Source organism: Cryptomeria japonica, chromosome 3, assembly GCF_030272615.1.
Source record: "Cryptomeria japonica chromosome 3, Sugi_1.0, whole genome shotgun sequence".
Lineage (NCBI taxonomy): Eukaryota > Viridiplantae > Streptophyta > Pinopsida > Cupressales > Cupressaceae > Cryptomeria > Cryptomeria japonica.
This window is the reverse complement of record NC_081407.1, coordinates 509,434,367-510,011,082: the sequence shown is the minus strand read 5'-3', so window position 1 is coordinate 510,011,082 and position 576,716 is coordinate 509,434,367. Positions and strand designations below refer to the sequence as shown.

General features: G+C 36.9%; 3 protein-coding genes across 3 annotated transcripts; 1 reads left to right on the top strand and 2 right to left on the bottom strand.

The window, feature by feature from the left end:
• Positions 1-90,303: 90,303 nt before the first annotated feature.
• Positions 90,304-91,161, top strand: LOC131045581 (uncharacterized mitochondrial protein AtMg00810-like). The gene is made up of 2 exons (XM_057979195.1): positions 90,304-90,925; positions 91,031-91,161. Exons 1-2 carry the CDS (start codon positions 90,304-90,306, stop codon positions 91,159-91,161), a joined length of 753 nt encoding a protein of 250 aa, XP_057835178.1.
• A 66,533-nt stretch (positions 91,162-157,694) lies between these two features.
• LOC131044879 (uncharacterized) lies at positions 157,695-425,677 on the bottom strand. The gene is made up of 16 exons (XM_057978352.2): positions 425,355-425,677; positions 397,244-397,377; positions 380,716-380,773; positions 380,380-380,595; positions 337,596-337,859; positions 292,985-293,119; positions 292,708-292,833; positions 277,944-277,988; positions 277,429-277,536; positions 243,836-243,978; positions 243,571-243,694; positions 232,184-232,258; positions 216,071-216,514; positions 215,897-215,989; positions 215,608-215,767; positions 157,695-158,269 (listed from the first exon to the last, which is right to left on the bottom strand). The coding sequence occupies exons 1-16, from the start codon at positions 425,547-425,549 to the stop codon at positions 158,016-158,018; spliced, it is 2,574 nt and encodes an 857-aa protein (XP_057834335.1). The 5' UTR covers positions 425,550-425,677; the 3' UTR covers positions 157,695-158,015.
• Positions 425,678-560,285: 134,608 nt separating this feature from the next.
• On the bottom strand, positions 560,286-564,394 carry LOC131045896 (uncharacterized). The gene is made up of 2 exons (XM_057979561.2): positions 563,354-564,394; positions 560,286-561,354 (listed from the first exon to the last, which is right to left on the bottom strand). The coding sequence occupies exons 1-2, from the start codon at positions 563,753-563,755 to the stop codon at positions 560,644-560,646; spliced, it is 1,113 nt and encodes a 370-aa protein (XP_057835544.1). The 5' UTR covers positions 563,756-564,394; the 3' UTR covers positions 560,286-560,643.
• Between the last annotated feature and the right edge of the window lie 12,322 nt (positions 564,395-576,716).

The following is a 576,716-nucleotide window of genomic DNA, read 5'->3' as shown; positions in this document are numbered from 1 at the left end:
AGAGAGGGGGGATTCCCTCATACACTCGAGGAGGGTCCTGAGAAGTCCCCCCCCCCACTTAATCAGACGATAGATCTTGGGTGGGGGAATTCTCAAGCTTAAAAATGACTAATAGGGGGATGACGAGAGAATGAAATTCCCCTCGCGGTCTGTGATCAAGAAATGGATGTACACTTGTGCCACTTGTCATCGGCCCTTTAGAATGCCCTCCAGTAGTTTTACCCAAGATGCCTTATTGGCATCCAAGGTGGCATCCCCCATCATATCCAAATAGGAGAATAGGAGGATATGGAAGGAATTATCCACTCCATTGAAGGCCCTTAAAATAGTAGGGGCATGAGGGTGAAAGATCTACATCACCTTTGCAAGATGGTGAAAGAGGTATCTTTCACCGATGCGAAGACCTTTCCCTTGGATTAAAAGTTGTCTCTTCTCTAATGATCGGGGCTCTAGGCTCAAATCCACTGCCAGCCATATTAGGACTAGAATTAGATGCCCTAAATCGACAGAAATAAAATAATCGAGGTTCTAACCGGGGAATACCGCCTTTAGGTATTTCTCTATATTATTCATATTGGGAGCATGGGTGTGGCCCTATTTTTCCTTTAGATGGGGAAAGAATTCAACTTGTTGCCTAATCGGATCTTGCCGCTGATAAGGCATACTATCGGCATTAAGTTCCTGCTCCCAGAATGTCGATTTTTCTTCTATGTCATAGACGAAAGGACTTGTGTCATATTCTCTAATAGATGTCGGTCAAGGAGGACTAGCTCCCGTGGCCTTCAATTCTATGGGGAGCTGGCATTGTTTTGGTTAAACTTGGGAGAAAATGCGCCCCGAATACGCTGGAGTTCCTATTTATAGATGCATTGGAACAATCAACAACGGCGTGGAATCTCTCTCCTAAAGCAGAGGAGGGCGATGGCAATTTGTGAGCAATAATGACGTGATTTCATGTAAAGAGACATTGCAATCTTGCGAGAATGCCCTCTTTCATGATGCTTTCTCAATGTGTTTCTACACAAGAAAGCGTTAATAGGAGATAAGCTCTAACTTGAGAAGTCTTTCTAGGTGGGTGGGAGGCTAAATTTAGGGTCTCCTAAATGAGATAATTTAGTGAACACCCCAAAAAATGCATCTATGAATCCTGATCTCGATGGGCAATTTGACCTTGCAATTATTTTTACCACCCATAAATAAGTATGATCATCCATATTGAGCTTCCCAGAATCAAATTTAATCAAATTTGATACCTCTATCAAATAGCAAAATTTAGGTGCATACTATTCTGAGTCACAAAAATATTCCAAGTAGCCACTTTTGAGAGTTAATAACTTGGTCCCTGTAAGTACTCATTCTAATCCAATTGTTCCACTCAATTTTTTATATGAAAATGAACTCCCATGTCAGTTTTTAGAGACCTATGACCTCATTTGCTATTTTTCCCAGTTCAATTCCATTTGTGATTTATTCATTTTATTACTTACACATTGCAAAATCTACCAAAGTGGCTTTCTGTTGAAATTATTATTTCACACTTGGATTATAAATAGACTAAACCAATTGATCCACATAATTGTTTGTATCACAATAGACCATAGGGCAAGGTTTCGGAACCCTACCAATCCATTTGATAATTTTCTTGAGCTTAAACCAAATACAATTTATGCATATCTGGAACTTGCATAAGGGTAAAATCGATTGTGGAGCCTACTTTGGAAATTCATATCTTTCACCTCAGAAGGAATTTATCAGAGTTGTCACTTGCATTGCAATCTCTGGTAAAATGTCTACATGATTGCCAACTTTCGTGACCTCGTGGTATGATTTGGATGGTTTTCAACATTGATTATGGATGCAAAAATCATGATTGGACACTTTTTTTTACAAAATATTAGAGTGCACAATTTGATAATGTTTAATCAGTTCATGACCACAAATTTACTCTGAATTGTTCCTATCACCTATTCAAATGAATTATTTGGAAAAATAAGTCAGAGCAAGGTATGGAGTGTTAATTCAAGAAGAATGGCAAGGTATGGAGTGTTAATTCAAGAAGAATGGCTTATTTGATCATCCGATAAGGTTAGTATTGTTACATTAATGATTATTGAATCCAAATGTTTACTATATGTGGGGATAAATGCCGCTCCCATAAGGGTAGAGCCCAGCATATAGTTTTAAAAATGGGATCGACTTTCATCTATGCAAACCCATAATGGATTGTTATTCAAACTCCAATAATAATATTTGAAATGGCCACATTATATGTTTGAAGAGGAATAACACTCAAGAGAAATCAAAATTTAAATCAATAAAAAATGATTTAAATTAATCATTATGGAGCATTATAAGAAATGATCTTATATATAAACTATATATGTGATGGTAAAATAAAAACCATTAAGTTGGTTAATATGAGCCAAAGTGGTGGACCCCACAAATAGAAGAGTTTGCTCAATTGTGTTATCCGAAATAGTGTTGCATATTTTGATTAACACAATCAAAAATATTGGTGGGCCCCCAAGTGAATACAATCAGCAGGTGTAAGACCAAATTTCATGAATAAGATATATTAGTGAGAAATGAATATACTTTCATAAAGAGATTTTGATAAGTAAAAAAAACATAGCAGCCAAGTAAAAGTGTGAAGATTAAGTGGGTGTGAAGTTACAAATAAAATTATATGAGAGAACAATCAACCAAGGGTAATTAATGAAAACCTTCCAAAAACATTTTCACATTTAGAAGGTAATTGTTTATCCATTTGCATATTGAAGAGGAATTTATATATGCTAAGTTGAAGTATTATTACACCAATAGAGTAATTAATTTTACAAAGGCAAAAATGTAGTTAGATGTATCTTTTATGAATTATTTCATTAAAAGGTAAAACAGACACGGTATGACAGGCTATAACCTCATAGGAGTCTGTCATATTGTGATCAAATCTGCTCATTAATGAAGATGAATTTGTCAAAATGGTTTTCTCGGTTAGTTTCTCCTCGGCACTAGCTTTCCACAACATTTTGAAATTCTTAATTTCGTTAAGAAATGAAAAAGTTATGGACATTCTATCAAAACTAGTTTTCCGCAAAAATAAATTATCAAATAATAATTTGATAAAACCTCTCAATTGAAGTTGGAAAAAAATATTAAAGATGGAAGAGGTAATAGTTTTCAAATATTTGAGAACGACAGAATTATTCTACCCAAAGTATTTACTTAACATTTTACAAGACTTGAAGGGAAATGATAATGAATCATACAATTAAAGAATGAATGGAGTGGGAATAATAACTTAATTGGTGAAAAGATGGGTAAAGTATTTTCACTTGATTATGAAAGGGAAGAATGATTTTAAGAAAAATAAAATCATTTCAAAGAGTTTTACATGGTGAATGTTATAAAGTGTATTACGATACTTTGTTAGTATCCACATAAAATTAGATCAAAAAAGATTATTTCACTGTGAGGTGAAAAATAAATAAAACATTTTTACTTGATTTATGAGAAGTGGGTGAAGTGTCCAATCAAGGAAATATTTTATCAATGACCATTTGTGCAAGGAAGGATTATTTTTCAAGTGAAAATTATTCCGAGAAGTTGCCAGTGAAGGAGAGTTATCATAACTATCTTCAAGAAATACAAAGGGACTAAAATTAAAATATTTTTAACCTATTGAAGATGTTTAATCAAATGAAAGATTGCATCACTCAAAGTGAAGGGTCATAACCCTAAAATTGTAGTGTAAATTAATAAAGGTGGTAATTAATATATTTTAGGGCAACATGACTTTGTTATTAAGCATTGTAATGGTTTGAAAAAACTCCTTGAATATTATAAAAGGAGAAATCAAAACCGAAGATAAGGATAATAATTAGAGAAAGAAGTAGATTATAGCCTCAGGCTTACCACTGTACTATTTTGCCGAATATATGTAATATAATCAGTTGTTTTTCCTTTGCATATGTGTTGCGGATTACTGCATTTTTCTGCAGACAGTTGCTTATGATATTATCTAAAGGAGATAAGGTTATTTGTGTTCTTCCAGTAAAATTATGTGTTTCATATTGTAGATTTGGATCAAAAAAATTTACTTGCGAATTGTAATTGTTCCTTGTATTTCTTCCTTGGATGGTCTCTTAAGGTACAGACTCATCGAGAGGGGGTGGGTTTAAAAACTGTCTCATAAGTTTACACAATAAGTCCTAAAGAGATATAAAGACTTTGTAGGCCAAACAACAAAGAAAGGCACTGGTCATCTATAAAATACAACTCATCAATTCATACTTTCATATTAAAAGTAATAGGAGTAGCTGAGTAGGAATTCTAGAATAAATTAGCAATAGTGTATATATATATATATATCAAGTACAAAGATCAAATAGCTTCTACAACAACAATCTTGAACTCATCTGCTATATCTCCATCCTAGGAGCTTATGCCATTCTGAGATAGGAGGAAGTCAGATCAAGACACTAAATCTGCTATAAAAAGCATTAGTTGAAGGAACAACTAGTGAGTAGGTATACTCGCCTAGGTTCTGCAGAGCCTAAAGTGAGAGAGTTAGTAACCAAATAGGTTCACTCTATAAGTTGGCCAAGTCAATTGGAAGGTTTGAGCATAGGAGTTGGCATTTCCTTAGAACCTATCCAATCTGTTGATTTAAGACCCAACAGGGCCCGGGGGTGGGGTCTTCACGAACAGTATGGAATGAAGCAAGGTGTGGAATGTAATTGTCTAGACATCGATTAGTCTAAATAAGAAATACAAGAATGGGCCATCTGAGAAAAGGTCCCGCAACTCCCAGCCGAATAGTAGGGAGCCACCTAACTGCGTAAGAAAAAGGAGTAACCATTTTTGATCATAGTATATCCGCTCTTCTATAACAATTTTAGTACTAAGAGACGACCCCCTACTATACTACATCGGTCCATCTAAGACGTCTCTATGTATCCATCTATCCATCTCTGCATGCAAGGTGGTATTAATAAACCTGCTAGAATAAGGAATTATACGCAACTCATGAATAGTTAATATGTTTCGTCGACCAAGTTTAGTAAAGTAAAGCAAAAAAGGGCAGTAGAGTCTATAAGAGTCTAGTTTCTTTTTTATAGTTCTATAATATAAGTAGAGAAGAGCTTCCATACCACTTCTCTCCTTGGCCTATCCTTGGGCCGCTCCCCAAAGCGAAGTCAAGTAAATTAGGTCTTGTTTCCGGTGCTTCTTGGCTCATGCACGTCTTCACTAGCATCGGGTTCATACGGAGATGAAGAACATGCCATGCACCTATAGCATAGCATAACATGCACTTGCATCTTCTTGATCCACTGAGCCCACGCTAGCGGCTAGATTGAGCATACTGTCGGGCGATCGTTTTGGCAGAAGTGTCTTGGGGTACATGCTTTGCTTCCTTTGACCGATAAGAAAAGAATAGATAATGCCTTTATAATAGAGAGATTCTTGTAAACGTATGGGTGGTACTCATTGACCAATTATTAAGCTAAGTATGGGTACCAAGCTAAGTATGGGTGGTACCTAGTAGTAGTGGGACCTCATGACCTTATAGTAGAACCAAAGTGGACCCGCTTGTTCATGAAGATTCATTTTCAAAAAGTGAAGGAATTTCTTGCTTATCCTTTTTTTCCTAGGCAAGGGGAGATGTTTTCTTTTTGTTTATCGCCCACCCACCAAAGGAATTTCTTGCTTGTCCTTTTTTTCGAGCAAGGGGAGATGCTTTCTTTTTGTTTACCGCCCACCCACCTCCTACTCAAACCGAATTAATCACCCACTTTTGTGTTTTGAGAGGTCGTGTACCGGCTATCATGCAACTATTCCTTCGTAACTAACATTTTGAGCCCTAGTCTCCCCGTCATCAGTTTAATTGGTTGAATTTGCTCATAGACCCAACCTTCTCGACCCTCCCTTCCATGCCCTCGAGCTGCGGCTTAGAGAGAGAAACATAGCAGTGCTTCTATCCTCAGCAATGCAGTGATTCGATCTAAGCAAGTGATTCCATGGATAGAGTTGAGTTACGAGCTAGGGCCAACCAAGTATTGACTAAACCAGACATATCAAGGTGGTTAGCCACGAAGAACCGAAGAACCGAGAAAAGAAATGTTGGTATATCTCGTTCCTCTCTCCAACAAGATCGGTCCTACAATAATATTTAATTATTATTGGGGGGTGGGGTAGCAATGGGGTTTCGACTTACGTATCCACGGACGGAGATGTTGATGTGCCCGAACATATATCTATAGATCATGAGTAAGCCACCGGTCTGTTACAACCAGGTTGGTTCGCAAGGATGCATATGAAGAAGCTCGTTCGAGGGTGGAGAAAAGGGAACCGAACCCCCAATAGGAAGAAAACCTTACTGAAATATGTGGCTATGGCCTATAACTGGTTTGGTCAACCAACTATATAGTATCTAAAACTAAAGTAGGTGGGTCGGCTAATCACTGAACTAGACTAAACTAAGCTTTTGAGGCACCTTTCTTCTCTCCGGAATAGGAATCCTTCTTCAGAATGAGTTCTGAATGAGAATAGGTATACACTATCTACTCTGACTATTGGGAAACCTAACCTAATTTGCCGTACCATTCTAAAGGGCACCGATCGCATACACATTCGTATACTTTCCGCTCGTGTAGATGAGTGCAACTAGAAGCAAGTAATGGATGTTTGCGTCCACCCATCAAAGGAGATTGAATAACGTCTCCTGGTGGGTAGAACCTATCTCTCGGTTCTAAGCACAAGTGCAAGTATACGATCCTATCAATGCTTTTGGAGCGAAATTGACTATATCATGATTATGCAGCAACTGCAAAGGAATTGATGTTCACACTTGGTATCACAATATGGTTTAGTCAAAGCTTGATTGCTTCATCTCATTGTCACATTATTCCACTCTACCTCCATCATGCATGAGCCTGCGGAAAATGTCCAACCCCCGGAAAAGTTGCTCCCTAAGCACACTCTTTCTGAAGTTCAGCATTTAGGCCAAACATTATGGCGGCGAGACAGTGATGTGGATCATAAATCTTTATCTCTCCAATCAGTGACCTTGCTTTTCTTTGTATAAAGTAGTTCTGATGGTAGCGATTTTTTTGTGTTAACTCTCATTGTGATTACGAAGTTGTAATAGATAATATTTATCTATTGGGGAAAGAAACCAGATAGAGCTGGGGTATTACTATGGAAGGGAAGGATACTACTATTGGATTATCTAACAAAACAACATAGATGCATGTAAACGATTTAGCTCCAGTGTGAATGTGGAACCAGGGTTCAAAAGCGTGAGTGAGGTAATGATGACACTACTCGACTCTCAGTTGATGTTTTATTTGTCGTCTCACTGAACCAGAATGGAATGGAAATGGTCGGATTTGTATCCATATCTATAACTCTGGGAGGAGCCAATCAACAACCACCTATTTTTGCTTTCCCAATAGGTTCCAAGAGACAGATGCTTGTGTGCCACCATGTGAACGGAGGTCCGCTCCATTTAAAAACAAAAAGGTTTATTTAATAGTCGGCCACCCAGAGAAGAGAATTCATTCAAGCTTTCGTTTGGGCCCTCGCTTGGGCTATCATCAACTGCCCTACAATTTTATGGCGGTCAATCAAGTTGATGAAAAACAGAACCTGTATAAGGGTATCATGGATAATGGTATAACCCATTTTTGATTGAAAAAGAGGGTTTTGTTTGAGTGATTATTCTTGTTCCTATAACTCGGCATTTAATAGAAGGGATCGAGTGGTTAATAAGTACATCCATTCTGGAATGAGTTCACTGATTATCATCCCGCAATCGGCAAATAGAGGAGTGTTTTCCATCATCGATTGCTCGACCGCCTGCGCTTCCTTCCCTCTCAGGCAACCATGGAAGCTGAATGTTCTACCTGATTAAGAAAATGCTCTAATCAAGCGTAATCAATTCGAGTTACACTACCAATTTCATTCAATTGAAACAGGGTGGGTAACAAAGCCCGCCTGGTATAAAATGGTTGTAATTCAATGGCCAATCCATCCACTAAGGGTTGGATTTGTATGCATTTTGTCTTTCTTCATTAACGATCCCTTGCTGCCCTTGAATATGAATTGCTCTTTCCATGGGAAATTGACCTGTGCGCATTGCTGGTTGGGAATTTGTGTTCCTGCCAATCCGTAATCCCAATCTAAACCATAGGTCCCATCATACCGTATACCACCAGGTCCGGTTGGGTATAGCCAGATTTGTCGAGATAGAAAAATGATATCCTAGCTCGGAGATGAGTAGAACTATTCATGGTTGGCATTTACCACCGACCATTTGGGAATTTGCGTTCGCCCTATGCCTATGATCAACTAGGAGTTGAACCCAGACTTCAATAGCGAAGGTGAGACCGCATTGATCATATATGTAACATCACCCTAGGGTTGTTAATATACTGATCGGGGGGCTTGTTTACTAACTAGTTATTCAAAAGTTTCCCTTCCTTCGTAATTCCTCCCGTGAAAGGAGGGAGCTTGTTTTGTGGTTAGGCAAGATCAGTCATCAAAGAGAAGGGAAGGGAAGGTTGTTAGGCAAGATCAGTCATCAAAGAAAGTATTCCTTGTTTCCGGTTGTTAGGCTAGGGCAAGTCAAATCAATATTGTTAGGCTTCCCCCTGGGTTAGGGGAAGGTTTGGCAATAAAGAAGATGAAAAGGGCAAAAATCAGCTTGGCGACATCAGAGCATTGGTGGGTTGGGAGGATTAGTGGGAGGATTAGGGAACTTCCCACTATAATCAACTGCCCCAACATAGGATAGGTTAGGTTGGGTAGGGAAGATCAGTATGTATTGGTGTGTTTGGAAAGATCAATAATCAAAGAGAAGGGAGGTCCTTGCCTTCCACCACCATCTATGGCAAGATCAGTGATCAAAGAGAAGGCCCCTACTATTTATATGGGTGTGTGGTGTTTCCCGTGGGATGGAGCCTCCCATCCTAGGAGTGTGGAAACACCACCCTAGCAAGGGTAGTTTCAGTTCAAATAATGTTTATTCGTGTCTATCCTTCTCAACTAGGACTTTTGCACCCAAACAACACTTGTGCTCCTCTTGCAAGAGGTTCCTTATGCCGTGAATGGCGAAATGTCCAAATCATATCTTTCTCCCTATAACTTCCACATGAAAAGTAGTCCTACGTACGGGATCCAGAGGGAAGATTAGAAGACCTACCACTATAGCAACCTCTCCCTACATAATTGGCTAGGCAACTTTAGTTTCCCTACAATTCTAATGGGCCATTAGAGCAGGGGTAATAATTGCTTCATCAAGATCAAATGGTTCCAGCCTTAATTCCCTTCAGTTTATTTCTAGCTTTAAACAGCCATTATGAAGTTTTAATGAAGAATGTAAGGGTGTTATTTAGAAAGAACTCATTAGGACTTTTCCATCCAAAATAAAATAAAAAAATGATGGTTTTTCTTTATTTTTGTCCCAAGCGATTTAGCTTTGAATCGAAAGTTGTGTTGTCTCCTTCTATTTCACTTGGGGACAAAATTGTTAGCTGGGCTATCAACAAAAAGCATGATGGCAAAGTAGCATTTCCGACAAATGTTCCGGGCGATCATTTTTTGTGGTGATCGCGGCCTCTCTTTATTATTGGCAAGTTTTCCATTCAAACTATCAAAATTTTGATGATTCCCCCACCCATTAAAAAATGATGCCCTCGAGCCATGCTTTTTGTCCAAAGCGATTTAGATTTGAATTCAAGAAGTGAAATTTCCCTCCATTTAGCTTTGAATGGATATGACAAAAACTGATGGGTGGGGGCGATCCAATTTTTTGTGATGGGAAAAGTCAAATTTTTTATCCAAAAAATATCGATCATTAATTCCATAGGAACAGTGGCAATGGGGGCTTCTCTCTCACTATTGTAGAGACCGTCCTAGGATGGATTCTAAGGAATTTAATCTAGGATGGGAGTGCTGGTAGGCTATCATCTGAATAGCTTATACAAATCCACATCAATACTACCAATATTACGAGCTCCTGGTCTCCCGGTGGAGTTGTCAGTTGTCCCCCTGGTTGGGCCCCTACTATAATATCAGTGGCGATTTCTGGTTGGAAAACTCTCAGTCCCTCATTGAACATGCCCCAAATATTTGGCTTCGTCGATAGGAGAGAGGATATCTTCCCGCTCCCAAGTTTCGTGAGAACCAAAATTATGCCCAATGAAAGGAGGGAACCCTTGATCCAGTCCCTTAGCTTCTTGTTTCTCAGCGGAAGTTTGGGAGGGCGGGGAGACGACAGTTTGGGGGGGGCGGGGATTCTCCCCTACCACTTTTTATTATCGAGTCCCTCCTTGCCACTTTTGGCAATTTAGAAGAAATAGAATGAGGAGAGTGACTATAAGAAAGTGATACTTCTCTTTCATCAATTGGTAAGCAGAAATTAGTTTTGGCACGATGACACTCTTCTTCTTTCTTCCCCTATGTTTGGTGAATAGTCCATTAAATGAATTAGTAGAATCCTTCAACTTCATCGACTTCATCGATTCTCCAACTGATGCTTTAGCTTTTGAACAACTATTTATGGATCGGTGTTTTGTCATAATAATGCAATACCACTTACCTTATTAATAGTAGGGCCCCTTTAAGTGCAAACTATTATTGGGTTTGGCATGGTCTATGTTATAATGTGGTTGGATGGTTGGTTTGGGTTTGGCATGGTCTATGTGAGAAATATTGGATCTAAGGTTTGGGTGTGGCATGGTCTATGTTATAATATGGTTGGGTGAGGAAGTGTTTTGTATCCTAGATCAATCTTTAATATCTGTCGATCAATTCACAATATACACCGAAATGAAAGCCATTAATGTCATTAATGAATGTTACATATAGAATCTTCCTTGGTGAATTATTATACCCCCTACTATAATTATTATTTGGGGAGGTGGGGGAGGCAATCCCTACTAGTTCCCACCCACCCATGTTACGTATATAATACCCTACCCCCTGTTGGTCCCCTTATAATAGTAGGGGTCGGAGCTACCCCCACCCCTATCAATCTAGATAGTAGGGGGGGTGTGTTACATATATAATCTGAACCCCTACTATTCTAAAGGGGGCCCCTACCATGGTCCTTCAAATAGTAGGGGGACATATAGAATATGGGTAATGCCCAGCGAATTGACCCTTAAGACTTAAGTTAAACCAATTGAACCCCAATCCCAGCCAGTGGTTCGCCTCCCTCCACCACCAATTGAAACAAAAATTATTTATTCATTGATTTTATTCAGTTCAGACAGTTGAGCCTCGATTCCCTTCCAATGGTTCCCACCCTCCACTGTCGCCTGAACTAAATAGTTGCAAGATATTACTCTTTCAAGGGTAAGGGTCTCGAGAAAGCAAGTCGAAGGAACAAGAAGTACGTAGAAAGATATAAGAAGGGAGCAGCACTGACTCGAGTCCGGAAAGAGCTACTCGCCAAAGCAGTAATGGGCCATTGAGCTCCTGGTTATAGCTTTCGAGTTCTGTTAGCCGATTGAATAGTCAGTTTGTAGAAAGATGGAAGAAATGACTCTCACATTAGGGAATATGTACTCATTATTGTGTTTGAGTCAGGATGGAGTGTGACTTCCAGATTTTAGAATAGTACTTGTTTCAGTAGAAATAAACCTGCTTTGTCCTTTATTTAGCAGTGAGAAATTACTTTAATTTCTCCTTTTTCTGTGTGTGAGAAATGTAACTTGAATAGTATTTGAGAACCAGTTCTTCTTGTCTCCTTTGTTGGGTCTATCTTTGTGTCTTTGGAATAGGTGTATAAGCAGGAAGACTAGCTTAATCCACAATCTATTGAATGAAGGGTAGATTGCCTAATCACTAAGTATCACTCAAGAGCTATCTTCTTCTCCTTGAAGTAATGGGACCAAGATCAGACTATGTACTTGTAGCTTTTGCTCTCTCGTTTTATTGTTCAAGTGGTTAGCAGGTAGAGGAAGATGACTCATGTATAGAAATAATAAGGTAGGTTATTGGTGTCTGAAACAGATACTAGCTCTAACCAGAAGGAACCAACCAAGAGCACCCTTCTTCTCGTTGAAGGTAGAGGTAGAAGGTGGAAAACTAGGCTCAACCCAGAAGTCAGAGATTCGATCAAAAGAACTAGGTCTCACTTAAGCTGGAAAGGAAGAATAGAGAACTAGTGAGAGCTTATTCCTGACCTCAATGGAAAAAAAAATAGCTTCCAACCCACCCTCGAAGAACTAAATCAACAGAAGAGTGGCTCAAGCTAGAAAGGCAGAACAGAGAATAAACTTAACTGACCGAGAGTGGGTGGGTGATTGAATGGTGAGAATGTTACCGCTCATTTTGTGAGTGAAAAGTAGCAAGTATAATGAAACCTAGCGAGAATGGGTGAGTGGTTATGAAACCTTCCTCGCAAAAACCCGTTTTGACCTAAGCAGTTCGCTAGAAAGAAATGAGCTTGTTCCCTCACACATTTCATCACATGGAAAATTCTCACCATTGATTTCCTACCATTGGATGGTCCCCCCCACCAATTACGTACATAATAAAGCATCATGAAGCGAGCCTGCCTTACTATTTAGAACGAAAAGGTTATCACTTCAAATTAAGGTTATCACTTCATTTCAAAAGCCCTCTCTAGTGGTTCTATAGCTAGCTCACCAACACAGTCAGGACCTTACCTTACTTTGCATTTTGGAAGAGCGCATGCATTCGCCTTAGCGCCTTTCTTAAAGATGATCTATTTCATTCATCTTCCCCCTTTCATGCCCCCATATAAAGAAGTAATCCCTTCGTATTAGATAATCAAGGAAGAATTCATTATCCTGCATGGGTAGCATCTTCCCGGTATCTGTTGGCACATTGACAGATTTTAGGTCCGTTTCAATTGTCGTATCTGTCATTTGAAACTGGGGCCACTGTCTCAACTGCATGTAGGGGATAGATGTGCATCATTTCAGCACTTCCCCACTATAAAAAAGGTTCGTAGTTGTTCCCATTGCTCTGGAGTGTCCTAGAAGGCTATGTCCAGGATCAAGGAGGATTGGCCATGTAAGTATATGCTTGAGCATAGTTCTCTCCTCTCTCTGATTGGTTGACTTTGAGCTGGTTCAGTTCATACAGCTCAAAATTTTGTCTGTCTCTGATTAGGCATATCGATCTCACCAACCTTTCCCGCATATTTTTAGATTCATACATCAACCTGTGCTTCACTATTTGCCATGGTAGTTAGATCGAGGTCTCTTAATTAGGTTTGAGGATCTCTGGTTCCATATCTAGGAATAAGTATCGTAGTAATTAGTTCTTTACTAGCCAGGGGCTTGGAACGAAAGGTAAAGTCTAGAAGACCCACATTCCTTGTCGAATTGTTTGAACCCGGGGAGATCTCAAGAAAATAAAGGATTTCAGAGCTAGCTTAAATAATATAAAGGGTCGGTTCTCTCTTTTATGCATCTACCTTTCTCTCACGATCGGAACAGTCGATCTTTTTCATTCCCGCAACTAGACGAACCAAAAGAGAGCTAAAATGTACTCAACCTTTAGAGCTCGACCAACTTCTAGTTCTAAACATATAGAGAGCCAATATTTTGCGTTGATTCTTAGATGAAATCTAGATAGTAGGGTTCCTCGTCTTCCTTTGGACTAAAGCCCGCTTTTCATTATCTATAATTTACCAAGCAATAAAAACCAATTTTTTCACCGGGGAGGCGTAGAGTCCAACAGGTCGAGGTGTCTCTTATATACATAGTAACAACATTCACGGAACATGTTGCTTTCAAGATCGAGGATAGAACGCCGGAAGGGGAGAGGTTCCACATGTTCCACTATTTTCTACGACACACATGGACCCTCAGCAACCAATCAATATCTGAGTTAGCATATCCCGTCGTTTAATTTGTACATAGCTATCATGCACGATCTATGGGAAATGTACACGGTCGAGCGATCCAATATGGAAATGCTAAGAAGGTGGCTTGGGAAGGTGGAACATATCGTTTGTTCATCGTGAAGGCCTATACGTCAGGTCCACAAAATACCAAAGATTTTTGCACGCACCTCAAAGTAGAGTTTAGTTGTTGAGGTTTCAGACGACATGTACAAAAGAGTGCCTTTCCTCTTTCTCGTAATAATAGGTTTTGTAATAGGCATACCTTTTTCTCTAACCGGGTGGGATACTATTTCTGAGATTGAGGAATGAAGTCGCTTGTGTACCTTCTCTATCTATAGAAGAAAAGTGTCCCCTTACGATTGAGCTTCTGTAAAACCAACAGGGAGAAGCCTACTATCCATAGGGGTCCCAAATATATAGATAGGGGGCACTCACCGATGATTTATTATTCTCCAAAGAGATTAGTTTTCTCATTGAACCATCACTATCAATGGATGGGGTTGGCACAACTACCAATACTAGGACTTGAGTGGTACGACACCAGCCGGTCAGGTTATTTCTGCCATGGGAAGTTCTATGATCTTCAATCTTGCATATCCTTAAATTTCACCACCGTTTCTTAGTAGTCGCATCATATTATGTCCACCACCACTCCGGGTACTTGTGAGCCTCTCGAAGCATCAACAAAAAATTGGTCCCACCCGCCCCCCCCCCCCGCCGCCCCCACCCCCCCTTTTTAGAATAGTAGGGGTCATAGTAGTTTGTAGGGTATCTCCTCCCACCCTAGGCATGTTACATATAGAATCTAATGAGGTGTTTGGTTTGGTTCTCTCTTGCATCATGGACACCCTTTCTTTGTATAGGCATAATTGCCTCACAGGCATCCCCTACCTATAAGAAGTAGGTTATCCACCGTTGATTCTCATTGGTCGAGTGGAAATGGTCTGGTGGCTTTCTTTCCCCGCCGTCCGGTGGTGCACTCCTATGATGGAGTGTTTGGTTTGGTTCATTCTTCTCCTCTTCGTTACTAATATAGACGTAATACTCTTGGTTGTGGGGGGGGCAGGGTGGTGTAAAAATATGCTTGAGGCCCCCCCATCCCTCCCCCTGCATAGGGGAGGCCCCACCCCCACTACTAGGTTGGTGTCGCCACTAAGGGGATCGCGAGTGGTTTCCATTTAGAAAGGGATATAGGGCTGTTTTGTATCATCAAAGGTCATGCAGTGCACTGTGGGGAATTCTATTTTAAGTCGCTCGCTCAGAATTAAAAGAATTGATTCTCTATTGACTGTTGCAATATAGAAATAGGGCTCCTACAAAATATGGCCGACCCGTTTCTACATCTTGTTATCATTCTCTGGATGGAGTTTCCCACCACCAAATGACTATTCTCTCATCTCTTAACTAATGAACAAAGATAGTAACCCCAGTGCCCCTACGAGATATGATTAATCTACATCCACATCTAGTTCATCCACATTCACTTGTTTTTAATGATTCATCAACATTCACTTGCTATTGCTATTGTTCAAGAAGGATGGAGTTACCACAAAAAAACTACAGCTAACTGCCCCCATTTATGAAGGATATCTGGGCCATGAATGAGCCCTATCCAAACTGGGCATTGAACTCAAGCAGCAAGAAAGAAAGTTCCTAAAGGGGATCTAGGGCCATTTACGGGATCTATGACATTGAAATCCTCATACTAGCCAAATGAAGTGATTCCCCGCAACCCACTTGACTACAATGATACCAGTAGCTACATCTTGCTTACTAGCTGATAGGAAGAATAGAAGCAAATAAGAATAGGAATAGGGATAGTGGGAATAGCAATTTGGTTTAATTCAGATTTGTTCGCCCTTCGATATCTATCCTCCATAGATGGCTTATCCCCCAAGTTGCTTGGTTAAGTGGCCCCGCCCTTGTGTATTGCATCATATTGGATACAAAGTGGATTGTGTTGGATACCTAGTTCCCGTTGGATACAGAGATTCCCTCCTAGATGTTACCCTCCATATTTTTGCTTGCACTATGTCTCCCGCATCCTCAAAATAAGGAGTGTTCATGTAGTCAGGGCTTGTGTAAGTCTTGGTTTTTGTCTTATTGAAGTTTTACTTGAACTGAACATGTCGGTTGAACCTCTGCAAAGTTCAAAGTTCGAGTTCAACCAGAGTGGGTTATATCACAGCTTTAGTTTTTATGAGTATAAGGTCTTTGTAATTTTTGGTCATTGAACTTGAACTTTGAACCTTCTTTGGTTCAAGGTTCAAGGTTCAAAGGTTCAATGAGCAGCTAAATATGAAAACAAAGTGATAAAAGAAGCATATTGTGGGCAAAGTCTGTAATTTTGAACCTTTTGATTGAACCCCGCAGGTTCAAGGTTCAAGGTTCGCAGGTTCAAGGTTAAAGGTTCAATGTTCAAGGTTCGTAGGTTCAAGGTTCAAGGTTCAAGGTTCAAGGTTCAAGGTTCAAGGTTCAAGGTTCGCAAGTTCAAGGTTCGTAGGTTCAAGGTTCGCAGGTTCAAAGTTCAAGGTTCGCAGGTTCAAATTCAGAGTTCAGAGATTCTTTAGATTAAACAAATTCAGATTCAAAGTATTTGAGTTCAAAATTCAGCGAGTTCAATAATCCAATAACATTGGCATGTATATTGTTTGTAGTTTTCAATGCAACCTGTAACCACGAATTTGCTGAGTCTTTATTTTTAGATAGAAAAATCAATCTCTATGCGAGGGGGCATAACTATCAATTAAACCTTTGGATCAGGCTGAATTTTTTATATGTTTTATAAAACCTAGTTTTATAAATCCTTATTGGAGATATTGGCAAAATATTATTGAGTTCAAAAGTTATTGATCTCTGAGTACGGGTCTATAAAAAATTCCGAGAAAAAGATTATTATGAGAAGCTCACGGTGGGGACTCTTTTGAAATGAAGATCCAGATAATAATTTATCCTAGAGATATAAAAAAATATGTCCACCTGTCAACACATAATTAAATGTGTTTAATTTAAATTATTTACAAATATTTCTTAGAAAGGAATGGAGGATAAAATATTTGAAGCTTAAAAAAAGAAGAGTTGTCACAAAGAAGATAAAAGATAAAAAAAAAGATTAATTAATAATCTTTTCAAGAATCAGTTATTGATAACTAAAAGTCTCTTTAAAAAAAGAGAGGCTATATATGTAATGAAAGAAAAGAGCAAGGCTTTTTTTTTTCTTGTTGCTGTGAAAAAAAAGGGGGCAGCGTTGTTTTCTGGACTGCACAGTTTTATTTTTCAGAAGTGTTGAGTCTGTGAGCCCACATTTTGGCATTGATTGAATGAAGAAGATTTTGTTGATATATGCATTTGTCAATATTTTCTTTTGATTACAATGAGATTTGTTTCTCTTGTGATTACCTTTCATTGCCTTTTATGTTACATTAAACTGTGTATGCATTTAATTCTGAAACTTTGATTTCAGAAATAATTTGTATATTGGAAAGAAATTTGTTGTTAGCTCTTTGTCTGGGTATTCTGATCCCCCTTGTCCTTTCAGGCATGAGAGACTGGATCAGAGTCCAGAGCATTTTGACCTATTGGAAAGGGTATTTTTCGTGGGTGTGGGTAATTAAACTGTGTTTTAATTATCTTCATTCACTTAATTATAAATCTGTTTTTCACATCTACTTTCATGGTTATGGGTAGATTTTAGTTTTCCTTTATTGATTTATGGTTTAAAGCATATTCAGAAAATATACATTTTATCCAACGAAGGGAGTGGTACCTTCATATCAAAATTTAGAGAGCACTTGCACTCACCATTGCAAGTGACTCAACTGTTGGTTCTTTTTTTTTTGTCTTTCAATTTGGGCATTTGGGAGTCATTTTTAAAAGGTATTTACGGAGGACGAATTTGTTAACCAACACTAGGATACCTAGTTCTTGTTGGATACATACAAATATTTCCTCCTCGGTGACTTTACTTCTTAGTTCCCAACGAGCGTGCCATACCTTCCATCGAGTCTTGAAAGCAGCTAAATTATTTCCATATGTTGTGGGTCCCCCATAATTTTGATGGAATCAACTTGATAGCCCTACTATTCTATGGGGGTGGGAGGACATAATTGCTTCAATCAATATTTCTTTCAGATTTTGATCTTTCAATTAACGGTGTTTCCGCTGGGCAATCAATGTTTTAATCTAGGGGTGGGTGGGTCTCAAGTAGTTCTATTGGTTGAAAAGATTCAGAATTGCCCTACTATTCTAGGGGAAACTCTCAATCTTTTAATCAATAAGGAAAAACTAGAATCCCCTCTCCCCCACCCCTACCCCTACCGAGGAAATCATGGACATTCTAAGTTTGCATGTTACATATAGTATTATCTATTGTTTAAAAATTGCAAAGAAAGATTCTATACGCAACATATCCTCCCTTCCTCTTATGCTAGTAGGTTGATTAATGGCAGTGGGAGGGCCCCTATAATTCTATGCTAGGAAAGGGTGGGAGGAAGAGAGGGAATGGAGTCATAAATGGATGCTCACATTCTTACCAGCATTTAACAATCGATCAAAACTAGAGTTCATCAGAGCGAGGCCATTTATTCCATTCCCAAAACTACAAATGGGAAAAGGTTGTGATCGTACCCAGCTCAGCAACTAAAGGGCTTCAGTGGCATTTCCATTTATTCTCCCAGCACGGGGGATGCATGCAAGTTTCTTCTTTGGAAGGAAGGAATGAAAACTTTGATGAATGACTGGGCATCAGTTCCATTGTTTTGTTTCTTGATAGCTTGCCTCTTCACAGGATACTTTGTAGGCATAACTCTTTAAGTCGTATCCGCATCTTATATATATATTAACAATCATTGATTTAGAAGTGTTGCTTGATGTTCTTGTTCATTATCAGCCTGCCTTATGAGAAATGGAGAGGAGAGGGAATAGATAAATGCTTAAGAGTGGATCGAGTGGTTTGAAGAACAAAGAGGAGAGAATGCAGGTTTGACTTTAAGTCTCATTCTGAAATCTGGTTGGATCCTACTAAGAATTAGATTAGCCACATCCGAAGGAAGGCCTCTAGGTGATGCGATCCCTTCTCTGTCATTTTTTCTCGATCTCTTTATTCATCCTTCTTTTGGTAAGGGAGAGGTTGCCCTGAGTGGATGTGAAAGGGTGAGATCACTGTATGATCCATCCCTTTGGAATTTTATAGCCAGCATTCAAAGATTCATTGAAATATAGCTCAACTTGTAAGAAATGGAGATTGATGCCTTCCATCACCAATTATATTACATATAGAAAATACTTCAAGTTGAAGCTTACACCCCCAGTCCACCCTTGGTCTCGCTATCTGCTATTCGACCAAGTTCATCAACATCACCTTTCTATAGTCGGAGCTTAGGCTCGCCTAGAGGGTATTGCCTTCAACCCCCCACCCCCCCCCCTTTAATTAATTGGATCAAGTTTTAGTTGGATTCACCACTGAAACTTCTTGCCTCCCACCCCTTAAAGAAAGAATGTTAAGCCAAGGGATCCATCCCCCGAATGAGTAGACTATTTCATTGATTGCCTTTGAATAGTAGGGGTACTCCCGAGTTCAAGAAAGTATTCTCCATCGGAGGGCCAGCGAGATGAAATCAATATTGATTGTTCGTCTCCCAACTATAATACTCTGGGCAGGACAGGAAACAAATACAATCTTGTCCTCATTGTGGCCACCTTCCTTGGAAAAGAAGATATTTACTTTCTCCATCCTAGCTATTAGAAAGTGCACTCGGTGCACCATAAGGCCCCCTCTAAATAGTTGGATTGTTCGGAAGTTAGGTTGAACTCTCGGGAGTCAGGGAGCAGGGAGGGGGTGGAGAGCCTAACAAGGAGCTAACTGGTAATTGATTGCCTTAGAATAGTAGGGGCACTCTTGAGTTCAAGAAAGTATTCTCCATCGGAGGACCAGAGAGATGAAAGAAATGTTGATTGTTCGAATCCCAACTATAATACCTTAGGGCGTGACAAGAAACAAATACAATCTTGTCCTCGATGTGGCCACCTTCCCTAGAAAAGAAGACATTTACTTTCTCCATCCTAGCTATCAGAAAGTGCACTCGGTGCACTAGAAGGCCCCCCTCTAAATAGTTGGATTGGTTGGAAGTCAGGTTGAACTCCCGGGAGGCAGGGAGTAGGGAGGGGGTGGAGAGCCTAATGAGGAGCTAACCGGAGGTGGGGTGATGGAGTCAGGCCAATATTCTCCAACTAGAATAAAAAACTTGACTAGAGGGGGTGTAGGAAGAGCCTTCAGGTGGTGGTTAGCCTAAAGTTCAATGTTTCGATGAGACTTTCTTTCTAGCTCTGGCCTAACATTCTTTATGTGTGTGTCGTTCATTTGATTTGATATCTGGATGAGTCGATGAGATAATAGTAGTTTTTCACTCTCCAGACAAGATGGATAGTTGATAGTTCCTCCCACCCATAGCTATTGGTCCTCCTCATTTCACAATAATGTATTTGTCTTCATTCCCAATCTCGCCATCTCCTTCATTGGATCATTGGACTATAGCCTGGAGCAGTCAAGAATGGCTAATTATCGAAAGTAGGTTCCTCGAATGAAGGCAGGGTTACTTTAGTTCATTAGGTTGAGAATAGTAGAGGACCCCATAGAATAGTAGTGAAACAACCCCATATAATTTTAGGGTTTGTAGTAGGGTGGGAGGCCCCTACTATTCTAAGGGAGGGCCTGCATGCATGCAATTACTATAGAGGGGGGGGGGGGAGGGGGGGGCGGAGGGGCTGGGGGGGAATTCTAGTTGTTGGAGTGTGGGTTCTGATGGCCAATGATTACAGATCTAAAAGGTAGAGCTTTATAGACCAAGTCCGTAAGAGCCGAGTAGATCCCCCTACAATAATAAACCTCCTAACAATAGACCTGGTGAATAGTACATCAAATTTTTTGGGACCAAAAAGTCTTCTGGGCAGAATCAATAGTAGGCAAGACTTCATGCAGGCGGTAGAAGAAGTAGTTCATTATCCAAATGGTGATTTTATACGTAACATGCCCACCCCCTCGTTTCTATTCTATCGGTAGGGGTAAGGGTAGCCCATACTATTCGCCCTACGGGACTCCAACCCTCTTCTCGATTCTATACGTAACATGCCCACCCCCCTACAATTCTATGGGCTCTATTGGGGTGGGCTAGGTGTAGCCCCGACCTATTCTAAGGTTTCGGCTTCATCCTCCCACCCAAGGTGGAAATATAGGTTCCTACCCACCGCAATATCTCCTCCCAGCCACCCCTAGATGAATTCTTGTAGAATTATGCCCCTGGAAAATAGTAGTCCCCCCCCCCACCGACACTATCATTCCCTCCTAGGTGGGGGGGCTTACAGGGATTAGACATTCCTCCCACCCACCCTACATGGAGAGCAATGGGATTTAGGGGTTAATTAATTAGTAATTAATTTAGAATTAATAAACCTACTAGAATATACTAGAATAAGGTGGGGGGAATTCTAGTTGTAGTGCCAAGTCAACCCCTTCCAAGGAAAAGGCTCCAATCTCAATTCAATGTTTGTTATTAGGAATCAATCTTCTCGCTTGATCCCTCCCAACACCCTATCCAATTTTGCTTGAGGTAGGTGGGTGGGAGGGCCCAACCCCCGAGAGGTTTATATTTGTTGGGGTCCAGTGCCATTGAGTGAGTATGAATCTTATGTTGTTGATACGAGATAGTAAGGAATGGCCCCTCTATATCTATAGTTGGAGGACCCTATAGATAGTAGCAGGTAGGGATTCATTTTTTCGGATTAATCCACATGAACTAGAATTGCCAAGTGGGCCCCTACTATCTATGGGGGTGCTACAAAAGTTACAATTCGAAACTCTAGTTGGATCACCTATCCATAGTAGTGGAACTTCTTTTGCAATTGAGATAGTAGGGGCCCTCTGCTTGTGGACAAGACTCTCCCACCCTAGATTACTCTAGATTGAGATGAATAAACCTCTAGGATAGTGTAGTGTCATAAAATTATGACCCTAGCAATTTACGACTGCATTAGGGTCCTCACGCATGCAAACTTGAATCCTCTAAGCTTGATCAGAGACCGGAGAGTGCTCGGCTTGCGAAAAAAACTTCTTCCTTGGCCTTCGCATCACTCATTATGTACTCTACCCTGGAGACAAGGGTAGGACAGGGACGTGGCACCCCTGTCCCCCCTTAGACAGGGGTGTGGTGCCCTTGTCCTCCCAGGAAAGGGGAGTGGCGCCCCTGTCCTGCCCTATTTTGGAGCAGAACCTTTCTAGTGCATGTCTTCTGGGTTGTGCAGTGAGTGGGAAATATCCCTGATGTCGGCCCATGACAAAATTCAAATCCTTCAAACATGTATTTAAGAGACATTTGTCCTCTCATTTGCATAAGTTGGATAGGTCAAAGTTGGATATGTTCAATCGATCAAGCATTCAAGCATTCTTTTCCAGCATTGAGCATTCTCAAGTCTCCCTTAAAGGCTAGGTGTTGCATTCAAGTCAAGGATTCAACCATTGAAGAGGAGATCCCTTTTAACAATCAATTCCATACAAGCATTTCTATCAACATTGCTACTACAACCTCCCTTGAGGTGATTTACAATTCAGTCTTTCATTTACATCTACTTGCAAGTACTTTCTTTCATTACTTGGTTAATTCCAAAACTGGGGTTTGACCAAAAGGAAAACCCCCAATCCCAACACATTTCCCTCTTTTTCTATGTGTAGGTTGCAGGTGTGCAACTGTACTTTCTAATTAGGGCTTCATTTGCAGAGGCGAAAAAACCCTTTTCATTTCGTGGATTTTTCGGAGGACCGTGTACATTCCCACCACAGTCCAGACAACTTTTCGTCAAATTTGCAAGGCGACTTCGTCTCGACATTTTACTGCCAAATCCAGGTGCACAGCTTCATCCCATATTGAGATCTCAAGTTATAATCAATTCTTTGTCACTTTTGCACTACATAATTCAATTAATTTCAATTCCTTTCAAAATCAAACAAAAGGGGATAAGGGGATCATCATAACACCCTTAATTCATTCAGAATTCAATCTATCATCTTTGTGTGGAAATTGGATCTAGTGAATTACCCCCTCATTTCCCTAATGTAATGGTGAAAAGTGCTTGAAGGATAATAAATAGTGAAACTCTCATCTCTCTTTGAGGGAAAGGGTTAGTTTTCCTCTTGAACTATCACTCATCATTTTACCACCATCACATTTTGGTGTACCAGATGTCTTGCATGCTATCCTTTGAAGAACATTGCATATTTGTCATTTACAAGTTTCAACTTTTTGCAAACTTAGTGGTTAATTCATTAAAAACACTAGTTTTTAAATTTAAAATTGAACTTGTGATTTGTAAAAATTGCTTTTGTTTGTCTTAGATCTGAAAATTGTTGTGTTTGTCAAATTCAATTTCCTCATTGTCTTGTTCAATTTGCAATTAAAATTTACAAAATTATGAGGTTACTTGTTGAAACCCTAATTTTCAAAAATCATCTTGAACTTGTGCAAAAAATTGGATTTCAACTTAATTTTCAGATTTCTAATTATTTTCAAATTTGTCTTCAATCCCACAATTCAAAATTTTAATTTCCCCCCTTTTTCCCAAAATTCAAATTTCAAAATTAAGTGGTTAGGTAATCAAACCCTAATTTAAAATTAATTGGATTTTGTGTGAATTCAAAATCAATTTCATTTACATTTAGATTTCTACACATTTTTCAAGGTGTCCCTATCCATTAGGTTTGACCCTTTTCAAAATTGTTATTCAATTCCTCTTTTTCTTCAAAACCCTAATAGGGTTCTATTTTCACCTTTGTGCCTTCATTTCGCCCATCTAGAGATCGTAAAATTCACCAAGTTTTTGGGGTTAGCTTTAAAATCATCGTAATATTCATTCCTGAAAATTTTGAAAAAAGTTGCTCGGACCATGTGCGTTCCCACCACGATCCTTGACTTTTTTCTCAAAATTTTGGGAGACTGTTATGACTGTATTTATTAGCCTAAATCCGAAAAATTGGCTGATTTTATTGATTTTTGAACCCTTTAGAATTGGAAATACCTTCAAAATTCAACATTTCAAGTTTCAAGAAATTTTTTAAAATTAAGATGTTAATTATTGTCTACCCTTGTTTTAAAAATTCTAATTTTAAAATTAAGTGGTATTCCCTTGGCCCTAATTTTAAAATTCTAACTTCCTTTCATTTTTGGAAATTGTGTCATCCCCTTCCTCCAACAAAGTTCAAATTGTGTAATCATTATTTCCTTACATTTTGCATTACTCAATTTTTTAAGCTTTGTCCTACAATTCAAAATTCAAATTTTCCCTCTAGTTCATGCGTTTTACCACTATTAGTCCTACCTATCCTATCCTCGTTAGACGAAGCAATAGAATTAAGGCTTCCCAAGGTTTAATTACCGAGGAGATGGAGCCTAATTTGGGTTTCTTTAATGAGGATCATACTAATTCTTCCCATCCTAATCATGTGCCTATTGATGGATCTCATGATGAAGAAGAATATTTAACTAGGGTTTCTTTAGATCAACTTTCCACATTGGACAATCAATTTGATAGATTTCAACAATGGATGTCCCAAGAATACCCTAATAGTGAATCTCTTCCATTAATGGAAGGTCTTAAGCACACGCTTCAAAGTAATAAGAATGGAATTGATATATTGCGTGGCATTGCACATATTGTTGATTCTAATGTCATGCCTGTCAAGAGTTGTGCCGAAACCCTAAGGTGCTCACAACCTTCAACATGAGTCAATTCTTCCATTCTTTTGACCAATCCTATGACTAGTATTCCTACTTTTACATCTAACATCATGGCTACTTCAACTCAAAATGTCATTCCTACAACCATAGGTCATGAGGGCAATCTCTCTTCTTCATTTAACCCTCCATTGTTACCTATGTCTTCCATAAGTGTTCCTACTATTCCTCAACAAATCAGTGTGACATAAGGGGGCAATTCCTTCAACAACTGTATTCCTCCTTTAAGTGTCCCTTTTCCTACCCAATCATCACCAATGCCTACTTATCATAGTGTCCCACCACCTTATTCTTAGTCCATGCCTTCTTTCAACAACATCACACCATCTTCTCAATCACCTATGTCTAACATCAATTCTTCCACTGAAATGACAATTAACAATCTTGCCCAAACTGTGTCTTCCTTACAACAACAAATTGCTTCCATGAGTCAATCCAAGTTTAGTGTGCCCACCTTTGATGTTGCGAGCCCTCTTTCTCTTGATATTGTTAAAGTCGTGCCACCTAAACATGTTGAGATTCCTCAATTGGAACTTTATAATGGAAAAGGTGATCCTCTTACACATGTCAAAACATTTCAAACCTTGTGTACTAATTTTTCTTATGATCAACGATTGCTTGCAAAACTTTTTACAAGAACACTAAGAGATAAGGCTTTACAATGGTATTGTTCTCTTCCTTCTTATTCTATCACTTCCTTTCAACAACTGGCAAATTCTTTCATCCAACAATTTCAAAAACAACATTGGTCCTAAAATCACTTTGACTGATTTAATGCATTATAAACAAGGTGTTAAAGAAAAAGTGACTGATTTCATTGGTAGATATAAGCATTTGTGTGCTCAAATTTCTTTTCATGTGCCTGATAATGATATTCAAATAATTTCATTTCTAATTTACAAAAAGATATCATGGAAAAGCTTCTTTTGTCTGAGTTTGCTTACTTTTCACAGTTGTGCGCAACACTCCACAATTATCAACTGGTTGTGAGTCAAATGGAGCAATCCACTCATATGGCTTTGAGTGATAAGGGGGAGAGTGTTCAACAACCATTTGCGAAGTTCAAACCAATAAAAAGCTTCATCAAGTTCAATGATCGAATCAACAACAAACATGTGAGTGCTACAACAGGTGTGCCTCCTATTTCTAAATTGTTCCAAAGAGAAAGACAATTTACTCCTTTGAATGAATCTTTACATAGTATTGTGTCTCAATTATTGCAGAGAAATGTTATCAAACTTCCTCCTATAAAACAAATTGATCCTTCCAAACTTGCATCTTCTTATTTTGATAACAATTTTTTTTGCCAATTTCATCGTCAACCTGGTCATGATACTGAGATGTTGTGAGATTTTGCCAAGATCAAGGGCACAATGAAAAGCATAAAGAGAGACAATAGAATGAAAAGAACAAACTATATTCTCATCAATATACAAATGATCAACTAGATTAACCAATACAATGAATATGATCCTGCTTATATAGGCAAGGCCATATGGAGATACGAGCACACAATCATGATATGTGGCTCAATGAGAAACAAGGGTAGGTAAGAAATACTAGGGGTAGGTAGGAGAAATAATATAATATTCCACAAGAGGTGGATGACCCACTGAATGTGGAGTGTAACAGCAAAATAAGACCACAAAAGGTGGAATTTTTCCTACAAGCTATATCCCTACGTGCACACTTTCCTAAGTGTCTCATATCCAAACTACGATAAGATGCATTATCCTAAGTTAACTTAAGTAAAGTGTAATAATATCCATGATGAATATTTATTTACACCAACACCCCCCCTTAAGTGCAACTTAGGGGAATTAAGACTCAAGTCAACAATGCAAGATGGGTCCCGGCTACTAGGTCATGATAGGTACCCATGTACAAAATGCAAATGCAAGCAAAACTATGCAATGCAACCTCTCACAAACGGAGAAGGGAGAAAACCCAGTGGGAAAAAACTCCCCCCCCAAAAGAGAGATGAATGTACAAAAGACTCTCAAAGAAGAAGGACAAAACCTCAAGGAGGAAAATTTTCCCCCCATAAGAGAGGGGAGAAGTCAATTGACCCCCCTAATGAGACATCCCACACCCCCAAGAGAGCTCGCAACTGCTGGAACTTACTCTCGGTGAAAGGTTTGGTGAATATGTCTGCAACCTGCTCTGTTGTAGGACAATATTGCAAATCAATGACCTGCTCCTAAATCACCTCTCGGATATAGTGCATATGGATCTCGATGTGTTTGGTTCACTGATGCTAGACTGGGTTCTTTGAGATTGAAATAGCACTCTAATTGTCGCAATGTAGAATTGTCGGCCATGGAATGGTAAACCCAAACTCTGTGAGAATTTGCTGAAGCCAAATGGTCTCAGTCGCTGCATTAACAATGTAAGGCCTTCCCCAAACCAAGCTTTGATTAACTTAGTTGACCATGTTTGACCCTATTAATAAATGCTTTATAATTCAATAGAATGGATTGTGTTGGACAGATAGTTTGGTGAGAAAAGTAATTGAGCCAAGTTATAGAGTTATTGCACCTTATGGTGTACATTTTGGATGTGTTATGAATTTGAAATCCTAAAAGATCCATTGATTGGATAATCGTGATTTAACATATGTCAACTATGTCTGGATTTAGAACTTATATGATTCCATGATTTGGATAACATTGATGAATGTTGATGCTTCATTTATATGCTTTATGATATAGAACTCTATATGATTCTAGAATAGGATAAATTGGAGATGATGTATGTCATTATTGGATTTGCAGGACTTTATTATGATGATAGAATTAGGATGTATGTTTTATGTGTGGACCAAAATTATGAGAATTATGATAATTGCTTATGTGGATTTATTTGGATATGAGATATATTGAATTGTTCAAATGTAAATTGTATGCGAAGTGTTTGATGTGTATTCTAATTCATGTGTTTAATATTATATGAGGTTATTGGAAATTACTAATGTGTATTTGAGTGGCACAGGAAAAGATATCCATGTGACCATGGAAATATTATGGAGAACCAAACCTAGACCTATGTATGTTCATAAAACTAGGGTTTGTCTATTTGGAGAGACAACACCCCATTTGTGTCGTATTTTATTTGTAATAGTAAATGATGCATGTGTGTTAAATGTTATTTATTTGATTTATTTAAATCCAACAAGAGACAAGATTTCATGTGAAATTTTGTAAAAGTATTTTCTTTGTGTCACTTGACACATGTGTTGATTTATGTTTGAGTTTTTAAATTTGTCTCTTGGAGGGAATTGTTTAACTATAGCTTTTTCAATTAAATTTAATGTGATTCCATAATTGCCTTAGGTGGAGAATCTTTGGGGTAGTCAACTTAGATTTGACCCGAAAATTAACTTCAGAGGGGTTTAAAAAGGGTAAAATGGACTCCTAGGGGTAGTTTATTAGGGTTTCCTAAAGCCCATAAGGTATACCTAAGGGTTAGGAGTAATTTTAGGCATGTTTCAACTCTCATGTGACCATTTAGACACCCTAAAAAGTGGCTTGTCTAAGTGGTGCGAAAATTGAAATTAGAAGGGTTGAGCTAAGTTGTTAACCTTCATTTTTGAATGAAAATTCTCTTTCCCATTTTACCTTACCTTCCTTTTCAGTTTTAGAAACTGGTGAGAACTCTGACTAGTGTCTTCTTAAGTAAGAAAGGGAGATTTTGTGGGTAATCACCCACTCTCCATTTTTTGGAGACAAATAATTTTTGAAAAGAAAAAGATAGATTTGGGATTGAGAAATTTGACTAAGTGTAGAAAGAAAAGACTTGTGGAATTGGGCTACTCATCCCCAACAAAACTCGCATACCCTTGGGCAATTTAAGGTTGGTTCTACCTTTCTTGTAATTTTTTCTTATTGCATATGGGATTGAAAGAATTGCTTGTGTTAACAGCTAGTTTGCCTTGCATGTATTCCTTGGAAATTTATTTGGTGTTTTGGGATTATGCAATTTATGTGTTTTGGGAGTAATCAAGACCTCCTACTCTTGGGAGAGAGGATGTTCTTGTGGGTGGTAGAAGTGACAGCCCTTGAGTGATAGGCTCTCGTTATGAGAGTGATCACAAGGGATTTTATGTGACCCTTGCTGCATGGCTTGTTTATGCATTGGAGGTCATAAGGAGGGAAATAAGGCATGGATGCCTTGGGGGGCATAAGGAATGTGGGGTTGTTATACTTGATGTATTTGGTTTGCCATGAGGTGGCTATATGTTTTTCCATACTTGCAGTCTCCTCAGGGTACTTGGTCCACTACCACCCTTGAAAAAACATCACAAATGTGTGGTGTAGTGTAGCCTAGGTTGGGAATATGATTGTGGTTGTTTTCCCTCGTTTATTTGTGTTTGTATGCGTGTTACCTGTCTAGGGCTTGGTTCTCCAAGCTCGGGGGTGGCTACTAGTTAGCCTAGGCTGGGAGGTGAGCACTCCATGGTCATAGCCTACGATATTATTTGCAGGTTGTTGAAAAGAAAGGAAAAAGGGCAAGTAGAAGTTGTTGGTTATTATCAGTTGCAGAAAAAGATTGAGTAATAAAGTATTTGATATTCTAAAGTTGCAAAATTGTAAAAGGAAAATTATATGTTGTAATATATTTAGGAAAGAATGTATTTATTTTGGTTTAAAGGCCCATATAATAGAAATGAGGGACTAGTTTGGGTATTTCACCCATTCTGTAATATTAACTATATTGCATGCCAAATTTGTTTAATTAAATGCATTACTTCAGTTAAATGGTTATTGCATAAATGAAAGGATTATGTAGGGTATTAGTTTGCACTGTTCTTATAATTTTAATGCTTGCATGCATGTTTATTTTGGAATTTAAAGCTCTGCTTATATCCTCATGCATATCTCCAAATTTAAAATCAATTGAATCTAGCTTAATATTGTTGCTAGTTGTATTTATTTAATTCTGTCATTTTCTAAAGATAATAGTCGTTCTAATTTAAAGTGCAACACATTTATATAGTGCTATATAATCTATGGTTTTCTGTCAATTAGTTATTGCAGGAAATAAATTTAAAATTATATAGTTTATCGCATAATCTAGCAATATGGAAATTAAAAGGAGAATAAATAGATGAATAAATAAATATACATTGATTTAAAATCAGCATTCTATGACCAATCTGTTTTAAAACAGTTCAAAAAAAATATATACAAAATTAGTGTTTTTGCATAGTAGAGAATCAGCCTGAGTTTCAAATGTATTTAACATAAATATATATATATATATAATTTTTTTTAATATATATATATATATATATATATACAAATACTTCATATAAACATTCACAAATTTGATAATATTTATGCAAGAATATATATATATATATACACTTCATATAAACATTCACAAATTTGATAAAAAAAGAGAATTGTTTAAAAAAAAAAAAAAAAACTTAAAGAAAAGGGGGGCTCAGCCCCTGTGGATGTTCACGCAGGGCGGCCTCCCCTATAAGCTAGTGGGCGGTGGCGCAAAGGTTGCGGGCCACGCCACACAGCGGCAGCCAGGGCCGCCACTATGGGGCGTGACCTGCAGGGCTCGACTACGGCTGTCCCTGCGGGGAGACCCCCCCGTGCCCTCCGCCTCCCTTTTACGCCGCCGCCTCCCTTTTACACCGCTGCCTTCCATTTCATCCCACCACTCTTTAAGAAAAAATGCTCCGCCATTGTTTATCGCTCGGCCCCCCTGCAACACCAAAAAAAAAAAAAAATACGAAACCCTAACTCGGTGGGGTTAGGGTATTCCAAGAAAAATAAATAAAAGGGAATAATATATATTGAAAGAGCAATTTATGTTATTTTAAATTAGGTTTTCAATGTAGCCTAACATTTTAGTTATATGGAAGAGTTTTATTTTAGAAGATAAATATGCCCATATTGATGTGATTCAATGGAAATATATATATATATATATATATAGAGAGAGAGAGAGAGAGAGAGAGAGAGAGAGAGAGAGAGAGAGAGAGAGTTTAAAAAAAAAAGAATATGAACATATAGGAAAAAAAAGAATATGAACATATAGGACAAATAGTAGATTAAGTATATTCCTCTAAAAATTGAAGTGAGATTTATTCTTTTCAACTAGAGTTATTTTGAAGTTTGGAATTTAATGGAAAATATAATAAATTTTCCTACAACCTTATAGTTACCATATTTGGGTAAATATATTTTAAAAAGGTTTAATCGATTGAATTTAAAGCAAGAGGTAATGTGATTAATGAATACGAAATACTTAATAGTTGGTGTTGGGAAGAAGTAATACATAACAACTTGTATTTAAATTTTATAATTACATTTTGGAGATCTAAATGGCTTTTTTATAAATAAATGGAATAATTTAACATAGTTAATTAAATAATTAATTTAAGAGGATATTGTAGGAGCGTAAAATATTTCCTCTGAAATAAAATAAATGGCCTAAACCTTGCGAACCTTATCAACCTAGGTGGAGAATTTTATCAGATAATTTGATTATCTTTGTACGTTAGGAAATAGGAAATCATCACAAAACAAGATAAACATAATAGCTCAATCACAAATTCATTCATTGCAATGAATCTATCCTAAGACACACTCAATAGAGACATGAAACAAAAGCATTCAAAAGCAAAGATTATGCAAACCATAGGCAAGATTTGAATACTCCTTCATGCGGCTCCATTGTTCTTCTTTCCTCTCCAAATAGTTGTGGATCTCACCTACAAGTGCACACACAATTGAAAGCAAGTAGATGGGATTTTTGATCAAGAGTACTAGAAGCGTAAATTCGATAGTCTGATTAAGGATTAGGGGATTGATTGAAGAAATTCATCCAATTTATAGAGAAATTGGATAGATGACAAGATTAGCATGATGCAATTCAAATGGAAATTGCAAATCAATATGACAAATTATGACAAATTATGACAAATTATGCACTTTCTATGCACAATTTGTTGATTGATAATTTATGACAAATTATGACAAACTTCTATGTCAAAAATTGATTGATTGTCAATTATGACAAATTATGACAAATTTCTATGTCATTTCCATGAATTTAGGAGAGAAATAGGAGGAAATTGAAATTAAGAATTAGAAAATTAAGAAAATTGAAATTGATGAAAATTAGGAATTAGAAATTAGGTAAATTAATTAATAATTTATCATTTATTAATTAATTCACAAAGAGGAATAATTAGCCAATTAAATGAAGATTTAATTGTAATGAGAAGACTTAGGATAAATAAGTAATTTATTAATCCTAAAGGAAGAAAATGATAAGCAAGGCTAAATGACTAAATCACGAAACCCTAGTGAATTAGCAATGCGAGGATGACAATTAGGTCTTGATTGAAGATAATTAATGTCGATCATGATTTTGATTTTGGATTGATAAATGACCAATGTGATAAATGATTTGATAAATGCGCCAATTGATGAGGAACAATGACAAATTGATCCAAATTGACATAATTGAGACAGACAATGATCGATAGCGAAATGATCGCAAAATGACAAAATTGACAAGAGGACAAGGATTGATGATAAATAGATTGCAAGATGACAAGATTAAAAATGACCACGATCGATGACAAATTGATCGTAAAATGACAAGATCGAACATGACAATGACCGATGACAAATCGATCATTAAACGACAAGATTGAAAATGATAAAGATTGATGACAAATCGATAAGAGGACAAAACCCTAATTAGGATTGACGATGTCCAAAATGATAAGATTGATGATAAGATTAATAAGAGGACAAAACCCTAATTAGGATTGACGATGTCCAAAATGATAACAAATTAGCACGCACATTGATGCGATAGGATGAAATCGATCAAAATCATGATTGGATAGTGTTGTCGACAAGACCAAATTCGAAAGTGAGACGAATGAAGAATGTAGAAGAATGACTTGATGCTCGCAAATGATAAAAACCAAGTGCGTGACATAGGAGAAATGTTAATGCGACGCAAAAACCTAAAATGAGGCAATGCGCAAATGTTAAAGTATGACCTCGCAAGCGTTGACCATTTTTAGGTGTCTACATTTTGCCCCTCTTTGAGACAATGCGATTTTAAGCGTTGTTTCAAAGAATAATAATGAAAATGCCTCGGACGCTGACAATGACATATGAAAATGCCCCAGACAATAACAATGACATATGCATGCCCCCTCGAGGAATTGGCCGGAAACATGCAGAAAAGAGGCCAATTGATCGATAAGAATGATAGAAAATGATAGGATCAAACGGACTGACAATCGGATATCGGATGCAGGAAGGACAAGCAATTTAAGATGCAAAAGACCGCGACCAACATAAGATGGAGAGGGTGCACGTCCATCTATGCACTGACAAAGATCTATAAATGAGGCAAAGAGAATGAAATTTGCTCATTTGCACTAGACAAGGAGGAGAATTTGTTGCTCTGGACAAGGACACTTGCAGATAGATGGCGAACATTCCAATAGCAGATCACCTGGGGGAACGTGTACGCACATTCAGACGACCGGAGGACGCAGGAGCAGCGGTATGTATCTCGAAAACCCATGTTTTCAATTTGATGAATTTGACTCGTTTGCGGGACATTGTGGGGCCCACAGGGGATGCAAAAGAGGACTTTTGCGCTTGTGTAGGAAGACACAAGCGCAAGTTACTTGACACAGGCGCAGGTTCTCTGACACAGGTGCAATTGTGCACTGAAAACCCTAGTTTTGGTCAAAATGACATGCAAATGATCGGAAAAAGGGAGGATAAGGGTAGGATAGGTCAGATTAGATGAAAAACACCCTGATTTGGACATGAAAATGAGGAAATGCAACCCGTAGGAGAAAACCCTAAAACTAACAAAATTTGCCCCAATTGTGATGCAGAGTCGACAGTATCCGTTGATCACATGGGAGAACCGACCGGATTGCTTCATGTTACGACATAGACTCAGGAGCATAGAGAGAGATACCTTAGCAGGACTGGGGATATACTATGTCACATTCATGTCCGAGATTAGGGCAAACACAGGACTGCTTACCGCATTGGCAAAGCGATGGCATTCAGAGACCTCCTCATTCCATCTGGCGACCGGAGAGGCGACGGTGACACTGGAGGATGTATGGTGTATCCTCCGCATTCCGATTCATGGAGAGATGATAGAGTATGACCCAGTGACAGGGAGAGATGCATTGTGCAGATTGTTTGAGTGCGACGCAGATGATCTGGATATCGTCGAGAGGGAGATTGGCTGGGAGACTATGGCATCAGAGTATGATCGACGATACGTGGTGATAGCCGTGGTGATAGCATGTCTACTGGCAGGAGACAGACGAGGACATGGATTCCCTATTGGATGGGGAAGAGTGCTAGAGCGGATGGCGACAGAGGGGACGGTGTATGCGTGGGGACCATGTGTGCTTGCTATGCTATATTTTCAGCTGCATCAGATAGCGTATCAGGGAGTGCAGACTTTGAGCTGTGGAGTTACAATGCTACAGGTATGGGCATTTGAGCACATAGCCATATGTCGACCGATTACAGATAGATAGGTAGTACCACACCAACCATATGTGTACTGCTATGGTGGAGCACTGAGACAGGGTCCTTTTGGATACATATTGTACTGGCGACATGAGCTAGACCGACTAAGAGAGTTCATATGGAGGCCATATCGTGATTGTCCGGGATGGTCAGATGACAGTGATGAGCTACCATATTATAGACAGGAGAGGTACCTGATTGGGCGACCAGTGAATCGCCAGAGAGTGATTGAGTTGTACCTGCCAGAGAGAGTCAGACGACAGTTTGGAGAGAGGCAGGATGTACCCAGGAGGACTGCACACTTTACCCGATCTCACAGAGAGACGAGTCAGTGGGGGAGTATGATTCAGCCACAAATAGCCTATGCTAACTTTGCACAGCTACAGCCGAGACAATGGGATTGGAGGTCAGATGTGGTAGATGTTGGGATGATAGAGAAGTATGATAGATGGTTTGCATGACGGCGGCCAGTGCCATTGACAGATCCGGATATTCCAATATCGAGGCGACAAGAAGACTTCCCACTCACAGGAGAGGAGGGAGATGATGAGGACGAGGAGGATGAGGATGGGGATGACGAGGACGGAGATGAGGATGAGGATGAGGATGATGGAGATGATGAGGACAGAGACGAGGATGGTGAGGGTGACGAGGATGAGCCAGATTCAGGCGAACATGAGGCATTGCAGGATATATCCATAGAGCCGGAGACAGCTAGGACAGAGGAGATGGAGATGTTCAGGGCTACCATAGCGAGTCAGCAAGATCACATTGAGACTTTAGAGAGAGACCATGATCAGTTCAGAGCAGAGATAGCTAGACTCACAGCGGCTCGAGATGCAGCGATGGCTCAGGCACAGCGAGAGGGACAGAGAGTCACTGAGTTCATTGGGTCGATTAGGGATGCCAGTGCACGGGAGATGGCATAGATGCTGGTAGAGACTGGAGAGGAGAGACTATATTGGAGGACACTATATGAGAGTGCAGTTCCACCGGAGCGGAGAGCACCATCATATCAGGCACGATCGAGGACAGAGAGCAGGTCACGCTCTCGGAGGTCATTGAGCAGCATGGGGGTGAGTGGACCTATGAGACCACCACAACCAGGACCAGGAGGGACATCATCTGCGAGACATGGTAGGGATGAGGAGGACAGAGGGAGCACCCAGTGACAGAGGCACATGCTCCTTACAACAGACAGTAGACATTATGTAGTTTGACATGTTGTAGTCAGCCTGCGGGCCATACTTAGGACAGACAGTCCGATTTTGTACTCCGATATTATTATGATATGTGACATGAAATGCATCGATATGATGGGATGCAATGTGTTATGATTTGTAGTTATTTTGCTATGTATGGATGACTTATGCACTGTTGATGTACCATTGTGGAACATATATGGATGTATTTTTATGTATTTTTGATGTATTTATGAAATGAAGTGGATAAAATGCTTGATATGATGCTTAATGTAATGCAAATGTACTAACCAAATGGATGCAGGATGCAGCATATGTGTTTGGATATCGGATCACTAGACCGAACTGACTATCCGGACTGACGGAAGAAATGTTAGTAAGAAGAAATGAGACAGGGGAGAGTTAGAAACGAAGAAAAACTTGCTTTCAGTAATGCACTTTGTAGGTGAGAACCTTTATTTTTATGTAGGAAAATGGATGCGTAGCATCATGGCATTGAAGGCCAGAGCTGAAATGCAACCCTTTTTGCAAAAGACAGACACATCACAGACAAACGACAATCACAATCAAAAAAGAAAAAGACCATGAGCCATCCCGGTCACTCTAAATCACTCAGTGACATCATCGAGCAACATAGGAACATGACCGAAGCTAAAGATAAATCAATAAAAAGATAAGATGCACAAATTCCAACAAATCAAACAAACATCTAGATCTTCATTGTCAAAATTTGAAAGTGCTGATAGGACAATCATGCTATCTGGTTTCAGGACATGCGGTACCCCGTCTAAGACAGGACACAGTCTAGTTTCGAGTATACCACACCCTATATAAGACCCATGATAATGTGCCAAGGACGAATGATTTTAAGGTTGATTGATATGACAACTCGGATCAGTTTGAATGTCTGGTTTGAGTGAAAAAGTTCATCTGTTAATGCGTGATTTCATTAAAGCACAATGTGGGATTGCGAGTCGTTGGATGGATGCTCAGGGATCTGTCTTATTCACAAAAAGAGATCCTTTATTGACAAAATGCTTGTTCTTGGATTTTAATTTTTTTGTAATGTTTTTGTGTTCATTTTTTCAGGACTTTTTATGATTTTTAGGGATTTTCATTTTTTTCAGTTTTTAGATATTTTTTCAGGACATTATTCGATTTTTTTGAAGATTTTTTCCAGGACATTTTTAAATGTTTTTGAGATTTTTTCAGGACATTTTTAAATGTTTTTGAGATTTTTTTCAGGACATTTTTAAAAAAAAAAAATTTGAGATTTTTTCAGGACATTATTCAATTTTTTTTGAATTATTTCAGGACATTTTTTGATTTTTAAGATTTTGCCCCCAGTGTATAGCAAGGCAAGGAATATGATAGGTGAATAAATAGGCTTACTGAAATGATGGTGGATAGAGGGAAGACAAAGGCCTTTTATTATGGAGACAATACAGATGCAATTTCCAAGGGCTATTGTGTGATAAGATAAGAGACTGGATATGACAATGTAAAGTAGTGACATGGCATGAGGGACATGTCAAGAGGTTTTTGAAACCATGTTTAAATTTTGCGTCCTTATGTCAGATCAAGATCAAGGAATGAAAAAGAGTGTATGGATAGTGATAAGATATCGATAGGATAAGCAAGACCAAGAATGGATAAGGGACATGGACTGAAGGTCGGGATAGGATACGAGATAGTGGCAGAAAGTTGCAATAAGATAGGGAATATGAATGAAAGGTTGTAATAAGCAAATGGATAAATTACCAAAAGCTATGATAGACTGAAAGTTGCAAACAAGATACATGATGCTCATGAAGATCCTCAGCCTTGTCAAGATCAAAGGTGGAAAGAGGAAATGGATATGAGGGATGATATGACAATGGAGGGTAATGACAGGGGTTCGATAGGATAATAAATGGCAATAGGATATGAAGGAGGAAACCTGCCCCCAAGTGTGGTGTGCAAGAAGTTCATAAATTACGCATGACACCTATTTGCTAGGTTTTTATCATGGTACTTGCCCAAGGCGCCTGTTTGCCAGGTTTTCACCAGTGGATGAATTATTTTTGCTTTACTTTTTTTTTCCTTTTTTTCACTTTTTTTTTTCAATTTTGACTTTTTCAATAGAAGATGGACACATGATAGGGGATGGAAGAAGGACTCAAGCATCTTTTTGTTTGGAGAGTAGCCTTGAAAAAAAAATGGACCATGACCTTTAAAAGTATGCTCAATGACGTTGGTAGGATAAGGACATGGAAAATGAGATGAAACTAAGGGAAGGATTTATGCAAAGGATTGAACCAAAGGGATGGAAGGATGAAAAATATGCATTGGATAATGGATAGGGTATTGGAAGAATCGGGCTTCAGTGGACATAAATGTTGGCAAGATCAACATTGGCACACATCTTGAGGGGTGATGGACTGATGGAGGAAAAATGGATTTTGGATATTGAGATTTTGATGGAGGAAAGGCTATGGATTTTGGGACATAAGGGCCCAAAATGGATGAAGAAGGTGATGGAGGAATAGACTTGGAATGTTTGGATGGAGGAATAGCAATTTTGGATGCCAAGTTGTATTTTTCTTTTTGTGCTTCAAGGAGCTGCTTAGGGATCCACATGGTTTTTGATTTTTCATGCTTTTGTGGTTCCTTGGAGTGCATTGCTTGCACAAGGGATTTAGGAACCCATATATATTTTGACTTTGCTTTATTTTGCTCAGTGGGCCTTTGTGGCCTTTTGGATATTACCAATTACCAATTACCAATCATCACAAAACAAAGATAAACATAATCATCAATCACAAGTGCATTCATTGCAATGAATCTATCCTAAGACACATTCAATAGAGACATGAAAATGAAGCATACAAAACTAATTACCATACTTTAACATTTGCGTTACTATGAAAGGACCAACCATATGCTAGATAATGTTAAAGTATGACTCCGCATTCTGCAAGCGTTGATTGTGATTGTCGTTTGTCTGCGATGTGTCTGTCTTACACAAAGGGATTGCATTATCGCTCTGGCCTTCATTGCCATGTTGCGCTGCATCCATTTTGCCATATCAAATAAAGGTTCTCACCTACTTATGTGCATATGTGAAAGCAATTTTTTCTTCATCTCTAACTGTCCTCTGTCTAATTTCTTCTTACTAACATTTCTTCCGTCAGTCTTGGCAGTCCATTTGATCCTATCATGTTCTATCATTTTTATCGATCAATTGGCCTCTTTTCTGCATGTTTCCGGCCAATTCCTCGAGGGGGCATGCATATGTCATTATTATTGTCTGGGGCATTTTCATTATTGTTCTTTGAAACAATGCTTAAAATCGCATTGTCTCAAAGAGGGGCAAAATGTAGACACCTAAAAATGGTCAACGCTTGCGGAGTCATACTTTAACATTTGCACATTGCCTCATTTTAGGTTTTTGTGTCGCATTAAGATTTCTCCTATGATTTGCACTTGGTTTTTATCATTTGCGAACATCGAGTCATTCTTCTACATTCCTCATTTATCTCGCTCTTGAATTTGGTCTTGTCGACAACACTATCCAGTCATGATTTTAATCGATCTTATCCTATTGCATCAATGTGCGTGCTTATTTGTCATCATTTTGGACATCGTCAATCCTAATTAGGGTTTTGTCCTCTTGTCAATCTTGCGATCAATTTGTCATCGATCGTTGTCCTCTTGTCAATCTTGTCCTCTGGCGATTGATTTATCATCAATCCTTATCATTTTCAATCTTGTCGTTTGATGATCGATTTGTCATTGATCATTGTCATGTTCGATCTTGTCATTTTGTGATCGATTTGTCATCAATCGTGGTCATTTTCAATATTGTTGTTTTGCAATCTATTTTGTCATTGATTCTTGTCCTCTTGTTCGATCTTGTCATTTTGCGATCAATTTGTCATCGATCATTGTTTGTCTCAATTATGTCAATTTGGATCAATTTGTCATTGTTCCTCGTCAATTGGCGCATTTTCTCAATCAAATCATTTATCACATTGGTCATTTATCAATCCAAAATCAAATCATGATCGATATCAATTATCTTCAATCAAGACCTAATTGTCATTCTCGCATTGCTAATTCGTCTTTTAGGGTTTCGTGATTTAATCATTTAACCTGATTTGTCATTTCCTCCTTTAGGATTAATAAATTATTTATTTATCCTAAGTTTTCTTGTCACAATTAAATGTTCATTTGATTGGCTAATTATTCCTCTTTGTGAATTAATTAATAAATGACAAATTATTAATTAATTTACCTAATTTCTAATTTCTATCAATTTCTTTCTTCCTAAATTCTTAATTCTCTAATTTTCTAATTTTCTAATTCTTAATTTCAAATTCCTCCTATTTCTCTCCTAAATTCATGGAAATGACATAGAAATTTGTCATAATTGTCATAATTGACAATCAATCAATTCTTGACATAGAAATTTGTCATAAATTGTCATGAATTATCAATCAACAAATTTTGCATAGAAAGTGCATAATTTGTCATAATTTGTCATAATTGACATAATTGATTTGCAATTTCCATTTGAATTGAATCATGCTAATCTTGTCATCTCTCCAATTCTTCTATAAATTGGATGAATTTCTTCAATCAAAGCCCTTAATTTGGTAATTGGTAATTGATAATCAGGCTATCAAATCTAAGCTTCTAGTACTCTTGATCAAGAATCCCGTCTACTTGCTTTCAATTGTGTGTGCACTTGTAGGTGAGATCCACAACTATTTGGAGAAGAAAGAAGAACAATGGAGCCGCATGGAAGGAGCATTCAAATCGTCATCCGGTTTGCATAATATTTAGTTTTGTATGCTTCGTTTTCATGTCTCTATTGAATGTGTCTTAGGATAGATTCATTGCAATGAATGCACTTGTGATTGATGATTATGTTTATCTTTGTTTTGTGATGATTTCCTATTTCCTATGCTACATTAATGTTAAAGTATGACTCCGCAAGCGTTGACCAATTACCAATTACCAATTAGCCTTGATTGATGAAGATCATCCAATTTATAGAAGAATTGGAGAGATGAACAAATTAGCATGATAGTGATTCGAATGGAAATTCAAATCAAGAATAGCAAAATTATGACATGTCTATGACAAATTGCTATGCAAAGATTTATGACAAGATTTTGAAATAGAAATAGACATTTAGGAATTTAGGAAATTAAGTTGGAAATAATGACTTGGAAATTAGGAAATTGATGCAAATTAGGTAAATTAATTAATAATTTCTCATTCATTAATTAATTTACAAAAATAGGAGGAATTAATTAGCCAATTAAATAAACATTTAATTGTGACAAGAAGACTTAGGATAAATAAATAAATTATTTAACCTAAAGGGAAAATGCCAAACAAGATTAAATGAATAAATCATAAAACCTTGGAAGATGAATTAGAAATGCAAAGACGACAATTAGGTCTTGACAAAGGATAATTGATATCGATTCGATCATGATTCTGAATTGATAAATGACCAGTGTTGATAAATGATTTGATTGAGATTGGTTGACAAAAATCAATGACAAATTGACCAAATTGACATGATTGAAAAGGACAAGGATCGATGATGAATTGATCGCAATATGACAAGATTGACAAGGACAAAGATTGACCAAAATCATGATTGAAGATTATTGTTGACAAGACCAAATTCGAGAGTGAGACGAATGAGGAATGTAGAAGAATGACTCGATGCTCGCAAATGATAAAAACCAAGTGCAAATCATAGGAGAAATGTTAATGCGACGCAAAAACCTGAAATGAGGCAATGCGCAAATGTTAAAGTATGACTCCGCAAGCGTTGACCATTTTTAGGTGTCTACATTTTGCCCCTCTTTGAGACAATGCGATTTTAAGCGTTGTTTCAAAGAACAATAATGAAAATGCCCCAGACAATAATAATGACATATGCATGCCCCCTCGAGGAATTGGCCGGAAACATGCAGAAAAGAGGCCAATTGATCGATAAAAATGATAGAACATGATAGGATCAAATGGACTGCCAAGACTGACGGAAGAAATGTTAGTAAGAAGAAATTAGACAGAGGACAGTTAGAGATGAAGAAAAACTTGCTTTCACATATGCACATAAGTAGGTGAGAACCTTTATTTGATATGGCAAAATGGATGCAGCGCAACATGGCAATGAAGGCCAGAGCGATAATGCAATCCCTTTGCGTAAGACAGACACATCGTAGACAAACAACAATCACAACAAAAAAGAAAGGAACCATGAACCATCCTGGTCACTCTAAATCACTCAGTGACATCATTGAGCAACATAGGAACATGACTGAAGCCAAAGATAAATCAATAAAAAGATAAGATGCACAAATCCCAACAAATCAAACAAAACATCTTGATCTTCATTGTCAAAAGTTGAAAGTGCTGATAGGACGATCATGCTGTCTAGTTTCAGGACATGCGGTACCTCGTCTAAGACAGGACACAGTCTGGTTTCGAGTATACCACACCCTGTATAAGACCCATGATAGTAGAGACAAGGACAAATGATTTTGAGGGTGATTGATATGACAATTCAGATCAGTTTGAATGTCTGGTTTGAGTAAAAAGTTCATCTGTTTAAGCGTGATTTCATTAAAGCACAGTGTTTGATTGCGTGTCGTTGGAGGGATGCTCAGTGATTTGTCTTATGCACAAAAAGGAATCATTTATTGACAAAATGCTTGTTTTTGTGGATTTTAATGTTTTTGAAATGTTTTTGTGTTTATCTTTTCAGGACTTTATTTGACTTTTTTTTTGGATTATTTCAGGACGTTATTCAATTTTTAAGAGATTTTTTCAGGACATTTTTCAATTTTTTTGAGATTTTTTCAAGACATTTTTTGATTTTTTAGGGATTTTCATTTTTCAATTTTTATGATTTTTTCAGGACTTTATTTGATTTTTTTTGAAGATTTTTTCAAGACATTATTCGATTTTTTTTTTTTTTTTGTTTTATTTCAGGACATTTTTAAATTTTTATGATTTTTTCATGATTTTGCCCCCAGTGTCTAGCAAGGCAAGGAATATGACAGGTGAATAAATAGGCTTTTTGAAATGATGGTGGATAGAGGGAAGACAAAGGCCTTTTATTATGGAGACAATACGGATGCAATTTTCAAGGGCTATTGCGTGATGGGACAAAAGATTGGATATGACAATGTAAAGCAGGAACATGGCATGAGGGACATGTCAAGAGGTGTTTTGAAACCATGTTTAAATTTTGCGTCCTTATGTCAAATCAAGATCAAGGAATGAAAAAGAGTGTATGGATAGTGATAAGATATGGATAGGATAAGCAAGACCAAGAATGGATAAAGGACATGGACTGAAGGTCGGGGAGGATAAGGGATAGTGGCAGAAAGTTGCAATAAGCCAGGGAATATGGATGAAAGGTTGTAATAAGCAAGTGGATAAATGACCAAAAGCTATGATAGACTAAAAGTTGCAAACAAGATGCATGATGCTCATGACGATCCTCAGCCTTGTCAAGATCAAAGGTGGAAAGGGAAACTGGACATGAGGGACAATAGGATAATGGAGGGTAATGACATGGTATGATAGGATAATGAAGGGCAATAGGATATGAAGGAGGAAACCTGCCCCCAAGTGTGGTGTGCAAGAAGTTCATAAATTACGCATGATGCCTATTTGCCAGGTTTTCATCATGGTACTTGCCCATGGCGCCTGTTTGCCAGGTTTTCACCAGTGAACGAATTATTTTTTTTCTTTTTTCTTTTTCTTTTTTTTTTTGTCACTTTTTTTTTTTTGTATTTTTTGACTTTTTTCACTTTTTTATTTTATTTTTGCATTTTGACTTTTTCAATAGAAGATGGACACATGATAGGGGATGGAAGGACTCAAGCGTCTTTTTGTTTGGATAGTAGCCTTGAAAAACACTAGACCATGACCTTTAAAAGTATGCTCAAAGACGTTGGTAGGATGAGGACATGGAAAAAGAGATGAAACTAAGGCAAGGATTTATGCAAAGGATTGGATCAAAGGGATTGAAGGATGGAAAATATGCATTGGATAATGGATAGGGTATTGGAAGAATTGTGCTTCAGTGGATGGAAATGAAGGCAAGATTGACATTGGCACACACCTTGAGGGGTGATGGATTGATGGAGGAAAAATGTATTTTGGATATTGAGATTTTGAGGAAGGAAAGGCTATGGATTTTGGGACATAAGGGCCCAAAATGGATGAAGAAGGTGGTGGAGGAACAAATTTGAGAGGGTTGGATGGAGGAATAGAAACTTTGGATGCCAAGTTGGATGTTTCTTTAGGCTTTTGTGCTTCAAGGGGCCGCTTAGGAACCCACATGGTTTTTGATTTTTCATGCTTTTGTGGTTCCTTGGAGTGCATTGCTTGCACAAGGGATTTAGGAATCCATATATATTTTAACTTTGCTTTATTTTGCTCAGTGGGCCTTTGTGGCCTTTTGGATATTTCTTTTTCTTTATAGATCATATTGTTCTTTGTTTTGACATATGGATTATATTGGACATGTTGATCTTTGAATACATGTGGATTGCTAGACTTATGACTTTTATACTTGGCATACAAATTGCTTGGAGGAGGAAAGGAATGAATGGATGGATATGAATGAAATGGAGTTCTTTTGGATTGATGAAATTTACTCAAGGATGTGTGCCTTTGCTGACCTTGCATAGAGGACAAAGGGATATAAGGACCTAAGATGGATGGAAGGGATGATGGGGAAGGTGTATGTTTTGATTTTGATGGAGGGATACCAACGTCTTGAGAGTGAGTTGTGTAGACATGACCCTTAAGATCTTCTTTGATATGGAGGGATTATTGCTTATGAAGATCTACTCCTTTGCCTTTATGAATATCTTGACTTGTATGATACTCTTTTATTTGGGAAGAAGACGTGAGTCCATTATGAGGTGGATATGATATGAGAGAAATAATGAGATCTTGAAGTGGGTCGGATTTCACCAAAGTGGAAGAACCCATTATGCATGTTGAGGGTTCATGAACATCTTGCACTGACACGTTAGAATCATGAGAGGGATTAGGATCATGAGAGGGACTAGGATTGTGTAGTGGACATGGTTCAATGACAGGCTCTTCAAGAGATGGAATGGGAGAAATAATGGGATCATCAAAAGAAATGCGATCTTTGAGTGTATATGGAGCATTAGGACAAGGAGATGGAGGAACAAAAGGATCTTGTGGAGGATCTGAAGGAATGATAGGGTCTTGTGTTGGAAATGAATTTGGAAGGATACTTTGATCTTGACAAGGAGGAAGATCATTGGATTCCTCTTTAAAATTGCTTTGCTCTTGACTTTTAATGGGATCATCGGAAAGGATGGAAGGGATATTTGGAATGTCAATGGGATTTGAAAGGACATTTTTTTCATGAAATGGAAGGGGATCATTTGGGATTGGATGGACTAGGATATCTTGATCTTGCTTGGGGAATGGAGTGTCAATAGGACTTTGGATAGGATGGACAAGAATAGGGGAATCATCATGAGTTTCTGGGAAGATGAGATCCTGGTCAACAATTGGATGGGATGATAAGGTTTCGGGATCTTGATCTTGATCTGTTTTAACACGCGTTTCTTTATGCTCTAAATTATCCTCTTGACATGAGGTTGGACTTTGGATATGCATGGGGGATTCTGACAAGGGATCAATGCTTTGGCACGAAGGAAACGCACTTTGAACATTTGTGATGGATTCTAGCAAGGAATCAATGCTTGAACATGAGGAAGAGGGACTTTGAATGGGGTCCTCTAAAACAGGTAATGGCAATAAAGTGCATGGTTGCATTGGGTCTTGTATTTTAGAAACATGACAAGGATGTGCATCATGAATTGGATTATCTTGGCAATCAATTATGGATAGCCCTTGGGTAATTGCGTCCTTGGGTGTATTATTTGATGAGGACAATATGGAAGGTTCTTGTGAAACTTTGAAAGGTGTAGGGATAGATGCCACTGGAGAGTCAATTTGCTTGCGAGGGGATGAGACATTGCTAGACATAATTGTATTATCTTGATCTTCCTCAAAGAACTCACTTGGTAATTTCCTTAAGAGCATTGCAATAAAGCCACCTTTCTTTCGAGGTTTTGACATGGTTGTATCTGGAATTTGAACTTGTTTGGCAAGAATTTGGTTCTGATCTAATGTCATGTTTTGATTTTGAACTTGGTTCAATTGTTCCGACATGTTTGAAACTTGGGTTCGTGTGTGCTGCAACCTTTGTTTTTGAATGTTTGGTTGTTGTTGTCGACATTGATATTCCACCATTGGTTGAACCATTTGTTGACATTGTATAGTTGGTTGGACATATTGTTGAAATTGGACCATTGGTTGTGTTGGTTGAATATGTTGGACAATTGGTTGAACCATTGGTTGTATTGGTTGAAAATCAGATTGATAGTAAACACCTTCTTGTTCTTGTTGTGGAGGCACATAATGTTGAAATTGATGTTGTCTCTTTTCTTGAAATTGTTTCATCATCTCTATTTGGGAGAGGAGAGTTGGTATGTCTGATCATTCAAGAAGAGATCTTACATCAATTGGCTCAATCTTTGGATTTTGACCTGGAAATTTTTGAAACACTTTGGACATTTGTGATCTATTCTTCTCAATGTTTTTCACTCTTTGTTCCAAAATCTCTTGTTCTTGAGCTAGTTTCTCCTCTAGTTTTTGTATTTGGAGACTTGTTTCATCATAAAAAGTTTGATCAATGTTGCTTTGTTGTTGGGTTGGATATAATTTTGATTGCATTGTCGGTTGATATGTCAAACTTTGTTGCATCATTGGTGCTTGGAACCTTGTTTCAATAGACATGTCACTATGCAAATGCAATATTTTTGGAATTTTTCAAGGATAATGTATGATATGCAACTAAAAGCAAACTAAATAAATGAGAATGCAATCTATGGCAAAAATGCAACCAATGTTTTTGGTTGTTTTTTGAAGATTTTGACAAACTTTTTGGAATGCAAATCTAAAAAGAGACCCTTAGGAAATTGAAATGATGTCTAGACCTCAAAGGACAAAAGGACCAAGTGACAAAAGGACAAATGACAAAGTCTCCCCTATATGCTTGGATACTAAGCTAGGTTTGACCAAATGACAATAATGACAAAAGGAGAAAAGGTTTGATAAGGTCTAGACCTCCTAACAATGACTTAGGGTTTATCAAAAATTTGGATTACTCAAGTATGACAAAACCTAGTTTTGGCACTATATGCAAAGGGACAATTACTATGCAAATGACCTTAATATGATATGATAATGACCTAAGCTTAATGAAGAGACCTAGGGTATGCAATGTATGACAATGGTATGACTTTAATGCAAGAGGACATATGCAAATGGATGACTCTTATTGATATTGAAAGGAATATGACTTAGGTGAAACCTAACCTTGGTACTTGACAATGACTTTTGCAAAATGCAACCTAGGATGAACCTAAATGTAAGTAACATGCTTGTTGAGACAAGATTTTGAACTATATTTGACAACCATGTTTGAAAGTGTGCTTTGAAGATTTGTTGGACCTTTGTTGGATGAATGTCTCTTGTGTTTAATCTTATGTTTTGAATCAATTTGTTTTTGCTTTTGAAATGGGATGCAATTCAACTTTTGACAAACAAAGAATACAAGATATTGCAACTTAGACTCAAGACAATCATGCTCATTTCCACATTTCTTATGGTAGGCAAAGACATTAGGTACTTGAGAGGTAGACTCATTATGGGATTCAAGGAGAATACATAGATGCTTGACCCCACGGGCTCCCCTCCACGACACTCACTTCTCAGGGCAGCCAAGCATCAGTCCCCATGGAAATCTCCCCATGGCGAACTTAGTATCTCTTCCAAGTATCCGAACTTGTCCTTCTCAAGCAACTAGAAGGGTTTTTGGTCTCTAAAAACAAGGTGTTTAGTAAGGATTTCTGTTAAGCGTTACTCCTTGATGTCACACAAGCGTGATTGAGACATTAAGCCCATCAAGATACCAAAAAAATGTAGTCGCGCAAGCACGATTTAGACCAAGAGGCCCTACTTAGATGTTGATATGAGAAAGAGTTCAAGGGTCATCACTTCCCAAGTAACTGCAATTCCCACGTAACACTTCCTTCAAAGCTTTCGCTCATCGGGTATTTTTTTATAGTGAGTTAGAATGCCAAGGAATTCTATCCGTACTCACTTTGGGTCATTCCCTTCTCACGATTATCACTTGCTTGCAAAAGCAAAGTGGTCGGGAAGGCAGGCCCTCTAAAGGTGACACTCAATCAAAGACACGAGCATGGTATCGAAGATTTGGATTTCTGATCACCCTAAGAAGGATGAGAGCATACTCTCCTACTCCAATGTCACACTCAAAAATCAAAGCAAAAACATGTTCATTCCAACCTATTTAGAAATCACTAGGTGCCTAAAACATTAAAGACAAACACCAAGTTTAGTTGTTTCTCCAAGGCAACCTGCAAAAACCCAAGTTAGAAGTTTGATTTGTTGTCTTTGACTATCGATTCTACATAAAACATGTTAGTAGTTTGATTTGTTGTCTTTGTCATGCGTATGCCATGGTGCTGCATAGAGAATCAGTACCAAAAACCAGAATGCAAAAAAAACAGAATGAAAACCACAAAAAAAAAAAAAAAAAAAAAATTTTTTTTTTTTTTTTTACACAAGCGCAGAATGCATTTACACAGGCGCAGAATGTATAACACAGGCGCAAGTTGTCTTACACAGGCGCAGAATGTATAACACAGGCGCAAGTTGTCTTACACAGGCGCAGAAGTCTTCAAAAAACCCTGCACAACCCTGTTTTTGGGTTTTTCACCTGCAAATCAACTCAAAAGCACTCAAAAATACAATAAAGGGATTAGAAAGTTAGTGTTCACGTCGGGTTCACCAATTAATGTACGTTAGGAAATAGGAAATCATCACAAAACAAGATAAACATAATAGCTCAATCACAAATTCATTCATTGCAATGAATCTATCCTAAGACACACTTAATAGAGACATGAAACAAAAGCATTCAAAAGCAAAGATTATGCAAACCATAGGCAAGATTTGAATACTCCTTCATGCGGCTCCATTGTTCTTCTTTCCTCTCCAAATAGTTGTGGATCTCACCTACAAGTGCACACACAATTGAAAGCAAGTAGATGGGATTTTTGATCAAGAGTACTAGAAGCGTAAATTCGATAGTCTGATTAAGGATTAGGGGATTGATTGAAGAAATTCATCCAATTTATAGAGAAATTGGATAGATGACAAGATTAGCATGATGCAATTCAAATGGAAATTGCAAATCAATATGACAAATTATGACAAATTATGCACTTTCTATGCACAATTTGTTGATTGATAATTTATGACAAATTATGACAAACTTCTATGTCAAAAATTGATTGATTGTCAATTATGACAAATTATGACAAATTTCTATGTCATTTCCATGAATTTAGGAGAGAAATAGGAGGAAATTGAAATTAAGAATTAGAAAATTAAGAAAATTGAAATTGATGAAAATTAGGAATTAGAAATTAGGTAAATTAATTAATAATTTATCATTTATTAATTAATTCACAAAGAGGAATAATTAGCCAATTAAATGAAGATTTAATTGTAATGAGAAGACTTAGGATAAATAAGTAATTTATTAATCCTAAAGGAAGAAAATGATAAACAAGGCTAAATGACTAAATCACGAAACCCTAGTGAATTAGCAATGCGAGGATGACAATTAGGTCTTGATTGAAGATAATTAATGTCGATCATGATTTTGATTTTGGATTGATAAATGACCAATGTGATAAATGATTTGATAAATGCGCCAATTGATGAGGAACAATGACAAATTGATCCAAATTGACATAATTGAGACAGACAATGATCGATAGCGAAATGATCGTAAAATGACAAAATTGACAAGAGGACAAGGATTGATGATAAATAGATTGCAAGATGACAAGATTAAAAATGACCACGATCGATGACAAATCGATCGTAAAATGACAAGATCGAACATGACAATGACCGATGACAAATCGATCATTAAACGACAAGATTGAAAATGATAAAGATTGATGACAAATCGATAAGAGGACAAAACCCTAATTAGGATTGACGGTGTCCAAAATGATAAGATTGATGATAAGATTAATAAGAGGACAAAACCCTAATTAGGATTGACGATGTCCAAAATGATAACAAATTAGCACGCACATTGATGCGATAGGATGAAATCGATCAAAATCATGATTGGATAGTGTTGTCGACAAGACCAAATTCGAAAGTGAGACGAATGAAGAATGTAGAAGAATGACTTGATGCTTGCAAATGATAAAAACCAAGTGTGTGACATAGGAGAAATGTTAATGCGACGCAAAAACCTAAAATGAGGCAATGCGCAAATGTTAAAGTATGACCTCGCAAGCGTTGACCATTTTTAGGTGTCTACAATCTTAATGATGTTTGATACTTTAATTGTATTTGCTTAGCTAGATAATATTAATACAAAGAAATAGTAATAGTGTTGAAATAATAGAAGTCATATTTAGTTTAGTTATTAAGGAAGGATGTAATAACAGGATGGGGAAAACTTGATATTTATTTAATAAATTATTATTATTAAACGCAATGATTATGTTAAAGTCTATTTAGAAGAAATGGATCTAATTAAGTACTAATAAATGCAACTGAAAAAAAAAGGGACTTTTGAGTGAATTGAATAGTACCCTTATTTAGTTAATTTGATCTCTTGATTATTAGAGTTATCGTAAATGTTACGTATGTAATATTTTGATTTTATCGTCTATGAGTTTTATCGAACTTTAGGTTTCTATTTAAACTTTAATTCATCATTCTCTTTAGAAACCCATTTTCCTTATAATGTTAAATAAGGTTTTGTTTGGAACAATTTGTGGAGTTGTCACAATTAATTAAGCTAGGGTTACATATATTTAAGTATCAAAAAAAAAAAATTGTTTGTGTTTTTGCCCAAAAGTTTGGGCATGACAAACAACTCCTCGATACTTAGCCTCAGTCGAAGAGAGAGCAATAGCATGCTGCTTCTTTCTCTACCAACAAATGGGGCCCGAACCAAGGTGAAAACGGTAACCAGAAGTAGACTTATGATCATCAATATCGCCAGCCCAGTCAGAGTCTGTGTAACCAACCAAACGAAGTTCCGTGCCTGCTGCATAATGAATCCCATAGTGATGTGTACCCTGGATGTAATGAAGAATGCATTTGGCAGCTTTCCAATGAAGCTTGTGTGGTTCCTGCATGAAGCGAGAAACCATGCCAACCGCAAATGAAATATCAGGGCATGTGTGAGTCAAGTAAATGAGACTACCCACAAGCTGACGATACAATGTGGCATCAACTGGTGGAAAAGAACATCAAGCCTCAAGCTTGACTCCTGAAAGAAAGGGAGTCAGTGCAGGCTTACAATCAGCCATATGAAAGCGTGCAAGTAGATCAAGAGCATATTTGGGCTGCGACAGTGTAATCCCGGAAGGTTACTATGAAATCTCTATCCCGAGAAAGTAGTGCAAAAGACCCAAGTCAGTCAGTCATCCTATCGCAAAATGTAGACATTCAGATCAGAATGACACCTGGTGAACCATGCTAAGAGAAGAAAGGAATCCATCTTGTCATACCAAGCCCTGGGGGCCTGCTTAAGGCCATAGAGAGATTTCCTTAGCTGGAAAACCAAGGAAGAATCCTGGATGAAACCCTGTGGTTGCTCCATATAAATCTCCTCATCAAGATCCCCATGAAGAAAAGCACTCTTCACATCCATCTGATGTACAACCCAACCATGAGCTACAACAATAGAAAGTGTCAAGCGAATGGAGTTCATCTTGGCTATGGGCACAAAGTTCTCAATATAGTCAACACTTAGAACCCGAGAGAAACCTTTCGCAACAAGCCAAGCCTTATACTTATCCATACTACCATCTGCTACAAACTTGGTTTGACAGATCCACTTACATCAAACCATATTTCTCCCCTTAGGGAGAGGGACTAACTCCCATTTGTTGTTCCTCATCAAGGAACTATACACTTCCTCCATAGCTTGGTCCCACTCAGGAACTCTTGATGCTTCCCAAAATGTCTATGGATCGGAAGCGGTAGCAATGAATGCATGTGGAAGGTCTTGATGTTATGATCGAGTTCTCTGTGTATCTGAAGGATCCCCAACAAGAGAACTCGTTGACTCAAGTGTCTGTCGAGCCCAATGAGGTCTAGGTGGAGGTGGAGAACGAGGCTCCTCAACTGCAAGTGGACCCTACGGAGGTGTAACCCTGCGAGTCAGAGTTGTAGGAGTCTCATCATCTGAATCACTAGCATCACTATCCACAATGGAGGAAGGTGAAGGAGGTATAAATCCTAAGATAGGAGAGTGTTCCTCAAAGTGAACACTCCTCTCAATAAACACCTCATGTGTCTTAGGATCCATCAATCTATATGCCTTAACACCCTCAAGATATCCAACAAAAATACAAGGCCTACTCTGCGGTTCTAATGCCTTGCATTTCCGCAGAAGTATGTGAGCCCATGCTAGACACCCAAAGACTCTAAAATGTCTCACAATTGGTTTCCTACCAGCCCAAGCCTCAAAAGGAGTAATACCTGTCAAAGGTTTGTGAGGAACCCAATTTTGGATGTGTTTGGCACAACTGATAGCCTCTTCCCAAAAGGCGAGATCAAGAGAAAGTGCATGTATCATACAACTAGCCATTTCTTTGAGAGTTATATTCTTACGCTTTGCAACTCCGTTCTGTTGTGGAGTGTATGCAACAGAATGCTGAAGATCAATCCCCTCAAATGTACAAAAGTCCTCAAGTCATTTGTTCACATATTCCCTTCCATTATCTGTACAAAGAATCTTGACCACTTTTGTGGATTGCTTCTCCACATGAGTCTTGAAGTCCTGAAATCTGTCAAATACTTCACTCTTATGAAATAGAAAGTAGACCCAAGTGAAGTGGGAGTAGTCATCAATGAAGATGAGGACATAGCGGGCCTTACTAAATGAAGGTGTTGGAAATGGACCTGCTACATCGTTGTGAACAAGTTGAAGAACTTTCAAAGCTCTCCAAGCTTTCCCCTTATCAAACTTCTCCTCGGGATGCTTTCCCATGGAACATCCAGAATATACACCCTCTGAAAAACTGATTCGAGGTAGACCTATGACCATGTCTTTAGTGTTGAGCTGCTAAAGATAGCGGTAGTTGAGGTGACCAAACCGCTCATGCCATAGCTTACTTTTTGAATTTGAATGAGTAAGCAAGGCCCTAGAAGGAGAACTTGGCACAAAGTGGAGAATGAGTAAAGCCTTGAGTTGTCATTTACTTGTCCCACTGCTACCAAGGCATCATCATCAAGTTCCTTTATCACAACTAAATCAGGTGTAAACTCAACCTTTTTCCCATTCCCATAGTGAGTGATTTGGTAGATAGAGAGAAGATTGGTAGACAAGCTAGGAACATAGAGAACATTCTCAAATGTTCCATCATCCATGTCAACTGAACCTTTCCCTTCAACCTAAACTTGTGTATCATCACCTATGTAAATGTGGGTACCTTTGATGGCTCCAATGAAGAAAACTGATCCTTTGTAGAACCCATGTGATAAGAAGCACTCGAGTCAAGTATCCACTGTTGTGAAGAACCTGTTGTATCCATGCATGCTTGCCCTTTTCCCTTAGATTGTGAGGAAGAGGAAGGAGATGAATCCTTCTTTGTATAGGTAGATGGCAAGTTGATGTTATTTTTCTTAAGAAGATTTGTCAACTCATCAACTTGCTTGGTGTGGAATCGATGCTCATCATGACCATACTTCTTGCAATATGCACAAGTTGGTTTATCATTCTTAGGTGGAGATCCCTTCTTGGAAGAGGATGAAAAATCGCCTTGTGATGGAGAGGATGATTGTCCTTTTTCCTGTTGTGGCTTTGACTTAGATTGCTTCTTCTTCTTGTTGGAATCTTTGCCTTGACTCCCTTGACTCACTTGATTAGCCACCAAAGCCTTGGACTTTGAAGACTTGAGAAGCCCCATATTCAACAACTTATATTGTTCCAATATCAACATTTCTATGAAATAATCAAATGAAGGCATAATGTAGGAACTCCCCACTGTCAAACGATGAGTTTGGAAGCTTGAAAAAAATGCTGCATATTCTGGTGCAAGCTTGTCCAACAAGTTGAATATCAACCGAGCATCTTTTTTGTCAATTCCACAATCCTTAAGATTTGCTCTTAGCTCATTTGCTTTGGTGACATAATCTTGGATTGTATCAAAACTCTTGGGATCCAAGTTGGTGAGCTCATTGTCAATTTTGTAACCTCTGATTTCATCAACTTGACCATACAATTTCTGAAACATATCCCAAGCCTCTTTGATTGTAGTACACTTCTCAATGTGAAAAATAAGGTCATGTGATACATACCTACACAAAGTTCCAAGAGCCATGCAATTATTAGTGAGCCATTCTAACTGAGCATTAGGATCAGCCTTAGGATCAGGTGGTGCTTCTATTATTCCATCTATGTAATGCGTGAGACCTTTTTCCATTAATTTGCTCCATACTTTAATTTTCCAAGATGCATAATTATGTGGAGTTAAAGGTGGAAATTTATGAGGACTCATTGCAACAAAAATGAAAGAGCACAAGGAAAGAGAGGCACAATCACACAAGACACCCCCCCAAATTCACTCAATCAAAGAACCCCCCCCCCCAAAAAAAAAATGATGACTTGGCACTTTATACTTAGTGCATGTACAATGGGCCACTTGCAAAAATTGGCAAAGTGGACTTCTAATTTCAACTTTACAACTGCCTCAATGAGGCCAAAGGAGACTCAAACTAATAATCCAAGAGATCTAAACTAAGATCTAGGCAAATTACAAGTACCAAGTAGGCCAAAAAAGACCAATATCTGAAAGTACAATATCCACTCAAAATATTTGAAAATTGATCATAGATTATGAAAGTAGACAAAAAAAATGCACTTTCAAAAAAACGGCACCTGAAAAGGAGGTCGTATGAGCTCAAACGAAGCCTTTGAAGTTGCAAAATTGAGGATTGGACAGTACAGCTGAGAGAATCCAAAAATTCTAAAAAACTTGTGCACCAAAATCAGAAAATAATCACACCACTGTGAAGAGCACAAAAAATTAGCCCAAATAAAAAACAATGCACCAAAAAAGGAGCAAAATTGAGCAAGTTATGAGCCTCCAAAGTTGACCCAAAAATCCAAACTACTCAACGAAGAGGGGTCTAAATTTTTTCAAAAAATGTTGACTGGGCGTTGACTAAGCGGTTGACTATGTGTTGTTGACTAGGCAGAAAGGGTCAGGTGGTGCTGACTGGGCACCTGACGTAGTGCTGATGTGGCAGGTGGAGGTGGGTTACCAGTGGGAGGCTTCCGGTAGGAGAGGCTATCGGTGACAGGAGTTGGCCGACATCTTGGATGGTCTGTCATCGGTGGTCAGAAGTCTGGTGGCAGTCGGATGGTAGGGCCAGGTCAGAGGGGTCAGCGGGAGGCACCAGGGCCGGAGGGCCGACGGTGGTGTGGTTGTTGGGGTAGCGATGGCCGGAGGGCCGACAAGTTGTGGCAGCGCTGCTGCACAGGATCGTGAGAAGTGTTGGCATTGGGGTTGCGGCCAAGCGGCTTCCGGAGGGGTCGGGCTGCTACTAGCAATGGCAGGACTATTGTCGGTGGTTGCACGATGGCCGATGGCGAGAGGGCTGCACAGAGACCGTTGCAGAAGGACGGCGGTAGATCTGCAAGCTCTACAGTACGGCGGGGCGAGGGGGGGTCTACGGACCCCCAAACAAATATTTTTTTTAAAAAAAAAATGCCCCCTCCCTTTTTTTTTAATCAAAAAAAATTTCAAACTCGAAAATATTTTCAAAGAAAATTTTTCTTTAAAAAAAAAAAAATCCAAAAATTTCATACCGTACCCCCCGAATTGGGCAAAAAAATCCTCCACACCCAAAATTCAACTTTCAGTAAAATAGGGCAAGATTATACTCGATTTTTATGGAAACGGCCTCCCAGATGCAATGGTGAGGTCGAAGAACGCTCTAAGATTCCTCCAAAACACACAGAACCTCAAATCTGAAAATAGAAGCCTTCCAAGATGTCTCCCAAAACCAATCAATAAAACCCCAATAGCTCTAATACCATGTGAGATTTTGCCAAGATCAAGGGCACAATGAAAAGCATAAAGAGAGACAATAGAATGACAAGAACAAATTGTATTCTCATCAATATATAAATGATCAACTAGATTAACCAATACATTGGATATGAGCCTACTTATATAGGCAAGGCCATATGGATATACAAGCACACAATCATGACATGTGGATCAATGAGAAACAAGGGTAGGTAATAAATACTAGGGGTAGGTAGGAGAAATAATATAATATTCCACAAGAGGTGGATGACCCACCGAATGTGGAGTGTAACAGCAAAATAAGACCACAAAAGGTGGAATTTCTCATATAAGCTATATCCCTATGTGCACACTTCCCTAAGTGTCTCATATCCAAACTACGAAGAGATGCATTATCCTAAGTTAACCTAAGTAAAGTGTAATAATATCCATGATGAATATTTATTTACACCAATAGATGTTTTGCATTGAAACATAAGGTTCAAGACTTGATTGATAATAATACTATATCTGTGGCGGGTGTGAATGATAAAGGGAATAAATCAATTGCTCCTCCTAATCAAAATCTTAATATTTTGACTGATCCCTTGCCATCTCATACCTCTAATATTATTGAGATTGTGCCTCGTTCTATCTCTTCTAAAACACTCATCTGTATGGCTCCAAACTTGGTTAATATGGTAGAAACACAAGATTCGCCTAAGGATCCATGTATTACATTTGACCCTAGTGAGACCATTAGAGCACCCAATGGCCCTTTATACATAGTTGCAAAGGTTAATGACATCCCTTGTCGTGGTACCCTGATTGATCCCTCTTGCATGGTTAATGCCATAACTGAAGAGTATCTTTTCACTTTACGATTGCATAAACCATTATATGATGCTTCTAATATAGTTGTGAAGTTATTTGATGGTTTCTCTTGTCCTACCATTGGTTTTATCACCCTTCCTGTTGAACTCCATACTAAATCCATGGATGTTGACTTTGTTATCATACCTTCCTCTGAGCAATTCTGTGTGAAGTTGGGCTATCCTTGGCTATCTTCCATGAAGGCTATTGCTTCTCCAATCTACAAGTGTCTTAAATTTCCTCATGATGGAGAAATCATAACCGTGAACCATAGCTTATTTCATCCATCCAAAAGAAGCCCAGGTGTTCCTATTGATCTCTTTTGGCCTAAACAATTTCAATCTATTCCAACAAGGAGCAATGCTCTTTTTCAATCTTATCAAAACTGGAAGAACGATATGATCTTATCCTTAAGTCAACCTAGATCTCCAACACTTGATATTCCTATTATTCTTCAATATGAGCTTCTTCCTCTCTCTGATAGAACTAATCTCCCTCCTAAGGAAAATTGTCCACCTACTCCTATGGATGTGACTTTACCTTCTCTTAAGGAGAACAACAATATCCTTCCTAAGGTTAGAACTATCCCTCCTCCTCATGATGGATTTGGTCTCCTCCCTACACCTAACATTCCTCCTTTCTATGGCACAGTTCCACCTCCTTCCTCTTATTGAGAGAAGAGGCCTACTTCTCCTATTGTTCAACCAAAAAGACCTCAACCTAAACCTTCCACTATAAAGGAGAAAGCCATTCCTCCTTCTTCAAATGTTCCTCCTCCTTATCAACCTTCCACTAGGACTCAACGGAATCGTTGTGTGAGAGATCACCGATGAAGACGCCGTGTTCAAGCTTGTGAAGCTATCCCTCAAAATACTCAGTCTCCTCAAATTCTAACAATTGACATGATTCCCTTTTCTCCTAAGAAATATGTTCAACCAACATCTCCAAATCATAAGTTGTATAAAAGATGTGATGGTTTTACTCCTATTCGTGTTCTTTCTCCTTTTTCTTTAAACTTTGATGCAGAAATGAGTGAAAATATTATTCATAATGGTAATACAACTCCTAATGCTTCTGATAGTGAGCATGCACATATTGATGTGGATAAACATTTATCGGATGAGTTTTCACAAACCTTAATCCTATCTCCTTAACAAAGTGACTTACCACATGAGCATAGTCCTTGTTTGGATCTTGTGATAGCTCCATCTATTGTGCTTGATATCACTCCTCTAACATGTTTCTCACCTTCTCAAAATAGTGATCAACAAGATCGAGAGGTAGATGTCGTGCTAGATTAGCACTGTAGATCTTCTCTCTCCTTTCTTTCTCTTATGTGACCATTCTTCTATATGTATCCCTATTCTTCTATTTTTCCCTTAAATGTCTACTTGGGGATGATGCAAAGCATTGAGATCTTTTCTAGGTCTCTTTTATGTTGACTCAAAAGACATCCTTTCTTCCCTTTCTTCTAAGGTAGTTTCCTTCTTTGGGGAACGTCGATTATTATATGCATATACATACATGATATACATGAGTTATCATACAGTATACTGAGCCCGAGGAAATCAACACTACCTCATGTTTTGTGTTCATTATCCTTGGGTTTATACCTCGATTGGGGGGGCTAAATCCTTGTGATAACATGCTCTCTCCCTTCTCCCTCTTAGGTGTATCCTACCTTAAAACAATCGCTCCCGATAAGGTGCGTGCGATCACTTTAATGTGGGGGCATACACTCCACTCATTCTTTCCTTCTTGTGATACTTACAATTACTTAGTGAACTTTGCTTTGCTTTGTAATATTTTTATCCTTGCTTTCATGACTCATAGTGAAGGGAACTTTGCTACTTGCAGTCATGGTTCTCCCCTTCTTGATCTTCCCTTTTACTTTGTCAATCAAAGTTGTAAGATCCTAAGTCCACTGGGGGCTTGGCACATCTTGCCTCCTTGATGTGGTGAAAGTCTTTCAATCTTGTTTCCTTGTACTTTACCGGCAGTATTGGCATACGCTTATAATCCTGCTAAAGTGGGGGCTTAATATAGTGTCATAAAATTGTGACCCTAGCAATTTACGACTGCATTAGGGTCCTCACACATGCAAACTCGAATCCTCTAAACCTGATCGGAGACCAGAGAGTGCTCGACTTGTGAAAATAACTTCTTCCTTGGCCTTTCCATCACTCTATCTGCACTCTACCCTAGAGACAGGGGTAGGATAGGGGCATGGCACCCCTTTCCCCCCTTGGATAGGGGCATGATGCCCTTTTCCTTCCAAGATAGGAGCATGGTGCCTCTGTCCCTGCCCTATTTTGGGGCATGACCTTTCTAGTGCATGTCTTGTGGGTTGTGCAGTGAGCGGGAAATCTCCCCGATGTCAGTCCATGATGAAATTCAAATCCTTCAAACATGTATTTAAGGGGCATTTTTCCTCTCATTTGCATAAGTTGGATAGGTTGAAGTTGGATATATTCAAGCGATCAAGCATTCAAGCATTCTTTTCCAGCATTGAGCATTCTCAAGTCTCCCTTCAAGACTAGGTATTGCATTCAAATCAAGGATTCAACCATCGAAGAGGAGATCCCTCTCAACATTCAATTCCATACAAGCATTTCTATCAAAATTTCTACTACAACCTCCCTTGAGGTGATTTACAATTCAGTCTTTTATTTACATCTACTTGCAAGTACTTTCTTTCATTACTTAGTTAATTCCAAAACTGGGGTTTGACCTAAAGGCAAACCCCCAATCCCAACACATTTCCCTCTCCTTTTTGTGTGTAGGTTGCATGTGTGCAACTATACTTTTGGATTCAAGCTTCATTTGTAGAGGCGGAAAAACCCTTTTCGTTTCACGGATTTTTCAGAGGATTGTTTACATTCCCGCCACAGTCCATACAAATTTTCATCAAATTTGCAAGGAGACTTCGTCTTGACATTTTACTACCAAATCCAGGTGCACAACTTCATCCCATATTTAGATCTCAAGTTATAATTGATTCTTTGTCACTTTTGCACTACATAATTCAATCAATTTCAATTCCTTTCCAAATCAAACAAAAGGGAATAAGGGGATCATCATAACACCCTTAATTCATTCAGAATTCAACCTATCATCTTTGTGTGGAGATTGGATCTAGTGAATTACCCCCTCATTTTCCTAACGTAATGGTGAAAAGTGCTTGAAGGATAATCAATAGTGAAACTCTCATTTCTCTTTGAGGGAAAGGGTTAGTTTTCCTCTTGATCTATCACTCATCATTTTCCGACCATCACAGATAGAATATTGTTCTCCCAACTATAGATAAAGAGACCAATCTATAGTAGGGCTCCCATGTTGATAAGTATACCTATTAGAACTGAATTATAGTTGCCCTACACTCCTATAATGCGGGGATGAAGGAGCAGACGTGCCACCCACCCATGAATAAGAACCTGAGTGCATGAATCCAACCCCGGGCGAGCACCACCCACCCACAACTATGATAAAGGTGGGGGTAGGGAGGTATGGAGGTAGGGGGTAGGGCCACTACCATAGAAAGGTAGGGGGTAGGGGGCTTACTTTTGTTGAACGGGTTATTGATGGGAGGGAGGGAAGGTAGCTCGAGAAGAGGCAAGATCCTTTGTTTCTATCAGTTACCTGACATTTGAAGAATTCTATGTAGTGAAGTCCTTCCAGGGGTGGGTGGGTGGCTCCCATGGGAGGTATATTATGGTGTTGGGCCCCCCGATTATCTTTCTTTCTCCCCTCCCACACCGGCTATAGCTAAGGGTAGTCCTTTATTGTATTCCATCTCACTAGCTGAAAATAACAAGGATGGAATCAAGGTAGGTCGATAGGATGAAACAGAGAACAGTTAGACTTCACCCTTGGATGAAAGTTAGGTTCTTGATGATTAAGTTGAGGACAATCTATATCCATTGGATAGGTCGAGTAGTTAAACTATAGATAGGATTAACCCCCAAGAAAGTTGTTACGGCAAGGATAACTTGCAAAGGACCCCTCAATCTCAATCATGAAGAGATGCCAGCTGAGAACGAGGTGAACTACCATAATAGTTGCCCCAACTTAATTTATAGTGTACCTTTCTCTTCCTCCTAATTTTTGGGGATTCAATCCAAAGATTAGGTGGCTGGAGCTCTTCTCGTCTCGCCTAAGATTAGAAGATTCTCTCCCTGAATGGATGGATAATTCAGATAGTTGTTAACTCTCAAGGAAAGACATTTTTTTCCGTTCCCCTCCCTTCCTTCCCCGATGAGGAGCAATACACTGCTATGCTACGGGGCACCAACTAATCTACACTTCACAATCCAATGTTGTCACTCTCTTCCCAGCCGAGGTAAAAACCCTTGTTCGGTTGACTAGCTATTAGAAAAGGTACAATATAGCATTTTACGTATAGAATATGTTTCCATCTGATTCTCTAGATGGTAGAAAGCATAGTTTACCGGATAGTTCTTTTTTTGGGGAGGGCCATGAATTGTTCGAGCATCCTTCCTTCTGGAAGAGCATCAATCGGCAAGGCGAAAGAGGTACCCGAACTTTGTCTTGGGGAAACAGTTGTTCTTGTTAACTTTCCATCCTTATTGTTATAGCACATACCTGAAACAAAGCATCGATTAGGATAGAAACAAAGGATCTTGCCTGGCAAGAACTTGGGGGTGAGAAACAGGTTATAAAGGATGGTGGTTCAGGCTGGCCCATGTTTCAATTAAATTAATGGATGGATGGTCTGTTTAGGAAGATAGTTGAAGGGAAGCTTGTCTGAAAGCATGCTCCAATTTGGCAAGAACTTCAAAATGCTCAAACCTGTCTAATAATACACCCCTCGGTGGGAGTTTTGGCAGCCAAACTAGATCTGGGAGTTCTGGCCAGCTCAACTGAAGCTTTATCCTTTCCTAACTCCCCTTTAGAATAGTAGGGCCCGGTAATCAACTACTCCTATCGTGGGTGAATCTTGCAACATTTTAGAGGGTGGGAGGAAAAGAGGGGTTGTGGGTAGTAACTGCTCCATCCTCACCCGAGGATGTGGCTACTGGGTAAACTAATAAACTCAATGACAATAGCTAGGCCCCATCCTGAACCCTTAGCTAGTCGAAAAACAGAAGTCATGGGTGAGGGATGGACACTCAGTGAATGAAAGATTGAATGGTTGAATGACTCTAGTTGTTGTCGGTTGGTTCCCTCTACTATATAGTTGTTGACTCATCCTCTCCTTCTCATTTGGAGAGTAACTCAAATAGTCTCTAGTTGAATAGCTCTGCAAAGTCTATATGCTTCTAGAGCTACATCCAATGTTGTATCAACTAGCTCTTGCCTCCCACCCATGGGTTAGAGAAAGCATGGGCCAAACTAATGGTCAGATAACAAGAAAGTAGTTAAGGATGGTTCAGTTTAGGATGGATCGATCGGATGAGACTAACTATCGGGGGATCCAGTAGGAAAGAAAGATGCGACCAATTGCCCTAAATAAGTCTAGTTGGGGTTCAAGATGGCTTCTTCTACATGTCGGGTGGGTAACCTAAGCTAGACCATCAGCTCCTTCCCATGAAAGGAAATTATTGTCCCAATCCATCATTATGAATTTATTGGCCTTCCAAGCATCGGAGTTGTTACCACCGACTAGCTTCTTCTCAGGTACTGCCTTCCTTACTTGAATTTTGATTAGTCTACTGTTACCAAGGTTCACCCTCATCCTACCAAGGGTGGGGGATGGATCCTCATTGGATTGTGTCAGGTAACCTTCCTGAAACAAATCTAAATCATTCTCCTAGAATCCTAGCTCTGTGAGCGAGAAAGAAATTGAACCAATTAACTTCTCAAACGACCCATACTGGAGAGGGAGGGAGTCTGATAGTTGAACCTGCCTCCCAACTGGGGGTTTTGTTTAACAACTAATACATGGTGGCAATTAAGGACAAAGAGCTAGAACTGTAGTTGAGTTTAGAAGGAGATGACTACCTATTATAGTTGGGTGTTACCATCTTTCTTGAAAGTTAGTAGGGGACCAATCTTAACTTCACAATCCGATCAGGGGTTCTCACAATCCAACTTCTCATTAGGAGTCGGGTAACCAGATAGAAAAAATCCAACATCCTTCACTACATAGAATTCCCACATAGAATAGTAGGGCCTCTGAACATCCCTTTTTCTTTTATTAGTCGTTCCTACCCTCCCTCTATTTGGATAGAAACTTTGGATCTTTCCTAGGGTGGCTCCCATCCTATCCATACACCGTGAAGGATGGATCAGACATTCCTTTCTCATCAAAGAAATCAATCCATCATTATTGTCCCATGAAAGGAAGTTATTGGCTAAGCCTCCTCCTAGCGCCTACTCCCCTCCCGGTAGAATTCAGATAGTGCTCCTCTTCTCAATTACTTTAGGAGGGAGATACGATCATGTTTTATGCTTGTCTTCATCCTTCCTCCTTGCTGAAGGATGGAGATTGGCCAATGAGCTGCTTTTTGAACTACCCTTCCTCCCTGCTTTTTTACTTTTTGCCTTCTAGCATGTTCTTTATATAATCTTATTGGGTGGCTAGCGGTCAACAAAAGCATAGCCCTCACCCATGGTATAGAAAGCATAGTCATCACCCATAGTATAGAAATCATATATCAAGCCACCCTTAGATGGAAGTTCGGGATGGAGAGGACCCCCTGGATAACTATACCTTCCAGCCGGTAGATCCATTATATAGTAGTCTAATCCTCCCTAGGGGTGAAGCCTCAATTCAACCAGTTGATCCCAACATCAAGTTGAATTCAAGATTGTTTATCCAGGAGGATATTGTCTTAGAAAGCTAAACAAATTGGAGCCCACCAACAAATAGCTTTTGCACCAACCAATCCTCCACTAAAACTTTACTGTATCGGGTAGCATGAACAATTAAGGGCCTCCCACCCATGATGTAGCCTTAACCCACCACAATAACTATGGAATTCCCACCAACAACTAATTGGAGAAATGCGTCCTCACCTTCAGTTTTACCGTTCAGGAGAGGACTAACCTCCCACTCACCCTGCTGCGAGGGTCCTTGGGATAGGGATCGGCTTGGATATTCTTTGATACTTCACGGGATCCTTCTAACTAGGGCGAGATCCAACTAGGTAGAGATCGATGCCATGGACCCCATCTCAATGGCTATGCCAACGTTCATCTGGCTACACCTACCATCATTTCCATGAGCGGCTTTCTAGAGTTGAAGAAGGGCAGGGTCAACCTGGTAGGAGGGGGAGTGAATGACCTATTGTCAGTTGAGTGCGACTAGATCTGAAATCTAATCCATATAGACCTAGCCACCTTGCAAGTTGGGGGGAGGGAGGATGAAGGCTATGGGGAAATTATTTCCTCTGTGTGTGGGGTTGGGTGGGGGGCATGGGCCCACGCAACAACTAATTGAAGAAACCTCCCTGAGACTCAGGGGTGTTAGACACAATGCACCACTGAGAGGGGGAGGGGATGAATCAATGGTTCTCAAATCTCTTTCTCTTTTGAAATCCTATGTGAGCATACTGATTGATAGATTTAACTCAATGTAGAATTACCGATTATGGAGGAGACTAACTTAAATGCAAACACACTCACAAGGGAACATCACATAACACCATCATATATGAGGAAAACCCAAGATGGGAAAAACCTCGGTGAGCAATGTTGCTGGAGTCTACTACTCCAATCCAACCTCACAATAAACATAGTTACAATAGTTTAGGGTACCAACCCAAGGAGCACCAACCCCTACCTGATTTATGGGCTACAACCCAAAGGAGAACCAACCCAAGGAGCTACAACCCCTGCATCGATCTACAACTCAGTGTACACAATGTAAACATCAAATACATTAGTAGCTATCTTGTTACAAGTGAATCTTGCAACCATTATACATATCTTACTATGTCGGTGAGATACCTTCTCTGCTTCATCGACTCACTTCTTTGTTGCTCTTCACCTACTACTTCTTTGCTGGTATGCCCTACCAGTTTATATCTCTTTTGAATTGCTCTCACTGTATCTCCTCCTCACTGCTCTGCTCTTCACCGATTCAACTCTCTGTCAGTTCTCTGTCTATCTTCTTTGCAATCTCCTTCACCTCTATTCTACCAGTATAAGTACTATTGGTTCTTCTCTCCAACCGGTTGAATGCTTCAACTAGGTTCTCTCTCACTCCCACTCTCTTCACAGATGCTCGTTGAGAACTTGGTTGATTTGCTCTTACTTGTAGAAGTCTTTAACTTCGCAATCACACCATCTTCTTCTAGTCAACAGAAACAACCATTCTCTTTGGCCCCCACACTTATAGCAAGGTTTTCCCTCCAAAAACCAATTCAAAATCCAGGCGGTTAGGGTTTCCTCACCTTCCTCGAGGCAAACCAAATCCAATCAGATCTTGCACGATTTGATCTTTCTGACATCTAATTTGCACAGCTCCGCCATTTTTGCATCTCCTAGATCACGCCTTTGAGACTTGCTTTTTACCCTCATAGTTGATCCCTTAGTCAATCACAAAAGATCTGTCGTGTTGTTTCCTCCATCGCCTCGATCTTCTGAATCACTCTTAGTTGACTCGTAGTTGTCTTCCAGACCTCGAGCCTCAAACCCCTACAATAGCTCTACAACCTGTCTCGTGATTTGAGTGACATCTCATTAAAGTTGACCAACCTTGCAACAACCTTGTCGATGTACATTCCATCTTTATCCAAATGCATGTTCACCACGTTGACTTCATGTGACATCCATATCGACTAACTGCCAGCTTGGCACTTCATGTTGGTTCAAATGGGATCACCGATCAGCCACTCAACCGGTTCCTTTTTCCTGTCGATTTGTTAACCTCGCCGGTGTCACACATTGTATCGATAACCTTATCATATCTACATTCTGCACCTTTCTTATATTATAGGTGAGCTTTACATACCAGTTATCACTCTTGATGATACCAGTCATCATCCTTCACTAGACTCCTTCATCGGTCAGACCATTCTCCCCTGATTGTATCTTCTTAGTTTGCCTTCTTTGTCGGTCCAGTGCATAACCTCGGTGGAGGAGCACCTTGTCATCTGCTCATGTGAGTTCCCTGTTTGTGCAGCATATCCTCAAACAGGCATATGTGAACTGGTTTTAGCACATACACTGTCAGTCATTGCTTCTCATGATGACTGCATCTTCATCTGGTGGGAACCTTGATGTTCATCAACCTCACAGTATACCAGTGACTTGTTCAATCTTCCTTTTTAGTGTGGACGTGATTCAGATAACATTCTGCCTCGTCATCATAAACAACCGCTCAAACACCTCTCTATCTCATCACACAAGTCAGGCATTATCTTGTGTGTAGGTGACTCCTGAGGTCATCTTTCTTACATTACCGGTGTTCTGCAACACAAGGTGATATCCAAGATATCACATCCTGTACTCCTTCATAGCAGTGTTGCACATACATCTCATCTACTAGTGGTCATCCCATACCGGTTGACATCAATGACAACACAATGCCAACAATCTCCCCCTTTGGCATTGATGTTAGCACATGAAGTATCTGGCATATTACATAGTCTTTCTCCCTCTTACTATGATCCATGGATTCACACACATGTATTATGCGATATACTACAGAATCCTTCTCCCCCTTTGACAACAATAGCAAAGGGCATTGTTAGGATATTATTTCTCTTGTATGTACCAGTCACTGACAAAATACTTTTCTCCCCCTTTGTTCATTTGACGTAACACTTCCTTTGATACAACTTGTCATCTTGTCACCGATTGTTACATCTTCTCAATTCACAGTACTTGAGGTGGGGAATCTTAACCAACAACTGACACCAATTGAGCATGCACATCCAATGCAATTTGAACTCAATTTGCAGAAAGACTGATACCAATTGTTGATGTGTCAATGAAATCTGCAACACCTCTACAATTTCCATCTCCTGTAGTTTTGGCAGTCAATATCCTTGCAAGTTCAAGCAAGCCAGATCTTCATCATGAGCACTTGAACTCCCCTTGAGTCATACATCTCAGATTCTTATCTTCGGTCAGGTACAATATCGGGACTCCAATCTTCTCCATATACTGGTTTAGCTGTGCATATGTGATCATTTGATGATCCTTCAACTCCATTGTATCCACCACAACCAATGACATGATCTCGAATTTCCCAATGCCCTACAATGACATCATCATGCCAAGAGAAAAACCGGTTAGCCCAAAAACATGCAAGCCTGCATGACCAACAACTGGGGCCAACATATGTCTTTCAGGTCTTCATCAACACCTCCTGAGACATAATTTCACTTCATACTACTGGGGCTAATGCAATGCTCTCCAACCTCATTGTCTTACATAACCTGCAAATACCTGTTAGCATCCATGCTGGTAACATCCTACACATACCGGTTAACATCTGATGCCAATATTTCGCCTTCACTCTTTGAAACATGTAGTGGTGATCCATCATTAATTTGCAGGTGTGTAGTCAAGGCAGCATCTACGCACACTTATCTTTACATTTTCATCCTTCATACCAGCAACAACATGTTCTTCCATGTTGCCTTCTTCACTGAGGGGGTGAATAATAAATTCAATGTGTCACTCCCCCTGAGGTCCAACATCTCCTTTAGGCCTTGGGAGATATCATCTGTACATTAAGTGCACAGTGTCGGTCCATGGTTTTCTTCCTCCATACCTGCTTGCTCTTATTCTTCTTCTCATTTTCAGGCTTGGGAGAAGGTCTTTCCTTCTTCTAAAGATAGGTTTTTCCATCTCCTAATTTCTTATCATAGCTAGAAGTAGTGCTATAGTAGCACACAACATCCATCCCAACTTCATGATTTGGGAATCTCTTGATATACTGGTTTAACCATCTTCTCCTGGTCATGTTGCTTTGACTAGAAACCGGAACCGGTGGGCCTCTTACTCCTGCAGGGACATTTCTCCTTTGGTTCCATGCAGGTCTCTGCCTTCCATATGCTCTATTTTCACTTATCTGTAGAGCATGTCCATTTTATCGGCCTCCATGTAACTGTAGGTTCCTCTTCTTGCATTCAAAGTCTCTATGGACAGATCCATTGTAGTTATGGCAAACAATCTTTGCATAACCGGGAGAAGGGACATGCATGTATCTACTTCTGGATACATCCCTCCCATAAGCATGCTTTCTATGAGATCCTACATTATCCTTTCTAGATCTCTTTCTACATTCCCTTACCTTATGGCCATAATCATTACATGTAAAGCAGTAACTGGTAAATGATGACATATGACTTACATATTTACTTTTCCATGCATGAGGAGATCTTGCCGGTTTTGCATCCCCATCTTTTCCTTTTTGAGAATGGATCCTTGGTTGTCCATTTTGAGCACCTCTTTCATCTGATCTCTTCTTCTTCTCTCACACTTGCTTCCCCCTATTGGTGGTAGAATTTTTCTTTCCTCTGCCGGTAGAGGATCTCCTTTGCTGCTTCCTCATCTTCCTTCTTTCAATGGAGTTTTCTTCTTCCATCTTTCCCTTACCTCTGGGATATGCATGAAGTTTCCTTCTTGCAGCATTGATCTTCACTTTTGTTTGCGAGTCCACACCATTTGTGGTCAGGTCAACCTTCTTTAGAGGAGCATATCTAACTAGAGAGGTCTGGCCTTTGTTCTCTTCAAGCAGCCACTGAAGTTTTTTGTCTTTTATCTCTTGCTGAGAGGCTAGATCTTCACACCGACATTTCTTGGTGTCTTCTGCCCGAGTCTTCAACCCTGAGACACATTTCTTAGATTCTTCAAGGGATTTGACTAATCGGTTCTGCTCCACAATAGAAGCATTCTTGAATAGCTTGTATTCCCTTTTAACTCTATTGATTTCTTCAAGTGTATTTACAAGCTCTCCTTCAAGGTCAACTTCTATTGCTTCTTCATCATCAGAAGGATCTTGATGGCTAGATCTATCTGCCATGTCTTCCTCTTCATCAACATCACTTCTCAACATATCTTGTTGAGGGGAACTATTTGCCCAACCACTTTCAGATTCTTGGGCCATGAAGAGTTGAGCTCCTTCTTCATCACTGTTGCGGCTGCTAGCAGATCTATCTTCATCATCCAGATAAATATGAGAGGTATTTCTCATATTTGCTTCAATTTCTGGTTCTACAGTTGAGGGTTCATTTCCATAGAGCTTATTCAATCTTTCCCATAAGCTCTTTGTTGTTTTACACTTGTCCACCTGTGAAGAGACATCACCAGTGAGTCCACTAAAAATAGCCTTCATGGCTTCTTCATTGCACTAGTTTCTTCTTTCTTCTACAAATCTGGTAGGAAGATTGACCTTTCTAGGGAGACCATCATTACTGACATCCATACATCAAACCCTAAAGAGGATAGGAAAACTTCCATTCTGTAACTCCAAATAGAAAAAGTTGAACCATCAAATACTGGAGCAGAGATAAACACTAAACAAACCATTGTGTCCTTAAGCCGGAATCTACCCAAGTTGGAGAACACTCTTCTAACTGGGAACCTAGGCTCTGATACCAATTGTTAGACACAATGCACCACTGAGAGGAGGAGGGGGTGAATCAGTGGTTCTCAAATCTCTTTCTCTTTTGCAATCCTATGTGAGCATATCGGTTGATAGATTTAACTCATTGTAGACTTACCAGTTATGGAGGAGACTAACTTAAATGTAAACACACTCACAAGGGAACATCACATAACACCAACATATACGAGGAAAACCCAAGATGGGAAAAACTTCGGTGAACAATGTTGTTGGAGTCTATTGCTCCAATCCAACCTCACAATAAACACAGTTACAATAGTTTAGGGCACCAACCCAACGAGCACTAACCCCTACCTGATTTATGGGCTACAACCGAAAGGAGCACCAACCCCTGACTTTAGGGCACCAACCCAAGGAGATACAACCCTTGCGCCGAGCTACAACTAAGTGTAAACAATGTAAACATCAAATACATAAGTAGTTATCTTGTTACAAGTGAATCTTGCAGCCATTATACATATCTTACTTTGTCCATGAGATACCTTCTCTAATTCACCAACTCACTTCTCTAATGCTCTTCACCTGCTGCTTCTTTGCTGGTACACCCTACCAGTTTATCTCTCTTCTGATTTGCTCTCACTGTATCTCCTCCTCACTGCTCTTCTCTTCATCGATTCAACTCTCTGTCAGTTCTCTCTCTATATTCTCTACAATCTCCTTCACCTCTGTTCTGCCGGTATAAGTACTACCAGTTCTTCTCTCCAACTAGTTGAATGCTTCAACCATGTTCTCTCTCACTCACACTCTCTTCACAAATGCTCGTTGAGCACTTGGCTGATTTTCTCTTACTTGCAGAAGTCTTTAACTTTGCAATCACACCATCTTCTTCTATTCAGTAGCAACAACCATTCTCTTTGCCCCCCACACTTATAGCGAGGTTTTCCCTCAAAAACCAATTCAAAATCCAAGCGGTTAGGGTTTCCTCACCTTCCTCGAGGCAAACCAAATCCAATAAGATCTTTCATGATCTGATCTTTCTGACATCTAATTTGCACAGCTCCGCCATTTTTGCATCTCCTAGATCACGCCTTTCATCTCTAGCGACTTACTTTTTACCCTCAAAGCTGATCCCTCGGTCAATCACAAAAGATCTGTCATGTTGTTTCCTCCATCGCCTCTATCTTCTGAATCGCTCTTAGCTGACTCATATCTTTCTTCCAAACCTTGAGCCTCAAACCCCTGCAATAGCTCTGCAACTTGTCTCGTGATTTGAGTGACCTCTCATTAAATTCGACCAACCCTGCAACAACCCTGTCGATGTACATTCCATCTTTATCCAAATGCGTGTTCACCATGTTGACTTCATGTGACATCCATATCAACTAACTGCCAGCTTGGCACTTTATGTTGGTTCAAATGGGATCACCGATCAACCACTCAACCGGTTCCTTTTTCCTACCGATTCGTTAACCTCGCCAGTGTCACACATTGTACTCATAACCTTATCATATCTGCATTTTGCACCTTGCTCATATTATAGGTGAGCTTTCCATACCAATTATCACTCTTGATGATACCAGTCATCATCCTTCACTAGACTCCTTCATCGGTCAGACCATTCTCCTCTGACTGTATCTGCTCAGCCTGCCTTCTCTGTCGGTCCAGTGAATAACCTTGGTGGAGGAACACCTTGTCATCTACTCATGTGAGTTCCCTGTTTGTGCAACATATCCTTAAACAAGCATATGTGAACTGGTGTTAGCACATACACTATCAGTCATTGCTTCTCATGATGACTACATCTTCATCTAGTGGGAGTCTTGTTGTTCAACAACCTCACAGCATATCAGTTACCTGTTCAATCTTCTTTTTTGGTGTGGATTTGATTCAAATAACATTCCGCCTCTTCATCATAAACAACCGCTCAAACACCTCTCTATCTCATCACACAAGTCAAGCATTATCTTGTGTGTAGGTGACTCCCGAGGTCATCTTTCTTACATTACTGGTGTTCTGCAACACAAGGTGATATCCAAGATATCACATCCTGTACTGCTTCATAGCAGTGTTGCACATACATCTCATCTATCAATGGTCATCCCATACCAGTTGATATAATGACAACACAATGCCAACAGGGGGAACCTTATCCCCCCACCCCCCTTCGTGAATAGTAGGGCCTTAGAATAATAGGGGCCCATAGGGTTAGGTGGGGCTCAATAGTTGAATCTTAGTTCATTAACCCCCAAATTTAACCTCCCACCCACCCCCATAGTTGGGCCTCGACCTCCTTTCTCGTGTAGTGTTGTTTTGTTCCTATCTCTTCTTCCATTAGGAATATAGGGCCTACCAAGCAGAGTTAAGATATATCTCATCGCCATCCATATATAGTAGGGGTGGGGTAGGCCTAAGGGAGATAGCCTCAACCTCTAGATGGCCAGATAGCCAGATAGATCTGTATGCAGGGTGGGGGTGCCATATCTAATCTATATATAAGGTGTCGACCCCATATCCCATAGAGAGAGAGGGGGTCCCTATCTAATCTCCCTTAACAGTTATATATAGGGCCTCCCAGATATGAAGCGGATCAGCGAAACTGGTCACACCAGATCGACCCGCTACTAATACATCTCCACCCCTGCCCCCTATATATATAATTGTATAGAACCCCATGCATCAACCGATTGAAACACATCAGATCGATCCACTGCAAACTATGGTTTTGTCATAATGAGGGATATGATCTCCTGTGCATGATGGCCTATACATATAGGGGCCCTAGGGTTGGATATATAGCGCAATCTGATTGAGATTGATTCTCCATAAGTGCATCTCTCGCTCTCCTTCCATAGACAACAAGTCGCCATCACCATATATAGATCTCCCTGCCATGTATAAGATAAAAAGTAGCCATATATGGATAGGGGAGGCAAATCAAAGACCTGCTTGATTAGATATTTCTATCGGTGTTATGAAGAACAACCGACCAACCTTGAGATCACACTTAGAATAATCGGTAGGTCGAGCGCTCTTCTGATCTAATCTTAACCGGAGCTATCTGGACTCAACTATGGCAGATAGAATCTATCTTCTATCGATAGGAGGGGGAGTGGGATATGGGAACTCCTAAGGTGGGCATCCCTATCAACTATTGCGGGTGGGAGGAAGGCCCCTACCATTCTAAAGGGCCCCTACAATTCTATGGGGTGATTCTAGAACTATTTTAGTTACTTTACCCCTACTATTCTATAGGCTCCCTGAGTGGTAGGGGATTATAAGATCTGAATTGTAGGGGGTTGGGGGATTCTAGCAAGTTAATTAAGTAGGAGGGACCCTAGGGATGGGTGGGAGGAGGCGTCTGGGGGTTTATTCATGAATTAATTTACTGCTCGCCCTAGGGGTGGGTGGGAGGAGGCGGTTGGAGCCTCTACTATTCTATGGTAGTCGGGTACATGCCATTTTTGGGAGGAGATAGTGGCCAGACCAGATGGTAACGAATTATCCTATTCGATCCTCCACCTCAACTATAGAAAGTTCGCAACCAGCCTCATAGAATTGTAGGGGCCTTAAAATAGTAGGGGCTTCCAATAACGATAGACGAGATGAAAACCGAGGTAAGAAATCCATCCATCCATCAAATGGATAAACAAACTGAACCAACTAGCTAAACTGAATAACTCCATCCAACAACTCGCTAAACAATCAAAAAATATTTTTTGGGGGAGACGGGGGTTCAATCTCATCTGGGGGTCAGGAAGAGAGGAGCCATCCACCAACTGACACTATATAACCTTTGGCCCCTTGGCCCAATACCACCCACAGGTTTCTACCTTGTATACGTAACATGCCTCCACCCCCTTCCGATATTTTATAAATGGTTTACCGGCCCCACCCCAACTAATCTACCTCCCTGCAGTTCATCAGAACTACTTCTCCTTGTATTTGAAATTTCCTGGAAGTTTCCCACCCACCCCATTAGAATAGTAGGCATGCTACAATTTATGGTACTCACCGCTCTTTATAGAACTATTTCCCCAAACCTATATTAGGAAGGGCTCTTTATTCGGATCGATCGATTTGAAGGCCCCCTCCTTTCTAGAGTTTTGACACCAGGTGATCGAAATTTCCGTCATCTGTGGAAGATAAGATTTTGGCACCTATCTTCTAACGTTTAAGAAGGGTGGTTCATCGTCCATGTATTTCTAGCGTGATTGATTGTCCTCGGCCCCTACTATTCTATGGCATGGGGAATGTAAGCACTCTGAATGAACATCAGCTTGGATGTTGTTTTTTACCCACCAACGAGGCAGATCCAGATAGCATTTACTCGACCAGATCAACTAATCAAATCACCCATAGAATAGTAGGGGGATCCCCTATGTATATTATAGTAGGGCCCACATCGGTCGAGGGGACACAACAACTACTCTTCCTAGGATCAAATAGCCCATAGAATAGTAGGGGGCTCCCTCCTATTATATTATAATAGGGCCCATAACTATCAAGATGTCATGTGCACCTCTGAAATTCCACTCTAAAATGAGGATGGGGAGGGATGATTCAATGTATGAGGATTCATACACAACATTTATTGGGGCACCATTCACTTACCAAGATCAGTTGCTGAGGCATGGGGCATGTGATTTTCCGGTCTGGCAGGAGGTTTTGATGCAGAGAACCTGGCCAACCGACTCTTTTCATTTTAGCCAGCCAACACCACCGTACATGCAGAGGAATGCAAATGTGAACTACTAGCCACTAAATCATGTCTAATGGACTCTGTTAGCCTTCAAAGGCACTTTATTTGCCGAGGCATAAGGTCTATCTCACCATATTTTGCTACGGTGAAATCCTCACCCATTAGGCAAATGAGGGCAGGAGGAGAATGGAGATTGGTGGACCTTACCAACCGCAAACATGAGGATTCACTTCCCTAGTTTCTATCGCCTCTTCCTCAACAACATCATTACCGCGATGGGCGTTTACACGGAATGCACCCTCCCCTTGTATAAGATTTATTATATGAGATGATCAGAGAAGAAGGGTGATTTTGATGTCCGAGGGAATCTCTGAACACCACTATTACTTACGTTGTTGTCATTCACTTTAGCTTCAATACAAGATTGGAAAAGGTGGTATTAAAGCTTCGATCGGTTGATAACATTTCCTTCATCTACTTGAATATGTTCTTTTCTTTTCATAGATATTGAGTAATCCAGATGGAAATATGTTCTTTTTAGAGGATTTCGAAATGCCTCTCTCTGTAGTGAAATGATTATTCACCATATAGAACAGACCTTAAAAACATGTTACATAGTCGAGGAAAATCTCGTCTAAATAAGGAATATTTTAGATATGTCATTATCCTCCTATGAAATATTGACTAAAAAGAAGTGAGCCCAGAATGGGAAAAGGGAAAACAAAGGGATAACATATTTTGATATTTGGATTGATATAATGACCACCATCTAGGAATAGAGGAGACCTATGCCTTAAATCTAGGAGGGGAGACTTAGACTCTTCTATCGCCCACAAGGAACTAGTTTCCATCAAGTGAACTGATGGGATGGGGTTTGGGATAGACTAGCCTAGTCTATGCTCTTGGATCCTTTCTTTAGATCTCTAGGTTCTTTAACCACCCCCTGCTTATGGAATCCCCTGGCCTTGCCCAATCCACCCACCAACAACTTGAAAAACTACTCCTAAGGTCTCACCTACTCATGAGATTCAAGGAACTCTTACTTAGGCTAATAAGGGTTTGGCTTGTTTCACACCTTCCTAGGTCTTAGCAAGGATAGGTCAGGTCTAATACATGGTTTTTCCACCCATTCATGTGCCCCCAAGAGGTTTCAAGCTTTCAACCCCTTACCGATTTCACTATTTTGTGTTTTCCCTACAAAATAGGGCTACAAGGATTATGACCAATTAGGCCTCCTAACCGGTCTTTTAGGGCTCCCTCTTACAAACGATGCATTTGCTTGTGAAACTTCCCAAAAGACCTACTATTCATTTGGAAAGGACTCAAGGATTTTTCTAGTTTTGGGCCTCCAAGTGTCCGTACACTGCCATAGGTGGATTTTAAGATTTTTAAGGGTTTTAAAGAGGGTTTTTAGGCCTGCCAGGGTCACAGTGTAGGTTTGATGTTCTTGCCACCTTGTCTGGATTGGTGGAAGCTCCTCCTTCACACCAATGGTACTCCACTCACCCCTCTACAACTCCTCCAAAGGGTGCCTCCTCTTCTGACCTTCCTTGCTCTCCAAGACCTCTGCAACTTAACCCTTCCTAGCCTGGCACTGTTCAGTCTCACCTAGGAGTGGGTCTTTAGATGGCCTCCCTGCATCTTCAAGGGCCCTAATTGTTTTGAAGTATAGTACAGGGTCTGGACTCTCATTCCCCATGGTTTCATGGTGATTCCACAATGGGGAATGGAGTTATGAACCCATTAACACAAACCAGTCCAAAACTGGACAGTGAGAACCAAGTTCACAAAATATTTACAAACACACACAACTTGCAAAACAAAACCTAATCTATTTTCTCACAATGGAAGGAAATACACCATACAAGACACTCCACACAGTTTTGCTCGAAAATCAATCCATTAACAATCTTCTTCTACTCCATTTGTGCCGACTCGCAACAAAATTACAGTCACAGTCAAGTCACTTTGCTTTGGCCGTACAACAACTGACATCCAACAACGTGTCTTAGGGTTTGCAACTACTTATACTACCCTTTCCTCGATCTGTGTGCCCATATTAGGGCTGTCCATGCAAAACTAAAGTTTTTAACCTCTAGGTGGAAAAGTTGCTTGACAACTTTGAAAAGTTGTCATGCAACTTTTGCAACTTTTGAGCAACTTTCTCAATGTTGATTTTCTTGACTCCTAGGCCCATATTGGGCTAACCTAAGGACACCACCATGCTAAGAAGGACCCCTAAAAACCTCAAAGGCACACATACCCTCTACTTACAAGAAAAACTCATCTTTGACTTATGACCCTAGGACCTCAACTAGGACCTAAGCTAGACCCAATGAGCACATGGCTCTTATTGTATATACAATGGTTTCTTAAAGAAGCAAGAACACAATCAAAAGAAAATGGTGGGAGCCCTTTGAAGGGTGCTCCTGCACCATACTCCCCCTCTACAAAAAACTAAGGAATTAGGCGAGTGAGAAGAGCCAGATCAATGCCAAGATTCTTGAACTTGCTCTCTTCAACCCAAGTAGCTTTAGATACTGGTTGATCTGCCCATTTCACCAAGTGCTCCATGTAGACCTGGTGTCTAGTAGACTTCTTCACCCTTGACTCCAAGATCTCCTCTGCTATGGGCTGCTTCACTTGAGGTAAGGCATTCACATCCAAGTCTTGTAGTACCTTGGCTTGGTTCTCAGTCTGCCCTTCTATCTCACCCTTGTACATGATCAGATCAGCAACATTGAAGACTGGTGAAATGGCTAAGTCTGAAGGAAGATCAACGTTGTAGGCATTCTCACCATATTTTGCCAAATTCTTCAAGATCCTACCCTCTTCATTTGTAGTTTGGTAGGCTTACCACTTTGCATCCTAGCTTTGCTCAAATGGACCATCACAAAGTCACCCACCTTGAACTGAACTTCTCTCCTTTTCTCATCCATTTTGGCTTTTAGTTTTTGAGTGGATTCAAGGATGGCTTTCTTAACCCGCTCTTGGACTTCCTTGATGGTTTGAGTGAAGTCCTTTGCTTGCCCACTCTTCATCTCCATGGAACCAAGTTCCCTGAGTTCACACACTCCTCTTGGATGTCTACCATAAACAACCTCAAAAGGACTTCTTCTAGTGGTCCTATTTACACTGTCATTATATGCATACTCTGCTTGGGGAATGATTAGATCCCATGTCTGCCCATACTCCTTAGTTAAACACCTCAACAAATTGCCTAACACCCTATTGATGACTTCAGTTTGGCCATCAGTTTGTGGATGGTAAGCTGAGTTAAATGATAGATTAGTTCCTAGTCTCCTCCATAATGTTTGTCAAAAATGACCCATGAACTTGATGTCCCTGTTTGAAACAATTCTTAAAGGGAGTCCATGAATCCTCACAATCTCCTTAAAGAAGAGATGTGCAACATAGCTAGCATCATGTGTAGTTCTACTACATGGAATGAAATGGCTCATCTTGGAAAATCTATCTACTACCACATAGATGTTGTCCATACCTGTCTTTGTCTTGGGAAGTCCTACTACAAAGTCCATGCTTACACATTCCCAAGGCCTATTTGGGACCGGCAATGGTTGATAGAGACCAACATTGCTTGATCCTCCTTTTGCCCTTTGACACACACCACATTGCTCCACATACCTTTTCACATCTCTTGGCAACTTGGGCCAATAGTAGTACCTCTATACTAAATCCAAGGTTTTGTTGACTCCAAAGTGTCCACTTAAACTGCCATTGTGTTTTTCTTGGATGAGGTTTTCCCTCATGGATCCTCTTGGCACACACAACTGATTACCTTTGAACAAGAGACCATTTTGGAGAGTGTAATCTGCATACTCACCATGGAAATGGTTCTCAAACTCCTTTCAAACCTTGTAAGCTGAAGAGAATTCTTCATCTCCTTCATAGAGGTCCTTGAAACCTTCTATTCCTATGCTCTGCAACTGTAACTCTTGAACTGTCAACAACTTCCTGCTTAAAGCATCTGCCACCTTGTTGAGTTGCCCCTTCTTATGCTTGATGGTGAAGGTGAAGGATTGGAGGTGTTCCATCCATTTCAAGTGTCTATCGCTAAGCTTCTCTTGAGTATTAATGTAACTCAACGCCTGGTTGTCTGTGAACACCACAAATTCCTTTGGAAGTAGGTAATGCCTCCATTTCTTTAGAGACTGCACTAATGCATACAACTCTAGGTCATAGGCTGAGTACTTCTTCTTTGCTTCATTAAGCTTCTCACTGAAAAATACCACAGGTCTTCCCTCTTGACTCAATACACCCCCTACTGCAATTCCACTTGCATCACACTCCAATGTGAATAGCTTGTCAAAAGTAGGTAGGAGAAGGATAGGTTTTGTGGCTACTTCTTGCTTCAATAATTGAAATGCTTTATCAGCCTGCTCAGTCCATTTCAACTTAGTTTTAAGGCCTCCTTTTATGGTGTCAAGGACTAGTGCACATATGCCACTGAAGTTCCTCACAAACTTTCTATAGAATTGGGCTAAACCATGGAAACTCTTAACTTCAGTCCCTATTCTAGGGGCAGGCCAATTCAAGATTGCCTCCACTTTGCTTGGATCCATCTTCAAGGTTCCCTTAGAAACCACAAATCCTAAGTAGACCAGCTCTTGCTTCAAGAAGTCACACTTCTCTAGGTTGATTGATAACTTCTCTTCATGCAACCTCTCTAAGACTAACCTCAAATGCTCAAGGTGCTCCTCTTTGGTTCTGCTATAGATGAGAATGTCATCTAGGTACACCACCACAAACTTGCCTGTGAAGTCTTTTAACACCTTATTCATTAACCTCATGAAGGTGCTTGGGGAATTGGTGAGTCCAAATGGCATCACAAGCCATTCATACAATCCCTCTGTGGTCTTGAAAGCAGCCTTCCACTCATCTCCCTCCTTAATTCTAATCTGGTGATAACCACTTTTAAGGTCCAACTTGGTAAAATACATAGCACCTCCTAAACAGTCCATCAAATCCTCTCTTCTAGGAATAGGAAACCTATACCTTATGGTGATCCTATTGATTTCCCTTGAATCAGTGCAAAGTCTCCACTTGCCTCCCTTCTTTGATGCTAGCACTACTGGGACTGCACATGGGCTCATGCTCTTCTTGATCAGTCCTTGTTCCAATAACTCCTCCACTTGCCTTGCCACCTCCTTATTTTGGTCAGGTGTGAGCTTATATGCAGCTTTGTTAGGTAGGGATGCACTGGGAACAAAGTCTATTTGATGGCTTATAGACCTTCTTGGTGGGAGTGTTGTAGGTGCTCCATCACTCACTATGTCCTTATACTCTTGCAACATTTGCTTCACCTCCTTGGGTATCTCTGCCTGCAACTTGTCTTCCTCCTCCTTTGGCTTCACAAAGATGGCACACCTCACTATTTCCTCCTCATGTAGCAAGTGTAAGAACTCTTTACCAGTAGCCATTAAGACACTACGTGTTCTTGAGGTTCCCTCTTCATTCTCTGTCAAAGACTAAATCTTAAAGGTTTTGCTGTCCTTCTTGAAGGAAATGGAGTTCTCCTCTCCATCATAGATCACCTTCCTATCAAATTGCCAGGGTCTACCTAGTAATAGGTGACAGGCATCCATTGGTAACACATCACAAAGGATCTTATCCTTGTATCCTCCAATAGAGAACTCTACCCAAGTCTGTTCATTGACTATCACACTCTGCTCTTGATTCAACCATGTCACCTTGTATGGGTTAGTGTGGGTTATCCTTGTGAGTTTCAACTTCTTGGTTGCCTCCTCTGATATTATGTTATCAGTTGACCCTGAATCAACTATCACCTTGCAAACTTTACCAAGGATCTTGCATCTCACCCTAAACAATGCTCTCCTATGCTTAGGTTCATTCTTAACTGGCTGTCTTATCAAGACCCTATTGAACATCAGATTTTCTCCAATCTCTAATTCAATATGGTCCACCTCAGCTGTCTTGTTGCTTGAAGAGTCTTCATGAGCATAAGCAACCCTCTTTCCATTGTTTGATGATGTAGGCTTGTTAGGGCATCTATAGGTCGGGTGTCCCAATTGACCACAATTGTAACACTTCATGGTTGCAAAGTAGGAGTTACCCCTGCCGGTACCTCCACCCCTACTTGGACCACCTTGTGCACCTCTTCCTCTAGAATGGCCCCCTTTGAGATTGGTTTCACTACCATGTTCAGTCAACTTGGCTTCTCCTTGGTTCCTTTGCTCATTTATCTTGCTTTGGTAACCACCTCGATGATTCACTTGATCTCTACCTCTGCCTCTACCCCTTGTATTAGAGTCTCCTTTCCTTTTGTTCCTCTCTTCCACCTTGGCAGAAAGTTGATGACATTTTTGGATAGTGGTGGGAGTCCATAGGCTTATCTCCTCTTGAATGTTCCACTTTAGGCTGCTTAGATACCTAGCCACCTTGATAGATTCATCTTCTTGGACTTTGGATCTAAGACAAAGTTTTTGAAATTCTTCAGTGTAGGAGGTCACATCAAGATCTTTTTGCTTCAATCCCTGTCTCTTCTTATGAAGTTGGACTTCATAATCCTCTGGTAAGTAGTTCTCCTTGATCTTACTCACCATGGCCTTCCAATTGGCAATAGGTAGCTTCCCCATGCTAACTCTCTCTTCTTGCAGATACTTCCACCATGTCAAAGTTGCTCCCCTTAGTCTTGACTTGGCAACCTTAACCTTTTGAGCCTTTGCTACTCCTTCACACTCAAAGTGGTTCTCCATACCCTCAATCCATTCAATGATAGTGTCAATGTCCATCCTTCCACTGAAATGTGGCAATCCTTCAAAAGCTTTGGTGTTCAAAGCCTTAATAACCTTTACAAAAGGTTCTTCATTGAACAAGGGATCTGGTTCAGGTATAATGTCATCTATGTCTATAGTTTTCTTGCCTTTATCCTTGGTGTCCCCACCCCAAGGTCCTTGTGTCCTCTGATCCACCACTTCCTGCAGCTTATCCCTTATCTCGCTCATAGCTTCTTCAAGGAGTCTATTCTTCTCCTTCTACTCTTCTACCTCCCTAGCCATCTCTGCATTAGTGACCATTCTGCTCTCCCCTACTGATTCACCAATATATAGAGACATGCACGGTCCACCAAATCTTTAACTTGGCTCTGATACCAATCTGATGGGATGGGGTTTGGGATAGACTAGCCTAGTCTATGCTCTTAGATCCTTTCTTTGGATCTCCAGGTGCTCTAACCACCCCTAGGGTCTCTAGGACTTCCCCCTACTTGTGGAAACCCCTGACCTTGCCCAATCCACCCACCCAAAACTTGAAAAACTACTCCTAAGGTCTCACCTACTCATGAGATTCAAGGAACCCTTACTTAGGCTAATAAGGGTTTGGCTTGTTCCACACCTTCCTAGGTCTTAGCAAGGATAGGTCAGGTCTAATACATGGCTTTTCCACCCATTCATGTGCCCCCAAGAGGTTTCAAGCTTTCAACCCCTTACCGATTTCACTATTTTGTGTTTTCCCTACAAAATAGGGCTACAAGGATTATGACCAATTAGGCCTCCTAACCGGTCTTTTAGGGCTCCCTCTTACAAACGATGCATTTTCTTGTGAAACTTCCCAAAAGACCTGCTATTCATTTGGCAAGGACTCAAGGATTTTTTTGGTTATGGGCCTCCAAGTGTCCGTACACTGCCCTAGGTGGATTTTAAGGTTTTGAAGGGTTTTAAAGAGGGTTTTTAGGCCTGCCAGGGTCACAGTGTAGGTTTGATGTTCTTTCCACCTTGTCTGGATTGGTGGAAGCTCCTCCTTCACACCAATGGTACTCCACTCACCACTCTACAACTCCTCCAAAGGGTGCCTCCTCCTCTGACCTTCCTTGCTCTCCAAGACCTCTGCAACTTAACCCTTCCTAGTCGGGCACTGTTCAGTCTCGCCTAGGAGTGGGTCTTTAGATGGCCTCCTTGCATCTTCAAGGGCCCTGCTTATTTTGAAGTATAGTACAGGGTTTGGACTCTCATTCCCCATGGTTTCATGGTGATTCCACAATGGGGAATAGAGTTATGAACCCATTAACACAAACCAGTCCAAAACTGGACAGCGAGAAGCAAGTTCACAAAATATTTACAAACACACACACAACTTGCAAAACAAAACCTAATCTATTTGCTCACAATGGAAGGAAATACACCATACAAGACACTCCACACAGTTTTGCTCGAAAATCAATCCATTAACAATCTTCTTCTACTCCATTTGTGCCGACTGGCAACAAAATTGCAGTCACAGTCAAGTCACTTTGCTTTGGCCGTACAACAACTGACATCCAAAAACTTGTCTTAGGGTTTGCAACTACTTATACTACCCTTTCCTCGGTCGGTGTGCCCATATAAGGGTTGTCCATGCAAAACTAAAGTTTTTAACCTCTAGGTGGAAAAGTTGCTTGACAACTTTGAAAAGTTGCTTGACAACTTTGAAAAGTTGTCATGCAACTTTTGCAACTTTTGAGCAACTTTCTCAATGTTGCTTTTCTTGACTCCTAGGCCCACATTGGGCTAACCTAAGGAAACCACCATGCTAAGAACGACCCCTAAACACCTCAAAGGCACACATACCCTCTACTTACAAGAAAAACTCATCTTTGACTTATGACCCTAGGACCTCAACTAGGACCTAAGCTAGACCCAATGAGCACATGGCTCTTATTGTATATACAATGGCTTCTTAAAGAAGCAAGAACACAATCAAAAGAAAATGGTGGGAGCCCTTTGAAGGGTGGTCCTGCACCATGAACCCTCGTATCGATGGGCTACCCAATTCTTTCCTGGTTGGGTTGGGGAGGCCACTTCCTTACCGCTATTTATGCGATAAAATAGGGAATTTATGGAATACAATAAAGCACTTATCCCCCCCCCCCATTTACTCCCTAAGAACTCCCCCATTTACGTATGTGACTTCCTTCCTATGATCAATTCAAGAGCATACTAAAGTTCAATAATTTAGCTAGGTTCATCTATATCCAAAATAGGTCCGCCTATATCAAACAGGCCCACTTATAACATGTAAGAAACGTGAAAGGGGGCCTTACCATGCCTTATGTAACGCGTAAGGTCCATGCCCTTTCTGTATTCCCTCAAGGTCCTAATCTTAGGTAAGGCTCTGAAAGAAAAAACCCTTCTGGCCAAAACTAGCCCGACCTGCTTACCCATCGTCAAGATCTCGACCCACGAAGGTTGGCCTTCCTTGCACTATGCTAGAAGGAATAGATTGCCTGTCTTAGCTTAAGTGAGAGTGAGTTGCGTCAATGAGAGAAACGAACTTAGCCAAGCAAGGCGCTAAGATTTGAAAGTTGTGTTGTTCTTGAAGGGATTCTCAAATTGGTAAATCTAGTTGATAGAGATACTTAATATATGTCAGGCAGGCATGATAGAGATACAAGATATTTTGGACTATCTTGGCATAAAGACGATCGCTTATCTGATGCCCCTATATCAAGAACTTAGGAACCCAACCTGTACATAAACTCCATAGAGAACCTTGGCCTTATTATTTAAGGATAGTAAATTTGTTATAGTAAGGCGAACAGTAAGCCAAAAAGCTAGAGCAAAAGAAGCACGTCTTATCTTGCTCATCTCCTCAGAAATGAATGAGATGAAGAACTTATCTTCCTTCTCATTATGCTCCCTCTCTCATACAATATCTATTGAGTGGCTGGTGATGTTCTTTGATTTAAACTCTTCTTAGCTGGAGCACCTACTCTTGCTTGTTGTTCTCGGGGAAATGGAATGAGTGAGCAGCCCAAGCCCCGATATAGATGCCACTTACCCCTATCTCGTCGTTTGTGGAAGATAATGGCATCAATGACTTGGGTGGGAAAGCAGGGAAGCTAACAACTGATAAGAAAGGTTGGGACTCATTTATGATGGCTTGGAATCAATAGGAGGATATACACTATCACTAATTAGAGGCAGATATCGATGGGATAGGAGGGGAATTGAGGCTCACAACTTATAAGAAAGCATGGGACTCATTGCACTCATGACTGATGGGAGGTTGCCACTACCAGCTCTTACATTAGCAAGGCATCCACTTATCAATCATGAATTTCACTCATTACTTATGAACGGAGGGCGAGGAAAGCATAGGAGGATGCTGGGAGGTGGGGAATGATATCAAACTTATGGATGCAAAGCTAGGAATCCAACCACTACTATTGGGTTGGAACTTATGCTACTAGTTTTTATTGATTCCTCTATTCTAGCATATTCTAGCCCCTTAGAATTGTAGGGCTATCAGGTGTATTAATTTATTGATTAGTTCACTAATTAATTAACCCCTTTAGAATAGTAGTGCACCTTGAATACCAATACGAGCCTAAGCTTTGAAGAGAAGAAGGGAGGTTTTGAAGAGGAACAAATTGGGCTCATTGGAGAGAAAGGGTGGTGAGGGAAGCTGGGAATTAATTCTTTATCTTGGTCTATTGGTCTTGATTTGGCTAATGACCTAATGCCTCCTCAGCCTCTTCGATGCACTAATCACGGGCCTTTCTATCCTATATCAGTTGGGTTCAGCACTAATCAATGACAAGGGCAGGGCATCAATAATGGATACAGATGGGAGAGCAAGGGAATAAGATTTTTTGGGGTGCATCAGATGGATGGGAGAGGAGGGGAATGAAGCCTATTGGTCTTGATTTCAAGTTAGCTGTCTTGATTCGGGAATAAGTTTGATTTGGGTGGATCGGATGGATGGGAGGCAAGGGAAGCTAACAACTGATGGGGAATGGAGCCACTCATTACTGGATTAAGGCCCCCAAATGAAAGATAATAGTGGGGGAAATGAAGGCTTTAGTCGGTGACCACTGATCAATAGGAGGTGTCAAGTCGGGCCCCTACTATTTGTTAGGTAGGGTGGGGGGGGGGGGGGGGAAACCTAGTCTATGGTAGTTCCCCAGTGCCTAAATACATACATGATTCTTAGGGGAAACATGAGGGGAACACTTCAATTCTTCTTCTATTCACCTTTCCTCATCTATCTATAGACATGCACTTACACTTCACATTGATTTCTGAGATGGGAATATCTCCTCTTCAGAGCGGTGCACGCAAATTGGCAACATTGAATAAGCATAAAAAAGGTAAGAAGCATGCATATCAATTCGATATATGTCTCTTGCGACTATAGTTGACTTGAAGCTTCCGCCCATAGAATAGTAGGGGAATTTACAGATGATAAGTCCCTACTATTGCCAACCCTGGACCTTTGTTTGGGGAAGCTTGGGGCCTATGCCTAGGACCTTGGCAAAATTGAAGAGTGAAGCCCCCGATGAATAATATGCAACTTAAATTTCATAGGGGGGGGGGCACCCCAGGCTATAATTTTGAAGGGGACGAGAGGGAAACTATATCCACCTTGCATCTCTACGACCTACTATTATAAAGGGGGGGGGGGGGGGGGGCAACCTAGTAATCTACACTGTTAGATTATATACGTAACATGCCAACAACGACATCTATCGACTCAATCAGGCGAGTAGTCCGTTTAGGGCTTGATTGGAACCCCATTCGAAACATAGAACTATAGCTTAGGGGGGTAGGGGGGTAGAGTAATGCTAAAATAGTTCTAGAATCTTGACTGGACCCTAGCATTCTATAGGAGGAGGGCCCCTCAAATTCTATGGTAGCAACAATTCCCTCCCTCCATCTATAGTCATACTATAGTTCCAGCCTTAAAATAGTAGGGCCCACCCTTTTTGAGGAATAGAAGGTCCCCAAGGGGGTTATATTGGCCTAGTTGATATGTTGTTTTGCTCCTCCCCTACTATCTATAGGCGATCTCAAACTACCCCTAGCGAATAGGGCAAGGCCCACCCACCCCAACCAGATAGATAGTTGATCGGCCAAATTATATACGTAACCGGATCACCCACGGTATAGATAGCATAGCCCTCACCCATGGTATACAGAGCATAGGGTCCTAGCCTAGTTTAGACCAACGGCTTTAGCTCCATGACCAACGACTACTCCTTGCCTCTGGATAGGTTTTCTTGCATTCTTGGGGCAGATGGGATAGCAAGGGTGGGATTTGCTTGCAAATCCCAACGGTTTTATCTCCCACCTGGGGCCATTCTGCTTATTGATCGGATTAATCCGACGATGGATTCACAACCTCACTCCAAACAAGGCTGCACGATCGGAATAAAGATCCCTCTTTCTAACCTAACACTTTAGCCTGAACTACTATTTATTCCTTAATGGCCTGGTGAACCGATCATGGATGGTGTAGAGGATGGATCCTATCTAGAAGCAATACTCCTGCCAGCCATGGATGGCCTGCCAACTCATTTCTTTCTTCGGACATAAGCCAAAACTATACCACCCACCAACTTCTTTATCTTTCCTCATGCACACCCTACACTATTTCTTCCACCATATAATAGTAGGGCCCACTCGAGCCTTCTATAACTATTTTAGCATTACTCATCCCATAGAATTGTAGGGTGAGTCTATAGAATAATGGGCATTAATTAATAAGCTTGCAATTAGAGTTGCTAGGGGTATGTTACATATAGAATTTGGTGCACCTCCATAGAATAGTAGGGGGAAGGTGGGAGGAGAGATTAGCCTTGTTTGGAGGTAGATGCCATTAGGTGATTCACTCAGTTCAATGCCTACTGCGGAATGCATCAGATGGATGCTTGGGGGAAGGATGCAAACAAAGGCCTTCCAATTCAGTTGTGTTGGATACCGTCCATGATCCATGGATGTCCAATATTTTAGCCAGCTGGCCTACCACTCCCTACCTCTATAGTTGGGGGGGGGAAGGAATCAACAAAAAAACAACCACTCTCTACTTATTCTAGCAAAATGATTAATTAAGGGGAAGGAATCAACAAACAAATGCTTTCACACCTGAATAGGAATTGAACTTCAACCATTAGAAAATGTTTCTATTCTCTCTTCTAATCATCTTATACTGCATTGTTGTCTACATGATGAATATGTTACAATTTGGATTGATTCTTTCCCTGTTTTCTCTTGTGATTCTTTCCTATCTTGTAGATGATTCTTTCCTATACTATAGATAATGTTGATGTATGCTTGATTATAGGATCTGGATGCTTGATTATAGGATCTGGCGCTTGATTGTAGGATCTAGAGTGTTGAACCATCTGTATATGTTCCTGTAGATGCATTTTAATACAAATGAATGAAAAAAATATTCTTCTCAATTTCTGATTTCAAGTTGGTATCAGAGCTTCAAAGCTTGAATCATTTGTACCCTTCATTGAACCATGGCAGATGCAGATTCGGAAACATCTGGGACCAAATGTGCTACCATTATTACTCAATCTGAAGGTTCATCATTCAATGCAGGGATTGTACTCGATGAAACAAACTATGATTTGTGGTCTCAAATCATGGAGATGCATATTGTTGAGAAGGAGAAACTCTCTTTCATTCGTGGTAATTCATAGCCACCGACTGAGAAGGATGATAAGTATGAGAAGTGGTATGCAGATAATCAAAAGGTCAAGAGATGGCTGTTGATGTCTATGTCCCTAGAAATTATGAAGCGATACATTCGCTTACCCACCGCTCGAGATATTTAGAAAGCTCTTTCTAAAGCTTTTTATAATGGAGCAGATGAATTGCAGGTGTTTGTCTTGAATCAGAGGGCTTTCTCTGCCAAACAGAATGGCAGAACACTCTCTGTGTATTATGGAGAATTAATTGAGATTTTTGGTGAGTTGGATCATCGTGATAAGGTGATCATGGAGAGTGAGAATGATGTTGAATCTTACCGAAAATCAGTTCAGCGACAAAGGGTGCATATTTTTCTTGCTGGATTAGATGGTGAATTCAAACAAGTCCGTGGTGAAATTTTGAGAAAGGATCCTATTCCCGAATTAGAAGCATGTTATGCATTGGTCCGCCGTGAATCTGTTTGACGCACAATGATGATTGAAGAACCAAAAAAGACTGAAGCTTCAACCATGGTGACTCGATATTGGTCTAATCAGAACCGGCCTTCTCAAGGCCAGCCTAAAACCACTAATGGTGCTGATAAATCCACCTACAAATGCACCCATTGCAATCAAACTGGTCATACCAAAAGTCACTTCTTTGAACTTGTGGGGTATCCAGAATGGTGGGATCATAGCCACAATTCACGGAAGAGGAATTCCAAGAAGACCTCCAGTGCTGCGGTTGTTGAAACAAAGACAACGGATGATGTTGCTGGACAACTCTCGGCATTAGCAGCAGCGACAGGTAATGGTGGTAAGGTTTTAAATATGTCTACACTTGTTTCTAATAGTGCATGGATAATTGATTCCGGTGCTACGGATTATATGACATTTGATTCTAGACAGGTCTCACCCCTTAAATTGTCCTCACAAAAATTTGTTTCCACTGCCAATGGCTCTTCGGCCCCAGTTATTGGAGAAGGACCCTTACCTCTCACTGATACTTTGAATCTAGATTCTGTTTTAGTCATTCCATCTTTGGATTACAATTTGTTGTCAGTTTCCCAAATCACCACTGCCTTACTTTGTGTTGTAATTTTTTGGCCTGATTTTTGTGTGTTTAAGGACATCCGAACGAGGCAAATGATTGGTTGTGGTGTTAGGCGAGGATAGCTGTATTAATTGGACTTGGTGTCAAAGAGTTCAGACAAGCTGCGTCAAGCTCTAACGGTGGATGGCTCTGAGGGAGAGAAGCAAAAATATGAAATCTGGTTATGGCATCGACATCTGGGGCATGCTTCCTTTGGTTACCTAAACAAATTATTTCCTAGTTTATTTGCAAAATTTGATGTTTCTAGTTTCCGGTGTGAAGTTTGTGAACTTGCAAAAAGCCATCGTGTTTCATTTCCATTAACTTTGAATAAAAGTCCAGTTCCTTTTATGATCATACATTCTGATGTTTGGGGTCCGTCCAAAGTCACTACCTTGGGTGGATCACGTTGGTTTGTTACTTTTATTGACGATTGTACCAAGATGACTTGGGTAAGCTTGATGAAGTCTAAAGGTGAAGTGAACTTGTTAATTAAAAAAAATTTATAACATGGTTCACACTCAATACAATACACAGGTTCAGGTTCTCCGTAGTGACAATGGAGGCGAATATTTGAGTTCTGAACTTCAGCAGTATCTGGAAGCACACAAAGTATTCATCAAATTACTTGTTCCAATACACCTCAGCAGAATGGGCTGGCCGAGAGGAAAAATCGTCACTTGTTGGAGGTTGTCTGTGCTTCATTGATAGAAGCCCATATGCCGTTGTCCTATTGGGGCGAAGCACTTACCTCGGCAGCATATTTGATCAACCGGGTACCCTCCAAGGCTCTCGCTGAGGCGATTGTTGCTCCAGCCATCCCAAATTTACCTCCTCACATCTTTGGTTGTGTAGCATTCGTACACCTCCATAAGCATCAGCGCAACAAGTTATCTCCTCGAGCGCTGCAATGTGTCTTTCTAGGATATGTCGCTTATCAAAAGGGGTATCGATGCTATCATCCTCCAACCCAACGAATGTTTATTACATTGGATGTAGTTTTTCATGAAGACTCGATGTATTTTTTTGCTGAGCCTGAACTTCAGGGGGAGTACCAGAAGGAAATTCAGACTCTAGACTATGATGATGAACTCTTTGAAGATGTGGATGTTCACATCTCTGAAGATGTGGGTAACTTGGACATCTCTGAAGAAGGGGAACTCCCTGAACCTGTTAATCAAGAAGTGGGGGAATTGGATGAAAGTAGTGATGAACACCCAGAAATTGAAGTTGTGGCTCTACCTCAGTCCGAGTCCATCACACCACAAGCAACTGATACACCAAACCAATCACTTGCTGAGAATGTTCATGAACCATCTAGAAAACAGCTACCACAACATCTCACCAAAGGTATCCCTGAACCCACATATGAACCCGAACTTTGTAGTAAAGTTAAATATCCCATGAGTCATTATGTGTCTAACCATCGTTTGTCAGAATCAAATCAGTCATTTGTAAATCAATTATCTATTGTATCTATTCCTAACAATGTGCAGGAAGCCTTAGTTGACCCAAGGTGGAAAGCCGCTATGAATGAGGAGATGAAATCATTGTAGGAAAATAAAACCTGGGAACTTGTTGACCGTCCATTAGGAAAGAAACCAGTTGGATGTCGGTGGGTTTATACTGTGAAGTACAAAGTAGATGGTACAATTGAACGCTTTAAGGCGGGACTGGTGGCAAAAGGGTACACCCAAACCTATGGGATTGATTATACAGAGACATTTGCACCTGTAGCTAAAATCAACACAGTACGAGTCTTGTTGTCTCTAGCTGCGAACTTGAGTTGGCCGTTACAACAATTTGATGTGAAAAACGCTTTTTTACATGGAGAGTTGTCCGAAGAAGTCTACATGGAACTCCCACCCGGATGCATGATACCAAAAATACATAGTTGGAAGGTGTGCAGATTACAGAAATCATTGTATGGGTTGAAACAATCTCCAAGGACGTGGTTCGGAAGATTCACAAAGTCTGTGAGAGCCTTTGGTTACCGTCAGAGCAATTCAGACCACACTTTATTCTTGAAGAAATAGCAGGGTAAGATCACTGCACTTATTGTGTATGTGGATGACATGGTGGTTACAAGAAATGATCCTGAAGAAAGGAAGGCTCTACAGGGTTACTTGTCCAGCGAATTCGAAATGAAAGACCTCGGCCCCTTGAAACATTTCCTTGGGATCGAAGTGTCTCGATCTGATAAAGGGATCTTTCTGTCTCAAAGAAAGTATGCCTTAGACTTGTTACGGGAAACTAGTATGTCAGCATGTCAACCAATTGATACACCGGTGGAAGAAGGATTGAAGTTATGTATTGAGTCTAATCAGGTGCCAGTTGATAAAGGAAGATACCAGAGACTCGTAGGAAGATTGATGTACTTAGCACACACAAGGCCAAACCTTGCCTATGCATTAAGTATTGTTAGCCAGTTTATGCATAATCCTGGAGAGCAACATATGAATGTAGTTCTGCGCATTTTGAGGTATCTGAAGTCTGCTCCTGGAAAAGGAATTTTATTCACTAGAAATGAGGATTATCAAAGTGTGGATGCATATACTGATGCTAACTGGGCTGGAGTAGTAGATGACATGCGTTCTACTTCAGGTTATTTCACCTTTGTAGGAGGTAATCTCGTTACATGGAGAAGCAAAAAACAGAATGTTGTTGCACGATCAAGTGCGGAGGCTGAGTTTAGAGGTATGGCACTTGGAGTATGTGAGGCGTTGTGGCTAAGACTTCTTCTATGAGATTTGGGTTGTTTGCCTAGGCAGCCAATTCAACTATATTGTGACAATAAAGCAGCCTGTGATATTGCTCATAATCCAGTTCAACATGATCGTACAAAGCATGTGGAGGTAGACAGATTCTTCATTAAGGAGAAGTTGGATGAGAAGATTGTGGTGTTGCCTCAGATTCGATCAGAGGATCAGTAGGCCGATATTCTCACCAAAGCAGTTTCAAGTCGAGTGTTCTCGAAGTTTTTGGGCAAGTTGGGCATGTGTGATATCTATGCACCAACTTGAGGGGGAATGTTGCGATTTGGATTGATTCTTTCCCTGTTTTCTCTTGTGATTCTTTCCTATCTTGTAGATGATTCTTTCCTATCCTGTAGATAATGTTGATGTATGCTTGATTATAGGATCTGGATGCTTGATTATAGGATCTGGCGCTTGATTGTAGGATCTAGAGTGTTGAACCATCTTTATATGTTCCTGTAGACGCATTGTAATACAAATGAATGAAAAAACTATTCTTCTCAATTTCTGATTTCAAGTGAATATTCACCTCGGCAATCAACTGTAGGAAAAGTCTCAAACCTACATCAGAGTATTCCCCCTTAGAACAGTAGTAGGGCTATGTGCATTGGCTATAGGTTTCCTTATTGGAGATTCTATAGAGTGATTCAATGGTTCAATAAGATCCCACCAAAAGGACGCACTTCGCATTATCACCGAATTAAACAATTCAAATAGATAGATCCAGGTAATATCATATATGTTAAAGATCCCCAACCTGCCTACCCTAGTTATTCCTATGCTTTCTTAGTGTTAACTATTTAGTAGGTCAGACTGGATGAATTTCTCGAGCATACATGCCTACCTTTCATATTTGGATAAATATGCAATAGGTACTATCCGCTCAACAATCATGAACGGAAAACACTGATGGAACGTACACTAGGCAATCAATCAAGCTTTTCTTGTATGAGTGGTCCGGGTGTTGGGTAGAGCTAAACATCGGACTTAGATAACTAATTAGCTGCTATATTTTCGGCAGCTTATTCCCTAATCAGGAAACTTCTAGCTATAGGTGGCTACTTACAAGTGGTCACTAGCACTTTCCAGAAGATTCACCGAAGTATTGCACCAGATCGACCGATTTCGCTTTTCGATAAGCTGCCTCTACCCCAACCTATGCCTCTACAGCCTTTGGCCTTGCCTACTCTATAGGTTACTTTGCTCCTACCTTTGTGCTTGGTGCTACTGCTTCTTTTTCTCCTGAATCAATTGCATCTGCCTTTGTCTTTATTCTTGCTATTGTAGCTGCTGGAACTACTGCTATTGGCACTGGAGAATCCGAAATGAGCGATGCCTTAATAACTTCTATATTGCTCAAGGTTGCCTGGCTCAAATGCTATCTTTTCTTCCGCAACCGGTGAATCTGCCTCCAACCACTCAATATGGAATTGCATCTCGATCTATATCTAGTATTGGAATTAGGCAAGGTGATAGATTTCGAATTGCTGAGTAAACAAGGTAAAGATCCGATTCAAATGCCTCTGTCCAAGTTTTTATTAATAGTACATGGCCGAGAAAGTATGTTTGCTTTTATGCATCCACTCATGATGGTGGTGGTGGATATGCGACTGGTGCTGAAACCATGACTTCTATCTCTCTTTGGGCTCAAATGGAAAGGACGATAAGGGCTTATACGCTTCCGTAAGGCTTCAGTGAGACAGAAAGTCTGAGCTATGTGTGTCGGGTGGTTAGTTATCTATACGAACGGTGACAAAGGCCACGTGATGTCCTTGTGAGCCACGGTCTCCGACTTAGGGCTTGACGCTGGCGAACCTGTTTTTGGTCTACTTATTAATAATCGTTCAGGACTTGTCGTTCGATTTGTTACGATTCGTCGCTATGATTCACTCTGCTATGATAGGCGTGTGACGGGGTGGGTCCCAAGCTCATCATCAGTGGAAGTAGCATCCAAGTAAGAGGCAAAGGAAATTTAATTTCAAAAGGCCTAATACAAGTGAGACGGACAGTTTCACCCGCGACAGAGGAATCAACGACTGCATCAACGACTGCTTATGGGTAAACCACTGGTTATGCTACTGACCCTACTGTTGGGAAGAAACTGGTGTTGGACCTAGAGATGAGGGTATGCTATGTATGGAACTAGGGAAACTGGTATAGATGGTGCCTTTTCTAGTGGTCTTGGTGCCAATTTAATTTTCTGTAGTAGTTTATCGAGTGGATCCAATTGCTTAGCTACCAACAATATCACCAGTTCTTTCAGCATCTTCTCTCTTAACCAGATCGAGGAGAGCCAGAGTCGTCTAATATTCCAGATCAAGATGAAGAGTCTGCCCCATAGCTAGCAGCACCTAGATCAAAGACTAGAGAAGCAGCTAGAGAAGAGCCAGTTCCAGGTCCAGATGATCCAGTAGACTGAGCACCTGGGTTTGGTATTTCATTTCTTTCATCAGCAACCTGCACCAACACCAGGCTTTGCTGCAGCACTCGGCTATGGTACTGTATAGTTCCAGTAGCAATGTTCCTAGTCATTAAGGAAGGATGGCTCACATGAGGTAGGAGGGTGAGGAAGGCCTCTGAACTGGTAATTGTTAGAGTCAAACCTGGCCTATCTATAAATTCTATCCCTTAATACTAGTAAATTCAAAGTGATAACCGAGAAAGGTTAGAAATTGACCTTAATACCTATCAGTAGAGGATTAATTAACTTGCTTGGATTAGTTAGCAGGGTTTTCATAATAGCTCGGATGATATGATTAGAGTCAATGACGTTTATTGTACCGGGAGAGTGTGTTGAAACCGATCCGTTCATATGGGGAGCAAGCCGGGATTTTGTATCGATCGATAAGCGATGATTTCAGTAGGGCATAAAACCATAATTACCCTTCTTAGAAAAATGATTTTCATAGATTTGAAGAGAATAATTTAACCCAATTGCTGCTTCATTCATAGGGGGCCTTTAAAAAGCACGATATAGGTCTATGGGCAGCTGAGTCGAAGTAGTTATTTCCAGTCTAGCCGGAGCTTCCTATGGAGGTTGAGATCCAGTCAATACAAATATGTGTTCCCTCTCCTACCTGTCCCCTACGATTAGGAATGAGTGCAAGTGCCCTATTATTATTTGTTGTTGTTAGTTCGGATTGGTTCTTGAATGCAATAATGGAAACCTTAATTCGAGCCTTAATAAAAGTACTCAGTCACAGTGAGAGGGAACTCTGTTTTCTTGAGGGAACTAGTAATAGCCCCGAAACACAACATAAGGGAGTCCATCGCAACAGTGCTTTCCCTGCTCCCCGAGGCGTATGGGAGCTCACCTAGAAATATTCGCTTTGTGCTTATTATCCCCCGGGCAACTGTGCATTTGGCTTAAGTCCATCCCCTTATTATTTTAGCTTATTGCACTCCACCTCCTTATTTATATAAACCTCCACGCCGGACCCCAATTTGTCACTTCGTGGACCGGAGGAACTTGCTAATTCTTCTTCTTTTTCTTAAGGCTTCCACCAACGAATCGAGGAAGGGGCATGTCACCCACCTATGTGCTGGTTCTACGGAATGTCTCCCCCATCCAAATGAGTGTATGCGCTGCCCACTTTATTTGGTATCATTGAGAGCACTACTTATTAATAGCTTGATATCTTGTTATGGGACCAGGTTTTGGGATATAACGTATTGGATAGAAGCATCCTAATCCTCTTTACTCACCCATAGCTAACCAAACGAATGCCTGAAGGAATAGGTTAGGGCGAAGCGAAGCAGCCTTATTTTAATTATTTAAGGGGGACTGCTTTCTACTTTTACCTATGGCCCAAGTCTAAGCCATTGGGAGTTTTTTTTTGCTGTCATCACACAGGAATACCTATTGTTAAGTCGATTTCCCTTCCTATTATTTAAGTACGTCAATCATAATATGCCAATTTCGTGCTTTCGAGAGAATAAGAGGGGGGGAGCCACCTAATCGATCTATTCTACTACCAATCGAGTCTTCCTTTTCCTGGCATCTTCATATATGCAGTTCATTCACAGCTCAGACCATACGAAGACAGTTCACTGGTTGGGACCATACCAATAGCAGTTCCAGTCAAATCCTATCTAAACGGCACAACGCTCACTATCATCGGATCAGAACACTTCACTCGGCATGATGGTTACCCCAAATGATTGGACCGCTTTTACTTCATAGTAGAGCCAGTTATAAATAATATGTGGTTCCTAAATAATACGAGTAGGGGACTTAAATAATAATAGGTGGGAGCATCCGCCTTATTCTATTCGTTGCACTCCAACATGCTGAATTCTTAACTAGCAGTGGTCTCTATTACAATAAGAGGTCTAAATCCTATCTGGGTCACCAAGCCTTCATAAATACCAGTCGGCGGGGTTCAGTCTACGTTGGGTTCATTCATTTATCTGCATACCCTAGGTGTTCCGTGGGAGCATCCGCCTTATTCTATTCGTTGCACTCCAACATGCTGAATTCTTAACTAGCAGTGGTCTCTATTACAATAAGAGGTCTAAATCCTATCTGGGTCACCAAGCCTTCATAAATACCAGTCGGCGGGGTTCAGTCTACGTTGGGTTCATTCATTTATCTGCATACCCTAGGTGTTCCCTCCCGTACTCCCACTCCCTAAAGCTGGCCTCAAATCATAATAGTAGATTCCCACGGATAAGCTTTTTTTTTTATTACGCTGGTGTTACACATGTTGATCCTTTAAGTAAGGGGAAAATACCCTACTATTTGAATAAGGCCCCGTATATTATCATGAATTCACATCTTCAAGCCTAACAATGAGACGCCCATTCATCGGTGCGCCCGTCCATAACCGAGTAACCGACTCCCATGTACTTCATAGTTTACTCGTGAGCCAGCCCAAAAATCCATCCATCTCTCGGCTAGTTGCTTTGCTCGCTCGGGGAAATAAAGATGTGCTCGACCAGGCTAATGGGCATTTTATTTTCAAACAAGCAACTCGCAACAAATTATCAGGTGTATTCCCAGATGATCATTGGCCAGCAGTGAGAAGTGTAGGCATAAACCCCGCTGCTGTTTCTAAACCATAGTTCGCTATCGCTGCTTTTCCAGTATGATCCTATTACGCAATACTATGAATAGCATAGGGCACTTCATTGCTTTCGAACCTCTTGATTCTCCTACTAAATAATCTAAATGGAAGGGAAGACGGGCAGGGCTCCTTCCTTTGTTCTCGCCAATTCGATGAATCAAAGTTGAGCAGTTCTCAACAGTCAAAATTTGATATGGGAGGGGCTAAGGGCAGGTCCCATGCAGCGGCTAAGCTTATTTTTGCTAGCAGTCACTGCTCAATATTTTTAGGAGCAGTTTATATAGCTGGTGGTCTCATGGATATTTAATTTTACTACTTATCTTTGAAACAATTACCTTAAATTTTAGTTTTAGATGAAAAAATGTTTGTAATAATTCTGGAGTAAATTTAGGAGAAAATATTGGAGGCAAATAAAAAGGAGGGAAAGAAATTTGTGGAGCCACATATGATTTTTCTCAATAAGCAGTTGCTGCTTATTTTTAGCCCCCCCTTTTTTTCAAAGCTTATTTTTAATTTCTAAGCAGTAGCTGCTCCACTAAAATAGAGAGAGATTCCAATTTATCCAATTCCCTTAAATAAAAATTTGAATGGGGACACATCAATTGCTTAAATTTAAGCAGATAATGCACTTAAGCAGCTGCATGGGGACAGGGGGTAATGGCTTGATCGACGAGCGAGATAAAAAGGCGAACAATTTTCTCGCGTTGGGTCCAATAATCCATAGTATTCATATCAATCTACCACGGGTATATCGCTAACAACCGGTCAAGCAAGAGGAACCCACCCACCCCTTCCTTAATGGATGGAAGCGGTAATCATTCCTTAGCTGCTAAGGCGGACACGGATAGCACTTCAAAACCATTTTTCATCAATGGAATAAGGAGCGAGAGCCATATATACATCTCTGATTTAGATTTAACCGGACCTAAGCAAGGAAGGTACGAATGGACAACATGCATGAAAGCATCGTTATCGCCTCGCTAGGAAACTAGATGATCTATCACTGAATATGGCAAGTAGAAGGAAGGGAAGCGAGCATTTAAGGTGGAATGAGAAATCTTGGCTGTGTTTTCAGAACCCCCTACACTACGTCAATTGAAAAAGACTGGAGTAGTTAGAGCATGCCCGATCGTACCACCAAGTGTGCAATAAATGGATTTCGTTGACCCTTAAAATAGTGAGCCAGGTGATTCGCTTGGTTAACCAGAACCAGTTTCTCTAGCAATAGCACTAGCAGTAGAGTTAGTTGAAGAAACACTAGTTCCAGATCTTCCAGCACCAGTTGTTTCACCCACAGGATAAATAGAGATAGAGGCAGAAGTATAGACAATTTACTTCATATAAGTTTAACCCGTTGGTTCACCAATTTCAGACCCTTTACCATCATCATTTAGTAGTGCTCCTACTAACTTATATATCACTCAAGGCTACAAGGCCTACTGGTTATAAATCAATGGCTTCGGGCTTTGGCTCTTGTTGTGATTACAAGGATGCTGCTCAACTGTTGACTCGAATGTTGGTGAGTAAACTGAGGTTCAAATGCATCTGGCTAACTCACCACCTTTCTTGCTGCTCCTGCTACTACCTCTGCTTATATTGCTATTGGTAGTGTTGGTTCCAAAGTGAGATCTAGTTTATGGAAGCTCCAGTTTAAGCGCTTGATTCAGAGCCATTTGATGATGCAAGTGATACATAACCCGTTGATCCAATTGCCTGTGAACTAGCGAAGGTATGAAAGGCAAAGGTTTCAAGTGCAAGTACTGATAATTCATGATGGAAGGAGCACCAGTTTCAACAACATTGTAGCCATATCCTATGCCTGCATCAGAGCAAGTAGAGGTGGAGGCAGGCGGTAATGCGGGAATCAAGCGGCGAGAATAAAAAGCAAGAGGGAGGTAGAGGTGGTCAGTTCAGAGAATAAGATAAGCAGTGGAAAGCAACGGATAATTGTGCCAAAAAACGGCAATAAGCGGATAGCAGCAGAAAGAAGTAGATAATTGTGCCAAATAGCAGCAAAACAACGTCAAGAAGCGGCCCCCTACAATTCTATGGATGGAAACCAGTGGCAACATTAGTCAAATCTAAGCTCCCCCACCCACTTTGCCTATTTCCACTAACTGCCCCACCTCCCTTGGATGGTGTCAGTCCCCCTATTCTTATTAAAGGCCTCTATCTAATAGCAAGCCCTGTTATTCAATGTACTGCATTGAAGAGTTCGCTTAAGCCTTTAATAAGCGCCAGGTCTAATCAACCGGTGTACCCCCTGGTATGGTTGGGTATAGCCAAAGTTACTTCTATGGGAAAATGATATCCAATAGAAGAGGCGGCCATAGAACTATCCTTGGGGTGGGTTTTGCCCACTTGCCAAGGATTCAACTATATAAAAAGGGGCTCCCTATGGATAAAGATAGAAAGGGAGTCGAACCCTCACTCCTCCAATCCCCTATATTCTTAGCAGGGGTAGAAGGGCGGCCCATCGATCTACTTAATGAAAGATTCTATACGTAACATACCCCCCCCCCCCCACTAGACTAGATTCACCAGATTCTATACATAACATGCCCCCCCTACTACTCTATGGGCTCTATTGGTAGGGGTAGGGGAATCTAACTCCCGCAATACACATACCCTCCATGAAGGCAACCTTCCCCTTTAAATAGTAGGGGTAGGGGGCCATAGCCCTCCCAGAAGGAAATATACATGCCTCCACGCATAAGGCCCCCCCAACGACACTAGAATTGGGAGGGCCCCTATCCTACTAATCTATGGGCTATGGCCCCTACTAATCTACATCCTGGGGGAGGCCCTACCCCTACTATTCTATAGGCTATTGTCGCTGCCATAACACTACTATTATAAGCGGAGGGGAATAATATAATAGTAGGGCAAATAATAGGGGGGCCCTACCATTCTAACCACCGCAACTGAACTGAACCAATCATGGCTATAGATAGTAGGGGGCTAGGCATGTTACGTATAGAATCTTTTCAATTTGCCAACAATTGCCTATCAGCTATCATTCTTGTTACTATGGTAATGACACCCTCTCTTTGAACCTCACTTCTCCTAGCAAATAGTTGACTCTATTTTCACCAATCTCTGTCCGAGTTTGAAATTTTGTAACAAGATGAAAGAATAATTTGGTGAGACGATGGGAATGAGGATGATCTATACTGATACCATTAGTGGGCCCCTATTTTTCTATGGGGCTGGGGATGAGTTGTACTAGGTAGCTCTCACAATTTTATTTCCAGACTATAATGTCGACATTGGAACTCCCAAGAGCACTACTTGGTCGTGATTCAGAGACCCCAATTCTTCGAGCAGAGATGCCAGCCCAGGGCGAGAGGAGGGGGTCTACGTAGGATGGGGATGATTTCTAGAATCCAAGCTATGGTTCGTTTTTGATGTGGCTAGAAGGCTCTGATGGATTTTTTCCCTTGCTTCTTCTAGGGTTTGTCCATCATACAGTTCATGCCACCGCCTCTCCAAGGCTTGGAAGACAATGTCTTGTTGGGTGGTTGGCAGTTCTGGTAGTGTACTTTGTCCCATAGTATGCTCCAAGAAAATGGCACCTTGAATTTGGTCAGGCATGCCCAAGGAAGGGAGCAATCCCAAACAATTGGAAAAATAATTCCCAATGCAATTATACACCCCCAATCACCCTTGGTTCCTAGCTATGCATATTGACTCCATGACGTTATTATCTTTTCCTTCCATACCTAATTATGCAAAAGTGTTCACAGTAGTTTATGCTAAATATATGGGTCCGACAATGGCACTTAATACTTTTTTTCGCCCCATCTTATTGGTAGACCAGGGGCTCCGATAATTGGACCTGGGATCCAGATCCAACACCTAAAGTTAATCCAACTATTAATAGATCCGAACAACCCCCTTCGGGACCGGATAGGGAAGGTTCCGGGGGCAAGGCCACTTCGGGTGATCCTGGCCCAGAAGCCTGAGAGGTATGGAATAAAAAAGTGGAGTCGCTCCTACCCGTATGCTTGGAAAGGGGTGGGGTGGAAATATATAGCCATGCATTGAATGGGGTGATTAGAGGTGGAATGTGTGTATAACCCCAATCAATCAGTATTCTTATGATGAATATGGTTGGGCATATCTAATCATTATTTATGAAGTTTTGCGAGATGTTCATGGGAATCCATCCCCATGGGAAGTGAAATGTTGCGCTGAATCCCCACTAATATATTCATTCATTCGAGTGAGCCCCATCCACTGAACGGGGAGGGAGAAGGTTTTTCTCAAGGAAGTTTGGTTTTTCTCTCCTAATATATTTTTTATTGGGGTGGGTAGGAGAATAAGATGACAAGAATGCTAAAAAGGGTACCCTATAAGCATCTTCCTTTGGTAAACAAGAATACCCAATCCCTTGCGAGTATGGGTGTGTTGGGGATGCGAAAACCTTATTCAACAACCCAACATCCGATGGCGGGCCTGATTTCATATTATTTGACTCAAAACCACTTATACACCTACGGTTTGAGAATAGTAGCTAAGCTTTTGATCTAAAGAAATGGTTTAACTAGGAACATATCTCTATGATGAGTCGCATTCCTACTTCCTCTCACTCCCTCGACATTCGGGTTCAACAATGCCCCAGCTCATCAAAACACATGCCTCTTACTTAGTTGTTCACCTCTTAGTAGCTTTAGTGTGCATAAGATGGATAGCAGGCAAAAAAAATGAAGGGTCGGGGAAAAGGGATTGTCTAGAAGGAAACAGATAGAACAGAGTAGAAGCAAAAGTGTCAAGTTAGGCTCAACAACTAGGATGGGCAGGGATCCAGAGAACGAAACAATGATATATGTTGTTAGGTCTCGGAGACAACTGAGGGGGGGGGGGGTGAATCAGTTGTCAAATAAATTCAAACCAAAAACAACTTAACCAACCTTAATGCTTAATATCGGTAAACAAAACTTTATGCCGGTAGACAGTTTATCAGTTAATTACAGTATCGGTAAAGATTAATGCATGAAACAGAAAGACAATAACATCCACAACACATAACACCAATATTCGTACGTGGAAACCCTGTAAGGGGAAACACCACGGTGGGAAACCTTACCCACAATTAGATGATACTACTGCAGATAGTATGTGTATACAAATGGGGTCTGCACATGCAGAAAGGCCAAGCACCTAGAGCTCACTACTCAAACACAAATAGGAGTCACACTAACTACAATTGGCTGGTTAAATCCAATAATGATGTACTGCTCAAAATAGCATCTTCATATGTTGGATTCAGTACTGGTGTAGTTCTGATTGTCTTTACAAAAACCTTGCTTCACCTTCAAATGATGTCTGCGTGTATAGCTCTGCTTATTCTCGCATATACCTTCTTACAATTCCTTATCCCTATCGCATATCGATCTTACAAATAAGATCTTACATATATACCATAACCTAGGCCCAATTTTAGTAGGTCGGCTCTAAAAGATATTACAATAAAATAATTACAAGTAAATCAATAACCGATACAATATCCGATTCAACATGTCGGCTTAATGCATTTACAATAACAAAAAAATCATCTCCAAAGCATGTCGTGCTGATCTGGAATAGATAAGCCTGTCGATGCATAACCTGGACCTATTTGCCGGTAGCAACAAATATGCAAATACAAATATGCCAATGAACAAATCTCCAAGACAAAGTGTCCAAACGATGTCTTCGACATAACCAGATGTTTTCCATGTCATTACAAGTGCCGGTGAACAATATATCCTTCTGGTGTACCAGATACCGGTGACTGTGCATAAGTCACTTGCTTGCCGGTGAACATTGCTGATCCTCCAAAGTGCCAGAGTTGATAAGTGTTGATAGGTGTTGACATCAATGACAAAACCATACCAAAATACCAACAATCTCCCCCTTTGGCATTGATGGCAACACAAGATGGAAAAACCATCAAAGTGCCAAAATAGAAATGCCAAATACCAAAAAACCAATAATCTCCCAGAAATCAAAATTCAGAATCAATCTCTCCAAAGTAACAATCTCTCCCCCTGAGAGTAACATGTGTTTTCCTTGAGTTTTTCCATATCAATCTCTCCCCCTTTGACATCAAATGCCAAAGCCAAAAAGCCAAGTTCAAATACAAAATACCAACCAATTCAGTATGCCAACTACTCCCCCTGGGAAGTAGCTCTCCTCATCAAAGCCGGAGTATAAGATTTATCTGTTAATTCTATTGGTTGATGACAAACATCAACTGTCTAAGTCTCTACCGGTGGGGGTATGACCCCAAGCTGGTCTCTGAGATATTCAAAAGTCTCCTTAGGCAAAGGCTTAGTGAAAATATATGCAATCTGCTCTTTAGTATTCACATAAACCAGTTTTACTTCTTTTGCTTCAACATTCTCTTTCAGAAAATTCAATTTGATAGAAGCATGTTTAGTTTTAGAATGTAGTACCGGATTCTTAGATATATCAATTGTTGCAGTGTTATCACAATAGATAGTTATAGGTTCCTTGCATTTTACCTTTATGTCCTTCAACATTTGCTTAAGTCATAATACCTGTGTACAGTTAGTTGCTGCTGCAACATCTTCTGATTTTGCTATTGATAAAGATGTGCAACTTTGTTTCTTGCTCAACCAAGAAATTAATCTGCTTCCAAGAAAAAATGCTCCGTCGGTGGTGCTTTTCTGTCATCCACATCTCTTGCCCAATTTGCATCTGTGTATGCACATAATTCAAAGTTTTCATCTCTAGGATACCATAAGCCAAGATTTGTAGTGCCTTGTAAATACCGGAAAATCCATTTTACTGTTGATTCATGATTTTTTCTAGGATTACTCTGAAATCTTGAAACAATACATACTGCATTCATAATATCAGATCTTGTTTGAGTCAAATATAGTAGGCGTCCTATCATAGATTTGTACCTAGTCGGATTAACAGGTGTAGATTCATCCCTTAGTGATAATTTGTCATTTGTAGTCATAGGTGTGCTTACCGGTTTAGAGTTCTCCATCCCAAATTTCTTTAGTAACTCCTTCAAGTACTTGGATTGACTTAAGAATATACCTTTATCAGTCTGTGAAATCTACAATCCTAAAAAGAATTTTCTCTCTCCAATCATAGACATTTCAAATTCATGTTGCATTTCAATAGAAAAGTCTTTACATAATCCATCTTCTCCTCCAAAGATTATATCATCAACAAAAACTTCTATAACCAAAATGCCATCACTAGTCACTTTATAGTATAAGTTGTTATCAACATTACCTTTAGAAAAACCAATCTTCAAAAGATATTTATCAATCTAACATACCAAGCTCTTGGAGCTTGCTTCAACCCATACAAAGCTTTCCTTAACCTGCAAACCATATCTGTATTATCTATCAAAGAAAATCCATCTAGTTGCTCAATGTAACCTTCTTCTTCAAAATCTTCATTCAAAAATGCACATTTAATATCCATTTGATATACTTTGTAGTTCTTGTGTGCTGCAAAAACCAAGAATAATTTGACCGCCTCAATTCTAGCTACTGGTGCAAAGGTCTCATTATAATCAATTTCTTCTTTCTGAGAATATCCCTTACACACTAGTCTTTCTTTATTTTTGATTACCTTACCATCTTCATTAAGTTTGTTTCGGAATACCCATTTTATTCCAATCACATTTTTGTCTTTAGGCCGAGGAACTAATGTCCATGTGTTATTCTTCTCAATTTGTTCTAGTTCCCCTTCCATAGCTTTAATCCAATGTTTATCTTCACATGCCTCATTAATTGATGATGGTTCAATTTGAGAAATAAGACATGCCTCTTCATTTTCCAGTCTTCCTCTTGTCATAACTCCTTGATACTTATTCCCAATTATCTGATTTTCAGAGTGGTTCAATCTTACATATCGGGGTGTCTTCATTTGTTGTTGTTCCTCAGTTATAGTGGAATTTTTCAGATGATACCGGAGTAACTGGATCTTCATTCTGTACCAATGGATTCAATGTAGGTTCATTTGTCAGTATCTCTGCTACCGGTTCAGAGTCTATATACCTTGAAGTTCCTCTAAACTATTCATCAATCTTCACATTTGTACTCTCAACAATTTTCTGCAATCTCTTGTTAAAACATCTATATACTTTTCTCTTAGATGAATAACCAAGAAATATTCCTTCATCACTTCTAGGATCAAATTTTCCAATATACTTATCTCTTCTAATATAGCATTTACTTCCAAATATTCTGAAATGTTTAAGAGTAGGAGTAATACCAAACCATAGTTCATGAGGGGTCTTACCGGTTTCTCCTTTGATGTGAACTTTGTTGAATGTATAGACCAATGTGCTTACTGCCTCTCTCTAATATACATGTGGTAGATTTGCTTCAGATAACATACTTCTGGCTGCATCCAAGATAGTTATGTTTTTCCTTTCTACAACTCCATTCTGTTGTGGTGTCCAGGGTGCTAATAACTGTCTTATGATTCCATTCACTTCACATAATGTATTAAATTATTTAGATGTGAATTCACCACCTTGATCTGATCTCAAACATTTGATTTTCTTACCGGTTTCATTTTCTACCATTGCTTTGAATAATTTGAACTTCCCAAGTGCTTCTAATTTTTCTCTGAGAAAAGTAACCCAACACATTCTAGAATAGTCATCAATGATTAGCGTGAAATATCTATCACCTTGTAAGCTTTTAGTTCTAGCTGAACCACATAAATCAGTTTGAATTAAGTTAAGAGCATTATTGGATTTTTTTGGAATAATACTTTAAAAGATGCTCTAACTTGTTTTCCAAATTGACATTCCTTACATACCGGATTGTGAGGTTTAACAATCTTAGGTAAGTCTTTAACTACCTTAGTAATACTGATTTTTACCATGCAATCAAAATTTACATGACAAAGTCTCTTATGCCATAGCCAACTTTCATCAATGTGTGCAATCAAGCATGTCTTTTCATTGTTATTCAAATGAAAGATGTTACCTTTAGTTTGATTTCGGGTTGCAATTTCCAAACCAGTTCTGATCATAATTTTGCATTTACCATTCTTGAATTATAACTGAAATCCTTTTTCAACTAATTGACCAACACTCAAAAGATTATGCTTTAAACCTTCTACATAGTAAACATTGTCAGTATTATGCTTACCATCAAAAGATATAGTACCTTTTCCTTTGATCGAACAAGCTTTATCATCTCCAAATCTTACCAGACCTCCATTATATTCCTAAAAGTTCAAGAATTTACCTTTATCACCAGTCATATGATGTGAACATCCTGAATCAATGATCCATTCATCCTTAACTTCAACTTTAGCTGCCAGGACCTACTCTACCGGTTGAACAATAGGTGTCGGTTGATCTTCTGTTATAGCAACAAAAACTCATCCATTGTCTGTCGGATCTTCATCAGAATCATCAGTGACTCCTCCATCAACAAGATAACAAGATTTATCTTTATTCTTCTTAAATTTATATCTCTGAAATTCAGGGTTAGGCTTGTATGTTCTTCTAGCTTCTTCTCTTAGTCTAGCATGTCTATCAGGGCATCTTGAAGCCATATGACCAATCTTATTATAGTTAAAATATTTAAAGGGTGCTTTACCTTCATACTTACTTCCAACTGGACCTTTAGGCATTTTCCTTGCAAATAGTGCTTCAAGTGCTTCAAGTTCTTCAAGTTCTTCATTTTCTCTCCTGCTTTCCTCAAGTTCTCTTGCATAAAAAGCTTTCCAATCAGATTTGTCAAAAGATGGTGCAGATGATGTTGATGCCTTAAAAGCTAAATCTATCTTTATAGTAGCAACATGACCAAATTCCTCAATTTTAAAAGTTGAAAGTTTTCCAATCAATGTATCTCTAGTTACTGATGTATTAGGCATTGTTTTCAACTCATTTATTGCAGTAACTTTCATTTTATATGCTGGTGTAAATCCTCTTAAAACTTTTGAAACAATTTCATCTTCTCTTAAGGTTCCTCCACAACATTTAATACTCAAAACAATTTCATTTACTCTTTCCATAAAAGCAGAAATCCTTTCATCTTTTTCCATTTTCAGATTTTCATACCTGACTCAGAAGCTTTCAAGTTTTGCAATTTTAACTGTGGAATCTCCTTCATTCAATGTTTCCAAATGATCCCAAATAGCTTTAGTAGTAGATCTATCTGATAATCCCATGATTTGTTGATCTGTTAATGCGCTCAAAAGTTCTTCTCTTGCTTTACAATCATTTTCTTCATCTTTTCCTAAGGTAGGTGGATTAGGTTGACTGGATGTAGGAGTTGTATATCCATTCTTTGTAACATCCCAAATGTCTTTTCCAATGCAATTTAGATGTGTCTCCATTCTGATCTTCCATATACCATAGTTGGTTCCATCAAGTTTAGGACTGTCCTTCCTGAAATAGTTAGTAGATATTGGATCTCCTCAAGCTATTAAACTTCTGCAAAAAGAGGACTAGGCTTTGATACCAATTGTTAGGTCCCAGAGACAACTGAGAGGGGGGGGGGGGTGTGAATCAGTTGTCAAATAAATTCAAACCAAAAACAACTTAACCAACCTTAATGCTTAATACCGGTAAACAAAACTTTATGCTAGTAAATAGTTTATCAGTTAATTACAGTACCGGTAAAGATTAATGTATGAAACAAAAAGACAATAACATCCACAACACATAATCAAATGATACTACTGCAGATAACATCCACAACACATATTTGTACATGGAAACCCTGTAAGGGGAAAAACCACGGTGGGAAACCTTACCCATAATCAGATGATACTACTGCAGATAGTATGTGTATACAAATGGGGTTTGCACATGCAGAAAGGCCAAGCACCTAGAGCTCACTACTCAAACACAAATAGGAGTCACACTGACTACAATTGGATGGTTGAATCCAATAATGATGTACTACTCAAAATAACATCTTCATATGCTGGATTCAGTACTAGTGTAGTTCTGATTGTCTTTACAAAAACCTTGCTTCACCTTCAAATTATGTATGCGTGTATAGCTCTGCTTATTCTCGCATATACCTTCTTACAATTCCTTATCTCTATCGCATATCGATCTTACAAATAAGATCTTACATACATACCATAACCTAAGACCAATTTTAGTAGGTCGACTCTAAAAGATATTACAATAAAATAATTACAAGTAAATCAATAACCGATGCAATATCCGATTCAACACATCGGCTTAATGCATTTACAATAACAACAAAATCATCTCCAAGCGTGTCGTGCTGATCTGGAATAGATAAGCCTACTGGTGCATAACCTGGACCTATTTGCCGGTAACAACAAATATGCAAATACGAATATGCCAATGAACAAATCTCCAAGACAAAGTGTCCAAACGATGTCTTCGACATAACCAGATGTTTTCCATGTCATTACAAGTGCTGGTGAGCAATATATCATGTCGGTGTACCAGATACCGGTGACTATGCATAAGTCACTTGCTTGCCAGTGAACATTGCCGATCCTCCAAAGTGCCAGAGTTGATAAGTGTTGATAGGTGTTGACATCAATGACAAAACCATACCAAAATACCAACATATGCTTCTTCCCCCTTCAAGCAAGTTTGTGAGCTAGGTTATTTCAATTGGCATAAGAATACAAGATCCCCAAGGCAAGCACAAAGAAATATTCTCTGATTCTATTCCCCCATCATCCACAAATGGAATGGATTATGTGAGAACGAACAAACAAATAGATAGAATGGAGTGAAGCTGGGCCCCTATATTATATGGTTAACCAATTCCCCAATAGGAGCCCACATACATATATGAAGGTGAAAGATGAATTCTAGGGTTCTCATCACTCAATTACTTGACTTCCATTAAGTACCCTTATCACTATGTAGCGTTGCTTAGGGACCTTAGCTTACAATCTGGGTTGTTCCCGACTTGGAACCCGAACTATCTGCTTGCTAAAATGGCCGAATCCTATAGCAATCTTATAGTCAAAGTAAGGTATACCATTACACTCATGAGGTGACTAAAGTTAGCTTGAGCCTACCTCCACACACCTCCATACATTACTTCATTTTTTATTATTACCAAATCAAGAAATCAGATCGATCGGAAATCATTTTTTTTTTCTATTGCACTCCATCGGTGCTTCGATACCATGACATGCTATGTGTTCCTCCTTTCTGGTTATTTGAGTGTGGCCTATCGGATTGATGTTATGTTGGCCTAAAGGTGGATTGATTCTAAAGGTCCTATGGTCGAGGGCCCCCATTGAAATCCGTGTAGAAGCTCAAGTTTAGAATCTCAAGTTTTAGAGTGACAATGTTGGCTACCATGACTAGCTTGGACACGGGTTCCTACTCATTGATCTAGGGTTGCTAAGAGACGAAACTCACTCTTCTTCTAGGCAAGTGTAAAATCAACGATGCATTCTATCTTGCACAAAAACTCCGCAATTCATATGTTTTATTGGACCAAATGGAAAGCACCTAACAAAACATTCAATCGTAGTTGCTCGCCCACCAATTCTCGGGAGATGAGCCGGAGGGGGAAGTTTATACCACCGTATATGATATGATTGAAACGCAATGCATTGACATCATATATGATGCCACTGATTGTGTCTCAAATTCTAAAATGAAATATGATTCCACTGCTATTATATATTTATGTGCGTGTCAAGGGCTCTCCTTCTATAGTTGGTAAAGTCAGGATGGAAAATGAACAAACATATAGAGATTTATGTGCTGACACCTAATCACCTCAAGCTTGAAGGTTCTTTTCCCAACCAAGGCCTTGTTCCCTGCTAGCAGAAGGAAGGTCACATGCTATAGCCCTAGCAACTGTAGGTCACAAGTTGTAGCCCCTAGGATGGGATGCGAGAAGAGTCCACTTATTCATCTTTGATCCTTCTTGGCATAGATCTTTTAGAGATGGATATACATCACGATAGTGACTATACATAAGGTCTCACTATTATAGCTCCCAACCGCCCCAAGCACAAGATACACAGATGCCTACCTCAACCAATTCAACTTTCAAGAGTGTGCTGATAACATTGAAGCAGGATGGAGCTACTCCTTAAGCACAAGAAAGTGAGCTACTACAGATATGAGTGCATGGGATCGAGATACTAACAACCATTCGGATGTGCATATCCGATCTAGGGCGATATCTCGATCAGCGATAGTAGAGTATGATGATATGATGAATCAATAAGGATATGGACAACTACTGAGAGGGGGGGGGGTGAATCAGTCGATAGAATAACCAACTAAAATCTCACCAAACTCAAAAACAATCTCTGAACTAACTGGTTCAAACACTTAACTACAAACTGCAATAACACTCTCAAGTTAACCGGTTGACTGGCATACCAAAATAACAATGTAACAGATCTGAAACTCTCAAACCATTTAACCAAAACATCAAATCATTTTACTAACAATAGTAAAAGCACATTTCAGATTATTGTCGGTCATCTTAACACATCTAAGTGGATTTACCAGTTAAACAAATTAACTATATCAAAACATAACCATATAAACCATTCACCACTTGACACAATAATTTTTGACGTGGAAACCCAAATGGGAAAACCACGATGGGGATGAATACCCACAAGTATTCTGAACTCTTCTGAAGTTTGCCCTGTTAGGAGCCAAGCCTTGTTAGAAGCTTTAGAAAAATGTCTTGTTAGGAATAGATCCTATTAGGGACCATCCGGTTAAGGGATTGACTATAATGCCCTATTAAAAGCAATACCCAGTTAAGAGTAACCTCGATAGAGGATTTGAAATCCAAGCTAATGGATCACCTGGTTAGAGGATTTAGATAACACTAAGCCTGTTAAAGCTTACCCACTTAAGGGATTTAACTGTTGTAATTGTTAGAGAACAATGGGGTTTAGCTGATCTGGTAAATAGCACTATTATGCTTGATTAGATCATTTTCATGCTCCTATCTACCTTCAAACATACTATAGATACTCCTTCTAGTTTGACAATCAATCACACTAACACTTAACCAAAATTGCCAACACTACAACCAAACAACTCATCAACCTTATAAGCAAAAATAATAGCTCGGTAATACATCACAAACCTAAGATCTCATAGAGATTACAAACAAATTGGTTCAATTATGACTATTAGATTACATAGAAATCATTGCACATTGTACAAGACAACCTCGACCACTCCTTGATCACTGCTTCATCGAATACTGTAACTCATCACGCAGTTTCCACTTCATGCAATGTACTCGCTCATTCCCAAGATAAAACTCTTATCTCTACGTGCCAAAAACCACTTGAAACTCATCACATGCACCATGCATATGTGGCAAAATCATAACTGATCACCATTTGATCATAAATCAATACAACTGATTCACCAAGCTCCATCGGTTAGGGTTTGACATATCAATAGGTAGTGTTACCGGTTGATCTCACCGCTTCGTAAGTAATACCGATTTCCTTCACTAGCTCAACTGCTAGTTGCGATACAACTCCATTACCGGTTACAACTGACATCAATGACAACACAAAAGGTCACCAATGCGATCTTCATGCAAATGCCAATAGAGTGTCGATCAATACATGTCCCTATACGTGCCGCATACGGGGAGGCTATTAGGAACATGGAAGCTAGAGATAAGCTACATTGGAAGTCCCTTGAAGTGAGGGGGCCCAATAACTATAGGAACATAACCATAGCAGAGATAATCCAAATAGTAGCAGGGACACATCCCAACCCCAGTGGAAGGCAACTCATTCATTCAGAGGAGGGAAACCAGACAAAACTTGAGAACAACACTAGTTGGTAGATTAACTAGGGAACTCTAGTTGGGAATAGTTGTTGTTGGGAACTTAGGCTACATGGCCAGATTCTATACGTAACATGGGTGGGTGGCTTATTGGAGAACCCATCATAGTTGTTATTGTAGGGCAGCTATTATATTGGTAGGGGTAGGCATGTTACATATAGAATGGAGAAAGGCCCTGCCTAAATCAGTTGGGGCCCTACTATTCTAAAGGGAGAGTTACTTTATCTTCCTCCTACCCTACATAATTTGAGCTACCCAACCCTGGTGGGGTCTTGCTCATATGACTGCGTTTCTCTAGTGGCATATTTTAGCAAGCAGGTTGATCCTTAGAAAACTATAGTGTCGTGGGGGCACTGATTAATTAAGAATTCTAGTCGGTATCTCGATTGTGACCTGCCCCCTACCTTTCTTGATCCTTCGTCTGGCTAATATGTCTGGCAAAGTGACCCCCCACTATAGAGGATAGGGACCCCTACTATCGGCTAGGCTATCACGAAAAGGTTGGGCCGACTAGAATGGTAGGGGGATCATGAAGAACTATATCATAGTTGATAGCCCCTACTATTCATAGGTTGGGGCCAGATTCTATACGTAACATGGGCTCGAGACCAACTGGGGGGCTTGTTTCTAGCACTAGTAGGGGGTCGTCAACTACACGTAACATGGCCTACCCAATCCAACCAACCCTCCCATGGCCATTCTTGACTGGCGCAGATCCAGAGGATCATATCATACTATATCGGGAAGTGGATCAAGACATTAGCAGTTTGGCGGAGCCCCGCAATGATGCGAACTAAACTATAGAAATGGGGGGCCCAACCGATGAAGTTCGGGGTTGGAAAATCTAGTTGGTAAGGAGGTGGGACTATAGTTTTCTTTCTCAATTCTATACGTAACATGATAACGACACATCCACCCACCCACCTCGACCTACCAACCGAACAGTAGGCTCCCCCACCTTGCATAGGAACTCGAATTGGCTAACCTTCAATCGATGCCCTGGCCCCCCTTATTAATCAGCCTGCCAAAATAAGGAGATAGATTATTGTAGCCCCCCCCCCCCTCAACATTAGTTGGAATGTTACGTATAGAATCGAGAAATGCTATGTTAAATGGCGAGCCCCCCATGCTGCTGGGTGGGTGGGAGTTCTAGTTTAGTAAGGCCAATTTATCGATTCTATATGCAACTTCTATCTCCCTCACCCACCCGGGTAAGGGTGGGGGGAATAGTCGCCCACCCCCGGCTGTTGTTATTGTGGGGATATTCTACCCCTACTATTCGCCAATAGATTATATATGTAACATGCCTATAATGTTTTGGGGGTTACTCCCCTGGAGGCAATAGTTGACTTGCAACTATCCCAATTGTTAAGTAGTGGACAACTATACTCCCCATGCTGCTCAATTCTAGAACTATTTTCCCCCGCCCAATCGAGATACCTCCCCCCTACTATTTGAAGGGCTAGCCCCCTACTAATGCATGCAACAGAGTTGGTGATATAGTTATGTGGTTTGGTGTTCAACGCAAATATAAATATTGTCAATCGTATATTGAATCTCTCTCCAATTCCGGTATTCCAATAGAGGAACTTCCGATCATTTACGATTCCAGTTTCAAGACTCTTCGCTTGATTTTATATGGTTGGTCCAAAGCTTGATTTTAGACCGGCTTCCCCCCCTTTAGAATAGTAGAGCCATAGAATACTGGTCAGTTGTTTCATGTAGACCTAGTTTGATGCTCGATTGTTTCTTCAAGCTTGATTGTTTCGAACTAGTTTGAATGAAGTCAAACTTTGAACAATGGAGTCTACTCGATACGCTTGGAGTAGGAGAGAGATAGCTTCCGATCTTTTGATAGCTTTGATCTGTAGCAACTAGACTCTAGATCCTCCCACTTTACGAGTGGGGAGATCTTGCTTGCATTGTAGAGATCTATCTTGGAGTAGTTACTCGATTGAGTTATTAGATATACCAATAGAGGGAGGGAGCCTTTATTGGAGGTGGGGAGCTCTAAAATGAACAGTGAGTTCAACATCCATCTATAGCTAGCTATTTGGGCTGCTCTCTATTATTGCTAGCTTTTTGAGTGAGTTGCCCCCCTACTATTTGAAGGGCTAGCCCCCTACTATTCTAAAGGGCTAGCGGGCTGATCACCCTACAATTTTATGGGACTATTATTAGGCAGTGGGTGGGTGGGAGAAAAATATTCGATAGCAGCTTCAACATCTATGGTGAGCTCTTCGAGCTAACTGGTTTGCAGTGATAGGTAGTTGTTCCAGTTGAATACTACATCTAATTCATGTGGGGAGGAATCAATTTCTTCATTGTGGGTAGTTAATTGGTGATTGAGTAACATTGATACAAATGTCATCACGAGAATAATGTTTAGTCTGATGGGCCCCACACTATCTGCCACGGGGTTGACCCCTACCACAACTGCCCCAGGTCCTGAGCATACATGTCAGAATTATATAAATATCTTGTAACTATTCAATAAAGATAGGGCATCAATAAATAAATATATCCCAATTAATTAGCTTGCTTGAGTAACGCTAAAATAGTTTGAGAATTGAGCGTCCCCCATAGAGCCATACAATTTAGTGGGGGGGGGGGGGGCTCCAATGCAAGTAGATTTCTAGAGTAACAATTATAGTTGCTAAAATAGTTCTAAAATCAAGCTAGAATAAGCTAAAATAGGGGGCGACCACCCCACCCCTATAGATCTAATCTATCTAGCTATCTGGCGAGATTGCTCTACTCACATGCCCCGTGGTCGTCTCCTAGATGTAGTATCGATGGCAAGAAATCCATTTCACCAGGCCCCTACTAGTTGAAGGGGTCATGTTGGATCGAATCCAACTAGTTCCATTTAATTCCCCCCACCCACCCAGCTCCAGAGCTATGTAGAGTAGGTCACCCCATATAGAGGGAATGGACCAAGAAATCCCCAGATGAATTGGGAACTGCCAAAATAGGTGCACTGGTAAACTTCTCCTTAAGAATCTGAAAGGATTCCTGACACTTCTCTGACCATAAAAATTTCTTCCTTTTTCTCTATAGGGAAGTGATGGGATGAGAAATCCTAGAGAACCCCTGACCAAACCTCTGATAATAATATACTAAACCCAGAAAAATGCGAACCTCAGATACGTTCGTAGGTGCAGGCACTCAAGAATAGCTTGGATCTTTGAGGAATCCACTACAATACCCTCACTAGAAATGACGTGCCCAAGATACTTGATCCCAGTCTTAAGGAATTTACACTTAGCCATATTCACATACAACTAATTCTCCCTCAGACATTGCAATACCTGCCTTAGATGCTCGTCATGCTCCTCCATGGTTTTGGAATAAATTAGTATTTCGTCAAGGAACATGAGGACAAATCAATCCAGATATGTCCTGAATACATTGTTCATAAGGCTCATGAAAACAGATGGTGCATTAGTCAACCCGAAAGGCACAACGATGAACTTATTATGGTCGTAGCAAGTGCGGAAATTTGTCTTATGAATATCCGCCTCCATGATCCCCAACTGGCGATACCCCGATTTCAGATCAATCTTAGAAAATACCTTTGCCCCCTTAATCTGATCAAACAAGTCATCAATCCTCAGCAATGGGTAATGGTTCTTTACTGTCAATTTGTTTAGCTATCGGTAATCAATGCATAAGCGAAGAGACCCATCTTCTTCACAAATATAACTGGTGCCCCCCAAGGAGAAACACTAGCTCAAAAAGACCCTTTCCCCAAAAGATCCTCCAACTGCATCCAAAGCACTTCAAGCTCCTAAGTTGTCATGCGATAAGGAGTACATGAGATAGGTTCAACTTTGTGCACTAAATCAATTCTGAAATCAATGTCCCTCTTAGGAGGCATACCCGGTATCTCACTCTAAAAGACATCTACAAATTCTCTAAGCAATGGATGATCGTCGATTTATACCTCCCAACTTTCATCCATCTCCAAGTCATTCACTGACACAACAAATAACTGACATCCCTGATGCAAACAATGCTTCAACTGCATAGTAGAAATTAGGCGTAGAGAAATGGGTCTTTGTATGCCAACCACTTCCACTAAGTTTCCTGAATGGTCCAAACACTTCACTATTTTATTCCAGAAATCTATGACTTCCTGATTGGTTGACAACCAATCCATACCCAATACAATATCATAGGAACCCAAAGGCATGATATGCAAGTCCGTAGTAGTATGAAGTTTACCAATCTAAAATTCACATCCACAAACCAAGGTTTCTACCACGACCTTAACCCCAGAGGCTAACTCTACTTGCCATTTAACACCTTTCTCTATTACCGCTAGTCCACATCGCTTAACAAGAGAATAAGATATAAAAGAATCAGTTGTTCCAGAATCAAACAAAACAGAAACAAAATTACCGTGCAACACACCTGAAGTCTCCACTACAGTGCTCTGATGTTCTACTTGGTGGTTTTCCACCACTGCATGTGTCCTATGGCTCCTGCCAGCATCCCCAACTATAGGCTCTGAAGTAGTCGGCCTGTAACTGGATCCTTGGTTACCCTTCTGAGGGAAATACCTAGCAATGTGGCCCTGCTACCCACAAAAGAAACATCCTGTCCCTCGGTCATTACCATTGCTACCTCTAATAGGTGCACTCGATTGCTAATGACCACCTCTGCTAGCTGTCGTCTGAGTACTATGAGAAGGATGGTCATTGTGGTCACATTTATTCCAATTCCCATTCTTTCCTAATTGAGCACCCTCATTCTGTTGATAATATGAATTCTTACGCTTCGGCTACTATTGCTGGCCTCGGAAAGATCCTGCTCCCTAATTCTGTGATGCTCTAGAACCCTGTCCACCAGCTAATGTATTACCAGACTGCCCTCCTGAGTGAGACCCATGAGTCCTACAAAGTTTCTCCTCAACCAATCGGGCTTTCTCAACTGTAACTTCCATGGTTTTTGGTTCGAAAATTCGCACATCACCACTGATCTGATCATTGAGACCCCTGATAAAATATTGTACTAACATCGTCTCATCATCTCCTATCCTATCATATGTCTTGAGCTCATAAAAATGATGCTCATACTGTTCTATTGATAGGGACAGCTGACGCAAATCATGGAACTCATCTGCTTCGCACTGCCTCCAATGATTTGAAAGGAACCGTGTCTGAAAATGTTCCACAAACAACTCCCAAGAAATAGTATTGATGTTTAGGTGAAGCTTCTATTCTTCCAACTACCACCACGTGGATGTGAAATTCCTCAGATGCATGATTGCACATCTAGCCTTAGTATTAGTACTGAAGGGGTGCATAGCAAAACATCAGTCCAATTCAAACAGCCAATTTTCAGCCTCTAAACCAATTTCGGTACCATGGAATTTAGGAGGGTTGGTTCTCATCAAGCCTCTCATGAATTTTACCTCTTGTTATGACAAATCATTAAACAACCTTACTGGTGACCTTTCATGAGCCCCACTATCCTGGCGGGGACCCAAACGGTCAAGGAGTTGTTCTAGCAACACCTACAACTGATTTTCTGCTGCCCCAGACTGCTCACGCTCCTAATTGCCAGAATCCCTTTGGGAACTCTGTGTAGGGGTATTATCATCTGCTATCCCTCTACCACGTCCCCTACCTCAGCCTCTACCATGACATCTTCCACATGCTCTCGACATCCTTCTGGACAACACAACAACACACAAGGGACAAACTTAGGACTAGAATCAAAATCACATGCAAAAGTATAACATCAACAACAAAGAGAACACAAGTATACCCAAAGAATACCAATGTTTAAACATGGGCTTTGATACCAAGTGTCACGCCTTGCGCTATGAGGCCTAGAGGACAATGCAATAATACACAATAAAATACAAATAATTTAATTTTTCAAAAGAAGAAATGTTCTATACATTACAATGATCATCATGAACACACAAGAAAATGATATAATATACATCAACATAAACATTATTTGAGTGTCCTCAAGGCCTCACAACAAAACTACACATATAAAAATATTCAAATATACATGAAGGAAGGAAATTCTTTTACAAATAATATTACATAGTCCTGCTCAAGTAGCATGGTTCAGAATTAAATAAACATGAATATACAAGTGATCATAATTACATTACATGATATCTCAATGGATACAATTTTCTAATACAAGAATGTCTGAAACTCACTAACTGAAGTGCAAGATAGGTCATCAACCTTCATCTCAAACCATCACGGACATGAAAGATCTTGTACCAAACCCAATGGGTGTGAAAAGCACTCCACCCATCTGTGTGGTACTATAAGGTCCACCCCCCGTGCTGGGAGGTATCAGTCGGGCCCTAGAGACATGAGAGGTAATAATAACGAAGCAATAACATAATCAAGGCTTACATGGATGCAACACTAATATATGCCAATCAAGAACAAGGATTCTCAAGATTACCAAAATAAGGGAACCGCAAGATGACTAAAGAAAAACTCAAGAACAATAACTAATACATGGGATCCCAGAGGCCCGAAAAACATAAAGAATAACCAAGAAAATCACTAGGTAAGCAACTGGGAAGAGTTTCATCACTAGGATGTCATGGATTACACTGGCAGGTCTTCACTAGGTCCCGACCCCCCTCCTGTGTTACCCTGGTAACCTCTCCCGACCCTCGGCCCCCATATAGCTCTAGTGGACCACACCAACCTCTCGTGGAGATGAGGTTGGTGGATGCCATTCGAGGCCTTCTCGTCTAACCACGAACCTAAATGAGCATTCGAGAGTAAGATAGGAATTCAAAACAATTATCTTTTTAAGTGTGAACTAACTACCCATGCCCAAGTTTATTATATTATACTATCAATTATTAACAAACTTCCATTGGGTTACCCTGTCGACCACTTGGGGTCCTGACCCCCAATGAAAGCCACTCTCCCATGAATGCACATAGGAATCAAAAACCAAGATCCGAAAGGAAAACACAATGAAGAAAAACACTGAGATACCATAGAAAGGCATTACCGTCTTTCTAGATTAAATAAAATAAAGCTCCAGAAGGATATAGGAAGGGCTAGGAATCATCATCTAGCTCCCAAACTAATATTCAGACTGGCAACTAATTCCAAGAAAAGAACATGACCTCACAAGAAAAAACCACAATTACCCTTCCTTGGCCTCTGGAATGAAAACATAAAACCTTTGAACTGGAAGAATACCCCACAAGAGTTGAAATACCAAGACTCGATTACGATCACGTAAGTAAAAAAAAAACAAGATACATTCCAACCATAAAATGAACACTATTACATACCAAAATCTATACATCAATACTTCACAAAATGAATACCACATTTTCATTATTCTTACCCATTCAAAATGAAAATCTTATTACAATGAAATACATTAAGCAATATAACTAATCATAGCTACTCTTCCACATTCTTTCTTTATTATGCTAATAAAAGGGGAAATTGATAGTATTCAAGAACAAGTATTTCCTATGAATAAAATTCCCTTTCCATTAATTAAACTAATATCTCTATGATTAGGACAAAACATTATCCTTACTTAATGCATATAATCCAATTGAAAAAGAAACTATTATACACACACACACACACACAACATTTATATCTAAAAACAATATATCCACATTGACTGAATAGAGTCACAAAATCAATCTCAACTGTAAATTAAACCGATTATGAATACAATTCTAAAATAACATACACACACACACATACAGATATATATATAATCATTATCTAAATCGAACATCAAAAGCACCATGAAAATAAAACAGAGTGACACATATTTTTCTAGCGATCCATGGAGATTGTCGTGGGTACCACGGCTGGGGGTGTAACCCCACAGTCGTGGCCACCCCACGGCTGTGGGTATTACATCCCACAGTCATGGGTTTACTCCATGACTATGGATGTAAACCCACAACTTGGCCAAATAATAATAGTGAGCGTTGAAAAAAATAAACACGGCAAAAGAAATAATATTTTGACAACTAAGTTTTCTCATATATATATATATATATATATATACACACAGATAACATAGGCAGAGCTTCAATTAAACAAGAAACTGAAAAATTAAGAGATCGAAATATATAGACAATTTGATCAAAGATAAACACACACACACACACACACACACACAGATATATATATATATATATATATATATATATATATATATATATATATATATATATATATATATATATATATATATATATATATATATATATATATATATATATCATACAAAGAAATCTACAGTCACGGGAGAAATCTAAAACTAAGTTTTTTTCCAATTGAATAAATTGAAAATCAAAGTAAATCTTATTACCAGATTCTAAATCCATTTCAAAAAAAATATCAAATTCTTCTATATAGCAACCCCATTCCAAATTTATTGAAAACCCAAAATACACAGCAGGATTGTTTTCAATTCACAACAAGATTTTTCCCAAACAAAACATAAAACCCCCAAAACTTGTTTATATTCTGAAAACTAAAACTTTCAATTTAACAACCAAAATTTCCAAACAATAAGTGGGTAAATTTTCCTACCTCAAAATCGCTTTCCTAGGAGAATTCTAAAGTACCCAAATCAGAAAACCATAGCAGACCTTCAATGCAAATAGTGAAATCAACATATCCAAATCTGGAAGCCACTTATATCTATTCAACCCTCCTCAGATTCCTTTCCAAATGATTTGCAGGACGAATCCAAAACCCCCAAAGAAATTTCTTTTACATGCACCAAAATAATTTACCAAGATTTTTTTTTCCAATTTTTCCAAAAACCCCAAATTTCAGTAAAAACATTTTTTCCTATTCAATTCCCATTTTCCCTTCAAGAGTTGCAGAGAGTTTTCATGGGAAAAAACCTCCCTTCAAAATCCAAAGAAAAACAACACAAAAAGGCATGTTGTTGTGCTTGCCAGATTCCTCCATGATTTTTTTTTTTTGTAACTCATGGTATGCTTTGATGTCTAAGTAATTTAATCTACACTAAAACTATTTTCATTTCATTAATCTTTAGTAAATAAAAATGAGTATTAAAATGCCTTTAATTTGCAAGATCAAATTCATACCAACTTACACATAGAGAGAGCAACCAAGGTTGACAACACCACACATGGGTAAACTGACATCACAGGGCTAACCACAACCTCAAGGTTACCTGACAAAAAGGGGTAGAATCTAGGGTCTGACTGATATCTCCGGTTCCACTTTACCATTGGGTTGATGAGCACACTCAGACCTGCAAGTTCAAGTGGAGTCGATGATTGGTACCTGCAGCTGCATACGCAAATGTTGAAACATGTGCATATAACATATAGCATCACATCATGAAAGAGGAATGGAAGCAACGTAGCTTGCCCATGAAGAGAAATGCGACACTTTTCCCCTTCACCCCAAACACATTAGAGATAGTAAGCAATGTAAGGTCAAGGCAGATATACATCTAAGAGCATCAAGATAAAATTCTAACATTACAGAAATATTCCATCTATAATCATCTAACACACAAAGCGAAGATACATCATATAACATCACATGCTCAAAACATCATTACATTAACCATGATATATAACATGAAATATCAAAGTCACATAGAAATCTAGGAAGCATAGTCAAGTATCACAATCCAAAATCAAAATCGACCAACACCAAAAGGGTTGAAGCCACACACAGAAAGCTCATAAATATAAGGTCTGTCAAGTCAAAAGAGAGGGGCACTACATAGCTTCGGTAGAAGGTTTTAAATTAGATATGTTGGATTGAGAGGGAGGAGTAACATTGTTGAATGAAGGAAGAGATTGAGAATCAGGAGGTGGGACACTATGATAAGTAGGTAATGGAGAAGGTTGGGTAACACATGGAAGGCTCATAGGAGGAATGAAGGAATTGTGATTGAAGGAGTTTCCCTGTTGACTAACATTTATAGGTGGTGAGTGTGACTGGGTAACAAGGGGAACACTCATGGTAGGAGAAATGAAAGAAGAGGTATTTCCCCCATGACTAACATTTGTAGGTATGACATTTTGTGTAGAGGTAGCCATGATGTTTGATGTGAAGGTAGGAACACTAGTCATAGGAGTTGTTGGAATGGAATGATTAACTTGACTATGAGGTTGTGTATAACCTAGGTTTTCGGCATAACTCTTCATAGGCATGATATTAGAATCAACAATATGAGCAATACCACGTAAGCTATCAACACCATGTTTATCACTTTTAATCCTTCAATCAATGGGAGAGCTTCACTTTCTAGGTATTCTTGACTCATCCATTGTTGAAGATTGTCAAATTGATTGTCCATCTTCACCAATTGGTCAATGGATACCCTGGTTAGTGACTCCCCCTCATCATGAGAATTATCAAGAGGATAAATGGTAATATCTATAGGATTGAAAGAACCACCACTATCCTCATTGAAAAAGCTAGCCAAATTAGGCTCCATTTCCTCAGTATTTGAACCTTGGGTAGCCTTAATTCTACAACTTCTCCTTACGGGGATACTATAGGTAGGACTAATAGTAGTAAAACTCATGCACTAAGGGAGGGAAATTGGAAATTTGAATTTTGAATTTCAGAATGCAAAATTCTAGGAAAATGATTGAAAGAATAAAGATTAATAATGCATAAAATTATCCCTTATAAGATAAATACTTAAAATTAGGGAAAAAAATGACCTTTTAATTTTAAAAAATTGAAAGGAGGGAAGATCAAATTTAAAATTAGGGTTGTCCAAAGCTAACCTCTTAATTTTTAGAATTTTGAAATGTTGAAATATTGAAGAAATTAATTTAATTTTAAAAATTAGGATGTATGTAACTAACCACTTAATTTTAAAAATTAAATTGAAAATGTTGAAAATCAGATATGTTTTCGACCTTAGGGTGACCTAAAATCAACAAAATTTCACAAATCTCTAGAATTGAGCAGAAAAATACAGTCATAAACATTAACTTCATATGGTATGAACATATGCCCTTAATCCTATAGTGCACATAAATATATGAATAGTCAACTTGTGGCTACCACAACCCTTAACTTAAAGATTATTAATATAAGTAGTTAAGTTAACCTACATGGCATGCATGGAATAAGTTGGGTAGATGTAGGAGGTAGTGGTTAGTTTATTATCACCATTGTGTGTTGTATTCTAATTAAAGACTATTGTAGGTTTCCCCCTCAAATGGTTTAGAAGGTAATGGGCACCTGCAAGAAGTTGAGTCCCCATTAAGGAAAATTTTTGACCTTAGAAACAATGTCAAAATGTTGATAGATGTTATGCTTCATGATCATGAGGCTAAAATCAAAATGGGTACCCATATTCCTCTGAATTGTGAAGGAAACAGGTACCCATTATTTACAAGATGGGTGCCCATTACTTAAAAATGGGTACTCATTTTGTAAATAATGATACTCATTTCTTAAAACTATTTATTTTTTCAAAATTCTTATGATTTCATTTTTCACCTAACAACGACAAAGAAGGGTACATAGTAATGGGTAGTACCCAATTTTGTGCCACCACAACACTCTAACATGTCTTCTCACCGACATGTCTTCTCACCAGCATCTCCTACTAGCTAAGTTCCTCTAAGTGCTCCATTAGTTTCTCTATTTTTGTCTCAAATGTGTTTAGGTTTAAATTAGGGTTTATTTTGTTTTAAAATTTAAATTAGGGCTTATAAACTAATATTTGTGTGATATAAAGTACAACAAATGTGTATTAATGGTTTCCTTAAGTCCCCTACAACTTCATAATATTTTTGGAGATAGATTGTAAGATAACAATATAATAGTATCTTATATTAAAATTATGAAAAATATTTGCATTGCTATTACACATGATTAGTAAAATCAAAACTATGAGTTATAGTCATACACAAAGGTTATACATGAAATATAGCTCAACCTAGAAACGATACCCATTCAATTTTTGAACGGGTGCATGTTATTTAAAATTTGAAATCTTGAGCTATATTTAATTCAGGTTTCATTTTAGAAAAGGCACAGTGAGCCAATCCTTAGCCTTGGACTTTGAACATATGTCTGATGATTTTTTTTGTGGACTTTTGTTTACAAAATTAAAACCCATTACAAATGACAATGTCTAGATTTCAAATACATAATTTTTTTAGGATTGGATTTTTTTTCTTATTTTTCAATCAATTTTTCACAAAACTAGTCCATAAGCTTGAAACAATAGTTTTTTTTTTGTTTTTTTTAGTAACTTTTAATTTTTTACATCTTTTGAAAAAAATATATGAACATCAATCTACACACAATTCTTTTTAAAATGAAAAAAATATAAAAAATGATAAGTTGAGGTCTAATTATGGTGGTTGTGCATTAGAGGTTTTCAAACTAGCAACTAGGGCCAATAAAAAATTATAAAAAATATCCTAATCAATCTTTTTAGTGTGTTACACATATTTTCTTAATAGGATTTAGAAAATATTTTTATTTAGGTAAAAAATGGTGGTTATAAATGTGCATGGTATGCATAAGAAAATATGACTTTTAAATAGTGGTTTTTATATGTTTATTAAAAAAATATTTGTCCCATATGGGTATTAAAATAAAATATAATATTAAAACTAGACTCACTACTACATTTTATATTATTGAATTTTTTTAGATTCAATGTTTAAGTGCTTCAAATGTATAGATCAATTGTGACAAAATTTTAAAATTATGCATCTTGCACCTACCCTCACACCCACAAAGTGGCTTAGAAGGTTGACTTTAAAAGGGCTTATTATTGTGAAATATTTGTAATATATTTCCCCTTATATTCTTTTCTTGTGCAAGCTAGTTCAGTACAAATGGTATCAAAGAATGATCTTGACACTTTTTTTATCAATATTCTTGGCACTTGAAGTCCATTTTCCAAAAGGGACTTATGGTACGTTATGGAAATAGTCTTATAGATATCTACTTCATCTAGATCACTAGATTGAAGAAAATGAGTGCTAGAGAAATAGTAAATGGGGGAGGAGGAGAAGTAGGATAGGGAGGAGGAGAAAAAATAAATGAACAAGGAGAAGAACACATTCAATACCAATGAGAGGTGGCATTTGGTCTTAAGAAGAAAAAGGAAAATGCACAAAACATAATGAAATAATTAGCTAATAAACATATAATTGTCATAGAAAGGTGCTAAATAAGCTAGATGTAGAGGGAAGACCTATATAAGAGCCTAATTTTTTTATTCTATGAATGGACAATGATGTTGAGGACTAAGGTAGTAATAGAGTACCTCATTAAATACTTTCTTGTCAAAGTTGCCACACGAGAGACAAAAAATTTGTGCAAAAACATGCATAATTGGTTAGTGTCGATGACAACACTTGTGTGAAGGGGAAGTCATATTCAAATAGGGATATGAGTAGTTGGTTGTGCCTATTATAATTAATTTATATAATGATTAGAATGGTATTATATGGAAAATTAAGTAGACCTAGGTGCATCCCTTACATAAGTAGGGTATTGTGATTAGTTTATTATCATCACTATGCATTGTGCTCTTACTGAAGACTAACCATGTCCCCTTTTTTTAATTAAAATAATTAATAATATTTTTTAAGTTGGACTTAAAAATGTTTTAATTTAAGTGACAACTTTTTTTTTTTTAAAGTATTTTAAACACTCTAGTATAAAAGGTAATTTTAAATACTAATTGAAGAGAAATTTAATCAATAAGTCTAAAAAGAAGGTGCCAAGCCTCAAAGGAAATTTAATTTGGGCATTTTACATTACGAGTTTTTCCTCTAGTATAACACCCAAGGATAAAAAACCTTGGTTGTTCTCAACAATCTTGGAAGATGAAAATCCTCATCCTTTGACATTGGCAAACTCCATCTATGGTTTTCATGTTGAACTAATCCAACATTTTTTGTGGAAGTTTTAGGGTTTTGTTTATTAGATTTGTAAGTAAATAATTATTAAACATCTTATATATTTTCAAAGGTATCTATCTTTATTGCTATTAACTGGCCTATTTTGCATGCTAACTAAAGGTGGACCAACCATAGAGGAGACCCTTCATTCAAACCATAATAGATATGTAGCCATCATGGGACCTATACATCAACAAATATCAATATTTTGGAATTTCTAGCTAGCACTAGCAGGGAGAAGACAATTTATTATTCTTACCTATTACCAATCATTCAACTAAAAGTACAATAGTTATTATTAGTCCTACCAATCATATGAGTTGTAATAAGGTATTTTATAGATCTATAGCCATCATTAAGAAGTGTGATCTACACAATTTTAAGAGGGGTGCTAACATTGGGAGAAGTTGAAAATAAATTTTATTGAACTTTGGGAGCCCTTCTACATCCATATAGGTGTACCAATCTATATAGGTCTAAAAAGTCATCACCATAGCTAGATCAACCAACCATACAACTTCAAGGAGGTCTTTGGGAATTAAATGTAATGTAAGATTTATTTTCAGCCTTGTAACATTTGCAATTTAATCAAATCAAACTTTCGAGAGTTTCCAATTTTGTATTTGTACCATTTGAGTATTTGAAGTCGATTAGGGTTTGTACCAACAACTATTCTTGTTAAAACTTGGTTCAAATTTGTCTTATGAACTATTTGAGGGTTTGATAAAGTATTTTCCATGATTATTCTCAATTTTTAGTTTGTTGTTTCAGTTTGTTTCTTATTTCAAAAAAATAAAAATACAAAAAAGTTATAAAACCATTTTAAAAAAAAATCTCAATGATATGAGAATGGTTTTTTCTTGCTAGTCCATGGGCCAATTTAATATGTATATTTATGCAAGGGAGTGATAGGGAAAGTAGATATCAACAAAGGGAGAAAAATAAAGGAGCCATGGATAATTGAAATGAAGAAGTAATTATTTAAGAAATCATCATAAATGAAAATAAGGATTTGACCAAGGAATTTCAATCTTCCAAGAGAGTCCATGGTAGAAATAGGTCAAATATTGAGATGAACAAATAAAAAATGAAGTGCTAGTAGGCCCAATCAAAATTTTGTTGAAGGTGGCTACTTAGCTAATCATAAAGTTCAATTAATCCTCCTATGAAGATATTCCAAGACTATTTTTTACAAAGTGAAGAGGATCAATTTGAGGAATAGTGGCAATTACCACCAAAATAAGAGGATGAAATGAAAAAGTATTATGTAGAGTACACTACTCTAAGTTCGGTAATCTTTCCTAACGTGCCTTTCATTGAGTACTATGAGATGAAAACAAGGAATGAGTATAGAAGAGGAAGACGATATCATTAGGATCAACCTCAAAGAGATATACAAAATCGGTTAGGGAAGATTACTATACCTACATAAAATTGATCAAAAAATTATATTACTAGCATGTGGTTGCCGAAGTTAGATACCTAGTTATCATTGAACCATGTTTATGACAAGGAAATAATCAAGTTCACTATCTTACACCTAGAGGTTGTAGCTCATAAATGGTAGTACCACAACATGGTAACTCAGGGGAATGGTTCTATTACTACTCTAGAAGAATTCAACTAGATATTTATAGAAAGGTTTTATGGAAATGGTACAAAGATTCATTTAAAAAAGTTATGACATTTGAGATAGGAGGGTACAATTAAGCATTATGTGGCAAAGTTTCAAAGGTTATCAGTGATGGTTATAGATGTGATGAAGAGGAGACTCATAGTGCAATCTATGGAGAGTTTATAAATTAACCACTCAAGGATTTGGTGAGGGTATTTGTATCTGGTGAGGGTATTTGATACAAGGTCATTGTATGATGTCATCAAAATATAAAAAAATTATACAAAATTCATAGAAGGAAAACAAATTTTATACATTGAATAATACTGCTTTAATTTTCTATTATTTCATATTTCATTCAATACAAATTTATAGGAGTGTTATCTTCAATTTTATAGGAGAACTAATACAAACTCCCCTAGTAATTTATTTCTATAAACAAGTTGTTCTAACAGCTTGAATATTACAATCCCGTACAACAATTCTTCACACATAATATTTTAATAGTTAAATAAGAAACCATGACAAATATAATATTGCTAATACCAATAATAAATACATGAGTTTTAGTAACAACTCACTTTTATTTTGACATAAAACACATTATTATTCTAACCTATGCAAACACTTAAATAATTTCCTACCACCTCCCTTACCGTGAAAGTGGGGAAAAAGCATAACGCCCTGCCATGAAACCCTAGAGGAATCAACTAACATTCCCAAATAAGAGTGAATTTTTTTTTTTAAACATTAAGTGAATACTTTATACTTTGAAAGGATAAAATTAAGTTAATCTGCACAAGTGGAAGACTACTACAAATTCTCCCCTAAGGTTTCTCAACGTGGTTACTTAATCTAACCATACATTATTTAAGAAATTAATCTAAATCAAAGATAACATTTAATACATACATGTACTTAAGCAAAATAGTGATTCATACAATTAAATTTCTTAAAATAAATATTTCTAAAGCTACCTTCATTGGCAAAACACAATGAGATGAACATGAACATATTCAACTACAAGATCAATGTTTCCATTAACTGATATAGAAAACCTATCATCTAAGACTCATTCCACTTACATAAGATTACATCATCAATACATCAAAGTTACATCTTAAGTACATCATAATTACATCATGATTATATCATTACCATGAAAGCATGTATACACAAAAGTATAATTGATAGATACATAAAGTCACCATCTGGAAAACTGATCTGACCAAATCCAAGAGAGAAATATAGAACAAGTACAAAGCCAATCCATGCAAAACTGGTACAAAACCCCTTATGGAAGAAGGCAACTACCACTCAACCATGTGGACCAAAAAGGACCACCCCCCGTGCTAGGAGATAGACATAAGACCCTCTAGAATACAGAAAAGGAAATACACTTCCACTGGGTAAAGTCACAACAAGATACACATAGATAAAACTCCAACACGAATACTCTAGATGTTGCAATCATAGAGACAAGACACTAGTGCTGACAAGGGGACAGTGTCAATGCATAGCTTGATATGGGTTATCTTGGCAGGTCTCCATAGGTCCCGACCCCCATCCAGGGTTATTCTGAAAACCTCTCTTGACCCCCAACCCCCATTCAAGTCTCATGCAAAACCAACATACCTTTCAAGAAGACAAGATAGTTGATCACGTTATTCCAGGCCTTCCCACCTCATCTTAAGCCTAAACGAGCATTGAAGCCATGAGAGGGGCACACTTAATCTTGTTTAATGTGTTAAACTACCGAACTCCCTTATTCATTAATTAGGTTATCACTTATTAAGCTCTACTTCCAATGGGTTATCCTGACAGCCACTTTGGGTCTCGACCCCCACTTGGAAGCCACTCCCCCTTTTTGACACTAAGCCTACCAAAATCCACTAACAAAGCAATAAAAGAAACACCATCAAATAGACAATATAATGAGATCCAACCAAGTCCCGAATAACATTGCAACTCAACCACTTAATCTAACATATACAACAACTTCCATCAAAAGCACATGGCTCAATCCCATAAAGAGGGTAATGGTATAATGCCAAGAATTTGATAAGTCACCATAGTCATCCACAAGTAAGCCCACACATAAATAAGGGAATCATAACACTGTAAATAGACATAAAGCTCAAAACCCAACCTCTAGATCCCAAAAAAGACATTCGGACCAAAACAACATAAAAGACACAAAACCATGATGCTCGTTGGTTTAGGTTATAAAAATAATTAAGGTCAAGAGATTGATTCAATTAAACATCAAACAATTTCAAAGTCAAAAATATTAACCACAAGGCATAAAGTAACTTTAGCCAATTAACTTCTCAAAAAACTTCAATACAAAAAAAACCACCATTACACTTGGCCACAAAAGTCATGTACACAGGAAAACTCATAAGAGGTATTACAATTAGCAAAACGGGTCAATTCATATCACAAGACCACTTGAAGGTATATGACGAGTATTGATATAAAAAAAAACAAGACAAAGCCATTACACATGATGCAAGTCTATTTTTATTAAAATCATAAACTTAATTAAATTAAACATTTGAAATACAAATCATGTTCATTTCATTTAAACACATCATTCCATTACAATTCTACAAATAGATAATTTAACCAAATATATCCATAATTCAATATTTTTGAAATTTCATCTAATAATTCACAAAACTTCATAAAACCATTGTATCTCTCTCTCTCTCTCTCTCTCTCTCTCTCTCTCTCTCTCTCTCTCTCTCTCTCTCTCTCTCTCTCTCACACACACACACACACACACACACACACACACACACACACACACACACACACACACACACACACACACACACACACACACACACACACACACACACACACACACACACACACACACACACACACACACACACACACACACACATGCAAAGACACTTGTATATATCACACACACACACATGCAGATACACTTGTATATATTTATATATATATATCATACATATATATATACACTTGTATGTATGTGTGTGTGTGTATGTAAATACACTTGTATATATTTATATATATAACATAAATAAATAATAATAATTAAAAAAGAAACCAAATAAAAAGGGAGACTGCGCAAGGCTAATAGTCTGCAATAATGCAGGCTGTGGGGGGGAGCACTCCCCACAACATGGGTGATCCCCCACAGCTATGGGAAGATCCCCACAACAGTGGGTTGAGTTGCCCACAATGTGGGTTCGGCTCCCCACTATGGGCTGAGCTGCCCACGCCTGTGGGATCGGCTTCCCACCATAAAAAAAAAAAAAAAAATTATTATTATTAACATTTTAAAAACAAAACAAAACTAAGATATATGTATGGTTTTTATTTAAAAAAAGCAGAGCCATAGTTAGTTTATAATTTATAATTTAATAAATTTCCTGAGCAGACTCAAAATTAAAAACATGGGTCCATACTAACTAGACACAAAATCTCAAATAAATAAGAAATTATACAAACCAAAATAGGAGGTTTTAAATACAGAGAACCTCAAGATTTTTAATTTAAAATAAATAAACAATTTCCAAGGCAGGATCATGATTAACATCTTGAATCCAAAATACCCAGAAGCAAATTAACTACCCTTTTGCAATAAAATAAAATAAATTTTAAAAATAAGCCCAGAGAGACTATTAATCTGGACACATTGGAAAGCCAAAACAACCCTGGCAACACCAAAATTATAAAATTGAAAACCCGGCCATAGATTTATGCATATAGAGATTGCTAACATGATTAATCAATCAAAATTTCTTGACACCTAAAACAAAAGATTCAAACAATCTTTTAAACAACCAATCTAATTTTCTTTCAAACTATTCCAAAGAAAACACATACACAAAAGCGATTTTAACCCCTACCTTGGATCGCAATCCTGACAATGAACTTGCAGGTGAAGCCTCTGGTTCCAGCACCTAACTACAAACAGACCACCAAAATCCCAAACCCTCTTTGCATATTTCCAATCTTTTGATCCGAGACCAGTTTTCTCCAAAATCCATAAAAGAAAACAACAACAAAACCCCCTCATTCTATAAATTTTCTAGAATATAAAAGGGTTTTCACAAAAATCATCTCGAGAAATGGAAATTTCCCCAAACACTCACACACATACAAAAGTTCCAAAAATCATTCCCATTTTAAAAACTTTAATTAAATTAATTTAAAATTTCTAATGAATTTAATAAACAATTAATTTATTCAATCATTAAAATACAACTCCCTAATTAATAAAATAAAGCTTTTAATTATAATATTGATTAATTTATATAAAACCTTAATACTAATTTATTAATTAATTAACAAAGTTTATTATTACTTTAAATCGTTTATACATATATACATATATACATATACCTCAATTATTTATTACTCATAAGTAACAATAATTAATTAAACTAATCTTAATTACAATCAAAGCTTAATAATAATTAAATAATTAAATTTCAACACTTAAAACGTTAAACCCAAACTTAACACCTAAACAAACACATGCAATATATCAAAGGCATCGAACAATTGCCTATGTGGCGATCCGACATGATTGACAAAAGACAACAAATAGAGCTCTAAAACCGAGCAAGGCTAAGGGTGACAATGATGGGCCTTATGAATATCTCCCACAACTTCCATCGGTATAATGTAGGCACGCTTAGACCTGTGAAGCCAGGTGGAGTCGATAACCTGTACCTGCAATCCTACATCACCAAGAAAAACGTACGTACATATATCCAACAATTATAGGCACATTGGTTGAGGAGAGTCATGACATTTCATGTTTCTTCGAAGTGAGTGACGGAAGATCATCCACTCGCACCTCATACAGACTTGAACACATGATACAGCTCATACATAAAGAAAATATGTCAGTCCATAGTCAGTGCATAAGAATAAAATATATCATCTAATCATCCATAATCAACACTCATAAATAAAATCTAATATCTAATCATCCATAAAGATATAATGCATAACCAACATATATGTTGGTTAAAAATTTTTTACACCTAGAGGATGTGCAAAATTATGGTTTCAACCACAGTGTGTGAGAATAATACTCTCCTAATTTAGGGAAGGCTCCCCCTTTGCTTTCTACTTTAACAATTGAGAAATAAACTCTAACTCTATAGATTTGGGTAAAACTTTGTCTTGTTCTCTTTTTTCAGAAAAGACACATTTTTTTCTCTTCTTTCAAAAAAGAATCAAAGCTGAAAACACAAATGATTAATGAAGTAAACTAAATAAAGAAGCAAAGTTTCCATAAAAGCACAAAGTCCTCTGTTGCTTCTCCGGGATGGGAAAATAGAAAGAAAGCTCAAGTAAGGAGATAACTTGTAGATTTTGTGCTACTTTTATTTTTAATGTAATGCCCCTCCCTCGATCAGACTCTACTTAAATTAGTTTGACTCTATTTGACCTCTTCAGTTCATTATATGACTGGATGATACTTTCTAATGTAATGACTTTTATCATGATTTCAGGATATGATGTTATCTATGCATTTTATCTCTATGAATGTTAGATGTTAGATTATATGCTTAGGTACTAACCTTGGACTGACATATTTACCCTATGTATGAAATATATTTTGTATTCACTTTATTGTATGTGTATGAGTCTGTATGGGGTGCGAGGGGATGATCTTCCGTCTCCCTCTTTAGAGGGACATAGAATGTCACGACTCTTCTCCATTAGTGTGCCTGTACATGTTGGAGAAATATATGAGTGTTGTCTTGGTGAGGCAACTACAGGTACCGAGAATCGACTCCACTTGAATCTCCAGGTCTAAGGGTGGAAAATAGAGATATCAGTCAAATCCCTTGACGTGTCATTGTTTCCCTTTTCTTGGTCTATAGTCTATGTCTTTGTCAGCTCTGCATTCTTGTTGACTTTGGCTTCAAACCTTGTTGCGGTTCGTATTTTTCTATTCGTGTATAGATATCCTTTATTCTCCTAATGTTGGTCCCTTGTGTAATAGTCGTATATCACTCTTTCCCTGTGACGCATATACATCTTGTTCATTCTCTTGTCCTTTTGATTTCATGGATGTCCAGTCTATGGTTTCGTTTTCATTTGTTTTGCTTTCGTATGGTATAAAGGTTTATCGAATTGTTTAGAGTTGTATGTTGTATGCTCCATCTATCAAGTGATACCATTTTTATATATCCATTGTTTCTTGTCGGTCATTCGCACAATGGTATTAGCTGTCGACTCGACATTGCCTAGGCGTAAGGGTAGCCATTCGTCACCAGCACCCTATTAGTTCTATTTATATATATATATTTAGGTAAAAGTTTTTTCTTATGCTCGAATGGAATGTGGTCCCCAACTCTTTCGTATGTGTATCACGGTTACATTTTCTATTTGATTATAATGCTTTAATTGTATATATGTATCATCAGTGCTACTGTAGTAATGTGATTCGAGGCTGCATTATTCAATTTAGTCTTTTAACTTTAATTATATATTATGTATAAGTGCGCATTTATAAACCCTTTCTTTGAATTCATTATTTATTTATCAAACATGTATTTGTTCATAAGTATAATGTTGCTTAATAGATGGGTAATTGGATTATGAATTTCTATATTTGCAAGGCTCATTTCAATTTAAAGATGAATGATATATAGTCTTAAGTGGATTGGTTAATGTTTTCTTTCTGGGGCTAATAAAACTAATAATAACTAAATTAGGTAAGTGAAGTAAGTGGTAAAGAATTTGTTATAGTATTCAACTGTGTTTTAGTTCTCTTTGTAGGCGTTGCATCCTTTGATGTTTTGAACCTTTCTTATCTTTATTAGTGTTAGTCGAAATTGTTCAATTGGATGATGGATAGCTTAATGTGTTGTATGACTAGTAAAAATAATAATGTATTCTTGTACTAATGGATTAAGGTAAAGTTTATATATTAATATAAAAGTTGATGTATTATTGAACTAATTTATTCACGAAAGAGTTAATACATCAAGATATTAATGTTTTCTAAAGATTAATTAAGATCCTCTTTGTTTAGTTCACAGTTCGGTTCCCTATTTGTACGATTCATTGTGATCGCGTTATTGTGTTGAATTGTTCTCCCCTTTTTATGTTGGAAACTTTGGGTTCATTTTGAGTGCTTCCTAACTCCATAGGCCTTGAGAATGTTTTGAACCGTTTCTTGTGTATGGTTATTCCTTGATCTTAATGTAGTTGTTTCCATGTTAAATTATGGCTTTGAGAATTGATGTACTTCTTCTCCTAATGTTATTGGAATAGTAGCTTGTTATGTCGTTATGTGCTAAATGGCCATTCCTAGCCTATTTTGTTACTCCTTATTGTGATAATTTTCTAGCAAGTGATTAAGCCTTGCTATGGTCGGGAACCTTGCCAGCTCAGCATTGGAGTGTCTTGGTCTTGACATTTATTTTGGATTCCTAGGTGCAAGTTAAGGGGGGTGGTTCTCATTGGGGGTCGGGACCCAAAGTGGTCACTAGGGTAACTCAATGAGAGTTTTGTAAATCAAGTGAAAACTTAAATAATGAACTTGGGTGGGTAGTTAGTTCACATAAATAAAGATTATTTTGGTGTCTCTCCTACTCATGGATGCTTGTTTAGGTCGGGGTAAGGAGAGAAGGCCTGGAATGGAATCCACCAATCTTGTCCCTTCGAAAAGTTGGTGTGGTCCACTAGTGTTGTATGGGGGTTGGTGATTGGGAGAGGTTACTAGGGTAACACAGGATGGGGCCCATAACCAAGTGATGGCACTCTTCCCTATTGCATACCTAGTGGTCACTTATATCTTTTATCCTTCTATGGTTTGCTTGGGCCTCTAGAAGTTGGTTGAATTTCTTTTGTGTCTCTCGTGATGTTATTCTTGTGAACCTCTTGTCCGTATGTGTCTTTTTTATTCTCTTTTGAGTGTTGTCTTGTTGGTCCTCTTATGAGTCATGTTGGTACCCTTGTATGCTTGTCTTCGTCTTGTGGGTTTGACTGATACCTCCTTGTACGGGAGGTGGACCTATTGGTACCACATGTTTGGGTGGAGTGTTATTCGCACCCATTGGATTTTGGTTCATTCTTCCTCCTGTTCATGATGCTCGTGGATAGATTGCGTTGGATCTCAAATCAACAGATTGGATAGGTTCTAAGGAGATGCCAACTCCTATGATCAAAACCTCCAATTGACTTGGCCAACTTATAGAGTGAACCTATTTTGTTACTAACTCCCTCACTTTAGGCTCTGCAAGACCTAGGTGGGTATACCTATTCACTAGTCACTTTTGATGACTAATGCCTTTTATAGCAGATTGAGTATCTTGATCTAAATTTTTCCCTATCTCAGAATGACATAGGTTCCTAGGATAGGTGGCTTTTAGATGAGTTCAAGATTGTTGTTGTGAAAGCAATTTGATCGTTGTGCTTGAAATTTATATGTATACACTATTGCTAATTGATTCTATATATCCTACTCAACTATTCCTATTGCTTTAAAGTAAAGGTAATTGATATGGTAAAAAGTTGTTGTTTATGAATGATCAGTGCCTTTCATCTTGTTTGGGCCACAAAGTCTATTACTTCAGCAACACTTAATGTATGCTTCTATGAGAATTTTTAAATCACCCCCAGGTAGATCTGTCAATCACCTTTCCTCAAAAAGATCCATTTTTATAGTCTTATGCTATAAAGAAAGACTTACAAGGAACAATTACAATCCACAAGTAGGCCTTTTATTCAAATTAATAGCAGTAGGAAAATAAACTTTAGTAGGAAGATACAAGCAACCTTATCTTCTATGAGACAATATCATAGAACAACTACCAATTGAAATAACCAACTCACATCACATATGTAAAAGAAAAAACAACGGATTATATTGATAGAGTTTTGAAAGTTACAAAAAAATGCTAGAGTATATTGTACATCTATTTCTTAATTCTCCTCCCTTTCTAATGTCACACACACACACACACACACACACACACACACATATATAATACATTTTAGGGTTGTAAACCTTCACTTTGAGTGATGCAATCTTCCATTTGATTAACCATCTTTAATAGGTTAAAAATATTTTAATTTTAGTCCCTTTGTATTTCGTGAAGATAGTTATGATAACTCTCCTTCACTGGCAACTTTGCGTAATAATTTTCACTTGAAAAATAATCCTTCCTTTCACAAATTGTGGGTATTGAAAATGAGAAAATACCATAATGCATTTCGTATGGAAAAAATATTTAAAAATGTCCACTGTGAATTATCATACTCTTCTTGGTCATCCATAAAACATTTTCCTTGATTGAACACTTTACCCACTTCTCATCAATCAAGTAAAAATGTTTTACTCATTTTTCACCCCACAGTGAAATAATATTTTTTGACCTGATTTTATGTGGATGCTAACAAAGTATCATAATACACTTTATAACATTCACCATGTAAAACTCTTTTGAAATGATTTTATTTTTCTCAAAATAATTCTTCCCTTTCATAATCAAGTGGAAATACTTCACCCATCTTTTCACCAATTAAGTTATTAATCCCACTCCATTTTAGCTTTATGAGATTTCCCTAAAATATTTATACTTTTCATATAAAGTCATCCAACCCTAAGTGAAAACACTCTACTCATCTTCATTCTTTCGTTAGGGTAATTTATTGTGAAGATTTCACCTTCCCATATTCAGTTTTCATATTTACTTAACTTGTCAAACAAATTAAAGATGATTCATTATTATATCCCTTCAAGTCTTGTAAAATGTCGAAGCAAATACTTTGGGTAGAATAATTATATCCTTCTCAAATATTTGAAAACTACTACTTCTTCCATCTTTAATATTTTTGTCCATCTTTAATTGAGAGGTTTTATCAAATTATTATTTGATAATTTTTTTCTGCTGAAAACTAGTTTTGATAAAATGTCCATAACTTTTTCATTTCTTAACGAAATTAAGAATTTCAAAATGTTCTGGAAAGCTGATGCTGAGGAGAAAATAACCGAGAAAATAATTTTGACAAAATTATCTTCATGAATGAGAATATTTGACCACAATATGACGGGTTTTTATGTTATGTTTAAAAAAAAAAAAACCTTTAAAACCATTCCAACACATATATCTTGTGAATATTTTGTAATTATTATATTTCAGAGATGATATTTTATTGAGGTGCTTGGGTTACGCTTATATTGCATACTCATCTCTGAGAACAATTTTTTCAATCCACTTTGGGTTCAAGTTTCGTGTCCGCTGGCTGCATTTACTTGGAAGTTTCAAGAGAATTTTGAACACATTTGTATTTTGCACAGATCCTGTAATTGTGCTCCTTTCTTTTATTTTGAAACCCCGCAATTATCCTTATGCACACACATCTAGTTGAGCGTTGGAACCGTAGAGGTACATATATCACCGAACATCTCCTATTGATATGCTTTGATGAACATCTAAGCCAAGTTCCAAAGCTTTCGATTCAATGAAAGTTTTAGACTGTGTTGCATTCGGCTTTACATCCAACGATTGTATTGGCTTGAAACTTCGGAAGACATTCTTCAACAAATTCATCTCCTCTTCGTTGTAACTTAGCATTTCGCTAAAATTTATTTTTGTCATATAGAAAAGCTCAACTGTGCCATAACGGACCGTTGTTGGAACCTTGGGGGCCCACCAATATTTTTAATTGTGTTAATCAAAATCTGCAACACTATTTCATTGTAACATACCATTTCAGAGAAGCTATTTTTTTGTTATGCAGATTAGCCTTGTTTTGCTGATAACACAATTGGGCAAACTCTTCTCTTTGTGGGGTCCACCACTTTGGCTCATATTAACCAACTTAATGGTTTTCGTTTTACCATCACATGTATAGTTTATATATATAAGATCATTTCCTATAATGCTCCATAATGATTAATTTAAATCATTTTTGATTGATTTAAATTTTGATTTCTCTTGAGTGTTACTCCTCTTCAACATGTAATGTGGTCATTTGAAATATTATTATTGGAATTCGAATAACAAGCTATTATGGGTTTGCATAGATGAAAGTCGATCCCCTTTTAAAACTATATGTTGGGCTCTACCCTTATGGGAGCCGCATTTATCCCCACATATAGTAAACATTTGGTTTCAATAATATCAAATATATTAATTTGAATTATCAACTTTCATAAAGATGTCTTTCGTTAATGAACTTGTAACAGTACTAACCTTATCAGATGATCAAATAAACCATTCTTCTCGAACCAACGCTCCATACCTTGCTCTGACTTATTTTGCCAAATAATTCATTTGAACAAGTGACAGGAACAATTCAGAGTAAATTTGTGGTCATGAACTGATTAAACATTATCAAATTGTGCACTCTGACATTTTGTAAAAAGTGTCCAATCATGATTTTTGCATCCAGAATCAATGTTGAAAACTATCCAAATCATACCATTAGGTCATGAAAGTTGGCAATCATGTAGACATTTAACTAGAGATTGCAATGCAACTAACAACTTTGATAAATTCCTTCTGAGGTGAAATATATTAATTTCCAAAATAGGCTCCACAATTGATTTTCACTTTTTACAAGTTTTATATTTGCATAAGTTGCATTTGGTTTAATTGATTGTTAGGGCTCCCAAAACTTGCACAGGGGTTCATAATGGTATGGAAAATTGCAAGGAACGCCAAGTTGTAAAATATGAACTCAAACAAAGGGCCACTTGTAATAGTTTTTAATGAAGAAATGAAATAAATTGCAAATGATAAGGGTGTAGGAAAAATAGCAAATTAGGTAGTGAGGATCTGCAAATTGGTATAGGAATACTTTGTTGATAGGGGAATTGATTGGGACAAACAAATTAGTATGAAGACTCATGAAAGATATTAATCCTTCAAAATGGCTACTCGGAATGGTTGTGTGACTCCAATTGGTGTGGACCATAAATTTTGTTGTTTGCGAGAGGTATTAAATTTGATAGTGGGGAGCTCAATGTGGATAATCATGCTTATTGATAAGTAGTAAACCTAACTACAAGGTCAAATTTCTTACCAAGATCAAGATCTATGAGTGCATTTTTATGGGTGTCCACTGAATTATCTCATTGAGGGGACCCTAAATTTTGCCAAAATTTAGGGTTCCAATAGTGGCTCTATCTGGGGATGTATGCCCCTTGTGGGCATAGCAAGAATCCAATTTTCTCTGGTAGAGTAGACCATTGACAATCACCTCCCTTCTGTAGATTATGTTAAAACTGCATCTGGTGGCCTCTAGGTCCCAAAAACATGAACACTCATTTTCCTGGATCAAACACTTGGTTTTCATTTTGCAACAATATTCCAATTTGGCACATATCATTGACCAATCCGATTTCATCATGAGGCACATCAATTGTCATCTTTCCATGTTTGGCATATATGTTATAGTGACTTTTATTATTATAATTTGTCCTATAACCTAGATAATGGTCGTTTGAGTAATTACTCGGGTAATTACTTTCTCCTTTTCCCCCTACTTTTGAGGACTTTGGAATTTCATAAATTATTATATCCACACTTTGAAATTGTCCCTGGTTTACATATATCTTATTTCTCGTTCCTCTTTTTCGAGCATGTTGCACATTACCCACTTGACATTTGTTTTCGCCTTCTACTTCATGCTTAGGTTAAGGCGAAATATCAAGATTAGTGTTCAAAATATTATTACACTCTTCTTCGGGTATTTCCTCATAAAAAGTTAAAAACTTATATTTTTTCCCATTTTCCTTTTGAAATATCTTCATGTCCACAAATGCCCTATTGTCCATCCCTAGGGGTGCTCCACTTTAATCGAAAATTTTTGTTGTTCAACTTTTATTTCATTCTTAGCAATGCCAACATTGGAACTCAAGAAGTAATTATTTTTTCCTTCGGATATTGTTTCACATTCCTCCACAAAACTATACACCTCATATTTTCTCACCGAACCAACATCCATCACTATACTGCTCATTCCATCTAAACTTACTTTTTCCTCTTCAAACATTGGATTGGAAAATTCAAAATACCATATGTGTATATGCCCTGGAAAAATAATTGTGGTTCCTCTAAGACTTTGCCATATTTGGAGGCCCTTTTCAAATGTATTTTCTTCTATGTGTTCATCACAATGCACATTTTTATTAAATACAACCTCCTCTTTAAACATATTCACCTCTTCCATCTTCAGCGAATTTCTATGTTGCATATCTTCAGTATAAAATTTTATATGTGCAGTACATAGAGGTTTTAAATTTTCTCTTATATTTCTAATACTCTATATCCAACAAATTTAAAATTTGTTCACTACTGAGTGAATATTCTTCTTCTTCACCAATTAAATCATTGCAGTTCTCATGTATGGATGAATCAGCCATTTGTTCATTGTCAAACAAATATGCTTCTTCACATGGAGACCATTCCTCATCATCACTATCAACAATAATTTCTTCAGGCTCTGACTCATACTCACAAACATCATCAATTGCTTCTTCATCAGATGGGCCTTCCAAATGGATAATTGTTTCTCCTATATATTCGTCTTCATTTGCATCTCTTATGTTGATGTTAGTCTTCTCATGCACATCATGTAGTGCCATGTTCATCTTCATAGCAACCGAATATGCTAATTGCAATTTATCAGGTCTGCATTCCCTCATGAGTAATTCCGTAAGTGTAGATATATTTGGCCTTGTATCATCAAGTCTTTGCAAATAAGTTGTCATCATTCTACCAATTAATACTTTTATAGATTCACCTTCCTTTCTCCTTATGTTGAGGAATGCAGTAACATGTGCCAAGGGATCAATATAGTGATATGTTTGAATATGATTGTGGAATGTAAAACATTGTGGAGAATGGACTGTTGGATTGATGACAGATACATTTTCTTCAATGATGCCATAAAATTCCTCTACGAACCACCATTCAAGTTCCTCCCATGATGAGATGCTTTGTGGGGACAAAAACCTAAATAAATACTCTGCAACATCTTCCAGTGTCATCACAAACAGTTTCATGATCAATTCCTCCTCACAAATCTGAAAATTTTCAATAAACCAGTAAAACGCTTTCAAATGTTCAATTGGTGATTCACCTTCCGCTCCATGAAAGCTCGACATATGAGTTTTAAGATCATATGGGAATGGATATGGATACATAGGGATGTTACTGAAATCCAACGCCTTGTATACTTCATAAAGTTGCCATTGTGTATATGTATGATGTATCCCTAAACACAGAGCTTCATAAGAATATGGATACTGATACATTCTAGATGCTACTGATCTTTTTCATTTCATTTTTTTTTTTTTAACAAAGTCGCCACCTCTTTCACAGAGGATAAAAATTATTTTGTTCTTCTAAGTTCTTTTCCACAACAGAGTCTTAATAATTCTTCATAATCGATCCCTAGCAGAGTTGCCAATATGTTGGATCTCAAATCAACAGATTGGATAGGTTCTAAGGAGATGCCAACTCCTATGATCAAAACCTCCAATTGAATTGGCCAACTTATAGAGTGAATCTATTTGGTTACTAACTCCCTCACTTTAGGCTCTACAAGACTTGGGTGGGTATACCTATTCACTAATCACTTTTGATGACTAATGCCTTTTATAACAGATTGAGTATCTTGATCTAAATTTTTCCCTATCTCATAATGGCATAGGTTCCTAGGATAGGTGGCTTTTAGACACGTTCAAGATTGTTGTTGTGAAAGCAATTGGATCTTTGTGCTTAAAATTTATATGTATACACTATTGCTAATTGATTCTATATATCCTACTCAACTATTCCTATTGCTTTAAAGTAAAGGTAATTGATATGGTAAAAAGTTGTTGTTTATGAATGATCAGTGTCTTTCTTCTTGTTTGGGCCACAAAGTCTATTACTTCAGCAAGACTTAATGTATGCTTCTATGAGACAATTTTTAAATCACCCCCAAGTAGATCTGTCAGTCAACTTTCCTCAAAAAGATCCGTTTTAATAGCCTTATGCTATAATTTGTTCAAATGAATTTAACTGTTACTTTAAGAGACCATTAAAGGAAGACTTACAAGGAACAATTACATTCCACAAGTAGTTCTTTTATTCAAATTGATAGCAACAGTAAAATAAATTTCACTAGGAAGATACAAGCAACCTTATCTTCTATGAGACAATATCACAAAACAACGGCCAATTGAAATAAACAACTCACAACACATATGTAAAGGAGAAAACAACTGATTATATTGATAGAGTTTTGAAAGTTACAAAAATAATCCTTCCTTTCACAAATTATGGGTATTGAAAATGAGAAAATACCATAATGCATTTCGTATGGAATATTTTTTTTTAAATGTCCACTGTGAATTATCATACTCTTCTTGGTCATCCATAAAATAATTTCCTTGATTGAACACTTTACCCACTTCTCATCAATCAAGTAAAAATGTTTTACTCATTTTTCACCCCACAGTGAAACAATCTTTTCTGACCTGATTTTATGTGGATGCAAACAAAGTATCATAATACACTTTATAACATTCATCATGTAAAACTCTTTTGAAATGATTTTATTTTTCTCAAAATAATTCTTCCCTTTCATAATCAAGTGGAAATACTTCACCCATCTTTTCACCAATTAAGTTATTATTCCCACTCCATTTTAGCTTTATGAGATTTCCCTAAAATATTTATACTTTCCATATAAAGTCATCCAACCCTAAGTGAAAACACTTTACTCATCTTCATTCTTTCGTTAGGGTAATTTATCGTGAAGATTTCACCTTCCCATAATTAGTTTGCATATTTACTTAACTTGTCAAACTAATTAAAGATGATTCATTATTATTTCCCTTCAAGTCTTGTAAAATGTTGAAGCAAATACTTTGGGTAGAATATTTCTATCCTTCTCAAATATTTGAAAACTATTACCTCTTCCATCTTTAATATTTTTGTCCATCTTCAATTGAGAGGTTTTATCAAATTATTATTTGATAATTTTTTTCCTGCTGAAAACTAGTTTTGATAGAATGTCCATAACTTTTTCATTTCTTAACGCTTATATTGTGTACTCATCTCCGAGAACAAGTTTTTCAATCCACTTTGGGTTCAAGTTTCGTGCCTGCTCTGGCTGCATTTACTTGGAAGTTTCAAGAGAATTTTGAACACATTTGTATTTTGCACAAATCCTGTACTCGTGCTCCTTTCTTTTATTTTGAAACCCTGCAATTATCCTTATGCACGCACATCTAGCTGAGTGTTGGAACCGTAGAGGTACATATATCACCGAACATCTCCTATTGATATGCTTTTATGAACATCTAAGCTAAGCCAAGTTCCAAAGCTTTTGATTCAATGAAAGTTGTAGACTGTGTTGCATTCGGCTTTACATCCAACGATTGTATTGGCTTGAAACTTTGGAAGAAATTCTTCAACAAATTCATCTCCTCTTCGTTGTAACTTAGCATTTTGCTAAAAATTATTTTTCTCATATAGAAAAGTTCGACTGTGCCATTGCTGGAACCTTGGGGAACCACCAATATTATTTATTGTGTTAATCAAAATCTGCAACACTATTTCGTTGTAACATACCATTTAGGAGAAGCTATTTTTTGTTAAGCAAATTAACCTTGTTTTGCCGATAACAAAATTGAGCAAACTCTTCTCTTTGCGGGGTCCACCACTTTGGCTCATATTAACCAACTTAATGGTTTTCGTTTTACCATCACATATATAGTTTATATATATAAGATCATTTCTTATAATGCTCCATAATGATTAATTTAAATCATTTTTGATTGATTTAAATTTTGATTTCTCTTGAGTGTTACTCCTCTTCAAACATATAATGTGGCCATTTGAAATATTATTATTGGAATTCGAATAACAAGCTATTATGGGTTTGCACAGATGAAAGTCGATCCCCTTTTAAAACTATATGTTGGGCTCTACCCTTATCGGAGCCGCATTTATCCCCACATATAGTAAACATTTGGTTTCAATAATATCAAATATATTAATTTGAATTATCAACTTTCATAAAGAAAATGTCTTTCATTAATGAACTTGTAACAATACTAACCTTATCAGATGATCAAATAAACCATTCTTCTCGAACCAACGCTCCATACATTGCTCTGACTTATTTTGCCAAATAATTCATTTGAACAGGTGACAGAAACAATTCAGAGTAAATTTGTGTTCATGAACTAATTAAACATTATCAAATTGTGCACTCTGACATTTTGTAAAAAGTGTCCAATCATGAATTTTGCATCCAAAATCAATGTTGAAAACTATCCAAATCATACCATGAGGTCACAAAAGTTGGCAATCATGTAGACATTTAACCAGAGATTGCAATGCAACTGACAACTCTAATAAATTCTTTTTGAGGTGAAAGATATTAATTTCCAAAGTAGGCTCCTCAATTGATTTTCACTTTGTACAAGTTTTATATTTGCATAAATTACATTTGGTTTAAGCTTAGAAAAAATATCAAATGGATTGTTAGGGCTCCCAAAACTTGCACAGGGGTTCATAATGGTATGGAGAATTGCAAGGAACAACTGGTTTGATATTGGGATTGCGAGGTTGCAAATTATGAACTCAAACAAAGGGCCACTTGTAATAGTTTTTAATGAAGAAATGAAATAAATTGCAAATGATATGGGTGTAGGAAAAATAGCAAATTAGGTAGTGAGGATCTACAAATTGGTATACGAATACTGTGTTGATAGGGGAATTGATTGGGACAAACAAATTAGTATGAAGACTCATGAAATATATTAATCCTTGAAAATGGCTACTCAGAATGGTTGTGTGAGTCCAATTGGTGTGGACCATAAATTTTGTTGTTTGAGAGAGGTATTAAATTTGATAGTGGGGAGCTCAATGTGGATAATCATGCTTATGATAAGTGGTAAACCTAACTGCAAGGTCAAATTTCTTACCAAGATCAAGATCTATGAGTGGATTTTTGGGGGTGTCCACTGAATTATCTCATTGAGGGGACCCTAAATTTTGGTTCCAAAATATTGAAGACTCACATATTTATGTAGATCTATGTACTCTCCTTATTTGTACTCTTGGGGATTATATCACTGTGGATGCAGTGTGATGTAATTGATGATCATATGTAGGTTCTCATGTCAATGTATTATGTCCCTTGATCCTATGTAATTATCAATGTTGTAAATTGATCATGATGGATTCTGATATTGTATTCTTGATTAATGTTATTCTTGAGTAACAACGTTGTCAGGTCTTGAGGACTAATGTTAGTTGTTTTTAGTGCATCCGTTTCCTAACATCTTGTATGTAACTCAATGCATAAGTATAAGTTGGACTTGTATGTAACTCATTGCACGTGTATAATTTATCCTTTCAAAAAAAAAAAAAATATTCACCTTTTTATTATATTATTTGTTTAAGTCCTCTGGGTCTCATAGCGGGGCGTTACATTTAACGCCCGTGCATGTTGGGTGAAATAAGTGCATCATATAAATAAACTTTGAGTTGTTGTATGTTGTACACTGTTACATTTTGAGAAGGTTGATAGGAAAGTAAAATTGTGAAGACTTTGTGCTTTCAGTGGTATTATCTCGTCCTGGGGAAGTGACAGAAGTGTGTGTGCTTTTATGGAAACTTTGCTTCCTTTATGTTCTAAAAATCCTACAAAAAGTTTCACTTATGTATTTATCATTGTTGTTGTAACTTGTTTTCTGAAATAAGAGAAAGAATAACGTGTGTTCTGAAGAAAGAGAATAAAATGTCATCCCACCCAAATTAGATTAGTGATTAGTAGTAGTAGAGGGGGAGCCTTACCTAAATTAGGTGAGTTTTATACTCACACACTATGACTGAAACCACAATTTTCCACATCTTCCCAGGTGTACAAAATTTTCAACCAAGATTTTTGGAGACTCTGCTGGGGACACAAATGCATTCGAAAGCCTCATGCTTTCGTTCAAAGTCTAGTGTCTTGTTGTTTCCAGAATAACTTTTCTTGGGGTTCTGTTGAACAAGAGATTTGAAATATTTTGTTAATCCTATCTTAGAATCTCTAATATAAATTTGTTGAATCGTTACATGGCAAATTGACCCATCTGAGTCACCAACAGTTTTTGGCGACTTTGCTGGGGATATGATACGCAATTAAAGGCCTCATACTTTTGGTTGAAGTATATCAGTATCCTATTCATTGCAATTTCGTTTCTTTTAGTTTGTCAAGCTTTCACCAGGGACATGTAAGATGGCTACTCAAGGTCCTTGGGGGAATCTTTTGGCAATGCAAGAAAATTCTGCCAGTTTGTGCACTCTAAGACTTTGAGCTTAGATGTAAATCAAATTGCTTTCAATAAAAGAGGCAAGTTGTGTTGAGACTTTGTGCCAATTCAAGTTGTTATGTGACGACATTTTATGGAATTGATTGTGATTTTTGTTCTATTGTTCAAAAGGGATTTAAATTCAATCTTGCAGACTTTGAGCTGCAAATTGTATTTAGAGTTATAGGTTTGGTTTCAGACTTGGTCTTGTAGACTTTGAGCTGCTTATCACGTTTGAAGCTAGTATAGAAAGCTCAAGTAAGGAGATAACTTGTAGATTTTACGCTACTTTTATTTTTAACGCTTGTGCATGTAAGGTGAAATAAGTGCATCATATAAACAAACTTTGAGCTGTTGTATGTTGGACATTGTTACATTTTGAGAAGGTTGATAGGAAAGTAAAAGTGTGCTTTGTGCTTTCAGTGGTATTATCCTGTCCCGAGGAAGTGTTAGAATTTTTTGTGCTTTCATGGAAACTTTGCTGCCTTTATGTTCTAAAAATCCTACAAAAAGTTTCAATTTTGTATTTATCGTTGTTGTTGTAACTTCTTTTCTAAAATAAGAGAAAGAATCATTTTTGTTCTGAAGAAAGAGAATAAAATGTCATCCCACCAAAATTAGATTAGTGATTAGTAGTAGTAGAGGGGGAGCCTTCCCTAAATTAGGAGATTTTTATACTCACACACTATGGCTAAAACCACAATTTTGCACATCTTCCCAAGTGTACAAAATTTTCAACCAACAATATATCAAATAAAACTTCATAAAATATATCATTCAAGAGGAATTCTTTCATCAATAAGGAAGTCAAAAGAACACATGAGGTTCATTAGAATTTAACGTAACTATCATAAAAAAAATGATTTCTGGAGGGGCATTACAGAAAGTACATCATATGAACTAGAAATATAAATGTATGTCCATGCATACTTTAAGGTATGCATATTGCTATTTGGCTCATGTTGCACATGGTCAATTACATACAAGAACTTATCTCACTTTCACTTCCAAAGATCTTATCATTGGCTAACCACACTTCCAAGAAGTCTAGTTGTCAACGGATCTTTGTAGCTAGATGCTCTCCTACGCAACTATTTACAATATAGATGATGCCCATATTCTCCTCCTTATTATATCAATCTGAATGAAAGATAAATTACTACAAGGACTGAACACAACATCCCTTTTGGAAACTTTGATGAAGTGCCTTTGTCAATTCGCCTTGCTCACCTAGAAAAACACCAAAATAAACTCATTATTATTGTGACATGTCTTTTGGAGTAGTTATCTAGATTTGTATTTTATGTAGGGAGCTTTGTGCTGTTAAAAATGTCATTTGTAAGTCGGGATTTTCTCATTCACTTACCCCAAAGTTGGAGTTGTAATAGTGATAATCATTGTACCATAGATGATACAAATAATAATTTGTTTTTTTTTGTTGTTGTAACATATTTATTCGCGGATAAGTTTCAATGCACAATTTATCTTGGTATTATGTCCATAAATCTCTCTATAGAAATTGGAGTATTCGCTAAAGGAGCTCAAATAATTGAACGTGTAAGGTGCAAATTTATTAGAGAGATTGGAGAGCATGTACAAGGTCCTTGATAGTATGTTTGTTATGAAATTTGAGCTAGAATAGGTAGTTCTAAAAATAACTAGATACAAAATCACGTAGTGTAAAAGTTACATTTATTAGTGATAATTTTTTGTAATGTAAACGAATTGATTTTAAAAGATTAAAGTCCAAATACAAATGAATGCAAATCGATTCTTAATGTTAGAATTTCTTACGTTGGTTCCACCTCCCCCTCTCTCTCTCAAACATAACATAGAGTCTATTGGAAATGAAGCATGGTTATCTTCCTAACACAAAGGTTTTGTTCTAATCATGTTTGGATCCCTACAAGTGGATGCATAGCTAATTTTATGCTATCATTTCTCCATTGATATTTTTATTGCACAAGCAACATTATTTTCTAAAGGGCCTAATAACTGACTTCATGTACTACTTAATTAGAAAATTGAAAGTAGCCTAGCAAAAATGTAAGAATTTATCTTCAATTGGGACAAAATAGGCCATACAATACAAATTGGCCTTTGCTGCAAACATTCATGATAATTAAAATCTTTAAAAATAATATTAACATTTGTAATGGTGTTTTGCTGCAAATAGGATTTTGTTCTCATAATCAACTTCCCAAAACATTTTGAATTTTTATATTTCATTAAGAAATGAGAAAGTCAATGCAGTTATATTGAGACTACATTAGATTGATAAAAAAACTCATCAACACAACATACTAGCAAATAGAATGACACTCAAGTAGAACTAGAAACAACATGACAACATCCAACTTCAACCAATAAAAAAATGTGCATCTCATTTTCAATGTTGCTTTGATACCATATACAATTTTTTTACATAATCCATATTAGCCAAACAAATTTCATGCATCAAATAATAGTCCTATTCTCTATTATTTCATATTTAGGTCAATACAAATTTACAAGATTGTTATCTCCTAAATTATACAAGAACTAGTATAATCTCCACTAACCATTTCTTTCTATACACAAGTTGTTCTAACAACTTAAAAATTATTATCTTGTACAAACCATAACAAATATAATATTCCTAACATCCATAATAGCTATGTGAGCTATAGTAACAACTCACTTTCATTTTAATATAACACAATATTATTTTAACCCATGTGAACAATAACACAATTTCCTAACAAGAAGAGCTTTGAATCTAAAAGATTTGATGACCAAAAACAAGTTTAACCTCAAATATCTTTGAATAGGACAACAAAAGAAATGATTCAAAAAGAGTGCTCCTCAACATGAGGTGTTACCTCCAAGTCCGAACAAGCATGATGATTCAAAAATATAAACTAAAATAATAGTGTTTCTTGTAGAGAACCTTGAGAGCTTGGGCATAGATATTTAGGCAAAGGACAACCACATTACATAGAGGTACTTTAAAATAAAGGGATGGAAAAGGAGTGAAATTTAGAGGTTGAACGAGAGATCTAGGAGATTATCCTTTCTTTTTATTCAAGCACTCCTAGATATCATCCATTTTAACTTTCTGGAATGTTGTGTGAGCAAAATATTATAGCCTTGATTGATAATTGAGCCACTCATAATTTCATTGATAAAAAATGACATCCAAGAGGAGAAGATGTCTCATAGCTTCACCATTCCTTGTAGTTAGAAGACAAGGCAACTTGACATCACCTTGGGAAGATATAAGATATGAGATGGCTTATATGTTGATGGATTGAGAGATATTAACATGGTTTTGGGTATATAATGGCTTTATTGCCTTGGGAAATTCACCCTAAACTATTAATCTATGTAGCTAAAATTCAAATTGAAAGGGGAAGTAATGCTTCGAGACATTTGGGGATGGAGTTCCAAGACTTGTCATGGCCACAAGGATGGAACATTAAATGATGACAAACACGTGTTCATCCATAGGTGAGGTTCTTTTTTGTGGTGGTATTCGATCTATTTTGGATCAACATTGTAAGGAGTTTAATGGTGTGCCTCTAAGATGGCTACCAAATAGAGAAATCCATCAGGAGATAGAGAAAGGTATCTAGAAGACATCTTTCATATCAAGTAATTGGTACCATTGAGGGATATTGAGGGCATGCTCGTATGTTTGCTGGAAGGACTTCAAACTTAAATATCTTTGCAAAAGATGACAAAGACGTATAATGAAGAAGGTTATTGATGAAATATCACAAATATATTATGAAGAAGATATGGGAAAGTCCATTGCCATCATAAATCTCAGCTTTGGGACTATTGCTCTCATTATTTCTAGCCACTATACTCCATCATTTGCAACAATGCAAGTGTATTCATAAGACAATGATTATTGGAATTTTGCTACAGTTGGAGTAAATTCAATCATTGTATGGTTTTTTCTAACTTTTGTCTTGCTGATTTTTGCAAAGTTTTTTCAATGTCATGACCACTGTATCATTTATGCATTGTTGATCTTTACAACCACCATTATTAGTTATTTCAACAACTAGTTTGCAATTTTTTGAAAAAAAAAATCATGTATTATGCTATATGTGAGAAGTCTTAACTACTTGAAGTGTAGAAAACAATTGTTACGACTAGTACATTGTTAATTTAACAGAATTATTACTATTGGAACTTCACTCCAACCTATATTCAAACTGGTTGGTCAAAACTCATAAGGGATTTAACCTATAGTATACAGGCAAGACTTGGTGAAATGAAAGAGAGTTAAAATCATACCCATTTTGAGAATAGATTGACACCCAATTTATAGGGAAACTTTTTGTTTTGTGAGAGCTTAAGATATTCTCGAGCATGGAGAAGAAAGTGTCATCCATCATCATGTCAAAGAAGAGCATGTTGTGGGTTGGTATAATTTATTGTTGGATCCAAATCAAAGGTGAGGGAAGTATTAGCATGCATCTTATCACGAGTCTCCCACAAATTTGTGTTTATGTTATGAGTCTTGTGTGCCTTGTTATTCTCCCTCTAAGATCAGTTGGGACGAGTATCAATTTTCATACATTACAAAAGAATCTAAGTCATAATGGTAGTATCCCTCATGGTGAATGTTGGCAAGACTTATTCCACTTGATAGGATCAAGATCTAAATATTACGACATGATTCATAATGTTGGCACAATGTAAGCATCAAAATTTACTTAGTATTTTTTTGAGAAAAAGTAGTTTCATTCAATGAGTAAATAGTATAAATTCTATGAACTCAACATGATTCATCACCAAATTTTACAATTACTTATGAAGATGTAATTCTATAACGGGCAAATTATCACGTCCCTTTATTTGGATTAAAATAATTAGTAATATTTTTTAAAGTTGGTCTCAACATTTTTTAATTTAAGGGACAACTTATATAAAAATGTTTTTAAACACCTCAAAATAATAAGTATTTTTACTAGAAAGAAAAAAAATTATACACAAAAAAAGAATTTATAGAATTCTAATTGCAAATAAATTTAATTATGAGCTCAAATAAATCAATCACCTCATTGTGATGTCGATGGTCTCCTCTTCCTTGGGTTCCTCCCCCACGTCTAGTTTTTTTGTTCAGTCTACCAGCTCCATTGCAATTGTCTTGTCCTCTCCTTTGCCTTCCCCATTCCCTCATGTTGTTCATGATTGGGAGAGTAAGTTGGTGGTCAACTTATCCAATACCTCCTTGGACCCTTTGTCCTTCAATTTTTTAAAGCGAGGACTCAACTTTGCTATGGCCCCTCATACTATCGCCCACATTGGGTTCCTCATTGAAATAAAGAATGCTATATGTTCTCTCCCATCAGGTGTTGCTGAGGAGGTGAGGCAAGATTGTGATGTAATCCTTAGACGTGCTAAACCTCCCGCTCGCAACATTCCTAAAGCTGAGATTCTTGCCTAAAATAATCTTATGAGTAATAATGACTTGATTATTTCCAAAGCCGACAAAGGAAATGCCATAGTCATTATGAATAGGCAAGACTATGTTTCCAAAATGTTGGATCTTCTCTCTGATGCCAACAACTACAAGATCCTCTCCCACAACCCTTGCTCCAAAATCGTTAAAAAAGTCAAAGTTGTAGTGTCTAGTTCCTCCTTTGATAATGACACAAAGAGGCGACTTTTGCCTTCTAAAGAAGTCACCCCTCACATCTATGGGGTGCCAAAAATTCACAAAGAAGGCATTCCTTTAAGACCTATTGTTGACACCATAGTCTCACCCACGTATAATTTAACTTCTTTCCTTGCCAAATTCATCTCGCTTTGGGTGGGTAAATTTGACTCTTTCATCAAGGATTCCTCTCATTTTATCCAATTTATCAAGGACACCAAATTGGATAATAATGACATCTTGGTGAGCTTCGATGTTATCTCCCTCTTCACTAAGGTTCCTATTCCATACTCTATTGAGATTATCAAGTGCAAGGTTAGTAATGAGATTGCTTCTTTGGTTGAGTAGTGGTTAAGATCTACCTTCTTTTCCTTCCAAGGAGTAATCCATGAGCAGATGGACGGGTATTTATGGGCTCCCCTCTCTCACTGGTTATCTTGCTAATCTCTATATGGAGTTTTTTTAGGAGATGGCCCTCATGTCTTTCCCCCTTAAGCCACGTTGGTGGAAGCGTTATGTTGATGAAACCAATGTTTGTTGGCCTCATGGCCTTGACAAATTGGAAGAATTTCATGCACACATCAACAACTTGGCCTCTTGCATTTCATTCACCAAGGAGCTCGAATCAAATAACCAATCGCCTTTCCTCGATGCTTTGTTCATCAAGAAATTAGATGGCACCTTGGGTCGTCGTTTGATCCACAAGGCTACACACACTGATATTTATATCCACTCCTCTTCCCACCACCACCCTAGTCAAAAAGTTGGTGTCCTCAAAACCCTAGCCCTGAGAGCCTATTGGATTTTTGACAGTGATCACTTAAATAAAGAGTTATCCCATCTTCGCCAAGTCTTCAAGTTGAATGGATATTCTAACAAACAAATATCCAAGGCCCTTAACCAAGCCAAATCCTATTTCTTTTCCTTTTCTAACTCCAATTCTTCCCATCCTTCGCTTGCTCTAGGTGCATCTCTTCCTTATGTTGAAGGCATCTCTCAGAGAATTTCTAAAATCCTTATAAAAAGGGTTCTTCGAGTGGTCTTCAAACCCTTTTTGGTCTTAAGGAATAAGATCCCCCCTCTTAAAGACTCCAAGGATATTCGTTTAGAATCGAGTGTGTACAAAGTGATTTGTTTTTGTGGGATTCCCTACATAGGCAAAACACGCCGCTCTTTTTACACCAGATTTAAAGAACACAGTGCCGACATCAAGCATGACCGAGTCCACAAATCGACCTTAGTTGAGCAGTCCTCCTCCACCAAATACCATATTTGTTTGGAAAATTCTCTTTTTATACCATATTTGATATTCATGCACACATATAATATATATATAGTCTTGTATCATGTTTTTTGTGTTAGATTTCTTCTCTTCTTTTTTGCATTTTTCCTATTTTGTTTTGTACTTTGTATTTGGGGTAATTTTTGTCTTTTAAATGCTTTTTCAAATTTGACTTATTTGAGCAATAAATATGAAGCAGACAAAATATATAGCAAAATAAGAAAAAACATACACAAGAATATGACACAATGATATGTCTTGAGTGGAAACCCTCTTGGGGAATAAAACCACTTGAAATTGCCTCATTGGGTTTTTTGATAAACTGATGTTTTAAAATGCCTCATTGGCAAATAGTATGCCTCACTGGCTATCACAACCACTTTTTCAATTACTTTCGAAATTCAACACAGAGTATCATCTCTATTTCTTTCTTCTACAACATCCTCTGATCTCACATCACTTTAAGATTCAGAGGCAAAAGTTCAAGTTCAACATACTAATGTGTATATTTTTGTATACACATCAATATGAGATACTTCTATAATTGATCAGTTTTACAAAGCACTAAGTGTGCTATCAATAAAACTTTCAAGTAGTAAATATGAAATAGTGGAATGCCTTTTTCCTCAATCTGAGAATAATGTTTCTTTTTTGCTCAACACAAATTGAATTCATTCAATGTAACATATATAATGTTTTGCCACTTTGAACTAAATCATAACTGCCATCTTAACTGCTCTTTTAGTTTTCTATAACAAATGAGAGAATGGTAATGATACTGCAATTTTTCATAACAATTAACAATATAACGCTCTGTTGTATGTCACATCATTAGTCTCGCATTAAGCTTTGTGCTTCATAAAAGAATAGTAACCCAAGACTTGAACTAGGGTTACATTAACAAACCCTTAACACAAAAACACAAGAAAATTTATTAAGGTAATGCATGATAAACTCAATGAAACAATGTATGATAAACTCCCAAACAAGGGAGACCAAAAGACCAAACATAAATAAAAGGCATTGCAACCGAAACTCTAACCAGGGTTAAAAAATACTTTCACTTTTCTTTTTGACATGCCTTAACAAAGATAGCAAACTAAACAATCCCTTAACAACCAAACAACTTCTTAATTGAAACTCCTTTGAACAAAACCTGTACTAGGGTTTATAACCAAACACAAAGATAAACATTTTGAACTTCATACTCGAACCAAGGATAACAGAGATATAAAGAGACAATAACACTATAAACCAGGAACCCCTTCTTCCTAAAGAAACTGGTTAAGCAAGACAAAAATGCAACTAATCCAAGCAAAACATAATGACATTTTCAAGATATGATAAGCAAAATAACTAAGAAAACGAAACACCTACAAGCACCTTCTTGTTACAAACTTCCTATCATTTCCACTGTCTACCCTGTCATTGCTATGTCTTCCAAAAACTGTTACACAATGCTCACTGTATCTTCCTCGGTTGAGAGCAAACAAAACCTATCTGTCATGTGTGTGCCCTAGCCCGAGCTCAACGGCTTGAAAAACCGCTAGCCATTACAAAAGAGCTCAAAAATAAAATGCTTTTGCCCGAATACTATCTCAAGGGCAGATAAAACTTAATGAAATGTTTTTGACCGCTTAAAACTCAAAAGGATTTCAGTGGGATATTTTAATAAAACTTGAATATAATATACCCACAACCTAGTCACTTAAGGTGACTTTAATACATCACCTTTTGACCCTGATTTAACATTTTTCAACATCTTAGGCTTATACAAATATGCCTTATACACTTTGCATCTAGGTATCTTCAAATAGGTTTTGCACATATGAATGAAGCCAAAAAATCAAATACCTTCACAAATATAATCACAACTTTTACAATGTATAGAGTGAAGGTCTTTCAATAGTGATGCCAAGAATATCACATGAAAGCAAAGATGCATGAAGAAAGATGTATAAGTATGACCACATTGTAAACAACCTGAATTATGAACATAATCATATCTGCATTTCATGCCAAGGAGAATTATCAAACATCTTCTAACATTTGACATTAATGCCAAAAATACCTTAGGGGTTCAACATTTGAAACCTTGTCATTTTATTTTATTCTTCTTTTTTTATTATTATTATTTATTTCCCACTCCTTGTTCTACATGCTTGGGTCTTTCTATGTACCCAATCCTTCATATATTGCCTTGAGCTTGTATTAGTCTGCAATTTACCTTCTTTTATATCTTGGCATTCTCTAAACATCCCGATGGTGGATCACACAGTGTCATCTCAAACGTTGATGCAAAAAAAGTCACACAATCAAATCCAGAAGCAGCAATAGATATTATTATGGATTGTGGAAATCTAATAATTTTAATAAAAAGAAACCACCTAGCTTCATCTAGAAGAAGATTTCATTTGAGTTTTTTCTATTGAGACCTTTTCTTTGTGTTTGGCATCCAAGGATGAAAGCCCTTCACTATTTTCAATGATTTGAGAGCACCTAACTTCATTTGAGTATTTTCTATTGAGAGCTTTGCTTTGTGTTTGGCATCCAAGAAAGAAAGCCCTTCACTATTTTTAGCGATGTGGGATGACCAAAATTCTCGACCCTTATTTCCAAAGACGAGGAACAAAACCATCATCCATTGCCATTGGCCATATATTTAGCACATCATATGCAAGAGACTTGGCTCATTTTTTTTTTGAAAATTCCTTTGTATGATGCTGCTGAATATATGTCTAGATAGCCATCAACCACATTTTAAGGGGGCACCAAAAATGGGAGAAATTAAAAATATTTTTTATTGACCTTTGGGAGCCCTAACGTGTTTGTACAACTCTACAAAGTCGTCATCATAGCTAGTTCGGCGAGTCGTAACACTTGGAGGTCTTTGTGAGTTAAATACGAAAATCGTATTTGTTTCTAGCTTCATAAACTTTTGCAAATTAATAAAATCATATTTTGAGGGTTTTCAAGTTAGTTTTGAATCAAATATAATTATTTGAAATTAAGTAAGGTTATGCTTTCGTGGTTGCAAGCTAAGTGGATTTAACTTTGGAAGAAACTACATGGTTAAGCGTGTTTGAGTTGGACTAATACTGGGATGGGTGACCTCATGAGAAGGCCCAATGCTTCACCTCTGTGAGCATCACCTAGATGCAATGAGTTCTAAGTGGACCATTCATTCTCATGAGAGATAAGTTCTTGTGAACCACTGCTCATGAATCTTGGGTAAATGAGTTTGACTCAAAAACTCCATAGTTTAATCCTAATAGCAATATCATAATACGGTTCATATTAATAACTATACTGATCAAAATTCAATTCAGATTTGACTTATGAAAAGTTTTGGTGTTTAATCACATATTTTTCATCGTTAATCTCAACTTTTAGTTCATTGTTTCAAACAATCAGATAAGAAAGCATCAAAATAATTTGACAGATAATTTCAAGACTTAGATAGGTCCTTTGAAGAGGCTTGTTATATTTGCAGTATTTGCAAATATTTCCTATTATATTATATTTGAAGTATTTGCAACATATTTCCTATTATATTATGCTCTTGTGCATGTTATTCCATTACATTTAACCTCCAATGGGTATAAACAATACTGTCTTAGTATTGCTCACACATATATTAATGGAGCATGTGTGGCCTTCACTTGGGGTCATTTGCTCATAGGTGCTTAGAATACATGTAATCTCTTGCAACACCTTCTCCTAATGTTTATTTGTGTCACCAATCAATTTCTTATCTTTCCACACTAGTGTACATTTGTTTATGTCTACCTTGAGTGAAATAGTTTAAATGATATTCAATCCTTCCTCTATGTCCATTAAGTCCTTGTATGGTTGGTCATGTCTAAATTAAAAAGATAACGGGGTTGTCATTTTGAAAGCTATGTTCACTCTAATTGCACTATTGTCTTCTATGGAGAGCTTGATAATTATTAGCTACAACTAAGTCATTCATTTCCAAAGTTAGCCAAGAAGTTAATGCATGACATATCCACCTCAACATTTCAAATAATGTCCAATGGCTGACTATTGGCCATGAACAAGCCATGAATGAGTATGAGATTCATGAAAATCCTCTCTTTTGGGATCAAGACCTTGTTCTTACCTTTAACAAAATAATGCGTGTTGAAAACTCAAAGAAACGACTGCGCATATCAAGATTCAAACAGACATCTATTACAAACTTTTATATGCATACAGACCATGGAAAAGGAATAAATTTGAGAACAATTGATAAGTTAGACATGAAATAAGCCATATGACAGCCTTATAAACAATATGCCAAAATATTATAAAAAAACCAGATTACTATATTTTGTGGGAACTAAATATATTCCAATGTTAATTCGTAAAAATTAAAAAAAAAAATTGAACATGGAGGAAACACTTATTGCTATAAAACTATTATCTCTTATTGTTATTAACTATCATGAATCACCTACATAACATGGGTTTGGAGACGCATATCTGACCCTCAACGCCTATTAACATTAGCTATTGAACACCAAACAAGGTGTTACATTCTTGGGCTGCCTTAGACTTCAATTGCTTTTCCAGATTCAGTGTTTTTTAATTACATCCTTGGTTGATGGGAATGTGCTGCTCACGTCATTTTTTTAACAAAGCCTTTATCAGAAGAGTACGAGTACAACCCTGTATAACACATGTAAACTTGGACATAAGACCAAATTATGTCCCACCTCTAACAAACAAAGTTTGTTTGCACTATACTAAGGCAAAGAAAAATTCTGAAGTTGCAGAACCCGTATTATTGTACCTTCTAATTAATTATGAATATATCACCAGCAAAACCCATCTTGTAAAGCTCTAGACCATGTCAATTTGACAAATTATAAAGCATTACAACTGGAATGGGGGAAAAAGTATTGATTATGGAAATGGCCAACCCAAACAGTGTTCAGTAAACAAAATTTCAAAAAGTAAAGCATGTTTTAAGGTTGAGAAAGCTTTGTGATACAATTGGATAATATTCACAGACCACCTTGAATATTTTGAGACCCATGAACTATCTAGAGAATTGGTTTCTAGGGAACCTTAACTTCTTGATGTGAAAATGAAAAAAAAGATGAACAAAGTGAAGACATGGACCCACAAATTCTATGGGTGAAATATAATTGTACATCTTTATGATACTTGGGATCTTGAGTCCCACTAAAAAACTAAATTCAATATTAACAAAGCCAAAAAAGTAGATTCATGTTGACACACAAAAACATGACATGGAATGTTAGGTTACAAAGTTTAAAGCATTATGCATTGCCTCACCATTAAAATATAAGAAATATGCTGCAATAGATTACTACCATATGTAACTGACATTGATCTCAAGACTCTAGAAGCATTTTCCTAAATTCTTCATTTGACTTTGGTGTTTCTTCAGGTGCTTTTCCCTTGCTATCTTTTGTTCCCCATCCTAGGGGCCTTGCAACATTCCTTGGCATGGCAAATGTATTGTTTCCAACAAGTTTCACATGTCCCCCACGGCGATGTGATACAACTGTGGGTGCAGATTTGGAAGAAATTTCCTGTTTCTCCTCTGTTCTGATGGCATCCCCCCTGCCAAAGGAAGCCCGTCCACCTGTAGCAATCATGCATATAAGACAGTTAATGAACTTCGAATAGCCCCGCAAGATGGGTTTTGCATAAAAAATCATTACAAAGATAAGAGGTTTGAATAACTAAAGCAGAACAATAATCCATTGATTAAACTAACCACACTGAACAAGCAACAAATGAAAGTATACATGTTTCACCATAAAATTAACATACACCTGTGTATAAAAGTTTGAGCAATCTCTAATAAAGTGATCACTGCATTTGCTCTTATTCATGGGTGTCTGGTATTTACTTCTGTAAGGCCCAACCAAAAGCATTAAAATTTGTAATACTGAAATCTGACTTTCAATAGTATGCTATGTTCATCATGATACTTGAAAATAACTCTCTAAGTTTCACAAATATCCAATCTGGGAGTGGCTTGATGCTGTTACTATGACTTTGTCATGGTTTTGAGGTTAACTTTGTGCAAGGTAACTTGCTACTTATTTATTTTCCATGGTGATTTTTCTTCCTCTTGTTTCCTTTTAAATTGTAAGCGCAATGACTACATCTTTCCCTTGATCTTTTGTTGCCTTTTTTTTCTTGGTCAGCTCCTGAATCTTGGAATGGAAATGAGGATATTGTTTTTTGTTTGATTCTTGCTACTAAAGAAATCTTTCCTCTTTCCTTTCACTTCATGCTGGTTTAAAGATTGGTTATCACTACTTGTCTACTGAATGTAAGTGGGCTGCTTGGCAATAGCTGTTTCTTCTAATGAATAGAAACACAAAATGATTGCATTTTCCAACAAAATAACAAGTTGATAATCTAACAGTGGGATAGTTTCTTGCAAAGTTTCACTAACTATAGCATTTGTCAACATCAAATCATTGGTTGTTCTTGTTAATTGAATTGTGATCTTTGGTAGACAGATATATGTTACCACTAATAAAAGTTTGAGGTGATTTCATTATGCTTTTTTGTATTGATTGTCAGCTTAGGTAGCACACTTCAAATGTACTCCAAATGGTAGTTATATATAGTTCAACTAATAGTCATGTCTGAACTGACTACTATTGGTCCTACCAGTACCATTTTCATTGTTAAGATGGCACTAATTTCGTGCCAAATCCTCCCTGTGCCAGCAAATATTGTATTGAGCACTATCTAGGCAAAGAAAGCATTATTCTCTATCCATTGTTTGCTGGTGTTGAATTCAAAAGGGAAACCATCCTAGGACCTTGTGGGTACATAAGAACTACCAAAATGTGAACTTCCAACTGAACAGTATGATAATGAAACAGTTATAAGAACAACAGTATGCTTCCACATCTTACTGATTCTTGTCTAACTTACAACAACATGCTTCTAAATCTTATCGACTCTTGTCTCAACTATTTACAAATAGCTATGAGAATCCTATTTATATTGCAATATAAAATGGTAGGCACATACCTCAATACTTAGTTTAACTTAAATAAACAAATAAGCTAAAAGTTCAACTTAACATGACAAGTTGTATTTTACAGTATTTACACCAACATCCCCCATAAGTTTCAAATAAGGTAATGGGAGAAGAAAGTAGGAATCATGAGTTTATTTCCCCTTAAGAACTGCTTTCTTCAACCCAAAGAGAGATCCAAGATATAGAAACTGCACCTTGGTAAAGGGATGAGAGAAAAGATCTATGACAATCGAATCACAGACGCCTTGTGTTGCAAGAAAATTGATTTTATGAACTGAGTGTTTAAGAAGATGGATTTAAAGTAGCTTGAGCAATATAAGCTCCATGAGATTAGTGTCTTGCATGTAGATAAGATTCTTGAGCTGAAGGATCAAGCTATCATCCCCCAAAATATGTTTTCATCTTCAAAAGAAGACACGGCTAATAAAGTCTAGTAAAAAGAGCAGAGGAAGTGGCTATGCAAGCCCAATCAAAATCAGATCATGAGGCCCAAATCTGTCAAAACTGTGCAGCTGTGACAAATCACCAACCTTGCCAATTGCAACAATCAACTGCTTTTCAAACCTTAGATTACAACTTTCTTTGGTGCAAACTCAACAGTTTTGCCATCTCTTGAAACTTGAAAGTGTGGTTTGATAGGACCATAGATTCCATAACAATGCTAGCACATAGAAAACCTTTTAAAACTGTCACTTATCTACCTCAACATTGCCTACTCCAAAAGTATCTAAGGAAGAACTTATTATGGACAAATATTTTGTTCAGGTTTACAGTGACTGGAAGTGGAGTATTGAGATTTTAATTTGGCCATATGATGAATGAACTCGAAGTCAATGATTCAATTACATGTAGGATAAAGTTGTTTTGTAGCAACAATCATATATGAAACTGCATTAAGAAGAAACAAAGGCAGCTAAGTTTTTTTCATATAAAGAAATTTCAATGGACAATCAAGTTTTTTGTTGCACGAGGTTCTATTTCTTTAGTGCACCTTCCCATTTTACCATCTTTTTATGGCATATGGAGTCTAAATGACCTAGCTACCTATAGAATGTGCATGTCTTTGGCTTTCTCATCAAATTTTATTGCTTTGAAGAAGAGGATTCAGATTAATCACCATTAGATCAACCATCCTTAAAGCCTCCTGAATATTTGGTTGGTTTCATTCATTTGCTTCAAAGTCATATCTCAATGCCCTACGGGTGCATGATTCTTCAAACAATGAGAAGAAAACGTATCCATTTGTATGATCTTTTGCTCATAAAAAACACCAAGTGGTGGCACTTAAACTTGTCAACCCAAGAAGCCATATTGGTGTACAATGTGGAGACAAACATTAAATATGGGTCCCAAAGCTTAGAAAGAACAGCCATGATTAGCTGATCATCTTTCTTCATAATTTGTCAGTCCTCCAGCTGAAACCTGATTAGCTTGAATTGTGAAATGAAATCCCCTCAATGGTGCCAAAGTTCCAAGAGTTCAAACTTATGAGAGTAAACTCCAACTTCAGCCGCTTAATGATATGTTTCAAACAGATTTGCAAGCTTCTCCCAAGCTTTGAGAGGCATCTCTAAATCATGAATATAAATCTTGAGATGAGTTGAAGCTGAGAGACAAAAAAGGCCAAAGGATTCATCATCAGTTAAAAAATTCTTCTCTATTGCATTGACCGGTTGTGTTTCATTTCTTGTCACATGGTACAAACCATAGAAGCAAACATCTGGAAAAAATCGCGATCATACACGATTAATCGGGAGTCTGGGAGATGCCTGATTTTTTTCCCCAAAAAATTGGTAAAAATCGGTCAACTGCAGTCAACAATTTTTTCGATGAAAATCACCAAAAAATTGTGATTAAAACCCGATTCTAACGGCAAAAAACAGCGAAAAATCACGAAGGAAAAAGCAACCCTAAACCGTGTGAAAAAAACGGCAATATTTTTGCCTGCGTTTTCTTTAAAGTCTGCGGAGAGCACACATCGATCCATACAAGTCAACGGGGACAGCAAGTCGAAGATATTTAGGTGGCTTTGGTCTTCTGAGAAATCTGCAAGTCGAGAGCAAGAGCAAGTCTTCTGAGAAATTTCCTGGGAGCAGCATTATCATATTTTTTTATCAAAGTTTTTGTTTATTTCCATTTGTTTTTTTCAATATGTCTGTCTCTATTTATGAACTTACTATAATTTGTAATACCATGAACCCATAGAAGAAGACATACATATTGTATATTCATGCTCACAACTGGATTGAGTGGAAATTTATGAACTTACTATAATTTGTAATTTCCATATTATAGTCTCTATTAGGAGCGACTATGAACCCACTACCCTGGCTTTCCCTTTGGACTATACATCTTATCATGAAATACCATGTCATAGGAGTCCATTCATCTTACTATTTCTGCTACCCTTTCCTCTGTCATGATATCTATGTGCTTGGTATCTTTGTACATTCATTGATTTGTTCAAGGCATACACAATCATACCGTTTTCTACTGCTCTCACTTCATAATGCTAATACTGTCACTCCTAACTCACAACTGAGTTCTCTTTTCCTTGCATGATTCCATCTTATCTTTCATCACTTCCACAAGAACTATTGTGTCGTCTCATGGTGTTTAGCTATCCTCATAGCATCAATACTTGGGTCAACCTGTAGCATGATGCATTCAACCTTTTCTTGCCTATATGACTGTCATATACAAGAAATTGTCATTTAGCAACACACAGCCCTGTGTTCTCACTGTTAATTAATGGAAACTTCTCACTCAGTTTGCATTGTATGTGTTGATGACTGTCATACGTTCATGACAAAGTATGAAGTCTTTTTCCTTTCTCAAACTTGTATCATTATCAAACCTCCATTTCTTGTGAATGAGAACTTGACCGTCCTTTTACAAAGGGCTGTCTTTACATTTTCATCTCCTTAGCACATAACAGTCTCTTTGTCACCCATTTAATTAGCCCTTCTACAAAATTTGCTAGTGTATTCTTGTATGCAGTGAATTTGTTTTTGCTTAAGACATTTCATACCCTTTTCTTCCTTAAACAAATGCTACCAAGAACTTTCTTTTTCATGGCCATGGAAAATTAGAGACTTACAAACCAAGACAAAAATGTTTTGCCATTCTTAGTCTAGCAAATGAGACCTTTTAATCTGAAGTGCAAGTATGATGCTGAAGGATACCTTTAAGTTGAGTGATTCAATTGTCAAGTTTCTCTGCATCAACATCTTCTTCAAATGGTAGAATTTATATCTTCTTTCCACTCAATCCAGTTGGGAGCATGAATATACAAAACACTCACAACATACCTCCCAAAACAAATGAACTTCCTTCTTTGATTCATATTGTAAATTTATTTACAATTAGTTTTTGTTTATTCATATATGATATTTAGCTTCATTTAGTTTATGAAATTTTATTTACAGTTTTTCATATATTTTGTTTTTAATATTATTTAGTTTAGTTTAGGTATGAAATTTTATTTACAGTTTAGTTTAGTTTAGTTTATGATATTTTATTTGCAGTTTAGTTTACGTCAAATTGGAATTGTATCTTCAATAATTTAAAATATCTCTCTTCAAAATTTTGCTCATAGCTTAACTATGCCACCAAATGGCCTGCACTTCCTTGTCAAGTTGTCAACTATCGAATAGGGAATAAATACACACACTTATCCAAAATGTTTTAGCAACACCCTTAAACAAGTCACATGAAAAAGTTTGCTCCAATACCAACTGATCGGTAATCAACTTAAATATTCTTGTGTAAACTCACCAACACTGATTTTTACTTTTTTTACTTATGTGCTGATCAAATGCAATATACTAATATACTATTGAAGTCAACACCCAAAAGGCCAAAATTGATATTTTTTACATATGGGAAAAGACCAGCAAAGTGGGTTTATGATTCCATTATCATCTTGGAAGTTTTACAAGCCAATTGCTTAAGGACCCTTCAAATGCATTGTGGATCTTCTCTAGAACTTCCACAGCTTACCAGCTTGCATTCTGAGGAAGACTTGCTTAATCCTCATGCTTGACTGCTGCAACAGTCATCTTCTACATGTCACCAATGCAGGAATTGATGATTCAACAAATTGAATTACTTGTACATGACCTAAATGTGTATATTCATGCTTACAAGAAACATAATGCCTTCACAATTGTCTTTTTGGTCCAGTCATAACATTTGATTGTAGTCATAAAAACTCATATCTTTAAAACTATCTATTGAAATTGTTGAAAGATTGAACTAAAGTGCTTTTGCAGAACTGATTCTTGATCACAATGCCACGTGAAAAAGACTTTGTGTGGACACATTGCACAACAATTCCAGGTAGCACGAAGGTCAAGTGCAATTGGTGTCTACAAGATATCAGTGGTGGAATTTATCATTTCAAATGACATTTGTCCAAAGAACGAGGAAATAACACCGAGATATGCAAAGTATGCCTTGCAGATGTCGCATATTAGGCAAAGCAATCTCTTGATGGGATTGCTGAGAGTAAGGCCAAAAAGGCGAGAATTGGGGTTGAACTAGGTTCTAGTTCTGCAGATCCCAGGAAGAACTGTTTGGGTGAGGAAGATAGCGAAGATGGGGGTTTCAGGGAATCTAGGTCAACACCTAATTCTATAGCACGTGGACCAAACACAGGTGGAGGAAACATTCATACTTTCTTCCAACCTCGTACTACACTGGGATCTCAAACCACCTTGGAGAGTACAGGATGGAGGAAAACTGTCACTGAACAAGCAAAGAAGGAAATTGCTAATTATTGGTACTCCTCTCACATGACATTCCATGCTTCCAAAAATCCATATTGGCAACCCATGGTAGATGCTATTGCAGCTATAGGTCCTGGGTTTCAAGCCCCATCTTATGAGTCATTGAGGGTTAGTATGCTTAAAGATGCAGTAGAAGATGTTCAAGATGTTGTTAACGAGTATCGGTTACAGTGGGCTATTACTGGTTGCAGCATCATGTCAGATGGTTGGACAAATAGAAGAAACCGAACTCTCATTAACTTGTCTCTTTTGAGATTGGCACTGTTTTTTTGAAATCTATGGATGCATCTAATATAATGAAATCCTCAAATGCATTGTTTGAGATGTATGACGTGGTAGTTATAGATGTAGGGCCATAAAATGTGGTTCAATTTATCACAGACAATGCTAGTGCTTGTGTTGCTGCAGGGAGACTTTTGACAGATAAATACCCTTCTATGTTTTTTACGCCATGTGCAACACATTGCCTTGATCTAACCCTAGAGGACATTGAAAAAATTGAATGGGTTAAGGAGGCATTTCAGAAGACTCACAAGGTTAGCAAATTTGTTTATAATCACATGAGGGTTTTGGCTATAATGCGCTCTTTCACAGGAGGCAAGGAGCTAGTTCGACCAGGGGTGACAAGATTCACAACATATTTTCTTCCATTACAGAAACTATGTGAACAAAAAGGTAATTTGAGGCGAATGTTTGTTTCAGCTAAGTGGATGGAGTCTGGGTTGACAAATCAGGCAAATGGCATAACAGTGGTAGAGTACATGTATTCTACCACCTTTTGGGAATCAATTGAACAAATTGTAAAAATTTAAGAGCCTTTTAGTAAAAGTGTTGAGACAAGTGGAAGGGGAAAACCCCCCATGGGATATGTGTATGAGGCCATGGATAGGGCCAAGGAGGTGATAAGGAGTAAGCTACGAAATAACATGGATAGGTATATGCTGTTGTGGGACATAATTGATAGGAGATGAGATAGACAGAAGCACACTCCTCTCCATGCTACGGGATACTTGCTCAATCCTTTGTTATTCTATAAGACTTCATTCTTGGATATTGATGCTGAGATCAAACAAAGCTTCTTTAAGTGCATGGACAAAATGTTTCCTAACATGGAAAAATTTGATACGGCTACAATAGAGTTGGAAGCGTAAAAGCAGGCTAAGGTTTTTCTCTCTTCTAGGGCTGCTATACAAAGTAGAAAGACCATTCAACAAGGTAGACTCCATAAACTTTTGACAATCTCTTTATTTTGCCAACATGTTCATTAAGTTTGTTAAGATTTTAAGATATTCTTAGTCTTACAATATCATCTCCATATAATGTGTTTTTCAGCTCAATGGTGGGCTTCTTTTGGAGATGAATTACCAAATTTAAGGTGGATGGCGGTGCTCATTTTGAGCCAACCATGCATCTCATCATCGTGTGAGCATAATTGGAGTGTTTTTGAACACATACATTCCAAGAAACGCAACCGCCTATCACAACGACGGATGAATGACTTGGTATTTGTTTACCACAACCTCCACTTGAAGAGAAGGAAAGCTCAAGGTGAGAATATTAATATATAGTTGCAGTTTTCGAAATTGTATTCACTATTCATTGTGTTTTTCACTTGTAAGGCAAAGACTAATTTCTACATGGGCAAAATCAGGAACTATTGAGGAAGACTCGCCAATTGACCTCGATGAGATAGATCCAGTGTCTGAATTGATTATTGCTACTGCTGATGATAATGTTGATGATGATGCTCCGCTTGAGACTGAAGATTTTGATCTCATGAGAGAAGCCAACTGGGATCCTGAATGGGTTGAACGAGCTAGGACAGACTCTCACCCAGGAGCTTCATCATCAGGGCCTCCTGCCCTCTAGCATGTCATTGCCTACATTTGATATTTTGGAATTTTGTACTTAGTTTATAGGTTAACTTTGTTCAAAGTCACAAACTATATTGTAATCGACATTTTGGCATCTATCACCATCTAGATATTATTTATGTTGTGGTATGTTTTGTGCAACATAAACAACGATATGAATATAAACAATGAAAATCTATTTTCTACAATTCATGTGTTGAAGTGTCTATTTTATTTGCCTACAATATCTCTATGCTATGGAAATGCCCTAAAATATTAAAAAAAGTAGTTTTTGATTGTTTTTCTGCAATTTTTTACGTTTTTTTGTAAATCCAATTTTTTCCCGATTTTTTCAAAAACTCTTATACTTTTGTTTTGCCGATTAATTCCCCAAACGATTATTGCTTCCTTGGTCACTACAAATCTCTGCTTCTAAGCGTCTCTATCATGGAATCCTTAATGAACGAAAGTTAGAATTAGTGGAGTAACTTTGCATTCTCAAAATGATGACCAGTGCAAAGTAGAGAGAGAAAAGCACAAAAAACAGTACATGGTTGTATTGTTGAGATAATTTGTGCAAATCACCATTAATAACTAAAGGTACAAGAAATGGTGCATATATAAAGTGCACCCTAAACTTGAGAATATTTAAATTTCCTTCAGTTTATAATTTTCCTGTTGCAATTAAGAAACCCCCATAATGAAAATTACTTTAATATTGACAAACAACAAATTAACGTATATGATTTATTAAAGGGAAGAATTAATTGGACCACTACGTAGATCTTGTGAAAAAATATAAATATTCAAAAACGTCACGTTAAAATTGGACTACAATCAAAATTTATGGCCCTGAAATGTTTTAGAATAGGAACAATGGACTTATTTGAGAAATTGTGAAAAAATAAAGCTCTTAACCAAAAATTCCAGATACCACTACTAGCAGCTCTCTGATTAGAGTTTCAACTAGTCAAACTGCTAAAAAACAACTTTGAATGCAAAGGCTATATGCAAAATACTAAGCATCTGTAGAAGAAAAGTGCAAAACTCAGGACAAAAAATTGCCGCCCAACTAAATGGCTACATATCCATGTGATCACTTGCTCGACAAAGGTGCTATGGAGGAACAAAATACAATCCATGACGGGTAAAAAATTTTGGATCTAAGCAAATGGAGCTGAATTTGCAAAGTGAAAGGCTAAATCAATTATCTTTAACTACTCTGGACATAAGGGTCAATCAGATCTGCTTGAGGATGCTTCTCGATATGTAAATATCATGGCAAAGGTGGTGTAAATAGATGCTCCACGTTCTTCCACATAAAGTGTCAGATCTCAAGGAACTAGGAGCCAATTTTCAATAAGCAAGAGGCTACCGCACCCTAATTTCATTGCCACAATATATTTGTACAATCAAACCAGGCTAAAAGCGAACTTACTTCTGAAAATTAAGCACTGAATTTCGAACTTATATATGTAAAGTTATTTCAATTTCAATTAAAGAACAAGTTATGAACTATGTATGCTATAAATGGATATGAGGAATTATGTCAATGTCTGATAATTCTGATTTTATCTGCAGGTCTGAAGGAGAGAGATCATTTAATAATTTCTATGTCTACTCCAAATGAATTCAATTGGCATATATATCATTTAGGCAACCGGTCAATTGGTGTATTGACCGGTCATGCCTTTTAGGCATGACCGATCAATGCACCCATTGATCGGTGCCTTTGTAATTATACCATTAACACAATGCTGATTATCGGTTCAAAACACCCGATAGCATATTGTAATATCATAATATAATGACTGATCAATGTAATGAATCGGTTCATATAAACACCGATGATTCAAAGTGCACGATGTATGTAATCCAACCGGTGCAGTTGTTAACTAATGTTAATTCCAAATGAAGCGGTGTATTCATTAAACTCGATAACAAATATGCCCGATATAATTACGCCTGATAACAGATGTGAACCGGTGCCAATGGTTATGCACCCGATAGCAAGTATGTATCGGCTAATAACCCGATGACTTATAGCATTTAATATGCTATCGGGTTAATACCCTGATAGCATATTAATGCCAATTAATAATTGACATTAATATGCTATCGGGTGGTTAGCCCGATAGCATAATGATGAGTGATGTTTGTACAATCCGATAATCATATGCAATATAAATCTGACATGAAGCATGTAAATAACAGAACAAGGAAGGTTAGGAAGATCTTATCTTGCATAAGCTACCATGCATTAACAATATAGGGCTTTCAGTGTCCAATCTTCACAAAATAGAAAGATTACAAGCATCATGTTTATTGTTGTCCTCATTTTTGTTTTAAAAAATATGGACTATTACATAGAAATTTTTGTCAAAAAATGAAAATTTTACTCTATGGCATGCTTCCCAAGGTAGAATTTTGCTCTACCCCTGGACAAGACTAATCCTCAGTCCATCCTCAAACCACATTTCAAATTTCATCACGTTTCGACTTCGTTTGCTTTGTTTTTTCCTTCAATCTCAGGTGTTTCCTCCTTGGCTGCAGGTGGGAAATTTCCCTTAAGTTGCAAGTTTTATTTTCCCCCTTTGTTCCTTTTTTTCTTTTAAGTCATTGTAGGAACTTTTTGAACATATTAAAAGTGAACTTTAAATTATAAAGTTAAAATAAAACTTGTAATTTATTTAAAAAGTTTCACTTAAAGTGATTTTAAGTTATGGTAGGGGTTTTTCTCCTCCATTAACAAGTTTTATTAAGTTATTTTTGTGACTTGTTAAAGGAATTTTATTTTCCCTTTACTAGTCTTTTGTTGAGTTGATTAAATCTTGTAAAGGGAGTTTTATTTCCCTATTACATGTATTTTAAACTTGTAGTTTTCTCTCACAAACCAGATTTTGCCTTAATGCATGAAAAGTGAACATATTAAAACTTGCAAATAGGTTTTAGAAACCCAATTTCATATGTTCTTTGCAGATTTTAAACTTGTTGCCCTTCTCCAAGAACCCGACCAGCTATGGAAGTCGAATTTGTTGAAGGATTCAATCGATTTTTGAGGAGAGATTTTAGGAGGAAGGCATTTTAAATCCTAAGCGATTTTCATGCATTTTGAAACTCTTTTTGTGCCACATGGTAATCATTTTTGCTGGTTCAAAGGCATTAAAACAGAAAACACGTGTTCTTCAAATGCCACGATTTACCTCATGAAAGTGCCACAAATCCTCCTTCTCCTAAGTCGTTTTGGCTTCTCTTACCTAGGTGTGGGGATTGGAAGCTTCATTTGACCAATTCTTCATGCATTTGTTAGGCGTTTTGCTGCATATGGCGTTTTTGAAAAACGTGGCTAGGGTTTGAATTGTCTTCTTTTGTCTATTTAAGAGATTCAATCTCTTCTTTCAAGGATTGCTTCTTGTTCTTCGGAGGTCATTTTTGTTGATCAAGGTATGTTTTCTTCTCTTGTTTTAGTTTCCTTGATCAAGTTGTATATATGTTAGTTTTGTTTTGCTCTTGCTTAAAATCAGTTTTGTGAGAGATTTTCCCCTTTGTTCCAAGTTTGCAAAGCAATTTGCAAATTGCATTGTCTTTCCCCATTCTCCCTCTTTGCTTGCATTTAGGATTTAAAAACCCGATTGCAAGTGAGATGAAAATAGTTGATCTACCCCTTTGGTTGAAAAATCTTAACCATCTTTCGTTGAAATTCCAAGTTTCAAAGTTGAAAAAATGCTCATCCTTTCAAAATCAGATTTTTAAAACTTGATTACAAGATTGAAAGTTCTTTCCATTTTCATAAAGATGATCTTCCCAAAATCTTTTTCATTTTCACTCATATTCATTGCCATCATCCGTACATACCATTCCCACCATTTCCTACATGTCAAAATCTCATTTTTCACTCACTATTTCATTTTCTTTTTACAAGCATACTTGCATTCGGGTTTCAAAAGCCCGATTGCACATTTGTTCTTCCCCACTTGTAAAACATTCCCCAAGATCCAAAATTCGTCAAAAGCCAAGTTCCAAGCATCCCTATTTATGTCCCATCTTCCTCTCACAAAGTTGTGAAGTGCAAGAGTTGGAGTTTTTCCCATTTGAAGAGGAAAGATGATAGTTGCAGTTGATCTTGATGTTGCTTTGACACTTTTAAGTCTTCATCGCAACATACCAAGTTGTTCTTTAATGTTAGATTTACCATCATCTTCCCCTCCAAAGAAGATGAAACACAAATTTGATAAGTACCAGAATGAGGTCTCCCCTTCGCAAATTTCCTCTCCTATGGATCATATCAAGGATATGGAAATAGGGCATGTTGACATGTCATATTTCATCAAAAGGGTGGGGGATCCAAACGATAGCAATATGCAGCGATTGTTGGACCGCCACATTCACCATGCTTCTTCTTTTCCGGTGGCTGCCCTAGAACCCAAGTTCGTTCTTACTTGTGCTCACCATTTTGACAAGGAGACACGAATCATCAAGAATGATGATGGAGAAGCCATAATCTATCTTGATGTGGACACCATTGAGAAAGTTTTTAGAATCCCATCTGCTGCCCTATACATGGGGATTTCCAAAAGTAGTGCAGCCGATTACTATGCCAAAAGGGAAAAGGATTGCAAGCACCACATTAAACAGGTGGATTCATGAACCATGGGTAGCTCTCACAAGATGGGCCAAATTGCATCGTTGCGATTTCAAGTGGGAAATCGAAGACACCATCACTCTCCTTAGCAGGATGTTGGGCTTGGAACATTCTAATGTTTTCGAACCCTAGATGTATCAATTTATCATGTTCATAAGGCAATCCCATCACATTTCTTGGGGAGAAGTAATCAGTGATGTTTTGTGTGAACAACTTGCAGCAGTTCCTACCACTATGAAGTTTTATATGAACTCATATCTTGTGTATATAACAGCATCACTTAGACATTTCCTTGGTCTTTCTACCAAGGGTGATCGCTCGCTTATACCTATGTGGGAGTACTATGATCAGTTGCCCTTGAGGCCCAACAGATTGCATTACAGGAGGGTTCAGGATACTTTCTTTGGTCACTACATGTGTCTGTTTGACAAAACATTGAGAAACAAAAGAGTGGCAGATGAAGAATGGGAGAAAGTGAACGAGTATGGCTGTTTGTTTCTTCAATTCTCAACTTTCACATACATGAGAGTTGGATGTTACAGTGGGTAGCCATACATGCTTCCTAGATACCCAACCAATAAGATTATTCTTATGGAGTTGGGAAGACAAATCATGGCTGTTCATGCATGTCAATCGGTCAAGCATAAGGTTGGAATGGGAATCTCTTCAGCTAACCCATTGAAGATTGACCGATATTCCCTCATCACGTCTACCAAAGCCAAGGCCATGGAGACCGAGTCGCAGGAGATCAAACTTAAAAGGTTCAAGTCAAGGGCAGATTTTGACAACCGAGGCATGAAAGAAAGGAACAAAAAATCCTTTATACATGTGCATTGGATAGAAGACATTTGGGTGGATCTTCATACAGAAAAGGAGGTCCGTAAGATGGACTATTGCAGGCTCACCCTTGAGCAGATTATTGATTCGAACCTGGTGGACATTCTACAAGGAATGATTCATGATGAGAGTGTGCTTGATCCAGAGTATGCTTCACAAAGAGTTGATGAAGCCCCACTTCCATTAATTCAGTGGTCACACAAAGAATGCACTTCCATTCTTGAGAGATTTCAGCCTATCCTAGCTAACACCAACACTTGGCTCAAAGGTAATGGTGTTAAACTTATCAAGATCAAAATTGGTAAGGAAGATGACTCTACAGGACCCCTTGGTCGTAGGTCCGAGATTCAAATAGATAACAAAGAAGGTGCATCATCTTCAGGCACTAGAATTAAGTTGTGGGTGAGTCGGGCAATGATACTTCCTCCTGAGGAGGTGACAATTCGTGGGAAGGAGAAATCCCAACTTCATATTCATGTGATTGTACCTAACAATCCAGAGGAAGAACAACAATCAAATGATGCTCCTAAGTCACTAGCTTCAGAGTCACCTCTTGAGGTTCCTTCCTCAATCCCCATGGAGCTACCTATATCTCCTCCTGACACAAATGTGGATGCTTCTTCCACTATTCAAGATGTTCCTATAGTAGTGGATGAGTCCCCTCAGAATGCCATTCCCATTTCAACTGTTGAGCCACCTCTTGATCATCAATAAGAGAGTTTGCTGGAAATCTTCAAGGATACTCTTGCATGTATTCATTTATCAGAAATTGATACCTCTACTTCCGGCTTTGAGGAGTTTATGAGACAATCTTCATGCCCTTTGGTAACCGAGCAAGCCATGGTCGACATCCAGACAGATACTTTCCCCAGGGTGACCACGGTTGTTCAAACAAAAATTGCTTCTCCTTTGCTTTCAGCTGCCACTAAAGGAGACCTAATGGATTTACCTCCATGGCTCAGTTCTTTCACTCCCACGAGAAAGAAGCAGGAAATTTCTCCCGATGTCTTTGATTATCAACAGCTTAAACAATCTAGGCCCAAGGTTGCTAAAAGAGCCAAGACAATCTAAAGGGTAATAGTTGACAACAACAAAATGAAGGTGGCTGAAATTGTTGAGCTTCTTGTAGACAAGCCACATGAGGAGATGCAAGCTACTGATTACAAGGTCACAAGGGTAGAGTTGGGTAAGCAAACACATGAAGTAGTCAAGCATGATGCCCAGCAATCCGTAGCTTCACTAGTACAACGATATGATGAGCTTCTAGCGAAAAAGGACAAGCTAGAAGAGGAGAATAGGCAACTTGTTGCAGATGTTCAAAAGATCACTAAATCCGCTAGTGAAGGGAGCAATCCTTCAAGTTCTTCCGGTCCACGAGAATCAATTCAAGGAGTTGAGAGAGCTGCTCAAAAGGTACAAGCATTGGAATCTTGGGTAGATCAACTTCATGATTTGTGTGCACGGGTCTTGAAGGACGTTTTTCAAATGATGGTCAAATTGAAGACCATTGAGGAACAATTGAACCAGGTTTCTGACACTTACAAACAGAGCTTGGGAAAGGTGGAAGATAGCTTGACAACTTGGCTCAGGATTCCTCGACAAAAGTTAAATGTTCTTCTAGAACATCAAGTTATTCCTTTGAGGGTTGTGTATCTAGAATACCAAGAGCTCTTGGAGAACAAAACCCTTGTTCTCAAGTCACTTGTTGAAGACATTGATGATGCCATGAGATTGCGAGTGGAATTATTTCAAGATGTTGTTTCTCGTTGTGAGAAAGCTTCTTGTAATATCATGGATCAGAATGGGGAATTATTATCAGAATAAAGGGTTCTCTTAGATCTATAGTTGTATATTCATCATGAGTGGAAGAGTGAACCATTTTCAGTTGTATCTATTCAAACTTTGGTTACATACCAGGTCTTCTTACAGGAAATTCAGTCTTCCTTTGAGAAGAATAATGCCACAATCCTTCATTGTAACGATGTTATTGTGAAGACCATGATTGTGGCAAAAAATACCCATGAACCGAATCTTGATGAGCTGCAAATGATCATCCAGAAGTTTAAAGGATTCATGTCTACACATGCTGCAACATAAATGTCTTTCAACACTTCGTTGCATTTTCAGAATTGTAATTTCTTAGCTGTAGTTTCTCTTTTGACATATTTACTTATAAAAACATTTTGTAAATTGCAAGTTAAGTGATTACTTGAACTTTCGTAATTACAAGTAGACAAGTTACAAGTCAATTTAAGATAAGACTTGTAACTTTGAATAAGTCATAGTTAGTTTTTGAAGTCTTGGTGGTTGAGAGAATTTCTCTAGTTAGGATCCTCCCACCTTTTTCTCAAGGTTCTCCTCCTATAAATTCTAGAGGGGGTCTATTGTATTTTCTTATCTTTTAGAAAGCAAGCAAAAACTCTGCCAAGTTTGCAGCAAGAGAGTCTTTGAGCTTTTATGTGTAAATAGAAGAATTGAAAGAAATAGAAGAAGATCACTCAAGTGTTGAGTCTTTGTGCTACATTCTAGAGTTTTGTGTTCTATATTATCTTTCTTGCAAGTGTCTCTTAGAGAGCTTAATCGAATTTGGTTTGCAGTCTTTGTGCTGCAAGTATAAGAGGTTAATATCAATTAGAGTAAATATTCTCTTGGGAAGAGTTGTAAGTCTTTGTGCTCACACTTATTCTTGAGAGAGAGATTAGAAATAGATTTTATAATAAGAAATAGTTGTGAGTCTTTGAGCTCATACTAGTTCTTACTATTTTGTGTAGAAGAGAATAAGATATTTCAGACTTTGTGCTGCTATAATTTGTTCTTGATATCATTAGCATAGAAAAGGGTAGATTGGACTTCATATATTCAAGTCTTTGAGCTTGCTATTGCTGTCCCGTCTTGAAGGAAGTGACGGAAATCTTTGAGCTTTCAAGAAACTTCATTTCCTTTCCCTCATCTTATTTTAAAAGGTTGTCATTGCTGTTTCAAATTTCACATGTTGGCTTTCTTGAAGAAAAAAGAAAGACTGCTGTCTCATCCCGTTTAGTTTTAGATTAGATATAGATAGGGCGAGCCTTCCCTTAATTAGGGGAGTTTTACTCACACAGCGTGGTTGAAACCACAATTTTGTATATTTCCCAAAGTGTACAAAATTTTCAACCAACATTTATATAGTAATCTAGGACAGGAAATGAATTAAATGCTAGTGGGTAAAAAGGTGGGTGTGATAGAGCCATCCCATGGTGGGGGGCTATCAAATACATTAAGACATGTTGATTTACCATTCCAAATAGCAGTTGCATATGCTTATTCAAATTTCACATGTTTATTTAAGGTGCACATGTCTACATACTAAGCTAACTAGAAAACTAATAACCTAAGTTCAACTTAACATGAAGAGGTGTATTTTTTACACCAACAATTAGTATAATAGGTAATAGTAATACTAATTATCCTTTTGTCCCGTAGCTTGTAGTTTGGTATTATAGAATTCTATATTAAATATTTATGGCGCCACTGCCCTTGTGACGTCAAGTTTGAAGTTAAATATAAGTCAGTCAACCAAACAATTAATTGTGACAAAAGATAGAAGCACTAGAATAAATGGGCTAATAAATACATAAGCTAGTCAAGACACAAAAGTGAAGACAAGCTCACCCATGATTTCAAGTATGTCAAAGAAGATTCATTAAGAAACCATGCACCTACAAATTCTATCTTGGTCAAACGTAAGAGGAAAATTGACTATTTGACAACTTACTAGCTTCCTAGCAAAGCACTGTATCATTATATCAGATCTTCATGCTGAAAAAAGGGAAGCATATAGACAACAAACCTTGCAATGGCATGGAAATGCATTGTTACGAAGAAGAGGAAGTACTTGATGAATGATGCCAAATTCTAACAAAGTAATGCCACTAAGCATGAGCAAAATTGATACTAGAAGACAATCATGATCAAGGAGCAGACCAGGTAATTAACGCAATCAAGCAAGCTGATGGAACAACGAGAACAAAGAATGTTGTGGAAAGTCAGTATTGATATTGGAAAAAAAAAAACGATTGGAAAATTATAGTATTGATCTTGTAATTTGTATCTTTTGTGGGAATAAGTCAAATACTGTCCCACAAATTGTCTAGAGATGACTGAAGAATATAAAATTTCAAACTATGATTATCATGAACTAAATTATGTCATGTCAGACAAATAAGTGTTCACCACCTGGTGCTTATGGCAGTCAACAAATTAATATAATAATAGATGTCAAAACATGAGTAATGCAGACAATATTTAGAAACAAAATGACTCCAAACTTTGGCTTATTTTGAAATGTCAAAACTGAAATATATAAGGACACTTGGCAAGAGACTGTCCCAAAAATGAAAGCATCATGCGACTCTTGTGTGGACGATGTGCTCCCAAAGGTCATGAGGATACCAACTGTTCAAAGCATAGTAGCAGATTTTAGGAAAAATTGAAATTTATTGCAAGATTTTGGATCTCAACATGAATTGCAAATTTTTCCTGAAAATCATGTGAGAAATTCATGAAAAAACCCAGGTTTTTTGCTTGCCAAAATCACACCATTTTTTTTGGTTTCCCAGTGATAAATTGCCATGATTTCATTCTTCTTCTCCGTCAACATTTTGTTTGAGCGGCTAAATGGAAATACAGGCTCAGTTCACAATTGAACCAGCAAAACACCAGAACATTAAACTTACCAAGCCTTATGGAAGGCACTCACACAAAAATCATGGGTTTCTTTGGAGATTATCTGGCATCATAATGTAGGCTGATTTGAAGACAGATTTCTTTGAGGCTGACCTGTGAAGTGACTTCATACCTCTACACTTTTGGGTTGAGGAGAAATAATTGCAGGTGGGCATTTATTTTGTTTTATTTTATACTTTTTATTTAAACTGGTAAGGACGAATTATTTAGACTGCCTCCACACCAATGGAGGTCACAAGGGGGACCTCCTTCCCATCAATATATTCAACTTAATCAACTTTATTCAACTTAGAAGCCACAATGGAAGTCCAAGAGCCACCATTTGAAATTCCATCTTAGGATGTCAATTTGGGGATTCCATCTTGAGTATCCTCTGGCCTAGCCATTTGAGCACAACCCCATTGACCTTTTTTATTTGAACTTCAAAAATAATATATAAATTTATTAAATAATGAATTTAATTTAAATTTTAATATTAAATTAAATAAATAAATAAAGAAATAAATAATGAATTTAATTCCATCTTAGGATGTCACTTTGGGGATTCAAACATGAATCTCCATTGTGAGAATCCTTTGGCCTAGCCATTTGAGAACAACCCCATTGACCTTTTTTATTTGAACTTCAAAGATAATATTCAAATTTACTAAATAATGAATTTACTTTAAATTTTAATATTAAATTATATTGTTATATAGATTTTTTATATTATAATTTTTAGTTCTTTTTTCGGTGAAAATTTAAATTTTTTAATTGTATTCTTTTTTTTGGTTTATAATTCTATACTGAAACTTTAAATTATTTTGACTTTTGATATTAAATAAATCTTAAATTTAAAATTTCAAAATTTTAATTTATAAAATATAAAAACATTTTATGATGAAATATTTCAATTGAAATTCGATTTTTTTCCGATTTGCTCAAATTTTTAAACATTTAAAAAAAGCTAAATGTAAGTTTTTCTTTTTCCCTTCAGATTTGATCATCATGCTGTTGATTTTTTTAAGTTGCTGGGCGCATATGTACAGTATATATATTCCAGGAACAACCACACATAAATGCACAGCAAATCATTCACAGGTATTACATGAACAGAATATAACTCAACACAGATAATGCGAATGTGCACAGCAATATCTTCACGGAAAATACACGTATATATACAGCAGAATCTTCGACAACGACTGTATTCCAAAACTCCCGATCAGATGAAACTATATACTCGACTAAGCAAAACATCGAACACACATGACTCTTATCGGGAGGGTCCAAGCCAAAGTCAAGGGTTGCAATATTAACCCGATAGTTTAACAAGAATAAACACAAGTTGTAATACTAACACACAGGTTAGAGAAAATAAAGAGATCGCATAAGTAATAGAGATAACTAGGAATTGAATAAAATAATTATAATAACTAATACAGCAGTCAGGGGAAAGATATCTACTGCTGTGTCATGTCTCCTCCTTGATCATTATATATAGCATAATGAAACGCTTATTATTATTAATTAATATGATAATTATTAACGAATGAATATTTGAAATTATTAAATATTTATTTAATGTTATTATTTAATGATATTTTTTAATCATATAAATGAAATCGGAAAATTGTCTCATTTATGAGACTTCACGATTTTCCTCTAAGGTTGAAGGATGACAAGGAAGGACTTGCAAATTTATAAATTAGTCTTTCGACCATCTTTAGGGAACAAGGTGATTACCATGGACTGCTCAATGATCATTGACCAAGAACGTGGTTAGACATAAGAACATTGAAATCAACCAATTCGATCAACTTCATCTACACTAGGAGTGACTACAGCAGCATGACCATATGATTATTGCACCAGACGTACCCCATGATGATTATTCGAGGGATTCCATGTTTCCACCAGGCAATATAAGTCAGTGGCCATTACCACGAAGCATCCAACCAACAATAAGGTTTTAGAGATTCAAGACAATCGTTTATTATTACTTAGCGATCAACATGACGTCCTTAATAAGATTGCCTCCTGTTGTGACGTTTTCACACATCGCCCCATTGCAAATGGGGACCCATGTTTTTTTGCTCGTTTTGCTCGTTTTCGCTTTGCTTTTTTAGGGTTTTGTTAGTCAGTTAGTTGTCTGGATTTAGGGCCAAGCCTTAGGGTTTTAAATTTTGCCTTTTCAAGCCAAGATCCAATTGTTTTTTGAGAGCTTTTGAGTTTCCTTTTCTAGAATGCAAATTTTGAATGAAATGAATTCGCCAGAATGGTCTATTTTCAATTGGAATTTTGAACGCAGAGTCTAAATTTGTCTAAGTGTTGATGATGAAACATGAATTTTGTCCAATTGAGTAATTTTGACCAAATTTTGACTTTTTTGATATTTGATCCTAGGCATTTCAAATGATTTGTTTTCGCCTTGTGAAGTGATAAAATGTGTAAAATCATGATATTTTGGCCTGTAGGAGCAAAATCGCTCCTGTCCCTCAGTGAAGGACGGGAGCTCGTTTTCAAATATTTTACTATTCCTGCAGGGTCAAGATGAATTACGAATTGGAAGTGATGGAGAAAGGTGAGATCTTTCCATTGAATATAAATTGAAGATTTTCATGAGCACAGAAATGCCTCCAGGGGAAAAATCGCTCCTGTCCCTCAGTGAAGGACCGGAGCTACAAATCCAATTTTGCTTTGTCCTTGCAAGATTTTAACGTCTTGACGATGTGAAAAGGTCCAAAGAGGTACATTTTATCAAATGAATATAACTTGAAGTGCTGTCGGGGAGATCACATGGATAACCAAGTCCGGCTTGAGTGAGGTCCTGATCCTGAAATTTGGCTAAGTCTGGAATGCCCTGATCCTGAAATTTGACTAAGTCTGGAAACTGAAAAAACCTCCAAAAACTAGATTTTGCAATATAACTCCTGGAGGTCTGAAACCACTCTCAAACATCCTGAAAGTATATATGGAATATAACTTAAAGTATAAGAAAGAAGAAACATAGAAGGAAATGTCACTTATACTTAAATGTTATATTCCATTAAAATTATCCTGATAAAGAGTGCGAAAAGTCAAATTTCCCTCGTGTCCTTCTCCAAGGGTCCAGAGCGAAAAGCGCTCCTGTCCCTCTCCAAGGGACCAAGGCGAATCGCTCGTGTCCCTCACCAAGGGACCAGAGCGAAAATTCTTAGTTAGGCCATTCCTGACCTTGTTTGGACGAATCGAGACATCAAAGGCATGGTGAAGGACGAAATGAGCATGATAGAGCATCCAGACTTGATCAAAAACAATGAAATGATGAAGTTTTGCCTAGAGGGTCAAATTCGCTCCTGTCCCTCACTGAAGGACCAGAGCGAAATTCTTCATAAGGTACGATCTGGGCAAAGATCAAGCAAATTTTATGTTCGAAGGCAAGAAAGGAGGTCAATCGAACCCGTTGAAGACAAATTGAAGATTATCAAACGTCAACAAAGGACCAAAATGCTTAAGTTCGCTCCTGTCCCTCAGGAAGGGACCAGAGCGATTTTTGTTGTAGATGATTTTCTCGCCAAATTTCAACCGATCTCAAGGCATGAATGAATGAAAGGAGGCATTGCGAATCCGTTGAATATAATTTTCGAAGGTGATGAAGTGAAATGAGGCCCACAAGAGCAAAATCGCTCCTGTCCCTCTCCAAGGGACCAGGGCGAGGTACCTTGTAGCTCTCGTCCCTCTCCCAGGGACCAGAGCGATTTCCTTCATTAGACAGAATCCAGGCAAATGTCAAGACAAGTGTACGTTCAAAAGCAAGGAAGAACATGAGATGGATGCATTGAATACAAAATGAAGATTTTTTGGACGTCCACAAAGGTCCTAAATGTCTAGTTCGCTCCTGTCCCTCAGGAAGGGACCAGAGCGATTTTTGATATAATTGATTTTCTTGCAAAGTTACAAACCATGTCAAGGCATGAACGAATGGAGTGAAGAAAGACGAATCCGTTGAATATAGACTTGGAACCTGACAAAGTGAGATAAAGGCTACAAAAGGAGGATCGCTCCTGTCCCTCTCCAAGGGACCAGGGCGATACAATGGTGATGTTACTTCCTATGCAAGTTCAAGGTCGATCCAAGTCAAGACAAGGTGGCGAGGGACATTTCAAGGCGTCTTTAGCAAGCACAAACATTAAAAGGTCGTCACAATGATGAAATTCGCATCCTAGGACATAGATCGCTCCTGTCCCTCTCCAAGGGACCAGGGCGATGTTAGATGCATTGGTCATTTTGTGCAAGATTTACGTAAGAACAAGATTTCATAAGGTAATGCAAGGTCTAAGGCATCGTTTGAAGATAACATACAAGAGTTTTGAACGTCCAAACATTGCTAATCAAGGTAAAAAGTTCACATCGCTCCTGTCCTTTGGACAAGGACCAGGGCGATCCTATCAAGAGCACTCGTATTCCTTCAAGATCAAAGCAAGGTGAGGTTAAGCGAGGCAAGGGACGACGTTTGGAGGACATCACAATGAAGATCGAAGATAAAAGGATGCATATTGAACGTGGAAATTTGAAGATCGCTCCTGTCCTTTGGACAAGGACCAGGGCGATGAACATCCAAAGACACTCATGAACGCATGCAAGGCAATCAAATTCGAAGAGCTCATCATGATGATTAATGTTGAACGTGGAGATGAAGGAGTTGAACGTGAAAAATGCAAAAATCAAGACAAAAATCTTGGATCGCTCCTGTCCCTCTCCAAGGGACCAAGGCGATGAGGTACGTATCCTTCATCTTCAAAATTTGGCGCTCAAACACATTTTTTAAATTTATTTAAATGCTAAAAAAAAAATCGATATTTAATTAAAAGCATTTAAATAGCGCATGGTATGTATTTATTAATTATTTTTTGCCTTTGTAAAAAATCGAAATTTATTAATTAAAAATAAAGGCATTTAATAATTAATTATTAATTTAATAAAAATCAAAAGGGAGCGCTTGGGTTTATTTTGTCAAGGTCGGCCTTTATTATTTATTTAAAAATCGTTTTAATTGCTATATTTTGCAAAAAGTCGGCCTAAGGTCAATATGAAGGTGAGCGCCTATAAAGGAAGGTGTTTATTTCATTTTCACATTGTCATTTTTTCATCTCAAGTGCGATTTAAGGAAGACAAAGGGAATAGTGCGAATTGTGTTTGAGAGGTGCGAACTTTCATTTCAAAGCAAGGTGGCGTGAAGTACTATCCAAGGAGGTGTGAACATTTGAGCGAATTTACCAAGGGCGAACTTGGAGATCCATCTAAGACCACGTCTAAGGCAATACTTGAAGATCACGTTCTCTCCAGAGGTGGCGAAGTCAATTTTGAGGAGATCATATTGAAGATTATCTTATACCTCAATTTTTGCCTAGGCGAATTTTGTTTTTGCATTCTAGAGTTAGCTCTCTATCGAGGTATGGCGATTTAATTATTATTGCTTTATTCATTCATCGTCATATTCCAAATTTTGCAATTTTGAATTTTGAATCTCTTGGCTCAATCGTTGTTTTTTAGGAAATGATTAATAAAGGACTTATCATTAAGTTTCCTAAAATTTGCTCTCTAATTTATGTTATGTATTGCAAAATCATGATACTAATTTTGAAATGTTGTGTAGGCATCAAATGGAGATCTCTTCAAGGAAAATCAAGCCGGATCAAGGACGGTCTTCGCCGGGACGGTCTTAGCCAGGACATGGGCGACCTCTTTCAATCCAGCGTTCCAAGGCGAGGTACATCATCTTCCTGCACATCAAGGACGCAAGGAGTTAGAACAAGGGCTCGTTGAAGAAGCAAAATAGATCCAGAGGAATTAATTAAAGCAAGTTTCTCAACAACATCAAGATGAATATCTACCAAGTTACAAGTGTTAGATGAGGTGGCGTCCTAGTCATCATTTCTCCAGTCAGTGTGTTCCACCTCAGCATGACCAGATTCAATGTACTTAACTCATGGAAGGTGGCACAAACTCCGATGTACCTACCCCGGCTTTCCATTGGTCGATTTTTCTAGAAGGGACATGTGTCCAAGCAATACAATTTTGTCATTGGTCAAACATTAAATGTTATGTAATGGTTGTAACAAACCCTAATTAGGGTTTTCATTGTAAAATCTTGGCCATTGATCTTGAATTGATCTAAGCCATCAAATTGTATTGTGGGCACTATATAAGCCCAGGCATTTCATTTTGTAAAGGGGAATTTTAGATAGAATTAGAGAGAGATAGTATAGAAATAGTTGAAAGTAGATAGAGAGTAGAATAGGAGGACAAGGCAAGAAATTGTTGCCATTGATTGTAAACAAACTCCATTTTCATTGAAGTAATGGTGAAATATGTCGTTTTCTTGCAATTTGCATGGTTTCTTGTTGAGTCTTCAATCTTAGATGGTAGATAATTAGATGAATGGAGGAAATGTGATTGATTGATGGTGGAATTCGTACATCCATACTACTAGCAGTTTGTTGATTGCAGACTTGCCTTGCGTAGTCAACTGGATCATTCAGCCTAAGCTCAATTTCAATTTGTTGCCTCTTCATAGATATGCATCAACTTGGATGGTATCTATGCCTGCGGTGATGATTTGAACATCATAAAGCTTCCCATAGAAGATCGCACTAGTCTTGTGTAGATGTTCCATTGATGTCAAAACAAGACCTAGTTAGAGTTTCATCAAAAATCAATCATTGCTCCTACATTCTTAGTATTAGGATTAGATCCTCTCTTCGCCCTTATCCTTTTTCCATTTTTTTTAATCTAAGTTAGTAAGAGCCTGTGTCCAGCAGAGCAGATCGGAAGTTCAATGTAAGTCCCCTTGTGATTCCAGCAAATCACATCATACCACTGGAGCTTGTCCACATGTGGAGACCCCACTAAAAGAACCTTGGAGTCTACCTAACTGATCCTTTACGCGAATCTTCAGCAGTTAGAGACTATTTTCTCAAGAGAGGATAAGATGCCTTTAGGTATTTTATTCTGTGTATGATGGTGTACAAAATACACGTCAACACCTCCATGGAAGAATGACCATGTATAACTAATCATAAATTAATTAATAATTGGGGTGCGATTACACTATAAGGTGCGATCTCGATTATGAAAAAATGATTATTAAAGGATGCAACTCCTTGAATAGGTGCCTCCCTCCATATAGTCGCCACTCTCCAAGTATATGAGAGGATATAAAAGGAAGCATTGAAGGGGAATGAAGGGGGAGATTACTACGGATTATCATAAAAAAGTGTAGAGATTAAGGGTTGATACTCGTCAAATCAATCATTATATTTATATACATATTTATGCTCAGCAAGATCAGATAAACATATACACAGATCGAACAGGGAGTTAATGTGACAGTAACACTCTTCACAAGGAATCGATTAAGGGCATAATCTGATATTAAGGGATCAAGGGGAAGAAAGGGAGACGAGAGGATAGCAAGCGAACTACAGTCTAGGAGCTTCAACAACAGACTGCAGACTGCGACAGGTAAGTGATGTCTGCAGTTCACAAAGGATATATATGTGTGTGAACGTGTGTGCCACACACACACACATATATAGTAATGAATATTTTAATACATGTTAATGAATAGTTCTAGATATATGTTAATGAATATTTGTGAATATACGTTAATGAATAGTCATGAAAATATGTTAATGAATATTTTTTATATGTTAATGAATTTTCCTGAGAACATGTTAATGAATATTTTTTGAATATATGTTACCGAATACATGTTAATATAGTAATATGTAAATGTAGATTATGGAATGAAAATGATAAAGAATTGTAGAATGTAGTATGAATGATGTGGCTATATGATGGAGGCTATTGGGAAGAAATTCCCTTAGTCTAATGCAAGGGTTATGATAATCCCTGGTAAGCAGTATATACTGAGAATCTATATGCATATATGTTATGGCTTGGTTGACAAAGTTCATCCAAGAAGAGACGGATCTGGCCGGTCCTCTCTGGTAGACTTGGATGATGAGATGCATCATCCAAGGCAAGGAATTGATCATATATGATGGTCTTCCTTGGTATGGCTTGGGTGTAAGAAATTACATCCAAGATAGGAATCGAATTAACCTTCGATTTCATGGTATTGCTTAGGCGTAAAAAATTACATCCAAGACAGGAATCAAATTAACCTTCGATTTCCTGGTATGGCTTGGGCGTAAGAAATTACATCCAAGAGAGGAATCAAATTAACCTTCGATTTCCTGGTATGGCTTGGGCGTAAGAAATTACATCCAAGACTGGAATCGAATTAACCTTCGATTTCCTAGTATGGTTTGGAACCAAGATGGTTTCCAAGAAGGCGAGCTTCACAGCCGCCTAAGGACATGTCCCAGTACTGCACTCGTATCCTTTTTATTAAATAAGAATTGAGATTAGTGTTAATTAAGTAATTGAAGTTTAATTGCAAATTAGATTAGTTATATATATATATATATATATATATATATATATATATATATATATTTGTTGTATTCTAACAATCTGTTTTGCAGGGCAATGATCTCTAACTAGTAGGGACATTACATGCTGCTATAACATCAACACTCCCTCTTAGCTAGGGAGGTATCTTTCCATATATACATGTCATGGAGTCTTTCAACATGACATCCACTATGGCTAATCACATTTGTGGAAAAGAGTTCATCACGGAGTCACTCAACATGATGTCCACCATGGCTATTCCCATGTGTGGAAGGGAATATGTGGACAAGTGCCCATCACGGAGTCACTCAAGGTGATGTCGTCATGGAGTCACTCAACATGACGTCCACAATGGCTGCTCCCATGTGTGGAAAAACACAAGTACAAAGGATTCATCACGGAGTCTCTCAACGTGATGTTGTCATGGAGTCTCTCAACGTGATGTTGTCATGGAGTCTCTCAACATGAGATCCACCATGGCTACTCCCATGTGTGGAAAGAACCACATTATTGTCTCAGAGATGAACAAGGGCTCGCACCTCATATTTCTTCGTCTCAGAGAAATATACACTACAAGGGCTTTCACCTCATGTTTCTCCGTCTCTGAGAAACATACGTGTTGACGTGGCTAAAATCGCATTGCTACAATTCTATCGAGCCAACACAGAATAGAATGATCTCGCCGAGTATCATATCCTCTCTTGTATAAGGAAGCCCTAATGCTGTTTTTAATTGATCAATGGGGACGACCTCAAGGATTCGATTGTCAGGTCTTGACTGCAAGATAGCTCAACGGTCGATGTGTTTTGCTGGGAGCACAAGGGGACTTACGTTTTGCAACAAGCTGGTCTGCTGCGATTTTTGGACTGGGAAATAAAAGCAAAAGACAAGTGTTCAGGAAGCCTAAGGACAAGGATGATAACAGTTGATGCAGCGGGTAGACAGATTTTGATAAACCAGCTCTTGTTTCACCAGAGACACCCTCACAACTAGACAAAAACGGTACAAGCTCCAAGGGATGAAGGATTTTTAGACCAGAGACACTCGTTTTAGGCACCCAATTCTGGCGCAGCCTAAGACGAACACTTGCAGTTGAACTAAGCATAGTTTGCGTTCAGACTAACCATGCACGGTGACCTACAATCAACAGACCCCCAATGGTATGAACTAGAAATGCATCAAATACCCCTCTACACTTCACCATTAAAATCCTTGCACTCTAAAATTAACTAGCAGAAAGAAACCATGCAAACAGAACGAAAACAAAGACAATAAACACCATATTCAATGTTCATATATTTGCTTCAACTGCCATTACAACAATTTTTGCAGCATCTCTATGCTATTCCTAAAATCTAACCTATTCTAACTCTAAAATCCCACTACAAAATTCTAACCTTTTACAATGAGAGGCATCCTGCCTTTTATAGATTTTACATGTCGAACTGGTGGCCAAGATTGACTGCATCCAAGGGCTGCAACCTGCCTTCTAGAAGTTGGCAGCTTTAACTCATGCTCACTCAATTTTTAGTTATCTACCCAACCACCTTCTCAACTACCTATCACTGTTTGGATTCAATTTGGGTCTATCCGGTAGTTGGAAATAACTATCCACAACTGATCTATTTCCCCTTTGTTTCAAAATATCTTGAGTGGGGCCCACAGGCATTTTTACATTAAAACAATTTCAGTTTTTAGGAACTGAACTTTTGGAATTAAATCCAGCTGTGCATTTCTTGAGAATGCATACTTGTTGCATTCTGAATGTTCTTCGGCCTTTGGTCTGATTGGTGGACTTCAATTTGGGGTCCAATGGCATGCTTCCCAATGCTCAGTTCCGATCTTGCGCTCCTGCATCTTTTCTCCTCCAGCTTCCAACTTCGCTTGTGATCCTTCCTCGATTTGCATTTCAGGCTTTCTCTTGGTTTTTCCCGACGACGCCTTTGACCTGCAAACAATCAATTTCACCTTTAATCAATCAATTTGAAAAAATAATTAAATTAATTTGACAAATATTAAATTTTAACTATGTTGGGCTATGTCCTGGTAGAGCTCGAGCTTGAGAATCTCTTTGTGAGATGTATCTTTTAAATGCCTCTCTTCTAACGTGAAATTCGATCCTTAGCTGAATTTGAAGTTAGGATGTATGTACCTTCTAGTTCCCACATACATTGTTCATAACCTAAACCTTTTCACTTGATTCCCCCTGTTCTTTCATGATTTTCGGGTCCATTGGGGGATTTTGAGAGGTCTTCGTGTTTTTAGCCTAAAAGGCATTTTGGACCTTTGAAAGTTTTCGAACTAATGCGAGTTTCTATCTTATTTTCGGCTTAGGAGTGCTTCTTTCACTAGTTTGGTTGTTACTTTCACTTTTCGACAATTTGAATGAATTTGCAAGATTTTAGACTCAACGTTTGTTTCTCGTTTTTGGTTAAAAAGGTGAAATGGCAGACTTTAGATATTTTCGGCTAAAAAACCTTCTTTGCGAGCTTAGTCGTCACTTTATCGATCTTCATTAAAATCCTGCGTTATACAATTTAAAATGCGAGATGAATATAACCCCCTATGTAGATTTCGGGCGAAAAGGGCCTTTTGCGCAATTTTCTTTACCTCTCTTAAGCAACTTCGGGCCATTTAGGCGAAATGCACCTTAAGAGTTTTTCGGCTTACATGCCTTCTTTGTGCGAATTTTATCTTTTTAAAGTTTTCGGCTTACATGGGCTATATGGCATGATATAAACTTTTGAAGCTTTCTCGGCCTTTTAACGTAGCTTGCAAACTTCAAGTATTTATCTCCACTCGGCATTTTTAGACTATTTGGCAAGTTTTCGCGATTTCCTCATGTTTTGGTATTTTCGGATTAGAGGCCAATTTCGCAAGTTTTAACCGCTTTCATTTTTCCGGCTTGAATGAATATGAGGTCGTTAATTGTTCAGCCAAAAAAAACTATTTCACGCGAATTCTTAACTTCACTATTTTGTTTTATTTGAAAACCTTATGAGTTATTCGAGCAAATAAAGAGATTTGCGAAATTTTGACTTCAACGCTTTTCGGGTTATTTAATTTGTTAACGCGATTTTCCACTTTGCTCCATTTTCGAGTATTTTAGATGAAATTCACGATTTTGGGGCATTTTGGTATTTTCGAGTCAATGAGTCGTTTTTGAAGATTTTTCGGCCTGAATGGGAGTTCTGCGAGTTCATCTCTTTTTCGGCCTAAGAGGCCATTTTGCGAGATTAATCCTGGAGTCTTTATCGGCCTAAAAGCCGATTTTGTGAGATTTTTGTTTCCATTTCGGGCTGAAGGGTTATATTGCGCGATTCACCTTTGAATGATCTTCTCACGATTTCCTCTTCTAACGCGATTTTGGGCTCTGAAGACTATTCGGGCGACTTAGACCTTTTTTCGGCCCTTTGAGGTGAATTCATGAGCCTTTTGCTCGCATTTCGGGAACCTTAGCCGATTTGTAAGTTCTCAGTTTTCGGCCTAAATGGATTTTTCGCGAGATATGAACTTTCTTACGTTTTTCGGCCTAAGACACTGCTTTGTGCGAATTTCGGGCCATATTGAAGAAATACGCGATTTTGTTGCTTTTGTGAGGTTCTTCTTTTATCGGTTTTAGAGGCCGTTTTGTGGATTTTAGTTGCTCTTTTCGTTTTCGGCTTACACAAGCAAATTTCAAGAGTTGAATGATTTTCGAACTTATCTTACATTTGGGGCTTCATCGACAAATGAAGATAGGAAGGCGACTTCAATTTGGTTGGTTTCCGAACACCTAAAACTTGTCCTGAGATACCTTCAACTTTCTTTCATTTATCAGGTAGACTAAGACCAAAAATGGGGGTCCTTGTTTGAGGAAAACAGGGTGTGTGTGCGAGCACAACAATACGCTACAAGGGCTTTCACCTCATGTTTCTCCGTCTCAGAGAAACATACGCTACAAGGAATCTTCATGATGATGTGACTCCCTCTGAAGCTCCAAGTACTTGCATCAACCTCCTGACCTCCTCATCCAAGGTTGCCTCTATTGGTTTGTTAGACTCCCTCTGAATCTCCAAGTACTTGCATCAACAATCTGACCTCCTCGTCTAGGGTTACCAACCCTCCAAACAAGTGACCTCCAGACTTTCCCCAATGGAGTTCCCCTCCATACTTCTCGATCACCATCTGTTCGATCTCTTGATACACATCTTCATTCCACTTGGGCGTACTGCGGGCTTCCCTTGGTCAATAAGTTCCGAGCTCCATTGTCACCTGATCCTTAGTGGGTCCCAAGTACACCTCAGACTTCTTAATAGATCGAATATATATTATATATTCGTCACACATCCTTTCAGGATTCAAATTTCTTATTTTCTTTACATCCTTCATGGCTTCTTGGAATCGAGACAAAGCCACTCTCAATTCCACATCAAAGTACAAGGTCGTTTTCACACAACAGTCCCAACTACATGTGGTCTCATGAGCTGCACAAATTCGCCTTCAAGCCTAGCAAATACGAGCTGAAGAAGTTCTGTCTGGAGCCCACATCATTCACTGTGAAGGCTAAGCGTCTGACCAAAACACGCCACACCAATCTAGAGTATTGCAATGCGAGCCACTCACGTCAACATACATACTTTCACGCATTTCCATTGTAGACTCCTTTAGACCATCCCTCTGTAGAATTCAAAGACACAACATTGCAATCACTACCAACTCTTGATTTCAAAATTCTTTGAATAGGAGAACAGGAGGGCTACAAGCAGGTCTCTAGATAGCCTGCCAGCACAATATTGATAGCAATCCTTCAAGCAATCTAAGACCTTGTAATGTCCCTACTAGTTAGGGATCACTATCCTGCGAAACAGATAGTTAGAATACGACAGATATATATATATATATATATATATATAAATAATTTAACTTGCCAAAAATACTTAGTTAACATAATCACAATTTTCATCTATTAAAAAGGATACGAATGCCATACAGCAATATGTCTTAGGTGGTCGTGAGGCTCGCCTTCTTGGAACCCATCTTGGTCCCAAGCCCTCCAGGAAATCGAAGGTGAATCCGATTCCCGTCTTGAATGTAATTTCTTACATCCAAGCCCTCCAGGAAATCGAAGGTGAATTCAATTCCTGTCTTGAATGTAATTTCTTACATCCAAGCCCTCCAGGAAATCGAAGGTTAATTCGATTCCTGTCTTGGGTGTAATTTCTTACACCCATGCCATCAAAGGAAGACCCTATGTCCATTCCTTGCCTTCGGTGATGCATACCATCATCCAAGTCCTCAGAGTGGACCGGCCAGATCCGCCTCTTCTTGGTTGAACTTAGTCAACCAAGCCATACATATGCATATAGATATTCAGTATATACTGCCCTAGGGATTATCATAATCCCTCCCTTAGACTAGGGGAGTTTCCTCCCTATAGCCTCTATCATGTGAATACATTTACATTACATTTTTGCTTCCTTATTACTATTTCCCTATTCCATAACCCATATGTACATAGTCATGAATTCACATGTATCATTTGCATATACTTATAAAATGTTCATTACCATTATCCATATGTATTTCTTAACATGCATTTCTACTATCCTGATATGTATTCGCTATTTATGTACATAAACATTCCTTAACATTTAAGCACCCTTCCTTACATATGCCTATAGTAAGTTCCTATTTAACTCTACTAAATTATTCCTATATTCATCAATATATATACTACATGTCATTGCCTATTTTTATACATTTATATTTGTTTATACATTAATCCATCCCTATACCCATTGATATATTTATACGAACTATCATTGCCTATTTATACATATATATTCATTAATATACATGTGTTAATCCATTCCTATATTCCTTATTTACATATTAATTATTATTACCTCTTCTAATACATATCCCGCAGACCTCTTACATGTATGTCTGCAGCGCCTCCATCCTTTTCTTCTTCTCCCTATCTTACCTCCCTTTTCCCCGCCTCCCTCCCCCTACTGCGTGTTGCTGCTTCCCCTTTAAACCCCGCGAAGGGATGTGCCCCTCCACGGGTCCCCTTCCGCATAAAGGGGTGCGAGGGTAACCGCAGCCCAGGCTGCGATTACCGTTGCATCTCTTTGTGCGGGGGTAATCATGGGGTTGGGGGGGTTTAATAATTTTAATATATGTTAATATTATATTGTGCGGAGGGGGGGGAACTTTATTATATTTTAAATATTTGATGTTTTTAAATATACTAACTATTATATTGACATATATTAAATATTGACATTGTCAATGTATTAAATATTAAATAATACTTTCTTATTATATATTAAATATATTTCCTTTAATATTTTTTATATTGACATTTAATAATATATTTAATAATATTTTTCTTTATTAATTTATATATTAAATACATTAATATTTTAATCATTTATTTATATTTAAATTAACAATATTTAATGATTTATTTCCTCTTTAGGATATTGACATTATTTAATAATTTGCATCAAGTGATATCATGGGCGTTATCACAATCCCTCCATCTCAATTTTGCTTGTCCTCAAGCATATTTAGGTCGGCCTCTTTTTATTTGTAGGGGTGGTGGTAAGGAGTGTTGATGACAGGTTTTGCTCCTCCTAATTCAATGGAGTGTTCAAATCCCCTTTTTGTGGGTAAACCCAGGGGAATGTCTTTGAAGACTTTTATTTTTATGCTTTTGTGTCTCCTAAGGATGGTTGTATATCACTATGAATGATTTGATCTTCGATCGGAGATTTATCCAAGACCATTCATTGGGAGACCCACTCTCCTCGATCATGCCTAAGAATTTCTTCCATTTTATTCCACGATACTGTATTGGAGAGCCATCAGGAATTCCTTTTAGTGTTAGTCTTCAAAACTGGCCCTTTTATAGGGTCTTTCCTTATCCCGAATTTCTTCTGTGTTATTTAACTGTCCTCTTTTACATGCATGGTCTTGCATTTGAAACATAGCCCTTTCTCCATGAGTTCCTCTCTCTCCTTACATTGGTGATTCAAACTCCAAGGTTTCTTGCAAAAGCGGCAGGGCTTCTCTTCGTGGTCCCTCTAGGGTCCTTCATTCCTATGCGGCATTTTGGTTGTGGGGTTCTTGGGAGCACTAAATTCGGCCATCCTAGACTTCTTAATGGCCTCTACTAAATTCTGAGGTTCCAAGGGTTTTACAAAAATTTTAATAGTGTCTTTCAAGCCTTCTAAAAAACATGTACGTAAGCCTTCTCTGAGATAGGTCGGGACCATCACCGATAGGTTTTGGAATTGGTCTATATAGTCTTCAATGGTTCCTGATTGCTTAAGGTGTGTTAACTCTTGGAAGTACCATTCGGAGTCTTTCTGGTCAAACCAGCTGATGAGCTTTTGGGTAAACTCATTATAGGTGGAGATGTTTTTGTGCCCTAGGGAAATGAGACCGTTATGCCACCAATTATGGGCTGCTTCGGTTAGATGGAGTATGGCAAATTTTATAGCATCTCCTTCAATCATGGGGCTATATGAAAGGTACGTATCTAGTTTTTGGACCCAAGCTTGGGCGATATCCTTCCCTGACTCGTCAAAGCATGGTAGGGGCATTTTGTTGACCTTAGCTTTGAGGTCTCTACTCATAGGCTTTCTCCTTCTACCTTCATTAGTCTTGGACTCACAGAAGTCCCTGAAGGAAACCACCCTTTGAACTTTTGGCTCTAATCTAGCATAAATTTGGGCGATTTCTTCCACCCCATGTGTGGTTGGCTCCTCGTCGTCCCTCAAATGTTCTTCTCTAGAAAGAAATTCGGGAATTGTTTGTCTAGAACTTTGAGGAGATTGATCGTTATCGGCGTGATTGGAATATCTCTATTGTTGTTGTTTGTACTTTGGAGGATTAATTGGCTCATTCTTTCGAATTTCTCATTGGTTTGTTCCATGAAAATCTGGAGTTGTTTGGCTAATTGATCGGCCATTACTTTCGCGCCCTTCTTTCTTTGATATGTGATCATAAACCAAGAATCCTTCCCATAGGTTGGCAGGATTATGCTCTGATACCACTGTAATGTCCCTACTAGTTAGGGATCACTATCCTGCAAAACAGATTGTTAGAATACGACAGATATATATATATATATATAATTTAACTTGCCAAAAATACTTAATTAACATAATCAAAATTTTCATCTATTAAAAAGGATAGGAATGCCATACGGCAATATGTCTTAGGTGGCCGTGAGGCTCGCCTTCTTGGAACCCATCTTGGTCCCAAGCCCTCCAGGAAATCGAAGGTGAATCCGATTCCTGTATTGAATGTAATTTCTTACATCCAAGCCCTCTAGGAAATCGAAGGTGAATTCGATTCCTGTCTTGAATGTAATTTCTTACATCCAAGCCCTCCAGGAAATCGAAGGTGAATCCGATTCCTGTCTTGAATGTAATTTCTTACATCCAAGCCCTCCAGGAAATCGAAGGTTAATTCGAAGCCATCCAAGGAAGACCCTATGTCCATTCCTTGCCTTGGGTGATGCATCCCATCATCCAAGTCCTCAGAGTGGACCGGCCAGATCCGCCTCTTCTTGGTTGAACTTACTCAACCAAGCCATACACATGCATATAGATATTCAGTGTATACTGCCCTAGGGATTATCATAATCCCTCCCTTAGACTATGGGAGTTTCCTCCCTATAGCCTCCATCATGTGAATACATTTACATTACATTTTTGTTTCCTTATTACTATTTCCCTATTCCATAACCCATATGTACATAGTCCTGAATTCACATGTATCATTTACATATACTTATAAAATGTTCATTACCATTATCCACATGTATTTCTTAATATGCATTTCTACTATCCTGATATGTATTCGCTATTTATGTACATAAACATTCCTTAACATTTAAGCACCCTTCCTTACATATGCCTACAGTAAGTTCCTATTTAACTCTACTAAATTATTTTTATATTCATCAGTATATATACTACATGTCATTGCCTATTTTTATACATTTATATTTGTTTATACATTAATCCATCCCTATACCTATTGATATATTTATACGAACTATCATTGCCTATTTATACATTTATATTCTTTAATATACATGTGTTAATCCATTCCTATATTCCTTATTTACATATTAATTATTATTACCTATTCTAATACATATCCCGCAGACCTCTTACCTGTCTATTTGCAGCGCCTCCGTCATTTTCTTCTTCTCCCTATCTTACCTCCCTTTTCCCCACCTCTCTCCCCCTACTGCATGCTGCTGCTTCCCCTTTAAACCCCGCGAAGGGATGTGCCCCTCCACGGGTCCCCTTCCGCATGAAGGGGTGCGAGGGTAACCGCAGCCGAGGCTGCGATTACTGTCGCATCTCTTTGTGCGGGGGTAATCGTGGGGGTGGGGGGGTTTAATAATTTTAATATATGTTAATATTATATTGTGCGAGGGGGGGCGGGGGGGGGGGGGGGAACTTTGTTATATTTTAAATATTTGATGTTTTCAAATATACTAACTATTATATTGACATTGTCAATGTATTAAATATTAAATAATACTTTCTTATTATATATTAAATATATTTCCTTAATTATTTTTTATATTGACATCTAATAATATATTTAATAATATTTTTCTTTATTAATTTATAGAAAACATCTCCTGGATAAGCTTCCCGGCCAAGGGGTCTTCTTAATAGAAGAGACATTTGTCGATAAGCTTGTGCTTGTTTGGAAAGATCATCATAAATGATTAATGTATGTTGTTCTTTATACATTATTAAATTTATATATTAAATACATTAATATTTTAATCATTTATTTATATTTAAATTAACAATATTTAATGATTTATTTCCGCTTTAGTATATTAACATTATTTAATAATTTGCATCAAGTGATATCATGGGGGTTATCACACACCTCTGTCACACACAAAAGGTGCATTGAACAAAGGTGCTCACAAACTCAATTAGAGGTTAGTCGTATGCAAAAAAACTTCTGACTTCCTTTTAAGGGTCCACATCAGCTTCCAAATGACCCATTCAAGTTCTAGAAAAAAAAAAACTCAACAATTCCTTTACCATGCCTGAAAGATTGTCACGATATTGATCACACAACCTAGTTTTAAATCACTGATTCATTTTCTTCCTCGAATTTGAATTCTGGCGATTCTTATCCAGACCTCTTGTCTACAGGATACTAATTCTACCTCCATAGACAGATGGCTCTTCAAGGTGAAGCAACCAACCTGGAATTAGACAGCGATTATTCTTCATCCAAATTGATGCCATAAACTAAATCTATTCAAGATGCTCCAAAATCGATTTTAATTGCACTTAATCTCTCTTAAGAATAACAGTCGACCATTCTTCAAACTCAATCGGTTCTGATTTAGAAGTCACTTATTACTCCCTATAAGTGATGCCACACAAGCTGATAATATTACAACAAATTCGTCACCAAAAAACGAATTTCCGGTTATTGCAAGGGTGCGCTCAAGGAAAACGTATTCTCCAGTCTCTTCCACAAGGAAATGGAGCCTCAAACGATTCCACAGTCTATTGAAACATATTATAATTGATTGATATTCTTCAATTAGTTATTAACAAATGCTTATCTATTTTCCTCATTAGATGATTAATATCATTATTAATATAGATATCAGACCCTGTTACTACTTCAGTTTTAAGGGAGAAGGGTTTTTACGTATGTTACCAAAGCGCTTAAAGACCAACTACAAAAGGTTCTCTCAAAGTTTACAGATCCAAGCCCTTACCTATCTTGGGTCTATACCCTCAAGGCTTATGGGTCGCTGATCGCCACCCTATCTTGGGACTTGACCTATTGCTTGGATTTAGACTGCCCCTCTTTGGAACATCTCATCCCCATCTTCTTAAATACTGACAGTAATAACATGATTTAGACTATAAGTATACTAAGCATACATATTAAGCACATCCCCATGCATACCACCAAGAACACAAATGTTACTGCCTGTAACTTGATAACAATTCTGATCTGATCTGATCAATGGTGATGTCACTAGATGCTTTTGATTCCTTCCCTTTATATCTCTCAGTTTGAGGGAGAGGTCACACCTCTTCATCATGTATGCCCTTTGGCAAGAGACATACCCTTTCACCATTAGCACCCTTTGAAAGAGTGCAACTCTTCATTATTTCTACCCTTTGAAAGGGACACAGCCTTTCATAATCAGATCTGCACTTATTATTTAAATCAGATCTGCACTTCTCATTTCCAAATTATCCCCCCCTCTCAAATGAGGTTTTCTTCTCCCTTTTATATCTCATTGTTGAGGGAGTCACAACTTTTCCTTTCATGTCTTGACTTTTCATTAACTTAATTAATTTTTAATTAATCATATTTAATTATATTATTTTATATTTTAATTTAATTTTTAATGTTTTAATTTTATTATTATCATTTATTATTAAATTCTATTTCAAAGTGGGGACATTACAGATCGCAGAAGCAATAAAGATAATCAGGAATTCAATAAAGTAATTATAATAACTAATACAGCAGTCAAGGGAAAGATATCTCCTTCTGCTATAACATCAACACGTGCCACAGGACAAAGACTTTGCATGGGCATCTTTAATGAGTGTAAACATCTTAAGCCTTGATATTGAACTAGATTAAAAATAAAACTAACCTTTTAAAGTATTGAAACAGAGAAATTATATTGAGGTTTGATAATTATCATCATGAGAGAAAAGGTTATTTAAAACCATAATCATTTGGAGATGACAATGAAACTAGGAGGGGAATCCTATTATTTTTAATAGCATAGTGTGGGACCTTGGATATGACTATATTTTCAATCAATTAATTGATAAAATTTCAATGCATGTACACATATTAAGCCTTATTATTGTTTTGTTTCATATTCTTACTTCTTTGGGATATATTAAGGAAAATTCCTATGGTAAAAAAACTGTAATCTTTTACTAAAATAATAGAAAATTACAAGTCTATTAATGTATTTGATTACTTCTTTTAATTTTATCAACCACATATCAACACTTTAAGAAAATCCAAACCTCTATTGGATGTTTCTTCATTTTCAAGGGAAAAAGAGACACAATGAAACCTCACTTGAAGTTTCCTAGTGTCTAAAGTTGTCTCCATATAGGTTTAAGGTATGAGTATCTTGATAACTATGCTTGTAAGCGTTCTTAGAGTGTATTTCAACACATACACACCAAGAAATCCAATCTTTTGACTCAAAAGCGGATAAATAATTTGGTTTTTGTCCACCACAACCATTGCCTTTGGATGAAGAAATATTCGAAGTAAAAAAATTTACAATTTTATTAAACATTGTTTTTCTTTGAATCAGCAATTATTATATTTATTTTGTATAAAGTTTCAAATTAACATTTGTAACCCTATATATATATATATATATATATATATATATTGGGTGTTGAGGATGATCGATCAATTGAACATGGCGAGATTGATCCTAATTCAAAATGGTTTCTCAATGCAAAAGACTCAATTGATGAGGAAAATCTTAAGATCTTGAGGGAGGCGGATGTAATTGATGGAGACCAAATGAATCAACTTAGAAAAGAGCATAATATTGGAGCTTCATCATCCAGAACTATAGCCCCCTAGTGGATTGTACTTCACATTAGGTATCCTTCTTAGGTTTTTTTGCCTTGTGTTTATTTATAGTTAATCAATATGTATCTTTCCATTTGTATTTTGTGGTTTGTGATTGATTTTGTGAGTTCAAACTTTTGAAGTGGAAACATGTAAAAACACACTATATGGTGCATTGTAAACAACAATTTCAAATGTACGAAGATCCATAGTTCAAAATTACTAGCAAAACTTTCCTTTACTTTCTCTATCTCACTCTCCATTAAAATGCATTGCCTTTAAAAATTAAAGAAAAATATTTATTTCTCTTCTCTTCTCTACATATTATAGATTTCTAGTATTTCCACAATATTATCTAATAGAATATTAAAATAATGTTAATTTTAGGATTAATGCTCAATAGTGTATATTCTATTTTAGTTAGATCGTCTTCGATCTTCTCAGCAGTTTCTTATTAGAAACTTGCTATTCTTGTAAATATTCGTGTATTATTTATGAGCGTCTTGCTCATTCTGTTAATAGATCAATTCTTTGAAATCCATATGATTCTGCATTTGTTTTATGGTATCAGAGCTATAGGAGAAATTTTTTCGAAAATTTTTTAATCCTAATTTCCAATTAGTGGAAATTTTCGAAATTATTTCTGGTTTTTTAAAAAAAAAAAATCCATCAACGTTTTTTTCTGTTGCCTAGCTCCTGTGACCTACCTCGGGGTTGTACAGTCGCGTTTTTGTTTCGCGACCTGTGTTCGCGCGACCTGCAGGGTCGTTATGACCGGTGTTCCGTCTGTCTGCAACCTCCGGTGCGTCTGTGATCTCCGGCGTCGCAACCTGCAACCTCCGATGCGTCTGCAACCTCCGGCGTCGCGACCTACAACCTCCGGCGACGTGGCCTGCACCCTCGGCGGCGCGACGCGACGCGACCTACACCCTCAGCGACGCCATTTATTTTCTGTGAAATCCATGGCTCCCACGACCTTCTGAAAATTTTCGATTAAGGTGTTTACCTTTCAAGTTTTTATCGAAAATAAATTTTTCTTGCAGATTCGTGGTGGGTTTTTCGAACCCTAATCTGGGTAGTTGTCCGTTTTTTTTGGGTGCCTCGATTTTTGTGCCTCGATTTTCGAGCCCGCAGATCCAGATTCTGACAGTAGATTCCTTCTGGGTTTTTCGCACGAATTTGTGGGTTGTCTTTGGATTTTTTTGGGTCAGCCGAGAATTTTTTTGGGAAACGTGCAAATGGCTTCTCTAACCAACCTGATGTTAGAAAGCAATCAACGCTTTAATGGCAACAATTACAACATTTGGAAACAGCGTATGTTGACCATTTTTGAATATAGGCATCTTGACCAACTTGTTTTGGGAAAAGAGCTCAGTCCTGGTACACCTGGTGCAGATCAAGATAAGTTTGATGAATGCAATCGGGAGGCAATTATGCTTCTCAAACTCTCAATGACTGATGATCAGTTACCGCAGATTCCTTCCGGCAAGACAGCTTCCGACATCTGGAAGCATCTGAAGGAATTGCATGAGACATCCGACAAGAGCGGAGCATTCTTTCTAAAGAATCAGTTGTTCTCCATTATGATGGACGAACGTATGTCCTTACAGGAACACCTCACAAGGATTAAGGACATTAGAGATCAACTCGAAGCTATTGGTCGGACTATGGAGGAAGAAGACATGGTAGTAATCACTCTGAAAAGTCTTCCGAAATCGTATGAACACTTCATTGAGACCCTCAATGTTACTTCCACTAATGTTGATCTGAAGTTTTCAGAATTGTGCACCAAACTTCTACAGCAGGATCGCTGGAAACAACAGTTTGGTAGTGGTACTACATCAGCCTCCTCGGAAAATGCCTTCACAGCCCAATCTTTTCACAAGGATAAGGCAAATTTCAGTCCTCTCAGTCTTCTCAGCAGAAAGGCTCTTCTCAGACACAGGATGGAGCTAAGAAGAAGAATGTGCAGTGCAATTACTGTCACAAGTACGGCCATATGAAGAAAGATTGCCGTCAGAGGCTCGCTTCTGAACAAAAGAAGCAGGGAGGGTCACACCAGAAGGCGCATGTTGCTGAACATTCCAAGCAGAAGGAGTCTGCCTTTTATGCCTTTATGGCTAAAAGGTCTTCAGATCATGCCAGGTCTTCTGCTTGGTACATCGACTCTAGTGCATCACGTCACTTTTCTCATCGGCGTGACTGGTTTACAAACTTCTCACCTTTTAGTGATTCCGTTGTATTTGGCGGAGGTGAGTATACAGTTGTTGGCAGAGGCACTGTTCAGATACAGTCTGGTGGCAGGACTCTCCTTTTTTTGAATGTGTACTATTTTCCTAGAATGGAACTTAATCTGCTCTCTGTCAGCCAGATTATGAGGAATTCTCCTCAACTAGATGTGGTGTTCAGTGCTCACAAGTGTTCCATCATTGATCGGGAGACTCGTCTTACTGTTGCTGTTGGTCTAGAGGATCATGGCCTATATAGGCTTCTTGACACTGGTGATTCTCCTGAAGTGGCTCTGGCAGCTCGTGTTTCTCCTCTCAACACTTTGTGGCATCAGAGATATGGACATCTCAACATTCAGTATCTCTCTCAGCTATCTCGGGAGGGACTTGTTTCAGGGTTACCTGATATTCAGACTCAGCATCTTGGAGTATGTGGCGCCTGTCAAGCTGGCAAACAGCATCGAACTTCATTCACACATGGAAAGTCTTGGCGCGCATCTAAGGTACTTCAATTACTTCATGCTGATATTTGTGGTCCTATGAATACATCTTCTGTTACTGGTTGCAAATACTTTTTGCTTATTGTAGATGATTTTAGTAGAAAGATGTGGGTGTACTTTCTTAAACATAAATCAGATGTATTTAGTATCTTTCAGAAGTTTAAGTCCTTTGTTGAAAAAGAGTCTGGACATAGTATCATTACTCTTAGGACAGATAACGGGGGGGAATTTTGTTCTTCAGCATTCTCCAACTTCTGTGATACCCATGGCATCAAACGCCAATTGACTACACCCTACACTCCTCAGCAAAACAGTGTTGTCGAGCGTTGCAATCGTACGGTTGTTGAGATGGCTCGCTCTATGTTACAACACAGGAGTGTTCCGAATAAGTATTGGGCTGAAGCAGTGTTTACTGCTGTCTACCTACTTAATCGTTCTCCTACTCAGGCTGTTAAGGGGAAGACTCCAGAAGAGGTTTGGTCTGGTCGGAAGCCTAAGATCAGCCACCTGAAGGTTTTTGGCTCTGTTGCCTATGTTTGGATTCCAGATGCTAAGCACTCCAAGTTGGATTCCAAAAGTCAGAAACTCATGATGACAGGATACAGTGATCACCATAAGGCCTACAGACTAATAGATATAGACACTGAACGTCTTATCTTCAGTCGTGATGTTGTATTTGATGAAGACAGAGGATTCTTTCAGTCCCCGTCTTCTGAGCAGAGTTCTGAGGATCAGCCTCACAGTGTTCTTATTCCATTAGGTTCGCCTGATGGGAGGGATGATGCAGAATCTATTTTCGATGATGCACTACCTGAGTTCCCTCCGGAGAATAATCCTCCTCTTGCTGCTCCTGTTCCTAATCCTGAGCCTCTTCCAGCTCCTCCAGATGTTCGCACTTCTACTCTCCGGCCTAAATGGTGGGCCAAGACCATTGGTGATCTCAGGGATACTGAGCTCATTGAGGGTAGAACTTCCGGTAATAAGAGCAAACAGCAGCATACAGTCAATTTTGCTCTCATGGCTAACATACACAATGTTTTTGAGCCTCAGACATACTCAGAGGCTAAAGGTATACCTGAGTGGGAACAGGCTATGGAAGTTGAGTTCCAGAGTCTTCAAAAGAATCACACTTGGGCCCTTTCTGATCTTCCTTCAGGGAAGAAGCCCATTAGCTGCAAATGGGTGTACAAAGTAAAATACAAAAATGATGGAACCCTGGACAAGTATAAGGCTCGTCTTGTTGCTCGTGGGTTCTCACAAAAAGAAGGCATTGACTACGAGGAGACTTTTGCTCCTACAGCCAAAATGAGTACCATACGGCTCGTTCTTGCCTTGGCAGCCCAGTTCAGTTGGAAAGTCCATCAGATGGACGTCAAGAGTGCTTTTTTGAATGGTGACTTACAGGAAGAAGTCTACATGACGCAACCCCCAGGATTCAAGGTTGTTGGTCAAGAACAGAAGGTCTATAGACTAGTCAAAGCACTCTATGGTCTGAAACAAGCTCCTCGGGCTTGGTACATGAAAATTGATAAGTACCTGACAGATCATGATTTTCAGCGGAGTCCATCTGATGCAAACCTGTATATCAAGCATACTAGTAATAATATTCTGTTTGTGGTTGTCTATGTGGATGACTTAATCATTACTGGCAGTTCAGCACATTTGATCACTGGGATCAAACAGGACTTGTGCCGCACCTTTGATATGACAGATTTGGGACTTCTACATTATTGCTTAGGAGTTGAAGTCTGGCAGACTGAGAACAGTATCTTTCTCTCTCAGTCCAAGGATGCCAGAAGTCTTGTGGACAGGTTCAGAATGCAGGATTGCAAACCTGCCTCTACTCCTATGGAACCCAGGCTCAAACTTTCAGCTCAGTCATCTTCACCAGTTGTGGATGAATCTCTGTTCAGGCAACTAGTGGGCAGCCTCATCTATCTTACTGCCACTAGACCTAACATCAGTTTTGCAGTGAGCTACATTTCACGCTTCATGACAGCTCCCAAGGCTGATCATTGGATAGCAGCGAAGCGTGTGCGGCGTTATGTGAGTGGCACTCCTGATTATGGACTTCTGTACTCTCGGAGTTCTGATCCTATACTTAGTGGCTACACAGATTCTGACTAGGCAGGTTCGGTTGATGACCGTAAGTCTACAGCAGGGTATGTGTTTAGTTTGGGATCTGGTGCTGTCACATGGACTAGTAAGAAGCAGCAGGCAGTGGCTCTCTCCTCGACAGAAGCAGAGTATCGGGGAGCAATTAAGGCATCTTGTGAGGCGGTTTGGCTTCGACGAATGCTTGCGGATATGCATGTCTCCCAGGCAGGTCCTACTCCCTTGTTCTGTGATAATCAGGGAGTGCTCAAACTCACCAAGAATCCAGTCTTCCATGAAAGAACCAAGCATGTGGAAACTCATTGTCACTATATTCGACAGCTGGTTGAAGACGGATCCATCCAGTTGCTGTATGTTCCTACCTCGGAGCAGCCAGCAGACATCTTCACCAAGCCCCTTGGTCCTGATAAATTTGTAAAATTCAGGGGGTCTATAGGTGTAGTTAATAGATTGAGCATTAAGGGAGGGTAATAGAATATTAAAATAATGTTAATTTTAGTATTAATGCTCAATAGTGTATATTCTATTTTAGTTAGATCGTCTTCGATCTTCTCAGCAGTTTCTTATAAGAAACTTGCTATTCTTGTAAATATTCGTGTATTATTTATGAGCGTCTTGCTCATTCTGTTAATAGATCAATTCTTTGAAATCCATATGCTTTTGCATTTGTTTTATTATCCCAACAAATTGAAAATATCCTAAGGTTTTTCAAGACACTCCCAAGGGAGATATTTGCTTCTATGGTTCAATGCAAACATCTAGAATTGTGTTAGTGGCTTGAGCCCAAGGGCTCGTTGGTTCAAGTTCAATCCAACCCAAATACGAGCCTGGACCTAGTCTAAGCAAGAGGCCATCCATGGACTTTTTCCAAACCTATGGTTTTGTCCTTGATGAACCCGAACAAGACCATAGAAAATTTTGTTGCCTTTAATGTTTAGCCAAGGAATTTGGCCTTTTATCTAAAAACAATCTTCTAATTTGATTTTTATCTTTAAAAAAAAATGTCTTCCCAAACTCTAAAACATGGATTCCAAGACATTTTGAAGATAAACAAAGTCATTTTTCTTATCATGAATGCAAAACAAAAATTGAATTTATCCTTGCTAAACTTTCATTCTTGCTTGCCATTGCGCAAAGTATTAAAGATTGATAGTGAATGTTCCACAGTGGTTGGTTTGCTATTCCTATGTGTTTACAAAAGCCCATTTGTTGGCAAAGAGACTGTGGAGGAAGATTCTTACAAAAGAGGTACAATTTTCTCAACTTTTTAATTTTTTCTTCCTAAATTTCTTTTTTAACAAAAGAACTCCCTTGTTTCGTTTTGAATTTTGTGCTTTGTTTTCATTCTTCTATGAATGTATATAATATGTCCTTGATTTTTTTAAATGAGTTAATTTGTGTGTATTGTAAAGTCCCCTACTTCGGTCTCAAGTGGCATCTACACTTAGACTCGCCAAGTCCTAAGCCCTAGACTCTGCCGCCCAACAGCTTTAAAGAGACACAAAAAAATAAATAAATAAGTATTCGAAGTAAAAAGTAAACAAATTATATTCGTTGTTTCAACCCCCAAAAGGCATCATATTGTTTTCAAGCACAAAGGAGGAGAGAAAAACAATGCTTCGAGCAAAAATAGTATTGCATTGAAGAAAAAACCAGCAAGTTGATTGAAGATTATTTGGTCAGGTTAGTAGCTTGCATTTACATATTTAGAGAAGTTCGAGAAGGATTTGGAGGAGGCCACAACTAAAATGGAGCTACATTACTTCATTTTTAGAGAAAATTTGAAGAGGTAAGTTAATATTTTTTGTTGTTTTTGGAATTTTTGTTTTTGAAACTTCCATTTTTTGGCACATTTGTTTTGTTTAATTTTATGTTTAGGTTAATGGAAAAAAAAAAACCCTAGATATCAAATAATCAAACCCTAGCTGTTTTTTTTCCTTAATTCTTTAGCTGCAAACTGTAATTGTTCTTAGTTTTTCTTTTTTTCTTTTTTTTTTATTTATTTTAATTCAATTAGAAAGTGTAAATGGCAATTTTTTATCATTTATAATTTATTGTAACTGACCATTCATTTATAAATTGATCCAAAATTTGAAGTAAACTGTCTACCTCAGTTAGAAAGAAACCTACTTGGAAGCATGCCATCCCCAAGACAAAAAAAAGATGAAAGCACATGTTTGCATTGCAAAACAAAATACAATGGAGGAGGTATTAATCGGTTGAAGTATCATCATGCACAAATACCAATGCATGATGCTAAACCATGCACATTAGCACCCATTGATGTTGTCCATGAAGTACAAATGCAAATAGAGGCTTTTGAAGAGAAAAGAGAATTAAAAAGGAACTAAAGGGAAGAAATGGAAAACATTGGTGGAGAGAGTTCTTCAATTCCTCTACTTCCTAGATCCATGAGTAGTTGCACTGTTAGTGCGAGGGTGAGTGTTGGGCCTCAAAATCATAAAAATAAACCCCAAGTAGATCCATATTTTTCTCCATGCACGACTCTAGGTTCCCACCCATCACTTGAAAGCATAGTTCCGTGACTCGCCATGACTCTCCAAAACTCGGCGAGTCACGGGCCGAGTCACCCTCGGCGAGTCCTGGGTGGCTCGGACTCGGCAAGGCTGACCCGAGACTCGCTTTAGGCAAAAACCACTAGAAATTGGTTTTTTTGCCGAGTTTTGCTGAGTTTTTGCCGAGTCCTATCGATTTTTTGCTGAGTCCCGAGTCGGGTCATCCTTGTCGAGTCCGCGCTGAGTCCGAGTCTCGTTTCTTTGCTTGAAAGTGTGGGTTGGAATAAGGAGAAGCATGACGCTACAAAAACTGCAATTGGAGATTCTAGTTCTACTGCACTATTCCATTCCATGCAGCCAAGTAATCATTATTATTATTTTTGTTTTAAAATACATAATTTGATTTCTATGTCTATTGATTTTTTTGTTTTTAAGACCTAAGAGTGTGTGGAATTTAAGTTTTAATTTTTAAAGTTAATAACTTAATACTTTTTTTTGTTTATATAATTTGTTTTAGATCTCCTTATTGGAAAAACATGATAGACACCATTACTGTTTGTGGTGTGGGGTTCAAAGCCCTTAATGATGAGGAGATAAAAGGAGCTATTTTGTGTCAAAAGGTGGCCGATGTCAAAGCCACAATTGATGAGCAACATAAGATATGGATGAGGAAAGGTTGCAACATCATGACTAATGGTTGGACCGACAGAAGACCTACAGAAGAAATAGAACACTGTTGAACTTTCTTGTTTCTTCCTCTAGTAATTTTAGTTTGTAAAGTCTATTGATTTAGTGTTCAAGATTTTTAATTTTTATTTTATTATGTCACTGAATTTTTTCTTTCTCAAGTGGTACAGTGTTCTTGAAGTCAATTGATGCCTTAGAAAACACAAAAAAAATTGAGTTTCATTGTGGGGCCTTCGATAAAGTGTTGGCCAGGGTGGGTTAAGAGAACATTGTACATAAAGTCACAGATAATGCAACAAATTATGTTGCTGCAAGTAGACTTCTTATGGAGAGGCACCCCACCTTGTTTTGTACCCTTTGTGCTGCTCACTACCTTGACCTCATATTGGAGTATCATGGCAAAATTCCCCGGATCAAAACATGTGTAGAGCATGCAAGAAATATTTGAAAATACATATATAATCATACCTGGGTCCTCAACCTTATGAGGAATTTCACAAGTAAGAAAGAGTTGGCTCGACCAGGAATTACCAGCTTTGCAAACAATTTTATCACGTTGCAATCCTTGCTTTAGTCCAAGGCCGCTTTGAGATGCATGTTTGTAAATGACAAGTGGTCTAATTCATCACATGCAAAGACCACTGCAATGATTGATGAGGTTGATCAAGTTTTTGATAAGCATGCTATTTGGCAACCAGCCAAGGAGATTGTGTAGGTAACTTTCCATTACATTTTTGTTCTTATTTCCATTTCATTTACTTATTTTTGTTCATTGTTAAAAGTTTTAACTTTTAACTTAATGTTTCATAACAATTGCAGTTCACAAAGCCTCTAGTTGTCCTTCTACGAGTTGTCGATGGAGAGAAGCCCACAATGGGCTACATATATGAGGACATAGACAAGTCAAATGAGGCCAGAAGATCTGTTTATTTAGGAGATGAGGCTAAGTATGGTTCCATATGGGGTATCATTGATCAACAATGGCACCATCAGCTTCATAGGCCTTTGCATGCAACCACCTACTACCTTAATCCGACATTCCAATTTCACCGAGATTCTAAGACCAATGAGAAGGTGTTGAGTGGACTCTACATAGTTGTAGAGCAAATGTCATCTAATTCATCAGTTGGAGCACACATAGTCCGTGAGATAGAGATGTTCAAGAATGCACAAAGAGACCTCTTTGCACAAGACATTTGCAAGCAAAATCGAAGGCTAATGTAGCCAGGTAATAAACCTTTCTATCTTTTACCATTTTACGTTAATAAAATCAAGTTATAGAAAAGAATTGATTTTTTATCTTTTCTCATTTTAGATGCATGGTAGGAGATGTTTGGTCCTAAGGTGCCAAATCTACAAAGGAATGCAGTTCGTATCTTGAGCCATCCATGTAGTGTTTCATGATGTGAGTGCAACTGGAGTATGTCTAAGCACATTCACTCCAAAAAGTGCAACAGGTTATCAGTGCAAAGGTTGAATTATCTTTTGTATGCTCATTACAACCTTCACCTCTATCATAAACAAATCTTGGGCACTGACACATCTGTCATCACTTTAGAGCAGGTTGATCCACAATCAAAGTGGATCAGTGAGATTGATGATGATTTGGCATGGGTTGATTAGGTGGATCAAGAGTCAAAGGCAGTAGCCATGGAAGAGGAGGTTAGAGCACGAGAACCATTGGAAGAGGATGATGATGTAGATGTCACCGAGCTTGAGCTTAAGCTTGAGCTTAAGCCTAAGCTTGAGAAACAAGAAGATATCATCATAGCTGCAGCATCATCTAAGGCCTATCCTAGGTGCACACATAGGAGGGTAGGTGTGTCAAGTGATATAGGGTCCTCTAAGCAATAGAGTTTTAGCTTTTATTTTGATATTTGTCTGAAACTTTTGATGCCATGGATTTCATATTCGATGACTTTTGTAGACATTTGATATTATTTATATATCTAATGTGTTATTTCCTTCAGCTAGAATTTACATTTATACTTATGTGATCAATGTATACTATTAATGTGATAGCATCGGTCAGAATCCTTGTGGGCCGTCATAGACAATTAAATTGTCTATTTGGTCTTTCGGCCTTAGACAATTTAATTATACCGATTTGCCTTTATTTATCTATCTATTAATTATATGAAATGATACTAACACTTATGCGATCATTAATTAATATTGTATTAGGCTGACTTGTAAGTTCACCAAAACCTTTTCATTGAGACATGTTCTTGTGATGAAATCCAACCCTCGAGGAAGGGTCACTATCGTGGGATATTAAAGGGAGTCTATATCTCCTCCATTTGACATCGATGAGAAGTAAAAAACAATACGTGTTCTACGTACAACAGTGTGATAACACAGAGTATATCGTCTATGGTTGGGAGGGTAACATTGTGTCATTGCCCGTGGTTAATCGAGCACAACGCAAATCAACATGGTATCAGAGCGGATACATTCCTGAGCCTGTGCATTGGTTGATGGCAGACAACTTGGTTGACTCACCTGCCGATTATTATAAGTTGTGACCTTGGCAAAACATTATAGTTCGAAGGCAATAATATTACTTGCGGCAACATTTCTGAAGACTTTCATTTGGGCACCATTACCAGGAATTCAGTGGAAGCTTGCACGCAGTGTAATCACAAGTCGGATTTCTCTGAAATTATTCAACACAGCTATATCCTTCCAGTCAATGGAGCTTGTATTCGCAAGCCTTTGAAATAAACTTTCGGACATGCTTTATGTGCGCTCAAATTGATTGTGATTATGATTGACAGTAGGGACTCATTCATATGGCAAGATAATTATTTGTAGTTGTGTTCCCCAAGTAGAAATATTATTCTCAATAGCACTGAGTTGTCTACTTGAGTATTGCCCTGAATAGCCTGAAGTTGACGTTTGAGGATTGGTGGCTTATTTCTGCTAGCCACGTACTACTTGAAGTCAGGTGAGGAAAAATATTATATACTTCAAAAGCGAATCATATTGGCTCACTCCAAAGGATCCTCGAAGATATATTTGTGCAACCATTTTTTTTGGCAAGACAGTCGTGACTGTTGTTGAGTTGTTCTTCTCTTATATAGAAAACTCCGACTCCCGCGGACTTCAAAATCAAAGTATCATCATTAATCTACTTAATTGAGATATATTCATTCTCAATATTCTGTGCGACTGTGTTAATATCGAGAAGCTCAACATCTTTGCCGGAAATTGAACTATGGGAGCCAAAAAGACATAAGGGCGTCTATGTTTTCTCATACTTCCATTTGGACAATGACTTCTCCAGTTTTGTCATGAGATGGAAGTTGTATCAGTGAGATATGATGATCGATTTCCTCATTGGGAAATTGTAGCAGTCAGAGGACTATGATTCATCAGATGGAGTCCCATGTATGTAGGATGGAAGGCCTTTATGCTGACACCTAGGTCAGATATTCCTGAATAGATGGATATTTGGTAAGCTTGGAATTGCAAAGAATAAAGCCCTTGCTAAGAGGGAGTCTCAGCATTAGTGATTTCTTAAGATGTCACGTGAGAGAGTTCGTGATGATTTTTTTGTACTTGTGTGTTCACCCTTTGGGATGAGCCATGGTGAATATCATTGCGAAGTGACGATCTCACAATGATGAACACTTGTGCATTTTACCATCATTGTGAGGTGACGATCTCACAATAATGGTTGATATCACGGTGAGGTGATATCTTTCCTTTCCACTTATGGGAGTAGCTTGTGATAACCCCTACGGTATCGCGAGATGTAAAATCACTTGCGGGGTTAAGGATATTGTAAAGGAATAAATTAAAATAAATAATCTAAAGGAAATATATTTAATTTATTTAATAAAGGGAATGTTATTTAAATAATTAATATTTCAATGGAAAGGTATTTAAATATATTCTTGATATGTAATATCGAATATATTTAAAAAAAGGAAATTATATTTTTTTGAAATGTAATTAATATTTAATATATTAAAAAGAAATAATATATGAAATGCAATTAATATTTAATATATTAAAAATAAATAATATACTATATGAAAAGCAATTAATAATTAAAAAGAAATATTATAATATATGAAATGCAATTAACATTTATATTTTATATATTAATATTTAACTTGAAAGGGGGGAACAAGGTATCCCAGACGAGCTGGGTTACCTCCGCACGAAGTGGTGCGTAGGTATCCGCAGCCTAGGCTATGGTTACCTCCGCACCCCTTCATGCGGAAGGGGCCCGTGGAGGGACACAACCCCTCACAGGTTATAAAGGGAGGCAGCGGTCAAAGGAGGAAGGCAGGGGAGCGGACTGCAGGGAAAAGGAAGGAGGTCAGCGGACAGCAAGGTAAGAATCCTGCCCTATATTAAATAAAAGGTATAGTATATGAAAGGTTTTTATTATTACTGATATTAATAGGTAGTATTAAGGGTAAAGGCTCATTAATATTAGTTAGTATTAATTAATGAACAATGGGTAATGGGTAAGGACCATTGATAGGTAATGTTCATGGTGGTCTAGTGAATATTTATACACATCGTAAGGTATAGTATTCACTAGTCATAAAATAGGGATAAAATGTAATCTTGTAAATGTTATATACATAAGTTGCATATCAAGAAGGATTATGAATACAAGGTATTTTAAGAAACATATTGCAAATGTGAAGGATGAAAAATCATGTTGATATATATATATATATATATATATATATATATATATATATAAGTTAATTAAAGAATGCATTAAGAATTCATGTTCACATAAAGGATCGTTTATGAACTGAAAATGTTATGCAATTACATGGCTTGGTTGACTCAAACTCAACCAAGAAGAGAAGGATCGGGTCAATCCCCTTTGAGGACTTGGATGTGGAGGCATCATCCAAGACAAGGAAAGGCAAGGGTCTTCCTTGGCTGGCTTGGATATAAGAGGTTATACCCAAGACAGGACTCAAAGGTCGAACCGATCCCCTTTGTGGACTTGGATGATGAAGGCATCACCCAAGGCAAGGAAAGGCAAGGGTCTTCCTTGGAGGGCTTGGGTGTAAGACAGGATTTGAATTCATCTTCGATTTCCTGGAGGGCTTGGGTGTAAGACAGGATTCGAATTCATCTTCGATTTCCTAGAGGGCTTGGGACCAAGGGGTTCCAAGAAGGTGAGCCTCACGGCCGCCTAAGGACATACTCATGTATGGCATTGTATCCTTTTTTTTTAGATGAGAATTATGATTATGTTAATTGAGCATTGAAGTTAGATTGCAATTCGGATTACTTATATATGTATATATATGTTTGTTATGTTCTAACAATCTATTTTGCAGGTTAATGATCTCTAACTAGTAGGGACATTACATAGCTATAGTGGTCAAACATCACGATGAGGTGATATGCTATCATGTTGAGGTGATAAGCCTCCTTCATTCACATGAGTGTAGTCATTGTGTTAGTCATCACGATGAGGTGATGTGACTTGTAGAGATTGAGAAAGACTCCTCCCTAGCTAAGAGGGAGTGTTAATGTGATAGCGTCGGTCAGAATCCTTGTGGGCCATCATAGACAATTAAATTGTCTATTTGGCCTTTCAGCCTTAGACAATTTAATTATACTGATTTGCCTTTATTTATCTATCTATTAATTATATGAAATGATACTAACACTTATGCGATCATTAATTAATATTGTATTAGGCTGACTTGTAAGTCTACCAAAACCTTTTCATTGAGACGTGTTCTTGTGATGAAAGGCGACCCTTGAGGAAGGGTCACTATCGTGGGATATAAAAGGGAGTCTATATCTCCTCCATTTGACATCGATGAAAAGTGAAAAACAATACATGTTCTACCTACAGCAGTATGATAACACATAGCAGACTGAATTTAGGAAAGATGTGCTCGGGGGGTAACGATAGAGTTTATTGTCTATGGTTGGGAGAGCAACGTTGTGTCATTGCCCGTGGTTAATCGAGCACGCCATAAATCAACAAATACTTGTGTATGTGTTCAAACTAGTTTCTATTTCATGAGATGATTGTGTATTTAAGGTTTATTTATTAAAGTATGCAGGAAATAAGTTTTAAATCCTTAAAAATCTCTAAATTTATTGTGTTTTTCAATTTGCCGAGTTTTTGTCAAGTCCGAGTCCAAAATCAACTTGCCAAGTCAAAGGCGAGTCCGGGTCTTGTAACCTTAATATATGTTAAACTTCTTGTCATAGGAAGTACAATGGCAACCAATTTTAGCTCCGCGGGTTGATACCGCTTCAAAACAGACCAAAATTCTCCCCTTTGGAAATATGTTGGCATGGTAAAGTAGCTTCCAAGTGGTATGGATTATGTTTGCATTTGTAGTAGTTATGATGTTAGGGATTCAAGCACATATAGTTAGGTGAAAGGCCATTAATGCCACATCCTTAGTATAGGAATCAAATTGCCCAAGAAAAAATGGTGTACCCATTCTGGAAACACAACTCATGGCATATATTGAGCAAGAAAAAATAGATCAAGCAACACAACACAAACCAAATCATACTTTGTTAAAGAAAGGATCTCATGGAATGAAGCCCCCTCCACCGCCTTCTAGTATTCAACCTATAGAGAGCCACTCATTATTTGCCACCCCTAAAGAACCTATGGCCTTTACACATAAGAGATCAAAGGAACTGTTAAAATGGCATTTCAAAATGAGTTTGGAGAGGTCACCAATCAACACATACCAAGATGCCTCTATGCAAATGGATTTGCTTTCAATGTCGTTCTCTCACCATATTAGCAACAAGTTGAAAACAATTAATAAGGCTATTAAAGACATCAATGAGGCTCCAAAAGCATACAAGGGGTTAGGTTTTGTAAAAGTGCATAGAACTTTATTGGAAAATGAGGTGAAGTTTGCAGAAGAGTCATTGAAACCCATAAAGATTTATGGGCTAAAACATTTGTGTCCATGGTTTCCAACGGATAGAAAGATGCAAGAAATTGGAAACTGATCAATGATGGAAAGAGCTCATGAATACTTGCTAGAAAATTACATGGCTAAGTCACTCATGTTTTTTCTTGCCAATGATTTTTCACTGAAATTTGGTCAGTTTTTTGCAAGTTAACATGTGAAAAATCACTAGTCCAAGCTATTGCCCATCAACACACATAATGCATTATGTGGACAAAAATGCATCAAAACACTTCATTTTTTCACAATTTATTTTTCCACCTCTCACTTCTTCATCACATTGACAACATTCAGTGCATTCTGAATTGATTTTGCGTGATCTTGGACTGATTTGATGACTAACAAATTTTCTGATAGCATTTCCAAGGTATGTTAGAATTCAACATAACACTATCCCTACACTATTTTTTAATTTAAAAAATTTTCTTTTTTTTGCCTATAGCTCTAGGGTTTCATATTTTTTTTCTCTGATATTTAGCAGTTAGCTAACTGCTAGGGTTTACAATTTATAATTTCTTTTTTATGTTAGGGTTACAAATTCATTTTATTTTATACGGTATGTGCTAAATACAAAGCTGTTTTGAAGCATGGAACCGTAGAGGGAGAAAAAAAACTAGTAGTATCATTATTGTTGAGACATGATCAAAGGCATCCGCCACTGCAAATATCAGCTTGCACAGATCCTTGGAAGAAATGTTCCACTTTGTCATCGACTAGAGCCCGATTTTATATGAAAGCTGATTTCTTATGGCTATCCTTCATATGAGGAAAGGCAGAAGAATAGGTAGCAGCAGTTGTAGCAGCTTGATGTGTAGTGGCTGCCGACCAAGATGATGTTTTTTGAAACTTGATGCTTTCCTAGACATGATGATCATGATGTTTGAATTTATGAGTTTAATATGACTATTGAACAGAACTTGACACTTGTTAGTGATAACTATAAAATATAAAGTACCATTAAATTAAAAATAATTAATGATCAATTATGTACAATTACGTAGTAAACTTTTTACTTTTTTTACCTATAAAATTATGAATCAAATGATTAATGATGTGTAATTATGTACTGGATTCGTTTATTTCTTTAATCTAAAAAATGATGAAGCAATGAAACTCCTTAGTAAGTACTTATCAGTTATCACTTATTTCTCTACAAACAATTTTAAGGTTTATTATGAATGTTCTTAAGGCTATTTTGTAAAAATATGTTTTTTTTTGTTAAAAAAATGTGTCAGCTGAATCTGAGTCAAATTCGTGTCTGTCAAGTTTTGTGGAGTCAAAAGTTTTTTGCTATGTTATAAACTGCTATGGTTATAATCCAATGTATACCATGTTTTGAGTACTTTGATACCAAATATTTATGACTTGGAAAGACAAAACATGAGTGGAATTGAAGCCAGTTTTTCCTACGCTAAATATAATTTGTAGTGAGTAGATTAAGATGAATAGACTAAATGAGTAGATTATTCACCCAAGTACGATTATTTCCTTTTGAATCCATATAAGTACATCTCTCTTTAAATTTATGAATTTGGTGTTTAACTCACATTAATAAGTGTCAGCACCAAGATGAAAAACTATCAAATTTGTTATTTATGGCAACTTTGAGGAGCAAAAATCTTTTCAAAAAGTGCCTTATAAACTAGTACTGCTTTGGATAAATATCAAATTATGTTCCTAGTAACTTGAGACAATGTTTTGAATGGAAGAAGAATCTAAAAGAGCCAATCCAGGTATCTAGTAGCTGCATGAAGTAGTTAAAAGAATGTATGTGAGAGAGGCAAACAAAGATATGAGAAACATTCAGAAAATGGAGGGAGAAAAGTTCACACATATCATAAATGAAAGGAGCAACAAAGTGAAAGATATGACCAACTGAATGAACCCTTCAATTACAAGATTAACTAATGCACCCTTCCTTAGTACTAACTTCTATGAAATGCAATTGGTCAGTAAACATTTCATATTGCGTGCATTTTTTTCCAAATGTCAATGTGCTTCTATAATATAAGAACTTGGCTTACTTTTGGGACCATTATAAACTATTACTGCTTTGGTCAAATATCAAAATATGTTCTTAGTGGCTTCAGACATAATTGTTTTGAAAGGAATAAGCATCTAAAGACCTAATCAACAAATCTACTTGAGTAAAAAAGTTAAAAGGATGTATGTGAGAGAGGCAAACATAGATATAAGAAACAACTCAGAAAATACAGAGAGAATGGTTTTTTGACATATCAGAAATTAAATGAGCAACAAAGTGAAAGGTATGACCGACTGTTAACTAGACTTAAATTACAAGATTCATTACTGCCTCTTTCCTTATTACAGTTTTTTTTATGAAACACAGTTGGTCAGTAAACTTTTCATATCGTGTGGTTTTCTTCCAAATGTCAATGTACTTTTGTAACATGAGAACTGGCTTACTTTTAGGACCATTATCAGCTATTACTGCTTTGGTCAAATATCAAACTATGTTCTTAGTAACTTCAGACAATTAATTTTGAAATGAAGAAGCATCTAAAGACCCAATCCACAAATCTACCTGTGTAAAGAGTTAAAAGGGTGCATGTGAAAGATGTAAAAAGCGATACGAGAAACACTCAAAAAATGGAGAGGGAAGGGTTTTTTGACAAATCAGAAATGAAATGAGTGAATATAAAAAGTGTGAGATATGACCAACTGAATGCTAAATAACCTTGTAGGGAAGAGTTTTTTGACAAATCAGAAATGAAATGAGTGAATATAAAAAGTGTGAGATATGACCAACTGAATGCTAAATAACCTTTAATTACAAGGTTAATTAAATGCACCCTCCCTTATTACTCACTTTTATGCAATTCAGTTGGTCAGTAAACTTTTCATACTGTGTATTTTATCAAATGTCAGTGTACTTTTATAATATGAGGAATTTGATTACTTTTAGGACCAGTATATTCAATTTTCTAGATGCATACACAGAAAACAAAAAAATAGAGCAATAATCTTATCGATGCATCAAACTTGCCTCGACCACTTGCACGGATCCCTGGTGCTGACCCTCTTCTTCGACTTTCCCTCGGATTTGAACGTGCAATGCTAATCTTTTTACCAAACAACTTTTGTTTGTTCTTCGCCACAGCTGCAGAAAGATTTTCTTCATTTTCAAAGTCAATATACGCAAAGCCCTGGAAAACAAAATACAAATCAAGATAAGAATCAATATGTAAAAGAATATGTTCTGGAAAATAGAAAACATACATCTATAAATTTGCAAGAATTTCTATAAATGAATCAATAAAAACAAGGATGTAAACCTTAGATATTCCAGAAGTACGATTCCTCACTAGGCGGATGGCCTTTACTCCTCCGGAATCACTGAAGAACTGTCGTATGTGTTCTTCATTTACCTGGAATAGGTAAGTTCCATTATACCATAAGTTTGGAAAGATGCAGGAACCAATCTCAAACAAAGGATGTAACATGCTTACCTCCATTGCAAGGTTAGAGACATATGCTGTGCACTCATCCAGATACACAGCTTGCTTCAATGGACTCAAGTTAGCCTCCTCTGACTCTTCATCTAATCCTCTAGATGCTGATTTTCCAGATACAAAATCACCTTCCAAATTATCAATGTTTTTTGATTGAATATATTCTCTATCAGAAGCCTCTGATGCAAGAATTGCTTCAGCTGCAAATTTCTGTCGTTTGGATTCTACATTTTCTTCATGATGCCCAGAAATGATCTTTCTTTTATTTGATGCAAGAAATCTATTTGATTGCTTCGTTAAATTCTTTTGTGGGCCTTCTTTATATGTTGCAGGTTTAGGAATAATGTCCTTTTGATCACTTGAACCAGATTCTACAACTCCTTGAGACTTTCCTTCTTGCAGATGTTGAAACAATCTTAATTCCTCCAAACGAGGGGTCACCTGCAATGACCAAATGAATACAACGGGAATAAGACCCCAATTGTTTATTTCATAATGTGAAGAGGACAAATTCATATTCTTTATAACCCAGCTTTCCAATTTAAGCACATTCAACACACCTAATGACTCTTGATTCAAGAAATTTCAAACAAATTGTAATTCAATAAAAGTAAAGGTCAATTAACATGAAATCGACAAGAAGAAAATTCGAAGATATTTTTGGACCATTCTGCAAGCATTTTGCGCTTGCTAAATACACTGTCTAGCTGTGGAAAGTAAATGACAAAACTGTGATTAACAACTAGCTATAATCTTGGCAATAGTTATGTGTAAATGCCTGCAGGCTTCATCTTCTTTAACTTAATTCTCATTTTACACAATCTATATTTATGATAATCAGAATTCATGGCACAAATGTGATAGAGAAGATCAATGATCCAAGGACATTCATGTTGAGCTTGCGCCATTCCCAAGAAAATTTACACCTCTTGCAGTCAAATTCACATTTACCAGCTAACCCTTTGCAAGTTATGCAAGAAATTTCTATTACAGATTTAGAGATGACAAAATTTGAGCCTCTTGTGAGTCGCATGTCAACTAGTTGGAATCCACATGCACAATAAGACAATGCCACAACATCAACCAAACATCAATTGATCTTCCAAAAAACAATTTTATCTTCCAAAAAAATTAATGAGCTGGGAGGTGAAGCATTTGAAATACAAATGGGTCTTGCAATTGTTCCACCTTGTAAGAGAATACAGACTGTAGAACTTTCAACTTCTCAATTCGTAATAGGGATGACGATACATGTTGCACACAAATACATACTTCATCTTCTGCAATCACATTCCAATTGCCAAACAATACATCTCTAGATTTGGCCCATGTGAATAGCATTGTTCAGTGTTTGAGCCCAAACTTGCAGGCATATACAAAATATCAGTTTTGTTTGCCATGCTAAAATATCCCATCCCTCTGTGGATATTTAATTTTCTGATTTTTGTCTCTTTTTCGTTTTTTCTAATTTTTTATTGTTTTTGTGTTTTTGAGATATAAATATTGTACATTATGCTTGAAAATTAACTGAAATAACTTTAAATAATAAATACGGTTTTAATACACAACCCACAATTCTAATCCAACAATTTAAATTTTAAAGCATACTAGGTGAAATGCCTTGCTTGGCAAAGGATCACAGGAAAATAACACTTGTCAATCTGATAATTGATCCTTATCAGAAGCAATACAGTCAAACCCCAATTCTTAAAATCTGGAAATGGTACAATTTCCAACACTTTATGACAAACCCCAGCCAGTATTACTCTAGATGCCTCCTAAAGGATAGGAAGTGATTAATTGCCTCCAACCTCCAATAAATTCTACAATCTATCTTCGAACAACTCTGTAAACTCCTGAATAACTCTAGAAATCTGAAACAATTATGCCCTAATATAATCTCTGAATGAGATTATCAACTGAGTGCTCTTGGGTGATCTCTCACTGTTGTAAATGCTGTCCCAACTCCTTACTAAGGGATTTCGTCCTCAATAAGCTTTAATCTTCAGCAGCAAACCTTTTCTCTCCAAAAAGCTTCATCAATTTGCAAATAAGAATAAGTTAATGAGCTCTCAAGAGCCCTTTTATAACCTTCTCAAAAACCCACGACTTGGAGGAAATGAAATGCACTTTTATAATTTCATTTCACCTCAATTAATCATTTAATGTAATTGGCACCCCCATAAAGTCTTCATAAATAACTTTATAATCATTTAAATAACTTATGCAATTAATACTCCTTACATCCCCTTAATATAAAGTCATTAATTTAATTAATATTATTAAAGTCAAAACTTTAATAAATTAATATTAATCATTAACTCTAATAAATGCCAATATCGGAACATTTAATTATTCTGCCAACTACACAAGAATAGCCATGTTACCCTCCACCCACCTTAATGACTTACTAAAAATAATATGGGACCAAATGCTCAAGAGACTTACTAAAAATAATATGTACAAACGGAGCCTAAAAGACCTCTGGAAGGAAAACCACCAAAAAATTCAATCTCTAAGATGGAGATAACGAAATAAACAACCCAAGAGTCAGCCAAAAAGCCCTGAATCACCCACAATGGATCCCCTAAGCACCCCATTAGCCTACGAGGACCACTAATAATAGGCTAACCTCTGAAAATAACTAATGCTTAGGAAAGCGCAAAAATGGGGACATTACACATGCCTTGTCTTCTTTAAATGTCTAATGATGCTACTAGATTTGATCACTTAATTCCATTAAACCTTAGCACAATTTACTAATCAATTAAATAAATTTCTCGCTTCATTAATTTCTAGATGTTCCTCCATATAAACTTTTGGCCTTATCATGGATCATTGGCATCAGAACAGAGATCTTTCTTCATTTTGCCCTACGCATGCATGTTTAATTGCTCATACCTCATGGTACCAAAAAGGAGGCATACAGTCCAATTTCATTTCAACCTCTAGATGAAGAAGGATACAAGACCTAGATGTCCAATAACACACTCTCTTTAGCATAACTTGAAATACCCATTCAAGAGACTTCAGAAGAATAGAAAAATAGTTGGCTCAAAGCACAAAGGCAAAGGGGCGAAGACATCAACTTATCAACTCAATGCCACCCCCTTATTATGGATGGTTTGCAAAGTGCAATAAAGGGTATAAAAACAATTGTCTAACTCTCTCTCATAAGTAATTTTTCTCACAATGTTGTATCCACATGCTTCAGCTAGTTCAAAAACAATTGTCCAACCCTCTTTCTCAAAGAATTTTCCTCACAATGTTGTACACCCATCCTTTAGCTAGGCTCCACAACAATTATTACCAAAAATACTTCTTTTCAACAACAAAATACATTCAAAATTAAAGAAAATCTCAACATTTTACTATTCCAATTAAAAACGATGCTAAGCATTAAGTGAGCAACTTTCACAATTGGAGGCATACCACACTATGCTGAAAAAAATTGCCTTCACAACATCTAAGATGTTGAAGTCAATGCTCGATTGATGGAAATATTCTAGTTCAAAGAGAGTGAAGGAAGAATAATTTCATTGGATGATACTTTGCAAAGTGTCTAGGCCTTGCAGCAAAAGAACTCTCAGCCTTGTTCAGTTGGATGGTTTCAGCTGATAAGAGAGCTCAAATTGGCATGATGTCGTGTAATCTCACCCATGTAAGCTACCTTGCAATCCATCACCACACGAAATCTGCAGTATATCACTACTTGAGATTTGCAATGTTTTCTTAAAACTCCAAACTTGTATGACTGAGAAACAACCTACAAAACTAACCACAATGCCAGTACATCAAGGTGAACAATTGTTTCTATCCAATTCTGAAGTCCCCTCTAAAGATCAGCAACTCATTGGTACTACAAAGAAATATAAATGGTTTGTTTTTCCTATCCATTATTTTCAACTACTCATGGTTGTCTAGAGATGGTTGTCTAGAGATGGGCAACATATGTGAAGACACCTACTCTTACAACTCCATCCATCCAATTCGCAAACTTACCAACAAAAGCTTAACATTTTGCTATAGTATTATGGAGATCATTGAAGGTCTACGAAGATATTCCAAAACATTACTCCAAAATCATAAAATAAATCTTATCTCAAGATCTCTGTTACCGCAACAAACCTCCATACAGCATAGCAATTGGGTAATGATGGGATTCATAAGAAAAATTGAAGTCCATTAACCATAGTAATAATCTTCCAAGCTCTACACCTTGTAGTAGTTCAACTATTCTCCCGCCTAAGAAGGATGATTAATGATAATTATAACTATAATTAGACTATCATGTATTAATCATGATCACCAAGGTAAATTGTTATATTCTACCTTGCACTAATTATCTTTTGAATTAGCTCCGACAAGCACATTAATTTGCAAAGATTGATCTCAACTCTCTATATCAACAACTACCAATCAAAGTGGAAGGCATCTAGAAGATTACATTCAAGACAAAGAAAGACATGCACAACCAATTGGTAATGTTGTTTGTTCTGACCAATGTATCTTTGACTTCCATGCAACTCATGAATGATATCTGTAACCTTACATCAACAATTTCATCATTGTTAAATTGTTAGAGCATCAAACCCATTTATGAAGTCCGTTTGACTTACTAATGATTGTAGTTAAATGATAATTCAATGTTGTAATTAATTAAGGAGAGGAATACTCCTTATATAGAAAATTGCTAGACGATCTTTCCATAACAGAAACAATCGAGAATAGAAACACAAAAGACTGGAAGGAAACTTCCTAAAACTAACTAAAGACAAATGACATAAAAAAAAAGTTTCTAGATGACTAAGATGACCATTATATCAATATTACAATATTATTTTAGTACCCTCCCTTACTAGTCATTTTACTAACTACCCTACTAAAGATGTGACATAATTTGCAAGTCATTTGGCCATGAATGCAATGAAGGCTGCCCCCTTCTCCTCAAAATGCTCTGCGACATGAGCCTGCTGCTGAGACCCTCCTTGGTTCTGCAGAACTTCTAGATATGACCAAGTTTACCACAATCTTTCCAACACGATGTTGGGTAGCAAAGTTATCCCTCCCTTTATCTAGAGACAACGAGATCAGCTTCTCAAAAAACTTTGACCTTTGTTTACCAAAAAATCAGCAAAAAACTGAAACCATGATTTTGTGGAAAAATCGGCAAACCCTCCACCACTATGATTTTTATGGAAAAAACCAAAAACCCACCACCATGATTTTTTATGGAAAAAATCAGAAAACCCATCATGATCTTTTTTAGAAAAAAATCAGGAAACCCAAAAAACAGCAACACCCTTCATGATTTTTTGTAGAAAAAATTAGAAAACCCTCCAACAAAGAAAGAACCCACGATCTTTGTGTGAAAAATCCGTGCAAAAAGCGAATGGAGAAACAACGATTTTTTAAGAGAAAATCGTGCAAAACCCTCCATGATTTTTTGTGGAGAAAAATTAGAAAACCCATCCATGATTTTTGAGGAGAAAATCGTACAAAACCACCCAGTCTATTCAGAAACTTTACTCATAGCCATCATGAGTAGTAAACAAAAATTAAAAATCCTTGATTTTTGTGAAAAAAATCAAGCAAAACCCTTCCACGATTTTTTGTGGAAAAAATCACAAACTCCACAAATTTTTGTTAGTAATAAAAATTTGTCAAAAAAGAACCTAAGCTCTAATACCATGAAATGATAATTCGATATTGTAATTAATTAAGGAGAAGAATACTCCTTATATAGAAAATTACAAGACAATCTTTCCATAACAGAAACAATCGAGAATAGAAACACAAAAGACTGAAAGGAAACTTCCTAAAACTAACTAAAGACGAAAGACATTTACAGAAATTTCTAAATACTAACAAAATGACTAAGATGACCATTATATCAATATATTTTAATATGTAGTATACCATTAGATTATGTGTAACTTGCATGTGTACCTTTCAACTAAAGTTGTACTTTAAATAAATTGGGGTTAGTGCCTACCTTGGTCGATGTACCCTTATGAAACTTGCTGAGGGGTGTATAAAAAGAGGCATTGCCTCGCACATTTTCAATAAAGGAATTAATTTGCATTAAAAATAATAACAACCGTCAGAATTTAACTGTATGTGATTTGTATCATCAACATTTTGGATCAAACTTCATGATCCATCATCAAGATGAGATTTTCTTTCTTCTCTGACTTTCTCCTCCTGATGATGGATTCTGAAGTTTGATCTGAAACATTGATTTTAAAAATCGGACAGTTAAATCCAGAAACTTGATAATATTGTTCATATGGACTGTGGAACCTACATACCATTAATTTGCATTAAAGTACTGTATATATTTTATGGTGATATTCTTCTTATGGTGTCTCTTAACAAGATCAAATATTGATGCTCTCCTTTAACTTGTCAAATTTATTGTTTGTTCATAAAAGGACATCTGTCATTCATCTAACACAGTATTGAGTTTAGGTTTCAAAACTCACTAGTTTCTACTCCTTACTACAAAATGCATAAAGTAGTTTTGATATCTCATTTTCTGTTGGGTTTCAAAGTTTTTCCTTTATCAAGGGGTTCTTTTCTGAAGAGAAGAGAACTCGAAGGATCATGGGCAAAAGACATTGTTTTGAGTGCACAGATAAATTATTTGTTGACTGGGACACGGTAGAAACTTGTTCAAAGAGAATTGGTTTTGTGAAGCTCTCTTAGCACAGTATCATCCTTATGGGGAATTGCAACTTCTAAAGGAACTCCTCTTTAAATGCAGCCTATCACAAATCTGATTGCGATTTCAGAATCCTTCAAAAAAATTAACTGGTGCATATTTTGTTCTTAAAAACTTCCTTGATTTTCTCCTTCAAAATTGGAATGCTTCAATGGCAAGAACTAGAGCAGAACACAATGGCAACCAAGTGCTAGCATACAAGGGACTAAGTAGAGGTGAAGCCAGTGATCATGTGGTGAGAGAAGCATGTGACCAGAGGCAAAGTGGAAAGAAATTTGGAGGAGGGTTATAATATAACCTGGGAATATACCTTACAGAGTGTGCAAGTGATCGTAACTCAGATGCATGCAAGCACACAAAGGCTCCCATGTCAAGGGGGTCAAGGAGTAAATCCCCTGGCCTTCCCTTTGTTTGGATTGTGTCTGATGGTTTATGATCTTTGGTTTACCACACTAATTTGTGGTTTGCGCTTGGTAGTTTACAAACCTTTCAACAAGATGGAAGGTGCCACATAGCAACCTTCAATTGGCTCCATGTTGGTGACCTGAAACTTTGAGACGTTCCCCAAACTAGATTGAACTGTTTAACTATCATCGGATCAAACTGGTTTCCTGGTTATGCAATCTGCCCAGTCAACTTTTAGCAAATTAGGGCAGTCAACAGGCAGTGCTACATTCATAGGGCACTCCAGCGATGCATAATCAGAAAAAAAAATTGTAGCATCAACAGATTAGGGGTGACGTGACTTAATGAAGTGAATTCCTGTCAATTTTCAAAATACTGGTTTTGGTACATGAACTTCAAACAGCCATATAATATAATTCAGAATATGTTTGAGTTCATCTTCAAACCATTGGAAGATAGTTTCAAAGCTCTTTGAACTGGAGCTGTTTTTAGCTTATTTGAATATGGAGCAGAATTTAAGAGTTCATGTGTTGAGGAGACGCACTAATCGAATTCAGGAGTCATCCATTGAGATTGCACTAGAGACCAAGGCTTTGTAATAGATTTGCTTCTAGGACTCAGAAGGTCCTTTTTGCCCAGGAGGATGCTTATTCCAAATGGGAAGATTAGGCAACAGGGATTTTGCCAACTTACATTGTGCTTGACCTTTATTTGCATCACAAGGGATAAAAAATTTCAAAGGAGATAATTGAATTTCTTAAAAAATTGATTCAGTCAGATTGATAAGTCAAAGGCTTACAAATAGAATCATGATTTATGTGTTTTTGGTTCATTGGTGCAAGACAAGTTCGAGACCATCTAAAGGATCTTCTCTTTCAATTAGAAGGAATGTGATTAGAAGCATAAGGATGGTGATATCCTTGAAATAATCCTTGAGAAGCCACCTGATAATGTGTTTTTCTTAAAATTTTTCTATACTAGTGTAATAAGCTGGAGCAAAATTTTTAGTCCAAAATTTTGCAACCTTCCAGAGAGTTTATTACACAGGCATTTCATCCAAACAGTTTGTATGCTGCTGGTCTTATTATGTTTATGCAAATTGTTTGAGGAATTTGACTAACAGTTATCATAACATAAGCCACATAAATTCAAATATTGATATCCACTTTAAATAAACAGAATAATTGTAAAATATAATGCATTGAGAATTTTCTTTCACTCTATGTACTGCTATTACAAAAAATACTCAAAAAATTGCACACAGCAAGCTGTCCTTAATTAGAAGTCATTATTTAAATGTTTAAGTGCTCACCTGGCTTTGGGATAGTCAACACAACAAGAAGAAATTTGTTTTTGCAGCTCCTCTTAAGTGTAGAGTATGTCCTTGAGTAGTACGGCACCCCAAACAGGGAGTACAGTAGGTATAAAGAATTTAACAGCACTTTAAAGGGCTATGATACTCCTCATTAAGCTGTGCCAGCCTATGTAGGACCCACTAAAGGCCACAAAGGAGTCTTGGAAGACTTATTCACTCTACAATTTGCATCGCTCCACTCTACCTTGGTTCCAAATATTAGTACGGCTCCTCGTGTAATGAATAAGGGGTTAAGCTGGGTAATGCCTCAGCTTATAAATATTTAATTTTATTTTCTTCTAATTTTACAGTACCCACATCACATAAATCTTTTCCCAATTCCACTTTGCACACAATATTTTCCAATTTCTTCATTCTTCGCAGATGCCACTATAAATATATTATTTGTCTACAAATCTTCAATAAATTCACTAGGTACCACCGAGTTTTGGGGACAGGGATGGCAGGGGACGCCAGGACATATTTTCAGTGTGGGGGTAGTTTAGGGCCATTTTCAAGGGGATGGCAATTAAAAAAATAAGGGGATTTTTACAAATATAGAGAAATTTCAGATATGCATATCATAACAATGATAAAGCAATTATCATAGACATTTCCATACATAAACATAGGGAAATTTAAGTCCAGTTGTGCCTGTATAGAGAGAAATTTCAATAAACATATGTCACAAACATTTTGCAATAGAAGGGAATATGAAACACCCAACTTGGAATATATTTGCTGGTCCAAAGTCCCACTTCAACTCCCCTTTGATGAGCTCCAAGTTGTCATACTATCTCCATGTGAGCAAATCAAACCCTCCCGCCACTTTCCAAGCGAGTTAATATTTATTCCTTACATTCCTTATGCAAGCTTCAGCGGCTCCTTTGAGAGAATCGACTAAGTTTGGGATGTACTTTTGTGCCCAAACTGATGTACTCTATCCAATTCTAACACCAAGTACGAAATCACTCAGCCCAACTTTCCTGGCCACATTGGCAAACACTATGCTCAATTCTATTGCTCACATCCAACACCTCCAGCCTCCAAACTAACCTAAGAATCATCTAGAAACGTCCCCACTCATCACAGGAAACGTCCCCTCTGCAGAAACCTGGCAAGAAACAAGCAAGGTATGGGGAAAAAACGTCCCTAAAACGAGCATGGGGGTGCCAAGGCCAAGGACACGTCCCAATGGAACATAGTAAATTCATAATTGGAAAAGTGAAGCCGGCAACTGCAAATGGAACCCTTAAATCTCCACTTAATCCCCATTGTGAATCCACAATACATTTGATTAGGAAAAAATCTTCCAAATATGAAACCAAATAACTCTACAGATTTTGTCCTAGGGTTTGTAGTTGAACTTGTAGTCCAAACTTCAAATGAGAGAAATAAGATGTTCAAGATATGCAAATGAGCTTTCATTCCTCTTATAACTTTCCGGGAACTTTTGACTAGTTATAATTTACAATTGAAATAATCACCTTTTGGCCCCATAAAGTCACTTTATTTTACTTTGGCTTTGAACTTAGTCACTTTATAAAAGATAATTAAATAAAGTTACTTGCAACAACTTAAGGCGACTTGATTTAATTAATTAAAGGTTTTCCCTTATTAATTCTCCAAATTAACCAATGAAAATAAAAATAGGCTAATGAGATGCTCCTGAATGCCTTATTCGGAGAAGGGGACATTACAACTAGAACCTTCATAAAGGGGGAAGAGAAACCTATGATTTGTAGGGTTGTGTTCCTTGATGATTGCACCATTGCAGAACAAGGAAGCAAACAAGATGGGTCTGCCTGGTTCAAGCTAGCAAGCACATTGATCTAAATAAAAGGTGGAATAAGATCTTGAGATGAATCACTAAAGAGGCAGTGATAATAGAAACAAGGGAAGATCTCATGATTGTGACTGCAAAATTGATCACAATGGCAAGGAGTTGAAGAAAAAGGAGTATACCTACTGTAGCAAGGAAGGACATATTTAGGGCATTTGCTTCTAGAATCTTATGAAGGTAGATAAGGATTGAAGGAGTGCTAGGGAAAGCAATAAAAATGGTAAGAATAATGTTCTAGTGGCTATTTATTCTCCTGCTTTTCACACCGGTACCTGCAAATGTGAGTTCACTATGTATTTTGGATGTATTCATCATATGGCCAAAGATGATACCTTGTTGAAAAAGCTAGGCAAAGTTATTAATAAGAAAGATTGTACCACAGGATGCTGAAGTGCATTGATACTCCTATTATCTAAATTGTTTATGTGTATACAGATGATGCCTAGTTTCATTTTGGAGGGTCCTTTAGTTGTACCTTTGAACGTTTCAAGAGATGGTGCAAGTTTTTCAAGTGATATTGCATTAGCTGAGATATTAACGGAAGATATTTGGGCCCCAATGTGCTAGATAATTTTGATCTGACACAAGGTTCAACTCCATATGTTTAGTGCAGAATGTTAGTCATTCCAAGTGGGCCACTATAACCATTGAAGTGACTATGAGAGATGGAGGAATTTGAATACATTATTACAGACCCATAGTGCAAAAGAACAGACCAATTATGCTCTCATGATGTAAGTTTCAGACACTTAAGATAAGAGTAACTAGACAACGTGCAAAAGGTGCTCAAATTATTAGTTCACCAGCTTGCAAGAACTGCTTAGACAATCGAGACATGTTGTTAACAGAGATGTTCAGTCAATTTTTCCTTCCAAAGGTTTTGATTTGTTAATGCCACCTTGGAGTTAATTGTTGGTCCAACCTTGTGTAACTTGTTGAAAGATGTATAAATCATAGTTCAAAAACTCAGCAGGCCTAAATTTTGACAATTTTGAGACTCAGGAAAATCTTGGTAAAAACATAGCAAAATTCCTAAACATTAAAAACCACATAAATTTGTAAAATAATCTTACCAAACAATGCATAAAACTAAATTTATAGAGGTCATAAGTAATCTTTCTTTCATTTATAGATAAAAATCTGGCATCAATTCACATCATAGTACCATATGATTATAAATTGCATATCCCTATTAATATTTTACAAGTTTACATATATATTATCTATAGAGTACTTTCAATTAATTCTATACATTATCTGAAAATACTGTAACAAAAAATATGATAATTAATAGACATTAATGGCCAATAGCAATGACAGCATGTGCAAGAAGAAGATAGCACAGCAGCAAAAGATCAAGCACCAACTAGTGGAGGATGGAGGCGACAGGGAAAAAGTGGTGGAGGATGTTTCAAGAGGCCTTACAAGAGACTTCCTCTCGCTCTCTCCTCATCCCCTATTTTGGCAGTAGCAGCTATGGTGCATCTGGCAAAGGAACTTCCAATCCTAAACTTTACAGGGACTACAAAAAATTTGCAGAACCCCTTCCATAGGATGCAATGAGTTTTGCTGAATAGCAATACTAAAAGTCTATACAAATCAGACTCTACTGCTAGTGGACAAAAGAACAGATGTGGCCAATGGATTGAATTCTGACTACCCCTTATCCACCTTACTCCCCACCACAGCTAACGAATTATCCTACTGCTATACAAGAATTTGTCTTGGACAAAACTCGCCTAGAGTAATCTGCAAGCTCCTCCATGAGGATGTTAGAAATGGCTTCTTTGCTCTGATCCTTCATTTTTTGGAAAGGTTTGGTTTATTCATGTCACCATGGGCCCCCATTTTTGACAATGTGATCATTATTGTTTCCAAATTCCAATTTTCTTATGCTTGCACAAGCCCCCCTTGGCTATGAGAGACACTAGACTCATTCAATAATTGTTTAATCGAGTGGGTGAATTTATGAAAATGGATATTGAATCAAAAGATCAAAGTGCAAGTATGTGAGGGTTTGCATTATGATAGATATTTCAAAAACTATTATTCACACTATCAAAAATCACTCTGTGCAAGGTACAACCAATTATTGAATTTTGAAGGGCTGCCTCTGAGGTATTCTTGATGCAACATGATTGGCCATTAAGTCTCGGGATGCTCAACAAAACTTTCCTCTGGTTTTCAATTCGTCATCCTCAAGAAATGGATAATGAAACTAGGCAGCCATAACAAGGATTTTTTACAGCAAAATCACAAGTGTTTTGTCAAGCAATCTTCACATCCTATTTCACAATCCCAAGATGTGGATGCAGGGCAAGTACCTCTGCCAATGCCTCCAATAAGTTCACAAAATACAAGGTACCATCTCAAGCATATCAGGTTGATGAGGATGAGGACAATTTCCAATTTAAAATGGAGAAGACTTTTGTGGATGAGGACCACCTGCTTCAGACACTCATTAAAGAGAAAGAATTAGATATGATGGATTTCCTTAAAGGTAAAATGAACGAGTTTTTTTCTCTAGCACTACAACCATCTCCTAGACAACAAGCAAGATAACCAAACCAATCTATTGGGCTTCAGGCAAACAAAAGGGAAGGAAAACAAAACCTGAAAATTTGTAGATCTAAGCTTGAGACTCAATTGATGATGGTACATAGTGGACCATGGATCCTCTCCTCACTAGAAGCACAAGGAAGCAACCCTCAAAGTGCCTTCTAGGCAATATGACTTAACATGAGTTACATAGTTTTCTTCGATAGTAATTGGATCCCTAGGCTTTAGGTTAATACCTGTAGGTAGTATCAAAACATGGACCCCTTCGAGGTACACACCAATTTTCCAATGCAGCTAAAAAAAATCTAAAATTGATCGATCCTCAGTTCAAATCACACAAATGTGCACAAATGGTCAAAACTCTATTTTTTTGCCAACCAAGCTTTTCTCATAGAGTCGCAAGTTATTGATAACTTTTTAAGTGGTTATTTATGATTACTTGCCACCGAGTTTCTCAGGGAAATACTAACCAGCCCTATTTAGAGAACAAGTACTCACAAGTTAGGTGCATGCTAACTGAGTTTTTACTATATATTATAAATAGAAACAATGCCTCCCACCTTTTCAGTAAAGAAAGCATTTCACATTCAACTTTTGTAATTTTATAGCGTGACATTCTTCTTTTAGTGTCTCTTGATACCAAAATATACTGGTGCTATTTCTTTTAGTGTTGATTATTTGTCCAATCACAAACCTATCTCATTAGTTTTAACATCATTTAGATGACATTCTCATCTATACCAAGCTTTTGGGAAAAGCAGCTAGCTAATAAATGTTTAGAAGGTTCTTGCTATACTTGGGAAAATTGCTAAAGGTTGGCCAACTACTGATATCCATACAAAACCACAAATTCTCAAATCACAAATTTCTACCAATGGTTTGTATTAGGATTTTTGCACATCTCTTGATAGTTCAATTAAATCATACAAGCTTAATCCGAGTTTTTGTGGACACTTACAAAACAGCAAGTACATAAGAACTTAAAGCTGCACTTTGCTCTACATATATGCTTACAATGCCTGATATCAATTAACCCAGGAAATCGGAAACAATGCATCTAATCTAGCACTTTGTGATATACTCACTCAAAACATACATATTGTTGCATACAATCCAAAAGCATCCACTAACACATTGCAAACATATTCTAATGAAAAGTAGCCTTGCAAATATTCAAGCCATGAAATAATGAAAACACCATCTTTTACATTTGGATACAGTCTTTCACTAAGATGTAAGACGTTTCAAATTCTACACAAAGTGAATTTGAGAATGGAAGGGAAATGAAGAGGATGACATATATACAACAGTTCTATCTAATAATCAAGCACAATAAGGAAAGATATAAGAAAGCAACTGATTGCTTGAGCTAACTTTCAGTCAACCCACTCCTTGGTGTGCTCAATACTAGTGCATGCTAAGTTCTTTCAAAATTCTGTGATCAAAATAGAAGAGATGGAGATATGATCTGAAAGTTGTATTTTATCTGCTATAGCGTGTTTTAAAGATGCACCACACTTATCAATTTCGGTGTGTTCATCCTCCTCAATGTAAGCATGCTATATAAGTGGATGAGGGGTTACGTAGTGAAGAGATATGTCTTCCCACGTGGGAAGACACATCTCTTCCCTACGTACCTCTCACCACAATATATAAACTAATCACCGTTTACTTACCCGATCGGAAGGAGTGCGACTTGTTTGAGAATCGCTTTACCACCCGATACCATGAACGGTGTAACCGTTGGTCAAACACGATAAGTGAACTTTGGTTTTATTTATCATTAGTTAACATTAACATATTAGTATATGTAATCAAATTAATATATATATATATCGGAAGCATGAAATAGTACGACCGACATTACAAAATTAACAGTGCAGAGAACAATGATGCTTGGCACCCACAATATCGTATAAATCAATAATTTACACCTACCTACAATGAACAATCATTTCTCAAGGGCAATGAATTGAATACTTTTATTTGCACAACAATATTCTCTACAAGCTTGACCACATATGTGTTCCTTGTAGATACGTCACAGCAACATCAACTAGGGCACAGGCTACTCCAAATCAACTGATCATTTTCTAGTCACCAAAACATTTTCACACTTCAAAAAGACTTCTATGCACCATACACGCGAAAAATATAGAGGCTAACAATAAATCTTGTATATGTTGTAGCATAGTCAAGCCAACAAATTGTAAACTGACAATGTTTTAAGTCATGAAATATAGTATATTTGCTTTTCATGTTAAGTTAAACTCAGGTTCATTTCTAGCTTATCTTTAACATTTAGGACTTGTGCACGTTAAATAAAGGGGTGCACCTACAATTTAAAATGGTAATTTAATGTCTATTCTCTTCAATAGGTACATACTACCATGAGTTGGCACCTACATACCCACCCTTACAAAATGTGTAATTTGAATAAATATGTGCACCTACCATTTAGAATGGTATGCCTTTATTTATTGGTGCAAACCGCAAAGTGGCACCTACACACCCACCCTTACAAAATGTGCACTTTGAATAAAAATGCGCACCTACCATTTCGACAAGTCAACAAGTCTTAATTTATTTGGTAGGCACCCAGCATGAGATGGAAACTCCACACCCACCTTTCAAAAGACTGAATTCAATGCAGTTTTTATCATGAATTGCTAACAAGATGCTACCATTTGTAAGAAACTGAAAAAGCAATCAATAATATTTAGAGGCATTTTGTGGTTCTTGTAGTTATTTCAGTGTGATATTGTTAAGTTGGCAAGTTAAAGTTGTGGTGATTTTCGTGCATCCAAACGGTCCTAGGGTGAACTTCTTGTTGAAGTCAACAAGGTATCACACCTGCATGGTTTCACTAAGTTCCATCAGTCTTTCTAATTCTTTGTCTAAGTCATATTTCTGACTGTTTTTAGATCAATTATTCTAGTGTTGCCTTGGCAGAGATTGAGGTCCACCATTGCATTAGTTACTACTAAATTAAAGGGTAGCCTTTTGATTTCTCACACCAGTAGTCTATTAGTTCCTCAGGAATGATCTTCAGGAAGAAATTCAAACACGAGAGACATGCATTGTGAAATATGTACTATGTGCAACATATGACTACAGCATACATTGAAGATCATTTTTCTTAAATAATAAGTAAATGAAACTGATATTTTAGAATTATAAGTTCAGAAAATGACAAATCAAAGAACACCTAATTCGACAAATTACCTTCATTAAAGCTCGATCAAGATCTGCCAGTGAGCCATACTCTCGTTCAAATCGTAGCCAAGCTTCACAAATTGCCTGTAAAATAGCTCCATCCTTTAGTATTCAACAAAATAGGAATAACCATTTTTAAATTTCACTAAAAAAAAATGCATGAGATTCAAACTTAATGCTATGTAAGGAGCAATTATCAAATGTATTCATCCACAGTATCTTCCCATAGTTCAAGCACCATTAAATAACAGCATTCATGGCCTAAAGGCTTTTGAGACATCAAAATATTGAAACAGCTTCCAAATAAGTTTCAAAGAGAAATTGTTAGCAATCACTGTCATAGTCTCTTACCTTGACATTAATTCATCAATAAAATTCTACTAAAATATGTCCAATTAATATAAAACTAAAAATGGGCTGAGACAAATGAAGCTGCAAATAATTCAATACCAATAAATACGTGCTTCTTTTCTCTTCTCCTTTTCATTCAAATACTGAAAGATGCCAACTAGGAATTGGCCCAAATCTGATTGGTTTGTTTCAAACTAAATCTTTGACCAGAGTTACAATTTTTATTTTTTTTTGGTAGTTTAGAAGTTTTTAGGGGTTTTCGCTTGCTTGATTGACAATGCAAAACATAAAATAATAATTGGCTGAAAATAAATCTCAGGATTCTAACTTGTATTGCAGCAAATACTAAATCCAAGAATTGAACAATTTATAGCATTCAGAGCCAAGACTGGCATACCAGGTGTCCTAAGCTTGCCTGGAAAGGCTTATTTTATTGCACGAACTGATGAAAAGGATGAAACAGGAGCTTCCACAATGTGACAACAGCTCCAAAATGTCTTATTGATCCTAATATGAATTACCAAAAACAAATAACGAAGAGTTATGCAGACCAAATATGATCTCCAATTCCTTGCCAGGAGAAGTCACCAAATTTGACCACTTTTCCCCACAACAATGCATATGTAGACCATATGTGCTATGGATTCACTGAAGGAGCCATTAATCTGCCCTAATCATATCCCAACAATGAATTGTCAAGCAATTGCTGATTCTAAAACCCTCTTGATTATTTATCTGGTTCCACAGGCTAGCTAGAATGGTACGGCCTACCTTGGAATGGTACAGCTGGTCATAAATGTCCTCCAAATTGCAACTTTGGGCCTCCAAACTGCCCAGATCTACCTTAAACCTCCTGTCCTTGCTTACTGTAGCATAATTCCTTAGATTCGATCCTCCAATGATCAGATATTTGTCCTTTCTTGGTACCAAAGTGCTGCAAATGGCTGGGGTATCATTCAACCACAACAAAATTGAGAGTTTACGTTTTCAATTCTGAGTTCCCATTTCTGTACCTGCCATTGCAGATTGCTGCAGAGAAAAATAGAAGTAAAAACTGAATCACAATATGTCAAAATGAATGCCCATGTCTCCTTTAATCTCCTCTAACCCTAGACGCCATTTTTGGGAGATGGATGCTTGGAACCAAATAGAATATTCCCCTCATAAGCTACGCCCAGCTTGAGGGTCTCCTCTTCATGCTTAGTGAACGTCTTTTAAAGATAAATTAACTTATTTCCTAGGGGGGCGTGCAAGGTGGGGTCCAATCACTTAAATATTAACTTTATATAATGCACTTTTATGAAGTTGCTTTTCTTTCCACATAAAGTAACTTTATATTTAAATAATATAAAGTATGAATATAGTATTCCCTACTTCCCCAAAATGGCCAAGTATAAACCCCTCTTTTTTTTATATAATTAATTTAATTAATTGTCACTCTTAACAATTGGGGACATTACAAATCCATTATATATTTATAGAATTTCTCATATCCTATTCTTTAGAAAACAATGTTCATAAATAGACTGAGTTGTTTTAACAACTCAATAGAAACACATTCTTACCACTCATAATAACAAACTTATTATTTTATGCATCCTAATATTCCTAACCTATGTGAACACTAATTCCTAACAGCTCGCCCCGGCCTCCCCCCCTTATTAGTGTGAACATGGGTAGAAAGAACATCACAATACTTGATGACCACACTCAGTAGATCATCCTAAGGAATGAGTAGGGAAATACACATCTACTCCTGACAAGCAAAAAGTGGAACTTGCCTCGCTTTGCTTACTTATGCTTTCATCCAAGGACAGGGACAAACACATCTACCCATGGAACCAAGGATAGGGATTAACACCTCTATCCAAGGTCTTACATCAACTTAGGATAGGGACAAACACATCTATCCAACATCAACGTTATGAACAAGGACACACACATCTACTCACAACAATTATGGATCCAATCATAATTACCAACTCTTTGATTGGGGACAAACACATCCATTCAAAAATAACCAACAATAGTGATGGGGGACAAACACATCCATTCACAAATACATCATCTTGTGAATGGGTAAAAACACATCCACTCGCAGACAATTTGAAAATAGTGATTAAGGACAAACACATCCAATCACTTACATCAAAAGCTTGTATATCAAGCCTTCGTTGTCGCGTATGCAGCCACCACTATAGATCATTGCCACTCATCACAAATTATATGAGACGGTTGTCGCTGCCACCTAGAAACCAATCTTGGCTTTAGTCGTTTTGGCACAAATAGTTTTGTCACTAATGCAATTCACGACCCCATCTCTAGTGACTGACGAGAGGTCGTTGAATGTCCTCCAACATTAGGTGCCTCCATCCTCCACTGTTTTGATACTTAATTAGCAAATTTGAATTTGAGGATCAGTTTTAAAATGTCTCCCCTCAATATGGATGTCACATACAAGTGATAATGCGTCCATTTACAATTGGGAGAATTTTATAATTCTTTGTCAATTTCGATGACATGACCATTAATGACTTGTGAAAATGGACCCTATTCTACAGCTTGACTTTTAAAGAAACATATAAAAAAAAATTATAAGAACTAATACGAAACACTCAATCTACAGGCATAAGCAAAAAGAGACTAAACAAAAAAAAACATTTTCCCACATTAAGATCTGAGAGAACTTGACTTACTTGAGCACAACAGCATGACCAAAAAAACCTTAAAATTCCACCACTAGCTCTTCACCAATACGCATTTGCTTCCAATGTTTACTCAACAATAAATATGAACACATGCACTCCTTTTATCTTGTACTGCTGCATACTCTAATGCACATCTTCAAAGGGCGCAATGTGAGCATCAAGAGGAGGAGAGTAGGATAGCTTTTGTCCATTGGTCGATGAAGAAAGTTTGAAGATGTCATGTGACATCGGCTCCAAAAAATAATAACAGTCGTAGCCATGTCAAGAAAAAGGCAGTGCTCCACCACACCCTCAAATTCTAAAAATCACACGTGTCCTTTGGCAGCTACTTCCTGAAACAAATACATCATAGTGGCTCTAGTACAAGGATCCGTAGCAGCTTGAGATTTCTTGTACTGCAATTAGCTCTCTTTCTATACTGCTGGCATCAAATTCACATGCAATGGAATTAATTGAATGTCTCACAGCTCAAGGAAACACAACAGAGAATTGCACCGATAAGTATGGATTGGGCGTAATCTTGCAGCTTTCAGAAAATGCAAGGGTATCACAATATACACTATAAATCCAATGGCTGACAAAATTAGAAGATGTTGATAAAGCAAAGGCCCAGAAGAAAGCACAATCTAACGTAGAAGAATTATGCCAAAAATATTAGAAACTCAAAACTTTTTGAAGGCGCACCGAATCAGGGTCTAAAGTAAAAGAAACAGAGCGCATCACCAATCAAGCAATGGCCTCCCAGGTCGAAAAACACACTTGTGTCAAATCCAAAGCCTTGAATCAAATCCTTTGTCTGGTCCATTTCATCATCCAGCAAACACATTTCACACAAAATATCATAGCCATATCCATTGAAGCTTTCAAAGACTTTCAAAGACATTTGGTGTCAACTTGCAAAGCTTTCACAGATTCCAACACAGACTCTATAGTTTGAACTTGCAAGGCTGTCACAGATTCATTATATTTTTGAAAGTCAATGTGACTTTAAAAAAATCAAATGAAAATTCTGTCCTTGGTACCATTCTCTCTGCAACTCCCTGGCAAATTTGCTTACCAGTTCGTTAAAGCCAGTAGCAGTCCAATAAATGAATCCACCAAAAAAATCAAATGAAAATTCTGTCCTTGGCACCATTCTCTTTGCAACTCCCTGGGAAATTTGCTTACTAGTTCATTAAAGCCAGTAGCAGTCTAATAAATGAATCCACCAAAAAACTATTCAATGAATCTACAAGCACAAATCGTCCAGATGTTTTCCCGCTTTGATACCATAATAGAAAAATGGGCTGAGACAAATGAAGATGCAAATAATTCAATACCAAATAATACATGCTTCTTTTCTCTTCTCCTTTTCATTCAAATACATTACATATTTATAGGATTTCTCACATCCTATTCTTTAGGAAACAATATTCCTAAATAAACTGAGTAGTTTTAACAACTCGCTATAAACACATTCGTACCACTCTTATAATAACATTTTAACAGACTCAACAAGCCTATCAACTTATTATTTTATGCATCCCAATATTCCTCACCTAAGTGAACACTAATTCCTAACACCAATCACCTTGTGGAGGTAATTGTGATGTTAGGAGGAAAGTAAAGAGAATGGAGAGTTTATTACAAATAATAAGAATAACTGGATATAAGTTTGTCCACATGATTTAGGATTTTCAATTACCAAGATGGTCTCTTGCATTGTAGTCAGGAAAATGGATGCTATCAGTACATAAGTTTCAAATCTCATATGATCATTTTGCCTACTTCAAAGTTGTAGACTTCTTGAAACTTCAACACAAGCATGTACAGTTTTATAATTAGGAGCATGATCTTTCACAAGTTAGACCATTTGTTTCGTGTTTCTTTCCAGATCTCTGCATTTTTCAAAATTAGACATCTAATTCTTTTAAATATATTTCCAAGGACATCATCCTTATCATTATTAGTCTGCAATCAACATACAGCATTTTTGTTTAATAGCAATTGTTATATTGCATTCCCATGAAGTGGACATACATAGCATTTTTCATGTGATTGTAAGGGAACAGGGAACCACAGGAATGAAGATTCTTTTAGAGCTTTACCATTTTGTTTACCTAGATGATAAAAATAGGGTTTGGGTTTCATTAGATTGTCGACAATCGCAAGTGATTATGTTTCCAGTTAAGATAACAGCTCCAATCATCAATATAACTAACTCCAAATTGACATCCCTAGATCCTCATGTAACGTGTTTTTAGGCTTAAAAATCAGACTTTTGACCTAAAAAGGACCCAGTTTGCATTTGACCAGCAAAGATGAGATGCATCAAAATACAATTGGTAATGACTCAATAAGAGGCACTGGATGACACTTGATGAGCAGTTGGCCACCTAACAATTTATTTGAAAAATCAAAAAGAGCACTTAAAGGACAAGGTCAAAGGGAAGCAACTCATATCCTCTCAAAGGCCTAAATGACATGAAAAAGAAACATTAAACAACAACAAGAATGCTTCTACAAATCTTATTTAAAATGACATACAATAGTGTGATTGCCTCAAAGCTGCATGCAGACATTTTCTGTTTCAGCAAAAGACCAGGTCAGATTAAAAAATTGGTGAAAGTCATCTTCCTTACACCACATTCTGGAAGGTGGCACCCATCGCATTGGTGTCAATAATATTATACTCAAGTTACTGCTCTTATCATCATAATAACAGGAGAATTTTGTAATAATATCAGCAGCCTTACATCTAGTTTATATTTGCGAAATGAATTAAATGTCTGGTTTTATTTCATGCTCTTAGCATTTGTTACCATTCATTTTTATTTTATTTTTATCCCATAGGGCCTATTCGTAAGCAATGGTAGGTTCAGTATAGATGTCACTAGGCCAAAAAAATGCTAGGGAGAATAATAGTAAGATTCTCAAGGAGAATGTGTCGTTGGAGACCATACATTTTTTATAGTCACAATTATGGTTGGTAGTACCCTAGTTTATTTATTAACACAAATTTATTACCTCCAAACGTTTCCATTGCATAATGCACATTGGCCCAATTGTATTTACTTTTATAGTTAATTGATAAAGCTATACCCATGAGTAGGCATGGATGTTCAAGAATATTTAGAAACTGTAAATGCTTTGCACAGCCTGTGTACAAGAACTTATAGGCTTCCTGGATGCACTGTTGTATTTTTTTAGGGCTCAGAGTAGAAATGTTATGTATCTAAGGGCCTCTGAACTCTGATCATTATAGGGAAAATATATCTCAAGATTCATAAAAAGTTTTGTCTAACTAATAATGCACAGATGGAGGGGCAGGCCCTGCATCTATTGGTTTATAAACACTTAGATGTCCTAGCAACATTGTCTTATTGTTTGACAGCTCTGAGCACAAAATCTGTGTGGTTAAAAGGGTTGCTACAAAGATATGAAGTTATTTGTGAGTCACCTCTGGACAATGGGATGATGACAAACTCAAATGATGCCAACCATAGGAAAGGAGACTATTTTAGAAGGTTGTTTATAGGTCAAATCCCTTTACCTGCCAAGATAGTAGAGAAGGCCCATACTAGCTGACTGGTTGCATGTGCGCAGGTCTGCATTTTGAGATTGCTTAATACACTAACCCTATATACAACGCGTTCTTTTTCATATTCTGTGCTCCAGGTAATAAACGTTGATTCTAGAACAAATTACTAATTGCATCAAATCTGAGTTATTCGAATTTTTATTTTCAAAACCAAATGATACAAAGTTTCAAATGAAAAGATTCACTATTAAATTGAGTTGACGGTATAAACAAATTTCTAGAATACATATGACTTTTGAAAACCACCTTGCTTGAAATGCAGCAGGATGATCGATTTAAATATAACAACAAAGCAATGGAAGAGGCCTATTTAGAGTAGATCCCAATCGCAACGGAATTGAGCTGCTTGTGCGTGCTCCTCAAAGGAACAGACCACATATTTGAAATCCAGATATGGCTGCCAGGAAAGGTCAATATGTGTGGACAATGGTATTCCCTGAATCATAACTGAAAGGGAGCAGCATGGTTGAAATGTATTTATCATATATGAGCCAGAATTGCATAAGACGTTAAACATTTCTACATAAAATATTCCATAGTGGATGATAAGGAGTTGATCACCATCGCTTCATGGATATAGCAAAGTAAGGTATAGATAACAAAAATAAAATGTATTCCCATTCATAAGTAATTCCATTTGCTTGCTGCAATCCTCCAATTTGAAAAAACCAGTGACAAGGCAAACTTTCTCCAAAAAAATTCTCATGTCAAGAAGAAGAGTTACAAAACCAAATTTTATTAGCATATTGCATACCCCCTTTGCTTGATACTAAGCATTAGATTGATAGATACAGATAAAGGCCAAATAGCAAAATGAATGGTCATGATTGTGGAAAATTTTAGGTTTGAGGATGTGTTGCCTTATCTTAATGATCAACTTAGTACAAAACTGAGTCAAGTTGATTGATGGCTTCAGAATTTTACAGGAATTAACAAATTCATGTATCAACATTCAACAATTCTAGCAAATAAATATTGAGGCTGGTGGAGTGACAATCCTTCTGTGAATCATTTTCTTTAGTTATTTGGTTGCGAAACAACATCTTCTCTTGGTTACCACTATTAAATCTCGAATTGAATTTTCAAGTCCCAAAAACAAGATTTCTGTTTTTGCTAAAGATACAAGGTGCATTACAAACTCTTTCCTCCATGATGTAGTTTGTAATGTGCAATGTCTCTGATCCAGTCCATTCCAACATTTCTGGAAACTCTTAACACTTTTGGAGAGTGCCAACATTATTGGGAAGGAAGTCTTACAACTGCAAATATTTCCTAGAGCCAAGATGAGTACAATGATACTTTCTATGTGCAAATATGACATTCTAGGAGAAATTCACACTTCTTCGAGAAGTCTCTTATTTTGGGAGTGTGCCAATCTTCATCTATACTAATTTCCTATGTACTTGAGGTATCAGTGGTGTGGTCCAAATTCATGTTTGAGCTTTTAATATTTCTCATAACTTTGTTGGTTGTGCAGAAAATAATTAAATTATTAATGGCTAAATATTTAAGTTGTTGAAAAGTGGAAAATTAAAAGAGAACTTATATTCAATTATTTCAAAAGACAATTTATTAAGTTTTGAGGGAAACGGTGAATATTTAATCAAAAGTAGTTTTAATTACTTTAAGCATTGTACCCTTGTTGCGTAGCTTTGGTTCAGCTTTTACTTTAAGGATGAAAACCCTCACAATTTATTCAAGAATCAGAAGATGGAGACTTTTTGGTTCCCATTGTTGACTTCAAAAGAGATTCAAATTTTTGCAAGATGAAGAATTTTTATTAAGATTTGAGAAAAGGAAAAAAATATATATTCGTTTCTAATATGTTGCAAGGATTGTTGTGAGCAGAATAATCAGATCTTATTATTTCATTGGCTGGAGTAAATAAATGATACCAGCCGTACCATCCATGTAGATGGGTGTCCCTATCAAAGCCAGTAAACAAAAAATTTATAAGGTTTCAGGCTGTATACTAATCGCAGCAGGTAAAAAATAATGGAATTATCTCCAGCTGCCTATTTCCTAAGTCCTCAGCACCTCAAGAGAAAGTGCTGCCTGAGAAGAGAGTGATGTCGCACAAATAAAACAAAAAAAAAGGGAGAATTCATAACCTTGTGGAAGGTGACTTGGCGGAGTTGGAATTTTGCAAAAGACAAAAAAGTAATTCATAACCTTGTGGAAGGTGATGTTGGGGAGTTAAGCAAGTTTGGAGATTTGAAATTATTGTCTGTGTTTTTAAAGACAGCCACACTATATGTAAGGAGGTCTTGATGTTTCATGAGAAGAATAGTTGAGTTAGATGGATGACTTCACTGGGAACAAAGAAGGTTCAAAAAAGAAAAATGCTGCATGAGAGTTTGCAGCATGAGGAATTTGGTAGGGGATTACAGCTCTTAAGATCTGATTGGAATTGCATTTTACTCCAGCCGCTCCTTATAGGAGGTCCTTCCAAAGGAGTCACAGTTCTAGAAAAAGCCAAGCGTGGCAATCAAAGGAAATCGTGGGATCTGAATCAGGTTCTTTTTTCATGTTATGTAAATTTTATTAAACAATATTCAGGAAATGCTTGCGACATTATTTTGTGAATATTTTATTCACCATATGTAAATTCAAATCAGTTTTAATTTGCTTAAATTTTTCAATAGAAAATTCAAATTAAATCAGAGTTGTATATTTTTTTGTTAAAAAAGCAGATTTCTAAAAAATTGGGAAAATGAAAGAATTTCCAGTAGACATTGCTAGTAATTATTTGAAGGATTAGTTCAGCATAAAGTTCCCAGTGGATACAAATAATATCCCCCTAACGATAATTGCAATTATTGTACCTATTATCTTGCTTATATTTTGAATATTAATTTATAGCTCTTAACTCTCTAATTTCAAAATCTTGATAGGTTGCTAGTTCATCTTCATCCGAGAGGAATTGGAGCACATACTCCATCCACTCAATAGAGCGCAATAGACTACACTCCAAAAAGGCAGAGGACTTGGTCTTTGTACATTCAAGCTTGCGGCTCATCACACACAAAAAAAATGCCTACAAAGAAGGGGAGACAAAGCAGAGGGATATTGATCCAAAGCATGTCGAGTTGGATGAGTCAATTGCTCGCCCTGATGCACTTGGAGTTGATGATACTGATGACCATGAGCTACCTAGTGATCATGAGATTGGCTACGATAGTACCACTGCCAATGCCGGTACTAGTGCTAGTGCCACTCCCAATGGCACTGTTTGTGGTTCTTCTAATCTACCACAGCATATGGAGGATGATGATATTTTTGATGACCCATATGATATTTGATCAATGATGCCTGATTGTTGTAGCTTGACATTATTATTTTTGAACTAAAACATTAATATGGTGGCGTATTTACTGTTTTGCTATGTTATTTGAACCAAAAATTTAATACATGATGGTGTATTTTGTTATGTTATTTGACTATTAGCATATGGTGTCTACTGCTGCATATATGTATATATTTTTTATTTTTATATGTTTTTGTACTAGCGAACCCAAAACCCCCAAAAAAAATTAGCTGAACCCAGGAACCCGAATCTCGAACCCGAACCTGAGCCCAAACCGGAACCAGCAACTTAGATTATCATGAAGAACATGCCACTCTCATGCAATTACACTTAAGTGTTGTGGTAACTGGAGTTATCCTTAGTGGAGAAAGATAATGCGGTGCAAGAGATCTCCAGAGTTTGCATGAAACGAATACTTAGCCCATTAATTTAGGAATGACTGATGCTCACTGATGTTGCAAATATATTGGAGTGTGCTGGCAGTCTAGAGGAATGTTCTCTTGTCTTCGCACAATGTCTCCAAAGCCTTCTAAATCTGTCTGGAGCTCTTTGCTGTTAGTGTCTAGAGCTCCCTATTGCAAGTGTCTCTAGAGCTTTCTACTAACATGAGCTATTCCATGATATATTCACCTGCATTGTAGCATCTTACACACGCTCATGGAGAATATTAGAAGCTATTTGAATCATATTGATTACTAAAAATAAACCAAACATCTACTTTACATTCTACCTTAAGCTAAAGAGCTTTCAGTTACATAAATTAGCCAACCAAGCTAAAGGTGATGAACTTTCAATGCTACCAGCCAACCCATTGAAATCTATATTTTGTTCAGGGTTTCAGACTAGATGATCCATTAAACATAAATCAATAAAAAAAGTACATGAAATCCATTACACATTTTCCAGCAATGAAACAACAATGTTATAATATTAAAATGTACATAACCCACACATAAATATCATATTCTGGTACCAAGAAAGCCCTTCAATGTTTGCCTAAAGTTGACATATCATATTAAAACAAAACAATTTCTACCCTGCAAAATGTGTTAAGCTCAAATGACTTGCTACTTTGGGGTAGTCTAAAAACCTGAAGCAAAACCTTGAACACACTAAATACGTTCAAATTACAGTACACTGAACCCAAGTGAGTTATTAACCCTTGGGTCTAACATTACAGTGACATGTTGTCTACAACAATGCTGCTGAGATGTCTAAAACAAACGCTGAAAAAGTTCCAATCTGATGAAGGATGAGACATCGTTAACATAATAGTGGATATCTCTCTTTCAAAGGACGCGATAATGCATATAAACTAACCATTTTATTCTGTCGAATTAAAAGCTTATTTAACCCTCTTATGTCTTAACCAAATTCTCCAAGTAACATTTATACAAGGTAGTGCTCTCATTGTAGGCTGTTAAACTAAAAGCTTATTTAAACATCTTACCTCTGAACCAGTACCCTTGAATCGTTTACTGTAACATCTCTTATAGATTGCTCGAGCCTCAGACACATTATTCATTGTCAGCTCCATGTCTATATACCTTTGCCAGACTTCTAACATACCCCCACTGCAGAAATTGTCATCAGATAAGACTACATCAAGAACTCATAAATACCAAGCAGGCAAACTGAGAAACATAAAAGAGAAGGATTCAAAGAAAAAAATCTGATCAACCACATAACAGGCATTGATGAGGTTATCAAGAAACCTCTTTTTTATTAAGCTTTCCCAAACTCCTCGAGCTGCTGCCACATCCTTTGCAAGCTGAAATTCCAACCGAGCCCAATATGCATGCAAATTCAAGAATTGATCTGTGTAATTAAGATGTTCTGACAGATAATCTGCAGCTCGCTACAAAAACACAAGGCTGTTATTGAGGCATCCGTAGCATGCCAATCAAAAACAGGAATTCAAATATCAATCATACATGAGAATTAAAATGAACCCACTGTTTTCTTTACCAAGGATGAAATGGGGAACTAGATAATATCACTACAAATAATAAAAGCAATTGTTTATTGATTAACTTTATTGTATCCATACTCAAAAAAATTCTTATTTAAAAAGAAAGTAGAATTATGGAAATTATACACAGTAGTATAAAGAAGAACAAATTTAAAGCAATTTCCAGCAGGAGTACAAGAAGTATAAAATCTCCGATTCCAAAAAAGAAATGGAAAAGAACATATGATATAAAGAACCAAAACAATTTAATCAATGGTTTTGTGGAGAGTGGTGAGGAATGATAAATTTCATAAGACAAACCCAACTTCCATTTCCACATGCACGGCACCTTTTAGTCATCATGTGAATGCCTTGAGGTAGTTGGTTGAATTTATGGCAATGCATGGGCCTAAGCCCATCCCTATGTGTTGCCACAAGGCATCTTGGGGGATAGTCGAGTGTAACCATATTAAAGATCCAAGCCCCCCTACCATACTCTCAATGAGAATCACCCCAACATTCAATGTAATATTTTAGTTAAGTGGGACGAGCTCAGCAGTAAATAATTGGAGGCATTTATAATGGGGACATGTGCTCAAACCCCTAGGAGACGTGCTACATGCTTAAAAATGTACAAATGTTGAATTGGATACTAATAAACTACCATGTTTAATTCTAGATGTGGCATAGCTAATGGACATGGTCAAGTGCAAATCATATGTGAATGCAATCAAAGAGATACCCCTCAATTGTCGCATCTAAGATGAAGAAGACCCCATAAGCAGAATTTACCAATCAAAAAATAATATTAAATGAAAAATTAAACTACTAGATAAATATAGGTTAAGGTAGGTGCTTAATGTAGATATCAACACTTCTCTTGTACAGCTTAAAATTCCTGAAGCGACTTCAAACTCAGTCACCACGATGCTAGTACTGGTTAGTATAGTATACAAACTCGCCAGCTTGTGAGATTTTTCACTGGCCAAGTACTCCCAATAAAGAATCATTATCCCTACTAATCAAGTTTTCAGTAGGTCACAATCTCCAATCCTAGCAAGTACTTGCTCCAGTCAAAAGATACTAGATGCAAAACATGTAACCCTACATGTCAAAAATGCACCAAACCCGAAGCATAAACACTAAAAAAATGTGGTTTTCTGGCATGAGTATTCTTGTGTGTAAAGTTAGAATAGTGTTGCAGCCAAACCCCACTAAACCCATTTGATACCCTTTTGTGGCTGTATCTTGCATAAATTTATGTTTACTTAGAAAAATTGGTATGCTTTAAGTTGTCAAGTTTTGCCAAGTCCAAGTTTGTGAACTCAGCTGGTTAGCGTATAGACACGCAGACGCGTGTGCATGCAGATATACACACACATATATAAAAGAAACAGAAATTTTCCAAGAACCCTGGATATGTGACACTGTAGAAATTTCCATACAAAAAACAATTAAAAATATATAAATATAAACATAAACATAACATCCACCATTGTGCTGTAAAGGTTGAATATCACATTTTTTATTTTAACATAATTTCCATTAATTTATAAACTTGTTTTTATATATTCAAATACATCACGCTATCAGAGTCAAGAACTAGTCATCATATTTTTCTATAAAAGATTAAAATAAGTGATCACTTTTGAGGCAGTTGCACCAACAGCAAAGAGAATTCAGGACGCAAATAGCTGCTGCAGATGTAGTGAGCTTCAAGTGATGCCAGCAACAGCAGTCAGATAAGCTCTAGCAATGAAATAAGAATGTTTATTTATCTTAATGTTGCATTATATTATAGCATTTAAGCAAAGCAATTGTGGTGAGGGCTAGGGCTCAACTTGTTATAGTTTGATAAAATATTAAGGCTTCCAAGGCCACTTTAATTATAACTTTTATCTTTTGTCAAATTGAGCTGTGTCTTCTTTAAGTTATTTCAAGATAATGTCCATCAATAGTCCCATACACCAAACACATTTAATTTCCTCGTGCATGTTGTTAGTTTTATAACAAAGAAACAAATTTATCATATTCCAGATTGCTCAAAATGCACAAGAAAAGATCATACTCTTTGTTATCTAGGCGTTCCCCTAAAAATCTCGATTACGTGGGCTCACACCTAATGACTCTCAACGCCCCAATTAGCCTTAAAGTGTCTTATTTATATTTTACATAATACCTGACTAATAGGTAAAAAAGAATAAAACTTACAAATCTAGGTACCCAGTAGGTCGAAATTGAGGTCTTATCGTAATATATTTGCTGATAGTCTCTATCACTTCCAACCCTTAGAAAAACTATGTTTATTTAAGAGAAATACTATTTCATTCAGAAGCAGATGAAGAATACTAGACTAGTGGGTCCATCAGGTCTTCCACTTTATTCCAAACATCCTCTACATGTATGGGTTTAAAAGAGCATTGAATTTGAGAATGGTGTTACACATTCTAGTCCGTATTATCGTCATTACTTTGCAGTTCAATATGGAAAAAAGGATTCCCACATTAATCTCCTTCTGACGGCAATGTTGAGGACTAGTTTAGAGGACAAATTCTCATCATAATTTAATGGAGGGCAATCAATTTAACGATTCTATACAAAAATTCATTTGTATTACAATTTATTTTAAAGACCCAAATACGATTTGGTGTTCTTACCATATCAAAATAGTTTTGTAATTGGAGTTCATTATTCAAACCATAGTTTAAAAACTTAGACTCAGCAAGTACTTGGCAAACCAAGAAATTTTTGAAACTCAGCTCAGCAATTTTTTTTACTTTTTTAGATAAGCACTACCAGAGGGGGTAGCCCCCAATATTGAAAAACAAAAAGCCAGTTGCATAGCTTGCAGGAGGCTTAGTAATTAGGCTCAGCAAATTTATCAAAAATTAAAAAGCACATTAATTTTTGACAATATGCTTTAAAAAGTTGCATTTACTAAATGTATAAACCATATTACTAGTTTCATTCATATATAGATCAAAATTATAAGTTCAATACACTTCAATGACCAAAATTCGAGTTTAAACTTGAATACATATAAACTTTTAGTTTCAATATCACCAAAAATTACAAATCATAAATTTCCTCTATGATTAAAGCTCTGAAAAGTCTATTGATGTTGAGTGAATAACGTCGAAGTGGATGGTATAGCTACTGTATCCTCAATAGCAGCCACACTAGAAGTCTTAGGCATAGGACCAAGTTGTGCATGCACTGAACCTACCCTTGATGACTCACCAAACTCACCTTTAAAATTCTCATATGCTCCCACATTTTCTTTCCATTCAGTTTTATCCCTCTCTAAATCAGCAATCTCATCAGTAGTAAACAAAGGATTCACATCCTCAAGCTCAACAACCCAATCTGAACATGGCTGAATGTCATCAAGGTCAAATGAATGACCTATATCCTTTCCATTTACCTTATGTTCATGCAATTGAATGTTGAACTCTATAAACACAAAGTCATTCAAGCACTTGTGAGTCATTTTGTTTTAAAATTTTCTGTGAATGGCATCAAAAACAATCAAATTGTTCTCACAACCCGAATTGCTCAAGGCTAAAATAGAATGTGGATGGCATGCTTTTCAAGATTAGGTGTTGTGGCACCAAAATCTTTCCACCAAGAATCTCCAAAGCCAATATTTATTGCTTGGTAAAGCTATAAGAATTTTAATAAAATTAAAAACAAAATAAATTACAAACTAAAATTATGCATGTGTTTCTTACCTAGCTACAAACTATTTCTCCTACAAACACAAAGTTGAAGGAATTGATGCCCCCTCTACCCTTTCATAACTCTGTAACTCATCAAGTATGAGATCTTGAAAGTTGTCTTTAGGGATTGAGCTCTTAATTCGCGTATCAAGGCCAAACATAACCTTTGTATTTTCTCTAAATGAAGGTGAGAAGAAAAATTGGGGTTCAAATAATAAGAAGCAAAATGAATATGTTGGGGGAGTTATCAATTCCACCTATGATCAATAATGTGTCATATGGGTTCATATTTGGTTCTATTCAACCCATACAAATCTCAAATTGCTTCTCTGCCTTGCCCATGGTCTCATATAAATACCTCATGGGGTTTTTATCCCCATCCACTAGCTGCAAACCCTAGCTAATAATTTTGAAATCTATTACAAGAGAGCAAATAAAAAAGGAAATTAGAAAATTAAGGTGAATAAAAAAATTTTAAAAATTGTAATCAACAATTTAAAATATCACAATATTACAAAAACAACTTGTAACACTACAAGGGTTCCTCCCATTGTGTGATGGGTAAGTTGTGGCATTGTTGATGTTGGCACCAATGTTCAAACCCCCACTGGTCCATTATGACTGTAGGCTTGTTCCTTTATCGATCCAGTGGCTTGCATGTTGTGAACCGTAGCATTGATACTTCTAGTGTTCATGCCAAGTGACTTTGCAGGCGTGCATGCATGTGGTCCACTCCCTAATTGGGATGGTGTGCTCACGAGCTTTGTGCCCCTAATGATATGGATAGTTTTGTTTGTTGACATTGAGGATTAGGTCCCCCGGTTGAGGCCTCACCTAGTGCAAGACTGGGCTAAAAATCCTACATTCACCTATCGAAAAAAAACATGTAACATCGTAAAATAAAAAAATTTAAAAAGAAATTTAATCAAAAACTTACCTTGATCTCATCCATAGTCTTGACAAGTGTATAGTCAAAATAGTCTTCACAACCCTCTCTATTTCAATCATCTTCGGGTAACTACTCTCCAAACCACATTTCACTAACAAACATGAACTCAAGGTTGGGTAATGTAGTTGCTATACTCTACAAGGTAAGGAAATTAGTAACATAGAATGTGACTCCTAATTTCTTAAATGCACAAGCTCCTTGCCATTACTATGATATCTCGTGAGATTCAAGACCCATGTGTGATTGTTGATATATTTGGTACTATTCTTTACATCTTCCACTACAATGTTTGCTTTGCTTAATTTCCCCATGTGCTCAAAGAGGAGGTCAAATCAATGGGCGGCACAAGGGCTCCAAAAACAATGTAGGGTGACTAGGCTCTAGCATTCCACAAATTTCCACATATATAGATGCATTGTCTATAACTATTAGATAACATTAGCCACTCCCAAATCCATCACCACCTCATCTAACAAGTTACACTAGGTATTGACATTTTCTACTTGACTAGATGCATCAACTTAATTCAAAAGGACTAGCTATCCTCCTGAGTCACTAAAAAGTTAATGAATGTTCTATGCTTGACATTTGTCCACCCACCAAATATAATGTTGAATCCATTGCTTTCCCAAATCCATTTTTTGTTTCTCAATTAGCTTATGATCTTATCTATGTTTTGGACCTCATCCTTCACTAATGAGACACTCTAATCATAACTACTTACACCCCTTACCTTCCATGGTCAATGCAATAACCAACTCCTTTCAAAAACGATTTGAAGCAACATTAAAGTAAATACTATTGTAACACCGAAATTTGGCACATTCCAACTTCATCTCATAATTCAATTTTCTATTTCATACAACACATTCCAATGAAGGTTGCCAACTAACAATGTTAAAAGGTACAAAAAAAACAGAACTATGTTTTCTCACACTATGTAATCCTTATATTCACTGCCTAGTGGAAGAATAGCAATCCTATCTTCTCCAATGTTTGTCCCTATAGAATTGTGAAATGTGGATCAGGCTCCAATCACGTATGTTGACCTCTTCTTTTTTCTTTTTCTTTTCATTTTTGCTCAAATGCTGAGAAAGCTCTCACCTCATTTTGAACTTTTAGAGTTGCTTTAGTACATGGCATAACATATTGCCAAAGGATTTGTGCAAAGAGATATTTTAGACAATTTATACTGTTTTCAAAAATGTGGACTATTACATTGAAATTTTTGTCAAAAAATGAAAATTTTATTCTATGGCACGCTTCCCGGGTAGAATTTTGCTCTACCCCTGGACTAGACTAATCCTCAGACCATCCTCAAACCACGTTTCGAATTTCATTGCGTTTTGAGTTTGTTTGCTTTGTTTTTCCTTCAATTTTGGGTTTTTTCTCCCTGACTGCAGGTGGGAAATTTTCCTTTAAGTTGCAAGTTTTAATTTTCTCTTGTTTTAGTGTTGTTAGAAAATTTTAAGTCAATTACAAGTGCACTTTATGTAGTTTTTAAACTTGTAACTTACTTTTTATTTTCCCCCTTGTTCCTTTTTATCTTTTAAGTCATTGTAGGAACTTTTTGAACATATTACAAGTGAACTTTAAATTATAAAGTTAAAATAAAACTTGTAATTTAATTTAAAAAGTTTCATTTAAGTGATTTTAAGTTATGGTAAGGGTTTTCTCCTCCACTAACAAGTTTTATAAAGTCACTTTAAGTTGTAGTAGGGATTTTATTTCCCTATTACAAGTTTTATTTTTTACGTTAAGTTTTATTTTTGACTTGTTAAAGGAATTTTATTTTCCCTTTACTAGTCTTTTGTTGAGTTGTTTACAACTTGTAAAGGGAGTTTTATTTCCCTATTACATGCATTTTAAACTTGTAGTTTTCTCTCACAACCCTGATTTTGCCCAAATGCATTAAAAGTGAACATGTTAAAACTTGCAAAAAGGTTTTAGAAACCCGATTTCATATGTTTTTGACAAATTTTAAAATTGTTGCCCTTCTCCAAGAACCCGACCAGCTATTGAAGTTGATTATGTTGAAGGATTCAAACGATTTTTGTGGAGAGATTTTAGGAGAGAGGCGTTTTGAATCTTAGCCGATTTTCATGCATTTTAAAACCCTTTTTGTGCTATTTGAAAGTCGTATTTGCTGGTTCGAAGACGTTAAAACAGCAAAAACGTGTTCTTCAAATGCCATGATTTACTTCATGAAAGTCCCATGAATCCTCCTCCTCCTAAGTCGTTTTGGCTTCTCTTACCTGGACGTGGAGATTGGAAGCTTCATTTGACCGATTCTTCATGCATTTGTAAGGCGTTTTGCTAATATGGAGTTTTTTGTAAAAACGTGGCTAGGGTTTGAATCTTCTTCTTTTGTCTACTTAAGAGATTCAATCTCTTCTTTCAAGGATTGCTTCTTGTTCTTGGGAGGTCATTTTTGTTGATCAAAGTATGTTTTCTTTTCTTGTTCTTCATTTTCTTTCTCTTGTTTTTATTTGTTTTAGTTTCCTTGATCAAGTTGTATATATGTTAGTTTTTGCTCTTGCCAAAAATCGGTTTTTGTGAGAGATTTACACTTTGTCCCAAGTTTGCAAAGCAATTTGCAAATTGCATTGTCTTTCCCCATTTTCCCTCTTTGCTTGCATTCGGGATTTAAAAACCCGATTGCAAGTGACATGAAAATAGTTGATCTACCCCTTTGGTTGAAAAACCTTAACCATCTTTTGTTGAAATTCCAAGTTTCAAAGTTGGAAAATGCTCATTCTTTCAAAATCGGATTTTTAAAACTTAATTACAAGTTGAAAGTTCTTCCCATTTTCATAAAGATGATCTTCCCAAAACCTTTTCATTTTCACTCATATTCATTGCCATCATCCGTACATACTATTCCCACCATTTCCTACATGTCAAAATCTCATTTTTCACTCACTACTTCATTCTCCTTTTTACAAGTATACTTGCATTCGGGTTTCAAAAGCCCGATTGCACGTTTGTTCTTCCCCACTTGTATACTTGTAAAACGTTCCCCAAGATCCGAAATTGGTCAAAAGCCAAGTTCCAAGCATCCCTATTTATTTCCCATCTTCCTCTCACAAAGTTGTGAAGTGTAAGAGTTAGAATTTTTCCCATTTGAAGAGGAAAGATGATAGTTGCAGTTGATCTTGATGTTGCTTTGACACTTTTAAGTCTTCATCGCAGCATACCAGGTTGTTCTTCAATGTCCGATTTACCATCATCTTCCCCTCCAAAGAAGATGAAATACAAATTTGATAAGTACCAGAATGAGGTCTCCCCTTCACAAGTTTCCTCTCCTATGGATCATATCAAGGATACAAAAATAGGGCATGTTGACATGTCATATTTCATCAAAAGGGTGGAGGATCCAAAGGATAGCAATATGCAGCGATTGTTGGCACAGCCATATTCACCATGCTTCTTCTTTTCCGGTAGCTGCCCTAAAACCCAAGTTCGCTCTTGCTTGTGCTCGCCATTTTGACAAGGAGGCAAGGACCATCAAGAATGATGATGGAGAAGCCATAATCCGTCTTGACGCAGACACCATTGAGAAAGTTTTCAGAATCCCATCTGCTGCCCTATACATGGAGATTTCCAAAAGTAGTGCAGCTGATTACTATGCCAAAAGGGAAAAGGATTGCAAGTGCCACATTAACAGGTGGATTCATGAACCACGAGTAGCTCTCACAAGGTGGGCCAAAATGTATCGTTGTGATTTCAAGTGGGAAATCGGAGACCCCATCACTCTCCTTAGCAGGATGTTGAGTTTAGAATATTCCAATGTTTTCGAACACTGGATGTATCAATTTATCATGTTCATAAGGCAGTCCCGTCACACCTCTTGCGGAGAAGTAATTAGTGACGCTTTGTGTGAACAACTTGCAACAATTCCTACCACTATGAAGTTCTATATGAACTCATATCTTGTGTATATAGCAGCATCACATAGACATTTCCCTGGTCTCTCTACCAAGGGTGATCACTCGCTTATACCCGTGTGGGAGTACTATGATCTATTGCCCTTGAGGCCCAACAGATTCCATTACAGGAGCGTTCAGGATGCTTTATTGCATCACTACATGTGTCAGTTTGCCAAGACATTGAGAAACAAAAGAATGTCAGACGAAGCATGGGAGAAGGTGAATTGAGTATAGCTATTTGTTTCTCCTGTTCTCGACTTTCACATACATGAGAGTTGGATGTTACAATGGGCAGCCATACATGCTTCCTAGATACCCAACTGATAAGATTATTCTTATGGAGTTGGGAAGACAGATCATGGTTGTTCATGCATATCAATCAGTCAACCATAAGGTTGGAATGGGAATCTCTTCAACTAACCCATTGAAGATTGGTCGATATTCCCTCATCATGTTTACCAAAGCCAAGGCCATGGAGACCGAGTTGCAGGAGATCAAACTTAAAAAGTTCAAGTCAAGGGCAGATTTTGACTACCGAGGCATCAAAGAAAGGATCAAAAAATTCTTTATACATGTGCATCGGATAGAAGACATTTGAGCGGATCTTCGTACAGAAAAGGAGGTTCGTAAGATGGATTATTGCAGGCTCACCCTTGAGCAGATTATTGATTTGAACCTGGTGGACATTCAGCAAGGAATGATTAATGATGGGAATGTAATGGTGTTAAACTTATCAAGATCAAAATAGGAAAGTAAGATGACATTACAGGACCCCTTGGTCGTAGGTCCGAGATTCAAATAGATAACAAGGAAGGTGCATCATCTTCAGGCACTAGAATTAAGTTGCGGGTTTGTTGGGCAATGGTACTTCCTCCTGAGGAAGTGACAGTTCGTGGGAAGGAGAAATCCCAACTTCATATTCATGTGATTGATCTCAAAAATCCAGAGGAAGAACAACAGTAATATGATGCTCCTAAGTCACCAACTTCAGAGTCACCTCATAAGGTCCCTTCCTCAATCCCCATGGAGCTACCTTTATCTCCTCCTGACACAAATGTGGATGCTTCTTCCACTATTCATGATGTTCCTAGAGTAGTGGATGAATCCCCTCCGAATGACATTCCCATTTCAAAAGTTGAGCCACCTCTTGATCATCAACAAGAGAGTTTGCTGGAAATCTTCGAGGATACTCCTGCATGTATTCATTTGTCAAAAATTGATACCTCTACTTCCGGCTTCGAGGAGTTTATGAGACAATCTTCATGCCCTTCGGTTACAGAGGAAACCATGGTTGCCATCCAGACAGATACTTTCCCCAAGGTGACCACGGTTGTTCAAATAGAAACTGCTTCTCCTTTGCTTTCAGCTGCTACAGAAGGAGAGCTAATGGCTTTACCTCCATGGCTCAGTTTTTTCACTCCCACGAGAAAGAAGCAAGAAATTTCTCCCGATGTCTTTGATTATCAACAGCTTAAGCAATCTAGGCCCAAGGTTGCTAAAAGAGCCAAGACAATCTCAAGGGTAATAGTTGACAGCAACAAAATGAAGGTGGTTGAAATTGTTGAACCTCTTGTAGACAAGCCACATGAGGAAATGCAAGCAGTTGATTACAGGGTCACAAGGGTAGAGTTGGGTAAGCAAACACATGAAGTAGTCAAGCATGATGCCCAGCAGTCCGTAGCTTCACTAGTACAGCGATATGATGAGCTTCTAGCGAAGGACAAGCTAGAAGAGGAGAATAGGCAACTTGTTGCAGCTGTTCAAAAGATCACTAAATCTACTTGTGAAGGGAGCAATCCTTCAAATTCTTCCGGCCCACAAGAATCAATTCAAGGAGTTGAGAGAGTGGCTCAAAAGGTACAAGCATTGGAATCTTGGGTAGATCAGCTTCATGATTTGTGTGCACAGGTTTTGAAGGAGGTTTTTCAAATGATGGTCAAATTGAAGACCATTGAGGAACAATTGAACTAGGTTTCGGACACTTTCAAACAGAACTTGGGAAAGGTGGAAGATAGCTTGACAACTTGGCTCAATATTACTCAACAAAACTTAAGTGTTCTTCTAGAACATCAGGTTACTCCTTCGAGGGTTGTGTATCTAGAATACCAAGAGCTCTTGGAGAGCAAAGCCCTCGTTCTCTAGTCACTTGTTGAAGACATTAATGATGCCATGAGATTGCGAGTGGAAGTATTTCAGGATATTGTTTCTCGTTGTGAGAAAGCTTCTTGTAATATCATGAATCAGAATGGAGAATTATTATCAGAAGAAAAGGTTCTCTCAGATCTACAGTTGAAGATTCATCATGAGTGGAAGAGTGAACCATTTTCAGTTGCATCTATTCAAGCTTTGGTTACATACCAAGTCTTCTTACAGGAAATTCAGTCTTCCTTTGAGAAGAATAATGCCACAATCCTTTGTTGCAGCGATGTTATTGTAAAGACCATGATCGTGGCAAAGAATACCCATGAATTGAATCCTGATGAGCTGCAAATGATCATCCAAAAGTTTGAAGGATTCATGTTTACAGATGTTGCAACATAAGTGTTTTTCAACACTTAGCTACATTTTCAGAATTGTAATTTCTTAGTTGTAGTTTCTCTTTTGACATGTTTACTTGTAAAAACATTTTGTAACTTGCAAGTCAAGTCATCACTTGCACTTTTTTAATTACAAGTAGACAATTTACAAGTCAATTTAGAATAAGACTTGTAATTTTGAATAAGTCATAGTTAGTTGTTCAATAAGTCTTGGTGGTTGACAGAATTTCTCTAGTTAGGATCCTCCCACCTTTTTCTCTAGACTCCTCTCCTATAAATACTTGAGGGGGTCTATTGTATTTTCCTTATCTTTTGAGAAAAGAAGCATAAATGCTGGCAAGTTTGTAGCAAGAAAGTCTTTGAGCTTTTATGTGTAAGTTGAAGAATTGAAAGAAATAGAAGAAGATTACTCAAGTGTTGAGTCTTTGAGCTACATTCTTGAGTTGATGTTCCATATTATCTTTCTTGCAAGTGTTTCTTAGAGAGCTTAATCGAATTTGATTTGCAGTCTTTGTGTTGCAAGTATTGGTGGTTAATATCAATTAGAGTAAATATTCTCTTGGGAAGAGTTGTAAGTCTTTGTGCTCACACTTATTCTTGAGAGAGATTAGAAATAGATTTTGTGATAAGAAATAGTTGCAAGTCTTTGAGATCGTACTAGTTTTTACTGTTTTGTGTAAAAGAGAATAAGATATTTCAGATTTTGTGCTGCTATAATTTGTTCTTGATATCATTAGCATAGAAAAGGGTGGATAGGACTTCATATATTCAAGTCTTTGAGCTTGATATTGCTGTCCCGTCCCGAAAGAAGTGATGGAAGTCTTTGAGCTTTCTGGAAACTTCATTTCCATTCTCTTATCTTATTTCAAAAGGTTGTCATTGTTGTGTAAAGTTAACTTGTTATCACTTTTCTGTGAAGAGAAAAGGATATTGGCTTTCTTGAAGAAAGAAGAAAGACTGTTGTCTCGTCCCGTTTAGTTTTAGATTAGATATAGATAGGGGGAGTCTTCCCTTAATTAGGAGAGTTTTACTCACACACTGTGGTTGAAACCACAATTTTGTATATTTCCCCAAGTGTACAAAATTTTCAACCAACATATACCTTCTCTTATATATTTAAAACAATGGTTGCAAACAACCATTCCCTTTTCTATACCTTCTATTCCATGTTTCCAGCAAGGATCCTTAGGCTTGCTGCCTTTCTTAACTGTAGCCATGGATGCTATATTATTTTCAAAAAATAAAAATCAATTATAGCAAAAGGAAATAATAGAAAAGAATCATTATTGTCAAAATAGCTCAAAATAAAATCATCATTAATGGGATGTCAAATAACCAATAGCAAATGGAACGCTTTCAAATTTCAAATTACTCTTAATTCTATATTATCCTTGTGCACTAGGTTTAGAGTGGCATATTACTCGTAATTTTAAATGGTGTTTGCACTTCCTAATTATACAAGTTTATCTAAAACCACATCATACCTAGTATTTTCACTTTTAAGCATTTTGAAATTGCCTAGGATTTTTAAAAAATGGGATTCATTTATGACTTCTATAAAATTTTGTAATTTTATTGGTGCAATGGGAAACAATAAACACACATCCTTCAGGAGATGCAGTTCAAATCCTTTGCATTTGTATGACAATTTGAACTTAATATGTATTCAATTTATGTTGAACATACAAATCAAACACTGCTGGAATGAATGCTAACTACCTACATGCAAACTATGCCTCACTGTTGTAGTAGTATCATATTTCATATCAATATGATAATGCTGACCACTAATTGATAATACATATTACAAATTAGATAAAGGTTTGTATGGTGGCCAGGCACTAATAACAAGTATCAATTACGATACGTTTGGTTTATACAGCAATCCATCTGATTTAAGTTTAAAACGTATTTCTTTATAAGCATTCATAGGCTCAAATACAGATCACAATTCACACAGATTTCATTGAAATGCATACTCCTCATGGCCTCTAAAAGGTTAAACCCTTGCAACATCTAAAACAATGAAATCCGTGCAACATCTAAAAAAGTTAAACCTTCACGACATCTAAACAACATCAAATTTCAATGCCAAACTAAATTGCCTGCACATTTTATGAACTTTATTTGGTCAAGTAAAACCCTAAGTCACAAGTTAGGAAATTTTTATATGGGTTTCAACAATCATTTGGATTGAAATTGCAGTGAGTTTTGGCAAGTACTTGTGTCCAAGATTTTGGCATCATTTGACTCACAAGTCCTACAAGTAATTGTAGAGTTTTTAACCAATGAATAAGAATTTCTAATATCTTTTCAGCATGAATGGTAGAAATAAGTTTCACAAGTATTTTTTCCATCGAGAGATGCCTCTGGAGAAAACATCGTGTATTTGGGAACCACGCCTCTAAGAATTTGATGTTGGTCTGGCTGGCTTAGAATTGAAATATTAAGGTGTGTAATCTTGATACAATTTAAACCTGAAACTGGTTGATGCACCATTGTACTTGCTAACCCGACTAAACCAATCTACAATAGAATTATTCTTCCCTAATGTTTTATGTTGTATAGTTAAATCTATTAACATAATCTTGTCATCTAACATACTTACCACAATCATCCTTCTTTCCATGGTCCTCTTACAAGGTTGGAAATCCAGTGCAATCAATGCAGATTGTCAAATGTTTTGCATGCTGACATTTATTTACAATATAAATTTCCTTATCTAAGGGAAACCCTTTTTTAAAATCTTCAGCACTACCCTGCTTGCAAATTCTAAACAAAATATGTCTTACCTTCCTTGATTAAACAAGGAATTTAACCCCAAGCACTGTTTGAGGCATCTATATAAATCACAAATTTATCAACAGATGGGACATGCAGAACAGACAAATTATTTATCTAGTCTTTGATTCTATTAATAGCAGTTGTACAAGAAGTCAACCAACTTTGGTTTTCTTTAGCAAATCCTACGACACATAAACAAATTTCATTTTCTTTATAAAAATCCAAAGAAGTTTGTCTAAACAATGCACACATCATAGTAGGCAGATCTTCTCTTTTTTCTTTTGGATCATGTGTATGATTAACTTGTTCATCTTCTATTTCAACAATTGAATTTCTTCCCTTTATAGTACTTGAGATCATAGCTTGAAGACTCTCTGAGTACTCTACAGAACTCTCCAAACTCCCGACTCCTATCTCTAGCCGAGTGCAGTCACCACTGACTCCTGAGGTGAGTCTAGAAGAGTTCTAAGGAGTACTTGTCTAAGCCTTGCCCCAAGACTCTTTGAGTCCTAGACTCGGACTCCCGTGTTCTATGCGTGGCCCTTGGGTCCACTTGGGTCCATTTTGTCCAATCTACTCAAAACAAGTCTGAATAGCAAAATAGGAAAGGAAGGAGAGGAGAAGAGGAGAATTTGAGATCCAAAAAGACAATGTTGAAGAAACAATTCATCATCATTTTAATACTATAGCACCTTTTAGTCTAAGGTCTGACAAATTGAGGAGGGGAAAGAGGAAGATGTAGATTGTATTTGGTTGGTTTTCTCATTTTGACCTATCATTATATGTAAACATTTATAAACTTATGACGTTGTTATACATTTGAAAGTTGAGAACTATGAGTATGAATTACAAAGTTCCAAATATTTAGTGTTTGAATCTCATATGACATGTAATATTTGAATCGTGACAAATTCATAGTCAAATTAGGCTTCTATGATCTCTAAATGCATTAATTTCTTCTTTTTTTTTTCTAAAACTATGGTGTTTTTTTGTCGAGTCCTAGTCGAGTTTTTTGCCGAGTCCTGAGTCCATGTCCAAATTTTGGGTTGTCGAGTTTATGTTGAGTCTGAGTCGTCAAACTTTGCTAGAGACCATAGATGCAAGACTCGCAGAGTACTCGATGAGTTTTTAAATACTCGCAAGGTTTTTTTCTTTGCAAGTTTTTTAGCTAATAACTCATAGAGAAAACTTGCTGACTTTTTGTGAAAAACTCGCCGATTTTTTGTTAAGTTCTTCATAAAACTCGATGATTCTCTACTAAAAACTTGGCTACATAAAAAAAAGAGGCCTAAATGCGTCAAAAAATTATCTAAGAAAAACTTCTTCAAGTCAATCTCATTCTCTTCATCAAAATATATACATGAACTATAACATTTAAGTATGAATATATTTCATGTATATATTGGCAAGATGTTTGAGAGTGGTTTCAGATCTCTAGGAGTTATAATGCAAATTCTAGGTTTTAGAAGATATTATAAATCTTCTTGATCAAATTTCAATAATCAATAGACTCCTATCAGCATTCTCTTGCTCTCTCTATCACTCACTTTATCTACCCTAAATTCTAGACCTATCTCTCTCCCTATAACTCTTCCTCTATCCCCTCTCTCTACTGCTCTCAATCTCACTCTCTCCTTTCTCATGCAAGATCTAGACCTATCTCTCTACTTCTCTCTCTCTCACCCTCAAACCCCTCAACTACCATCAATGTGATAGCCCTACCCAAACATTCAAATTACATACCTTATTGTATAAAATGTATTACAGTAGCAAATGTATACATGAATTTAATATATATATTAGTATTCTACTTAGAGTTAATATATTATTGCCATAATAAATATATTGTGCTATCTGACTCTACTTCATACACATGTTTATGTTTATATGAAATATATTTGTATTATATAATATGTTATCAATCTGTAAACACTAATATCGCTTTATTGGCTAATTTCCACATATAACCGATTATCGATTAAGAACCATTTATAATCATTTCCGTAAAACGACTTATGGTAAGCGCTTAATCCATTGATTTGCTGATGCGGTGTAAAGTATGAAACGATATACAACCAGCATGAATATTCGCAAAAGCCACGACCACGAAGGCATCCATCCAATGTCATATAAACAGGATCATCGTGATATACAAGAGGATTACCAAAAGGGGGAGCAAGGAGATAATCATTGAGGAATTTACAGTTGCGTCCATCCTATACCTCCAGTTCTTCTCAGACCTTAACCAGGTATAATCGTTAATCAACAATGTTCTTAAGTTGGTAATTAAGCAAATTATCAAATCATATAATCAATGCACATTTATATAAGTGACAATTAGACTGTAATTACCTATTTAATATTAATATAATCCAGGCGGGGGTGCATGAATGGATAGGGAAAGGCCTGTGTAAAACCATCGAGTGTTCTATAGCGACCCTAGAAAATCCTTGAGGGTGTTATCCCAAAATAGGTATGGGCTTGGATCCAAAACCCTGAGGGAAGATGTTGTGCTGAGGAATCAAAGCAACCTATTCAGGATCATGATCCTTTCTGAATTGCATTAGTAATAAGGTCAACATAACTACAATAATAACATGTACGCAATTCGACAATTAATAAATTAAGCGATTGTGTTAATTTCAGTTTTTATTTTAAATTTGCACTTGGAATATAGAAGTAATATTATATCAAATAGATTAATTTACTTGGGGACATTACAATTGTAAAGTTATTTCAATTTCAATTAAAGAACAAGTTATGAACTATGTATGCTATAAATGTATAAGAGGAAATATGTTGAAGTCTAATAATTCTGATTTTATCTGCAGGTCTTAAAGAGAGAGATCATTTATGTTTTCTATGTCTCCTCCACATGAATTCAATTGGTATATATATCTTTTAGGCAACCGGTCAATTGGTGTATTGATTGGTCATGCCTTTTAGGCATGACCGATCAATGCACCCATTGATCGGTGCCTTTGTAATTATACTATTAACACAAGGCTGTTTATCGGTTCAAAACCTCGATAGCATATTGTAATATAATATAATGATTGATCAAGATAATGAATCGGTTCATGTAAACACCGATAATTCAAAATGCACGATGTATGTAATCCAACCAGTGCAGTTGTTAACCACTGTTAATTCCAAATGAAGCGGTGTATGTATTAAGCCCGATAACAAATATGCCCGATGATTAAGCCCGATAACAGATGTGGATCGGTGCCAATAGTTATGCACCGATAGCAAGTATGTATCGGCTAATAACCCGATAACTTATAGCATTTAATATGCTAAGCAATGTTTGTAAAATCCGATAATCATATGCAATATAAGTTTAGACATGAAGCATGTAAATAACAGAACAAGGAAGGTTAGAAATATCTTATCTTGCATAAGCTACCATGCATTAACAGCAATCAACCTTGTTTTGGCAAGGTGGAGGAGCCACAGGGTACTCCCAAGATTAGACCCTCTAGTTCTACTTCTCCCCTAGCTTTCACTAGAGTTGGGAAGAGGAAGATGTAAAATTGATAAGTTGTTTTGATGTAGTATTTACTTTTAGTTTTACAAAAACAATTTGCTATTTTCATTTTGTTTCAGACTATCAACCATCAACATTCCACATGAGGATGCCATTTTGTACCCAATTTACATTTAAATCAATCAAATATAACTAGGCTCGTCTTGCTTCTTTTATGTACTCATTTATTGACTCATTGGATGCATCTCCTCATTGAATTTTGCAAAAAAAAAAATGTGTTTCTAATGAAATTTAAGCAATTTTTCAAGTTGCCAAGTTTTTTGCTGAATTTTTGCCAAGTCGCATTTTCAGGCCTTACCAAGTTTTTGCTAAGTCCGAGTTTTTCAACTATGCTAGCGACCAAATTAGGTCCCATAAGAGTTCCTCTAATTAAGGGTTCAAAAGTAGAAGAGGAAGATAATGATCTAGGAAGTATGTGAATTGACTATCCATGTGTTTTTTGGACTGGTTTCTTTTGCCTTTTAGCCTAGGGGCAACATGTCTAATTTCCACTCTTTTGGAATATTGATAGAATTAATCAAACCCTTTTCTAAATGGATAGTCCCATTCAGACTTTGTGAATAAGGAAGATTTTCTAAAATATTTGGGAGATTGGTTTTGTTATGGAGTATAACACTTAAATATTTAGTTTGGCATATTTAAGTCCACTAAACGTATTCAAACCATATATTGATTACAAATTTACAACAATCTCCAACATTATAAAACTCATATTTGACTTCATGGCATCCCTTGTCATGAGCACATATAGAAAGATTTGGATAATATTCATAACAAACAAGACTGTCATTCAACCTTGACACAGAAGACAATATTCATAGGTGTATTGAAAATTTACTTGTCTTCAATCCTAGATAGCAATATAAGACACGAGTCTTATATTTTCAAGAACAAAGGCGTCTTATAGATCCAAATAGCATTGAAATGAACAAATTGGACACTTGTATGACTCCTTTTGCATTCAATTTCAGATTGGGAAGTAATGGCAAAAGATTGGTCAAGTAGGCAATTCCAAGTTTAAATTCTACGGCTAACTCAATAACTTACTATGCTTAACAGAAGACTCAAAGGTAGACTTGTATGATAAATTAGAAAAAAACATTCTTTGACTTCAAAGCAAATTTATTATAAACTTTTTAATATAAAACCTTGTAAACACTTGTAAATAAGTGATTTGACACTTAAATTTTCTATGGTGATTATCATAGTTTGCATACTTGAACTTGACTAAGACCAGTAGAAAAGAAAAAGAAAAATCCCGCCTTGGCAAAACTTGGAATCCTAGAAATCTACATTCAAGTCTAGAGCTTGATGAAGTGGGTGAGTAATGAATTCACAAACCACAAAAAGTGTCCACAATCTTTGTCTCTATATTAACGTTTCATTCCTATACTATGTTGGGACTCATCATTGTTGCAATGGTTGTGGTTGTCCTTGTCATCTCCAATTTTTTTTCTTGGGCAAAGCAAGAGTTCTATTCATCTCCTATGCAACCTTCTACTCAATGTTGTAACACAATTTGATGTCATGGCATACGTTCCATTTGAGACAATTGATTCTTCCACTCATTTTCAATCCATAATAATTGCAAATGACCAATGCCAAGGTCAGCCCAACTACGCCATGCTTCCAAGAAGTATCCTTGCTTCCAATGCTTCAATTTCTACTGATTCATGCCATTGGATACATATTGCAGACCCTGGAAATGGATCAAATTGCAGCAAACTCTAGCATTACAAATATATATATATATATAACTTATCTTTGAAAAAAATTTAAAAAAGAAGCCAAGTTTCAGAAATGCACAAACCTAGCTAGCATAGATTACTTTGAATGCATGTAAAACACGGCATTGTGGTTCAGAATTTAGCTTTCAAAAGAAATATTTTAGAAGTAAAAGTTATTAAAAAATTAAAACACTCTAACCCTAAACTAAAAATGTTCAACCCTACCTTTGCTCTGTATTTTTCTGTCTCGAAGTGAATAAATAAGACAATTATCTATACAAGAAAATTTAAGCCAATTTTTTAAAAATTTACAAAAAACTTGGAAAACAGCATGACAAATGCAGCAGGCCGTGATTACTAAAGTTCAGGGCTACACAAGGACACATCCCTGGCCCTTTTCCAAAAGAATGTGTCCTAATCCCCACAACATTTAGGGGACACTCCCCAACTCCCAGGCTGGACTCAGTAATTGTTGGAAACATCTGAATGTCTGCAACATCAGAAAATAAAAAAGGAAAAAGCATAGTCAGCAATGCATATCATTTGGTACAATGCCAAATACATAGCATATTCAGCGAATGAACTCTATATAGCTGTTACATAGAGTAAAAATGTTTCATAACTGCTCTACTGCCAGCTTCTCAATTGCCCCCTTAAATAGTATGTGCATACTATAAAAAATGTATTTCTCACTTAAAAGGGATTATTGAAATTATATATTGCAGGAAATGCAATAAAATTTCCCCACTTCCCATTTTGCCATTTCTCAACTGAGTTCTATATAAATGTCAAATTGTCACTGAATTTTGTTGGATGACACAGAAATTTTCCTTTGCAAAAATTCTCAGTGTGGACAATTTCAGTGCATAATATCTATCATATAATATACATCTTTTCATTTGAGTTCTATAGATGTATTTATGTGTGTATAAATATGCGTACAGAAAATTGAAACACACTGTTATTAGCTTTTGTGCAAATTATTTTTAAAATTCTTGTATTGATTTGTATGTGAACTCTCAATTCAGCTATAAAGTTAACTAATATGGTTATACAGTGAATATAGTCAACGCCTTATCATATGAATAATTGAAATTTCCTATACTTTTTTGCTTTTAAATTGCCATCCCCTACCCCCAGAAACATTGTGGAACATAGCTCAGTATTAATGTGTTGGTTAACCGATTTGTCACTGCAGTTGTTTATCTGAAACTGACCCTGTTTGCTCAATGAGCAGTGACAAACATTCCAACAGTTGGAGAGATTGAAGTAAAACCACAATCTTCCTCTGCGTTTGAGAGGGGCAACTCCCTCGTATGATAGGGGTATTTAGGATTTTTGTGTACTTTTAACCTGAAAGTACATAAAGGAGAAAACATAGAACTTAAACCAAGATTAATAACAAAAACCCTACTAGAAGACATACGAATACCAAGTAGGATTCCATAAATGATAACAATTACAAAAAGGGGTTACCACCAAATAGGTTAGTCATGCAACGATGATAAAAGAAATACAATAAACCTCAACACACGAAGAGATAGGTTGTACTAGCACATGCAATTCAAGATACCATGAATTGATGTGTTTCATCCAGAGTTCCAGGACTCGCCAAAACTCGGCGAGTCACGGGTCGAGTCACCCTCGGCGAGTCCTGGGTGGCTCGGACCCGGACTCGGCAAGTTTTGGCCGAGTCCTGGCGAGTCCTGGAACTCGGTGACTCGGTTCGAACCCGGGGAGTCCCGAGCCCAAAACTCGACCAGCGTAAACAGCCGAAAAAAGCAAAAAAAACATTTAAAAAAAGGTTTTGCTTGCTTTTTCTTTCATTTATATTTTTAGCTAAGTTGTAAAAGGCATCTCATTTCATTCTATTGAAAAAATAGGAGGAGAAGAGTGAGTTGTGAGGAAAAAGAAGAGAGCATAGTAGTGCAACCAGCAAGGAGGAGGAGTAGAATTTCTTCAACAAATCACATTGGGGCAGTGTAATATTTGTATTAGGTGCATCAAAAGCTTGTTAGAGAGGATTGGAAAGAGGTTGCATTTCATTTCAATCTTCTTATAAGAGGTAAGATTTATATTTTTTGGTTTTTTTGGTGTTTAATAAGCAAAATTTACATTTTTTTTGTTTTCTTAAAATTTAAAACTTAAAAAAATCAGCAAACCCTACAATGTACATTTTTTTTGTTTAAAAATGTACATTTTTTTTGTTTAAAAATGTACATTGTAGGGTTTGTTGATTTCTTTATGTTTTGAAATGAAAAAACAATCTACATGGTAGGTTTGCTAATTTCTTTGAAAAAAACGATACAAATTCTATTACATTGTTTTTTGTATCAAAATCATAACAATGGACAAATATTCATTTTTTTTGTAATTGTGTCTTATTCCAGCAACCTTCAACTTTTGAAAACAATGTCTAGTTCCACTCCTCCTCATAGAGCAATCCCGGGTAGAAAAGATCCAGCTTGGAAATATACAGAACCTTTTCCTGGGCAAAAAAAAGGAGAGGCAAAATGTAAATTTTGCAAAACAATCTTTCATGGAGGCATAAATAGATTGAAATACCACCTTGCCGGCATACGTGGCCATGATGCAGAGCCTTGCACAAAAGCACTTCCTGAGGCTATTCATGAGTGCCAAGTGCTATTAGACACATTTGAGACTCGAAAAGAAATAAAGAAGAGGCAAAGGGAGGAGTTGGCTCAGACTAGCATTGGTTGTGTTGGAGAGGCCTCTTCCATGCCTCCATATTGTCCTAGTGGGAGTGCTAGTGCTTCTGTTGCCGGTAGTGTCAGTGCTAGTGGGAGTATCAGTGCAACTCCAACCATTGGTCCTAGAGTTCGTAAATCTAGGATGGATTCATATTTTGAGCCATGCACTACTCCTGATGCCCAACCTTCACTTGAGAGCATGGCTTGGAACAAAGAGGTACACAATAAGGCTAAAGGTGCAATTGGAAGATTTTCATTTTATTGCAATATTCCATTCTTCGCAGCCAGGTAATTCCTTTTAGTTTTTATTTGATTGTTTTAAGTTTTTAAGTTGTTAATATTCTTAGTTTGTTTTGTGACTTTGTCTAAGACTCTAATTGCTATAATTTTATAGTTATCTTATTTAATTTATTTGTGATAGGTCTCCTTATTGGCAAAACATGGTTGATGCCATTGCTATTTGTGGGGCGGGTTTCAAAGCCCCTTCTGATTCCGAGTTAAGTGGCCCAATTTTGATAGAATCGGTGGCTGATGTAAAAGCCACATTAGAGAGAAATCGAGAGATATGGAAGAAGGGTTGCACCATCATGACCGATGGTTGGACTAATAGGAGAAATCGAACACTCCTAAATTTTCTTGTTTCTTCTGCAGGTGATTCAATAACTTGAATTTTATAAAATGATTTGTATTTTATTTTTGAGTTGAGATTTATTGAATGATCATTGATCATTGTTTTTGCTTTGTTTTCAAATTTCAGGTGGCACCATGTTCATGAAGTCCATTGATGCTTCCGCACATTCTAAAAATGCCACTTACCTATGTGAGGTTATAGAGGAGGTCATATATGAAGTGGGCGAGGAGAATGTAGCACAAGTGGTGACCAATAATGCAGCAAATTATGTTGTTGCAGGTAAACTTTTGATGGAGAGGCACCCATCTATATTTTGGTCTCCATGTGCCGCCCATTGCATTGACCTCATGTTGGAGGACATTGGTAAGATTGCATGGATCAGGACATGTGTAGAGAAGGCAAAAAATATTTGCAAATTTGTATACAATCATGCATGGGTCCTTAACTTAATGAGGCAATACACAGGGCAGAAGGAGTTGGCTCGTCCTGGAATCACTAGATTTGCCACTAACTTCATCACACTGCAATCCTTGATTCGCAGTAAGGCAGCTTTGAGACGTATGCTTGTTGGTAAGGAGTGGACTTCCTCATCCTATGCTACGAGTGTTGCAGGAGTTGATGTTGCAGATTACATTTTTGATGAGCCAGGCTTTTGGACCCCTTGTGCTGAGATCGTGAAGGTAAAATTTTTAAGCATTCTAATCTCTACCTTATGTTTTAAGTTTTAAGTTTTTATTTTTATTCGTATTTTTCTTTTATTTGCTTATTTTCATTCACAATTTCACACTTACATTAACTGATATTACATATTGTTTCACAATATTTGCAGTTCATTGAGCCCTTGGTAGTTCTCCTACGTGTTGCTAACGGGGAGAAGCCCGCAATGGGCTACATATACGAGGGCATGGATAGGGCCAAGGAGGGCATCAGATCTGCCTATGAAGGGGATGAGAGTAAGTATCGTCCCATTTGGGATATCATTGACAGGAGATGGCAAACCCAGCTTCACAGGCCCCTTCATGCAACTGCTTATTACCTCAATCCGGCATTCCATTTCCGCCCTGATTTCAAGGCGGATGAGGAGGTTCTTAGTGGGCTCTACTCAGTGATAGTCCAGGAGCTAGAGGCTTTTTCTAATGCTGAAGGGGAGGTCTTCTCTCGTCTTCTTTGCAAAGAAAATCGGACAAAAATGCAGCCAAGTTAAAATGTATATTTTAAGAATTTAAGAGCATAATTTTAATTATATGTTATTCAATTTGTTATTAATTATTAAATGAGGCTGATTTTTTTTTTCCTTTTTCTCATCTCAAATAGGTGGTGGCAGATGTTTGGTCCTAAAACACCAAATCTTCAACAGGTAGCCATTTGTATTTTGAGCCAACCATGCAGTGCTTCCGGTTGTGAGCGCAATTGGAGTATGTTTGAGCACATACACTCCAAGAGGCGCAATAGACTGTTTGTGGAGAGGTTGAATGATCTAGTCTTTGTTCATTACAACCTCCATCTTAGACACAAACAGGTTATGGACCATGACAGCACCCCGATCACGCTAGAGGAGGTTGATCCAGAATCTGAGTGGATCAGTAAGGCTACAGATCCTATCTTTGGTGATGAGGACTTAGATTGGATCGATCAGGTAGATAGAGAGGCTGAGGTTGTAGCCATGGCAGAGGAGGAGGTTAGAGCGCGAGGAGAGCCAGAGCCAGACACAGCTGATGTTGGTGAGGGTAGAATGGAGTCACGGGCAGAGAGTATGGCTGCTGATGCATCGAGGACCTACCTTAGGGTTAGACGCCTTCGTAGGAAGGACCCAGGCTCCTCTGAGCCATAGACTTGTAGTTGTTTTACTTTTGATATATGCGTGGAACTGGAACATTTGAATTTTGATGTCATGGATTTGATATTCCATGAGTTTTGTAATATTTTTACATTTGACACTATTTATATATCTATGGTTATTGGTTGCTATTTCCTTCAGCTATAATTTGCATTTATACTAATCATAATGTGATTGATGTATACTTGACACTTGTGTATGTGATCAAATTAACTTCTATTTGATGATGTTATTGTGTATTTAAGGTTTGTTTAATAAAGGGTGCATGAAACAAGTTTTAAATCCTTAAAAATTGCTAAATTTCTTGGGTTTTTCACTTTGCCGAGTCCTATCGAGTCCTGGCTGATCCGAGTCCCGAGTCGAGTCACCCTTGCCGAGTCCGCGCCGAGTCCGAGTCCCGTTTCTTTGGTTTCATCAATAGATTTCGCCAATACATAAAGGGATTACTAATTCAACATACGAGAAATTAGTAACAATAACTCATGAATACATTTAAGACACACGAACTCAATGCATTCTTCATTATTCTTTTTGAAAATATACAAGTTCAAAAACCTCTTGGTACAAAGGTATGAACACCAAAAGATCTCACTTAGTTTCTCTACAAAATTCTGCATAGTTTTCCCCCTCTGTAAGAGTCTCCCCTTTACAATGCAAAAGCCTTGTATTTATAGGCTTGTAGGATAACTACCTTATAACCAACTTCAATCCTAGGTTAATAACTAACTCTTTTCTGCATGAATCTCAATGAGTTAGTAACTTACACTTTTATGCACAGAAGAAGACAACTTTCTAACCTTTGGTTACGATAAGTGACATAAGTCACTTTTTACAAAAAGAATTTCAAACCCATTACATTGAAGAAATAATTCGTTTGTTGATTTTGTCGAGGTGGCCTCCATCTTCATTTGCTTCATTTGATCTCGTAATCATCTCACCATTGGGCCCATAGGTTGATATCTTGATCATAGAAATTAAAAAAAATATATTTACCAATAACCTGAATTCATGTCTACAAGCTCTCGAACATCCGTATCCATCATGAACATAATATTTCTTTAAACAAGAAGAAGGCTTATATGATGGTATGATCAATTCTTATGTAGTCACCTTCATCAATCTCCTGAAAAGTGAAAATGCATCCCTATACACAATTAACCTCCATCTTTTCATTACAATATTCACATGCCTAGGAACAATTGACATAAGTGCCCATTCTTTTGTAATCATCAAATTTGAAGTGAGACAAGCTATAACCACCATGAGGCAAAAACTCTCCCCTGTCAATGATGTTGCCATATCAACTCTACATTTTTCAACAACCCATTTCATTCTATTATTAGACTCTTTCATAGATTTAGCTTTATAACACGTGGTACCCTTGTGTTTATAGCCATAGGATACATTAGATAATAGCCTTGAACTATATCACAGCTCTTTCATCTTTTGGCTAAAACTCTACCAAATGTCTATCGAGTAAACAATGCATACCCACATTCATTGGCATGTTGGGAAAAGCTGCAGTCTTTGGCAAAAATTAATATTGCCACTTGAACATTCCTGAAGCCTTTTTGACAAAATCGTTTTGGGCATATCTCACAGGCACGATATTTCCTGAGACGACATCCCTTCAAGACATTTTTTTTACAAACAATTTATGATTACAAATTTTGCGTGCATGTCCCTATGAGCATTTCATTGCCTAAGATAACTTCTTATCGAGGCATTATGTCAAACAGTTCACGTGATGTCTTAATGGACGTTGATAGTCTGTTCCAAAGCTCCCATTTTACGTGGGGTATGAGTGGCGCTGCCTTGCTAAGCATGTTTGCTTCGAAGTTTGTAAAGCCTTTCCAACAAACCCATTCTGCACGAACCTTGAAATCTTTACAATGCACGAGATGACATCTCTTTTGAGGCAGCTATCAAATCCATTGTGCATATGCCGCAATCATTACATGTAATGAGGTTACATCGATTTGAGGTATTATGCTGAATATTTCACTTACCTTGTCTACGTTCCCATGATTTGCATTTGTGTCTACCACGTTATATTGTCAAACAGTTTGCAGCTTTCCCATGCTTCCACAGTTTGCAGTAATGTCTACTAGAGCAGTTGCAATGATAACACCTGACGAAATGCCTCTATCTTTATGCTTTGATGAATCTCCATTTAAAGGTTTTGGAATTCGGCCTTACATCTGTCAACTGCACTTGCATTCTGTCAAATAATTATCATGTACGTTATGTCAAACAGTTCACGTGCAATGTCGATGCTTCCATGATCTGCAACAATCATGCGGAAATTGGCCTTCACGGCAGGCTATGTTCTCATGATTTGTGCATACAAGTCTACCAAAGCGGCTGCAACTACCACGGCTGACAAAATTCCTCTATCATTTATGCTTTGAGGAATGTCCATAACCTGTTCTTTCTATTTCATTTTTGTTGTGCATGTCTATGAGGGTGTTTGAAATTGCAGTGTTTGTCAAAACTTGTTCATTTAATACCATGGACTGCCACCTTCATATATATATATTGTGGGTATCAAGAAAACATATCCAAACGAACACCATAGCTTTGTTTTAAAATCTTGGTAATAAGGTTTAGAGCATCCACAAGATAACCATCACGAGCATAAAGGCCAACCATGAACACCAAACAAAGCTTACAATGTTAAAATATATTCCAATGTGCTTCATTGATTCAAAGATTTTGAAAGCTTCCATGCAAACTCCATTTTGTGCACATTCTGAAATCCTTTTGTTTCATTCATGAGGTGACGTCTCTCTTGAAGCATTCTGGTAAACAGTTCACGGGTTCTGTATGTGCTTCCATATTCTTCATACTGTGTAATGCCATGAGAGTGCATTTCATTTGAGCATTTTTTTTATCTCTTCTGGAGAAGGTTAAGAATGCTCCAAAATGGAGCATTTAACCTTCTTGACAAAGCGGGCCACACAAGGTTAGGAAATAAGGTTAGAAATGCTCCGTTTTGGAGTATTCTTAACCTTTTTTTTTCTTTTTTTCTTTTTGAGGTTAGGAATATGGGTTAAAAATGCTCGAAAACGAAGCATCTTTAACCATTTCTTTCAAAGACTATGATCTTGACCTCCAGAAACCATCGAATACGAAGGAGAATAAAGGAGAAACAAAAATGACGTTTTTAGACAACTTTTTCCCTCAAATGACCACAATATTTAAATAATTTAAAATATTAAACTGGGTGGCAGGGAAACGTACCCTACACCCTTGGAGACCCGCACCGGATACTGGTTCGCGTATCCTGTGTGGGAGTCGCCAATGGATGCGTTTCCACTTTCAAGAGACGTGGGCGGGAGTCGGCAAGGCGTCTCCCGACGTATCCCGGCCAAAAAAAATTAAAAAATTAAAAAACGCGTGAAAAAGGTAAAAAAAACCTAAAAAACGCGACGTCACAACTACATACGGTGGCCAAAAAGTCAACGAAACCCTAAAACGAACCCATTTGCGTCGTGCGAACACTGGTTGCAGTCGCGCGAACACGTTGCAGCCACGCGAAGTCCAAAATAGCGCCGAAATACTGGTTTTAGGATTCAGATTTGCAGGCAAGTTAAACACGATTTGCAGCCAACAACAGGTTTTATTTATTTTGCATTCAACTTCGGCCATTAAATTTTAGTTTTGTCTATGTTTTTGCTGGGTTCCAATACATCGATTTTTCATTTTTCACAGTAAATGAACTGTGAATGTTCGATGGTTAACCATCGAACATTCACAGTTCATATACTATGAAATGTGAATTTGTTTATAGTTTTTACTAAAAAGTTAAAAACTAAAATATATTATTATTATATTATAAATTTATAATATTAATAATTAATAATTATTAATTATATACAGTTTAAAACTTTAAACTTCAAGTTTAAATTTTATATAATATATACATTTCATAATATTTATTGTTAATTTATTTAAACTGTGAAATGTGAATGTTTCAGTGTGAATGCAATTTTAATTTTTTTAATGTAATAATAATATTTTTTTATTTTCAAGTATATGAGAACTTCATAGTTCATATACTTGAAAATTAAAAAATATTATTATTACATTTAAAAAATTAAAATTGCATTTTAATAATTTTTTTAATATTTTTATTTATTTATTAATTTCAATTTTTAATATTTCTATTAATGATTTTACCAGAATATTAGCCATGTGTAATATTTTTAATTTTTTATTAATGATTTTATTGAAATTATTTAATATTTTTATTTATTATTAATGATTTCAGATTTTACCAGAATATTAGCCATGTTTAATATTACCAGATTGAGCAGTAAGAAAAAAAATTATAATCATATTATTCTTTTGTTTTAATTTTAAACTTTAATTTTTTATTCAGATTGAGCATTCAAAATGTCAGGTGGAGGAAGACAAGGGTTGTACCCACTATGGAAGTATGTTGATCGTGTTCCGGGGCCGAAAGGATCGGGTGGAACAGCCACTATCAAATGCAAACTTTGTAATTTGGGATGGAAAGGTACCTACACGAGGGTGAAGGCTCATTTCCTCCACTTGCCATGTAATGGTGTTGAAGGTTGTCCAAATGAGTGTGAAAGATATGATGCTGTGAGAGAACAGAAAAGGGCTGATGGGAAAGTTGTTATGCGAAGCTCTCATGCTTCAACAACAGGGGCAGCTACTACAACTTACAGTCATGATAGAGAGTCAGAGGTGGATGTGACTTCTAGAGGTTTAGCAACTGAACCGGCTCCCAAAAGACCACACATTGGCAGCGCAAACCCCATTGAAAGATTGTTTGATGTGCAAGGACGAGAAGTAGTTGATGCTGTTTGATGTGCAAGGACGAGAAGCAGTTGATGCAGCCATTGGACGATTCTTTTATGCAAATGGAATATCATTCAATGTGGCTCGCTCTCCATTCTATGAAGAGATGGTTCGTGCTATCAATAATGCACCAGCAGGCTATAAACCACCTGGGTATGAGAAGCTTCGCACTACTCTTGTTGATAAAGAAAAAAGTCGATTAGAGGAACAAACTGCACCATTGAAAAGAGTGTGGGCTCAAGAAGGATGTAGTATTGTGATGGATGGGTGGACAGATGCTAGGAATCGTCCACTACTTAATATCATGGTAACATGTAGCAAAGGGCCTTATTTTTTGAAGGCAATAGATTGTTCAGGGCAAGAAAAAAATGCAGAATTTCTTCATAGCCAGCTATGTGATAGCATTGAGGAGGTGGGGGCATCACATGTAGTCCAAGTTGTTACTGATGCTGCCCCTGTTTGTAAAGCAGCAGGCATGTTGGTGCAAAAGAGGTACAGGCAGATATTTTGGACACCATGTTGTGTGCATTCATTAAATAATGCTCTCAAGGATATTGGCAAGTTCCAATGGATTTCAGATCTCATAGAGAAGGGCAGAAAGATACAAATGTTCATATGTAACCATCACCATACACAAGCCATTTATAGTAAGTTTGCCAAGGTGGAACTTCTCAAACCTGCTGACACACGTTTTGCTTCTTACTTCATTCTTCTTGACCGCCTTTGTGAAGTCAAAGGAGCTTTGTGTTCCACGGTTGTTAGTGATGCATGGGCAGCTTGAAAACAATCTACATCAGATATTGCAATTGAGGTGAGAGCTATGGTCCTTGATGAGCATTTTTGGGCTGATGTTAAGTTTGTTGTGGACTTTATTAAGCCCATATGTGAGGTGATCAAATTTGCAGATTCAGATAAGACATGTTTGGGAGAGGTTTATGAAGCAATAGATTCCATGTGTGAAAGAGTAAAGAAGATAACTGATGCAAAAGATATTTCTCTATATCCTTTGATAGAAGAAAAGTTACATGGAAGGTGGAACAAACTTAACACACCTCTTCATTGTGCTGCCTATGCCCTTAATCCTAAATGTTATGATATAGAAGTGACCAAAAAGAGAGCTCCACATCAGGATAGAGAGGTAATGAAGGGCTTTTGGGCTGTGGTTAAAAAGATTTATGGCCGAGGTGAGGAAGCTTCAGTTATGAGGACTCAATGGAATAAGTTTTCATGTGGGCAAGGTGATTTTGCTTCTGTGGAAGCTATATATGATATGAAAGTAAAGAAAGACCCTATAGAGTGGTGGTGGAATCATGGAAGTGAAGCCCCTGAATTGCAATCATTTGCAATACGATTACTCTCACAAGTGGCTAGCTCTTCATCTTGTGAGAGAAATTGGAGCACTTATGGGTTCATTCATTCACTAAAGAGGAACCAATTAGGATCAAAGAAAGAAGAGAACCTGGTGTACATTCATAGCTCACTTTGTCTTCTCTCTCGTGTAGATCCTGGATACAATGAGGGTCCTTCGGCAAAATGGGATCAAATTTCACCTGATGGACACGTTGCAGCCATTGTAGATGAAGTGGTTGAAGCAGATGGACTAGCTGATTTACCCCCTGTTATTCTACCATCAGAGGAACCCGAATTCGAGAGTGATGACTATTTGGAGAGCCTCATAGCTGATGACCTTGATATGGATGATCATGGCGAAGAAGAGTAGATTATAAATATAAAATTTCTGATTTTTGCTTTCAGTTTTTGGTTTGCGTATCAGCTTGCTGTTTATCAAGCTATCTTCAATATGTAATCACTATCACTAATCAGTTTGAAACTATGACACAATGATTGTATGGCATTTTGATCCTAAACTTCATAGTTAATAGTTAATACTTAATGTTATTTCTTGTTTTGAAAGTCCAATGTCATCAAATTTTCAGATTTTCTATAAATTATTAAATTATATTAAAAAAAAAAATTTGGCGTCTCCAAGTACCCACGTCAGTTTTTGGTTTGCGTATCAGCTTGCTATTTATCAAGCTATCTTCAATATGTAATCACTATCACTAATCAGTTTGAAACTATGACACAATGATTGTATGGCATTTTGATCCTAAACTTCATAGTTAATAGTTAATACTTAATGTTATTTCTTGTTTTGAAAGTCCAATGTCATCAGATTTTCAGATTTTCTATAAATTATTAAATTATATTAAAAAAAAAAATTTGGCGTCTCCAAGTACCCACGTCTCCTATTTTGAAAAAATAGCCGTACTAGTACCAGTACCAGTACCCGACGTCTCCAAGAACCCCCGTACCCATGCAACCTTGATATTAAATTATCTTTTGAAAAATAATTTAAATATTTTAAATTTAATGCCCAAACTTAGGAAAGACGACCATATCTTCCAAACGGTAAGGAATTAAGCTCTAAAATTTGAAACACATATTGATGGTAGGGAAATGAGAAAAGAACATAATTTATTCCTCATGACGATACCTAGGATGAGAGATTTTAATCATTTTTGGGCGAGGGACATCAAAATTTGAAAGTTTAAAATATGACAAACTATGAACTGAGTTCAAGCGAAAATTGGCCACATGACACAAAATGATGCTAAGGACATGTCTATCAAATGATTTCCCTCAATTCTTGGTAATTTCGAAAATTCATCCATTTTTTTTATATTTTGACTAGCAATGACCTTGAATCATGTGCTCACTGCTTACGCATAAACACCTATTGGATCTTCATTCAACATTGAGACCAATTTGAAGTTCAAATTTTAGGTATGCCAAATATGGGGGCAACATAAAGCTATTATGATTTATGCATTTCAACATGTCCCTTTGACTTTGTAACTTACAAAAATATAAATTTAAGCATCACCCATTGTTTTACAGTACAAAACATTCAAATTCTTGAAATAACTTTATTGTTTAACCTAACTTTATATATGAATAAAAATAAACAGATAAATATATGAAAAAAATAGGAGTGTATGTGTGTGCGTATGTGAGTTAGAAAATATATAAAAATATGCAAGGATGTGTGTATATATAAATAGGAATATATACATACTACAAATAAGTACACACACATATATATATGCATATAGTTACACTTGTAGTTACTCTTTATATATATATATATATATATATATATATATATATATTTGTGTGCTCTTTGTTCCTTTTTCAATTCGTTGGTCTTATTTTTATTTCTTTTTATGTTTCTTAGCTTCCTCTTCTTCTTTTTTTAATTCCTTTATTTTTTATTTCTTATTTTTTCATTTTTTACTTCCATTTTTATTTCTATTTGTTTCCTTGTCTTGTCATCCTCCCCTCCTTGATTTTTGTACTTCCTCCCTCCCTCTTTCTTAACTACCTTGGTCTGCTACTTGATCATTTTTCATCTCTGCATGCACTCTAAGCTCTGTTCATCCTGATGATGGATCACGAAGTGTGATCCAAAACGTTTTACTTTTTAGGATGCAAAAATTGACACACAATCAAATCCGGAAACAGCTGATTCAGATCTTATGGATTGTGGAAACCTTATCTCTATTATTAACTTTTACCGTACATACCAATAAAGACCAGAAATCACCATATGACTGTTTGCAACTTTGAAATTGAAAGTTTCATAGCCAGAATGAAGGAAACTAAAAAATTACACCATAAACCAGCAAAAAATGAACATAAACTAAAAACATATTTAATGAAATCATAGTATATTTTGCAACCATTAGGATGGGATGACCTTAAGTGGTGAAAGAAAATGGATATCCAAAGAAGTACAGAATGTTAAGGAGACGTGACAAAAGTGTTGAAAATGAGTAAACTACCACATCAAATACCCAAGATTTGGCAAATCTTACTAACGAGGCTGGGTGGATGTGCTAGGTGAATTTGACAGAAGAAATTCTCCTTGATTTAGGAAACTAAGCAAAGGTTACTCCAAGGAAGCATAATTTAAAAAGTCAATAGAAAAAGTGTGTTATGCAATGAAGCTAAAACTGAAAGAATGAGAGCAAGTATAATTAAGTAGAAAGCCAGGATTAGCAAAACAAAAGAAGACATAGCATGTTGATTAACATATGATCTTAAAAACTCAAATTAAATATGAAGGAACGCATCTGAGAGGAATCCTGACCTGAAATGTTTCCTTAAGTAGTGCAAACCAAGAAGTACTATTGATTTCACTCTTGTCCATTATCTTTCGCCTTAAGCCATCAGCACGAGTGAGGAACAAATCAAGATACTGCATGTTTGACAATAATGTTTAGAGTATATTTTTGTGTCTGTAACATAAATCTGGAAATAACTACCATGTCAACCCTTTTAAGACATAGACCACCCACATTAGGAGTCCCTCAAAGCAATTTATTCCAAGTCAAAGATTTCCACTTCACACAACTTATTAAGCAATCCACACCTTTTTCTTGTTATGTAGATTTCGATGACAAATACCCCACTTAGCTTCTACGACTTAATTACACTGTCTTATGTGGGTTCTATGTACATGCCTTTAGAACATTATACAATGGATTATAGCTATCACTGAAAACTTGATAGCCAACAAATTAAGAAAATAAGATACCCAAAGCTTGACCATATCCTGCCATCATGAATTTAAATGAAAGCAAAATTCAACAAAATTATTTTTACCTCATTAGGATTTGAAAATCCACATTGCAGAGACCGCTCGAACACCTGCAAAATACATAGTCTGGTCAATTTCCAAATTTGCATTATTAAATACATAAATATTAGAGAGCAACAAAACGCATGAATCAAAGTATAAACAAAACACCTTAGTTACATAAAGAGTTAAAAGTTAAAAGTAAAACACATTTACTATACATTCCAAATCAGAAACAGATAAAGGAAGCCCATGTCTATGCAAATAGCATTTCAGCTCAATTTTCAATATAACCATGATATGAGTTGCAGAAAAATACACAACTTCGAGTGGAAGTTACCACTAAAATGACATTCCTATTGAGGGGAAAGAATCTGAACCTTAAACAATTATTAACATTCATCATTGACTAACAATGTATGCAGCTCAAGCCAAGGTTTCTTTCACACTTACATCAATACAAACCTGTTCTTAACTTTTTCCCCACTACATAGGAAGTTTGGAATTACATTATTGTCTCACAGGTTTTCCAAATTACACTGGCATCAAAACTAAGATGCTTCTCTCCCAACGAATGCACCACATGTATACTGACTACAGAAGACACAAAGATACCTCAGGATACACTTGCTTACATCTCTGATGCACCAGCTGTTAGACAGACATCCCCTGGCATTTTCCCATGTATCATGGAGTACCTCTTCTGTGTACATCCACGGGCAACCAAGAGAATAAAAAAACAAAAATGACGCAAAAAAATACTATAGTTTGGTAAATTTTACAAACTCTAAATATTGGGAAATTAAATTGTGGAAACTAGTATTATCAAATATAACTTGCATAGTGATTATACATGAAGATTATCGCACCAATGAAGGAATATTTAAGTCACTGTAGTTTGACAAAAATTGTTTGATTATATTTAGACTGACAAAATGGAAAGAAACTACAATAGAATAGAGGAAAAGGGCAGTGATTTATGGAGATAGGTGAGTTACAACCTATAAGTATAAAACAAAGAAGTAATAGTTTATAGGATTGGATATCAACTGATGAGAATATGACTTTCAAGAGTGACTACATGTATTTAGCAGCCACCTAGATTTTAAAATTAGTACATCTTATTGAAGCTCATGATAACAGAAAACACCAAGTTTCTAAAATTGGTAAACATCTTGTTGAAGTTCACAATACAACCATTGTTTGATATTGGCATCTCTGAATTTTTTGTTACTGTCATCATGAATCTCTACAAGACCGTGGTTGGCCAATTTCATATATTCCACGGATTCTCCAGCTAAATTTGATATTTACAATGTACATAGATAACCTTGAGGACATTCCTCATTAACATACACAATGATGCCAATTGTATATTGAACCCCCTTTTCATTGCCATTCTGCTCTCTACTGCTGATGTCCTGCTTTCTGCTGATGGTGTCCTTCTCACTCACTTGGCCAATGGTTTTCAAGAACAGCTCAATGCCCTTTTTCACAATTGCAAGTTTACTAAAACTAACCTCATGGTCTTCAACCTTCCAAATATATTCTTCCAGGTTTCAATTTTTCTACAAGAATGAACCTATCAAAATTGCAACAGCTTCCACCTAAATCGAAAACCATCAAGTGAGCTCATGTTGAATCCATCCAGACTGTCATAGTCCAACATTTGATTTGTTTCAAACAGGTTACTCCTCAAGCATTGTTCAAGCCAAGTTCGTCACCTATCCACCTAAAGTGAGATCATAGGGTGACAACCTCAAGCCAATTAACCTCTGTTACCACTTCGTCCCTAGGCAACCCCAGGTTTAGTCCAGTTCGATCCAGAGGTCTTGGTCCAGTCATCTGTTGGTTCAGCCAGGGTACTGACCATAGCCTGTGGGTTCAGCCCGGACACACCCAGGCCAAATTTCACCTCCAGATGCATCCAGCCAGCAAATTTGGGTGTTTTAAAAAAAAGAAATTACTTTTTTTTATTTTATTTTTTATTGTAAGGTATCCATCTATAGCAGTGGTAGAAAGATTAGTCATCAGCAACAAGGTAGCAGGAGCTACCTGTTGATGTGTTTTTTAAGCACTTTCATACAGAGAATAAAATACCAAGGTATTTTATCCTCTCTTGAACAGATTCTCCTCAAACGCTGAACTAAGTGATCACTTGAGGTGACTCCAGGTTTCTACTGTCAGGTCTTGATGTGTCGATAACTCAATGGTTTGATGTGATATTGCTGGAATCACAAGGGGGACTTACGTTTGTGCTTGAACTCTTGCTTGAATGCGGCTGGAACGTGGAAATTCACTTGATTGAAAAAAAAAAAAGACAAAAGGGATTGAGGATTTAGAGAAATCTAATCCACTCCTAAAATCAATGATAGCATTGGATCATGCTTGGATGGACACATTCCTTAAACCGATCTTTGCTTCGCCATGTTGCCAACAACTACACATAACCAATGCAATCTTCCAAGGTAAATGAAAGGTTTTCATATCATGAACGTTCATCCAAATACCCAATACACTAGTGCAACTTGAATAAACATATCCACAATTGAACTTAGCACATCTTGATGTTTAGGCTAACTATGCACTAGAATTGACAATCATTCAACCACAAATAGTATGAACCAAGGAATTATCAACATCCACACATTGCTCCATCACAATCAATGAACTTCATCTAACATGAGGATACAACGAGAAACTATGCAATATGTAGAAGAAACGCCACTATCCAACATGAATTCAATGAAAAGGATTTTTATTTACAAGCTTGGCAACAATTTCTACCTTCTCCTCCTACTCTACTTTACCTAACTACTTGCTATCTAATGTCTATTAACCTTTACAAATGAGGAGCCTGAGCCTTATATAGTGCTCTCGATATAATTGAATGGCCCAAATCAAATCCAAATTGGCCAAGATTGAAAGATAGAAACCCTAATTAAGGTTTGTTACACCCATTACATTAACATTTAATGCTTGACCAATGATTAAATTACATTGAATAGGACACATGTCCTTCTTTGAATTCCAACCAATGAGAGATGAGGTTAGGTACATCGAACTTTGTGCATCCACATGTGGTAGTTATCTTCGTTGGATAGGTCAAGTGCATTGAATCTGGACGCCTTGACTTGGAATGATGTGATTGGGTTGAAAATGACTAGGCGCCACCTTAGCTTGCCCATGTTGCAGATCATCGCAAGGAAGAGTTTGTGATTCGAGCAATATCTCTTGATACTCGACATTCCCAAGCCTGTGATGATGATTATATTGCTCAAGTTGACCGTCTAACCTTGTTTGATTCTTTTAACTTGTCTTGATTACTTTCACTTATCCTTCTTTATACTAAGAAATTCACCCTTGTGTGTTTCATCTTGAATCTTGCATCAGACCTGAATTCCTTCACTTGACGCCTTCGTCCTAGATTACTCTCTTGTTGTACTGGCAACCTAAGTCACCAGGTTCGACCGAATTTGAACCTTGAAGTTCGAAATTCGGCGAACTTGAAAAACCATTAAAAAAATCGATTAAATTCGATTAAATTCAATTAAAAATTTAGGGTTTGTTAAAGTGTTTTTTTAACTTTTCGGGTTTGCGTTTTAGGGTTTTTTTGGCGGATTTTATAAATAGGCGGCCGCAGACGTTGCAACCACACCCACGCGAGTTGCTAACGCCGCCCGCTCTGCCCGACCGCCCGCTCTGCCCGACCGCCCGCTCTGCGACGCCACCACCAGTGCTCGGCCGCCACCAGTCGGCCGCCACCCATCTGCGACGCCACCACCCCGCGACGCCGCCTGCACTCCGCGACGCCACCGGCCAGCCTCGACACGTCTGCTACCTGCACAGGTATTTTTTTTAATTTTTTTTTTTTTTTTTTTTGTTTATAATGTTAAATAGTTAATGTTTAAAAATGTAATATTATATAATATTATATATTTTATGATTTATATTTATATTTTATAATATAATATTATATATTTTTATATTTTATTAATTTTTTTTAGGTTTAATATTTTTTATGTTTAATAATTAATAATTTAATATTAATATGGTGTCAATTTTTTTTATGTTTATAATATTGTTTAATATGGTGTCAATATGATATTAATATGATATTATTATTATATATCTCTGCTTCATTTTTTTATATGATATTAATATGGTGTCAATTTTTTTTATGTTTATAAATTTATAATATTGTTTAATATTATTATTATATAATTTATAATTTTATATTAATGGTTTTTTATTATATTGTTTAATATTATATATTTTTAAAAGGTTGAAATAAAAATAGTGTGTTTTTTAATTTTTCTTTCCAAACATGCAGATTTTCATTTAATGGCTCCTCCCAAATCAACTTCTGAGGCATGGAAGCATGTGACCCGAAATGGAACTCACATCAAATGTAACATATGTCGGGCAAATATCATTGGAACTTTAACAAGGCTTAGGGACCACTTCCTTGCTAATACAGGGGGTCCAGGTGGAGGTGTTCAAGCATGCACAGGTGCGACTCCAGAACTTAAAGCTATTCTAGAGAAAGAGTTGGCTGCTTCAACGGTAGGCAAAATGAAGAAGGCACAAAAGAAACAGAGAATTGAAGGAGATATATCTAGATTCACATCTGCCATGTCTTCCTCTTCTGTGCAATCCGAAGCGGCGAGTGTACCAAAACAGAGTGGAACACTGAACAACTTTTGGAAACCAGTAGAGAAACAACAGGTGGATGATGCAGTTGCTGATTTGTTTTACACAAGTGCTATTCCATTCAATGTTGCGAGAAATCCTCATTTCCGCAATGCAGTTCAGAAAATTGCAGAGTTTGGCAAAGGGTACACACCCCCAGGTTCAGAGGCTATCAGGACAACTCTTTTGCAGAGGTCAAAAGATAGAGTGACTGAAAAATTAGCTGATGTCAAAGCCACTTGGAAGGAAACAGGTTGCACTATATCGAGTGATGGATGGTCAGATATGTGTCAAAGGCCATTGATTAATGTTTTGGTGTCTTGTCCTGAAGGTGTTGTGTTTTTGAAAGTCATTGACACCATGAACCACAAAAAAACTTCAGAGTATATTTTTCAAATATTAGAGGAAGCCATTCTTGAAGTAGGGATGGAAAATGTGGTTCAAGTGGTAACTGATAGTGCAGCAAATTGTGTGGGAGCTGGGAGGCTGATTGTAGAGAAGTACCCACAGATATATTGGAGCCCATGTGCAGCGCATTGTCTCGATTTGTTGCTTCATGACTTGGCTAAATTCCCATGGATAAATGAAGCTATTCATAGAGGGAGAGCAATTGCAAATTTCATACGGAATCATCATCTCACATTGAGTATTTATAGGCAGCATGCATCAAAGGAATTGTTGAGGCCTTGTGAAACAAGATTTGCTTCATATTATATCACTTTGAAAAGAGTGGTTGAAGAAAAAGCAGCTTTGAGGTCTATTATATGTTCCAATCAGTGGGAAAGTTCAGTGCTTTCTAAAGGCCCCAAGGGGAAGAACATAGAGCAAATCATCCTAAACAGCAATTTCTCGGAAAGTGCAGCAAAAGTCTTGCTTGTATGTGAACCAATTGTTGACGTGCTTCGTATGGTTGATGGTGACACTCCTTGCCTTGGCATGCTTTATGAAAGCATGGACCGGTGTAAGGAATCTATTCAAAAAGCACTAAACAATGAAGAAGTAGAATATATGCAGATATGGGAGGCAGTTGATTGCAGATGGAAAATGATGCACACACCTTTACATGCAGCAGCTTGCTTTTTGGAGCCTAAGTTGTTTTCTATTGATAGAAGGGGTGATAATGAAATCATGGCAGGGCTTTACCAAGCCATTAGCAGGTATGTACCAAATCCAGAAATTGCAGCACTAATCAGAGATCAAAGTTGGCAATACAAGAGAGGAGAAGGGATGTTTGGAGGGGCAGAAGCCAAACATGACTCGCCACGTATGTCTGGATATAGATGGTGGATCTCTTATGGATCATCAGCTCCTGAACTGCAAGAGTTTGCTATTCGAATTTTGAGTCAGGGAGCAAGTTCATCAGCTTGTGAGAGGAACTGGAGTTGCTTTGACCACATCCATTCCAAAAAGAGGAACAAATTGCTGACTGGAAAGTTGGGAGATCTTGTCTATGTTCGCAGCAATTTGAAATTGCTGATGAACAAATCAGCAAAGAACACTTCTTTACAACAAACTCTTGAAGGCATGGCAATGCCAGATGCAGATGAGCCTGACTTTGCAGATGATGAACTGAGTAGTGATACAGATGATGATGATTTGGCATCCCAGCCAAGTGCTCTTGATGACTTAGAGTTATTTTAAAGTTCTAAAGTTTTTGACTGTTATTGTACCTTTTTGACAAAAGAACATCTTTGCGATAGTGAAAGCATATGTTTCCTACGGTTTATATTTTATAAATGTGTCATCTTTTTGTAATGATTTCAAATCTATTTATCAATGTTAAACTATTTACGCAAATTTATAGATATATTACATATATTTATTAAAAAAAAATTTAAAAATTACATATGGCGAATTTAATTCGAATTTTTTCCGCATCGAACTTCATCGAATTTCAAAGCTGTCGAACTTCGAATTCGAATTCGAACCTGGTGACTTAGCTGGCAACAATTCTTGGACTTCGAGAGGAAATTCAAGATAGTTGTAAAATTCCTTCCTTATGTTGATCCTCACACTTGCTACGTTGAGATGTTCCTTCCTTGGTTCACCATGTTGAAGTATGAATCTAGATATTGTATGTGTTGCCCCTTTTCATGTGTTGGAAAAGTTCTTCATTCCATGCTCCACGTCCTCTAGCCCTTACTTGCATCAAACCTAGCAAAACAAGGAAAGAACCCTGAATTATGATGGTAAAGAAAAACCTAAGCGAGTAAAGAATGCAAAATATTCACAAAATTCACTTCATGAAGCCTATCAAAATCTGGAAATGACATTTTCACTTGAAAAACTGAAGTTCCAGGTCTGGAAATGGTGATGTTTCTGGTCCGAATTCCATCCTACATAGGTCTGATTTCTCAGCTTTGAAAATCTGATTTCATCCTGGTCTGCTCTTGCTTGTGGATCTTGAGCAGCCAAGGAAGAATGTCACCTACTGTAGTGGATTTGAGGCAGTGAGGGAAGAATGTCATCTACTGCCGTGGATTTGAGGCAGTGAGGGAAGAATGTCATCTACTGTCATGAATTTGAGGCAGTGAGGGAAGATTCTAAGGATGGTTGTGGATTTGGGCATGTAACAGATAAAATCTACCTTGGTCGTGGATTCGAGGGTGTGAAGGAAAGATTTGATGACTACTCATTTTTGCCAATTTCAACACCATCCACCTTCAATATCATGTTGATCTTCATTCATCAAACAAGGATCAAGTTAGTTCATCTTTTCTTCTTTTCTTCATCGGTCAACCTTGCCATTCTCATGTTTGTGGCATGGATTTCAACAAGTGAGGGAAAGATTTTGGTGATGGTCGTGGATTTTAGGAGGTGGAGGAAAATTGCTAGGACTGCCGCGGATTTTGGGGACTAAAGGAATAATGCTAGGATGGCCGTGGATTTTGTGGGGTGAGGGAAGTTCTTCAGGATGGCCATGGATTTTGCAAGGTGATGGAAGTTGTCCTCCTTGATCATGGATTTTGGTGAGTAAAGGAAGACTTGCAAGGAAGGTCGTGGATTTGAGGGTGTGAGAGGAAAATCCCTTACTTCCACCTTGAGTTGAGCACTTCATTGCTTTCACCAAGTGTAGAATGACTTGCTCATAAGGTTGACTTGGTGTTTTCTTTCTCTTTCATCATCGCTTAGACCTTGGTCGATCCTCATCAAGCATTTCACCTCAGTTGATTGATCATCTCTCTTTGATCATTCCTCGCCTCTACGCTCCAGCCTAGGATGTCTACTTGCTTGCTTGACTGGTCATCACCCTTAAGACTCATATCCTGACCTAACCTAGAGGTTGTGTTGTGAAGCATCTCTTAATGATCACCTTAACTCTCACCTATCACTTGAGCACTTAGAGCCAAAAAGACCCCAAACTAGTTTGGACGACGACCTGACTACAACTGGACTGACCAATTTGATCACCTCCTAACAACAAGGCATTGCATCCCCTGACAAGCAAGAGGTTAAAGAATCGAACTACTACCAAGCTAGACAACTAAGCTAAGACAGCTATGCTACCAAGCAAAAAGTAAGGGTCCCCATTTGCAATGGGGCCATGTGTGAAAATGTCACAACACTACCCTACTTGGTCACATGGTTATCTCACCTGATGAAAATTGTGGGTAACGAGGTCAAAAAACAAACCAGTGCTCTTAATGTTGAAATTTTCAAATTCTAGTGTTTGGTGAATCATCATACTAGCTATCAACAAATTCACTATGGTAAAAGTTTCCGAAGTTCTCAAGTACTTGCCATATTTAAAAGGATCTGCCAGTTGCTACAAAATACAAAATTTAAAAGGACCTTTATGTGCTAATAGACACTATCAGCAGCAACTACATTTGATAGTGCCCATTCTCAGTGTCCTATTTGCAGGCAATAGATGAGTGTATGCAATTTGTATTTTACTAGTTTTAGAATTACCACTTTTCCTGCAGCTTGAGGATAGCATCACTTTAAAGCAGTATTTTTTTGGATATTATATTATTATTTATAAACCCCTAAAGGTCCTTTATTATAATCTACAAATAAGTGCTTTGAGCACATAAAAAATCTCAATCGTACTTAAAGTTTGGCTTATGCTGCAAAGATGTCATTTGGTTGAAGTTATTGTGTTACTATGATTGTAATTTCATCAACTAAATTGAAAGTAGATTGTTTATTAAGTCAAGTTTTGCATTTACAACATTTATCTATTTTGAGTTGTAGCTTTGAATGCAATTTAACTATTTACTTCTTTAAATCATGCGGTGTTATTCCTTCAAAATCTTGCTGCAATGGAACACTAGTCTCTTTTTCAACCATCAAGAAGTTGTCATATTTAGTTGTGCTTGAATAGCTTGCTTTCCTTAATATTTATAAACCTCGTTTGCAAGGATCAGGTGTTAAAAGTCCAGCACACGCACCCAAGGCAAAAACATAAACATCTAGTAATTTGCATTTATCCAACTCCCCCATGAAATCTCATACAATGTGCGTATCTATAAATTTTGTCTATAGTTTTAGGTTTTTTGAATCTCAGGGAGTTTACCTTGACAATTTGAATGATTCTACCATACACACTATTTCATTTTGTGTTGTCTTGCAAGAGACAAATTAAAATGCTAACAATATTTTTGTACTCAAGTTGGTTCAATCTAATTTTTTAGATCCACCAATTGTAATTGGACACGTTGCTTAAGTTACATACACGCACTTTGGCCACCTATAGACACTAATATAACTCATAGTTACGAGACTCAAACTGGGCAAGCCGATTTTGGACTTGGACTCAAACTCAGCAAAAACTTGGCAAAGTGAAAAAACCCAAGACATTCAAATACTTTTAAGGATTTAAAACTTGTTTCATGCACCCTTTATTAAGTAAACATTAAAGACACAATATCATCATCAAATAGAAGCTAATTTGGTCAAATACACAAGTATACATAAATCACATAAGCATAAACACAAATCATAGTTAAAGGAAATGACACACTTGAACATATAAATAGTCAAAAGGTTTACAAAACTCATGCAATATGAAATCCAAGCAATCAAAAGTTCCAAACAAATATCAAAACAAAAGCTAGAAGTCTATGGCTCAAAGGAGCCTACATTCTTGGATGATGTTGCAACCGTAATCTTTGCCTCTATCTTCGTGCCACCCACACCAATATTAGTCATGCCAACTCGTGCTCTACTCTCCTCCTCTGCCATGGCTACAGCCTCAACCTCTCAATCTGCCTAGTCAACGCAATCGAGGTCCTCATCACTAAAGATAGGATTCTTAGCCTCAGTGATTTGTGGATCAACCTCCTTTAGCATGGTGGAGGTGGAGTGAGTGCCCAAAATCATCTATGGTGAAGATGAAGGTTGTAATGAACATAGACTAGATCATTCAACCTCTCCACAAAAAGTCTATTGCGCTTCTTGTAGTGTATGTGCTTAAACATCCTACAATCGTAGTTGGTTCAATATGTGAATCGCAACCCTCTAAATATTTGATACATTAGCACCAAACTTTTTCCACCGTCTATCTAAGATGAGAAAAAGAAAAAAATCAATCTCATTATCCAACTTTAAGTTTCAACATAATAATAATTATATAAAAAGAGGAAAATTTTATTAGATTTTTAAACTTAAATTATACCCTTAATATATTTTTGCCTGGCTGCAATGTCCTTCAATTATCTTTCCACATGTCATGAGAAAAGAGCTCTCCTTGTGCATGACTAAGGGTCTGGATCAAGTGGACTATCTGCGTTGCAACACTAGATCCACTCTATCACTGAGTAGAGCCCATTTAGAACCTCCACATCCGCCTTGAAATCAAGGCGGTATTAGAATGTCCAATTTAGGAAATAAGTGGCTATGTGTAGGGGCTTGTGAAGATGAAGGTGCCATTGCCTATCAATAATCTTCCAAATAGGATGAGTACTTACCCTCAAGTCCCACATCAATGGATCTAATGGACTCCTTGGCCCTATCAATGGCCTCATATATGTATCCCATTGAGGGCTTCTCTCCATTAGCAACTCATACGAGAACTACCAAAAGCTTAGTGAAGTACAATTATTGTGAAACATTAAGTTAAGTGTGAACAAAAATAAGCAAATAAAAGAGAAATGTGGATTAAAATTAAAACATAATGTAAAATAAGATTTTCATTTACCTTCACAATCTCCACAACAAGTACCCAAAATCCTAGCTCATCAAACATGCAATTTCCCACAACAACCCCTAGAGGGTCTTAGCATATAAAGAGGAAGTCCACTCCTCACAAACATGCGCCTCAAAGCTCCCTTTGACAAAAGCAAGGATTGTAATGTAATGAAATTTATTGCAAATCTGGTTATGCTAGGACGAGCCAACTCCTTTTGCCTCGTGTATTGTTTCTTAGGTTGAGGACCCATGTGTGATAGTATATAAATTTACAAATGTTTTTGGCTGACTCCACACATGTTTTGTTGACTTGGTGGTCAACACCTCCTTGGGGACTCATGACATGGCTTAATCACCTCCCGTGGATCAGGTTAAATCTGCGTTTGTATCAAGCATTGATAGTTTGAGCTTTCCAGGCAATGGCAAACGATTCCAACAGTTGGTATCAGAGCCTAGGGTCACGAGTTCAAGTCTCCCTTTAGTGGGTGTTGAAGGCTCAGTCAGTGTTGAGGGGGAGATTGTTGACTTGGTGGTTAGCGCTTCCTTGAGGACTCGTGACATGGCTTAACCGCCTCCTGTATGTCGAGTTAAATCTGGCGTTTGTATCAATCGTTGATAGTTCGATCTTTTGGCGCAACAACAAATGATTCCAACATGTTTTGATCCATGGAAGCTAGCCAAAATCCTCCAATATGAGGTCAAGGTAATAAGCAACACACGGAGTTCAAAATAATGTTGGGTGCCTCTCCATCAATAGTCTCCCTATAGCAACATAATTTGTTGCATTATCTATCACCAATTGCACCACATTCACCTCGCCCACTTCAGCTAGGACTTCCTCTAAAGCTTCACAAAGGAATGTGGCATTTTTGGCATTAAATGAAACATCAATTGATTAGATGAATAGGGTGCCACCGAAAAAGGAAAATAATCAATGATTCAATAAACCATAAATGAAAACTATTAATCATTGAATCAATGCATTTAGGGAAGTACAATCACCTAAGGAAGAAACAAAAAAATTCAGCAATGTCCCGTTTCTTCTATCAGTCCAACCATCAGTCATGACGATGCAACCCTTCTTCCTCCATCTCAACCATTGGTCCTCTATTGTGGCTTTCACATCAGCCACCTTTTGTATCAAAATTGGGCCCTTTATGTCATTTCACTAGGGGCTTTGAACCCTACCCCACAAACAGTAATAGCATCAACCATATTTTGCCAATAAGGAGACCTAACACATGTCACAAATAAATTAAATAAAATAAGTATTCTAAAATGGAGAGTTTAAATTTTAAAACAAAAATTCAAGATACAAAGAATCAAACTATAAATTTTAGAACAATCAAACAAAAAAATTACCCAATTGCCTGGAATGGAATGGTACAATAGTACCAAAAGTCTCTGATAGCACGTCTAGCTGCATCATCTATGTCCTTGTTCCAACCCATGTTCTCAATCAACGGTTCGGAACCTGGGGTATGTGTGGCAAAAAAATGAATCCATCCTAGATTTATGAATTCTAGGCCCAAGGCTAACACAACCACTGCCATTGCCACTAGCACAAAACCAGCAACGCCACCAATATTAGCACTACTAGACCCACCACCTGAAGAGACAAAATGGAGGCATACAAGAAGACTCTCCACTACCACCAATGCATGCCATCTCCTCTCTTTGCCTCTTTTTCATTTCTTTCCGTAGCTCAAATGATTCTAATTGCACTTGCACCTCACAAATAACCCTAGCAAGCGTTTTTGGGCATGGCACATTATCATAGGCAGGTATGGGTCCTATTTCAATCTATTAATGTCTCCTCCATGATAAATTGTTTTGCAATAAGAACATCTTACCTCTCCTTTTTTTGCCCAAGAAAAGGTTCAGCATGTTTCGAACATGCGTCCCTTCTAATTGGAGTTTTGGACATCATGAAAAAGATGATTTGAAAATCTCCAGGCTGCTGCAATAACATGTAAGTACCAAAAAAATTAACATTTGATTTATAATTATTAAAGTAATACAAAAAAAATGTAGGGTTTGCAACAATAAAATTAGATTTTTTTTACAAAAAACAAATAGGGTTTATTCAAAAAAAAAATCAAACACACCTAGGGTTCTTTCTTTGATCTACTAAAATGAAAGAGAAAGAAGAAATGAAATGTAAAGAAAAATGCAATTACGTCTTAAATGAAACTTGTAATCAATTGAGAACTGCTTCCAATCGTTAGTAGACAGCTCTCGATATACCAGGCATATCTATGAAGCTGCCCAAATACGATTAAACAATGGATATTTTCTCTACCTCCTTGCCGGTTGCCTTACAATGCACTCAAACTTTTGCTCACAGCTCTCTTTTCTCCTTCTATTTTGTCCTCAAAATGAAATGATATTGGTTTTAGGGTAGAGGAGCAAACAAAAGTGAAAAAAAGCACTTAAAACTTTTTATTTTATGTTATTTTGCACTTTACTAAAGCAGGCCGCACATCAAAGCCCAAGCATCAGGACTCGCCCAGACACAGCAAATCTGACTAGTCTTTGGACTCTGCGAGTTTGAGCAAAAATGGGCCAAGTCCGAGTCTGGTGACCATGACTCGCCTCAAACTCGCTAAGTTTTGGTGAGTCTCATTACACTAGTATAACTTCTTTATTTCTATTTACCTTCTAGTGCCCATCTTAGAGGTGCTTGACCATTTTTCATTGAAGACTATCAATCTGAGACATAGATCCTTGCAAGGGAGTTGTCAAACTGTCAAATTGATCAATTCCTTCTTTCAGTCAACTTTGGGTTTTGAGAGAGTAAGCACCCATTGAATGCTTCCAATGTTTCCTACAGAGTTGGGAGGCACATTGAGTGATAAAGGAAATCCTTGAATAATGGGTTATCTCTAGCTATCAAAAAACAAAAGGTCAGGAAATGTTTGGTACTGACATGGTCAAAACCAATTCACAAGAGCAGCAGCAACATCACCTAGACACTTCATCACATTGGCTTCCTCAAGCAGAAACTACGTCAGGGGAAAAACAATCCACAATCACCAAGTATATTTACAAGCTCCTCTACTCATTATCACTATCATTAATACAGGCAGGTCTCCATGAATGACTCTAGGACAGACAAAACTAATAAATTTAAAATAACTAATAAATTTAAAATGGTATAACCACAGTTATTTCTGCCCAATGGACTATTGAAGCACCACACAAAACCAAAAAATCCCATGGCTCAAAAGTATGGGCATCATACCCACAAGAAATGACCAGTACGCTAATACTGCAATAACCCAAAATAAACTTTATTTTTTAACCAAATAGCCAAATAACCAGACCTGATCAAAGCCTTCACAAATCAACCTGTGACAAGCTATAGGATAAACCAAACACTATTTTGGGAAAAGAACACTCAAATAAGCATGTCTTCTTACTACACAAAATTAAAGGAGATGGAAAGAGAACAGTAAGTTATTTGACATATATAGATAGATAGATAGAGGTCACCAAGTTGCCATGAGATTCTTAACTGAGTTCTACAGAAAGAATCCGAAAAGTACTTAACAAACCTCTGAATAGTCAAACTGTTAAGTTGCCAACTATATAAATGTTCTTGCAACCAATAGGGGAGCTCTATGCTAGTTTTAATTAGGCACTCTAAATAAAAAATCAAGGATCCTTTTTCCTTGGAGATCAGTTCTGTTAAAAATTGGTTGGCAACTATAGCTACAACTTTCTTATTAACCATTAAGGACATCTAGAAAACTGTTCACAATACAAAACCTAAATGCATTTAGTTCACAAAATGATGTTGATAAGCTCACAAAAACAAGAAAGCAAGGTAGGCACTTGCTTATGGAAAAGATCTTAAAATAGTAGGCACAGTAAGAGTCTTCGTGTTATTTTAGTTAGTTATAGGAGCAATAAGAGAAGAAGAGAAAATAGAATTTGCAACACCAGGAAAGCATGAGAACACACCTCAGAAAGCTCTTCCTCTGAAGCATCAAAGCGTTCTAAAGCAAGCATGTATTTGGCCCACAGTGCTTCAACCCAGGCACAGTTTCGAACAGCTCTAGCATAAACAGATTTTATGATGTTTGGAACCTGGGCCCGGCAAACAAAATCAAAATTGTCACTCAAACACAGCAGTCTCTTGTTACCAAAAATCTAACAAATCTTGTAATGTGGGATCAAAAATTTAAGACAAATCACCATGATCTTTCATACACTTGAAACTCAAGAAAGAAACATCAACCTTCAAACAGCTGTCCAAAAACTGGGTATAACCAAACCATAATTCTGTCACAACTGGAAATTCTGCTATTGCTCGCTCATAAAGAACTTGAATACGAGCTGGGTCTCCAGAACACTTTTCAAAACTTGTATAATTCTGCAGTCAAGCAATGCAATTCATTGTTCAGTTCCATCAAAAGTATGAATGACAATGACACTTAAGATATCCAAGTCTTGTCATAAGAACACAACTTTCCTTCACTCCCCCTTAAAATGCCCTTAACTAAGAAACTCTAATATTAAAACAGAAGAATTGTAAAAACATGGTTTACAAATAACATTTCCCATAACAATAATGCAAGATCCTTAAAATCATGGCAAAACATGCTTTGACAAAAAAAACCACCAAGTACTTAAATCTGTGAGCACAAGATAATTCCAAATTTCTAGACATGGTACTTGAAGAAAAATGGATATCAAAAAATGATCCCTATTTGTAACTTTGCTTACCTAGCATTACTCAGACAGATAACTTCAAATATAAAATTTGATGCTCCCAATATGTGAGGGATCCTACTCACTTTCATCATTCAATAACCTGGCAAAGCTCAAAAAACAATATGGATCTATTCTAACTTTTCCAGAAATATTCTCAATGTTTTAAATTGATGTCCTGTGTAAGATCAGTTATAAGTAAAGAATGTCGAGCAATGACAACAATCTTATATGCAATCCTTTTTCAATTATCCAATTTATGCATTTACACACTCAATCCTCTTATCAGGATAATCTAAGACTAAGTGCCCTTGATCTGCATTGATTCCTTGGAAATCAGAATGTCATCATATAACAATTTATTTATTTATTTCTAATAAATAAATAATAGTCCTTTATAGAATTTATTATCTGGTTCAAGAAGAACACCTATCAAGTGATAGAAAACTAATGGCAATGAATGAATAGTGAAAAAAAATGCAAATTTGTTCTGGTTACACCCAATTTCGTTATGAATGAACCCGCTATGAAATCATTGCCCACTATGCAAACCCCAAACCACACCAAATCGGATCCCAAACTCTGTTTCACAAACAAGCTACATAAACCTTATGTATTGAACTATCACTCTTTCTATACTATTCTTGGTAGATATATTACATCCCACTTATGCCCAAGTTGTTTATATGTTGTGATTATGCCATGTTATGTGTGTGCCCTACTTGATCTATTCTATACTTGCAAGATGTTTAACGTGCCCTGGATTTTCATGTGTAAAATGAATGGATGTGCCCTAATTTTTCATGCTTAAATTGAATGAATGTGCCCTAGTTTTTCATGTTTAAATTGAATGAATGTGCCCTAGATGTTCGTGCATAGTTGAATGATGCTAACTGTGTTCAGAATGACGAATTGATGAATCATAATATTTAAAATTGATGACTCGATAATAATATTATGACATGATGTTTCACTTTTGTTAATGATTTAAGAAATGTCAAAATAGGACAAGATTTTGATCTAATTGGTTGAATTGGCCAAGTGTGTGCAGAAGATTGTCGTCCTCCGTGAAGGGAGGAAAAGTATAATCAAGTCGGGAGGAAAAGACAAAGAAAAACTTATGGCATCTGAAACCCTAACCCTGGGCTAGGTAGTCTCATGTTGACCTTGGTAAATTTGTCAACCATTGCGTCAGGTAACCCTAGTTGGTCCATACAGAGATTTTAGGGTTCACAACCTTAGGTTACTGTTTGTTTTTCCAAGTAATTCGTTATTATTATTAATTAATTTTGATTAATTATTTTATTGATTATTAATTTAATTTCGCAATGACTCATGTTTTATTGCGTATATATATTTATATATGTATATATATCAATATATTTATACCTGAGATACCGGTTCTTGGGGAAAATGGCCAGGTCCGGGTCCTGGTTCTTGCCCGGTCTTGGTTCGACCTAGATTCCACCCGGGTCCTGCCCAGGCGGCTGGGTTCCCTGTGGGTCCTACCTGGGCAAGACCCGGGTGGAACCCAAGTCGAACCTAGGCAGACCCGGGTGGAACCCAAGTCGAACCTAGGCAGACCCGGGTGAAGCCAAGCCCATGCGTTCCCAAAAACGAGGCCCATAGGTCATTAAACAAATAAAACACAATTTTTTAATTGGTTTTTTAACATGTAAGCCCTAATCCGCGCCTTTATGATGCATTTCATGCATCAAAACATTCATTCAACTCATTTTATTTGCATTTTTGAAGATTTTTTCTCTACAGCCAAGTTTCTTAGTTTTTGTGTTTTTCTTTGAAGGTGAAGACTACAAAGGTGTGAGACATACATCAAAGGCGTAGGAATCACTAGAGAAAGAAGATTTAGCCATCAAAGGTAAGTGAATCTGAATTTTTTTTCAAGTTTTCAAGAATTTTTTCAAGTTTTTTTCAAATTTTTAATATTTTTTTTCAAGTTTTTTTCAAATTTTTAATATTTTTTTTAAAGTTTTTTTAAATTTTTTTAAAGCAGTCTTATGTATTTTTTTACACTTTGTATGCATAGTATGGGGTTATAATGCCAAATTTTTTTCAAATTTTTTCAATAATGTTGTGTTTACTCCTTTTATTTTAGGTGCATTATTCTTATAATCATACATAATGGCTGCAAGTGCAAGTGCAAGTGCAAGCTCTAGTTCAGTTGCCCAGGTCCGAACTCAAAATAAACCCTTTAAAATTAATCCAGATTCACCACGTTGGCATTATACAACAATGATCAAGCAAGTGTCTAGTGGTGGGGGTTTTCTTAGGTAGTGTAACCATTGTGGCATAGAGTATACCAGCTCATACTATTGAGTGAAAGGTCACCTTTGCTTCATCCCCGGACATGGAATAAAATTTTGAAAGGGATTAGATGGCAAGGGGCTGTCAAAAGCTCTAGTTTTGGAATATATTAGAGAACAAGAGGAAGCTGATACGAGAAGTGGTAAAGCAAAGACTAATCATCCTCTTGTCCAGCCAAGCTCGAAGTCTAAGAGGCCTTTTAGTAGCATTGGCTCCACAAGACCAGCTGGTTCACATCCTTTCATGCAAAACCCACCAGTTGATGCAGTAGAGAATCAGAATGTTGTGGCTTCACGGAAAAGAGGCCCATTGGATTTTGCCTTCAAAATGAAATGAGAGAGATTGCAGATTCCAAAATTGGACGTTGCCTTTATGGCAATGGGCTTCCTTTCAACCTTGTTAGATCACCTTACTTTCGGGACATGGTGCATACTCTTTGCAATACACCTTCAGATTATGTTTGTCCAAGGTATGAAAAGGTGAGAACCACCTTATTGGCAAAGGAGAAAGCATCCGTAGAGTCACAGTTGAAAGTCATCAAAGATACATGGCCGGAAACATGTGTGACCATTGTTTCTGATGGATGGAAAGATTGTAAAAATAGGCCATTGATCAATGTTATAGCAGTGTGTCCTAAAGGGGCAATGTTTTTGAAAGCAGTGGATTGTGAGGGGCAAGTGAAAGATGTAAGTTTCATTGCCAATATCCTAATAGAATGCATTGGCATGGTGGGGCCTCAAAATGTTGTGCAAGTCGTAACGGACAATGCTAAATATTGTAGGGCAGCAGGGACTATAGTGGAGGCTACATGTGGTCACATCTTTTGGACACCATGCGCAGTCCACTCACTCAATTTAATCATGCAAAAGATTGGCACACAAATTGATTCGGTGAAAACATGGTATGCGGAGGGCGAGGAGATTCAAATGTTAGTGACTAATCATCATATGTCACAAGCCATTTTTAGGACCTTCTCCAAGTTGGAGTTGTTGAAGATAATTTATAATTAGTAATTTTAAATTTTATTTTTTAATTTTTTAGTTTTAAATGTTTATTTTTTATAGACTTATAGTTGATATATCATGTGTATTTGTTATGTCATGTTAGGTTAATGAAACGCGATTTACATCTCACACGCTCGTCTTAAGACGACTTGTGAAGGTGCGAGAAGCCTTGTGTTCTATGGTCATCAACACCTTGTGGAGTGTATGGAAGCAGTCCCACACAGAAAGAGCTCTAAAAGTAAGAGCATTGATCCTTAGTGAGAAATGGTGGGATGATGTGGAATATGTTTTGAATTTCATTTGAATTTCACTCGGCCCATCATGAGCATGATCGGGTATGTTGATATTGATCGCCCATGTTTGGGTGAGATTTATGATGGCATGGATTGCACGGTGGAAAAAATAAAAGAAGTAATAAATAGAAAAGAAAATGACCCAACGGAAACATTTTTCAAAGTTGTGCAGAAAATTGTTGTTGACCATTGGAACAAGATGACCACCCCCTTACATCTCTTAGCATTTGCTTTGCCGCCAAAAATTTATAGTGCAAAGATGCTTGCAACACCAAGGAGGGTGCCACCATATAGAGATGCAAAGGTTGCTTCTGGCTATAGGGCTGCCTTTAAAAAGATATATCAACATGAGGAGACAAGAAATATTGTCTTGAGGGAGTTTGTCCAATTTGTATCCGCAAGAAATCATGATGTTGTAGCTCTTAATGCTAGATATGGGATGGATGCTGATGAGTGGTGGCATGCACATGGTCAAGGCTCCGTTTACTTGCAATTAAACTTAACTCCCAAGTATGTATCTTTTTATTTTTTATTTTTATAGTTTTCCAATTCTATTTGATGCTACCATATTTTTATTTTATAAATTTCTAATTATGTTTTAACTTTTAACAGGTTGCAAGTTCTTCTTCAACTGAGCGGAATTGGAGTACATACTCCTTCATCCACTCAGTCAAACGTAATCATTTGGGTGCAAAGAAAACTGAGGATTTGGTCTACGTACACTCCAACCTTCATTTGTTGTCACATAAGGACCCTAGATATAGTGAGGGTGTAAGAAGGAATTGGGATCTAGCCCCTAAGTGTGCTGATTTATATGCTACAGTTGCAGAGCTTGCCCAAGTCTCTATAGACGAGGCAGCTATGGAACTTGAGAGAGACATAGCTAGTGGGAGTGGCATTCCATTCAACATTGGTTCAATTGATGCTGAATTTGAACCACTTGATGACCTTGGGCTTGGGTTGGATGCTTTAGATGAAGATGAATATGGAATTTAAATCCCATAGATGGCTTGTAATTTGAATGTTTAACTTTATACTTTATTGTGTCATGACATTTTCACATTTTGAAACTTGAATCAATTGAAAATTGAAACTTGAATATTATCTTTTTTGCAAATTATGAAAATGATATTACATTTACAATATATGAATATTAGAATATTTATTGGCATAGGCAATTATGGATTTGTGATTTATGATTTATGATTTATGATTTATCTGTTATCATTTATGTATCATTGTATGGGAAAGTTACATTGTATGTTTCATATTTGTATGTTTGAACTGTGAACATATATAATTTTTTTGTTTGAACATATATATAATATATGACATATGTACCTATAATATATATATATAATTAAAAAATATATATTATTTATGCACGAACGAACCCATGCCCGTACCCAAGAAAAAAAAAATTTGCCAAATCCGTGAATCCGTACCCGAATCCGAACTTGAATCCGAACCCAAACCGGTAACTTAGTATATACCTTATGCAACTATATGTATATGAGAGTACGCATACACGACCGTATACGTGCTCCCATAGGCATGCATACATAAGGCGTATATACATATATATAAATATATGAATATTTTATACCAAAACTCTTGCGAGGTAAAGTTCATTTGTTAAAAAAAAATATACCTTTGGCCAAACTCTATTTGGCAATATTAATAAGCTGTGTGTGAAAAGAGGGGATCTTGATATTCAAATTAATTTCAAATCTCTCTTCAAGCCCCTTAAGTCTGTTGGCATAGCAAGTTAATAAAACAAAAATCCACCCCATTCACAACGCAAAGTATATTAGCCAATTCTTATGTATGGCTTTTATATGTTTTTTTTTATCGGGCAAAATAAAAAGGAAGTTGGTATTAAAAATAAATAAAATGCTTTGCTTATGAAGTTTTCAAATATCGAAATATGAAGAAAGCCCACTGGCATTTTGGCGTGAGCCTTGGAGTCTTAACAGAGAAGAAAACCAACTAGGAAATGACGTGAAGGATAGAGGAGCGATTCACGTGACTCCTTAGGCGGTTTGGGAAAATATGCCTGGTTTTAGGGCAATGGAAGGGAGAAAAACGTGATGGAATATATAAGCAAATTTTTGAATAAGAACGACTTACTTTTTTTCATTCCTTCTAGTCGCTGGAAAGGTTTTTCTGCTCTGCAAGTTAAGGGTTAGGTTTCTCTGGAACGTGGAAGGAAAAGAGGAATTGCTGTGAAGGACGCTAGACGGGAAACATCAGCTAGTTTATTCTTCTATTACACGTCATGTTATCTGGCTAAAACCCTGTGAATTTGTTCTTTTCTCCATTCACTGCTTTTTAAAGTTTCTAAAATATGGTGGATTGAGAGAAACGAAGGAAATACAGAAATGTTTCTGTTATATACGATTTGTTTTTGTATTGGGTAAATTTAAAAAAATATATATAAAGGGAATTCTGAAAATTCTCTGATATACCTTGATTTCTCTAGAATGTGCACATTCTGGAGCAAGAATAGAGAAATTTCTTGATTGTTGTATAGGGTTTAACCCTTCTGCAGTTTAAAAGAGAATATATGTACTGTTTTCTGCTAGAACTTCTTCTATCAACCAGCATAATGTTATTTCTTATGAATTCTGAATAGGGTTTGAATATTCTGCAATTTTAGAAGGAAATTTATGTATTATTCTGTTAAAATTCTGCTTTCAGCCTTCCTTAGTAGCAGAATCTCTGTCTCATTATGAAATTAGAGGGCATGTTGTAGTTATCCGAGTTCTTAATTAGAATTCCCATTCTGCATATATCTTTATGGCTAAGTTGTGAAATAAATTTTCACTGTTATAAATCCAAAGACTGTAGCAGCAATCTTTATGATATTTGAGAGCATTAAAACGAAAATCTTTGAATAGGAACAGTTTGTCAAATTTTGTTTAAATAAAGATGTCTGCAAGCTGAAGCAACTGGTGAAACTTAAATGTATATGTGAATGAATTTGTACTTATGTATATTTGTATATGTACATTAACATATACCTGTAAGTGTGAATGTATTTATACTTATGTATATTTGTATATGTACATTAACATATAACTGTAAGTGTGAATGTAATTATGCTTATGTATATTTGTATATGTACATTAACATATACCTGTACGTGTATATCAGTATGGATTATAACTGGTATTCAGTAGAGTTAAACGCTATTGCATCATGCGTATATACATCAACACACGCTTATATATATATATATATAGAGAGAGAGAGAGAGAGAGGTGAAATATAGCTTGGAAATAAAGTGGTTGTAACTGTTAAGTTATGCAGAAATATACCATTCAGTTATAGTCTTGAAAAAAAAGGAGAATTTACCTTTTAATCAGGCTGTCTCAGAATTGCCTAAGTTTGAAAATCACAAGAGCAAAAAAGACGACCTATCTAATTGAGATTACCATCTCTAGATTATGTTAAAATAAAGCCCAAGCCTAGGAAGGTAATGGTTATAGGAGCACAGCTATTCCATGATACAGATAGCATCTCCATTAGTGAGAATACCCTCAAAATTGCCTTGACAGCAGAGTCATGTCAGGCGTGGTGAGCATTCCAAACTCTAGGGATGAACGGACAGCTGGTGGCTCTTATACCCCTTACTTTCCCATATCAGGGAATTAGTTGTATCATTACAAACCTTTGCTATTATGAATGAGGAAGATAAAACTGTACTTCCTAAGAGAATTAATGCTGATAACCAATAAATGTTAAACACTTGTATGGTCATAGCTCCTAAATGAGTTCAGTTGATCCTATTTGACCCTAAACCTATGTCGAGAAGGGTGGTGATCATTGATAGCACGTTTAATCGTGCTTGCAGTGTTTCAACCTTGGCGAAGGTGGTGCTGCATAATGCAAGCTATTGTCAGATCACTAGTACCAGATACACCTCTAGTCAGGAGTGTCATACTAGTTGGGGGTTACCCATAGTGTATGGCCGACTAGCTTGTGTAAGTCCTAAACACCAAGTCTTAGATGGCATGAGATCCACTTCCCGTTACCTCCCTGTGAAGGGTCGGGCCAATCCATTCGGATATGGCATGGGAGACTAGTAAGTCCATTGTTGGGCGAAAAAACGCCTTGATTTTCCCTCCTCATTGGTATGTTGATAAAGTTATGAAATTCAAAACATTAACATCAGATGAAATGTACTCTCTAAACCCTTTCTCTTTCTTTTAAATTGAAATGTTTAAGCTACTATTTTATTAAATGTTCATTCTTTCAGCATAGAGCTGTCTTATATCTAGATCTCAGTTATGCTTAGTTTCCTTTCAGTTATTGCCAAAAAAAAAATTTTTAAAATTATTACTGTGTTCTTCCCTTCTGGTAAAGACGCTAAGTTGATGTGTTAAAATGTTTTATTTCGTTCCAGCATATTACAAGATAGATTGTTCCCAATCCGCAAATTGATGGTACATTCACAATTAAATGTCTCAATAGATCCATTATAACTTCTCTAGTCCCAAAAAACTTGAAAAGTCCATACCATGTTGTAGGGAGTGAATGGAAAAAGCAATTGTCAAAATGTTCACTTCACATTCTTAGTTCTATCATCATTACAAAACTGCATGTTTGTGCAGACCGGTAGTTGCATAACTGCCTCTTCAAGGAACTAATGGTTCCAAAGCCACCACTATGAAAACCAAAGGTTTTCGCAATACTAGTTTTAAAGTCTATGGGTCGGAGTAAATCTAATCTTGGTTTTGGTATGAGTTAGGTTCGCCCAAGGTTTTCACAAGATCTATCGTCAATCCTAGGTGAAATCTACATATGTAAGGTTTGCCTAGAGTTATTTTGATAGCGATCAAACACCAAATAACTCCCTTCTACACAACAATCTCAAACTTCATGTATTGATAGGGATGGGAACTGAAACAGACAAACTTTATTTTGACAGGAAGACATAAAGTGACAATATCTTACAATAGAGATAAAATTTCCTCACAGTCGATTAGTTATATATAATGAGATTCCACAAATGAGGGACAAAAGTCTATAAGCAGATGCATCAAAGACTCAGTTTTTGCAATGATAATGAAATCAATTACAAAATGTCAAATGTATCCTACAATGCCGACAAAGGCAATGATGGACCTCTCCACATGCATTCGACCTCTACATGTTGCGCACTTTTCCTTAATTTGCCAACGTTTTTCCCCTATTTGCATCCATTCACGTTTAAAAGCCTTCCTCTAAATGATCGTCCATCACCTATCGACCCCTTACTTGTCGTGTCCCCCTCAATTCTTTGTCCGTCCTCTATTGACATCGGCCTCTCCTCTTAATCGTTCATTTAATTGTTTTGGTTCCCTGCATAACCGTTATCCAACGTCCCAATGCTCCTACATCAGACTCCCCGAGAGGCTAAAGAATTCATGGGCTCCTGCTCATGAAGGTAACAATATCGATCAGCTTCACTTTCTTTTTCCGTTTCTTCCAATTGTCTTGTTTTTGCATCCCTTGTTGTGCCCCCTCCAAATTATCTCTATGCTTGCATTTGCTCTTTCTGAGTTTCTCCATCAGCATTCATTTACTCTCCACTTTCTTTTGATATCTTCGCCTTCTAATTTCTTTGTCAACTTCAAGTTACCACAATGTTGTCCCATCTTTACAATAGTTAACCGGTATCATCCCAAAGGAAAACAAAATTTCATCCTTACAATGTGTAACGAAAGTTATCTCTAAGTCTTTATGTCCGCAAAGTTATCTTTTAACAATAAATCATCTGCATCTCCAACATCCTTCCATTCTTTTACTGCAATCTCAATTGAACCTTCTGCACTTTCTTTCACTAGGCTTGCACTTTCACCATCAATATGTTCTTTCGAACTGAACTTTGCCTTTAATTGCACATGCGCCTTTGCAAACACGGAGTTGTCTTCCTCTTCATTACAGTTGTCATCTTCAAAAATTAAAACATGAACTAGGATTTCTCCCTCAGTGAACTCCGAACCACTTCAAGTATCATCTTTCCTCAAATCATCAAGACGACCAAAGTCTGAGCTTTCGAAACTCTGAAAAATTATTTTCTGTCACTTGGTAATCTTCTTCATCAGCATCTACAAAATGTTCATGGCCTTCATTATCATCTTCATTCTTTTCTACAATGCCTTACACAAAACATGACTCTGCTACAGTCTTGTTATCTTTGACTTCTCTCATATCCCCTACAATCACAAAGGCATTAGGAAAATAAATCTTTTCTAATGCATCCATTCTTCTTGCAATAATGTTCAACTTCTCTTAGAGTTTTCTTTTCTCCACTTTGTCCCAGTACTCATCCCAAGACGGAATTCTTACGGGTCTTCTTACACTAATCCCCATCCTTCTCACTGCTACAAACATGACTCTGCTACAAACTTGTTATCTTTGACTTCTCTCGTATTCCCTACAATCACAACAGCATTTGGAAAATAATTATTTTCCAATGCATCCATTCTTCTTGCAATCATGTTCAACTTCTCTCGGAGTTTTCTTTTCTCCACTTCATCCCAGTATTCATCACAAGAAGGAATTCTTACGGGTCTTCTTACACGAATCCACATCCTTCTCGCTGCTGCATTCCATTGCACTTACTTTGCAATCTTCTTCTCTCCTCTACTCACAGATTCTGGCACCGGTTACCTCACATTCGATGATCTACCTACACGCTCAGAACTTCTGGCTCTAATACCATTTTGATAGCAGTCGACCACAAAATAACTCCCTTCTACACAACAATCTCAGACTTCCTATATCAATAGGGACAGGAACTAAAACTGGACAAACTTTAATTTGACAAGAACACATAAAGTGACAGTAACTTAGAAATTAGAACAGAGATAAAATTTCCTCATAGCCAATAAGTTAAATCTAATGAGATTCCACAAATGAGAGACAAAAGTCTATAAGAAAATGCAACAAAGACTCATTAGTTTCTGCAATAATCAAATTGATTACAAAATGTCAAATGTATCTTACAATGTCGGCCAAGGCAATGATGGACCTCTCCACATGTATTCGACCTCTATGTGTTGCACACCTTTTTCCTTACTTTGCCAACGTTTTTCCCTTCTTTGCATCCTTCCACGTTTACAAGCCTTCCTCCAAATGATCAGCCATCACCTATCGACCCCCCACTAGCGGTGTCCCCCTCAATTCTTTGTCCCTCCTCTATTGACAGCGGCCTCTCCTCTTAACCATTCATCTAACTATTTTGGTTCTCTGCATAACTGTTATCCAACGTCTCGATGCTCCTGCATCATCTTCTTGGAGCCTATGGGTCCAGCCCATGTTTGTCCCAAATATGAGCCCTAGACAAAACCCTATGCAAACTCAAAAACACTCCTAAGCATTTTACTTAAGTTGTTGGACCTCCCCTTTGGATTCTCTCAATTCCAAACTAGCTTTCTATGCTAGGCACTTCTTATAAGTGTTTGATGGGAACATTATCTTCAGCATTATTGGTCTCATGGTTTAACAATATTTCCCTTAGCTTCTTACAGGCATACTCCCATCATCTTGTGTGGAAATGTAATGTCCCCTCTTTCAAGTTCTCTTGCAGTGTAGTTGGCGCTGACTTTTTGGGTTTGTGTCAACCTAATCAGAGGGGTAATCTCATGTCACCAATGAGCTCAGATGGTTTAGTGGAGTTGTACAACACTTTCAAATGTTATTTTCAGCTTCTAGTTTGGTTTCCAAGAGTTTTGGAGGGAGCACCTATTTTTAGTAAGTCACTTGATTAGGTCAATTTGTCATTTTTCATCATTGGGATCACTCCTACGTAGTCAATTTTCAATTATGAGATTTTTTACCACTGTCACTAATTGGTTGTATTATTGAGCTATATATAATTAATTTTATTAAGGTTGTCATTTTACTTAAAATAATTTATCGGGCACCATAATATTATAACTCGTTGGAAAGGAAAAGAAAAGATTTAAATGATGAGACACTAAAAAGTGACTTTCAATGCCGAAAATGTTTGGAAATAAAATAAATCACTTTTTGGAGTTGAAAGGCTTAATAAATTGATAGTGATTTTAGAAAGGATTTTTTGGAAAGTTCCCTTAAAAAGCTTATAAAAATGGGAATTGTGAGCTTGTTTGGTTTGTTGAAGATTATTCTATTTCTCTAATTGTGACCCTTGTGGTTATGGAGATTGAACACGGTTCATCTCAATCTTTGCAAGACAAAAACCCTCTTGGAAAGATCAATTTCAGTGGTGAAAGATTCCTCCCTAGCTGATTGTAAGAGAAATCATCCAAGTTGCTCACAAGATTTAATCGATTGAAGTTTACAGGAAATTTGTGAAGTCTTTTCAAAAGACAAATCTCATTGCAAAATCACAAGCACTTTAGAATAAAGTTTCTGTTGGAATTTTATTAGATTGTAAAATCATCATAGTTGTTGGACGTTCAAGTTGTGGAAATTTGATGTTATTATTTTGGATTGCAACTGTTGATTCTCTGGGTGCAAAATCAAGGGAGTAATATTTATGATATTGGGCATTCTAGAAGACGTGAGTTGTCTTTGCTAGTTCGTTGGAAAGTGAAAAGCTGTTGGACGTGTGGAGTAAACAATAATTTGCTGCTCGCCTTGTTTGTCATTGCAATTGTGGGTTTCCAATGACCTTGGGACACCATACCAGGAATAATGCTCAGCTTGAATGTTTTGATATGGACACTTTGATAATAGAGAAATATATGGGAATATTTTTAATGTTCTTTCTAGGCATATGAGCTGCAATATATTGTTCCTCCTGGACGTGAATCTCTCTTGAGCAGATTGTTGATATTATATGAAAGAAACGAGTTTATTTTGCTAGTCGCATTAGGTATGAAAGAAGACACCAAGCATATAATGGTCTATTCATTCAAATCAGACATTTAGCAACTGGACATGGGCACGAAGCTGCAGTTTGTATATCTGAAAGGGGAACAAGGCAGAGTATTCTGAGACGTCCCTTTTTCTGTTAATTGGAAGTGGACAGAAATCAATGAAAGAGAAGTTGGATTAATGGTTTGTTATGTGTGTGGCAATAGAGTTGGATTAAGGGTTTGTTACGTATGCTGCAATATATATATACTCAGAATAGAAATCATCTGTGAAAGGTCAGAAAGAATTTTTCTTTCCATGTAAACGTTACTTCAGATGTTGCAGTTATTAAAATACTCTACTGTTTCAGATTCTTCGTGTTTTAGTGTTCAGTTTGTGCACGTTTCTTTACTACTCAGTTGTATAAAACCACACATTACCTTTGCAAACCGAAATCATGCATTCATAATATCAAGCAAACTGTTTGACAAAATAACTCAGTTGAAAAAAATAAAAATTTGGTGTGATATCCATTGGGGACATTTCCAGAAATGAGGAAACATATTTTAGAAGAAAAAGTGTTTAATGCCTTTATTCCCTCCAAACATTTGGGTCTAAGGAGCACCTTGTTCTCCAAAGTCTAGTCTACTTTAAAATCCATGGAAGACGCTATTGCTCACACAAAGCCTTTTGGTGGCTCTCTATCCACTATCTTCCTAAAAGATGCTTGGCTCTTTCTCTCAATTAGGTCACCACATTCAAGCATAGATCTCTCCATTGTAATCAAAGATAAATCTGATGGATTACTTTGTTTAAAACTTTCGCAAATGTTTTAGGCACTAAGCGCCTTTTGGACACTATCAATTCAAGTACTAATGAAGAGAAATCAATTAAGCAATGCCCATCATTGTAATATATTAAGGCTAGAACTCCTTGAACCATAATTCTCATTATAATGGTTATGGCTCTATCTCTTCTCGATATTGGGATCCTCTTAACATGCATCTTTCACAAAACAACCTCATGGGCAAGGTCACACTACCAATTTTTTCTCTATTACCTACAATTCTTCAACTTTCAGTGTTCACAGAAACTCCGAATCAACTACATCCTAAGATTATCTAGCCTTATCATTTCAACATTAGAATTTTCTTGACAAGTATTCTCAAACTCTCTATGAGTATTCCTACAATGATCGATATTAATCTCGTTGGCTCCTCCAAAACATCCCAAAATATTGGCACCTAAGGATTTGTTACATTGAGTGGTGTTCATCTACTTACATTGAGTTGGATGGTCTTCCCCGCCACATTTCTATTTATACTTGTACTAGTTTAGAAGTTACCTTTTTTAACTTAATCCCCATATGTCTATTTCTTTGTTTTTCCTACTTTTCTAGCTCTATGGTACTTGCTTGGAGTCTAGGGTCCCTTTTGTCTTACTTCTTTGCTATTGAATCTAATGTAGATTCATGTCACTTTGACTATTCTTGGTCATTTGAGAACATTTATAAAGCTTATTTCTTTGTTTCCTTTTTTGTATTCAAACTTCAAATATCTTGCTCTCTCTATTCTTATGCATCAAGAAGCATTCAACAGGTGCCAAGATGATTAAGGATTATGCAACAAGGAGAAAGTCCATTCAATATGTAGACAAAAAAAATTCCATTAAATTGTCTTCTTAATTAATGTTAATTATTCCTACATCATCAGGTGGATCTTTATCATATAATATTCTTATTATCAATAATACCGTATCATTAATCCATTATTTCCATTATCCATTATTCATATTAGTCACTATATTATAATATTTTCATTTTCAATTCTCCATTATATTATTAAAATTCATATATTTCATTATTATCATTTATCCACTATCTTCATTCCATTTATTTAAAATAAACAACTTTAATAAACACTCTTTACCACTTGCCATTTCCCATTACCACCTATCTTCTCTCTTTACCACTCGTTTCTCTTATACCACTAATCTCCTTTTATCCCATATTCATCCTAATGCATGATTTCTCCTTGAGGACAACTATTTAAACCCAACCCCTCTCACATTTCTATCATCTAGCATTTTACTTCATCTTTGCACTCTTGCATTTCTTGTTTTCTCACACTCTACCTTATTATACCACATATGGCTTAATTAAAAGCATGTTAATACTATGCTCTTCTTCAAAATGCTCATTACTATACTCATCATAGGACACATCAAATTCCTGAATGGATTAAGCTACAACACACTGCAAAGGAGAGTGTGGGAGATTGCAAGCAACACAATAAGGGGTATCATCTACTACATTTGCATTCAACCTCTTTACAAGATCTGGTGTCTCTTTGTTGGAAGCTCCCTTCTGATTATTAGTCACTAGTTTTCTATCATGCCAATTAGTATTGTAAGGCATATCATGCAACCTAGGTCTATCATGCCTTTGATAATTATGCCTATCCTAAGAGAGACGTTTCTCATTTTTGCCCACCTTGTAACTCAAATCTTTCAATGCACTCATAACCTTGTCAATCTTCTCATCCTCTTTAGGCTGTGTGTTTTAATGTCCTTTTGGATTCTCTAGAATTTTTACATAATCTCTTTTACCCGCTTTATTCGTAGCTTTTCTATTGTTCTCAATGTTTAATGGAGATTTTAATGCATCCCTAAGTGTTTGTCATCTTGTGTAGTGCTTCTGAGAGCATCCATTTTAAACACAAGACCTTGATAGATAGGAGTGCAATGGAGGCAAATTCTCATTGCATGCATGTGTGTGTGTGTCCTAGCTTAGACATTGGATTTTGCATGTATGTTTGTTGCAAGTACTTCATTGTTGCATGATTAATTTATCTGAATCTTCTCCCATAAGATCTCCAATCCTATTTGAACCCTAATGGTAACACTAATTGTAATTCAAGTGAAACCCTAACCAATAGCAAGATATAAATTAACTAATATATTGGAGGGCACAAATTGAAGAAAGAGTGATAATAATTTTTAGTATGACATACTAACCCTACCCCTAATACTAATTGAATTCTAATCTTAACAATATTTCTAACCTTAATTTAAATCTTAGGAATACTAACTCCAATCATAATTGAACCCTAATGCTAAAGCTAATCCTAATTCAACTATAACCCTAACCCCAAGCTTTATCCTAGTATCTTAATCCTGCACTTGAATCCTAATGCAACTCTAACTCTAATTGAGCTTGAATACTAACCTTAACCCTAACCTAAACTTTATTTTAGAATGGATAAATAAAAGATGCTATGTATTATTTGATTTTGGGAAATATTATTTAATATTTACATTAGATTTAGAAACATAATTCAATTCACAAAAAATGGTATTTTAAATATTCATAAAAAAAAAATTATACATTTTCTAATCATTTTTTATTTTTAAATCGTTTAAATTTTCAATAATTTGAAAATATTTAAAAATTCTTTTCAATTTTATAATATTATTAAATACAACATATAAATATAAAGTTATCTAAACTGACAACAAAACAAGACAAATTTTGTTATAACGGGACTAAAACTATTATGAATATTTATTTTTAAAACTAAATTTTGGTAAGTTTAAATTATGAAGATAATAATCTAAATTATTACTTATAAATAGATAATTAACTATTTTTATCTTTGATCTTGTCATTAATTCAATTCACAAAAAATGGTATTTTACATATTCATAAAAAAAATTATACATTTTCTAATCATTTTTTATTTTTAAATCGTTTAAATTTTCAATAATTTGAAAATATTTAAAAATTCTTTTCAATTTTATAATATAATTAAATACAACATATAAATATAAAGTTATCTAAATTGACAACAAAACAAGACAAATTTTGTTACAACAAGACAAACTATTATGAATATTTATTTTTAAAACTAAATTTTGGTAAGTTTAAATTATGAAGATAATAATCTAAATTATTACTTATAAATAGATAATTAACTATTTTTATCTTTGATCTTAATCTTAATTCTAATTAATTATCCTTAATCTTAATCTTAATCCTCCTAAATTTTATTTTAAATAAAATTAAGTTTTAAACATAATAAAAATTAATAAAATCTAAGCACTAAAGCAAAACATAAAACAAAAATCTTAAAAAGAAATAATGAACAGGCATTAAAATGATATCCCTTCATTGTTGCCATACATTAAATTTTTACCAAAAACAACAATAATGTACATTTTTTACCAAAAACAACAACAATGAACACTATAGATTATAGAAAACTAACATTATCTAAATTATTTAAATTTTGAAACATTAATCTCATCATTTTTAACAAATTGAACTATAACATAAACCCTAACTCTAAATAAAATTACATTAATATTATATAAATAATAGAGGAAAATTAAATTATTATAATTAATTTTTATTAAAAATAAAATTAGGTTATTAAAGATAAATTATTAGAATCAAATTTTAAAAGTTAAATTATTAGAATAGCCTAAATTAACATTGCCTTCTACATAAAAATCCTCAAATTCTTACTCTAAAAATAAAACTCATTATCTTTACAAAAATGACGTCATAAAGAACATCTCAACTGCCTTATCTGACATCATATAAAAAAAATATTATACTATCAAATCTTATTATGTCAAACATTACATTAACATAATAAACATCTTATCTTTACAAAGATTGATGTCATCTTATGTGTCAAATTGAAAGTTGGATCACCTTTTATAGAAGATTGAACAAATGGAATATATTAATTTACAACTTTTGTAATTTAAACTTTGTTAAGTCAAAACCATACTAAATTATAAAATACTTATACCACAAATTTTCATATCTAAATACCTATATTTTAAAATTAAATCCATAGCTACCCTCTTTAAAAAATTTAAAGATGCAAACACTTTAAGCAAAATTAATAACAACAAAGTTAAAACACCTTTATTAATGCATTTTAATCCCCTAAAGTACTTAGTCTTTAATCCTATAAAATTAAAATATCTTATTTTTAAACCACCACCTCTTTAGTTCAATTTATTTATTAATTAATCTTAATTTAATGTTATCTTTTTTCCTCTTTCACGCTATCAAACATCTACATCAAACCATACAAAATATAGACTCTCTTTTCCCTCTTATTTTTTTATTAATTCTATTCCAATATAATATAAAATCATAATTTCCAAACTTTTGAAAATTTAAAAAACAGAACATTAATCTCTTATCTTTAATTTTTACCTACAAAATAAGTTTAACAATTCTATTAATGAGCATGCCTTCCAAATACTAAAATGATTATTTTTCCTTACAATCTAGATATTTTTTTTTTAATATACATTAATATAATTTTTTTTCCTAAATTATAATATTACTAGATATAATTTTTTTAACGTACAATGATTTATTTATCTTTTTCTAAATTATCATCCACAAGATTTTAAATTAATTTCAACCTTTAAGACCCTTGTTGACTGTCAACAAAGCATAAGAAATTCAAGTCTTCTTTTGATATTAAACTCCTCTTAGAGAGACCCCAAAAGAATGTAGACTACACTTTACTAATCGGTTATCTACACAAAATTCAGCTACTAGTGTAGGTGTGAGAGTTCAAAAAATAATGAGTTGTGAAGCAAGGAAAAAAAGAGGGAGTATCACCATACCACAAGTATCAACAATAGCAGCTACTATCTTGAGATTTCACCTTTGTTTCTCCAAATTTGTACAAAACCCTAAGCTAGCTATAAATAGAGTTTGCTTCGAGAGGTTCAAAACCTTAGAGAAGACCACCATTCTTCGCTTTGAAATGTGCCCAATACTATCAGAACAATTTCGAACGAAATGGATAATTTGACAGGAGATTTTGCCGAGTTATGTTTGTCGCGTTGTCTCATCAATGGATATGCAATGAGGAGGCACTGCCATAAGTGAACCGGAAACCGAACGGTCAACATAAAAAACAACATAATGTGTACAGCAAAAACCAGCCAAGCAGATTTTTTCGCTGTTTGACAAGAGACGATTTTAGTGGGTATTCCCACCAAATAAAGCCTATCGGCTAATTATTAGGCAAGGAATCATTAGTTGTGGTAGGCTGAACGAAGATTGGCTGCAAATGCGACTAAATTCTTACCTATGTCAAAAAAAAAGAGAAAACAAAAAATGGAGCCAACAAAATCTAAATCAGAATCTCTTCCTTTGGCCAAGAAAGTATACCATAGGCCACCTATAGGGCCATCCTAGAGTGGTGTTTACCATTCATCCATTTCTTGCAACAATGTCTTCACAAGGTGACAATAGCATCCATCTTTCCCACTAGAGAACAAGGGAGATGGACCCATTAGAAAGGGCCTTTTAAAATAAAGTGAGGGGCAACGTTGTTGAATAAATATTGTATTGTATTTATTCCAATAAGCTTCCTTTCATCAGTGAGAGAAATAAATGATACCTTTAGGGTATACAAGAAGTTTGGACTTCAATGTGATGAACCCTTGCTGGTTCAAATCTTCAACCTAATATAATTTGTAGATCTTCTTTGTAATTTTAATTATTAAGATGGTCTTTCAGAAATAGACAGAAGTTGCAGAAGGGTTTTCTTTAATTTGCAACACACATTGATATAATACATGAAATTAATCAACTGAAACAATAAACTGGAGAATATAGAAGCATACCCGTAAGTCCTTAGCCAATTTATTGAATTAAAAGAATTCAATCAGCAACTTACAAAGTTCTGATTTTTTATTCTGAAACTATTCAAATCTGCTCTTATTTAATACTAAGACACCCAAACAGTGGAAGATGGCGCCAATAAATTGAGCAAGCTGTGTGTTTGGGAAAAGAAGCCTCCAAACCACAAAAAATAGGAAACCTACAACAAAGCTGCCTTGTATGAAGCCAAATCTGCCCCAATTTAATTCAATTTGACTTCTGAATGAAGCCAACCAAGCTGCAACAATTCGATTGATCTTTCACAATCTCAAAGCCACTAAATTTTAAAAGAATGCACGCTCTCCAAAACAGGTCCAAACCCTAGCCGCCATAGCCAAGTGCTCAGAAGAAATGTCAAATGCTCAATATCAATGAATGAGGTTTAATTTCCATCTTGGCTGCCTAAATACCCAAAAAGTACGATTTTTAGCAATTAGGTTTTTAAAAATCATAACTTGCTTTTAGGGTTCCCAACTTAACCCTAAAAGCAACGCCTAACTTAGGAGATATTAATTTTTCACTTAAATAAATTTAAGTGATGCACTTTGTGGTTTTATTTTAATATTTCATTAAAATATTAATTGCCTATGGGAACCACTTAAAAATTCATATCTCCCTCATTAATGCTCGGAAACTGAATCTGTCAGAAGCTGGGGCCACAGATCGCCACACCAATGAAAATAGGACCATGTCTATTTTTAGTAGTTTTTCCCTAAAAATTAGGAAATCCTCATATAATGTCAGAAACTAATGAAACAAAGACCAAAACTGAACTCAACACTGAACTAGAACAAATAGATAGACCACTCCTCAAGATACTGCATTACTGACCCCCTTATCCATACCCTGTTAGCCTACGAGGGTCCAAAAATAGGCTAACACCTCAAACCACTGTCCCTGACTAGGATGGGGACATTACATTCAAAAAGATACGTATCATGTTTTTATCTAGAGAAAGATAATTTGCAAATACTTCATTGCAGCCCATTAGGGCTTCATGGACTGAAACACGGTTTCTCTGTAGTTCAATTTATTTATTAATTAATCTTAATTTAATTTACTTATTTTATTTTTTTATTTATTAAATTATTTGCAGTTTTATAATTTTCATCTTCATATTCTATTTTGTATCATCTTCTTTAAATTTAGATTAATTATTTTTAGGTGATCGACAATTGGATTCCTTTGTGAAAAACTGCAAGTTAAACATAATCACTAATTTGAAAACGGATCCCTGATTGAAAGATGGCAAGAGTTTCCCTTTGTATTTCAATAATCTTGCCAATATCCAGTCCTAAATTATGTTTGGCTAATCCACAAATTTTAGCTCAAAAATATTGTATGAGGTCAGGACACATTTCTACTTCTCTGTCTGACAGAGAAATAGATTTCATAATGATTCTGAATATTCCATTGGCAAGTTATGTCAAGGATATAGATTGTTCATATTTGGGAATCTAGTTTAAACTGAGAAAATGCCATCTGGTCAATATGCATGGGAGTTACGAAGAGACTTTGCGAAGGTTTTTCCAAACTATTTTCACATGCAGACATTTGATGAAAGGATGTTCAAAGCATCAATTGGCCTGGGACTAATATGTGATTTGAACAACTGGAAAAATTATCCACCACTTGGATTTTTCAATGAAGGAAAGCAAAGAAAATGATTTATTCTTGGCCTAGTCATTCATCTGCCATAACTTGCTCTGATATGAAACTTTTTACCCAAACTGAAATGAAAGTTACGAAAGCATTTAAGGTAGATAGAAAAATATAAGGATAATATGATTCTTTGGTTAGAATCAAGATTAATGAAGAATATTTAATAAATCTCTTTTAAAAGGAAAGAATAATTGTATTTATTAAACAATAACTAAAGGCAACTACTGTAAATGGGTTTGATGATTTAGAAACAGCCCTTTAAGACTTATATAAAGCATAAATGTGAGAATTGGAAAAAGGCATGGACAATACTCAAGGAAGAATACAGTGGTTTGGTGGGCTATGGGCATTGGATAAGGATCACACGGGTATGTCCAACTCAAGGTATAAAGTATACCCAAGATTGCCTTGGCCAGAGCTTTTGTGCAAGTACACACACATTTTCGTGCAAGTAGGCATATACCATGTTTTTACAAATTATCACATTGTTATTTATATCTATTTTGATAACATTACATATTGCAAATTATTTTAACTCTAGCATTCCATATTTGAATCTGTTGCACATACTTACTTAATTTTCAGAGAAAAGTAGCTTTACATGCTCAAACCCTTTTTTAGTGGTTGATCATTTTTTATGATGGAAGTATACGCTGTGGCAACTGTACGTTCACCTTTTGCAGTCCAGCCATATTTTCTATCCTTAATTACATCAATACTTTATCACTTTTGAGCCTCCTAAGACTGCAACTACTGGGTAATCATCTAGGTGCCTCAAACATCAAATATGGCTACAACAGAAATAGTAGCAAGCTGATCATATGAAACATCTTAAACAATTTAATCTGAACAATACATACTAGCTATTTACAATGTGTACAATGGTTTTTGGGATATTTCACATTTTCATGTTGAGAAAAACTAAACGTGTGTCTTTTTCAATTCATCTAGGACAAAACACTAAAAAGCACTTCAACTCAAGGCAAATGAAGATTGCATTTTTTGTAGGAAAAAAAATATACAACTACACACTTACGGTGTTCAATTAAATGCAAACATCAAACAGTGAAAAAACACATAAGGACACAAATGCTTTGGTAAATTAGATTAACAAATTGGTATCCAAAATCTCCGACTTCAAAAAAACCTACAATACAAAGCTTGCAAACTCATTTAAAGCAATAGATATAACTGGCCTTCCACTAAACCCTAGAATAATGGATTGATAAGAATAGGGCAGTATTGATGTGGCTTGATCTGCAAGGTTCTTTCTTGTTGCTACCTTCTCAGACATGAATGAAAACATCTGATCTTCCAAAGTGACCTTTGGTTTCTTGGTCCCTATGGACCCTACCTCAACCATTGGAATCCAAATTTCAACCCACTTGAAGGGCTCTTTCCAGAGTTACAATATGGATAAGTCTTTATTTTCTTCCCTTGCATCTCTTTAAAGAGGCATTAAAAGCAATAAGTAATACCAAAGTTAAGATTTATTTTATAACACAAATTTGTGTAAAGGTGGATATGTCAAAAGGCTTTCTAGAGGCCATCAATTTGAATTAAATGATTTAGTGTACACTCAAAAGTTTGACAATGAACAAATCCCATTCAAATGTACCCTCTATCACCAAAGTAGCAAGGAAACATGTCTCCAACCCCGTAGGAATCATCTTGGATATTGATATGCATTTCTCAAATTGAAGATGGCTACAGAGACATCTTGACTACATCTCCAAATGTCTCAACTTGCATCTCTCAAGAAAAAACCCTAAAAGTTTAAAAAACAAAAAATAACCCATTTTTTCTAAAATACATCAACTTCAATTTTCTCATTACAACAATCCTACAAAAGGAGCAATGAAATTTTAAACAAGTGTTTGAAGGTAGCAAAAGGCAAAGTTGAGCCACAATTGCTAGCAGATTCAAGGTAGGCTTTTGTCCTTGTTTTTGTTAATTTTTATAAGTTTTGATGAACCCTTGAATGGTCTATATGACTATCTTACCATCTATATTTTTCTTATCCTCCCATAAGCCTATGAATGTTAATGGTTTTTAATATAAATATGTACATTGAACCTTCTCGTGAATACATTGCCTCCCATGACAATGAAATTCTATTTGGCAATTTAATAGTTTATTTATCTTCCCATGTGTAACTTTGAGTTTTGGCATTTCAATTTGTTTTGTTCTTTATTTTTTATATTTTTATATTTTGTGGAACTTAGTATTTTTAATTTTTAAGTTTTACTTCTAATATTAGTCTTTGTGTTACTAGTAAGCTTTAGTTTCAATTTTTGTATATCTCTGTATTTTTAATTAAGTTCTACTTCTAATTGTAGTATTAATATTAATCTTTGTGTGTTACTAATTTATAAGTTATAAACATAGTGTTTCAACTTGAAATTCAATGTTTTATATTTCATGTTTCCCTACCACTCAAGACTCACAAATGACTTACAAAGGTTCTTCAAATTCCAAGTCTAACTAAAAACCTCTTGTCAATAGGTTGATTGCCAAAGCACAATTTGAAAGTTGAATCTAACCAATACAATGATGAAAAACTGTCTCATTCAAAACAAGAATCACAATGGCAAAGTTGTAGTTACTGTCTCAAGGATTGCTAAGATATTCATCCACCACTTTTTGGCATATAAGGTTCGGTCTTCTCAATTTGAGCTATCTTCTTGTCTTGAGTAAATGAGAGATGGTGCAAGGACTTCCCTCCATGAAAAAAACAAAAGTTTTTTGCTCCAAAGGTCTTGTCAATAAACAACATTGAGTTCTTTTTCTTGCTACATAGACATGAGTCTCTAGTCCCATGGATTTTCTGCATACTAATCTTTGTAAACACATTACACCCAATTACATCTGTGCCTAGTATTTCAACTTTTTGTGGATGATTGTAGAAAAAAACATATTCATCTATTGTTTGAATCACTAAGATCAACATTTTGACAATTTCAAATAATTTTGCACCCTTGTAGAAAGGTCATCTAGTCACTCCCTAATGGTAATCTGATCAAATCGAGGAGGAACAAAACACCAATACGGAGTTCATGAATTACTTTCGACTACATGAGATCAAAAGATAGTTGACCACAGCATATAAACTTCAACAAAATAATGTTGCAGAAACTTGTAACTCATGGAAATGGTACAATGGATAGTTTAAAGATTTGACCAGGAATTGCAGGACTCACCCCTTGGCTCACCAAGTCGACTCACCACGGACTCGCAAGCCGCATCTTGCAGAGTCACCCCAAAAAATGCTCGAGTTTTTGCAAAGGACTTGTGCGGGTCCTAGGGTCGGACTTGTGAGTCCCAACCTAGCACTCTTGCACCTACCTGGAAATGCCCATCCAGCTAAAACAAACATTTTTTGGGAATTTTTTTCATTTTATTCTGCTGTTTGGTGCCCAAAACAGGTCTGTAGGTGTCCATTACTTCATATTTTGGTTCAAACTTGTCCATTTTCCCTGCACCCCTTCTATCATTGGGTTTTTCTCATATCTAAGACCTTGTGCAGCTAATCATTGCTGCCCCTCAGACCCATTAGGGTCTCCACTGCCAAACCCCCACTAGTTATTGAAAATAAATTATGAAATTTCAAAAATTAAGTGTTTAAAGATCATCTGACATGTGTAATGTTTGAATTATAACAAATTGATAATCAAATTAACCTTTTATATTCTCTAAATACATTAATTTCCTTTTGTTTTTCCTAAAACTACCGTTTTTTATTTTGTCGAGTCCCAAGTCCAAATCCTATTTTGGACTATCGAGTCCAAGTTTTCAAACTTTGGTACAATGTACGTTAAAGGATGCAGAACTAGTTCCTACATTCTAAGTAGAAGCAGTTTATATAGTCATATTATTGTAAGCCAAGCACCCAACAAAGTGCTGAATACATCACTTTTGAATAAGGTTAAGGATTAAGGGAATGTTGAAGTATAGGAAGGTGAGGTGTTTTCAACTAAGCCTAGGGATGTCTACGGAAAGCATACATGTCAACTCCCAAATGTTATGCTGGAAACATCCATATTGCAGTTGCAAGAGGAGGTGCATGAGTTGTGAGTGAATAACAAAATTCTGGAGTTCTATTAATATCTGTGGATGACAATATGGCACACGGTGGCGTTGATGTGTTTTTTATGCACATGCGAACACAGAATAAAATACCCAAAAGTACCTTATCCTCTCTTGAACAAAGCTTCTCAAATGTTGAAGATTGTCTTAAGGACCACTTGAGACAACTCCAAGGTTCATAAATATCGGGTCTTGATGTGTGGATAAGCACAAGTGGTCGTTGTGATTGTTGTTTCATCAAGGGACCTTTCACTTGAGAAGAGACTTATGAAGTGCTTTGCGGATGATATGCGGTGAAGTTCTTTCCTACTAATATGATATGTTTATCAAAAAAAATATGGTAAAAGATAAGGGTTAAGAGGTTTTAAGCTATCCTAGGAATGAATGGATGAAGGACGACATAAGTGAAACTCTACTAGTCTTAGTATCACCATACAAGAACAACTCCACCAAAACTAGTGCAATCTTCTAAGGACACGTGAAGATTTTCAAATCGTTAATAAGCATAGACACCATCACTTGAATGCATACCCATGATTGAGCAACAATTGAACTTGAGCACTTTCTATGATTCCAGTTTGTTAATGCATGGTAGCTTCGGTAAGATAAATGATTGAATGAGAGATAAATGAAATCTCTCATTCAATCATTTATCCTATCAGGAAAACTTCAAGCTATTTCATTTGATGATCATTCCTCATTTGTATATATCCAATCTACAATATCAATAATCATATCATAGCATGGTATATCGGTTTGCATTATAACTGTGATCACCGATGATTATCGGGTTAACCATGTATCCCGATTTATATCGGATATCTTCTCAACAGCAAACAAATAATGATTATCGAATTGTTATCAGGTGGCAAAGTATGCACCGCTTAATATATAACTATTAGTTAGTGATTGGTGTCGGTTAACTTAGACATCGATTGACATCGGTTAAACATACCATGTGAATACCGGTTGGCATGGAATGCTAAGTTACATAGACCCCGATTAGTATAGGGCTGGTAATTAATATAAACACCAATTGATAGTTATATATCAAAGGGTGCGATCAAGTAGTGTCTTGATTGATCATGTCCATAAGCCATGACCGGTCACGGCACTGCTTGATCCTCCCCTCTTGCATATATATATATCAATCGATATTTGTGAAGAGGATATTGAAATCGATAAATACTCCTCTCACCTGCCATACAAAAGAAGATAGTCAGAGTTATAATATAAATAGATAATGCATAGATAGAGAGAATACAAATTAGAATACATCTTGCATATTGAATTGAAAATTGAACATCATTTACATAGTTGACCACACAAGGCGCACTTACAATCAGCAAGAGGCTAGTGGTATGGATTACGAGCTTCACAATAAAACAAGTACAACATTCCGTCATTCAAGTTAAATACTAAAACTAATATCAAAGATTGATTTGAGAAGGTGAAAAAACATGCAATAAGCTTCAAAGATTGAATAGAAACACCATAGCTTTAATGTTTTATTAATCCAAAAGACAAATAACAACAATTCTTCAAGTCCTCTTATCACTCTTGAAATCTATCTCTAATATCTAATTTCTCTAGCTGATATCTAACTTTCTCTCTCTGACTCACTAACTAACTCTTTACAAATGAAATAAGTGGAGTTTATATAGTACTCCCAAATATAATGAAGGGCCGAGATCGAATGAAGATCAAGGACCAAGATTTTGCCACCTAAACCCTAATTAGGGTTTGATACAATGAAACCCTATCGAGATAAACATCATCATGGAATCAACCAATGAGAAAATAACATGTGCTAGCACAGAAATTGAGGAAGCATCCTCTAATGAGAAAATGAATTGCCAAGTAGGATCATAACAAACTGTCTTCTAGAATCTTGTTTCCTTTCTTTCCTTCCCTTCTGGCATATTCAATGAATCTAGTCACTATGCCCTCTATCTCAGTCATTGGAAATTCAGGTTGAGACTTCAACTATTCCTCAATGAGCATGACTTCATCGAAGGCTTTGACGATAGCATTCTCCCATTCAGGCTCGAGCTCTTGAGTCTTGCTGGCTATTACTACGAGTTCAAGCATATCATCCAACTGTCTTCTGGTGATCATTCCATCAGTCCCATGAAAGATAACTCTTATCCTTTCCTCCAACTCTCTAGCTTCTATAATAGTCCTAGGATCAATCTTCCTCTCCAAGATGATCTGTGCTACTTCTACAATCTTATCATGAATACGATGCATATCATCTTGAACTTGACTACATCCGTTTCCAATTTCTTCAAAAATGATCTTTGTGCGAAGTAGACTACTCCATTTTAGAGAGTTCGGTGTAGATCCTTCTCTTCTTATCTTCTCTCTTGATAAGACTTCCCTGGGTATTTTCCTTATTACTTGCAATACTGGAATGATGGCATCTCTAGCATGAGCAAATGCTTTGAAGGCCTCTATGAGAACATGAGTTCTTCCAAGGACTCTTATGATTGTGTTGAGTGTCTTCATTATGCCCTTCATGAACTTGCTAACACTAGTATATGAGTCTTCTATCCATGTGTCCATCAATTGTGCCAAATTCCTCATCTTCTCCATATGATCAATTGATTTCGTAAGAAGCAAGGGTGGCGGTGTAGCTGTTGGACTCTGATGTCTCAATGGAACTTGGAATTGTTGGGCATAGTTCCTCCACGCACTTATCTCCTTCTCTAACCTTTTATTCTTTTCTACTTCAGCTCTTAGCATATCATTCACTGCCTTCAACGAATCATTTACATCACCTATGGCTTGCTCAGAGGTGAGTGGACTCAAATAATAGTCTCCATATCATACTCATCTATTGTGATTTCACCTTCATACTTATCAACCATTGGAGTAGCTATTTGCAACTTTCTAGATCCTTAATCATCTCTAATTACCTTGGACATCTTCGTAGCTTTCCATTTCTCGGTGACTTCTCGGGTCCGACTTAGAAGGCTCTCTATGTCGCATGTTAGCTCTTCACCCACTACTATTACTTCTCAGGCTAGTCTTTCCTTAAGCCATTCAGGAATAGAGGATCTTCCTTCTTGAACCTATGTTTCTTCACACAATTGCTCATCTCTAGGTGGTGGTGTAGTCTCATCATTGTCTTCTTCTTCATCTCCTTGGATCCATTGAATGTGATGGGTGAGATCTTCTTGTCCTTGTGATGATTTATCTTTGCCTTTATCATTGTGAACTATGGATTCCATTAATTCATTTGCTCCTTGACTCAATTCCTTTTCTACTCTTTGTTCTTCATGTCTTTCAACCATGTTCAACTCTTCTTCACGTCTGGAGGAAGGATGACAAGAACTTGATTTATGTTTTTTCCTTGAGGGCTCCTTTTCTCCACGATCATCCTTTCTCTTCGAACCTCTTGAGTGAGATGGTTGAGGAGCACTCCCACTTGTGCTTACTTCATCTTCACCATCTTTCCTTGCTTCTGATTGGAATATCATTGTTATGTTTTGCTCTTTCAATTTCTGATGTTGTATGTCTATCCATATGTGAGTGTATTCCAAGACTTGTTTCATCAACTCCTTCAAATCTACGATCTCCGTGTCAACCCAATTGATGTTGATCTCCTTGCTTTCTTTGGCATAGGCTGATTGGAGATATTTGCCGCTATCCTGAACTTGATCAGCAACATGAAACAACTTACATTTCCTGATGAAATCAAGAGGTAGTCTTGAATACATCTTTTTCTTCACTTCCACATCATCTTGAATGTTCATCCAATAATCCTCCAACTACCACTGGTGTCCATACTTTTTTCCCAAAAATTCTTTTACATTATCATATGGATCAAAGTGATCTCTGGGAGTGAATGGCTTGAGTGAGTACAATGCTAACTCTTTCTCGGCATCCTCAGCTACTTGAAAGGAAGGACACACTTCAATAGAATCTCTAGTTGTAATAGGAAAGGAAACACTGGTTCCATGTTTATGCCTATATGCCTTGCATATGCCGCCAATTTCTCACCACCTCAAGTAGCACCACTCTGTCTGTCGAGTAGCGTGGCAACATGTAGGGAGGAGAAGGACAATCTTGAACTCTAATATAAGTGAACTTCGGGAATTGGATGAACCATGCACCATGTTGTTGTACCAATGCTTGTGCTTTTGGAGAGAGTCTTTGTTGCAGTCCACCTCGAAGCGTCCTCGTGATGTGCATAGTGAAAGCATCATTCACTCTCGTATAGTGTTGTTTAGGCAGATGATGAAGTTGCGTATAACACTCATGCACTTTTATTTCTCTTGCTCTTCTTCCGACTATACCCCTATACACCAGTCTGGGATACTCGTAATTTCTGGCAAGAGAGTATATGACATAGGAGCTCATGTAGAATATTCTAGTGCACATCAATCTTCTTAACTGCAAATTGATGTTGTTGCTGATGAGCCTTGTAATTAATTGCATCCTTGCCATGAATGATAGTCTCTATGAAGTAGAACATCCAGTCTTTGAAATTTGAATCCTCGGGTGCACCCACCACTCGATTAAGTAGAGTGATGAAGTCTTTGAATTCATCCTTGAAATCCACTCTATGTATCTGTCAGGCCACCTGCTTTTTCAACCTCTACTCTTCTTTAAGCAAAACTTGTCAATGATCTTTAAACAAGCTTCTATCTAGATCATCGTCATAGGCGGACTTAGCTCCTTCCACACTTATGTAGACCATGTCCTTAGGCTCAGGTACATGAAATGCTTCACTAATTGCTTTTTCTGAGAGATATGCAAGTACTGTTCCATCCTTTGCCACTATTCTTCTTGAGGGAGAATCATAATGTTGCGCACATTCAACGATTAACTCATAGCATTGCACCATAGGAGGGCAGCCATAATCCCACTATCAAGCATCTTCTTCGCTGTAGCAGTAGGTTCACTTGAGTACAACGGGTTCCGGAACTTCTTGGTGTCAAATTTCCCGAGATTGGTGTCTCCTATTTTACTCCAATGAGACGTGATCCTGGGTTCTAATGCACCGCTCCTCGAGTCTTCCTTGATAAGTGCTTGACGGGTCATGGTTATATTTGGTTTAGGAGCCGCCATCTCTCAGCTATAAAAGATATGTAAATTAGGGGAATGGTGAAACATATGCAAGATATTAAGCCTATTTGCTAATGAGAATGATAGTAAATGACCTACAATATTGCTCTAAATCAATCTTAAATTCAAATGAATCTGAAAATAAAGGCTAAATAAAACTGATTTTTCCACCCATTTGCACTTTTAATGAATTGACAGCAATAAGAGAGATCTAATTCAATAAGATTGATCAATATTTGACACCAATCAGACCTACATCTAATCTTCTATCAATCAATATGTTATACTTACCTCTGATTTTTACTGATTTCACCTTTGAATTGATGCCTTAATCAAATGATATGACTGAGAATACTCAGCTGGCCTGCTGGTGTTTGGAGGCAAGTGAACAAATTTGCCCTCCTTATATTGAAATCGCTGCACTTCTGGGACAAATTCGCCAATGACACTGATTGTAATTACTGGTTTGCTCTTGAAATTCGTTGTCAGAGAAGGAACTCGCCGATGATATAATGAAATATACTTCCTTATTGAATAGATTCACTGTCCTCTTGATGGATTTCGTTGCTCCTATTGATCAAATTCACTGATTTGAATGCCTGCTCTACCTTTAATAGAAAATAAATTCGTTTTGAATTGGTGATTAAATGAATATTTTGAATCTCATTATATAGGCGTTTAGGGTTAAAGACATGTCTCTTAGAAGGCCGACTTGATCATGTCAAAATGAAATTAAATTTGTTTTAAATTATTTAAAATGTCTTCAATTTGAATTTGATCTTTGGCGCAAAGGTAATGTTTGATTAATCTTAAAAGTTAATTGAAATATCAAGGAAAATTCGTCTTCATTTAAGAATATATGAAATTCGCTCCTCTACCTTAAATCATGAAGTTTGCTCCCCTCTCTTAATTCACGAAGTTCGCTCTTGTGGGTTTAAAGGTGAAGTTCACTCCCCTCCTTGGATTCATGAAGTTCGCTCCTCTACCCTTGAAGATGAAGTTCGCTCTTCTCCTTGGATTCATGAAGTTTGCTCCTCTACCCTTGAAGAAGAAGTTCGCTCTTCCTTCTTAGCACATGAAGTTTGCTTTCAACTCAAAATCGGATCTGTTCGAGATAAATACTCGCACATCTTCCTTGGGCATATGAAAGAAATTCACTTCCACTTAGGAATACATGAAGTAAAATTCGCTCCACCACCTTTGCATATGAATTTCGCTCTCCTGCCTCAAGACATGAAGTTCGATCTCCTTCCTCAAGATATGAAGTTCGATCTCCTACCTCAAGATATGAAGTTCGCTCTTCTAGGCTTGTACCTGAAGTGAATTTCAAACTAAAACAAACTTTCCTCCAATTGTTTCATTCTTGCATCAACTCAATCCTTAGGTTTTTTAAGTTCAAACGCTCAAATACACACTCAAACAAGGCTCCTAGGGGAAATTCGCTCTCCATCCTCAAGACCTGAAATTCACTCTTTTAGCTCAATTCATGAAGTTCGCTCCCCTGGGGTTGAACATGAAGTGAATTTCGAATCGGAACTCAAACTCACCTTTGCTCACTTTCACTCACTCTCTTCATCTTTGATGCATGATGCTATGTTCACTATGAAGTGTTAGGAAGAATTTCGCTCCAAATGCTACGCACATGAAGTGGATTGAACACTTAGTGTTTGCTCACTATTACATCCCATTTTTGCCCTAGTCATTTTTATGCTACTTTACGCCATGTTACATGTGTGCCCTAGTTGATCTATGCTACACTTGTGAGATGTTTAAACGTGCCCTAGATTTTTCAAGCTGTAACTAAATGAACATGCCCTAGGTGTTCATGTTTTAATTAAGTAATGATGCCCTTGATGGTATTTGTGCCAGTACGGTGAAATGAAGACTTACAACAGTTAGATTGATGATTTGATATTTATTATGATGATATTTTAGATGTTTTGTTTATGTTAATAATATTTTTTGAAATGTCAGAGTTATGACAAGATTTCAGAGTAATTTTTTGAATTGGGCAGTGTGTGTGGAGTTTGTCGTCCTTCGCGAAGGGACGGGAAAGTATCATCAGGTCGAGAGGTAAAGTGAAGAAAGAACTCAAGCCTTCTGAAACTCTAACCCTGAGCCAGGTAGACTTATGATTGACCTTGTCTACTTCGTCAGTAGTTGCGTCAGGTAACCCTACATGGTCCATGCAAAGATTTTAGGGTTCTGTTGTGACCTTTTCACACATCGCCCCATTGCTAACGGGGACCCCCTCTTTGTCAGCTCCCTGCGTTGTTAGGTTAGGGTTTTGGTTGCTTAGTGGGCAATTTTGCGTTTCTCGTGCCTGAGTCTCGGAATTTTGATCATGCCTAGTGTCGTCTAGGGTTTTTGAAGTCTTAGGATCAAGTTGCAAAAGATGATATTTTTAATGATCGTAAGTTTTGCTAAGTGTTTGACCATTTGACCGTTAACGTGTTTTTAAACACGCGCATCAGTGATTCTAAAGTGCCAAGATATTCACAGACCTTTTGGAGTTGTTTTCTCGCTCCTAAGGTATTATTTAAGTTGGTTTCGCACTTTATTCCAATATTTTGCTAGCGTTTCGCTCATATTTATGGAAAATTAGTATAAGTCCTGTCAAATTTAAAGTTTCTAAGTGATTCTGAGTGGTTAAAATGATAAAATCCTAAGGGAAATCCTTATTCCAAGGGTTAAAGGGTCAAAATCCATGCTAGAGGTGTTTTTCCCCTCACATTCCAAACTACCCAACCCATTCCCCCACTCAAAATCCATACTACACATGGGTTTCCCCTAGAATCCATACTGGCTACTAATTTCCCCCACTGTTTATCCATACCCAAGTCGAATTTCCCCTGGAAGTGTTAAAATTTGGCTAAGTGTCAGGATTTATCCAGACACACATCGAATTTCCCCTGGGAGTGCGGACTCGAGTGCAAGGATAATTCCATGCCTGGGTCGATTTTCCACCAAGATTTTTGTGACAACTATGTAAAGATTTTTGTCCGGATTTTTATCCAGACTGAGGTCGTTTTTCCCCTGAGCATTTTTGTCCGGATTTTTGTCCAGACAAGGATCGATTTTCCACTGGGAACATTATGAAGAGTTTTGAGTCCAGATTTTCATCCAGACTAAGGTCGAATTTCCACCAGGGAGATTTTTTTCCAAGCTAAGTGAGTTTTAAGTGTGGATTTTTGTCCAGACACATCGAATTTCCCCTGGGGGTGATTTTTTGCAAATTGAGTGCATTTTTTTCTGGATTTTTGTCCAAACTCGCATCGAATTTCCCCTAGGGAGGTTTTTTGTGTGCATTTTGATGAAATTGAGCATGGATTTTTATCCAAGCATGGGTCGAATTTCCCCTATGGGGCAAATTTTGGCACTTAAGTGATTTTTGAAGGGATTTTTCAATCCCAACTGATAGCGATTTTCCCCTAGAGGCTTTATTTCGGATTTAAATTGAAATTTTTTAATAAATAAGCCCCATTTAATTGCTTTTAAATAATTATTAAATGATTATTTAAAATTTAAAAGCAAATTTAATAACTTGCAATAATTATTAAATGTTTGAACCTTCTAGAAGCAAGTAAGGGTTTCACCAAGCAAGTATTTATACAAGTGTTTTATCCCACATTGCTTATGTGGTGAAAGTGAAAGATGAAAGCAAGTATATGAGAGGAACTTCAGCATTATTTTATTATTATTTCTGCCAAGTGTCTCCATGAAAGCGATTTTTCTCCAAGTTGGGCGAATTTTTTTAGCAAGGCGTTTTTGTGAAGTGTGGGATTGAGGATTTATTTTCCTCCATTTTTTCCAGCTTTCTAATCTATTCCTCTTGGCTGCCATTAAAGACCAGTTTCAGATTTTCAATTTTGCTAAGTTTGGCGATTTTTTCCAAATTTAGCATTTTTTAGTGAAAGTTGGCAATTTCATGATTGGAGACTTGGGCGATTTTCCCTCCACCATTTGTGCTTGTTGTTCAGACTTTCATTGCTGCAGATTGCTGCCATTAACAACATTTTTCAGAATTCTGAAAATTTCGATTTTTTGCTAAGGCAGATTTTTGTGTTTGGGGTATCCAATCCCAACTTGGGCGATTTTTCCAGATTGTTGCCATCCTTCATTGCTGCAGATCAAGGCTACCATTGACATCAATTTTCAGAATTCCATTTTGGCACTAGACTTGGGAAAATTTCGATTTTGCTTGGAAGGTGTTTTGGTGCCATATTTTGATGATTTTCATGCATGTTTTGTGGCTGCCATTATTTCCAGCCTGCTGATTCGCTTCAGATCTGAGGTTTGCTTCAGATTTTGACCTCCATTAATGGCTGCCATTAATTTTCAGACTTAAGTTTTTATTGCCCAGCCAATTCCAACTTAAACATTTAGCATTTGGAGGTGTTTTATGGAGTTTTCTGTGCATTTTTTAGACCATTTTATCGTTGTTGCAGGTCTGAAACTCCATTGTTAGGCGGTTGTCCTCAGAAATTTTCATTTCCAGCCACCTAACCAGTTTTGGCGAATTTCCTTGGAGCTGTTTCCTTAGCAATTTTTCATCATTTTCAGGGTGTCTTCAGAATTTTGACCTCCATTGTTGACTGCGGAAGGTGTCTTCAGACATTCATTGTGTGAAAACACAACCTTTCACACCTTTCCTTATTCATCATCAATCCGGTATACTCCTTTGCATTCTTTGCTTGCATATTTTCTAAGCGTAAGGAGGTATTAAATGAATTTTATGGAAGGCTTCCATGCCTTAGTGTTGTCACACTTTGAACGTGATTGCTAGAACTTACCAAGTGTATGGATTATTTTCCTGACTCCATGCTCTAAATTAGCTAAATCTTTAGAAAGTCAGGAATTTTATTACGAATATTTTCCTAAGTCTAACTTCGAGCTTCGTACAGGTGCGATGTCAAAGTCAGGATACAAGGAAAGGAAAGAACTGCTGAAGACGCTAGAGACTGGATTTTATCCAGAGTTTAAGATTTCATCCAGATGGAAGGAGATCGCGGATACAAACATGCATTTCCTGGACTTCGACCAAATGCAGCGTCGGATGTTCGGAGTCAAAGATCAGGTTCCTTCCCCAACATATGCGAATATTATGAAGAGTGGCATTTTCCATGCTGCTGGATTTCCACAATCCATACAGTGCAGTGAGTTGATCCTGGAATGTGCACGATGTTACGATTCGCTCACAATAATGATCAAGAGTCCTAAAGGCGTAGTCATCGCCTACCTTGCTGAGGATGCCATTGCTGAGGTGTTCGGAATTCCACGCGGAACGGACATGAAGGATGTGACCAAGGAGGATTATGCAGACAGATTCACGAAGAAGATGGGTGTATGTAAGAATTTAATTAACAAAGAGTGGATGATCGAGCCTAGGTCTCATCATTCCAAGGCTCCCAAGACACTTATGTGCATAGATTTTAAGGAAGAATATAGTGATTTGATATTCCTACTCAATAGAGTGATGGGAATGCCGCAGGGAGCAATATTTCATGGATGGATGTTCTACCTCATCCAGGATTGTCTTAGAGGAACACTAGTGAATTGGTCCAAGATTATAAGTGACAATCTGGATTTCCAACTGAGAAATGTAGAGCGGTCCAAGTCATTCGCCATGACATCCTACTTGGCGTACCTGCTTGCACAATTTGTTTCATACAGAGGATTAATATGCAAAGGTGAAGTCGGGAATGGGCAAGGACAATTTAAGAGTTATGAATGCTACCCCCAACTGAGCATGCACAAAATTGAAGACTACAAGAGACTGAATGATGCATTCACCATGTACATCACACGGATGCTGCAGGGCGGAATCCACAGAAGGTTGTCCACGGAGGCAACAGAGTTAATAGAGAAATATGGATTGTGGTATATACAGTTCCCCACTTTCACATACCTCAGGATTCATGGGTTTCAATCTAAACCATACAGACTTCCTAGGTATCCAACCGACAGAGTGATATTGTTGGAAGTAGTGAGACAGCTTCTAGAGTTCGATGTTATCCAGAGAGAGAAGCACAGGACAGGAATGACGTTCCCTATTTCAGTTGGGAAGACGTCAGAGGTTTGCCAATCCGCCATAGCCGCCAGCACTGCAAGTGAGGAGATTGCATTCTACAAATTTGCAACATACAAGAAAAGAGAAAGATTCGATCCAGACAAGAAGGTCGGAAGGATCAAGGGAGAGAAGTTCACTCATAAGGTTGACATAGAAGATTATTGGGCTAACTTAATGGACGAGCAAGCAGTGAAGAGAAGAATGTGGTCCAGAATGTCAGTGGATTTCATGAGGAAGTGTGGACTTTTCCTCATCCCTGATCAGGTATTAGATGATAGAGATCATACACACCCACATTATGAGAATGAAATGAAGAAGGCAATCCTATTGCCAAATTGGTCAGAGTCAGAAGAGATTGACCTGAATGTATTGATGAGAGAGGTCTTGAATTTCTCCCGCACATGGGTAGGTATGCAAATGAATAAGTTGGTTGACATGGGTGTTCCCTTCACTTATGAAAGGATGAAGCCGGAAGAGTCTACTTCTGAGGATGATCAGAGGACTGTCAGTGATGTCAGGATTCATGCAGACGAAGAGAGTCAAGCTCCCAAGAGAAGGAAGAACACGCCTAGAGAAGTCAAAGCCAGAGGGAAGAAGATTGAGGACGTGAAGAAGAAACGGAAGACTATCACTCCACTTATCATTCCTTCACCCCCTCCCAGTGTCTCATCAATCGAAGTGATTGAAGTAACAGAACAGAATAAGGAAACTCAGCAGTGTTCCAACACAATGATACTACCAGAGAATATTCAAGAATTCCATGCCACAGCGACATCTACACCTCCTAATGAGAATAATGATCAGCCGGAATCCCCTACTGTCCTTTTGGAAATTAGCTTGGGAAATGAAGTATATGATTGGACCAGGAGTAATACTGATGATAATGATGATGTTATTTCGGAATTGAAAGGACTTGATCGAGAAGTATGTCTTGATGATGGTATGGAAATGGCCGCTATTCCTAAATGGCTGAGAAGTATGGAGAAAAGTAAACAAATGATAGAGGTACAGTCTATTGATGATATTGATGACTACCTAGCTAGGAGTGCTAAGAAGGAGCCTAAGAGAGCGGAGATTTTGTCGCACATAGCTAGAGATGAGACAGGAATGCGGATTGCACAGATTGTTGTTCCTATTGCAGGCGTGACAACGGACATTGCTACTCCTATGGATTTCCAGATCACTTCAGCCGCCCTTGGTCGTCCATCTGCAGGGGAGGAATTCCAGGAGATTGGTGACAACCTCCAGGCAATCAATGCAAGGTTAGACGGAGCGATTGCGGAGAATGAAAGGTACAGAGAAGAAAATATTAGACTCAGAGAATATATTGCAAGGACAAGGCGTGGAGATCCCACCCTTATTTCCCCTATTGCAATTGACCATGGAATACATTCACGCTGCGAGGTAGCGAGAAGTACACACTCAGAGGTGGAAAAGTGGATTGAGAGCACAAGAAAGCAGGCAGATGATTTCCTTACTCAGTTTGTCCATGCATTTGATAAGACAACAACACTCGTATTCAGAATCCAGTATTTGGAGGGAGTTTGGGAAGAATTCCGGCCTATTCAAGACAAGACTATTCCACGCCTCCTGGCATTGAAGAAGGTTCCTAATTCCACCTTGGTCAACGAGAACATTGTGCATAGTGGAGACATATATGATTTCCATGGCTGGTATTGTGCATTAGCCTTGAAGAAATCAGCTTATGAGAACGCCCAATCGAGTTGTATGGAGATGGAAGGATTAATTCAAGACATTCAGATGAAGATCCTTGCTTCGATTGAGGAATTATTGGGTGTTGATGTTAGTGATGCTAGTGGCTTACACTTGGCCGAATTAAGAGATAAGATAAAATTTATGTATTTTTGCCAGTTGGACTCTTTGAAGAAGAGTCAGATAGATGACTTAGTCTCTTTGTTGATTCATGTTCATAATTCGCAAAAGCTCATGCCAGAATGGGAGAACACTTTGAATGCTTGCTCAGATTCGTTGGATGTGATTGATTTACAGCAGGATACCTTGCCTAGCATTTCTATGGAGGAGTTAGATTCAATATTGGCTAGATTCTTGGAGTATGCTAGGAGAGAGAGAGATGCAGGGAGGAATCTTCTAGAAGATTCCCTATATGATGACTAGGTATCTTTTCATTGGGCCATATGTTGGTGGCACCATTTTTGATGTAACCCTAATTAGGGCAATTCTAGGGTTTTGTTGGCATGATCTCGACCGTTGATCTTAGATCAATTTGGGCCATCCATTTTGTAAGAGACTCTATATATGCCCCCTTGTCTCTCATTTGTAAGGGAGAGTTTTTGTAGAATTGTTGGTATATGCTGCAGCTATTTGAACCCTAATCATTGTTCAATTGTTGGTGATTTTGCTCTTCAAATGTTGTATTTGCATTCATGGTTCTCAATTCCTCCAAGTTAGATTAGAATTTAGATTAGAATTTATTTTCATGTATGTTAGATTGAGTGGAAGATTTGTTGAATTCATTTGTGTGGAATCCTTAGTCCATACCACTAGCCTCTTGCCGCTGGTAAGTGCGCCTTGTGTGGTCAACTGGAATTTGAGTAAGCAAAACTTCAACCATTATGCGTTCGTTGACAAGCATCAACTTGGATGGTGTCTACGTTTGATGGTAATAGTCTGAAAATCATTAAGTATACCTTAGATGATTGCACTAAGCTTGTGTCAATACGTGATTGTGAGACCTTGCCTTGTTTGATTCCACTAGATCCATTCATCATTTCCTACATTCCTAGTTTTAAAATAGATTTCCTGAACCCTATTCTTTTTCCCCCTTTTTTAGTAAGAAGTAAATCTAGAGCCTTCTTGATAAATCTTAAGTTGTCAGCACACCTATTCCGCATCATTCATGATAATCCAAACATTTGCGTAAGCCCCCAAGTGAAATACAGCAATTCACATCAACCACTGAACTTACCCACTCGTCAAGACCTGACATGTAGAAACCTTGGAATCATTTTAGTTGATCTCATTCTTAGCATCTGAGGTGATTTTGTTCAACAGAGGGTAAATTACCTTGATACTTTATTCTGAAATGTTTTGTGCATAAAAAACACATCAACAGGTTCATAACCCTAGGTTTTTGTTTGCGTTTCAAGGTAACTCGTTATTGTTATTTTAAGGAATTTTTAATTAATTATTTAATTAATTATTATTTAAATTTCGCAGAGGCTCGTGTTTTATCATGTAAATATATTCATATATGTATATATATCAATGTATATGTCTTATGTATAGCATGAATATGAGAGTACGTATACCCAACGGTATACGTGCTCCCATAGGCATGCATACCTAAGGTGTATATGTTCATATATGTAAATATCAGAATATATTATACAAACACTTGAAAGGTTAAGTAACCTTAAAAATAAAAGAAATGGTAAAAAACATGTTATTTATTTAATTATTAAATAACCCATCCTCTAGTCGCTAGAGATATAAGTGGCGTGAGGAAATAAGTATTAAACAAAATAATTCGCCCCTTCTTAGCGCAATTCATTGAACTTCCAATGATACTTCGTAATAATATTTTATTAGCCAAAATTAAAGGAAGTTTGCTTTTAAAAAGCTTTGAACTTGTATAAGAATGTCTCGGGCATTTTCAGCATGAACAGGAAAGTCTTCTCTAGGAAGCTAAAATGGAAATCCCGTGAGGAAGCAAGCATGCATAGTGTGACTCCTCCTGGCGGTTTGGGAAGATGCCTGGTAGTAGGGCAACGGATGGAAGAAAAACGTGTTTTGGGGCATACAAAAGCAAATTTGGGAAAAGAACAATGCATTCTTGCTTTGGTAGCCACGAGAAAGAGGGTTTTTGCTTTGCGAAATTGGTTTACTTCTTGCGTTTTCTAAGAATAAGGGTTTTGCAGTAAGGAACAACTTTGGCAAAGCATTCTTCAAAGAGTTTCTTCTTCTAAAAACATATCAAGTCATGTATTATTTCAAAACCCAGTTAGTGGTATTTGTTCTATTTCTTCATTTAGAATCGAATGTTCTGGTAGCTCTAAAGCCCGTCATTCCTTTATCAAACTAAGGATGACTATTTCAGATTAAGTTGGAGATATAGGAAATAGGAATAAACTAATACATCTAGTCATGTTATGGTCCTAAATCTCAAGAAGAGATTGGATAATGGCCACTATTTTCAATTAAACCCAATATTGGATAACTTGACTGTTGCTGTTTAATTCATCGCGATAAGAAAAGACAGGCAAGATTAGTATTTCAGTACTCATTAATGCAGTTGGGCATAATAATGTTGCAGGTGCACTTAAACCTTAGCAAACCTTTTGTAGTGTGAAAAGATTTGATAGTCAAGGAAACTTATAATGCTACTCAATGCAGACAGTCATATGTATAGAAATACATAGCTTCGCAGCTTCTTAATGCAGTTTGGCTTTCAAAAAAAAAATTAATAGTTTCTCAAAACAGAATAATAGCAGCACAAATACTCATAATACACACAGAACATAGAAGCTAGTGTTGATGAGGGAGATAGCAGTCAGTTGCCTATCTCAACTTTTCCTCACTAAGGTAAGTTTACCGGTTAAAACCATGCTACAATAAAACTTAAAAGGAACTTGGACCTCAGGATGAGGTAGAGTACCAGCTGAAACAATCAAACATGCCAGACTAGGGAGAACTATTGGCTGTTGATATTCATGTAATTTTCATGTGTGGAGAAGGGCATCGTATGGTTACCATTTGCAACTTAATGACGGATGCAATTTAATAAAGGCCAAATATGGGTTACTTCTCGTGTAAACAACATTGAGACTGTGGGAAATACGAACTAATCAACTATTGTATTTAAGACTAGTAAATTTGTACAGCATTGGTTCATTAAAAGGACGGTGAATTCTACATACTCATTAAGCTTGGATTCATCCCTGTTCACGTGAGAGAGCAGGTTGCTAGCTCAAGGGCACAAGTATGAACTCTGTATTATATTAACCTAGGGTTTGTCAAAGAAAGGTTACATTCTAAGAGTTAAAGTCATCTCGAGTTGGTTGACCAGCATGGAAACTTGAGACCAAACATGTACGATAACTAGTGAGTCTCATAGAGTCAGAATGCAGTGCCATAGAGACAAACATGAGTGCTTGGTTACTTTCAAGAATTCAATCCAACCAAGTAGGATGATTAACAATTGACTTCATGATTTTTAGCGTGTTGCAATAACATAGAAACCCTAAGTCAAGGTGATGATACATTTGTAAGTGTCAATCAATTTGTCAATCCAAATACACAATCCAGTCAAAAGGTCATACTAGTTAGGGGTAACCTATAGTGTATGACCGACTAGGGATCTGTGTAGGATTATCCACCGTTCCAAATGGCATGAGTTAGACTTCCATTACCTCCCTGCGAAGGGTCGGGCCAATCCAGTCAGATATGGCATGGGGGACTAGTAAGTCCATGGTTGGGCGGAAAGGAACCCTAATGATACTTTCCCTCCTCACTGGTATGTTGATAAAGTTATCCAGTTCAGAATGCTAGCATCGGATGAAATGTACATTCTAAACCCTTTCTCTTTCTTCTAAATTGAAATGTTTAAGTTACTGTATTATCTACTGTTCATTCTTACAGCTTAGACATGGTTCATATCTAGCTCTCAGTTATATCTAGTTTCATTTAAGGTATTGCAAATCAAAAAAAAAAAAAAAAGTGGTTATTCCCTCTTTTTCAGTTTGAAAGATTTAAAAATTGATATTTCAAATTTGCATAGTTGTTGCTTGTTACACTCACTCACCTTCCTTTACTCTTTCTATTCAAACTTGCAAGATAAGGCTCATGGAACAACTTCACTCTCAATTAAGGGCATTCGAAATGAATTTCACTCCTCATGAAGAGCGTTTGAAGCTTTGCCCTCAACCTCGAGCACTTAAATTATCCCTAACTAGAAGTCTTTCACACTCATCGGTTGAACTCATGATAGATTTACATGATATCTAGATGTTACAAACTCACTCATTTCACCTGCGACAGGGAGATATTAGACTAAGAGACTAGGACCTGAGCAGAAAATAGGGGGGTCCCCATTTTGATGGGGTGATGTGTGAAATGATCACAACAGGTGGTTTCATTTCATAATGGCACTCTGGAATTTACCAGTGGCTTCACTATGCCACATTTGGAGAATGGAATGCTGACCAGGGCAGTTAGGCAAACAGAGAATATTAAAAGACTCAAGGTTCATGGAATTAAGCCTGTTTCTGGTGCATTTGTGTCCATCTTCGACAATGGAAATTACCCAGCAAATGAGTCTCTAAAGGGAGGAAGATGATGTCCCCAAGAAGTTGCAGCGACCAGGAGCTTATGTAGTCTTTATGTCTTCATATGGCAACAATTGGTGCTATAGGTTTGTCTGTTTTGGTCTCTCTTTTTCTGGTCTGTTGGCTTTTGTGGTATTGGAAGCCTGACTTATCTGGTCATGAGTGGCCATTTTCTGTGCTGGTTTATGGCTGTTTTCTCCTCCTAGTGATTTTTAGGTCTGTAAAAATTGCGTGTGCTGCATTTTTTTGGATCTGGTTAATCATTTGTTGTCATATGTGGTTGGCTGTATTGGTATATATATGATCTGTTTGTTCAAGCTTGGGTAGCTTTGTTACTGTGGTAGCAGCTTTATATGTTCTTAGTATGTAAACAGATGATGGTATGTTACCTATATCTGTTATAGTTGTTCTTTCTATTGTAGCCAAGCTGGGGCCTCTTATATAGATCTCCAACAATATAATTGCAAATGCTGACCATTCTAATGAAAGTTTAACACAAATTGTGCCTGAAGAATATTGGAACTGTGACTTTGCTGCACTCAAAGGAACTGGAATAGATTGAGTAATACCAGCACTACAGGTGTATTGCTTTGAAAACCATCTGGTTCTGGTTGAATGTATTATGTAATGAATAACATATTCTTACCACCAGCCTTTGCAATCTTCTGATTTTTCAGCTGTTGTACTTTGTCTTTTGTCTTAATAAAACACTTATTTAGTTAAAAAGACAACCCTTCCCTATTTTTTGTTGATATATGTAGCTAGGTCGGAGCCCTTCTAGGGCCAACCTAGCACACCTAGCTCGTTTGGATGACACACCTAGCTCGTTTGGATGACTAATGGGCCCGTGGCCTTAGTCATGTCCCATAATCTTTGTCTTGTGTAACGTGTGGACCTAATTTGGCGCCACCTTAATGCATTTGTTTGTAATTAAATGTGTTCCTTATGCTAGCCGACTTGGAGAATCAAAAGGCTAAGTCGCCTATATATACAAGTCAGCATTCATTGTTCAAAATTATTATTATCACTCAGCAAATCTATCCGATCAACGAACTACCTCGGTGATCAGCGAATTATAATCAGAGGTTAGCGAACTGCATTTAGAGGACAGCGAACCTTGTCGAGGCACACCGATCTCCCTTGAAGGACTGCGAACTGGTCTGAAGGAGGCAGCGAACATCATCTGAGGGTCAGCAGATCAACCTTGTAGACAGCAACCTCAATCTGCCTTCCTCCTTGTCACAGCAACAGTTGTATTGCAGATAAGTTTATAATTGCTATCTGCCCTAGGGTTCTGTGCATATTTACCGACAGCTTCATGTGTTGAAGCTCATTGTAAACTCAATTGGTTATTGCCTAATCTAGATCTTTTGGTTGCTGGGTTTTTCCTCTAAGAGGGAGGTTTTCCCAGGGTACATGTGTGTTATGTGCATGATTTACTTAGCATTCTGATTTTCATTCTACATTGCTAATCTGATAAATTAAAATCAACATTTTTTACCCCATGAAATAAGTTTTATTTTCTCCACCTACTAGTAAATGTGACTTGAAAATAAAGGAATAATAATCAATAAATCAGTGTAAAAAAAATGACAAAAACAGCATATACCCACAGTACCTGTGGACTTCTGTAGCATTTATGTTGACAAAAAACTCTTTATATAACTTGGCACGAATCCCATGTTAAAAAATTATCTAAAAATTTAAAATATGAATAGACAAGATAAGTTCAACCCACTAATTGATGGTGTCAGACCATGTCTTGGAATATAAAAGAATGTATACCAAGTAATGCTGAAGTTTTTCACTATCTGCATGCTTTCCAGCAGCCAGCTTTTCTTCATGATCGGCACGAGACTTGTACATTTCTACGGCTTTTTTGTAAGCTGATAATACAGTGGTAGAAATTCCAGTTAAATGGTCTATATCATTCCCTTGTTTCAGCTCCCAAGCTTTGTAATCTTCAAGTGTTACATCCATGTCAGCCAATGGTACTGACAGCTGCCGCCGAAATGTATTACGTACTCGATCGACCTGCTTAGATTTGACCTACAATAAAGTAGCTTAAACAATTTATCAATAATATAGAAATAGGCATCATCAATGAACTTGGAAACAACTATCATTTATTATGAGCTAAGAGTGACTGCATTTCAATATAATTATGACTTGATAGACATTATAAACAACATAATCGTTGCAAAATATATCTAAAAACAATAGAAATGGCAACTTAGGTTTTGGCATAAAAACAAATATGTCTAACAATAAAACTACAAAACACATTTATACATAGCTTTACTTTTAGACGACGCCGATTACAGATAACCCAAAGGGGAAAAAGAGAATCATAAAGACATTAGTGATTCCGCATCATAAAAAAAATTATAAATACACAAACAAATAAAAAAAAGGCATAAAAATAATATATATCTAACAATAAAATTACCAAAACACATTTATTTACATAGCTTTTCTTTTAGAAGACACCAATTAGATAACCCAAGAGGGAAAAAGAGAATCATAAAGACATTACTGATTCAGCATCATAAAAAGAATTTTAAATACACAAACAAATAAACAAAATATCCTGAGATTTAATGATCATTGACTGTATCATTGGCATCCACCCTAAAAGCATCCAAAATTTTGTTCCTCAGATTTGCATTAAGCTTAGAATGCTTTCTTATCTTCACTATCACATTATACAATTTTTCAGCTCGGGTTTCATTCAGATATTCTAGACATATTACAGTATCCTTTTTGTTTAATGTTGTAGGTTTGGCAAGTTGAAGTATTTTCTTACATCAATGCAAGTTTGCTATTCTGGCACTGTGAAGCGAGCAATAACATGTGAAAAATTTTAATCACACTGAACATCCATGCATAATCTCAATTAAAATACATTTTATACCATATTCTTTGCACCAGTCCATACAACTACAGTCCATCATCCACGTCAAGTTAGGATGATATCAAATATTCTGTATCTGGTACTACTATATTTGTTAATCATTTCAATTTTTGTGTGCATATTTTTTAATATTTCCTGATAACCCACTAACATAATTCCCAAAGGAAGGAAACATAATTTTTATTCACGTTTCTGTATAAGCCCAAATCTGTTAGAATTTTAGTCTGCACCTTTCAGTGCAACACACAATGGAAAAGTGTGTAAGGTAGAACCTTTCATTTGTTGGGGCAAGCTTTCTTTTAAGTTAAGGAAATAATACATTTGGCTACACTAAAATTTGTAAAACCTAGAACTCGCAAGATTTTTGAGTATAGAATACAAACAAACATAAAAGTTAAAATAAAAGCCTATCTTTTTGTTCTCAGGATAGGTCACAAAGTGATTCGGCAGTTCAACTGTTATGTTTGTGATGTGCCCACCACAAAAATAAACCTAAAATAGCTAATCAACTATTATACTTTAAAGCAGAACGGTGAGAATGTAAACTACAGCTAAAAAGAGGTTGAATTGAAATGAAGCACTAATACAAAGAACCATAAATCAAATACAAAGGATTGCATGCAAAGCTACAACACTCCTTTAATAAAATCTACAATACAAAGCTTGCATTCATTACTAGATTTCGCTTAACTCAAAAGACAATTGAACATGAAAGCAAGGACCTCTATGAACAACAATTTAGCATGAATATAAATATTTGAAAACTATATGCAAATTAAGTAAGAATCTTCTTCACTTCCTTTGCCTTCTACAATAATGGCCCCTCTCACTATTCTCAAACAAGATGGAGTTACAATCACTGAGGCAGTTCTAAAATCTTAACCTTACCCTTTGATCTTCTGGCCCTTTTCCATTGTAGGAAAAATATACTTTGACTCAAGATGATCTTAGCCCTTTCTTGATTTTAAGTGTTTTCCTTATTTACCCAATTTACTAAAGGTAGAGGTTGTTAGTCCATGATAATTATCATAATTACAGAGAATGTTCAAATTCATCATCCAACTGATCTTTAGACACATCCTCCAAAAGAATATCAACAAACTATTTAATAGTCAAATGACAACAATCTCTTCTTTGGCCAGATCTCAACAATGAAATTGGCTCAATAGCCCTCAAACAAAGATGCATGTATTTTCCCCCCAATCTATTGGCCAAGACACCTTTAATATCATATGTGTGCCTCTAATACAAAAGTATGAAATTGAATCTTACCTTTTTTTGACTAATGAATTCTGGAATTGGGGGCATTCTAGCAATTATATGTATTGAGTTGGATTGGAAAACTAACCTGGTGTGCTTGCACACCTTGCCCCGTCCTTGACAGGGGACCCCCGCTTTTTTTGTGGTCTGCCCGTAAGAGAGAGGTCTGCAGAGTTGTCTTCTTCCGCCTTTGATGAATCCTGAGAAGGGCCGAAATGTTAAGTTGAAACAAGTATGAAGTTCGGGGTTCACGATGATACACGAGAACTTTGTAAATTGCAATCACCCTTCAACATATTTGAGCTAAGATTTAATGAATGTCATGTGCAATGTAAGCTTCAAACTCGACATTTCCAGGTCCAGTAAATTTGTGTTTTGATCAGGCCTTTCATTTACCAAGTGAATCTCAAGAGAGGTGCGAGAGTAAATCCAGAAAGTTCAGGCTTGCAAATAAGCCGAAGATGGCAAAGTACATTAGGTTCGCCAAAAGACTCCCAACCCCAACTTTGCAAAGCAAAAGGTCTAAAATGCCGAAAAGAGGGAAATAAAATCACTTAAACTCTCAAACTCGCCATTTAGCCCGACATGTTCTACAAGGTAAAGATCGCAAAAATTCCCTTAGAGCCCGAGATAACTTTGAATCGCGTATTTCTCTCAAATCGCTTTCTCAGGCCGAAATACAAGCAAAAGCTCATGAAATCTCTTTTGCCCCAAAAACTTGAAATCTGCTAAATCGCCTTCAAAGGCCAAAAAGGGTGAAAGACATAAATCGTGCCAAATCCCTATTTAGCCGAAAAGCAAAGGCTCTCAAAATCGGTCTTTAAGCCAAAATTCACAAAAAGACCTTTAAACCTGAAAACCACTTAAGAGCGCTCCAAAATCGACCATGAATAAGAAAATTTCAAATCAAGCTCACACTATTGGTGCATTAAGCCGAAAATACCCTTTGGCCCGAAAAGAACAAATCCTAAATCTCACTAAGTCCTCTTTAGCCGGGAATCCCTCAAGTTCGCGAAAAGTGTCTTAGAGACCGAAAATGGAGAATAAGTGAAATGTGTCCAAGGAAGAAATCGCACAAAAGACTAAATAGGTCTGATTTTGGTAGAAGGGCATTTTAATTCACAGTTAGAAATCACACATTTAACCCAGAATCGGAGAAACTCGGCATTTTTCGTGTTTTGTGAGAAAACTTCAATCTCGCAAAAGAGCATTATGGGCCGAAAATGATAACAAAACAAAATCGCCTTTCCTTCTAATGCCCGAAAATCACAGTTAGAGTCGAATTCGCCCAAGTCTGAGGTCGGCCTCAAAGCCCAAAATGCGAGACAAAACTCTTCATTAAGCCGAATTTCTTCAAAGTTCACAAATCGTGCCATGAGGCCTAAAATGAAGTAAACGTCCAAATTTCACGCATTTTGTTTTAAAGGGCCGAATTTCGGGTCAAGTAAGGAGGAAGTCTAAGTCCAAAATCGCACATTTTAATGAAAAGATCCGAATTTCATAAACAAAGGATGCATTTAGCCCAAAGTTTGCAAGTGATGGGCGCCTAAAACACAAACTCGCAAAATCTCCTTCAAGCCCGAAATTGGCTAGTAGAGACAAAAATCGTGCAACTTCGCCTATTAGGCCGAAAAGGCAAAGCTCATAAATCGGTTAAGTAGGCCGAAAGGCAAGAAAGACTCAAAAGCAATGGCACAAAACCTTCGAATCGCGATATAAACATTTTGGCCAAAAAGATAAAAGGCATGAGAAAGTCGTGCAAAATAATGTTCCAACCCGAAATTTGTAAAGGGGAGTTTTAAATTCAAAAGTCGCTCGTTTTCCCCGAGATAGCCGATTTTATCAGCCAAAGTGAGGAAAATCTCACGTTTGGGCTAGAAACCCAAAAGTCACGAAGGTTCGGATTTCATGTTTGAAGAGGCACTTCAAAAAAAAATACATCTCACAAAGAGCTTCCCAAACCCGAACTCCATTGAGACGAAGCCCAACATCGTTTAACATTTAACATTTGTTAAATTAATTTAAATTAATTTTCAAATTGATTAATTCAGGGTTAAAATTGATTGTTCGCAGGAAAGCGACGTCGAGAGAAGCTAAGGCGTCAACCGGAAACGTCAAGGAGCCCTGATCGCAAGCAAAGCTAGAGAAGAAGATGCAGGGGCGCTAGATCGAAACCAAGCATTGGGAAGCATGCCGCTAAACCCGTTGGATGACAAGTTGAAGTCTACCACTGAGACCAACGACAAAGAACATAGAATGCTACCCGAATTATGCATTCTCGAGAAATGCACAGCTAGATTTAATTCCAGAAATTCAGTTTGGAAAACTAAAATTGTTTAAATGTAAAACTGCTTGTGGGCCCCACTTAAGATATTTTGAAACAAAGGGGAAACAAGTCAGTTGTGGACAACTGTTCCCAACCACCAAGAGGACCGAATTAATGCCAAACAGTTGTAGGTAGTTCGAATTGTGGTTGAAGGGATAACTAAGACTTAAGTGGGCATGGGTTAAAGTTGCCAACTTCTAGAAGGCAGGTTGCAGCCCTTGGATGCAGTCAATCCTAGCCACCGGTTCGACATGTAAAATCTATAAAAGGCAGAGGCCTTTCTTTTGTAAAAGGTTAGAGTTTTGTAGTGGGATTTTAGAAGTTAGAATAGGCTAGATTGTAGAAAGTTAAATTTTAGTAGCATAGAGATGTTGCAGAAATTGTTGTAATGGCAGCTGAAGCAAATACATGGACATTGAATATGGTGTTTATTGTCTTTGTTTTCGTTCTGTTTGCATGGTTTCTTTCAGCTAGTTAATTTTAGAGTGCAAGGATTTTAATGGTGAAGTGTAGAGGGGTATTTGATGCATTTTAGGTTCATACCATTGGGGGTCTGTTGATTGTAGGTCACCATGCATGGTTAGTCTAGACCCAAACTGTGCTTAGTTCAACTGCAAGTGTTGTCTTAGGCTACGCCAGAATTGGGTGCCTAAAACGAGTGTCTCCGGTCTGAAAATCTTTCATCCCTTGGAGCTTGCACTGTTCTTGTCTAGTTGTGAGGGTCTCTGACAAAACAAGAACTGGTTTATCGAAATCTGTCTACCCACTGCATCAACTGTTATCATCCTTGTCCTTATGCTTCCTAAACCCTTCTCTTTTGCTTTTATTTCCCAGTCCGAAAATCGCAGCAGACCAACTTGTTGCAAAACGTAAGTCCCCTTGTGCTCCCAGCAAAACACATCGATCACTGAGTTATCCCGCAGTCAAGAACTGACATTTGGAACCTTGAGGTCGTCCCCATTGATCAACTAAAACATCATTAGGGCTTCCTTATACAAGAGAGGATAGGATACTCGGCAAGATATTCTATTATGCGTTGGCCGGATGGAGTCGTAATTCTGCGACTTTAGACACATCAACACAACCCCCAACTTTTCTTACCCTCTCAAGAGAAAATGCACCTCTTAAATCTATCACAAGGACTACTTGATGATGTCCTCACCACTCCGATATCTCAAAAATATGTAAGGATAGGAGAATAGTCAAATACCATGATGCTTGCAAAGGTCAAAATATGAATGTATCAATCTACCCAAGCCAAAAGCATTGCCCTAGAGTGCTCTACAATCCACAAATGCATGTGATCATCCATCTTTTAAATTATAAGAAGGCATCATTCATCCTCCAATAATGTTTAAGCGATTCAACTTGTTCTAATTCTGGTGAATGCCTAAATATGTGTGTTTGTTGATTAGACACAATAATATTTAATCCTATGAATATTCCTTGAAATTATTTCAACCATTTATGCTAACACTTGCTAATCAAGATTGCCAAGTCAAAATATGCTTCTTTCCATATAGTGCTCAAGAGGTAGAACATCCATGGCATGAAAATTCTTGCCGCTTCCTACATTGTACCTCAATTTTAGCAAAGTAAACATGAGTACAATTCATCTTGGAATTCAATTCTTCAATATCTTTAGCACTCATGATTTCTTTTCCTCAAAACACTTCTTACCAATATTTTTTTGACATTCCAACACTATTTTCCCAAACACTTTCACACACCTCAAGATTGAAATCATTTGATTTGTCATAGGGTGACAGGGTGAATGCAATCTCCATCAATCTAGTATCAAGTTTACAAAGAACTTGATTGCTTACCAGTCCTATTGCCAACCTTTCAATGTCATGATGCTTCACGCTTTGCAAGGACGAATTCATGACTTTGCACTAGAATGGGGAAAGAACCCACTTGAGTAAGACCACTATCTTGTTTCCATTCTTGATATTTTCATTCAAATTCAACTCCTTAACATTGACATGGCATGAGTTGATTTCACAAATCTTTAGAAATTCATTGACCAAAAATGATAAAACCTTAAGGGAATCGAAATGGTATTGCATATTTGAAAGATAGGGTTTGTTAATTTGTTGTTTTGATTAATGAAGTTTGGACAAACTTTCACATTATTGTTACAAAATTCATATGATACAGGACAGCAATCAAAACCCTAGGAAACCAATCACATGACATGAAGAAATACTTATCCTCCCCTATTAAGGATATAGCTTCATTCGGATTGAAGCAATCTGTATATACATACATATATATATATATATATACATATTTATTACTTATATAATAATCGATATGGTTCAAAATAATCACGATAACTATCGAGCCCGAGCACCATCATTGTTAACTAATGAACATCAGCGGTGAACAAGGGACGGAGGGTCATGTCCCTGTAGGGTCATGACTCTACGTGACATAAGCCACGTAGAAGTCATGCCCCTACGTGGACATGACTCTCCATCCTTATATATGCAAAGGCGTCGACAACTTGCTAGTAAATGAAATCAATAACTGTGGCAATCTCATGACCCAGCAAGCTGTCAACATTATCGTAGAAGATTAATATTACAGATATATATAGATACCCAGTGGAGGAAAACATATTCATTGCAGTGATCTCATTAAAGTCCATCCTTCCTAAATATTATCAGGCTGTTATCTTCTCTATCTCTGATCCAGAATCCTTAACATGGTATCAGAGCCAAATTGGTAGAGAAATAATAAAAATATAAACACCTCTTTTCTAAAAAATTCAGACTTGCATTCAGAACAATTATGGTGAACAATGTTAGAGTGGAGGATAGACTTGAAGGCGCATCCAACTTTGTCTCATGGAGAATTCAAATAACAGCAATTCTTCAAGAACTCGAACTAGATGCATACATAGAAGAAGACACTAAGATGCCCGAAGACGAGCCAGAGAAAACAACCTGGAAAAGACACAACAGCAAGGCTAAGAAAATCATAATTGATGCTGTTAAAGATCACATTCTCCCAACCATCTCAAAACTAACTACAGCTTATGATATGTTCAAGACCATTCGAAAATCATATGAAATAAATAATGCAAGCAGATTGCTCACTCTAAAGCAGCAATTAATGCATATCTACATGAACAAAGGAGAAACAATTACATCCTATTTCATGAGGATTTCAAAGTTGAAAGACCAATTATCAACTATTGGAATTTGGAAATAATGTAGATGATATGGAGCTATCTCTAATAGCACTTAAGGGTTTACCAACCAGTTGGGAATCCTTTATTCAAGGCATTATTGCTCGTCCGACACTACCAAAATTCGATCAACTCAAGAATGATTGCACTCAAGAAGAATCTCGACTAATCACAAGAGGATTGGGTCCAAACAAAGAGGGAGAAATTCAAACACTACATGCTAACACAAGCAACAAAGGGAAGAAAAGGAAGTTCAAACGGAAGAGAGGAAATAACCACAGAAGCAGAGACTTCTCCAAGATCCAATGCTACAAGTGTGATAAATTTGGACACATTCACAGATTTTGTCCAGAAAGAAAGAAAGCTCAAGCTACCATAGTTGAAGTCAAGGAAGTAAAGAATCCTCTATTTTTCTTAGCCTTATCAAGTGAACTAAACTCAAACAAACATATGTGGATAATCGACAGTGGAGCATCACGACACATAACCGGATTTAGAGATCAATTCAAAACCTTTGAAGGCCACTCAACTGAAGAAGTTACAATAGGAAACAATTCTACCTATCTAGTGAAAGGAATTGGGACCTGCTCAATTCAATTAAGAACAGGAGTTACATTACAATTGAAAGATGTTCTTTTTGTACCAGGTATCAAAAGGAATTTGGTCTCTATTTCATGACTAGTTGATCAAGGATATCGTGTTACCTTCCATGAAGATAAATTTCTACTCTAGCCTAAAAATTCTAACATAAAGAATGCTATTTCTATAGGATCTAGAGATTGTAGTTTATACAAATTATGTAATATTCAAAAACAAGCACTAAATCATGAAGTATCAAACTCTGATGAAAATTGGCATAGAAGATTAGGACATCTTCGATTTAGTGCCCTACCTTCTATAGGAAAGATTACCACAGGATTACCCAATCTAAAATCTGATCATGTTGGAACTTGTAAAGGATGTGCTCTAGGGAAAAACTCAAAAGGGTCCTTTCCCTCAAGTGAACACAAATCAAAAGTTGTACTAGAACTTGTCCACATTGATTTGTGTGGTCCAATGTCATTACCATCACTAGCGGGATTCTTGTATTACATGATATTTGTTGATGACTACTCTAAGAAAACATGGATCTATTTCATAAAACTCAAGGAATCAAATGAAGTGTTATTAAAATTCAAAGAATTTAAAGCCTTAGTGGAAAATCAAACTGGGAAGAAAATAAAGACTCTAAGATTAGATAATGGGGGTGAATACATCTCAGAAAATTTTAAAGAATTATGCATTTCTGTTGGGATTAAGAGGGAGTGTACTGTACCTTATAATCCTCAACAGAATGGAGTCGCGGAATGAAAAAACAGAACCATCATCGAAGCCGTCAAAGCCATGATGCATGATCAAAATCTACATATCTCATTTTCAGCTGAAGCCTCAAATACAACTGTGTATATTCAAAACAGATGCCCTCATTCAATCCTATAGAATATAACACCTGAAGAAGCCTTTACAGGAAATAAACCAGATTTAAGCCATCTAAGAATCTTTGGTTGCCAAGTGTATATTCACGTTCCTAAAGAAAAGAGAACCAAATTAGAACCCTCTGGGAAGAAAGGCATATTTGTTGGCTACAGTGAAACCACTAAAGGATACAGAGTCTATATTCCAAGACGAAGATCTATTGAAATCAGTAGAGATGTCAAATTTGAAGAAGATGCTGCTTATAAACTCTCTCTAAGTGCAAAAGATGATCTAACCACAGAATCAGATGAAAATCTTACAATTGAGAATCAGAGGGAGAATAGCATAGAAAGTCATGAACTTCAATCACCTAATTTCAAGAATGCTGAAAATTCTAACAAGAAGAAAAGACCACTATGGGCAAGAAAGATGATTGAAGAAAATAATGTGGAACCTGATGAAATCTTCAAAGAGAATAAGAAAACAAGAAGTCAATCATGCTATGTTGCACTTATGACCGAACTTACAAAATCTGAACCATCAAATGTTGAAGAAGCCTTAACATGTCAAGCTTGGAAAGATGCAATGATTGAGGAATACCAATTTATCTTAAATAATGATGTCTGGGACATTGTACCTAGACCAAAAGACAAATCAGTTGTCTCATCAAAGTGGTTATTCAAAATCAAATATGCACTAGATGGTAGTATTTAAAAACACAAAGCCAAATTCGTTGCCAGGGGGTTCTCTCAAAAGGCTGGCATTGATTACGAAGAGACATTTGCTCCAATTGCCTGATATACTAATGTGAGAACCATCATTGCCATTGCAGCTTCCAAAGGGTGGAAGATACACCATATGGACGTAAAGACCGCATTTTTGAATGGTATTATTGAGGAAGAAGTATATATAGAACAACTTGAAGGCTTTGCTACACATGATAGGAACCTCTATGTGTGTAGACTAAAAAAAGCTCTCTATGGCCTTAAGCAAGCTCCCAAGGCATGGTACGGAAGGATAGATAGCTATCTCTCCAAACTAGGATAATCCAAAAATGAAGCAGATTCTAACATATACGTCAAAATATCGGATGGTGACATGTTAATACTTGTTCTCTATGTTGATGACTTGTTGATAACAAGAGAACATCTCCTCGTTGCAAAATGCAAACAAGATCTTGTGGCTGAATTCGATATGAAAGATCTAGGTCTACTGCACTATATTCTGGGCCTAGAAGTATGGCAAAAGGAGAATTATATTTTCCTAAATCAAGGAAAATACACCACTGATATCCTGACCAGATTTGGTATGATGGATTGTAAACCTCTCTCCATTCCAATGGAAACAAATCTTCATAACCTCAAAAGTGAAGCAGTAGATTCAGAACCTACAGATCCTACATACTATGGACAAATTATTGGATCTCTCATGTACCTGGTAAACACTCGCCCTAATATTTGTTACGCTACCAATGTGTTAAGTCACTTCATGTGCGAACCTAAGAAGATTCACCTAATGGCGGCTAAACATATTCTGAGATACTTGCATGGCACTATTGGACTTGGCCTAAAATATAAAAAATGTTGAGATACAACTCCAAGGGTATTCTGATTCCGACTGGGCAGGCAGTTCCATTGATCGTAAAAGTACAACGGGGTGTTGTTTTAGTCTTGGATCAGCTATGATATCCTAGTTTAGCAGAAAACAGTCAGCAATTGCTCAGATTTCCACTAAAGCCGAATACATGGCTGCCTCCATGGGAGCACGTGAGGCAGTATGGTTAAGGAAATTGCTAGTAGGACTACTTGGGAAACCCCAAGACCCCATTGTGATTCATTGTGATAATCAAAGTTGCATCAAACTTTCTGTAAATCCAGTCTTTCATAATCGATCCAAGCATATAGAAATCCCATACCATTACATAAGAGATATGGTAGACAGAGATGTTATCAAATTGACCTACATCAGCACTGAAGAGCAAAGTGCCGACATATTCACCAAACCTCTTGCAAAGTTGAAAGTGGAATACTTCAGAGGTAAACTTGGTATGACTAAATTATAATGGAAATTTTTGATATTAATATGATTCATATGTAATTTGATATATTCATGAATATCTTGGATGCAATATTGCATGTATGTGCTATGTCATGAAAGGTGACGATCTTTCATGTGATGTAAGTGTAAGATCGCTATTGTAAGGTGACGACTTTCACAATAGACTGATCTGTTGTCAAGATTGACTACATTAAGTTGTTGTCCCGGAATGTGCCGGAAATCTTGATACTAAATTTTCTATGATGAGTTATTGAATTGTTATCATTGAATGGTTGTTTCGAAATATGTCAGAAATTATGATAACAATCATATCATGATTGACTACATTAATTTGCTGTCCCGGAATGTGTCGAATATCATGATACTAAAATCATTTCACCTATGATAATGACAATGTTACAATTGTCACTAGAATCAAGGTTGTAATCTGATAAAACTTCAAGTAGTTGTTGTCCCAGAGCCCTGGATATCAGATAATCCATATCTCCCTAAGATATGAAGTATTTCACTAGTAAGTGTTACTGAGTGAATGATCATGTCAAATGAATATGTATATCTAGAAGGTTGTTCCTTAAAACTCAATTATGAAATTCAATCCTCTTTTCCTAAGAGGGAGTGTTAAGGATATAGCTTCATTCGGATTGAAGCAATCTGTATATACGTACAAATATATATATTACTTTATATAATAATCGATATGGTTCAGAATAATCCCGATAACTATCGAGGTCGAATTAATTAGTGAGCCCGAGCACCATCATTGTTAACTAATGAACATCAACGGTGAACAAGGGACAGAGGGTCATGTCCCCGTAGGGTCATGACTCTACGTGACATAAGCCACGTAGAAGTCATGCCCCTACGTGGACATAACTCTCCATCCTTATATATGCAAAGGCGTCGACAACTTGCTGGTAAATGAAATCAATAACTATGGCAATCTCATGACCCAGCAAGCTGTCAACATTATCGTAGAAGATTAATATAACAGATATATATAGATACGCAGTGGAGGAAAACATATTCATTGCAGTGATCTCATTAAAGTCCATCCATCCTAAATATTATCAGACTGTTATCTTCTCTATAAATAATCAGTGTTGGGGTCTTGACTGGCTAAGTCCAGGTGGCACACTCCACACCTAATCAAAAACAAATTGCCACCTAGACTTAGGCCAGTCAAGACCCCAACACTAATTGACTCGAGTGAAGGTAGAGTAATCCTCTTTCAGCATCATGTAAATTTGCTTAGTAGATATGTCCAAAAAGGGAGAGCCATCCACCCATTTTAGTTGCTTCAAAACAGAATCAGTATCCAAAACCTTGCCAGGAAAAAAACAACCAGTAGCTTTAACAATAAGAGAATATGTTTTCTTCTGTGAAAGAGGAATCCCATATTTAGAACTAAGCTCGGCCCAAGACCCTAGCCGGTTGTCAAACAGTACATTACTAATTAGAGAAATACCTTTATCATTCCAAATTTTAGCAAAGCAACTTTGAGTCAGAGCAAGAGGCTTATTATTTAAACTCACCCCCCACCAGATAGATCTGTCCATAACAGCATATGAAGGAGAATTACCTATAGCACCCTTAGAAGGAAGTAAACTCCTTACTTGTGACCATGCCTTCCATAGTGAAGCAAATACATTAGAACCAAACACCTTCATATTAAAGTCCCCCAAAACAGTATCACATAAAGGTATAGTCTTCCACTTTTTGCCTTTTTTAAAAACAGACCTTTCAATATTGTTTCTGATCAGCACCTTCCATGGTTCATTACCTTTCAGAGCTTTGACAATCCATCCATTTAGAAGCTAGAGCAATGACATGGGCCCTGAGGTCTTTGATACCCAATCCACCCATAGTCCTTGGTCTGCAGCACCAATCCCAATTCACACAATGTCTCTTGTTATGACCCATCCCAACAGACCATAAAAAGTCCCTCATGATCTTCTCAAGCTTGTTGGTTTGATAGTTAGCAAACAACCATGCTGAGGCATAGTAAATATGATGAGAGGAAAGAACCTTTTGCACAATTTGCACTCTTCCAGCCAAGGAGAGAAGATGAGTCTGCCATTTTAAGTGCTTCCTCTCAATTTTAGAATATAACCAAAGCCACATATCTTGAATAGAAGGGTTAATAGCAAAAGAAATACCAAGATATTTAACAATAGAATTCGGTCTGGCCCACTGCCAACCTTTGCAGGTAACCTAACTTGGAGGAACATCCGACCAAACAAGAACTGTAGATTTGTGGGGAGCTACCTTTGCTCTAGAAGCCAACCAGAAAAACTGCAATCTATTCATAGCATTATCAAAGTTTTCCTGATTCAAAACCAAAAATAAAGCAGTATCATCAGCAAATTGGGCATTGATCAGATCCTCAGAATTAAGTAAGGCTAGACCTCTGATAGGAGGACCGAGGGAAGGAGCTCTCAGAATGTAGAAAAGTGCATCAGTAGCAATGACAAACAAGGTCGGAGTAATGAGGCAACCTTGCCTGATAGACCTCTTAAGGGGGATAGGTTCAGAGAGTTCATCATTAACCTCAATGATTGTGGAAGAGTCCTTAAAGAGGATATCAATCCATCTGCAGAAATATGAGGGAAATCCAAAAGCTTGCAACATCCCTCTAATGAAGTGCCACTCAATTTTGTCATATGCTTTCTCAAAGTCCAGAAGAATCATTGCAACATTATGCTTGTCAGCTTTAGCCCAATGCGTGGCCTCCCAACCAATAACCAAATTTTCCAGGATATATCTACCTTTAATGGATCCAGTCTGAGTGGCAAAAATGAAGTCGTTTAATACCCCAGCAATCCTCCTAAGACTTTTGCAACAATCTTGTAAGAGATATTCAATAAGGTAATAGGCCTCCAGTTTTTAACCAGAGTCTTATCCCCACCCTTAGGTAGCAGTTTAATGACACCTGTATTGATGTTTTCTCCAAGAGATCCCTAATTAAACACATCTTCATACAGGGCAAACAGTTCCAAGCATATCCATTCCGAGTGCATCTTATAGAATTCAACAGGTAACCCATCCAACCCTGGGGACTTACCATTGGCCAGTGAACTAATAGCAGTTTTAATCTCCTCAAGTGAGATCTTTTGGCCCAGAGCATTGGCCTCCTCACAGGAGATTTTCTTAGGGATTAACAGTAAGCATTTCTCAAGAGCCTCCTGGTTCACAATACCATGTTCAGAAGAAAATAAGTCATTGTAGAAATTGAAGAAAGCCTCCTTAATGGACCCCGGATCATTGGTGAGAGTGTTATTGACTTGAATATCTTCAATAAATTCCCTTTCATTCTTGCTAATAAGATTGAAGAAGTAATTGGTTCCCTTGCCAACACCTTTAAGCCAATTCATTTTAGCTCTTACCTTCTGCCCTTAAATCTTGAAATGTTGTAACTTCCTTAAGTGATTTTTGACCGAAGAGAGCTCCCCCTCTAAGACCAGGTCATGCCCCTTACTCTGAAGCTCCTTCTCAATACCATTGAGCCTATTCTGTAGATAGGTCTCCTCCCTAGACCTATCCATAGCATACTTCTTACCAATGATCTGAAACATTTTCCTCCAAGTAACAGTGAGAGCCTCCCATTGTTCCCTAGGTCTGAGATCGGGATTACAAAGCTTGGCCAAATGGGAAACCATCTTAATAGCATCCCCAGAATCCTCATCCTTAAGCAAAGAAACATTAAGCTTGAAGCCATTCTCCCTCTTAGGCCGGATCACAGAAGAGGGGTCAAGATCCAGATTTACAGTGACAAAGATAGGGGAATCATCCGAAATACTAGCAAAAGAGACACAAATAGGGGCTTGACCCCCCTGCGAGGAAAAGGAGAAAAGAGAAGCATCTGCATAGCGTCTATCCAATCTACAATACATTCTCTGCCTACCACTTTGATTATTACACCATGTGAACCAAAGACCAGAGAAGGAGCCCTTTTTCCTCTCCAAAGGATCTACCAGATTAAATCTCCTCTTGAACTTGGCCCAAAAGAAGTGTTCATTACCCTTCCAACAATGCTTATTGCCACCACTTTTATCTTCACCATGCTCAATCATGTTAAAGTCACCCACAAAACTCCAATGATCATTCGAGAGGTCGGCTGTCAACCAATCCCAAAAACTGGCTCTATCTCTATAGTCATTAGCAGCATATACATTACAAATACCAAAAACACAATCCTTCTCTTTGAAAGTGACCCACAAAGCCCTTTGGCAAGGGGAGACACCATTAGCAATAATCCTATCTGCCCACTTAGGGCCAACCAAAATGGCAGTACCACCTTTACCCCTATCATGATTAGAGTGGAACCCAATGGCTTGACCCCACAAAAATTTCAAAATAGTATAGGCATGGAACCCTACCACTTTGATTTCTTGGAGACAAATAATATCGTTCTCCTTGATAATATTACACCATTTCCTAACCAGATATTTTCTATCAGGCATCTCCAAGCCCCTAACATTCCAACTATGAATCTGCATATCATAAATCTATTTATTGGAGGGTTTTTGGTTCTTGTACAACCTATTAAAACATTCTAGCACTTCATTACCTTTTTTACTATTATCATTAGAGAGAGAATGTTTGTCTGATGTTTTCCTTTTCTTCCTAACCTTTTTACTAACAACCTCTATAAATTGCTCTGAATTACTGAGAGCCATACCATCTGCTCCAAAAGGCACAATCTGCTTATCAGAAGATGCATCCGCCATGGAATCCATGAGACTAGGTAAGGACTTACTCATATTCAACTCAGAGGGGATTTGGTGAGCATTCCTTATTAAATCAGCTTTCTCCTTAATACTTGCAAGAGCAAGTTGTTGAGCATTCAATCTCGGGGGGGGGGGAAATTATCAACCTTATCTTGCCCCCAATTAGAAGGATTAGCCTGTACTAAGTGACACCCAACTAGGGAATTGGGAAGGGCATCCATGTCAGAGGCATGAACAACCTCATACTCATCCTCAAACAGAGGATTAGAGAGGCTAACAAATTTATTACCATTACTATCATCAGTTGGGCAATCAAGACCCGATTTGACCTTCTCAATGCCAATGTCAGAGGTGTCATCCACTGGTAGATTATTACCTTCTTTGGAATTATTAACAAAGTTTTGCACTTTACTAGGATCACTTCTCATATTACCTGTCGAAACAATGTTAAAGTTAGCACTGTGAAAATTCTTAAGAGAAGGGCAATCTTTCCTCATATGCCCATTAATTTTGCAATAAAAACAAGCCCCCAAATTACCCAACATGGACAGTTCCCATGCAAAGCTCTCATCTTCAAAGTCTAAAGAAATAATGTCAGGAAAGAGTCAAAGACAACCTCAGGATCAAGCGCTACAAGAGCCCTAGCATTCAGGTGAGGGAGAGTGGTCCTCGATTCCTCAACTTGCAGAACCGAACCCAGAGGTTTCAAAATTTGAGGAATGAATGGCCGAAATTCGGGCTAAAGGTTCTTAATTTCTACCCAATTAGGGGAGGAACGGGCAATAACCTGCTCGACATTCCCTTTAGGGGACCATGGAAATGCCCTAAACAAAGAATGTCCCACATTCCAAAAAAAATTCTTCAAAACCCTATCTTGCATATTATGGGATTTCAAAAAAAACCACAAATAATACCTTTTGAATCATTCTGCAAAAGTTAACATGAATACCTAACTTCTTACCCCAGACATTAGCAATCCATTCATCAAACAAATTCCGCGAGGGCAAAGACTCTCTATCCATACAGACAAAGAAAATTGCAATATTTCTTAAACACGACTGCTCGGATCTAATGGCTTTAATCATATCTTCATTAGGAGACAAGAAGAGGGTCTTCAACCCAAGAGGAAGAGACTTACCATTTCCTCCCCCTCCGGGGTCATCGGTCGAGGGCCCTCTCGGACTGATCTCTGTATCCATGTGCTCCTGCCTGCAAAATCTTCCATCAAAATTAGCCGATTGATCCGAGACCACTGTTTTGTAGGAGGGTTTTTCATGTTTGCCCTTTTGCAGATTAATATTCTCATTCTCCAAACTCCCACCATTATCAATGATATGCACCTTATCATTTTTGCAACTGGGTTCACCATCATTAAGACTACCCATTCACCTTCACACGAGCAGCTTCAGAGATGGGTCACGACCACCTAAGCCCAAGAGCACCTGACGAAATACATGAACAAACACAGAGGCAAGAAGAAGGAAGGGAAAGAAACACAAGCAAAGTAGCCACCAAAAAAACAATCAAACACCAAGGCAACGACAGGAGCAAGAAATCAATCCACACAAAAATAGGTAGCAGGACACCAAGGCTAACACACGAGCGCTAGCAACCAGGGTTCATATACCAAGGAAGGTGAGTAGACAGCCTTCCTGGAATCGTACCAATTGCAGAGCGCCTGTCCGATTCCTTGAGACATTAATATCACAAAGAAAGTGGTTTATTTGAAAAATGGTGCTGGGATAATAAATGACCCTATTGATCTTGTGTTGTTAAACAATATGAGGAATGAGAAAAGAATTGAATGTTAAACCTCCATTTATGCATGGATGCCATCTGACTTTTTAAGTCATCTCAACTATGTATAGGAGATCCGATTGATTGAAAAGACACATGTATTTTTAAAGGGATGTGTAATGTCCCAATCAAGTAACCTTAAGCAGACAATTTTCCAAACATGCACAAGCTGAAAAAATGCATAAGATCCTATGTTACCCCAAGTTTATTTGATGTCTCGTGCAAATCTTGCAGGTGCCTCAAAATTGCTGCAAAGGTTTTGCCTGTTTAAACCTCTGGAAGTGTCGTATCTATCACTAATAACTTATCAACGTGATGGCTTCTCAATCACACTCATCAAACAGTCTTTACCAACAATTTCTAGCCGACTATCAGTATTGTTGACATGGCTAAAATCGCATTGCTACGACTCTCTCCGGCCAACGCAAAATAGAATGCTAAGTATCCTATCCTCTCTTGAGATAAGGAAATCCCTAATGTTGTTTCAATTGATCAATGGGGACGACCTCAAGGTTTCGATTGTCGGGTCTTTGCTTCTAAGACCTTACGTGGACTTTCTCTCATTCATTGGGCAGACTCAGACCAAAAATGGGAGTCCCTGTCCAGGACGAGGATGGGTGTGCAATACGCACAACAAATGGCGACTCGGCTGGGAAATGTTCCTAAACATTTCAAGGATGACTATCTAGATTGAACCCTAGAATCTCTGATATATACCCCACAAAACAAACCAAACGACAAAAGACAGACTCAAACTAAAAATGAAGTCACAAACTGAATCGAGTCACCAACCTTGAAAATCAAATGTGTGCAGTGAAATTCATTCCAGCTTAAAGAAAGTTGAGATATCATTGTTCAATCAAGACAAGTTATGTGGGACGAGTCTAACTTCAAAAGCAACCTAGATATTGCCTCGCTGCCAACGAGCGTCTATAGTCCCGACGAGGTTATCCCCTGTAAGCTCATAGAGATTGCTTTGTTTCCGATAAATTTTTTTTTTGAAAATCGACAGAAGTGTCTGCATTCCCAAAGCCAAGCAACTTGATATTTCTTTGTTTTTCAATTTCTTTTCTTTTGATTTTTCATTTTTACATCTTTCACTTTTTCACATTGGCTAGTAAGCAATGAGGCCTATGTGGGATTGAGCGTTACAGTGGTTGCTAAAGCAGAGCTTCAAAAATTTTCACTTGCAATGACTTCCCTTTGATAAAACAACAGACATAAACAATTTAAGCGTTAAATGTGTAGAGATCGCAATTTTGGTGACAAGACGCAGTAACTAAATTTTTAAAATGACTAGGCCTTAAGCCAAATGAACTGACTATGGGGGCAACCGTCAATTAGGTGTTCTACCAAAGTCGGCATCCAAGAAATGGACCGGAGAAAACTTCCTGACTTTGCACACCAAAGCTTGGGAGAAGCAAACATACCCCTACAAAAACTGACAGGGAGACAACCTCTTCCAAAAGGACACCTACGCTACGGCAAAGCAAACTAACTAAAGCAGCAAAACAGGGAAACTAAACTAAAAACAGAAAACAAACTACTCTAAAATGGAAACAAAACCTAAGCTAACTATGTACAAGGAGAAACTAACTGTACAAAATGTGGACTATATGCATGCGTTCCCGACCCAGGGTGATTTCTCAGTACGTGCAGCAATAACAGGGCAGTGGGAACAGTTCTCAGCTTGGCTTGTTTGTCTTTGTACTCTGAAAAGAAAATTTTCAGTTGGCCACTCTCAGGTTTAACAAAGGCATTGGGCAAAATTATCAGTTGGGGAAGTTCATTAGGTCCGTGATTAATCCATTTACAGGTTGCTTTCCCAAAATATTCAAAATTAAACGGGAAATTTTCAAAATTAATAGCAAGAGGGAAAGAAACAACCTGGCAAGTGTCTGAGTCATGCGGGGTGTCGTGCGGCGGGAGATCTTCAGCACTTGTATTAGGAGGTCGCCACTGGTGGTGCAGCATCTCGCTTGCATCCGACTCGTGCAAATCAGCATCAAATTCATCAACAAGCTGTATAGGCTGAAAATCGATCTCAAAACCGAACTCGAACTCAAGAAAGAGGGGTGCATCATCTATTGGTGCATCTTCAGGTTGTAGGAACAATGCGGCCTTATGTGTTTCTGTCAACGCATCTTTAAATAATAGGGACTCTTTGATAGGTTGGTCCTCGAAAATGTCTTCAACTGGCTCTTGGACTACATCGTCTATTGGCAGGACTGCTGCAAACTACTCTTCAACTTGTGGCTAATCCACAAGGCTCACTTGATCGTCCTCTTGAACACTGCCCTCATCAGTTGCAGGGATAATAAATTCATCTGCTGCCATAGTCTGATTGACTGGTTCATCTTGCTCAGCACTTGATAGCTCCATCTTAACATTGTCCGGGAGTGCGGAGCTGCATTGATTTTGCGATCTTCTGCACTCATCTGCAGCAAGATAGGAACTTCGTTCTTTGCTGGTGATGGGCTCTTTTGGTTCTTCCAGCAGTCCAAACGGGCTTTGACTTGGCTGACTGCCTCCATGCATAGCGAGCAAGTGAATTCTAAATGTGGAGTGTGGTGAATTCTGCATCACCAGGGTGACAGCATGCTCTCCAAGCATAACTCCTCTTCGAGACCAAACTGGTTCTCAATCTGATCCTTAAATCTTGTAAAGTCATCAGTGCTGGATAGAGGACTTGGGATATCCGACTGTGCGAGCTCCTTTGGTTTGGGGATATCCCAAAAAAATATCTACCCCTGTAACGCTAGTTCGACCCTTGACAGAAATGTCAAGCAATTCAACTCATCGTGCTCTGTCGTACCATGAATTCTGCAATGAGCTGCAGATGTGAACTCGGATAACTACCTTGGATACAGCTGCAAACTCAGCCTTTGTTGGATTTGGAAAATGTCAGGCTGTGGACAGTTTTCATGAAGCAGCTGACTCAACAAACCAACTCAGAAATATTTATGGTATTTTCAGATTTTATGATTTTTTGGCTTTTCTGGTTTAACAGAGATCTTGCATATCCCGAATATAGCATTGGAAAGGTCGATTAGACTCAACTTGCTGCAAGGAACCTGATAGGCACCCTCCTAGCGCCAATTTTGTTGAGCACGGAGGAGGGTAAAAAGCTATAAAGTTACTCCTCGAAAATATAGACTGATATGATCTGCATTTAGCTGTTTAGACATTCATCATATCGGCCCTCCTTCTAGCGCCAATTTTGTTGACGTGGCTAAAATCGCATTGCTACGACTCTCTTCGGCCAACGCAGAATAGAATGCTAAGTATCCTATCCTCTCTTGAGATAAGGAAATCCCTAATGTTGTTTCAATTGATCAATGGGGACGACCTCAAGGTTTCGATTGTCAGGTCTTGACTGCAGGATAACTCAACAGTCGATGTGATTTGTTGGGAGCACAAGGGGTCTTACGTTTTGCAACAAGCTAATCTGTTGCGATTTTCGCACTGCGAAATAAAATCAAAAGGGAAGGGTTCAGGAAGCCTAAGGACAAGGATGATAACAGTTGATGCAGCGGGTAGACAGATTTCGATAAACCAATTCTTGTTTCGCCAGACACACCCTCACAACTCGACAAGAATGGTGCAAGCTCCAAAGGATGAAGGATTTTCAAACCGTAGACACTCATTTAGGCGCCCAACTCTGGCACAACCTAAGACGAACACCTGCAGTTGAACTAAGCACAGTTTGGGTTCAGACTAACCATGCACAGTGACCTACAATCAGCAGACCACCAATGGTATGAACCAGAAATGCATCAAATACACTTTCACACTTCACCATTAAAATCCTTGCACTCTAAAATTAACCAGCTGAAAGAAACCATGCAAACAGACTAAAGAAAAGACAACAAACACCATATTTCAATGTTCATATATTTGCTTCAACTACCATTACAACAATTTCTGCAGCATCTCTATGCTATGCCTAAAATCTAACCTATTCTAACTCTAAAATCTAACTACAAAATTCTAACCACAAAATTCTAACCCTTTACAAAAGAAAGGCCTCTGTCTTTTATAGAATTTACAATTTTGAATCGAAGGGCAGGATTGGTTGCATCCAAGGGCTGCAATCTGCCTTCCAGAAGCTGGCAGCTTTAACCCATGCCCACTCAATTTTTAGTTATCCTCTCAACCACTATCTCAACTGCCTACCACTATTTGGCTTTAATTTGAGTCTATCCGATAGTTGGACATAACTGACTTGTGTCCCCTCTATTTTAAAATATCTTGCGCGGGACCCATAGGCTGTTTTACATTAAAACAATTTCAGTTTTCAAAACTAAATTTCTAGAATTAATCCAGCTATGCATTATTCTAGAATGTATAGACTTGGTAACATTCTGTGTTCTTTGTCTTTGGTCCCGGTGGTGGACTTCAACTCCGTGGTACAGGTGGTGGCGCAGCACGCTTCCCAATGCTTCATTCCAATCTCGCGCTCTGCATCTTCTTCTCCAGCTTTAATCGCGATCAAGGCTCCTTGATGTTTCAGGTTTCTCTTGGTTCTTCCGGACGATGCTTTCAACCTGCGAACAATCAATCTCACTTTAATAAATCAATTTGAAAAATTAATTAAATTAATTTGACAAATATTAAGTTTTCTAACGTCCGGCTCGAGAAGCTCTTTGTGAGATGTATCTTTTAAATGTCTCTCCTCAAACGTGAAATCCGATCCTTAGATGAAATTCAGGCCTGAAAGGTGAATTGCGAGATGTTAAGTTCAAGCCTTTTAAGAAGCATATCCAATTTCGAACGCTTCACCTAAAATGTGAGATTTTGGCTTCCCATTTTAATTTCGAGCGAAATTCGGCCATTTAAGAGGTTTGATAGATTTACCTTTTCACCCTTTCGACGCCTTGCTTTAATTTTCGGATTGCTCGGATGAAATGGGAGATGATTTTTTAAGTTATGTTTTCCTGACTTCGGCCCTTGGAGCTGGAATGAGAGATGTTTCTAAGTTTATAAAATGTCTTTGCCTTCACTTTCGACCGACTTTGACAATTCACAAGCTTTCTTTTTCAAAACTCCTTAGCGGAATTCGACGATTTAGACGGAGGTGCGCGACTTGGACTTTCCTTTTCCTCTCGGCTTATAAGTTTATTTTCGTAATTTTAGCCTTTCTTGGCAATTTCAGCCTAAATGCCAATTTTGCAAGCTTTAATGTTTTCGGGCCTTATAAGGCTTTTTTCTTTTGAGTTTTAGCAACTTTGAACTTTGAAGCCTTTTATGCCTCTAAGTCAATTTTGAGAGCCTTGTCTTACATTTCGGCCTTACAAGCCGATTTGAAAGTCTTAAGTTGTATTGCGGCCTCTAAGGTTAAAATGCGAACTTGGGCATTTTACTGGTTTGCGAGATAGGTTTTACATCTTATTCGGGCTACCTAGCCATATTTCGCGATTTTGTTTCTTTTGGTTTAGAAACAACTTTGGCGAGTTTTCTTTTTGTGTTCATTTCGGCCTAAGAGCCGATTTTGGGAGCTTTTCAATATTTTTCGGCCTTAAACCTTATTTTGCGCGATTTTGGGCTTTTGCTATCTTTGGCATACATGACAATTTTGTCAGTTTTGGTGAATTTTGTCTCTTTAAGCTGATTTGTCCCTTTTTCAGCTTATGAGACCATTTTGTACGATTTTAACTTAGTCTTCTCTCCTCACTTTTCAGCCTATTGAGCCTTTTTGCACGATTAACTATTTTCGGCCTTTTGGGCCTTTTTGCAATTTTGAAAAGTCTTTGTTATTTTCGGCAAATTAGATAAGTTTGTGAGCTTTGGGAATTTTCTGCTCAGAAAGGAAATTCGCGAGCTTTAAGGGTCTTCTATTATTTTCGGCATGGGGATATTGGGCAATTTGCTAACTTTGTTTCAAATTTTGGCCATGCCTACTGGAAATGCGTGACTTTTTACCCTAGCTCTCCATTTTCGACTTCAAAGAGGATTTTGAGAGGTTGTGGTGATTCTATCATTCTCGGCCTAGAAGACGTATTTGCGCGATTTGACTTAGCATTAGCGTTTTACTTGTGCTTTTTCGGCTTGTTGGACCAAAATGAGAGTTTAAGTGGTTTTCGGCCTGAATGGCCAAGATGCATGACTTCTCCTTTTAACGCTTTAAGACTCCAAATTTCGGGCTCTAAGATGGTTTCCCAATTTTACCTTTGCTTCTGCGACCTTACTTGGACTTTCTCTCATTCATTGGGCAGGCTCGGACCAAAAATGGGAGTCCCTGTCCGGGGATGGGTGTGCAATACGTGCAACAGGTACCAAGGACGATCTTAATGAGGCATTTGTACTTGAAAATTGTGAGCATGTGTTAATTTAGGGTGTTGAAATTCTTCCTAGTGATGAAGCATTGACTATCTTCCAACATTATGTTTAGTGAAGCCATCCCTCCCACAATTACAAAAAATTAAAATTCCATTTTTGATATTGTAGTAAGTCTAGAAAATCACAAAAAATCATAGCCAAAAAATGATTTTATCAAAAAATCATCAAAGAAAACCTATAAATAGATTCTAAAAATTTCCACAAAAATACCCAAGCCGCTCACATTTTTGAAGAAGGGTCAAAATTGAAAGAAAAAAACTCCTTCCAACCTCCAAAATTCTTCCATGACCAAGAAAATACAAAAAAATCCCATCACATGATTTTTTCAAAAAAAAAAAAAATTTGAAAAATCAGCTTCCAGACTAATTGCCTGTCGTATGACCATAAAAGAAAGAAAAAACCCATAATTTTTTTAAGAAAAAAGCATCAAAAAACTTCAGAAAAGCAGTTGTACAACATTCTATATATTTTTCAAACAATTAGATCTTATTAGGGGAACCTAGTGACACGTCCTCAACAGTTTTTGGGGTGTCCTTGTTTTTGGAACATTTTGGGGATGAGGGAACACTTGAGAAACATCCCAAAAACCAAAAGAGAATGACATGTCGACATCAATAAAAAGCAAGAGTTTTTTAAAAAACACCCCCAACACTGCAAAAAAAAATATTATTTTATTGGTTCTTGGTGGGCCCCCACATCCTAGCTCACCTTATATGAGAAAAAATAACCTCAGTTCACTTGATGCAGCAATTATAAGGATGGTTATATTAATATTCAACGTGCAATGAATAAGTGGATACTGGAATGTCACCAGTGCCACATATAAATATACAGTAATATCATCTGTTACAAAGGGTGGTTGCACCACTATATTGAAAAACAATATTGAATGCTGAAACAACAGAAGTAGATACTCACACACACCCACTAGAATACTGAAACAAGCTGAAATCACGCATTCGCTGAGAATGATGTGTAACAGCAGTGAGGATATGAAATCAAAAATTCGAATATGAATATTAGTAGATCTGCAATATCGTATTGATCCAATTCTTGACAATAAATCTATACAATCTATGATGTCCCCTTTTATTTGACCTTGGAATATAAAGGAATACTAAAAATTATGTTGTTGGAAATCAAATAAATTTAATGATGATTAATTTTAATTGTTTAAAAAGGTAATAAAAATATTTATGTAAATAAATATTGAATATTCCTAATGTCTTTTGGGATTATTTTTCATTAAGTGGCTTATTTAATGTCAGCAGAGAATTTTAAGAGAGTCACTTTATTTTTATTCGTTCCCATTTGCTAAAGTTAAAAACTAAAAGTGAGGGAAATTTTAAAAGTCTTCTTGAAGCTTCCTCAAAGAGTTTAAAAAAGGCAGAATGGGACTCATTTCAGTATTCTTGGTTTTAATATTTTCTCTTGAAGAGCTCTGAGAGCTTCTGGCTTTTAGTTCAACAAGCCCTAGGACAGAAACCCTTGGGTTTTGGTGGGTTGGAAGATAACCCAATTCCATCTTGGGGTGAATTCATTTCAGGATTCACTAGTGTACTTCATTGTTCAGGTTGGAGGTTCATCCAGAAATCATCAGAGAGGATTTTATAGATAAGTTTTATCAAATTTGTGTTGTCTCTTTCAGAGACAAATTTGCAGGGCTTGATTATTTGCAAAATTATTAAGGAAAGGCTATGGATGTCCTTTTAACTTCTATTTGCCAGTTAACAGTTGAATCAATTTTATTATTGAAGGAGGCAATATTATTACTTTTTGTGGATGCATTGTATTTGAAGAATCGTGGATGAATGGAAATGTAAGGTTAATTTGCTGGGCCAATAAAGAATTTTTGGACACCTTTATAATAGACTGTTTGTCATATGTTTAATATTAATACTTGGGTCAACAAACAAGTCCTATGTTAGCCATGGATTCCCTTGAGTAAGTTGTGAGACACTCTATGCTAGGTGTGTCTTTTCCGCATAACCCATTGATTCTGCTGTGTGTCTTTTCCACTCCATTTTGGCTTCAGGCGTGACTATTCTGGAACAAATTGTGGCTATTTGTGAAAGTGATTTGATGTGTTTGCATTCTTTCTGAACACAGAAGGGAAAACACGGATTTAGGGCTTCGATTTGCCCTTCCCTTGGTCGCTCTAACATTACTCTTCGCATGGCTCATTGTTCTATTCGTGAAAACCAGATCTTCTACCAGATTGGAGTGCAGGAGTAAAGGGTCCGTTGTTGGTTCGATAGATATAGGAGTCAAGGCTGGAAGGCTTGTATTGACTTCAACACAATATTCCATATATATATGTGCTGAGTATTCATTAATTCTGCTATTGGTTCAGCAGCAGTTCAGGCACTTGTATTTCAACCTCATGCAAATATGTTATCATAAATCTCAGAATTATGAGAAGATTGGAGCAGTCTTGCACATCCTTGGCATGATTCAATTGGTAGTCCAACTTCAGCAACATCTCTGCTATATTTTGCTACTGCTGTTAAAGAATTTGTTTGGGTTTCATCAAAGGAAAATTATCAAGCCATATATATATATATATGCTGAGTATTCATTAATTCTGCTATTGGTTCAGTGGCAGTTCAGGCACTTGTATTTCAACCTCATGTAAATATGTTATCATAAATCTCAGAATTATGAGAAGATTGGAGCAGTCTTGCACATCCTTGGCATGATTCAATTGGTAGTCCAACTTCAGCAACATCTCTGCTATATTTTGCTACTGCTGTTAAAGAATTTATTTGGGTTTCATCAAAGGAAAATTATCAAGCCATATATATATATATATATGCTGAGTATTCATTAATTCTGCTATTGGTTCAGCGGCAGTTCAGGCACTTGTATTTCAACCTCATGCAAATATGTTATCATAAATCTCAGAATTATGAGAAGATTGGAGCAGTCTTGCACATCCTTGGCACAATTCCATTGGCAGTCCAACTTCAGCAACATCTCTGCTATATTTTGCTACCACTGTTAAAGAATTTATTTGGGTTTCATCAAAGGAAAATTATCAAGCCAAGTCTGTGTATGTATTGATGGTAACATTACTCGGCAATATAAAGTCAGCTTTATTCAATGTTACTTGCTTGTCATTTATGTTCAAGTTCAGAATACTTTTATGTTATCTCAGATTTCATTAGAAGAATATCTGTTATATTTGTCATCTCACAACATCATACAAATGCAAACCAAGAAACCTTTAAACCGAATCAAACTTCCAAACTGAGTCCAAGATGTATCATTTGAATAGCCCAAATCAAAAAGGAGAAAATTGGTCAATTTGGGAAGGGGTTCTTACACAATCAAACTTCAACAAATCAGCACAATTGCAATCCTGGATTGAATTGACTCTAATGGATAAAGGATTTTCATATTCAAATCCAAATATGAAAACGAAGAGAGTTTTTGTCTTCCAGATCTCCCACACCAACGTTTTTCATCCTTGAATGTTACAAACTCCAATTTGGAAGGAATAATGGAATGAGAAATCAGATGCTTTGCTTTGAGCAATGCCTTTTCTTTTATAGTTGCCTTTTGATCCCTCTATTTCAATTTGCCTTTTCCATCCAAGCATTTAAATTACTTTTTTAATTAAAAAAAACATTGAATTATATATAGTATTTAAATATTAGATAGGCCCTATAATGATATTTAAGTTCCCCTTTGAAAATAAAGAGATTGAGCCCAGTTAAAATATTATTATAGTCTACAGGCCCTCGATTAATTCCTTTATTTTTGAAAAGGTGACATGAGCAGTTGCAGCCTTTAGACATAAACAACAGAACAAAAACAACCAAAAAACCATGACAAGGTTTAAAACATAACTCATTCTTGAGGAAACAACAAGGATTTAGCTTGGAATTTGATGACATGAAAAATTCATAGGAGTACAGCACTATACTGAAAAATCTACTCTACAGTGCCACTTTACTTGGCAAATCTTGAAGCACAGTACTGACAACAACATAGAAATATTACGAATTTACAACCAAAAAAATCACTAGGAATAGAACACAGATATTGGAATGACAGCTTCTTCTTGAGCATTTACTATAGGGAAAAGTAAGGAGGCTTGGGCTCAGCACGGACTCCGCGAGGTGACTTGAGTCGGGACTCGAAACTAAGCAAAAAAATCAGTGCAGACTCGGCAAGTGAAAAACCTGAGAAATTTCGAAATTTTTAAGGATTTAAAACTTGTTTCATGCACCCTTTATTAAATAAATCTTAAAGACGCAATAACATCATCAAATAGAAGTTGATCTGATCACATACACAAGTATACATCGATCAAATAAGTATAAACACAAATTGTAGCTAAAGGAAATAGCACACTTAGATTATATAAATTTTGTCATATGTATATAAAACTCATAGAATATGAAATCCACGACATCAATTCTTCCAAACAAATATCAAAACAATAACTAGAAATCTATGGCCCAGAGGAGCTTGCATCCCTCCTATGAAGGCATCTAAGGTAGGTCTTGGATGATGTAGCAGCCATAATATTAATTAATTATGAATATGTAGAGATTAGCAATAAGGGATATGTATTATGTAGATTTTTATGATAATGATTCATCGTTGACATATTATATGCTTAGACTTATAGTTTGATGGGGGTTTGGGGGAAACACCAAAACAAGGCTGAGGTCAGCACCCCTTGTGGGGGTTTGAAGGTGAAAGAGAGAGGTAGAGAGATAGGCCTAGATCTTGGGGGAGAGGAGAGAGTGAGATAGAGAGAAGTAGAGAGTGGGGATATAAATAGACTAACAGGGAGAGAGATAGGTCTAGAGTTCAGGGCAGATAAAGTGACTGAGATAAGAGAAAGCGAGAGAATGCTGATTACTGAAATTCAACAGTCTGAAAATTTTTAAGATTTTCTAAAATCTAGAATTTGCATTATAACTCCTAGAGATCTGAAACCACTCTCAAACATTCTTCCAATATATACATGAAATATAACTTGAAGTATACTTAAATGTTAAAATTCATGTATATTTTCTGATGAAGAAAATGAAATTGACTTGAAGACAAAGATGGTGAGTTAAATGTTATATTTCATGTATATTTTGGGGGCATGTCATAAACCAAAACAAAATTTGAATTTTGAGATTTAAAAATTAAAAAAATGAGTCTAGTCGAGTCCAAGAGATGGGAATCGCTCAAAGTCGGCCAAGTCCGAGTCTGTAATGTCCCCTTATTTGATTATTTAGAAAGTAGGGACAATTATCTATTACTAAGAGATAGTTTCAATGAATATGATTGTTGAACAGTAATAATAATAATCAACTGTACCTAAATGTGAACGGAAGGACAGATGGATGCAATATGTGATACAACCCTTAATAGTTTGAAAGTTATATTCTCTGGATCTGCAATTTAAAAAAATACAGAGATACGAGCCCCTTTCTAATATTCTGATATGATTACACAACAACTCTGTGGTAAGGCTGATAAACCTTCCTTTTTCTTCCAAATTGACATAGAGTTTGATAAGTGTGATATCGATGTCCACTTAAGTCTTTACTATATCTGATATGTCAATGAATATGTAATTATAAATATGTTTATATCAGCCTGAATAATTGGCTGCTGTTCCGATCTGAAAGTATATATTTACAGCCACGGATGTGCTTTCTCTGGCCCAAGTCGTGTTCTCTCCAACCGGTTACTTTCCAAATGTTTTTATTAAGGTTCATTTTATAATGCTCTTGCAATACCGAAGAGATTGCATCCCTTGATTGTTAAAGAGACATGTCTCTTCCAAATCGCTACTCTTCATAATAATCGATTTGTTAATGTTTATTTGTTATTTCTTAATTACTGCCACCCATAACTATCACATTCAAATATCCATCTCCATTCTTCTTCCTAATGTGACTGTCTATTGTGAGGGGACAAACTCTGACACCAGCAGTCTTCTTATATTTAATTTAATAATTAACTCTATTTATTGTTTAGGATGATTGTTATTCTATTATATATTATTATTATTATTTTTGTTGAATAGTTGTTTTTCTGAATTTATTTATTATTATATTTGTTTTCTAATTACTTTGTTATTTTGTCAATAATATAATATGGTAAAATTTATATTATTATTTGATAAGTATGAAATTAATATTAATATTTAATAAATATAAATTATATATTAAATCTTGTTTATTATTATCATTAAGATTTTATTTAGTTCATTCTATTCATTTATTTGATTATATATATATATATATCTTAATTGTATTATTCTATTTTAGAGTGGGCATTATCATGTTTTGATTGTTTAGATGGGGACATCACAAAGTCAAGCCCCCAGGACTCGCCCAGGGTGACTGGATTCAGGACTCAAGTCCAAGATTATCTTAATTGTATTATTCTATTTTAGAGTGGGCATTATCATGTTTTGATTGTTTAGATGGGGACATCACAAAGTCAAGCCCCCAGGACTCGCCCAGGGTGACTGGATTCAGGACTCAAGTCCAAGCTAATCTTGGTGAGTCTCATTACTATGCCACCCGAGATAGGCGGAAGCAAATTGTTTATCTATCTCGGGAATTGATTTTAGGGTAAATAAGCTTGCAAACTATTTAACATACTGACTGACAACCCACATATTCAGGTTGTTTGTTAAAGGCTTAAAGTCATAAATAACATTTAAATTGCAGCTTCTCAATATACAATGGACAAATGTAAGGGAAGATCATTACATATATATAGAACCACCTACAAAAAATTTGCACAGTTATCATGTGTAAAGATGAATATATGTAATATGATACAAATGGGATTCTCTTCTTTAATCATGAACACAACAACAATGGTCAGTAATCAAGATTCGAACTTGCACAATATTTATCTCCATGCGTCATATAGGAAAGGGGGTGGTAGAGATGATGGTTGACCACAATATTTATATGTTACCAACTCATTTTTATTATGGGTTACAAGTACATTATACCATAGTCTAAAAACTCATGACTTGGAAAAACACAGCAAACCCGAATTTGCCTCATGCTTGGTGACTTGGCAAAAACTTGCCAAAACATGGAAAATTTTCAAAAATAGAAAAGCACATATTTTTATAGAATACTTTTTTAAAAATGCATAATAAATAACAAAACTAATTGTAGAGAACTTAATAGTGATAAGTACTAACTGAAGTTATTTTTCATTCATTCGTCATTTCATAGATCACAAAAAAAAATTCAATACACAATTACACATCATTGATCATTGATCATTCACAATTTCATGATAGTTCATATTTCAAAAGTTCATAGTTATTACTTATTACTAATTAGTGTCAAGTTCAAATAGTAAACAGACATATAATTATAAATCTCAAACATCATTATCATAGTGGCCAAAAAAGCATCAAGATTCATTATATCAATGTCATCTTATACTCCTGATAAACAAAAAGTAGGTCGTGGCAACTTAGTGATGTCAAAGGTTGGTTTTAATGTTCATGACATTAGATTCCTCGTTTTTAAATACATAAACTGGAAAAGTCTAATTATCCAAACTGAACTTTTAAAAATATGGAATACTGTGCTTATATGGACTTTGTATTAATTTTCTACCAGACTATTAAAATCTGGAGCTGATGTTTCACACAATTGCCCTTGATTTTATGCCCAAACAAAGTAATATTAATCGCAGAGGTCTTCTAAAGATGCAGACAACCTGATGTCATTAGCAGCAGGTCAATGTGACATCTAAAGCATGCTGTTACATCTGGCTGGCAATCATCAATATCATAGCTCCCTCAACTTTTACTTCCATCCTGATAAAAATGACGTTTTTTTATCATTTCAAGACTCAAAAACTGTTGAAATATATATACTTCTTCAGCTTACAAAATTAAAAGAGTGAAACCCTCGGATGGTTGTGAGATGGCTACAGTTTTCAGGCTGAATGCCCTTAGATTGGAAACATTTTTGAAGAATCTAGACAACCGATCATATGGCTGCCTCAAAAATCTGCATTCAAAACTTAGAAGCAAACTAAAATAGAATTTAGTATTAAATTTCTTTGCCTTGGAAAAACTGCATTACCTTTGATGTACCAGAGCTTCTACTCCATAACTGTAAAAGCTTGACATGTAAATCCACATCTAAGATTTCATTGAAAGAAATTTGATTCCAACTAACAAGAGGTACAGACTAGGGTATTAAAAATGGTAGATCTTACTTTTATTCACAACTTCAAGTTTCTTCAAGAATCTCTAGCAAAAGATGGCAGTCATTACTTTGCAGAGCCATTTCTTAAAGAGATCAGGAAAATGTTGTGTTATGTTGATGAACATAGTAGATAACTAGATTAAAATGCTAGGACATCTTTTGAATTCAATGAGATTTAGATGTTTTAGATGTTTTTGAAACGATAATTCGATGTTGTAATTAATTAAAGAGAGGAATACTCTTTATATAGAAAATTACAAGACAATCTTTCAATAATGGAAAAGATCGAGAATAGAAACATGAATGACAGAAAGGAAACTTTCTAAAACTAACTAAAGACGAAAGACATAAACAAAAGTTTCTAAATACTAACTAAATGACTAAAATGACCATTATAGCAATATTACAATATTACTTCAATACCCTCCCTTAATGGTCATTCTACTAACTACCCTACAAAAGATGTGACATAATTTGCAGGTCATTTGGCCACAAATGCATAAAAGACTACCTCAGAACGCTCTATGACATAAACCTGCTGCTGAGACCCTCCCTAGTTCTACAGAACTTCTAGACATGCCCTAATTTATTATAATTCTTCTACCACAATCCTTCCAACATGATGTTGGGTAACAAAGCCATCCCTCCCTTTATCCAGGAACACCAAGATGAGCTTCTATAATCTCACGCAAAAACCCCATGATGATTTTTTTGGGAAAAAAATCAGAAAACCTCGAAAACAACACCTTTCATGATTTTTTGAAGAAAAAATCAGAAAACCCTCCAGCAAAGAAAGTACCCACGATTTTTGTGTGAAAAAATCGTGCAAAAACGAACAAAGAAACCATGATTTTTTAAGAGAAAATTGTGCAAAACCCTCCATGATTTTTTCTGAAGAAAAATCAAAAAACCCATCCATGATTTTTAAGAGAAAATCGTACAAAACCCCCCAATATGTTCAAAAACTTTACTCGCGGCCGTTATGAGTAGTAAACAAAAATAAAACTCCTTGATTTTTATGGAAAAAATCAAGCAAAACCCTTCCATGATTTTTTGTGGAAAAAAAAAATCAAAAAACCCCACCGTGATTTTTTGGGGAAAAAATCAGAAAAACCCAACATGATTTTTTTGGAAAAAAAATCAGAAAACCCACCATTATATTTTTTGGAAAAAAATCAAAAAACACACCATGATTTTTCATTAAAAACTTCTAGAAATAAATTTCAGGTAAATTACCCCAAAAAAAATTTAGGATTCGTCAAAAAAAATTAACATGCTTTGTTACCATGAAATGATAATTCAATGTTGTGATTAATTAAGGAGAGGAATGCCCCTTATATAGAAAATTACAAACGATCTTTCTATAATGAAAATGATCAAGAATAGAAACACGAAACATCCTAAAACTAACTAAAGACGGGTTGTGACCTTTTTCACACATCGCCACATTGCAAATGGGGACCCCCTGTTTTTTCTTTTTAGGGTCAATTTTGACACCTTCCTATTTTTAAGGAATTCTACTTTTTTGCTTTTTCTGCTTTTTTTTATTTTTGGCACTTTGGGACCAATCCAAGAAGCAGCTTTTTTGGCTTGCTTTTTGCTTTTTTTGCTTTTTCTTTTTTTCTGTTTGTTTTGAAAGCAGGATTAGGGTTTTGTTCCTCAGGTCACAAGATCAGTGCCCATGTTCTAAGAATTGAAAAATTATGCCTCTAGTGTTAAAAGCAAGGTGAAAACCCTAGGCTAGGGTTTTGTTCCAGATGATCCAGATATGAACATGGCAAGTTAAAACAGCAGCATAGAAGATTGAAATAGATGGCATGAAAGTCAAATTTGCCCAAGGCATGGTGAAAGAGGCTGTCCAAAACTATCCAAAGTCCGCCCATGATAAGGTGGCAAGAGGTTGGCAAACTTCGAATTGGACATGAGAAGAATGTTCTAACTTCCTTGAAGTCTGCCCTAAGCATGCAATGCCTTATGAAGCTTAAAGTCCTCCACCAAGGCACAAAGCAAACATGTCCAAACATGTATGAAGTCCACCCAAGGCATCAAAGTAAGCATGGCAAGACATTGGACAAGTCCTCCCAGCCAAGATAGAAGATGGCAAAAACCATGCAAACTCCGCCCAAGGGGATAGAGGATAAAAGCATAGTTGGACTACTCACGACTCGGCTCGACTCGCCAACTCGGCAAAAACTCGGAAAAACTTGGCAACTTAAAAAACACACTTAAATTTAATAAAAAATGCATTTTTTTTGCAAAATTTAATGAGAAGATGCATCCAATGAGTCAATAAATGATAACACAAAAGAAACAAGCTGATTCTAGATATATTTAAATGCAAAGTGTCTACAAAATCGCATCCTCATGAGGAATGTTGATGGCTAGAAGCCTGGAAGCAAAATAGTGAATAGTTTTTGTAAAACCAAAAGTAAAAACATCATTACAAATTACAATTACAACTTCCTCTTCCCAGCTCTAGCAAAAACCAAGGGAAAGGTAGAACTAGAGGATCTAGTCCTAGAAGTCTGCAGTGGGTGTGACTGTGCCTCCTCGCTCGGTATGGCTGGCTCATCCTCCATCCTAGATGAAGCTATGTCTCCACCTGCTTGTGGCACTGGCAATGACTCCTCATCCTCATCCTCTTCCTCCTCAATGTCATCCAACGTGAAACCAAATCCAACCCCCTCCTCCTCCATAGCCTGCCCCTCCAAATCAGTGATGTCATCCTCGGAAAACAATGGAGGTTGCTCATGTGATGTCCAATCACAATAAGGATCTATATCATCCAAGTCAAGTGGACCACCTGCTACTTCCTCTACCTTCCTTACGCGCAATTGAAGATTATATTGCACAAAGACAAGGTCATTGAGGCGTTTTTGAGCTAACTTGCTCCTCTTCTTCGTGTCGATGGCTTCAAACAAGCTCTAACTGCGCTCACAACTAGATGAACTACAATGTTGACATAAAATTTTGAGGGCAAATGTTTTGAGATTTGGGGTATTTCCACACCAACTTTGCCACCAAGCATCTGCAAATTAAAATAAGGTTGAGAGTAGCACCCCTCGCCGAGGTCTAAGGGTGAGAAAAAGAGGGGTAGAGAGATAGGTCTAGATCTTGGGGGAGAGAGGAGAGAGTGAGATGGAGTGTGGTAGAGAGGGGGATAGAGGAAGAGTGATAGGGAGATAGATACGTCTAAAATTTGAGGCAGATAAAGTGAGTAAGATAGAGAGAGCGAGAGAATGTTGATAGGAGCATAATGATTATTGAAATTTGACTGTCTGAAAAATTAAAAGATCTTCTAAAACCTAGAATTTGCATTATAACTCCTAGAGATCTGAAACCACTCTCAAACATCCTGCCAATATATACATGAAATATAATATTTAAGTATAAGAAAGTCTTTTCTTATACCTTTAAGTTATATTTCATGTATATATTCTGATGAAGAGAATGACACTGAACTGAAAAAAAAAAAATAGATAATTTTTTGACATGTTTGGGCCTCTTTTTTTAGTCTAGCCGAGTTCTTTATAGAAACTCGCCGAGTTCTTTATAGAAACTCGCCGAGTTCTTTATAGAAACTCGCCGAGTTTTTGATAGAAACTCGTCGCGGCGATTACTCGTCGAGTTTTTAATCGCCGAGTTTTTTGCAAAAACTCGGCAAGTTTCTTGTTGCGAGTTAAAGTGGTAAAAACTTGCAAAGCTCAAAAAATCGGTGAGTTTTTAAAACTCGCCGATTACTCTGCGAGTGTTCCATCTATGGATAAAAGCAAGACATAATTGAAAGAAAAGCAAGAGGTTTGACATGTCAAAAGAAGCCAAATTCGCCTTGACTAAAGGCACTCCAAGTCCGCCTTGTGCCAAGGAGACCTGAAGTCCACCATGTCTAAAGGAGGTTATCCAATGGTCTTCAAAGTCTGCCCAGCCAAGAGGATGAATGTCCACAAGAGCATGAAGTCCGAGTTGTAATAAGTTAAGATGGCTAAACACAAGGAAGTTCCAATGAAGCTTAAAGTCCACCTAGGAAGATAGTGGAGTATGTCTTGACAAATTGGAAGTTTGCCTTGGAAGGAAGGAAAAGGTTGAATTGCCAAACACTTAGCAACTCCACCCAAGGAAAAGAAGGCAATGTTCAGCATGAGATGAAGTCCACCTAGGACTGTCTAAAGACTTGTCAAGTCCGCCTTGCCTAGGAGATGGCAAGGAAGCTTCAAAGTCCGCCCAAGGAAAAGATTAAAGCAAGACAAGGTTGAAAGGGAAAAGAAAAGCACAAGGACATGAGAAGAAGAAAGCAAGGCATAAAATTCTTGTCCAAGAAGAAATTAAAGTCCGCCTACAATAAAGAAAGCAATTGGCTAACAAGAAGGTAAAGTCCTCCTAGCAGCAGCATGATAACTAGTCCGCCCTCTCAAGCATGGCACAAACATGTGTGGAGTCCGACCTGCCTATAAGAAGGATGTCCAACACCTAGCAAAGTCCGCCTTGGCTAGAGAGTCTCTGAGTCCGCCCATGATGAGAAAGACCATGGTGAGCAAAGGTTAAACTCCACCCAAGCATGTAAGAAGGTGGTTTGATATAGTAGGAAGATAACTAAGTTCGCCATGAAGAAGAAGAGAATGGCTAGGGAAACAAACAAATTAGACAAGAAGTATAAGATCCACCCTTGAAAGATCAATCAAGACTGAACGGGTTGGAAAAATATACTTAGGATATTCTTATATTAGAGAAATTTCAAAAAAAAATGGTTGTGTGGAATTTTGAATAAGTGTTGGAAAGAAAACAGGAAGAATGAAGAAGAATAGAGAGGAAAAGTAAAGGGGAAATGAATAAAATCCTTGCCCAAAGGATGGAGTCTACCTTGCTTAGCACAAGCCAAATTTAGAACTGAAGGCAAATCCACAGGCAAAGCTCATTCGAGCATAGAGATGGCCAAAATCTCGGCTAGGTGTTGGAAGGTTCACATGAAGGTGTCACAAAATGAAATTGAATAGCCAAAATTTGGCTAAGTACGGAAATACTTCACAGAGAAAATTCCAAATTCCTCCATTGTGGCAAAGGCACAGAAGAATTCTTCTCCAAATTAAAGGCACTTGAAAGAATTTCAAGGCATCAAGAAAGAAAAGTCTTCAGACTTGGCAAAAATATAGAAATAAATTCCAGACTTCTTGAAGGATTTCATTTCCTGAAGATTCAAAGACAAGCTCCCAAACATCATTAGATAGTGGCAAGAAGACTATTCCAAACAAATTTCCATACTTAGGCAATTTTTCGGCACAAATTGTAGAATTCAAAGAGGACATTCAACAATCAGATTGTTCCAAGTCAACATGTCCAGGTTCAATGAACCTAACTTACCCAGAAGCTTCTAGAAGGTGTATTTCACAATGTAACAACCTTCTATTTTATTATTGGTTTATATTTAGCAAGAAGGACAAGTGTCCTCAAATGTAATTTTCTCATTGGTCGTGGGGTAGTTAGTTGTAACAAACCTTAATTAAGGTTTTATTTTGTAATGTCGACCGTTGATTTGAAATCAATCCTGGCCATTGAATTGTAATTGGGGAGCCTATAAATTGAGCTCACCCCCTCATTTGTAAATCATGGGAGCATGTTGCAAAACATGTTAAGATAAGTAATTGTTGTTTATGACTGCCAAAGTAATAAGTAATGCATTGTTTGAATTGATGGTGATTACTTCACTTATTTTGGAGTTTTGCATGGTTCTTATCCCTCATCATAGTTTAGATTTCACTTCATGTATGTTAGAAGAATGCAAGATCTAATAAGTATTGATTTATGGCGAATTTCCGCTCATACTTTTGATGAACAGATGATTTTTGTTCATTGTGTAAGGTTACTCTGAGCTCATTTTGTGGAGGTTTAACTTCTACTTTGAGTAATATTGTTCAACTGTTGGTATTCATAAGTATGAAAATCATAAAGCACATCCCTTGAAGATCGCACTCACTTTTGTGTAGTTGTCCTAAGAGTGGCGAAGAAAAGTGTTGTTATTGAAGTCACCTAGTCAATACCGTCTCTTGAATTCTTAGGAATAGATAGAATTTCTAAACCTTATCTCCTTTTGAGTTTTCTTGAATTCCATGATCCAAAACCCAAACAACAAATATCCATTGTGAATTGAACAAGCCAAGCGTAAGTCCCCCTTGCATTTCAGCACACATAACCAAGGAAGCTATCCAACATAAAGTCGCATGTTCACACATATAGACCTTGGAGTCGCCTTGTGGTCTTTCTCGCAACCTTGGCACAGGTAGTGATTTTGTTCATAAGAGGGTAGAGTATCCTTGGATATTTTATTCTAATTGTTCGGTATATGTTATGTACACCAACAAGACGAAAGACATAAACAGGAGTTTCTAAATACTAAATAAGTGACTAAGATGACCATTATAGCAATATTACAATATTACGTTAATAGTTTTTGTTGGCATTAATTTTGGCATTGATGTTATAGTGCTGCAAAGATTGATTAAAATGATATGTTGTTTCAGACTAACCGTAATCTACAGTGTGATATGTTGATTCAAGCATATACAGGGCAAGAAGTTTTACATACAGGTTAACATTCCAGTTTTCTCTTTTTCTCTGTCCAAGGTAATTTGAGATCACTTGTAACCAGTGACTCTATGATCAAATCATACAAGATTATTCCTTCTATTTGTAGAAGCAGTACTGGATTCTGGTTCTATTATAAATGGTAGAGAGCAAGAGTGGTGCAAATAAGAAACAAAGTCTCAAAGCGATAAATGAGTTTGTCGTATATAAAATTAAAGGTGAACGGTTTGAGTTTAATAAAATAACAAAGTTCATGTTCCTTTAATGATACCAATGTCGTCTCGGTGGTTTCAACTGTTTTTAAACAAGACGTGAAAGATACAAATGTCCGACTTGGTATTTCTACCGTTTTCGGTTGAACTGTTTTTTCCACCCAATTCTTAACTGATAAAATTTTATAAATCATGTATCATGATTCATGTTGCTGTGTGAAGACAATATAATGATTGTGGGGTCTTAAACGATGAAATGATTAAGCAGTGCATATATTTGTGAGTGAAAAACACATGTGTTATCGTGATCAACGTATTCTGAAACACATAAATTTTATCTGAAGTTTGATTATAGAGGAAGTGTATTGCTTGGATCTTCAGAACATAGCCATTGTGAGCTGTATCCAAAATGCTGGCCGAAGAATGATTGTTTTATGACAGCCTGGCCTTTGCATATTGCTGTGGGTATTGTTATCTAAACTTCTTGTTTCAAAACTTATTTTTGAAAAGCGATAACAGGCATATTGAGGTTTGACTTATTTGGAAAACAGTAATAGATATCTTGAGAAGTCTTTCATACTCACAGGCATAAATTTACATTGCATTATTGTTTACAGAAGGTCTAATTTTGAAGAGGACAGAAATACATGAATTCTGAATTATTTTGTGAAGATAATTGCAGGTTTTCTCTTACATTCGATTGGCTCAGGGTGATATCAGAAGATACAGCAACCTTTTGGCTTCATTAACAGCATATAATTCTTTTTCAGAAGATAATCCACTTGAGTTGAATACTTGTTCTCTAATTGAACATATAGTATTGATGTTTTAAATGTTCAAATTGATTATCACATCATCGTATTTCAACTTTAAGAAGTTGAGGTTTTTTGGAGGATTGTTTCGGTTGGTGCCCTGATCTTTGATGAGTTTATGCTCATGTTGTAAGAGTTGGTGCTCTTGATGAAAGGGTAGGTGCCCTTCATACCTTGTAATCAGATTTCATTGTGAGGCTGGATTAGGACAGTAGATCCTAGCGGCATTTCTCACAGTGGTTTTCCCACATTGGGTTTCCACGTAAAATCTTGAGCTTTGTGTTTTTGTTGTTGCATCTTACACAATTTCAGTTGTTGCATCTTTTATGTCTTAAGTTTTTCAAATTAAGGTTTGAAAGAATTTTAAAGTTGTAAAGAAAGATTATAGCATTGTGTACTACTGATTCACCCCCCCTCTCAGTAGTACTTCAGTGTTCTACAGTTTTAAACATCAAAAATAATTTCAAGAATATGTTGTGTTATTATTGATGATCATAGTAGAGATTTAAATGAAAATGATGATAAATCTTTTGAATTCGAAGACATTTAGATGTTTGAATGTTAGAAGTACATTTCAATTTTAAGCTATCTTTTAGTTAAAAGTCCAAAGCTTCCAGAATCCCTGTGTATAATAAAACACGAAATCGATGATTCAGATCTGAACATGCAAACCTATTACCAGGAGAAAACCAGTAGTGATGCAGAATAGATACAAACCTTATAAACTCTAGAGAGTGACCACTAAATAATTAATTTTATAGAAACATGTGAAGGAATTCAGTCTTTAACAACATTTATATTAATAAACTTTAATGAAGTCTCTTCCAGTAAATAAAATAATGGCTGGCTTACAAATGAAGCTAACTGGCTGGTATAAAAAACCACATATTTTAATGTTGCTGAATTTCAAACTATCATGCATTCTCATTTTTGTTATCCTTGGAATTGTAGTCAAATTATCGTGCAATACGTAAAGTATATATTTTGTACGTTTTTCATAAGTTTATGTTAGGTAGAATTTTAAGCATGAATATTTTTCTGAACCAAAATTTTCAACCTTTCTCATGAACTCCAGATTTCCATCCTGCTGAATAAGAATCAAATTGTTTTCCCAACAAATCTAGCTGTGGATTCATATAGCAGGTAAAGTATATATTTTGTACGTTTTTCATAAGTTTATGTTAGTTAGAATTTTAAGCATGAATGTTTTTCTGAACCAAAATTTTCAACCTTTCTCATGAACTCCAGATCTCCATCCTGCTGAATAAGAATCAAATTGTTTTCCCAACAAATCTAGCTGTGGATTCATATAGCAGGTAAAGTATATATTTTGTACGTTTTTCATAAGTTTATGTTAGTTAGAATTTTAAGCATGAATATTTTTCTGAACAAAATTTTCAACCTTTCTCATGAACTCCAGATTTCCATCCTGCTGAACAAGAATCAAATTGTTTTCCCAACAAATCTAGCTGTGGATTCATATTGCAGGCATTTGCAACTAGAGAGAGACCCATAAATTTGCCATCATTCATAGGGATCCCACTTCAGTGTCTTTTAGAACCTTTATGATATATAGATTTTTCTAAAAAAAAATCTTTTTGGTCAATTATGCATTGTCCAGAAATTAATGACATCAGATTTCCAAAATCCATAAAGATTATTACTAAATTGTTTCTGGATTAGATTGTGTTCGAGATTTTTTGCATCAACGTCTTGGATCACACTCTGATCCATCATCAAGATGATGAAAGAGAGCACAAGGAAATAAAAATGGATTAGCTGCAGACCAAAAACAAACTAAAAAGGAAAGGTGGAAGGTGGGGGGGGAAGAGAGAGCGGGGGGGAGGCTACATGAGGAACAAGGCACCAAGAAGGAATAAAAGACAATAAGACTCAAAGAGCACAAAACAAATTGACTAAGAAAGGTCAAAGGAGACAAGCCACAAATAATAAAAAATAAAATAGAAGACTCAAAAGAGAACAAAGAAACACGACAAGAAGGAAAAAAACATTTAAAACACTCTATAGGTATAAGACAATAACAAAGACCCAAAAAAACACCAAAATATAATGCTCAAAAATAATTAAGTCACAAAGAACAACAACGGATTAAACATAAGATTATATAATAGATATTAATGGATATATTAGATCCACTAATAAAGAAATAAGAAATGACATAATTAATATAAATTATACACAATAGGGAGAAAAAACAACCCATTAATCTAATCAAATTGATAATATGTTCTAATGCCCTGACTATGGAAAAGCAACCAACAATCACTCCATTCTTCATGCCATGATCAACAAAAATCCTATGCAAAGATGCTTCTGAACATGGAGGCTTCTCTTACAGCATGGCATCTTAGCATTTCTTATAAAAAAATGCCTATTAGATCTAATATGAACAATTGGTTAAATCATTGAAGACATTTTAACGTTGGGATTAAATTCTAGTATAAAGGTCCTCTTCAGCCTCCATGTGATGTTACAAAAACTCATGTTGGTATTTACAAGTTGGATGCAAATAGTATAGGCAGGCTTTTCTAACCAAATTTAAGTATACATAGTAAAGTAACAGTCCTCTATGCACTGGTGATGCTCTTAGCAAGTATCACTGCCAAATTTTGTAGAACTTTATAAATTCATATTACCAAATCAAGTAATTGCGGCAAAGAACAAACCTCATTGTCACTTTCTTCCATTGTAATAAGTAAAGCTTGCTCAAATTCTCGATATGCTGTCCACAACTTTCCACCTTCTGAAATATGTAAACCTGCAGCAGTTAGTGCTCGTTCAAACAGAGCCCTTATCTTTGCAATGCCTTCTGGTGTGCATTGTGACACAGACTCATCACGCTCTTGTATGAAATTCAGATAATCGGACCATAATGGAATGGACTGAGAAAAGCATACCATAAATAATTGGTGAGAAAAAGTAACTTCTTAAAAATAGTTTTTACAAGAAATATGACTACAATTTCTAAAATTTGATCAGACAACTTCATGTTGCAAACTTACCATATAGTCATATACTGCACGTTCATATAGTGACTCAATGACTGGAACAGCTTCCAAACTGCATCAAAAGAATATAAGTGGTGCACCAAGATAACTTTCAAGTGAGTAAAACAAATTTCAATATGAAAAATGCAAAACAATTAAAATACTAAAAAACCTCCAAAGACAATTCATATTTTCAGAATATGGTGACTGGCAGGATTCATATCTGTATAAAAATATTTATATAGTCCACATGTAACCAAAAATTAAAAAGATATGACCAAGAAAAATGAATACAAATAAGAGAAACAGAATTTAGCAGTAACATATGCCACTTTACTGAAATAATGGAAACTAAGAAAGTGAAAATACTGAAACAAAAAATTGAAAAAATAAAATTGAAAACAGTAAATGGATCCAAGCCAATATTTTCAATAAGTACTGAGTCCTTCAACATTTGATCACTCACAAATAATCATTCATGGTGCAATCATTCCAACATATTTAACCAAACTCTCATAATATTTGAATATTATTAATTTATCGCCATGAACAATAAAACCTTACCATCATATTAAGTACATAACATTACTCTGTCCTTTCAAATAGCTCCAGGCTGAAACATTTGATGAAAAAAATTTATAGTACACTCTCAAAGTTGCACTAAATGCTTGTGATGCTTGATTTCCTGCGGATCCATTATAGTACAAATTGGTGATAAGTATAGTTTGTGACATAATTTCTTCATCTATAACTCCATGAAATCAACACCAATTTCTGACAAAAAAATGTGCCCTTTCAACTTCTATATGTGTAGATTTTTTCACCAATACTCACTTGAAAACTTTCAATGATATTAAGTTGTCTACTTTGTTGACTTTCATGATAATGAAGATGCCCATAAATATTTTTTAGATTTTAACTCTTGACCTTTAAAATGGGGTTTTTATTAATGCATGATGACATCAATTGATCCAAAGCCTTCTTTCTTCTCACTTCACCTAAGAAGTTCATGGTTTACTGATTACTCCAACATATGCTTCATTAAAACTCTCATGCCTTACTTATACTTTCCAGAACATTTTCTTGTGTAACTCAGCTTTTGAAGCAAATTCATTCCAATGTCTAGGCTCCTACATATATGTAATGTCCCCATTTTGGCCTTTCCAAAATTCCCAAGGAACTCCATCTTTCTTGCAAAGCGACATCCTTATCGGTTTGGAGTTCAGTTATTGACATTGAGTTCTAGGGATCATGTTAAGTCTATTGATGCTTTACAAGAACAGTTTTGTCATTCCTGGTGCACTCCAAACTTCTTGGAAGAAAATTCTATTTTTGGAAAATATCTGTTTTTAGTAAGATGGATTTCCACCGAGTTCTCGAGTATGTTAGTGCCCTCCAATTTCACTTCTGCACCTAATCTGTATTTTCCATATCTTCAGCTGTGTGTGCAGGAAATAATTTAATGGTTAAATAATTAATTGTTAAGTTGTCAAGAAAACAAAAATTACAGGACAACTTAAATAATTAATTGTTAAGTTGTCAAGAAAACAAAAATTACAGTGACTTAGTGCCGGAAAAAGGCAAATTAAGAAATAAAGTCACTTCTGAGATACCAGTTCTTGCAGAAATTGGCCAGGTCCGGCTCCTGGTTCTTGCCCAGTCCTGGTCCGAGCCTGATTCGACCTGGGTTCCACCCGGGTCCTGCCGAAGCCGCTGGGTTCCTTGTGGATCCTGTGTGGCAGAACCCACAGGGAACCCAGCCGCCTGGGCAGGACCCAGGTGAACCCAAGCCCGTGGGTTCCCAAAAATGGGGCCCATGGGTCAGAAAACAAAAAAAAACAAATAAAAAAGTTTTTTTAATGCTTTTTTCACATGTAAACCCTATATATAATATATCATTGTATGGTAAAGTTACATTGTATGTTTCATATTTGAATGTTTGAATATAATTTTGATGTTTGAAGTTTGAACATATATATGACATATGTCTATATATATATGTGTGTGTGTGTGTGTGTGTACGGACGAACCCGTACCTGTACCCAAGAAAGAAAAAAATTGCCGAATCCCCAAATCCAAACCTGAACCAGTAACTTAGAGTCACTTCTATGGAGCAAAAAGATTTCTTTATTTATTTAAAAGTGATTTTAAAATCGAATTTTTGAAATCTTCTCCAAAAAAGTTATAAAAGAGGCTAAAGAGGCTTATTTTCATTCATTTTGGATTGTTCATTTTGGTGAAACCCCTTGTGGGTGTTTGAGTTGTTCAGCTTTTCAGCCCTGGGAGGAAAACCCCTACGAGGAAAATCGGTTTTGGTAGTGAGAAACTTGTCTGCCCTGGCCAATTTGGAGCTGGAGTCATTTAGATTTTACGCTGTATTGAAGGGTTCTAGAGTTTGGAGCAAACAATTTATCTATTCAGGTTCCAAGTTTGTCAAGTTCACAAATTCAACTGAATGAAAGTTCTGCAATAAATTGATAATGTATTTTCGTGATTGTGTGTGCAAGTGCTAGAAAGATCAGAAATTGTGTACAGTGTGTTCAGAGGGTGAACAAAATAAAATTAATATTTTGTATTCAGCTGAGTACCCAGCCGCACTGTTTTGGCCCAGCTCATAAGGGGAGTCGAACACCTTGAAAACTCCTCAAGTGGTAGTCGATATTTTAAGAAAAGGCTTTAAGTCTCAAAGTTGTCCCTGGCTGTAGCCATTGAGGATACATTCATGCCAGTGCAGCCAGCTAAAAGAGCTTATAATGATTCCGATGCCAAGTTTGATGTTTAAGGAAGTCAACCTATTGTGAAGCCTAAAGATTGGTAATCGAATGCCTTTATTTTCCAACATGGAACCTGTTGTGACCTTTTCACACATCACACCATTGCAAACGGGGAGCCCCCTCTGCCTGCTTTCTGCATTTTGTTGGTTTAGGGTTTTTGGCAGTCAAGCGTCTAATTTTGAGTTTCAATGCCCAAGTCTCATTTTTTATATGATCATGCGCAGAGGTCTTCAACGTGCTAGTAATGTTTAAATTTTAAGTTTTGAAGTCCATACGATCAAGTGTTGGAAAATGTTAAAATGTCAAGGTTATCTTAAATTTTGCCTAAGTGCATTGAGGTTGCAACCTGCTTTAAATTTGAGCGTAAATGTGTTTTAAGTGTTGCAAATTGGTGTGAAATTGTGTGCTAGAGCGTCAAAAGTCCCCATAGGAATCGGTTTTTCCACTTCTAGGAGGTTAAATATGTCAAGTGTGCACAAAGTCCCAATGGACCCCAATTTTCCACCCCTCAAATACAGCTAAAATGTTAGAAGTCCCGATGGAACTAGAATTTACACTGAGCGAAAAGATAAAATTTGACAAGTTTGGGCTTTTACAAGGTGAAAACCATCATAGTCCCGACGGAAAACGTTTTTCCCCCATGAAATTAAGCCACAAAAGTGATTTGTTCCGATGGGAGGCATTTTTCAACTAAGTTTCAAATGTTAATGGGAAAATCCTGAAGCATCTAGATTCTCCACTAAGGTTCTCCCTGTTGTTTTTATGATCAGATTAAGAGTAGTTAGAAAAGGCAACACAATGAACAATGAACGCAACAAGATACCCTGCGAAAACCCTCCTACTCGAGGGAGAAAAACCCAGCAACAATTATCTCTGTATATATATTAAATAAGAACAGCACGAAGCTTTTACAATGGCCAATAATAAGGGCCTATATAGATCCCTTCACTCCTTGAAGCACAATAAGACAATGATATGTAGTGTTTGCCTTCTATACAAGATAGATCTGCCCTTAATTGGTTCGCCTCCTTCACCAAGACGATCTGCCCTGATTATGTATGATAATCTGCTCTTATGATGGTTCGATCTGTTCTTCTAATATATTCGATCTGCTCTTATATATCGATCTGCTCAATGATATTGATCTGCTCTTCTATTATTTGTACTGCTCTTGAATTCAAGTTAGTTCATAGAATGAATGAGATAGCACTTCATATATATATGTGAGAGGTACCCTTTCACAAAGGGTCAGCCCTCTATGAAAGAACATGACTTATTCAATGAGGTGGCAGACTTAGCTTAGTCATCCTTACAAACACTTAATTACATTTTCATATTTAATATATATGAATTGGCTCATTTAAATGTATAAGGCCGATAGGCCACTTAGACATTTATGTTATCTATGTCGGCCTGAAGGAGTCCGACCATAGCTACAGTAACATTAACAGTCCTGATGGAGGTTGTTTTTTCACCAAGCCATTGTGAGCGAAAATGTACAAGGAAAGTGAGTCCAGATGACCCCAGTTTTTCCACCAGGAGGTAAATGACCAAGTTAAGTGCAATTACTTGTCCAGATGAGGTTTGAATCTCCACAAGAGAGGAAAATAAGCAAGACAGAATGAAGTGGGGACAAATTTGTGTTGTCCAGAATCAAATGAAGGATGTTTTTCCACTGGGAGGTATTTTTGCATGAAATGATGAATTTTAATTGTCCAAATGGCCATCGTTTTTCCCCTAGCGCTGAATTTGTGATCAAAGTGAATGAAATGATGAAAATAAGTTGTCCAGATGAGGTTCGAATTTCCCCTAGAGACCGTTTTGGCAAAGTTTGACAAGTTTAATGAGTTTTGTTTTTTTTTTATGTCCAGATGGGGTGCGTTTTTCCCCCAGATGGCTGGAATTGAATCCAAATGAAGTTCTAATGACAAAGTGTGCCCAAATGTTATTAATTTGGCCTTGCCACAAACATTTAATGATCAAACGGAATGAATTTAATGCTAAGTGTGGGATCCCTATGCAAATTGTTTTTCCACCAAGCTGATAAGAAGAGAAGTTTTATCCCACATTGCTTGTGTGGTAGATTTACAAGGCAAAAACAAGAATAAAAACCCAGTCCAACGCTTATATATAATTATAATATTGACTGATTTAACAGTTTGGGGGCTGATTGGAGGTGCACCATTGCTGGTTGGAGTGTGATTTTGCCCTAGTGTGGTGTAGCACCATTATTGGAAAAGGATTTGTTGAGCTTTTGTGTGGCGCCATTGCTGATTGAGGGCAATTTTTGTCAACTTTGTGTGTGGCGCCATCATTTGGGAGCTGGTGATATCATTTAGGGGTGCCATTGTTGGAATTGTGACATTATTTGAAGGGACGCCATCGCTGATCTAGGGTCTGAGGCAGCATTACCAGCTCCATTGATGCCACATTGATTTGTTCTCAGTCTTGTTTGCTGGTCCGCTAGTCACTTCCAGCCATTAATTGTGGAAGGCGGATGCACTTCAGTCAAGTTTGAGGCCAAATCGTCCCATGTGAGGGAGCTGCGCCATGTTTTTTAAATTGATCTCAGCCATTGGAATTGTCGTTTTCAAAGGTATTTCCAGAATTTAAAGAGAGAATTCAGACCTGAGGCATGTTAAGGATACCAAGACTCTACATTTTCCAGCCATTAAAGGGGCATATTCAGACATTGTACTCAGAATATCAGACTTGACATAACATTTTAGCATTCAAAATCAGTCATTTTCTCAGCATTGACAAGTGTATTCAGACCTGGAAGTATTTCAAATCCTTCATTTTCTGAGTTTATTGGGGTGTCTTCAGACTTTACCAGTTGTGATCAAACTTGTAATAGGTCTGAAAATCAGGTTCTAAGGGAGGCGATATGCCTCATTTGATCAAAATTCTTCTAATTCTCAGAATTTATGTTATTCATTGTTGAAATTTCTGATTTTGATCTCATAAATGCGACAAAATCTTTAAAAATCAGAACTTAGGAAATTCTGAAAATAAGTTATTAGAGCTATTTTTAACATGATATTAACTTTCAGCTTTGTACGGGTACCATGTCTAAGGCGGGGATATCGGCGAGGAAAAATCAATTGAAGATCGTACAAGAGGGCTTCTATCTGGTGTCGCAAATATCATCCCGATGGAAGAAGGTTGGAGACACGAACATGGAATACCTAGACATGAAGCGGATGAGGCGGAGAATGTTTGGAACAAAGAATCAACTTCCATCCACCTTATCAGCTATTATCTTGAAGAGTGGAATCTACCAAGTGGCCGGTTTTCCACCATCCATTCAGTGCTATGAGCTTGTAGTCAAGTGTGCGAAGCATTATTATCCACAAACCAGAATGATCAAGTCATCTAAGGGGACAGTGATTGTGTACCTAGTTGAGGAATCTATTGAGGAGGTGTTTGCGATCCCTAGGTGTACAGAACATGCAAGAGAGGACCAAGGAAGAGGCCCAAGCTAAATTTGACAGAAGAGCAGAATCATGTATAACAGTTATCAACAACGAGTGGGTCCTTGAGACAAGGCAACACCACTCTAGGTTATCCAAGAGGCTCTTAAATTTAGACTTCAAAGAGGAGTACAGTGATCTAATATTTCTACTCAACCAAGTCATGGGAGCACCTCAAGGGGCACTATTTGAAACATGGATGTACTATTTTATTGAAGGGATAGCCAGAGGAACAGTGATCAACTAGGCAAAGACAATTAGTGATAACCTTGACATCTAGTTGAGAGGTTTGGAGAAAACAAAGACATTCCATATGACCTCCTACCTTGTCTATGTACTTGTCAGATATGTTGTGACAAAGGATTGATACGCAAGGGCGAAGTCAGGAATGATCCAAGCTAATACAAAGTTTACAAGTGCTATTCACAACTCCACCTACACGAGATTGAGCATTACATAAGGGTGAACGATGCTTTCACCATGTACATCACGAGAATGCTACAAGGCAGGATACATAAACGGTTGTCCAAGAAGGCAACAATACTTATAGAGAAGTACAGATCGTGGTATATCCAGTTTCCTACCTTCACATACCTAAGGATTCAAGGCTTCACCTCGGAACCATACAAGCTTCCTAGGTATCCGACAGACAAGATGGTTCTACTTGAGGTAGTGAGACAACTTTTGGAGTATGATTTCCTCCAGAAAGCGAAACACAGAACGAGGATAACTTTTCCTATCACACTTGGAAAAATGATGGAGGTATGCCACACCGCAGCCGCAGCAGATACTATCAATGAGGAATTGAAGTTCTATCATCTTGGAATCTATACAGGTAGGGATTGATTCGATCCATTTCAGAAAATTGTAAAAATCAAAAAAGGGAAGTTCATACACAAAATCCACATTGAAGACTATTGGGCTAATCTAATGGATGAGTTCGCAGTTAGAAGGAAGATGTGGTCTCGTATGTCAGTGGACGTCATGAGGAAGTGCAACCTCTTCTCCATTCTGGATCAGGTCCTATCACGTTGCCTAGTTGGACACAACCTGAGTTGGTAGATTTGAATGTTTTGATGAGAGAAATGATTACTACAAGAAAAGGGTGGACAAGTAAGTCAATGAGTTGAGAAAACTAAAGGTCACCTTTACATATGATAACATGAGAAATTAGGAGTCCTATCTCAATGATGATAAGAAAACAATCAGCAATATTAGAACGCACAATGATGAGGAGAGTCGGGCTCCCAAGAGAAGGAAGGCATGCCTGGAGAATTGCAAGCTAAAGGCAAGGAGATTGTTAGCCAGGAGTCAATGCAAAAGAAACATAAGTCTAACACTCCTCAATCTACCATGAGTTCCTCATCTGTGAAGGAGAATGACATGACAGGGAAGGGCAAAGAGTCCGAACAGGGTTCTAACACGGAAATCCTGCCAGAGAATAACAAGGATTTACATGCTACAGCACAATCAGCACCACATGATGACAATGAAGAACAGCCAGGATCTCCCACAGTTTAGTTGGAGGTCGATTTGGGCAACAATGTGGTGGATTTGACTAAGAATAAGGATACAGATGGTGATGTTATTTCAGCCTTGAGAGGACTTGATGAAGATCAACACCTTGAGGATGGGATGGAGTTCTCTACTATTCTTGATTGGTTGTTGAGTAGCATGCAGAAGAAGAAAATGATAGAGGCATAGCCCACAGAAGATATTGATGATTTCCTAGACAGGGTTGGCAAGGAAAAGGAGCAAAATAAAGCAAAGATGTTCTCTAGGATTACTAAAGATGATACAGGAGCACACATTGCACAAGTGGTTGTCTCGATGGGTGACAAGATTGGAGATGCGGTTACTCCTATGGATTATAAGGTTACCACAATTGACCTTGGACCTACCACGAAGAAGCAAGAATTCCAAGAACTAGATGATACAGTCAAGGCAATTGAGGCATGATTGGATAGTACTATTGAAAAGAAAGAGATGCTTGAGAGTGAGAATAGGAGACTCAAGGAGTACTTTGTCTCCCCCATTGCTATTGCTCATGGATCCCCCGTTGATCATGAGGCAATGAGGAATACATATCAAGAGGTTGGAAAATGGATAGAGCATATTTCGAAATATTTCGATGCTCATATTCAGGATGCAGTACTTGGAAGGAGTTTGGGAAGATTTCCAACTAATGCAAGAGAAGACTATTCCTTGCCTCAAGGTGTTGAAGCGAATTCCTATGTCCACATTGATTCAAGAGGGAGTTGTTCAATCAGGCAATGTTTATGATTTCCATGGTTGGTATTGTTCCTTGGCCATGCAAAGCAAGAATGCGTGGAGATGGAAGGATTTGTTCAAAAGATACAATCCAAGATCCTTGTATCCATTGAAGAGATATTGGGACTTGATGTCCATGCTTCCAACAGTTTGAACTTAGAAGAATTGAAAGAGAAAATGAGGTTTATTTACTTGAAGCAGTTGGAATCTTTGAGGAAGAATCAACTAGATGACTTGGTTTCTCTTGTGAATCAAATCAACAACTTGCAAAATCTTATGCCAGATTGGGAGAGCATTTTACTTGCTTTCTCAGATGCCTTGAATGTGATCGATTTGTAGCAAGAAGGTCTACCCAATGTTACGATGGAGGAACTCAACTCAATCTAAGCTAGATTCATTGTGTATGTAGCTCGAGAGAGGGATGCAAACTAGAATCTTCTAGAAGATTCCCTACTTGATGACTATGCATCATCCCATTGGACCTTTTTTTATTCCACCTTTTAATGTAAACCCTAATAGGGTAATATTAGGACAGTGTTGGCATGATCTTGGCCCTTGATTCTAGATTGAATCTTGGCCCTTTATTTCATTTTGAGACTCTATATAAGCTTCATTCCTCTCATTTGTAAGAGAGATTTTTGAGAATTGTCGTCTGCATGCTACAAGTTTGAATATAATCATTGAAATTTGGTGATTTTATTTAGATTTTGTATGCATTTGTGGTTCTCATTGCCTCCAAATTTAGGTTAGAATTTGTTTCAAGTATTTTAGATTGGATGAAAGAAGTGTTGAATGCATTTGAATGAAATTCGTTTAATCCATACCACTAGCTTCTTGCTGATTGTAAGTTTGCCTTGTGTGGTCAACTGGAATCTAAATTGAGCTTAACTTCAATTATTGCCCGTCATTTGGTATGCATTGCCTTGATGGTATTGATGTTGATGGTAGTAATTTGAACATCTATAAATTTACCTTAGATGATTGCACTAAGCTTGTGTTGAATTGTTCTTTGATGGTGAAATATAATGTCCCATAATGGGAATTTCCTTAATTTAGTCCTAAGACAACAAATCCAACTTAAGGTGAGAATTGTAATATAAAATTTATCCAAACTGATGACATTTTATTATGATATTTAACTTAAAATTTTAAGAATAGTTCGGAAAATAGAACTTATCTTCCCAATTAATGCTATCATTTCTCTTCTTCTATATTTGCATATATCTTGTCAATACTTCATACAGAACGCTTTATAAATGACCATATTGTAATACTCTGTACCAAACTGATACAATCACTCAGATCCATTCCTTTTAGATATGCATATACTACTCTCAAATCTGCCTGTTCATGTTCCTATGTCTATTCCTCTTCTCCCCTGCTTGAATGAGTTTGAACTCCTTATATACCTTGCAATACCAAAGTAGCACCTCTTCATGAGCGATGAGACACATCTCTTTCCAAACATTTCTTTATAACAATTGGTTTGTTATCCAAGGACTACCGGTTAGTCTTCTAATCATAATATCTTTCCAACCGCTTTCATCTCAAGGCATAACCATTGATCTTGTAATCACTAAGATAGTTTAATATACTACTTGTTAATTACGATAGCTTCCGTAGAATTCTGAGTTATTAACATCCTTATCATTGTTAACATAATCGCTGCATAGGTGGATTCATGATTATTGGTCATCATTTGTTTGATTGTCATAATTATAACCATTTAGTCTTTATCTTCTAATTGCTACATAATTAATCCATCGCTGAGTCGATTAGTCCATCTTCTTTCTTACATCAATATTCATAACCTTGTAACTCTTAATCGTTGTTGACTAAATGCTGACTAATCACGTGATTTATCATTGTCTTAATAAGGGTCTTCATCACTAATCGAGGCTTGTCAAGATGCCTTAGTCAATATGCTTGTAATCGTATTTGATCTGCGTAAAGACTAATACATTGGGTTCCTTCGAGAAATCCAATTATTATACTCATTATTTGTTAAGCGCTAGATTAATTGTCTTTGCAGAATTAATTCTAATATCCGGTGGTCATTTTATATTTACGGTGGTTGAGTAGAGGATTTCATATTCTTGGTGTTCAATAGAATTTCTGACTGAGGCACTTGCCTTGTTTGATATCAATATCGTCTCCATGAAATCATCATTGCTAATATATGAGTTGATTACGTCTTATGCTTGGCGTCATCATAAGATTGCTTTGTTACTGATCACCGATCTGCATATCATATTTCACTTGATATCTTTTAGACTAATGATAATATATCTGGCTTTATATGATTGGTCTGATCATAGCAATCGGATGTTTGCAGCATCTTCCTTAATTAGATATCGATGAGGGCTGATCGATCTACCTATTCAATAATGATGGATCATCGCTATGTCTTGCTATGATTATCTTTATTGGATCATTAATTTCTGCTTGCAATCATCTTCGGTTATGTATGAAGTATATCGTTATTTACGTTGTCTATCAATCTTCTCCAATCTTTGAGATGCAGGTACCATCTGTAATTGATCTGCTTATAATGGTGTAACATCTACGCACCTTTTGTGACTAGATTCACAGCCCTACATCATGAACACCAGCCACTACATTCTCTTTAATGATCATTATTTCCAGCATCCTGTCCGCTATCATATAGGGTGTAATCGCTGTTTATTAATTTCTTTGACTTGGGTGATTGATATTAACTTAGTCACGACTCATCCTTCTTTTGATTATTGTATATCTCCCCTTTTCACTTTCATAGAAATAATCCCTATAATTAATCTTGATCATTTGTCCTTCATTGTATTGGCTATTAAAATTTATAAAGATAATACAAGGAGCTTTCTTCTGTTTGGTTCTGGAGCTTTATCATTTGGATGGGGACATCACAGTCTCCCCTCATTGAAAATGCTTTCCCTCAAGCATTCATAAAAATCACTGATTCAAATAATAATTTCTTCATCATGCCAATAAATATAAATCCATTTATTATCAAGCATAAAGGTGGGGACATGACATGAAACCTGGCCTAGTTGAATTTCACTGTCATTCATTACCTCTTGCATTCTAGGTTAGATAGGATTAGATCAGAACTCCTAAACCCTCGTCCTTTTTACATTTTATTTAAGATCTTTGTCAGAGTAGAGAGCTCAATTGCAAAATCATTTGAAATCATTGGCAAATCCATCTCCATTCATGATAAGTTTGACATCATCAAGAACAATTGTGTAAGTCCCCAAGTGAAAACAGCAAATCACATCAGCCATTGAGTTACCCACATGTCAAGAACTGACCGTAGAAACCTTGGAATCGTCTTAGTTGATCAAATATTGTTGAGACATGGACCAGCTAGGACTCGAACCTAGGACCTTCCATATGCTGCTGGAGTGCTCTACCACTGAGCTACTGGCCCCTCTTGGACCAGTCCATCGTCGGTCCAGGTGTGGCTTAACACCAACACCCCCCCTTAAGCCACACCTCTCATGTGCTTGGGGCTCCTAGCCTGGACCTGGCTCTGATACCATGTTGAGACATGGACCAGCTAGGACTCGAACCTAGGACCTTCCATACGCTGCTGGAGTGCTCTACCACTGAGCTACTGGCCCCTCTTGGACCAGTCCATCGTCGGTCCGGGTGTGGCTTAACACCAACAAATATTTAGCATTTGAGGTGATTTTGTTCAAGAGAGTGTAAAATACTTTGGCATTTTATTCTGTGTTCGATTGTGCCTAAGAAACACATCAACAGGACCCCACTAAATCATCGCAGCAGCAGGGAAGAGACAAAAGACTGGCACAACAAGCTGAGAATTTTAGAGGCTAAGGCAAATCCTTGTGGAGGTAAAGGAAAGGACAAAAAAGGAGCTGCCAATTTGAAGTTCTAAGTAAGGTCACAGGTTTTAGCAATCATGGAGCTTCAAAGGGAAATTGTTAAGGACATGAGGTGACCAGAAACTAGGATAAGGTGTTGAGATTTGCTAAGAGGTTTCACTATTTGAATTGCTGATGTGAAGATACCATTGAATCACAAAAAGGAGACTCTTATGGACTGTTCAAAGCTGATGTGGAAAATTGTGCATTATTTGAGGCTCAAAATCCTTAGAATTTCTGAAGCAGCCCAAAAAAGGAACAAAAGGGTCAGCCAGAAATTGTTGGAGCAATCATTGCCTTATATAGGGTGCCGTACCATTTCAAAGGGGTCGTACAACTATGTTGGGGCTACTTATTGTGCTGTTTGAGTTTCCAGGTCATCAATTTGATCTTTCAATATTGAGATTCAATGAGTTGAATGTAATATTCTGAGGATCTATTCTTTGGTAACAGCAATCTATATGTAATGAAAGAAAATTATCTGTGCATTACACTATGCCATATTTTTGTATATCTGAAGCTGTTACCAATATTTGATAGTATGAAGATAATGGTATGTTAATTTATTTGCCATGATCTCTCAATCAAGATGAAACAAAAAATCAGAACAGCACACATACAAACTGTTTAATGAAAAGTCTGCACAAATAAATTGTGGTAAATTGCAAAAAAAAATTAGGGGTGATCATTACAATATAGGCCCTATTTTTCACTCTTGAGATTATAACTTAGTCAATTGTAGTGTAATTAAGATTCCTTAGTCTTGTAATCTCATCTGTGTAAGCTGCCAGATCTTCATGAGTTACCTCCAATTGTCCTGACTTATTCACATTGTGAAAAACTCTTCTTAATGTGTCAATTTCACCAAGGGATTGATCAACTACTTCACATTCTTCCTTGATGATTTCAAATTCTTCAATTGTTCCATAGGCTTTTACTTTTTTCAATTCGTATATAGTTCTACTTATGTAGGTTACTTTTTTCATCAGTTTACCTCACAACATTCCCTTTGTTCTTGGAACCTTCCATTACATGGTTTTTTTGAGACTCCAATTTGATCTTGTTCTTTTATTAATTTCTGTCCTTACATTCTTTGTCCATTTCCTTTCTCTTCTAAGGATTGACTTTGTTGGACAAAAAGTTGCAATACATCATTATTTTACTTTGCCATTGAATTTATTACCACCTGAGGTTAAGTATTTTCAATTTCTACAGTTTGTTCCAAGTCTACTGGCACTATTTTTCAAGCTGTTCTATTCTTGTTCATCTAGTTGTCAAAGAAACATGTATTAATATTAACCACCATATTTCTCCTTACAATGCACAAAATGCAACCAAAAACACCTCTAAGAGGCAACAAGGGCCTAATCCCAACAGGAAATATAAAACGTCAAAGGGACAACAAAGGCCTAATTCCAGCAGGAAATATCTCTCCTGAAAGCTAAATGTCTTAGGGGCTACATCTCCTTTAGTATTACTCAACATAAATAGACCACTCTTTTGAAATCATTCAAAAGTTCCTTTCAGATGAAATCATATATCAACACAACACTTTCAAATTTCATGAATAATTCGAAATTTAATCCACAATGGCAGGATTCCAAAAGTTTATTTTCCCCAACTCTCAAAAACTGACCCGAAAGAATTACAGCCTATGGAGTTATAAGACACTCATCATTTGAAAGTATTATGACCTTAAGATTGTGTTCAAGGAGGATGAAAGACCAGACCATAATCTGCAAAACTATAACAGGAGGCATAAGGAAGCTTCAGTGCTTTTGAAGTTGTTTGTTGTAGATATGTTGATTCTAGAAATTCAAAATGCCACTAATACAGCCATTCTTTAGGTGAATCTGAAAATCAAATATCACATGTTGGAGGCTGGTCAGCCTTTGCATTTGAAGAATCTACAACAACGATAATCTACTAACTCACTTAAAATGTAGGATTTACTTAATTACCTATGTTGCAAGTTTTATGTATTTCTAACACCTTTTTATGATGCAGGTTTTATATTTTACTAACATATCTACATTGCAAATTATTTTGTTTTTCTAAAATGTTGTTTTACATATCTTTGTTTGGGCACAAGAGCACTTCTCTCGATATTTGATATTTTGTGCATTTTATCTTCCAAAATCATTTTCTCTACCTTGGCTAAACTTTATCACCTAGTGGCATAAGCCTACTAAAGTGGGAGCAAGATGCAATTACCAAAATTGCATTCCTTACACTTTTGTCATTACAAATTGTCCTACTTAGGTGTCCATCCCTTTAGCAGATTCCTAGGATTCATTTAGCCCATTTTGGTCCTTTAAATTTTCCCCAGCCAAGTGCCAAAAGTTTCTGTGTTTGTGTGTTCAAGTTTATTTTATGCTTTGAAACATGTAATGTACGTTTATTTTATTTTGTGCCTCCAAATTTCAGCGTTTTGAAGCATTTTTTCCTCAAACAATAGCACAATTATGCAAACATCCACACAATCATCTGAACATCCCTCATTAATATGGTTGTATAGATTCCATTTAATGGTCAAGTTGGTGACATTACAAATTCATTTATTTTGTGCCATGCATTCAACCAGGTTCTGTCAAGTTAGTAACCAATATTCCCTGACCACTTGATCAAATATAGCAACGCTAGTGACTGTGTTGACTCTTGTCCATTCACTACATGCATTGAACTCGTTATGTTTTATAGATTCTGGCTGCTGTAAAGCTCTCGAGACTCCCTAAATTCTCTAGACTTTATTACAGCATTCTTGTGTAATTCTTGAGCTACAGCATTGCTGCAACACATTTATCACTCTAAGCTTTTATTCTTTTGAGTCATATAGCTGTCCATGGTTACATGTACTCTTTATTCTAAGCTTGCAGGTTCCTAGATACATTCTCTATTACCTGTAGCTAGATATTTCTTGGGGCGACACCTTTCAGAAACAACTACTCCTCACCATTCATGGAAGACATCTCCTCATAAACTTCCTGAGCTGGTGGTATTGTTATCATTCATCCTTAACTCCTCTCATTTCCAGCATTTCACTTGGTCATTTCTAGTTTATTTATATTCTAGTAAAGATAGTCTTGTGTTGTCTGTCTTCTTAAAAAACCCCTCTCACACATTGAAATGTTAATATCACCTTTGGTCTCCATTCCCTGTCCACCCAATTTTCGAGTGATTTGCAAGAGGGCCAAACACCAGTCAACTTGACCACCAAAGTTTGATAATCAGATCAGCTGATTCCCCACAAGGAGTATCTACAATCAGCACATCCTTCCAGCAATTAACCATGCAGAGTTTGACATTCCCGTGCCCTAGTTTATTGAAAACAACAGCCACAAAGACATTTATATCCAATAAGCATTTCATCCCAGCACTAACAGCAGCATCACAATGCAATCAAGGAGCCATGGGAGCAGCTCAAAAATAGGATGATGGGAAGGAAGGCAAGCTAGCAACTTTGAGAGCTTCATGCCTGATTGGGGACTGCTCATACCTATGAAAAAAGCCATACTGCAGTACAGCAATTGGTTATATAGCTCCTAGTTACTGGTACCAGATCTAATTATGTGCTTCTCAAATCGTTTAAGGAAATAAGGAGAGTCTTGCTTGCCTCTGTGCTCAAGATGACCACCTTGAAAATCTTGAACTCAAGCAAATGTTGGACCATTTCCAACAGTTTCAACTTCTTTATGTTCATCGAAGTACCTACACATTAGTAGCTAGTATAGATATTCTGTCGAAATCAATTTAATATTAGCTTTGCCCTATTTTCCTTGTGCCTTATTGCTTATCCTCAAACCTACAGCAGTAGGAATGCTTAAAGTCAACTAAGTTCTTAGGAAGTTTTGGGACCAGGAACTATCTATAGTGATCACTATATCCCTAGTTCACAATTCCTCTCCTAAATCAAAGAAAAACTTTTAAATAACAGACAAGATTATTTGTTATCATCAAGCAACTACAAAAAAAAAATATCCAGAAAACCACCAAATCAAGAAATGTTCTTGCTTTAGAGGATTCAATGAGCTTTGGAAAAGACAATCCTAGCATGACAATTTATATTGACTCATAAAATAACTTTGACTGTGAGATACAAGTTGTACTAAAGTATTTTTCACAGTATTGAGTAAATATATACCTGGTATTCAAGCAAGCTTCATCCTTTGCCCACTCCTGCCACATTGTAGGACTTAGAGGAAACAATGAGCTCATTGCTTCTCTAGCAATTCGAAGCTTCTCCACATGGCCATATTTTCGAAGAGATTTGATATACTATAAAAAAGAGTTTGGAAACCTCATTAGAAGAATTTCATCAAAGAATTTCATAGAAAAATTACAAACATAAGATCAGTAAAAATAAAGATTTTGAGACTAAAATCTTTTCTATAAAATACATACAACCCTTCTGATAGAAAATGAAATACATTAAAAAAAAATTTACATCTTTCTACATAGATCATAGTTGAAAAACTCAGAAGTCTAAAAACCAAGCAAATTACTCGCCTAAAAACTCACCACAATTTCTTGCAAAACACCGTGATTTTTTGTTAGAACTTGTTAAAAAGCTTGAAAAATTTTATGAAAAACTCACCTAAATGAGGGTATAAACTCATTTTTTCGCCTAATGTTAAAAACCTTTTATGATTTTTGCATTTTGGGAACATGATTGGTGATAACTAGCCATGATATAGAGCACACAAACCCAAGAGACTGAAAGGCTGCCAAAAGAAAAAAAAAATCATTTTTTATAAACAAAAAAGTGTCAAATACCTAATTTTGCCCTTAAGTGATCAAAGGGTGAAAATGGCATGCACCATCAAGATTTGTGCAGTTTCAAAGGCCTTAATTTAGACTGTCCCTCAAACTTCCTAGGGGGGTTGCCCCAAAACCCCCATGAGGAACACTACCCCTCAACCCCATTGGAGTCTCCACTTCTAGACCACCACTACTTATGGGACCTCGTCACATAAGAAATTGGAATACAATGAGGGGGTGACAAAATATTGGGATAAAACTCTTGAGTGAGCTGACTTAGACACTATTATGATATTATCACACAACTTGCCAAAAATCTCTTTAGATGAGACAACTTCTACATGTGGCATGGCTAGTGGAAGTAGCATTGTAACTCATTTAGAGGTTGAACTCATTTTTTGGTCCATGATATGTATTAAACTATAATTTTGATTTATATATGATGGATATCTATAATATGTTCTAAAATTTTACTATTATGTGTGTTTTTGAATAATATTTTTAAAAATTTGTATTTTCAAATATTCAATAAATTTGCCGAGTTATTGCCCAATGCCAAGCTTTTTGCTGGAATTTTTAAAAAATTTGGGCCAGACAAGTCTGATATTTTCAACTATGACATAGATGATCTCCAATTTGAAATGGTCTTTAACGGTTTGTCTACTATTTTATACAGAGACATGAACATGCATAATAGTCACTTCAAACACATGATTTCAAGCAAATAATGCATCTGTACAAATAAAAATATTGCAAACTCAAAAATAAACAGTATTGTTGCAACAACGAATGCAATCAGTGTATCTTACCATTTAAAGCTTTGAATGTTTCACATTTTTATTCCAAATAATAGAATGATTATTACTCTAGAAGCTATGAAAGAAATTAAAGTTCTAAATGGAATTTCTACACCCAAAGAGTGCAGTCATCAATAAAGCAAGGAACTACAACATAAGCCCATCTTCACAAAGAAAGAAATTCTATTTAATTTCCTTACCTATGGAGGTGCATTGACTCTAAAGCACATCTAGTTAGAATGGAAAAATACTTGATAAGGAAAAAAGCTAGGAGTTGAAAAAGTAACTGAATCACCAATGCAAGGAAGCATAACAAGAGGTAGCACATAGTAACACCAACTGGGTAAACCATAAACATAAGATAAAAGGACAAATACATATCCAAGAGCAAGGGGTAACCTAATGGAAGACAAAAGCATGGGATAAAAGTACAAATAAAAATAGCCAAGGGGAGTAACCTCTAAGGAAACAAGAAGAAAACAGGTACAAAACAAAATGGCTGAGGCAAGAAAGCGGTGAAGTCATATATCTATATCAATGTACACTGAGGAAGAAGAACTACCAGCATCATCATCTACCACGATAATAGAGCCTACCATAATGTCCAAGGCCAACTATTCAATAGAGATGGAGAGGAAATTGCTTGATGCTCACTTACCTGAGTAAGACTGACAGTGTCAAATAGAATCAGATCCAAGATGTTTTCTTTATGGATCCATGTCCATCTCATTGATTTTTCCATGATAGGATAACAAATAGAGTTGAATAGACTAGTAGCCATGGAAGTCCACTACAATGTCCCTACATTTGAAAATGCAAACCTCCAAAAGGCAAAGCATCTCTAGTTAGTATAAGATTCAGTGGAATTCCAATTACACAAACCTGAATCTAGATGCAAAAAACAAAGTAACAATAGCTGCAAGCACAAAAAAATAATGCAATGTGCAATATCACAAGATATTCCAAAATAGAGTAAATCAATAAGGAGGTCAAATCAATCAAAATCAACCATCAAATAACTGGATGAAGTGGATATAAATAGGCCACTTCAATGCATGACTCAAGGAGATGAACTCAAGGAGATGATCTCTTGCAATCATGAGTTTAACTGTCAATTAGTGGATCAGTTTCACTCAATCCTATTAAGTCATAAGTTGAACTTCCAATCAATGGATTAGTTCACTCAACCTGACTAAGATAGAGGAAGTCTTGATTGAACAGAGGTAGCATCTAACTACCATCAATTAGGAATTGATAGTGGTAGCACTTGTGTACGTCAAGTCAATGTATACACGCATCACTAGTAGATTATTAGGAGAGAATAATTAAATATCACGGCTAAGATATAATATATCCAAGGTGAATGAAATATTACACCAACACCTGCCCCCACCCCTGAACCCCCCACCCCATAAGTGCAACTTAGGAGAAATACAAAATAAGAAATGGGTCTTGGCAACAAAGCCATGTTAGGTACCCATGTACAATGATAACCCCATAAAAGAAGAGAAAAAAACCCTTAAGGAAAAAATCAATCCCAAGAAGAGAATGATGAATGAATCTTGAAGCTACATATGTAGTTTGATGTTGATGCTAAACTCTGACTAAAACTAATCCATGGGAGCAGGTACCATGAAGTTCCAGAACATTAACCATAATGAAATGCTCTCAATTTGAGGTGTGATCCAATGTGAACCAAATGCAAGATTCAAGATGATCTACCATAGGCTCTCAATCTGAAATACGAACCAATGGCAATCACGTTTGCAAGTCATACACAAGATGTGGTGAAGAGTGAACTGGAGGATCCAAATGCAAATCAATGTGAGCTTTCATCAAGATGGAGGGGGGATCATAATGCATGTCATCCAACTACACTCTCATACCTTGTTATGTCCTAGGCTATAGAAACACTAAAAGCCCATGTATGAAGCCCCCCCAAGATAGAAATTTATTGTACATAATTACAAAATGCCCATTTGTAAGCCATCCCAAAGGACAAGTTCATGATATGATGGCACTTTATAAATTGAGAGCGTTTGCATAAATACCCCTGCTCAACCACCCTCCCACCCCCCTCCAGAAAATAACTCTATTATGAGACCTCCCCAACAAATTTAATATGATGACACTTTATATTTAATGTGACTACAATTGCCAGCCAAAACAGTAAAATTGTCTTGATCTCATGCTGAGAGCATTTGCATAAATACCCCTGCCCAACCACCCCCGACCCCCCTCCAGAAAATAACTCTATTATTAGACCCCAACAAATTAATATGATGACACTTTATATTTAATGTGACTACGATTGCCAGCCAAATCAGTAAAATGGTCTTGATCTCAAGTATTACAAATGCTGAACTACAAATTTTTACACATAATGAGAGATCATATTGCACCAATAAGCACACAAAAAAGTATGCACTTTCAAAAATATTGCAACCAAAAATATTATCATATAAACCTAAACATAGCCCCAAAAGTTCTCAAAACGAGAACTATTCAGCATCACCTATAAGAATCTACAACTTTTGAAAATAAAAACACCAAAATTAGGAACCATCCGTAAGAAATTTGTCATTTTTATACATGAAAAAAGCATCACTGTAATGTCACCTTCTCAGTAAGGAGTAATCAGTGGTCCATTGGCCTATTCTGGAGACCCGTAGGCTAATTGGAATGAGGAATTAGGGTTTCCTATTTTCTAGGAGGATTCTTCGCAGTTTTCAGGGATCAAATGGTTGGAGTTTGGCAGAAAGAGTTGAGGATTCCTTCTGGGCTTTTCGAGAGCTTCACGGTGGTCTAACATGCATTCTGTTTCCGAGTGATTTCTAAACTTACTATTTTTAGTAAGTTGGTGGCAGCTGACTGGATTTTGAGGTTTTTCTGGGTTTTCCGAGCTCTCTCACAGGGTTCGACGAGCATGTCTTTTGGTGATGTTTTCATGACTTACTATTTTTAGTGTCAGTTCAAGCAGTGCTAATTTTGGCAGTCTTGAGTAGAGCTCCAATCCAGTTCAGATTAGTGTTTTTATGCACCTCCATTTACATGGTTGATTTGGCAGCAATCAGTGGTTGATTTTTAATTGTTAATTAAATATTATTACTTTATTCTAAAGTTTAATATTTTTAATTATTTTGACTGATTATATTTTTGAGGAATGACTTAAGAAGGAGAACATTATATTATTTATCCCAAGTCACAAGTTTATTTCCCTAAGTTCATGGCATCAAAAATGAAGGTGTTTATGCTTTGCAATGTTGATATTATAACATGGCGATTTTTCTTGGGAAAAAGTTCGACTAGGGAGTGTGGAATGTGGAGGCCATACTTGGAGGGGCATGTGAAATAAAATACAAATGAATGAAAGGTAATTTGAGCGCTATTTCAAGTGAGTTTGAGTTTCAAAAATCTATAAATACAAGGGATGGGCTCCTCATTTGGTTATCTTGAAGAAATCATATTGTTATGTTGTTGGAATGGTGAGTGAACTTGAGCTTCGGAGTTGTGGCTCCCTAGTTTAGCTAGTTTCGTACTTGAGACATAGTACCTAGCTGAGTGTTGGATTGTTGGTGAAGTTTTCAGTGTGCATTTTCAGATTTTCAATGTGGTGTGGATTTCAGTGTTGCTGGTTTTTGGTGTGGCTGAAGTGAAGATTCGATTGTATCTCCCTGCCTGTGTAATGTCCCCTATTTATACACTGCTAATTACCAAGGGCAACATCTATGTTACTACCTTCTATTGCTATTAATTGAGCATCACTAACTAATTCTTTGTAATATAACTTATAATGCCATTAAAACCATGCCTAAACCCAAACCAATCTAACCCCATTCCCAGAAGAGGACTTGGCTGCCTAGGGCGCTTGACACCACCTCCTTAATGTAGCCCAGATTACCGGAACTTGGTCCATTCACCCTTGGGGCCTGCAGCCTAGATTTCAAGAGGAGTCCTTTCACCCTTGGGGCTTTCCATTGAAGTGGTTTTACTCTGCCCTTCCCTAGCAGCACCCATCTCCCTTGGGGAATATAAGGATTAGAATAGATTTATGACTTAGGACTTTGTACTATCAATGTATATTATGACTGTCATACATATCGCAGTCTATATTAATATTACTATTAAATTAGGCCTAAGAACATTATCAAGCTTCATATATTAAACATACATATTAAGCACATACCCATGCATACCACCAAGAACAAGGATGTTACTGCCTGTAACTTAGTAACAGTTCTGATCTGATCTGATCGATGGTGATCTCCTTGGATGCCTTTGATTCCTTTCCTTTATATCTCTTAACGTGAGGGAGAGGCCACACCTCTTCATCATGTATGCCCTTTGGCAAGAGACACACCCTTTCACCATAAGCAACTCTTCATTATTTCTGCCCTTTGAAAGGGACACAACCTTCACAATCAGATCTGCACTTCTTATTTAAATCAGACCTGCACTTCTCATTCCCAAATTATGCCCCCCTCAAATGAAGTTATCTTCTCCCTTTTATATCTCATATTTGAGTTAGACAACTTTTCATTTTTTGTCTTTTGACTATTCATTAACTTAATTAAATCTTAATTATATTTAATTATATTCTTTTATATTTAAATTTAACTTTTTTAATATTTAAATTTAACTTTTTTATTATTTTAATTATATTATTTATTATTTATTATTTATTATTTATTATTTATTATTTAATTATTAAATTCTATTTGAAAGTGGGGACATCACACCCTGTGCAATCAATTATTCTGGGTAATAGCTCGTTGGAAGCATATTTGGAGGGCGATCATTCTTCTACCTTGGCGTTTCTTTTGGCGTGCTTGCTGATTTTTTGTTGCAAATCGTATTTATGCTGCTGGCTGTACCATTCCTGGGCTGCCTTGGGTTGCATGCCAGCTGTTTGTGGTGTTCACGTTGCAGGTTTGGAGTTCTTGTTGCATCGCCTCAGTTATAGTTTTCATGTCATTCCGAGTTATTTTGGGTGAGTTATGAGCATAATAGTGAGTTTGGTAGTGGCTGTTTGCGGACAGAAGATTGTATTTCCAGTTTAGTATGTTATTCTTTTGTGGGTTGGTTTGAGTTTGTTAAATGTGATAAGTTTGGTGATATTCAGCAGTATTGGACAGCCTAATCTCTCTTTCCTATGCATTGCATCTCTTATTTGTAAGGTTGAATAGTAGTACTATCAACCACTTTTGGACTGTAAAGCATACCCCACTGAAAAGTGAAAGAGGCTGGCTTGCCGCCTACATTTGATCTTCGTAATTATGTCCTCCCGCTGAATAAGCAGTCGAGTGATATTTTGTTTGTAATGGTCCTCCCGCTGCATAAGCGATTGAGTTGAGCTTTGTTGTAAGTGTTCAGTCCTCCCACTGAAATATTGCGGTTGAGTGATTCGTGCTTGGTTTTGTTCTTGTTCTCCTTGGCTGGTTTGCCGCCAAGCGTTCTCGTTTTCTATTCCCACTGGAAAGTGGAAGGGGCTGGCTTGCCACCCAAATTTGTAATCAATTTCAGCTTTCAAGCTTCTAACGATCCCCTCAACATTGTATGCTCTCACCCTCCCAGATTGGGCTGTCGATGATCAAAAGGTGGAAAGGGTTACTTTCAGCAGCATTGAGATTATCTTTCCTAACCTTAACGGGTGCTTGAAGTGTTTGTTGTGTTTAAAAAATAAAAAAAAAATTGAGAGGATATTACAATCACCTAAAAGAATCTACAATTTGTGAAAAATACAATATAGTTCCACTTTGGCATTAGTGTTTTACATCTTCCACATGATGTCAAAAATAAGAATACCCACTTGGCATTAAAATTTAAACTTCTTTACTTGGCATCAAACTTTGTAATCTTCCACTTAAGTGTCAATCTTCAAGAGTTCCACTTGGCACCTAGAATGAATTTCACTTTTTGTATAAATTATCAAAGCTTCCACAACTTAGCACCCATGGTTAAAATCTCCCATGGCTTGGGATTGATGACCAAAAGGTTCCACTTGGTGTTAATAAATCAAAACTTTCACTTTCCAGTGGTTATGACCCAAAATCTCCATTTGATGCCAAATTATCAAGTTTTTCAAGAAGAATGAAAATAGAAAGAAAGCAAAAGTGATGCCCAAGTGTGCCCACTTGCCCAAGTCAAGATTGAGACCAAATAAAGTGACTTACGGAAAAAAAAAAAAAACAAGGGATTTGAGACCTTCATTCTTGCAGGTGCCTAAGATGTGAGGCAGAAAAGGAAAAAAGTGTAGTGACAATTTTATATTGTTTATTAGATTGATGTTGCAATTTTTTTAATTAAGGGAAAAGCTTTCAAGTTATTATTTTATATTTTTTGAAGCTACAGTTGGAGAAATATAAATGTTTTTGATTACGGTAAAAACAAGTTTTGAATGTTGATGATATAGCATCAGTAGTAATCCTACGGGCCGACTAACTGAGACCAAATATGTGAATGGCCTATCGGCCTTACATATTTGGTGTTTCGATTATTTGTATTTAGCCATACTTTATACCTTAGCCGATTTCTTATGCATAATTAATAAGCAAATTAATGTTATTATAAATTGATATGTGTATAACTGATTAGGCAATTACTATTAATGTTTGTTTTGTCCGCCAACTCATTATTGGAAGGGTGCGACACATTATGTATAGTCATATCTCTCTGAAGAGAGCCAACTCTTGGAGATCATCTCCTACCGACGGATATATATGCAATGCATTCTCCCCTTCATCGGCAAGGAATACGAATAGTTGAAGTTCATTGACAGTAAAACAAATGAACATATAGCATATTGGGTAAACACTTAAGCAGATCGAATATTCGAAATTGCAGATCAAAGTATCTTCACATCTCAGATCGATAGCTTCCTAAGTGGAAGTCGTCATCAGCAGATCGATATCCTTCAGCAGATTGAGTTCACTCCATCAGCAGATTGCATTCTTCCATCTGCAGATCGCACATAATATATATATCAGACTGAATATTATATTCCATCCATTGGCAGTTCAGATAACATATAGCAGTTCGGACTGCATACACTGAAATCTAGGGTGAATCATTTTAATCATATAGCCTCAAAGTGTGAAGCGAATGTATAAAGACATCTTGCCATTAATCTGATTTTTAAAAAATAATAATAATAACATTGAAGGGACCCGAAACCCTTTACAAATGGTCAAAACCAAGATAGAGCATGATAATCAAAACAAAACAAAACAACAAAGAGCTGCCAAAGGAGAAAAGAAAAGAAAAAGGCAGCCCAGCACCAGCAAAAAACCAACAAAAAACCTGACAAGGATCGAAGTTGATTATGCCAAAGTCTTTAAAATCTCAGCGACCTCTGTCTCCAGCTGGTTCATGTTCTGAGCCACTTTCTTGAAGTCCTGAAGATCCTGCAGGGGTCTTTCCGCATTCCTCTTCAAATTTGCCCGAGTTCTCTTGCTAGGGCCCAATGAGTCTTCGTTGTCTTTTTCCTTCTCAAGATCCAGCTCCACCACCAGACTACCCTAATAACCTTTTTCCATATTCATGACCATGGTGTTCGTGCTCTAAGCAATGGTCTTTATGACACTATGACTGTGAGACATAATCGCGTGAAGAGAGTCTCTAATATTTTTTATTTTCTTATCAAAGGCAGCAACCTTGTTTTTGGTAAGGCACTCAACTACAAATTTTTCTTCCTCCGTCCAGAGATCATTGCCTTCAGTGCTTTGTCTACCCTGAGAACCGACCCTGCCATTCTCCAACATTTCCACCTTGCTGCTTATGGCTCTCTATTTAATATTAAGATTCTTTATCTCATGAAAAGCCCATTTCATGATGCGAAAGGTATCCACCGCCCCATTTCTTGCAATAGCAAGAATATCATTAGGAAATTCCTCATCCAGGTTCAGAAAGGGGGGAATCAGGGTTCAAATGAAGGGGAAATCGAGGCCTATTCTCCCTGTCCATGGAAGGGTAGGAATTGACAAAATGCAGGGGATATTGGGAAATTTGGTTAGCATGGTCCAGCAAGGGAGCCTTAGACCCAATAGTTTTACCTTTTGACAAAGGGCGAACCTTAGGTTTCTTACTAACATCTTTAGTGACAGGGCTAGAGGGAAGGACAATCTCCGGCTCTTTACCTTTCCCCTTCCCAGCATGAGAGGGATTAGCAAACATGGCTTTAGATTTCTTATCCTCCAGAGGGACAAACGAATCATCCTCCATGTCAATGTTCCAATCAGCATCTTTGGAACTGTGGGTATCTGACTCCACATCCTCCGAGATGGAAATGAGAGGGGAGTTGGGCTTAGCACCTTTGGCCTTAAAATGCTCATGAATTAAAACAAATAAACCCTCATGAAGAACTGGGTTAACCAATGGATTATCTTGATGCTCAGAAATACTTTCATTGAGGGAGGACGAGATAGAAAGGGAAGGAAACCCTAACCTGGTATCTGAAGTGGTTTAGCAGGACAAAATGGTGTCCAAAAACCCTTGAAAAACGACCATCCATCGTGACATACTCCATGATCACCTTCAGCACCTGCCTTCAATAACAGCTCTTATTTTTCTTCACCAACAGTTTCCTTTCTTTGTCAGTGTAATGTCCCCATCCTAGTTAGGGACAATGGTTTGAGGAGTTAGCCTATTTTTGGACCCTTGTAGGCTAACCGGGTATGGATAAGGGGGTCAGTGATGCAGTATCTTGAGGAGTGGTCTGTTTATTTGTTCTAGTTCAGTGTTGAGTTCAGTTCTGGTCTTCGTTTCATCAGTTTCTGACATTATATGAGGATTTCCTAATTTTTAGGGAAAAACTACTAAAAAATGACATGGTCCTATTTTCATTGGCGTGGCGAGTTGTGGCCCCAACTTCTGACAGATTCAATTTCCGAGCAATAATGAGGGAGATATGAATTTTTAAGTGGTTCCTCCAGGCAATTAATATTTTAATGAAATATTAAAATAAAACCATCACTTAAATTTATTTAAGTGAAAATTTAATATCTCCTAAGTTGGGTGTTGCTTTTAGGGTTAAGTTGGGAACCCTAAAAGCAAGTTATGATTTTTAAAAACCTAATTGCCAAAAATCGTACTTTTTGGGCATTTAGGCAGCCAAGATGAAATTAAACCTCATTCATTGATATTGAGCATTTGACATTTCTTCTGAGCACTTGGCTATGGCGGCTAGGGTTTGGACCTGTTTTGGAGAGCGTGCATTCTTGGCAGATCAATCGAATTGTTGCAGCTTGGTTGGCTTCATTCATAAGTCAAATTGAATTAAATTGGGGCAGATTTGGCTTCTTACAAGGAAGATTTTTTGTAGGTTTCCTATTTACTGTTTTGCTGTTAATAAAACTGTGGTTTGGAGGTTGCTTTTCCCAAACACACAGCTTGCTCATTTATTGGCGCCATCTTCCACTGTTTGGGTGCCTTAATATTAAATAAGAGCAGATCTGAGTTGTTTCAGAAAAAAAAATCAGAACTTTGTAAGTTGCTAATTGAATTCTTTTAATTCGATAAATTGGCTAAGGACCTACAGGTATGCTTCTAAGTTCTCCAGTTTATTGCTTCAGTTGATTAATTTCATGTATTCTTTCAATATGTGTTGAGAATTAAAGAAACCCTTTTGCAACTTCTGTCTATTTCTGAAAGACCATCTCTAATATTTAAAACACAAAAAAAAAGAATAATAAATTACAGCAGGTTGAAGGATTGAACCAGCAAGGGTTCATCACAGTCAGACTTGGGGAATTTCTTCACCGCCAATTTAGAGAATTTTCTGTCTCTGTAAAATTTGAGACCTTGAGCCGGGAGACAAGTAATTTCCGCGATTAAGTTCTCGTCCACCACCTCAGTCTTCCCAAACAGAGTGATTTTACCATCATCCCATCCTCTAACAAAAAATTTAGTTATTTTCAGGTCCCATCCATACAACTTCTCAATGTATGTCGAGAAATTCTCCTTCTCCAGAATTCTCCAAATGGTCTGGTTAGCCCTAAGCCCTTCACAATCCATGGGCTCAACCCGACGCCTTTCTCCTCCCATCTAAGCATAAGCAGAGTCCTCTAGAACAAGGCAAGGAAGTAGGGAGAGAAACCACTAACAATCGCTAAAACCAAAGTTGCTATACTGAGAAAACAGACAAGTTACAAGCAATGAAAGCTTACAAATTACCCAGAAAGTGTGTGAGCAATAATGAGAAAGACGGCCTCTTAGCTCGCCACCGTAGCCACCATGAATAGTAATAATTGCTTTACCCATTATGGAAAATAGAAACGAGCCTAGAAATCTCCACGTTTCGCATGTGATCTATCGTATCGAAGAAGGACGTTGACATCATTCTCCAACCTGTCTTCTGCATTCCATGTCATCCTTCCCTTTGCGGTCACCCCCTTATTGGCAAAGAAATCCGCCACCATGTTGGCTTCCCTATAAGCATGGGAGATTAAATACTCATCACAAGAAAGGATAATTTCTTTTCAAAAATTAATCCAATTTTGGATGGTCCACGAGACCTTATTTTTCCCCTTTAGACATTGGATAATGTTATTTAAATCTCCTTCAATCCAAACTTTTTTGCTCTTAAATTGACGTGCTAACAGTAGAGTTTGATAGGCCCTAATGGGTTCAGCGAGGTGGTTGGTCTAGGTACATAAGGGGAATGCCACCGCTGAAATGAACCTACCATTCTCATCACTAATCACTCCCCAACACCCAGCCAGTCCAAGATTCCCTTTCGCCACCCCATCAAAATTAATTTTTATCTAGTCCTCAGGAGGAGAGCTCCAGAACACGCCCTCTCTAAACTTTTTAGCTGGCTTCAAAGCTTTAGAAATGTCTATCTTTAATTGCCATTCTTTCGAAGCCTCACAGTCAAAGGCCTGACAATTTTGATTCTCCTCCCTCTTCAACTGATTGTCTAAGATGTTCATATTCTCTCCAATGGCCCTTTTAATTTTTCTAAAAACTATATTCGAAGGGAGAGCAGAATCACCGAAAATTCTGTTATTTCTCTCTTTGTATATTCCCCATGCAACATGAGGAAACACAAAAGACCACAATAAACAAATCACCTGATTAGTCGAGGGTGCTTTCCACTGACAGAAAAAATCAGAAATAGATTCAGGGAAGACCCACAATATGTTCCACATCTTTAAAACCTGATCCCAAATATCCTTCGCAAAGGAGCGGTGAAGAAACATATGAGAGGAAGACATAGCCTCCGCCATACAAAGAAAACATCTGTTTGGCAGCGAAAAACCTCTTTTACATAAATTGTCCAAGGTAAGCAATTTGTTCTGAAGGAGAATCCAAAAGAATATATTAATCTTTGGAATAAGATTTTTCTCCCATGCCTTAGCCCAAAACAAAGGAGGAGAGGCAGATTGGGACAACAAAAAGACAACAGAGGACACAAAATAAACCCTAGAGGGGGTCAATCTCCAGATCAAAGAATCCTCAACAACTGAAGAAACCAAAGTAGCAGAGTTAGGGCAATAAAAAGAGGCTGCCAACAATCATTAACAAGACCAAGAATAACCCATTGCCCCTCCTTCCAATAATCACAAACAAACCGGCCAAATCTTGTCTTGCACTCCCCAATGAAAGGATTGTAGGAAGCATAAGAGCATAAAGGATCCTGAAAGAGCCAAGGATCTTCCCGGAATAGAGTATTTCGGCCATTCCCAATTCTCCAGCTTGCCCCCCTCGTAGCAACCTCCCTGGCTTTGATCACATCATTCCACAAAGCTGAACCCACCAGAAGATTGCGAGAGTTGAGGAAATCTTTTAGAGAGCCAACACTATGCAAATATTTACTCTGCCATATTAAGTTCCACTCCCTAACATCTGAAAAGGATCTCCCGATATGTTTGGCAAGAAGAGCCAAGTTAAAAGTTTTGATGCTTCTAAGCCCAAGCCCTCCTAACCTCTTCGGTCTGCAGATAGACTCCCAAGCAATAAGCGGGATTTTTTTTCTTTCCTCTACCCCAGACCATAAGAAACGTTTTTGAATTTTGTCAATGATATCCGCAAACTTAGCAGGGATTTTGAATAAACTGAGAGCATACACTGGCAAATTTTGAAGGGACAATTTTAACAACTATTTCTTTCCTGCTTGACGGAGGAGGGCTCCCTTCCAACCTGCTAATTTCTCCTATTAAACCTATCAATAAGAGAAAACCAAAAGGCATCAGAGGGTTTAGAACACAAAGGGAAACCAAGGTAGGTAGAGGGAAGAGCACCGATGGAGCAACCCAGGATAGAGGCAATCCTCATCTGCCTTTCATTAGGAGTATTGAAGAAGAACAGAGTACTCTTCCTGAGATTCACTTTTTGGCCTAACGCCTTTTCATACAAGTCCAAAGTCCGCTTGAAAGTTCTAGCTTCCCCTAAGGAAGAATTTCCCATCATGATAGTGTCATCAACAAACTATTGATGAGAGCAGACCAGAGTGGCAGAAGAAGGATTAAGGCCCTTCAGACTACCATCATTGACCAGCTTCTGCAAGTATCTCCCTAGACAGCCCGCCATCAAAATAAAGAGGATTGGAAAAATAGGGTCACTCTATCGATATAATCCCCCTTGAAGTCTTAAAGAAATGCAAGGGGGATCCATTAATGATAACCGAAGAGGAAGAAGAGGAGACGAGTTGTCAAATAAGTTGAAGAACCCTCTCAGGAAAACCAAAATCCTTCAAAACATTAATTAAGAACTTCCAATCTATTCGATCATAGGCTTTGGACAAATCAAGCTTTAGCGGAAAACCTTGCTTTTTAGAAACCTCCAGAGAATGGATATTCTCATGCACTGTAATGATAGAATCAAGGGTCTGCCTTCTAGGAACAAACCCACTCTGTTGGGGGGGAATTAAAAGCGGGAGGACAGTCAACAATCTCGAAGTCAGGACTTTGGAGATAACTTTGTAGAAAGAATTGCAAAGACTGATGGGCCTAAAAGCGTCCAGAACATCCACTCCTAGGACTTTGGGAATGAGAACAATAAAAGTTGAATTGATTTCCTTAAGGATGTTCCTCGACCCAAAGAATTCCTTGACTCCATTGACAACATCCTCAAATACAATATCCCAAAAAGCTTGAAAGAAGAGCATAGGAAAACCATCCGGGCCAGGAGCTTTATTACCTTCAAAGGAGAACACAGCTTTCTTGACTTCATCAGAGGAAGGAATCGTCGATAGGAGTTTATTCTAATCAGCATTCAAAATTTTGGGAATGACTTCAAAAAAGCTGCGTTGGCATTCTCATCCAGACCACTATCAGAAGAAAGGAGATTGCTGAAAAATTGGACAGCTTCCCTTCTAATATCATCCTCCTTGTCAACCTTGGTCCCATCTTTAACGACATGCGGTATCCTGTTAGTTGTATTGTGTTTAAGCGTTGTCAAGTGGAAGAAACGGGTATTCTTGTCTCCTGAGGAAAGCCATAAGGATCTAGACCTCTGTTTCCAGAATTCTTCCTCTTTTGAGATAATATCATGATATCTTATAAGAATCTCATTCTCCCTTGCCAAGTAGTCATTGACATATCCCTCGTTTTGAATTTTATCTTGAATATCTTTAATGTCTAATTGGGTAGCCGCTTTCATAGAGAAAATATCCCCAAACACTTCCTTAATCCATCTTCTAACTTTATAGTTGAATTCCCTTAACTTTTTAGCTACCTTAAACATGGTCGATCCATTGATCTCAATATTCCACCATTCCTTAATAGCGGCCTTCAAAAGCGAGTGGGAAAGCCACATCTTTTCAAATCTAAAAGGAAAATTCATTTTCCCTTCTCTAGGATCCGCCACAAAACTTATGGGGTAGTGATCAAATCCAACTCTAGAGAGAGCATTCAAAGAACATAAATATTTAACTAACCATTCATTTGATATGAGGGAACGATCCTAGCGAACCTGAATCAAATCATTACCAACCCTTCTGTTAATCCACGTGAAAGAAGCTCCCCTTAAATCAACATCATGCAAACCTTGGTTGTTTATGAATTCCATCAAATCCAGCTTACTATCCAAATTAATCTGAGATCCACCAAATTTTTCCACTTCATGAAGAGGAGCGTTTAAGTCCCCCATTATGATCCAATTGTCTTCAAAGAATAGTTTTTTGAAGGCTGCAAACTTATTCCAAAAATAAATTCTAGCGTTTTTGTTATTAGAGGCATAAATATTTGACAAAATCCAAGAGAAATCATCTCTGATTTGAGTGAATCTAGACGCCACATGATTAGAATCCTCCCAAATAATGTTTCCTTGAATAAAGCTACAATTCCAAAAAGAAGCAATACCACCCGAAGCACCTTCAAAGCTAACACCAAAAACCCCACAATGCTTAAAAGGTTTAATTTTTTCAACTCTATCCTTAGACATTTTAGTTTCCTGAACTAGCATAATATCAGGTTTGTGGTCCCTAACAAAATTATGCAAAATATCTTGTTTGTGAGAGCTATTGAACCCTCTCATATTCCAAGACATGATCTTCATTTCTTACTACGGGAGCAAATTTCCATTATGGTTCTCCAGGTCCCATCAGCAATGTTCTTGAAGACATTCTTGGTCCCAGTAATATTTGGTCGGTTTCCTCCCCACTGCATTCTTACTAGCTCCACAATCCGCCTTAGCTCTATTTCTTGTGGACATCCCAGAAGCTGTATTTGATTTCTTATTCTTTCTCTTTTCCACTATAGTGAAAGGCTTCTCTCCCTCCATATCAGAATCTTCCAAAATCTAATTTTCTTTGCCAAAATCCAGACCTCTCACCTCAATATTCTTATGAGATATCTTTCTTTCTAAACTCACTCGCTCCATATTCTAATTTATAATTGTCAGCGCTATAGGATGCTCTCTCCTAGAGTCTTTGCTTCCAAAAGCTAGGAAGATAACATTCTCTTGAGGATAAGTGGATTTTACCATTTCAAGAGTCATGGTCCCCTTAATACTGAACCCCGAGAGGCCAAATGCCTCATTGGATCCATTTCCATCCCCGACTTTGTTGCTTAGTTCAACAAAAATTATGTTATCAAGGGCGGAAACCTCATAGTCCAATTTCTTTCTCACTTGGGGCTGGTCTTCCATGATAGAGTTCGCAGAAGCATGAGGGATGGGGTCCTCACCTTCAAGGCCTGGCAATTTTTGGCCCCCATCCATAGATCCTTCCTTCTTCGATACTTGAGGAGGAAGGGGGCCCATCTCCATATCATTATTCTTTTCCTGACCCTAATCCTGGATCTTATTCTCAATCTGAACTCCCCCCTCCCCTCGGATTCTTAACCTTCCAAATCTTGTGCTTACTAGGGGCATTCTAAGGCTTAGCGTTTTTGGTCCAAAGAGGGCATTTCTTAGCCCAATGTCCAGACGTTTTACAATTGAAACACACAAAGGTCAGAGATTCAAACTCTATAGGTTGAACCCATTTTCCAAGTTTGGAATCAACGTCAATGGAGGAAGGGAGGTCAGACGACTGGACCACCCCAACACAAATTCTGGCATACACCAATCTCTTGCGAGCTGCAGTCATATGGTCAATAGATGGAAGTTCCCCAAAGGAACTAGCTATCCCACGGAAGACGTCTTCATTCCAGTATTCCAACGGCAAACCTAGAAGTCTGACCCAAACGGGGACAACTTCAAATATAGAATCTGATAGGTCCAAATTCGGGGACCATTTCATAAGAGCCAGGGACGACTTACCAATCACCCAAGGTCCGCCCGCTAAGACCGCAGAGATATCTTCATCACACGAGAAGGCAAAAGCAAAAAAGCCCTTCGGCATAGCAAGAATATCTACTTGGCCCTTCAACTTCCATTTCCATTTAGCAAAATCTCGAACCATCTCAATATTAGGTCTTCGACCCATAAATTTGCCCACCAAGGACATGGCCATGAGCGAAATATTGAGGTCAATGATAGGATCCGGGATAGAGATAGCAAACCTTCCTGCACTGGGATCCAACTTATTACTGACCGGAGATAGAGATGACTTCCCCGAAGGTTTCACCCCAAAAAGAGAAGACCATTGCTTAGGTTTCTTCTTCAAATTTTCGTCATTCCCATTATCTCCCAAGGAACCCTCGATATTCTGTCGATCCTTCTCGTTAGAATCAATCTGCTTGGGATCCAACACAAGGATAACCGGGGCGCCATTTGGACCCTCTGCTCCCTCCCCAATGAAGAGTTTTAATCTGCAAGGCGTTGAAGAGCCCCCACTTGGGTCCCCATGAAAATTTTTAAACATGCATCAAATCTGTGGGTCCCCGTCCTCTATATCAGCATCATTTTGTCCTTCGTCCAACCCGCCAGACTTCTGATCCATACCAATCTTCGCTCCTGATTCCCTGCAAATTTCTCCCGCTCGAACGCCCCCTGGTCTCCCACTCCCACTCATTTCGAAAGTTTAGAGAAATATAAATGTTTCATTTACACATAAATTGTAATTATAATTGAAGGAAGACTTACATTGCAGAAAAATTCACTCAAATTCGAAATCAAGTTAATGTGCTAAGTCTTTTGTGTGTAATATATGTGAAGCTAAAGCCTACTTACACTACCAGAATTTCCATCTAAGTCAAGACTCAAATGTTGTAAGCATGCAAAGAAGAAGTCTACCTTATGTGACATCAATGTTCAAATTTATGAAATAGCTTTTACTACTTTCCAATAGTTAATTGCCTTCAAACATTCTTCTAAATCATTGTTGTTTTTAAGTGTTATGTGTCTCTTGAAGGTCAAATTAATTGTTGATACGATTCCAAAGATCTCTATTTTTATCATTGAATAGTATTGTCATTTATGTTTTAGCTATCAAATATTGAGAAAATTCATTGGTGAGCTAAGATATTTTTAAGTCTTGCGCTCTAACATTTCAGATCAAAAAACAAAGAGCTAAGGACAATAGTTCCAGTAGATTTACTATTGAAAAGGATCAAGTGGACATGGTTGAAGCTCTAAGAACTAAAGATACAGGTAACAACTTTGACATGTGCTTTTGATTATTGGTTTGTGACTACACTTGAATCTTTCATGGTGACTCGAGCTATTCAGAGGGAATAGGTTTTGACACCAAGAAAGCAGACCAATAACTTGGCAACAACAAATCAAAAGCCCACAACATCTAAAAGGGGTAGAGATATGCAAGATAAAAATAGACTATAATGATGACAAAACAACAACTTTTACTTGAAGAAAGAAATGATGTGCTGAACAATAATATAGAGGTAGAGAGGACAAAATCAAGGACAAAAGTGATGAGGAAAAGATCAGTTTGGAAAAGAAGAGGATATTAAGAGAATTGTAGGGGCATTTGGTTGAAAGGGAGAAACAGTGTAAAACCTGAGAGCAATAGAAAGAAAGAAAGAAAAATATTATATTAATGTCCATGAATGAGAAAGAATAGGGCAAAATGACTGAAAAGTATGGCAAGTACAATAGGATCAATTTGGAAAAGAAGAGGATATTAAGAGAATTGTAGGGGCATTTGGTTGAAAGGGAGAAATAGTGTAAAACCTGAGAGAAATAGAAAGAGAAATATTATATTGATGTCCATGAACGAGAAAGAATAGGTCAAAGTGACTGAAAAGTATGGCAAGTACAATAGCAAAGAACTAGCACAAAATGGAGGTCCTGGACTCGATGCAAATAAAATAAAGAAACAGACAGACGGGGATAACCTAAAAACTTAAAAAATGTAAACCTTTAACAAATACAAGTATAAATAGACGTGCGAAGGGAGGACCAAACAAGCATTGGGAGCAGATGAAGACCACTAAGGCAGAAAACAAAAAAAATCATTAGATGGTTGTAATCTCAAATGCATTAGAGTGGACAGCTCTATTATCATTAATCATAGTAGCAATAACAATACAGAGTGTGAGAAAGATTGCAAAGAAAAGTCCAGGGACAAGGGAGCCAAGCTGGGCAATCCTAGAAGGTAATGTGAGCTTGCCAAGCTGGACAATTCTTGTCAATTCCACATAAAACATCTCCTAACACTCGAGGCTGAAGAACTAATGGTGGTAGAAAAGAAATTAGTAACATGAACTTGCCCAAGATCCCTGTTGTGAAAGATGTGTGTTAGAGGGTGCCAAAGTTGAGAAGAGATAAAGCCATGACCATTAGATGATAGACAGAGTGCCAAGAAGTCCTAATTGTAGTAGATCCCAACGATGAGCAATGCCTCATAGTAAGTTGGTCAATAGTATCCAAATTGCAATTACCACTTCCAAGATTTGTGATGAGCAAAAGCATGTAATGATAGACAGAGTGCCAAGAAGTCCTAATTGTAGTAGATCCCAACGATGAGCAATGCCTCATAGTAAGTTGGTCAATAGTATCCAAATTGCAATTACCACTTCCAAGATTTGTGATGAGCAGAAGCATGTAATTGATCTAGTAGATCTTAGACCTGTTGATGTGTGTTTTATGCACATATGAACACAGAATATTTTACCCTCTCTTGAACAAAATCACCTCAGATACTATATATTTGATCAACTAAGACGATTCCAAGGTTTCTACGGTCAATTCTTGACATGTGGGTGACTCAATGGCTTAATGTGATAATGTAGTTTTCACTTGGGGACTTACGTAATTGTTCAATTTGGGAATCTTTTATGGATTTGGAATTGGAATAGGCTATGTCGATGACTTAGGATTTTGCAATTCAGCTCTTGATCTAATCTAACAAAGATTTCTAAAAACAAAGGACAAAAGGAATAGGTTTAGGAATTCTATACTAAAGCCTAGAATGCAAGAAAAGGGTGAATGATTCAACGGAATCCTACTGGGCAAGGTCTCACCATCAAGTCGAACAATTTGACACAAGCTTAGTGCAATCATCTAAGGTATATTTCATGGACGTTTAAATCATTACCATCAAACATTGATACAATTCAAGACAATGCATAGCAATGGACGTATAACAATTGAAATTAAGTTTGCATAAAATTCTAATTGACCACACAAGGCACACTTACAATCAGCAAGAGGCTAGTGGTATGGATTAGATGGATTCCACACAAATGCGTTCAACAAATCTCTTCATTCGATCTAAAATACTTGAAAGTAAATTCTAATCTAACTTGGAGGCAACGAGAACCACAAATGCATGCAACACTTAAACAGAATCACCATCAATGGAACAATAACCGACAATTCTCAAAAATCTCTCTTACAAATGAGAGGCAATGGGGTTTATATAGAGCCTCAGAAGAAATGAATGGCCAAAATTCATTCAAATTCAAGGGCCAAGATCATGCCAACACAGCCCTAAAGTTGCCCTAATTAGGGTTTACATCAAAAATGGAGCCACCAACATGTGACCCAATGGAATGGCGCCTAATCATCAAGTAGGGAATCTTCTAGAAGTTTTCGGCCTACATTCCTCTCTCTCACAACATATTCCAAGAATCTAGCCAGTACAGAATCTAACTCCTCCATGGTAATGCTGGGCAAAGTATCTTGTTGCACATCAATCACATCCAACGCATCAGAACAAGCATGCAAAGTGTTCTCCCAATCTGCCATAAGCTTTTGCAAATTATGGACATGAATCAGCAAGGAAACCAAATCATCTATCTGATTCTTCTTCAAAGAATCCAACTAACTGAAGTACATGAACTTCATCTTATTTCTCAATTCTTCTAAGTGTAGACCGCTGGCAAAACTGACATCTACCCCCAACAATTCTTCAATATATGTAAGGATCCACGATTGTATCTCCTGAATCGATCCTTCCAACTCTGCACAATCCTTTCATGCATGTTCCTAAGTAAATTTCCTCATGGCCAATGAGCAATACCAACCATGGAAATCATATCTATCTCCTACATGCACAACCTTCTCATGAATCAATGTGGACATTGGAATTCTCTTCAACACTCTGAGGCGAGGAATAGTCTTCTCCTAAATAGGCTGGAATTACATCTTTAATCCAGTTTCCCAACAACGCAATTATATCTCTTGCTGCCTCATGACTAAAATGAAGTACGTGATCAACTGCAATAGGGGAGACAAAAGCGGGATTCTCATGCCTTATCCCCACAACATACTCTCTTAGCTTAATATTCTCTTCTCTATACATTTCTTTCTTCTCAATCTCCATGTCTAACCTCAAATTGAGCACCCGAATTGTATCACCAAGTTCCCGGAATTCTTGTTCTTTTGTAGTCAGTCCAAGGGCAACCGAAGTGATCTAGAAATCCATAGGAGTAGCATCATCTCGAGTCACATCACCAATTGGGATAGCAACCTGTGCAATCCTCATTCCTGTTTCATCTAGAGCTATATTCGAAAGTATCTTAGCCTTCTTAGGTTCTTTCTCCTTATTACTCCTGGTTTAGTAGTCATTAATATCATCAATAGGCTGGGCCTCTACCATATTCTTACTTTTCTCCATGCTCTTCATCAATCAATCAGGAATGGTGGACATTTCCATTCCATCATCAAGGCACATTTCCTGATCAAGTTCCCTCAATGCTGCGATAACATCATCATCATCCTCCTTGTCCTTAGTCAAATCATGAACATTATTACACAAGCTAATTTCCAATAGAACAGTAGGAGATCCTAGCTGCACATCATCTTCATTAGGTAGCGCGGATTTGTAATGTCCCCACTTCCCCGATTCACCATCCAGATGCTTAGATTCACCTGTTAACCATCTCCGCAGATGAAGTTCAGAGGCTAGGAGATGTCGGAGGACTTATAGTTAGTCAAATTTGGCATTGGTGGAAGAAAAATCAAGAAAACTTTATAATAAAGGCTTATAAGTTACTTTATTCTATAATTAGCAACTTTTATTTAAAAAGATAACTTATAAAGTTCAAAAGTAAAATATGTCCAAGGCACATCTACCTAGGCCAACATTATTTTAAAAAATGGTTAATTACTTCATGGCAAATGGACCCTCAAGGCTAGGTGCCAAATTGGAGAAGAAAGATTCCAATGGAATCTTTAAAGGAAGCCATATGTGGAGTCTAGGGTTAAAGAAGGTTAAAAGCAGCATAACACTCATGGCAACAAAACACTCATGGCAAATAATGTAGAATCAAAATATTTTTGGTATATGTACCAAGATGCACACAACCCTAATTGCAAATATTGTTGTGGGTAGGGAGTAACATGGAGAAAGAAGATTCTAACGCGAAGTATCAACAAATGATTGATGATTGTATAGAGCTCCCTAACAAAATGATGTTCAAAATGCTAGCCCTAGCCAAGGAATAAAGGAAATAAAAGGAGAGGCTAGTTGTCATTACTCAATGAGGCATGAAAACTAGGGGGAGGTAGACACGAGTGTGACTATCCAAGTACTAAAAAACACAAAGTGGTAGAAAAAAGTGGGATTCTTAATAACAGAATTTAAGAACAATGAGATTGAAAAAGTGGGATGCTTTGAGGAGATAGAAAGTAATATAACAAAGTAAAATTGGTTGAGAAGTTAAAACAATGTTGTATATGTTCAAAGAAGCAAGAAAGAGATCAACAAGTGCATAGGGTAGAAGGAGACGATGGAAAGGAAAAGCCCAGAAAAGAATCAATTACACAGTACAACAAGCCAATGCAAGAATATGATAATAATAATTGACCTTACAAATTAACAACCAATCCAAGGAGGGCTATCAGACTTAGGCAATGATATCAATGTATTACCATAGTGTACCTTGTTGCCTCAATTTTTGAATTTTCAAAAAATAGACAACTCCTACCAATTTTTACTCAAAATTTATAGTTTTCTTCTCTAAGGCACGTTTTACGAGGTTCAAAACTCATATTTGTTGATGTCAAATCATTAGTGGATGTGTTTGTCATCGTTGTCCAGGTTTTGGTTTGTTTTGGCTTTCATTTTCCTAACTTTTTGTGCAATTTCGGGTTTTGAGTCAGTCATTGCAAGTAGGAACTTTTTGTTCAATTTGCAAGTAAATCAACTTTACTTGTAATTGGGTCTTAGAAACCCAATTACAAGTTAGTTTGTTTTTATAAAGTAGAACCAAATTACAAGTTCGCTTTATAGAAGAAAAGAGACACACTTTGGTTACTTGCAATCGGGTTCTAGAAACCCGACTACAAGTATGTAGGGGTTATTTCACTTGCAAGTTAGAATTACTTGGAATCGTGTCTCTAAAACCCGATTGCAAGCCCTTCATGTTTCACCTTGGCAATGTATATTATACTTTACTTGCAATCGGGTTCTTGAAACCTAACCACAAGTGTGCAAGTCTTTTTATGTTTGCTCTTGCATCATACTTGCAATCGGGTTTTAAACCCGATTGCAAGCATTGTTCTCCTTTGCATTTCTAAGCGAGTTTGGTTGCACTTGCAATCGAGGTTTTGAAACCCAATTGCTATTACATAAGCGTATACCTACCTTTCACTTGCAAGCTTATACTTATCTTGCACTTGCAATCATGCTTACTTGCATTCGGGTCTTTAAAACCCGATTGCAAGTATAAACATCTTCGTTCTTCCCAATTCATGTTGCACATTTCTGCATTCCAAGTTCGCTATGATCTCTTGCACTTGCATTCCACCTCCCACAATCCAAAATTCACCTTTTGTCTCCACATACTCTCATTTCCACGCCTTTCCTTTGTAAGATCAATACTTGCAGTTGCGTCCTAGAGACCCGATTGCAAGGGATTTCAATGCATGTAAGGACAGTAAGCAAAAGCCAATGCTTTCATATGTTGATGACATTAAATGAAAAGAGTACACTGTCATATGCACAGAAAGGATCAAAATATCATGAACCATGAAGCAGAGAAGGGTGGCTAAGTCAAGTCCTATCTAAAATCAGGGATGGCAATTCTAGTCTCACCATTGGGAATATTTTCTTTCCTTTACTAAATGTGGAGGTCAATGCCATGATAAGAGAGAACTTGACAAATGGAGTAATGCAGCAGAGGAATGCATTGTTACAATGCTTTGTAGCAGCACTAGGTGGTAAAGAGTAGTGACGTTCACTATCACAGTAGCTAATGAAGAATGTTCATTATCTTCAAGTTCAGTGGTTGATCTTCATAAGGTCGATGTCATTACCATTCATAGTCAAATGATGCAAGTTGTTGTTCCTGGACAAAGACCTTCACCGATCTTGAATACTTCAAGTGCCAGCAGCATGAAGACCTCTTAGATAGAGGATGATGTAAATAGAATCGTGTCTCGGACATTTAGATTAGTTTAAATTACGCAATTGATCCTTTTGACAAATTACATGTAATATCAAAACTTGAAATTGCAAGTAGTCACATTACTTGCAATCTTGTCACTTGTAATTACATGTAAACAAATTACAAGTCGAAAGACAATAGGACTGTAATTTGGAATAAGTCATAGTTAGTTGTGGAATAAGTCTTAGTTAGTTGGACTTCTCCCACTTTTTGCTCTCAGCCCCTCTCCTATATATTGGAGGGTGCTCTATGTAATTTTTATCTTTTTAGCCAGCAAGAAAACTCTGCAGAAATTTACAGTCAATAAGACTTTGTATTTTATACTTGTAAATTGATATCTCAATTATTATCAAGAAGGCATTTGAGTTTCAGACTTTGTGTTGAAACCTTGTTCCTATATCCATTGTGTTCTTATGTCATAATGGTATATTTTTCTGCATATACTTGAGATTCTGGTGAGATTGTTAAAAGAAGCTTTAATCTGATTTCTGGTAGACTTTGTGCTGCAAATATTGAGGGTTCAATTAGTATAGTTAAATGTCATGATAGGAAGAGGCTACAAGACTTTGTGCTTGTGCTTGTGCTAATACTTGTTCTTATTCTTATTCAATAGCAGTCAAGAGTGCATTATACTAATAAACTTTGAGCTGTTATATGTTATACGTTGTTATCATACTAATCATTTTGGAAGGTAGATAGGACAGTACAAAATTGAAGACGTTGAGTTTTGCTTCTACATTCCCGTCCCGAGGAAGTGACCGAAGACTTTGTGCTTTCATGGAAATTTCGCTTCCTTTTATATAAGCATCTTTGTAGTTGTAGTTTTCTTAAGTTTTTGTATTTGTTACTCTAGTTGCAGTTTCTTTTCTGAAAAAAAAAAAAGGATGTCCCACCCAGGTTAGATTAGTGTTTTAGTAATTTGTAATAATGGAAAAGGGGGAGTCTTCCCTTAGAATTAGGAGAGTTTTTAACTCACACGCTATGGCTGAAACCACAATTTTGCATGCCTCCCCAGGTGTATAAAATTTTCAACCAACATACCTATGCTATTATGAGGAGGCCTGAGCTTCAACCAGCAAGTAATGATACATCCCTAGCAGATGGAACAGAAACATCCAGTCCAATATTGCTCAATTTAAAATGGTTTGTCAATTGCAATGTTATATTATATGTGACTAAAGAAGGATCGACTTCTAAAGGCAATGGTACAATAGCACAATTGTTGATGAATACTGGCATGTCTGCGTCATAATTGGAAGAGGTATGGGATGACAAGAATGAGTAAGAACATGATGACATGAGAGGGTCATGCACAATAGGAAAGATAACACCTAACCAAGACTCTAAGCCAAGAAGAAGAAAAAAGAGATTCTATGCCAAGAGAAGCTGAACAATTAGAAAGTTCATGTTAGAGAACTCTTAAGAAAGTACAGAAGCCTGGTTGTGTGGGGAGAGAAAAACAAAAGTGCAAAAATTCTTGAGATTATCCAAACTATGCCAAGAACTCTAATGATTCCACAATATTGACTATAGTAGCAGAAAGAGCACCAAGTCTGCCATGAAAAGATTGTGTGGAATACAGAGAGGAACTCAATTTCAAGAACCTCCAATCAAGAGTTTTATAGAGAAGATATTGGATTGGTAGGGAAACAAAAAGACATTTCTGAATGAAGAAGGAAACGGATAAAACAATTAAGACTCAAGCCACCATAGAAAATCTAGAAATAAAAACTAAAAGTTGAGGAGAGAATATATAAGTGTGTGTGTGGTAACATACACACACATATATATATATTGGGAAGAAAAATTCAAGAACTTTGAAGAAACAAAAAAAATATTGAAAAAAAAAAGTTTCAAGTTGGACCACAAGAGATGTGGGAGTTGCATAAGGGTTTTTCGGTTGCTACAGCATCTTCCAAGTCTTCAGCGAAGGAATGGTTAAGTTTTGCTGAGTAGGATTCTTAAGTTTTGATGAGTAGGATTCTTCATCTCATTAACTTGGAGATGAGGCAATTTATAAAGTCCGACAAAAAAGTCAGCAGGATTCTTCATCGAATTGGGTTGAGCATTATCACATATAGCAGAGTTACTATAGATGCCATGGCACCTCAGGAATGACAATAGACAGCCCTTAATAATGACAGCGTTCATCTTGAAAATATCATGCCCCAACTGGAGGCATGATCCACAGCATGGGTGGAGAGAAGACGTGATTGTTGCAGTGACAGTGCTCAGCTTGTGAAACACTGTACAGCAACAGAGACATGATCCACAGCCATGGGTGGAGAAAAGACGTGACTAACAATCATGTCTCTGCCTGTTGTAATGTATTTGATGCATTATATGTGCCTTTGTAACATGTTAGTGATGGCATAGCATTACATGTGGAGTAGGTTGCACGGGATGGGATTGTAATCTATTTTTATATTGAATAAAATTATAAAAGTCAAGGTAGATTAAGAAAACATGTCTGTACTTAGGGTCATGTATACATAGGGAACCTCCTCCTGTCTTTGACAAATGCATACTTCACAGACCAACACCACGGTAGTGACTGCTTTACATTTATTGTGTACTAGTTCTAACTGGGTTAAAATCCTAATATGTCGGTGTAATCATATCTGACTTATGCCAGCTTCTAACCAGAAGAATGAAGCAAGAACAGCTAGGGAAATAAAACAAGCTAAAGAATAAAGAAGATACAGCTGGGAGAACGTAGCAAATACAATGGAGAAAAAAAAGCAATTACAGTTGTGAACATACAGAAAGAATAATGCAAAGCATACTGGCGAGATTAATTATAAGGATTATTATTCTTTCTTGATGAAAATTTGGGTATACACAAAATATTGAAGACAATTATTCTTTATTATTCTCATTTGGGAAGTGGCTCCTATCCGTGCTTTGGCTGGTATGCATATTGGTAAAATCAAAACAGAATCTGGACTTTAACTTCTGTTAGCTTAGTTCACCAATCAATCTTTTGCTTCGAGAAATTGTATATCAGATTTAACATTCTGGATCCAATTTTTAATTTTTGTAATAAATCAATTCATCGACCAATGTTTTGCATCTCGAACTTGTAATTTAGTAGTTTTCATATTAGTTCTCACAGTTTCCAAAATTTGATTTAAGGCTCTATTGAATCATATTGGGTGTTCCGGTATTCCAGTTTTCAGTTAAGGTTGGTGACATAAGGTTTCTCCCCTAGGGTTTAAGGCATGTAGCGAATCACACATGAGCTCGTAATAGAACCTGAAATGGGAGTGGATTCATTGAGTTCAGTTTGTCGAGCCTCAAAGGAGGAACTGGGCAGACATGTAGCTGCGGTTTTGTTGAGTACGGGCCTAAACTTGACCAGGTGCCATGTCTCGAAACATCAGTGAAACTGAACGCACAGCAAAACGTAGGAATGCACACAGAGAAGCAAAGAAAGTGCCAACAAGCCTTATGTTTTACGCGTTCTATTTTATGGGCTTCTGAAACAAATAAAAGAAGTCGGTACTAGTAGTAATAGTACCTGGACATGAGCGTCATAATTGTGAGGATTTTGTGTCAGCGCCTGTTCGAGGGCCTGCAGGTGACCTTCCTCAGCACCTTCGTCTTCTGATTCTGACGATGACTGCGATTGATCTTCATTATCTTCTTCCTCCTTCATTGTGTTTTCATCATCCCCTCCCTCGCTACAATTTCGACACTCGCCTTCTTCTGCCATTAAACCAGGGCTTTTAACTGTTCGCCCTCCACGCCAACACAGTTTTTCCTTTCAAGTAACCTACACGATAGGAAGTAATTTACTAGGGGCATGTCTGTAACGGTTGTAAGGATATAAACTAGTACTTGCATTCAAACCAGGTGGAATAGTTATGTGATATTAAGATATATTTTGAGTAATATATTAGAGTTAAAAATAAAAATAAACCAATGAAAATTATTTTTATTAAGAATAATTATTTACAATATAAGTGAATTGGTTTTAAAATATGAAAAAAAATGAGTAATATATTAGAGTAAGAAAAATAAAGGAATGAAAATTATTTTTATTAAGAATAATTATATACAATATAAGTGAATTGGTTTTAAAATATGAAAAAAGTGAGTAATATATTAGAGTAGAAAAAATAAAGGAATGAAAATTATTTTTATTAAGAATAATTATTTACAATATAAGTGAATTGGTTTTAAAATATGAATGAATTTAAACAATAAGTTGTGCAAAATATTTTTGTAATGTAAGATGTTTTTGTAATATAAGATGTTTTTATAATATATGTAGATTATTAACATAAGAGATTGATTACATTGGATGCAATTGTTGTTGATTGTTAAGACATCTTTTGTACAATTGTCACATTCAAAAAATCTACTAAATTTTGTATTATTACCTTCAAGGATATGTGGGCTTGTTCATCCTTTGTCTTGTCCTCCAAAATCTTCTTAGCTTTTTTGTTCCAAAATGTTGGACAAATGTTTCACAGTAATCGAAAATAAGTTTATTGTTGGGCAACCTTTATATGCCATATTCAAGAATATGATCATTCACAATGACAATTATTGTTATTCCCAAGAATTTTGTAGTATGTGTGCAGCAAAAGACGATCTGTGTGTAACAGTGTGATCAATAGAGTAGAATTAACTTGATTAATTCCTTTGTATTGTTTTTGGTGCTAACATTACACCAATATGTCCACGCATCAATTGCAATTTTAAGTATGTTGTCTCACGAGCTATGTTTGTCGAACGTGATTGCCCAACCATAATAATATGAGTCATTAGAGATAGTTGAAACTATCAACTCTTGACATGATATATTAGAGTTCAAAAAGGTTTATAGATTTTTATTTTGGGCACCTGCATTGGACAACATTCTCCACAAACCAATAATTCAATTAAGGCATTATTATTGAAAGCAATAACTTGAAAAATTGGCTTGTTAAAGGGCATATAAGGGTTAATCCTTCTTGCGGTCAGCCTTGTAAAATGGTGCATCCAAAACAGGGGCAAATCAAGTTTAATTTTGATGGTGCGACAAGAGAGAATTTGGGTCCTTCAAGTGTCGGATGTGTTGCTCGCGATTGCCACAATATGTGGTGGCTATGGGCAACCAATAACTTGGCATTGGTTCTAATAATGATGTTGAGGTTAAGGTCGCCTTGCTAGCCGTTCAAATGGTAAGAAGGATGGGAGTGGAAAATCTTCATCTTAAGGGGGATTCTTGAATTATTGTACATGCCATTTTGAGGGTGAAGGTCGATAATTGGAAACTCGATCATAACATTCAAGAGATCAAAAACATCCTTGCCATCTTCTAGAGATTTAAGGTCTTCTACATCTGACAAGAGGGTAACAAAGAGGCAAATGAATGTGCAAACCAAGCCTTTGATCTTCAAGAAGGCGAAACCAACTTGAACTTTATACAATCAAACGGTCATTTTTTTGAAATTTTTTTATGGTCTTATGAAGTGAGATTACTTCCTAGAGTATGTGTAGGTAGGCCAAGGTGGCAATTGTGAGGCCTAGGATTCAATTTGCGTATAAGTGAAGATCAATTGAATACATGTCAAAGTGCCTCATTAATGGGAAGGATTAAGCATGTGAAATTTGGAGTGGAGAGCATATGGTTCGGTCAAACTGAGTAGATGCAATGGTTTGTTTTGGATGGCAGTGGCCAAATCAAATTGGGTATAAGATCGAATAAGAGGTGAGGACATTGTTGGGGATAATCAATATCTCTCTTTCCTATGCATCAAGTGTAATTAAGGAAACCAAATCATGTGAATATTTGTCTCTAATCAGGATGGTTCAAACTCAAGTCATGCTAATTGTTGCCTCATTATTGTCTTGGTTGGTTGTATGTCTTTGGTAGCTTAATGCTTTTTTAGCGAAGCAAGTCGGTGAGTTTTTAATTGTGTATGAAGGAAGCTTGGATTGAATGGAGAGAAAGAGTAGTGCCCATGAGGAATGGAGTTGAACTTCTCACTTCAAGCATTGAATCCCATGATGGTAGGTTTTAGGGGCAAATCTCAGATGAACACTTATCAAATGTCTTCAAGTTTGATGAGCAAGATTTCCTAACTAGGGTGAAAATTATGTTGGGCCATGAATACATGAAAGTTCAATTCCGCTACAGAACGAACGCAAACGTTGCTTCTGTTGAGCATCAAATTTAAATCAATAGAATTCCATGGTTTTAATTGGAGCTACGGAAGTTTTTTTTTTTTTAAATGAAATCAAGTGTGCCCTTAAGAATTTCAATAGAACCCTTGAAACTTCCACCAACATCAGAATCCTAATAGTTATCACCCAAACCAAAGCCATCAGATATACACACTAACCTCTCACCACAATGTCTAGTTTGACTGAAATGGTACACCTGTTGTATCGAAGAAACCTATCGATGTTTCATTGATAAGATGATTTATTGAACAGACTTGGGCCTCAATGAACTTCAAAAGGGACTTATCGAAAGCATTATTTTTCATCAATAGAAGGTATATCGAAGAAACCAAAGGAGGTCTCGTCGATGAAACAAGGTTGTCGAAGAAACTACGGTATTGGTAGGACATGTAAAGAATTTACCGAAGAAGATAGTTCTACCGAAATGATGAGATCGAAGAAACTGGGGAAGGTTTCATCGATAGGAATTTTTTGAGAAAAGAAGGGTGTCAAAGAGATACTAAAGTTATTGGCCGACAGTGACAGTTTCATCGAAAGACAAAAGGTCGATAAAACATAAGATATTTTCATCAATAACATGCCATCGATAAAAACAAAAGGTCGAAGGAAGATATTCTTCTTTCCCCGACATAAGGGATTTCATCGATGCCAATGCAAAAGCCGGATAGTGAGGACCATTATCGATAAATTTAAAGATTGATAAGACGGTTGTGAAACGTAGCGACAAAAGGATTTCTATCGAAAACAAGGTTTCGATGAACCGATGGAGGATTACATCGACATGAACATGTAAGGTAAAGCTTTCAATGAAAATGAGGAGATTGATGAAACCACAAGGCTCATTGATGATAACGATGGTTTCATCAAAACAAAGGTAACGTCGATGAAACATGACATTTCGAAGGAAGATAAAGTGATGCCACTGAAGTGAATGATTCCATTGAAACAACGGTGCAACTATAAAATTAATGAGCATCGATAGAAAATATGAAGTACTGTTAGATAAATGATTACTTTCTACCGCAAAGATCAATACAAATCTTAATGAAGTCACCTCATCATAAATTCAAATTAATGCCTCTATGACCGTTGTGCAACCGGTAATGTTAACTGATAAGATCGCCATGAATGCTCGATAAATTGACAAGAAAGGAAACACTTTTGGGCAATGCTTGAAGAATTCACAGTGAGCCTCGAAAAGCTAGACAATTCAAAATTAGATTCACAAGAGGTCTACCCAGAATTCAAGTAAGTTTATCATTCTCAGAGCTCTGTAGTGATAATGGAGGTGTCATCTTCTAAAAAGAGTAGGGTTAGGAAAGCTAAAGAGACCCAGCCCGTGGAGGATAAACCTAAAAGGCAGAAAAATGAAGGGCGCTCACTGGCCCAAGACCTAATTGACCAATGTCCTTCATCAATCCTTAGGTATAAGAAAATTAAAACAAATGAGGAAGGTTTGGAGGGTAGGTTTGAGGACCTAGGAGATATATGGACAGAAATAAGAGGTCATGAACTATTTATTTTTGGATATATACGAAGGAATGCACTTGAGCCTGTGAATAATTTGTGGAGATTAAATTTGGGGAAACTTGCAGTGGTGAATGTCTTTGTGAATTTTGAACTCATGAAATCCCTAGCCAACAATTATGATCCCAAAACCAGGACCATATATGATTATATGGGAAAACCAATATTATCAATTACTAAAGAAATTATCGACACTGTGTTTGATTTGGATTGCGGATTCGAGGAATAGATTGATACCAATAAGTTGGCACAAGAATATTTCAACATATAAGACATCTATAAGAGATGGAGACTTCCCATAGGCATAGAGTTGCAGGGTTGATAGTGCCATTGGGAAAAGAAGACAAAGTTACTTATGATGTTAATTCTTTCCATCCTTACTTCAGATATACATACTTTTGTGTTGCTCGGGTTCTGGGAATAGAGGCTCATCCTTTGATGGATATAGTGGCCATGGTTATTTGTGCAGACTTGCAATCTAAGGATCCCAGGTTATTTGATTTTGCTACTTTTCTTGTTGAAGTCATTAATCACAGTTTAGAGAAACTGAAAGAAGATGTGATTAATGTACATTTTAAGTATTAAATTCTATTCTTATGCATATGTTATTGTATGTTGGACAAGACAAAGGGTTGTGGCCAGATGAGTTATGCATCAGGGCATATGATAAGGCTGGGATGAGAAAACCTGTGCAACTGTGGATATCTTCATGGGACTAGATATACAGTAATAACCAGTATTGGCATTTTGAGGAGTTTTTTGTTAAGGCATTGTACATATTGTTGGGATATCCATGTAGCCATGCCTTGTTTCCTAAAATTAAGAGATTTTTGAGACCAAAGGAGTATGGCGAAGACACCTCAATTGAGCATAATTGGGGAGACTGGTATTGCTTTCTAGATTACACTCAAATAAGAGTATATGGGTTTGAAGGAAAACCCTATCTATTGCCTGTCACAATGCCCAATAGAGTGGCGTGCCTCGAGATTGTCAGACAATTGTCAACAATAAGTGCCCAACACTTAACAGATCATGGAAAATAGTCCATTGTGCCTAGGTTGTTGGTGTTCTCGGATTTTATTGTTAAGAGCTCTAAGAGTTATGGATTGTTGCAGAACAAATTAAACTATTATAAAATGGTGGAAGGTGACCCTAGACCAAACTTTGACCCTGAGGGTTACATAAGAGAAGTAAAGGCATCATAGAAGCTGCGAGCAGGTGATCATGAGCAATTCATGCTAGATGACTTTATAAGAAATTTGGATAGAGAAACAGTCATTGCTAAGACAACACAACATGATAAGGTCTCAAAGGCCTATGCATGGAAACTAAACAGAGGAAAAATTAATGATGATGTCCTACACAGGATAGATGACCCCTTGGCTAAAGCGAACAAGCTCATGGAGCATGAACTTGAGATCTTAGAAGGTGTCCCTGCATAAGTTTCTAGAGACAGAACACAACACATTAGGGATACAAAGCCCTTGATTCAAATGTCTCCCCAATCCACCTCTGATTTTATTCCAATTGATTTGCCCAGGGAAGATTACTCGCCTGGTTTTGAAAGTGATGTGTAATTGAATTTGATAACAGGACAATACAATGTCTAGGAGATTGGAGATATAATACTATTAGAACATGAGGATTTTATTGTTGATGATGATTTTATTTTTTCTAATAAATTCAATACAATTTTGTACCGACGTAAAGGAATGCAAATCAGGGACGTTATGAAGGAAAAAACAGAAGAAGAAAAGATCCAGAAATTGCAAGAAGAGGTAGATCTGGCCATGAGGGAGATGACACCTAAAAAGGGGAGACAATTACTCAAGGATGTCGGTGTGTTGATTTATTCTAGATGGGACATGAGATCCGCATTATTATTTGATAGCTTTCTCAGAAAATATGATCCAACTAGGCAAATCATGCCTAATGAAGTTGACAAAATCTTTATGGGTTCGGGGTATGACCCAGATCAAAAGGCTCTCATGTTGTGAGCTTTGTATCCAAAGGAAAAGAGACCTATACTTGTTGACACAGATCAAGATTTTGGCCATTTGATGATCCAGCAAGCTAGAAAGACTGATCCTACTATCACAACCATATTGAACTTGGATGTAGCGAAGTTGAATCAAGATCAAACAGAGTTCTTGGTCAGAGAAAATAACACTTTCAAGGGTTTGTATGAGAAGGCCACTGAAGAAATCTAGAAGTTACAAGAACGATTGCTACAACAGGTTCCTGTTATTGAGAATGATGAATTGGATACGATGCTCCAAACTGACCGAAACGTTATAGATGCTTTAATATATGCCATTTATTGGAGAACAAAAAGTAATAAGCTTGCAAAACAAGTAGATAATGCTAATGTGAGAATCAACAAACTTGCTAATGATATTGTCGAACATAGGTTTAAAGCTATGATGGTATACACAAACCAGTATTGGAAGGCCTATACAGGGACTATAAAAGCCTTGGAGGAGCATGAAAGGTTGAAGAAAAGGTTGTAGGATGTAATGAACAATCACGAGGCCATGTCACCAGAAGAGAAAGCTCAAGGAGATCTATATTTAGAAGAACATGATAGATATGCAAATGTACTTAATAAAGATCTCCGGGCATTGGATGAAGATGACATTGCAAAAGTGCCAACAATCTGCAAGGAAGGAGAGATGATATCATTAGAATAGTGGCAAAATGAGTTTTCCTGTGTTAAGGGAAAAGCTATTGTTGAAATAAACCGAGATGAAGACATGACACCATGCATAAATTGGGCAGTGTTTGATTTATTTTCACTAGAAATAGAGTTGAAGACGAGGAGCAATGCCACCAGATGTTACAAGAGTGATAATTACATAAATCACCTTGGAATGCTTAATTCGTTTATCTTTCACTTTGTTAAACGAACACAATCTAGTGTTAGTGTGGAAGAGACATGACTCTTCATAGGATAGATTTTGCTCTCATATATATGAGCAGTTTTTGTAAGAATTAAAAAAGGGGGAAGAAATTTATTATAGACTCTGGCATAATATTGTACTATTTTGGACCTTTAATACAATCAGTTGTTTTCCTTCGCATATGTGTTGTGAGTTATTTATTTTTCTATAGGCAGTTGTTTGTGATATTATCTCTAAGAGGATAAGGTTGCTTGTATTCTTGCATTGAAGTTTATGTTCTTATGTTATAAATCTTAATCAAAAGATCTACTAGTGAATTGTCATTGTTCCTTGTACCTCTTTCTTGAATGGTCCCTTAAGGTTAGGGTTAGATTCATTCAGTATGTCTATAACATAACATTTGATAGATCTCTTTTAAGAAACAGTAATTGATAGATCTACCAAAGGGGTAAGTTTAAGAATTGTCTCATAAATCATACATTAAGTCCTAGAAGAATATAAGACTCTGTAGCCCGAATAATAGGGAAGACACTGGTCATTTACAAATAACAATCTTTACCATATTAATTACCTTTACATTAAAGCAATAGGACTAGTTGAGTAGGACACGTAAAACCAATTAGAAATAGTATACATACATATAAATTTCAAGTACAAAGATCAAATAGCTTCGACAACAACAATCTTGAACTCATCTAAAAGCCACCTATCTTAGGAACCTATGCCATTCTAAGATAGGGAAAAATTTAGATCAAGATACTCAATCTGCTATAAAAAGCATTAGTCATCGAAATCCACTAGTGAATAGGTATACCCGCCTAGGTCTTGCAGAGCCTAAAGTGAGGGAGTTAGTAACCAAATAGGTTCACTCTATAAGTTGGCCAAGTCAAATTGGAGGGTTTAATCATAGGAGTTGGCATTTCCTTAGAACCTATCCAATCTGTTGATTTGAGATCCAACAACTTCAATGTTCCTAGCATGGTGCTTTCAACTGGAGGCTATGGAAATGGTGAAATGGTTGTTTGATAGTTGTGAACTAGAGAGGAATGGTGTGGTGGTCTGGAGAGATTTGTGGGAATGAAGAGAGTTGGAGAAGGGTTTGTATGTCCGAGGGGAGACTAGTTGCATGTTAGTGAATTCATTCCCCCATCGAGGCCATTCTTCTTTTGGAGTGCCAACTACAACAAAAAGTTGTGTCGTGATTCAACCCAAATTGGTTTGAATGGGGTGAAAGAATTCCTAAGGGCTAAGCATGCTCAGAGTGTTAGATTGGAATTGGAGAAATGAGGGTCGTATGAATTACGAACAGTGGCACCAATGATGGACTCAACATCGAAATGCAAAAGAGATAGACGATGAGGCTCAAGAAAGATGTGGCTAACTCAAGCACTACGGAGTGGAGAGTAGTCTGGCCATAATGTTAATGCAGGTGAAACTTCTCAGATGACCGAGTGACTAATGCAATGGACAAAGGAAAGGCAATTATGATAGCAGACTAATTTGTCTCAAATATGACTATATATTTCTTGTAATACTTAGGGATAAGCCATGTTTTGTAAACAAGATGGGGGATCTAGATGTTATGATATTTTTTTACTGTGTAGCCAATCAGAGGTGGTAGGGACACATATGCATAGTCTAAAATTATCTGATGATATTGTACTTAATATTTAATATTAATACAAAGACACATGTATCGATAAAAAAATAACTTGAAAAATTATTCAAATGAAAATGAAAATGTGGTTACCTTCTACAACAATTTTTTGTGATAAATGTCATTTGTCTTCAAAACCTGCAAATCATATGCACCAAAATGATTAGATTGAAAGGAAACTTGCAGTCATACATATGACAATTTCTTCATAACCCAATTGTTATTTCAATCAAATAAACACATAGAATCCACATGCAAAGAATAGACAACATACCCATAAAAAATGACACAAAATAATCCTTGGGAAAACCCTCATGAGGGAAAAACCCAGCTTCCAAAAGCATCTATCACCATGTATTATCAACAATGCAACATTACAAATACAACCATGAAAGTTTTTGAAATCCCAACCATCAACAAGCACTCCATGTGAACAAGCATGTAACCACACATCCCATTCCATACTTCCAACCTCCACAAATGCTAAACCTGACTAACATAAACAACTACCCTTGTGGTTGCTTTTATAAACACAAGCTCCCACAAAACCACTAAGTGGTATTGTATCAAAAACATGTGCTAATACCATGGGCTACTACCCCATTGACCACACATCTAATATTAGGTAGTTAATTAAATCACTTTCCCCAATATTAAATAAATACAACATAACATATCCTAATGTTACGATACAACTCATCAAGTGGCCCCAAGAATATTTCAAGGGAACATCTACACTTTACACGTCCATGTGCAACTCACATAATAAAATAAAATATTACAATTATAAACATTGTTATGTAAAGTGTACAACACCTATTTTCGCAACATAGATGCCTAGACTAGGTTCAAAATTTGGGGAAAAAATCTAAAGTTTGAGTAAATAGGTAAAATGCAAAATTCAATGAGAGGAAAATTAGAGCACTAATTTTTTATTTCAAACTTTAAGTTGTATAATGATTATAGAATTGAGGAAAAAGAAATTTTAGAAGGTTATTAAGATCGACAATTTATTGTGAAGCCAATGTTATTATCAGACAAAATATTTTGTAAGTAATGAAAAATAATGTTAGCCAATATAATTTGTGAGCAGTTAATTTATATTATTATTATAAAATATTTTCACAATGTATGAACACAATTACCTTAAGGAATTGATTACAATGTATATAATCGTTGTTAGCTATTGAGATGCCTTCTTTGTTGTTGAGTAGAGTGCAGTTGATGTTGTCGATTGATATATATGCTTTAGTCTTGATATTGCCTCCTTGTAGATGAGTGCATTGTGTCTTGGAGTAAATTTCTGCAGAAGAGAAATTTATTTAAGGGAAATTGATGCTTCATGAATAATTATGAGGGAAGTGTGAGAGAGATGGGACTAGGAGTTGCATACTTTATTTTTTTAGAGAGGCAATTGTTATAATCGAGCTTGGACTTTTTTTCCCTTATAATCGTGTATCAATCATTTTGCATTTTTTAGTATCGCTCAAAGGAGAATGTCAATTGAATGCAAAGATCATTTAATGAATTGACTCTGGAAATATTTGTAAATGTTCATCCTTTTCTTTCTATTTTCCCAATATTGATATTTTCTTTTGTAGTGTGAGACCTTGGGATTTGTGTATGGCAATAGCCCATGCCATTATAAGTGGTATCTGCCTATGATTGCCTAGTGATATGAGCATTATCAGTATACTCTTTATTTTCATGGTGGCCCATAGCAATTATTTATTGTTGCTACAACATACATTGAAACATTTGGTGGTTTGGATATAAGGCTATAAATGATGACAATACTTTTGCCAAGAGCTCCATTTGCAAGTCCTACTTGTGTCCATACGTTGGTTGTAATCATGATGCATTAACCTCTGGATAGTACTACTTGATTTTCAAGTTTTTCATTATTAGTTGTGATATCTATTATGTTCTTGTTCTTGTTGCAATCCTTATTGCAATTGGAAAGTTCAACATTCTTCTGTTGTGTAATCTTAATAAATCATTAGTTGCAAATAGGTGCGTTGAATTGTCAAATTGTTCCTTCTCACTTTATGTAAGTTGTTTCTCTATGTGCATGATCAAAAGCTACCAATATTTTTGTGTTGGTTTTGCATTTCATATGGTTTGCAAAATTTTATGAAATTGTGTTTGTGTTGGAGTTTCACCTTTTTGTTGGAACATCGTTTGTATGGTAACAATTGTCATAAATTGGTCCCATGATGTTTTGGCATTTGAATGTGATGTGTAGATAGGTTTGCCCATTAATGTGGTAGTTGGGCTAGTTCGCCAATCTGTATTATAGATACTTCACCAAAGCATGCATGATGTCAATGAGGAAAAGCCTCACATAGTCTACTGTCTATTTTTATTTGTAGCTTTGGCCCTATGAAGCTTATCTCATCAACAAGGATGTATCTTATTTGTTTCATCTCTTCTTGGTATGTTGTTAATGTTTGTCCTTGCAATGGGTTCATTTCTTTGATAGGAATCCTAAGTGTTAAATATGTGGTTGATGCGCGTATGCTAAATATAGCAACTCCTATAGGAGCTAGTGTAAGTAGTTGGGTTTTTTTTTGCAGTGTCTTACTTTGGAGTGCATTTCTTATGCAGGCAATTAGATAGGATTTTCTTGTTGTCTAGTCCTTGAAAATCAAATTATCTATGACTCCATAATAAGCTATGTTCAACCCTTTTGCTATACATTTTCATCCCACTAGTTCCTTCATCCATTCATAATGTTATATGCCTTGCTAGACACTGGGGGCAAACACATAAATCTTTCTTGAGATTAAATCCTAATATATGTCTTAAAAATCCTATCAAAATTGAAAAAAAATATTGAACAATCCTAAAAGTTCAAAGAAAAAAAAAATCCATAACATTTCACCATGTAATCAAATATCATCATAATATCTATCTGCCTATCATAATAAACCTACACATGCACCATCTCCATCATCATTACCAAAATATGCAATAAATTGTCTCTTTGCTATAACAGTGACATTTTAGGCTAAAACAATCATCGCATCACAACATCTTTATCTCAGATAAACTGATAGATTATCATATAGCTTAAATTGATCAATTGCCTCATCAAGTTTATATTACATATTGATCATATTGTCAACCTTTACAAACATATTGGTCCTAGAACATGCATCTTATCAATCATCATCCTATCAATCAAACAACCAGTATCTTATCCAAACATTAACCTTTCTATCCCTATCCTATTGGAAGCAATTGTCTGAAGCACATATATTTTGACAAGATGATCTAAATGGTTGTTGACTTATTTAGTCAGCGAGTCTTTTCTTTAATTTTTTTCATGGTAGGTTCTTATGCTACTTAAGTATATCTTTGTGATTAGAGGGTAAGGATGGGACTTGGCATGGGTTTTCATATGTTTCATTAATAAGATGTTTTTCATGAAATTCTGGGGAAAGCGTTCATGGTGTCTGTGCGAGCATGTTTCATTTAGCATGGTCCTATATCCTATGTAGATCAAAGTTTATATAAAGCTTTTTTGCATGTAGATCATCATGTTTTGTGATTGTCATGCACATATCTCAACCATAAACACTAATGCCTTAGGATGGATGGAATCATTCCTTACCTGTCATGTGTCTATCTATGCAAAGTGATATTGTAATGCTCTGCTAAGGAACCCTAGAGGACAACAACTAACTAACCAAATTAATATAGCAATTTTTTTTTTAAACAAAGTACATTACAATTATAAACTCAATAAGGAACTAACTATAATAAATGCACAAACGAAAGATAAATGTTTACATAAACTAAATCCTCTTGCGGGTTCCCTAATGTTTCTACCTATCCAACAATCTAAACAATATCTAAGAATCTTAAACCATAACAAACTAACAATTTCATTGCATAACATAAGAACATCTACCAGTATCACTAGGTTCATTTTAAACACCAAATGAAGTGTTCCTATGATAACCTTTTTACATAAGAAATGATACAACAACCACCCACATGAGAGTAGCCAATACCAATACAAAACCACTTAACCATTACTCTAAGATTACATTTATTTTCAATTACATCATATAAAATTACACCAATCTACCGAAGGGAGTGTCCAAATTACAATAATAATGAAACAATTACAATGATGTCCAAAATACATATCATCTAATAATACATCAATTGAATCATCTACACCATGAAATGAGAGATACTGGAAAGTAGAAAGCAAGATCCATCTGACACACACACACAAGTCCACCGGTCCCCAATGGGCATTGACAACAATCGGCTGACTGTGTGGAACTCTTACGTCCACCCCACTATGCTCAAGAGACGAACACAAGGCCCCACACACACAATAAAACAAGGTTGACATTACCAACATCCAAGAACAATAACTAGAGTTAAATTCTTAACTCAAAGATTGGTCATCCATTCTGAGTAGCTATCATCTCCATGACTAAAGTTCATTTACTTGTCAACCCAGGGACATATTACTTGAAATGGGTTTGCATTGTATATGCACTGAGTTCTTGTGATAGTCATTCTGCACTACTACAGCAACTAAGTCTATCTAAAATAAACAAGTGAAAATATGACAACTGAATGGTTACAGGAAATCTTAACATTAATAAAATATTCTAACTAAATAACTGTTAACTAAGTTTAGAGCTAACAAACAGGAATTACTTTGTCTTGTTTGGATGCAGGAATAGTCACAGGATCTGGTTCCAGTGGTTGTAGGAACAATTAGTTGCTAGAACATCTACTACAACAAAAAGGAAACTTAATACAATCACACAGGAATACTCACCAAGTGGGGCCCCTTGGATGAGTGTATCCAAACTTCAAAAATGATTCTATATACTTAGAATAACATAGCTTTTATCCATTATTTCTAAAAGTCGATACAGTGCATAAAATAAGAGAAAATGCTTCTAATTCTGGAAATCATTGTCTAACCTCTGTGAAGAGGTGCAAGTCTTTATTCATAAGAAATTTATAACAAACTTTCAACAACTTAGATCATGCCCATGAAATTAGTCGAAAACATTTATTTCTGCAAGGAGAAGAAGTTATTCCATAGAAAACGTGGAACTTTACTAAACCGCAACCAAGAATATAGCATGGTAGTGGTTACTAGATTGATGCTTGTTGGAGACAACCATAAATGAATATGGTATCGCCTCGCCATTCCTTTGTCAATTCACTTGCACACCATCTTCTCTACTATTTTAAATGTTCAACTGCCTGAAAATGTCTCCAACTGTTTGCATGACGTGATTCTCCATCTGGCTTAAAAAAACCGCTTCTGCAACAACTTATTTAGTCTTGCATTAAAGGTTAGAACATACAAGCATACATATATATATATTTCCATTAATCACAACATTTGTACATCCATGCATGATATTACCTATGATAATTTGCATAGTTATAGGAATATTAAGTCAAAACAATACAAGGTTCAGCGGGTTTGGCTATCATTTAGAATGCATGTAATCAAAACTCTGATACATCACATGACTTAAACATTGTCCCAATATGCAATTTAAAACATAGGAAAAACTTATCAGTCATAAAAATAAAAGAGCTATTATTTTAGCTCATCATTTGCCCCCCAACTTAATGTCTTGTTGGTCCTCCAATGGGAGGAAAATTCCTTACTCTGGTACTGACTCGAAAATCACTTATAGAAAGAGAATAAGTTGGGTATTGATTAGGATTGGCTGAATAAACTTGTTGTTATTGAGGCTTTCTATTAGGATTTAGCATGGGTTGAGTGGGCAGCCATGTGGGTTTAGGTGGAATGATGTTAGTAGTAGGAGGGGGCATTATAGAAGGCTATTGAGACCGCTGAAGAGGTTGTTGATAACCAAAAGACTGATTCGACCATTGCTTACCTCCTCTCCATTGAGGAGTAGGTTGCCAATTCCCTTGGAATGGTTGCCATGGTCCCTGAGATTGAGACCAATTTCTTTGTGGCTGTTGCCACTGTGGAGTTTGATTGGCAAAATTCAAATAAGAAAGTATCGGGGTCCTTTGTCACCAGTCCATAAAATTTAGGAAGAGAAGAAGCTGGAATGTTCTTGAGATTAGCATTATCATGCAAATCTAAAATGGGGAACTCAAATGTTGGGTTATTCCCACTGAGGGGTGGATTTCCTTGCATTAGTCTTTGAGGAGGAGTTACCGGACAAGGGTCCTCTTCAAGAGGTCCAAAGAGGAAATGAAGGTTGTTCTCAGAAAGTTCAAATTCAAGCGGGTACAAATTATCTGGGGCTTGGTAAAGTGTAGCAAAAGGGTTTACATCGGGTGCTTCATATGGATTGAGTCTTGTATGATCAGGATGGTTAGGAAGGAATCTACCTTGAGCATCTCTTCTTCGTCTATGCATGCAGATTCATGAGAATTACTTAAAACAAACTGAGCTATCAAAAGCAACTATACTGAAAACTTAAAAATTCATAACCATGACAGGTTCTTAGTTTGACACCATCCCCGACAATGGCGCCAAAAAAGTTTGCCTAGCCAATAAGAACAATAACTAGAGTTAAAGTCTTAACTCAAAGATTGGTCATCGATTCTGAGTGGCTATCATCTCATGACTAAAGTTCATTTACTTGTCAAACCAGGGACGTATTACTTGAATGGGTCTACATTGTATAGGCACTAAGTTCCCGTGATAGTCATTATGCACTACTACAACAACTAATTCTATCTAAAATAAACAAGTGAAAATATGACAACCGAATGGCTATAGGAAATCTTAACATTAATAGAAGATTCTAACTAAATAACTCTTAACTAAGTTCAGAGCTGACAAACAATAATTACTCTATCTGCTTTTGCTGTAGGAACAGTCACATGATTTGGTTCCAGTGGTTGCAGGAACAATCAGTTGCTAGAACATCTACTGCAACAAAAAGGAAACTTAATCTAACAATCACACAGGAATACTCACCAAGTGGGCCCTCTTTGATGAGTGTATCCAAACTTAAAAAATGATTCTATATACTCATAATAACATAGCTTTTATTCATTATTTTCAAAAGTCGATACAATGCATAAAATAAGAGAAAATGCTTCTAATTCTGGAAAGCGTTGTCTAACCTCTATGAAGAGGTGCATGTCTTTATTTATAAGAAAGTTATAACAAACTTTCAACTACTTAGATCATGCCCATGAAATTATGCGAAAACATTTATTACTACAAGGAGAAGAAGTTATTCCATAGAAAACTTGAAACTTTACTAAACTGCAACCAAGAATATAGCATGGTGGTGGTTACTATATTGATGCTTTTTGGAGACAACCATAAATGAATCTGGTATCGCCTTGCTATTCCTTTGTCAATTCACTTGCACACCATCTTCTCTATTGTTTTAAATGTTCAACCGCCCCGAAATGTCTCCAACTGTTTGCATGACGTGATTCTCCATCTGGCTTAAAACAACCGCTTCTGCAACAACTTATTTACTCCTTCACTAAAGGTTAGAACATACAAGCATACATATATATCTATTTCCATTAATCACAACATTTATACATCCACGCATGATATTATCTATGATAATCCGCATAGCTATAGGAATATTAAGTCAAAACAATATAGGGTTCAAAGGGTTTGGTTATCATTCAGAATGCATATAATCAAAAATCTGATACATCACATGACTTAAACATTGTCCCAATATGCAACTTAAAACATAGGAAAAACTTATCAGTCATAGAAATAAAAGAGCTATTAATTTAGCTCATCACACCACAAGGTTTCACCAAAGGCTTCTGAATCAACCACATAGGATACGACTTTAGGGTACACTAGGGAAGAGTGTCATCATATAAACCCGACATGGGTTATCCTGGCTAGCCTCTCTAGGCCCTAGCCCCCATTTGGTAGCTCATGTGGAATTGAACAATATTTTCATGAAGACAAGGTAGTTTGATCATGCCAAATCAACATCTCTAGGACGACCGGGCCTTCTTACTCCCATCCTTGGTCTATAGGAGCACTCAAGGCCATAGGTTAGGTATAAAAATTCTCTTGTTAATGTGTATTTAATACCCAAAGTTTATTTATTTAGTTATCACTTGATTACAAAACTCACAATGGGTTATCTTGGCTAGCCACTTTAGGGCCTCAACCCCCATTGAGAGCCACTCCCCCTAACTTTTACCTAGACACCTCTAACCTAGGGTTTCAATCCAATAAATGGAAAGAATCCATATAATAGAAAAATCATATGAATCATACATGATTCCATAATTCAAGAATTAGAATCATAAATCAGACATAGGCCTCTCTAGGCCTTATCAGTCAAGATACATCAATGAATCCACTTTTGAAAGTAGTAACTGATGCTATGAGAAATGTCTACAAGAGTCAAAAATAATGCTCAATGTTAATATGTTAGTTCAACCATGAAACCAAAACAAAGAACTAAAAACCATCCAAATCATACCAAAAGAGATTCAAAGCAACTTGAAAGAAGCTTAAATAACAAGAGAAAGGGAAAGAGCCTTCCTAAGATGCTTTCATTGTAACCTTGTGATACTCCTCCTTTGTTTCTCTCCTCTCCAAATCCAAATAAGTGAAACTCTCAGCTTTTAGCACTAGCCATGGATGCCATATGTAGATTCAAGATGGTTGAAGATGAAAAACAAATGCTTATGCAAATGCAAATATTATAAGAAAGCTCTAAATGTTTATGTTAATACTTGTATAGTAACAATGCTCTAATGCTTCCTTCTTTACTTAGGAATGAGGCTCTATTTATAGGCAAAATAGTAGATTGGATGGTCAAGATTGATCTGGTTTGTGAAGGGCTAGGATTGAATATTTCATGATCCATGTGATGGTTTTCAACCCAATCCTATGTTCACAAGTGTCAACATGAGATGGCTTGAGAGGAGAGGGAAGGGGCATTAAATGCCTGCAGGGACATGATGGTTACCCTAGGGGGTTGGGTTAGGGTTGAGTTAGTGGATAAAGTTTTTTTATCCAAAGGACGAACTTTTGTGCAAGGGTTAAAGGGATAACCATGGTCAAAGCAATGAATGCTTGAAGAGACCCACGAGTTAAAAGGAGGGTTAAGTTAGAGAAAAAGTCTCTAACCATGGGTCAAGGTTAAGTTAGCCATTAATGGTTATGTAAGAGCCTTACAAGTTTTGGAAGACTTTGGAGGTTATTTTGTTGAAGAAATAAAGCCTTTAATGCTTTATGAAGACTTTGCATGTTTTTGAGAAGTGACCCTTTTCTTAAGGAATGTGTAAATGTTTAAGGGGCAATTAGGCAAATAGGAAGTGATTAGAATAATCTAGAAGGTGGGTTAGTGAGCAAGTGGATTTTCTAGGAATTTGCAAGTGGGAGGGATTTTAGGTTTTTATTAAAATAAAATTGATTTATTTCAATTTTTGGTTGCAACTTGCATTTAGATAGATAATTAAATAAATATTGATTTTTAAATGTGTGAGAGATTTAATTTAATGTGAAAGGGGGATTAAATAAGTAGGTTTAAGAGGACTCTAGAAGGAAGTCATTAAGGCTTGAAGACTTTGAGGGAAATCATTAAAGGCTTAAGAAGACTCTAGAAGGAAACCATTAAAGGCTTGAAGACTTTGAGGGAAACCATTAAAGGCTTAAGAAGACTCTAGAAGGAAAACATTAAAGGCTTGAAGACTTCGAGGGAAACCATTAAAGGCTTAAGAAGACTCTAGAAGGAAACCATTAAAGACTTGAAGACTTTAAAGGAAGCCATTAAATATTTCAAGTGGGTGAGGATAAATAGGTTTTTAAATAAATAATTCATTTACTTAAGATAGTGGTGCAACTTGCATTTGTAGGAGAATGCAAGTGGATGTGGTTTTAAATAAATATTCATTTATTTAAATGTGTGTGCAACTTGTCTTTTTAGGAAAATGCAAGTGGGTGAAGGATAAAGGGGATTTAAATAAATGTTTATTTATTTAAAAGTGCAGGGAGGGATTAATTAAATAAATACGTTTTATTTATTTAATTAATTATCTGAATTTGGTTAAGTGATATAATCAAATAAATTGAATAATTTATTTAATTAATAGAAGAAGAGGGCAAATATTTAATTAATTGTTGATCGATGGTTAAATAATCAAATAAATACTAAGTATTTATTTAATTAAGAGGAAAGATTTATGTGTCTACAATAACAATTGGATTTCTTTTCATCCAAGCATAAAGAAATATATGAAAACATGAATCAACTCAAATCAAACCTTAAAGACCCCAATACATACAAACAACAAAGTCCAAACCCATCCCAAACCTCTAGAAACCACTTGAGACCCCACAGACAAGAACTGAGGGCAAACAATAACAAAATTGTTTATTTTGCACAATTGACCTGGTATTGCATAGTTGGGGATTCAAGATGCACAATTGAGGCTTATTATTGTGTAGTTGATGCCTTTTAATGTGCAGTTGAAGGCTTAAACTGAGCAGTTTAACATGTTCTAGAACAGTTGAGAAGGGTCCAATTGGGAAGAAAAATCTAAAAGTGAAAAAAGGAAAAGACCCATGTGAGAGGGGCCTATTTCCCTTTTATAAAGACCTTCAATTGGCCCCCAAGATGCAAAAATATGTTACAAGACTCAAAACTCAGAAAATAGCCACTTAAAAACTCTATTCGAAGAGGGCCTTTCAACATAAAATGACATACGTATAACCAGAACTTAAAGTCACTTTAGATATCAATGGAAGACATAAAATAAACCATATTATCTTACACAAATTCCAAGAAGAAAATTTCAATCACAAGAGAATCGAAAACCCTAAGAACAACCCATTTAAAAATGTAGGAAAAGAAAGTGCATTCAATGCCAATGCCTAAACATAAATGTCTATAATTGAAAGCCCTTCCAAATAATAATAAAAAACAAGAAAAGCATCGTTTTCCATTTCAAAAACAAGTAAAATCATATGTCATTCAATGGGAGTTTTCAATCCCTACCTTGGGTCCTAAGAAGATAGCAAGGATAGAGAAGATCAAAGAGAGAAGGTAGCACAAAAGCAATCCATGAGAGAATCCAACCAGAAACAAGCCAATAATAGCAACCAAAATTCCAGCCTATTATCCAAACAAAAAATTAATCACTCTCCAAGAAATTCTTCTCAAAATTGTTTAAGGAAGAATGGAAAATCCTTTCCCTAAAACCTCACAAATCTCTTCCAATTTCTAACTCCCAATTCTCAAAAAATTTTCATCCCCAAAAACTTTAGCAAAACTCCTCGAAAACAAAATTAATAAACAATAATGAACTCATTCCCAAATTTATATGGGAATCCTCAACCAACCCACCAAAGAAACTTTACAAAATAACTCATAAATCAAAGATTAACTCACAAGTGAATAACCAACTCCGACCAATAAAAAATAACATATAATCATAAAAACCAATGTATAAAATCATCCCACTCAAAACATATTTACTCAATTGAAACCTTATAATATTTATTATGCTACCACCATATCCCCTGAGGCCTACCATACCGCCTCATAACCCGAGATACAACAAATTACTCAATGAGTGTCACGGGTCTGCCCATAAGAGGATGAGTCATGAACATATCTCTCCGCACAGCTCTCTAGTCGTCCCAAAGCTCAAGGCCCTTGTACGGTCTCCATAGAAAAACTATCAAGTCATCCAGCTGCCATCTCCAGTACTCTGTCTTTCCCAAATGGGGCTGAGTAATGTATCCAGAACATCTATAAACAATCGGCTGCTATGGGTCTCTGGCATCATCCACTATAGGTCTGCAAACTGTGATATGCTCCCAGACCCATATTTGTAAAATCAATACTCCTGCAGCCATGCTCTTCCCCTCTTTGTATACAATCTCATGCATCTCATGATACATGTGGGCTAATACACATGAACCCCATCCTATTCTCTCAGGGTGATCCACAATCCTCTGCAACATCCTAGTCCAGTCGCATAAGAAACCCTGTCGTCCCTTGTCCGGCATAATGAAGAAACCAATAAATCATGCCAAGACACAAGCCAATGGAAACTGCTCACTGTACCTGGTCATCATATCATCCTAGTTGATAGCCTGCGTAAGGATGTCCTAATCGTGAAATACCTGTCTCAACGCTAGTAAGCCAAGACATTGTGCATAATCGTAATCAACCTTATCCCCAGCAAATGGAATCCTAAAAATCCTGTAAACATCCTCGGGAGTGATGGTCATCTCCCCAACTGGTTAATGGAACATGTTATGCTTAGAGTGGAATCTCTCAACAAGTGCACTGAGCATCCCATGATTCACATAGATATCTAGCATTTGTAGAAGGTGGGTAAACCTGCACAAGTCAATATGTGCTTTGTCTATATCAGATAACTCATGAACTAGCCTCATAGTAGGAGGATAGACGCATCAAAAGATAACATGTGGTAATCGCACCTGCAAGAACCAAACAATAGAGCATCAGAGAATCATCCAAATTATGCTATAAGACAACTTAAACATCATGCAAATCCAAATACATTAATTGCAAAATCAAATTTTCATGTTTGCACCCTTAAAAATGCTCACTGTTTTTCATACGACATTTCACAGAGTAAGCAGAAACTCATACGAGTTAGGAATAGCTATAGGACGACAAAAGACTCTAATACGACACAAAACATGCATTCGCATGAAAAATTGGTCTATCAAGCAAACTTTTGTACAACACAAGGGGGTGTCCCGAACGACAAAACTAATGGCTTTAAACGATAAAACACAAAAGCATAGTTTGTTGTACGAGACAGAATGTCATCTCGCATGACAAATAAAAAACGATCGACTTTTAAACGCCATAAAAAGCAAAAATTTAACAAAAAAATTCAAAATTGATGAAATGAAAGGGCTAAAAATTAGACTCTTACCATTAGCTTGTAGTTTCGATGTCGATTTTAACATCTCTGGCGCTCAAATCAATGCTCCTAGATTGGAATGACCATTTTTCTTTGCAGAAGGCTTTTCAAATTTCAAACTTGGAGAGGTTAAAATGGATTGAAATGACACTTTGACCCCTTATATAGCCAAAAACCTAATTTTTCAACTTGCTCTGATGGACATGCAAATTGTACCCTTAGCTAATTTGCCCGTCTTGATTCCACTTTTGGGATCGAAATCGAAATCCGAGATCATTCTCCTAGTCAATTTCAATACAATTTGGACCGCTTAGCACTTTTCATCAAATGCTCATTATTTCTCCAATTTGCACTCAATTTCTCATTAATCAATGCTAAATGTTCACATATTTCTCTGAATCACTTTTCGCGCTCAAATCATTATCATCGCCAATAATTGCCTAAAATCATGTACCCTTGCTATCTTTCAATTTCGCTCCCGAGGGGGCATACTCATGACCTCATGACCCTACATATTCAATGTCGAGAGAGTATTTCAAATCTTCATCAAAAGTCAAGCAAAAATATTTTCAAATAAAGAAAATCAAACAAATTCTTATTGCTAAGGGGCATCTCAACTTCATCGCTTCATATCAAGTTGAGATTTCTCGATCATCTGAATCAAATCAATCGCTAGGGGCATATCAGTTTCATCACTTCAAATCAAGCTGATATTTGTCTTCATCTTAATCAGTCTCTTAACGTTAATGAGTTTCATCGCTTTTCATCAAGCTGATTATTCATTTAAACTCAATCAAAAGTTCAAAGAGTATCTTTGAGCACATGCTCAATCTAAGCAGGTGTTCAGTTTCATTGCATCAAATCAAGCTGGTCATTTTATCTTCGCTCATCGTGTCTTGATCCATCAAGTTCAAGATCGATTTTATCTTCGCTCACTGTGTCTAGTTCAATCAAGTTCTAGATCAATAAGATCCGCTTCTTGATCAATCAAGTTCAAGTTCGATATCTTTGCTCTTCATCGGTCCGAGTTCAATCAAGTTCGAGATCGGTTTCGCTTTAATCAACTTTGTTCAGCTTCATTGCTTCAAATCAAGATAAACACCTCACTCTTCATCTGGTTCATGATCAATCGAGTTCAGAACTGGTATCTCCTAGACATCAACATATTCTTTGAACCAACGCGCTGCTCGCACATTAATTCAAAGAGGGGCAAATGTAATACCCTAAAATTGGTCACCTAAACCATGGGTCCCTAATTTCGACAACATCACCAAGGTCCTAACCAAAGGCAATTAAATCAACTTTGAGCACACAATTAATTAATTCTTCAATCATTAAATGTCACATGGCAAGTGAATTATTCTATATTAATTAAATCATTCCAAAAAAATCATTTTGATCAATTATCCTGTTTAATTTATTAAATATCCTTGCATATTTAATTAATTAATAAATTTGCCATTTAATCATAAAAAATGAATTAATTGATCACAAAAGAGGAATAAATCACAAAGCAAGAGTTAAATTGAAAATAAAATAAAAGAATTGAATTGAAAGAGAAATCAAACTTGAGATATTATTTCTTTCTTCTTCTAAATTGAGAGAACTTGAAATCCGAAAAGCAATTAATTGAATTATTAATCATTCTCTAAAATTAGAACTCAAAGCTTTTGAGAAAAGAAGTTCAATTGCATTGAAAAGACTCTTTTCTTAAATAAATCAAAGAATTGCATAGAATTGTCTATTTTTATCTCAAGTGCATGGAATTAATTGAATTATATCTCTAATGCAAACTCAAACTTCTTTTCAGAATGCATTTCAATTAAACTATAATTGGAATCCATCTCAAGGTTAACTGAATTTGTTTTCTCAATTATTTCAATTATCCTAAATTGTGTTTTTTCTTGATCTCTCTTGTGATACTCTATAAATCTAGCCTTCATCTCTCATTCAAAAGACCCTGGAGATTTATTGTTATTATATAGTTTTTGCTGTGGAGTCATTGAAGATATTGTGCTTGCTTTTTGAGATTATTGCATCTTAGTTTAATTTATTTTTGCATATTTCATGATTGCTTGAATTCATATAGCTTACTATTCATCCATCTAGCATAATTTTGCATCCATTTAGCTCAATATCATGCTCATATAGATTAAATCCTTCGTCTTGGTGTAGTTTAGTCACTGGTATTGCTTATACAAATCTGAGAGCAATCTTATACTCGCATCTTTTAGAAGGCAATGGGTCGATTTGTTATGGTTTTCATATTCATGTTTATATCTATCTAACTATACATGTAATGACTTAATTGAAGTGTTGTTTCTTACGGCTTACAGAATTATTCCACTTTTTCACGCACACATTTATGGCGCCCACCGTGGGGCAGAAGACTACATCTTTCGGCCTCAGAGACTAACTTTTTCTTATTTGTCAGATTTTTATTTTTTTGGATTTTTCGTTCGTCCAGTTGCTGTGAATTATCGTACGAGTTTTCTCACTCTACCGAATGACAAGCGACAAATATCGTACGACTCGGTGAGAATTGTCGTACGGTATTCTATGTTTCTGGGTTAAAAATTAAATTTCTTTCTTCAGGTTTTCTCATTCAATTTTTATCATACTAACACTGACCCTAACTTGTTGTCCGTCTGTCGAAGAAATTTTCATAGCCTAATCATTTTTTGCAGAACTCTTGTCGAAGGATATGCTTGTCAAACAAAGACAATATGACTACTGATTCGTTGTCTTTGTAGGGTGCCTGAGGAGATTCGAGCAAACATTGTGTATTCATTAAATTCATTTTTTAGGCACCTAACTTGCTATCTGGTTAATGAACAAATCTATCTTTCGTGTTTTAAGAAAATTTTGAGAGGTAGGAGAGTATGCTCTTATATGTATAGACAATCAGAAATCCAGACCCTTGAGGCATTTTTTTTAAGTTTGAGATTTGTATATCTTTAGCGGGCTTGCCCTCCCGAGGAGCTAATAAGGTCAAAGCCATTAGGGTCGATGAGAGGGGAATGACCCAAGTGGGAACGACTAAACACCAAGTACTCCAACCCACTATAAAATAAACATGATTTGATGAAAATCAAGTCAACGATAGTGCTCAGGAATAGCTCTCCTCTGTACCTTCGGGTATATTAAACCTTGGTTTTCAAAGCTGGGAGACCTCTTAATTGAGTTTATACCCCGACGCACCGAACAAATCCCTTACTAGTTCCAATTAAGATTAGAAGCTACTCGGTTCACCTCTGAAAGAGGGGATAATCTTTGTGCAAGAGAGATAGTAACTCTCCCAAGATACTTGCCATTTCGTGCCCCCATTAGCATTTGGAGTCGACTAATATGGCGTTGAGAATCCATTGCGTGAGACTCAGTGGCCGTATTCTGATTAGCTATTGGGTGTGTACCTAAGTCTGTAAGAAAAGGTTTTCTTCTCTCACCAATTTCTATAGGGTTAGCGTGCCATGATTGGAGTCATTATACATATTGTGTGTTTATTGTGTTTTCATCCCTGAAACTAAAATTGAAATACCAAAACTAGAAAAAACAATAAACAACTCAGTAGTCAAAACTCTGTCCATGTCAAAAGTAGTCTATCCTACTCAAAACTCTGTCCGTGTCAAAAACTAGTCTATCTTAGTCGAAACTCTGTCCGTGTCAAAACTAGTCTATCCTAGTCGAAACTCTATCTGAGTCAAAAACTAGTCTATCCTAGTCAAAACTTTGTCCATGTCAAAAACTAGTCTATCTCAGTTGTCCAAAAACTCAGTCCATCTCAAAACTGGTTGTCGTCAGTCATTAAAAACTCGGTCTATCAGAAATTTTTTCTCTGTCCAGTAAACTGTCGTATGAGTCTTCTGATTTATCATCCTGCTACATACCTTCCGTTGTACGAAATTTCATCAGGTTTAACAGTTTGTCATCTAAGCCTTAGTTTTGTGTCGTACAAAACCTGATAAATTGTCGTCCTGCTTAGGGAATTATCATCTGGTCTTTGATTCTATGTCGTACAAAACACCATTTCATTCATCAGTTTGTCATCTGAGGTATACCCATCTGTCATACGAGCCTAGGCAGCAACTCGTACGAAATTCTGTTTCTTTCGTCCTGAAGCTATTAAACTGTCATATGGTCCTGTAAAACCTGTCGTACGAATCTTTGATTATGTCAGTCTAGAATAGTCAAACTTGCCTAAAATAGTCTACAATGAGCATAAAACTGGTTATCATCATTCTGAGCATAAACAAATCTAAACAGTGCACTTTTGCCATTGTGTTGCATGATTTTGTCGCTCATCTTTCAGCTAGCTCAATCAACCATTTATCAAACTTAATTTACTTAGATAAACGTCTTACACATGATAGATCGTTCTTGAAACCAGACCGAATCTTAGTCACTTCTCTTAAATCAAACTAGGTAACTTAGATAAATGTCTTACACATGATAGATCTTTCCTGAAACTAGACTCAATCTTAGTTGTTTCTCTCAATCGATACATTAAACAAATAACTAGCTCTAAATTTGATCTTGACTTTTGCATCACAAACAGCTCTAGGTCACATCAGTCAATAAGAATGCCTATTCAAACTAGAAGCTCTTCTAAAATTTTTGATAAAAGTAAGAAGCCCATGACTACCTTGGTTCAAGAAATTCAAGATCTCAAGAAAGAAATATATGACATTCAAGCCCAACAAAAAGATTCAATGACTCCTCTTGAGATAAAAAATCATGATATTAAGAACACTAGACTTAAAGAAATGCTAAAATAAACATAAGATGGAACATAAAGTAATTGAAAATCAAAAGTTAAATCTCATACAAGATCACAAGACACCTTCACCAAGATGAAAAGACAACTATTCCCTAGATAGACAGTTTACACCTTTGGGGCAATCTATCGAGTTAGCTTTGGAAGAACTTCTTAAGAACAATCTTATCATATTACCTAAAAAGACCACATGAGGATGTGAAGTTTTGAGTAAATACTGTGCATACCATAGGCATAAAAAACATAAGACTTCAATGTGTATGGAATTAAAACATAAAATTCAAGACCTCCTTGATGAGGGTGTTATTGAAATTGAAGATTCTAAAAATTCACCTAAGGAGAAACTAGATGTCATTACCAAGCATGATCAAAATGATGAACCTATGTCTAGCAATGGCCCACAGGTAGCCTACATCTCTTCCATAATTTAGCTATCTCCTAAGGCTTATCAACAACAATCCATACCATATCCCTCAAAGGATGAACCTAATGATGAAACTTCTCATGTTGATCCTCCAGGGCTATCTCAAGGGCCATCCCATCCAATGGTTGAAAAAGATCTTACCTCCCTATAATCCCATGAGGATCCCATTATACCTTTCCATTTATTCCAAGATGATCCCCTTCCATCTCAAGATCAAATCATACTTCCTAAGAAAGATCATGATTGCTCTTCTACCTTTTCAATCAATCCTATTCAAAATGAAGAGTCAAATACTCTATCCAATGGTCCTCTTCCACGTCAAGATCAAAGTATACCTTTATCTCCTTGTCATAATCCTCCACCTTCACCTCAAGGATCCATCATACCTACAAAGCCCTCTCATGATCCTACAAGTCAAAATATTTATAAACGTAAAGGGGTAGACCTTCACAAGCAAGAATCCGTCCATGTTAATAAAAATATTAAGGGTCATGGCCTCAGGGACATTCCTCAAGATGGTGGTATCCCTACTAAACCAAAATCCAGGTGCATGCCTTCCCCTTCACCTCTTCCATCTGATAATACAATGATGAATAGTGAGTACCAAACCAGTACTGAGAGGGTGGGGGGGGGGGGGTGAATCAGTACAGATATAAAAACTTTTCCTGAACCGGTTTGACTGTAAATAGTGAACTTGACTGGCAATCACTAACACTGGTCATAAACCAAATTACTACTGGTTAAACACAATGAGATTGTGAAAGATACAAACCGGAAACACTTATCTTACCACACAACCTACACCCTCATTTCCATATTATCCTTGTGCATAAACAGGTAATCTATCATCAAAAATATAATAACATGCTAGATCAACATGATTCACCACTTGACAGAAAACAATAAAGCATCACATGAAAAGGACATCACACATGAAACACATATTTTTCACGTGGAAACCCAACTGGGAAAAACCATGGTGGGGATGAATACCCACAAGCTATTTTTGAACTCTTTAGAAGTCCGCTCTGTTAGGAGCCTTGTCCGGTTAAAGACTGTTACAACAGGTTCTGTTAAGAACCGATCCTGTTAGGGATCACTCGGTTAAGGGATGGCTAGAATACCCGGTTAAGGGTTAAACCCTGTTAGAGGTTACCTTGTTAGAGGATTTCATGAACCCAATGGCTTTGAGTCACCCTGTTAAAGGATTTACAGCAAGCTGATTAAAGCTACCCTGTTAAGGGATTTTCCAACTGTTGAAGTGGTTAGAGATCAACAAGTATTACAATGATCTGGTAATAGCACTTCAATGCCAATGCAGATCCGCTTTAGTTCCTTTCTTCTGCATACACACTCTGCAGGTATCAACCCTCTTATATGGTCTAGCAAGAATCACGTATCTTTGCACTTAGATACACACACAACATTTGCCAACAACTTCAAAATGAAACACAACATCAAACTTATAGGAAACAGATAGGTCGGTAACATAAACCCTAAACCCTAAACATTTAGGTTGAGCAATTCAGTCGGTTCAATCCTGACCATTGAACACTTTGCATTTGAATACAATGGTCTTGAACAGATCTCAAGACATTCTCCGTCGTTCATTCTTCATCGCTTCTTGGAGGTGATAACCCATCACGCATTCTCCATTGTTTGCATAGACTTTGCACATTCCCGAGGTAGATAGGATCAATCTCCTTCATGCAGGATCCTTCACGTGCATGAGGCTAACGTGGCAACATGATCTAATCTCCATTACAATGCTAACTCATCACACAACGCCATCGGTTGAATCACACAGGCTCGAAACACTTCAACCGGAAACCTTGAAGCTGAGACTACCAACCGGTAGTCATACCATATTAAACCTTGATAGATAACATTCCATATACCAATTCACTTGGACAAACATACCGCTTCACCTTTTGCACATATACCAGTTCTCATCATTATACCGGTTCACTTTGCCAGTTGCTTAACTTCAATAAACCTGTTCACTCTTCATCATCTTATCGGTTCACTCTTCAGCATATTACCAGTTCTCTCTTTCAGCGTATTGACATCAATGACAACACAATATCATCATGTCAACATATTCTGCACCTATGCCAATAATCTCCCCCTTTGGCATTGATGGCAATATACAAAGATATCTCTCTTTCTGCATCACATCTTCTCCTTAATACTGCAGATATCTTTTCCACTTCACATATTCTCCCCATTTGACAATAATGCCAAAGTGGAGGCACAAGCTTCCTTGTTCCACTATGCTGCTCCCCCTGAGGAGTAGCATCCTTCAACACATCAACCCTGAAAAGATAGGCAAAGTAAGATCTGACTGATGTGGAGCATAAACCTTTTAGATTACCTCTTGAAGGGGCAACACCCCTAATTCACCTCTCAGATAGGTAAAGGTAGCCTTCAGTAGAGGCTTGGTGAATATGTCTGCTAACTGCTCCTTACTGGAAACATGTTCTAATACCACCTCTTTGTTCTAAACCTTTTCCCTCAAGAAATGATACTTGAGTTCAAAGTGCTTGGTTCTAGCATGTAAAACTGGATTCTTGGAAATGTTAATTGCACTTCTATTGTCACAAAATATACTTACCGGTTCAGATACAGAAACTTTGAAGCCATTCAATACATGCTTCATCCAAATAGTTTGGCTGCAGTTCATAAAAGCTGCAACATACTCCGCTTCTGCTGTAGACTGAGAGATACAACTTTGTTTTTTACTCATCCATGAGACCAGTCTACCACCGAGAAAGAATGCACCACCAGTTGTGCTCTTCCGGTCATCCACATTACCAGCCCAATCAACTTTTGTGAACACTTTCAGATTGAAATCATCATTGTATGCATACCATAATCCATAGTCAATAGTTCCCTTCAGATATCTAAGAATCTGCTTGACTGCTACCAAGTGGGATTCTCTTGGGCTTTACTGAAACCGAGTGGTAATACCCACTGCATGTGCAATGTCCGGTCTACTATGCACTACATAATGCAACTTACCAATCATTGATCGGTATTCCTTCTCATTTACCAATGCTGAGTCATCCTCTTTTGATAGTTTACAACCGGTCACCATTGGTGTACCAACCAGTTTGTTGTCTTCCATGCCAAAGGTCTTCAACACCTCTTTGACATACTTGGACTGAGTAATAAAGATTCCATCTTTCATTTGCTGAATCTGCAGTCCAATGAAGAACTTAATCTCCCCTACGAGTGACATCTTAAACTCTTTTTTCATCTCATCTGCAAAGTCATGACTCATCTTGTCATCTCCATCAAAGATTATGTCATCAACAATTACTTCACAATTTAGAATCTGATCTCCTTCTAATTTCAAGTAGATATTGCTATCTTCACTTCTTCTTTCAAATCCAATCTTCACAAGATGGGAGTGCAAGCGTTCATACCATGCTCTAGGTGCCTGCTTCAGTCCATACAAGGCTTTATGTAGCCTACACACCATGTCACTGTCTTGTGATAGGGCAAACCCATCTGGTTTCTCTATATATACCTCCTCTTCAAGTATTCCACTTAGGAATGCAAATTTTACATCCATTTTGTATACCTTGTGATAGGGAGTTTGGTAGGTAAGTGCTCACAAGGCTAAATTGCTCAAAAAGGATCACCTTGTTACCAAAGACTTATAGATTCTTTTGTGTTTGTTTACTCAACCTGTCTGACTGTCATAATACCAAGCACTCAAGGTCTTATTGCCTAGCCAACTCCCTTACTGGTTATGACACTTGCCCATGCGCAAAACTACTCAATATTCTCACCTATCCAACCACACTTACTCATGCTTGGCACTTGGGGTCTTCAACCTTTAGTTTCAATGTGTACTAGGGGCAGCAAGGTAAAATTCTTCATGGAATGCTCATCTTCTAGTTTTAGGCCTATAACCCACAACTTACTCAAACTCATTAATAAGGCTCAACTACCCCAAATGAGGCTGCACATTGTCTTGGAGTCTCAAATTACACTTGGTGGTTTTCTAGGAGTTCTCTCATTAAGTTTTGTAAGCCCAAGTTTCATTTTCCAACCGGTTTCATGCAATTTTACAAAAACTGCCAATTTGTGTGTTATGCAACAGGGCTACTAGCCCGTGGAGGCCTAATTGGCCCTTTTTTGCTCCCACTAGTCAACGATGGCCATTTTAACCACAAAGAAATCTTGGGATGATGTTTTAGGGTTGAGTGCTCAAGGATTTTTGAGGTTTAGCTCACTGTTAGAGTGGTTTTCAGACTATCCACTTTTTATGGTATAAATTGAGGGTTTTGTAGGATTTTGAGTGCTTCCACCATAGTTACACTCCTTTGGACTTGTTTCAAACTCCCTGGCTGCTTGGTTACCTCTGCCACACCATATTTAAGCTTCCCTTGACTTAGTTGGACTGGTATTGTGCCAAACACTTGGCAAACAGAAGGAAAACAGTCACTGTCACTGTCTTTTCACTGTCTTTTGGCACTCAACTGTTGTCTCCTCTTTAAAACCTGCACAAGGAAGTATTTTGTATAGAGAGAATACCTCAAAGAGGTCTGAGAAGAATTATAATAACTCCTATTACATTTCCCTTAGTGTTCCAAGGTGTGGATGATGCTTTGAAGCATTCCATTAAGCAAAATGACAACAACTTTCCCAAAAATAGTGAACTCATTGTTTTGTCTACAAAATGGGAATGATTATAAGGTGTAAACTATTCTAACACATCAAGATGGTGCTTCAATTCTTGGTCACATGTCCAGACCATTGTTACAATCATTTTCTCATTCAATTACCTTTGAGTGCAAACTTTGAGTCTTTATCAAGTTACTAGCCAAATGACAAACACTTGCCTAGTAATCACTCAATAGCATCTTCAAACCATTCTTCTGGCACAAAAAGAAATATGTATACATTATATACACCTAGATCAACTTGGTAGAATCCATAGGAGGGATCCCAAACCTGGATCAACGAAGTTGAGGCATCTTACAACTCCAAACCCCTGGCAGGGTAGTAGACACACAGTTTACAAAAAATTTTGAATAAGCACTTTACAAATAGAAAATCAATGAAAAAAGTACATGAGAAGTCTTAATACAACAGCATCTCAACTTACCAAAAGGTACAATACATATTGTACAGCTACAGTACGGACTGCTCTTCAAAAAGAACAAAAAACAGTCATAAAAGCCAAAGAAACTTGTTTTCTATTAAGTTACTCTTGCAAATACCATCACCAACCCTTTCCAAGGCAAAGGGAGGCCTTATATATTTTCTCTAGTTGGTTTCCACACCCTTGTATGGACAAGAGGCTTCAATAATTACTTTTTTCAAGAAAATGACATTTTTGACAACTTTCTTAAGCCAAATGACAACTTTTCTTGCTCCAAGATGCATTTTTCACAATCTTACCTCATCAACTTGCCTAAACAACTTAGACATGCTTAAAAACACTAAAAAAACATGTTTCAATGCTCTTGAAACCATTAGGAGACCTTTTTGGCCATTTTTCACATTTTGGCCAAAAATTGTCAACTCAACGCCTGAAATGCAAGATTTGATCTCTCAAGCCCAAAATGAGATCAAAACCACTACAAATGACTCAAAACAACCTAAAATAAAAAAAAAAACCTAGCACAAGACTTTACAAACATATAAGCATGAAATACCCAAAAATGGAGTTTTGACTCAACTAGGTGCTCCTGCACCATACTCCCCCAAAAACAAAGAAGTCATGTGACTCCTTGAGGAAGCAAAGAAGAAGAAATGCCAACTTTCTAAAAGTCAGCTTCAGGTATCCAAGTGGCTTCGGAGATATGTTGATCCTTCCACTTGATGAGATGCTCCATGTAGGTATGATTCCTTGTCTTTTTAAGAACTCTAGAGTCTAGAACCTGTTCAACATGGGGAAAAGAAAGAGAAGGGAGAGATAGATTAGAAAGGGAATTGGAAACATATGAAACTCTTTGAACCTCCTCGGGTGGCTGCCCTTTGAAAGCAATAAGATCTGCAACATTAAAATTGGGGGACAAAGAAACATTAGTAGGCAAATCAACTCTATAAGCATTAGATCCATACTTAGCCAAGATCTTGCAAGGCCCTATCCTCCTCATCGAAAGCTTGCTTGGAACTCCGTTTTGTAGCCTTTCCTTATTCAAATGAACTATTACATAATCACCTATGGCAAACTGAACATCTCTCTTTGTAGCATCCACTCTTGCCTTTACTTTTTGAGAGGTGTCTTGGAGAGCTTGTCTCACTTGCTCACGAACCTCCTTCATGGAATGAGCCATGTCATCTACTGTCCCACTCTTATGCTGCAAGTTAGTGATATTCCTTAACTCCAATATACCCCTTGGATGCATACCATAAACAACTTCAAATGGACTTTTACCTGTAGACTGGTTAACACTATCATTGTAGGCATATTCTGCTTGATGAATGAGCTGATCCCAACTCTGCCCATATTCCTTTGTCAAACACCTAAGCATGTTTCCAAGAGACCTATTCACAACTTATGTTTGGCCATTAGTTTGTGGATGATAAGCTGAACCAAAAGAGAGATTAGTACTCAATCTCTTCCACAATGTTTTCCAGAAATGACCAAGAAACTTAACATCTCTATTAGATACAAGGCTAGTAGGCTAACCATGAATCCTAACAACTTCCTTGAAAAATAAATAAGCAATATGACTTGCATCATGTGTTGTTTTGCAAGGAATGAAGTGAGCCATCTTACTGAATCTATCAACTACCACAAAGATGCTATCAAATCCTGCTTGAGTTCTAGGTAATCCTACTACAAAATCCATGCTAATGCAATCCCAAGGCCTATGTGGAATGGGAAGAGACTTATATAAACCAGCATTAGAGGAGTTACCTTTTGCTTTCTGGAATACCAAACACTGCTCAACATACCTCCTGATGTCTCTCTGCATCTTAGGCCAATAATAGAACCTTTGAACCAGCTCTAAGGTCTTATTGAGATCGAAATGTCCACTTAAGCACCCATTGTGCTTCTCTTGAATGAGGTTCTCTCTCATAGAACCTTGTGGAACACACAACTATCCACCCCTGAATAACAAACCATCCTGCAAAGTGAAATCAACATAGGCACCATAGAAGTTATTCTCAAAATCTTTACAAACTTTATAAGCTTCTGCAAAATCATTATCAGTAGGATACATGTCCCTGAAACTATCAATACCAATACTCAGAACTTGAATCTCATGAATAGTTAACAATCTTATACTCAAAGCATCTGCATCTTTATTCAACTGACCCTTCTTATGCTTAAGAGTAAAAGTGTAAGCTTGTAAATATTCTACCCATTTAACATACCTATGATTCAGTTTATCCTATGAGTTCAAGAAACTGAGTGCCTGATTATCTGTATATACAACAAACTCTTTAGGAAGAAGATTGTGTCTTCATTTCCTAAGTGCCTGTACCAATGCATAAAGTTCTAAATCATAGGATGAGTACTTTTTCTTTGCACCATTTAACTTTTCACTAAAGAATGCTACTGGTCTATTTTCTTGACTTAAAACAGCTCCTACAGCAATATTACTAGCATCACATTCAATAGTAAAAAGCTTATCAAAACTAGGCAAAATGAGCACTGGTTGAGTAGCTACTTTAGTTTTCAGTAATTCAAACCCCTTATTCGCTACACTTGTCCATTGAAACTTTACCTTGACACCCCCTTTGATGGTGTCCAACATTGGAGCACAAATCTCACTGAATCCCTTGATGAATTTCCTGTAAAACTGAGCCAAACCATGGAAGCTTATGACATCATTGGCTGTCTTAGGAGTTGGCCAACTGGTTATTGCTGTAACCTTTGAGTGATCCATTTTCAGATTGCCTCCTGATACAACAAAGCCAAGATAGACTAATTCTTGCTGCATGAAATCATATTTTTCTAGATTTATGGTTAGTTGTTCATCAGATAACTATTTCAAAACAATAGCTAAATGCTGTAAGTGTTCTTCCTTAGTCTTGCTGAAAATAAGAATATCATCTAAATACACTACAACAAATTTGCCAATGAAGTCATGTAAAACTTCATTCATGAGCCTCATGAATGTGCTGGGAGCATTAGAGAGTCCAAAAGGCATGAGTAGCCACTCATAGAGACCCTCATTCGTTTTGAAAGTTGTCTTCCACTCATCCCCCTCTTTGATTCTTATCTGATGGTAACCACTCTTCAAATCAATCTTGCTGAAATACTGTGCACCCCCCAAACAATCCATCAAATCTTCTATTCTGGGTATGGGAAATCAGTATTTGATGGTGATTTTGTTGATGGCTCTGGAATCTGTACAAAGTCTCCACGTTCCACCTTTCTTAGGTGCCAATACTATAGGTACTGCACAAGGACTAATGCTCTTCCTAATCAGCCCTTGGTCTAGGAGTTCTTGTATTTGTCTTGGTACCTCTTTGTTTTGTTCAGGGGTCATCTTGTAGGCTGCCTTATTGGGCAAAGAGGCTCCAGGAATGAAGTCAATTTGATGGCTAATGGCTCTAGGAGGTGGTAAGGCTGCAGGTGTACCATCACTGATTATGTGTTTGAAGTTATCAAGGATTTTCTGCACCTCATGTGGTATCTCAACTTTCTTTTCTACCTTTTCTTCCTTAGGCTTCACTATGAGTGCAAATCCTACTCCTTCACCCTCTTCTAGTGTCTTTATGAACTCTTTCTCATTCACTAACAAGATGTTAGGCACTTTGTTGCTGCTCTCTCCTTCTTCAATGAGGGATTGGATCTGATATGCTACTCCATCTTTTTGAAATGAATAGGAGTTTCTTTCCCCATCATGCTATGCTTTTTGGTCAAACCGCCATGGTCTACCCAACAGCAGGGGGCAAGAATTCATAGGAAGGATGTCACATAGGATTCTATCTACATATCCCCCAATGTGGAAATCTACCCAAGCTTGCTCATTTACCAACACATGTTGTCCCTTATTCAACCAGGTGACTTTGTATGCCTCCTTATGTTGTATCCTAGGTAGTTTCAATTTGCTCACTGCTTCTTCTGATATGATGTTATCTGTGGATCCTGAATCTATGATCACCTTACACACCTTTCCCATGATTTTACACTTAATCCTGAACAATTCTCTTCTCTATGAGGCCTCCGCACTATGTGGATTCTTCATTAACACTCTCTTGATCATCAAACTCTCACCATCTTTTGAAGCTAGGTGATTCAAAGCTGAAGTTCTGGAACTACATCCATCTTCTTGAACATAGTTTACTCTCTTTTCACCTCCATAGGATGAACTAGGCTTCTCTGGGCATCTATAAGCAGGGTGGCCTAACTTTTGGCAGTTGTAGCATTTCATGCTTGAGAAGTAGGACCCTCTCCCTGGTCCATTAGATCTACCTCTACTCGGGTTGCTTGATCCCCTACCCCTATAGTTGGGTTTTCTCTGAGAATCCCCACTTTGCTCTAGAATTTTAGATTCTCCCTGGGATCGTTGATCTATGCTTCTTCCACCAAAACTGCCTCTATGGCCTCTTCCATCTCTTCCCCTACCTCGGCCTCTATTGTTTTGTTCTTGCTTTCTCCTACCTTTCTCTTCCACCTTAAGCGTCAATTGATAGCACTTGTGTACTGTTTGTGGGCATAACAAGCTCATCTCCTCCTGGATGTTCCATCTTAGCCCATTCAAATACCTTGCCACTTTGATACTCTCATCCTCCACTACTTTGGATCTCATGCACAGTTTTTGAAATTCTTCAATGTAGCTACTGACATCTAGGTCTTTCTGTCTCAAGTTTTGTCTTTTCTTATGAAGTTGTATCTTATAGTCTTTAGGAAGGTAGGTCTCTTTAATTTTGGATACCATTTCCTTCCAGGTGGCTAGTGGTTGCTTTCCTACTTTCACCCTTTCGTCTTGGATGAACTTCCACCATGTTAAGGCTGCCCCTCTCAGCCTTGATTTTGCCACCTTGACCTTTTGTGCTTCGGTCACTCCATCACACTCAAAATGGTTTTCTAACCCTTCTATCCTCTCTATTAGAGCATATGGATCCATCTTCCCACTAAAAAGAGCCACTCCTTCTAAGGTCTTACCACTCATAGCTCTCAAGGCTTTCAAGAATGGTTCTTGCTCAATGACAGGGTCGGGCATGGGGACTTCATCCTCTATTGCCATCATTTTACTCTGATCTCCAACCTTATCTTGGACTTCTTCAGTTTTGACTGCTACTTCAGCTAGTTTCATTGCTAGTTGGTCTAGTCTTTCTTTGAGTGCCCTATTTTCCTCTTCTTGATCCTCTACCTTCTTAGCCAATTCTGCATTGTTCACCATGTTTGCCTAATATATCTTTCTCCTGAATCTTTTGTTGGCTTTGATACCACTATGATAGGGAGCTTGGTAGGTAAGTTCTCACAAGGCTAAATTGCTCAAAAAGGATCACCTTGTTACCAAAGACTTATAGATTCTTTTGTGTTTGTTTACTCAACCTTTCTGACTATCATAATACCAAGCACTCAAGGTCTTATTGCCTAGCCAACTCCCTTACTGGTTATGACACTTGCCCATGTGCAAAACTAAATATTCTCACCTATCTAGCCACACTTACTCATGCTTGGCACTTGGGGTCTTCAACCTTCAGTTTCAATGTGTACTAGGGGTTTTCCACATGGAAATGCAGGGGCAACAAGGTAAAATTCTTCATGGAATGCTCATCTTCTAGTTTTAGGCCTATAACCCACAACTTACTCAAACTCATTAATAAGGTTCAACTACCCCAAATGAGGCTGCACATTGTCTTGGAGTCTCAAATTACACTTGGTGGTTTTCTAGGAGTGCTCTCATTAAGTTTTTTAAGCCCAAGTTTCATTTTCCAACCGGTTTCATGCAATTTTACAAAAACTGCCAATTTGTGTTATGCAGAAGGGCTACTAGCCCGTGGAGGCCTAATTGGCCCTTTTTTGCTCCCACTGGTCAATGATGGCCATTTTAACCACAAAGAAATCTTGGGATGATGTTTTAGGGTTGAGTGCTCAAGGATTTTTGAGGTTTAGCTCACTGTTAGAGTGGTTTTCAGACTGTCCACGTTTTATGGCATAAATTGAGGGTTTTGTAGGGTTTTGAGTGCTTCCACCATAGTTACACTCCTTTGGACTTGTTTCAAACTCCCTAGCTGCTTGGTTAGCTCTGCCACACCATATTTAAGCTTCCCCTGACTTAGTTGGACTGGTATTGTGCCAAACACTTGGCAAACAGAAGGAAAACAATCACTGTCACTGTCTTTTGGCAGTCAACTGTTGTCTCCTCTTTAAAGCCTGCACAAGGAAGTATTTTGTATAGAGAGAATATCTCAAAGAGGTCTAAGAAGCATTATAATAACTCCTATTACATTTCCCTTAGTGTTCCAAGGTGTGGATGATGCTTTGAAGCATTCCATTAAGCAAAATGACAACAACTTTCCCAAAAACAGTGAACTCACTATTTTGTCTACAAAATGGGAATGATTACAAAGGGTAAACTATTATAACACATAAAGATGGTGCTTCAATTCTTGGTCACATGTCCAGACCATTGTTACAATCATTTTCTCACTCAATTACCTTTGAGTGCAAACTTTGAGTCTTTCTCAAGTTACTAGCCAAATGACAATTACTTGCCTAGTAATCGCTCAATAGCATCTTCAAACCATTCTTCTGGCACAAAAAGAAAGATATATACATTATATACACTTGGATCAACTTGGTAGAATCCATAGGAGGGATCCCAAACCTGGATTAACCAAGTTGATGCATCTTACAACTCCAAACCCCTGGCAGGGCAGCAGACACACAGTTTACAAAACTTTGTGAATAAGCACTTTACAAATGGAAAATCAATGAAAAAATTACATGAGAAGTATTAATACAACAAAATCTCAACTTCCCAAAAGGTACAGTATGGACTGTACAGCTACAGTACGGACTGCCCTTCAAAAATAACAAAAAACAGTCATAAAAGCCAAACAAACTTGTTTTCTATTAAGTTACTCTTGAAAATACCATCACCAGCCCTTTCCAAGGAAAAGGGAGGCCTTATATAGTTTATCTAGTTGGTTTCCATGCCCTTGTACGGACAAGAGGCTTCAATAATTACATTTTTCAAGAAAATGACATTTTTGACAACTTTCTTAAGCCAAATGACAACTTTTCTTGCTCCAAGATGCATTTTTCACAATCTAACCTCATCAACTTGCCTAAAAAAATTAGACATGCTTAAAAACACTAAAAAAACATGTTTCAATGCTCTTGAAACCATTAGGAGACCTTTTTGGCCATTTTTCACATTTTGGCAAAAAATTGTCAACTCAAAGCTTGAAATGCAAGATTTGATCTCTCAAGCCCAAAATGAGATCAAAACCACTACAAATGACTCAAAACAACCTATAAAAAAAAAAAACCTAGCACAATACTTTATAAACATATAAGCATACCCAAAAATGGAGTTTTGACTCAACTAGGTGCTCCTGCACCACCTTGAATCCTTTAAAAGGTGCATATGCAAGAAGCATACGAACTCCTTCCAATCTTACTACTGGAGCAAAGGTTTCTCCATAGTCTTTCCATTATTCTTGGGCATATCCTTTACACACTAGTCTAACCTTGCTCCTTACCACCGTGCCATCCTCATTCAACTTATTTCTGAAGACCCATTTGGTTCCAATGACATTTTTATGCTCCGGTCTGGGTACGAAAGACCATGTACCATTCTTCTCTATCTGGTCAAGTTCTTCTTCCATTGCATTGATCTAGTCTACATCTTTATGTGCCTCTTTGAATGATTTAGTCTCAAATTCAGAGATCATACATGAGCTTTCTCTAACCTTTCTTCTTGTAAGAATTTCTGCATCTTTGTCTCCTATGATCTGCTTTGGATCATGATTGAGTTTGACATACCTAGGTATATTCATAACAGATTCCTCTTGCTTTTCTTCTTCATCCTCATCTTCATTAGCATCAACATCCACCGGTGTAGGAGCACAATTACTGGTATTGGGCTGATTTGCAACCGGTTCCCAGAAGGTTACTACCGGTTCATCTCCTACATGCTCTCTGCCAGTTTCCTCAGGTTTCTCAGAGTTTTCATCAACCCTAACATTGATGCTTTCAACAATTCTCTGAGTCCTATTGTTAAAACACTTGAGAGATTTGCTCTTTGTGGAATACCCTAGGAATATTCCCTCATCACATTTAGCATCAAACTTGCTCTGATGTTCTCTCCTCTTGATATAACATTTACTACCAAACATTCTAAAGTAGCTTACCACTGGTGTCTTACTGGTCCAGTACTCAGAAGAAGTCTTATCCTTTCCTTTCTTGATGAGTACCTGGTTCATTGTGTAGACTGCAGTGCTCACCACTTCTCTCCAAAAGGTGTGAGCAACCTTTCCTTGGATCAACATAGTTCTAGCCGCTTCAACCATAGTCCGGTTGTTCCTCTCTGCTAAGCCATTCTGCTATGGAGTCCTAGGGGCAGACAGCTGCCTCTTGATGCCATTCTCTTCATAATATTTGTTGAATCCACTGGAAGTGAATTCTCCTCCTTGATCAGTTCTAAGGCATTTGATTCTTCTACCACTTTCCTTTTCTACCAGTGCTCTAAAAGCTTTGAACTTTCCAAAGGCTTTAGACTTATCCTTCAAGAATGTGACCCACATCATTCTTGAGCAATCATCTGTAAGGATCATAAAATACCTATCTCCCTGCACACTCCTAGTTTTCATAGGACCACAAAAATCAATATGCACAAGATCAAGTAAATTGTCTACAGTGAAAGATTTACCTTTGAAGGTTGAGGAAGACATTTTCCCCAGTTGACACTCTCTGCACAAAGGATTTTCTGGTTTTCTCAGCACCGGCAATCCTCTAACTACCTTGATCTCACTGACCTTCACAATGTTATCAAAATTTACATGGCAGAGTCTCCTATGCCATTTCTAGCTATCATCAAACCTAGCCATAAGACATTTACTTATATTTGCATTCAGCTGAAATAGGTTACCTTTGGTCTGCATACCGGTGGCCATTAGTTCACCACTCTTTCCTTTGATTTTGCACACTCAATTTTTGAATTCCAGAGTGAGTCCATTATTATTCAGTTGAGCAACACTCAAAAGGTTATGCCCTAGACCTTCTACCCAATACACATTGTCAACACTTCTCTTTCCATTTAGAGAGACAGAACCTTTGCCTTTGACCATACATGGTGCATCATTACCAAAATGAACCACACCACCATCATATTATTCTAGAGAAAGAAACTTACTTCAGACACCAGTCATATGGTGAGAACAATCACTGTCAATAATCCACTCATTGGAATTATCAAAGCGGGAGACAAGAGCCTTCTTGTCCGACACATCTTCCTTGACTGGTACAAACACAATATCCTCATTTTCTTCTTCTGATTCCTCATCAGTGACACCTTCATCAACTGCTACAAAACAGTTTCTCCGGTTTACTCCTTTGAACTTCTTGAACTTTTCTGGTTTGTCCTTGCTATCATCATTAGGATAGTTTACAACAATGTGTCCTATCCGGTTACAAGATAAGCATTTGAAAGGAAGCTTACCTTTGTATTTACCGGTTACCTTAGGAAGTCTCTTGGCAAAAAGAGCTTCAAATTCCATCAAAATCTCCTCATCATCCATTTCTCTGCTCTGTCTTGGTTCACCACTGGTACTAGCTTCTTTTCATTTTCTAGATGGTGCAACATATGCTCTAAAGGCTGATTCAGTCTTCTGAACACTGCCATCAAAACTATTTAGCTTATAGGCCGTCAACTTTGCAATGATGGATTCTAGGGATACCTTAGTCTTGTCTATTGACCTCAACTCCTAAATAACAACAACCCTTATTGCATAGACCGATAATAAGGATCTCAAAACTTTGCTAACAACAGCGGAATCTTCCATTTTACCACCTGCACTCTTGATATCTCCAACAACAATTTTGATTCTTATTCCATATCGTTGAATGGTCTCTCCTTCAACCATCCACATGTCTTCAAACTTTCCCCTAAGGCTTTCTTCTCTAGCTTGTTTTACATGCTCATCACTGCCATAGATATTCTCAAGAGTATCCCATACTTCCTTGGGATTTTCTTTATCTTGGACATCAATAAACTCAATGCCAGATAAGCTACTGATTAGGGCTTCCATGACTTGCCCATTCTCCTGTATCTCTCTCTTTTGATCATCGGTGAGAGTACCGGTAGGAATAACATAAGCATTCTCAACATAGCTCTAGTGTTGAGCACCCATGCTTCTGATGTATATCTTCATTATGTCTTTCCATATTTTGAAATTATCTCTATTGAACTTTGGACCTTCCCTCTTCATCATTACAATAGGATCTTTCCCTCAAGCGGTTAAGCTTACAACATAGAGGACCTAGAGGACACTCTGATACCAATTATAATACAATGATGAACAGTGTACCAAACCGGTACTGAGAGGGGGGGGGGGTGAATCAGTATAGATATAAAAACTTTTCCTGAATCGGCAGTGAACTTGACTGGTAATCACTAACACTGGTCATAAACCAAATTACTACCGGTTAAACACAATGAGATTGTGAAAGATACAAACCAGAAACACTTATCTTACCACACAACCTACACCCTCATTTCCATATTATCCTTGTGCATAAACAGGTAATCTATCATAAAAAATATAATAACATGCTAGATCAACATGATTCACCGTTTGATAGAAAACAACAAAGCATCACATGAAAAGGACATCACACATGACACGCATATTTTTCATGTGGAAACCCAACTAGGAAAAACCATGGTGGGGATGAATACCCACAAGCTATTTTTGAACTCTTTAGAAGTCCGCTATGTTAGGAGCCTTGTTCGGTTAAAGACTGTTACAATAGGTTCTATTAAGAACCGATCTTGTTAGGGATCACCCGGTTAAGGGATGGCTAGAATACCCAGTTAAGGGTTAAACCTTGTTAGAGGATTTCATGAACCCAATGGCTTTGAGTCACTTTGTTAAAGGATTTACAACAAGCTGGTTAAAGCTACCCTGTTAAGTGATTTTCCAACTGTTGAAGTGGTTAGAGATCAATAGGTATTACAATGATATGGTAATAGCACTTCAATTCCAATGCAGATATGCTTTAGTTCCTTTCTTCTGCATACACACTCTGCAAGTATCAACCCTCTTATATGGTCTGGCAATAATCACGTATCTTTGCACTTAGATACACACACAACATTTGCCAACAACTTCAACATGAAACACAACATCGACCTTATATGAAACAGATAGGTTGGTAACATAAACCCTAAACCCTAAACATTTAGGTTGAGCAATTTAGTTGGTTCAATCCTGACCATTGAACACTTTACATTTGAATACAATGGTCTTGAACAGATCTCAAGACATTCTCCATTGTTCGTTCTTCACCGCTTCTTGGAGGTGATAACCCATCACGCGTTCTCCACCATTTGCATAGACTTCGCACATTCCCTAGGTAGATAGGATCAATCTCCTTCATACAAGATCCTTCACGTGCACGAAGCTGACGTGGCAACATGATCTAATCTCCATTACAATGCTAACTCATGACAGAATGTCATCGGTTGAATCACACAGGCTCGAAACACTTCAACCGGAAACCCTGAAGCTTCAACCGGAAACCCTAAAGCTGAGACTACCAACAGGTAGTCATACCATATTAAACCTTGATAGAAAACATTCCATATACCGGTTCACTTGGACAAACATACCGCTTCACCTTTTGCACATATACCGGTTCTCATCATTATACCGGTTCACTTTGCTAGTTGCTTAACTTCAATAAACCTGTTCACTCTTCATCATATTACCGGTTCACTCTTTAGCATATTACCGGTTCTCTCTTTCAGCATATTGACATCAATGACAACACAATATCATCATGTCAACATATTCTTCACATATGCCAACACCATCCATTTTAGGACACTATATTCTTCCATCCCTTGTGCAAGATCAATAAAGGCGTACATATTCGTATACCTTCCATGTCACTGAGCAAAAGAAAACAAAATCAAAAGCTATATGGGTTCCTAAGGCACTTGTAGAAGCAATGTGTTCCAAGAAACTACAAAAGCATGAAAAATCAAAAACCATGTGGATCCCTAAGCGTCTCCTTGAAGCACAACTGTCTAAAGAAAAATCCAAATCCACAGCCAAGATTGTTGTTCCTCCATCCAAACCTTCCAAATCTATTTCTCCATCACCTCCTTCATCCATTTTGGATCTTTATGCCCCAAAATCCCTGGTTGTTCCTCCATCCAAATCTCAAAATCTGAGATCCACTTTTCCTTCATCAATCCACCATCCCTCAAGACTTGTGCCAATGGTGATACCGCAAATGTTTTCATTTGCTCATGCACTAAAATTTCAATATCTGATCCATTATCCAACACCTCTTTTTCATCCTTCCATACCCCTTATCCAATCCTTTTCATAATAATTTACCCGTTTCATCACAAAATGCAAAAACTAAGGAAATCAACATTGGAGATGTTGGACATGTACACTTAGCTGAGTCCTTCTTGGAAATACATCTTTATGCTGGACCAGTGAACTACCTACACAAAACTCCCTGACCCTATGAACAACATGCACCTTAAATGATATATATCTAAGGGTTGGGTTAGTTTTGGTTTTTCATTTTGCATTGCATATCATTTTCTTAAAAGCACTGCATCACATATAGTTTCTTTTTCAAATGCATCTCATTCATACAATTTTTGCATTTGCATATAGTAGCATTAATAAAACAAGGCAACTGTCCACGTTTATCATTTGTTTGCATTCAAGACAAACAAGGGTCATCTCCTTTCTTAGATATTCAAACATGAAGTCCTTGAGGTCATAAGGTCATTCATTTTTAACATTACCTTGTGACGACGCTTTACTTATGGTTGGGTAGTGATTTCACTATTTGAAATTTGTTAACCCAAAATCTATCAATTGCTAAATCTCCAACACATTAAAAAATCTCTAATTCATTATAGACACCTAGTTGATCATATGACTAGTGAAAAATCTAAAATTCTACTTCAGCGCTGCTGTAATTGTCACACCCAAGTAGGTTTCATTACTTACAAGTCAAGGCAAGAAAAAAAAAGAAAAAAGAAGTGCTATGCCAAATATTCATCTCAAGGCAAAAGAGAAATGATATATAACTGAAATATCATGCATACAAGTGCAACAAAAAGCTTGACTATGGGAACATGTGAGTAACTCCATCAGGGCTATGGACGCCTACTGGCAATGGAGCAATATTTGAGAAATTACAGTCTATAACCTCGTCGGAGCTCTAAAAGCTTGCTGCCAGCGAGGCTCTATTCGGGATGCTTTTGAAGTTAGGATAATCCACGTAGCTATTCATATAGGATGCTAAGGATCTTTAGTGAACACAAGAGCGAGAATTAACTCATTTGCACTCACATGGGAAAAAGAAGATCAAAGTTTCAAGAATCTATGGGGAAGTTTTTTGCGTCTCCATTTGTAAATCCTAGTCACTAAGTGTGTTAATTTGGATGTTCCAAGGGACTTTAAGGATTGATTGACCGCTTATCTATGAAATGTTTTTGTACCTCCAATTCAATTGGTGTATTACAAAGTGCTAAAAAAACACGGTGATCCTTGTTCAAATAGGAAACGCATATTGCATTAACATAGGTCATATCGAAAAAGCATTGTCTCTACATGCATTCTGCAGATCATCATGTCATATAGGTCTGCATACTGGGGGGCATAGTTGAGAAAACTCCTAAAAATAATAAAAGGTCCTGAATAAACTCCTAAAAATAATAAAAGGTCCTGAATAAACTCCTAAAAATCATAAAATGTCTTGGAAAAAATCCTAAAAATAAAAAACTCACAAAATAAAAAACTAAAAATCCAAAGCAAGAAAGCATAGACTATCCTTCAAACCAAATCAACATTAGACAAACTCTTAAGGTCTGCAATCACACTTATCGCATGTCTTGTTAATCAATCTATCAAACTCTATCAAACATCAACATGTCTTATATAGGGAAGGGTACACTCAAAACCAAAGAGATCGGTCTTATACAGGGTACTTACTCTTTGAAACCAGACATTCCTATCAATGATCATCAAATTATAACAATGACATAGATCAGTATGGCTGTTGGATTTTGTCCAGGTTAGTCTTATCTCTTGTACTGAAGTGTTGCATCTACGCTTTCGCTTATACATATCTTTTAGTCACTTTTTGTGACATCCTGGTTCTTTTAGAACCCTCATGGCTTGAAACTGATCAATGTTCTAGTCTTAGGGTAATCAACTGAGAAAATTATGTGTCCTAAGCGGTATCAACCAAGTCATCATTTTGTCAGTGATACTCGGTCGTCCAATCTAAGTTAGTCACATGTCTCCTAACTACTGAAGAGTTTTATCACTGAGTAAACAAGCAAAATAACATTACTGAAAACAATCACTAAACAATTTGAGATATGCATGAAATCTTTCTTTGTGTTTTGTCTTTTATATTGGTTTTCGATTATTATTCCTTCTGAGTAACTCGAGGAAGTCTATCTTGACTAAGAGGAGAAAGGATTGGGGGCATAATATTTTCTTTGTCTTCTGCTTGTAGGAATGATTCTGATGATCAGGAAACATTTAATTAGTTGGGTGTCTGTGATAAGTGCCTTCACATTAAGGTGAAATAGCCACACATACCTCGATTCCACTTATTTGTATGCTACGGGGAGGTTGGCATCATTTTTTTGTTTGTTTTGAGGGAATTTCTTTAGATCTACAATCTGGGTCCATGCGTAATCTGTCCAAGGATATGAACGAAAAAAGGGTCATTGCGGATAAGATAATTAATATTGCACATGAAAAGGAAGGAATTGTATTATGCCTGCTATGTTTGTAAACGCTCAGTGATGAAAATTAAGCATTCCAAACCCAGTGGCTAGTTTAAGTTGCATTCATTATGCATTTTTTGCATTTAGAGTGGTTTTTGCATGATAACAATGATCTCTTTATATTCCGAATGAGAGTTTGAAGTTTCATCATTTCTAAGCTAAGTGGTTTCTTTTTAATCATTTCTCCGATCGAGTACTTGTGTATCAAGATGTTAGCTGCATACATACGCATCTTATATAGATTCATACATTCATTTGCATTCATATATATTTTTTTGATCAGTAATGGGCCGAATCCGATAAGATGTACATACCCTACCCCCTTTGAGATTTCAACTTATGACCTCTCTTTCAAAAGCACAAGTTGTCCACCACTAGGCCAACTCAAGTTGTACTCATTTGCATTCATATTATTGCATAGAAAAATAAAATAAAAATTTGCATTACTCATTATTCATTTTCATCATTTATTTGCATATGAAATGAAACAAAAACAAACATTCATATTAATTTGCATTACATACATCCATACTGAACATATATCCATACATATAGAACAAAGCATATATAGGAAAGCATCTCATAAATCAATCGACACAAGTACAATGAAGTCAAATCAAGATCTCGTATATATAATCATCAATATCTCGTAGTACAAGTGATATAACTGTCATATACAATCTCCCATCAGAGCAAGAATCGTATGGGCTACAAAAAATGGGGTATCTAACAAAATCTAAGAGCTACAAAATATCTAACTCTCTGCCTCTCCCTCATCGCCAGGTGGTGGAGGAGGTGGAACCTGCTGACCGACATCCTGTCTTGGTGCCCGAGCTCCCTCAGATTGAGCCATATACTGGGAATATGGAACAACCTGTTGCGCTACGAGAACTGCTATGCTATAAGCCGCAACGTAATAAGTCACCCAACCAGTCTGGTGTAAGACCTCCTACTGAAGGGCGTCTCGCTCTGCCCTCATCTCTGCGACCTACTGATCGCGCTCTTCTCTGAGCTCCATCAGCTTGTCGGTCTCGCTTTGCCCTCATCTCTACTAACTGACAATCGCTCTCTTCTTTAAGCTTTGCCAGTTGTTGGTCTCGCTCTACAAGCTGTGTCTGAGCCACTGTCAACTATGACTGTAGACCTGCTAATCTCTCTCTCATCGACCGTGCTGCATCAGCTGCTCCCTCATCCCTCACAGGCTCTCTGCCTCCATCTCTGCCTCCAGCTCCACCCTGCTCATCCCTCCTTTGCCGTACTTGTCTAGGAGTTGCTCGCTCCTCCTCTCCTCCACCCTCCACTGTCCTAACACCACTCATCCTCACACCAACAACCCATAGAGACCCACCCTCTCCTCTCTGTTATTGTCTCCCCCCAGCTGGTACCCTGCTGCTGCTCGCACTAGGATCACCACCTGCATGCCTAGGAGCCTCTGCTCTTCGTCTCTATCCCTATCTCTCTCCCTATGCTTATACAACGGTATCATCCTCAATCTCCTCTATGAGAGGCGCTTGCTCCGACAAATCTATAAACCTAGGGAACGGATGTTGCTCGAACCAATCCCTGTATTAAGGCAATACCCCCGCATCTGCAATATCGTCCAAATAATCCCACTGAAGTTGTTGTAACCCTGTCAGTGCCTGCATGCTCAATGTGTATGATAACCTAGGGGACCATCCTCATCTCTCCTCATCTGCATAATGAGCGTACACAGTAAACTCCAGTGAAATCCCCTAAGGCCTACCATACTGCCTCATAACCCGAGATACAACAAATCGCTCAATGACTGTCACGAATATGTGGTGCAGTAGCACCTAGGAACTAGGCTCATAGTCCTTCCAAAATTTTGGCTTGTATTGACCTTAGCCAAGTTAGGTTTCTAATAAGGACTCCAGGAGGGTCCAAGGTGTCTGTGTATGTTTGAGTTGAGTCAAGTGTAGGCCTAGTTAAGTTAGTTTTCTTCCTAGGCTTGCATCTTTGTGAGTAGGTGGTAGCTTGAGTAGGTAAATGACCTTCTTGTTGGTCAAAAGAGGCATAAATTGGTGTGAGAATTAGAGAGGTTTAGATTAGTCTTAAGAATGTTTAAAAATTCATGAGTGATGACTTGTAATAGGTTGCTTAAGTTGAAAAGACAAAATGTGAAAAGTTGTAAAAGTTGTCATGACAACTTTGGTCCTAAAGAGATTAGCGGTAGAGTTAGGGTTAGAATATTGACCTAGGATGCCTCCACACGTGGGGAATAATATTTAAACCTCCTCTTGCATGGTTACCAAGGTTAGAAGTTTGATTTTGTATGATTGGCAATCTGAAACTACTCATTTTCGGGCTGTTATCATTGTTTTGGTCTTCTTTTGCATAAAATGTGAACACTAATGGATTGAATCCATTGATCCAGTTTTGGATTATAGTTTTTTGGTGTTTTCTAGTACTATTTGGCTCATTTCATGCTTTTTAGATAGGGTGTGTTAATACTTTCATTGTTTTGTTTCCAAACAACCAGTTTTGGCTTGTAAATAGTAAATTCTTGTAAAATGGTTGCCCCATAAAATCCCTCTGTGCTACCATCACAGCTTATTGGGAAATAGAAGGAAACCCTATGTGAAGTGTAAATATGTAGGTAGGAGTTCTGGAAGTGGATTTCATCATGGTTACCACCTTGTTCTAGGCGAGTCCAGGAGCAACCCGACTAGAGGAAACAAGGTGTAAATTGAGTGCATACTGCAGGGGTGAATACAAAATCTTAGCCAAATAATTTGGAGAGGTTCATGAGGTCCATAAAAAGTTCCAACTCCAAGGAGAATCCCTGACAAGACCTTTAGATGCCCATTCCACAAAATTGAACAGTCATTACCGGTTAAAGGCCTAGAAACCCTAACAAACCCTAATTTTGGGTTAGGGTACTGTATGACAAGTTGGGAAGCCAAAACCACCAAAATATCTTGGGGATAGGTGAGTGATTGAATAAAAGTAAAACTCTTTGCAAGGTATTTTGGACCATAAAACCAAAATCCCTCAAAAACCGGATTTAGGAGGCCTAATTGGGGCTCATCCTTGTAGCCCTATTTCTAGGCAATTTTATGAAATCGTAAAGGGAGATGAAGATTGCACAACCTCAAATGGACCTAGTTGGATTGATTCCATGGTAAACACCACCTCCACACCTCTGCAATGACTCACAATAGTATGGGGGTGAAAAGTGAGAAATTGACAAGTTGTTGTCAAGATAGCAAGATTGAGCATATGGGAAACACATTGAAATGGTAGGGTTCTTAGTCAAACACTTGTTGCAAACACCTTGAGATTGGTAAGGAGAAAGTCCTAGCAGAGATTGGGAAGGATTTGGAGGTCTTGGAGCATAGCTAGACCCGACGAGGTTGGTGGAATTGAGCAACACCAACTAGGTGAAGTGTGAGCAAGCTAGGTAAACCCTATCAATCTGCCCATAAGAGGACGAGTCATGAACATATCTCTTCGCACAACTCTCCAGTTGTCCCAAATCTCAAGGCCCCTATATGGTCTCCATACAACAACTATCAGGTCATCCAACTATCATCTCCAATACTTTGTCTTTCCCAGATGGGGTTGAGTAATGTATCCAGAATATCTATAAACAATCGACTGTTGTGGATCTCTGGCGTCATCCACTATAGGTCTACAAACTGCGATATGCTCCCAAGCCCATATTTGTAAAATCAATACTCCTGTAGTCATTCTCTTCCCCTCTCTGAATACAATCTTATGCATCTCATGATACATGTGGGCTAATACACACGAAACCCATCCTAATCTCTTAGGGTGATCCACAAGCCTCTGCAACATCCTAGCCCAGCCGCATAAGAAACCCTGTTGTCCCTTGTCCAACATAATGAAGCAACCAATAAATCCTGCCAAGACACAAGCTAGTGGAAACTGCTCATTGTACCTGGTCATCATATCATCCTAGTTGATAGCTCGCGTAAGGATGTCCTCATTGTGAAATACCTGTCCCAACGCTAGTAAGCCAAGACGCTGTGCAGAATCGTAATCAACCTTATCCCCAGCAAATGGAACCCTGAGAATTTTGTCAACATCCTCGGGAGTGATGGTCATCTCCCCAACTGGTAAATGGAACGTGTTATGCTCAGAGTGGAATCTCTCAACAAGTGCAATGAGCATCCAATGATCCACACAAAATTCTGGCATTTGTAGAAGGTGGGTAAACCCACACAAGTCAATATGTGCTTTGTCTACATCAAATAACTCACGAACTAGCCTCATAGTAGGAGGATAGACACATTGGAAGAGAACATGTGGTAATCGCACCTGCAAGAAGCAAACAATGGAGCATCAGAGAATCATCCAAATTATGCTATAAGACAACTTAAACATCACGCAAATCCAAATACATTAATTGTAAAATCAAATTTTCATGTTTGCACCCTTAAAAATGCTCACTGTTTTTCATACAAAAGTTCACAGAGTAAGCAGAAACTCGTACGAGTCAGGAATAGCTATAGGATGACAAAAGACTCTAATACGACACAAAACATGCATTCGCACGACAAAATGGTCTATCAAGCAAACTTTTGTACAACACAAGGGGGTGTCCCGAATGACAAAACTAATGGCTTTAAACGATAAAACACAAAAGCACAGTTTGTCATACGAGACAAAATGCCATCTCGCATGAGAAATAAAAAATGACTGACTTTTAAACACCATAAAAAGCAAAAATTCAACAAAAAAATTCAAAATTGATGAAATGAAAGGGCTAAAAAATGGATTCTTACTGCTGGCTCATAGTTCTGAGGTCGATTATGACGTCTGTGGTGCTCAAATCAGTGCTCCTGGATTAGAATGACCATTTTTCTTCGCAGAAGGCTTTTAAAATTTCAAACTTGGAGGTTAAAATGGATTGAAAATGACACTTTGACCCCTTATATAGCCAAAAACCTAATTTTTCAACTTGCTTTAATGGACATGCAAATTGTACCCTTAGCTAATTTGCCCGTCCTGATTCCATTTTCGGGATCGAAATTGAAATCCGAGATCATTCTCCTAGTCAATTTCAATACAATTTGGACCACTTAGCACTTTTCATCAAATGCTCATTATTTCTCCAATTTGCACTCGATTTCTCATTAATCAATGCTAAATCTTCACATATTTCTCTGAATCACTTTTCACGCTCAAATCATTATCATCGCCAACAATTTCTTAAAATCATGTACCCTTGCTATCTTTCGATTTCGCTCCCAAGGGGGCATACTCATGACCTCATGACCCTACATCTTCAATGTCGAGAAATTTTTTCAAATCTTCATCAAAAGTTGAGCAAAAGTCTTTTCAAATAAAGAAAATCAAACAAATTCTTATTGCTAAGGGGCATCTCAGCTTCATCGCTTCATATCAAGTTGATATTTCTCGATCATCTGAATCAAATCAATCGATAGGGGCTTATCAGTTTCATCGCTTAAAATCAGGCTGATATTTGTCTTCATCTGAATCAGTCTCTTAACGTTAATCAGTTTCATCGCTTTTCATCAAGCTAATGATTTGTTTAAACTCAATCAAAAGTTGAAAGAGTATCTTTGATCACACGCTCAATCTAAGCAGGTGTTCAGTTTCATCGCATCAAATCAAGCAAGACAATTTATCTTTGCTCATCGTGTCTTGATCCATTAAGTTCAAGATAGATTTTATCTTCGCTCACTATGTATAGTTCAATGAAATTCTAGATTAGTAAGATCCTCTTCTTGATCAATCAAGTTCAAGTTTGGTATCTTTGCTCTTCATTGGTATGAGTTCAATCAAGTTCGGGATCGGTTTCGCTTTAATAAACTCTGTTCAAGTTCATTGCTTCAAATCAAGCTAAACACCTCGCTCTTCATCTGGTTCATGATCAATCGAGTTAAGAACTGGTATCTCCTAAACATCAACATATTCTTTGAACCAATGCGCTACTCTCACATTAATTCAAAGAGGGGCAAATGTAATACCCTAAAATTGGTCACCTAAACCATGACCCCCTAATTTCGACAACATCACCAAGGTCTTAACCAAAGGCAATTAAATCAACTTTGAGCACACAATTAATTAATTCTTCAATCATTAAATGTCACATGACAAGTTAATTATTCTATATTAATTAAATATTTATTTAATTAATTAAATCATTCCAAGAAAATCATTTTGATCAATTATCCCGTTTAATATATTAAATATCCTTGCATATTTAATTAATTAATAAATTTGCCATTTAATCATAAAAAGGAATTAATTTATCAGAAAAGAGGAATAAATCACAAAGCAAGAGTTAAATTGAAAATAAAATAAAAGAATTGAATTGAAAGAGAAATCAAACTTGAGATATTATTTCTTTCTTCTTCTAAATTGAGAGAACTTGAAATCGAAAAAGCAATTAATTGAATTATTAATCATTCTCTAAAATTGGAACTCAAAGCTTTTGAGAAAAGAAGTTCAGTTGCATTGAAAAGACTCTTTTCTTGAATAAATCAAAGAATTGCATAGAATTACCTATTTTTATCTCAAGTGCATGGAATTAATTGAATTATATCTCTAATGCAAGCTCAAACTTCTTTTCAGAATGCATTTCAATTAAACTATAATTGGAATCTATCTCAAGGTTAACTGAATCTGATTTCTCAATTATTTCAATTATCCTAAATTGTGTTTTTTTATCTCTCTTGTGATTCCTTATAAATTCAGCCTTCATCTCTTATTGAAAAGACCCTGGAGATTTATTGTTATTATACAGTTTTTGCTCTAGAGTCATTAAAGATATTGTGCTCGCCTTTTGAGATTATTGCATCTTAGTTTAATTTCTTTTTGCATATTTCATGATTGCTTGAATTCATATAGCTTTCTATTCATCCATCTAGCATAATTTTGCATCCATTTAGCTTAATATCATGCTCATATAGATTAAATCCTTTGTCTTGGTGTAGTCTAGTCATTGGTATTGCTTATACAAATCCGAGAGCAATCTTATACTCGCATCTTTTAGAAGGCAATTAGTCAATTTGTTATGGTTTTCATATTCATGCTTATATCTATCTAACCATATATGTAATGACTTAATTGAAGTGTTGTGTCTTGCAACTTACAGACTTATTCCACTTTTTCACATAGACACTTTGAAGCATGCAAAATATTTTAATGGCATGGTAAGGGAGTTAGAGTGACGAGACATGGAATGTGAGAGATGGTGTTATAAGGAAGACAAAGTGCTTGGTGGCAGCATTTGTAGTTGAGTGCAATAGTGTTTGACGTGGTGAGTGAAGGATGGAAGCGAATTTCACCCTCGTCACCTCTCGCTTGCTAGTTGCCTTCCATGGGAGGGTAACAACTTGATGATTGAAGTGTTTGTTCCTGTTTGGTGATGCAAAGTTTATTCAAACTGTGGAGATTTTGGTAGGAGACATTTTTCTGCAACTCAAGCATAGGTATAAAATGAACATGGATATCGTGTGCATGGTTATTGCTTGTGGGTTGGATTTGGGTGAGCCCATTGACACCATTAAATGGGTTATGAACTCAATTGTGGAGAAGGAGTGGTTGGAGGGGTTAGAATCCCTTCTGGAATGGGCAGTGTTGGGGGAGGGCCTTGATGTGAGTGAGGGCATTGAGAATTCGTGGGCAGAGTCAGGGTATGAGCCCATTCCGTTCATGTGGTGGCCTCCAAAGTGTAATAAGGAAGAGAGGAAGGAAGAGGTTCTCATTGGGTGGGACAAAATTAAGACATGCGTTCAAAATAGGGAGGCTCAATAGGCAGTGGTGGTGGTAGAGATGGATGAGACAGAAAATGCAGATGATCGAAGGCATTCCATGCGAGTGTGGAGGCCCTGAGGTGGCAAGGTGGTTTTTCCATGTGGGAAGGCTCGATGGGTGGTGTAACTTAAATGGGTGTGGTTCGCGATATGCACAAGACAACTTTTTGTATATCCCCTATTAGGTAATTTGGGTTTAGGCTTACATAGTCTATGTATAGGGATTTCTTGGTTTGGATGTAATCGACTTTGCAAAAGGGTAGGTTGGGTGTCAAATTATTTTCTATTATGTACTGGTAATTAATGCAATGACACTTTGGCTCTGGGTTTCAGGTGGTGTTTGGTAGGGGTATAGTTAATGGTTTCTGTGCTATACTCAAATTCATCATTGCTAAATAGGAAATAAGGAAAATCACGAATTCCTTAACTATCTAAGCAATTCAAACTTAAAACCAATGAAATAGATGCAAAATGGAATTAAATTAAACAATATGAAACTCCCTATTGTGCATAATGGCTTCCATTGTTCTTCTTCTCTTTGTGGTATGATGGCTCTCAGATATTGCGCTGGCAACCTGCAATTGACACAAAGATTCAAAATTTGTGATTCAGAGGAATTGTGAGGATTGAATGCTCAATTTATAGATTTTTGGAGAAGATTGATTGAAAGGTGGAACAAAATGATCAAGAGGTGGAACTCAAGTGAGATCACATTCTGATTGATAGTTGAATTGCTGACTTGGAGGTGAAACATAATAGATTGAATAGATTAATTGAGTTAACTGATTGAGAAAAAGCTGACTGAAGGAAGAAAAAGAATGATTGGAGGAAATAAAGAGGATGACAAAGCTAACTAGAAGATGGAAATAGAGATTGGAGAGATAAAAGATTTAATTAATTAATTGATTGAATTAATTAATTTAGCATGTGCTTGCACTTTGACTTAGATTTTCAATTTAATCTTTGCATGGGATTTTAATTCAAATAATTGAATTTATTCAATTTAGCATTTGAATATATTTAGAACTTGACTTTGATTTTCAAATTGGTTTTTGAAATCATGCACATGTATTTGAAATTAGAAGAATTAAAAGAAGAATGAAATTAGAAGAATTAATTAGTTAATTGAATAATTTAAAGCAACTATTTAATTATTTAGAAATGGAATTTAATTAAATAATAAAGATTATTTAAATTAAAGGATTAAATTACAATTAATTAAATAATAAATATTTAATTAATATTTTAGAAAAGGGTTAATGATTAGATGATTAGAGATAGAAATTGAGAATAGAATTTATTTAAATAATAAAGATTTTTTAAATTGGGAAATTAAAAAGAATTAATTAAATAATAAATATTTAATTAATATTTAGAAAATGGTAAAAATGATTAAATGATGATAGAATAGAAAATAGAATAATTAGTAAGATGATGAGGAAATATGAAATTAGAAGAATAAGATTAATTAAATTTATTAAATGATTAAAGAATTATTTAATCAATTAGACGAATAATTAGTACATGATCAATGAGACATTTTTAGGTGTCTACATTTGCCCCTCTTTGAGACAATGTCGAAATGATATTGTTTCAAAGAAAATGAATTTTTTTTCCCCAGTATGCCCTGGTGATACTTAGGGTGTAATGCCCCCTCGAGAGATTGTTTGTGCATTAAAAACATGAGTGATCTCTCGAAAAAAGAAAAAAAATATTGTGAGATGAAAGATAGAAGAATGGTTAGTTGATTAGAGATAGAGATAGGTGATGTGAAGATGAAATTGAGATAGAATATGAGAGAATGAACCTTAGAATGAAATAGAATGATGTTAGTTGAGAATTAGAAGCAATTGAGGATGATTGATTTATAAAGAGATGATGAGAAAAGAATCAACAAACTAGCAATAAGCAAATGAGATGAAATGAGAATGAAATTGAATGAATCACGAACCTATGTCATTATTTATTGTGTAATATATATTCATCACTGAGCCTTATTATGGAACAATGGAGCTTAGCACATCAGGGTATAAGGAACCAAGATGTAAAGATATCTCATTGTAGAAACAAACATGTAGCAAACAAGTAGTAAACAAAGAAAAAGATAATGCCCATCATGGCTCCTCTAGTCACTTGTGGACATCCCTGAGTAGCATAGGAACAATATCTCTCGCCAAATGATAAAAGATAAAGACTGACCCAGACAAAATTCAGTAGCTACACTGATCTTGTGCCTTCGTTCTCAGTTGCTTGATGTGATGGTTGATAATGTTTGATCTCATAAAGTTGCGGACCCCGTTTAAGACTGACCTATTTGATTTCGAGTGTATCCTCTTCTGTTTAAGACAAGATAATAATCACTTTGATATGGATATGATACGATTGATAAGATAGTTTGATTAGTTGATCACATATGTTTGACTGGATAGTCGTATCCCTTGTTAACTTCATGTGAAGCATTTGCTGGATATCTACTAGGGTATTTGTTTCTCGCAAGACATTTTATTGCAAATTTTTTTATTGATTTTTGATTTTTTAGTTCTTTTCCAAGAGATTTTTCAATGTTTTTGGAATATGTGGATTGATATTTGAATTTTTTTGGATGCTTTTTTTTCAGGATCGTATTTGAATATTTTTGGATGATTTTCAGGATCATATTTGAATGTTTTTGGATGATTTTTAGGATCGTATTTGAATGTTTTGAGTTTTTTCACTATTTTTGATATTTTGAGTTTTTCAGGACTTTTTGATATTTTGAGTTTTTCAGGACTTTTTGATATTTTGAGTTTTTCAGTGTTTTTGAATTTTGAAGGACTTTTTACGATTTTTAGGATTTTTTTTTTCAGGACTTTATATGATTTTTAGTATTTGTTCAGTTATGCCCCCAGTGTGCAGACCTGTATGACATGATGATTTGCAGAATGCATGTGGAGACAATGAATTTTTGACATGACCTATGTTAATGGAATATGCATGATGAAGATGCATTTCCTATTCGAACAAGGTTGACTGTGTTTGTTTAGCCTTTTGTAATACACCAATTGAAATGGAGGTACAAAAAATTTCATAGATAAGCGATCAATTGATCCCTAAGGTCCCTTGGAACATCCAAATTAACACACTTAGTGACTAGGATTTACAAATGGAGACACAGAAAACTTCCCCATTGATTCTTGAAACTTTGATCTTCTTTTGCCCATGTGTGTGCAAATGAGTTAATTCCTGCTCTTGTGCTCACTAAAGATCCTTAGCATCCTATATGACTAGTTACATGGATTATCCTAACTTCAAAAGCATCTCGAATAGAGCCTCTCTGCCAACAAGCTTTTAGAGCTCGGACGAGGTTATAGACTGTAATTTATCAAATATTGCTCCATTGCCAGTAGGCATTCATAGCTCTGATGGAGTTACTTGCATGTTCCCATAGTCAAGATTGTTGTCTCACTTTGTATGCGTGATATTTCAGTTATATATCATTGCTCTTTTGCCTTGAGATGAATTTGGCATAGCTCTTTTTCTTTTTATTTTCTTGCCTTGACTTGTAAGTAAAGAAACCTACTTGGGTGTGACAATTACAGCGGCATTGAAGTAGAATTTTAGATTTTTCACTAGTCATATGATCAACTAGGTCTCTAGAATGAATTAGAGATATTCTTAATATGTTTAAGATATAGCAATTGATAGATTTTGGGTTAACAAGTCTCAAATAGTGAAATCACTACCCAACCATAACTAAAGCATCGTCACAAGGTAATGTTGAAAATGAATGACCTTAGGATCTCAAAGACTTCATGTCCAAATATCTAAGAAAGGAAATGACCCTTTTTTTCACTTAAATTCAAACAGATGACAAACTTGGACAGTTGCCTTATTTTATTGGTGCTGCTATAGGAAAATGCGGAAACTTTACGAATGCGACTTCTGAATATGTTGTGCCTGGAAAGAAACTATATGGAATGCAGTAATTTGAATAATATGATATGCAATGCGGAAAGTAAAACCTAAACTAACCCAGCCCTTAGGTATAATATCGCTTAAGGTGCATGTTGTTCATAGGGTCAGAGAATGGATCTCCCTCCATGGTAGCTAGATTGTATGCTCCATTGCCTATAACCCTTGTTATGATAAAAGGACCTAGCTAGTTAGGTTCAAACTTCCCTGGCTTTTCTCGTTCCGCTAGGTTCCTTTGGTTCTCTTTAAGAACTAGATCTCCCACTTCAAAAGTTCGTGGGTGGACTCGTTTATTATAACTCCATCTCAGTCTATTTTGATAACCTTGCAGATGATTGAAAGCTATTTGTCTCTTTTCATCAAGCATTTCTCGCTCTTGTAATCTTGTTACCCAATAGTCTTCCTCTGATATGATGTTCTGTAAGGAGACTCTTAGTGATGGTATTTATGTTTCAATGGGGAGTATTGCTTATGTACCATAGACCAAGGAATATGGTGTTGCTCCTGTAGGGGTGCGTACTCCTATTCTGTAAGCCCAAAGAGAAAGATTTAATTGGAGATGCCAGACTCATCCTGTGTCAGTGGCAACTTTCTTAAGGATTTTCAATATTGTTTTATTTGTTGCCTCTACTTGTCCATTGCTTTGCAGATAATATGGCGTGGCAAATCTCTGTTGTATTTGAAATTTGTCACACAATTCTTTCACTTCTTGATTTTTAAATGGACACCCATTATCTGTTACAAAGCACATTGGAATCCCATATCTATAGATAATGTAGTTGAGCATAAATTTTGCTATTTTGTTTCCAGTAGTGTATGTAAGAGGAATTGCCTCAACCCATTTGGTAAAGTACTCAGTAGCTGTTAAGATGAACTTGTGCCCATTGGAAGAATTAGGGTTGATTTTACCCACTAGATCTAATCCCCATTGTTAAAATGACCATGGTGACGTAATGGGTTGAAGATCTTGTGCTGGTGCATGAATGAGATCTCCATGCATTTGACATTGCTTGCATTTTTGCATATATTTATAAGCATCCTTTTCCATAGTTGGCCAGTAATAACCTGTTCTTAACAATTTCTTTGACAATGGTGGACCACTTTGGTGTGCCTCACAAATTCCATCATGGACTTCCTTTAGAGCAAGTTGCGCTTCATTTTTATCAAGACATCAAAGAAGAGTTCCATCGAAGCCCTTTCTATACAATGTATTAGCTATAATGGTGTGTCTAGATGCTTGAGGAATAAGAGTCTTCTTTTGATTTCTGGATAGATCCGGTGACATGTAATGAGTGTGTAAATATGCATATATTTCATTATACCACGGGGATTCTGGACCCACAATTGCTCATACATATTCTATTGAGGGAGTCTCATATGCCGGTATCATCAACTGTTCTATAATAAACTCAAACTAAGTTTCATTAGCATGCATATTTAGAAGAGATCCTATGGTAGCCATGGCATCTGCTGCCTTGTTTTGTATCCTTGGAATCTGTTCGAAAGTAATTTTGTTGAAGTGCTCCTTGTAATCATCTACCATTTGCTTATAAGGCATGAGTTTGTCATCTTTCGTGTTGTAGTCATCGTTGACTTGGTTTACAATCAGTTGCGAGTCACCAAAGACTTGTAATTCTTTTATTCTCCACTGTACAACTATACAAAGTCCTATGAGGAGAGCTTAATATTCGGCTATATTGTTCATGCATGGAAAATTTATCCTAAATGACTTAGGTATAGAATCCCCTTGAGGGGTGATGAAAATAATCATTGCTCCAGATCCATGACTTGTATATGACCCATCAAAATATTATTTCCACATTATAGATGCAGTCAATGTAGACACTGATTCGTCTGGAAATTCTATGGGCAATGGGTGATTGTCTTGTAAAGGAGCCTCTACTAACTAATCTACTATAATTTGTCCTTTTATGGCCTTTCTGTCTATGTACTCTATATCAAACTCACTTAGGATCATGACCCACTTAACCAATCTCCCGGTCAATGTTGCTCTTCTCAATAGGTACTTGAGTGGATCAAAGCATGCAATGAGTTGCACTTTATGACTCAACATGTAATGTCTAAGCTTTTGAGATGTGAAGATTACTGCTAAGCATGCTCGCTCTATAGGAGTATAATTAAGCTCATAACCGATCAGAGTTCTACTTATATAATAAATGGCTCTTTATTTTCTTTGTTCATCATGTTGTGCCAACAAAGCCCCTAGAGCTGAGTTTGTTGCTGATATATATAGTAATAGAGGTTTTCCTAGAGTAGGTGATACTAACACTGGTGTGTTTAGAAGATAATCTTTCAGAGCTTGGAAAGCTTCTTGGCATTGTTTTGTCCATTTAAAAGTAACTCCTTTCTTGAGTAAATGCTGGAACGGGTGACACTTATCTGCCAACTGAGCTATGAATCTCCTCATGGATTGTAGTCTTCCTTGTAACCCTCTCAGTTGTTTAAGTGTTGATGGAGGTTGCATATCTATGATTGCCTTGACCTTGGCAGGGTCTACTTCAATTCCTCTATTAGACAGAATAAACCCTAACAATTTACCTGTTGTTACACCAAACACACACTTCTTTGGGTTTAGCCTGACATTGTACTGCTCCAACAGATCAAATATCCGTGCAAGGACCGCAAGGTGACCTCTTGTCTATGATTTAGCAAGTAAGTCATCCACATGATATTCCATTATGTTGTGGATCATGTCATGAAATAGTGTTGTCATGGCTCTTTGGTATGTTGCTCTGGCATTTTTGAGAGCAAATGGCATCACATTCCAACAATATGTTCCCCATGGGCAGGTAAAGGCCGTTTTATGTTGATCTTCTGGTGCAATTTTAATCTAGTTGTATCCTGAAAAACCATCCATTAATGATAGCATTTCATTTCCAGCTATTAGATCAACTATCATATCGATGTTGGGTAGCAGGAAGTCATCCTTAGGACAAGCTTTATTTAGATCCTAAAAATCAGTACAGATTCTTATGCCTCCTATAGGCTTAGTCACAGGTACCAGGTTGGATATCCATTTCACATAGTCAATAGGTCGAATGAAACCTACACCCAACAACTTTTGTAGTTCTGTTTTAACCAGTAATGCAATACTTGGATGCATTTTTCTCAATTTTTGCTTGTAAGGTTTAACTCCTAGTATCAAAGGTAAATGATGCAACATTAATTCAAGGTCTTAGCCTGGCATATCTGCATAGGACCAAGCAAAGTTGATAGGTTGTTGCTTGAAAAAATGAATGAATCTGTCTTTTTCTTCTTTGTTTAGTGATTTTGCCAGGTGGATGTTATGTACAACCTCTCCTTCTGCTATGTTTACCTCTTTAGTTTCTTCTATAAGCAATGTTGAACTTTCTCTTTCGACAGGAAGGTTACCCAACTCGCTCTTGCCATTATGGGTGGTTTGATCTGTATCTTCTGTTGTAGAGGTACTTTCCTCTCCAAAGTGTGTTGTTCTATCTAGGTCTACAACAAACCTTGCTTTGTGGTCACCTTGTGGAAATCCCTCTCCGACTCTGAGGAATTCTGCAATTGCTTCATCATTTTCAAACCAATCCAAAGTTGGTTTTCCTTCTTGCCCCCAATCAATCAAGTGTGAATGTACAAGGGGCAAGCCATTACTCCCTTCTATAATAGATTCTGATGACATGAAGACTTGATTGTTTGAATGACCTAGTGTATTTTCATCTTGTATAGGCTTTATTTGATACCTTAGTATGACACTTATTTGTGGGCTAGAATCATGGAGTGATAAGAACTCATAGTCATGAGAGTTTGTCTCACTTTTAATGTATGTTTCATCATCTGAGCTATCATCACTTATCTCTTCTTGTTCCTACTGCTGATTTTGTTTTAGATTGAGTAGTCTTCTTTGGACAGTAGTTACCCTTCTTAAGCCTGGTATAAGCCGTTGCAATCTTTCTTCATCTGATTCGTTAGGTTGAGCTTGAGTCATTTCTTGTGGCAAAAGTATTGATAATAACCATGGATTAGATTCATCTGCTGGTGGTAAACCTACATCTATTGCAACATTAACTTGTATTGTTATGTCAACAACTACATCATTTTGTGACTCAGTTCTAGGCTCTTGCAGGAGTTGTCTCATGTCTTCCCCATCTGATTTTGCGCTAGGCAATGTGGGTACTTGATTACTTGTTTGAGATGAAGAGGGAAGAACCCACATGGAAAAATCCCTTTGTGGTATGTAGTCTGACGATTTCATTGGTCTATTTAGTATATCAAGGGTACGTTGTCTTGCTTTTGTGATATGTGGTACATGCTTATACCCCAATCCTTGATTGTCTAGATTGTCATTAGGAACAATAGGTTATAGTCTTCCTTGTTTCTGTAACCCCAGGCTTGTGGTACCATCATATCCATGTCTTTGGAGAATTTGAATCCATTGCCATATTGATCTATGGGTATCCTGGGTATTGTCATATCATCCTCTTCTCTATATATCCAATGCTTGACATCTTCATTTAGGGATTCTTCTTGTAAGTCACCCTATCTAATGAAAGAGCATGAATATGTGTATCTAACAATTTCTTTACCTTGTCTTGTTTTTGTACTACATTTTTGGGCTTCCCAAAAGATTTAGGAGATAGAGACAATTGTTTTCTAGTTGAAGTATTTGCAATAGAATACTCTCCACAACCCATATCTTGTATCTATAAGGAGGACGTTGTAGGCATATTCTTTTTTGTTTATGTGATCATTAATGCCTCTAGTTTTGTAGTGAGAGGTGCTACTTGATTAATTGGTACTTGATTATTTACACTTTCTTTCACGTAATTACAATGTTGGAAGGGATTTGGATCACCTTTTATAGTGATTTCCATACCATTATATGGGAATTTGACATACCGATGAAATGTGGATGGTACTACTTGCATGGTATGGATCCATGGGCGGCCCAATAACATGTTATATCCCAATTCCCTGTCCAAGACTTGAACATAGGTCCCACTTGTACGGGTAATGCTACAATGCCTTTTGAGGGGCGTTCTTCATCATCGTATGCCTTGATATTTATTCTCTTGGACGAATCAATGTGAAGTTCAGAATATCCTAGTGCCTTAACCAGTTTTAAATTACAAATGTTGAGGCCGACTCCTCCATCTATGAGTACTCTTTGGATCCTTCTTTTATGTATGTAAGCTTCTAGATGTAGCAGGTCATTATGGAGCAGTTTATCACTAGGAATGTCCTGTTCTGTGAATGCAATACGAGTGCTTTGTGCCAAATTCCCTACCATGGATTGGAAGGTATTTTCATCTATATCTCTGTCCACTACTGAATCTTGAAGCACTTTGTCTAGAATGGATTTATGAGTGGGTGAAATACGCAAGAGTTCAAAAAGTGATATTTGTGCTGGGGTTTTCTTGAGTTGCTCCACAATATTATAGGTCCCTACTGTTGGTGGTAGGTTTGGTGGTACTCCATGTAAAGTTACCTTTGATCTACGAGTAACTACTGCACAGTCTCTGTCTTTATGAGTTATTGTGATCATAGCCACTGTATCATCTCTTTTACAGGTATTGTCGATATCATATGCTATGTTATCAAGGTTTATGTTAAATCCCTCTTCATAGTCTTCATGTGTATGTTTGACATCCATGATTTGTTCTACGAATTCATCTTCAAACCATCCTAAATGAGATGGTTCGTCATGCCCCCAGTCTCTGAGACAAAGATTTCTATCATTATCGTATTTTGGTGCCTCTGACAACATGCAAATTTGGTTATCTTCTGTGTGAGTTCCTAGATATTGCTCATCTTGATCAAGTGTATCTTGTGAATCATTGTCTACTACATCTCTTGAGCAAATGACATGAATAGTGTAGTCATATGAGACTTTTGTGTAGTTAGTTGTATTGTCTTGAGTACTTGATGTGGTAGCTTTCCCTTTGTCACGCTTAACAAATGGATCCTTAAAGATTGTATGATTTGTGTTAGCTGAGGTTTTATCGGTATCGATTGTGATGTCCCCTAGGTATATCATATCTTGGACCAAGTTTTTCAATTTACAACAACTCACCGTTTTATGACCTTTAGTCCGATGATAATCACAGAAATCATTATCATTCCACCATGTGGGTTTGAAAGGACGTGGTTCATATACTCTTATTTCCGGTAAAGTGATCATGTTTGTCTATATTAACTTTTTGAGCGCTGACTCAATAGGTTCTCCTAGAGGTGTGTAATTCCTTCTTGGAGCATTTACCCTGGGGTACCTTGTGTTCATGTTTTGTGTAGCGTTTACATTTGTTGAAGCAGGGTTATTCTCCGTATGTGGATTTGATGATTGACTCATTCCTAAAGATAAAACTGGTTGAGTTCTATTTACTGTTCTAGCATCTACAACACCATCATTGGTCACATTTTTGTTTTTCGACTAAAACTTGGATTTTTCAGTATTGTTGGTGTTACCATACTTAATAAGACCCTATTCCACTAGTCCCTTCTCACATTTTAGAGCTTTTTCTGTGATTTGTTTGAACGTGGTTAAACATTGAATTTATAAGGGATATTTAATCTTTGGGATCAAGTTTTCAGTGAACATATCTACTTGCTCTGTTTCTGGGATAATTGTCTTACACCTCCTATAGAGAGCCCTCCATAGTTGTATGAAGGATGCAAATGTTTTATTCTCATATTGTTTCACGGCACACAAGTCCATCAAAGTAACTGGGGTTTCAATGTTATGCGAGAAATTTGCAATAAAGTGTTCAGCTAATTCTCCCCATGATGTGATGGTTGGTGGTAAATGTGAAAACCACTCTAAGGCTGCCTCCCCAGACTTGTAGGAAATAGTCTCATTAAGTAAGTTTCCTTTGTTGCAACCTCTATGCATGCCGTGAAAAATTCTCTGATGTGGTCTCTAGGATCACCTTTCCCTCGGTATGTATCGAATTTTGGTATTTCAAAATGTAGTGGGAAAGGCGACATGTAAAAAGTGTGATCAAAAGGATAAGGATGTAAATCTTGCAGTGTGTAGCTCTTTTTATCGTTACCGGTTTGCATAGTGGTCACCTGTTGTTGCAAATTTTGTAATTATTGTGTCAGCATATCCGTTTGCGTCAAAGGTACACCTTGTGTCTGCGTATGTCCCACAAAAGGATTCTTGGTAGCATAACTAGGAGGTTGTTGGAAGCTACCATGATTGTAATTCCTCGTGTTGTACATTCCACTAGGTATTGTGAAATAGTTAATATGTGAACCCATGTTAGGCTGAGTTGTACTTGTTGTATTTGCAAGACCTAGATTTGCATTTTGGTGACTATATGTTGATCCTATAGAATAAGAAACCAGAGGTTGAGTTGCACTTGTTGCCTGAGGAATCTGTGTTTGTACATGTGCTAAGACACTTGATATTATCGGTATGGTTTGCGTTGGTGCGCTAACATTTATTGTTGAAGATGATGCACTCGACCGAGAGTTCGTGTTTGAACTGACATTTGTTTGTATAGATGCATTCTGAGCAAAACTGGAGGTCGTTGTTTGCGTTTGTGTTATATGCGGTGTTTGACTGTTATATTGACCTAGAGTATTTCCTAGTGGTAATATTTTTGTGACATCAAAATCTTCAGGTAGTTTCGCCCCATTTTGTAATAACAACGAGAGATTTTTGTCCCTATCACTATGTATAAGTGCATCTAAGATCATAAGGACATGTGGGTCTTGTTGAGCTGATTCAATCTCTTCGTGTGTTAAATGTTGTTGTAGTTCATGTATTGTGGGCATTGCCTGAGAATTTGACTGTTGACTAGTTGATATGTCCATATTTAAAGTTGGGTTTACAAACTGGTCGTTGTTTGGGTCCATTATACCTTTTTCATTTTGTGAACTTGTGATGGGCATTTAAGACTTCTATATGAGGGTGGTTCTGGAACTTTATGCAAGACGACAACTAATGCTAGACTCTAGACCTAAGTATGAGGTATGCAAAATTAGACTAGACTCTCTATTGGGGATTTTGATGCGAGACTTGTTGAGTATTTCGGGATTTCTGTAGTGCAAGTTTTTCCATGTCTTCTCTTAGACGTTCTGTAGCAATTTCTCTATCAATCCTACGGGCAATTTTATACTCGATATTTATCTCATACTCGACTCCTATATACTGGGGTGCTTTTCTCCTTGATTCCTAGGCTGAGTTAGCTAGACCATCAATAATTTATCGTTGACCGCCATTTGGTACTAGATTAGGTTGCTCGAAGGGGAGCAAACCATCACCCGAGAGACCCATTAAGATGCATGCTATGACTTTGTAAATGATGATGGACTAAGACATACGTATATGAGGTCTAGAGGAGGACTGAGGATGATAATAAGGATGTAAATGAGGACTATGCAAGGACTTAGGACGATAATAAGGACGTAAATGAGGACTATGCAAGGACTTCCTAGGGTCACAAGTGTGTATAGCTTTGAGTTTTGATGTTTCAAAAATGGACTTTGTTTTCAGTAATTCTGTGTATAGGACAAGTTTCATGGTTTCTTCAAGTCTGAGAACAATTTGTTTGGAGGTAAATATAGTTGACTGAACTAGTTTTTCAAACAATCTCAGAGAATTCAGAGATACGTAGGATAGGGCCTGAAATAGCTCAAAGAACTGACTCAATACTGGTATGATACAACGATACATAAAAAGCATAGAATACAATCTTAGGCTGGAAATTGGAAACCATTCAATGAGGCCCTTAGAAAATACCAAAACAAAATGAACAAATAGAGAGTTTGGCAGCACTGGCTCCACTCCACGACACACACTTCTCGGGCATGCCAGTCTCTCTTACCCCGAAGATCTTATAACCGAGGGATTTCTGTATCATAGTGTAAGGTACATGAAGGGTATCTATGGAGTATGATACGCACTCCCAGAATCACTGAACGTAGAGGTTACTAAATTGGCTCTTATTGTAAAATTTTGAGGGGTCCTAATCCAATGAAGGATTCTCAGACCAAGCCACTTAAGACTTTAGTTGAGCTTATTGGTGCAGGGAAGGCCCCCACATATGTTGAATTCACTCAACACTCTAGCCTCCTGACCAGTAAATTTATATAGCGGTTCGAAAAACCTGGTCAAGAGTACGCTGGGAAAGATGATATCCCCAACGCATCCCAATTCGAAGTTCCTCTATGGGGTGATGAAATCCCCAGTCAAAGATACCCCTCACTACGTGGAATACAATAAAATTGGGTGTCGTTATCACCTCCTTCCTTTCTCCCAAGACCCTGAAGGCGGGTGGAAAGTTAGTTAATGCAACAGTAGGTCCACCCCAAACACGATAAAAGTTCTTTCCCTTAAGAAAATCAAATGTGATTTAAACTATATGCAACCTGATTCATGTTCATTTTAAAGCCCAAATTGAGGTGTTGAATACGCATGTGCATGTCCATTTTAAACACCAAATTGAAATGTGAAGGCATGCATGTCAATTTTAACCATTGTTGATTTTAAGCCCAAATTGAAGTGTTATACATGCATGCCAATTTTAAGCAATGTTGTTTTTAAGCACCAAAAGATGAAGTGTGAGATTATGCATGCATGTCCATTTTAACCATTGTTGATTTTAAGCACCAAAAGGTGAAGTGTGAGATTATGAGTGAAATTGATCTAATACTAATCTGATCCTTTCTATAAATTCACCATAGGCTAAAAACAAATGATTAGCAGTAAAATCAAATCAACAAAAAACAAAGAATAAAAAATTGACAGAAGTGAATGCGTGATTATACCTGCCCGATTGCGTGACTCTGGATAAGCGATTGCGTAATTCTGTCAGGTCGAATGCGTGATCCTGACAGGGCGATTGCGTGACCTTAACAGGTCGATTGCGTAATGATAACAGGATGATTGCGTCACACACAGGCAGATAACACAAAAAAAAAATTGAAACTAAACTTGATTAGAAACCTGCAAAACAGATTGTGAGGCCCTAGCTAGATCTCTCATCATCCATTCAATGTTAATTAAATCATATTTAACCCAATATGAGAGAACCAAGCTGTTGTATCTGTCAATCACTGGTTGGTCTTCCCAATCTTGCATTTGCTTTTCTACTTTGAGAATCCTTTGATAGCATTTGGCTTGTCTTCTTTGTTCCTTTGTCCTTTTGGCACCTAAAATCCTGAATTGCACCTTACGTGCCATAAACTGTTATAATAAAAACATGTAATACAAATAATCCATTTTCAGATTTACTCAATTTCATGCAGAACTAAATAGATCAGAGAACAGAATAGGTATGAGAATAAAAACAACAAAACAATTTTCCCTAGAATGCGTGATACTAACAGAGCGATTGCGTGACCCTGACAGGTCAATTGCGTGATACTTTAAGGGTGATTGAGTGATGGGTTCCGCACAAATGCGTGACCCTGTTTGGTCGATTGTGTAGCCCTGTCTATGCGATTGTGTGATGATGTAAGGGCGATTGCGTGATGGAAATATTTGTTCTCGAAATCCATGCAACCTGAAAAAAAGAGAATAAATCCATACGATTTACGAAAACCACACAGAAAAATAGAGGTTAATTAGTTGTGATTCACATCGGGTTCACCAAAATGTGCTATGCTCAAACTCATAATTGCTAAATAGGAAATAAGGAAAATCACGAATTCCTTAACTATCTAAGCAATTCAAACTTAAAACCAATGAAATAGATGCAAAATGGAATTAAATTAAACAATATGAAACTCCCTATTGTGCATCATGGCTTCCATTGTTCTTCTCCTCTCCGTGGTATGATGGCTCTCGGATATTGCGCTAACAACCTGCAATTGACACAAAGATTCGAAGTTCGTGATTCAGAGGAATTGTGAGGATTGAATGCTCAATTTATAGATTTTTGGAGAAGATTGATTGAAAGGTGGAACAAAATGATCAAGAGGTGGAACTCAGGTGAGCTCACATGTTGATTGATAGTTGAACTGCTGACTTGGAGGTGAAACAAAATAGATTGAATAGATTAATTGAGTTAACTGATTGAGAAAAAGCTGACTGAAGGAAGAAAAAGAATGATTGGAGGAAATAAAGACGATGACAAAGCTAACTAGAAGATGGAAATAAAGATTGGAGAGATAAATGATTTAATTAATTAATTGATTGAATTAATTAATTTAGCATGTGCTTGCACTTTGACTTAGATTTTCAATTTAATCTTTGCAAGAGATTTTAATTCAAATAATTGAATTTATTCAATTTAGCATTTGAATATATTTAGAACTTGACTTTGATTTTCAATTTGGTTTTTGAAATCATGCACATGTATTTGAAATTAGAAGAAATTAAAAGAATTAAAAGAAGAATGAAATTAAATGAAATTAGAAGAATTAATTAGTTAATTAAATAATTTAAAGTAACTATTTAATTATTTAGAAATGGAATTTAATTAAATAATAAAGATTATTTAAATTAAAGGATTAAATTACAATAAATTAAATAATAAATATTTAATTAATATTTTAGAAAAGGGTTAATGATTAGATGATTAGAGATAGAAATTGAGAATAGAATTTATTTAAATAATAAAGATTATTTAAATTGGAGAATTAAAAAGAATTAATTAAATAATAAATATTTAATTAATATTCAGATTATGGTAAAAATGATTAAATGATGATAGAATAGAAAATAGAATAATTAGTAAGATGATGAGGAAATATGAAATTAGAAGAATAAGATTAATTAAGTTAATTAAATAATTAAAGAATTATTTAATCAATTAGACGAATAATTAGTACATGATCAATGAGACATTTTTAGGTGTCTACAGTTTCACAATGGTAGTTGCAGAAAACAGACAGTTTTGGGTGGTTATTGGCCTGATTTTGGATGACCTTTTTTGTAGACTTTTTATCATACTATTAGTAAAATATTTCACTATTACAAATCAAAAAATAATAATAAACACTCACACCGAAAATGATATGATCAACTCATAAATATTATTATACATATCACACATGAACACTCATGACATAGCCAAGATAGAAACAACATTCGTCACATAACCAAGACAATAGACTTAGGGATACAAATATTGCCTTTATGACAATTCATACAGGTAAACTCATAACCAAAGATTATTTTCCTAATATGGGACAATGGTTAGGGCTAATTCAACTTGGGCCTTTATCCTATTTCCATTACCACCATCGAGGATTGTTAGGCACACTCAAACTTGTGAAGCCAAGTGGAGTCGTTGTCTGATACCTGCATCAAAACCAAATACCAAAAACCTATACACATACACATCCATATATATACATTTGAAAAATAACATTAGTAATCACAAGCCTTCCCCATATGTAGTCATTTGAACATATGTTAGTACATCATAAACATAATACATCATCTAACATATAACCATTAAGAGCTTATAATATACAACCCTAACATCATCGTAATTCCTCACGAGCATAAAACATCATAATCACAATACTTCATCTCACATATAAACATCAGGGAACCCTAACCATTAAACGATAATATTTCATTGTTATACCCTCACATATCAACACCACTAGGACATCATAAATGAAATCATAAACCCTAATACCACCAATAGGTCCTTGAAAATATAAATCATCACTACATAGTCATGTCCTAAAATAGAGATCCATTATACATAAGCAACCTTCATTAAATCAACTGAGTATAGCTACATCTAGCAAACAACATGCCACTAAAACCAACATAAATCTAGAAGAACCATAATTACTAGGATACAAACATAGAAAGTGTTACCCTATATCATAGCTCATTTCCTAAAATAGACCATATAGAAAAAATTGTTAGTCAACTTACACATTATAACATTATCATAGTATCATTAAATGACCATCTCCAAATAAGCACAATCAAGATGTTTACACATTATACCTAAGCACCCTCATATTCATCTAAGCAACCAAATATTAAATTCATTGGAAGGGATTTCTAACATCACATGTATTCTCATCTATTTAGATGATGTGATGTCATCCTTTTCCATCCATCATTCATAACATATAACCATTCTACCTTCATGAGTTAATTATATTAGTAGGAAATTAATCATCGTAGTGACTACTAGAACTAACAAACATCTCTATCTACATTGATTATTATTATATTACTTACATCATCTGCATTAAAGTGCAGGTTCAATATCATAATACATGTTCTATCGTGTGAGAGTTAGAGGGGTATTATGTATATCATCTTCACCTAGGTCATTCCATGCCTTGGTGTATATTTATCTATTTGCAAAAATCCAAAAATGCCCAATGATGAAAATAAGCACTTTTAAAGAAATCTCACCATCCTCATCTTCCCTATTTGCCCATCTCTTTTGCATCTATCTATCCATTCTCTCTTTTCTTCTAGTCCGTTCTTTCCTACCCCCTTAACCTATCCATTGTACTTAACCAACATGACTATCTTCTATTCCTACTAACTTTTCTTCTACTCACTCATATTTCCTATCAACCATATCGATTTGATCATCTATCTTTTGTCTTATACAGGATGTGTCCTTCCCATAACCAAACTTGATCTTTATCAATCAATCCAATCAAACCCATACATGTCATTAAGCTAACCATTCTTCTATTTTTCATATACCATTCTTTTCTTTTGAGAGATTAACCTCAAATTTTATTTTTTAGCCAATCTCTCGAGGGGGCATCATCATACCTCCTTATCTTGCCACTTTAGGGCATATTGGGGCATATTCCTCTAAATCTTTTCTTCTTCTTTGAGACAATGCTCAAAATCACATCGCCTCAAAGAGGGGCCAAATGTAGGCACAAAAAATTAACATTCTTCTAATCGTTGATTTTCACCCATTATTAAATATTTTTTTAATTATTTTATCAACCTACTAATCATCCCTCCTCTCTATATTAATTAAGTAGTTTTATATTATTTAATTAATTATCATCTATCCCATAATTAATTAATTTTTAATTTATTAATTATTCCCACCATTTTCTTCTAGAGTCCTTCTATAATTAAATAATTTTATTATTTAGTTAACTAATTATTCCTCTATGGTTGAATAAATAAATTAATTTAACCTTTCACTCCGCAGTCTTGGTAAATAGATAAATGTTTATTTACTTTTATCCGCTTGCTCATTAAATTAAATAATTCATTATTTAATTCTCCCTTTTTATTATTTAATTCTCCCTTTTTTTCTCCACTTCTACACTATCTTACAACCTCCACCACTTTTCCTTCTTCTTTTTCCAACCTTGCCACTTCCCTTTGGATTCCTTCCAAGCATCTTCCCACTTTCTCCCCATTGTTGGAAAATAAATTCCACGCGATCTCAGTCGTCCATCCCTTCTGGGATGAATTCAAAGTTGATCGTTGGTCATATTCGCTCCATCTCTATATAAATTTAAATATTTGCTTCCCTTTTTGGGTTAACTGCTATACTTGAGATCTTATTTTACCATATGTTTATGCTTGCAGATTTTTTAGGGCAACAATATTATCAACATTTCAAAGAAGGCTTGGGACTATGAAGATCTTTATGGGAGTTTTTGGTTGATGTTTTGATAGTTTTATATTCTTGATTTCATTTCTCTCGATTTTATTCCTCTTTATTAATCATGCTTTCATTCTTGTCACTATCATCTTGCTCAATATTTTAGAGTGATATTCTTTAGGATTTGGTTGTTTAAACTTGTCATTCCCCTTTGTCACGTTCTTCATTGTGTAGGTTAGATATTGGCTGTGATTCAAGAATGTGGTGGTTATCCTATGATGATCATAGCATCTCTTTTTTTCTAATCTATAGGTGTAACTTATTTAGGTGTGTTAGGGTGTGTTTAAGACTATTCAAGGGTTACATGAATCATAAGATTCTAGAACCTGTTTAAATGACATACATAGTGCTACACAACCTCTTGTATATTGTATCTTGCACTCTTGTCCATTTGTCACATAGATGAAGATCACATTTACACATTTTCTTACTTACATTCTCTCTAAATCTAAAGTTCTATGATCTTATCCATAAGATAAATTTACAAAATTCCTTACCATTGGCTCTCTTCTAATATTTGTCAATTTCTCTTCCTTCTTGATTTGCAAGAACCATAGAACATGTCCATTTCAATTGATTAACTTAAATACTTTGAATTTTATTAATTATAGTCTTGACTTTTATTGAGCATAAAACACTAAGTTGCACTTATTAGCTGAACGTTTTAGAGAGTTTTGTGGACATACCTTTCTATATGATATGGAATTGGGTACAAATGTATTGCAATGTGGTTTGAATGAATCTACACCATTCTGTACATCTGAAATACTGTATAGACAATGTCTTTATTATCTTCCCAAGTTGTGGTTTGTTTGTTTGAGAAATTCTTCAACAAAGACACACAATAACACTTATATTTATTTTTTTACTTATATTTCTTTACTTTCTACTTTTTTTGCTTAACTGACCCAAACAAGAAACTCCAAAAGCAATTTCAATTGAAGAATTAAACGCACACAAAAGTGGAGATATTTTTGAAGGAGATGTAATTGTCACATATAGAACACACCTTGACAAAATGAAGAATGCGATAGAAGTTTTGCGAGCAGAATTAACTGGTCACAAAGGAGAAATGATAGTTACTCTCAATGTCACCAAACATTTTGTTCAAAAATTTGAACAAAAGATATGCCAAGGAAAAAGTATTCTAATAACGAACTTTTAAATTTCTCCAAAAATTGGTTATGACCATTGTGGTTGTGACTACATGTTGCTATTGACAAAAGTAAGTATAATAGACAATATTCCACAAGTATGCAATGAATATGTATTCATTCCAAGCACAATGTATAAAACTTCTTCTACAAAGCATAAAGAAATACACAGTTGAATCGATTAGTGCTATTGTTGTTGGAACAAAAAGAAAATCTTTCCAATACATTTTAGATCTTAAAGACGAAGAGACATAATTTGATAATGCACAAATATATTCTTACAACTCTCTATTTAACACAGTGTACAAATTTAATTACTAATAATCTTAAATTACATACTGATAATATTAATTTATTTTCGACAAAATCTACTACATCACTTTCAACACATTGAAGAGCGCATTCAGTCAAAAACAAAAAACAAAAAACAAAAAAAACTACCCTCTCCTATTGTTGAAAAACATTGTGAGACAAACAGATATAAAAGATCCTCCACTCCACACTACCAAATTAACTTATATCAGCCTTCTCACAAATATAGAGACAAAAGAACAGCTCCAAAAGTTGTTGAATACAACTTATGAGGTACATATATCACTAAAATACAATTTTCTTTCTATAATGCATCTTACCTTCAACACTGATAAAATTAATTCATTTCAACATTTACTCTCACAGGTGTATGGAGTATTACGAGTGGCCAATGCTTTCTCCATACCGTTCCAGCCAACATGCACAAAGTGCGATTGCAGTAGCCCTAACTTCGAGACACTAAAAAAATAATGTTGCCCACTACAACAAGTGTAAGGAAGACATTGAATACAAATATACACATTCCATCAATTGCATTTTAACAACTAAAAACAAAAATACTTTGGAATGCATTATTCAAAAAGACATATTCAGCCGTATGTTCCCACAGCTAGAAGATAAAAGCAAGACAATATTTATCATTCGTGCTTTTCAAAAAGAAGCAACTTACACACTGAACATGGAGGAGAAGCATTTACCTGTGACTGAAACTTCAAGTCAGGTATAGCAAGTATATTACATAATTGCTCATATATTGCAAAATTTGATAACTTTGTCTAAGTAAACATTAACTAACTTCTACTTTCCTGTCCTTGCAGATCACTTACGTGTACCAGAAAATCTATGAATCAAAATCTTCTCCCATAAAATACATAAGAATATTGTACATATGACAAATTAAGCAAATTATCACTGCTTTCCAACATACAGATGATAAAGAAAACAGTCTTGTTTTCAAAAGCAGCTTATGACTGCTTTCACATAAACAATTTTTGTTCATGTATATGAAATGCTAAGTGTTTATAACTGCTAAACTCTCTATACTTGTTCATGTATATAAAATACCGGCTGTGTATAATATTCTATCATACAATACTTTCTTATTATGTTTCAGTTATTCAATTCTTATTCTATCATCTCCTTCAATAACACTACTCATTTTGTGACTAGCTGCTTCTATCCTTGGTGCTATGCCTTTCATCACCTTATTGTAACAGTGAATATAATCAATCCTCAATGATTTGTTACTTTTGCTTTTTGTGCTTCAGATTTGTTGACTTGGTATTGTAATTTGAGACTGCACTATTATTTTCCTCTATTTACATAGCTCCCATTGACTAACCCCAATGTTTATTAGGAAATCTGCTATTCAATTTGATCAAATTTTTGCCTGAAGTTGGATTTGTCATTGTATTAGTTAACGTCTTTACCATTTGGTGATGAAATGGCAATATCATTGTGGTGAAATTAATTTTGTATCAAATGATAGATTTTTATCTTATTTTGATATTTTAAAATATTGAATTTGAAGAGTTTCAGTGAATGATTCTAGAAATTGATTATTTATTGAAATAAGTAGAAATGCAAACATACAAATATGTATGTGATCGTTTGGGTGATACCACCAATTGATAAATGTAATGAAAGATTATGCCAGTCAAAGCCCCTCTACTGATATCTTCTCATTTGCTATAACTGATTTACTGCTACAACATATCATGGCTTTGTAAATAACTATCATCTTGCTACTATAACTCTTTTGATCTTGACACTTTCTGAATGACTGCAATCCTTTTTTAATGCCCGAGACTTTCTTAGTTCTTCGAAGGATGATGCTACTTTCAATGTATTTGACACTTGATAGTGAACTCGGCTTTTGACACTTCTATTCTTGCTTCGATAGCATATTTGGTGTTTTTGAAAGCCTTATGACTGCATTGTATTGGTTCACTTATGATTATAGTTTTTGAGTTTCACCAAAAGCCCAAAAGTATGATGGTTGTTCCCTTGTTCTCAAACCTGCTCATGAAGGGTTTTGAGGATTTATTCTATGGACTGCTCATTGCTCAATTATGTGCTAATCACTGCATCTATGCCTAGGCTTATTATGTGATTGTGAAAGAGTTCATGATGATAGTTCTGATACTTAATATAAGTACAGATCCAATAGTCAACAAGATGAGAAGGGGGGGGGGGGGGGGGGGGGGGTGAATCATACAAACTTAATCTTCCATAAAAACATCAGATTCAACCTCGGTAACATATATTTCAGTAATATAACCAAAAACTGCTAAACATGCAAACTCAAAAGCATATAAACATCATAAACCTCATAACACCAGATTTAACGTGGAAACCCAAATAGGGAAAAAACAATGTGGAATTTCGGACCCACTAAGAAATATACTCTTCTAGAGTATGCTCGGTTAAAAACAAATCCTGTTAAAGATTACAAACACATTGCTAGATGTGACTTGGTTAAGGGATTTCCCCCAGATCTGTTAGGATCTTCACCTTGTTAGAAGTGACCTTGTTAAAGGATATCAAACACTCAATCAGAATGTCACCTTGCTAGAGGGTTTTACAAATAAGACTGTTAAGTCCACTAGGTTAAGAGATTTTCTGTCACTTTCACAAAATAACAGTAATAAAAATTTATCTACAACTTCACATCTAAAATGCTAAAGCAGATTCTTATTTTTTCAATATAATCTAGACATAGAACTAATCTTGTCCATTTGCTGGGCTTCTATACTCTGTTATTCAAACAGGTTTTCAAGCTTCTGTGCTCGGTAATCACTATGTAGCATCCCTGTGCATACATTTGCCCGCATGCATTATTTATCAATAGTTCCCTATTTATAAACAATTAGCTAACCGCTTAATCTCCTTGATCACATTTCTCATGATCAATCGTAGCCATCAAATCTTCAATCTTGTCCAGGTTCAATGCATCTTTCGATCTGAAAACGTTTTACCTTACCTTGGAACTTGCATACATTTCTTGGAACTTGTGCTAGGGTATTGCGGTTCAATATGAGCTGTAGATCTTCATACTGACTTTCCTTTGCCATAGATTCATTAACAAACTTCATGCACGGCATACCAATCATCTAATCAGTTCCAACTCATTAGTTTCCTTCATTAAATAACACATGTAAACATTTAATGCATTATGTTATAGCTCGGTTACAAATCGATGAATACTAAACTTCACTCAGTAAACATTCCGCCTTCATTAACTGATAGCGATAACCTTAGGGTTTATCGACTAGGTTCCTTAGGGTTTACCGATTAGGTTCTTTGCTTGGTAACATAGTATAGTATTAACCTTACAATTTACAACATATGTATGATGTTAAAACAATCTAAAGATCATGATCTCATTATTTTCTGACTCGGTAATAGTTGCCCATTGAATACCTTATTCATCCCCTTATTCATCATATTCTTTCTATGTCTTTTACCGACATCTTTATACTCTTCCAAATCATACTTCTCAAGATATGGCAACATCATACTGAATTAGAAAATCAATTTATTGACATCAATGACAAAATAATAATATCAAGACAGTAAACATCCTTAATCAGTTATATCCATAATCATCAACAACCTTCTCAATATCCTTATTGAAATGCCAACAATCTTCCATTGTCTGTTATAATGCCAAATGCTAACATTGGACTGTAACTCTTCACTGTCTTTTGGTCTATGTGTCCTATGCTCACTGTAGATGTAGGACTCATTTGATAAAATCAGCATATAAACAACATCATACCCTTGAAAATAATTACAATAAAGGTTTATTTCTTATCAAGTTATCACAAAAGGTTTTTTTTTTTACAAAGTGCTAACATAATGCACTTTACCCCACCATAAGATAAACTCATTGATTTCATGTGTTTTATCAAATTCTTTTTGTTGACTCTTCAAAATCATAAGAAAAAGTATAAGGATAGATTCAATTCAATTTCCAAATATCTAATAGATTATTTGTTGTTACTATTTTTTTTCACTTATATTTTAGTTTGTAATATTTGGTTGAAATGCTATTTTATTTTTTTATTTTCGCTTGATTGAATCCATTTAGATTCTTCTGTAGGAGACATAAATTTTAAGATTCGATGAAATTAATATGCTTGGATAGTTTACATAGGGTGAAAAATTATTTCACTATAAATTATTCTTATGTAAGTATACTTTTCAGACTCTCTTAATCTATATTTCATAAGAAGATAAAAGAAAAAAAGGCCAATGATAAGTAAAATTAATAGTCCTTCGTCACCATACCTAACCATGTCACCATAGCCAATATTAGATAATTTATAGGAATGATTTATTAAATATAAATATGTCCACATACTAAAATAATTCCCTTGTAAGAATATATAGGATTTTAGCCAATGATTAATATAATATTATCTATGGTGACAATGTTCTGATAATACATAAATTATATTTTACCGATTCACATTGGCAGTGCAAATAAATATTTATAGGAATTTTCATAATAGAACATTATATTAATATTATATTAATGATTAATATAATTTATCAATAAATAGACTAATATTATCATTGACCTTGTTTTCTTTTATCTTCCTATGAACTGTTATATGCATGAAGAGAAGCTACTACTTTATGTCTTAATATGAACACAACTAAATACACTAGGAAATCTTTTAAATACAAAAACATAGATTTCGTTTATGTTTCATAACTTAGGGGTAAATTTATTAGTTAGTTAAGTTTATAAACAAATCTGAAACAACACATATCTCTTACTACTATTTCAAGAATTAATGTATTAACTTCTAACAGTTTCAACTAATAGTAAACTTAACTAAATATTAATGATATAGTTAATTTATAGAGAAACATTAATAAACTTAATAGTGGGTTGAAAGAATTATTATTATAGATTTAAATTAATAAAATACATATAATGTGAATTCTATGACAAACTACATGTATTATAACTCGCAAATAGTAATAAGTCATTTGCAATTAAATATCAAAAGGTCTTTTTACCTTTTGATGCATTATACCTAACAATAATAGTTCTTTGATAAGTATAATTTATAGGATATAAATTATATTGTGACTTTGATAATATTGCCAATATAATAAAACACTAATAATCATAGTATAATAGTCCTTTGATAAGTATAAAATATAAATTATATTATTTTGACAATGTATTTTGTGGCAATATTTTGACAATGTTGTGACGTTGCTAGAGTTATCATAGTTGTGAAAATATGTCCACATATAAATAGGCTATGGTGACAATGATTAATATAATCAAATGAATATAGCCTATAAATTATACTTATCAAAGGACTATAATAGTCCTTTGATAAGTATAATTTATAGGTTACACACAAAATAAGGTTAATTTAAGAACCTAAATGTACCAACGAGACATTAGATTGAAGGATTTAAACAAAAGCATGTGAATATAAATATGCACACAAATACCTCAAGAGCATCCCATTATCCTCTATCTCCAAGGACCTAATGAATCTGCATGATTAGTGCTCTTAGATTGTGCACAAGATTCAATTAGATGACAACCTAGAGAATGCGATTTAAAATGATATGCATCTATGCTATTATGAGAGCTAAAACAAGATATAAACAAAGCCAATTTATACTAACGTGATGATATTAACAATATATGGACAAGATTTCAAGCTAAAAGTATGCTCAGTAAACTAAATGATACTAAATGGATGCACAAGATTTCAAGCTAAAAGTATGCTAAGTAAACTAAATGATACTAAATGGATACACAAGATAGAAACAATTTAGCATTAGTATGATACAAAGTAAGAGATGATCATTGGTTCTATTTATAGGCTTTCCAAGGCCAAGAGTGAGGTGGCATGGAATCAAGGCCTGAGATTCAATCTGGCAAATTGGATAGTGAGGATGCAAAGATTATTTATTATGATGGACTTAGGTACTTGGAGGATGAAATGGATAAATCACATTTAATGCCAAGTGTAAGCTGAAGAGCAATCTTGAGTAAACAAGCATGGTACAAGCAAGGTCCAAGTACCTAGATGCAAGAAGCAAGGAAGGTTTGAGTACCTGAGTGTAAGACTTAAGTACCCTTAATGCATGTGCAAAGAAGGTTCAAATACCCAAATGTAAGATTTGAGTACTTCGGATGGATGAGCAAGCAAAGGTGCAAATACCCAAGTGTAGGGCTTAGGTACTCTGTAAGCATGAGCAAGTCAAGCTCAAGTACCCAAGTGTAAGATTTGAGTACTTTGGAAGCATGGAGCAAGCAAAGGTGCAAGTAACCAAGCGTAAGACTCAAGATACCCTTGATGTGAGCATTTTTGAGAGATTTAATTTGCAAAATATGTATTTTCACTTGTCACATGCTGATGTGTTTGATAAGGTGGAAAAGGAGGGCGAGGATGTGGATTTGTAGGAGAATGCAAGTGGGGTGGAATATTTGTGATTTTAGGAGAATTTAGGAAAATGAATTATACAATTAAATTGGGGAACTTAACTATATAATAGAAGAATATTAAATAACCTTTGCATCCAAATTAATTAATTGAGCCAGATTTATGTGTATACATTTTGCCCCTCTTTGAATTAATGTGTTTGCAACATGTTGGTTCAATTTTTTTTTGATATGCGACAAACGATGTGCGACCGATGTGATGCCCTGAATGTTTGAAAAAAAATGGATGATTTTGCAACTGATTCAATGCCGCAGATGTTTGAATTTTTTTTGATGATTTTGCAACTGATTCGATGCGATGCCCCCTCAGGAGGTAAATCAAGAAAAGTTGCAATATTTTGAGCGATGTGATAGTTTTCGCAACGGTAAAATTTTCATTAATATTTGGCAAAAAAAAGAGAAAATTTTATTGATTTAGCTCCTGATATGTGAAAATGCAGTTGGTTTGATGTTAGAATGGTTTTTTATTTAAGAAATGGGGGCTAAGTGAAAATAAATTAAATAAACCCCACCAAAATGCCCTTTTATAAAGGCATATAAGGTTAAAAAGGTCTTTTTTAGGTGTCATTTTCACTTTTACTATTTGGAGATTCTCTGATGAGTTGGAGTGCTTAGTCAGCTGCCAGGATGTCGATCCCATACTACTTGCATCGATTCAAGAGGGTACGCTGCCACGATCGACCAACCGTGTATGGACCACATGTGAGTAGTTGAAATCTTGCCTTGTGATTTGAAATTTGAAATTTTCATTATGCATTTTTTGGATTTTTAGGAATTTTTTAATTTTTGAATCACGTTTTAGTGCATACGATGCGTAGTTTAGCGCATCTGATGTGCGAATTAGTGCATATAATTAGGAATTTTTATAGCTAAATTTTTGGTTTTTTAGCGCATTCAGAATGTAGTGTCGCGCATTCGATTGAAATTGCACATTCAATATGTGTTCTAGCACATACGATTGAATCTGCGCATATGCGTTGTAATTTTGCACATTCGATATTTGTTTCGGTGCATACAATTGTTTTGGCGCATTTGATGTGTAGTGTTGCGCATTCGACGTTTGTTTTTGTGCATTTACTTTGTTTAGCACATGCGAAGCCTGTATTAGCACATTTACCTTAAAAGGTGTGATTTTTAAGTTTTGATGACTTGGTTTGATTTAGTTAACAATGTTAGGTAACCAGTCGAGTAGATAGGATGGATGATTGATGAATTAGGATAATAGATGCGCTCACAATGAGCAATTAGATGCGTCCGAGAGGACAATTGATGCGCTCGCAAAGAGAAATTAGATGCGTTCGAGAGGACAATTTATGCACTTGCAAAGAGCAATTAGATGCGTCTAAGAGGACAACTGATGTGCTCACAAAGAGAAATTAGATGTGTCTATGAGGAAAATTGATGCACTTGCAAAGAGCAATTAGATGCGTCTGTGAGCACAATTGATGTGCTTGCAAAGAGCAATTAGATGCGTCCATGAGGATAATTGATGCAAAGAGCAATTAGATGCGTCTGTGAGGTCAATTGATGCATTCACAAAGAGAAATTAGATGCGTCCGTAAGGACAATTTATGCGCTCACAAAGAGCAATTAGATGTGTCCGAGAGGACAATTGACGCGCTCAAAAAGAGCAATTAGATGTGTCTGTGAGGACAATTGATGTGCTCGCAAAGAAAAATTAGATGCGTCTGTGAGGACAATTGATGTAGGATGCTTGAATGAATGGTGATTGATTATGTATAGAGTAGCTATTGATATCGTGTTCTATTGTGGTTTTGTAGGTTGTTTTGCAAGTTCTTCAGATGCGGGGCTGGTGCAGGAGCACTCCTAAAGACAAGGTGGAATAGGGTCACTGATAGGCCTTAATAGATAATCAAAGGATAATGAAGTATAAAAGGACTTTATGGTCTTAAAACAATTTAATAATAGCCAATAGAGCCTAAATATGCAATGAAATGTAATGAAAGGATCAAAAAGTGTAAAATTGTCAAATGTTGGCAATTAGGCCTAAAAAGGGCTAATTTTGGGTTTTAAGGGTAGGTTTGAGTTTTTAGTCAATAAAACATGTTTATAAGGTCATTTGAAGACCATTTTTATAGGTTAGGAGGGTTGGAGTTCAAGTTTGATCATATTGACAACTTCATGTGTCAACATGACAACTTTTTCTGCAACTTTTATTGTCAAAATTGCAAAAAAATGTCAAAAAGGGTAGTTATAGGTGGTTATTAGTTACATTTTGGCCTTAGAAGGCTTGGAGAACTATAAAATGATGAAATTAATCCATTTTGAGGGGGATATTGGATGTGGAGGTCGAGATTTGAGAAGTTGAGCAATAAAATTGTATTTTTCCTTGTATTTTCTGAGTTTTCAATGTATGACAGACTGAAATTTGTTCATTTACAAATTGATATGCATTTGTCTGATTAAGTTATCTTACTGGGATGAAATTGAAATGAAATAAGAGTACTTTTTTTTTATTTGGTGCAATTTCATTATCATTTGTGGAAGATATTGACATTTGTTTCAAAACTGTCAAAACCCTTACTAGGGCATCCAGTGGCCTCACGAATGTAATAAATTTTGTTTAGATGTTTTCCAAACCCCATTTTGGTCAGGGATGAGGGTAAGGATGTATTTTACCTGTCCATGGTGTGTGCAAGGCTCCATGATGGATTTGGCACGTGCTTCATGAAGGTTTCAGACTGAAAAATAGTCAGATTTGGGGTGTGACTGCAACAGTCCTGATGTGAGGGCAATATCTCATCACTGAACCGTTGGATATTCTTAAATTTTGAATATGTTGTTGAGGGATAAGTTTGGAAGAATCTCACTGAAGAGATTGAATAAATAATGTTTTGTTAAAAAGTTGTAGATCTTTGAGTACGGGTCTATCAAGAAGGACAACAAGAAGGTATATTTTGTTTATTTAGTTTCAAAGTTGTGTTTAATGGTTCAGTGGAGTATGTATGGAAATGGATAGAGCCTATGGGGATGTGTGAGTGTACTGAGTAAATTGGTAATGTGTGAAGCTAAAGGGAGAGAGTTTTATGAGTTTTTTGGTCAACAAATATTATCATTTATGCTTTTGACTGTCCTAAAACAGTGAGATAATGTGTTGGGGGTGTTATTCTAGTATGTGGAGAGTAGGGGATCAGAGGTGATGTGTTTAACCAATGAGAGGTCTCGAGGAATGAGTTGTGTGGGTGTGGGTAAGATTCCTTAGGTGTTTGGGTAAGATCCTCCTACCCTCCGCATCAAATTGGTATCAGAGCAAGCGAAAGGTCTGGGATATAGGGGTGAAGATGGAGTTAACAAAATTTGAGAAAGAGATAGTAGGTGCTTACAAGAAGTGGAAAGAACTAGTGTTTGGTGGAAAGAAGAAAAGAGAGTAAGAAGAGTTGAGGAAATAAGAAATAGAAAGAACGAAGAGAGAAGAAGAAGAAAAGAAACGAGATGAGTTGAGAAGTTTAAGAAGGGATTTAGAAGCAAATGAAGCAAGATTGAGGGAGCTCAAAGAGGAACTAGAGAAAAAGAGAAAGGAAGATGAACTTAACCTAGAGGGTACAACAAAGAGTTGGCACTTGAGGGTGCACAAGAAGGTAGTTTGGCCTGTGAAAAGGCTAGTTGCAACAAAGAAGAAGGCTCATGATGAAGCCTTGATGATGGGTGAGGTTATAGTGACATGCCAAAGAGAATGGCATTTTAAATATGAAGATATTTCAATGGGTTTGCTGGAACAAGATGATATTGTAATCAATGAAGAAGATGTTTTTGTTTATCCTAATGTTTTGTATGCAGGTTTGCTGAGTGCTTACAAGGATGATCATGTTGGAGGTGCTTACCTTGAGTACCATTTTCTTGAGAGGAGGTTCCATGAGTTACCAAAGCATGGAATTTTTTTTGCAGGATACAAGGAGAAAGTACCAATTAATTGGAAGACCAAAAAGAGGAGGCAACCATTCAAGGGGACCTTGAATTTTTTTGTCCGTGGGAGTATGGTGCAGGAGCACTCCTGAAGACAAGGTGGACTAGGGTCACTGATAGGCCCTAATAGAGAATCAAAGGACAAAGAAGTATAAAAGGACTTTAGGGTCTTGAAACAATGTAATAATGGCCAATAGAGCCTAAATATGCAATGAAATGTAATGAAAAGATCAAAAAGTGTAAAATTGTCAAATGTTGGCAATTAGGCCTAAAAAGGGCTAATTTTGGGTTTTAAGGGTAGGTTTGAGTTTTTAGTCAATAAAAAATGTTCATAAGGTCATTTGAAGACAATTTTGATAGGTTAGAAGGGTTGGAGTTCAAGTTTGATCATATTGACAACTTCATGTGTCAACATGACAACTTTTTCTGCAACTTTTATTATCAAAATTGCAAAAAAATGTCAAAAAGGGTAGTTATAGGTAGTTATTAGTTACATTTCAGCCTTAGAAGGATTGGATAACTATAAAATTATGAAATTAATCCATTTTGAGGGGGATATTGGATGTGGAGGTTGAGATTTGAGAAGTGGAGCAATAAAATTGTATTTTTCCTGGTAATTTCCTGAGTTTTCAACGTATGACAAACTGAAATTTGTTCATTTGCAAATTGATATGCATTTGTCTGATTAAGTTATCTTACTAGGATGAAAATGAAATGAACTAAGAGTACTTGTTTTTTATTTGGTGCAATTTCATTATCATTTGTGGAAGATATTGACATTTGTTTCAAAACTGTCAAAACCCTTACTAGGGCATCCAGTGGCCTCATGAATGTAATGAATTTTGTTTAGATGTTTTTCCAAACCCCATTTTGGGTAGGGATGAGGGTAAGGATGTATTTTACCTATCCATGGTGTGTGCAGGGTTCCATGATGGATTTGGCACGTGCTTCATGAAGGTTTCAGATTGAAAAATAGTCAGATTTGGGGTGTGACTGCAACAGTCCTGATGCGAGGGCAATATCTCATCACTGAACCGTTGGATCTTCTTAAATTTTGAATATGTTGTTGAGGGATAAGTTTGGAAGAATCTCACTAAAGAAATTGAGTAAATAATGTTTTGTTAAAAAGTTGTAGATCTTTGAGTACGGGTCTATCAAGAAGGACAACAAGAAGGTATATTTTGTTTATTTAGTTTCAAAGTTGTGTTTAATGGTTCAGTGGAGTATGTATGGAAATGGATAGAGCCTAAGGGGATGTGTGAGTGTCTTGAGTACACTAGAAATGTGTGAAACCAAAGGGAGAGAGTTTTATGAGTTTTTTTGTCAACAAATATTGTCATTTATGCTTTTGATTGTCCTAAAATAATGAGACAGTGTGTTGGGGGTGTTATTCTAGTATGTGGAGAGTAGGGGATCAGAGGTGATGTTATTAACCAATGAGAGGTCTTGAGGAATGAGTTGTGTGGGTGTGGCTAAGATTCCTTAGGTGTTTGGGTAAGATCCTCCTACCCTCCGCATCAGGGGCACTACCCTGGTACATTTGTCATGATTCCTCAGCTGATTGAAGAGGACAAATCAATTATTGATGCATGCCGGTTGGGGTTTTTACTGGATATGTCACGGTACCGGGTGAACCATGGTCTATGGAAAACATTAGCAGAGTGGTGGCATAAAGACCACAACACATTTCATCTGCTGACCTGAGAGATGATGGTCACCTTGGAGGATGTCTATCGTATTCTGCACATTCCGATGATGGCTAAGTTAGTTGTATATGATGTCGAGGAGTAGGGTGGGATAGAGGCCCCCGAGACAGATTTTTGGTGACCCATAGATTGGTAGTTATTCTATTCCATGGTAGGACATGGTTGATGATTACGAGCCACTTCCATTGATGTTGGCCAGATTGATTGGGGGTTCTTATGCCTAGGCAGATGAGGCCATGATTTCTAAGTTGGATGAGGGCGGGTTTCGTTACAGATGCTTGAGGAGCAGACGAGGTATGCTTAGGGTGAGTGTATGTTGGTGCACTTATATCATGATTTGCATCAAGTTGTGTATAATGAGGGGGCATCGTTATCATCAGGGGTCATTTTGCTTCAGATTTGGGCCTAGGAGCACATCCCAGTAGCACGACCTCTTGCGGATAAGATACGGTTGCCAAGCAGGTCATATGTATATGCATATGCCAGAGCAATTGTCCAACATCGGTTGGGCAAGCTAGAGTACTGGAGGAGGGTATTAGATGATCTAACAATAGTTGTGTGGTGACCATATGTGGGTTGTGAGCAGCGAGCAAATGATTGGAGGGAGATCCCTTAATGTTTACATCGAGATATTTGAGTGGCCGGACGTCGTACATCATTGAGCATTTTATCATCACACGAGTCTATAGAAAGTATGGCCGTGCACAGGGGATGTCGCAGGGTATAACAAAGTACGCACAAGCACACAAGGAGAGGGTAGAGTGAGGGCCCTCCTTGTATTTTGATACCGCCTATGGAGAGATACTGACACTAGGTGCCCAGGCTTGGGAGATGTTACCATATGTTTTGGATGGAGGGCTGACATGACAGTATGCAACATTCTTCACAGAGAATCAATTTTATTGGCTCATAGATCCAGAGGAGCCGATGCCACTTTTTGAGGATGACGAGCCTCAGCCAGCTTGAGGTGGGAGGAGGAGGAGGGATGGAGAGGGGGAGGGAGATGGGTGGAGGGGAAGAGGTAGAGGTAGAGGAGATGGGGGATGAGGGAGAGGTGGGAGAGATGGAGGGGGAGATGGAGGGGATGGAGGAGGGGGAGATGGAGGAGGACAAGTTTGACGCAAGCCTCCACCGCAGGCCCTTGCTCAACCTATGCTACCAGCAACACCTAGGGGTCCTCGGTTGCCAGCACCATGACTAGTGCAACCACAACCAGGACAACCACAACCACAGGGTCAGGGACATACTCATCCACAAGGATTAGGGCAGCCAATGATGTGGCCACAGTTACAACCACAGGTGCCATCACAGGGACAAATACAACGTCTACAAGGTGTTATTGACTAGTTGAGGGTACAATTGGCATAGGCCCAAGGGCAGATTACCTAGTTACAGGGACATGTTGCTTAGCTCACAACAGAGCGAGACATAGCCATAAGGCGGTATGGAAGAGAAGAGGTACTTGTGCAGATCTTACAGCGGGGTGTGGGCCAAGGGCTAGTTGGAGAGACTTTGGGAGAGCTTGTCCACCAGACAGGGTGAGCTGATTCTTACAAGGCTATATATTTCCAGGTGGTGCCTCTGGAGAGGCGAATGGTGCAGGTCCTTGCAACATAACAACGAGGCCTACGGATTTCGGAGGGACCCACTCATAGATTGTGCTCCTTGTTCCTCTAGTGCTGATGTATTTTGATTGTATACACATTGATGACATTCCTTGATTATTGCCACTTTGTTGTATCGATATCATTGTACATGGACATTGATTTTTTTTATGATAGGACATGTGGTGATGGTTCTTGTTAAGGCTCAAATTTGCACCCTACTAAACTACAAGTTTAGTAATTTGGCCTAACATGGGATTCACTTCTGCATGTGGGCAATGCGCAACTTGAAATGAAACCTCCGGTTCCTAGGCCGGTTCCTATTGGATAATCACCTGATACTCTCTAATATTGGACTAACTTTGCAGGGTAAAGGGTAAGAAATTACAGAAATGGTACTTAAAACTAAACTAAAATTAACTAGAACCTGGTGATACACCAAAATGTGTGAGACAAATAATAAAAACTGATCTCAACCTGCAATATTCTACTTTAATTGATAAACACTTCTTTCCTGTTATACGTTTGCATAAGTATTTCATAGTAAGGTCTTGAGACGAACCAATGAGGAAATAATAATGTTTCACTCAAAAATTCTGAACTTTAAAACACATACTATGACCTGTAAACATACATACATTCCTATATTAAGGTACTGACTGAGACAAGTAAACAAGGAGTAATATAACTCACAAATTTAGCTTCATCAATCATGCTTGTACACAAAAAATTGGAAGGATAACAAGGTTTGATTCCATAGAAAATCGCTCCAAAAGATGCTGTTTCATATATCATATCTCCAAATCTGAGTTACAGAATCTGTGCAAAAGAAAATGCTAAGGACAAGAAAAAGTCTCTCAAAACACTATTCTTGCATAAATCTGAACTAACTCCAAATGAAGTGTCTTTAGGCACTAAGTACAAAAACCCCCAACTGATTTGGGTCGGATGCAAGAAAAGTGCCTCAAAAAGAGGAGTCTAGAAGACACCAAAGAGGGCTATAAACCTGGAAAAGTCTTCCTTAATAAATAATCAACCCAAAAGATCACTAGAAACAGCCTCAAAACACTTAACCAAGTAATAAAAGCCCCCCAAAATAGTGGAAAAGTCCAACTTCGACCCTTTACCTAAAAATGCTCCAACCTCCCTAGATTTGCTCCATTTGGTTCCAAACAACCTCATGTTCCTATAAAAACGTTCTTGTCTCCAAAAATATCTCAACTCCTTTTGAATATTTCCCAAGTGGTTATGAGTGATCCTATATGCTCTCCTTATGTCTCCAAACTGAAAAAACTTCTTCAATGAAAGCCTTATCTCTCCTGAATTAACTCCTCCTTCAAAACTAAGTCAAAAGACTTAGTCTCTTTCTTGCATATGGATAAACCTTTGATATTTCGAATAATAATATTCAATTACAATTTATAATTGCATTGTAATTAAATACCTTTTACAAATAAATACCAGCTTTTGATAAAAAATGAAAACAAAAATATAATAAAAGTAAAACATATTTGATATATTAATAAATATCTATTTATCAAATATGTTTGATTTTTATTATATTTGAACATTTCATAAGCCCAGCGGACTTGAGGAAGAATATGAAAAATGATAAAGGGTTATATAACCCTAAAAGTTTCGCACTCCCATCGCATTTTCCTCATTTTGCAAAATGAAAACAACTTAGAAGGTTCTCGAGGGTTTGGTGCCGCCATGGACGAAGGTTGCTGGACCTTCTGAGTCTTCTCTTTAAATGCAAATTGCGTTTTTCACAGGTACGCAAATGATTCCTGATGAATGTTTCTCTGTTAATATACCATTGCTGGAAGTACGAAGAGGGTTTTTCCTTTTGTTTCTTCGAGATCTCAACTCTGTGTAAAGCCCTTTTTTTTTTTTTTAAAAACATTTTGTGTGTAGCTTACAACCATTGCATTTCGTGAGATGATCTGTCTGTATTTCACATTTTGCATACATATTTAACAGAAAAAATGACGCGCTGTGTTTGTTTTTCCCACATTTTATGAAAATTTTGAGCAAAACTGGTAGCATCTTTTGAAAAGAACAGCTGGAAAAACTCCTTCACATCAATCGGAAATTTTGATTCACCAACCATCTTCAAGGTAGAAAACAAGATTTTGTTTTACCCAATCTTTGATTTCTTCTTCAGTAAAATCCCCTTTCGTGTCTGAGCTGACGACTATTTACCTTCTATTTCCATCAATAAAACCACATGCATAACCCACATTGATTGCAGTTTCTATCTTGTCTCCAGTCAAAACCCAAATTTTGATACCAGCTTGCAGCAAAGTATGAATGCACGTGGGAACACCATCTTATAGCTTGTCCCCAATTGCTACACACCCAAGTAAAATAAGTTGTTCCTCGATTAACTCTGCAACTTGATGTATTCTCTGTTCACAGTCAGTTAAAGAAGACCTTGCTTCTTGAAACATTGCATTCCATGATTGGTACATACTAAAATCAAGAAACCGGTAAGCAACACAAAGCGTTCTGAGGCCTTCTGAAGAAAATTTTCCTAGGTGGTTCCAGGTGGCAACTGCAATTGGGCTCTTGTTGTCTTCCAATCTCTGATAAATGGCAGAGTCAGCACCCTTGCAATATAAAATCAGTTGGCCAGTTGGATGATCACATATAACAGACTGCCGTTTCCTTGAGCTGCTAAACTCCAAGACATTCAGTATTTTATATTCAACATCCTGTACAGAACCTAGTCCTTGAACGTGTGATTCACGTACAATGACACTTGTGGTAGTTCTCCATAAAACATAAGACCCAGGGCAGCCAGCAAGAACATAGATCATAGCGGGCAGCCAGATTTCGACCTCATATCCTTTTATCCAAGTTGTCGTCACAGCAATTCAATTCCATGTAAGATAGAGTACCATGCCTAACCAGCTCTCAAATGTAACATACATCAACCGTTGCGCATGAGGAGGTATTTCTCTTGCAATATCATTATGAATAATTGGGAAAAAGGGAGGCCAGTTTTCCTCTTGGATCACAACACCACTACGAGCCACAATTTCTTCTCTTCGTTTGAGTTCTTGCTCCTTTCTTCTTAGCTCTGCCTACTATGCATCAGATAGTACACCTAGGGTCACTCCTTGAACATGCCTCCAAACCAGAACCGAGCTCCTAGACTATGGTTCAATGCTCTTAATAGCCATGGTTTTGGCTTGGTGCATTCTTCTTCCCAACATCGCTGGAAGTTGTTATAGAGAGTCTCAGTTTGATCCCATGTATCAAGCTGCCAAACATCCTTATCTGTTATAGGCCTTTTGTATCCTTTTCTCATGAGGAGTGTCATCCAGCTAAAAAAGAATTCTCTCATAGTAACCATTTAGAGTGAGGATAAGTTTGAATAACGTAGCTTCTCCAACAAGAACATAAATGACTCCAAATCGGATGTACCAGCGAAACTCCCTTATATAAACTTTAGCTTCACTGCAGAGTAGAGCCAGCATAATACACCAAGTGACACTTTCGACTAGCAAAGTTACAACCTTTTGATGAGATTGTGTTTTATCCTTATTAAATTTCTAACTTTGGCACATGCTGTGATTGATCTTATGTAGAAATGAAGTTCGAGCATGGGCTCGTGACACTCATTTCATTACCAGTTGATTCTGATTTCACTAAGTTCACTGTTTGAACATGCATTTAAAACTCGAATACTCTGTTTTTTTTACCAACCTGTTGCATTGAATTGTTTATCTTCATGATGTAGTATTGACCCTTTTAAAATACTGTAAGGTTTCACATTGAAATAATATGTCCCTTAAAACAGTTTATGCATTAACATTTTCTTTTTATGCATATCATGAATAGTAAAGTAAAAGGTTTCATGTTTAAAACAAACATGTCCCTTTAATACTCCAGTTGGTTTCTTCATCATTCCACTTTGATAATCTGAGATTAGTTACTCTAAAGGGTATGTCGGGCTCATACCCGAAGGGAGCCTCGGTCAGGGGCACATGCCAATTAGAGTAACTAATTATCTGCACATGAAACAAACACATTAGCATAAACATTTCTTTTTCCTGAAGCAGTGATTTGTGTCTTTATCTTTCCCGGCCTTTTCAAAACAGAAATATGATAGGCTATGATAAATGATATGTTGTAGGATAATCTTTCATTGCTTAGATCTGTTGGATCTAACACCTCTTCTCTTTTGTGCAGGAAAGTAGGAGTTTTTTAGTTTACGGAGTCTGAAGATCGAGAAAACATTCATAAGGGCAACGGGGCAGCCAATAACCAGTCAAAGCAACCCAAGGCAATGACTGGTTATCCTCACACTCATTATTTGATTCTATCCTTTTTTTGTTTTGGATATGTAGGAAAGATAGAAATGCTAAGCTCACGGCTTGTGTGAGGTTTTAAGAAACTCAGTGTATATAAATATGCTTCAGATGCATGAACTCAATTTGTAATCTATCATTGTTCAATACAAATGAAAAATATGCCCCTTTTTTCTCTTTTTTAAACACTGCAATGTACCTTTTGTAAATGCAATCATTTGATACATATGCATCCTTTGGCTAAAATTACATGGGTAATGAAATTTTAGATAACAGTTCTATGGATGTATTTATATATGTTGGATGCAATATTTACATGATTATATGCATGATTATAATGGATGTAGTATATGAGATGCCTTTTTATTCATGTTATGGATGTTCATTTGGTTCTATATGCATAGATGTACATGATGTCTATGTGATGTGATTTCTATGCAGTGTGATCTATATGTTTTGAAGGTGATATATGATGTTTATAATTTTATGATAATGTATGCATTTTTTTACTTATAATGATGCTTATACACATGTGTGCTTCTATGTGAGATGACATGGATATGAAATAGGACATATTCTTAGTAGATGGTTTTGATGAAATATATCCGATTAATGCAGATAAAAAAAAAGATGGAATGTATGTATGAAAATGATTTATGGAAATTCTTATATTGAAAATGTGATGATAATGTTATTGGATGTCATGATAATACCTATGGATGTGATGCATATGTGTGGATGTAATGAGATTTGTATATGTAAATATTGTAATATGAAATGATTTGATGATGTGAAATGACGTAATGATGTGTGAAATGGACCTAAATAATATTATATGAAATGGACAACGAACTTAAATGAAATGATAATAAATGATAATGATATGATAATGAAAGAGATGATAATGAAAGGGATGATAAGCTTAGATGATATGAAATGAACCTAAATAACATAAAAATGATAATGAAGATGAAAAATGAAAATGATAATGAATGATATGATAATGAAAAAGATGATGAGCTTAAATGATATGGAATGAACAATGAACCTAAATGATATGAAAATGATAATGAAAGATATGATAATGGATAATGAATCTAAATGAAATGAACAATGATAATGATGATAATGCACCTAAATATGATAATGATAATGAATGATGATATGAAAATGATTAGTAAGCCTAAATGATGAGATGCTTGATGAAGAATAGATTGTTTTTGATCAATTTCCCGTGTACTCAATCAGAGTGAAGATATTCCAGCCTTGGAAAAACCCATAGGTGAGGTCTAAAATGTAATCTTGAAATGAAATGCAACCTAACAATGTCATCTTTAGAATCTTTCAATTGTGCTTTTGTCATCATTGAGATTTTAAAATATTGCAAGATAGTACAAACACCAATGGTAGATTAAACCATGATGACCCGAGTAATTCTTGCATGGGTTTTGATATTGCAAGTTTTACAAGCATCTAGGTATGAAGACCAAGATGACCTGAGTATCACTTGCGTAAAAACAGGCAAAAGCTAATTTTGTTCACATGTGAATCCAAAATGTCTGCTTTGATCTTTTGGTTGATCACATCCTTAGACAAATCCACAAGTTGCTAGAAATTAACTCACAAGCAAAAAACAAAGAAAAGGTCATATCTCCATCCTCGCTCCTCTAGTCAATGACATCCTTGAGTTGCTCAGAGATATGACTGCATAAATTAAAATACAATTAACGACGAAGTGTGTTGACAAAATCACCATTTATAAAAGATCATGCAATCATTTCTTTGTCACTCACTTTGTTTTGATTTCACTGATGTTGTGCCTTACTAGTTTGATGTTGCATTGATGGGATGTTTACACTTTTATATAGTTTCAATTCGTACGTTGAAGTTAAATTGTCTACTCTTGATAGTTGCTTGCTTTGAAATGCTCAATAGCGGGATGATGAGAGTTGGGATTTTGCCACCAACCACGAAACGTATTGATTATTATGGATATGTACATGTAGACACCCAAAATTGTCCAGTCTAATTAAATAAATATTTTATTTATTTAATTATCTAAGCTTAATTCTTCTATTAATTAAATAAATCTTTATTTATTTAATTAATTCATTTATCCTCTTCTAGCCTTATTTCTCATTTAAATAAATACATTTATTTATTTAAATTATCCTTTTCCTAAATTAAATAAATATCTTATTTATTTAATTATCCTACTTCTTCTATTAATTAAATAAATCTTTATTTATTTAATTAATTCATTATCCTTTTCTACACATGACACATGTCATTCATCTCTTAATTCCTACACTACCTACCCCTTTCATTATTTTATTATTTCTTCTACCTACCCTCTAATCTTAGCCGACCTCCTTTTACACCTCTCAATCTTATCCCTCCATTTCATATAGTGTCTTCTATATAAGGAGATGCTTCCTTCATTATCAAATCCTAATGAATCATCTTAAGGACTTGACTACACTACGATCCTACTTACAACCACATTCCGTTCTTTGTTGAGCTCTTGTGCATATAAAATTTGAGAGAAAATATATCAAGCAAGATCAATGGAGATAGGAAGAATGGAGATCAAAACCCTATTGGACATGTGATGGTATAATCTTTGTGATTTCATGTGATTTGCATTGTCTTAGGTAATCTTCATATGTTATGGTGGATCTTTGTTGATTGTTAGGCTAGGGTTTTGTGGTTGAATTCATTTAGCCTTTCAATATTGTTATTATTGTTATCCATTTTCACCATATACAGTACACTAATCGCCAAGCCATGGCAGAACACTAATTGTAGGGTCATTTGGAGAATTTGAGGATAATGACTACGCTAAGTGTGTTTGAAAGTTGTACTTCGTTAAAGCTTCTTGCTGTTGTGGATAAGATGTTGATGGAGAGGGTGATCAAGTGAGATGGATGCAAGTATAGACATGCGTGGATAGGCATAAACATGCTTGATAGATGGAGAAACTGATCTAAGACAAGTAGTGCCTATTTCTAGGTATTCACCACTTGTGTTTATTACAATTTTTTTTTTCTTCCTCTTTTTTTTTTTTTTTGTTGTGTCACAAGGCGCTTGTTTGCCAGATTTTCACGTAGTGACGATTTTTTTTTTCTTTTTTCTCTTTTTTGGATTTTTGTTGATTTTTCACTTTTTTGGATTTTTGCTGATTTTTCACTTTTTTTTGGATTTTTGCTGATTTTTTAGAAAGGATTATGCATAAAACCTTTTGAGATGCTAGGTGTTGATTGGTTCTTCGAGCATGTCTCCTTTTGGAGTGGAGAGTTGATATGCCCTTGACCATATGCAGTTACAAGTATGAAGGGACCCAACCAATTGGCTTTGAATTTTCCTTTCTTGATCCGACCTTGCTAGTTGCGAGGATTCTCTCGTAGAACAAGATCACTCACTTGAAATTTTTCATGCTTGAATTTGTGGTTATAGCTCTTGGACATTCTTTGTTGGTATACCCTGAGGTGATCCGGTGCTTGTTGTCAGTGCTCATCTAGTAGCTCTAACTCTTGCAACCTAGATACCCTGTATTGGTCATATGATATTAACCCCTTTAGTGATATCTTGAGAGAAGGAAATTCAACCTCAATTAGTAGTACCACTTCTGACCCATGAACTAGTGAGTATGGAGTTGCTCATGTTGTCGTGCGAATGTTGGTGCGATAAGCCCACTAAGCGGGGTTCAATTGGATGTGCTAGTCTCGACCGACGTCATTCACTATTTTCTTCAGGATTTTTAATAATTTCTTGTTTGTTGCTTCTGCCTATCTGTTCCCTTGAGGATAATAGATGGTGAAAAAGTGTTGTGTGATATGGAATTTGTGACATAACTCTGCTACATCTTTATTTTTGAATTGCTTTCCGTTGTCCATCACAATGGTCATGGGGACCCCTATCTGCAAATGATGTAGTTTAGGATGAACATGGATATTTGTTTACCCATTATTGTGATGAGATGTATAACCTTGACCCATTTGGTGAAGTACTCTGTTGTTGTGATGATGAACTTATGACCATTTGAAGAGGATGGGTGTATCTGCCCTATAAGATCTAGTCCCCATTGGAAAAAGGGCCATGGAATGGTAAGAGGCTGAAGTTCTTTAGCAGGTTCATGAATTTGGTTCCCATGGATTTGGCACTATTTGCACTGCTTGACGAACTGGAAGGAGTCCTTTTCCATTGTGAGCCAGTAATACCCAATCCGTACAAGTTTCTTTGCCAAGGCTAGACCATTTGAATGAGCCCCACAAATCCCTTTGTGGACTTCTTGTAAATCCTTTTCAAATTCATCACGCTCTAGACATCTAAGTAAAGTGTCATCAAGACCTCTTCAATAAAGGTTTTCGGCGATAAGGGTATAGCGAGCAACTTACCTGATAAAGTTACATTTTTAGTTTTTGGATAAGCTTGGGGGAAGCGTGTGCTCTTTGAGGTAGGTGTAGACACCTAAAATTAATTAAATCAATATTTAATCAATTTAAGCTTGTCAACATAATTAATTGATTTAATTGTGTTATCCTTATTCTTCTCAGTGTTAATTAAATCTAATTTAATTAATCTTGTCAGTATTGTCCAACAATTAATTTATCAAACAAATTAATTATTTCCCCATTCTTCTAAAGTCCCTGCAATAATTATTTCTTCTAAACCCACTGAGTTAATTAATTTTAATTAATTAACCTAACTAAAGTGATTCCTACAAATCATTTTTCCTAATCCCCACTCAACCTAATTTATTCTTCTAGAATCTTTCATAATCCCACTTATCATTATTCTCCAATTTTAAGTTCTCCCACTCATGTCACATCAATCTTGAACTTCTCAAAGAAATTCAATTTTCTTTGAATCCTCCTATGCATCCTCATTTTGAAATTCAAATTTCCTTTCCCCCCTCTTCTCAAGGAATTTTATATTCTTTTTTATTTCTCCAATGCATCCTTGATCCATGTCCACTATTTTGAATCAATCTTATCCTTTCATAAGCAAATAAATCTTGGCCCTCCATTGGCCTCCTCCAATCTATAAATTGGAGCATCTCTCCTTCTCAAAATAAGTCTTCCATTCTTCTATCCTTATGCTGCCAATTTCTCCTCTTATCATACTTTCCTCATAATCCTTTATCAAATCCTTTTATCCATCATCCACATCCAAATCCTCAATCCATTAATCTTGTTGAGCATTTGAGAGCAATCCACATCCACTACAAGCAAAAGAGCAAATCAAGTGGAGCTATCAAAGGGGCGCCTTCACTTCATCACGCTCAATCGGAGGAACAGGTGGAGACTCACAAAGGTATAATGGTGTTTGTTGCATTTGTTTGATGTTTCATGCATATTTATATTCAAACTAACCATTTTCCTCTAAATCTTGGTTTCCCCCATGTTCATTTTGGCATGCCCAGTGGGACCCGCGTCCCTAATTTGATATTTTTGTGAGTTTTTGTGTTTTGAAAAGTTGCAGGTTACGTTTTCAGTGCGAAAGCTCATACAAATTTTTGTTGCGCATAGGATGATTATATTTCATTGCTCGTATGGGAATCTACTAATTGTCGTATGGGCATGTGGGGATGTTCGTACGAGCTTCTATCTTCTATCTTTCTTCTTTTTGGTAATAGTCGTACGAGTTTCTTTCTAACGTCCTACGAGTTTCTTTCTGATGTCATACGATTTTCTATTCTGCATTGTATGAGTCTATGTAATTTGTCGTACGGGTGCCTGAGAAAAATCGTACGAGTTGCTGGTTTCTGCTTACTCGTATGAAAAACAAAGGGGTTTCGTGATATGAATTTGTCAATACTAATCCTAACCCATTTTTGTTCTCTATTTTTTTGCCATTTTTTACAGCCTAACCTGTGTTTTTGTAGAACGTTAGTCCAAGATCTCGCTTGACAAAGAATATATTACTCAAATCTTAAGACTACTAATTTGTTGTTTTGTAGGTTGCCTAAGGAGATACAAACAAACATTGTGTCTTTTTATTAATTTTCTTAGGCACTTAAATTTCATTGGGTAAAAGAACAATTTTCTTTATGTGTTTGAGGAAAGTGTAGAGGTAGGATAGTATGCTCTTGTCTATATAGACAATTAAAAATCCAGACCCTTGAGACTTTTCTTGTTTGCTTGCACGCTTTTTCTCTTAGCGGGTCTGCCCTCCCAATTTGGTGAGAGGGGAACAACCCAAGTGAGTATGGCTAAAACCCAAGCATTCCAACTCACTATAATAAATAGGCCTTTTGAGATAGAAATCTTGGAGGTCAGAGCTATTTGAGTTTATACTCATATTGAGCACTTTGTAGGGCCCCTAGATCACGCTTTCGTGACTACCATTATGCTTGGTACTTTGTAAGGCTATAGGCCTCAATTGTGCTTGTGTGACTACAAAGGGTACTCTTCGAATGAAAATCCTTACTAAGAACCCTAGGAATAGAAACTACTCGGTTCACCTCCGAAAGGTGGATAATCTTTGTGCAAGGGAGATAGTAACTCCCCCAAGAGACTTGGCATATTGTGCCCCTATTAGCATTTGGAGTCGGCTAATATAGCATTGAGAATCCATTGCGTGAGACTCAGCGACTGTATTCTGATTAGCTACTGGGTGTGTACATGAGTCAGCAAGCAAAGGTTTTCCTCCTCATCCAACTTCCTAGGATAGCACGCTATGTGGCCAACGTGTATTCATTGCTTGATATCTCTTGCCAAGTCCATCTTTCCTTGAACCAATCAATCCTCCCTCTTTCCAAATTCCATCTTGTCATCATCAAATCCCTAATCCATTTCTATCTATCCAAGCAATTCTCCAATCCCCAATCCACTTTCATCCATTCAAACAATCATCCTTCCTCAACCAACGTTTTTGTTCAAATCATTCATCTGACTTATGGTAGCCTTCCCCTTTCTTCTTCCTATTAATTATCCATTCTTCCGTAATCATTCTCCTCCTAATCCAATTAAATCTCCAAAATTCCAATCCAATCAAGTCAAATCCAATCCAATCCAATCAAATCAAGTCCAATCAAATCAAATCCAATCCAATCCAATCCAATCCAATCCAATCCAATCAAATCAAATCAAGTCCTAATCCAAGGACCAATCCAATTGAATCAAGTCCAATATAAATCAAATCCAATCCAACTAATCCTCAATCTAATCCATCATCATTCAAAGCTAAGTCCCAATCCTCATCTTCATCATATTTCCAATCTGATCCATCATTCTCAACATGGCTACCCAGAATTTCAAAGCTTGGTATGAGAAAATGCTCATGAAGTTCACGAACCACCCTAACTTGCCTACCAAGTCAATCCCATAACCTCCCATCCATCTATCATATCCCCATCCATTTCATCTCAACACACTATATCCAATCCCAATTTATATCACATCTCTTATCCTTCTCCTACCTTTGACAAGGGAAATCCATCTTATTCCCCATCCATATCGCCATATTATCCCTCATCCATATATATACCTTCATCTCCCCTCCAATCTACAATCCAAGCCCCATACTTTTACAACACATTCATTACCTCTACTCCACATCCAAATCCTTTACTCCTAGTCCTCCCAGCCATTATCCCAATCCTCCATCCAGTCCTTATCCTCCATCTAATCCCAATCCTCCAAAATCCGTATTATCCACATCCTCCAGGTCCATCATTCATAATATTATCCAAGACATGCTAGCAAAGGAGACAAATCCCCTTCTCGAAATCAAGTTGCATCGTCTCTTCAAGTCCTCTATCCACCTCAATCACCTCCACCTCAAAACAAATCACAATCCCCCACATTTCATGATACCCCCATTCCTCCATCTACTCACATCGAATCTTCTATATTCTTCTTCATCACACCACCCCCACAACCCAGAAGATGCCAAGGGCTTGTTCCAAAGCATTCTAGCATATAATCATCTCCATCTCATGATGCATCTCCCTCCACTCCATCTAATGATCCCATCCCCTCCACTTCCTCTCATGATCATATGATTCCTCTATCCAACCATCTCCCTCTAGCGCATGATCCTCTTCCATCTCATGATCCAATAACCCTCCCACTCCATGTCATGATACTCTCCCTAGTCAAGATCAAAGTATCCCTTCATCTCCAGGTCATGATCCCAATCCATCTAAAGATCATAATCCTCCTTCCACATCCCATCCCCCTCAAAATAGACTCACATCTTGTTTCTGAAATAATAAGGGTCCTCAAGCTAATGCTCAAGATGTTGGTCCATCTCCTCTTCCTCCAAAATCCAAAATCCCTTCATATAAATCAAAATCCAACCATCCCTCATCTTCCACATCCATTTTGGGACCCTATGTTCCAGAGTTAACTCCTCCATTCCTTCCATCCATTTTGGGTCCTTACACCCCTCCATCCACCACTCCATCACCTCAAATAATCTTTAAGAAAGATCAACAGAGGCATACATCCTTGAATTTCCTCCAACATTCTTCTTCCATCATCCCACCATCCGTAAAATCCTTAAATCATCCATCCTCATGCACCTGTACCATTGCTTTTGGAAGCAATTTGAATGCCCAATCTAAAAAGCATAAAGCTCAAAATACACAAAAATCAAAGGATCAATATGTCCTCTCAAAACAATGTGCTCAAAAGAAAAATATGATCCGAAAGAAAGGACAATCCAAAAGGCCGCAAAGGCCCCAAAAGAAAAAATAAAAAACTATGTGGATTCCTAAGATACTTCTACAAGCAGAAAATCAAAATTGGCATCCAAATTTGCTAAACCAAAAGCTCCATCTATTCATAAGTCCTCCAATCCTCCATCTAACACTCCTCCATCTTCAAAATCCATTTTGGGTCCTTATGTCCCAAAATCCAGCATCCCAACTCCATCATCCCCTTCTTCCATTTTGGGTCTTCATGTCCCAAATTCCACACTTTATCCTTGATATAATTCAAAACCATCTCCTCCACTACTGCACCACCCTTCAAGGTGTGTGCTAATTTTGATCTTCCACAAATTTTTCAAAACCTCATCCATTATCCACCATCCATTTTTCACAATCCCATTCCGTTAGTCCAATCCTTCACAAATCCTTATCTTCCATCCCCTATCCATTTCATCTCCCCAATTATTTTTACCAACATCTACGAGCATACCTCTAGTTCAAAGAAATAATAAGGGATACCATCCATGGAACTAGATGCTTGAGTCCTCCCTTCCTCCTTCACGCATCCACTATCCACTCATCCTCAATCATCCATCCAAACTATTCCAAAAATTCAAAAAAATTCAAAAATCAAGAAAAATACAAAAAAAAAGAAAAAAACAAAAAAATGAAAAATTGGAAAAAGTAAAGAAAAATCATTTCATCCAATGGTGAAAACCACTTCTTTTGGTGCCTTTGGTAAGTACCATTATGAAAACTTGGCAAACAAGAGTCATGTATAATCCCCTCTCTTGCACTCTACACTTGGTGGCAAGCTTCATCCATGTTATCCTACCATCTTCATTATCTATATCTCTTATCCTTTATCCACCTCCTGTCCGCGTTCATCCTCTTCTCTTGTCTTTGATCTTGACTGTCCTATCCATATCATCCATCGCATATTCCCCCATCCTATCCAAATCCATCATCCATTCCTACATTTAATTTTGATCAATATAGAGGCAAAATAATATGCATGCATGCTTTGGAAAACACAAGCCTTAAATCCTTTACCATCCATATCCATTACACATTATCCTTCAAACTCATACATCTTTATCCACCATCTTTCCTATCCTTCATTCCACTACCTTTAGTGGGGCATTACACTCCTTTGCAACATAGTCCTTGGATTTCCATCATCCCCCCCATCCTTTATTCCTCCATTTCCTATCCATATCCATCCACTTGATCCATAGATCCAAACAATATCTCCCTCCATTCATCCATCCTTTCACCAAATCCTTGGTTCTCCCTTGTGATTGGTTCTAGTCCATCTATCCTATCCACCAAGCCACCCCATCCTATCTAATTATATTTTTAATCCAATCCCATCTCATCTAATCATATTCTCCATCTCTTCCAATTCAATCATTAACCCCATCCCCAATCCAATTCTACTCAATAATCCATCCCCCTTTTCATCCTATCTAATCATTTATCCTTCTTCCATCCTATCCAATCCATCAAACTAAGATTTTCCCATCTACCTGAGCTTATACTAACTTGTTCCTAATCCAAGCACCCATCCATACCGTGCTAATCAAATCCAAGCAACAATCCTCTCATCTGCAGACCTTGCACATCCAACTTGCCTTTTGCCAATCATCAACTTGTATCCAAATCCATCACCTGCCCATCGGGATGCATCCTTCCCTAGTCTGACAGTTTATCCAAATCCATGTCCTACTCTTGGCAAGAGATGTCAGTTGGTCATGTGCATGTTGTTTGCATGCTTGATCTTTCTGCTTTGATTTTTATCTTGTGTCCCAGGACTATACTTGCTCATGAATGCCTTGATCATCCTATATCTTCGTATGTCTTGGCTGGTGTATAATGGGGCATTATTTTCATGGTATGGCGTGTTTCAAGGTTTCCCTTCTACGAACTAACAACCTTGCATGATTTTGTGCAAGAGATTCCTGTTCATTTGAGCGTTAGTCCATGCCTCAAATCTTCATATCGTGCCAGTTCTTATAATCAGTGGTGTAGACTATCCATGGAAATATCAAACCTAGGTTTGCTCTCTATATTTTCTCAACAAGAAATCCCAGCCATTTATCATTTCTTTATCTCATTTTAGTCACAAGACTCCAATCCGTCCTCTTTCCCTCTTCATCACTCTCATTCTTCTATCACCTTGTCTTCTCATCTATTTCGAGAGCACACCCGTGTTCTTCAAACCCGCATGTCCTCTTGAGGAGGCATACAACTACTTCCTCGTCATCCTTCCTCGTCATCATTCTTCCTCATCTTATGATTGGGGCATCATGCTACTAGTCCTTATCCTTTTCTTCAACTATGTTTTATTCTTCTTTGATATAACATCACTGCATGATGATATATCAAAGAGGGGCAAAATGTAGACACCTAAAATTAATTAAATCAATTTAAGCTTGCCAACATAATTAATTGATTTAATTGTGTTATCCTTATTCTTCTCAGTGTTAATTAAATCTAATTTAATTAATCCTGTCACTATTGTCCTGTCACTATTGTCCAATAATTAATTTATCAAATAAATAAATTATTTCCCCATTCTTCTAAAGTCCCTCCAATAATTATTTCTTCTAAACCCACTTAACTAAAGTGATTTCTACAAATCATTTTTCCTAATCCCCACTCAACCTAATTAATTATTCTAGATACTCTCATAATCCCACTTATCATTATTCTCCAATTTTAAATTCCCCCACTCATGTCACATCAATCTTGAACTTCTCAAAGAAATTCAAATTTCTTTGAATCCCCCTATGCATCCTCATTTTGAAATTCAAATTTCCTTTCCCCCCTCTTCTTAAGGAATTTTATATTCCTTTTTATTTCACCAATGAATCCTTGATCTATGTCCAGTATCTTGAATCAATCTTAGCCTTTCATAAGAAAATCAATCTTTTCCCTCCATTGGCCTCCTCCAATCTATAAATTGGAGCATCTCTCCTTCTCAAAATAAGTCTTCCATTCTTCTATCCTTATGTTGCCAATTCTCCTCTTATCATACTTTCCTCATAATCCTCTATCAAATCCTTCTATCCATCATTCACATCCAAATCCTCAATCCATCAATCTTGTTGAGCACTTGAGAGCAATCCACATATACAACAAGCAAAAGAGCAAATCAAGTGGAGTCATCAAAGGGGCACCTTCACTTCATCACACTCAATCTGAGGAACAGGTGGAGACTAACAAAGGTATAATGGTGTTTGTTGCATTTGTTTGATATTTCATGCATATTTCTATTCAAACTAACCATTTGCCTCTCAATCCTGGTTTCCCCCACGTTCAGTAGGTATAGATAAGTCCATAGCGGGGTGAGTTAGGACTCTCGATTTGGCATATGGTGTGGGAATCAAGATTATCATGTGTGGGAGATAGTAAACCTTCCATCAAGAACTCGTAACGGGCTCATTGTTCAGGTTCTTGTAGTAATGAGGCCAAGGTGGCCAAAGCGTCTGCAACCTTGTTTTATTCTCTTGGAATCTATGTGAACAATAGAAATTGGAAGTTCCCTTTTAGCTCTTCTAACATTTCTTTATATGGCAACAACTTTTCATCCTTTGTCTGATAATCATTGTTGGTTTGACAAATTACAAGCTGTGAGTCTCCATAGACATATAGGTCCTTGATCTTTAATTCTGATGCCATATTTAAGCTGTTTACCAATGCTTCATATTTCGCAATATTGTTTGTGCATGGGAACATGAGTTTGTAGGCCTTTGGGACAATATAGCCATTAGGCATGACAAATAGGATTCCTGCCCCCAATCCATGTTGAGTATAGGAGCCATCAAAGTAGAGTTGCCATGTTGATTATTCAGTATGTAGGATAGCTGCATCTAGAAATTTGATGTTCATTCATTCTTCATCTTGTAGAGATTCTTCTGCAAGCTGGTCAACTATAACCTATCCTTTTATGGCTTTTCTCTCTACATATTCTATGTAAAACTTGCTCAAGATCATAACCCATTTTGCAAGTCTTCATGTCAATGCTGCTTTGCTGAGGAGATATTTTAGTGGATCTAATTTTTCTATGAGCTTGGTTGAATGACTGAGCATGTAATGCCTTAGCTTCTGTGATGCAAAGACAACTGCTAGGTATGCCTTTTTTCTATTGCTGTGTAATTCAACTTGTAGCTGACCAATGTCCTATTGATGTAATATATGGCTCATTCTTTCCCATCTTGATCCTGCTATGGTAACAAAGCTCCTAAAGATATGTTTGTTGATGAGATATAGAGTAACAATGGCTTTCCAGTAATAGGTGACATCAAGATTGGTGGATTTGCCAGGTACTGCTTGATTTGATAAAAATCTTTTTCCCATGCATCATCCCATTGATATTATATATTTTTGTGTAACAATTTGGTGAATGGGTGACTTCTATCAGTAAGTTGTGAAACAAATCTCCATATAGACTGCAACCTTCCTTGTAATGACCTTAACTGACTAAGATTATTTAATGGTGGCATTTCCATGATAGCTTGAACCTTTTCTGGATCCACTTCAATTCCATTTGGTGAAACTATGTAGCCTAGTAGATTTATTGATGTTACATTGAATGCACACTTCTTAAGATTGAGTCAAAGGTTAAACTTCTCCAATATTGTGAAAATATGGTCCAATATGTGCAAGTGATCTTTCTTTTATAGAGCCTTTCCCAGGATATCATCCACATAATCCTCCATTGTGATATGCATCGTATCATGGAAGATAGTTGTCATTGCTCTTTGATAAGTAGCCCCAACATTTTAAAGCCCAAATGGCATGACATTCTAGCAGAAGATACCCCAAGGGCACGTAAAGGTTGTCTTATCTTGATCTTCAGGAGCAATTTTTATTTGATTGTATCCTGAGAAACCATCCATTAAGGATTACATTTCATGCCCTGCTGTCTGATCCACTATCATGTCTATGTTTGGTAAAGGAAAATAATCTTTTGGGAAAGCCTTGTTTAGGTCCTTGAAGTCAGTACATATGCGGATGGTCTTGTCATGCTTGGACACTAGCACAATGTTGGAAATCCACTCGACATAATCAATTGATTGGATAAATCCAACATCAAGCAACTTCTTCAGCTCAACATTCACTAGTAATGAAACGTGGGGATGCATTTTCCTCAACTTTTGTTTGATTGGTTTTACACTTAGTGCTATGGATAAGTGATGCATGATAAGGTCGGGATCTAATCCAAGCATGTCTGCGTAGGACCAAGCAAAGTTGATTTTCTTTTCTTTGAAGAACTTGGTTTGATCCCGATTTTCTTGTTCGGAGAGAGATGCGGCCAAATGAACAAGCCTGGGAGTTTGCTCCATTCCCACATTGACTAGTACTATTGGTTCAATCAAGACTACTAACCTTTCCTGATAGTGTTCTGGGAGATTATCAAGTTTCTCATCCTCTGGCACCTCTAAGAGGTTTTCACCATCGGATACACCCTTTCTTTCTAATTTTCTTTTATCTAATGCTGCCATTAGATGGTTTTGACCATTCGATCTTTCTTTTAACTTATTTATTTTAATTTTGAGACTGAAGGACTTGATACTCCCCTATGTTGGAGCCATGTTATCAAGTTCCTCATTGGAAGAGACCATAGGTTCAATTGCATTAAGGTATGCAGTGACGACATTGTCATTGGGAAAGGTTTCAAGTTTTGCATGCTTGGTTTGGTCCCAATCAATAAGTTTAGGATGTCTCAAGGGTAATGGATCATTGGGGTCAATAGAAGTGAGCGTCCTGACAATGGTATTATCATCGAAGGTGGGGATAGAGAGGTCAATGACATTACTCTCCTCAAAATTATCTATAGTGTGATGAATCTGGTAGTCCTCACTAGAGTCATCATCAAAAGTTTGCGATTTGGATTCAAAAGGTCTTGGTCTCGAACTTTGGCCCTCGTCGAATGTAGGTGCATAGGTATGAATTACATCAATCTCAATGTTTTCCTAGGACTAGTCAGAAGGTGATGGCGAATCCCATTCCCATTCCTTTGAATCAGAGCCACTATGCTCATCCAACTTTTGAATTTTCTCATATATGTCGTGAATGACTATTCTTGGTGCAACTGGTTGAGTAGTTTCCTCAATTGTTCCTGATGTGATCATCTCTTCTATTATGATTGATGAAACAACTTCCATTCATGCTTCTAATGGTATAACCTCTTCTAAGTGATTTGATGAAGCAACATCTTCTATGGACGAGAGCATTGCCTCTCTTGTAGATGGTAAACTTGCGTTTACGTGCTCTATAAACCCTAGTCCAATCTTGTCCTTAGAACTTTTGTAAGAAGGGAGAATGGGTTCTACCATACCTTCCTCTCTTTTTCCTATAGGTCCGGTTCCTTTGTATCCCATTTTCTGCATAATGAGAAAGCCCTTCCCATATTGTTCTATGGGTATTTGGATATCTTGTGTTGCTGTTCTGACTTCTTCATCCTTGTACAACTTGTTCAAAACGTCTTTGTCATCATCTTCCTTTGATAATGTTGTTGCGGCTCTGATAAAGGTACCATTATAGATTGTGTGAGGTTTTGATACTTGTTTCCATGATGGTGAGGGTCTTCCATATGATTGAGGTGAGAGTGGTAATTGTGCCAGAGCCAAGGAGTGTTCAATAGAATACTCCCCTACCCCTTTTTCTTTCAATTTGAGCTTCTTTTCAAAATCGGCCAACACAGCCGCCATAGAACCATCCATGTTAGGAGTACCAGATGTAGAAGCCTCGTGTACATTCTCTTGATGAGGTGTGCTTTCTTGGTTTGAGAGAGTAGCTTCATTAGCCTCCCTATTGTGTGGAACAATAATGTCCTGTCATGGGTTTGAGTGAGTTGCAGTGCAAAAATGGATTTGGATCCCCTAGAATAACAACTTCTTGTCCATTGCATATAAATTTTAGACATTGATGATACGTAGATGACCGTGCTTGCATCTCATGTATCCATGGTCTACCGAAAAGTATATTGTATGACAAATTCAAGTCTAAGACTTGACATACTGTGCTCTTCTGTATAGGTCCCACTTTGATAGGTAATATCACTAATCCTTTCGAGGATCTTTCTGCATCATCGTAGGCTTTTATTATGATCTTTCTCCTTGGGTCTACAACATCTTCTGAATATCCTAATGCCTTGACTAAGTTCAATGTACAAATATTTAGGCTAGCCCCTCCATCTATCAAGACACGTTTGACATGATTCTTATGGATCGTGACCTTAATGTGAAGAGGGAGATTGTGCGTGTGATTTAAAGACATGTCATCTTCTTTTGAAAAGGATAAATAATGAGGGGCAATTAGGTGCCCCACCTTGGCTTTGAATTGGGCCGTATCAAGTTTATTTGGTATCGTTGTTTCGACTAGGGCTTTCTCCAAAATCTCCTTGTGAGTAGGAGAGAGCTTGAGCAACTCTAATATAGATATTTGTGTCAGAATCCTTTGTAGTTGGTCTACAATATTGTATTGAGGAATGGATGATGTTGATGGGGAAACTCCTGTTAAGGTTACCTTAGTTTGGCTTCTTGTGATCGCGTTAGTGGATTCGGTTTTTCCTTTCCCTATTATGATGATAACATTAACTTGTGACTCATATGTTTCAAGGTTATTAATTGTGTTATCATAAGCATGAGTATAGTTCACACGTTTTCCTTTGTCATCTTTGGATGATTTGCCTTTTTCATAATTTAGGAAGGGAGAAGGAAATGTTGCATGTTGATCATTAGACTTGTGTCTATCCACCGTTATGACTCCGTTATCTATCAAGTCTTGTATAACATGTTTCAACCTCATGCAATCACCAGTCTTATGCCCCCTGTTTGTAGTAAAGTCATAATAATGGGCATCATTCCACCAAGAAGGATTTATTTGTGGCTCAAACTCTCTTGCTTCTGGTAATGTAATTAGTTTGTTAGCAAGGAGAGTTTTGAATACAGACTCGAAAGGTTCCCCTAATGGTGTGAATTTCCTTTGTTGTTTGGGTGCTGATACTTTTTGTTGATTGTTATTCGATTTGTTGTTTTGATTGTTTGAGAGAGTGTTAGCGGATAAATTAAAAGTGGGTTGCTTTGGTTTGGTGTTGATGGCATCAACAATCCCATCATTCACCACATTCTTATTTCTCATCCAAAACTTTGGTTTTCCATTGTTAGAACTATTGTTGGGATTATTGTTGCTTGAGGAACCTTTGTTGTCTTTGCTTAATTTGAGTTCTCCCTTTTCAACCATTTCTTCCTTGATTTGTACTCCATTTTCAATCATCTTGGCGAACGTAGGACATTGTAACTTTAATTGGTAGGTCATCTCACTGACCAAGTTGTTTATGAAAATACACATCTTTTCTTTTTTCGGTATGCTACGTGAGTATTTTGGAAACAATCTCCTCCACCTTTGTAGAAAGCTAAGGAATGGTTCTCCACTTTTTGCATTGTATTGCATAAGTCCAACATGGTGATCTCATGTTCAATATTGTACGAATATTGCATGATGAATTTGTTTACCAATTTTTCAAAGGATCTTATGTCGGAAGGTAGTTTGGAGAACCATTCCATGGCTTGTCCCCCTAGACTCCTTAGGAATAGTCTCATCATGTATGTTTCATTGTGTACGAATTCCATGTTCATGGTACAAATTTCCCTTATGTGATCTTGTGGATAAGAATCACCCATGTACTTATCATATTTGGGGATTTCACAATTTGGTGGAAATGGAATCATGTTGAGACGTCTGTCAAATGAATATGAACATATGTCCTCTACCATGTATCTTCTAGTTATTGTTCCTTGTTGCATGTCCTGAATTTGTTGTTGTAATGCTTGCATTTGTTGTGTGAGTGGTGAGAGGATCATTCTCGTTGCGGTTAGTTTCATGACAATTGGTTTCTTTGTTGTTGGTTTCATTGCGATTGGTTTCATTAAGGTCGGTGTACCTCCTTATCTCTTCTCTTGATTCATCATGAGTTTGTCTTAGTTGATCTTGTGTGCAGGAAAAGCGGGTCAATGAAACTTAAAATGTGAAAAATGAAGCTCAAAGGGACTTATGCACACACCCACATGACTTCTTGGTGCAAGCTATGGAGTCATGAAGGATGACTCAACTTCCCAAGGTTGGTTCCATGGTTCTCTATCTCACAAGGTCCCTCAAACCAATGCCTTTTCTCTAAGATCACTGAGCAAAGTGGTTTAGGAATGAAAAATGCAAGAACGAGGGATGATTTGGTTGATTTTAACATGAGAATGCATCCTATCTATGCATGATTCTATAAATGCAACAAACTAGATTATAAGATGACAATATTAGTATAAATACTATCCTAACATGCTATATTAGTTGTATAATTTAAGCTAATGATAAAGGAATTATTCTAAGATGTTTATTAGATTAATTTCTATTGCAAAGAGAGAGTAGATGTGCTAAAATTGAGCATAAGTATGATACTAAAAGCTTGTGTGTATTTAAAATGGAGGAGGGAGAGCTCTATTTATAGTGAAAATAGGGCAATGGATGACCACGATTGAAAGAGTTTATCAAAGGTCAAGATTGAAAGTTATCAATCCATGTTTGCAATTTGCACCAATGAAATGGTGACAATTGTCAATATAAGATTGGTTGAGAGGGGAGGGTGGAAACATTAAATGCCTAAGAAGACCTCATGGTTACCCTAGGTGGTAAGGGTTAAGGTTAGGTTAGGACTATCCAATGGATAAAGCTTTTACCCAAAGGATAAAATCTTGTGCAAGGGTTAAAGGGATAACTATGGTCAAAGCAATGAATGCTTGATGAGACCCTTGGGTTAGATGAGGGTTAAGTTAGTCAAAAAGTCTCCAACCATGCAAGAGGGTTGAGTTAACCATTAATGGTTTGGAAGACTTTCAAAGTTAAGTTGTTGAAGCCTTTAATGGTTTTCAAAGACTTTGAGGGTTTGAGAAGTGACTTCCCCTTGCTTAGGGATGTGACAATATTTAGGAGATGGGTTAGGCTAATTTAGAAGTGATTAGAAGAATCTAGAAGGGGGTTATGAAGAGGGTTAGGATGCAAGTGGGAGATGTAGGATTTTGCAAGTGGATGAGGAATAAAAGGATTTAATTAAAATAAAATGTTTTATTTCAATTTGGTTGCAATTTGGGAAATTGAATAAATTTAGATTTATTCAATTTGGGGTAAACTATTAATTAAATATAAATTTAATTAAAAGTAGAGAGAAGGGGTTTAATTGAATAAATGATTTATTCAATTTAAATGACATAAATGAATTTAACTAAGTAAATTGAATAATTTACTTAATAAAATAGAAAAATATAGGTAATTAAATTAAATTAAATTTAACTAAATAAAGGAATGAACATAAAATATTCATTTAGGAATATGGTCATTTTTATACGTCTACATTTTGCCCCTCTTTGAAGTGACGTGTGTGCACATGTTAATTCAAAGAAAATGATGTGTCGTCAAAATTTGATTATGATCAGTGTGATGTTGTTTTTAAGATTTTCATGTCGTGCCCTAGATTTGATAAGTGATGTTGATAATGCCCCCTTGGGAGATGAATCAAAATTTGGAAAATTTGATTTAATTTGATAATTTTGTTTCCATTTTAAAATTTTGTCAATGTGGAATGTGAAAAGTTGATTCATCTCCCAATAAATAATGTTTGTTAGGGTTAGACGGAGACCGCGAGCAAGCTACATGCCCCATCTCCAAACCCTAATTTCAATTCACCCTATTAAAGGGGAAAAGTGCATTGTTTTGTCTCATTTGTGCTTGTTGACCTTGGAGAGAGAGACTTTTGGAGAAGAGTCAACATGCCGATTCCGTATTCTACTCATCAATTCGAGCGCGTGCAGAGGTATCAAAGGCCCGCCGCCTATGGACCATTGGTAAGTCAACCTTTTGACCTTTTTTGGATTTTGGATTTTGTCATTTTTGGTACTTTTTCAAAATTTTCATGCGGATTTTACGTTTTAGCGCGTCGCATCAAAAGCGTAGCGCATACGAAAAATTGCGTAGCGTGTAGGGTTTTAACGAATAGGTAGCATCCAAAATTATTAGGCTAGCGCATAGTTAGGCTAGGGTAGCGCTTCGGGTTAGGTTAGCGCACCGGGTGAATAGGCTAGCGCAGAGGGTAAAACGGGTAGCGCATAGGGTAAACCTAGCGCATAGGGCTTGTAGGAGGGCACATGGGTAGGGTTAGATAGCGCATAGGTGTAACCTAGCGCATAGGGTTAAATTCGTAGCACGTAGAGGGGATAGAATAGCGCATAGAGGGTCTTAGCGCATAGGGTTATTTTAGAGGGCGCGTTCGAAGAAAAAGATAGCGCGTAGGGTTTGTTTAGCGCACAGGGTTGGTCGGGTGGTATGTAGACAAACTAGGTTAGCGCGTGAGATGCAGTTTGGCACCTAGATAGGATAGGTTAGTGCATATAGAAAAAATTTGATGGGAAAGTAGGATTTGTGAATGAGAAAATTTTGTAGGTTGATGTTAGGTTCGCTGGGAAAAGTGAATTGTTGCTAACCTTTGTGTCTGCTGTCAGTGATGTGATAAATGTATTCAATATGAGTTTTGATCAGTTCTAGCAGGTTTCAATGGTGGTTTTCTATGTCTCGACAATAGGTCAAAGGTACTGTCCGTTGGATGGGGATTAGTGCTGGAGGACATGGTGATGCAGGGCTGTCGTTTTGCATGGGGATTAGCTATGCTGGCCCATTTATACAGGGATCTGCATGAGGTAGTATACTTGGGTTATGGCAGTTTATCAGCTGGTGTGACATTGCTTCAGGTATGGGCATGGGAGCATATCCCCACAGCGAGGCCATTAGCAGATAGAGATAGGCATGTTGGATGTGCCTACGCATATGGGTACAGAGGGATAGTTGTCCAGCGCAAGCTGGGCAAGCTAGAGCACTGGAGGAGGGTTCTAGATGATATTGATACGGTTGTCTGGCGACCCTATATAGGTTGTGAGGTATGGGCTGAGGATGGGATGGAGATGCTGCATGTCTTCATGTCCAGGTATCTGATAGGGCAAACGCCCTTTGTTATAGAGATATTTTTGCATAGTTGGGTGCTGCGACAGTATGGGCGATAGCAGGGCATACCACAGGGAACATGCCTATATGCTCGACGGAGACATGATATCCCAGATTGGGGTCCTACGATTGACAACACGATGACAGTAGAGGAGTTCTTTCAGTTAGCCAGCCAGATTTGGGATTATGCCCCTGAGATCGTGGATGCAGGGATGACTTACAAGTTTGCAGGACTCTTTGCAGCACGAGCAGTAGCTAGGATATCTGATCCAGTTGAGACGATTCCAACATTCGATGATGATGAGGAGGTAGATGAGGGAGGGGGGATGGAGGAGGAGGGGATGGAGGATATGATAGAGGAGGTGGGAGAGTTCGGCAAGCAGTTAGAGGGAGGTTGGAGTTGAGGAGGAGAGGAGATAGGGATGGAGATGGTGGTGGGAGGGTGATACATGCAGAGAGAGCTGTGCGACAGGTGACAGTGGATAGAGGGAAAGGGGGTTTAGTGATCAGAGCTGGAGAGGAGGAGTAGGTTGATAAAGTGATAGCAGCGATTGGAGGGTATGAGGACGTGCGGCAACCGACTTAGAGGAGGAGGTCAGATGTGTTACCTCCACCAGTGTCGAGGACAGGTAGAGGGACAGGGGGTACCCCTTCATAGGTACCCCTGCAGATGCAGATTCCTCCGCATGTGGAGGACGCACAGATTAGATCGCTACAGTTGTCAGTGCAACATTTGCAGACACAGATGTTGGCACAGTAGCGTCATATTACACAGCTGACTACAGAGCGAGATATTGCTTTGGAGTGGTTGGGTTGAGCTGAGGCTCGAGCAGAGGTTTTGGAGAGAGCGACACCAGGTGGCCCGATGAGAGACACCCTGAGAGAGCTGGCTTCGAGAGTCAGGGAGGCAGAGTACTACAGGAGACACTATGAGGACGCGGTGCCCAGGGAGCGCCGAGTTCCGAGCTATACAACCTCGAGATCGAGCCGATCCTGAGAGACGGGGTCGAGGACAGAGAGCAGGGGCGTGACAGGGCCTATTCGACAGGATCCACCTGGAGATCTAGGTGCTGGGACATCTGCTGCGAGACCATCACCATCTAGAGATAGTCATACCTGAGAGACATTTTCTCTATTGTAATTTGATCATTTTGTTGTGCTGGTCACAAACATGACATATTTTGTACATTTGATCATTTTGAGAAATATATATACGACACCATTTTCTTTGATCCACATGTGATGTGTTATGGATGATGCTTTTTATATGATTATGCAATTCTTATGCGATTTTATATATAATGAATATGATGTGATAATGCAGGATGTATGAGATGTATCTTGAAAATGAGACGTAGGATATGATATGATGTGAGATGTATCTTGAAAATGAGATGTATGATATGCAACTAATTCATAATATGATACACAACTAATTGTAAAATGATATGCAACTAATTGTAAAATGATATGCAACAAATTGTTTTGAGCATCCTCATTCTGCATTGGTCATCCATGTATAGCCACATGTTGTTTTGCTTTCTTTGTAGTGTCATCATTGAGCATGGATTTGTTTGGGATATGTTGAAAATTTATACAAGCATAATGGTATAATTGAACCATAATGACTTGAGAAAAATTTACATGATTTTTGATTTTGCAAGATGGCATAAGCGTCAAGGTATAATTGAACCAGGACAACCTGAATGTTGCCTGTGGATAAAAAGACAAGATTAAACCATTTGTATGTGCAAAGTGGAATCATGTCTTCAGTGAGGTGCTTTGAATCAGGTCTCGAGACAAGTCTTTGTACAGTACAAGTTATCGCCTCACAGACAAAAGACTAAAAAGATATTGGAGTCCCCGTTACTTTCTCTAGCTCGATGCATCGTTGAGAAAATGTAGATGATCCAATAGTTCAAAAAGAGTTTAAATGTAACAATAGTCAAAACTTTATGCAAGATGCAAACATTTGTTACTTCAGAAAATCATCCATCATGTGTTGTGAATCTGTTAAATGTATCCATGTTTGATTCTCGCTATGATAAGATTTACCTAGTCTGCTTTAACACGAGATATGTGGATAGGACAGGATGCAGATCGATGTTACCCCTAGCTAAATGTATTGCCCAATGTAGATATGTATAGTGATTACCAAGCCATGGTGGGATATGATGAAATGATTTGTGATAGATTTTTGTGAGAGATTGATCAAAGATTTTAGTATTGTTTTGATTCGAACAAAGCCAAATAGGGGGTAGGGTGTGACCCTATTGATAAAGGTTATGTAGATGCGATTATAGACTCCAAGTCTAGGTTCTGATAAGGAATGATATATCTTGATGGTGAACCTTGTTGGAATAAATAATCAGTTGTAATAAAAGACTAACCTTGATAGTATGATAGAAATATTTGTTTCACTCGCTAACCAATGTTTTAACTCAGTTTTTGATGACTGTGAAATTGGAATGGATAATAGGCTAAAAAGGGTATCCAATAATGTTTTTGAAATTCCTTAAAAATGAGTAGAAGTGCCCTCTGTCATAGATGCTCTAGTTTAGATGCGCAACAAAAATTATCAAATCCATTAAACTGTCAGTTGTATGCACAACTGTGCACAACACATGCGCCATTCTGGACTTTATATGCACTATAGTTTAGGTCAAATGCGAGGTTTTATGATGCATATGCACAATTCCGTGTTAACAATGTGTCATTTCTAAATGTTATATGTGCACTTATGGGTTGTCAATGTGCTAAATTGTTTGTCAAATGTGCAATTATTAAGATCCAATGCTCATAACTGGTTTCTCGATGCACTAAACTACTCTGTTTAGACTATTTTGACCGAGTTTTTGGATGATTTTTAGTTTGAAAGTTGGATTTTTGTAATGGATTGGATGTTTTCTTTGGTGATATGATAAAAAAGACACAACAAACACTTGATGACACATTTGTCTTTCCTATTCCACTAAACATTGAGTGTATGTCCTTAGGCTTTAAAGAAAACCCATTTTTTCACAGGTTTTACACATGAAAAATAAATACAAGCAAGCTACTTAAGGAGATTGGCTTCACTAGTTATTCCTCAGCCCACAACTTGGTATCCTGTTATCTCACACATGCTTGTCACCCCCTTAAGGGCGCTCATGTTTTTGATTTTGTAAGAGGTAAAGGAGTCTTGTTATGAGCCTAGCAATAAGGTCTCAAAAGGGGAGTTCACACATAAGCTCAAGAGGAACACATGGTGGGTGTCTTCAAGAGAGATTATCCCCCCTCTCTGCACTGAGAGAATAGTAGCATTCAGAGGTAAACCAGGTAGGCTTCTATTTTAAATAGGTTTTAGTAAGGGATTCATTCGACATAGAGGGGTATAAACTCAATTAAGAGGTCTCCCAGCCTTGAAAACCAAGGTTTTATATACCCAAAGGTACAGAGAGATATTCCCAAGCACTGATGTTGATTTGATTTTCACCAGACCACATTTATTTATAGTGGGTTAGATTACTTGGCGTTAGCCATTCCCACTTGGGTTGTTCCCCTCTCACCGACCTTATGGGCTTCTCGGGATGGCAGACCCGCTAGAGATATGCACTACTTTGAAAGGAAAAGAATCTAAGTGGGTTTGGCTTTTTGGTCACCCAATAAAGGGGAGAGCATATACCTACCACTTTGATCCTAAGACACAAAAGCACAAGAAGTTCTTTAACCCCTAGATTAAGCTAGATGTCTATTTTTAAAAAAAACAAGCATGAAGTTAGGTTGATTTTTGTCTTGAGCAAGTGATCCTGCAAGAAAACCAGTCAGTAGTTGCAGAATTTAATCTTTGGCATGCGGATCAGTAACCCACAAATCATAATTTAGGTGTTAGACTCAAGAAAAATCAGATTTCTAAGAAATATTTCAGATGCGCTAAAGGAAAGTTCATATGCGCTACTTTGCATATTATATGTGTTAAACTATAGATCAAATGTGTTACTTTGTATTTTAAATGCACTAACTTGAGAATTGAATGCACATAACTGATAATTAATGCGCAAAGCTGAAAAATAAACTTGCAAAAAGACATGCGCTACAAGAAATTTTATATGCGCTACATAAAAGTTTAAATGCCCGAAAATAAGTTGTCTGTGCACCGTTCTGAGTGGTAGATACGCTATTATGGGTACCAAATGCGCTATTTTGGGAATCGTATGCACAAAATCGAGTGTCGTATGTGCAAGAATGTGTTTGAACCGCCTGTTCATCAAAATAATTTGCAAGAAAAATCACAAAACCTATAAGAAAATGGTCAATTTTGGGCAAACTTGCCCCACAGTGGGCGCCAAAGATGTACACACAAAATAAGGTTAATTTAAGAACCTAAATGTATCAATGAGATATTAGATTGAATGATTTAAACAAAAGCATGTGAATATAAATATGCACACAAATCCTTCAAGAGCATCCCATTGTCCTCTATCTCCAAGGACCTATCAAATCTGCATGATTAGTGCTCTTAGATTGTACACAAGATTCAATTAGATGACAACTTAGAGAATGAGATTTAAAATGATATGCATCTATGCTATTATGAGAGATAATGCAAGATATAAACAAAGCTAATTTATACTAACATGATGATATTAACAAGATATGGACAACATTTCAAGCTAAAAGCATGCTAAGTAAAATAAATTATACTAAATGGATGCACAAGCTAGAAACAATTTAGAAAAAGTATGATGCAGAATAAGAGATGATCCTCCATGCATGGAGATGGCTCTATTTATAGGCTTTCCAAGGCCAAAAGTGAGGTAGCATGGAATCAAGGACTGAGATTCAATCTGGCAAATTGGATAGTGAGGATGCAAAGATTTTTTATGATGATGGACTTAGGTACTTGGAGGATGAAATGGATAAATCACATTTAATGCCAAATGTAAGCTCAAGAAGCAATCTTGAGTAAACAAGAATGGCACAAGCAAGGTTCAAGTACCTAGATGTAAGATCCAAGTACCTAGATGCAAGAAGCAAGGAAGGTTTGAGTACCTGAGTGTAAGACTTAAGTACCCTGAATGCATGTGCAAAGAAGGTTCAAATACCCAAATGTAAGATTTGAGTACTTTGGATGGATGAGCAAGCAAAGGTTCAAATACCCAAGTGTAAGGCTTAGGTACTTTGGAAGCATGAGCAAGTCAAGCTCAAGTACCCAAGTGTAAGATTTGAGTACTTTGGAAGCATGGAGCAAGAAAAGGTGCAAGTACCCAAGTGTAAGACACAAGGTACCCTTGATGTGAGCATTTTTGAGAGATTTAATTTGCAAAATATGTATTTTTACTTGTCACATATTGATGTGTTTGATGAGGTGGAAAAGGAGGGCGAGGATGTGGATTTGTAGGAGAATGCAAGTGGGGTGGAATATTTGTGATTTTAGAAGAATTTAGGAAAATGAATTATATAATTAAATTGGGGAACTTAACTATATAATAGAAGAATATTAAATAACCTTTGCATCCAGATTAATTAATTGAGCCAGATTTATGTGTATACAATAGGCTATATTATCATATGAATATAGTAATACTTAGATAATGGGTAAGTGCACCAAGATGGTGAACAAAAAAGTGGCCACATGAAAAAAAAAAATGATTTTTTTCATAACCTGTGCGTGTTTTGGAAATTCAAAAACGTGCTAGGCTTGGTAACACCAAGCCTAGCCAAAAATAATTAAAAAACAAAAAGTTCCTCAAAACCCGTATGGGTTTTGAGGAACATTATATTTTATAATAAAAAATCAAAAGTACGGGTTTTGAGGAACATTATATTTTATAGTAAAAAATCAAAAGTTCCTCAAAACCCGTACTAGTTTTGAGGAACATTATATTTTATAATAAAAAATGAAAAGTTCCTCAAAACCCGTACTAGTTTTGAGGAACATTATATTTTATAATAAAAAATGAAAAGTTCCTCAAAACTCCTAATTATACTTTTTAGAAACCTACGGGTTATGCAAATTTTTTTTGTCTTAGTTCTGCATAACCCATACAGGTTATATAAAACTAGGAACCAAATAGGAAGTGGGGAGGGAGGGAGGGAGAGAGAGAGAGAGAGTAGGGAGTAGGAAGAGAGGGATAGAATAGGATAAGGAGAGGGGGACATAGAGAGAAGGGGATAGGAAGAGAGAGAGAGAGAGAGAGAGAGAGAGAGAGAGAGAGAGAGAGAGAGAGAGAGAGAGAGAGAGAGAATAGGGGATATGAAGAGAGGTAGAGAATAGGATAAGGAGAGAGGGAGAGAGAGAGAGAGAGAGAGAGAGAGAGAGAGAGAGAGAGAGAGAGAGAGAGAGAGAGAGAGAATAGGGGATATGAAGTGAGGTAGAGAATAGGATAAGGAGAGAGAGAGAGAGAGAGAGGAGAGAGAGAGAGAGAGAGAGAGAGAGAGAGAGAGAGAGAGAAGGGAGTAGGAAGAGGGATAGAATTGGATAAGGAGAGGGGGATGGAGAGAGAGTTAGAGACAGAGAGAGAAGGGGATAGGAAGAGAGGGAGAGATAGGGAAAGAAAGAGAGAGAGAGAGAGAGAGAGAGAGAGAGAGAGAGAGAGAGAGAGAGAGAGAGAGAGAGAGAGGATGGTGAGAATAGGATCAAGAGAGGGAGAGGAAGAGAGAAAGAGAGTAGGGAGTAGGATGAGAGGGAGAGAATAGGATAAGGGGAGAGAGAGAGAGAGAGAGAGAGAGAGGAGAGAGAGAGAGAGAGAGAGAGAGAGAGAGAGAGAGAGAAATATTAGGATAAGGGGAGGGGGAGGGAGGGACATTGGGAAAAGGAGAGGGTGAGAGGGAGAGAGATAGGGATAGGAAGAGAGAGAGAGAGAGAGAGAGAGAGAGAGTAGGGGGAGAGGGTGTAAGAGAGATAATAGGAGATAGGAAGAGAGGGAGAGAATAAGATACAGAGAGGGGGAGGGAGAGAGAGGGGGAGAGAGAGGAGATTAGGAGAGAGTGAGAGGGAGGGAAGAGATGGGGAGAATAGGAGAGAGAGAGAGAGAGTAGGGGATAGGATGAGAGGGAGAGAATAGGAGAGAGAGAGAGAGAGAGAGAGAGAGAGAGATTAATTAGGATAAGGAGAGGGGGAGGGAGAGACATTGCGAAAAGGAGAGGGTGAGAGGGAGAGAGACAGGGATAGGGAGAGAGAGAGAGAGAGAGAGAGAGAGAGAGAGGAGAGAGAGAGAGAGAGAGAGAGAGAGAGAGAGAGAGAGGGTAAAAGAGAGAATAGGATAAGGAGAGGGGGAGGGAGAGAGAGGGGGAGAGAGAGGGGGAGATTGGGAGAGATTGGGAGAGAGAGAGAGAGAGAGAGAGAGAGAGAGAGAGAGAGAGAGAGAGAGGGAGACAGAGGAGGAGAAGGATGAGAGGGTGAGAGACAAGAGGTAGAGAGAGAATGAGAAGGAGAAAAGGGTGAGAGACTTGACAGAGAGAGAAGTGTGAGGGGGAGAGAGATGAGATAGAACTCAAGGAGGATAATTAGGGCTTAGAATAGACAAATACAGTGATGTGGAAGGAAGATGAGAGAGAGAGGAAAATAAGAGAGACATGCATGTATACAAACATATATACATATACATATATCTATATATATATATATATAACTATAGATATGCATATATACATACATAAACACATATTATATATGTATGTATGTACATATGTGTAGTAAATGCTAAGTTTACAAGCATACATTATTATGTCTTCCTAAACCGTACGGGTTTTGACAAAATCATGGTTTTAGTTCTACATAACGGGTTATGTAGAACTATGAATAGTACTTTTTGGTTTTCAAAACCCGTGCGGGTTATGAAGAATTATGAATAGTACTTTTTGTTTTTCAAAACCCGTGCGGGTTATGAAGAATTGTGAATAGTACTTTTTGTTTTTCAAAACCTGTATGGGTTTTGACTTGGTAAGAGGGTTGGAAAATGACCCTAAGGCTTGCAAGCCCATTTTTCCCCCATTTTTGTCCCTTTACACGTTTTTTCATCTTCCAACATGATTTCTCGACTTTTTCATCATCAGGTTTACAAATGATTAAGTGGGTATCTCTAAAATTACCACCATAATCTCACACATCTTCTCAGTTTTTTGACCATGTATATTTTTCTATTTTTGGACAACATTAGTATAGTAAACTTTAATTTTCTTTACCAATGCCTTGACAGTCCTCACAGACATATGTCTACCATTTTTTTAATAACTTTTTATATACTTGACCAAATTCAAAATAAATTACATATTATTGTTCTACACTAGATTCTATACATTTAAAAAAAAAAAGTTTTCATTTTCGATTATTTTGATGCAAGTTATGCCCAGCGCACGAACAGGTACCAAATTTTCAAGATGCGGTCACTTCAAAAAATCATTAAAAGAAAATACTCAACAAAAAATTACACAAAAATACACAAATTCTAGATCTCACTCTTACCTATCATCCTACCAAAGGGTTTTGCAAAATAGTAAATCTAACTATATATTTTGTGCAGCGTACGAAAACAACTATGTTATATTTTTCTAAAAAAATCAGGAACAATTTTTTGTGCGTGAAAGGTTTGACCCTCTTAATCTTATCCAATTTTAAAAAAAATTAGTAGTTTAGAAACTAGATACAGAGCACTACAATTCTTATTATTTTCTCAACTCCTAGTTTTTAGTGCATGACCTTCAAATATCTCTTTGAAGTTCAGGTTTACCCATTTTCAGAAAAAAAAAAGTGGTCACTTATACCCCCCTTTTTGTTCACCATCTTGGTGCACTTACCCTATAATATTATATTAATCATTGTCATAATAGCCAATGATTAATATAATATTATCTAATATTATATTAATGATTAATATAATTTATCTATAAATAGACATATTATCATTGACACATTATATATGTATGTATGTACATATGTGTAGTAAATGCTAAGTTTACAAGCATACATTATTATGTCTTCATAACCCGTACGGGTTTTGACAAAATAATGGTTTTAGTTCTACATAACCCGTACGGGTTATGTAGAACTATGAATAGTACTTTTTGGTTTTCAAAACCTGTGCGGGTTATGAAGAACTATGAATAGTATTTTTTGTTTTTCAAAACCCGTGCGAGTTATGAAGAATTACAAATAGTAATTTTTATTTTTCAAAACCCGTATGGGTTTTGGATTGGTAAGAGGGTTGGAAAACGACCCTAAGGCTTGCAAGTCCATTTTCCCCCCATTTTTGTCCCTTTACATGTTTATTCATCTTCCAACACGATTTCTCGACTTTGTAATCATCAGGTTTACAAATGATCAAGTGGGTATCTCTAAAATTACCACCATAATCTCACACATCTTCTCAGTTTTCTGACCATATATTTTTTTCTATTTTTGGACAACATTAACATAGTAAACTTTAATTTTCTTTACCAATGCCTTGACAGTCCTCACAGACATATGTCTACCATTTTTTTAATAACTTTTAATATACTTGACCAAATTCAAAATAAATTACATATTATTGTTCTACACTAGATTCTATACATTTAAAAAAAAAAGTTTTCATTTTCGATTATTTTGATGCAAGTTATGCCCAGCGCACGAACAGGTACCAAATTTTCAAGATGTGGTCACTTCAAAAAATCATTAAAAACAAAATACTCAATAAAAAATTACAAAAAAATATACAACTTCTAGATCTCACACTTACCTATCATCCCACCAAAGGGTTTTGCAAAATAGTAAATCTAACTATATATTTTGTGCAGCGCACGAAAACAACTATGTTATATTTTTCTAAAATAATCAAGAACAATTTTTTGTGCGTGAAAGGTTTGGCCCTCTTAATCTTATCCAATTTTTTAAAAAATTAGTAGTTTAGAAACTAGATTCAGAGCACTACAATTCTTATTCTTTTCTCAACTCCTAGTTTTTAGTGCATGACCTTCAAATATCTCTTTGAAGTTCAGGTTTTCCCATTTTCAAAAAAAAAAAGTGGTCACTTATACCCCCCTTTTTGTTCACCATCTTGGTGCACTTACCCTAATATTATATTAATCATTGTCATAATAGCCAATGATTAATATAATATTATCTAATAATATGTTAATGATTAATATAATTTATCTATAAATAGACATATTATCATTGACACATATTATATATGTATGTATGTACATATGTGTAGTAAATGCTAAGTTTACAAGCATACATTATTATGTCTTCATAACCCGTACGGGTTATGTAGAACTATGAATAGTACTTTTGGGTTTTCAAAACCCGTGCGGGTTATGAAGAACTATGAATAGTACTTTTTGTTTTTCAAAACCCGTGCGGGTTATGAAGAATTGTGAATAGTACTTTTTGTTTTTCAAAACTCGTATAGGTTTCGGCTTGGTAAGAGGGTTGGAAAACGACCCTAAGGCTTGCAAGCCAATGATTAATATAATATTATCATTGATCTTGTTTTCTTTTATCTTCCTTGAATTGTTATATGCATGAAGAGAAGCTACTACTTTCTGTTTTAATATGAACATAACTAAATACACTAGGGAATATTTTAAATACCAAAACATAGATTTCGTTTATGTTTCATATATATTCATAAAATATTAAATGATAATATTGTCACCATAGCCTAAGTATAAAATATAAATTATATACTTAGGCTATGGTAGGAATATATAGGATTTTAGCCAAAAATATTATATTCATAGGGATATATATCCCCTATTGTAGGAATATATAGGATTTTAGCCAATGATTAATATAATATTATCTATGGTGACAATGTTCTGACAATAGATAAATTATATTAATCAAAAGTATATAAATTATATTTTACTGATTCATGTTGCTAATTAGGTATAATGAATCAAAAGGTAAATAGAATTTTGATATTTATATTTATATTTTACTAATTCACGTTGGAAGAGTTATCATAGCATTGAAGATATGTCCACATATAATTAGGCTATGGTGACAATGTTCTGACAATATATTTTGTGGCAATGTTTTGACAATGTTGTGACGTTGCCAGAGTCATCATTGCAGTGAAAATATGTCAACATATAATTAGGCTATGGTGACAATGATTAAAATAGTTAGATGAATATAGCCTATAAATTATACTTATCAAATGACTATTATTGTTAGGTATGATGCATCAAAAGGTAAAAAGACTTTTGATATTTATATTTATATTTTACTGGTTCACGTTGCTAGAGTTATCATAGCAATGAAAATATGTCCACATATAATTAGGGTACGGTGACAATGTTCTAACAATGTATTTTGTGGCAATATTTTTAGGTATAATGCATCAAAAGGTAAAAATAGTCCTTAAATTATAATCTGTTTGTGAGAGAAAGATATTCTATTTAGTATGGTTTTAGGCATATAATTTACATGCAAATCAAGTAAGATCACATTTGCATTATTACTTATTCATCATCGGTCCAACTTACTTGATATAAGTTTTTTATATACACCAACTACATCTTTTAATTTCAACATGTTGCTCATCATTACCCTATTAAAATTCATGGGTTAGACGAAAGTGACATCACAAATTCTTTAATCACAAGTTACTCCAACAATTATAGCACCTCCATTTAAATAGTATATTTTCATGCAATTATAACCTAACATCACTGAAATATTTTGCATAGCCACAACATAATGTCTACAAAATATAATGTTTTTGGTAACTAATTTTAGAAACTAAATGTTTCAATATATTGCAACTTGCAAAACTCTAAAATCATACTACTACAAATAAGTTGATATTTCCATTCATGCACTTATTTCATCTCATATAGTTATAGGTCAATATGCTTTCAAAACATGCAATGCACTCAACTTTTTGTACAAATTAGCAATTTGAAGAGCAACATAAGATTTTAAGCCTCACATCCTAGATGCGAACATTATATATATATATATATTATTTTAAGCATATAAAATATTAAATCCTCATAAAAAAATTTCAATTATGTATTATTTCCAAGCAATACCATTGAAATAATATATGCAAACACAAAACGACTTTGAAGAAGATAAATAATTGACTACATTTCAAACAATATAATAAAAAAAATCAAATTCAATAAAATAATATATTAATTATAATTTTTAAATATTATTATGGACTTAATGAATTGTGATGTGTTCATGATTCAAGAAACTAAGTTAAATCTCTCTTCGGCTGATAGGTTATTCTCTTCCTGGAAAGCATGGAATTTTTGTGCTTCTCCCTCTTCAGGTGCTTCTGGGGGTCTTGCGTTTCTTTGGAAAGATTCTAGTGTTCATTTCGCATTAATTGCTTCTTCATCCAATTGGATGCTTGGTCTGGTCAAAAGTAGGATATCTAACTTAAAATTTTGGCTCTTTAATGTTTATGGGCCGTCTGGGGTCTTAGAAAAAAGAAATCTTTGGGAATTTTTGGTTTCCCTTGCTGCCCCGCTGCACAATGTTTTTCTAATTTTTGGGGGGAATTTTAATGCAATTACTAGTTTGAATGAAAAAGCTGGGGGAATCATCCCTAACAAGCATTCTATGTCAGATTTTTGCTTCTTCATTCAGTCTTTAAATTTGGTTGATTGTAAACCGTTTAATGAGACATTTACATGGATCAACATGCATAGGGACTTTTGCCAAATTGCTAAGAGATTGGATTGTTTTCTGGTTTTAGAAAACTGGTTCAGTTCGGGACATGACTTTGTTTCCTTAGTTCTCCCCTTTACTGGCTCTGATCATCTTCCTATTCAGTTTACTATTTTTGAGGATAGGGCTCCTCAGAAGTTACCTTTTAAGTTTGAGCCAATGTGGTTTCAGGATCAATCTTTCCTACCTTCATTAAAGCAATGGTGGTGTTCTGCTCCATTCTTTCCTAGATCCCAGATGTTTTAGCTTGTTAAGAAGATGGGTTTCTTAAAACATAAGATTAAGGTGTGGAATGTATCGCATTTCAAGAACATTTTCGAGGAAAAGGCTACGATTCAGGAAGAAATTGAACAAATTAATAAGACCATTATGGCTTTAGGAATCTCCTCTCTTTTGTATGATAGGTTGAAGTTGTTGAACTTTCAACTTTCTGAGACTTTGGCTAGGGAAGAATCTTATTGGAGGCAAAAGTCTAGAGATCTTTGGCTTTTCGATGGGGATAGAAATACTAAGTTTTTCCATTCCTCGACCAAGCTCAAGAGGCAGCGTAATCGAATTTCCTGCATTATTGACTCTAATGGAAACAATTTGGTAGATGAGGAAGAGATTGCTTCCGAAGCTGTTAGGTTCTTTAAGTCACTTCTTACAACGGATCCAGTTGCGTTAGATAATGAGATTGTGCAATCGATCCCCTCTTTGGTTTCTCAAGAAGATAATAAGAAGCTTATGACTCCCTTTACTCTAGTTGAACTGAAAGAGATAGTCTTCTCCATGCATTTGGAGAAGGCCTCGGGTCCGGATGGGTTTACGACACTATTCTTTCAAAAGTGTTGGGAGTTTATAGGGAATGACGTATTGCTAGCCTTGGAGGAATCTAGAAGAAATAGGTCTATTCTTAGAGAGCTTAATACTACTCTTATTGCTATCATTTCGAAGGTGGATAATCCTACTTCGTTCTTGGATTTTCGTCCGATTGCCTTGTGTACTACTTTATATAAAATCTTTACTAAGGCAATTTCGGTTAGGCTATCTAGGCTCCTCCCTCGGATTGTCTCCCTAGAAAAGGGAGGATTTGTTCCTGGTCGGGAAACATCTGAAGGTGTGATTGTAGCTCACGAAGTTCTACACTCCATTTCTCAACAAAGGGTTTCGGCTATGATACTTAAGCTAGACATGTTGAAGGCTTATGATCAGGTCAATTGGCAGGCTCTTAGGGTTGTTTTATATCATCTGGGCTTTTCGTGCTGCTGGGTTAAGTGGGTGTTTTCTTGTATATCTTCTGCTCGCTTTTCAGTTTTGGTTAATGGTTCCCTATCAGGGTTTTTTGCTTCCTCTCGGGGACTTAGGCAAGGGGATCCTTTGTCTCCTTTTCTATTTATCCTTTTGGCAGACACATTAAGTAGGGCCATCTCTAGTGCTACAACTTCTGGTTTATGGTCAGGTATTAGAATAGATGGCCTCCCTTCTCCGCAATCTCATTGCTTGTTTGCGGATGATACGCTTCTGTTCGAGGCAACCTCTCTAAGGGAGGCTCGTGTTATTAAGAAAATTATCTATGATTATACAACTTTTTCTAGACAAAGTGTTAATAATCATAAATCCAAAATATTTTTTGTGAATGTCTCCCCTCTAGGTAAAAATAGGCTTGTCCGCTTTTGGATTTTTCAAGTTGGGACCCTTCAATGTGTATACCTAGGCATTCCTTTTTTTCTAAGGTCAGATAAGGCTTCCTTTTGGAACAAAATTGTTCATTCAATATCCTCCCAAATCTCTTCCTGGAATCATAAGTGGCTGACGATGGCTGGTAAAATTATTTTAATTAAGTCAGTTTTGAATTCCATCCCCACATATTTGATGTCCGTTTTGCACGCTCCCCCCCAAGTTATTAAGAACATTAGGGTCTCCCTTAGGACCTTTCTTTGGAATGATAACTTGGGTGATAAGCTGAGGATTCCTCTCTTGGCTTGGGACAAAATTTGTCGTCCCAAAGAGCTGGGGGGTGCGGGCATTTGTAATTTAGTTGCTCAGAATAAGGCTTTGGGGGCAAAATTGGTTTGGAAGTTATATGCTGACCCTCATAGTAAATGGGCTGCCATCATGTTTGCTAAGTATTTAAGGGGTGCTTCCAGAGAAAGGATTTTTACTGCTTCATCTCTTCCAAAAGGTTCGGCTTTTTGGAATTTTTTGGTTTCATGTAGGATGGTTATTTTACCACATCTATCCTGGGTTGTCAATAATGGGAAGAAAGTCCGGTTTTGGGATGAAGTCTGGAGTGGGCATTCTGCCCTTTCAGCTATCCGAGATTGGTCCCCTTTGTCTGGTATTCTATTAGAATTTTGGGGGCCTTTTGTTGCCGATTATTTTGACATTGTCTCCTCTGGTCCTTGTGTGATTGCGAAAGGGAAGATTATCCCTCCCTTGTCGGTTGAGATTAATCTTATTCTGGCTTTTGTGGAAGAACTTCACAAAAGACCCCTTGTTTTCCAAAATAAAGAGGACTCCTTGGTTTGGATTAAGAGTGATGCTGGTTCTTATTCAGTTAAAGAAGGTTATAATTCTTTAGTTCAGACTTCTCCATCCCCTTGCTAGCCTACTAAGCTTTTTTGGCACCCGACTTGTCTTCCTAAAGCAGGGTTGTTTGCTTGGTTGGCAGTCCAAGATAAGGTTCTCACCGGAATGCGCTTGGACAGACTTAGGATTACGACTGTATTTCCTTGTGTTTTTTGTGGTCATTGTATGAATTCCATGGATCATCTTTTCTTGTTTTGTCCATTTGCTTTTGAGTGCTGGTATTGGTTATTTGGCATGCTTGGCCTGTCTTCTGCGATAGGTCTCAATCTTCTTTCGCATTTCATGGCCTGGCCCTTGTTGTTTTCCTCATCATTCTATTCATCCCTTTGGGTTGTAGCCCCATCACTGGTAATTTGGAATATTTGGCTTGAAAGAAATTCTAGAATTTTTAATCATAAAAATGCCACTTTCTCTGAAGTAATTGGTAAAATTCAAACCTCCATCAGTGAGGTGGTTCTTTCATTCATTCATAAAAACTTAGATCATCTCAGTTCTTTCTCTCATTGGGATAATTAGGTTACTTGGAAATGGTTCGCACTTTGTCTGATGCCTTCCCATGGGGCTGTATAAGGAGGTCTATCTTCTTTGGTTAAATGAAAATTGGCTAGATGGACTCCCCCTCGATTCCCTTCATTCAAACTTCAGTTTGATGGAGCCTCAAAGGGGAATCCGGGAAAGTCTGGTATTAGAGTAGTTATTTTTGATCATTCTTCAAAAGTCATCAAAGCTGTGGGTAAACAAATTGGACATGGTACCAACAACACGACTGAGTTTCAGGCTTTATCCTTTGGGCTTGATATCGCTCTTTCATTAAACATTAAAGACATTGTTATTGAAGGCGATTCCATGGTCGTGTTTCAAGCGGTTGTAGCCAAGAAATGTCTATCTTGGCATCTTCAATATTTCTTAGATCACATTCTTCAGCAGTTAAAATGCTTTTCCACTTTTTCTATTTCGCATTGTTTTAGGGAGATCAACATCATTGCGGTTTTTTTTAGCAAATAAGGTTGTTGTGGAGCGTGTCGATTTCCTGGAGGTCTCTATCCCTCGGACATTCCTGCATCTTGCATGAAGATGCTTTCTTTATAGGTGGTCCTCCTTCTTGAAATCCTACTTCACTATCTATGCTTCATTAGTATATGTAGTAAAGATGTTGGCCTTCATGACAATTTTGTGCTATTGATATCTTATGTTAGATTTCATTCATGGGGTAGGAAATTGGTTGGGTTTCTTCTACTGGTCTAAGATGCCTAATGCATTTGTACCGTCTCATATCTCCTTGCTTTATGTGATGGTTACTTCCCTATATGGCCATAGGGGGGATGTTGTCCTGCCTTATGGCAACATTCCTGTTGTAGTCATATTTGGTAGTTTCTTCGCACAAAGTCCGAAGGTAGGAGGGGTATCTTTGGTTTGGATGGTGGATTTTTCTTTGGTTTGGAGGGGTATCTTTTGGTTTGGTTTGGTTATCTTGGTTGGCGGGCTGTTTTGAATTTCTTTTGTAAGTTTGGGATCTCTTTGGCTTATGGCAACCATTACATATTAATCAGTACTTGTACGACAGGGGTACTTGCATAATATCTGTTTGATCCTCTGTTTTTGGTAATCATTTTTCGTTGCGACTGGTTGCTGGTTGCCTTCCCATCAGGCTTTCATACCTTAAGCACTTGTTTTTTCCTCTTCGCTTCATTTGGTATCATGATCTATCGGTGATTCAGGTAGTTTGATTGGGGATATTATGCTATTCGTTGGCTTTGTCATTGTGTGATCACCCTCATATTAGCAGGTTTCTTTCATGATGTGATAATTATGACATGGTGATCCCGTTCTCAGTTATATTGATTGTTGGTGGGCACTTATGGCTTTCATTCGATCTTTGTCTTGCTTTTCACTCTAACATCATGTTCTGTTTTCTATGGAGAATTCTTGCCAAATTCGGCGGATCGTGGCTTTTTTTGAGGAATTGGAAAGAACAGTTAATGTGGATCTCTTATTCTTGGTTCTCTCATGGCTCCGAGTTTTGTTTACTTCAGAGCTTTGGATTCTTGTGGTGTTTAGATAGGCTGGATTTTGGGGTGATGGCTCTGATTTTTGGTGGACATTCTTGACTCCATCTTTAGATGCTCCCTGTTAGACTGATTCTTACAACTGCCTTTATATCTAATGCGGATGGCAATGCATTGCAATGTATCTGGGGGGTTTGGTATGCCTATGGGCTTTGTGTAATGGGTAGATAGGGTTATGTTTTCTTCAGCAATACTGAAGGGTTTTCTTACTGGTTCTTTCCCTTCAGTGCTCTTTGAACCAGACACGTGTAAAAATATATATAATCAATATAATTTTAATGGTCTCATCCACTTTTATCAAAAAAATAAATAAAATATTATTAATTATTATAACAAATATAATTATTTCCACTACAAATTAATACAACAAATACTAATCACTATGTAGCACTTGTTTTTTCTTTGTTTTCTATTAAGAAGTAAATTATTGCTTAATTAAAACTATTGCACATGAGTGTTGATTGTCTTAGAATACCACATTTGTTTATAATTGTACCGTATTTGCTCATAATTATACTGCATTCATTCAATCTTTGATGCCTAATTATAATTGTAGAACATTATTTAGGGCTTTTAAGTGTAATGTCGTCTATGTAATTGTCAAGTTGATAGGTCAATTTAAGTCCAAATAAAGTTTGTAAGATAACTTATGCTGTGCACTGATAATGAAATTGAGCTCCCAGTTCTTTATACCCGCAAGAGTGGGCTAAAATGTTTAGCCTTGCAACACTACCTAGGGGAAAGGACCCAGTAGTCGTGCACCCTAACTTCATGCTTCTCAAAATCCTACTTGGAAATTTCGAATCACTCCGATTTTTTTACAGCAACTTACTTGGCAAGTCCCCTGCTTATAACTAAGGTTTCAGGGCCACATCATCAAATATGATGCCACATCAGCATGCTTTTTGCCAAGGTGTCCAAAACAGCCCCCCAAAAAAGTGAGACCAATAGGCGTGCAAAAGAGACCCCAATAGTTGTGCAGCTGATGTGGCATCACCTGATTGGTTACTTTTTACAATATTAGTACGTTTCTTAACAACTATTGGTACATTTCCTAACAACTATTGGTACATTTCCTAACAAAAATTGATATTTTTTGTTTCAAACAATAGGTTTTATTTGTTCAATTTTTGGAACAAAAGGTATCAACAACCCTCACAACAATTGGAACATGCTCAACTACTGGGTCCTTTCCCCTAGTTAAATGAGTTTGATTGAGAAATTCTACGTGCCTTTGGTTTTTATCATGCCCAAGATTAGGGTCAACTAAGGATTGATTACAAGTCTTACAGAGAGAGCATTGGCACTTAGAGACGTTACTTACCCTCGAGGATCCATTTACAAGCATTCGAGTGTTATAACTACCTTATGTACATTATTTGACTCCGAGAGGATCTACCTTGGTATTAAACACTATGAGATCCGACGTTGCATTATGGTAGATAGATACGAGAAATTGACTGTTGTGATCACAACTATTGTAGAAGGTGTATTGGTTCCTAACAGCCGGGTGCACCGCACTTACAGACAAATCCATACCCAAGCATCTCATCTTCCACCACAAATCCGCCTTGTGTGCCGAGGTAAAGGAATAGCCGATTCCAAGTCGTCTAGCACAAAAGACAAACAAAAAAATTAAAATAAAATATAAATAAACTAACTCCCAACCCAAACAGGTCGGCCCTCTTAACGGTTCAGGAAATTTAATAATTATTTCACTTTTTATAAATTTCCAATTTATTTACTTATTCTAAGTATGTTGGAAAATGGAATTCTCTTTGTGCACACCTACGTGTCAAGCGCTGTTTGTAGAAAGTTATTTGTGTGGAGACTTTTGGATCTCCATTCTCAACTTGCTCGTGACATTGCAGCAGCAACAGCTAGTTGAATTTATTGCTGGTAGGCAAGTTTGAATTTGAATTTGAGGAAGACTTTTTGTTTAACAGCCCCAAGATAAAAGGGAAAAATGTTTTCCATTGTCAGAGGGTAAGAGATTGTATGCAGTAGCAAGAAGAATGTTTTTTTGTTCTTTGAGTGTGCAACAGCTGTGTGTTTGTTTATGCAGAGTGATTGCTCCACGCACTTTGTGGCTCCTGATGAACAGTGTTTCTTTAGGTATTTTGTGGTTCTTAATGAGCAGTGATTGCTTCAGCCATTTGTAGCTCCAAGTGAGCAGCGTGTGAGTTTGAGAGAGCTTTGAGAAGCCCCGCAGTTTGTAAGAAAGCTCAGAGAAGCTCCAGATTGTTAAGTGCTTGGGAGCAATTCCAGAATGCTGCAAATTAGTTTGTAATTAGTAGTTGTAATCAGCTTGTTTATTATCTGAGTTTGTAGTTTGTTTTGTAATAGTCATTTTTCAGATTTAATTGAAAGCAAGAAAGAACTTGCATGCCTCCAGCCTGTGTTTTGTCTCTCTGTTTTTTGCTTCCATAATGTATTGCTAGTGATCGGCAAATCTAAGTTGCAATCTCAGAGCTCTGTATTTGAGCATTTTATATTTCTAAGTTGGTATCAGAGCTTAGTCTCTGCCTTTTTGAAAATTTCAGTTTCTTTACAAAGCAAACAAACAATCGTGAGTGTTAGAGAACACCATGTGGTCGACTAGCCCCATTCAAAATGGGATCATGATAGAATATTCTTGCATAACTCATATGATCAAGTCAAGGAACCTGACCTCCACAGTGTTCACTTTATTATTCTTGTAACATTCAGCAATCATCTCAAGGGAACTCCCAAGCCATAAGGAACCATACTACAATAAGGAAATGCCACTTGAGGTTGTTATTCAAATAAGTATCATCACCCACCATCATAGTCACCATTGCAATGATGTATACCACATCAGCAAACATACCGACTGACACCAAATATATGAGGGCTTGAAATCTTGCAGAGGAAAATGACCCAAAGAAACAACACCTTTACACCACTTCCAAATGCTATGTGCCCCCCACTAGCACCTTGTTTGGATTTCAATGATTCATATTCATATCAATGCTTAGATACTTATGCTCTTTTACAATAATTCACCGAGTACTTGAAGTGATTTGAATGCTATTTATAATGAAGGGATACAGACTAGAATTTCAAAGTTTCATCTAAACAATATAGACATAGTGACATGAATTTTATTCCTTTTGAATACATAAGACGAGTTTTCTTTGAGTTAATGAGTGCAAGTGTTGTTTTTTTAATCATAAAATGAATGGAAACCTAATCATATATTTAAATAAATATCATCCTAAAATTAAATACTATCAGTTATTTTGTATTCAATTTTGATCATTTATTAGTTAAAAAATCCATCATAATCTAATTTGCTTAAAATATCTATATATTACAACAAATCATTTACAAACACAACACTAATAAAAGGTATTGATCTCAAAATTACAATATGATTGATTTATAATTAAATTATAATTATAATATTTTTCTTTTGTAAGAATTTCTTATATTTGCTAAAACATAAAAAAAAAAATCCATTTACATGAGAAACATTATCACATGCGTAATATAGAAATGATGCATTAAAATAGTTTTGCTTGAAGAAACAATGCATGGCTAGCTTAAAAAGCAATAACATGACATATTGGACAATGCAAATAAGATGATTGCTTTAATATTAATATTAATAAAGGAAATAAATGGAATTTTCTCACAAGACAGACATGAGACAGCCCCATTTACGATCACTGACACTGAGAAACCTTTAATTACTAAATCCACCACGTAGTTATTTAATATGCCCTTTCGATTAGATAAGAAGTCAACCAATTAATTGACTTCTGGTAATAAACATAGGCCAAAATAATTGTGAACAGAGGCAGTGCAAGTATACCTTTGATTTGCAGAATGTCTGCCTAGGTGTTGGCACCCAGATTTTGAAACTGCGGTACTTACTTACTATCTAAAATTACTATCATAAACATATAGATGGTGAGATGCAACTGTACAAACAGGAGGCAAATAATTTCAAACAAGAACAAAGACATAGGTCATTTTATAGTGGGTGCCTGGCTGAATAGAGGAAATTTCCTCACGTTTCAATGCTGGCAGGGCTTTGCATTATTTGCATTATATGAGATGGTGTAATGAAGTCTTGCAAAAATTGAAAGAAAAATTGAGGACATCTGTTGAAAGAGAGTCATTTCTTTTGCAAACAATGTCTAAAGGCTAAGCTTGAAATGCCACATATCTGAACAATGATGCTAAGGCATGGATTCAGTAACAGAGAAAAAAATTAAGGAATACAATTGCAAAGACAATTCGTTGAGGTACCAAGCTTTATATGCTGGGAAATGAATTGCTTATGAAATATGACCATTTCACTGCAAAGAAAATACATAAGTTTAAAGTTCTGGGGTCAAAAACATCATGATAAAGGAACAAAACTAAACACATACTTAATCGTATTAGGATTAGGTTGATGACATCTATAATTATGTATTGCCATAAAGTCGTTTATACAGTTAATGATAGTCACCATCATTCTGTTCATTAGTTATCAAACTTGTAGGTAATGTTTTATAGCTAAAAAGCCATTACATGTTGACAATTAGCATACGAGCTCCATTGAAAATGAGCCATACAGGAATTAGTCCAGTATATAAGCATAGGATAGTCCCTTGATTCCATATTTATCAACAAAAATTCAGTCATGAATCAGCATCAGCAGCTTTGGCATACAGCCAATTCCTTGCACCTTTCTGTAACAGCTTCAGCAAAAACAGAGTGTCTCAGTTATTTTGGCCATAGGTTATGCGTCTCAGCTCACAAGCGGACTCCTCATTGCTGACATGTAGCACCTGCCTAAGATCTGCGAGGAGAACTTCAGTTTTCCAACTATGAGCTCCTTGATGGTACAATGCCTTGAGTAATGAATGATAAGCAATGAGCTCTAACTGCTTCAAAGTTGCTTTTGCACCCGTTTCACAAGTACTACCAGGATAACCGTTAGTTTTCCCAATGTCTGTAAGATAAGGAAAATTCATTGCAATGTTATTCTCGGGTGTAAAAAGAGAATCCAAAGATCTATGTGCCTCTCCTGTCACACCCCTACCATGCAATATGTTCTGAACTTCTTCGTGCTTTGCTTCTGAAAATGGAACTTCAGTTTCTTTAGAAATATTTGCATGTTGGGCAGAGAAATCATATTTTCCCCCCTCTTTGTCTGGAGGAACGCTCTTTGGACTTTCCACGTCCCTTCCAGCTGTATTCATCATTGTCCCTCGGTCAGGTAAAGCATCGTCCAGTTTGTCTTTTGTTGTCTTCCTTCTCTTTCTTGATTTTTCAGTTAGCTGACTCTCTGTATTTTTCAAGGAAGCAGATAGATCATCAGCCTTACCATTTGCTGAGAGTCCACAAAAAATGGCCTCTCTTTTGAATTTATTGGGTCTAGTATTTCGTTTATCTGGTTTTGGAGAACTGCTAACTGTGTTCTTGGATGGCTGGGGCACAGAATATGAATTTAGTCAGATTTTGGGTTTGAGTTTCATCAAATATGACTATCCTTTATCATGCAAATAAAAAAAACATAAAGAGAGAGAATGTAAACGAAAAATAGTTGTGATTCTCCTTTCCCTACACATAATCTAATTGCAGTTATCTCTTGGTAGCTTATCATTGGAAGTTAAAAAAAGCTGATTTAAATGAGGAAATCGATACCATAACACAAACTTGTGAAGCAAGAAAATTTGGGTAAAACAGAATTTCCTAATTGGGTGTTCAAAAGAACCATTCCTATAGTTGAGGAACCTTTAGTATCCTTGAACATTCATAGGTAACATGCAAAAACTTGTTTGATATGCCTATTAAGAGTGATTCTGTAACATGATTTTAATATTCATTTCTGTTGAGTCCTGTCTAAAAATCATTAATCGTATTGATAGACCATAACAATTTGCAAAGAACAAAACAGCAAAAACTATGTAAGCATCAACGTCCAATCCAAATTTAAAATCTGTTAAACCTTAAAAATAAAAGATTTTGTGTACTTTATGTTATACAATACATCTTAAGGGTGAAGCCACTTGCCATCAATATAATCCAGATGAAGACGTAGCTGAGAAACATTGTACTCCAATTTCTCCCCAGAATGACTAAAGTGAACAATATACTTATTATCAGCTAATCAGCTAGAACAATTTCAATAATTCCTGTCCACTACCTATCTTTGCCATGCGCATCAACTATTTCATGAGGTACAAAACGCTGCCTATTCAAACTAGGGGGTACAGGCCTTATCTGATCAGCCTCAACCTCCTCACTCAATTTTGATTTCTCGTCATCAGTTACTAAATCTTTAAACTTAATAAGGTATGCTAAACCATTCTTCCTAATTACAGAAGCAGGGTACAAAGCCCCCTTAAAACCGATTTAAACTCAATAAGGTATGCTAAACCATTCTTCCTAATTACGGTTGCAGGGTACCAGGCACCCTTAAAACATCCTCCACTGCAAACTTCCACTGGTTCACCCCTTTTCAGACCCATTGCACCTTCATCACTCTTCCAAAAGACCAAATAAAAATCCTTTATGACTAAAATAGGATGATCCTCAAAGTAGGAACGGACCTCAAGCCAACAGACACCCACCCAACTGAGGAAATTGATTGAAGGTTTAAATAAGAGGATGGCTAGCTTCTAAAATATTACAAAGAAGCCTAACAAGAGACGTTCATGACATAATGGCATGCAGTGTTTCCTTTCTTGTAATGTTGTTCATGATGAGGCTTCTCAGATACATCATTGCACAGGCAATGTAATGGAATATATGTAAACTAATGAATATATGATATTAGGAATCTCAATAAATCTCATTTAAATTTTAAGCTAATGCAGTTCATCAAAGGTACTCGTAATCAAATTCCTTTCTTCAGGTCAATCAACTCAGTTAAAACAGAGTTCCAAACAAAGCTCTTTGCTAGGCCATCAATGCACCTAGGTTACTCAAGTAGTTGCATTCCACTGTTAAATTTCACAAGTATTTTGTTTGCACTCAGATTCTGCCAGAAACCCACACAAGACAGACTCGAATAAAATGAATTGATTGTGAAAAAGCTAACCTCGTAATGACTAATGTGAATCCCACACTGAATTCTCTTTAGTTAAGACACAGTTCAAAGGCATAGTTCAAAACTTTAAAACGGGTGCTTAAAAAATATACCAAACCAGTAGGAAGAACAACCTACATACCATACACGCTTGAACATGGCAATGAAAAACCAAATATATAGGCCAAAAGATGATTCTGTGCAATGGAAACTTATCGGTTAAGATGAAACACGTCACTCTAGTCCCAATAGATGGTAAAAATATGGTCCATTGTGATGGAAGCTTGGAAGATAAAACAAAACAGCAAAAACTATGAAAGCAACAAAGTCCAATTCAAATTCAAAGTCTGTTAAAGTTAAAAGAGAGAGTGTACTTTTATGTTATAGAATAATACCTCTGAAGGCTGAAGCCACTTGCCATCAACCCAATCCAGATGAAGACGTAGCTGAGATACACTGTACTCCAATTTCTCCCCAGAATGACTGAAGTGAACAATATACTTATTATCAGCTAAAACATTTTCTATGGTTCCTGTCCACCACCCATCTTTGTCATAGGCATCAACTATTTCGTGAGCTACGAAATGCTGCCTATTCAAACTAGGGGGTACAGGCCTTATCTGATCAGCCTCAACCTTCTCCCTCAATTGTGATTCCTCGTCATCAGTTACTAAATCTTTAAACTCAATTAGGTATCCTAAACCACTCTTCCTAATTACGGTTGCAGGGTACCAGGCCCCCTTAAAACCTTCTTCATCACTGCAAACTTCCACTGGTTCACCCCTTCTCAGACCCATTGCACCTTTATCCCTCTTCTTAAAAACCAGATAGAAACCCTTTATAACAAAAATAGGATGATACTCAAAGGAGAAACGGACCTCAAGCCAACAGACACCCACCCAACTGAGGAAATTGATTGAAGGTTAAAATGAGAGGGTGGCTAGCTTCTAAAATATGACAGAAAAGTCTAAAAGGAGATGTTCTTGACATCATGGCATGCAGTGTTTCCTTGCTTGCAAATTTCATGATTAGGTCTCTCAGGTACGTCATTGTACAGGCAATGTAATGGAGTCCATATAAACTAATGAATATATGATATTAGGAATCTCAGTAATTCCCATTTAAGCTAATGCACTTCATCAAAGGCACTTCTTGCAATCATAGCATGCCCATCCGATAAATGCATTATATTGGATGCGGCGTGAATTTTTCTCACAAGATATGATGTTTTCATCTGTTAATATATACATGAAAAGAAATTGCAGTCACATCAAAAGGATTGATAATGGAGGTTGCAAAATTTCATTAGCCATAGGCCCCTAGAATTTTTTCAATTCTGGCCAAAAACGCCCTTACAAACAAGAGGCCAAGAAAATATTATGTAAGAATTAAAATATTATCAAACTGGTGTGGGCTAACTTGGACAATCATTCGTATCTTTTAATAACGATGGGTTTGTTATCTTTCCCTGGTGATGTGTCTTGAGACCAGCGTCTCTGTTTCATATTAAACACAGAATCCGATTTTTCTTCTTCTTGAATTTACTAATTAGTTATGAGTAGCTCATCCATCTCTTAAGATGTAATGATTGAACATATCAGTCACATCACTTGGTTTTATTGGCTATTACAATGTAGGGTGCATGCAAGTTCAGAGCAATGAATGCAGATTGAGCTTATGTGATTAAATATTTTGCATATGCAACAAGGATGTAAATCATCAAGTTCCTGTCAATAGTGTTAATAGAAGAGGTGAGAAAGATGTCAAAAAAGGGATAGTAAGAGTGATACGGAGAGAGAGAGCTATATTAGTTAAAATAATTTGAAATATATTTGTTAATTGTAGATGACATTCTAGACATTTGCATAAAAAGAGCTCTCAAATCACGGGTGGATAAGATGGGAGGAAGTAAGGTCACTCTGTGAGCTACAAACCATAGAAATATATCTATATGAAATGAAAGAAGAAATTCAACTAAAAGCCAAAAACATTATGCATCACTCACTAGGCAGATACCATTTTTCTTCACCTAAATAAATGCTGGGAGCTAAACTAGGAACCTGGGGTATGGAAAGACAGATTAGGTAGATTTTGGATGACTCCAAATGAACCAAAAAAATAGTTCTTTGGCTGGAGACTGCTGTTGAATAAACTCCCTCTTAAGGATAAGGAAGGCAACTACCTAAACTGCAAAATTTGTAGAACTCCTGAGACTGTGAAACATATCTTTTTTGACTGTCATTTTGCAAAGGAGATCTGGAACTTGTTCAGTCTAAATCTGGATGCTAATTGTGTTGAAATCATTAATGTTGTTTTAGGTTACATTAAGGGCTTTAGGAAAACTGCAAATATCTTCTGGTCTTGTTTATCTTTAGAAGTTCTTTGGCTCATTTGGAAATACCATAATGATGATGTCTTTAATAACAACACCAGACACCTCACTGAGTCTCTTAGGAGACTCATTTTTCATACTATCTCATTGCAGGTCACTGTGGTCATAAAGCTAGACTCAGATAAGTTTGACAAATGGATCAAGGAAGGAGCTACCACTGTCTACATCAGAGAGCTATCCCACGGCTTCACATGGGAGAGAGATGAACCAGGAAAGGCGGCATTTGAGCAAGCACTCATGGCCTTCATGAGACAGATTGACCGCAGACACCTACATATGGAAATTTCTTGGGAGGAAGCTGATCGGATTCGCCAGAGCACCTCACACCCTCACAGGCAGGACATTCTTGATGGCCGTATGGAAGTATGGCAAGATGGAGAGATGGGCTGGGTGGCTTGGATCCCACCAGTGGGAGTCAACTCTTCTCCAGACTCTGAAATTTCTTTCATATAGGCTATTACTACTTTTTAGTTTATTTGTTCTGTTCATATAATATGATGTAATTGTGGTTATCACCTCCCCATATGTGGTGATACTCGTAGAATATTAATTTTTTTGATGACTGCACCTTCCTATGGTGCCTTGATGTGGTTATACCCAGACAGTTCTGGTGATTTGTAATGACTTTTTGATATATAATCCAAAAAAAAAAGAAGAAATTCAATCTTAACCAAATCTTGGAAAGAAGGTAAATAAATAATAAATAAATATAAAGCCTTAAAGTAGAATAAATAAACCTTAGGGCCAAAGCCTATGTGGTGACATATGGCATATTAGATTCACCAATTTATGTAAGAAAATATAATTCTCTACATCAAATAATCCAAGCTAATTAAATAAAACAATCTATAATCACAATTAATCTAGATTTATTAGTTGGGTTGATAATTGTAATAAATAATAAAAAAATTAAATGAGAGAGTTTAATAGAGGTACTTACCTCTAAAATTATTGGAGAATGGATGTTTTGATATTGCATACAAAATATCACCTTCATTAGAGAAAATGTTATACCTCTATCTAATAAGTGTCTTAGAAGCGAAATACATCTAGAAAATGATGAAGGTTGATCATGAGTGCCACGAGTTTAATCTTGTTTGTCATGCATTTGAGCTATTGCACAAATATGATATGTGTCTTGCAAAAATAATTTGACAAGATGTGTGCCTATAAACATTATCACCCCTTTACTATTCTAATAAATGAAGTGCTTACCAACACCTTTAGGAGATTGTGAACTCAATGAATGAAGTTTTTTTTTGACAAGACAAATACACAATGACGAGGAATATCAAAGATACAATTTCATCAACATGCAAATGGTTTATATGTAAAATGTGATTCTTTGTTCCTTACAAAATTAAAGTGGGCTCTAGATGTTCTTCTTATGAAAATCAAAGTGTACTCTAGATGTTCATTTTATTCTCCCTAATTCTACATGTGAATCAATGATGAGGAATATCAAAGATACAATTTCATCAATATGCAAATGACTTATATGTAAATGTGATTCTTTGTTCCTTAGAAAATTAAAGTGGGCTCTAGATGTTCTTCTTATGAAAATCAAAGTGTACTCTTGATGTTCATTTTATTCTCCCTAATTCCACATGTGAATTAATGGCGCATTGATGGCTTTAAATACCAAAATGTGCTAATATATCACACAAACGTGTGTCAAGTTGGATCATAACAACTAGTAGAAATGGGTGAGAAAGTTTGATTTGAATTTGAATATTGAAAGTTTGAAGTCATTTCTACATGCCTTAGGATTGGACAAGGTCAAATTTGAGTGGTATTGAAATGAATCTTAGAATTTCAAGACAAATAGCAAATGCATGGAAATAAATTCAGATGAGAATTTAATAATGATGAAAAATATAGAATGTATAAGAATCAATATAAATATACTAAATAAGGATAAATATGAATCTAACTATGAACTAAACCTAACACAAAAAATGTCACTTATTAATTTGTTATTGTATTAAAATATTTCACTAGAATAAACATAAAACTCGATAATAAAAAGGACATATGTTCAAATTTCACCATTATAAATATAATTATTTTATATAATGATATGTTCCCCTTCCTCGCTATTTTTTAAAGGATACATAGTCTAGAGAAGGTAGGGAAAGATTTATGAGATTTTTCTATTACTATCTTCTAAAAAATGTACATCAAATAAAAAATTAGTTCATTAGATAATGAATTCGATAGTAATTAGGAAGGGAGGACAGGTTGATCTTGGAGGCTCATTTCTTACTATACTACTTGATGCCCTCCTAAATGGCACAAGATTAGTCTAAGATCAATCAACACAAAAGACACAAAACATTAGTGTTAGTCAATCGAAAATTAATCTAAAAAGGCATACCAAAAGAGAGACTATAAGCATGCAAGCATATTTAACTATCAAAGCAAACATGATGAGGCATCTCCAAATACCTCCTAACATACTCTTAGTTCCTTCTCCCTTGTTCCTCTCCTCTCCAAGTTCCAAAATAGTGTAGCTCTCAGCAGCTTTTTGCACTATGGATGCTTATGGAGGATTGAGATTGTAGTATAGCTCCACATATGAAATGAAAAGCTAATTTTTATGCTAAAATGATGTATTTTAACCAAAAGAAAAGATTTAGTTATGCTATGCTAAATGCTCTCTAAAATGGCTATAGTCTAAATGCTTACAAGTTTTCAGGATCTGGATTATGAAGGAATGGGCTCTATTTATAGGAAAAATGGAGCAATGGATGGCCAGGATTGAAAGGTTTAATCAAGGGTCAAGCTTGAAAGTTGGGGATCCATGTGCACAATTGGCACCAATGACATAGTGACAAGTGTCAACACAGGATTGGGTTGAGAGAAGAGGTTGGAGGCATTAAAGGCCTGAGAAGACCTCATGGTTATCTAAAGGCTAAGGGTCAAGCCTAAATTAGGATTACCCACTGGATTAGGAGTTAATCCAAGGATAAACCTTTGTGCAAATGATTAAGAGATAATCATGGTCAAAGTATTAAATGCTTGATGAGACCTTTGTGGTTGGATAGAGGTTGAGTCAAACAAATGTTTTAACCATGTGGGAGAGTTGAATTAACCATTAATGGTTATTGGAGACTTTGGGGATTAAGTGGTTGAAAGTTGGAAGCCTTTAATGGTTTTCAAAGACTTTGGGGTTTTTGGTGGTTGAAGGTTGAAAACCTTCAATGGTTATCCAAGACTTTGGGCCATTTGAGAAGTGACTCCATTTTGCTTAGGAATGTGACAATAATTAGGGGATGGATTAGGCTAATTAGGAAGGGGTTAGAAGAATCTAGAAGGGGATTAGATTTTGCAAGTGGATTTGGTGGGTGAGGGAAAATAGGATTTTATTAAAATAAAAATTCATTTATTTCAATAAATATGTGCAAGTTGCATTTGTAGGAAAATGCAAGTGGGGGGGGATAATGATTTAAATAAATGTTTTATTTAATTTATTTAAAAGAGGAAAAGGGGGATTTAATTAAATAAATTGATTTTATTTATTTAATTGATTTGTATTTTTGATTTAATGAATTAATTAAAATAAATTGAGTAATTTATTTAATTAATAGAAGAATGTTTGGGGATGAATTAATTAAATATTTATTTAATTAACTGATGGCTAGTGGATTTTTAATCAAATAAATACGAAATATTTATTTAATTAAAATGGACAGATTTATGTGACTACACTACTCTTTAACCAAATAATTCTAATGCAATGATTAACTTCTAATACAATCTAATTCAACAATACACCTTTGAGATTTAAGGAGATTGGGAATTCATTAAACAAATAATATAAATATGCACCAATTATTGGACAATGAATGTTCATTGCACAAGTAGAGCAAACAATGTTTCAATTATTGGTAGTAACCCAAAAAGTGTCCAATTTTAATTAAAAGACATTCTTTTAATTTTAAGTTCACTTGAGCCAAACATTTTTAAAACACTAAGATAAAAGCACATTTTTTGAAATATAATATTTATATTTATTTTATTGCAAAAACACTTGATTTACAAATTTTTTATTTAAAATATTTGAAATTTAATTTTTATTCAATATAAAATTTAAATATATGAAAAAATTGATAATTTATATGCCCTATACCTACTCCAAATTATAAAAATGTTTAAAAAAGTCTAACAATATGGTGGGGCCATAAGTCTTTTATTTCAATTATTATTGTTTAACTAATAAATCATAAAACATTGAAATGAATTAATGATTTGTTTTATAACATTTATGAGATCCAATAATTTGTACAATGAAGGGTAGTAAGAATATAAGCTCACAAATGGACACTACTAATCTCCCTCTCCGAAGAAATAATTATGAAATCATCTTCAAGGTAATCAGATAATATTTAATTTGGATTTGCAAAGAATAGCTAATTTGAGTTTTAGATTCATTGCAAAGTATTTAGACAGTTAATGATATCAAGTTTCCACAATCCATATTTTTTTTGCAGATTTGCTTATGGATTAGATTGTATTCACACCATCCCGTATAAAAGTAACTAAACCGTATACAAATTAATATAGGTAACATTAAAAAAAACAATTTCAAAAAATAAAATATAATCCACTCACAAACAACTAAGACAACTCTCAGGGGATCTACCTCAATAGAAGGGAGGTCATTTGGTAAAGATAGGTAAAGAATACTCTTTTATGTATATGCTTGAATAATTGCTTTTTATTCTAGTCAAAGCAAATAAACTTTGGGAGCACACTAACTTAGGGGTTCTAATTGATTATGGTATTATGGATGACCTATTCAAAAACAGATAAAATTTCTTGTATTAATATAATCTTAGTAGATGAGTATTAAATATGCCAATTCTAATGGAATCGTGAGCGAGTTAATGCCACATTGTTTGGTTTGTACAAACTGATAATTTATTTAATAAATTGAATGTATAAAAATTCTCTATTTTTGGTGGGGAAATTAAATTTTATACTTACAAAAACCAATGAAAATAAAAAAATGATATTTTTTATAAACCATTTTAAAATAAAAATTAAATTTAAAGACTATAGTATTTTTGTTGGAAAATTTTAATTCTTTGTAATCATTGGTTAAATTAATTAAAGAAAAAAATTCAATGAATGCATTAGTATCCTGCCTTGGAAGGAACTAATAAATGTTTGGATGGTAAAAGCTTGGTTATATAGTTGCAATGGTGAAAAATTGCATATTTATGTCTTTTTCATTTTTGAATGTGAATGTTATGGATTTTGGATGTGTGATTTTATAGAAGATTTTTTTTCAATTAGCTCGACTTTTAACCTGAACATCTAGTGGTAGGTGACATTAAAAATTATTTTTGGGATTGGTTTTAAACTTTTTTTTTTTTTAATACTTTAGAATTTAAAGATTTTTAGGATTTTTTTGAATTTAAACACTTTAATAATAGTTTTACATAAAGGGGAAGATAAAGAAAAGTAACAAAAATCTATTTTATTAAGATAGGAGTTCTTGATTTCATGCACCCACTAATATAACAAGGATTTGTTATAGATAATATTGAACATTTTCTCGAGGTCTAAGTGAGAAGATTACTTTAATGTGTGAGAGGAGAGAATAAATGACTTGCTATTCTATTTGCGAGATATGATGTAACTTACTAAGATTGATTTCTTACTAGTGCAACACAAAAATTAAATGTTTGAAATGTTCATAAGTAGTATTGTATGGGTTCAAGTAAGGGAGTACACTATATACATAAAGTTATGCAAGGATCAAGTACATAAAATTATGGATATTTCCTAAGGCATGTGATTATGGTCAAATGCAAGCGCTCACTTTGTTTTATTAGAGTTGCACTAAAAATCACAATGTCTACCCTATGGGGTAAGTAAGAGAATTCTCAATCCCTAAATTTATGTACTCTATTAGAACATTTGGATTTAAGTTGATATTTGATGATGAAACAATTCTCTCTCTCTCTCTCTCTCTCTCTCTCTCTCTCTCTCTCTCTCTCTCTCTCTCTCTCTCTCTCTCTCTCTCTCTCTTATATATAAAAAGAGGCATGCGTTTTTCGTTTTTCATTCCCAAGATCATGAAAGTATGTGAATGAAAACCATATAGACTCAATCTTTGGGTTATACAAGTAAAATAAACTTTTTTTAATCCTCAAGATTTCTTAGATGTGTGATAAGAGAGCATATGCTATTTAAATCATGAAAAATATTGAACACACGATTAATTCTTTTAGAAAATTTAAGTGTGATATTTATATTATTTTCTTGAGCTTTGACAATCAAACATGTATTTGAAGTGTTGATAGTTTGTTTGATTTTGTGTTTATACATAAGGTTTCTTAGTAGGATCTTTTTTACAAAAGTAAACAAAACAAACACCAAATCTAAAATTTATATAAATCAATAAAGATTTGAACCATATGTCTATGAAATTTTCCTACTTCTTTCATGCAAACTATTAAATTTTAATTAAAATATTTGTAAATAAAAAAGAAAAAATGGTTTTAAAGCAGTGAACACAATCCTACCAAGTGTATCCCCAATCTCTATGAATACTGGACCATTTTGATTATTTTATTTTTGAATAAAGGGGTAAAAACTTTATTGAAGAACAAAATCAAGAATTACAACAGAGAACCAAAGTCTCAGAGCCCCATGAGGGGAACACAAACCCAACCCAAGAGAGAACCATAGTCTCAAGGCCCCAGGGGGGACCACAAGCTCAACCCAAGAGAGAACCATAGTCTCAAGGCCCCAGGGGGGACCACAAGCCCAACCCAAAATCAGTCGGCTTTGTAACTATCCATATCCTCAGCAAATATCTTATGCAGGTCCTGACAGTAATCCGAGGAGAGTTGCTCCCAACCTTCAACTTTCCAATCATCATCATGTTCCAAGGCCCACTTAGCCAAACAATCAGCTGCTCTATTCCATTCACGAGGAATGTGGATAAAAGACACCTTCTCCATCATAGAACTAATTTCAAGAATCTGGTGAACGATCCCTGCCAACTGCCAATGCACCCCACTCACCTTCTACTTAATCAACAAGTTAACAATAATTTGTGAATCCGATTCGCAGATAACTTGCCGCCACCCCAACTCCAAGGCCCGCTCCAGGGAATAGAAAATTGCTAATCTCTCCATAAAGTTATTAGACTATCACCCTTTATGCACCGAGAAGAAGAAAACCACCTCACACCTACTATCCCTACCAACATTGTCAATCCCAGTAGGGCTCGGATTACCCTTAGAGGAGCCATCAGTGTCAATCTTGATGGATTCATCCTGAGGGGGCATCCACCTTCCCATCCTTTGAACCTTCTTCATCGCACATCTACTTCTCGTGACACATGTCAAGGTGGGTGTCATCTTCCGCAAACCCAACCTACTCACAATATCAACCTCTCCTCTATCCAGAGGAAAATTCACTACACATTTAGCTTCCATTGTCTCCCGAATCATACCAATGATTCTATTCCACACTTGTTGAACTAACAATCTGGCCTCCCTAAAGATCCTCCTATTCCTCTCCAGCCAGATCTGCCACAGAATGAAAATGGGCCCAATATGCTAGACAATTTGGAGAAAAGAGGACAAGATAGGAGGCCTGCCCAACCTGCTCCAAAACTCCACCAAAGAATCCATGTGAGCATAAGGATGCTTCCACACCCCCCACCAGTAATACCAAATTAGAAGTGAGAAAGGGCATATGAAGAACAGGTATGAGGAATCATCCTCCCCATTACCACACAAAACACAGATGGAAGGCCTGTTAGGGTTTCAAGCAGATCCGAAGCAAATATGAACTAACAATTATATGCAGATTTAAATACAAAAGATAAAGAAATAAAACAGGACATAGATAACACAAAGATTTAACGTGGTTCACCCAGAATGGGTTACGTATACACAGCCGTCCAATCTTTCTTATTATCCAGCAAAAACAGTACATCAACCTTCCAATGCCTTTAGCATCCCAGCCGCTTATAACATGCATTTTTAGGGCAACAAACAAAGTCGGCCTTTTTTAGGGTTTTATTACAATGTTGGTTTTCATCAACAAAAAACGGCAAATTTTTTTTTTCTCGGGGGCTGCCACACCCGAACCCCCGCTTTCTCAAGGGCTGCCGCCCCCGAACCCCTGCCCGGGGCTTGGCCCGGCCCCGGACCCCGGCGAGGATATGTGCTGAGTGTACAGTACTTTGCTGATCAGTCGCCACATTTCAACAATCTCCCACTTGGAGACTGATCAAGCTCCACACCGAACAATCTCCCACTTGGAGACTGATACTACACGACACCACTATACATGCAACATCCGCTAGATAAAACTCTAGGACTTGACTGGTATAAATTCCACAATTATCAATCAAGAAGACCAACAGAAACTGATGAAGAAATCAGCTTCTCCTGTGGAACTGCCTTTGTGAACATATCGGCAGGATTCTCACTTGTGTGAATCTTCTCAAGCCGTAACTGACCCTCCTCCAAAATAGTCCGGATGAAGTGGTACCTGAGTTGAATGTGCTTTGTCCTTGAATGAAAAGCAGAGTTCTTCGCAAGATGAATGGCACTCTGGCTATCAGTATACAATGGGCTATCCTCTTGTGTCTGACGCAATTCCTTCAGAAAACATTGCAACCAAATCATCTCTTTGCTGGCTTCTGTAGCAGCAACATACTCAGCTTCAGTGGTTGAAAGTGCAACAACCTTTTGCAGCCTAGAAATCCAACTAACTGCAGTTCCCCCTATAGTAAAAACATACCCTGTAGTACTCCTCCGTGAATCAATATCACCCGCCAGATCAGAGTCAACAAATCCACTTAGAGCAGCATTAGATCCTTTGAAACATAATGCCTTCGTAGTAGTTCCTTTCAAATACCGAAGAATCCATTTCACAGCATTCCAATGTTCCATACCCGGATTACTCATAAACCTGCTCACAACTCCCACTGCATGTGCAATATCTGGCCTTGTGCATACCATTGCATACATCAGACTGCCAACAGTTGATGAATACGGGATGTTAGACATTTTATTAACCTCTTCCTGTGCCTTTGGGCACATCTCCTTAGTCAATTTAAAATGACCAGCCAAAGGTGTACTAACTGCTTTTGCATCCTGCATGTTAAATCTTTTCAACACCTTCTTTATATACTCACTTTGGGACAAATTCAAGGTTCTATTTTTCCTGTCCCGTGTAATCCTCATACCGAGAATTTGCTTAGCTACACCCAAATCCTTCATAGCAAATGACCTGGCTAATTTTTGTTTAAGATCATTTATATGTTGCATGTTAGACCCAACAACAAGCATGTCATCAACATAAAGCAATAGGATAATATAACTGCCATTATCAAATCTCTTAAAATATACACAATGATCAGAATGACATCTATGATAATCGTGTTCAGCCATGAAACTATCAAATTTTAAATACCATTGTCGGGGTGCTTGCTTTAGGCCATACAGACTTTTCTTCAACCTGCACACCAAGTTCTCCTTACCTTTGACCTCATATCCCTGTGGTTGCAACATGTAAATTTCCTCCTCCAAATCTCCAAGGAGAAAAGCTGTTTTGACATCTAATTGTTCAAGATGTAAATCATCTGCAGCCATAAGACTAAGTACAGTTCTAATTGAAGTCATTTTTACAACTGGAGAAAATATTTCATCATAATCTATACCCTTTTTCTGTGCAAAACCTTTTACCACAAGTCTGGCCTTATATCTTTTCTGACCTCCTTCCTCCTCCTTCAGCCGATAAACCCATTTGTTAGGCAAGGCTCTTTTTTCTGCAGGTAAAGGGACTAAGTCCCAAGTCTTATTTTTCATCAAGGAGTCCATCTCCTCTTTCATGCCTAGCTGCCACTGTTGTTTGGCATCCACCTGCATTGCTTCTTCATATTCTTCTGGTTCACCAGAATCCGTTAATAAAATAGAATACAAAGAAGGAGAAAATATTTCAGGGGGTTTACTTGTCCTCGTAGAACGTCTAACACTTGCAGGAGTTTGTGGGACAATCTGTTGTTGCTGAGCATCAGGTACCTGTGGCATTTCATTTTCAGGAATCTCATCCAACAACACATATTCTTGTTTGTCCTGTTCATGCTTCTTTTCCTGCATCTGTTCTTTATACATAACCTTCTCATTAAATATAACATCTCTACTTCTAATTATTTTCTTATTTTCAAAATCCCATAACCGATAGCCATATTCATCTATCCCATATCCAATGAAGGTACATTTTTGAGATTTAGCATCAAGCTTGGTTCTGTTTTCTTTATCAACATGGACAAAAGCTTCGCAACCAAAAGTTTTTAGAAAAGAATAATTTACCTTTTTACCAGTCCATGCCTCCTCTGGAATACCACCATCCAAAGGGGTTGAAGGTCCTCTATTTATCAAATAGACAGCAGTATGTACAACATCTACCCAAAAATGTAAGGGCAATCCAGCATGCAATCTCATGCTCTGCGCACGTTCCATGATGGTCCTATTCATTCTCTCTGACACACCATTTTCCTGTGGAGTTCCTGGAACTGTCTTCTGCTTTCAAATCCCATTTAAGGAACAGTAATCTTCAAATTCTTTGCTGCAATATTCACCTCCATTATCCGATCTGAGACACTTCAACTTTTTTCCTGTCTCATTCTCAACCAGAGCTTTCCATTTCTTAAAAGTTTTAAAAACATCTGATTTTTGTTTTAGGAAATATACCCATGTTTTTCTGGTTGAGTCATCAATAAAAATAACATAATAACAAGAGCCACCAAGAGATGATACCTGAGCCGGTCCCCATACATTTGAATGTACAAGCTCTAACTTCTCACTCTTCTTCTCTTTCCCAACCTTGAGAAATCTGACTCTTTTCTGTTTACCATAAACACAGTTTTCACAGAACTCTAAATCAATCTTCTTTAGTCCTGGCAATAGATTTTTGGAGTGAAGGATTTTCATCCCTTTCTCACTCATGTGCCCAAGCCTATGGTGCCACATTATCGAATCTGTTCTTGCAACATTTATTGTTGTTGTCCCTGCAGTAACTTTATCTGTAGCAACTAAGGTAGAGTAAGTGTTACCAGTACACAGATATAATGTGCCTACCTTCGCACCTTTAGCTACTACTAATGATCCTTTAGTGACCTTCCACATACTGTTTGAGAAGTTAACTATGCAACCTTCACTACCTAGTTGCCATGCAGAAATTAAATTTCTTCTTAAATTAGGAACATGTCTTACCTCCTGCAGAAACCAGTCATTACCATTCTGCAACTTGATCTTTATCTTTCCTTTTCCAACAATTTGACAGGGCTCATCATCACCCAAATATACTTGTCCAAAATCACCTTGAAC

Bases quoted from the DNA above. Each gene is read 5' to 3' on its own strand.
- LOC131045896 (XM_057979561.2), bottom strand. From the start codon at position 563,755: ATGGGTCTGAGAAGGGGTGAACCAGTGGAAGTTTGCAGTGATGAAGAA. The intron at 561,355-563,353 runs GTATTATTCTAT...TCTGTGCCCCAG, and splicing joins AGTGGCTTCAGCCTTCAGAG to CCATCCAAGAACACAGTTAG.
- LOC131044879 (XM_057978352.2), bottom strand. From the start codon at position 425,549: ATGGCAGAAGAAGGCGAGTGTCGAAATTGTAGCGAGGGAGGGGATGAT. The intron at 380,596-380,715 runs GTAAGTTTGCAA...TGCTTTTCTCAG, and splicing joins GTGCAGTATATGACTATATG to TCCATTCCATTATGGTCCGA. The intron at 216,515-232,183 runs GTAATTTGTCGA...TGGTCATTGCAG, and splicing joins TTGATCGAGCTTTAATGAAG to GTGACCCCTCGTTTGGAGGA.
- LOC131045581 (XM_057979195.1), top strand. From the start codon at position 90,304: ATGGTGGTTACAAGAAATGATCCTGAAGAAAGGAAGGCTCTACAGGGT. The intron at 90,926-91,030 runs GTATGGCACTTG...ACAATAAAGCAG, and splicing joins TGCGGAGGCTGAGTTTAGAG to CCTGTGATATTGCTCATAAT.